The sequence below is a fragment of the Mobula hypostoma genome, chromosome 7 (assembly GCF_963921235.1).
Source record: "Mobula hypostoma chromosome 7, sMobHyp1.1, whole genome shotgun sequence".
NCBI lineage: Eukaryota > Metazoa > Chordata > Chondrichthyes > Myliobatiformes > Myliobatidae > Mobula > Mobula hypostoma.
The window spans coordinates 179,106,854-179,546,196 of NC_086103.1; the positions used below are offsets into that span (position 1 = coordinate 179,106,854).

The 439,343-nt window shown below is 44.8% G+C and overlaps 2 protein-coding genes across 4 annotated transcripts; one reads left to right on the plus strand and one right to left on the minus strand.

The window, feature by feature from the left end:
• The first annotated feature begins 35,986 nt into the window (after positions 1–35,986).
• Positions 35,987–135,659, plus strand: gdpd4a (glycerophosphodiester phosphodiesterase domain containing 4a). Its single transcript, XM_063054642.1, has 16 exons — positions 35,987–36,256; positions 59,657–59,862; positions 64,141–64,244; positions 67,797–67,884; positions 71,617–71,676; positions 73,476–73,574; positions 78,166–78,259; positions 92,980–93,125; positions 100,848–100,930; positions 108,677–108,827; positions 113,093–113,314; positions 116,831–116,988; positions 121,965–122,112; positions 124,268–124,350; positions 127,403–127,479; positions 133,865–135,659. Exons 2-16 carry the CDS (start codon positions 59,680–59,682, stop codon positions 133,966–133,968), a joined length of 1,800 nt encoding a protein of 599 aa, XP_062910712.1. The 5' UTR covers positions 35,987–36,256; positions 59,657–59,679; the 3' UTR covers positions 133,969–135,659.
• A 178-nt stretch (positions 135,660–135,837) lies between these two features.
• myo7aa (myosin VIIAa) lies at positions 135,838–422,254 on the minus strand. 3 transcript variants are annotated; one of them, XM_063054640.1, is made up of 50 exons: positions 422,005–422,254; positions 367,407–367,458; positions 323,070–323,183; positions 321,871–322,023; positions 319,963–319,980; positions 316,255–316,439; positions 314,165–314,286; positions 312,645–312,787; positions 308,851–308,964; positions 306,655–306,808; positions 304,386–304,462; positions 301,830–301,949; positions 299,050–299,192; positions 289,443–289,653; positions 288,527–288,662; positions 280,722–280,828; positions 273,919–274,056; positions 269,215–269,373; positions 261,195–261,287; positions 254,258–254,352; positions 251,015–251,099; positions 246,345–246,563; positions 237,926–238,033; positions 233,689–233,898; positions 229,780–229,983; positions 227,325–227,501; positions 225,141–225,224; positions 220,799–220,926; positions 212,678–212,804; positions 208,685–208,804; positions 206,220–206,393; positions 202,692–202,919; positions 199,301–199,471; positions 193,554–193,671; positions 189,637–189,763; positions 185,601–185,770; positions 179,828–180,018; positions 175,493–175,617; positions 172,981–173,138; positions 170,659–170,812; positions 169,157–169,312; positions 164,937–165,042; positions 161,488–161,601; positions 159,669–159,756; positions 157,043–157,149; positions 151,924–152,109; positions 146,771–146,887; positions 144,533–144,616; positions 142,869–142,988; positions 135,838–140,898 (listed from the first exon to the last, which is right to left on the minus strand). In XM_063054640.1, exons 2-50 carry the CDS (start codon positions 367,422–367,424, stop codon positions 140,809–140,811), a joined length of 6,546 nt encoding a protein of 2,181 aa, XP_062910710.1. In that variant the 5' UTR covers positions 367,425–367,458; positions 422,005–422,254; the 3' UTR covers positions 135,838–140,808. The 3 variants fall into 3 exon arrangements, with proteins under 3 accessions (XP_062910710.1, XP_062910708.1, XP_062910709.1); XM_063054638.1 differs by lacking the exons at positions 367,407–367,458; positions 422,005–422,254 and adding an exon at positions 334,213–334,701; XM_063054639.1 differs by lacking the exons at positions 319,963–319,980; positions 367,407–367,458; positions 422,005–422,254 and adding an exon at positions 334,213–334,701.
• Between the last annotated feature and the right edge of the window lie 17,089 nt (positions 422,255–439,343).

A 439,343-nucleotide genomic window follows, 5' to 3' on the forward strand; every position in this document is an offset into this window, starting at 1 on the left:
GAGGATGTTTCTTATAGCAGGGGGTGGGGGTGAAGTCTAGGACCATAGGGCACAGCCTCAGAATAGAAAAAACTTTGATAAACTTCTATAGATGTGTGGTGGAGAGAATATTGACCAGTTGCATTATGGCCTGGTATGGAAACTCCAATAGCCTCAATAGTTGTTATTTATTTATTGATTGATTGCTTCTATCTTTTTGATTTTGCACAGTTTGTTGTCTCTTGCACATTGGTTGAATGACCAAGTTGGTCGGTCTTTCATTGATTCCATTATGGTTATTATTCTGTAATGGATTTATTGAGCATGAGCACAAGAAAGTGAATCTCAGGGGTGTATATGGTACCATAAAGAGTGGCTATAAGAAGTGTTCACCCCCTTTTGAAGTTTTCATACTTTATTGTTTTACAACATTGAATCGCAGTGGATTTAATTTGGCTTTTGTGAGACTGATCAACAGAAAAAGACTCATCTCAAAGTGAAAACAAATTCCTACAAATTGGTCTAAATTTATTACAATTATTAAGCCCCAAATTATGGTTGCATAATTACTCACCCCCTTCAAGTCAGTATTCAGTAGATGCACCTTTGGCAGCAATTACAGCCTTGAGTCTGTGTGGATAGGTCTCTATCAGCTTTGCACATTTGGACACTGCAATTTTTCCCCATTCTTCTTTACAAAACTGCTCAAGCTCTGTCAGATTGCATGGAGTTTGTGAGTGAACAGACTTTTTGAAGTCCAGTGCAAATTCTCAGTTGGACTGAGATCTGGACTCTGACTTGGCCACTCCAGGACATTAACTTTGTTGTTTTTAAGCCATTCCTGTGTAGCTTTGCCTTTATGCTTGGGGGTCATTGTCTTGCTGGAAAACAAATCTTCTCCCAAGTCACAGTTCTCTTGCAGACTGCATCAGGTTTTCCTCCAGGATTTCCTTGTATTTTGCTGCATTCATTGTACCCTCTACCTTCACAAGCCTCCCAGGGCCTGCTGCAGTGAAGCATTCCCACAGAATGATGCAGCTACCACCATGCTTCACGGTAGGAATGTTGTTTTTGATGACGTGCGGTCTTTGGCTTACGGCAAACATAGCTTTTACTCTGATAGCCAAGAAGCTCAATTTTGGTTTCATCAGACCATAGAACTTTCTTCCAGCTGATTTCAGAGTCTCCCACATGCCTTCTGGCAAACTCTAGCTGATATTTCATGGGAATTTTTTTCAACAGTGGCTTTCTCTTTGCCATTCTCCCATAATATTGGGATTGGTGAAGCACCCGGGCAACAGTTGTTGTATGTGCAATCACTCCCATCTCAGCCAATGAAGCTTGTAACTCCTCTAGAGTTGTCATATAGGTCTCTTGGCGGCTTCCCTCACTAGTTCCCTTCTTGCATGGTTTCTCAGTTTTTGAGGACGGCCTGCTCCAGGCAGATTTACAGCTGTTACCATATTCCTTCCATTTCTTGACGATTGACTTAACTGTACTCCAAGGGATATTCAGTAACTTTAAGATTCAAGATTGCTTGATGTCATTTCCGGTACACAAGTTTAAGGCAAATAAAATAATTGTTACTCTATATCCAATGCAGCATCAAAAAAAACACAATAAGACAAAGCACAATAATTTAAAAAACACAATAAACATAAATACAAAATTATTGCCCGCTATGCCCTTCGCATTTAGGGCAGCAATGAACATCCTCCATCTCTGTCTGTTCTTGGCTATCTTCTCTATTGTGCCCCAGGGTCCTCGTTTCCAAAGTATAAATACATATCAGGCACAAAATGCTGGAGGAACTCAGCAGGCCAGGCAGCATCTATGGGAAAGTATACAGTCCGCGTTTCTTGCTGAGACACTTCGGCAAGACTGGAGAGGAGCAGATTTAAAAGGTGGAGAGAGGGAGAGAGAAACACAAGGTGATAGGTGAAAGATGGAGGGAAAGGAATGAGGTAAAGAACTGGGAAGTTGATTGGTGAAAGAGATGCAGGGCTGGAGAAGGGGGGGTCTGATAGGAGAGGACAGAAGGCCATGGAAGAAAGAAAAGGGGGGAGGGCCTCTCTCTGTTCTGTATGTCTCCATAATGCTAAGAAGGACAAGGGCAGCAGGCGTATGGGAGCGCCACCGCCTGCAGGTTCCCCCTCTGAGTTGCACACCATCCCGACTTGGAAAAGTGTTCCTGTTACTGCTGCGCTTAATCGTTGATCTCCCTGTCTGGCATCAATACCAGAGGATCTCCATTAGTGGATTCGAGAGGGCAGCTCACAGTCCCCTTCTCAAAGACAGTTAGTGAAGTGTAATACATACTGCTTTTACAAACAAAAGCCCCATCCTGAAAAGTGAGTTAATGGACAGCAATATTTGATAAACACAAGAGATTCAGCAAATACTAGAAATTTGAGCAACACACACAAAGTGCTGGAGGAGCTCAGATGGTCGGGCAGAGTCCAAGGAGGGAATAAACAGACGATGTTTTGGACTGAGACACTTCATCAGCACTGGAAAGGAAGGGGGCAGAGGCCAGAATAAGAAAGTCATCATCGGTATCCGTACATCTCAAGAGACGATGGTGTGACACTTTTTCTGATGATTCTTGGCCTTGCAGACTTGGGGTTTTTGCCCTTCTCTAGGGTGTCTGTCCAGCCCCACAGCGGCTGCAGGTGAAGGAGGAGGGTGCTCTGGGTGATGTATCTCTGGCTTTTCTCCTTGCTCTCTCTTGATGAGCATGTTGGTCCTTGATCTCTCAGCACATTTCTGAGGATATCACCTGGTCCCTGAACTCCTCCATTCTGATCAAAAAGGTGTAACAGTGCCTTTATTTCCTGCGGAGCATCAAGAAAGCTCACCTCTGTCCCAGGATACTGACGGACTTTTACCGCTGTACCATTGAGAGCATACTCACCAACTGCATCTCAGTGTGGTATGGCAATCGTCCCGTATCGGACCGCAAAGCACTCCAGTGTGTGGTGAAAACTGCCCAGCGGATTGTCGGCACCCAATTGCCCACCATTGAGAACACCTACCATAAGCACTGCCTGGGCAGGGCGAAAAGCATTATCAAGGATGCATCTCACCCTAACCATGGACTTTTTACTCTCCTCCCATCCGGTAGGCGCTACAGGAGCCTCCGTTCCCGCACCAGCAGGCACAGGAAGAGCTTCTTCCCTGAGGCTGTGACCCTGCTGAACCTCACATCACAGTGCTAAGCAGTATTGCATCCGTATTGTACTGTCTCAGTACTTTTATATTTGTGTGCTGTAGCACTTACTTTTTATTCACAGTTATTTTGTAAATAACACTATTCTGGTCAGATGCTAACTGCATTTCATTGGCTTTGTATCTGTACTCGGCACAATGACAATAAAGTTGAATCTAATCTAATGTTGTAACCCACTTCTGACTGTGGGTCTCCATGCTGTCTGGTTTTCAACTGCTTCCTCCCATTGTTGAGGTCGATGTCCGCCAGCTTCACGTCACGCTCACAAACGTCCCTGTAGCGGAGACATGGCCTTCCTCGTGGGCGGTGACCCTCACTCAGCTCGCTATGCAGCACGTCCTTGGGAATGTGACCCTGGTCCACCTGTTTAACGTGGCCCAACTGTCTGAGGCATCTGTGGCTGAGTAGTGTGTGGGTGCTGGGGGTGTCGGCCCGCAGCAGACTCTGTGTTGGTGATTCTGTCCGGCCAGGGGATGTGCGAGGTGTACCTGAGGCAGTGTAAGTGGAATGAGTTTAGCCTTTCCTCCCGGCTGATGTATGGTGTCTGAGCCTCGCTGGCACAGGGGAGTGTGCAAGCCGGGTACACACACAGCTTGATCTTCGTCAGTTGCCTGTTGTTCCACACTCTCTTGTTCAATCTGGCCATGACAGCCGCAGCTTTGGCCATCCTGCTGTTCACCTCCGCTTCCAGAGACGGGGAGCAGGCGACGGATGACCCAAGGTAGTTGAAGGAGTTGACAACATCAAGAGAGCAACCATCAATGGTGATGCATGGGGGAGATTCTTCACCCTGGGCCATGATGTTTGTCTTCTTCAGCCTGATGGTTAACTCAAACTCCTTGCAGGGATGGGTGAGGCGGTGTTGGGGTCTGCCTTCAGTGTGTGGCGTGGATGAGGGCTGTCCAAAATTTGGTCTTGGAGCACAAGTGAGCGATGTTGAATAGCTTGCCACCAGCTCTTGTGTGACTGTAGATTCCTTCAGTGCAGGTGAAAGTACGGTGAGGGAGTGAATAAGAAGATAAGATGGGGGAGGGGTACAAGCTGGCAGGTGATAGGTGAGACCAGGTGAGGGGGAAGGTGAGTGGGTGGGGGAGGAGTACAAGCTGGCAAGTGATAGGTGAGACCAGGAGAAAGTAAATGTAAGAGATTCTGTAGATGCTGGAAATCCAGAGACACACACATACACACACAGAATGTTGGAGGAACTCAGCAGGTCAGGCAGCAGTGAGAGAGGGGAATAAACAGTCGATGTTTCAGGCAGAGACCCTTCATCAGGGTTGGAAAAGAAGGGGGAAGAATAAGGAGGTGGGCGATGGGAAAGAGGTACAGGCTGACAGGTGATAGGTGAGACCAGATTCAAATTCAGAATTATTTATCACATTTACAGTGTCTATAAAAAGTATTCCCCCTTTGGAAGTTTTTGTGCTTTATTGTTTTATGACATTGAATCACAGTGGATTTAGTTTGGCTTTTTTTTGACACTGATCAAAAGATAGAGACTCTTTTGATAGAGACTCACTGTCAAAGTGAAAACAGATCTCTACAAAGTGATCTAAATTAATTACAAATATAAAACACAAAATAATTGATTGCATAAGTATTCACCCCCCTTAATATGACACACCAAATCATCACTGGTGCAGCCAATTGGTTTTAGAAATCACTTAGTTAGTTGAATGGAGATCAGTGTATGTGTCAAGGTGTTTCAATTGATTGCAGTAAAAATACGCCTGTATCTGGATGGTCCAGATGCTGGTGAGTCAGTAACCTGCCAAAAACTACACCATGAAGACAAAAGAACACTCCAAGCAACTCTTCAAAAAGGTTATTGAAAAGCACAAGTCAGGAGATGGATACAAGAAAACTTCCAAGTTACTGAATTTCCCTTGGAGTACAGTTAAGTCAATCATCAAGAAATGGAAAGAATATGGCGAAGCTGTAAATCTGCCTAGAGCAGGCCGTCCTCAAAAACTGAGTAACTGTGCAGGAAGGGGACTAGTGAGGGCGGCTAATGAGAGACCTATGACAACTCTGGAGGAGTTACGAGCTTCAGAGGCTGCGATGGGAGAGACTGCATACAACAACTGTTGCCCAGGTGCTTTGCCAGTCACAGCTTTATGGGAGAATGGGAAAAAGAGAAAGCTACTGTGCGCATGTGTCGGTCGTGCATGCAGCCTGTTACAGTTGCTCCGTTTAGTTTCTTACTTTTTTAACTTTTAAACTTTTTAACTTAGGTTATTTGTTGTATTTTTTTCTCACGGTAATACATATTACTATTTAACTATTTATGGTTTTATTACTATTTATTATTTATGGTGCAACTATAATGAAAACCAATTTCCCCCGGGATCAATAAAGTATGACTATGAAACTCACATTAAGTCTCAGCTAGAGTTTGCCAGAAGGCATGTCGGAGACTCTGAAGTCAGCTAGAAGAAGGTTCTATGATCTGGTGAACCCAAAATTGAGTTTTTTGGACATCAGACTAAACGCTATGTTTGGTGTAAGCCAAACAACACACATAATCAAAAACACACTCCCTACCGTGAAGCATGGTGGTGGCTGCAACATGCTGTGGGGTTGCTTCACTGCAGCAGGCCCTGGAGAGCTTGTGAAGGTAGAGGGTAAAATGAATGCAGCAAAATACAGGGAAACCTGATGCAGTCTGCAAGAGAACTGTGAATTGGAAGATATGTTTTCCAGCAAGACAATGGCCCCAAGCATAAAGCCAAAGCTACACAGGAATGGCTTTAAAACAACGAGGTTATCGTCCTGGAGTGGCCAAGTCAGAATCCAGACCCCAATCCAATTGAGAATTTGTAGCTGGACTTGAAAATGGCTGTTCACTCTTGATCCCCATGCAATCTGACAGAGCTTGAGCAGTTTTGTAAAGAAGAATGGGGAAAAATTGTTGTGTTCAGAAATGCAAAGCTGATAGAAACCTATCCACACGGATTCAAAGCTATAATTGCTGCTAAAGGTGCATCTACTAAATTCTGACTTGAAGGGAATGAATACTTATGCAATTAATTATTTTATGTTTTATATTTGTAATTAATTTAGATCACTTTGTAGAGATTTGTTTTCACTTTGACATAAAATAGTCTTTTTCTGTTGATCATTGACAAAAAAGCCAAATTAAATCCACGTGATTCAATGTTGTAAAACAATAAATGAAAACTTTCAAGGTGGGCGAATACTTTCTATAGGCACTATACATCGAAACATACATTGAAATGTGTGTAGTTCACGTTATGATGTGTTCTTGGTTTCTGGGCGCTCTTTTTTGTCGCTATTTTGTGTGATTGTGATTGGGGACAGGCTGGCTCTGCGGCCTGCAGTTCTGGATTGAACTGAGCTGAACTGAGTATGCCTGGACTCTTTCGATGTGACTTTGTGGGCTGGAGTTTCGTATTCTGTGTTTTTCACTCTTTTTTTTGTCATTTTTGCAATTTTTGGGTGTGTGTTGGGGTTTGATGTTTTTCTTTGAACAGGTTCCATGGTGTTCTTTGATTCATGGCTGTCTGTGAGAAGACGAATCTCAGGGTTGTAGACTGCATACTTACTTGGACAATCAATGTACGTTGAATCCTGAATCTTTGAAATGACCAGGAAAAAGGCTTCAGTATTTGAAGTAATGCACACAAAATGCTGGAGGAACTCAGCAGGCCAGGCTGCACTTATGGAAAAGAATAAGCAGTGGACATTTTGGGCCGAGACCCTTCATTGGGACAGGAAACATAGAACATAGAACATAGAACATAGAACAGTACAGCACAGTACAGGCCCTTCGGCCCACAATGTTGTGCCGACCCTCAAACCCTGCCTCCCATATAAGCCCCCACCTTAAATTCCTCCATATACCTGTCTAGTAGTCTCTTAAACTTCACTAGTGTATCTGCCTCCACCACTGACTCAGGCAGTGCATTCCACGCATCAACCACTCTGAGTAAAAAACCTTCCGCTAATATCCCCCTTGAACTTCCCACCCCTTACCTTAAAGCCATGTCCTCTTGTATTGAGCAGTGGTGCCCTGGGGAAGAGGCGCTGGCTATCCACTCTGTCTGTTCCTCTTATTATCTTGTACACATTATCATGTCTCCTCTCATCCTCCTTCTCTCCAACGAGTAAAGCCCTAGCTCCCTTAATCTCTGATCATAATGCATACTTTCTAAACAAGGCAGCATCCTGGTAAATCTCCTCTGTACTCTTTCCAATGCTTCCACATCCTTCCTATACTGAGGTGACCAGAACTGGACACAGTACTCAAGTGTGGCCTAACCAGAGTTTTATAAAGCTGCATCATTACATCGCGACTCTTAAACTCTATCCCTCGACTTATGAAAGCTAACGCCCCATAAGCTTTCTTAACTACCCTATCCAACTGTGAGGCAACTTTCAGGGATCTGTGGACATGTACCCTGAGATCCCTCTGCTCCTCCACACTACCAAGTATCCTGCCATTTACTTTGTACTCTGCCTTGGAGTTTGTCCTTCCAAAGTGTACTACCTCACACTTCTCCGGGTTGAACTCCATCTGTCACTTCTCAGCCCACTTCTGCATCCTATCAATGTCTCTCTGCAATCTTCGACAATCCCCTACAGTATCTACAACACCACCAACCTTTGTGTCATCTGCAAACTTGCCATCCCACCCTTCTACCCCCACATCCAGGTCATTAATAAAAATCACGAAAAGTGATTCAGAACAGATCCTTGTGGGACACCACTAGTCACAATCCTCCATTCTGAATGTACTCCCTCCACCACGACCCTCTGTCTTCTGCAGGCAAGCCAATTCTGAATCCACCTGGCCAAACTTCCCTGGATCCCATGCCTTCTGACTTTCTGAATAAGCCTACCGTGTGGAACCTTGTCAAATGAAGAGGAAGAGAAGAAGTCAGATTAAGAAGGTGGGGAGAACAGAGGATAAAATGCAGGGTGGTAGCAGATAGGTAAAACCAGGAGGGGCAAGGGGTTGGAGTAAAAGAGCTGGGAAGTTGACTGGTGAAAGAGGATAAAGGGTTAGATAGGAGAGGACAGAAGACCTTGGTAGAAAAGGAAGGCGGAGGAGCACCAGAGGGAGGTGATGGACAGGTGAGGAGATAAGCTGAGGGGGGGGGGAACAGGATTGGGGAATGGTGAAGGAGAGCAGAGGACAGGGCAATTACCAGAAGCTCAAGAAATTGATGTTCATACCATAAGGTTGGAGACTACCCAGATGAAATATAAGGTGTTGTTCCTTCAACCTGAGTGTGGCCCCATCATGGCAGTAGAGGAGGCCAGGGACTGACATGTCAGAATGGAAATGGGGAAGTAGAATAACCCCAATGCATGGTCACTGGGAGATCCCTTTTTTGTGGGCAAATTTCTGAATGCTAGTCAGGTTCTTTTGGAATAATCAACAGGTTGAAATATAGCTCCAATGTGTGTAAGATCCCATAGGTATAATGACCAGACAAGATGATTTACAGAGTTTGATTGACACCAAGGAGAACTTCCCTTCTTCAGGACCTTTTTAATCCTCTTGAGAAGGCAGACGGGGATCCACTTTAACCCTAAATTTAGATGGATGTCTTTGAACTGAAACACTCAGATTTAACTCAGTTTCATTGTCGAGACCCCAACCTACAGCCATGATCAAAGTCAAGATTGAGTTTATTGTCTATAGAGGCACAGGTACACGGTAATTTCTGCTGATGTACGGTGGAGAGCTTTCTGACTGGTTGCATCACTGTCTGATACGGAGGCTCCAATGCACAGGATCAGAAAAAGCTGTGGAGGGTTGTAGACTCTGCCAGATCCATCATGGGCACTAGCCTCTCCAGCACTGAGGACATCTTCAAAAGATAGTGTCTCAAGAAGTCCTCATCAAGGTCCCCCATCACCCAAGACATGCCTGCTTCTCATTGCAACCATTAAGGAGGTGGTATAGGAACATGAAGACACACACTCAACATTTCAGGAACAGCTTCCTCCCCTCCATCAATCATTGGCTTGTCCTTCCTTACGTTCATGTTACATCCATCATCTACTTACGAACCTGCTGGCTTTTCCTCAGCTCTATCATACTGGTTCCCATCTCCCCGCCATATTAGTTTAAACCACTCTCAACAGCTCTAGTAAACCTGTCCGCAAGAATATTGGTCCCCCTCAGATTCAAGTGCAACCCGTCCCCTTTGTGCAGGTTACCCCTGCCCCAGAAGAGGTCTGAATGATCCAGAAATTTAAATCCCTGCCCCCCACTCCAATCCTTCAGCCACGCATTTACCTGCCTCCTCATTCTATTCCTATCCTCACAGTTGCATGGCACAGGCCGCAATCCTGAGATTACTACCCTTCAGATCCTGCTTCCTAACCCCCTGTATTCTGTTTTCAGGACCTCCTCCTTTTTTCTACCTATGTCCTTGATATCAATATGTACCACGACTTCTGGCTGCTCACCCTTCCTTTTCAGGATATTGTGGATGTTTTCAGAAACATTGCAGACCTGGCACTTTGGAGGCAAGCTACCATCTGTGTTTCCTTTTCGTGTCTACAGAATGATCTACTGAGATTGATGGCTCTGGGCCTGTACGTGCTGGAATTTAGAAGAAAGAGGTGGGATTGTATTAAAATCTACCGAATGTTGAAAGGCCTAGGTAAAGTGAATGTGGAGGGGATGTTTCCTACAGTGGGGAGTCTAGGACCAGAGAGCACAGCCTCAGAATAGAGGGACATTCCCTTAGAACAGAGATGAGGAGGAATTTCTTTAGCCAGAGGGTGATGAATCTGTGGAATCCATTAACACAGGTGACTATGGAGGCCAAGTCATTGGGTGTATTTAAGGTGGAGATAGGTTCCTGATTAGAAAGATAAAGGAGAGAAGACAGGGGAATGCGGCTGAGAGGGAAAATGGATCTGCCATGATGGAATGGCTGAGCAGACTTGATGGGCTGAATGGCCTAATTCTGCTCCTATCACTTAAGGTGTATATTCTCACAACACGCTGGAGGAACTCAGCAGGTTGGGCAGCATCCGTGGAAAAGATTGGTCAACGTTTCGGGCCAGAACCCTTTGTCAGGACCCGGCCCGAAACGTCGACCGATCTTTTCCACGAATGCTGCCCGACCTGCTGAGTTCCTCCAGCGTGTTGTGAGTGTTGCTTTGACCCCAGCATCTGCAGATTATTTCGTGTTTAAGGTGTATATTCTGCATTCTGCTATTGTTTTACCTTGTACTACTTCAATGTGGGGTGTATGGGGTGTCCAGGGAGGGGTAGCACCACTGGTGAAGGGGCTTGTTGTGTCCATTCCTGAGACGCTCACTCACCTTTGGCCCCACCGGACACTCAGCTATCATCTGTGGCTCCAAGTAGCCGTTTGCACACGACAGTGGCCACACCCCAGTGCAATGCTTCGACGGAGAGTGAAGGGCATGACAAGGCACAGAAGATGTCATGGTCATCTACCTGAAGCAAGGAAGACCCAGTTTGTGACGCTTGTTTGTACCACTGGACCCGGCCTTCTGAGGCCAATAGTGTGGAACCGCCCCAGGACAACAGCTTTTCCACTTCAAAAACTCTCCTGCGTAAGCTTCCCGTCATCATCGGACACAACGGAAAACCACCCACCTCAATGCACTGATCACAATCTGATCTGTATGAACAGTCTGCAAGACAAGCTTTTCACTGTATCTCAGTGCATGTGACAATAATAAACCAATACCATCAAATACTGTCACATGTACCAAGATTCTTTTTTTTTTGCATAATTTGTTTTCTTTTGCACTTTGGTTATATGTCAGTCTTTGTTTATGTACAGTTTTTCATAAATTCTACTGTATTTCTTTATTTCCTTGTAAATGCCTGCAAGAAAATGAATCTCAAGGTAATATATTTAACATTTCTGGTAACATGTACGTACTTAGATTAATAAATTTTACTTTGACTTTCACTTTGAGATACAATGAAAATCTTTTGTTTGCGCGCCATCCGGACAGATTATTCAGATTAAACAACAAGGTAGTGGAAAGTGAAGCAGAATGCAGAACACAGTGTTACAGTTGCACAGAAAGTGCAAAGCAGATAGACAAAAAGGTGCAAGGTCTATGACAAGGTAAAATGGGAGATTAAGAGTTCATCTCTCAGTATCCGAGAGGTCCGTTCATGATAACAACAGGAAAGAAACTGTCCTTGTGTAAGTGGCACATATCCTCAGGCTCTCAAGATCTACTGCCTAACCAGGTTTAACATCACTGGCATAGCTGGGGAGACTTGTTTTGTGGCAGCAGCACAATGCAATACTCAAAAAAGTATATAAATTAAATTAAACAAGTAGTGCAAAAAGAGTACAAAAATAGTGAGGTCGTGTGCAGGGGAGGAGAGAAATGATGGGTTGGGAGAGGTCCTTGATTAAACTGGTGCTTTCTAGAACCAGTGGGAAGAGTCGATGCAGGGGAAGCTATATGCGTGATGGAATAGGCTGTGTCTACAACTCTCTGCGGTCTCGCGGGTGAGCACAGCTTTTTCACCTAGAGGAAGGCGGATCTTTTGGATTTTTTATGCAGTAGAAATAGAGGGCTATGGGTAACCCTAGGTAATTTCTAAAGTAAGTACATGTTCAGCACAGCATTGTGGGTGGAAGGGCCTGTATTGTGCTGTAGTTTTTCTATGTTTCTATGTTTTAGTGAGGCCGTGTTAGCTCAGGTACCGAGTATATTCAAGAGAGATGGATTTTCAGATTTTAAGGGGAAGTCGAGAGATACGGTTAGTACAGGAAAGTGATGCCAAGCTTTAAATGGTGGAGGAGATTTGATGGGCTGATTGCCCTCCCCTGCATTTATGTCTAATCTCCACCCTTCCCTTCAACCTCTAGTCTCTTCCAAACTTTCTCAAAATAAAGTGTTTTCCTTTAATTTTCTTTTCTGACGTAAGGACGTTTTTTTTATTACCTGTTAATATTACTCTATGTGCTGTCTGTGATATATGAACGGTGCTTTGCACCTTGGTCCCTGAGGGAAAGGGTTTCATTTAATAGACAATAGACAACAGACAATAGGTGCAGGAGTAGGCCATTCAGCCCTTCGAGCCAGCACCGCCATTCACTGTGATCATGGCTGATCATCCACAATCAGTATCCAGTTCCTGCCTTCTCCCCATATCCCTTGACTCCGCTATCTTTAAGAGCTCTATCTAACTCTTTCTAGAAAGCATCCAGAGGATTGGCCTCCACTGCCTTCTGCCTTCTGCCTTCTATTTAGCTGTACACATGGGCATGGTTGAGTGACAATAAACTTCCACACACCATCTGGACTTCAAAGTTGAAAGTAAGTTTTATTATCAAGTTACATTTATGTAACCATATAACTGCCCGGATTCATTTTCTTGCGGGCTTTCACAGTAATTATCAGAAACACAATAGATCAGTGAAAGACCATACCCAGCAGGATGGGAAAGCAATGAATGTCCAAAAGATAACAGGCTGTACAAAGGATAAACAGGCCGTGCAAATACAAAATGAAAGGAAAAAGATAAATAAATAAGCAATAAATATCGAGAACATGAGGTGAAGAGCCATTGAAAGTGAACTCATAGGTTGTGGGAACAGTTCAGTGATTGCTGAGTGATGTTGACCCCTCTGGTTCAGGGGCCTGATGGCTGAGGGGTAGCGACTGTTCCTGAACTTGCTGCTGTAGGTCCTGAGGCTCCTGTACCTTCTTCCTGATGACAGTAGTGAGAAGGGAGCATGACCTGAGTGGTGTCTGATGGATGCTGCTTTCCTGCGACGGTGCTCCATGTAGATGTGCTCAGTGCCAGGGAGATGGACTGTGATAGACTGGGCTGTATCCACTACATATCACCGTTCTTTTGCCATCACTAGGTCAAAATCTTGGAACTCCCTCCCTCACAGCACTGAGGATCTACCCCCATCTCAAGGACTGCAGTGCTTCACAAAGGCAGCCTACCAATCCCCTCTCAAGGGCAACTGGGGAAAGGCCTGGTAAACCCACATCCCTGGAACCAATAACCTGAACCAGAGATGTTAGCAATGTGGATTCCAACCAGTGAACACTTGATTCCCACATCTTCTGGGCAGCACGCTGGCATAGTGGTTAGCCTAACACTTCAGTGTCAGTGATCGGTGTTCGATTCCCACCGCTCTCTGTATGTTCTCCCCGCGACTGTGTGGATTTCCTCTGGGGGCTCTGGTTTCCACCCACGTTCCAACAACATACGGGTTAGTAAGTTGTGAGCACGCTATGTTAGCGCTGGAAGCATGGCGACACGTGCGGGCTGCCCCCAGCACATCCTCAGACTTTGAAGGAAACGATGCACTTCACTGTATGTTTCAATGTTTCGATGTACAGTCCTGTGCAAAAGTCTTAGGCACACACATGCAGAGTAGCTAGGGGGCCTAAGACTTTTGCACAGGACTGTATTTGTTCATGTGGAACGGACAGCGGGTTTGTAAATCTGGCGGGAGCAAAGGATGCTGGGAATGATGAGGGTAGAGCACTGCGGGAGGGGTGGTAGCAAAGCAACACGCACAACACGCTGGAGGAACTCAGCAGGTCGGGCAGCATCCGTGGAAACGATCAGTCAACGTTTCAGGCTGCGACCCTTCGTCAGGACTGTAGGGGGAAGGGGCAGAGGCCCTATAAAGAAGGTGGGGGGAGGGTGGGAAGGAGAAGGCTGGTAGGTTCCAGGTGAAAAACCAGTAAGGGGAAAGATAAAGGGGTGGGGGAGGGGAGGCAGGGAGGTGATAGGCAGGAAAGGTGAAGAAGGAATAGGGGAAATCATAATGGATAGTAGAAGGAGGCGGAACCATGAGGGAGGTGATAGGCAGCTGGGGGAGGGGGCAGAGTGAAACTGGGATGAGGGAAGGGAGGGGGAGGGAATTACCAGAAGTTGGAGAATTCAATGTTCATGCTCAGGGGCTGAAGACTACCCAGACGGTATATGAGGTGTTGCTCCTCCAACCTGAGTTTGGCCTCATCATGGCAGTAGAGGAAGCCATGTATGGACATATCTGAATGGGATTGGGAAGCAGAGTGGTAGCAAAGTGTCTGGGTACAGACACAACCAGCCCTGAGACACAGGGCAAGGTCATTTAATTCCAAACAATTGGTTTGTTGATCATTACAGAGTGCCTCTCTGGTGTTTCCTGCTCCCTTCCCCTATTCCCAGCCATGATTCCCCTCCTCCTGCCCCCTTCCCACTCTCAGTCCCTAATAGAGACCCATATCAGAATCAGGTTTATCATCACTCACATATGTCGTGAAAATTGTTTTTATTTGTGGCAGCTGTACAGTATAACACATAAAATTACAACAGTATTCTGTAAAAGTCTTAGACACCCTAGCTATATATATGTGCCTAAGACTTTTACAGAGTACTGTATATGTGGCAAAGAAAGTTAATCTTTATTTGTTTCTCTTTTGGCTCATTCTTAATGCTGTTAAATTGTAGAAAACATAATGTACCAATTTTTAAATGAGGTAGAACAGTTAGTCCAACACAAATCAGGCAATCAGAATCTTCAGTTGGTTTTAAAATAATCAAAATTAAAGAAAGATTTACTTCATGGAGACGCCTAACGAGATTGAATTCGATGCTTTGTTATGGGAAGATCCACACTCAACAATTCAGGAACAGCGTCTTCACCTCCACCATCAGATTTCTGAACCATTATTTTAGTTCAAAGTAAATTTATTATCAGAATACATGTATGTCACCATATACAACCCTGAGATTCATTTTCTTGTGGGCAATTCATCTATAGAATAAGAACTATAATGGAATCAATGAAAGACTGCACCAACTTAGGCATTTATAGTCACCTTTATGCCTTGACATTGTAGTGAGACAGTGATAATAAACCTGATTCTGATGTAAAGTCACCCTCCCTACCTCTCTCCTCTGCTATTTCCACACCCTCTTTCTCTCACTCTTCCTCGATCTCTCGCTCTCTGTCTCTCTATCTCTCCATCTTCCTCTCTCCCTCCCCCTCCCCCCCAATCCCTCTCACTGTCTCACTGTCTCTTTCACCATTGGGGTTGTGGTGATCGTGATGCCTCAGGAAGATGGCATTCATAAGATACAGGAGCAGAATTAGGCCATTTGGCCCATCGAGTCTGCTCGGCCGTTTCATTATGGCTTATCTATTTCCCTCTCAACTCCAATTTCCTGCCCTCTCGTTGTAATCATTCAATAGTTAATATTAGAGAATGTATACAACATACAATCTGAAATTCTTGTTCTTCATAGACATCCACAAAAACAGAAGGGTGCCCCAAAAATGAGTGACAGTAAAAATGTGAGAACCCCAAAGCCCCCCCTTGCTCCTCCACGCACAAGCAGCAGCAAAGCAACGACCCTCCCCTCCCCCACTTTCTTCAGCATCAATACCCCCACCCACCAAGCAGGCAATAGCAAAGCCCCCAAGAAAGACCATGATCTGCTGTACAACAAAAACTAATTATTCACCGGACTATTCCACATTCCACAAGCTCTCTCTCTCCCCAATAAAGGGACAGAGAGGTGTCACCCTTTCATAGTGAGACAGGAGACACAAATAAAACAACTCATTGACTTCTGGTGATAAAGTCTGCCACGTCACTCTTTCCCCCCAAGTTCTCCGACTTCAGAATCGGAAACAAACTCTTCCCCCACCAGTTAGAGAAAGAGAGGCAGTGCGATTTGCTGAGTACAGAGCCTCTGACAGCTGATCCCCTGTTCCCAATGTACTGTTTTCTCCTGCGCGCTCCAGTCAGCGGCAACAGCATGGAACTGGCTTGTCCCCAGAGCCACGGAGCCTCAGAATCATGAAGGCACGCTTGCCTTCTGGGCCGCGTCCTTGGACTATTGAAAAACGGCCAGCCAGTGAGCCCCAGGAGCAGGTCCCACAACCGAAATTTGAGTGTAGCTCGAGGCCTGGGCCTTCAACAGAACCCAATCCACCTTGAAAAGGAAAAAAGAGAGACATTAGTGGTAGAAATTAAGCTGTTTCTGCAGATGAGCTTGAAAGAGTCACTGTCAAGCCCCATTGTAGCTCCATCCCATGAGCTGACTAATCAAGAGTCTATCAAACTCTGCCTTAAATATACCCAATGACTTGGCCTCCACAGCCACTTGTGGCATGAATTTCACAGATTCACCACCCTCTGACTGAAGAAATACCTCCTCATCTTCGTCACTAAGGACCATCATGGTGCGGAGCCTGACCCTATTGCTACCATGAGGGAGAACGGACAGGAACCTAAAGACCCACATTCACCAATTCAGGAACAGCATCACCATCAGATGTCCGAATGGTCCATGAACATTGTCTCATTATTCCTTTTTTTCCCCGCAACATTTATTTATATTGTAATTTATAATAATTTTATGTCTTGGCACTATACTGCTACTGCAAAACAACAAATTTCATGACACATGTCACCAATAATAAACCTGATTCTGATTCTGACTCTCAAGGGTATCTATGGAAGGGCAATTAAATGCTGGTTCAAAATGCTAAGCCTACATCTATTGAATGAATATGTGAATTACGAATGAATAATTCTGATAGATAAATATATTCATAGAATTCCTTATCAATCTAGTGACCTACCTATCTTGGTTTGTCAATCAGGATCAGAATCAGGTTTATAATCATTGGTTTATGTCATGAAATTTGCTGTTTTGTGGCAGCAGTACATTGCAATACATGAAAAATTAATACAGGATATAATAAGAAACGTTAAAACAAATAAATAAGTAGCGCAAAAAGACAGCAAAATAGTGAAGTATTGCATTGAATTGACTTTATTTCTTACATCCTTCACGTACACGAGGAGTAAAAATCTTTACGTTACATCTCCGGATGGTAGCAGCTGGAATAGATTGTGGTTGGGGTGACTCGGGTCCCCAGTGATCCTGCGGGCCCTTTTTACACACCTGTCCTTGTAAACATCCTGAATCATGGGAAGTTCACAACTACAGATGTGCTGGTCTGTCCACACCACTCTCTGCAGAGTCCTGCGATCAAGGGAGCATAGGTGCGGAAATCCGATGGCAGAGGTGAAGAAGCTGTTCTTGAAATATTGATTGTGGGTTTTCGGGCTCCTGTACCTCCTTCCTGATGGTAGCAATGAGAAGAGGCCATGTCCTCATGTGGGGGTCCTTAGTGATGCTGCCTTCTTGAGGTATTGCAGTTTGAAGATGTACACAATGGTGGGGAAGCTTCTGCCCATGATGGAGATGGGTGAGTTTACAGGAGGGGTTCCCAACCTTTCTTATGCCATGGACTAATACCATTAGCCAAGGGGATCCGTGGACCCCGGTTGGGAACCCCTGCTCTATAGCCTCTTTCGGTCCAGTGCATTGGAACCTCCATACCAGATGCTGGTGTAACCAGTCAGAACAGTCGCCACGGTATGTCTGTAGAAATTCACTAGAGTCTTTGATGGCGTACCACATCTCCTCAAATTAACTCTCAGAATGTGTATTATGACATTGTGAGTTTAGCAACCAGTCTAGTTGTGAAATGTGGCAACTGATTGCTCCATTTACAGTGGGAACTGTGTGAATCATAAACATAGCATTAAAATCAAAAGCACAATTTACAATTTTGAACCAGTAACAGGTGATTTTAGGCGCTTAAGTCTGTTCCACTGTTCAATATGAAGGGAAGACCTTTGAACTGCTGGTTAGATTTTTATCCCAAAATGTGTTACCAAACCATGACCTAAGACTCTACATTTTTCCCGAAAACCTTCCAATGATTTGAGGAAGTGATTCATGAATGACCCATTTCCTAATTCTTATGTCTTTTGCTTTGAACTCCTTCACCAGATCAAATTAGTTCAATCTACCTTATCACACTCTTTAATTGCTTTTTAATGTAGTTAAGGTCAGATATTCAGTATCGGAGCGACACACACAAAATGCTGGAGGAACAACTCAGCAGATCGGGCAGCATCTATGGAGAAGGATTAATAGTCAATGTTTCAGGCCGAGACCAATCTTCAGGACTGGAGAGGAAGAGGGAAGAAGCCAGAATAAGAAGGTGAGGAGAGGGAAGGAGGACAAGGTAGAAGGTGATAGGTGAAACCAGGTGAGTGGGGGAAGGGGGGGATGAAGTAAGAAGCTGGGAGGTGATAGGTGGAAAAGGTAAAGGACTAGAGAAGAAGGAATCTGATAGGAGAGTGGACCATGGGAGAAAGGGAAGGAGGAGGAGCACTTGGGCGAGGTGATAGGCAGGTGAGGAGAAGAGGTCAGAGGTCAGAGTGGGGAATAGAAGAAGATGGAAGCAGGAAGGGGAAAAATGACCAGAAGAAGAAATCGATATTCATGCCATCAGGTGGGAGGCTTCCTAGACGGAATATGAGAGTGAGTTTGTTGAATGCCTAAGAGTTGGCTTTTTAGAGCAGTTTGTTGTTTAGCCTACTAGGGCATCAGCTATACTGGATTGAGTGTTAAGTAATGAACCAGAGGCAATTAGGGAGCTTAAGGTAAAAGAACCCTTAGGAACCAGTGATCACAATATGATTGTGTTCAACTTGAAATTTGATAGAGAGAAAGTAGCCTCATGTAGCAGTATTTCAATGGAGAAAGGGAAATTACAGTGATATGAGAGAGGAGTTGACCAAAGTAAATTGGAAGGAGCTGCTGGCAGGGATGTCAGCAGAGCAGCAATGGCGTGAGTTTCTGGGAAAAATGAGGAAGGTGCAGGACATGTGCATTCCAAAAATGAAGAAATACTCAAATGGTAAAATAGTACAACTGTGTCTGACAAGGGAAGTCAAAACTATTGTAAAAGCAAGAGAAAGGATGTACAATAAAGTGAAAATTAGTTGGAAGATAGAGGATTGGGAAGTTTTTAAAAACCTACAGAGAGTAACTAAAAAAATCATTAGAAAGGAAAAGATGAAATATGAAAGCAAGCCAGCAAACAATGTAAAGGTGGATATTGAAAGCTTTTTCAAGTATGTTAAAAATAAAAGAGAAATAAGAGTGGATATAGGACCGTTAGAAAATGCGGCAGGATAAATAATAACCGGGGACAAGGAGATGGCTGTTGAACTAAATGAGTATTTTGCATCAGTCTTCACTGTGGAGGACACTGGCAGTGTGCCTGATGTTATAGTGTGTGAAGGTGCTCAAAAATCTGAAAGACCTAAAGGTACTTAAGTCACCCGGACAAGATGAACTGCACCCTAGAGTTCTAAAGGAAGTAGTGTAAGAGATTGAGTTGGCATTAGATATGATCTTTCAAAAACCAATGGACTCTGACATGGTGGTGGAGGCAGATACAATAGGGTCTTTTAAGAGGCTCCTGGATGGGAAAATGGAGTTTAGGATAATAGAGGGCTATGGGTAACCCTAGTAATTTCTAAGGTAGGGACATGTTTGGTACAACATTGTGGGCCGAAGGGCCTGTATTGTGCTGTAGGTTTTTAATATATGTTTCTAATACACATGACCATTTTGGAAATGAGTGTCATAACTGTGTTGCCACCCACAGCTCTAATCTGCTAATTAAACTTGCCAATGGTACTACATTGATTGGCCTAATCTCAAGCAATAATGAGGGGGCCTACAGGGAAGGAGTCATCTCTCTGACACAGTGGTGTCAAGAAAACAACTCTCCCTCAATGTTGCGAAAACAAAGGAGTTGGTTGTGGATTACAGGAGGAATGGAGACGGGCTAACCCCTATTGACGTGAATGGATCTGGGGTTGAGAGGGTAAACAGCTTTAAATTCCTCGGCATCCACATCACCGAGGACCTCGTGGTCTGTACACACCAGTGTGTGGTGAAAAAGGGACAACAGCATCTCTTTCACCTCAGACACTTGAGGAAATTTGGTATGGGCCTCCATATCCTAAGAAATTTCTACAGGGAGACAACTGAAAGTATCCTGACTGGCTGCATCACTGCCTGGTATGGGATCTGTACTTCCCTCAATCACAGGACTCTGCAGAGAGTGGTGCAGACAGCCCAGCGCATCTGTAGTTGTGAACTTCCCATGATTCGGGACATTTACAAAGACATGTGTGAGAAAAGGGCCGGAAGGAGATCATTGGAGAACAAAGTCACCCCAACCACGAACTGTTCCAGCTGCTACCATCCAGGAAACGGTACCACAGTATAAAAACCAGGACCTACAGGCTCCAGGACAGCTTCTTCCACCAGGCCACCAGACTGATTAACTCACGCTGATTTGAGTGTATTTCTATGTTACATTGACTGTTCTATTTATTATAAATTAACATAATCACACATTGCACATTTAGATGGAGATGTAATGTAAAGATTTTTACTCCTTATGTATGTGAATGATGTAAGAATAAAATCTACTCAGTTCAATTCATCTTGTACCCCTCTATCAGGTTGCCTCTCAACTCTCTATGTTCCAGAAAGAAACACCCTAGCTTGCAAAACCTTTTGGGGTTTGGGGTTTGGGTATTTGAACCTCCATAATATTCTGCGTGGGAATTTAAACTGGAGGTGGCAGTGTTTTTATTTTACGAGGTCGAGTTGCGAGCTCGACATCAACCCGGTACGGATGGAGAGCACGTTCGGGGGCGGTCTGTCACTGGATTGAACTCGGGAACCTCCGTTCTCGAGCCTGGCACTGATCTCACTACGCCACCAGCCGACTTGTAGTATATGCATCCCGCTCAATTTCCTCCGCACCCTCCCTAAAGCTTCCACATCCTTGCTATAATAAGGTGACTAGAACGGAACATCATGTTCCAAGTGTAGTCTAACCAGAGTTTTACAGAGCTGCAACGTTACCTCATGGCTCTTAATCCTCAGTCCTCTGTGTGTCATACGCTTCTTTTTTGTCGTTTCTGTGATTTTTTTCTTGTAGGTTGGGTGCTTGCTATTTTCTTTGAACAGGTTCCATGATGTTCCTTTGTTTTGTGGCTGTCTGTGGGAAGACAAATCTCAGGGTTGTGTACTGCATGCATTGTTTGATAAATGTACTTTGTACATTTAATAAATGTACTTTGAATCTTTGAATTTTTGAATCTTATCTAATTAAGACTAATGCACCAACTTGCTAAAAATATTTCTGATTTCTGTTTAATTTTCCACTGTGTGGCCCTGGCACAGGATTACTCCACAGTGTAATTGTTGTTTTGTATCTTCAAGTCCAGTTTACAGTAGCTTTACCCTTAGATTCAGCACGTTATTTAAAACTTCGACAAACTTCTGCAGACACACAATGGAGAGTTTCCTGACTGGTTGTATCATGGCCTGGGTTGGAAACAACAATTCCCAAGAATGTAAAAGCCTACAAAAAGTGATGGATACAACTTAGTCCACCACAGGCAATGCCCTCCTCACCAGTCCGGATGCTTTTGCAATCTAAAGGTTCTTCAGAAGTCAAGAACAAGGCATAAAACATGTTACAGTTGTTTTGTGTTGTAAAAGAGCAAAGAAGATTAAGTACAAAACATGGCGAGAGAGGAAGGAAAAAGAGAGTACAGGAACGGAAGAGTAGGGGAATTTATTTATTTATTTAGAGATGCAGCACAGAACAGGCCCTTCTGACCCATTGAGCCACACCACCACCAAGCAAGCCACCTATTTAAAATTAGCCAAATCACTGGACGATTTGCAATGACCAATTACTTCACCCACCTCCTCCACCAACCTTGCCCCTCAACTATCACCTGCCAGCTTGTACCCTTTTACCTCCCCCTTACCTTGGCTTCTGTTCCCTTCCCTTTCAGTCCTGATGAAACGTCTCAGTCTGAATCGTTGACTGTTTATTCATTTCCATAAGTTCTGCCTGTCCTGCTGAGTTCCTCCTGCATTTTGCATGTGGCTCTGGATTTCCAGCGTCTGCAGACTGTCTCGTATTTATAATTTACCACATATTTCTCTGTGGTTATTACCTCATTGAAAGGGTTCTTCTTTTCCAGTTACTCATTGTCCCAACTGGTGATTCATTTCTCATTTTATTGCACCACCTCACGCCTCGTCATTTAAATCATTCTTTGCCGTATGTTTATCAGTTCCCAGATGTTTTCAGAGGGAGGCTCAAGTCATTGGTTATTTACACAAACATGAGGAATTCTTCAGATGTTGGAAATTCAAGCAACACACATCAAAGTTGCTGGTGAACACAGCAGGCCAGGCAGCATCTCTAGGAAGAGGTACAGTCGACGTTTCAGGCCGAGACCCTTCGTCAGGACTAACTGAAGGAAGAGATAGTAAGAGATTTGAAAGTGGGAGGGGGAGGGGGAGATCCGAAATGATAGGAGAAGACAGGAGGGGGAGGGATGGAGCCAAGAGCTGGACAGTTGATTGGCAAAAGGGATATGAGAGGATCATGGGACAGGAGGTCCGAGGAGAAGGAAAAGGGGGAGGGGGGAAAACCCAGAGGATGGGCAAGGGGTATAGTCAGAGGGGCAGAGGGAGAAAGAGAGAAAGAATGTGTGTATATAAATAAATAATGAGTGGGGTACGAGGGGGAGGTGGGGCATTAGCGGAAGTTAGAGAAGTCGATGTTCATGCCATCAGGTTGGAGGCTACCCAGGCGGAATATAAGGTGTTGTTCCTCCAACCTGAGTGTGGCTTCATCTTTACAGTCGAGGAGGCCGTGGATAGACATATCAGAATGGGAATGGGATGTGGAATTAAAATGCGTGGCCACTGGGAGATCCTGCTTTCTCTGGCGGACAGAGTGTAGGTGTTCAGCAAAACGATCTCCCAGTCTGTGTCGGGTCTCGCCAATATATAGAAGGCCACATCGGGAGCACCGGATGCAGTATATCACCCCAGCCGACTCACAGGCGAAGTGTCGCCTCACCTGAAAGGACTGTCTGGGGCCCTGAATGGTGGTAAGGGAGGAAGTATAATGGCATGTGTAGCACTTGTTCCATAACTCTGCTCTCAAACGCATCTCCGCCATTTCACGCACATCTGCTCTCACTCCATCCTCCCGCCACCCCACTAGGAATAGGGTTCCCCTGGCCCTCACCTACCACCCCACCAGCCTCCGGGTCCAACATATTATTCTCTGTAACTTCCGCCACCTCCAATGGGATCCCACCACTAAGCACATCTTTCCCTCCCCGCCCTCTGCTTTCCGCAGGGATTGCTCCCTATGCGACTCCCTTGTCCATTCGTCCCCCCCATCCCTCCCCACTGATCTCCCTCCTGGCACTTATCCTTGTAAGCGGAACAAGTGCTACACATGCCCTTACACTTCCTCCTTTACCACCATTCAGGGCCCCAAACAGTCCTTCCAGGTGAGGCGACACTTCACCTGTGAGTCGGCTGGGGTGATATACTGTGTCCGGTGCTCCCGATGTGGCCTTTTATATATTGGTGAGACCCGACGCAGACTGGGAGACCGCTTTGCTGAACACCTACGCTCTGTCCGCCAGAGAAAGCAGGATCTCCCAGTGGCCACACATTTTAATTCCACATCCCATTCCCATTCTGACATGTCTATTCACGGTCTCCTCTATTGTAAAGATGAAGCCACACTCAGGTTGGAGGAACAACACCTTATGTTCTGCCTGGGTAGCCTCCAACCTGATGGCATGAACATTGACTTCTCTAACTTCCGCTAATACCCCACCTCCCCCTCGTACCCCATCCGTTATTTATTTATATACATGCATTCTTTCTCTCTCTCTCTTTTTTCTCCCTCTGTCCCTCTCACTATACCCCTTGCCCATCCTCTGGGTTTCACCCCCTTCCCCTTTTTCCTTCTCCCTGGGCCTCCTGTCCCATGATCCTCTCATATCCCTTTTGCCAATCACCTGTCCAGCTCTTGGCTCCATTTCTTCCCCTCCTGTCTTCTCCTATCATTTTGGATTTCCCCCTCCCCCTCCCACTTTCAAATCTCTTACTAGCTCTTCCTTCAGTTAGTCCTGACGAAGGGTCTCGGCCCGAAACGTCGACTGCACCTCTTCCTAGAGATGCTGCCTGGCCTGCTGCGTTCACCAGCAACTTTGATGTGTGTTGAATAGTTATTTACATCTATTTTTATTTATTTCAAGATTTGGCACAGAACAGGCCCTTCTGGCCCAATGACCTGCTCTGACCTGCAAACTACCGATTTAACCCTAATCTAATCCCAGGGCAATTTACAAGGACCAATTAGCCTACTGTAATATGGAAAGTTAACTTATTTTGCTGATCAAAAATTGTTCTGAAAGTCGCTTTCACCGTGCTGGTTAACGCTTGAGATTAATGCTTGTGGCTGCCTTCCATTGGTTAGGTCCCGTGCCCTGCGGCACTGGTTTCAGGTCTCAGGCCACATGCTGTGATACCTGCAACTGGATTCCATTCTTCAAGTGAATAAAGGTGAACGCACGTGTGCGAGTCGCTCTCTTTTTTGGGACCCAGATCCACTCCAGGCTGTGAACCACAGGCAGCGCTGGGAAAATCATTTGGAGGGTTTGTTACGGTTAATAAGGGGAGGGGCCAGTGTTTCGGGTGCACACCTAGTTGAGTAGATGTTTATTGCTTGTTTAATCTTGTTGTGTAACTTGGATTATTTAGCAAGTGTATTGCATGCCTAGTGTTGTAGTTTTTATAGTTTGGGTGGCATGGATGAGCGCTTGTTCAACTCACATGTGAGTAAAATGTTTCACAGCTTGCCTGTGAGTAAGCAGTTGTTGTACTTAACCCGCAATCAGTGTCTGCTGTTTCACTTTCCCAATCCCGCAAATCTGCTTCTGTACAACCCCTGCTAACCGGTACGTCTTTGGACTGTGGGAGGAAACAGGAGCACTTGGAGGAAATCCACGCACTGATGGGGAGAAGGTACAGGAGCCTCAAGACTCACACCACCAGCTTCAGGAACGGTTACAACCCCTCATCCATCAGGCTCTTGAACCAAAGGGGAAAACTTCACTCAACTTCACTTGCCCCATCACTGAACTATTCCCACAACCTAAGGACTCACGTTCATAGACTCTTCATCGCATGTCTCGATATCTATTGTTTATTTATTATTAATATTTCTTTCTTTTTATATTTGCACGGTTTGTTGCCTTCTGCACTCCGGCTGAATATCCAAGTTGGGTGTTCTTTCATTGATCCTGTTAGGGTTATTATTCAATAGATTTATTGAGTATGCTCAGAAGCAAATGAATCTTAGGATTGTATACAGTGACACACACCTACTTTGAGAATAAATAGACTTTGAACTTTGAGAATGTACAAACTCATTACAGATTGAACGGGAATTAGTCTTAGAGTCATAGAACACTGCAGCACAGAAACAGGCCCTTCATGCTGAAGCATTAATCTGCCCAGTCCAATTCACCTGCACCTGGACTATAGCCCTCCCATCCATGTATCTATCTAAACTTCCCTTAAACACTGAAATTGAACCCACATCCACTGCTTCCACTGGAAGCTCATTCCACACTCTCACCACTCTCTGACTGAAGAAATTCCCCCTTGTTCCCCTTAAATAGTTCACCTTTCACCCTTAACCCATCACCTCTAGTTGAAGTCTCAACCAGACTCACTGGAAAAAAGCCTGCTAGCAATCACCCTATCATATCAATTACCCTACCCTTTCATAATTTTGTATACCTCTATCAAATCTTCCCCCCACCTCAGTCTTTTACATTCTGGGGAATAAAATCCTAACATACTCAACTTTTCACTATAACTCAGGTCGTCAAGTCCTAGCACCATCCTTCTAAATTTCTCTGCACTCTTTCAATCTTATTTACATCTATCCTGCAGGTAAGTGACAAAAACTGTATCCAATGCTCTGAATTAGACCTCATAGAACTTCAACATAACATCCCAATTCCTGTATTCAGTACATTGATTTATGAAGGCCAATGTGCCAAAAGCTTTCTTTACAACCCTATCAACCTGTGATGCCACTTTCAAGGAATTATGGACCTGTATTCCCAAATCCCTTTGTTCTGCCACACTCCTCAGTGCCCTACTCTTCACTGTGTAAGGCCTACCCTGGTTTGTCCTCCCAAAGAGCAACACCTCACACTTGTCTGCATTAAATTCCATCTGCTTTGACAGTCTTCCTTGCTCTCCACTACACCCGCAATCTTGGTGTCACCTAATGTCAAACCCAATGTCTAATCCAATTTACTATCTCATCCTGAACGCTGAGCAACTGAACCTTCTTGACCAGCCTCCCATGTAGGCCTTGCTAAAATCCATGTAGATAGATCCACTGCCTTCCCTTCATCAACACATCTGGTAACTTCCCCGAAAAACTCTATGACCTACCACACACGAAGCCATGCTGACTATCCCTAATCAAGCCACGTCTATCCAAATACACATATATCCGGTTCCTTAGAATACCTTCCAATAACTTTCCCACTACTAATGTTAGGCTCACCAGCTATGATTTCCTGATTACGTTAGAGACTTTCTTAAACAGTGGAACAACATTAGCTGTCCTCCAATCCTCCAGCACCTCATCTGTGGTGAAGAGTGTTTTAAATATCTTTGCTGGGATCCCTGCAGTTTCTGCTCTAGCCTCCCAAAGGGTCTGAGAGAACACACTACTCATGCCCTAGGAATTTATCCACCCTAATTTGCCTCAAGACAGCAAACAGTAATCTGCATGGGGTTCATGACCTCACTGCTGCATTGTCTCACATCTACAGACTCTGCGTCCATCTCCCAAGTAAATACAGATGCAAAAAATCCATTTAAAACTTCCACAATCTCTTTCAGTTCCATGCATAATTACCACTCTGATCTTCCACCTTTGCCCCTTGCTATCCTTTTGATCTTAATATATCTACCTTATTCTCTATATTTTCTCCTTCACTCTGTCTGCTAGGGCAATCTCATGTCTTCATTTAGCACCCTTAATTTCCTTCTAAGAGATCTAGCATCACACTCTCTTTAGTTGAGACTTCTATGTACTGATTAAGGAAACTTTTCCTGAACACATTTGACAAATTCTTTCCCATCCAGTCCTTTTACAATATGGGAGTCCCAGTCAATATATTGAAAGTTAAAATCACCAACTAACACAGCTTTATGTTTCTTGCAATAATCTGCGAACTCTCTAAATCCCACAGACTATTGAGTGATCTATAATATAATCCCATTAATGTGGTCTTAGTTCTACTCATAAAGCCTCAGTAGACAAGCTCTCCAGTCTGTCCCGATTGAGCACTGTCGTTACATTTTTCCTGACTAGTAATGCTCCTCCTCCCCCTTTAATCCCTCCCACTCTATCATGTCCTAAGCACCGGAACCCCAGAACATTAGGCTGCCAGTCCTGCCCCTCCTGCAACCAAGTCTCACTATGGCTACACAGTCATAATTCCACCTGCTGATCCATGCCCTGAGCTCATCTGCCTTTCCTACAATACTCCATGCATTTGAAATATATGCAACTCAGAATATTAGTCCTACCATGCTTGAACTTTGGAATTCCTGTCTTTGTATGTATGCTTAACACCATCTTTCTCCACAACGTCTCCGTGATCAATTCCGGCACTCTGGGTCCCACCTGCCTGCAACTCTAACTTAACCCCCACCCCCAGCCATGCAGCACTAGCAAACCTTCACGCTAGGATATTGATCCCCCTCCAGTTCAGGTGTTCAGATCCCACCTTCCCTGGAAGAGAGCCCAATGATCCAAAAATGCTCATTCCCTCCCACTTGCATCAATTCCTTAGCCACATGTTAGAACATGTGATCTTCCTAGTTCTCACCTCACGAGCACATGGCATGGGTGGCAGTCTTTAAATTACGACCCTGGAGGTCCTGTTCTTTAACTTAGCACCTAACTCCCTAAACTCACTTTGCAGAACCTCATCACTTCTCCTACCCATGTTATTGGTACCTATGTGGACCATGACCTCTGGCTGCTCACCTTCTCACTTAAGAATGCTGTGGACTTTAGATTTTAGATTATGAGAACACTCAGTCCTCTTTTATTGTCATTTAGAAATGCATACATGCATTAAGAAATGATACAATGTTTCTCCAGAGTAATATCACAGAATACAAGACAGACCAAAGACTAACACTGACAGAACCACATAATTATAACATATAGTTACAGCAGTGCAAAGCAATACCATAATTTGATAAAGAACAGACCATAGGCACAGTAAAAAAAAAGTCTCAAAGTCCCGAGTTGATCGACTCCCGAGTCCCCGAAGCAGGCGGCAAAAGGGAGAAACTCCCTGCCGTAAACCTCCAGGCATTGTCAACTTGCTGACGCCTTGGAAGCAGCCGACCCCAGCCGACCCTGAGTCCATCCGTCCGAAAACTCCACGCTTCCGAGCAGCCTCTCTGATACAGTCTCCCGAGTGCCATCCTCTGCCGAGCGCCTTCGACCTCTCCCCGGCCACTGAAACACGCAAAGCTGAGGATTTCGGGGCCTTCAGCTCTGGAGATTCCAGTTACCACACAGTAGCAGCGGCAGCGAAGCGGGCATTTCAGAAGTTATCCGGATGTTCTGCAGTGCTCTCACGTCTGTCTCCATCAAATCAGGGTTGTGCACGGTCCACTACTTGACAGATAACAGATATTCATCACCGAAGTGGCAGCATGCGCTGCCGTCGCGTCGCCATCTTCTCCCCCCTCCCGGGAGGACTTGATCTGAGATATCCCTGTCCCTGGCACCGGGAAGGCAACATCGTCGTCCACAAACCTCCTTTCTGTTCCCCTAAGCAATGAGTGCCCTATCACTAAAGCTCGCTTCTTTTCCTCCAACCCCCTTCCCTTCTGAGCCACAGAGGCAGACTCAGTCCCAGAGACCTGATTGCTGTGGCTTTCCTCTGCCAGGTCATCCCCGCCAAAGAATCCAATGTTGTATACCTAATTCTGACAGGAACGGCCACAGGGGGGTATTCTGCACTGACTGCCTACCTCATTTCCCTCTACTGACAGTCATCTGTGTCCTGCACTTTGGATGTAACTGCCTCCCTGTATATCCTGTCTATCAGCTCCTCCGCCTCCCGAATGATCCAGAGTTCATTCCAGTTCCAACTCCAACTCCTCAACGCTCCTTAAGCATCTGTTAGAAGCTGCAGCTGGATGCACTTCATGCAGGTGAAGTTGTCAGGGATACTGGATGTCTCCCTACCTTCCCACATCCTGCAAGAGGAGCATTCCTGCACCTGGTTTGGCATCACCCCTGCTCTAGAATGTGCAATAAGAAAGAAAGAATAAATAAGAAACAAAAACTACCCCTCCTCACCAAAGCCCCAACTCCCCACTTCAACAGTGGCCCCCTTGCACAATGCTCCCTCTTGCTGAAACCCAACTTCTTTTTATTGATCCTTGCCAAGTGCCTAATTATGCACAATCCAAGGTCTCCTTGGGAACTGCGGTGCACAAAATGTGTCGACTACCCCTACTCGCTTCTTTTAATCTCTCCCTCTTTTTACACAGTCCGATGTCTGCTGGATGATGCTGAGGATGTTCTACGAGTCTGTGGTGGCCAGTGCTATCATGTTTGCTGTTGTGTGCTGGGGCAGCAGGCTGAGGGTAGCAGACACCAACGGAATCAACAAACTCATTCGTAAGGCCAGTGATGTTGTGGGGATGGAACTGGACTCTGACGGTGGTGTCTGAAAAAAGGATGCTGTCTAAGTTTCATGCCATCTTGGACAATGTCTCCCATCCACTACATAATGTACTGGTTGGGCACAGGAGTACATTCAGCCAGAGACTCATTCCACCGAGATGCAACACAAAGCATCATAGGAAGTCATTCCTGCCTGTGGCCATCAAACTTTACAACTCCTCCCTTGGAGGGTCAGACACCCTGAGCCAATAGGCTGGTCCTGGACTTATTTCCTGGCATAATTTACATATTACTATTTAATTATTTATGGTTTTATTACTATTCAATTATTTATGGTGCAACTGTAACGAAAACCAATTTCCCCCGGGATCAATAAAGTATGACTATGACTTAGCTGATAAATCCAAAAGAACGTCAGAGACTGATACAGTTCGCTCCAGTGGGATTGTAAGAGCTGCCAGTTAGCTTGAGCTCAACATAGGACTGCCTGACTCCAGATCTGGATTTTTCTTTGGCGCTTACTTCCAAGGCCTTCCCCATGAGCGGGTATAGCTGCAAGGTGGTGGAGGCTTGAGAGCTGAGTTTTCCTTCTCCTTGATGAGCCGCCAACCACGGCTGATGAGCCCCATTCTGCCCGAAGCGACTGCCTTTAAGGCACCAGTAACAAGCCCTCGCCGGGCTTAGTAGCTAAGTCACATGTGAAGGTCAGGAGCTGGACTTTGTCCCAGAGGTTATTTGAGACTCGTGCCATTGGGAGTATTTAATAGATGGTGTGAGCTTATCCTCTCTACCTACCACCACCCCCACCCCCACCCTGGCTATAACATCCTTAAGTAACCAGATTAGCCTTACTCCTTGGGGAATGTAACTGTTTATTAAATGTTGAAGAATTTCCCTTTTAAAGAATTAACTAAACTTGTATCTTCCTGGTCTTCTGGCTGTGGGAATTGCTCCTGCGACAGGCCGCTAACTCAGAATGAGATCATTGCTGAATCTGACTGAACTTGTTGTTAAGAGAAACAGGCATTGGAGTCCGGGGAGTCCTGTCTCCCGGGAACAGCACAGTCTTGAGGGACACGTTCCCTCGCATTAGAGCAGATGCAGTGTGGCACCATCTTAAGTTAATGGGCTTTTCCTCTCAACCTGCTTGAGACTGGAAGTGCGTTAGTAGCGGTGAATTCATAGTTACTTTTCCAGGGTGCTGAGCACGCATGGCCTTTAGCAATGTTAATGATCTCTCCCATCCTTCCAACATTCTCTTTGACCCCCTACCAGCAGGCAGGAAGTATTATAGCATTAAGGCAAGAACTGTGAGGATGGGAAACAGCCTTTTCCCAGACTACTGAATTCCCTGCCACCATCCAGTGCCAACAGCATTTTACTGTTTACTCTTTAACTTGTAAATGCACCTTATGCTAAATGTCAATCTTCTGGAATATATTTCATTATTTGTTAATTTATTTGTGTTAATATTACTTTATGTGCTGTGTGTGAGTTATACAGTATGTACTATGTTGTGCATCTTGCTCCAGAGGGCCATCGTTTCATTTAGATGTAGGCACGTGAACCATAAAGCGAACCTGAACTTGAGTGTTTCTGCAACGTATACAACAAAACAGTGAGGTCAGTCAGCAACCACTTCCTGCTGCGTCACGAACTTGACCTCTGCACAAGAGCCAACAGGGTTGAAAAAGGATTGACTCAGTAAGTGGTATTTCATGCAGTTCCTCACCCTACTTCTCTCCCTCATTAATCCTCATTGTCCCCTATTCTTCAACCTACCCCTTCTGGCCGCCTTCACGCGGTAGACCCACATTCAAGCATTGTACTAGCTGGAGCTTAGAAAAATGTGTGTGTGGGGGGGTGGAATCTTATTGAAACCTATTGAGTATTAAAAGGACTAGATAGAGCGGATGTTTCCTATAGTGGGGGAGTCTAAAACCAGAGGGCACAGCTTCGGAATGGAATGACGTCCCTTTAGAACAGAGATGAGGAGGAATTTCTTTGGCCAGAGGGCGGTGAATTTGTGGAATTCATTGCCACAGGCAGCTGTGGAGGCCAAATCATTGGGTATATTTAAAGTGGAGGCTGATGGGTTCTCGATTAGTAAGGATGTCAAAGGTTACAGGGAGCAGGCAGGAGAATGGGGATGAGTGGGATAAGAAATCAGCCATGATGGAGCAGACATGATGGGCTAAATAGCCTCATTCTCTCCTTTGTCTTATGGGGAATAGAGTTAATTCCATAGATGCTGCCCGGCCTGCTGAGTTCCTCCAGCACTTTGTGTGTGGGGCTCTGGATTTCCATCATCTGCAGAATCTCCTGTTTTTATATTTAAAAGTGTTTCAAGAGTTCAGATGAAGGGTCTTAACCTGAAACATTAACTGTCCATTTCCCTCCACAGATGCAAGATTCAAAATGTCAAGATTGTTTAATATAATTTCCAGTACACAAGAGTAAAGAATAAAATAATTGTCACTCCAAATCCGACGCAGCACAAAAAAGCACATTAGATAAAGAACACAATAATAAAAAAAATCACAATAAATATAACTACATAAGATAGGTTATATACATAGATTGATTGTATGTCCATAAAGTGACACTAGGCATAGAAGTGCCTGTACATAAGGTGACTCTGACAGGAAATTGTAAAGTAGTGGTGGTTGGGGGTGTGGAGGGGGGGGTCAGTGGGTGGAGGTGTTGATCAGCCTTATCGTTTGAGGAAAGTAACTGTTTTTGAGTCTGGTGCTCCTGGCGTGGACTCTGCGCAATCCTCTCTGATGAGAGTGGAACAAACAGTCCATGAGCAGGGTGGGTGGGATCCTTCACGATGTCACTGGCCCTTTTCTGATAGCTTTTTGTACCTGATGCAGAATCCCTTGTGTCTTTATTCAAAAGTAGGGATAGAAAGCTTTTGGCACACTGGCCTTCATAAATCAAAGCATTGAGTAAACGTGATATGAATAAGAGGCTGGTGAGCTTTAATTTGGAGTATTGTGTACAATTTTGGTCAGTTACCTACAGGAAAGATGTAAGTAAGGTTGAAAGAATACAGAGAAAGTTTACAAGGATGTTGCCAGGACTGGAGGACCTGAGTTATAAAGAAAGATTGAATAGGTTAGGACTTTATTACTTGGAATTTAGGAGATTGAGAGGAGATTTGATAGAGGTGAACAAAATTATGAGGGGTATAGATAGGGTAAAAGCATGCAGGCCTTTTCCACTGAGGTTGGGTGGGACTACAACTAGAGGTCATGGGATATGGGAGAAATACGAAAAGTTTGTGGGGAACATGAGGGGAAACTTCTTCACTCAGAGGGTTGTGTGAATGTGGAATGAGTTGCCATTGCAAGCGGTGCATGCAAGCTCGATTTCAAGGTTTAAGATGTTTGGATAGGTACGTGGATGGTAGGGGTATGGAGGGCTATGGTCTGGGTACAGGTCGATGGGAGTAGGCAGATTAGATGGGTCAGCACGGACTAGATGGCCCATATGGCCTGTTTCTGTGCTGTACTTTTCTATGACACTGTATTTTTTTTATTGCAGAAGAGATTTTGGGATACAGGGAGAAAGCAGGGACTGAGGAAAAGATATGAAGGATCAGCCATGCTCCTGAACGATGGAACAGGCTTAAAGGGCTGATTGGCCCAGTCCAGCTTCTTGCCTTCTATGGTTTGTGCTGCCCTCCGCCGCTTCACTTTCACCTCTCCATCCACCCTCTCTCTCACCCTGGCATCATCTCTCTCAGGATCCACTGTAACGTTCTGGTTTCCTCTCACATCCCAAGGACATAGGTGGGTGGGGGGGGGGGATGTTGATGGGATGGGGTGAAGATCAAATGGGTCAAGGTGGATTTAATGTTAAAATGAATGGACTTGGTGGGCTGAAGGGCCTGTGTCTGTGCTTTATTTCTCTTTGACTATCATTTCAGTCACTGCACCCCCCCACTCACCCTCTTTGCCTTCACAACTTGTCTACCTCATCTTTAATCACTCAGGAGAAGGATATGGTAGTTGGGCTGTTGAGGAATTCAGGAGAGAGATATGGTAGTTGAGGAGTTGATGAATTCAGGAGAGGGATACGGATGATGAAATTCATTACAAAGGGGCATTAGATATATTAATGGATTTAAATGTAGGTAAATCCTTTCCAAACTCTCTCATCCTCCCATGTTCTCATCTCTCCCCCACCTTGTGTCTCTCCCCACCATCAATCCTCTCTCATCCTATCCACACACTCTCCATCACCTCCTATCCTCTATCCCATTCTGTCCCCTCATTCCCCTTCTTCTTCGAGTGCTCTTTCTCTCATTCTTCCTTTATACTTAGCCCACCTCCTCTTTCATCCTGTTCTCCCTATCCCCTCTCTTCTCCCTCCCTCTCCCCACTCCCCCTTCCCCCTCCTTCTTCCCCCACTCCCCCTTCCCCCTCCTTCTTCCCCACTCCTCTCATCCCCTCTCCTTCCTCTTCTCATCAATCCCCCTCCCTTTCTCTTCCTTTCCCCACCCTCCCTCATCCCCTTCTCACCTTCCTTTCCCCTTCCCCTTCATTCCCCCTCTTCCTCACCTCTCCCTGCCCCCTCCTCCCACTCCCTGCTCCACCCCTCCCTCACCCCATCCCTCCCTCAACCCTCTCCCCCTCTCTCATCCTCCTCCCTCTTCCCCACCCCTCTCTCATCCCCCTCCCCCACCCCTCTCTCATCCCCCTCCCCCTTCCCCTCTCCCCGCTCTCCTCGCTGCTTCCCCTCCCCCCTGCTCCCCTTCCCCCACCCCTCCTTTCTCACTCTCCCTTCTTTTCCCCCTCCCCTCCTCCCCTCCCCACCTTTCCACCCCTTCCCCCTCCCTTCCTACCCCATTCCCCCTCCCCTCCTACCCCTTACCCCTCCCCTCCTACCCCTTACCCCTCCCCTCCCTTTCTACCTTCCCCTCCCCTTCCTACCCCTTACCCCTCCTCTCCCTTCCTACCCCTACCCCTCCTCTCCCTTCCTACCCCCTTCCGCCTCCCTTCCTAACCCCTCCCCCTCCTTTCCTACCCCCTCCCCTCCCCTCCCTTCCTAACCCTTCCCCTCCCCTCCTAACCCTTCCCCTCCCCTCCCTTCCTAACCCTTCCCCCTCCCCTCCCTTCCTAACCCCTTTCCCCTCCCCAACCCCTGTCCCCTCCCTTCCTAACCCCTTCCCCCTCCCCCACCCCTTCCCCCACCCCTTCCCCTTCCCCCCACCCCTTCCCCTTCCCCCCACCCCTTCCCCTTCCCCTTCCCCTTCCCCTTCCCCCTTCCCCTTCCCCTTCCCCCTTCCCCTTCCCCCTCCCCCTCCCCTTCCCCCACCCCTTCCCCTTCCCCTTCCCCTTCCCCCCAGCCCTCACCCCTTTCCCCCAGCCCTCACCCCTTCCCCCCACCCCTTCCCCTTCCCCCCACCCCTTCCCCTTCCCCCCCACCCCTTCCCCTTCCCCCCAGCCCTCACCCCTTTCCCCCACCCCTTCCCCCCCCCCACCCCTTCCCCCCACCCCTTCCCCTTCCCCCCACCCCTTCCCCTTCCCCCCACCCCTTCCCCCCCACCCCTTCCCCTTCCCCTTCCCCCCCACCCCTTCCCCTTCCCCCCCACCCCTTCCCCTCCCCTCCCCCCCACCCCTTCCCCTTCCCCTCCCCCCCACCCCTTCCCCTTCCCCTCCCCCCCACCCCTTCCCCTTCCCCCCCACCCCTTCCCCTTCCCCTTCCCCTTCCCCCATCCCTTCCCCCCACCCCTTCCCCTCCCTCACCCCTTCCCCCCCTCACCCCTTCCCCCCCTCACCCCTTCCCCTTCCCCCCCCCCCTTGCCCTTCCCCTTCCTCCCCACCCCTTCCCCTTCCCCCCCACCCCTTCCCCTTCCCCCCCACCCCTTCCCCTTCCCCTTCCCCTTCCCCCCCACCCCTTCCCCTTCCCCTTCCCCATCCCTTCCCCCACCCCTTCCCCTCCCTCACCCCTTCCCCCCTCACCCCTTCCCCCCCCTCACCCCTTCCCCCCACCCCTTCCCCTCCCTCACCCCTTCCCCTCCCTCACCCCTTCCCCCTCCCTTCCTAACTCCCTTCCCCCTCCCTTCCTAACTCCCTTCCCCCTCCCTTCCTAACCCCCTTCCCCTCCCTTTCTAACCCCTTCCCCCTCCCTTTCTAACCCCTTCCCCCTCCCTTTCTAACCCCTTCCCCCTCCCTTCCTAACTCCTTTCCCCACCCCCTTCCCCTTCCTTCCTCCCTTCCTCCCACCTACCCCCCTCCAATCCCTATCGCCACTCCTTCCCCGCCCCGCCCCCCCTCTCTCCAACTTTCGCAGCGAGGTCAGGTAGATGCGAAGTGCCGACTCAGTCGCCGCTGTGACCGCCTCGCGAATGAAGTCGGTTCCAGACCAGACCGACTCACTCTCTCTATCGGTCTACTGTCGCACCCGGATTATAGACTCACTTAGTCATATTTTTTAAGTGGAAAATTCCCGATCTGTGTACATGATAAGTATTTATTTAGCCGAGCGCTGTCGGATTAACTTCGATACAACAATTATATTGTATACAATCTGCCAAAGGAACCGTGAAACAGTGAGTATCGAAAATTACCATTTGTATATTTAATGGACAACGGGATCATGTGGTTGCAATCTTTTTTGTTCCCCCATGACGGAGTGTCGTCCATTGCCCACCTGTTATATAGATAAAAGTTCCCCTTTTAAAAATATATTTATTTTCTTTGTCTGGGGGAGGGGGCGTCGGTTAGAAAGCGTCCCGTGCTGTTTGGTGCCGGCACCTTGGCGAGTTTTATACCCAGGAATAAATAAACGGAGATGATCTTACATTTGGGCTGGACATGAAAGTACAACCGCAGTGTATTTTCGCACGGGAGCCGCGAGTCGCGGACGCTGGGACCACACACGCGGGCTCGCTGTAACTTTTGTCGCGGCTGGCTGTTGCAGGATGTGCAGTGGACTTGGCGCAGATCTAATTGAACGGGGACTCGGTGCATTGGCCGGCCGTGGTGGCAAGTGTTTCTGAGTGAAAGACAGCCGCCTTTTGGGACGCGGCGGTTTATTAAGCCCGCCGGCGAGAACAACTCAGTGGCCACTCTTATTAGATACCTCCTGGTACCCAATAAAGTGCTCACTGACTGTCCGTCCGTGGTCTTCTGCTGCTGTAGCCCACCCACTTCAACGTTGGACGTGTCGTGTGCTTAGAGATGTTCTTCGGCACCTCCGTGTTTGTAACGCGTCCTTATTCGAGTTACTGCCGCCTTCCTGTCAACTTGATCCAATTTGGCCATTCTCCTCTGACCCATCAACAACATAAACAGGAGAAAATCCGAAAATGCTGGAAATCCAAGCAACATACACAAGTTGCTGGAGGAACTGAGCAGGTCAGGCAGCCTCTATGGAAAGGAGTAAACAGTCAACTTTTCAGGCCCAGAACCTTCATCAGAAGCCTAGTGTGCCTCTCATTAACAAGGCATTTTCACCCCTCAGAACTGCCACTCACTGGATGTTTTGTTTTGTTTTTCGCACCATTCTCTGTAAACTCTAGGGAGCTTAGTGCGTGAAAATCTCAGGAGATCAGCAGTTCCTGAGATACTCAAACCACCCTGTCTGGCACCAACAATCATTCCACAGTCAAAGTCACTTAGATCACATTTCTTCCCCATTCTGACGTTTGGTCTGAACAACAACTGAACCTCTGCCACATGATTGATTGATTGATGAGATATTTACTTTAACGAGCAGGTGTACCTAATAAAATGTATTATTAGGGGTGTATATTTTTGCATTGAGATATTTGAAAAGGTATCAGATTGCGAGGGCGGAAACATTTGAGGTTATAGAGTCAGACAGGTTGGAAACAAGCCCTTTGGTCCATCTGCTCCATACTGACCAAGTTAGTCCCATATGCCTACGTTTGGCTCATATCCCTCTTAACCTTTCCTATCCACATACCTGACTAAATGTCTTAAACAGTTTACCTGCGGCAACCACTTCCTTCTGCTATTTAAGGACAATCCTTTGAGTGAAAAAGTTGCCTCTCTCACCTTAAACCTATGCCCTCTAGTTCTTGATTCCCCAGCCCAGGGGAAGAGACCCTGCATTTACCCTGTCTATGCCCCTCATGATTGAAAAACCCTCGATAAGGTCACCCCTGTGAATAAAGTCATAGCCTGCCCAACCTCTGGCTGTAACTTGTAAACTTAGTTGGATAGTACAGGCAGAATGGGCTGAGCAGCCTGCTTCTGAGGAGAATTGTTCTAGTAAATCTCTCCACTCTCAACCTAAGCCCTTGCCATCTCCATTTCCCTGACCATAAGACATTAAGACATAGGAGCAGAATTAGGCCATCTGGCCCATCAAGTCTGCTCCGCCATTCAATCATGGCTGAACCTCTTTTTCTGTCTTCTCCTCAGCCCCAATTCCTGGCCTTCTCCCCGTAACCTTTGATGCCATGCCCAATCAAGAACCTATCAATCTCTGCCTTAAATACACCCAATGACTTGGCCTCTACAGTTGCATGTGGCAACAAATTCCACAAATCCACCACCCTTTGGCTAAAGACATTTCCCTGCATCTCTGTTTTGAAAGGGCGCCCCTCTATCCTGAGGCTGTGCCTTCTTGTCCTAGACTCTCCCACCATGGGAAACATCCTTTCCGCATCTACTCGGTCTAGGCCTTTCAACATTCAAAAGGTTTCAATGAGATCCCCTCTCATCCTTCTGAACTCCGGCGAGTACAGACCCAGAGCCATCAAATGTTCCTCGTATGATAACACTTTCATTCCTGGAATCATCTTTGTGAACCTCTTCTGGACCCTCTCTAATGCCAGCACATCTTCTCTAAGATGAGAGGCCCCAAACTGTTCACAATACTCAAGGTGAGGCCTCACCAGTGCCTTATAAAGCCTCAGCATCACAACCCTGAGAGAAAGACTCTCTATATCCCAAACCTAAAGGTGGGTCCCTTCCAAAACTGATCTTACAGACCCAGGAACATTTGAATTAGAATGGCGATAGAGTTTGCATATAGACTTTGCAAAGGCTGGGATTCCCTGAGGCTGTGCAGGGTTAATGTGGTTAAATGGGATGGAATTGTGTATAACAAGCAGTCTGCTGGAGTCAGCAAGTCAGGCAGCATCTGTGGAGGTGGTGTACAGCACGGTACAGGCTCTTCAGACCTGAATGTTGTGCTAACTTTTTACCCTCCTCCATGATCAATCTAACCCTTTCCTCCATAACCATCCATGTGCCTAACTAAGAGCTGCTTAAATGTCTCTAACGTATCTGCGTCTACCACCACCCGCCGGCAATGCATTCCAGGCACCCACCACTCTGTGTGATTTAAAAATTTTATTTTATTGAGAGACGGCGTGGAATAGGCCCTTCTGGCTCTTCCCCCTTCGAGTCGTTCCGCCCAGCAGTCCCATGATTTAATCCTACCCTCATTTACAATGACCAATTATCCTACCGACTGGAACATCTTTGGACCGAGGGAGGAAACCAGAGCACCTGGAGGAAACCCACAATGTCACAGGGAGAATGTACAAGGCACCATCGAGAGATGAGCCCTGATCATATGTACTGTAAAGCATTGTACTAAGCACTATGCTACCATGCCATAATAATCTTTGACATTCTCCCCTATACTTACTCCGCTCAGCTTAAAAGGATCTCCTCTGTGTTGGCCGTTGCTGCGTTGGGCAAAGGTCTCTGGCTGTCTGCTCTATCCATGGCTCTTATAATTTTACATAAAACTATTAAGTTGCATCTCATCCTCCTCTCCAAAGGGAAAAGCTCACTCAACCTTCCCTCATAAGACGTGCTCTCCAATCCAGGCAGCATTCTGGTGAACCTCCTCTGCACTCTGTCTGAAGTTCTGTAATGAAGCAACCAAAACTGAAGCCAATACTCCAAGTGCGGTCTAACCAGAGTTCTATAGAGCTGCAACTTTGCTTAGTGTGCACTCGACAAACTCCCACCAACTGCAAACTTTGTGCTTGTGGGATGTTCTTATGCACCAGGGGGCTGTCGTCCTGCACGTGCTGCAGTGGCAACCTCACTTCAGAGCTAGCCAGGGCATTCCGGCAATTTTAGTGAAAAGATTAGCCTCTGGGTGGGGGTAGAATCTTGAGAGAGTTATACAGGTAGGGAAACAGCCCCTTAGGGCCAACTAGTCCATTCTGCCCAAGATGCCTTCATTTGCCCACATTTGGCCCACATTCCTCCAAAACTTTCCTACCCTTATACCTTTACAAGTGTCTGTTAGATACTGTAATTGTATCTGCTCAACCGCTTCCTCTGACAGCTTGCTCTGCTTTTTCCATTGTGTGGAAAAAGTTGCCTCTCAGATCCCCTTTAGATAGACATGGGAGATTCTGCGGATGCTGAAAATCTTGAACAACACACAGAAAATGCTGGAAGAACTCGTCAAGTCAGGCAGCATCTATGGAGGGGGATGAACAGTTGATGTTTTGGGCCAAGAGCCTTCATCAGGACTGGAAAGGAAGCGAGCAGAAGCCAGAATAGGAAGGTGGTGATGGGGTAGGGAAAGGAGTACAGATAAGTAAGACCTGGTGATTCTCTCTCACTACCTCAGTCTGGCCTCTCCAGTCTGTTGAAGGGTCTCGGCCTGAAATGTCGACTGCTACTGCTCTTCAGAGATGCTGCCTCATCTGTTGAGTTCCTCCTGCATTTTGTGTGGACTGCTGCTCTTTAAATAGTTCCCTCCTCAATTGAAACCATTTCCTGTTAGTTTTAGAATTTTCCTGTCCTGGGTAGAGAACCCATGGTCATCCACCTTACCTAGGATCAGAGAGTTAACCAGCCCAATCCCCCTATTCCGACCAAATTGTCTAGCCAGCTGGTCCCATTGTCTGTGTTTGGCCATATCCCTGTAAACGAGGGGTTTCCAACCTTTTTTATGCTGTAGACCAATAACATTAAGCAAGCGGTCCGTGCTCTCCAGGTTGGGAACCCTTGCTCTAAACCTTTCCTATCCAAATACTTGTCTAAATGTCTCTTGAACATTGTTGTTATACCCACCTCTGAAGCTTACTTTTAATCTACTCACCCTTCCCTCCCACATAGCCACTGTTTTCTTTTCATCCATATGCTTATCTAAGAGTTTCTTAAATGCATCTAACGTATCTGTCTCCACCACCGCCCCAGCAGGGCTTTCCAGACTCGGTGTGGAAAAAAAAAATTATGTCTGTCAGCTCCATGAAACTTTCCTCCAGTCACCTTAAAAGGATGTCCTCTACTATTAGCCATTGCCACCCTGGGAAAAAGGCACTGGCTGGTTGTTCGTGCTGTCTATTCCTCTTATCATCTTATACACCTCACATCCTCCTTCACCCCAAAGAGAAAAACCCTAGCTCGCTTATTCTCTCAATGTGACTGATTTGATTGATTGAGTTGCTTAGAGTGTCAAAAAGATTCCGAAGTATCCCCTGCTATCCAACCCACATACTCTTCTTGCTACTACCATTGGACAGGAGGTACAGTAACCTTAGATCCCCCCACCACCAGGTTTTGGTACAGTTACTACCCTTCAGCTATCAGGGTCCTGAACCGGAATGGATAACTTCATTCACCACTACTCTGAATTGGTTCTGTAACTCATGCAGCTTTTTTCAAGGCCTCTACAACTCACGTTCTCAGTATTTTGTTTTATTTGCAAACAGTTTGTCTCCTTTTGCACTTTGGTTCTTTGTCAAGTCAAGTTTATTGTCATTTCGACCATAAACTGCTGGTACAGTGCACAGTAAAAACAAAACAATGTTCCTCCTGGTGCTACATGAAACAACACAAAACTACACTAGACTATGTGAGACAGCACAAGGCAACACTGGACTACGTAAAACAACATAAAAACTGCACTAGACTACAGACCTGCACAGGACTACATAAAGTGCACAAAACAGTGCAGGGCAGTACAATAATTAATAAACAAGACAATAGGCACAGTAGAGGACAAATTACAATATAATAATAAATGAGGTAGATGTCAGTCTAGACTCTGAGTATTGGGGAGTCTGATGGCTTGGGGGAAGAAACTGTTGCACAGTCTGGTCGTGAGAGCCCAAATGCTTCGGTACCTTTTGCCAGATGGCAGGAGGGAGAAGAGTTTGTATGAGGGGTGCTGTTAGCTTTTGGGATGCAGCGTGTGGTGTAAATGTCTGTAATAGCAGGAAGAGAGACCCCAATGATCTTCTCAGCTGACTGCACTATCTGCTGCAGGGTCTTGCGATTCAAGACGGTGCAATTCCCAAACCAGGCAGTGATGCAGCTGCTCAGGATGCTCTCGATACATCCTCCGTAGAGTGTGGTGAGGATAGGGGGTGGGAGATGGACTTTTCTCAGCCTTCGCAGAAAGTAGAGACGCTGCTGGGCTTTCTTGGCTACGGAGCTGGTGTTGAGGGACCGGGTGAGATTCTCCACCAGGTGAACACCAAGAAATCTGGAGCTCTTAACGATCTCAACGGAGGAGTTGTCGATGTTCAGCGGAGAGTGGTCGCTCCGTGCTCTCCTGAAGTCAACAACAATCAGTCTTTGTTTATTATAGTTTTTAGTAAAATTCTATTGTATTTCTATTTTTCCTGTGAATGCCTGAAAGAAAATGTATCTGAAGGTAGTCATGGTAATATGAAAGTAGAAATGCAGAGAAAGTTTCACTTCAGGAATGTTCACACAGAGTCCCCTTCTGCAGAAGGTTGAATGCTGGGGTCACTCAGACATTGTGAGACTGCCCTTGACTGTTAAGTCAAAGTAAATCTATTATCAGAGTGCCATAAACTACCTTGAGTTTCATTTTCTTGCAGGACTTACAGCTAAAGGGTGGCGGGGTGGGGGTGCATCTCCACCAAAGGAGGTCTTGTGCGCTCTTTCCCTCCACTAGCCTGCAGGTCACCCTTGGCAAGGCGGAGCACCTGCTTAGCCCCCCAGATCAGGGTCATGTGAAGCCATGGGGGGGGTGCAGGTGGTGGATGGTCGTATGAGCAGCTGGGGCATATCACAAGACCACCGGCACTAGGCAGACAATCTCTGAAGAGTATTGATAATGGCTGGGGTCACCCGTCTTGTAAAGACACTGCCCAGAAGAAGGCAATGGCAAACCACTTCTGTCGAAAAATTTGCCAGGAACAGTTGTGGTCACAGAAATACCGTGACCGCCCATGTCATATGATATGATGACTTACAGGAAAGATTAAAAAAAAGTAATTAATGGAAATCTATACCTATACAAAGACTTGACAAACAACCAATGTGAAAAAGAAGACAATAATAAAAAATAATCCTGAGGACACGAGTTATTGAGTACTTGAAAGTGAGTCCATAGGTTGTGGAATCAGTTTGGTGTTGAGGCAAGTGAAGTTTTCCAGATTGGTTCAGGAGCCTGATGGTTGAGCGGTAATAACTGTTTCTGAACCTGTTGTGGGACCTAAGGCTGTACCTCCTTCCCAATGGTGGTAACAAACATAGAGGGTGGGGGTCCTTTCTGTTTTCTAGTGGCAGGGCTCCACGTAGATATGCACAATGATGGGGAGGGCTTTGCCTGTGACAAACTGGGCTGTGTATCCACCACTCTCTGTCGCGTGTCCGTTCCTCAGCATTGGTGTTTCCGTATCAGTTGGTGATGCAGCCGGTCAGGATGCTCTTCCACTATGAATCTCTAGAAGTTTGTCAAAGTTTTAGATGACATGCCGAAGCTGAGCTAATTTCTAAGAAGCTAGAGGCGTAGTGGGTTATGTAAATAGAGCTGGCATTAATCAGATGTGAGCCAGAGGAATGGGAGAGCAGATTAAAGTTGGCGAACAGCCCACTCCTGTTGCAAACTACCTTGTCAAAAGCACTTCTCTTGTGTGCGTGCTGTAGAGAACGGCAGCTCACTCTTCGCTGATGAAGTCTAATTGTAACTTTCACAAGTACAATGAGGTAGAGATACAATGAAAACTGCTTACAGCAGCAACCCAAGCACATAATACACACAACACACAGAACATAACATGGAGAAGTTTGAAGGACAAACCTGAGGGCCAAGTACAGGGTTAACGACAGGATTCTGAGCAGAGGGACAGAGAGATCTTGGGGTTCCTATATAGATCTAGATTCCTCAAAGGTGACATGAAAGTTGATGGGATTTGTTAAGAAGGTGTATCAAGTGTTGGCCTTCATTAATCAGGGGATTGAATTCAAAAGCCACAAAGTAATGTTGCAGCTCTATAAAGCTCTGGTTAGACTAGACTATACAGAGTATTGAGTTCACCTCTGGTCACCTCATTATAGGAAGGATGCATAAGACTTAGAGAGGGTGCAGAGGATGTTTACCATGACGCTCCCTGGTTTAGAAAGCATGTCTTGTTGAGAAAAGCTTGAGCAAACTTTGGAGCAAAGGATAAGAGGTTATTTGAGAGAGATCTATGAGAAAAGAGGCATAGATCAAGTGAATAGATAGACTTTTTCCCAAGATGGAATGGCTAATACAGGTGGGGCATAATATTAAGCTGATTGGAGGAATAAACTGTCAAAGTTTCAGGACAAGACCCTTCATCAGGACTGAAAAGGAAATTGGTGGTGGGAGAGAGGTGGAAGAAGCCAAGGTAAGAAGTTGGGGGGAGGGGAAAGGAGTACAAACTGGCAGGTGATAGGTCAGACCAGGTGAGGGAAAAGGTGGGTGGGAGGGGGGATGAAGTGACAAGTTGGGAGGTGATGGGTGGAAAATATGAAGGGTTGAAGAAGAAAGAATCTGGTAGGAGAGGATAGCCTGGACCATAGACCTCCATTCCTCTCCCACTCATGTACCTATCCAAACATCTCTCACATGTTGAAATTGAACCCGCATCCACCTCTTCCGCTGGCAGCTCGTTCCACACTCTCACCACGCTCTGATTGAAGAAGCTCCTCCACAGGTCCCACTTAACACATTTCGTCTTTCACCATTAACCTGTGACCTCTAGTCCTAGCCTCAGCCTGTCTGAGGAGAAAAAGCCTGCAAATGTACCGAGACACAGCACCGAGCTTTAGCTTTGCCTGCCATCCATCCACCAGTAAAGATGAAAGACTAGCTTTATTTGTCACATGCGCATTGAAACGTACAGTCAAATGCATCACTTGCATCAACAACCGACACAGTGTGAGGATGAGCTGGGAGCAGCCTGGAAGTGTTGTCATGTCTCTGGCACCAACATGGCGTGCCTACAATTTACTAACACTAGCCTATACGTCTTTGGACACCTTGGGTATATTGAGACCGTAGAGGCAGATACATTAGGGGCATTTAAGAAACTGTTAGATAGGCACATGGATGATAAAGTGTAGGAGGGAAGTATTAGATTGATCTTGGAATAGGTTAAATGCTGTACACAATGTTGTGGGCCAAAGGGCTTGTACTGTGCTGTAGTCTATGGTCTAAAACAGGGGTTCCCAGTCTTTGTTATGCCATGGGCCAATACCACGAAGCAAAGCGTCCTAAAAGGAAGGCGTGGTCCTCTATGTAGATGATGGCAAGAACTGGAGTCTCAAGATTTGTCACAGGGACTGTGGCAGGATGTTTATTATATGATAGATCTTTACCCACTGTATGATCATTGTATCAATGCAACGCAATAGTTAATTTTGTTTGGAAATCAGGTGAAGTTATGGTTTGCTTTGCACTTGTTTGGAAATGAAATTGCAGTCCCCTTTAAGGTGCCTGAAGGAAGGCTGGAGACAGTGCAGCTGAGAACCGTAGACTGGATTACCATAGTACCGTTTCTTTAAGTGCTGCGTGGGAGTGCTTGACTTGCAGTTTGCAGTGATTCAAGCAGGAAGTCACTGTGGGCAGAAGCAGAGTGTATACTGCATTTTGCATTTCCAACTCAGACCATAACCCTGCATACCCCTTCCCATCCATGTACCTATCCAAACTTCTCTTAAATATTGCAATCACACCCTCATCCGCCACTTCCTCTGGCAGATCATTCCACACTTGCAACACCCCCGAGAGAAAGAAATTCCCCTTCAGTTCCCCCCTTAAATATTGCACCATTTACCCTCAACCTAAGTTCAAGTCTCACCCAAGTTCAGGGGAAAAAGTCTGCTTACATTTTCCCTACCCGTACCCCTCAATTTTATATTTGTTGTTCAGTTGTTTAGTCAAGTCTGACTCTTTGTGATCTCATGGACCATAGTGTCCGTAGAGTTTTTAGGACAAGAACGGAAGTAGATTGCCAGGCCTTTCTTCTGTGTGGATACTGCTGCTGCCCAGGTTGGGACCCGGCTGGGTTTGAACTCACGACCATCTGCCTTGTTGTCCAGTGCTGATGCCACTACCCCACCAGCTGGCCCCAATTTTGTATATCTCTGTCAAATCTCCCCTCATTGTCCTACTTTCCTGGGACGTGTTGGGCATGTGGCCAAGTGGTTAAGGCGTTCGTCTGGTTAGCTCAAGGTCGCTAGTTCGAGCCTCAGCTGTGGCCTTGAGCAAGGCACTTAATCACACATTGCACTAGTCTGTGTGAGGAGTGGCGCCCCACACAGACTTCCAATCTGCGTCTTGTAAAGTTTGAAAATGCCCGACGCAGGCCTCTCATGGTCTGAGTTGACGTTCCCTCCCTCCCTGGGAATGAAGTCCAAACCAATTCAACCTTTCCCTAGAACTCTGGTCCTCAAGTCCTGGCGACATCTTGGGACTAGGGAGTCCTAGTTCAGTATTCCCTAAAGGTTAACTTGCTGGTTGAGTTGGTAATAAGGAAGGCAAATGCAATGTTAGTACTCGTTTCGAGAGGACTGGAATACAAAAGCAAGGATGTAATGCTGATGCTTTGTAAGACATTGGTCAGCCCACACTTGGAATACTGTGAGTGATTTTGGGCCCTTTATCTAAGAAGGTATGTGCTAATATTGGAGAGGGTCTAGAGGAATGTTATGAGAATAATCCTGGGAATGAAAGAGTTAGGGTACGAGGAGCATTTGATAGCTCTCGACCTGTACTCGTTGACGTTTAGAAGAATGGGAGGTGGGGGAGAATCTCATCGAAACCCGTTGAATATTGAAAACTTAGATAGAGTGGATGTGGAGAAGATGTTGCCTATGGTGGGGGAGTCTAGGACTGGAGGGGACAGCTCAGATTAAAAGGACACCTTTTGCCAGATGGCAGTGAATCTGTGGAATTCATTGCCACGTATGGCTTTGGAGACCAAGTTATTGGGTATATCTAATGCAGAGGTTGGTAGTTCTTCATTAGTTACAGGGTTACGGGGAGAAGGCAGGAGAATGGGGCTGAAAGGGACGATAAAACGGCCATGATGGAATGGTAGAGCAGACTCAGTGGGCTGATACAGTGTCTCGGCCTGAAAAGTCAACTGTTCATTTCCCTCCATAGATGCTGCCTGACCTGCTGAGTTCCTCCAGCGCTTTGTGTGTGTTTCTGCTATGTCCTCTGCTATGCTATGGCCCCTTCCATCGATGGTGCACTCCAGTGTTTACTCGATGGAAGACAAGGTAGAGCAGGACACCGTCCCATAAACCATCAGTCTACAGGCCATTCCAATCATGGGCTATATTATTTTTTGTGACTGTATGTTTTTCCTGCTATCGTAACTATAGGTGCTGTGTGCCGCTGGTACAGCATTTTGCACCTTGGCTCCAGGGGAATGCTGTTTCGTTTGGCTGCATTATGTTTGAATGACAATTGAACTTGAACTTGAACTACTAGTGTCAGGGTTTCTGAGTGTTGTTGAAGCTACTCTGTATGGTTCACTCACCACCTGCTGTGGACCCGGATTAAAACTGTGACCCCCGCGACTCAGCCATTTCAGTAAGTGTTGGTGCCTGCAGCCACACGGGGCAATGGGCAGTGAGCACTCCCTCCGGACACCATTCTGTAGCCCTGCTCCTTTTACTGACTCATCCCCACGTAATTCAAAGTCAAGGAGATGATTGAGAGCTGCGAACCTGGATTCTGTGACCAGTTAAGCATGCCTGCCCACCTTCCCCGGTTAAAAGATCGAACTAAAAACAGTATGGTACATTACAGGCCCTTCAGCCCACGATGTTGTGCTGACCTTTATGAACCAACACCATGATCAATCTAAACCTTCCCTCCTACATAGTCCATAACCCTCCAATTTTCTCTTGACCTTCTACTGTAATTGTAAATGATATTGAACATAGAATATTACAGCACAGTACAGGCCCTTCAGCCCACAATGTTGTGCTGACCTTTTAACCTAATCTAAGAGCAATCTAACCCTTCCCTCCATTTTTCTTTCATCCATGTGCCTATCTAAGAGTCACTTAAATACTCCAATTCTATGAGCTTCTATCACCACTCCTGGTAGTTCGTTTAATGCACTTTAATACTCTCTATGTTTAAAAAAAAACTTCCCTCTGATATTTATCTACCTGTCCAGTGTTACAATGCAGAGTAGGGCTTCCTGGCCATTTGAGCTGCACCATGCCAGCAACCCCAGAACCCCGATTAACCCAAACCTAATCACAGGACAATTTGCAATGACCAATTGCCTACCCATTACAACTTTCGGCTGTAGGAGGAAATCAGTGCACATGGAGGATGTACTGAGGCTCCTTAGGGATCAGTGCTGGAATTGAACACCGAACTGCAAACTGCCTGAACTCTAACAGCGTCTCACTACCCGCGATACTGCCATGGTGCCCCAGTGACATCTCCCCTGAAGTCTTCTGTGTCCCTACATTGCATCTAAACCTCCTCTCCTGGATAGTTTGTAACCCCCCCTTCCCCCACACAGCCCTTGACCTCCTCCCCCACGCAGCCCATGACCCCCCTTCCCCCACACAGCCCATCACCCCCCTCTCCCCCACGCAGCCCCTCTCCCCCACGCAGCCCTTGACCCCCCTCTCCCCCACGCAGCCCATGACCCACCTCTCCCCCACGCAGCCCATGACCCCCCTCCCCCACGCAGCCCATGACCCCCCTCTCCCCCACGCAGCCCTTGACCCCCCTTCCCCCACGCTGCCCTTGATCCCCCCTCCCCCACGCAGCCCGCGACACCCCCTCCTCCACGCAGCCCGCCTCTATCATCACTCCTGGCATTGCGTTACCACTCTCTGCGTAGAAAATCCTGCCTCTGACATCGACCCCAATTCAACATTCCAACTAATTTTTTTATGTTTACAGCTGCGTGGACCCTCCGTTGCTCTGTGTGGGAAATTGTTACATACCCTGAAAACTGTGCGGTACTTAATATGTATTTTTTATAACATGCGTTCGGCAAGCCGTCGGTTTATTAACAACGAGCCTCTGACTTCCATTCTATGTTTATTGTTACAATTTGTACCAGTGTTGCAACTTGAAACACTGACAATGTGATTACGCTGAAGCTCTTAAATGTTTCAAAGCAAAGGTTTGAAACATAAGTTGGATAAATATCCTGTCAAAGTATATATATGTCACCATATACAGGCATGAAATTTGTTTTCTTGCGGGTGTACACAGTAGCAAAATAGAATCAGTGAATAACTGCACCCAACAGGACAGACAAACAACCAATGTAAAAAGGACAACAAAACCTGCAAATACAAAATTAAAAAAAGTAATAATAAGCAATTAATATCAAGAACATGAGATGAAGAGCCCTTGAGAGTGAGTTCATAGGTTGTGGAAACATTTCAGTGGTGGGGCAAGTGAAGTTATCCCCTTTGGTTCAAGAGCCTGATGGTTGAGGGTTAATAACTGTTCCTGAAGCTGGTGGTGTGAGTCCTGAGGCTCCTGTATCACCTTCCTGATGGCAGCAGTGGGAAAAGAGTATGGCCTGGGTGGTGGGGGTCTCTGATGTGTGTTGCTTTTCTGCAAAGGAGCTTCATATAGATGTGCTCAGTGGCACGGAGGGCTCTACACATGATGGACTGGGCTGTATCCACTACTTTTTGTAGGATTTTCCATTCGGGGACGTTGATATTTCTATACCTGCCGTGATGCAACCAAGGTATGCAAACTCTCCACCACACATCTATAGATCTGAACTCACCGCAATTGGCTTATCATCACAATAGGTCTGTTGTAGAAACACAGAAAACCTACAGCACAATACAGGCCCTTCGGCTCACAATGCTGTACTGAACATGGACTTACTTTAGAAATTACCTAGGATCACGCATAGCCCTCTATTTTTCTAAGCTCCATGTACCTATCCAGGAGTCTCTTAAAATACCCTATTGTATCTGCCTCCACCACCGTCGCCGGCAGCCCACTCCACGCACTCACCACTCTCTGTGTTTTTAAAAAAAAACTTACCCCTGACATCTCCTCTGTACCTACATCCAAGCACCTTAAAACTGTGCCCTCTCGTGTTAGCCATTTCAGCCCTGGGGTAAAGCCTCTGACTATCCACACGATCAATGCCTCTCATCATCTTATACACCTATTACTGGCTCTCTACTTGGCCTCGGATTACATGGACAACAACTATACCTACGTCAGGCTGCTGTTTATTGATTACAGTTCAGCATTCGTCAGCATCATACCCTCAGTCCTGATCAACAAGCTCCAAAACTTGATCCTCTGTAACTCCCTCTGCAACTGGATACTTGACTTCCTCGCTGAGAGACCAGTCTGTGCGGATCAGAAATAGCATCTCCTCCTTGCTATCAACACTAGCTCACCTCAAAGATATGTGCTTAGCACACTGCTCTACACTCTCTGCACCCACGACTGTGTGGCTAGGCACAGCTCAATCTCCAGTTGTAAATTTGCCAATGACACAACTGTTGTTGGCAGAATCTCAGATGGTGACGAGGAGGCATGGTGATGAGATAGATCAGCTGGTTGAGTGATGTTGCAACAACAACCTCGCTCTCGACCAAGGAATTGTTTGTGGACTTCAGAAACGAGAAGTTCAGCTCTCGTCGATGGATCAGAAGTGGAATGGGCGAGCAGTTTCACTTTCCTAGGTGTCAACACCTCTGAAGATTTATCCAGGGCCCCACATATTGATGCAATTGTGTAGAAGGCAGACAGGTGGCTATATTTTATTAGGAGTTTGAGGCGACTTGGTATGTCACCAAAGACTCTATCAAATTTCTACAGATGCACTGTGGAGGGCATTCTGACTGGCTGCGTCACTGTCTGGTATGGAGGGGCCACTGGTTATGATCAGAAAAAGCTGCAGAAATTTGCAAAATCTGCCAGCTCCATCATGGACACTAGCCTCTCCAGCATCAAGGATGCCTTCAAAAGATGATGCTTCAAAATGCGGCAGCCATCATGAAGGACTCCCATCACCCCAGGGCGTGCTGTCTTATTGCCCCCAGCAGGGAGGAGGTGCAGGAGCCTGAATACATTGTGGAATCCTTCAGTGTTGAGGAGAGAGAAGTTAACCTCACTAGGTCAGGAGCCTGACGGTTGAACCTGGTACCCCTGAACTTGGTGCTGCGGCACCTGAGCAACGTTCCTTCTCATTTTTTTATTAGCTGTGCTCTGAGCAGAAAATGTTAATGTGGCCTGAAAACTGCTGCTCTCTAAATGTTTTTCTTGTGATATGCGTGCCCTGAATACTTCAAATGAAAATTTAAAAGTCACATACTTTTAATTTTATTTATTAATTGAAGGGTATAACAAACTGCAGTAGAGAAAAACTTTCACGGTTCGTAAAGTTTTCTCGTTTGTCTTTATTCTAGCTGCGCAGCAACGAAGGCTATGTGCGTGGAGGTATTTCAGTTACTGTGCGGCTGCGTGCCTGACAGCTTAGAGGGAACAGTGGTCCTGAGGCTCCTGCAACTCCTTCCTGATGGCAGTAGTGAGAGGAGAGCATAGATGGTGGGCTCCTTGATGATGGATACTGCTTTTTTGTGACAGTTACTGACAAGCAGTTCTTTATTTCGCAATACAAAGCTGAGCACACCCTTTTGGCACTTTGAGTCATGCTGCCCTGCAAACCCACAACCCCGATAAACCCTAAATTGTCGTGGGACAATTTTCAATGACCAATTAACCTAGCCGGTATGTCTTTGGACTGTGGACGGAAACTGGGGCACCCACTCCTGCATTCATTCCACAGGGAAAACATAGAACATAGACATTTACAGCACATTACAGGCCCTTCGGCCCACAATGTTGTGCCGACCATGTAACCTACTCTAGAATTTCCCTACCGCATAGCCTTCCATTTTTCTAAGATCCATGTACCTATCTAAGGTCTCTTAAAAGACCCTATTGTATCCACCTCTACCACTGTCACTGGCAATACATTCCACGCACCAAAAGGAGACTCCTTACAGAACGACAGTGGAATTGAACTCTGAACTCTGCAGCAGCCTAAGCTGTAATAGCATCACGCTAACCACTATGCTGCCATGGCACCCAGCAGTTGTTTACCTCATTTGAGTGTGCAGTGGCTGTTGACTTTATTTTAGTCTTCTTCTCATTTCCCCGAGTTGTTCTAATTACCAGCTCTGACTTAATTGCTTCAAAGCCAAGGGCCCATTTCTGTCCGTCTCAGCTTCCATCCTGAAATTCGCTGAGAGAGAACGATCGCATTTGCATTTATTTAACACTTTCTCAAAACTTTGCCAGGTTTTTGGACTGAATGCGAGACACTTGAAATATGATCTCTGCTGGCAAAGCGCAGAAAGATGTGGCGAATGAAGTTCTGGGAAATGCAATGGGATGAATTTGCATCTCGTTTCTTATTTTGAGTCCTGGTGGGATCTTGCACACATTGACCCTGCAATTCAATCCTGTTGACTATTTCAAAAGAGTTTGACTAGCGTTCAGAAATTGAAGCCTTCTTCCTGCTCATTTCATTGTATGTTTCGATGTACATGTGATAAATAAATCTGAATCTGGTTTCAGCCATCACCTGCCAGCTTGTACTCCTTCCCTTCTCCTCCCCTCCCAGCTTCTTATTGTGGATTCTTCCCTCTTCTTTTCCATTCCTGATGAAAGGTTTCAGTCTGAAAATTCAACTCTTTATTCCTTTGTATAGATGCTTGCCTGGCCTGCTGAGTTCCTCCAGAATTTTTGTGTGTGTTACTCTGGATTTCCAGCCTCTGCAGAATCCCTTGTATTTATTTTTTCCTTGTCTCACCTATTACCTTTTAGCTAGTACTCAGCACTCTCCCCCCCCCCCCGACCCTTAATCTGGCTTCGTTCCTCTTCCTTTCCAGTCCTGATGAAGGGTCTCAGCCCGAAACATTCCCCATGGATGCTGCCTGGCCTGCTGATCTCCTCCAGCATTTTGTGTGTGTTTCTCTGGATTTTCAGTATCTGCGGAACCTAAGCACGAGGAAGTTTTCAGATGCTGGAAACCCAAAGCAACACACACAGAATGCTGGAGGAACTCAGCAGGTCAGGCAGCATCTATGGAATATGAATAAACAGTTCAGGTTTTGGGCCGAGACCCTTCATCAGGACTTCTGCAGAATCTCTTGTGTTTATGATTCCCTTTGGTTCTGGAGTTCTCTGACCTGCACCTCTCCCGTAATGGTCCATGTTATCACCTTCCGAATACCAGATTCCAACACTACTTGCATTTGTAAACGCAAGTAATTCTGCAGATACTGGAAACCTTGAGCAAACCGCAGACAAAGTGCTGGAAGAACTCATGAATGTTTCAGACCGAGAGCGTTCTTCAGAAGTCATGGAACAGGAACAGCGCAGAAACAGGCCCTTTGGCCCGTCTGCTCCTTACCAAACTTGAACTTGAAAGAAAGGGGGAAGAAGCCAGAATTAGGTCTTCTTATTCGAGCAGAGTGTAATCTTTCCCCTCCCTCATATTCTTACCCTTTGCTTTGCGGTCCTGATCCGTATCTGAATCTGCCAAAAGGATAACTGCCTTAGAAAGGAAGAACTAATGATAAAGATTAGCTTTATTCATCACATGTACATTAAGACTTTGAAACATGCAGTGAAATAATAGCAATAACTTTATTTATATAGAACTTTTCATACATTAAGATTTCGGCTCGAAGTGCCTTATATAGATTGGAAAGATAAATTGATATAATTATAAAAATACGAGACAAAATTAAAAATCGTAAGTAAAGACAAACATCATATAGAATAAAATGTAATCAAATACCTGTACACCAAATTATAAGTTTATAAGACATAGGAGCAGTATTGGACCATTTGACCCTTCAAGTCTTCTCTGCCGTTTCATCATGACTGATCCATTTCCCTCGGAACCCCAATCGCCTGCCTTCTCTCCATAAAACTCTTCATGCCCTGACCAATCAAGAGTCTGTCAACCTCTGCCTTGAATGTACTCGATGACTTGGCCTCCACAGCCGCCTGTGGCAACGGATTCCACAGATGCGCCACTCTGTGGCTAACGAAATTCCTCCTGGTCTCTGTTCTAAATGGACGTTCTTCTATTCTGAGGCCGTGCCCTCAGGATAGAGTGATCACATAAATATAATTAATATCACAGGCATTAAGTAATCCTATAAGTAGGCCAAATTTAGAAAAGAGGTTTATAGAAGGGTTTTGGAACATTCTATAGTACCTTCCTGGTGTATCTCAGTCAGTAGAGTGTTCTCGATTTTGGTGCATAAGAACAAAAGGCTGAATCATCAGTTTTTATCTGCTTGGCTCTACGAACCCTAAGCAAACAAGTATTTGTGCATCTAAGATTACAATTATTGATGTAAGGGGATAGACACTCCAAAATATACGGAGGAGCTAGATTATTCAGAACGTTTTATATAATTAAGAGTATTTTAAAATTGAACCTAAAGGACACAGACAACCAGGGTAATGATGCCAAAACTGATGAAATGTGCTCAGATTTTCTTTTTTTTTGGTTAAGATTCATTTTGAACAAGCTACAACCGATTTATACCTATTCTTAGGCAGTCCTGAAATGTGTCATTTGTGACAATGACCAACACCGTCCAAGGATTGTGCTGGGGGCCCAACCCATATCTCTTTGGAATGTAGGAGGTGATTGCTGGCGCTGTAATAGTTTTGTGCTAACCACTACACTATCTTGCTGCGTCAAGAGAGGCCATTCGTGCCACTGCAGCTGTGCTTGTTCATTATGGCTTTCGCGCCTGTAGATAAACCCACAAAGTCTTTCGTGTTCATCTAAGGTTTTCTCCGACAGACGAAAGACCTGCTGGTTAGTAGGTTAAACATCACTGCTGGCCTTTAGGGCAGCAATGAAGGTACTCCATATCTGTCTGTCATACTGTCGCATACAGGCATAGAAGGATTCTTTATTGCGATTTCTGTAACAACCGGTCAGGGTTGATACCCCTAGAACCTGGAGGAGCGGTGGGCCACTCTTAGTCTGGCCTCTACCCTCTGTTTGGCAGGGGTCACCCTGCCAAGAGTGAAAGCACAAGGCCCTGACTGCAGCCAGCGCAGCAAACCCTGTGACAAGGTTGTAGTCCTCTTGAAGGTAGTAGATTAATTGGTCATTGTAAATTGTCGTAAGTGGTTAGGCGAAGGTTAAAAAGATGGGTTACTGGGCTGTGCATCTTGGAGGGGCTAGAGGAGCCAGTTCCACTTTGTATCTCTAAATAAGTAAAAATAAATAAAGGCTGGTTCCATGGACTGAACAGGGCACGGAATATTTTCCAGAAGAAGGTGCAAGGATTTTGATTGGGTTGAAGCAGAGGTGATGTTTCTAGTTGTGATAAAATCCAAGAGCATTCTAGTGGGTGGCATCGCCATCTGATATGGAGGGGCCAATGCACAGGACTGGGGAAAAAAAGCTTCAGAGGGTTGTAGATGCAGCCATCTCCATTGTGAGCACCAGCCTCCCCACACTTGAGGAAATCTTCAAAAGGAGGTGCCTCGAAAAGGCAGCAGCCATTATTAAGGGCCCTCACCACCTGGGACGTGCTTTCTTCTCATCGTTACCATCAGGGAGGAGGTTAGGAGCCTGAAGGCACACAACTCAACGCTTTAGGAGCAGCTTCTTCCCCTCCGCCATCAGATTTCTGAACGGTCCACGTAGTCATAGAGTCACAGAACAGTACAGCGCAGAAACAGACCTCTTGACCCATCAAGTCCATGCCAAACTATTAATCTACCTAGTGCCATCAACCTGCACTTGGACCATGCACCTCCCATCCATACACCTATCCAAATTTCTAGTTGTCTGGGTTTTCAACTCTCTGTAGCTTTTTCCGAACTTGTGCATTGGTGCCTCCGTACCAGCTGCTGCTAAACAACAAATTTCACAACATATGTCAGTGATAATAAATCGGATTCTGATTCTGAAGGAGAGCTGTCAATGTAAGACTGTCACTACTTCATCCAAGAAGGAATCCAGGAGAAGCATAATAGTGCTTGGAATCCTCGTCCTGTGTGGACCCCTCCCCAGTGGGTGTTTAGGATGAAGAGCAGTGATAATTTGCAGCGAAATCAAACTCTTTGAGAGTGGGAATGGAGAGTAGAAGATAGAACATAGAACACAATACAGGCCCATAATGTTGTGCCTACCTTCGAATCTACTCCAAAACCAATCTAACCATTCTCTCCTACGTAGCTCCCTATTTTTCTTTTATCCATGTGTCTCTCTAGGAGTTTCTTAAATGTGCCTAATGTATCTGCCTCCACCATCACCCTTAGCTGTGTGCTCAATGCACCCACTACTGTCTGTGTAAAAAAAAAGCCCACATCTGACATCTCCCCGAAACTTTCCTCCAATCACCTTAAGGTTATGCCCTCTTGTATTAGCCAATTCCACTGTGGGGAAAGAATCTCTGGCTGTCCATTCGAACTATGCCTCTTATCGTCTTGTGCACATCTATCAAGTCACCTCTCATCCTTCTTCGCTCCAAAGATAACAGCGCTAGCTCGCTCAACTTATCCTCATAAGACCAACTCTATCAAGTCACCTCCCTCACATCCTCCTGGCCTCCAAAGAGAAAAACCCAAGCTCACTCATCCGAAGTGTGAGAAGAGTGGTGTTCCCACACATTCATCAGTGTAGATCAGCCTGTTTTTGTTTTACGAAGCTGGAAAGAGGGATGTTTCCAGGACTTGAGGGCAAGAGAGAGGTTGAGCAAACTCGTACTTTATCCTTTGGAGTGAGGTAGGATGGGGGATGTATATAAATTCATGAGAGGCACAGGTAGGGTGAGCACACTCAAAGTCAAAGCCTGATGGTTGGAAGTCAAAGCTTTCTGAAGGCTTAGGTGAAATATGAGGGGCAAGTTCTTCACTCAGATGGAGTGAGCTGTCAGCAGAAATGGTGAATGTGGGTTTGATTTCAACATTTAAGAGATATTTGGATAGGTACATGGATGTGAGGGGTATGGCACAGATAGCACGTATAAGTACAATAGGAGAAAAATATACATTCGCACAAAAAAAATATAGCCCAAGTCCCTGAGTGTCATGGCCGGTAGATTGATGGTGCATGGGATGTTGTCTTGGAGTCATATTTCTGCAAGAACGAGCACGCAGAAGTTCCTCATCACAAGAGCCACCCTCACTTGGCTACAGAAAGTTTAAAAAGAAGTATACCCCCAGAGTCTGCGAGAGCGGGGGCGCAAGAAGACTCTCGGCCTGACCTCCCGGTAGCGAACCTTGGCATGGACATGACAACGAATCAAGAAAATGTCAATACTGTTGAGAAAGCAGCAGCTGGATATGCTCTTCAGACCTGTAGGTGTGGCTGGAGTAAAGTAACATCAACTTGTGATCTAAAAATTCATCAAGGACGGAAGAAGTGCTTGAAAATCGCCAACCCAGGGAAAGTATCAAAACTGGGTGCCACACTAGCATAGTGGTTAGCGCAACATTATTAGCGCATTCTGGAGTGCGGAGTTCAATTCTGGCTCCATCTGTAAGGAGTTTGTACGTTCTCCCCGTGAACTGTGTAGGTCTCCTCTGGGTGCTCCAGTTTCCTCCCACAGTCCAAGTAGGTTAGTAGGTTAATTGGTCCTATGATTAGGCTAGTGTCAATAGTTGGTTTGCAGGCAGTTGACTAATTGGCTCATAAGCCCTGTATGCACTGTTTCTCCAGATAAAAAAAAATAAAAGATTGAAGGATTGCCAGGACTTGAAGACCTGAATTATAGGGAGAGGTTGAATAGGTCAGGACTTCATTCTCTGGAGTGGAGGAGAATGAGGGGAGATTTGACAGAGGTACACAAAATTATGAGGGGTATAGGTAGGGAAATGTAAGCAGGCTTTTTCCACTGAGGTTGGGTGAGACTGGAAGTAGAGGTCATGGATCAAGGGTGAAAGGTGAAATGTTTAAGGGGAACACAAGGGGGAACTTCACTCAGAGGGTGGTGAGAGAGTGGAACAAGCTACCAGTGGAAGTGCTGGATGCGGGTCTGATTTCAGCATTTGAAAGAAATTTGAACGGGTACATGGATGGGAGGGGTATGGAGGGGTAGGCTCTGGTTGCAGGTTGATAGGACTAGGCGGGTTAATAGTTTGGCACGGAATGGACTCGATGGGCCGAAGTGCCTCTCTGTGCAGTGGTGTTCTTTGACTTGATGACTGTAAGTATTGTGACTCAGGGTGAGGGACTTTAATCCCAAACGGATCTACCTGTGATTAACATGAAATGTGGAGATTTATATTTCTGTTATTAACAGGCTTGAAGAAATTACAATTTAATATCTATTCAGATCACTCTCTGTCAGACAAGTTAAATTCTTAATGTAGCATTTCCATCGGTGAGAAAGATTGTATTACACTTAAGTACATGTTTAGCAAATGGCTTCTGTAGAAATCAATTGGATATTTGCTCTGAGCCTTAAGCAGTACATTTTGTACTGAACGAATTGTTTTGTAGGTTGTAAATCTGAACAAGGAACATACAAGGTAGGGTGGGGTTTACAGCAAGGTGATTTGGCCAAACAGGTCTTTACTAGTTTCTGTGTTCCACCTGAATCAAGTTTATCATCGTGGGCATACAGTACCTACACATGGTACAAATGCGTCGAAAGTTAGTGATTTTTCAGCAGCAGTGAAGCACATTGCAGCCATAGGTTTAAATTTAATTTGGCATGAATTATACACAAATAGCACAAAACATAAGCATGACAACACCCGAGTAAGTTGAGAGAGCAATAATGGAGTAGAGTCTGAGAGAGCGAAGCTATTTTTAGGTCAGTTCAAGAACCTGATGGTAGTTTAAAGTTCAATAGTAAACTTATTGTATATACATGTTACTATATTTAAGATTGTTTAATGTTATTTCCAGTACACAAGTGTAAAAGAGAACAAAATAATTGTTACTCTGTATCTGATGCAGCACAAAAACACACAGTAATATAAAGAACACAAAAATAAAAAATATCAGAATAAATATAAATGCATAGTTACTGCCTGTTACGCCCCTGACATTTAGTGCAGCAATGAACATCATCCATTTCTGTCTGTCCTAGGCCACCTTATCGATTGTACCTCAGGCGTGGTTCAGGGTCCTCATTTCTGAACTATAAATACATTAAATAGCTTGTATTCATTGATTGTATGTCCAGTAAAGTGACGCTAGGCTCAGGAGTGTCTGTACATAAAGTGACTGACAGGAAATGAGTGGTTGGGGGTGTGGAGGGGTGTGTTAGTGGGTGGAGGTGTTGATCAGCCTTACTGCTTGGGGAAAGTAACTGTTATTGAGGCTGGTGGTCCTGGTGTGGATGCTACGTAGCCGCCTCCCTGATGGGAGTGGAAAAAGCAGTCCGTGAGCAGGGTGGGTGGGAGCCTTCATGATGTTACTGGCCCTTTTCCGGCACTTTTCTGTATATACGTCCTTGATGGCGGGTAGGCTGGTGCCGGTGATGCTTTGGGCAGCTTTGACTACCCAACTACCTAGAGATTCATTTTCTTGCAAAAAAAAAAGAAATACAATAGAAAAATCTATACATAAACATATAAAGACAGACAAAGAATGTGCAAAAGAAGAACATCATCATAGTAGATGTGAATCTTACTGGATACAAAAGGTTGAAAGCGTGTATCCAGGCTCAAGGGCCATTTGAAGTTGTGCCTCAGTGAGGTGGGAACAGGACCAACCCCTTTCTTTGCCCTTGTTCTCTTTCAGGGGGAGTGAGCTCTGACCGGCCGATGGGCAGCACTCCAATCCAGCTCAAAAAGGTCAAGCTGGGAGGGCTGCAGGTTGTCCGTCGGCGTTTGCTTCAACGCTATGAGTCCCACCCTTTCCTCTCCTGCCTGGCTGGGCTCTACGGATGCCAGTGGAGACGGTACCAGCGTACCAGGATCCTTCCCGGAGAGCTGTGCTGCAGCAAGGTAAGCAAATCCTCCACCTGGTGGTAACGTAGCACATGGGGAGCGGCTAGTTCCCAGAGTCATAGAGCACTACAGCACAGAACCAGTGATAAGTCCTTTCCTGGTTTGTCCTCCCAAAGTGTAGCATCTCGCATTTGTCTGCATTAAATTCCATTTGCCCATTCAATTCAATTTGTCTGCATTAAATTCCATTTGCCCATTCAATTCAATTTGTCTGCATTAAATTCCATTCAGCCCATTTTTCCATTTGGTCCAGACTCTGCTGCAAGCTCTGAATGCCTTCCTCGCTGTCCACGACACCCCCAGTCCTGGTGTCATCCATAGATTTACTGATGCACTTTATCATGTTATGTTAGGGTAGTGTGGGTAGTGGCTCCATATGTCACTACTACAGGGTGTGACGACCCTGCCTTACACGAGTCCCGGGCTCAGCTGGCTCCGGCTGACAGTACCCGGTATGGGCCCCTATCCAGGGTTACAGATCCCACTGCCTTGTGGGTATCTTCGGGAGAAAAGAAGGTTAAGGAGTAAACCCTACACAAATCCGGAGTGGAGCCCCTAACACGTTTGGATGATGTATCACGTCACCTCCCGGCAGCTCCTGCAGCCAAGCTGATGCCAAATGTGCTGCTTCACATTCCCTTGGACCACATCCGCGAGGCCGAGAGGGAGATCTTGATGTCTGGGCAGCCCGGGATCTCCATATTCATCGCCCAAGTTTGCGCCCCAGGGCTAAACCGGGTGCGTCCATTGTCTACTTAGACAGACGGAGCCATTACAGTATTATGTTATCGTGCAGATCATTGATATAGATGACAAACAACAAAGAACCAGCACTGATCCCTGCAGCACTCCACTAGTCACAGGCCTCCACTCGGAGAAGCAACCATCTAATACCACTTATCTCGTGAAGTCAATGTCTAATCCAATTTACCATCTCATCTTGAATGCCCAGTGACTGAACCTCCTTGACCAGCCTTGTCAAATGCCTTGCTAAAGTCCATGCAGCCAACATCCACTGCCTTGTCTGGTAACTTCCTCAAAAAGGAAATTCTTTTTCAGACTTTCACAAAATTTAAGAAGAGCACGTGAATCTCCAGGTCTGGACAGCTACAGGTCATGCAAATTTAGAATAAAATGATATTTATTTATTTAGTGATACAGTGACGAGTAGGCGCTTCCGTCCCTTCGAGCCATATCGCCCCAGCAACCCCAGACAAACTGGATTAATCCTACCCTAATCATGTGACAATTTACAATGGCCAATTAGCCTACCTGGTATGTCTTTGGACTGCAACAACCGGGGGAAAACCCACTCAATCTACGGGTGGACATACAGAGTCTCCTTACCGATGGTGCTGCAATTGAACTCTGGAGAGCCCTCAGCTGTAATAGCATTGCGCTGACCACTACATTACCGTGGTAATTCATGGTGGGCAATGACGTAGTGGAATGAATATGATTCTCTATGAGCAATGCGCACCGAATGCTGGAGGAACTCTGAAAGTAAGGCAGCATCTATGCAGAGGAATAGTCAGTAGTCATCAGATCTGGAAAGAAAGGGAGCAAGAGCAGTTCTTGCTGGTCAGGAAAGTTGGGTGCCATGGTGGCGTAATGGTTAGCACGGTACCATTACAGCTAGGGGCATTGGAGTTTGGAGTTCAGTTCCAGAGGTGACTGTAAGGAGTTTGTGCGTTCTCCCTAGGACCATGTGAGTTTCCATCAGGTGGGGTATGGAGGGCTGTGGTTCGGGTGCAGGCAGATGAGACTAGGCAGAAAACAAGGCTGGCATGGATTAGAAGGGCTGAAGGGCCTGTTTCTATGCTGTAGTGTTCTATGACTCTATCTCATAATCCCTCTCTGTATATTTATGTGCCTGTCTCTTAAACAGACTTTTAGCCTTTAAACACCACTATCATATCTGCTCCCACCACCTCCCCAGGCAGCCCACCTGCCTCTCTGTAAAACAATCTTGTCCGCACATCTCCTTTAAACTTCCTCTTCTCAGCTTAAATGCATGTCCTCTGAATACTTGACGTTCCTACCTGAGAAAAAAATCCTATCTGTGCGACCAACTATAGGAATTTACCCTGGGAAGATGACTGTTAGCATCCACCTTATCCACGTCCCTCATCATTTTAAACATGATAAGATTTCCTACATTCCAGGGAATAAAAGCCTAGCCTGGTCAAAACCTCTCCCTCTAGCTCAAGCCCCCTAGTCCTGGCAACATCCTTGATCAATTCTGTTAACCATAGATATTGAGCAAAATGTGTATATTTCAAAGTAAACATTCAATGTAATTATCAAAACTCATCTATGTCACTATATTGCTACCCTGAGGCTCATGTTCTTGCGGGACTTCGCAGTAAATACGAAGAAACACAACAGAATCAATAAAAAACCATGCACAGTACAGATCGGTAGATAACCAGTGTCAAAAGACAACAAATTGTGCAAATACAAAAATAAAAAGTAAAATAACAATAAATATTAAGTAATAAATATTGAGAACGAGAGTTGTAGAGTCCTTGAAAGTGAGTCTGTAGGTGGTGGAATCAGTTCAGAGTTGAGGTGAGGGAAGTTATCCACCCTGGTTCAGGAGCCTGATGGTCGAAGGATAATAACTGTTCCTGAACCTGGTGGTGTGGGACCTGACGCTCCTGTACCTCCTGCCCGATGGCAGCAACGAGAAGAGCACAAGGCCTGGATGGTGGGGGGCCTTGATGATGACTTTCTGCACTCTTTCGAATTTAGTGGCACCTTTTTTTAATATAGAAGAGTGGCCAAAAACTGAGCACAACGCTTGAAGTGCAGCCTCACCAGTGTCTTGTGTGATACTCCAGCTAAATCGTCATAAACCTTAACTGGGTAGAACAGTTAGGATTGGCCAAACAGCCTGCTTGTTTTTTTAGAGATGCCACACGGTAGCAGAAAGTTCTGACCCAATCAGATCGGTCCTATTCAAACAATGCAACACCAGAACAGCTTCCAGAATTATACAAATGTAACACTAGGGCACACACTGATATATCTATTTATTAAGATATAGCCTGGAACAAGCCCTTCCAGTGCTTCGAGCCACACCGCCTAGTAGCCCCTGATTTATCCCTAGCCTACTCATAGGACAATTAACAATGACCAATTAACCTACCCAGTAGCCCACACTTCCCAGTTACACCCATGTGACCAATTAACATATTAACCCGTACGTGTGGAGGCCAAAGCAGGAGTTGATAGGTTCTTCATTAGTAAAGGTGTCAAAGATTATAGGGAGAAGGCAGGAGAATGGGGCAGAGAGGGATAATAAATCAACCAAAATTGAATGGTGGAACAAACTCAATGGGCCGAATGGCCTAATTCTGCTCCTATGATTTTGGGTCATTGGTGTATGGGAAGAAATTGGTGCATCCACATGCTCACGGGAGGCAGCAGGAATTGAACCAGGCTCACTGACGTTGCTCTAACCACTACACTACCGTGCAGTCCTCTGAGGAGAATCATTCAGCATTTCCTTACTCCTTTTGGATTCTAGTGTTTTTGATCCAAGGCTCTTTCAGAAGTCAAGAGAGAGGCATAAACGTTGCTTTGCAATCGTTTTATTAAATGCTAATAGAACAAAGAGAATTGGAAACATAGAATTACAAAAGTCAAGGAGCTCAGAACAAGAACAGGAAAAGATTAAAGAGAGTAAAAGTGGCCGGACAATGTGTTCAACTCTTTTTATACCATAGATAAGAAACATTCCATTCAAATATGTAGATAAGGGTTAACCAATCAGACCGGTCGTATTCAAATAATGCAACACCAGAGCAGCTTCCAGAATTATACAAATGTAACACTAGGGCACACACTGATATATCTATTTATTAAGATACCGCATGGAACAAGCCCTTCCAGTGCTTCGAGCCACACCACCCAGCAGCCCCTAATTTATCCCTAGCCTAATCATAGGACAATTAACAAAGACCTACCAACCGATATATCTTTTAAATGTGAGAGGGAACTGGAGCACCCGGAGGAAATCGACACGATCGTAGGGGGAACGGTCAAACTCCTCCCAGACAGCGGCAGGACCTGGACCCGGGCGCTGACACTGTGAAGCGTTGTGCTAACCACTGTGCTACCTTACATACTGTGACCACTAGGAAACATACTAGACAGTTACGTTAATATAAGTAGTTATGTAAAATATAAGCAGGCAGATAATTGTTAAACCGCACAGGAAATAACAATTATACAGTCTAATCAAACACTTCCTTTCTTTGTTGACTCCAGTTTGAATTTTTCTGCTTTGGGATTCTGGTGTTGACCTTTGGCCTGGCGTTTGTGCTCCTGTACTTTTGGAGTGAAGCAAGGAACGATTACAATGACTTTGATTGGTGAGTCCAGTGCGTTCAAACCCTAGTTTGTTTCCCACCAGGTGTAAATCCCTACTTCAGCATCTAAAGTTCAAAGTAAATGTATTATCAAAATATATATCTGTCACCATATACTACCCTCAGATTCACTTTCGCAATAGAGTTAATGAAAACCCGAACACATTACTATTGAATTGGAAAGAGATTAATCCTCCTACTACATTTTATTGGTTTTCTCAAACTGTCTTGTTTAAATCTAGAAAAAAATAGAAGTGTCATTTATGACCCATCTATTAAATTTGATGAGACTTGGAGACCATTTATTCAGTATTTCCACATGACGTAATTTGACCCTTGCCAATCTATTTTGTGATTTCAATATATGGGGAGAGGAGCGGAAGTGGTGACACTATTGGTTCTATCTGAGGTATCATAATAACCCTTTCCTGTTCTTTTTCTTTTCCTTAGTTTTCTTTTAGTTTGGGTAGATTAGTTTTTTTTCTAATGGGATTTTTTTTTTCTTTTTCTGTTTTTTTACAATATTTTTGTATTTTATGTATACTTTTTATATAGTCATACTTTATTGATTCCGGGGGAAATAGGTTTTCGTTACAGTTGCGCCATGAATAATAAATAGTAATATGTAAATTATGCCAGTAAATTATGAAATAAGTCCAGGACCAGCCTATTGGCTCAGGATGTCTGACCCTCCAAGGGAGGAGTTGTAAAGTTTGATGGCCACAGGCAGGAATGACTTCCTATGACGCTCTGTGTTGCATCTCGGTGGAATGAGTCTCTGGCTGAGTGTACTCCTGTGCCCACCCAGTACATTATGTAGTGGATGGGAGACATTGTCCAAGATGGCATGCAACTTGGACAGCATCCTCTTTTCAGACACCACCGTCAGAGAGTCCAGTTCCATCCCCACAACACCACTGGCCTTACGAATGAGTTTGTTGATTCTGTTGGTGTCTGCTTACCCTCAGCCTGCTGCCCCAGCACACAACAGCAAACATGATAGCACTGGCCGCCACAGACTCGTAGAACATCCTCAGCATTGTCTGGCAGATGTTAAAGGACCTCAGTCTCCTCAGGAAATAGAGATGGCTCTGACCCTTCTTGTAGACAGCCTCAGTGTTCTTTGACCAGTCCAGTTTGTTGTCAACTTGTATTCCTAGGTATTTGTAATATATTGCTAATATGTGAGATTTTGGGAGGTTTACTTGACTGTATACTTTTATAATATAATTATTATTAATTAGTACAATCCCAATTGCTCTGTACTTATTTTTTAGTTATGTGTATGATGTTGAAACTAATAAAAAGATTGGGAAAAAAAAAGAAAACCCGAACACAGTAAGACAGAAAAATAGCCATTGTCAAAAGACAACAAACTGTGTAAAAACAAAAAGAAAAAAACCCAGCAAAAATAATAATAACAGATAAATAAGCAATAAATATTGAGAACATGAGTTGTAGAGCCTTTGAAAGTGAGTCCCTAGGTTGTGGCATCAGTTCAGTGTTGAGGTGAGTGAACCATGTTGGTTCAGGAGCCCGAAGGTTGATGGGTAATAACTGTTCCTGAACCTGCTGGTGTCGGACCTAAGGCTCCTGTACCTCCTCCTTGAAGAGAGCATGGCCTGGATGAACTGGTCTCCCTAGCAGCACAGTGGATCTAGGTAGGTTAATTTCTTTTTCAGGATCTGGTGATGAAAGCAGTTATTTCTCATTTCTGAATGTCCTTGAGTTGAGGTGAGCCATCCCCTACTGTATCTCTAAATTTAAAAAAAACAAGAAGCTCCCATCTCCAACGGGGCTGCAGAAACACCTTCACCAAAAGGACTTCAGTGGTTCAAATTGGTGGCTTAACGCCACTCACAACACGCTGGAGGAACTCAGCAGGTCGGGCAGCATCCGTGGAAACGATCAGTCAATGTTTCGGGCTGGAACCCTTTGTCAGGACTGAAGAGGGAAGGGGCAGAGGCTTTGCGCAGCTTCCCAAAGGGGAATTAGGGATGGGAAATAAATGCTGGCTTTGACAAATGACACCCATAAATCAAAAAAAAATCTGGTTACACCTGGCTGTGGCGATGATTCTGATTTCAAAGTACATTTATTATCAAAGTATTTATATAGATTACAGCTCTTGAGATTCGTCCCACAGGCAGCCAAGAAACAGAAACACCATGGAACCTGTTCAAGAAAACATGAAACACCAAATGTGCAAGAAGAAAGGACAAATCGTGCAATCGGCAAAAAATTGAGCAAACAGTACACAGAGTATCAAATGTCAAACTGGTAGAGTTCAGTTCAGTGCCGTGCCGTGCTGCTAGCCAGTGCAAGGCACAAGGTCATTCTTTGCCAAAACACCCCAGTCCACATCGATCGCCCTGATCAAACTGCTCAAAAACAGGAAAAAAATGTGTTAATTTTCCTGATAGTCAAGGAAAATATTAACCAGGTAAACACAGGGATACACATTGTAGGTAAATATTTGTCAAGGATAGACATTTTATATCAATTTTAAGGAAGTGGAACTTTAAAACATCTCTGGGTCTTGGTAAGATTGTTAGAAATTAAATGTCTAGGATTCTTGGCTTGAGAGTACTGTCTGAAGGATGTTGTGACCTATCTTCATATTTCACTGGTTAAATTTTGGCCAGAATATTTATATCCAGTTCCGACCATCTCTCAGTAGATCTCTCTCAATATTGGCAGGGAGGGGTGGTAGAGAGAGTGAAGTCAGAGAAAGAGAGTGTGAGAAACAGTAAGTGAGATTGTGAAAAGAGAGAAATGGAGAAAAAGAGTGTGAGGAAGAGAGCACCAGTGAGCACAAGAATTTGATAGATAAAGAGCAAAAGAGTAATTGAGAGAGCGAGAGAGGAACAGGGATAGACAGAGAGGTAGAAAGAGTGTGAGAGAGTAACGGGATTATAGGTAGTACTGCATTTATGTGAAGAAATGGGGGAAACTAGGATTATTTTCTTTGGGAGCAGAGAGGGAAGGAACACAATGTTCTGATGAGAGTTCAATGGAATGGAAGGGTTGTTGTCCGAAAACACAGAATTTAACTCATTGCCAAATGACCATATGTGTGTTGTGGAGGAGTGATCTGGAATGTACCATCAGGAAAACCTGAGATTCATTGTTAATTTTCATAAAGGGGACTGGATAAATGGGTGAAAAGGGATACGAGGAAAGAAAAGAGAGAATTAAACTAATTGGGGATCTGTTTCAAAGGTCCAGTACAAAAACAATGGGCAGAACAGCCACTTGCATTGTATCTAATTTGCTTTGACATAATATAAATACAATTGACTTCTTGTTTGATGTTTGATATTCTATGTGTTGTTCGCTTGCTTTTTGCCGTTTGTGTAATTTGTTCTTTTCTGGTGCGTTGGGTGTTTGATGTTTCCTTGAACAGGTTCCATGGTGTTCCTTTGTTTCGTGGCTGCCTGTGGGAGGACAAATCTCAGAGTTGTATTCCATATACATACTTTGATAATAAATGTACTTTAAATCTTTGATAAAACTCTGATCTGGGGTTTATGTTTTCGTTTCTTTCTTCTCCAGGAATTTCTACAGGGACAGATGGATCCCATGGTCATCTGTGGTGCTGGGTGTGACAGCAACGTTTTTTACATATATTGCCATATTACTGGTGAGTGAACTGTGTCCTCTCACAGATCGATTGTCAAAGGTGGTGAACAGTGAAATTCCTAGCTCTTGTACCCATGCCATAACCGATGAACCACGTATGCCATGTCCTCAGTGGCTGTCTGCATCTCCTGGTTTCCAGCATTTTAATTCCCACCACCTCCATATTCATTAAGCACATAAATCATAGGAACAGAATTAGGCCATTCGGCCCTTTGAGGCTGTTCCCCCATTCCTTCAGGACCTGATTTATTATCCCTCTCAACCCCATTCACCTACCTTCTGTCCGTGACCAATGATACCCTGATTAAACTTGGAGAACTGTGGGCAGTTTTGGTCTCCTTATTTAAGAAAGGATGTGCTGACGTTGGAGAGGGTACAGAGAAGATTCACTAGAATGATTCCGGGAATGAGAGGGTTAACATATGAGGAACGTTTGTCCGCTCTTGGACTGTATTCCTTGGAGTTTAGGAGAATGAGGGGGGACCTCATAGAAACATTTCGAATGTTGAAAGGCATGGACAGAGTGGATGTGGCAAAGTTGTTTCCCATGATGGGGGAGTCTAGTACGAGAGGGCATGACTTAAGGATTGAAGGGCACCCATTCAGAACAGAGATGCGAAGAAATTTTTTTAGTCAGAGGGTGGTGAATCTATGGAATTTGTTGCCACGGGCGGCAGTGGAGGCCAAGTCATTGAGTGTATTTAAGGCAGAGATTGATAGTTATCTGAGTAGCCAGGGCATTAAAGATTATGGTGAGAAGGCGGGGGAGTGGGACTAAATGGGAGAATGAATCAGCTCATGATAAAATGGCGGAGCAGACTTGATGGGCCGACTGGCCGACTTCTGCTCCTTTGTCTTCTTAAGGTCTAAACAAGAGCCTGTCAATCTTAGCTTTAAGTATACCCAATGACTTGGCCTCCATCACGCCTGTGGCAATGAATTCCACAGATTCACCACCTTCTGTTCAAAGGAATACCTCCCCAGCTCTGTTCTACAGGGATGTCCTTCTGTTCTGTGGCTGTGCCCTCTGGTCACAGAAAACATTGTCTCCACACCCATTCTTATCAAGGCCTTTCAAGATCTGATATCTCAGTGAGATCCTTCCTCATTCTTCTAAATTCCAGTGAGTATAGGCCCAGAGCCAACAATTACTCCTCATAAGTTAACCCTTTCGTTCCTGGGATCATTCTCATGAACCTTCTCTGGACCCTCCCCAACCTCAGCATCACTTTTCTTAAGATAATGGGTCCAAAACTGCTCACAGTACTCCAAGTGTGGCCTGACCAATGCCTTATAAAGCCTTAGCATTACATCTTTCCGAAACAGATCTGTCTGTCCTCGACCACCTTCACTGCCAGAGAGAGGCTAACCACAAATGAATCAAACAGCACCCCATGTTCCAACACCCACAGAATGCTGGAGGATCTCAGCTGGTCAGGCAGCATCCATGAAGGGGAATGATCAGCCGATGTTTCGGGTTAAGACCCTTCATCAGGACTGGAAAGAAAAAGGGAAGAAACCGGAATAAGAAGGTTGGGGGAGAGGAAGGAGTACAGGCTAGGCAGGTAATAGGTGAAACCAGGTGATGGGGAAGATGGGTAGGTGGGGGAGGGGAGATAAGATAAGAAGCTGGTGGGTGATAGGTGGAAACGGTAAAGAGATGAAGAAGAGGGAATGTAATAGGAGAGGACAGTAGACCATGGGAGAAAGGGAACAAGGAGGGAACCAGAGGGAGGTGATGGAGCAGATCAGGAGAAGAGAAGGGAGAGAGTGGAACCAGAATGAAGAATGGAAAAAAGAGAAGAAAAGACGGGGAAGATATTAGTGGAAGTTGGAGAAATCAGTATTTATATTCCACTTGAGTTGTCAGCAGCCCAAGGACATGGACATTGAATTCTCCAATTTCATGTAAACTGTTCCCCCCTGTCTCTTTTCTCTCTCCTCCTGACCTACCCAGTTCCTGCCACATTCACCCAAGCCCCTATGACCCTAGTTCTTTCCTCTCCTCCACCCACTCTATCTGCCCATCACCCACACACTCCCCCACTGGGTCCCCTCCCCCACTGTTCCCATCTGTCCATCACCCACACACTCCTCCCACTGGTTCCCCTCTCCCACTGTTCCCATCTGTCCATCACCCACACACTCCTCCCACTGGTTCCCCTCCTCCCACTGTTCCCATCTGTCCATCACCCACACACTCCTCCCACTGGTTCCCCTCCCACTTTCCCTTCTGCCCATCACTCACACTGGTTCCCTTCCTCCCATTGTTCCCATCTGCCCTTCCCACCTTCCATATTTGGTTTCATGCACCACTTTCTCTCTTATTGGATCCTACCATCTGCAGCCCTTGGCCACCTCCAGCTTTCACCTCCCAGCCTCTGTCGTTAATCTCACTCTCCTTTCCCCCCCCACCCATCACCTGGACCCACCTATCATATGCCAGCTCTTGATCCACCCATTCACCTCGCCGCTTTCGATCGGCTGTCACTCTTCTACCTTTCTCCTCTACACCCTCTCTAAAGCTTCCACATCTTTCCTATAAGAAGGTGACCAGAACTGAACACAATCCAAAACTGAACATTATACTCCACGTGCAGTCCAAGCAGAGATTTATCTACCTGCAACATGACCTTGCAGCAATTTAACTCGAACGCCCGTCTAACAAAGACCAACACACCATACGGCTTCTTAACATTTTCAACTTGTGCTGCAACCTTGAGAGATTTGTGGACATGGACCCCAATCTCCCTCTGTTCTTCCACACGACTAAGAATCCTGCTATTAACCCTGCATTTTACCTTCATCTTCCAACGTGTATGACTTTACACTTCTCTGGAATGAACTCCTTCTACCACTTCTCGATGGAGGTAATCCAGCCAACATTAGATCAGGTTAAAAGGTCGGCACAACATTGTGGGCCGAAGGGCCTGTACTGTGCTGTAATATAATATGTTCAATATCCTCTGTGGGATCTTGCTGCTCATAGAATTGACAGCCATGTTTCATACAGTAATTAACGCAGAAGATCACAGCACAGTACAGATCTTTCAGCCTATGATCTTGTGCCAACCTTTTAACCTACCCTAAGATCAATGTAACTCTTCCCTCCCATATAGCCATCCATTTTTTCTATCATCCATGTGTCTAACTAAGAATCTCTTAAATCTCCCTAATGTATCTGTCTCTACCTGGCATAATTTACATATTACTATTTAACTATTTATGGTTTTATTACTATTTAATTATTTATGGTGCAATTGTAATGAAAACCAATTTCCCCCAGGGTCAATAAAGTATGATTATGACTATGACGATGACTACCACCACCCCTGGCAGTGCATTCCTTGCACTGACCACTTTCTGTGTTTTAAAAAAACACCTACCTCTGACGTCCCCCCTATTCTTCCCAACAACGTCTTAAAATTATATCCCTCGTATTAGCCATTTCCACCCTGGGAAAACATCTTTGGTGGTCCACTCAATCTATGCCTCTCTATCATCTTGCACACCTCTATCAAGTCACCTCTCATCCTTCACTCCAAAGGGAAATGGGTGTAAAAGGATAATCCTTTAGAAGCTGGAGGATGCCCTGTACTGTGGAAGTTGTTAGTTGAATTCAGGTCTATTATGACTGTTTCCGTGGCAACGATCGATCTGTTCTGCCTGAGTTGGTTCACTGGCCACCAGCCTGTTTCACAAGATGACGCCATGCCCACTTTGTGTCTTGCAGGTTCTGGCTATCTGCCTACTGAGCGAAGGCCAACGATTATACCTCTTCTGGGGCCACAAGGTATGGAGCCTCTCCTGAACACTACCACTCTCGAGCTGAGGCTTTATAAGGCTTTGATGATACTGCACTTGGAGTATTACGAATTGTGGGTGCTTTCTCTAAAGAAATAGATTTTCTTCAATGATAGGTTTCTTAAGGGTGCCTGCGGGGTAGTGGGGACAAGCTCCCAGTACCTATTAAACGCTCCCGATGGTGTGCAACTCAAATAGCCTCTGACAACCAAGTCCAGCTCCTGGCCTTCACTTGATAAAGTGCCTCAGCCTGAAACATCGACTGTTTACTCTTTTCCATAGATGCTGCCTGGCCTGATGAGTTCCTCCATCATTTTGTCTGTGTTTCTCTGGCCTTCATGTTCTGCTTAGTTTTGAAGCCCAGTGGAACCATTTCTACCGAAAGGGTAACTGGCGCCCTAAAACCAGTCGCTTCAGGCAGATGGGGCACATCGGCCATAGTTGGCAGCTCATCTCGGAGAAGGAAAACTCTGATCACAAATGTCTGCTGTGTCGCGGCTATATCCACTCACAGGGAAGGCTTTGGGAGTAGACCTCGAGGAAGTATCTGAAGCTGGGATCCCTAAGGTGGCGCTAAAGTAATCAGTAGTAAGTCCAGACCTAGAGCCATCAAACACTCCTTCCACTAACCCAGAATCATTCTTGTGAATCTCCTCTGGAAAAACCCTCTCCAATGCCAGCACATCCTTTCTTAGATATGCCACCCAAAACTATTCACAATACTCCAAGTATGGTCTGACCAATGCTTATAAAGCCTGCGCACTACATTCTTGTTTATATATTCTAGTCCTCGAAATGTATGCTAACATTGCATTGCCTCCTTACTTCCAATTCCACTTGCAAGTTAACCTTTAAGGAATCCTGAATTAGAAATCCCAAGTCCCTTTGGAGCTCCGATTTCTGAGGAGGCCAAGTCGTTGGGTATACTTAGAGTGGAGGTTGATAGGTTCTTGATCAGTAAGGGTGTCAAAGGTTATGGGGAAACAGGCAAGAGAATCGGGTTGAGGTGGAAAATAAATTAGCCATGATTAAATAGCAGAGCAGACTCAATAGGCCAAAAGGTCTAATTCTGCTTCTATCATATCGTATCCACGTATCAGAGGCCACAGTTTAAGAATAAGGGGTAGGCCGTTTAGAATGGAGGTGAGGAAAAAGTTTTTCACCCAGAGAGTGGTGGATATATGGAATGCTCTGCCCCAGAAGGCTGTGGAGGCCAAGTCTCTGGATGCCTTCAAAAAAGAGATGGATGGAGCTGTTAAAGATAGTGGAATCAAAGGTTATGGGGATAAGGCAGGAACTGGATACTGATTGTGGATGATCAGCCATGATCACAGTGAATGGCGGTGCTGGCTCGAAGGGCTGAATGGCCTACTCCTGCACCTATTGTCTATTTATCTAAACTTGTAAATGTTTCAATCAATCCCATATCCACTACTTCTACTGTTAGCCACATTCCAAACTTGCACTAGCCTCTTGAGTGAAGAATTTCCTCCTCAGATTCTTCCTAAATATTTCACCTTTTACCCATGCCTCTGACCTCTAGTTCTGGTCTCACCCAACCTCAGTGGAAAAAGCCTGCTTACATTACCTTATCTATACACCTCATAATGTTGTATACCTCTATTAAATTTCTCCTTATTCTTCTATGTTCCAGGGAATAACATCCTAACCTATTCAACCATTTCCTATAACTCAGGCCCCAGCAATATCCTTGTAAGTTTTCTCTGTACTCTGTCACCCTGAACCTCTAACCTCCTGAACTTTAACCTGTTCCCTGTTTGCCCACAGATTGGGATTGTGTTGGTGTTGGGTGTCTGTGCAGTTGCCATCGGTTTCCTCTACAGTCAGTGGCAGGAAGAATGGAATACCTTTGCACTCTCGTTTCAGGTATGTGTGCAATATGCACAGGGTTCCCCTTGACAGCTTCCTTACATTACATCTCCACAGATTCCCTGCACAAAAGTTCAAAATTCAGAGTAAATGTATTATGAAAGTACATTATGACACCAGGTACAACTGAGATTTGTTTCCTTGCGGGCATACTCTATAAACCCATAATAGGGTAATGACCATAATGAATCAATGATAGACCATACAACTTGGACATTGTACCCATGTACAAAAGAAAATAATCTGTGCATATGCAGAAAGAAAGAATAATAAATAAATAAATAAGCAGTAAATATGGAAAACGAGATGAAGAGTCCTTGAAAGTGAGTCTGTGGGTTATGGGAACATTTCCATGATTTGGCAAGTGAAGTTGAATGATGTTATCTCCTTTTGTCATAGTCATAGACATATTTTATTGATCCCGGGGGAAATACATTTTCGTTACAGTTGCTCCATAAATAATAAATAGTAATAAAACCATAAATAGTTAAATAGTAATATGTAAATTATGCCAGGAAATAAGTCCAGGACCAGCCTATTGGCTCAGGGTGTCTGACCCTCCAAGGGAGGAGTTGTAAAGTTTGATGGCCACAGGCAGGAATGACTTCCTATGACGCTCTGTGTTGCATCTTGGTGGAATGAGTCTCTGGCTGAATGTACTCCTGTGCCCACCCAGTACATTATGTAGTGGATGGGAGACATTGTCCAAGATGGCATGCAACTTAGACAGCATCCTCTTTTCAGACACCACCGTCAGAGAGTCCAGTTCCATCCCCACAACATCACTGGCCTTACGAATGAGTTTGTTGATTCTGTTGGTGTCTGCTACCCTCAGCAAGAGGTTGATGGTTGAGGGGTAATAACTGTTCCTGAACCTGGTGTTGTGAGTACTGTACCTTCTTCCTGGTAGCAGCAGTGAGAAGAGAGCATGGCCTGGGTGGTGGGGGTCCCTAATGATGGATGCTGCCTTCTTGCGGCAATGTTCCATGTATCTGTGCTCAGTGGTGCGCGGGGGCGGGGGGGACTTTACCTGTGATGGATTTGGCCCATATCTACTACTAGTAGGACTTTCTGTTCAAGGGCATTGATGTTTCCGTACCAGGCTGTGATGCAGCCAGTCAATATACTGAAGTTTTTAGAGGCCAAGCTAAATCTTCACAATCTCCTAAGGAAGTAGAGGCACTACCATGCTGTCTTCGTAAATGCACTTGTGTGTTGGGCCTGGGACAGGTCCTTTGAAATAATAACACCACTGTTCGATCGTGACGCTTTTGCGGTCGAAAGATTCTTCGGAAGTTAAGAATGAGAGACGTAAAATTTGTTACTTATGATCATTTCATTAAGTGTTAAAGGAACCAAGAGTAGCAAGGAGAGAAGCACGGGGGGAAAGAATGAAGTGGGAGGAGAAGAGACAAAGGGGAAAGAGCCTAAGGGGAAAAAAGAGAACAATAAAAATTTGCTTTTTTACCAGACCAGATTCCTCTGAAATTCCAACAGTTAACAGTTAACCAAATAAATAACCAGATCTTCTATGCATGCCTGCAAAAAAATGAATCTCAGGGTAGTATATGGTAACATTTACCTACTTTGCTAATAAATTTACTTTGAACTTTGAACTTTAAAGATATAAGTAGTGTGCATGTGCCAAGAAGTTTCCATGAAAGTATAGAGGCAACTGTATCTACTGCAAAAGTCACTGAACCATCACACGTAAATTGGTTATTATATAAAAATATAGAAAAACCTAAACCAATATAGTGGTTGTCCATCGTGTCCGACGATGACAGGAAATCTGTGCGGAAGAGTTTTTAAACTGGAAAAGCCATTACACTGGGGCAGTTCCACTCCCTTGACCTCGGAAGTCCGGGTCCAGTGGTACGGACAAGCATCACAAACTGGGGTCCGCCTTGGTTGCAGTGGATGACCATGACATCTTCTGTCTTTCATTGACCTTTCGCTCTCCATGGAGTGTTGTAGTACTGCCTTCCTGGCCGTTGGATCTCACTGTAAATCTCATCCTCCCATTCTGCCGGAACTGACTTCTCACACTGGGACGGGCACGTCTCAGACACTCTGGGGTGCAAGGCCGCTGGCGACCCTCACCTGGTTTAGCCGCCGTTTGAAGCGGTGTACCAAGGTGTGGCCGCTGTTGCATATAAACAGCTGCTTGGAGCCACAGTTTGAGAGCCGGGCGTCCAGTGGGGGCCAAAGGTGAGTGAGCTGCCCTAAACTGGACATGACAAGACTTTCATCGGAGGTGCTACCCGTCTCTGGACTTCCCATACACCCCATATTAAAAAAAACAATATTAAACCAAGTTAAACTACAAGAAAAATATCAATTCTTCAGCCCAAACACGAGGAAATCTCCAGATGCTGGAATTTCAAGCAACACACATAAAAATTGCTGGTGAACACAGCAGGCAACTTTTTTATTTCTTTGTATCATAAACTGTGGAGGGTCAATACAAGTCGCATGTGCTTTTCACAGACACACCACTGTCGATTCTTTTTTTTCAGAACTTCCTCTTTACTCTGTATAGATAACGTGTGGAGTTTGCACTTAATATCACGAGAAGCACTTCTTTTATTCGATGAAGATATGACTGGGGCCAGACAAGCAGAGGTTATAAAAATTAATCCAGAATAACAGAGAGGAAAAACTTGCTTCCTTTAAAGACTGTGCCAACAGCTGATTCTGCTAATAGCACCACCAAAACAGTGAGCCCTGCTGAAGGTCTCGGCCCAAAACTTTGACTGTACTCTTTTCTGCAGTTGCTGCCTGGCCTGCTGAGTTCCTCCAGCATCTCTGAATGTTGAAAGGGTTGGACAGAGTAGATGTGGAAAGGCTGTTTCCCTTGGTGGGTGAGTCCAGGACAAGAGGCCACAGTCTTAGAACTAGAGGGTACCCATTTAAAACAGAGATGAGGAGAAATTTTTTTAGCCAAAGGGCCGTGGATTTATGGAATTCGTTGCCACGTACAGCTGTGGAGGCCCGATCTTTGAGGGTGTTTAAGGAGGAGGTTGATAGGTATCTAGTTAATCAGGGTATCAAGGGATATGGGGAAAAAGCCAGTGCTACTGTGTGGCAACTGGAATCTCCAGAGCAGAAGGCCCCGAATCCTCGGCTTTGCTTGTTTCGGCAGCTGGGGCTAGGTTGAAGGCGCTCAGCAGAGGATGGCGCTCGGGAGGCTGTATCGGAGGGGCTGGTCGGAGGCTCGAAGTTTATCGATGGACGGACTCGGTGTCGGCTGTGGTCGGCTGCTTCCAAGGCATCAGCATTGTCGGTGCCTTGGAGGTTTATGGCAGGGAGTTTCTCCCTTTTGCCGCCTGCTATCAGGGACTCGGGAGTCGATCGGGACTTGAAACTTTTTTTACCGTGCCCATGGTCTGTTCTTTATGAAATTATGGTATTGCTTTGCACTGCTGTAACTATATGTTATAATTATGTGGTTCTGTCAGTGCTAGTCTTTGGTTTGTCCTGTTTTCTGTGATATCACTCTGGAGGAACATTGTATCATTTCCTAATGTATGTATGCATTTCTAAATGACGATAAAAGAGGACTGAGTGTTCTCATAATCTTAAAAAAAAATTGAAACTAGATGGGAGCAACACACCTCAAAGTTGCTGGTGAAGGCAGCAGGCCAGGCTGATGGGAGAATAGTTTAGCTCATGGTGGAGTGGCAGAGCAGACTCGATGGGCCGAATGGCCTACTTCTGCTCCATTGTCTTGTGATCTTGTGTGTGTTGCTTGGATTTCCAGCATCTGCAGATTTTTTTTTTGCAGTTTGAAGATTTTAACTTTATTTAAATCACTACAAATCCTACGGTAGGCACACAGTTCAACAGAAGTGAAGTCAGTGCCTAGTAATTCAAGGCAAGGTAATTGGAACACACATTATTAAAGCAGCAAGTCTTTGCAGTAGTTCAGCCCAGAACCTTAAATAATACAGGGCAATGGCAGCTTCTGTTGAAGCTCTGAGAGGGACTAAGTAAGCACTCTGCGAGGAGTCAGGGCTCAGTCACCCTTCAGACCCCCAACCGCTGCGGTTGGAACCACTTTCTGTTTGAGTGGTACCTCATCAGGTTCCTCTTCACCATCGTTGTCAGCATCTGCAGATTTTCTGTTTGTGACGCTTGTTGGTAATACTGAAACCGGGCTTCTGAGGTCAGGGGAGTGGAACTGCCCCAGCGCAAAGGCTTTTCCACTTTAAAAACTCTCCCGCACGTTTCCTGTCATCGTCAGATTTGGCAGACAACCACCACCAGCATACGAAACAGGCCCTTCTGGTCCAATGAGCTGCGTTGCCCAGCAACTCACCTATTAACCCCAGCCTAATCGCAGGACAATTTACAATAGCCAAGTAACCTACTAACCAGTACGTCTTTGGACTGTGGGAGGAAACCAGAGCACCCGGAGGAAACCCACGCAGTCACGAGGAGGATGTTAAAAGCACCTTACAGGTGATGTTGGAACTGAGTTCTGCACTCTGACACCCCAAGCTGTAATGGCATCGTGCTAGCTGCTACACTATCTGTTTGCCTTGTTTATAGCCCCCTTTAACCGTGTTGCTTTCATACCTTATAGGTCACAGCTCCATATCTGCACGTTGGGAGTCTGGCAGCGATGACAATCCTTTCCTGGCCTGTGGCACAGCATTTCAGCAAGATGGTTGGGAAAGGTGAGACCGGCCTAAAGTGAAATGCTGCAGGTGCTGGAAGTATGAAGTAGGATGACGTGGGGTGAATAGCACAAAATTGAAGAGCTCTGAGATAATGTTATAAAACCCTAGTTACACCACGCTTGGACTATCGAGTTCAGTTCTAGCCACTTAATTATAAATAGGACATGGGAGCTTTAGAGAGGGCGCAGAAGAGGTTTACCAGGATGTTCCCTAGATTAGAGCGCGTGTCAGTGAGGATGTCTATAGGTTGAACAGGCTAGGGCCTTTCCCTTTGGAGTGAAGGAGGATGAGAGGCGACTTGATAGAGGTGTACAAGGTGATAAGAGGCATAAGTCAATTGGATAGCCAGGGAATTTTTCCCAGGGCTAATATGAGGTGTCATGATTTTAAGGAGATTGGAGGAAAGTACAGGGGGGATGTTAGAATTGGGTTTTCCACTCAGGGAGTGGTGGGTCTGTGGAACACCCTGGTGGGTGTGGTGGGACATTTAAGAGACTCTTAGATGAGCACATGGATGATAGAAAAATGGTGGGCTAGGTATAGATCAAAATCAGGTTTAATTTCACTGGCAAGGGGTAGATCATGGGCCGAAGGGCCTGTACTTTGCTGGAATGTTCTATATTTTCTGTTCTTTATCCTAGCAGCTGTACAAGATGTTGGTGAGACCACATTTGGAAAATTGTATTCCGTTTTGGTCACCTTGCTGTAGGAAAGATGCCATTAAGCTCAGAAGAGTGCAGAGATTTATGTGAATGTAGTCGCGAATGAGGCATTGGTCAAGTGGACAGCCAGAGACTTTTTCCCAGGCGGAAAAGGCTAATATGAGGGGGCATAATTTCAAGGTGATTGCATGAAAGTATCTGGGGTTGGAGAACTGTCAGAGTTAAGTTTTTTTTTAAACATAGAGTAGTGGGTGTGTGGAATGTTCTGCCGGGGTGGTGGTAGAGGCGTTTACAATAGAGGCATTTAAGAGACTCTTAGATAGGCACATGGATGAAAGAAAAATGGGGGCTATATATGAGGAAAGGGTTAGGATGATCTCAGAATAAGTTAAAAGATCAACACAACATCATGGGCTGAAGAGCCTGTACTGAGCTACATTCTATGTTCAAAGGACTGAGTTATGGAGAGAGGCTGGGCAGGTTGGGACGAGGCCAATTTATACTCCTGCATCAAATCGACGCCGTAAGTACGGTGTAGCTGCATACCCTACGCCATAGCTTGACGCACACCTCCCCAAAAATGTAACTGTGTCGCGGCGACGCAGTCCACTTGGTAGTATCGTATTTCCTCCTACGCTGCAATAGCTTCCCATTGGGCGACTGAAGGGCAGGGAAGGAACTCTGGCTGTAATGCTTTCCATAAAGCTTTACAGACCTCCAAAATTATGGAGGACCCTGTGCTTGACGCCAGTTTGTAGCTCGCTGCTAAAGGCTGTTGACTTCCACCTGAAGCTAAAACTCAAATGGTGATCGCCAGTCTCTGAGTATACTGTGCGTACACTGATGCGAAATAAATGGTTGGAGACGATGAACCAAATCGTCCAATCTACCTGACGTCATCCGAAAATATTTGAAATGCATTTCCTCGTCCATGTCTCTCAGTGGCCGGACAAGCACAGAAAATTCACCCTCCTTCAGTTTCAGTCGCCATTGTTTGAAGTTTGAGTTTCTTCGTGTTGAGTTTCAACAGGAAGAAACTCAACACAGTGGCATAGAAACCCCACCGCTAACTAGCGTTTTGGCGGTGAATTGCAGAGCGACGCAGACACACCAACACACAAGTGTAAATGGTCACAATGGTGTAGGCCACTATGCAGAAGTATAAATCAGTCTTTAGTTTATGGGAGTATACAAGAATGAGGCAAGATCATACAGAGAAGTATAAAATCCTGCGAGGCTTAGATAAGGTGAATGAACACAGTCTGTTTCCCCAGGGTTGGGGGATCAAGAACTAGAGGGCATAGGTTTAAGGCGAAAGGGGAGAGATTTAACGGGAACATGAGGGGCAACATCTTCACTCAGAAGGTGGTCGGTCAATGGAATGAATTGTCAGTGAAGCTCATTGAGGGAGACACATTAACAACAATTAAAAGGTAATTGGACAGGTACATTGATGGGAAAAGCTTAGAGCAGGGGTTCCCAACCCTTTTTATGTCATGGGCCAATACCATTAAGCAAGGTGTCTGTGTACTACAGGGTGGGAGCCCCTGGCTTAAGGCTGATTTATACTAATGTGTTAACTGGACGCCGTGACCTACGTGCATTGGAGCATTTATACTTGTGCGTTGGTGTGTCTGCGTCGCTCTGCAATTCGCGCACGTCGTGCATGCGCACTCACCTGCCCGCACAAGGCTTCATGGTCATGGTAGTCTTCCTCGGGGTAAACAAGACGCGAGCGTCTTTTTTCGTAAAAGCGAAATGCGTCCTCCATAACTTCAGAGGTCTGTAAAGCTTTATTGAAAGCATTGCAGCCAGAGTTCCTTCCCTGCCCTTCAGTCGCCCAATGGAAAGCTATTGCAGTGTGGGAGGAAGTGCGATGCTACCAAGCGGACCAATCACAGCTGTTGCGCTCTGCATTGCCGTGACACGCGGTTACATTTTGGGAGAGGTGCGTGTTGCAGCAACGTAGGCTCTTGCGTAGGGTTCCGCATCGGCTTTGCGTAGGGTTTGCGGCAACGCAGTACTTCCTGCGACGCGTTGACGCAGAAGTATAAATCAGGCTTTAGAGGGATATGGTGCAAAAGCAGGTGAGAGGGACTAGCTTGGATGGGAATTTTTGCTGGCATGACCCATTTGAGCTGAAGAGCCTACTTCTGTGCTGAATGACGGCATGACTCAGTGACATTCCATGTCAACGTTTATGTCCCTCTTGTGTTTGCCCCACCTTTCCTCATCTGTCCCTGCAATCCTCTGTTCCCTTATTTGCCACCTTTTAGGTATATCCATACAAGTGAGTTCCACATCCTCACCACTCCCTAGGTTAAAGATTTTCTTCTGAATTCCCGACTGGATGTCTTGTTGATTATTTTCAACCGACAGCCTCTGATTATGTTCTTCTGCACAAGATAAGGATCTAAAGATTACCTTCATTTGTCACATGTTCATCGAAACATCAAAAACTACAGTGAAATACGTTGTTTGCGTCATTGCAACCAGTCAGAATGCTCTCCACGGTACATCTCTGCTCTGATCTCACTACACCCAGAGTACGGCAGGTCCCTGTCTCAGTCCAAGTATATGCTGGGGGAAGCCCTTAAGTATCAACATGCTTCTAGTGCCAATATAGAATGCCCACAACTCAGGAGCCCTAACCATACATTTTTGGAAAGTGGGAGGAAACCAGAGCGCTCAGAGGAAATCTTCATGTTTTCGGGGAGAACTTATAAACTCCTTATAGACAGTGGTGGGTATTGAAATCCTGACTGGTGATTGTGCTGCTGTAAAGCATTACGCTAACTGCTACGCCAGTGTGATATATTCCCTCAGCTTCTACTCCGTGAGAATCCTTCTGTAATTTTACTGACCTCAATTCTCTGTCGGGAAACGCTGGAAATACTCGGCAGGTCAGGCAGCATCTGCTAAGGGAGAAGCAGAGTTCATGATTCAGACTGTTGTGTGGAAACAGGTTATTCAGTCCAACTCATCCATGCCAACCACAAAGACACCAATAGAGGGGAGAGGGGGATGGTATATAACAGAAAAGAGGAGTACAGATAAAGAGACTTGTTGTACTCCGACTCCTGGCTGCCAATCTTATCAATGGTCCATCCCTGACCTGCGCACCTTCCCATGTTGACCTTGTGCAGTGAAATCAAAGCAGAGATGTGCAGTGGGGAGCATTCTGACTGTCTGCATCAGTGCCTGTAATGGAGGCTCCAATGCACAGGATTACAAGAGGATTGTAAACTCAGCCAGTTCCATCAAGGCCACAACTTCCCCACCATCGAGGACGTCTTCAAGCAGCGGTGCCTCAGCTGGGTGGAACCACTCACTAAGGATCATTGCCATTTGGGACATGGCCTCTTCTTGTCACTACCATTGAGAAGGAAGAACAGAAGCCGCACAACCCCACTCAGTGATTCAGAAACCGCCTCCTCCCCTCTGCCATCAGCTTTCTGAACAGTCCAGGAACTATGAGCTCTGCCAGGCTCTTCCACTTTTGCACTGATTATGCATTTTTGTAGCCTATAGTAATTTTTATTTCTTGCACTGTTGCACTGCCATAAAACAACAAATTTCATGACGAATGCCATTGGTAATATGTGTAAGACAAAGGAGCAGAATTTGGCCATTCAGCCCATCGAGTTCCTTCTCAACTCATTCAACTGCCTTCTCCCTGTAACCTTTTATGCCCTGACTTATCAAAATTCTATCAACCTTGACACCACTAGACTGTGGAACACTACTAGTCACCGGCAGCCCAAAGAGGCTCCTTTATTCCCACTCTTTGCCACCTGCCAATCAGCCAATGCTCTATTCATGCCGTATCTGTCTTGTAGTTAAATGGCCTCCTAACTTGCTAAGCAGCCTCCTGTTTGGCATCTTCTCAAAGGCGTTCTGAAAGCCTAAGTGCACGTCAACTGATTCTCCTTTGTCTATCCTGCTTGTTATTTCTCAATGAGTTCCAACAGATTTGTCAAGCAAGATTTCCCCTCGAGGAAACCATGCTGACTTTGGCCTATTAACCATGTAGCTTCAATACCCCAATACCCCACAACAATCAACTCCCAACTTCTTCCCAATCACTGAGGTCAGGCTAACTGGCTTATACTTTCCTTTCTGCTGCCTCCCTCCTTGCTTGAAGAGTGGAGTGACACTTGCAATTTTCCAGTCCTCCAGAACCACCCAGAATTGAAAGGTCATTACTAAAGCCTCAACAAGGCAGTTAAAATGGTTTGGCATGGACTATATGGGTCAAAGGGCCTTGTTTGTGTACTGTATGTTTCTATGACAATCTCTTCAGCTACCTCCTTCAGAACCCTGGGGTATAGTCCATTTGGTCCAGGTGTCTTACCTACCTTCAGACCTTTTAGCTACCGAAGCATCTTCTTGATTGTAATAGCAACTGCACTCACTTCTGCCCCCTGACGCTCTCAAACTTCCAGCAAACCATTTGTGTCTTCCACAGTGAAGACTGACAACAAAATATTGATTCAGTTCGTCCACCATTTCCTTGCCCCCCATTGTAACCTCAGCAGTCTTATATCCACTCTTGTCTCACTTTTGCTCTTTATATAGCTAGAAACATAGAAATCTAGAAAGGCTACAGCATAACACAGTCCCTTCGGCCCACAATGCCGTGCTGAACATGTACTTACTTTAGAAATTACCTTGGATTAGGAGCACTCACAATGTGCTGGAGGAACTCAGCAGGTCAGTCAGCATCAGTTGAAAGATTAGTGGACATTTCGGGCCGAAACCCTTCATCAGGACTGAAGGAAGAACTTTGGGGAGGGTTTGAAGAATGCTGGTAGTTGAAAAAAACAGTAATTTGAAAGACAAAGAGGTGTGGGAGGGGAAGCAGGGAGGTGATTGGCAGGAGAACAATGCGCAGTAGTAGAAGGAGGCGGAACTATGAGGGAGGTGATGTGAAATAGGGATAGAGGAAGGGAGGGGGAGGGAATTACCGGAAGTTGGAGAATTCTGTGTTACCTTGGATTAGCCATAGCCCTCTATTTTTCTAAGCTCCATGTACCTATCCAGGAGTCTCAGAATCAGACTATTATTATCATTGGCATGTGACGTGAAATTTGTTAACTTAACAGCAGCAGTTCAATGCAATACATAATCTAGCAGAGAGAAAAAAATAAATACAATAAAAATAATAAGTAAACAAGTACAAACGTAAAACAATTACGTATATTGAGTAGATGAAAAAAATGCAAAAACAGAAATACTGTATATTAAAAAACAAAAGTGAGGTAGTGTCCAAAGATTCAATGTCCATTTAGGAATCGGGTGGCAGAGGGGAAGAAGCTGTTCCTGAATCGCTGAGTGTGTGCCTTCAGGCTTCTGTATCTCCTACCTGATGGTAACAGTGAGAAAAGGGCATGTCCTGGGTGCTGGAGGTCCTTAATAATGGATGCTGCCTTTCTGAGACACTGCTCCCTGAAGATGTCCTGGGTACTTTGTAGGCGAGTACCCAAGATGGAGCTGACTAGATTTACAACGTTCTGCAGCTTCTTTTGGTCCTGTGCAGTAGTCCCTCCATACCAGACAGTGATGCAGCCTGTCAGAATGCTCTCCACAGTACAAATATAGAAGTTTTTGAGTGTAGTTGTTGACATGCCAAATCTCTTCAAACTCCTAATAAAGTATAGCCGCTGTCTTGCAATTACATTGCTATGTTGGGACCAGGTTAGATCCTCAGAGATCTTGACACCGAGGAACTTGAAGCTGCTCACTCTCTCCACTTCTGATCCCTCTGTGAGGATTGGTATGTGTTCCTTCGTCTTACCCTTCCTGAAGTCCACGATCAGCTCTTGCATCTTAGAGAAATGAGGTTGAGTGCCAGGTTGTTGCTGTGGCACCACTCCACTAGTTGGCATATCTCACTCCTGTACACCCTCTCATCACCACCTGAGATTCTACCAACAATGGTTGTATTGTCAGCAAATTTATAGATGGTAGTTAAGCTATGCCTAGTCACGCAGTCATGTGTATATAGAGAGTAGAGCAGAGGGCTAAGCACACACCCCTGAGGTGCACCAGTGTTGATCGTCAGTGAGGAGGATATGTTATCACCAATCGGCACAGATTGTGGTCTTCCGTTTAGGAAGTCAAAGATCCTGTTGCAGAGGGAGGCACAGAGGCCCAGGTTCTGCAACTTCTCAATCAGGATTGTGGGAATGATGGTGTTAAATGCTGAGCTGTAGTTGATGAACAGCATCCTGACATAGGTGTTCGTGTTGTCCAGGTGATCTAAAGCAGTGTGGAGAGCCAATGAGATTGCGTCTGCTATTGTGGCGATAGGCAAATTGCAATGAGTCCAGGTCCTTGCTGAGGCAGGAATTCAGTCTAGTCATAACCAACCTCTCAAAGCATTTCATCACTGTAGGCGTGAGTGCTACTGGGTGATTGTCATTAAGGCAGCTCACATTATTCTTCTTAGGCACTGGTATTTTTGTGTGCTCATCCTCCTTCCCTTTCTTCCATGGTCCAATCTCCTCTACTATCCGATTCCACCTCCTTCAGCCCTTTTCCTTTTCCGCCCATCACCTCCCAGCTTCTTACTTCATCCCCCCTCCCTTACCCACCATCCTTCCTCCTCATCTGGCCTCACTTATCAATGTACTCCTTCCCCTTGTCCCATCATCTTATTCTGTCTTCTTGCACTTTCTTTTCCAGTCCTGGTGAAGGGTCTCGGCCTGAAACTTTGACTGTTTATTCCTCTCCAGAGATGCTGCCTGACCTGCTGAGCCCTTCCAGCATTGTGTGTGTGTGTGTGTGTGTGTGTGTGTGTGTGTATCTGTATTGCTCTATATTGTCTCTGAATCTGTTGACGTTTTCTAGTTTCTAGCTCACTGGATACATCAAGTAGAATTTTAAGGTTAATGCATTTATACATTGCAAAGATGCCTCTGTGGAGCACCCGCTCTGGGAGTAATTATCAGATATTCTGACCTTGCTTCATGTGTAGTTACTTCTTATTCCCAGGCAGCCTTGTGGCTAATCCACATTTTATTCTAATTGTTTTAAATTATTAAGATTATGTAAGCCTAGTGTTTTAGAGTGATGTGACACAGAAACAAGCCCTTCAGCACATTTAGTCTGCACCAAACTGTTCCTCTGCCTAATCTCATCGACACACCCATGGACCTTAGTCCTCTGTACCCCTCCCATCCATATATCTATCCAAACCTCTCTTCAAGTTTCCAATTGAACTGCATTCAGCACTTCAGATGGCAGCTTGTTCATCACACTCTGAAGATATTCCCCTTAAATATTTAATATTTCACCCTTAACGTATGACCTCTAGGAAAAAAATGGTCATCTTTCACCCAACGTCAGCTTGCTTGCATTTACGCTATCTATATCCCTTAAAATTTTGTATGCCTCTATCAAATCTTCCCTCATTCAAAAGTTCAAAGTAAATTTATTATCATAGTACATATATGTCACCACATAGTCATAGTCATACTTTATTGATCCCGGGGGAAATTGGTTTTCGTTAACATTGCACCATAAATAATTAAATAGTAATAAGACCATAAATAGTTAAATAGTAATATGTAAATTATGCCAGGAAATAAGTCCAGGACCAGCCTATTGGCTCAGGGTGTCTGACCCTCCAAGGGAGGAGTTGTAAAGTTTGATGGCCACAGGCAGGAATGACTTCCTATGACGCTCTGTGTTGCATCTCGGTGGAATGAGTCTATGGCTGAATGTACTCCTGTGCGCACCCAGTACATTATGTAGTGGATGGGAGACATTGTCCAAGATGGCATGCAACTTAGACAGCATCCTCTTTTCAGACACCACCGTCAGAGAGTCCAGTTCCATCCCCACAACATCACTGGCCTTAGAATGAGTTTGTTGATTCTGTTGGTGTCTGCTACCCTCAGCCTGCTGCCCCAGCACACAACAGCAAACATGATCACACTGGCCACCACAGACTCGTAGAACAACCTCAGCATCGTCCGGCAGATGTTAAAGGACCTCAGTCTTCTCAGGAAATAGAGACAGCTCTGACCCTTCTTGTAGACAGCCTCAGTGTTCTTTGACCAGTCCTGGGATATAGACTGCTGAGATGCATTTTCTTGTGGATGTTCAAAGAAAGGCAATAGAATCAATGAAATATTATAAATAATAAGATTGAACAAACAACCAATATTCAAAGCACAACAAATTTTGCAATTAAATAACTCGCCTATGTTTCTGAGAATGAAGCCCTAACCTGTTCAACTTTTCCCTATAACTCAGGTCCTCAAGTCCTGGCAACGTCCTTGTAAATTGTACTCTTTCAATCTTATTGATGTTGTTCCTGTAAGTAGGTGACCAGAGCTGGACACGAAAGGCCTACCTGTGTTATTGTGTGTACCTGTGCATGTGGAGAAGATGAAATCAAACAAAACGTTCTACAGTGCAAGCGAAGGCTTCAAAAACACTAGAGATTCTGCAGATGCTGGAAATCCGGTCACACTGATTTACAGCGTGGAATCGCTGGAGAAACTCTGCAGCTATGGTAACATCTATGGAAATGAAGAGTCTCAGCCAGAAACGTCAAATGCTCATTTCTCTCCGTTGGTGCTCTCTGAGCTGCTGAGTTCCTCCAGCAATTTGTGTGATGGCTTCAAAAGCATGCTTACTTATTTATTAGTAGAGAAAAAGAAAGCGTTTGAAGCATTTTGTTTGGTTTCATCTTCTAGGCCTGCTGTGTGTGCAGTTCTGGTCACCTACCTGAAGGAAAGGTATCAATAAGATTGAAAGGGTGCTGAAAAAACTTACAAAGATGTGAATGGGATTTGAGGACTTGAGTTGAATAGGTCAGAACTTTATTCCTTGGAGCAAAAGAGGTTTATTTATTTATTTATTTTTGTATTTTCAGAATTTGTTGTCTTTTGCACACTGGTTGTTTGTTCAATCTTGTTATTTTTTCTTATTTATTTGAAGAGATAGGTGGCGGGGTGGAGATATGTCTCTACCAAAGGAGGTGTAAGGTGCTCCTTCCCTCTGCTGCAGGTCACCCTTGGGCAAGGTGTAGCGCCTGCTTAGTCTCTCCCCCCCCCCCCCCACCCAGGGTCACATGAAGCCATGGAAACAGGTGATGGATGGTCGTATGAACAGCTGGTGCATATCACAAGTCTTGGTTATGCACCCACTGTCACCAGGCAGACGATCTCTGAAGAGCATTGATAATGGCTGGGGGGGGGGTTGTCACCTGTCTTGTAAAGACACTGCCAAGAAGAAGGCAATGGCAAACAACTTTGGTAGAAAAATTTGCTAAGAACAATCATGGTCATGGAAAGACCATAGACCATAAGGCATAGGAGCAGAATTAGACCATCCGGCCCGTCAAATCTGTTCCGCCATTCAATCATGGCTGATCCTTTTTTTTTCCCTCCTCTTCAACCCCAGTTTCTGGCCTTCTCCCCGTAACCTTTGATGCCATGTCCAATCAAGAACCTATCAATCTCTGCCTTAAACCTCAATGACCTGGCCTCCACAGCTGCATGTGACAACAAATTCCACAAATTCACCACCTTTTGGCTAAAGAAATTTCTCCGTATCTCTGGTTTGAGGGCACCCTTCTATCCTGAGGCTGTGCCCTCTTGTCTTTGACTCTCCTACCATGGGAAACTTACTTTCCACATCTACTCTTTCGACATTCGAAAGGTGTCAATAAGATCTCCCCTCATCCTTCTGAATTCCAGCAAGTATAGACCCAGAGCCAATGAAATGACCCTTTCATTCCTGGAATCATCCTTGTGAGCCTCCCGGGACGCTCTCCAATACCAGCACATCTTCTCTAAGGTGAGGGGCCCAAAACTCAAGGTGAGGCCACACCAATTCCTTATAAAGCCTCAGCATCACATCCTTGCTCTTGTATTCTAAACCTCTTGAAATGAATGTTAACATGGCTATTGCCTTCCTCACCACCAACTCAACCTGCAAGTTAACCTTCAGGGTGTTCTGCACAAGGACTCCCAAGTCACTCTACATCTCAGATTCCTGGATTTTCTTCTTGTTTAGAATATTGTCCGCATGTTTATTTCTACTACCAAAGTGCATGACCATGCATTTTCCAACATTGTATTTCATTTGCCACTTTCTTGCCCATTCTCCTAACCTGTCCAAGTACTTTTGCGTCCTACCTGTTTCCTCAACACTACCTGCCCCTCCACCAATCTTCGTATCATCTGCAAACTTGGCAGCAAAGCCATCTGTTCCATCATCTAAATCATTCATATGCAGCATAAAAAGAAGCGGTCCCAACACCGACCCCTGTGGAACACCACTAGTCACTGGCAGCCAATCAGGAAAGGATCCTTTTATTCCCACTGGCTGCCTCCTACCAATAAGCCAATACTCTAACCATGTTAGTAACTTTCCTGTAATACCATGGGCTCTTAATTTGTTAAGCAGCCTCATGTGTGGCACTTTGTCAAAGACCTTCTGAAAGTCCAAATATACAACATCCACTACATCCTCTTTATCTATCTTACTTGTAATCTTCTCAAAGAATTTCAACAGGTTCGTCAGACAGGATTTTCCCTAAATAAAACCATGCTGACTTTGTACTATCTTGTCCTGTGTCACCAAGCACTCCATCACCTCATCCTTAACAAATGACTCTTAACATCTTCCCAGCCACTGGGGTCAGGCTAACTGGTCTATAATTTCCTTTCTGCTGCCTTCCTCTTTGACCATGATCGCCCACGGCACATAATGAACAAATGATTAGAAGACACAAACACAAGGAAATCTGCAGATGCTGGAAATTCAAGCAACACATATCAAAGTTGCTGGTGAACACAGCAGGCCAGGCAGCATCTCTAGGAAGAGGTACAGTCGACGTTTCGGGCTGAGACCCTTTGTCAGGACATGATTAGAAGAGATGATTCACTGTGCAGTTTATGTTTAAGCATGTCAGTTGAGGGAGCAGGTTAATGCTGTGGTTGGAAGTTGTGTGTTGAGTGAGGTATCACTCCATTCTGTTAACATCGAAACATAGAAAATAGGTGCAGGAGTAGGCCATTCGGCCCTTCGAGCCTGCACCGCCATTCAGTATGATCATGGCTGATCACCCAACTCAGAACCCTGTACCTGCCTTCTCTCCATACCCCCTGATCCCTTTAGCCACAAGGGCCATATCTAACTCCCTCTTAAATATAGCCAATGAACTGACCTCAACTGTTTCCTGTTGGGGGATTCAGAGTACTGATGTAAATCTCAAGCCTTGCAACACTCTCAACCACAACACTGGACTCAAGAATAGTTCAAAGTAAATTTTTTTATCAAAGTTTGTCACCATGTACTATCCTGAGATTCATTTTTTTGCAGGCATTCAGAGTAGAACAAAAATATAATAGAATCGATGAAAAACTAGACACAAAGAAGACAATCTATGTAAACACAAAGCAAACAAACAAACAAATAAATAAATGATACTGAAAGCATGAGTTACAGAGTCCGAGAAAGTGAATCCATAGGTTGTGGAGTCAGTTCAGAGTTGTGTTGCATGAAGTTATCCACACTGGTTCAGGAGCCTGATGGTTGAGGGGTAATAATGATTGCTGAACGTGGTAGTGTTGAACCTCAGCCTCCTGTACCTCCTCCCTGATGGCATCAGCGAGACGAGAGCATGGCTTTGATGGCGGGTGCTGCTTTCTTGCGACAGCACTCTTTGTAGATGTGCTCTGTGGTGGGGAGGGAGCCTGTGACCGCATGGGTTCATTTTGGATGGTCCCAATTCCTCCCACACCCCAGCAAGATTTAAGAGACTATGAGATAGGCGCATGTATGACAGAAAAATGTGGGAGGGAAAGGTCAGATTGATTTGAGAGTATATTAAAAGGTTGGCACAACATCGGGGGCTGAAGGCCTGTGCGATCTGTACTGTTCGATGATCAGTAATGCAGTCGGCATTCTGTGTCTCCAGGATACTTGTCCAAGTTCCTGGAGTGTGTCTTGAACTCACGTCATTGATACACTCAGCGGCAGATTTGCAGACGTTATTAAAAGTCTCCGTGTCCCTTTGTGAGCGGCTCTTGTTAATGAACAAAGGCGGCACACAGGGAGATTTACCGGAGTGTATAGGACTGTGTGTAAATCAGTTTGGAGTATTTTCTAGTATCTGCAGACGAAACAGAATTAATTCATTGTTTGAAATGCAGGGGGATCTGATTTAGTGCCCGGATTTAATGTGAGGTAAATAATGGAACAAAAACTGTTTTGTCTACACTGGCATTTATAAGTCGATGTGCTTTGTGTTGGGAGTTCAGTTAACTCAGGTTAGGATGGAAAGCCTCACTGGGCAAAGGGAATTCAGTCCACAATACCAGTGGGAACTTTATTTATTGATTTATTGATACAGTCTGCACCAGGCCCTCCTGGCTCAACGAGCCACGTTTCCCATCAACCCACCTACTTAATCCTAGCCCAAACACAGGACAGTTTACAATGACCAACTAACCTATTATCTGGTACGTCTTTGGACTGTGGGAGGAAACTAAACACCCAGAGGAAAGCCAGAGGACACAAAAAGAACATACAAACTTTCTTACAGAGGATACTGGAACTGAGCTCTGAGTTCCGATGCCCCGAGCTGTGATAGTTGAGTTCCTCCAGCAATTCCATGCCGGTTATCCGAGTGACCGGATTTCCAGAATCTGTAGAACCTCTTGTGGTGGAGACAGCCCAGTCCATCTCGGGCAAAGCTCTCGCCACCATTGAGCACGTTCACAGGGAGCACAGCCGCAAGAAAATGGGATCTATTATAAGGATCCTGGCCATCCAGGTCATGCTCTCTTCCCGCTGCTGCCATCGGGAAGGAGGTACAGGAACCTTGGGTCCCACACCACCAGGTTCAGAAACAGATTTTATCTTCAACCATCAGGCTCCTGGAGCGGTGGGGGGATAACTTTACTCACCACAACTCTGAACTGATTCCACAAATTACAGACTCACTTTCAAGGACTCTACTACTCAGTATTATTTGTTTCTTATTTGTACAATATGTCTTTGTTTATGTGTAAATTCTATAGTATTTCTTTATTTTCCTGTAAATGTGTACAAGAAAATGAACTCAAGGTAGTGTATCCATCCTCCTCCCACTAACCCACTCCATCACACCTCCCAACTACCACTACTTTATCATTTCCTGTCAGAGTCAGCTTATGTACAGACACTCCTGTGCCTAGCATCACTTTATGGGCATGCAACCGATCTAGGTATATAAGCTATCTTCTGTATTTATATTTATTGTATTGAAATGAAAGAGAAGATTGGTAGCTCAGGTTGGCTTCTTGTTTGGAGGGCTGGCTCGCCAAGCCAGGAGGTGAGATCGCAAACGTTTCATCACCAGTTGAGGTGACATCATCGGTGCGCCATTGAGTGTTGTTTCTGCTGAGTGCTCACGTTTATATGGGTCCGACTCGTTGTTCTGATTGGTTGGCTGTAGTGCTGGCCACTAGTCTCCACTAGGTCCCAGCCAACCGGATTGCTGAGTGAGCTCCGCAGGCCCCTATCCCTGGTCTTCGGTCGTGGTGAGCGTTGGTTCCTCAGGTGACTGTGGCTCAACCCTCAGCCACAATCCGGCAGATGCATAGATTCATAGATTGCATCCAGTTCAATTTGCTTGTTAGTAGAGTCTCCCATTGAGAACTACACTTCTAAGAATTCAGCTGATTTCTTGTTTTGTGCTTCTGCCAGGGTTTTTGTAGTTTCCCAGGCAAACGTTTCCTTCTTGGTCTTCGTGAACTGAGATGTGTGTCAGAGGATTATGTCTTCTTACGCCTAGCTGATGTTCGTGTAGACTCGTGGATCGTTTTCTCCACATCTGCACGTCTGTCCTACATGGCGTTTGGGGCAGTCTCCACATTGGATTAGGTACATTATGCCAGTTCTCTCCACATGGACAGTGGGATCTTTGCGTCTCGAGACGAGCGTTCTAATAGATGAGCTGGGTTTGTGTGCTACCGTTATTCCAGATGCTGACATACACAGTACGTACTCGATAATAAGTTTATTTTGACTCTTCGTTTTGTGATTCAGTTGCCAGAGGAGTCACCTTGGGTCTGTACTTAGCTGTCCTCCTGTTCCTCTACCTGGTGCCCCTTGGTATGTACTCCCCCTGCATCAAGGAGAAAGGGACCTTGGGTCCGAAGCCAGCTTTAATTGGACACAGAGGAGCCCCAATGGTATGTACTGTAGATCTTCTGGATGTTCCTCAACCTCTTTACATCCTCTCAGGGTATCCTGTTGAATGGTCTTGGCCCAAAATGTCCAATGTTTATTCCCCTCCAGTGATGCTGCCTGACTTGCTGAGATCCTCCAGCATTTAGAATCATAGAGTCATAGAAAAGTACAACACAGATACAGACCCTTCACCCATCTAGTCCATGCTGCATCATTTAAACTGCCTATTCCTATCAACCTGCACCGGGACGATAGCCCTCCATATCCCTACCATCCATGTACCTATCCAGACTTCTCTTAACCATCGGAATTGAGCTTGCTGGACACATCTAGAGTCATAGAGCAATACAGCATGGTAACAGGCCTTTCGGCACAACTAGTCCATGCCGTCTAAGATGTCTAATTAGTCCATGCGGACTAAGCTAGTCAAATCTACATTGTTTGGTCCATATTCCCCTCAACCTTTCCCATCCAGGTAATTATCTAAATCCATCAATGCTGCTTCTGTACTTGCCTCAGGCAGCTTGTTTCATATACCACACCACCCTCTCTTTTAAATCTTCTTAAGATTTCCATCATCAGCATGATCTCTTGTGTTTAAAGCCTCTCAAAGTTTCCTCCTTTCTCTCACCGTAGAGGTGGTACCTCAGAGTCCTGGTCACAGTGGCACAGCTGTAGAGCCGCTGCCTCTCAGCTCCGGAGATCTGAGTTCAATTCCGACCTCCGATGCTGTCCCTGTGGAGTTTGCACGCTCACTATTTGATCATGTGCATTTCCTTCGGGTGTTCCAGTTTCCTCCCACGTCCCAAAGATGAGAGTGTTGGTAAGTTAATTGACCATTGTAAATTGCCCCTAATGTATAGGTACATTAGACCATAGACATCATCATCATCATCATCATCGTTATGTGCCGTGACATTTTGACATGGGCTATCATGGCTTCAGTGACCATGATTGATCTTGGAAAATTTTTCTACAGAAGTGGTTTGCAATTGACTTTTTCTGGGCAGTGTCTTTACAAGACGGGTGACCCCAGCCATTCACTTTAGAGACTGTCTGCCTGGCATCAGTGGTCACATAACCAGGACTTGTGACATTCACCAGCTGCTCATAGGACCATCCAGCAGCTGGTCCCACGGCTTCACATGACCCTGATCGAGGGGCTAAGCAGGTGCTACACCTTGCCCAAGGGTGACCTGCAGGCTTTAAGAAGGAGCACCTTACACCTCCTTTGGTAGAGACATATCTCCACCCTGCCACACTCATAAAACATAGGAGCAGAATTAAGCCACTTTGCATATCGAGCCTGTTCTGCCATTCCAAAGGGACTGATTTATTATCCTTCTCAACCCATTCTCCCACCTTCTCCCCATAATCTTTGAAACCCGTACTTATCAAGAACCTATCAATCTCTGCTATAAGTGAACCTAGTGACTTGGCCTCCACAACCCACATGTGGCAATGAACTCCACATTCACCACCTTCTGGCTAAAGAAATTCCTCCTCACCTCTGTTCTTTAGAAACATCCTTCTATTCTGAGGTAGTGTCCTCTGGTGTTAGGTTCTCCCAACATTCCTCTCCACATCAACTTTATCTAGCTCTTTGATAGTTTTCAATGAGATGCCCCCTCATTTTTCTCAACTCCAGTCGGTACAGACCCAAAGCCATCAGATGGATTGTTCTAGGGTAGGGGACCGTGTGCTTGTGTGGAGGGAGGGAGGTAAGAGACTAGGTTTGCTGCTGTTTGTTGTCCTTTTTTTGTTGTTTTTAGTGTTGTTCTGCTGAACGTTGTGAACATGCTGTGTTGGTGCCGGAGTGTGGGGTGACACTCGCGGGCTGCGTCAGCATATCCTTGGGTTGTGTTGGTTGTTAATACAAACGATGCTTTTCCCTGTGTTTCCATGTACAGGTGATAGATCTGAACCAGAATCTGATGAGAATATGGGAAGAATAGGTGAAAAAGTCAGTGACTAAATGGGCTGTTTGGCCTTAATAATTGAAGAAATATAAAATAATAAAAATAAGCCATGTTTTTGCCCCAACTGCAGAACTGATGAAATGCTCTGATTCCCTTTGTGACTGAGGTTTAACTGAGGACCGTAAGACCATAAGATACAGGAGCAGAACTAGGACACTCAGCTCATTGAGTCTGCTCCGCCATTCCATCATGGCTGATTCTTTCTCTCTCTCAACTCCATTCTCCTGCCTTCTTCCTGTAACCTTTGACACTTTGACTAATCTAGAACCTATTAACCTCCGCTTTTGATATTTTCAAAGACTTATCCTCCACAGCCATTTGTTTCACTAAATTCCACAGATTCACGGACCCTCTGGCTAAAGAAATTTCTCCTCATCTCTGTGTTAAATGGACGTTCTTCTATTATGAGGCTGTACCCTCTGGTCCTAGATTCCCCACTATAGGAAGCATCCTCTCCACTCTTATCAAGGCCTTTCAATATTCAATAGATTTCAATGAGATTCCCCCAACATTCTTCTAAACTCCAGAGAGTAAAGGCCCAGAGCCTTCGATCCCTGCTCATTTGATAACTGTTTCAATCCCGGAATCATTCTTGTGAACCTATTCTGAACCCTCTCCAATGTCAGCACATCCGTTCATAAATAAGGGCCCCAAAACCGCTCACAATACTCCAAGTGAGACCTCATCAGTACTTTATAAAGCCTTAACATTACATCCTTGCTTTTATATTCTAGTCCTCTCAAAATAAATGCTAACAATGCATTTGCCTTCCTCACCACTGCCTCAGCCTGCAAATTAACCTTTAGGGAATCCTGCACAAGGACTCCCAAATCCTTTGTACCTCGTGTTTTTGAATTTTCTCTCTATTTAGAAAATGAGCAATGCTTTCATTCCTTCTACCAAAGTGCATGACCATACACTTCCTGATGCTGTGTTCCATCTGCCACCTCTTTGCCCATTCTCCAAATCTGTCTAAGTTCTTCTGCACCTCTGTGCTTCCTCAACACTACGTATGCCTCCACCTGTCTTTGCATCGTCCACAAACTCGGCCACAATTTCATCATCCAAATCGTTGATATACAACATAAAAAGAAGAGCTCGCAGCACAGACCCCTGTGGGACACCACTAATCACCATTCCCAATTTTTGCCTCCTGCCAATCAGTCCCCGCTCTGTCCACGCTAGTATCTTTCCTACAATACCCTGGGCTCTTGTCTTGTTTAGCAGCCTCGTGTGCAGCACGTTATTAAAGGCTTTCTGAAAATCCAAGAACACAACATCCTCCTTTATCTATCCTACTTGTTATTTCTTCAAAGAATTCCAACAGATTTGTCAGCCAAGATTTTCCTTAAGGAAATAAACCATGCTAATTATAGTCTATTCTATCATGTGCCTCCAAGTATCCCAAAACTACATCCTTAACAATTGGCTCCAACATCTTCCCAACCACTGAGGGTAGGCTGACTGGCCAATAACTTCCTTTCTTTTGCCTCCCTTCCTTCTTGAAGAGTGGAGTGACATTTACAAATTTCCAGTCCTCCAGAATCATGCCAGACTCTTGAAAGGTCATTGCTAATGCCTCCACAATTTCTTCAGCTACCTCTTTCAGAACCCTAGGGTGTACACCATCTGGTCCAGATGACTCATCTACCCTCATACCTTTCAGTTTCCCAAGCACCATCTTCCTAGTAATATCAACTGGACTCACTTCTGCCCTTGACACCCTTGAACTTCCAGAATACTACTGGTGTCTACCACAGTGAGGGCTATGGGTAACCCTAGGTAATTTCTAAAGTAAGTACATGTTCGGCACAGCATTGTGGGCTGAAGGGCCTGTATTGTGCTGTAGGTTCTCTATGTTTTCTATGCTTCTTCTATGAGTAATGCTTTTATTCCTTCTACCAAAGTGCATGACCATACACTTCCTGATACTGTGTTCCATCTGCCACCTCTTTGCCCATTCTCCAAATCTGTCTAAGTTCTTCTGCACCTCTGTGCTTCCTCAACACTAAATCAGTGCTCCGCCATTTTCTTGTCTCCCATTATTATCTCTCCAGGGTAATTTTCCAGCAGTCCAATATCTACTCTCACCTCTCTTTTACTCTTTATATATCTGAAAAAATCTTTTGGTATAACTTTTGATATTGGCTGGCTTACCTTTATATTTAATATTCCCCCCCACCCATATGGCTTTTTTTAGTTGCCTTCTGATGGTTTTTAAAAATTTCCCAATCCTCTGACATCCCACTAATGTTTGTTATATGCCCTCTCTTTTGGTTTTAAGTTGGCTTTGACTTCCCTTTTTAGCCATGATTGCATTATCCTGCCTCGAGAACACTTCTTTTTTGGGATACATCTATCCTGCACCTTCTGAATTGCTCCTGAAACTCCAGCCACTGCTGCTCTGCCATCACCCCTACTCGTGTCCCCTTCCAATCAGCTTTGGCCAGCTCCTCCCTCATGCCTCTGTAATTCCCTTTACTCCACTGTAATCCTGATCCATCTAACTTTAGCTTCTCCCTCTCAAATTGCAGTGTGAAGCCAATCATATTATCATCACTATTACCTAACGGTTCTATTCCCCAGTCATATCTGGTTTATCACACAACACCCAATCCAGAATTGCTGATCCCGTAGCGGGCTCAACTACATGCTGCTCCAAAACACCATCTTGGAGGGATTCCACAGTTGATCCAGCATGACCTTGATTTTCCCAGTCTATCTGCACATTGAAGTCCCCCATGACTAACATGACATTGCCTTTTTGACATGCCTTTTCTGTCTTCCGTTGTAATTTGTAGACCACACCCTGGCAACATTTTGGAGACCTGTAAATAACTCCCATCAGGTCTTCTTACACTTGTAGTTTCTGTACTCTACCCACAAGGATTCTACAGCTTCCGATCCTATTTTACCCCTTTCTAAAGATTTAATTTCATGTTTTACCAGCAGAACCACTTCTCCTTCTCTGCCTACCAACCTGTTCTTTCAGTAGATTGTGTATCCTTGGATATTAAGCTCCCAGCTACAATCGTTTTTCAGCCATAGCTGTGCTAGAACATCATCTTCCTTATTTTAAACACTGCGTGCATACAAATTTTACACCTTCAGTCCTGTGTTTGTCACCCGTTTCAATTTTGCCCCCCTTTTACACTGCAACCCGTCCCCCCGACTGCAGCTTTGCCCTATCAACTGCTTGTCCTTCCTGACAGTTCCGCTATAAACTACCTCTGCTTGTAAACGAACATCCCTATCTTCAGCCCCGTCACTCTGGTTCCCGTTCCCCTGCCAAACTAGTTTAAACCATCTCCAACAGCTCTAGCCAACCTGCCTGCGAGGATATTGGTTCCCCCCCGCCCCCCGGGTTCAGGTCTAACCCGTCCTTTTTGCACAAGTCCTATGTTCCCCAGAGGAGGTTCCAATGATCCATAATTCTGAAACCCTGCCCCCTGCACCAGTTACTCAGCCACACATTCATCTGCCAAATCATCCGATTCTTGTTTTACTCGTGTGTAGCACAGGCAGCCATTCAGAGATTGTTATCCTGTAGGTCCTGTTTTTCAGCTTTCTACCTAGCTCCCTAAATTCTCTCTTTAGGCTCTCCCCTTTTTTCCTATGTCATTGTACCAAGGCATCCGGCTGCTCACCCTCCCCTTTTAGAATGTACCTTGTACAGTTACAACATAAACTCCCCGCTCTCAAATTCAATCCTCTAGCGATGACGGCCAACATTCCATTTGCCTGCGACAACTGCAAGCCAGCTATTTGTGATTCATGCACAAACACTCCCAAGTTCCTCTACACATCAGCATGTGCAATTCTTCATCAATTAAATGACCCAAACTATTTTTTTTCTTCCAATGTGGATGACCTCATGTTTACCAGTTCGAGTAGGCCCATTTCCCAGTCTACAGTCTCAATAATCTTTTTCCATTGTTATTGATGAACAAACATTTTGTAAGTGAATGTAACCCAGCGAAATGGATAGATAGGGCTGAAACAGAGTGGCATCGCAGCATAGCGATTAGTGTAAAACGATTACAGTGCCAGCAACCGTGATCGGGGGTTCAATTCCCACTGCTGGCGGTAGGAAATTAGTATTTTCTCTCCTCTGGGTGCTCCATTTCCTTTCCACGTTCCAAACACATTACGGTTAGGATGAGTGAGTTCTGGGTACGCTACGTTCGCAGCAGAAATGGTACTTGTGAAGGCAAAGGCAATGCCAGCGTTAATTTTGAGAGGACTGGAATATAAAATCAAGGATATTAATGCTGGGGATTTATAATGCATTGGTCAGACCGCATTTTGGAGTATTGTGAGCAGTTTTGGGTCTCTCATTGAAGAAAGGTTCTGCTGACGTTGGAGAGGGTCCTGAGGATAAGGCTGGAATGAAAGGGTTAACATATGAGGAGTGTTGGATGGTTCTGGACCTGAACTTGCTGGAGTTTAGAAGAATGAGGGGAGTTCTCATTGAAACCTATCAAATATTGAAAGTCATAGTCATACTTTATTGATCCCAGGGGAAATTGGTTTTCATTACAGTTGCACCATAAATAATTAAATAGTAATAGAACCATAAATAGTTAAATAGTAATATATAAATTATGCCAGGAAATAAGTCCAGGACCAGCCTATTGGCTCAGGATGTCTGACCCTCCAAGGGAGGAGTTGTAAAGTTTGATGGCCACAGGCAGGAATGACTTCCTATGACGCTCAGTGTTGCATCTCGGTGGAATGAGTCTCTGGCTGAATGTACTCCTGTGCCCACCCAGTACATTATGTAGTGGATGGGAGACATTGTCCAAGATGGCGTACAACTTGGACAGCATCCTCTTTTCAGACACCACCGTCAGAGAGTCCAGTTCCATCCCCACAACATCACTGGCCTTACGGATGAGTTTGTTGATTCTGTTGGTGTCTGCTACCCTCAGCCTGCTGCCCCAGCACACAACAGCAAACATGATAGCACTGGCCACCACAGATTCAAAGAACATCCTCAGCACCGTCTGGCAGATGTTCAAGGACCTCAGACTCCTCAGGAAATAGAGACGGCTCTGACCCGTCTTGTAGACAGCCTCAGTGTTCTTTGACCAGTCCAGTTTATTGTCAATTCGTATCCCCAGGTATTTGTAATCGTCCACCATGTCCACACTGACCCCCTGGATGGAAACAGGGGTCACCGGTATCTTAGCTCTCTTCAGGTCTACCTCCAGCTCGTTAGTCTTTTTCACATTAAGCTACAGATAATTCTGCTCACACCATGGGACAAAAGGTGTGATCGAGTGGATGTCTCCTCTGGTAGGGAACTCTAGGACCGGAGGGCATAGCCTCAGAATGGAAAAAAATCCCATTTAGAACAGAGACGAGGTGGAATTTCTTTAGACAGAGGGTGGTGAATTTGTGGAATTGTCACAGATAGCTCTAGAGGCCAAGTCTTTGGGAATGTTTAAAGCAGAGGTTGATACGTTCTTGATTAGTAATGGTGTCAAAGCTTACAGGGGGATCACAGAGAATGTGGTTGACAGGAATAATAAATCAGACTTGATATGCCAAATGCCCTAATTCTGCTCTTACCTTTTATGTTCTTATTCCCAGTACAGTTCTTGATGACTTGATTGGATGCAAATGATGCACTTTACTGTATATTTTGATGTACATGAGACAAATAAATCTAATCTTTATGTGTGCCTGAGCAAAGGGTTGATGTTATTAGATGCTGAATCTTTCATTTTCATTGTTAAACAGTTAGCCCCAGAAAATACATTGATGTCATTTGAGAAAACCATTGAGCAAGGAGCGGACGGTTTGGAAACGGATGTCACCATCAGGTGAGGAAATGTTCTGGTGTAGTTTCCTCAGCAAAAGTTTGGTGCCTTTACTGGAACATCTGCTTTAGGTCTGCCCAATGCATTATAAAGCCTCAGCATTACATCCTTGCTTTTATCTTGAAATGAATGCTAACATTGCATTTGCCTTCGCAAATGTTGCTTCCCCTGTGAACACAGCATGGCCACAGCTCACCGATGAACTGTATCACGTACATTGACCACACATTAAACTTCTGTCTTAATGCTTTTCATAGCAGTCATAGAGTCCATTCTCACATACGGATGCGAGACATGGACACTCACCAAGACGATACGAAAGTCTTTAGATGGTTGCTATGCATGAATGCTCCGGATGGCTCTTGACGTGAGTTGGCAACAGCACATGACGAACGTTGAGCTCTATAACAACCTACCGTTGCTCTCCACTAAAATTGAGGCGAGAAGACTGCAACTAGCCGGGCACTGTCTACGCCACCCCGAGCTACCTGCCAGCCTAGTCATCATATGGGAGCCCAAGCACGGGAGGATGAACCCTGGGCGCCCTCCCAAGACTATCGTCAACACGCTCCTAGAAGACAGCGGCACGGCTAATGTAGATGAACTGAACACACTGATGAGGGAGAGGGAGAAGTGGAGAGTCCATCATCGTGCCCAACGCCGGCCCCCTAGGCCTGAGTCGACGTAGTAGTAGTAGTAGTAGATGATGCTTCGGGGTGAGTTTGAGGCTAAGGGTAAGAGTATTGTGAATAAATGCTCAACGGTTCAATTTAATACCAGAGAATGTATACAGTATGCAACCTGAAATTCTTACTCTTCACAGACACCCCCAAAACAGAGAGGAAAAAACCCAAGGAATGAATGACAGGAGAACGTTAGAACCCCAAAGACCTCTCCCCCCTCCCACGCACAAGCAACAGCATCGACCCTCCCCCCCACTAACTCCAGCAAAAGCATCAGTCCCCCCAACCCCTGCACCACCCACCATGAAAGCAATAGCAAGCCCTTAGAGATGTGATAAGGAATTTAGAGGCACCCTCTATATGCAGAATGAGTTTGGACTGGGGAGCTCAGTACATAGAAAGTGGTACAGTGGGGCGGCGGGTAGAGTCTCTGCCTCTCCGAGCCAGAGACCCGGGTTCAATCCTGACCTCGGGTTCTGTCTGTGTGGAGTTTAAACGTTTACCTTGTGATTGCGTGGGTCTCCTCCTGGTTGCTCCAGTTTCTCCCCACATTTCACAGATGAGCAGGCTGGTAGGGAAATTGCCCCTTATGTGTAGGAAATGTGGTGAGGTTGGAGGGCTGTCCCCGTGGGTGGGTGGGTGGGAGGGAGGGAAGGGGCTTGCTTTACTGCTGTTGTTGTGTTGCTTGTTGTGCTCTGTGTTGTTCCGCTGAATATGGTGGGTCATGCTATGTTGGTGCAAGAGGTGTGGTGGCACCTGTGAGCACATCATTAGGTTGTGTTGGTTGTTAACGCAAACAATGCATTTCACTGTATGTTTCAAGAGAAATAAATGAATCTGGAAAGAAAGGAATAATAATGGGGATTCAAGACAGATGATTAAATGGGTGGTTTATAGTACAGACTTAATGGGCCGAAGTGCCTGTTTCCCTGCTATTTCTTGATACGAGTCTTGAGGGACCTTTGGAGTTGAGTACCAGCTGTCTACCTGAAATAGTAAAATGCTTCCTGGTTGCCTTATAGTCTATTTCCTGAGGAGACTGACGTCCTTTAACATCTGCCGGACGATGCTGAGGATGTTCTAAGAGTCTGTGGTGGCCAGTGCTATCACGTTTGCTGCTGTGTGCTGGGGCAGCAGGCTGTGGGTAGCAGACACCAACAGAATCAACAAACTCATTCGTAAGGCCGGTGATGTTGTGGGGATGGAACTGGACTCTCTGCCGGTGGTGTCTGAAAAGAGGATGCTGTCCAAGTTGCATGCCATCTTGGACAATGTCTCCCATCCATAGAACATAGAACATAGAATACTACAGCACAGTACAGGCCCTTCGGCTCACAATGTTGTGCTGACCCTCAAACCCTGCCTCCCATATAAGCCCCCACCTTAGATTCCTCCATATACCTGTCTAGTAGTCTCTTAAACTTCACTAGTGTATCTGCCTCCACCACTGACTCAGGCAGTGCATTCCACGCACCAACCACTCTCTGAGTAAAAAACCTTCCTCTAATATCTCCCTTGAACTTCCCACCCCTTACCTTAAAGCCATGTCCTCTTGTATTGAGCAGTGGTGCCCTGGGGAAGAGGCGCTGGCTATCCACTCTTATCTATTCCTCTTATTATCTTGTACACCTCTATCATGTCTCCTCTCATCCTCCTTCTCTCCAAAGAGTAAAGCCCTAGCTCCCTTAATCTCTGATCATAATGCATACTTTCTAAACCAGGCAGCATCCTGGTAAATCTCCTCTGTACCCTTTCCAATGCTTCCACATCCTTCCTATAGTGAGGTGACCAGAACTGGACACAGTACTCCAAGTGTAGCCTAACCAGAGTTTTATAGAGCTGCATCATTACATCGTGACTCTTAAACTCTATCCCTCGACTTATGAAAGCTAACACCCCATAAGCTTTCTTAACTACCCTATCCACCTGTGAGGCAACTTTCAGGGATCTGTGGACATTTACCCCCAGATCCCTCTGCTCCTCCACACTACCAAGTATTCTGCCATTTACTTTGTACTCTGCCTTGGAGTTTGTCCTTCCAAAGTGTACCACCTCACACTTCTCTGGGTTGAACTCTATCTGCCACTTCTCAGCCCACATCTGCATCCTATCAATGTCTCCCTGCAATCTTTGACAATCCTCTACACTATCTACAACACCACCAACCTTTGTGTCGTGGCAAACTTGCCAACCCACCCTTCTACCCCCACATCCAGGTCGTTAATAAAAATCACGAAAAGTAGAGGTCCCAGAACAGATCCTTGTGGGACACCACTAGTCACAATCCTCCAATCTGAATGTACTCCCTCCACCACCACCCTCTGCCTTCTGCAGGCAAGCCAATTCTGAATCCACCTGGCCAAACTTCCCTGGATCCCATGCCTTCTAACTTACTGAATAAGCCTACCGTGTGGAACCTTGTCAAATGCCTTACTAAAATCCATATAGATCACATCCACTGCACTACCCTCATCTATATGCATGGTCACCTCCTCAAAGAACTCTATCAGGCTTGTTAGACATGATCTGCCATTCACAAAGCCATGTTGACTGTCCCTGATCAGACCATGATTCTCTAAATGCCTATAGATCCTATCTCTAAGAATCTTTTCCAACAGCTTTCCCACCACAGACGTAAGGCTCACTGGTCTATACTTACCCGGACTATCCCTACTACCTTTTCTGAACAAGGGAACAACATTCGCCTCCCTCCAATCCTCCGGTACCATTCCCGTGGATAACGAGGACGTAAAGATCCTAGCCAGAGGCTCAGCAATCTCTTCTCTCGCCTCATGGAGCAGCCTGGGGAATATTCCATCAGGCCCCGGGAACTTATCTGTCCTAATGTATTTTAACAACTCCAACGCATCCTCTCCCTTAATATCAACATGCTCCAGAACATCAACCCTACTCATATTGTCCTCACCATCATCAAGTTCCCTCTCATTGGTGAATACAGAAGAGAAGTATTCATTGAGGACCTCGCTCACTTCCACAGCCTCCAGGCACATCTTCCCACTTTTATCTCTAATCGGTCCTACCTTCACTCCTGTCATCCTTTTTTTCTTCACATAATTGAAGAATGCCTTGGGGTTTTCCTTTACCCTACTCACCAAGGCCTTCTCATGCCCCCTTCTTGCTCTTCTCAGCCCCTTCTTAAGCTCCTTTCTTGCTTCCCTATATTCCTCAATAGACCCATCTGATCCTTGCTTCCTAAACCTCATGTATGCTGCCTTCTTCTACCTGACTAGATTTTCCACCTCAATTGTCACCCATGGTTCCTTCACCCTACCACTCTTTATCTTCCTCACCGGGACAAATTTATCCCTTACATCCCGCAAGAGATCTCAAAACATCGACCACATGTCCATAGTACATTTCCCCGCAAAAACATCATCCCAATTCACACCCGCAAGTTCTAGCCTTATAGCCTCATAATTTGCCTTTCCCCAATTAAAAATTTTCCTGTCCTCTTTGATTCTGTCCTTCTCCATGATAATTATAAAGGCCAGGGAGCGGTGGTCACTGTCCCCCAGATGCTCACCCACTGAGAGATCTGTGACCTGACCCGGTTCATTACCTAGTACTAGATGTGGTATATTTGGATTTTCAAAAGGCTTTTGACAAGGTCCCACACAGGAGATTAGTGTGCAAACTTAAAGCACATGGTATTGGGGGTAAGGTATTGGTGTGGGTGGAGAATTGGTTAGCAGACAGGAAGCAAAGAGTGGGAATAAACGGGACCTTTTCAGAATGGCAGGCGGTGACTAGTGGGGTACCGCAAGGCTCAGTGCTGGGACCCCAGTTGTTTACAATATATATTAATGACTTGGATGAGGGAATTAAATGCAGCATCTCCAAGTTTGCGGATGACACGAAGCTGGGTGGCAGTGTTAGCAGTGAGGAGGATGCTAAGAGGATGCAGGGTGACTTGGATAGGTTGGGTGAGTGGGCAAACTCATGGCAGATGCAATTTAATGTGGATAAATGTGAAGTTATCCACTTTGGTGGCAAAAATAGGAAAACAGATTATTATCTGAATGGTGGCCGATTAGGAAAAGGGGAGGTGCAACGAGACCTGGGTGTCATTATACACCAGTCATTGAAAGTGGGCATGCAGGTACAGCAGGCGGTGAAAAAGGCGAACGGTATGCTGGCATTTATAGCGAGAGGATTCGAGTACAGGAGCAGGGAGGTACTACTGCAGTTGTACAAGGCCTTGGTGAGACCACACCTGGAGTATTGTGTGCAGTTTTGGTCCCCTAATCTGAGGAAAGACATCCTTGCCATAGAGGGAGTACAAAGAAGGTTCACCAGATTGATTCCTGGGATGGCAGGTCTTTCATATGAAGAAAGACTGGATGAACTGGGCTTGTACTCGTTGGAATTTAGAAGATTGAGGGGGGATCTGATTGAAACGTATAAGATCCTAAAGGGATTGGACAGGCTAGATGCGGGAAGATTGTTCCCGATGTTGGGGAGGTCTAGAACGAGGGGTCACAGTTTGAGGATAGAGGGGAAGCCTTTTAGGACCGAGGTTAGGAAAAACTTCTTCACACAGAGAGTGGTGAATCTGTGGAATTCTCTGCCACAGCAAACTGTTGAGGCCAGTTCATTAGCTATGTTTAAAAGGAAGTTAGATATGGCCCTTGTGGCTACAGGGGTCACGGGGTATGGAGGGAAGGCTGGGTTCTGAGTTGGATGATCAGCCATGATCATAATAAATGGCGGTGCAGGCTCGAAGGGCCGAATGGCCTACTCCTGCACCTATTTTCTATGTTTCTATGTTTCTAGATCTAGTATGGCATTCCCCCTGGTCGGCCTGTCCACATGCTGTGACAGGAATCCATCCTGGACACACTTAACAAATTCTGCCCCATCTAAACCCTTGGTACTAGTCAGGTGCCAATCAATATTAGGGAAGTTAAAGTTATCCACTACATAATGTACTGGTTGAGCACAGGAGTACATTCAGCCAGAGACTCATTCCACCGAGATGCAACACAGAGCGTCATAGGAAGTCATTCCTGCCTGTGGCCATCAAACTTTACAACTCCTCCCTTGGAGGGTCAGACACCCTGAGCCAATAGGCTGGTCCTGGACTTATTTCCTGGCATAATTTACATATTACTATTTAACTATTTATGGTTTTATTACTATTTATTATTTATGGAGAACTGTAACGAAAATCCAGTTTCCTCCGGGATCAATAAAGTATGACTATGACTATGACTATGACTATGGTATGGAAACACCCATGCCCAAGAATGGAAAAGCCTACGGCCCACTCCTTCACAGGAAAAGCCCTCCCAATCCCTGAGCATATCTACATGAGCACTGTGACAGGAAAACAGCATCCGTCATCAAGGATCCCCACCACCCAGGCCATGCTCTCTCCTTGCTGCTGCCACCAGGAAGAAGGTACAGGAGCCTCAGGGCTCACACCACCAGGTTCAGGAACAGTTATTACCCCTCAACTATCAGGCTCTTGAACCAGATGGGATAACTTCACTCACCTCATCACTGAACTGTTCCCACAACTTAGAGACTCACTTTCAAGGACTCTTCATCTCGTGTTCTCAATATTTATTGCTTATTTATTTATTATTATTATTGCTGTATTTTTATTTTTTTCTCAACTCAAGCTGCTTAAACCTGAGGTACGGGCATAGCCAAGCTCACTCACTTCCCAAATTCTAGGAACTTTTGGTCTAGTCTAGTGGTGTTTAGTATTGTGGTTTTATTAATATAATAATTATTATTATTCTCTCTTTTGTATTTGCTTTTTGTTTGTTGTCTTTTGCACACTGGTTGTTTGTCCTGTTGGGTGCAGTCATCGATTCCATTGTGTCTTTTGGATTTACTGAGTTTCGCCCGCAAGAAAATGAATCTTGGGGCTATACAGTATATGTTAGCATGTACTTAGATAATAAATTTACTTTGAACTTTGATCAGATATATAGATTAGATTAGATTATGAGGACACACAGTCCTCTTTTATTGTCATTTGGTAATGCAAGCATTAAGAAATAACACAATGTTCCTCCAGTGTGATATCACAGAAACACAAGACAGACCAAGACTGAAAAACTGACAAAAACCGCATAATTATAACATATAGTTACAACAGTGCAAGCAATACTGTAATTTGATAGAAGAACAGACCATGGGCACAGTAAAAAATGTCTCAAAGTCTCTCGAAAGTCCCAACATCTCACGCAGACCGTAGGAGGAAGAAAACTCTCCCTGCCATGAGCTTCCAGCGCCGCAAACTTGCCGATGCAGCACCCTGGAGGCACCCGACCACAGTCCGACTTTCAGTCCATCCGAAAACTTCGAGCCTCCGACCAGCCCTCCAGCACTGAGTACCATCTCTGCTGAGCACTTCGACCCCAGCTCTGGCCGCCAGCAACAGGCAAAGCCGTGGATTTGGGGCCTGCCCCTCCGGAGATTCGCAATCGCACAGTAGCAGCGGCAGTGAACCGGGCTTTTCAGAAGTTTCTCCAGATGTTCCTCAGTGCTTCTCACGTCTCTCTCCATCAAATCAGGATTGTGCACGGCCCCTATTTAACAAATACGATATCATTTCACCGGAGAGGCCGCGCGCGCTGTAAGAAGTGTACAGATTAACCGAATAAAGTGGCCATTGAATTTCTATGCGCCTTGAGGATAAATTTACTTTGAGCTTTAAGCCTTTTCCTTTATCCAACAGCTAAACTGATTAATTCATGTCAAATGTGTAATTGAGATGAATTTGGGGCGTAACGGAAGTGTAGTGGTGAGCATGGTGCTATTACGCCTTGGGGTGAGTTCAGAGTTCAATTCCAGTGTCCTCAGTAAGAAAGTTTGTACGTTCTTCCCGTGTGCCTGTGGGTTTCCTCCGGGTGCTCTGGTTTCCTCCCAGATCCAAAGGTGTACGGTTAGTGGGTAACTGGTCTTTGTAAATTGTCCTGTGATTAGGGCGGAGTTAAGTAGGGGGGTTGCTGGGTAGTGTGGCTCATTGGGGCTGGAAGGGCCTGTTCTGTTCTGTATCTCTAAATAAATAACTACCTTTGCCATTTAACAGCTGGGATGGAGTCCCTTTCCTGATGCATGATCCAACTTTGAAGAGGACCACCAATGTTGAGGAATTGTTTCCAGATAACCAAACCCTGAATGCTGCCTTTTTCCCATGGCATGACCTAGCCCAACTGAATGCTGGGAAGTGGTTCCTAAAGGTAGGCCAACCGCGGAAAGGTGGGAGCGTGTTGGAAACTGAGCTTCTTCCAAAGTCAGGAACTTGCTGCTTGTGACTGTTTATTAAGCGTTACGAGAACAAGGAAGATGAAGCATGAGAGGGAGAGAGGGAGTGAGAGAGCAAGGGAGAGCACAATGGGGAACGAGAACAGATCAGTGTGGTTTGCTCCTCTTGTAGCAGTTTGCTAATTCCATTCACTTTCCGTAGATAACAGACATTCCATTCGAAGTCTGTTGCTTGAACCAGCCAGTAAGATAACCCCCAATAAAGTAACGTGATGCCTGCAACTGCGACCAAGTTGTTACAAAAGCAACTGTAACCACTACATAATACATTGAACCATTATGCATACAGTACTGTGCAAAAGTCTTGGGTATATGTGTGTGTACGTGTGTGTATATTTATTTATTTAATTATTTTGTCACGTACCCCGTGACAGGAATGAAGAACCAGCAGAAATAGAAAACACTTTGGAGTCCAGTATTGCTATTACCTAAAACAACAGGAATTCTGCAGATGCTGGAAATTCAAGAAACTCACATAAAAGTTGCTGGTGAACGCAGCAGGCCAGGCAGCATCTCTAGGAAGAGGTGCAGTCGACGTTTCAGGCCGAGACCCTTCATCAGGACTATTTATACAGTAATATAAAAGTAGATAAATCAAATGGGTTAGCAATGATTATATAAAAGTAAGTGTGGAAATATATGAAAACCAAGCTTCTTCAAGTCTAGGGGTAAATAGATAGTCTCACGATGATGAGTAAAGTTCAGTTCAGTTCGTGGTATTGAGTTGAGTAGTGATGGAGAGAGAGAGAGGGAGAGATTTGAGTCTTCAGGTGAGCTGAGGCCATCGATCTTCCCGTTGTCCTCCGAAATCCTTTAAAAGTCACCGACTGTGACCACAACAAAGGGGACCAGTTTTCTGTGGTGGAGCTATCACCCAGTCAAGGGTGGTCACACGGACAACTCCCCACCGGTCTCTGCCTTTTCTTTTCACTGCAAGAGCCACTGATCGATCTGCCTGATCGATCCTCCCAAAAACCCACTTTTTCTGCGGGCACACAAAGCTCATTCAGTCCAAATATGTGCCTGAGGTCTACCATCTGATCTTCTATTTCATCTTCCCGTGCTGAGCATCAACTGTCACTCAAAAAACTCCTCCTTCCTCTCTCTGTGTAAGAAATGTACAAGTAGGCAAATATCCTTGAAGAAAGTATAAACAGCTGGTCAGCAATCTTCATCTCTCTCTCTTTTAAAAACAAGATGTTGGTGTTAAATAACCCTCTCTCTTTTTTCAAAAGCACAGTTCATAGGGGTAATCGAGCACAGTTTATAGGGGTAACTCAGGACCCCGTCACAATATATACACACACATACATACATACTATGCAAAGGTCTTGGGTGTTCTATATATATATATATAATGCCCAAGCCCTTTGCACAGTACTGTAGTAATTTTATGTATTGCACTGTACTGCTACTACACTCAAAAAACACAGATTTTATGACGTGAGTGATGATTCTGATTTATGTGTCCCTATTGTGGACTGAGAGTGGGAAGGGGGCAGGGAGAGGGGAATCATGGTTGGGAAAAGGCGAAGGGAGAGGGGAAGGAGAGGGAAGCACCAGAGAGACATTCTGTAATGATCAATAAGCCAATTGTTTGGAATCAAATAACCTTGAATAGTGTTTCAAGGCTGGATGTGTCTGCACCCATGCCATCCCACGCCCCTGACACTCCTCTGCCACCCGTCCCACACTCCTCCCACGGTGCTCCACCCTTGCTGTTCTTGCAGGGGTTCCCAAACTTTATGCCATCGACCTCTTCCATTAACTGAGGGGTCCGTGGTCCCAGGTTGGGAACCCCAGCCATAGATGCTTCTTGACCTATTGAGTTCCTGCAGCTGCAGAATCTCTTACGTGAATGTAACAGATTGTGAGGTTCTCTTAAAATGGTGGAAATATGAAAGCAGAAAATTCGGGAAACACCCGGCAGGTTGGTCAGCATCTGTGGAGAGAGAAGCAGAGTTAATACTTCAAGTTGGAAACCCTTCATTTGAACTGGATGCTATCTGACCTGCTGAGTGTGATAAATGTAACACATACCAAACCAATTTCCCCCGGGATCAATAAAGTATGACTATGACTATGACTGTGACATATAGAGTGCTGGAGGAACTCAGTGGTCAGGCAGCATCTATGCAAATGAATAAAGTATTTTTCATTAAGTTTCACAGTGGAACATCATCTTGAATAGAATCTTACATCAGATTTGAACATACCTTTAAATTTAAAAGTCTTTTAAATTGCTACTTAAAGCTCAGTTCGCATATTAAAGATAAAGTTTAGCTTGTACATCACATGTACATCAAAACATGGAGTGAAATGCGTCATTTGTATTTAATCAAGTTATTAAGCCTGCAAGTGTCCCAACACTTCTGGCGCCAACATAACATGCCCACAACTCACTAACCCTAAATCAGGGGTTTCCAACCTGGGGCGGGGCCCACGGACCCCTCGGTTAATGGTAAGGGTCCTTGGCATATAAAAAGGTTGGGAACCCCTGCACTAAATGTATATCTTTGGAACTGGGGAGGAAACAGGGCACCTGGAGGAAACCCATGGGAAGAATGTGCAAACTTACAGGCAGCGAAGGGAATCGAACTCTCACCTTACAGCCGGTGATGTAAAGCATTGCGCTGTGGGCTGCATGGTGGTACAGTAGTCTGCAGAACGCTATTACAGCACCAGCGATCTAGGCTCACTTTCCGCTGATGCCTGTGTCACGTGACCGGCAACACTGAATATAGAAATGAGTCAGGTTTTATAAACAAATAAACATTTATTAAACTCTGCTGAAAATTAGTAAAAAGATAAACAAATGAAAACCTTAACCGGGAGTAAACTGCTATGCGGCCATTTAACAAACCGCCAAACTTAGTACTAGTTCTTAAAGCGGTAAATACGAACACAGTCTTAAAGTGGTAAATTAGAACACAGTTCTTAGAATGGTAAATTTGAAAGTCCAAGATATTTATACAGTCAATTAGGAGAGACTTTCCTGAAGTAAAGAATTCCTTGAAGATGTGACGTTACTGTCGATCCCAGCCGGACCTTTTTCTCTGTAGAATAGACTAGATACTGCACAACCTTTTCTGCTTTAGCAGTGGTTATCTCATGCAGATCACTCTTTCTTGAACTAATTCAATAATGGTCGATCCTTTCTAAAACCGCCGAACGACTCCTTCAGGTTCCCGTCTTCACTCTGCAATACTACTGAAAAGGTACATCAACAAATCTGGCAGCTATTGGTGAAACTACCGGCCCAACACTTCTGTACCTTACAATAGACAGTAAAACTCTGTTTTAAAATTAAACTGCGTCATAAGGCAAATACGCAGCATAGCGGAATATCTCACTGACGATTTAAACTGAAAACTAACTGCGTCACCAGGGGTCTACCCTTATATACCTGGTGAGAACAGGTCATCACATGACCTCACATTGGCGGGGAAATTACATCATGTGACCTCCGCAAGACCATTACATCATCCTCATAAGACAGTCACAAGATATCCATGAAGTATGTAACACCTGTAAGAAGTTGTACATTCCCCCTGTCCCCCATGACCACATGGGTTTCCTCCGGTGCTCAGATTTCTTCCCACAGTACAAAGACTTTCAGATTAATTGGTCACATGGGTTTGATTGAGCTTGTGGGATGGAAGGGCCTGTTACCGTTCTGTATTTCTAAATAAATGAAATAAATGACACTATTTAAGGGGATTTTCAACTGAATAATAAAGAGAACAGGTTTAAATGCCTCAGTTAACGGTAGGGGTCCATGGCATAGAAAGGTTGAGAACCCCTGGTTTAGAGTGATATGTGTAAAGTGGGCAAATGGGACATCTCATAAACACAAGAGATTCTGCAGTTGCTGGAGACCTAGAGTAACACATACAAAATACAGGAGGAACTCAGTAGCTCAATGGAAAGGAATAAGCAGTTGACATTTCGGGTCCTTACCCCTCCCCCCACTTCCTTATTCTGGCATCTTCCCCCTTTATTTCTGGCCCAAAACGTTGACGGTTTACTCCTGTCTATAGCTGCTGCCTGACCTGCTGAATTCCCCCAGCACTTTGTACGAGACTAGCTCAGGTAGGCAATTTGGCTGGCATGGATGGATTGGGTCAGAGAGCGGGCTCTTGTGTTGCATCACTCTGTGGTTCTGTGTCTCCTGAAACAGGACAATCCGTTCGGGACGAAACACTTGCTGTCACCGGAAGACAAGTGGAAGGCCAGCCGGCAGACAGTCTGTAAGCTCAGTGAGCTGTTGGCCCTCGCCTCCACCCATGGGAAGCTGGTGATCTTCGACCTGTTCCGCCCACCAAAGAATCACCCGTACCGAAACTACTTTATCCAACAGACAGTTATGGCCATCCAGGACGCTGGAATTAACCAAAGTTTGGTAATAAACCATCAGAAGCAAAATTATTTATTCAAGATTGTTTAATATCATTTCCTATAGACAAGTGTAAAGGAGAATGAAATAGTTGCTACTCCAGATCTGATGCAGCACAAAAAAAACAAAAAAAATATAAATACATGAGATAGCTTATATACATAAGATTGATTGTATGTCCATAAAGTGACACTAGGTACAGGAGTGTCTGTACATAAGGTGACTCTGACAGGAAATGATAAAGTAGTGCTGGGTCTAGGTGTGGAGGGGTGGGTTAGTGGGTGGAGGTGTTGATCAGCTTTACTGCTTGGGGAAAGTAACTGTTTTTGTGTCTGGTGGTCCTGGCTTGGAAGTTACGTAGCCTCCAAGCCGAAAAGGCCCATGAGCAGGGTGGGTGAGATCACTCACGCTGTTACTGGCTCTTTTCAGGCATCTTGATGCTGGGTGGGCTGGTGCCGGTGATGTGTAGGAAACAGACTGTGAAATATGCTGTTTGCATTAAAAGCAACACACCCAAGGATGTGGTGAGGCAGCCTGGACATCCCCACAATGCTTGGCAGAACAGAACAAGCAAAAAATAACAACAAAACAAGACTCGCTCCTCCCCTCCCATTCACCCGCACGCACGGACAGTCCTCCAACTCCAGGCCTTTGGGCCTCCAGCACGTGGCCAGTCCTCCAGCCTCTAGTCTCAAGGCTTCAGCCATTGGGTTATGACTTCTGATTGGCCTTATGGCCTCAATCTTCAATCAAGCACAAGCTTCATTGATGCACACATTGTCCGGTGCATCAATGCAACTTTACTTGATAACTTCAGAAAAGAGAATCATAGAATCCTATAGCCGACCACGACTTCTATCTATGCTCATCCCATTTGTCCACATTAGGCCCATTTCATAGAGTCATAGAGCACAACAGCACAGAAACAGGCCATTTGGCCCATCTAGTCTATGCCTAATCCCATCTTCCCATATCCAGATTATATCACTCCATTCCCCTCTCATCTAAAATTCTCTAAAATGTTGAAATCGGACCCACATCCACCACTTCTGGCAACTCATTTTACACCCTCACCACACTTAGGTTCCTCTCAAATATTTCACCTTTCACCTTAACCTGTGACCTCTAGTTCTAGTTTTATCCCTCTACGGCTTTCCTATCTTTATGAGGAGCAGTGGAGATTTATGAGGAATTTGCTGGGACTGGAGGGCCTGAGTCCTAGGGAGAGGCTGGACTGGCGAAGACTTTATTCCTTGGAGAGGTGACCTTGCAGAGATGTATAAAATTGCGAGGGGGAACAGATAGGGCGCACACACAGTCCTTTTCCCAGGGGAGGTGTTCTTGAAATCAGAAAGCACAAGTTTAACGAGAGCTGGTAAGATGACAGGGTGTTATGGTAGTGTGGTGGTTAGCGTGATGCAGTTGCAGCTCAGGGCATCCTGGAGTCTGGTGTTCAATTCTGGCGCCATGTTGTAAAGAGCCAGTGTATGTTCTCCCGGTGGAATGTGTGGGTTTCCCCCAGGTACTCTGGTTTTCTCCCACAGTCCAAAGGCATACCATGACTAGGTTAGGGTTAACTGGGTTTGTCCGAGGTTGCTGGAGAGGTGTGGCTTGAAGGGCTGGAAGGGCCCACTCTGCACTGTATCACTAAATAAATAAATTTAAAAGGGACCTGAGGGGTAACTTCTTCATACAGAGGGTGGTGGGTATATGGAATCTACTAGCAGAGACAGTGGTTGAGGCAGGTACAGTAACATTTCAAGTGTTTGCTTGGCAGAAGACAAGTTGTATTCTGTTCGACTGCAGACTGCTGCAACATTCATGGACTTAGGGACGTGGACTATATATATTTTTTGTGTTACTATATTTTACAGCTGCCTTATACGTACCTTGTGGCTCGTGTTGTGTATGGCTGTTGGCGCTGTGTTTTGCACCTTGGCCACCGATTCACACTGTTTCGTTTGGCTGTATTCATGGGCATTCATGAATGGTTGAGTGTCAATCAAATATACTTGAATTTGAACATTTAAAGGTCTTTTGGACAAGTACATGGATAAGAGGGGTTTAGAGGGATATGGGCCAAACAGTGGACATCATGGTTGACTTGGATGAGTTGAGTTGAGCACAGAAGCCTGTTTCCCTGTTCTATGACTCTAACCGTGCAAATGTCTTTTCAATATTGTAATTGTATTTACCTCTGCCTCTGATACTGGCAGCCTGTTCCAGATAACCACCCGTCCTCTGTGTGAAAAATGCACCTCACAGATCACCTGTAATATTTTCCTCTCTCACCATAAACCTGAGGCCTTTGATTCAAGACTCCCATGCCCCAGAAATCTATCTATTCTACCTGTGCCCCTAATAATTCTCTAAACCTCTTTAACATCATCCTTCAGCCTTCTGTAGTAGTTGTCTGTCGTATCTGACGATGACATGTTAATGGACAGGTAGACATTGAAAGGCCTTGTCATTGCTGCTGAATCAGGGTGCAAAGGGAGGAGATTAAGTTCACATTTTGTGTCAGTCAACTGTATACATGTATATCACCAAATGAAACAATGTTCCTCTCGACAACACAGTACATATAACTCACAGACAACACATAAAGTCATATTACCACAAATAAATTAACAAATAGAGATAAATTAATAAGTGATAAAATTCAGTGGAATCCAGTTAATTGGGACACATCAGGACCTGTACATTTTGGCCCAATTAAGCGGCTGTACAAATTAGCCAAAGTTTTATGGAAATAGTTAAAAAGGTATAAGAAAGACAAACTACAAACTACCATTTAACTGAGTAACAAATTAGAACATTATCAATACTACTACAGTATTATAAAACTGTGTATTGGTTCCTAATAGTTATTGATGGAGGATTTACACTGCCGTGTTATTTAGATTGACTGTAAATGAACAAATCAGTGCAGATAATAGATTGCGGTTATACAATGCTTTTGATGATTGAATCCTTCAAATCTTCATTTTCGTTATGACATTCAAGATGATTGTCAATACCTTCAAATTCTTTGTAGTTCCTAACTTGATGAAGTGGTGAAATCGTTTCATTTTCACTTCTGGCTGTTATTGGCATCTCTGAGCCTGATGCTTGAAACTGCAGTGAGCAAAACAGTCCTGAATCGTCTTACTGCTTATTTCTTGCCAACTATCAATGGTAAAAAAAACAAAGCTTTTTGAACACAAAATACACACAACTGTTGGCTCTAAGAACAATGTAGAGTCAAACAGCCATGCAAATGCATGAGACTGACACTAGTTAGAAACTGTTTTGCAACAGTCCCAATTAAGTGCAGAGTGTCCCACATAAATCCTGACTACTTTCTTGGTTAGTTTTCATTCTCTAAGAATTATCCCAAATAAGTGGCTGCACTGATTAACCGATGGCCCAAGTAGTTGGAATCCACTGTATATTCCAGAAGATTGACATTTAGCGTAAGATGTATTTACAACACAAGTAAGAAGTTAAAATAAATTTGGAGTTTCTGATACTACCTTACAGATTCTGTGGCTTCCTAATGCTCTGAGGTCGAATGTCCAGCAGGCAATGCCCGGATTTGTCCACATTCACGGAGGAAAGAAGCCAGTTCAACAGCTGCAGTTGGATAAGATTACCAAACTCAATGTCCGCTACAGCGAGATCTCTGATAGGGAGATCAGGTAAGTGGGGACAGATGAAGGATCAACTTTATTCGCTAAAACACTTACGTGTCTTAAGAATTTTCTGTGGTGTGTTGGTGTGATATGCAACAAGAACAAACAACATTCAGCAATTATAAAGCATAAACAATTAACGCTGGAGGTTACAGTATGGATGTGGAATAAAATGTGCATAAATAGTATAGACAATATAAACAACATTTTAAAGAGTGACTTAAAGTGTTTACAGTGCAGTGATGGGGTACTAGATAGAAGAGGGTGCGGGGGGGGGGGTGGTAACTAGAATGTTTGATCAGACTAACCAGTGGGGGAAGAAAGTTTTAAGACTGAAACCTATAGTGTACATTGAAACATATAATGAAGTGCATTGTCGGTGTGAAATCACATCAGCGAGGATTGTGGTGAGCAGCTCGCAAACGTCACCATGCTGCTGGTGCCAACACAGCTTTCTCACAACTTATTCACCCTAATCCTCACACCTTTGGAATGTGGGAGGAAATCAGAGCACCCAGAGAAAACCCACAAAGTCCTCAAAGACAGTGGCAGGAAATGGACCCAGGTTGCTAGCTCTGTAGTAGCATTACGCTAACTGCTATACACCTGTGCCATCACCAATGTACAGTTACAGTCATGTGCAAAAATCTTGGGTGTATGAGTGTTTGTGTGTGTGTATATATATATATATACATATTCTTAGCAGCGTGTTGTGTCCTTGAGCAAGGCACTTAACCACACATTGCTCTGCGACAACACTGGTGCCAAGCTGTATCAGCCCTAGTGCCCTTCCCTTGGACAACATCGGTGTCGTGGAGAGGGGAGACTTGCAGCATGGGCAACTGCTGGCCTTCAATACAACCTTGCCCAAGCCTGTGCCCTGGAAACTTTCCAAGGCGCAAATCCATGGTCTCACGAGACCAGCAGATGCCTATATATATATATAAAATTGCTAGGGTACTCAAGTCCTTCGCATAGTACTGTATTTGTCTTGGTGGAGTGGAGAGCTAGTTTGTAAATCTGGCAGATGATGGGAGCAAAGGATGTAGGGAATAGTAATGGTGGAATGTCATGGGAGGGGTGTGGGACAGGTGGCAGAGAAGGAGTGCCAGGGCAGGGTTTGGCACGGGTGCAGACACACCCAGCCTTTAGTGATCATTCCAGCATGTCTCCCTGATGTTTCCTGCTCCCTTCCCACTCCTTCCCCAATCCTTTCCCTCTCCCTGCCCCCTTCCCACTCTTGGTCCACAATAGAGACCCATACCAGAATTAGGTTTATCATCACTCACAGACAGTGTCAGGATTTTTTTATGGCAGTAGTACAGTGCAATACATAAAATTACAACAGTACTGTGCAAAGGTCTTGGGCAACCTAACTGTGTATATGTGCCTAATACTTCTGCACAGTACTGAATTTATAATATTTTTCAGAATTGGGTTTATCACTGTGTTATATGGCTTGATATCAGTCAGTGTGAAGACAGTAAATTACTATAAATTACAAAATAAAAAGGGTATTAGAAGGTGTAATGAGATAGTGTTCATGAGTTCCTGGACCATTCAGAAATCTGATGATGGAAGGGAAGAATTTTTGCTGGGACAGAATTAAAACAAAATAAAACAGTCTATTTTAGTGCAAAGTGGTCGTAGTGTTGCTGAACTGCTGTGACTAGGGTTGTGCTGAGGGGTTCAAGAACTGAATGGTTGAAGGGAAGGGGGAAGTTGAAGTGACGCAGGGAGACAGTGGTATAGGTGGTATTTGCAAAGCTTGTCTTCATCAGTCAGGGCATAGGTTCAAATTAATTTTATTATCAAAGTACATATGTGCCACCAGACAACCTGAGGTTCATTTCCTCATGGGCATTCACAGTAACTACTAAGAAACACAATAGAATCAATGGAAACACACAACAAATATGGACAAACAATCAGTGCAAAAGACAATACATAAAAGAGAAATAAAGTAATAATAATAAATAAATAAGCAATACAGATTGAGAAATGAGTTGTAGTGTCTTTTAAAATGTGTCCTCAGGTTGTGGAATTAGTTTAGCATAGGGGTGAGTTGAATTCTCCTGTCTTGTTCAGGAGCCTGATGGTTGAGGGGTAGTAACTGTTCCTGAACTTGATGGTGTGGGTCCTGAGGCTCCTGTACCTTCTTCCTGATGGCAGTACCGAGGAGAGAGTATGTCCTGTATGGTGGGGGTCCTTGACGATGGTTACTGCTTTCCTGCGACAGTGCTCCTTGCGAATAGAGCAGGAGAGCTGGGGCATCGTGTGACATTGATGAGAGGCACTTGGAGCACTGAGAGGAGTTCTTGTTGCTGAACTATAGGAAAGATGTGATTAAACTGGAAAGGGTGCAGAAAATATTCACAAGGATGTTGGCAGGACTGTAGGGCTAATGTTATAAAGAGAGGCACTTTGTGTGTGTTGTGTGGCTGTTCTCCCTGGACTGAAGGAGGCTGAGGAATGCTCTTACAGAGGGGCATAATATCATGAGGGGCATAGATCAGGTGAATGGATCTGAGGTAGGGGAGTCTAAAACCAGATATGAGGTGAGAGAGGAGAAGGAACATACACACAATGCTGGAGGAGCTGATTCGGTCAGGCAGCATCTATGGAGGAGAATAAACAGGCAACATTTCAGGCCACAATCCCTCATCAGAACAAATTCATCCAGCTTTTTGTGTGTGTTACTCAAGATATTGAGGGGACCTGAGGGGAAAATTGTAGGTATCTATGGAAAAAGCTGCCAGAAGAAGTGATAGGAACAATCACATTTGGACAGATGCACGAATAGCAAAGGTATAAGTTGTCCTTGGCGCGTGTTGGCACGTGGCCAAGTGGTTAAGGCGTTCATCTAGTGATTTGAAGGTCGTGAGTTCGAGCCCCAGCCGAGGCAGCGTGTGTGTCCTTGAGCAAGGCACTTAACCACACATTGCTCTGTGACGACACTGGTGTCAAGCTGTATCGGCCCTAATGCCCTTCCCTTGGACAACATCGGTGGCGTGAAGAGGGGAGACTTGCAGCATGGGCAACTGCCAGTCTTCCACACAACCTTGCCCAGGCCTGCGCCCTGGAAACCTTCCAAGGTACAAATCCATGGTCTCACGAGACTTAACGGATGCCTATTATTAAGTTGTCCTTCAGACTCCTATTAAATTTTTCTGTTTGTATCTCAAACCCATCGTGTGCAAATGCAACCATCCCAACTCAGTGTCCTGACTGATGAAGGTCACCGTGCCAAAGGCTGCCTTCACCCCTCTGTCTGCCTGAGACACCAGAAGTCCTGCAGATGCTGGAAATCCAGAGCAACACAGACAAAATGCTGGAGGAACTCAGCAGGTCAGGCAGCATCTATGGAGGGGGGAGAATAAACAGTCGACGTTTTGGGCCGAGACCCTTCGTCAGGGCTCAGTCACCCCCACCCACCCACCTTCTACTTCACCCGGTTTCACCTATCACCTGCCAGTTCGTACTCCTCCTCCTTCCCCCTGATCTACTTGTTCTGGCTTTTACCCTCTTCCTTTCCAGTTTTGATGAAGGGCCTCAGCCTGAAAGGTCGACTGTTTATTCTTCTTCATAGATGTTGCTTGACTTGCTGAGTTCCTCCAACATTTTGCGTGTATTACCTGAGACCCCACTTTCAAGCAACCATGTACTTATTCTGTGGGCCTTCTGTTCTGTAACATTCCCCAGTGCCCTACCATTCACTGAAAGTCCTACCCTGGTTTGTTTTGAGTCAGGAAGCAGCTCCATCCTCTGGTCAAGATGGTGCCAAGTTGCGACGTCCATCATGGTTGCGGCCCAGACTTAGTTGGTTTTGGGGACTGCAGGGGAAGCTAGGGGTGAAGTTAGTATTTAGGGGTAGAGTTGAGGGTGAGTTAGAGGTAGGGCTGGAGTGCCCCGTGGTTGAAGGCCAGCGATCTCCATAGGTGGATGTTGAGTCAGGCAGTACTGTGGATGAAGATCAGTCAGCCCTATGGTCAATGACTGAGGTTGGTGGGGCCCATGGATGAGGTTTGGTGACCACTCCTCCCCTGTCCACTGTAAGCAAGTTCCCCCGGTTTGGTGAGTTCAGGATTGGAGGTCCATGCAGGCGCAAGGCATGAGGTCCACAGTCTCCCCCCACCCCACCGAGTCCCTGGGTCAGAGGTCTGTGCCAGTACAGAGTTTTAGGCCTGGAATTTGGGGTCCCATTACTTGTGAGTCCTCGGGTTGATTCTGATGATCGAAGGTCGAAGTTGAACACTGAAGTCAGCACTGGGTTGGCGTGTCCAGAACTCAGAGGCTTGATGTCTGCGAGTCTATGAGTAGACTGAAGACTGGAGGTCAGACGGTAGCCTCTGTCCTGGGATTGGAGGCCTGTCGATGTGGTTGGGTGGGAGGGAGAAAGGGGCTTGATTTCCATTTCAACACAAAATGCTGGAGGAACTCAGCAGGTCAGGCAGCATCTATGGAAGCGAATAAACAGTCGATGTTTCAGGCTGAGACCCTGCTCCAGGATTTTTGTTTTCATTTTGTTGTTCCGAGGAGTATTGTGGGATTGCAATATTAGCACTGGAATGTGCGGCAACATTTGCGGGCTGCCCCCAGCACATCCTTAGCTAGTAATGCAAGTGATGCATTTCACTGTATATGTTTCGACGTACGTGCGATCAATAAGTTAAACCCAGTCCGAGGGAGGGGAGGGGATCGTTGACTCAGGCCTAAGAGGCCAGCGTCGGGCATTTTCATGCCTTAGAAGGCGTGGAACGAAAGACTGTGTGGGGCGCCACTCCTCACACAGACATAGAGCAATGTGTGCTTAAGCACCTTGCTCAAGGACACAACACGCTGCCTCAGCTAAGGCTTGAACTGGTGACCTTCAGATCACTAGACGAACGCCTTAACCGCTTGGCCACGTGCCCACACAATCCGAACCTGAACCTAATTCTGCGATATTAGGAAATGACCTGCTTTCTCTGTCCTTCCCGCAGGATGTACGCCGCTGTAAACATCAGCACTAACCTCTACGTCGTGACAGAACCCTGGCTCTTCTCACTGGTGTGGTGTGCAGGGGCCCACTCGGTCATCACCAACGACCCCCAGAGGCTGAGGGAGCTCCACAGGCCCTGGTTCCTAATGGTAAGTGCTCCTTGCTCAAGGATTTCTCCAGGCTCCCCTCTGCTGGCGTGAACCACTGTTGTTGAGGTGTAAACTCATTGCTGCTTCCTGCAGAAATCAGACACTGATTTATTCATCGTATGTACATCATTGTTGTGGCTATCCCTCGAGGTCGAGGATGATGGTCTTCGTTCTGAAGAAGTGGCCCACAGAGCGAAGACACCTGTGCGTGTATTTGTTTAATATGTACTTGATGTTGCACTCCAAGAAGCAGACAATACTTCACAAATCAACCAACTGATTCCAATGGCATGGAAACCATGACGATTGGAGCTGATGGATTTGTTGCAGCCTTCATCCGCCTTCACAGCCGTTGAGTTCGAAGTAACTTCGTCCGCCTGTTCCACCGTTGAGGCCTTGGTTGGATTGTTCTTTGTCAGGGACCTCACCCTCGACCTTACCGCCATGGGTGACCCTACCAGGAGCATAGCTCCAGACGGCATTGCTGTCGGGATCACAGGACCACACAAGCTTCTCCACCACGACGAGGTGACAATCCACGGACATTTGTACATCGAAACACAGTGAAACTGTGTCCAGCCACAAATTCTCAATTGAATTGAGATCTGGACTCTGACTTGGCCACTCCAGGACATTAACTTTGTTGTTTTTAAGCCATTCCTGTGTAGCTTTGGCTTTATGCTTGGGGTCATTGTCTTGCTGGAAAACAAATCTTCTCCCAAGTCGCAGTTCTCTTGCAGACAGCGTCAGGTTTTCCGCCAGGATTTCCCTGTATTTTGCTGCGTTCATTTTACCTTCTACCTTCACAAGTGTTCCAGGGCCTGCTGCAGTGAAGCATCCCCACAACGTGATGCAGCCACCACCATGCTTCACGGTAGAGATGGTGTGTTTTTGATGATGTGTGGTGTTTGGCTTATGCCAAACATAGCGTTTAGTCTGATAGCCAGAAAGCTCACTTTTGGTTTCATCACACCATAAAACTCTAGCCAAGATTTCATGTGAGTTTTTTTTCCAACAGTGGCTTTCTCTTTGCTACTGTCTGATAAAGCTCTGACTGGTGAAGCACCCGGGGCACAGTTGTATGTGCAGTCCCTCCCATCTTAGCCACTGAAGTTTGTAACTCCTCCAGAGTTGTCATTATTCTCCTAGTGGTCTCCCTCTCTCATCCTCTTCTTGCACAGTCACTCAGCTTTTGAGGATGACCTGCTGTACTCAAATTTACAGCTGTGCCATATTCTTTCTATTTCATGATGTCTGAGTTACCGGTACTCCAAGGGATAATCAGTGACTTGGAAATTTTCTTGTATCCATCTCCTGACTTGATTTCAATAATCTTTTCATGGAGTTGCTTGAAGTGTTCATTTGTCATCCTGGTATAGTTTTTGCCAGGGTACTAACTCACCAGCAGTTGGACCTTCCAGATACAGGTGTATTTTTACTACGATGAATTGAACACAGGTCTCCAAAAACAGATTTCCATTTAACTAATTATGTGACTTCTCAAACCAATTGGCTGCACCAGTGGTGATTTGGTGTGTCATATTAAAGGGGATGAATACTTATACAATCAATTATTTCGTGTTTTACATTTGTAATTAATTTAGATCACTTTGTAAGAGATCTGTTTTCACTCTGCCATGTAAGTGATTTTTTCTGTTGATCATGACATATGTGAGTGATGAAAAACCTGTTTTTGATATTCCTCTCCTCTTCCCTCCCCTCCCCTCCAATGTGACTAAACTGAATCACCCAACTAATAAAGGCCAACACATCATATGCCACCTTAAGAACTCTATCAACTTCCATGGCAACTTTGAGGGGTCCATGGACATTCCCTCTGTTCCCCTGCTCTGCTGGCAATTCTGCCATTAATTCAGTATTCTGCCTTCAAATATTGCAGCTTCCAAAGTACTACTAAATCACTTTGCACTTGTCTGCCATCTGTCATGTTTCCTTCCTGGCAGTAGAAATCATGGGTTTGGAAGGTGATGTCAAGAGTTGCCCGGCCAAGTAAATGGAATGAATTTAGTAGATGGTACACACTGTGGATGTTGTGTTGGATGTTTTGGGTGTGCGTGAGTCCAGTAGCAGAAGACGGGAAAGTTCTGAATACCTTCACACTGATATGGCATCTTTCACCTTTGTCATCTTCCAGACCCCAACTCAGTACAGAGCGATGTGGATTTCATCGGACGTTGTATCAGCAGTGTTGATCACACTGGTATTTATATTCCACTGGTAGGTGACATATGAATTCGTGGCTTGTGGGTCTCAGAGTCGTAAGATTATTGTTTTAAACACAAGAGATTCTGCAGATACTGGAAACCCATTTGAACACATACTGGAGGAACTTAGCAGCTCGGGCAGCATCTATGGAGAGGAATAAACAGTCAACATTTCAGGCCAAGTCCCTTTATCAGTGTCTCCGTCCAACAAGTCAGCTGTTTATTCCTTTCAATAGATTATTGTTTTAAATCCCTCTCTGGGGTCAGAGAATAATAGAGCATGAAAATAGGCCTATCCATGCCAACCATGATGCCCTCCTCAACTAGCCTCATTTGCCTGCATTTGGCCCATGTTCCTCTTCAGAGGATCCCAACCTTTTATGCTGTGGACCGCTACCGAGGGGTCTGTGGACCCCAGGTTTGGAACCCTGCTCTAAACCATTTCTAGCAATGTGTTTTAACTGTTGTTAACTATACCCGCCTCAAACCACTTCCTCCGGCAGTTCCTCTATTTATGTACCACCCTCCGCGTGAAGAAATTGCACCTCGCGTCCCATTTAAATGTTTCCCCTTTTCACACCATTCTCTGGGAACTCCAGCGATGGTTTGTGCATGAAAATCTCAGGAAATCAACAATTTGAGAACTCAAACCACCCTGTCTGTCACCAACAATCATTCCAGGGTCAAAGTCACTTAGATCACATCTCTTCCCCATTCTGATGTTTGGTCTGAACAACAACCGAACCTCTTGACCATGTCTGCATGCTTTCATGCATTGAATTGCCACATGATTAGCTGATTAGATATTTGCATTAATGAGCAGGTGTACAGGTTACCTAATAAAATGGCCACTAAGTGCATGTTAAAACTCCAGCTGGTTCAGTGATATTTTTCAGGGCAGGAAATTTGTTCTTATCCAGTCTGGTTCTGATGTCTCCAAACCCAGAAATGTGGGTGACTCAACCATTTCTTCAGTTCAGGGGGAATGAGGGATGGATGATAAGTGCTGGCAGCAAAGGTTTAGGCTGAGAAATGTCAACTGTTTATTTATTTCCATAGATGCTGCCTGACCTGTTGAACTCCTCCAGCATTTTGTGTGTGTTAGAAATTATTTACAGCATCCACAGAATCTCATGTCTCAAATGTTGCCAGCAATGCCCAATAAACAAATGAAAGTGTGAGTAAAAATACTGGTCTCAATAACCAGTAAGACCGAGAGACCATAAAATATGGGTGCATTAGGCCATTCGGCCCATCCAGTCTGTTCTGCCATTCAGTCCATTTTCAACTTCATTCTCCTATCTTTTTGCCCATTACCTTTACCCCATGACCCTTACCAATCAAGAACTTATCAATCTCTACCTCAAATACACCCTAAGACTTGGCTCCACTGCTGTCTTTAGCAATGAATTCCATAAATTCACCACCCTCTGGCTAAAGAAATTCCTCCTCATTTCGATTCTCAAGAGACATCCCTCTGTTCTGAGGCCCACCCCCTCAGTACCTACACCTTCCCATTAATGGAAACTCACTGGATTCTTTCATCATAACCCATGCAGTTCTCTGAAGCCCTTAATCTGTGAGCAGTTTTAGCAGTGCTGACATTGGAGAGGGCCCAAAGGAAGCTTATGAAAGTGATCCTGGGAACAAAAGGGTTAATGTATGATGTCTAATCAGAGCTGCAAAGGAACTTGGGACTCCCTAAAGTTTAACTTGCAGGCTGAGTCAGCAGTAAGGAAGGCAAATGCAATGTTAGCATTCAGTTTGAGAGGACTAAAATATGAGAGCAAGGATGTAATGCTGAGGCTTTGTGAGGCATTGGCCAGATCACACTTGGAGTAATGTGAGCAGTTTTGGTACCCTTATCTAAGAAAGGATGTGTTGGCATTGAAGGGATTCCAGAGGAGATTCACAAGAATGTTCCCAGGAATTAAAGGGTTAATATATGAAGAACGTTTTATAGCTTTGTGCCTCTACTCACTGGAGTTTAAGAATGGTGACGGGGCCGGGGGCGGCGGGGGGGGGGGTTCTCATTAAAACCTACAGAATATTGAAAGGTTTAGATAGAGTGGACATGGAGTGAGAAAGTCTAGGATTTACATAGGATTAGCGTAAACAGATGGTTAATGGTCAATACAGACTCTGGGCTGAAGGGCCTGTTTCCGTTCCCAATGATAGTGAAAATGATTATAGGGTGGTACAGTAACATAGTGGTTAGCACAACACTGTATAATACCAGAGACTTGGGTTTGTACGTTCTCCCGTGATTTCCTCCAGGTGCTCTGGTTTCCTCCCACAGTCCAAAGATGTACCAGTTGGTAGGTTAAGTGGTCATTGTAAATTGGCCTGTGATTAGGCTAGGATTAAATTGGGCATTGCTGGGCGGCATGGCTAGATGGTATCCCAAAAAGAATTTGATATGAAATTATAATTTAATGTAAGTTTTTCCTGCCTTAGGATGTCTCAAAGTGTCTTAAATGAAGTGTATGATTGCTGTGTTTAAGCGCAGTGCATTGCACAGCTGCCACACAGCACCAATGACCTGCGTCTGATCCTGACCTCAGATGCTACCTTTGTGGAGTTTGTCCCCTGTGAGGAAGTGGCTGTATCAACTGTTCACTGTGTTACCCTCCTTCACTGTGATTGGGAACTTTCTGCATGACCAGCCCATCACTTTGAAAGCAGACAGCGCTGGCCTATCACTTCTCCCTAGGTCCCTCTCTGCTTCCCTTTCTTCTGCCATCCACTCTCCTCTCCTATCAGATTCCTTCTTCTCTAGCACTTTACCTTTCTCATTCACCAGGCTCCACCTATCACCTTCCAGCCATCCTACTTCCCCTCATCCCCACTCCCCCCAACTACTCACCTTTTTCTTCTGACGTCTTCCCCTTTTCATTCCTGTCTTAAAGAAGGGTCTGGGCCCAAACTGTTCATTCATTTCCACAGACGCTGCCTGACCTGCTGAGTTCCTCCAGCATTTTGCATGAGTTGCTCTGGATCTCCAGTGTCCACAGACTTCTTCACGTTCAGTGAGGGATTTACTTTTGTTTTGCCTTCTCACACAGGTGGAGGGAAAATGGGTTTGCCTGTCACCCCAGCATGAAGAGGAGGGAAAAGGGGATTTACAGCAAGTTCCGAACAGGTATGTGTCCTCAGACAGGACAAGGCACGTTGGACAGGGCCTTAAAACGTGACAAAGGAAATCTTCATCTTGGTGTTCAAGTTTATCCGAAAATCAGAATCAGGTTTATTATCACTGATGTATGTTGTGAAATTTGTTTTGCAGCAGCAATACATGAAATTACTTAAAGTCACAATAAGAAATGTGTATCATAAACAAATAGTGCAAAAAGAGAGCACAGTAGTTCATAGACAATTCAGAAAGCTGATAGTGGAGGGGAAGAATGCATTCCTAAACCCTTGAGTGCATGTCTTCAGAAACGTAAGGTGATATTGGAGGGAGGAGGGAGGGAACGTCGACTCAGACCGCGAGAGGCCTGCGTCGGGCATTTTCATGCCTTACAAGGCGCAGATTGGAAGAGGATATTGGATAGTATAATTAAAAACGACCTTTCAATCACAAGTTACTCTCCATAAGTCAAGTTTATTGTCACCTGCACAACTACCGTGAGGTATGGGTGCAATGAAAAAGCTGCTTGCAGCAGCATCGCAGGTCCAGACACACATAAATTATACACAGAATAGAAATTATATACAAATTATACAAGACGGCAAGGTGAGAGAGAGAGAAAAAAAGGACCTTGCAAAAACAAGACCTTATTGCAAAGAGAAAGATAGAGAAACAAGTCCATGGTCATGCAGGAGTTGGTCTGTAGTGTCAAAGAACCACATGTCGACATCCTTTGTCACTCTTTCCACTCCTTAAGAAAGCAGTATTAATTAATCATCAAAAGACCGTGAAAGGCTTTGGAATGACTCCAGAACTTAAAAAGCATAATTTGGATAAGAGGCATAGAGTGGACAGCCAGAGATTTTTTCCCAGGGCAGAAAGGGCTAATATGAGGGGGGATAATTTTAAGATGATTGGAGGAAAGCAAAGGGAGGATGTCAGATTTTTTTTTTCACACAGAGATTCCTGGGTGCACAGAACACACTGCCAGGGGTGATGGTTCAGGTGGATATATTAGGGATATTGAAGAGAATCTTAGATAAGCACGTGTGTTATGTTTTGTAACCTGTAATGAATTACTTAAATAAAGAATGCTAAATATACATATTTATAATATTACTCAAATATTACTGAAATATTAAACACGTAATAATATGGATGACATAAAAGTTGAGGGCTATGTGGGTTAGATTGAAAGGTTACTTAATCTTAGCGTAGGTTAAAGAGTTAGCACAACATTATGGGCTGAATAGCCTGTACTGTGCTGTAATGTTCAATGTCCTATGTACTAAATGTAAATTCTTTCTTTTGCCTATAATTCTTGAGAATTATAGTGTGTCTTGTATTCCTTTGATGTTTGGGCTTGGGGTGTGCAGGTTGGTTTAAGAACCTGACAGTTGGGGAAGTAGCTGATCCTGAACCCAATGGTGCGAGGCTCTGTACCTTCTGTCCAATGATAGCAGGAGGAAGATGGTGTGACCGTGAAGGTGGCGGATCCTTACAGAAAGCTGCCTTCTTGAGGCAGCAGCTCCTGTAGATGCTGTCAAGGGTGGGGAAGGCAATGTCCGTGATGGATCTCTATCTCTATATCTACCTCTCTCTCCTACGCACCATCCTGACTTGGAAAGATATCAGAGTTACAGAGTTCCTTCACTATTGTTGGCTCAAAATTCCAGAACTCCCTCCTTAACAGCACTTGGGGGTACCCACATGTCAGTTGTTGAAAAAGGCAGCTTCCCACCACTTTTCCAAGGGTAATTAGGGGTGGCAATTACTGTAAAGGATGGCTTGGCCTGTCAAGTCCCCATCTCTTGAATGAGTAATAAAAGAGAACTTGGTTAAAGAGGTGACCTTATTGGAGATAGTACATGTTGGCAGAGGGATGAGAATAGTGGTGGTGGTGGTGGTGGTGGGCGGGGGGGGGAATATCATTGAAAGCTATTATATATTGGAAATATAGAGTTGATGTGGAGAGCATGTTTCCCATAGTGGAGGAGGCGGGTTCTAGATTGGGTGTTGTGTAATATACCAGAATTGATTAGAGCTTAAGGTGAAGGAACTTCTAGGAGCCGGTGATCATAATATGATAGAATTCACACTGCAATGTGAGAGGCAGAAGATAAAGTCAGATGTATCAGTATTAGAGTGGATTAAAGGGAATTGCAGAGGTATGAGAGAGGAGTTGGCCAAAGTTGATCGGAAGGACACACTAGCATGGATGAAGGCAGAACAACAATGGCTGGAGTTTTGGGGGGCAATTTGGAAGGTGTAGAATAGACACATCCAAAAGAAAAAGAAGTATTCTAAAGAGAGGGTGAAGCAACCATAGCTGACAAGGGAAGTCAAAGACAGCATAAAAGGAAAAGAGAAGGCATTAAACATATCAAAAATTACTGGGAGGGTAGAGGATTGGGTAGGTTTTAAAAACTAACAGAAAGCACCAAAAAAAAACTATAAGGAGAGAAAAGATAAAACATGGGGTTAAGTTAGGCAATAATAGCAGAGGATACCAGAAGTTTTTCTAAACATAGAAAGAGTAAAAGAGAGGCAAGAGTGAATATTGGACTATTGGAAAATGACATTGGACAGGTAGTACTGGGGGACGAATAAATGGTGGATGAGCTTTGTAGGCATTTTGCATCAGTCTTCACTGTAGAAGCGATTAGTAGTCTGCCAGAAGTTTGAGAGAGTCAGAGGGCAGAAGTGAATTGCTGTCACTAAGTTGAAGGTGCTTGGGCAGATGAAAGGTCTGAAGGTAGATAAGTCACCTGGACTAGATGAACTACACCCCAGGATTCTAAAAGACATTGCTGAAGATATTGTGAAAACATTAGTAATGATCTTTCGAGTTTCACTAGATTCTGGAATGTTTCTGGAGAACTGGAAAATTGCAATGTCACTCCACTCTTCAAGAAGGAGGTAGGCAGACGAAAGGAATTTAAAGGCCTTTTAGCCTGACTTTGGTGGTTGGGAAGATGTTGGAGACCATTATTAAGGATGAGGTTTCATGGTACTTGGGGGTGTATGATAAAGTAGACTAAAGTCAGCATGGTTTCCTTAATAGGAAATAACTAACAAATCTGTTGGAATTCTTTGAGGAAATAACAAGCAGGATAGACAAAGGAGAGTCAGTGAATGTTGTTTACTTGGATTTTCAGAAAGCCTTTGACGAGGTGCTGTATATGAAGCTGCTTAACAAGCCAAGACAAGTGCCCATAGTACTATAGGAAAGATATTAGCATGGATAGAAGATTGGCTGACTGGCAGGAGACAAAGCGTAAGAATAAAGGGGGCCTATTCCAGTTGGCTGCCGGTGACCAGTGATGATCTGCAGGGGCTGGTATTGGGACGCCTTCTTCTCATCTTATGTGTCAATGATTTGGATGATGGAATTGATGGTTTTGTGGCCAAGTTTGCACACGATACAAAGATACGTAGATGCAGGGGCAGGTTGTATTGCGAAAACAGGGAGCCTGCAGAGGGACTGGGACAGATTGGGAGAATGGCCAAAGAGGTGGCAGATGGAATATAGTGCAGGGAAATGTATGGTCAAGCACTTTAGTAGAAGGTATAAAGGAAAAAATTATTTTTTAAATGGGCAGAATATTCAAAAATCTGAGGTACACCTTTATCTCTAATTGGTCCTACCTTCACTCCTGTCATCATTTTGTTCTTCACATAATTGAAGAATGCCTTGGGGTTTTCCTTTACCCTACTCGCCAAGGCCTTCTCATGCCCCCTTCTTGCTCTCTTCAACCCCTTCTTAAGCTCCTTTCTTGCTACCCTATATTCCTCAATAGACCCATCTGATCCTTGCTTCCTAAACCTCATGTATGCTGCCTTCTTCCACCTGACTAGATTTTCCACCTCACTTGTCACCCATGGTTCCTTCACCCTACCATTCTTTATCTTCCTCACCGGGACAAATTTATCCCTAACATCCAGCAAGAGATCCCTAAACATTGACCACGTGTCCATAGTACATTTCCCTGCAAAAACATCATCCCAATTCACACCCGCAAGTTCTAGCCTTATAGCCTCATAATTTGCCCTTCCCCAATTAAAAACTTTCCTGTCCCCTCTGATTCTGTCCCCCAGATGCTCACCCACAGAGATCTGTGACCTGTCCCAGTTCATTACCTAATACAAGATCTAGTATGGCATTCCCCCAGTTGGCCTGTCAACATATTGTGACAGGAATCCGTCCTGGACACACTAACAAACTCTGCCCCGTCTAAACCATTGGAACTAATCAGGTGCCAATCAATAATAGGGAAGTTAAAGTCACCCATGATAACAACCTTGTTATTTTTGCACCTTTCCAAAAACTGCCTCCCAATCTGCTCCTTGGTATCTCTGCAGCTACCAGGGGGCTTATAGAATACCCCCAATAGAGTAACTGCTCCCTTCCTGTTCCTGACTTCCACCCATACTGACTCAAAAGAGGATCCTGCTACATTACCCACCCTTTCTGTAGCTGTAATAGTATCCCTGACCAGTAATGCCACCCCTCCTCCCCTTTTTCCTCCCTCTCTCTCTCCCTTTTAAAGCACTGAAATCCAGGAATATTGAGAATCCATTCCTGCTCTGGTGCCAGCCAAGTCTCTGTAATGGCCACTTTATCATAATTCCATTATGTATCCAAGCTCTCAGTTCATCACCTTTGTTCCTGATGCTTCTTGCATTGAAGTACACGCACTTTAGCCCTTCTACCTTACTAACTTTTCACCCTTTATTCTACTTTTCTTTCCTCAAAGCCTCTTTGTACGTTAGATCTGGCTTTACTCCATGCACTATACTTGCAGTTCTCACGTGACCTTTATTCTCCTCCACCTCACTATCTGCTCTAACACTCTGGTTCCTCTGCAAATCTAGTTTAAACCGCACCCCCCCCCCCCCAGAGCAGCACTAGCAAACCTTCCCACAAGGATGTTAGTCCCCCTCCAGTTCAGGTGCAACCTGTCCCGTCGGAACAGGTCCCACCTTCCCTGGAACAAGGCCCAATTGTCCAGAAACATGAAGCCCTCCCTCTTGCACCGACTCCTTAGCCACGTATTTAGCTGCATTATCTTCCTATTTCTAGCTTCACTGGCATGTGGCATGGGTAGCAATCCTGAGATTGCAACCCTGGAGGTCCTGTCCTTCAACTTTACACCTAACTCCCTAAACTCTCTTTGCAAGACCTCCTCCTTCTTCCTATCCACGCATTTGGTCCCTACATGGACCACGACAGCTGGCTGCTCACCCTCCTTCCTGAGAATACCGAGAACTCGATCTGAGATATCACGGACCCTGGCACCAGGGAGGCAACAGACCATCCGGGATTCTCGATCTCTCCCACAGAACCTCTTATCTGTCCCCCTAACTATCGAATCCCCTATCACTACTGCTCTCCTCTTTTCCCTCCTTCCTTTCTGAGCTGAGGGTCCAGTCTCGGTGCCAGAGACGCGACTGCTGCAACTTGTCCCTGGTAGGTCGTCCCCACCAATAGTATCCAAAACAGTATACTTATTGTTGATGGGAACAGCCACAGGGGTGCTCTGCTCTTTCTGTTTATTCCCCTTCCCTCTCCTGACAGTCACCCAGCTACCTGCCTCCTGACTTTTAGGGGTGACTATCTCACTGAAACTCCTGTCTATTTCTGCCTCTGCCTCACGAATGGTCCGAAGTTCATCCAGCTTCAGCTCCCAAACTCGGTCTGTCAGGAGCTGCAACTGGATGCACCTTTTACAGGTGTAGTCATCAGGGACAATTGTGCTCGCCTTGACTTCCCACATCCTGCAAACGGAGCACTCGACTACCCTAACTGCTGCCTCCATTACCTACTCCTAAGTTAATTAGAGTTATTAAAGTAACTTACCCAGCCTTACCTCACTGGGAGCAAGCTCGTCCTGAGCCTGTACTTGCCAAAGCCTCTCGAGCCAAAGCCTTCCTACTCTGTCTCCCACTACTCCATTGCCCGCTCCTACGATGCCCACTCTGTTAATCTGCTCACTTTTTAAACTCTCCTGCTGTCTCATAGGCCGACTTTCACGCGCTTGCACAGTGGTGCCCCATTCCAACTGCCGAAGAAATAACCGTCCCTTCTCAATCTGCTCGCTTTTTAAACTCTCCTGCTGTCTAACAGGCCGACTTTCACGCGCTTGCGCAGTCATGCCCCGTTCAAACTGCCGAAGGAAAAAAAAAACTGAGGCAAAATAACAGTTGAACATGGACTAGATGGACCAAGGTACTTGTGTCTCTGCTATTGTGCTCTGTGACTCTATGACGTGAGTTTGTAGGACAAGGTTGCTGGGGCTGTTTCTGTGATGTCTGCTTCCTGAAGTGAACACTGGTTTTCCTTCCGTAAATGGGTACTAAACTCAACAAATTCATGGATTTTAATCTTCTCTTTCAGAAATGAACAACGTGTGGTCTGTTCCTGAAGCAGAGCCAACTTCCAGTCACCATGGAGACAGTGTGCCAAGTCTACCCACGTCTGCCGTCCCAGGACACGAGTAACTACCGCCCCCAAAATGGAGGGTGAAGCTGCTGTTTGGGGTGTGGTGTGCAATTTGGCTCGGACTGGAGGGAGGCAAGAGGGGAGGGTATGGGCAATCCCAAGCCTTAAAGGGGATAGAATCGGGCCAGGTCAACCAATAATCAGTGCAATGCTGTGGCCTACACCTTCCTTCTTCCCCACTGGCATTGGGAAGTCCCTCTTTCTCCCCCTTGTTACTGGTTTCCATCGTCACCAGCGCTTTGAGAACAGTACTGTCTTTCAGCGTTGTGTGATGAAAGACTCACAGAATTATCTCACCCGGCATCGTCACAATGTCCTGCCGGGGCCAGGAAATTCCAATTGGGAAATAAGGAATATGCAGGTGTTTACCTGGTTTACCGTCCCACTAACATGGGTGACCCTCTGCTGCGCTCCTGCCCTGAGTAACCTCCCAGTCGGCCAGATGGCAACGTTACAAGCTATCGACTTCGGACACAGTGAACAAAATGTTCAACAAATGAATCTTCACTATAAAGTTTTATTTAATTAGGTTGCTTAACAAAGATTTTCTTCAATGCAGTGAAGAGCGTGAAACACAGTTTGGAAACTCTTTCCCAGATACTGGACTGTTCCAACCCGTAACAAGTCCTTTTGTGGGAAGCCAATGTGCAAAGTAAACGAGCTATCTAAAATAGAAGAGATCACGGGGAGGAGCAGTGGCGGCGGGGGGGGGGGGTGGCGTGGGGGTTTCACTGAACTCCCAAAGAGAAGATTTAAACTTCTTCGGGGTCGGCATCCCTTGAAGAGATTTTGCAGAAGAGCGGCAGATCATAAACACAAGAGATTCTGCAGGGGCAGCAAATCTTGAGTGATACACACAAAATGCTGAAGGAACTCAGCCAGTTCTGAAGAAGGGTGTTGGCCCAAGAAGTTGTCTGTTTACTTCCCTCCATAGATGCTGCCTGACTTGCTGAGTTCCTCAATCTTGCTTAAGATTTCCAGCATCTATAGAATTTCTTATGTTTATCAAAAGTAGAAAACTCCTGAGAATGTGAACTCTACAATCTGAGTGTAATGGTCATTGGATAGATGACACAGGTTCATCTTGTCAAAGCAAGCATGGGTTAATTTTGACACTGCTGGAGAATGACCAAGCTTTCACTGACTTACGACTGGAGGAAACGAAAGTGTTCGCAGGGAGAACGTGAAAACTCCACACACACAGAGACAACTCCCAAAATCAGTATCAAATCTAGACCCTTGAAGCTGGGAGGTGGCAACATTATTCACCGTGTTATCAAGACACTAATCACTGACTGGCATGGAACCGCGCCAGCCACTCAGCCTATCAATTTGGTGCTAGCCCTTTCAGTGCATCCACTCTCCTCACTGTGATCGCCTCAGCAATCCTGGGAACTAGCTTTGATCCTGTTCTGAATTGCTGGACAGTATTCCCTGTGAAATGGGATTTGTTTGTATATAATTTTGCACAAATGTAGGGTGAAGTATCTAACTCCTTCATTAATAGGGGAAAAGACGTACCAGCTCAGAAACTCCAGCAGCACACCACCTTCCCCAGGTAATGACCACAGCCTTTTCAACTATCTGTGATACACAAACAGAGGGTCTGGTGTTTTAGTGATTTTATTTAAGAATAAAAAAATAAAAAGTGTATTTTTGGGCAATTGTGTTGCTCCTGGAACAGTTAAAATTAGCGCTCAGTATTGTGACTGACCAAGTCATTGGAGACTCTGAAGCTGGTGGCATAAAAGGTCTTTATTCAACACAGCAAATCTTCTAGAGAGAATCTAGTTCTCCTCTCCCCCACGAGTTATAAGGAAAGGTTGAAAAGGTTAGCACTTTATTACTTAGAGCGTAGAAGAATGAGTGGAGATTTGATAGAGGTAAACAAAATTATGAGGGGTATAGATAAAGTCAATGCAATCTCAAAGTAAATTTAAAAAAAGCCCTGCCGTGGTCACTCCCGAGCCTGGCTGTGAAAGGAGGGTTGGATATGGGGTTAGTAATCCCATCCTGTAAAAACCCAGAACTTCAATAACACCAGCAGAAAGTCCAAAGACCTCATTCCTGGGAGAGGAAGGATCCTTGCCTAGAAGACACATGAAGTCGTGTGATGAAAGCCACAGGGCTGAACAAACTTCTATTGGCCCTGGCCCAGGACAGAAAACTCTGGCAAGCTGCTGTTGGCAGCTTATGCGCCAGTAGGGTTGATAGACTTAAGAAGACAACTTCAAGTAATGGGCAAAAACAAGACTCATTGCAAATTGTGGATGACACACACATGCAGGACTGAAGTTAATGTGCAGAGAAATATTTATTACACAGTGGAACATTAATTATACAGATATAAACCACAGACAGACCATTAGACACACAACTTCTCTAGCCCTGGATGGCAAATGGAAAGCAAACACCATCTTCAGCTCACAAACCCATGCACATGCATCCACACAAAGCTTTTATTCTTAAAAAATTATCACAATACATATCTTCATTATTAACATTATTTACAAATATTGCTCACATTCAGCGGCAGTCTAATGCAGTGGAAGAGAGTAGGTTTCTGAAGAGCTGCTTTGAACTGTGTGTGTTGGAGAAGGACAAGGGAGATACTAAATGATGCACAGTCCACACATCTTAGCTGGGTTGCATAACTATGCATCTCGAGTTACGGTAAATGTGTATATTGCACGTTTTGGGAATTGCCTCAAAGTGCACAAACCTTAATCAAGATTTTCTGCTCTTCAGCCTTCCGAGGTGCAACAGTGTCTCCCCAAAGTGGTTGCGTTCACAAACCCCACAGCTGTGGGTAACTGTGCATCATGCACGTGTTGAGAATCGCCCCAAAGTGCACAAACTTCAAACAAGGTCATCTACTCTTCAGCCTTCCAAAGTACTCAAGGAAACATTGCTGGAATGTTCCATAGATTACACCCAGCAAAAAGATATCACTCTCTTCCCCCCCCCCCACCCATGCACAATTTCTAGAGTCTACTACACAAACATTCCAATACACGATCCATCCTACGAACACGTACAAGTTCATGACCATCAGAGTCTGAAACCGAACACAGGCTGTGATCCATCTCCCCAAGGATGGCACCTTAATGGGAATCGATCTGATGAACAGCCACATTAGCAACAGAGAAAATTAGTCAGGGTATATTGTATTCTCCTTAGGTGATTTACCATCTGACATTTTCTTCTGGTTCAATACAAGGAGCCACCAGGTCAATAAAATCTTATTAACAGAAAGACACACAGCATTGCACATTTTGATAACTTCATTAAACAAAATGAGTGGAAGTATTTGCCTTTCCCTGCTCTCACCTGCTTCCTATTGAGGGACATGACTTTTCCCATGGATGTCATCCAGGGATCAGGGAAAGATTGGTGCAACTTGCTTAAGACTTCACAGCTAATAGATGGCTGTAATGTCACCAAGTACAGGGAACATCTTCCACATAATAGGAGAGGGATTCAGATTGATTTAGTCACTGTTTACTGTTAACTCCCCCACTCCACCTCCAATTCCTATCCCTTTTGCACTAAATCTGTATTTTCATTGCTTACTGGGTCAGGAGTGACTAAAACAATAATTCCACATTAAAATAATTTGTGCCGAAAAGTTTAGCGCAGCCTGCATGTGTTGAAGAATTAACACCACAAGACCTCCTGCTTCACTGGCAGTGGACCCTATTATCTGCTTGCACCAGGGGCGAGGTCTGCATATGGTGCAGTACCTCTTGGTTTAAGCTGTTGCCGCAATGATAATGTAGATAGAAGCAATTCTCGCGGTTACACCTCCAGATGGAGGGGGCACCCACCCCAAGCCTTTCCCTGCTTTCACCCATCCGGGATGGGGCAGATCCACAACATGGTCACCATATGGCCAGGGACGACTAAGACAATGGACACAAGCAGAACATCGGACACCGTCTCGTGGGTCATATCAGAACTCATCTCTTTGACCGATAACCCTGGCAATAAAGCCCCAAGATCCAAATGGGCTAGATTCCAGCTTGCTCCTGATCTTATAGGAATCCCTGGGGAGGTGGCACATCTAAAGATTCCTGTAGGTTCACAAGCAAACTGAAATCTGGCCCATCTTCCTGGATCATGGGGCTTTCATGCCAGTGTTGTCACTCCAAGAGATGAGTCCTGATCTTGACCCATTTAGGAGTTGAACTCGAACCCACAAGACAACATCCAACATTCTGTTGTGGCTGACTGACAGTAAAGCCCCGAAATCCAGGGAAGATGGACCGGATTACAGCATGCTTCTGAACCTGTAGGTATCTCTACAGAGGTGAATACAATAGGAACAATAAGGCAAAGAAAAAAACGGACCAAAACCCTTTCCAAGGACTCATCTGAAAATCATCCACACACAACTCTGGAATGACCTAGCACCAGGATTTTCATGAACAGAAATTTCATGGGAATTCCCAAGTGTGTCTGCACTCTGACCCGAAAACAAGTACTACTCCACAGTGAGTCGGTAATCTCAGGTCAGCTGGTTATCCTGAGGTATCGGTACGTTTGGGTTGGGATTACGACTCTGGGAGCCGGTCAACCTCACGGATAGTGTCTTGCTTTGGCGGGGTACATTGCCGACTGTCTGGCATTACAGGTCTTCTCACGCTGAATGGGGCATATTGACCGCAGGGGAGGAAGCTTGATGGTTTCAGAATCAGTTCTCCAATAGGAACAAAACCACCAACGCCTGGTAAGGACATGTCAAAGTGTGATATGTGAAAATGGAGCAAAAAATCTGGGAGAGTGCAGTTTGAAATTCAAGTATAAAGTTTTCAACGTGCATTTACAGGACAGCTTACCAGACTGGTTGACACCCTGTTCCACAGAACTGAACAAAACAAGAGAAAAAAATCTCATTACAGAACCTCAGGGACTACGTCATCTCCAACTAAAATCACATACAAATTGCCAACAATATGTTATACATAAATAAACAGAATATCTTCTAAACACACAGGGGCATCTTAAATGCACTGAAAGTAGAATGTCAAGGGGGCGACTGGTAAATTACATCAACGCAACAGGTTTTGTGGTTCAACTTTAATCCCTGGCTTCACCCAGTTGGAGAGGGCCATGGTTGGGTGGAAATCACATCTGTTCCTGCTCACCCCAAGGGAGAAAAGCACACCACATGGAATTATGGGTGTTAGAATCTGGACTTTGCTAATGACCAGTTCAAGACTTGAGCTTGGTGCCTGGAGAGAATGATTGGCCGTGAGCCAAGAGGCCAGGTAAGCACTCCCAGGTGTCATAGCAACCTCATCCGGTGGCGTGAAGCCATCTTCAATCAGTGATACTATAGTCTATTCTGATAAGAGATTCCCACTCCTAATTGGAACTGCAAATGTCTCTTGTCCTGGCCATTTATCCAGATCTGTTTGCCACCTAGATGTTACCTGGCTCAGCAATTTTCAGTCATCCAGTCCCTTACCCAGCTTAATGCATCCCTACCCTTTCCAGTGCAGTCTCTCCCCCTCCCCGCCTCATAGGCGAGAATGAATGGGCCACAACTGAATGTTGACCAGAGTTGAGAGTGTGAAATGCCAGCCCACAGCACAGAATGCGTTAGCTCTGAAGTCAAACCTGGCGAGACTCTGGAAATTCCCTACTGGTCAGTCAGCCTCTGCGGAAAAGGAAAAATGAATGGATAGTGATTTAAGGAGCAGTTCTTCCACAGCTCAGGATGTTTCAGCAGTGGGATTCTTGGCATGGTATCCATTCAAGGGACGGGGCTGACAGGCTCAGTTTTGTGAATAAATTACAAGACAAAAATAATTGTAAGGACAAGATCTGTCAGTTTTAAAGGCTTTGAAGGAAGTGGGGATATTAAAGAAAGGAAATGAGTGGAAACAGTGTCAAAAGAACTCCAAACTTCAAATCTGGTGGTTTTATTTTGAAATGTCTCCAAGGTGAGAGACCAAGACCGTGATTAGTATAGGAATAACGTCCATGCCAGAGGGTAAGACAGCAATACCCTGTGGCTGGTTTTGACAGACCATTACCCATGACAGTCACCATGCCCAGGTAAGCATCGACAGGATGGAATCAAGTTGCTTTTGATCCATCCTGCCAAAATCCAGATATTCCAATGGGAAAAAAAGTATGCATTTCAGTACTCCGCGTATGAGGTGGGACGACAAAACAAACACTCTGGGATTTAGAGGAGAAATGGTAAACAAAAAAAAAGTTTACAAGAAGAAAACATTTTGCAAACTTTTTTTTTTACACGAGTCAGAATAAAACAAATTCATACTTGTAAACAGAAGCAGAACTATTCATCAGCTGCTTTTACTGTAGGCAGTGCAAGTCCCAAGGCCCAGAAAAGTTGGACCTGATACATCTGCTGAGGTGAGAGTTTTAGCCATGTGACCATGAGACATGATGCCCACAGAAACACCACCCTCACAAACACTATATTTCTGTGGAAGAGAATGGGATTTAAAATAACACTTGGGTGTGATCAAAAGTGCACTGAGGAATATGCAAAAAGCCTATCATTGTAGGCCCAGAGTTTCTTTTTGGAATGGCTGCTCATGAATCCCGATTTTCCTTTTTTTTTGGCTTATTGTCTGTGTGAGGGATTTGAAAGATACTTCCTCTTGCTCACACACACATGCACATTATAGAGAGTCATCCTCGCTTGAGGGAGAGTTCGAGCTGCTATCAGAAGAGCTAGGCAGAGGACTTTTCCTCATACTCCAGACCTGGGTCGAGAACGTCTTTCTCCAGCTGCAAGGATTGCCCATGGGCCTCAGCATCTGCATCACCTGGCAAGCCCAGAGCCAGTGGTCACCACAGGTTCATTTACTGATCTTCGTGCTGCGCTCCTTGTTCATGGAGGTCAACATCTGGCTAATGTAGGAAGTCAGGAGGTCGTCCATTTTATATCCCTGTGTTGAGAAAGCAGAGCGCTATCAGTTCCTCAGAAAAGACAACTTCGAACCTCAAGCAGATCGGTCACCTTCAAACTCATAAAATTCTTCCTCCTCTCCTACCAGCATTGGGACAGATCAGCCAATATCACTCGGGGTCAACCTCTGCTTGATAACATTCCTATAAAGATCTTACTCATGGAACATGGACGAGTACAGGGCCTTCTGCCCACAATGTTGTGCTGACCTTTCAATCTAAGGTCAATCTTCCCTCACAGTGCTCTATATTTCTATCATCCATGTGCCTATCTACAACTCTCTTAAATATCCCTGATGTACCCACCACGACCCCTGGCAGGGCATTTTATGTACCCACTATTCTCTGTATAAATAAAATACCTCTTACATTTCCTCTATACTTTCCTCCAATCACCTTAAAATTCCCACCTAGTTTCATTGAATACTGTTCAAAAGATGTAGATTTTTATTTTAATTGAAGCTTTGATTTCCCAATGAGCCTTTACCTCAGCAATGCACAGAACAGGGCAACAGGGGCTTCCCATCACTCCTAGGTGATTAAACTGTCACGAGCCTTGTGGCCTATCAGGCCGGTGCTTATGCCGGTTTCCGTGGCGCGAAGCGACTGAGAGTACAAGACTCCCCCCTCCCCCCCGATAGGACACCAGTCTATCGCAAGGTTAACCCCCAGCATTTTTGCCAGTACCCATTCTCAGTTGGGTAGACCGGAGCATTGTGTGGTTAAGTGCCTTGCTCAAGGACACACACACGCTGCCTCGGCCAAGGCTCGAACCCACGACCTTCAGATCGCTAGTCCAATGCCCTAACCACTTGGCCACGCGCCACACAATCTCTTAAGTGAGAAGAGCACTTAACATTTTTTTGTCCCGGTACTTGATTATGTTGCAAAAGGCAGTTTAGAGACAGATGCATCAGCCCCACCCCTGCACCCAAAAAATATCCTGGTAGCTAAGAAAGTGCAAGCTTTATCTGAAGACCATGACTTAAGAAGGAGTGGACTATGTATGCAGACAGATAGATGACAGAGGGGAGCCCGAGAATCATGGACTAGGCCTCAAGCCGCAAGCTTGCCTGTTGCAGCAGGCCAGAAGAACAGCTGCTGGAGGCAGTGTGGCATGGTACCCATGCTGGTTTGGGGGTTGACCCCTTCCACCAGTGCTGCATTTCAGTGTTCACTCGGTGGAAGACAAGCTGGATTGAATGCGTGCGTAACATTCATCTGTGGACCGCTGGGAACTGCTTACTCTTGCCAATAACACTCATGCACCATCAATTTCCAGGACATATCACTCAGGGACTTGGGATACATACATACCTCCATGCTTCTGCAACTCTGGTAAATGGGATTAATACAGATAGGCCCTTGGCCAGCGTGGGAGAGAGGACTAGAATACAAGAGCAAGGAGGTAATGCTGAGGATTCATAATGCATTGGTTAGATGACTCAGAGTATTGTGAGCAGTTTTGGGTCTTTCATTGAAGAAATGATGTGCTGCCATTGGAGAGAGTTCTGATGAGGATCCTGAGAAAGGGTTAACGTACGAGGAGTGTTTGATGGCTTTGGGCCTGTACTCGCTAGAGTTTAGAAGAATGGGGTGGGGAGGGGGAATCTCACTGAAACCAACTGAATATTGAAAGGGCTAGATGGCGTGTACATAAATAGAACGCTTCCTATGACAGGGGAGTCCAAGGCCAGAAGGCACAACCTCAGAATAGAAGGACGCCCCTTTAGAACAGAGATGAGGAGAAATTTCTTCAGCCAGAGGGTGGTGAATCTGTGGAATTCATTGACACAGACCACTGTGGAGGCCAAGTCATTGAATATATTTAAAGTGGAGGTCAATAGGTTCTAGTGTGTCAAAGGTTAATGAGAAAGCGGGAGAATGAGGTTGAGAAGGATAACATGTCGCAGTACGACAAGGCTTTAATAAGAGGTTCGGTCAATCTTACCAGAGACGTTTCACACAGGAGCTTGCTGCCCCTCACCAGGTTACCAATGGTGATGTGGAAGTAGGTGTTACCGCTGCTCCAGTTGGATATCTTGGTGAACGGATGGGTGGTGAGAATGTCCTTGAAAGGCAGATGCGAGGAAAGGAATTTTACATCACAACAAAAAGGCATCACAAGACCAAATTCAACCCCATATAACACAGACAGGGTGCTGGAGGAACTTGGCCGGCCAGGCAGCACCTATGGAATGGGATAAACAGTCGACGTTTTGGGCCGAGGCTTTTCATCAGGACTGGAAAGGAAGGGGGAAGAATCCAGAACGTGGGGGAGGGGAGAAGTACGAGCTTGCAGGTGGTAGTTGAAGCCAGGTGGGGCAGGGGAGTGGGGGGGGGGTGGGAAATGAAGTGAGAAGCTGGCAGGTGACAGGTGGAAGAGGTAAATGTCTGAAGAAGGAATCTGATAGGCGAGAATGTACCATGGGGGAAAGACCATAAGAGATAGGAGCAGAATTTGGCCATTCTGTCTGTCGAGTGTTCCGCCAGTGGGAAGGAGGGAAAGCACTAGAGGGAGGCTGTAGGCAGGTGAGGAGGAGAGAAAAGGTGAGAAGCGGACCAGGGTGGGATATAAAAGAACCGGGGGTGGGGTGGGTGGAGAATTTGCCAGATGCCAGAGAAATCGATGTTCATAACATCAGGCTGAAGGTTACCCAGATGGAATACAAGGTGTTGCTCCTCCATCTTGGGAGTATCCTCATCGCGGCAGTAGGGGAGGCCGTGGACAGACATGTAGGAGCGGAAATGAGGAAGTAGAATCAAAACGGTTGGCTACAGCAAAATCCTGCCTGGTGTGGATGGTGCAAGTATGCCACAACCCCTTCGAGGGGAAGGGAGTGCAGAAACAGGTCTCCTTATTTGAGGAAGGATAGTCTAGCATTGGCTGTTAAAACTAAGACGGGAAGGATCAAGGGTGAAGGATCAACTTTATTCACCATATACATTTACACGTATTCGGAATTTGCCGTGGTGTGCTGGCATGACATGCAACCAGGAAACAACAACATTCAACAGTTATATACAATAAAGAACGATAAGAATAAGGTAGCGATTAAAGTACGGACACAGAATACATTTGCTTCCTGTTGCTGGTGTATAAGACACAAGACACCCAAAACCTCTGACATCAATACCATCCAGGAATGAAATGGTTAACACTTGATAGCTCTGGACCTGTAGTCACTGTAGGTTCGAAGATTGAGGAGCCGATATTATTGGAACCTATTAAATAATGAAAGCCCTAGACAGAGAGGATGTTTCCTATAATGGGGGAAGCCTAGGACCACAGGGGGCAGACTCAAAATAGGAGGATGCCCATTTAGAACAGAGATGAGGAGGAATTCTTTTAGCTGGAAGGTGATGAATCTATGGAATTCAATACCACAGAGGGCTGTGGAGGCCAAGTCATTGGGTGCATTTAAAGCCGAGGTTTTTGATTAGTTAGGTCGTCAAACGTTACGGGAAGGTGGTGGGAGAATGGGGCTGAGAGGGATCATAAATCAGCCATTCACTTATTGGCAGAACAGACATGATGGGCCAAATGGCCTTATGCTGCTCCTAGGCTTTATTGTCAACCCAGCCAGAGGAATGGAAATTGAAATCACAAGTCACCTTGGTCTTTGGATCAATGAGGCTCACTCCATGCTTGTTGATGACGATGAGAAGGATCTCTGGGTAGTTTGGTTCAGTAGTTTGCTACAACAGAAGATCAGAGAGAAGGTTTCAAAATGGAGGGTGAAGGCAAGAGGATAAGGACGGAGCTGAGACAGCAATTGAGCAAAACAAACACGTCACCAAGGACCTCCAGGCTCAGGATAGAGAGAGGTTTGAGGCACCACGATAGCGTAGCAGTTAGAACGACGCTATTACAACTCGGAGTCAGAGATCTGAGTTCAGTTCCAGCATCCCCTGTGAGCAAACCTGTCTGTTCTTTCTGTGAACTATTTGGATTTCCTGTGGGTGCTCTGGTTTCCTCCCACAGTCCAAAGTAGTACTGGTCAGTAACTGCAAATTGTCCTTGTCCTGTGATTAGGCCAGGGTCAAGTCGGTGGGTTGCCGGGCAACCGCAGCTCAGTGGGCTAGAAGGGCCTGTTCCACACTGTACCCTTAAATAAAATAAAGAGGGCAAGGGCGGAGCTTAAAGAGCAAACGAGCGACACATGCACACAACAACTCTCCCTTGTTGTGCCGCAATGAGACGGTCTCTCTCCCCCCCCCCGTTTGTGACATTTACTGGGAGTGTTGTATATGAAGGGGCTGAAGCATGGTTGAGGATCCCTATCACCATTCCACAATCTCTCTGACCCACTACCATCAGGAAGGAGGTCCAGGAGCATCAGGACTAGGACTGCCAGAGTGGGTTACAGCTTCTTCCCTCAGGCTGGGAGATATCAATACCCTGACACCACTGATGGCTCATCACTAGACAGTGAGCTGTTTACCTGTGCTGCACACCGCATACATTCTGAATTATATTTTGTTTTACCTATTTGTGGTAATACTTTGTTTTGTGTGTGTGTGTTTTGTGGGTGCACCATGGTTCAGAGGAACTTCGTTTCATTTGGTGGTATATCTGTACAATCAGATGACAGTAAACTTCAACCTGAAGGACCTCCAGGTTCAAGATAAAGAGGGAGATAAGCTTTTTTTTTTACAAAGCCCTCAACGCAACCTATATTTCAGCATTAAACAGGCAGTAAAGTATTGCCATAACTGGATTAATTCCAATGCTATAAAGGGAATCATCTCATGTACATCAAACCATGCAGTGAAATGTATAGCAACACACATAAAAGTTGCTGGTGAATGCAGCAGGCCAGGCAGCATCTCTAGGAAGAGGTACAGTCGACGTTTTGGGCCGAGACCCTTCGTCAGGACTAACTGAAAGAAGAGCTAGTAAGAGATTTGAAAGTGGGAGGGGGAGGGGGAGATCCAAAATGATAGGAGAAGACAGGAGGGGGAGGGATGAAGCCAAGAGCTGGACAGGTGATTGGCAAAAGGGATATGAGAGGATCATGGGACAGGAGGCCCAGGGAGAAGGAAAAGGGGAGGGGGGAAAGCCCAGAGGATGGGCAAGGGGTATAGTCAGAGGGACAGAGGGAGAAAAAGGAGAGAGAGAAAAAGAATGTAAATAAATAAATAAATAAATAACAGAAGGGGTATGAGGGGGAGGTGGGGCATTAGCGGAAGTTAGAGAAGTCAATGTTCATGCCATCAGGTTGGAGGCTACCCAGACGGAATATAAGGTGTTGTTCCTCCAACCTGAGTGTGGCTTCATCTTTACAGTAGAGGAGGCCGTGGATAGACATGTCAGAATGGGAATGGGATATGGAATTAAAATGTGTGGCCACTGGGAGATCCTGCTTTCTCTGGCAGACAGAGTGTAGGTGTTCAGCGAAACCTTGAAATTCCAGCATCTGCAGATTTCCTCGCGTTTGAGTGAAATGTACAGTTTGTGTCAACGATCAAAACAATCTGATTATGTGCTGGGGAAAAGCTCACAAGTGTCACCACGGTTCCCGCAGCAACTTAGTATGCCCACAACTTACTAACCCTAACTTTACATCGTTGGAATGTAGGAGGAAACCGGAGCACCCGGAAAAAACCCACACGGTCACAGGGAGAATGTACAACCTCCTTAGGGACTGCAGTGGGAATTGAACCCCAATTGGTATTCACTGGCGCTGTAAAGCATTAAGCCAAGCACCGCGTTACTGTGTCACCCGAATATGTGCTTAAATTAACATTCCAATTTTTTTCCTTTGTTTCTATAATGGAGCATTTCAGCTCAGTGACGCTGTTTGTGACTCCATGAAACTGAAGTGTAATTAAATAATAAACATCACTCACCTTGACTTCAAAAAAGGCCGATCCAAATGTAGGCCATCTGTAGATCAGCTTCAGAAACAACAGCTTGGCCTCCTCCCTCGATTTTCCTGCTTGCTTGTTATAGAAAGCCACAATGGACTACAACAGAGATGAATACAATTAGCCAAACGTGTCATTCACAGTATTAGAGCTAAAAGGTCTACCACATATCATTTAATTTTCCAATTAAAGTTTTCTTTTGTAAAGGCATAGAGTACACCACCACAGACACAGGAGTGAAGTGGATAATGCCACTCACCCCAACACTGAACCAATTCCACAACCTGTGGACTCACTTTCAAGGGCTATATAACTCCCAATATTTATTTATTATTTTGGTGGGTTTTTTTTGTATTTGCTCAATTTGTTGTCTTTTGCCCATTGGTTGCTCGTCCATCTTTCTTTGTGTGCAGTGTTTCATTGATTCTGTTCTGTTTGTATTTACTGAGTAGTGTATGATGGCATACATGTACTTTGATAATAAAATTTACTTTGAACCTCAGCCCACCTCGTTCCTGCCGAATTGTTATTCTGCCTAGTCCTATCTACCCACAGCTGGACCACAAATTTCCACACCCCTTCCATCCAAGTACTTATCAAAGTTTCTCTTCAATGTTGAAATTGACCCCACGTCCACTGGCACCTCGTTGCACCTGCTTTTTCCTCTTAAACATTTCACTTTTAACCTACGACCTCTACTTCTAGTCTCACCCAAGCTCAGTGGAAAAAGCCTGCATGTATTTACCCCATTTATACACCTCATCATTTTGAGTACCTCAATCAAATCTCCCCTTGTTTTTGTACACTCCACGGAATAAAGTCCTAACCTATTCAACCTTTCCCTATAACTCAGGTCTGTAACTTTTGTCTGTTCTCATTTGTTGTCCATCCAGATATAACCCGGATTCCGGACTTTAGTCTAATACATGGTAGCTGATAAGAGCAGGGGACAAGACAGGAATCAAGGTCCAAACACATGACCGTTGGAACTCAATAGTAATTTTATTTATTGTTTAGAGATACAGTGCAAATCAGGCCTTTCCAGCCTTACAGACAGCATCTCATTGATTAACCCTCGCCTAATCACAGGACAATTTACAATGACCAATTAACCAACTAACCTGAATGTCTTTGGACTGTGGGAGGAAACTGAAGCCCCTGGAGGAAACCCACCTGGACATGTGAAGGAATGTACAAACTTACTTACAGAGGATGCTGGAAATGAACTTTGAACTCTGACACCCTGAGCTATAATGAAGCCTCATGGGATGGTACTGAGAGATTCACCATGATATTGCCCCGCAAAGGTTCAGTCATGGGGAGAGACTAGGCCTATTTTCTCCGGAGCAGTGGTGGTTAAGAAGGGAAATGACCGAGGTATGTAAAATTACAATGTTATAGATTGGTAGACAGCAGAAAACCTTTCTCCATTTGAAAAGTAGGTAAAAGTGTTTGATATTCCAACCCGAGTGTGGCCTCATCATGGCAACAGATGTTTAATAGATTCAATAGACAATAGGTGCAGGAGTAGGCCATCCGGCTCTTCGAACCATCACCACCATTCACTGTGATCATGGCTGATCATCCACTATCAGTATCCAGTTCCTGCCTTATCCCCATAATCTTTGATTCCGCTGTCTTTAAGAGCTCTATCCATCTCTTTCTTGAAAGCATCCAGAGACTTGGCCTCCACAGCCTTCTGGGGCAGAGCATTCCATATATCCACCACTCTCTGGGTGAAAAAGTTTTTCCTCAACTCTGTTCTAAATGGCCTACCCCTTATTCTTAAACTGTGGCCTCTGGTTCTGGACTCACCCATCAGCGGGAACTTGCTTCCTGCCTCCAGCGTGTCCAATCCCTTAATAATCTTATATGTTTCAATAAGATCCCCTTTCAGCCTTCTAAATTCCAGAGTATACAAGCCCAGTCGCTCCAATCTTTCAACATATGACAGTCCCGCCATCCCGGGAATTAACCCTGTGAACCTACGCTGCACTCCCTCAATAGCAAGAATGTCCTTCCTCAAATTTGGAGACAAAAACCGTACACAGTATTCCAGGTGTGGTCTCACCAGGGCCATGTACAGCTGCAGAAGGACCTCTCTGCTCTTATACTCAATTCCCCTTGTTATGAAGGCCAGCATGCCATTAGCTTTCTTCACTGCCTGCTGTACTTGCATGCTTGCTTTCAGTGACTGATGTACAAGAATACCTAGATCTCGTTGTGCTTCCCCTTTTCCTAACTTGACTCCATTTAGGTAATAATCTGCCTTCCTGTTCTTACCACCAAAGTGGATAACCTCACATTTATCCACATTAAACTGTATCTGCCATGCATCTGCCCACTCATCCAGCCTGTCCAAGTCACCCTGCGTTCTCATAACATCCTCCTCACATTTCACACTGCCACCCAGCTTTGTGTCATCGGCAAATTTGCTAATGTTACTTTTAATTCCCTCATCTAAATCATTAATATATATTGTGAACAGCTGCGGTCCCAGCACCGAACCCTGCGGTACCCCACTGGTCACTGCCTGCCACTCTGAAAGGAACCCGTTAATTGCTACTCTTTGTTTTCTGTCAGCCAGCCAATTTTCAATCCATGTCAGTACTCTTCCCCCAATACCATGTGCCCTAATTTTGCCCACTAATCTCCTATGTGGGACTTTATCAAAGGCTTTCTGAAAGTCCAGGTACACTACATCCACTGGCTCTCCCTTGTCCATTTTCATAGTTACATCCTCAAAAAATTCCAGAAGATTAGTCAAGCACGATTTCCCCTTCGTAAATCCATGCTGACTCGGACCGATCCTGTTACCGCTATCCAGATGTGTCGTAATTTCAACTTTTATAATTGACTCCAGCATCTTTCCCACCACTGACGTCAGGCTAACCCGGCCTATAATTCCCTGTTTTCTCTCTTCCTCCCTTCCTGAGGAGAGGGACAACATTAGCCACCCTCCAATCCACAGGAACTGATCCTGAATCTATAGAACATGGAAAAATGATTACCAATGCATCCACGATTTCTTAAGCCACCTCCTTAAATACCCTGGGACGCAGGCCATCAGGTCCTGGGGACTTATCAGCTTTCAGACCCAACAGTCTATCCAACACTATTTCCTGCCTAATATAAATTTCCTTCAGTTCATCCATTACCCTAGGTTCTTTGGCCACTATTATCTCTGGGAGATTGTTTGTGTCTTCCCTCGTGAAAACAGATCCAAAGTACCTATTCAACTTGTCTGCCATTTCCTTGTTCCCCAGAATAAATTCCTTCTTCTTCAGTCCTTTTTCTATTTCCACCTGTCACCTTCCAGTTTCTCACTTCACCCTCACACATCAACCTTCCCCCTCACCTGGTCTCACCCATCACCTGCCAGCTTGTATTCCTTCCCTCTTCCTCACCCCCGATTTTATTTTGGCTTCTGCCCCCTTTCTTTTAGTCCTGATGTAAGTGGCTACACAGGTTGAAAAGGTGGTTAAGAAGGCACGTGGCATCTTGGCTTTATTAGCCAAGACATTGGGTTGAAAGTCAGGAAGTTATGTTGCAGCTTTATAAAACTTGAGTTAGGCTGCATCTGGAGTATTGGGTACAGTTCTGGTCACCCCATTATAGGAAGGGTGTCGGGGCTTTGGAGAGGGTGCAGAAGAGGTTACAAGGATTAAAGGGCATGAGAGGTTGGACAAACTTGGGCTGTTTTCTTTGGAGCAGTGGGGGCTAGTCATAGTCATACTTTATTGATCCCGGGGGAAATTGGTTTTCGTTACTGTTGCACCATAAATAATAAATAGTAATAGAACCATAAATTGTTAAATAGTAATATGTAAATTATGCCAGGAAATTATGAAATAAGTCCAGGACCAGCCTATTGGCTCAGGGTGTTTGACCCTCCAAGGGAGGAGTTGTAACGTTTGATGGCCACAGGCAGGAATGACTTCCTATGATGCTCTGTGTTGCATCTGGGTGGAATGAGTCTCTGGCTGAATGTACTCCTGTGCCCACCCAGTACATTATGTAGTGGATGGGAGACATTGTCCAAGATGGCAGGCAACTTAGACAGCATCCTCTTTTCAGACACCACCGTCAGAGAGTCCAGTTCCATCCCCACAACATCACCTAAAGGGGCTAAAGGGAGATCTAATGGAAGTTTATAAATGATGCACTATTACTCCAAAAGACTGGAAGTAGAGTAAATACCGAAAGGCTTTTATTAACAGTAAAATGGGTCTCGTCCCTGCTGAGTATCTGCCCTGGACTGAGAGGAGGAGCAGTGGCCCAATCGCCTTTATTCAGGGGTCTGTGGGAGGAGCCATAGGGGCAGTCAGCAGAGGGGCACATCCAGACAGGTAACCCAGTTACAACATATATATATATATATATATGGTTTACCACAATAAGATTATGAGGGACATAGATAGAGGAGCCAGACAGTATCTTTTTTCCAAGGGTTATATGTCTAATGCCAGAGGGCATGCATTTAAGGTAAGCAGGGGGAATTTTAAAGGAGATAGGAGGGGCAAGTTTATTTTTTATTTATATTTATTTACAGAGTGGTGGTGGTGGTAGACGCTGATACATTAGGGATTTTTAGGAGATATTTAGATAGGCACATGAATGTGAGGAAAATGGAAGGACCAGGACATTGCTTAGGCAGAAGAGTTTAACTTAGTTGGCCATTTGATTACTAAGTTAGGTTTGGCACAACATTGTGGGTTGGAGGGCCAGTTCCTACAATGTTCAGAGAGACTTGGCCCAAAACATGACAGTTTATTCCCCTCATAGGTGTTGAGTTTCTCCAGCATTGTGTGCATGTGTGACTCAAGATTCCAGCATCTGCAGAATCTCTTGTGCTTGAAAAAAAGAGAAAGGCAGCATATAAATGCAGGAAATCATAAACACAGTACCACATAAAACTCAGGCAGCATCTGTGGTGGGGAAGAAACAGTCAAAGTTTCAGGCTGAGACCCTTCATCAGGACTTGATATAAATGCAGACATGGATTCACCCTTCTGGACAGCCCAGCTGTATCAGATTGAATGCAGTCCACTGTGCACCCCCCACCCCTAAGTAGCTGGGCTGGAGTCTTTCCTATGCCCGCTGAATGGAAAGGGAAAATTGAGGGAAAGACTCACCCGTTTCCAGTCATCCGGCGAGAGTTGCCGTATCACATCCTGTGGCACCAGCTCCTTTAGCATTTTGGGAATGCTTGGGAATTGTGATTTGTCATCTTCAAACTTCACCTGGTAAATGAGTGCCGCCAACTGCAGTACCTCATCGCGGGAACACTTGTGGTAGCCTCGCAGATATTTCGGTAGCTCCTGCAGAGAAGACAGGAATGCAAGTTTATGCTTTGTTGACGGTACCGTCACTGGACTCACTAACCAATTACATCTTTCCTTTTCAGTCACCTTATTGAGCTCACACCAGGAGAGGGTCACCAGGATGCTGCCTGGTTGCGAGGTGAAGAGTCCTTGGGAGAGAGTCTACAGATTGTGAGAACAATTCAGTGATGGGCCAAGTGAAGTTATCCCCTTTGGTTCAAGAGCCTGATGGTTGAGGAGTAACAACTGTACCTGAACCTGGTGGTGTGAGTCCTGAGGCTCTTGTATCTTCTTCCTGATGGCAGCAGTGAGAAAAGAGCACGACCTGAGTGTAGGGGGTTCCTGACGATGGATGCTACTTTCCTGTGATAGCGCTCCATGTAAATGTGCTCAACGGTGGGAAGGGCTTTACCCGTGATGGACTGGGTCATACCCACTACCTTTTGTAGGATTTTCCATTCAAGGGCATTGGTGTTTCCATACCAGGCAGTGAAGCAGCCAGTCAATATACCCTCCACTATATCCATAGAAGTTTGCCAAAGTTTTAGATGTCATTCCAAATCTTGGTAATCTTCTGAAGATTTTGAGGCACTGCCGTGATTTCTTCATAATTGCACTTGGGTCCAGGACAGGTCCTCTGAAATGATACCACCAAGGAAATTAAAGTTGCTGACCTTCTCGACCTCCGATTCCACCGATGAGGACTGGTTTGCAGACGTCTGGTTTCCTTCTCCTGAAGTCAATAATCACCTTTGTCTTGCTGACACGGAGTGAGAGGTTGCTCTGGCACCACTCAGCCAGATTTTCAATTTCCCTCCTACATGCTGATTTGTCACCACCTTTGATTCAGCCAGAGAAAGTGGTGTTGTCAGCAAATTTAAGGAAGGCATTGGAGCTGTGCTTAATGCCACAGTCATGAGTGTAAAGTGAGTAGAGCGGGGGGGCTAAGCACACAGCCTCGTGGTGCACCTGTGTTGATGGAGATTGTGGAGAAGATTTTTTGCCAATTCGAATTGACTGGGGTCTGCAAGTGAGGAAATTGAGAATCCAATTGCAAAAGGATGTGTTGGGAAAGGCAGAATATAAAATGGAATTGAATTGACTTTATTTCTTACATCCTTCACATACATGTGGAGTAAAAATCTTTACGTTACGTCTGTCTAAGTGTGCAAAGTGCAATCATTTAATTTATAATGAACATAGAAATACACTCAAATCAGCATGAGTTAATCGGTCTGTGTGTGGGCACGCGGCCAAGTGGTTAAGGTATTGGACTAGCTACCTGAAGGTCGTGAGTTCGAGCCCCAGCCGAGGGAACGTGTTGTGTCCTTGAGCAAGGCACTTAACCACACATTGCTCTGCGACGACACTGGTGCCAAGCTGTATGGGTCCTAATGCCCTTCCCTTGGACAACATTGGTGTCGTGGAGAGGGGAGACTTGCAGCATGGGCAACTGCTGGTCTTCCATACATCCTTGCCCAGGCCTGCGCCCTGGAGAGTGAAGACTTTCCAGGCGCAGATCCATGGTCTCGCAAGACTAACGGATGCCTTTTTAATCAGTCTGATGGCCTGGTGGAAGAAGCTGTCCTGGAGCCTGGTGGTCCTGGCTTTTATGTTGCGGTACCATTTCCCGGATGGTAGCAGCTGGAATAGATTGTGGTTGGGGTGACTTGGGTCCCCAATGATCCTTTGAGCCCTTTTTTCACACCTGTATTTGTAAATGTTCTGAGTCATGGGAAGTTCACAACTACAGATGCGCTGGGCTGTCCGCACCACTCTCTGCAGAGTCCTGCGATTGAGGGAAGTACAGTTCCCATACCAGGCAGTGATGCAGCCAGTCAGGATGCTCTCAATTGTGCCCTTGTAGAAAGTTCTTAGGATCTGGGGGCCCATACCAAACTTCCTCAACCGTCTGAGGTGAAAGAGGCGCTGTTGTTCCTTTTTCACCACACAGCTGGTGTGCACAGACCCCGTGAGGTCCTTGGTGATGTGGATGCCGAGGAACTTGAAGCTGTTCACTCTCTCAACCCCAGATCCATTGATGTCAATAGGGGTTAGCCCGTCTCCATTCCTCCTGTAATCCACAACCAGCTCTTTTATTTTTGCAACATTGGGGGAAGAGGTGGTTTTCCTGACACCACTGTGTCAGAGAGATGACTTATTTTGGAGGTATCTGCAATAATATGTGAATATTGCAGATATCAATTCAATCAAAATCAGGTTTGTTATCACCAACATCATTATGTGCTGTGTCATATAATGTGGGCGATCATGATTTTTCCATGACCATGATTGTTCTCGGCTATTTATTTATTTATTTACTTACTTACAGAAGTGGTTTGCCATTGCCTTCTTCTGGGCAGTGCCTTTACAAGACGGGTGACCCCAGCCATTATCAATACTCTTCAGAGATTGTCTGCCTGGTGTCAGTGGTCGCATAACCAGGATTTGCAATACGTATCAGTTGCTCATACGACCATCCAACACCCGCTCTCATGCATTATGTGAACCTGATTGGGGGATAAACAGATGCTCCCTTTTGTCCGAGGGTGACCTGTAGGCTAGCGGAGGGAAGGAGTGCCTTACACCTCCTTTGGTAAAGATGTATCTTCACACTGCCAACTTATCACTGACTTATGTTGTGAAATTTGTTGTTTTGCAGCAGCACAGTACAATAATTACTATAGGTTACAGTAAGAAATACTAAAATTGGTGAGGTATTGTTCATGCACCGCTCAGAAATCTGATAGTGAAGGGGAAGAAGTTGTTTCTAAAATGAGAAGACGGCATACCGTGAGTAGTGCAAGCCCTTAATGATGAATGTATCCTTTTTGATGCACTGCTTTTGAAGATGTCCTTGATGATGTGGAGGGCTGGGTCTGTAATGAAGCAGGCTGAACCTGGAACCCTCTAAACTTTTTCAATCCTGTGCATTGGAGTGTCCATACCAGGCAGTGATGTATCCAGTCAGAATGCTCTCCATGGGACATCTGTAAAGTCCCTGGTGACATTCCAAACCTCCTCAGACTAGTGAAGTATGGATGCTGGCATGCCTTCTTCGTGATGGCATCAATATTTTGGACCCAGGATAGACCCTCCGAAGTGTTTTTCACCCGGGAACCTGGAGCTGCTCACCCTTTTCACTGCTGATCACTCACATGAGAACCTGTTCAGAATTTAACTTCACGGCTGGTGAAACCAATCATTTTGTGTAGGAGATGCCGAGTTCCTCCAGCATTTTGTGCGTGTTGCAATGTGTGTGGGACATTCCGATTCTGTCCCGCTGGAACCAACTGAAAACTTCAGAATGAGCTGGCACTGCTAGCCCACCGCAGGCCGCAAGGCAAAGGTTTCTTCGCTGAAGTGCCCCAGACCACATCCATCCCCCCCGATCAAACTGCTCATAAATAGCAATGTAAAGAGTAATCAGAATCCAGAAATACATGTACCTTGAGCTCCCCGCCCACAGAAAAAACCCGAGTCCACAGCCTTGCCAATCAATCCTCACAAGATGGAGCCCAAGGCTCCAGCACTTTTCTTCAACAGCAGCCAGGGCGAGGGAGAGGAAGACTGGTCAAACACAGACAGTCGGTGCTGAACGCCCACCTGATCTCTGCCCTCACCCTTTTGACCTTGCTTGATGCCTTAAATCAGAGAGAAGCAATGGAATCAACCATGAGCTTGTGCCCTTGATACCTCAGAGAGAAGCGATGAAAACCCTGCCTCCCGGCTTCTTGGCCTCCAGCTGCATCCTTGACTTGGAATCTTACCGAACTGCCTCGGAGACAGCAAAGCACCAGATTGCTCAATCAGCCCCAACACCCACCACAGGTTCCAATTGCACCCGGCTTAGTAGTAGCATCATATTTGAAGGAAGTAGTAGTTTCGTGAACCATCTGTAGGACGTCGTTGTTGTTTGTTGGCGCCATCTTGCCATCTTTCGGAGCAGACATCAGTACTGAATATTCAGTGCTTCAGATTCAGATTTACCTCATCAGAATCACTTTATTGCCAGTATGTGAAACAAACCAGAATTGATTGTGGTTCGATGCCAAGCATAAACCAGAGGACAATACCGAAACAGACAACACAATAGCAACCAACAATTTACAAGACAATCGTGCAAACAGCTATGAGCAATCTACAATTAGCAGAACAGTCACATGTGCAAACATCAATGATCGAACTTAAATAAATGTAAACCTATGTATATGGAGACCTACCCTACAGTGAAATGCATTGTTTGCATTAATAATTTAAGGATATGCTGGCTGCAGCCCACAAATGTCACCACACATTCCGGTGCCAACATGGCATACTCATAATGCTCTGTAGGACAACACAGAACACAAGCAACAAAACAAGGCCTTTCATTCCTTCCACCCACTAGCTGGGAAACGCAGCCATTTTAAATATGTATGGCCAAATGAACTACAGAGTCATAGAACACTGCAGCACAGAAACAGGCCCTTCGGCCCATGTAGTTCTTGACAAACTATTGATCTGTTTAGTGTCATCGACCTGTGCCTGGACCATAGCCCACCATACCCCCCTCATTCATGTACCTTTCCAAATTTCTCTTAAAAGCTGAAATCTGTCAGTAGCTCGTCCCACACCCTCACCACTGAGTACAGAACTTCCCACTCATGTTCCCCTTAAATATTTCACCTTTCACCCATAACCTCTAGCCTCATCCAACTTCAATGGAAAAGGCCTGCTTTCACTTACCCTATCTATACCCCTTAGAACTTTGTACACCTGTATCAAATCAAATTGTTTCAGACATTTCTTGAGTAAATGTGATCAATGTTACCAAACCACATTAACCGTTTGTGCAATTGTCTTCCCAACTTCCTAAACACCCATGTCTCGTTTTTGTGTCAGTGACAATTGACCTGAAAGTTAAGCACAATCAATGTCAGTATCCTACCTGATAGTAATGAAAGATGGAGTCAGCCATATGGTCCTTGCCAGGTATCGTGTGCGTCCAGAGTTTCTTCATGAAGAAGACCTGGTAGGTCAGAGAAGGGATGACACCTGGCAAGATGAGATTCAAATACTGACATACCTTTGTTTTCAAATAGTCTGATTGAGCTAACACGCAATGTAAAATTTCTTTGTGTTATGACACAAAGAGTCACCATTCTATGCTTTCTTCGTTCATTTATTTTAAATGTGGCTTGCACGCTTTTGTTTGAGTGTGGGAGGGGGAGGGGGTTTTGATGTTTGATGCTTTTCTTTGAATGGGATGGTTTTGTGCCTCTTTGTTTTGTGACCGTCTGTGGGGAAGATGAATTTCAGGGTTGTATATTGCAATACTTACATAATAAATATACTTTGAATCAAAATGTATGGCGTGGTTAGTGTAACACTATTACAGCACCGCTGACCTTGGTACAATTCCACCATTGTTGTAAGTAGTACGTACATAAACACAAGAGATTGTGGGCCGAAGGGCCTGTATTGTGCTGTCTATGTTCTAGATTCTGCAGATGCTGGAGATCCATAGTAACACACACAAAATGCTGGAGGAACTCAGCAGGTCAGGCAGCATCTACAGAGAGGAATAAAGAGTCGACCACTTGCGCCGCGATGTCCTGACGAAGTATCTATCCCAAGACGTAAATGCTATGTGACCTGCTGAGCTCCTTTAGTAGTTTATACATTCTCCCCAGAACCATGTGGGATTCCTCCTACATTGCAAAGTACTGGTTGGTGGATGAATTGGACCCATGGGTGTAATTGGACGGTGTGGGTTAGGTGGGTGGGAGGGGCATGCCACTGTGCTGTATCTCTATAAAAAAACATGCAAGGGTCTGTATACAAGAAACTGCAGATGCTGGGATCTGGAAGCACACACAAGGCACCGTAGGAACTCAATGGGTCAGGCAGCATCTATGAAGGAAAGTGGTCAATGTTTCAGGAGGGTCGAAGGGAGACGGACAATACAAAAAAGGAAGGGATGGAGCAAGTGTTGGCAGCAGATGGGTGCATCCACGTGAGGGCGGGTGATCAGCAGAGGGGGAACAGCATCAGTCCAGATGAAGGGTCTCCTCACACAGAGGTCTGCACTGGAATGAGGAGAGGTCCAGTCCCGAATCAGATTTCGAACATAGAACAGTGCAGGCTCTTTGGTCCACCAGGCTGTACCGATGCTTTGACCTACTCTAAGATCAATCAAATCCTTCCTCTCCCATAGACCTCAATTTTCCTTTCATCCACATGCCCAAGATGCTCTTAAATGCCTTTAATGTATCTGCTTCCAACCACCACCCCGGAATGCACTGCCACCACACTGTGTATAAAAAAAAAACTACCCCTGACATCTTCCCAATACTTTCCTCCAATCACCTTACAATTATGCCCTCTCAAATTAGCCATTTCTGCAGAGGAGATTTACCAGGATGCTCCCTGGAATAGAGAGCATGTCCTATGAGAAAGCTAGGGCTATTTGCTTTGGAGCGGAGGAGGATGAGAGGTGACTTAATAGAGGTGTACAAGATGGAAGAGGCATAGATCCAGTGGGCAGCCAGAGACTTTTCTCCAGGGTGGAAATGGCATCAACTTAAGGTGATTGGAGGAAAGTACGAGGGGGACGTCACAGGTAGGTTTTATTTTAAACATAAGTGGAACAGTAGTGTGGCACTTTACAGAGCCAATTCCCGTCAACACAAAATTCTCTGCAGATGCTGGGGTCAAAGCAACACGCACAAAACGCTGGAATGAACTCAGCAGGTCAGGCAGCATCTGTGGAAATGAACAGTCAACGTTTTGGACTCAGCGTCCTGACGAAGGGTCTTGGCTCGAAACGTTGACTATTCATCTCCACGGATGCTGCCCGACCTGTTGAATTCCTCCAGCGTTTTGTGCGTGTTGATCGATTCCTGACGGTATCTCTAATGAGATTGTACATTCTCCCCAAGATGCATGAGTTTCCTCTGGGTGCTCCAGTTTCCTCCACGTTCTAAAGATGTATAGGTTAGGGTTAGTATATCACGGGCATGTCATGTTGGCGCTGGAAGTATGGTGACACTTGTGGGCAGCTCCCCAGCACGTCCAGGACTGTATTGGTCATTGACGTAAATGACACATTTCACTGTATGTCTCAATATATACGTCTGTTGAGTGGTGGGTACGTGGAATGCGCTGCCAGGGGTCGAAAAAGAGGCAGATACACTAGGGACATTGAACAGACTCTTAAATAAGCACACTGATTAAAGAAAAATGGAGGGCCAGATGGGAAGGAAGCATTAGATTGATCTTGGAGTAGGTTAAAAGGCTGGCACAACATCGTGGGCTGAAGGATCTATACTGTGCTACGTTCCAAGTATTCTCCTCAACTACAATAACTGAAATTCCATTTTTCATCTGTGGGTTTCAATCGTTGGATAATCATTGGTTTCCTGAAGTACCTGGCTAGACCACTATCCCTTCTCTCTCCAGGTCAGCGTGGAAAACCCAGGGAGTCAAGACCAGAAGGAAGACACATGCCCTGTACACTTCCGACAGCCAACGGACAGACCAGCTGAACAGACAACATTTATTTTGAAATTTACCATCTTTCACCGGCCGGGCTTTCTTGATCCATTCGGTGAGGTGACGCACAAAGTCAAAGAAGAAATCTCCTTCGGGCACACTGATCACCTGGCGATCAACAAGTGCAGAGTTATCAGCCATTTTCCGGCCCACAGAGGAAGTCCAACCTTCATCATTCTTGTAACGGAAGGGGGCAGAAGCCAGAATAGGAAGGTGGGAGAGGGGAAAGGGTGCAAGCTGGCAGGCGATAGGTGATAGGACCAGCGGGCACAGCCCCAGAATAGGTCGACCCCTTAGCACAGAGATGTGGAGGAATTTACTTAGCTAGAGGGTAATGAAACTGTTGAATTTATTGTCAGTGAAGGTTTATAGGTTCTTGATTAATAAGTGCTTTAAAGGTTAAGGGAAGAAGGCAGAAGAATGGGGTTGAGGAGGGAAAATAAATCAGCCATTATGAAATGGCAGAGAAGACTTGATGGGCCGAATGGCCCAATCTTGTGCCTATGTCTTATTGTCTCCCACTCTGGGTCTGGGTACCAATGCAATGGTTGAGGCTATTACATGAACCATAGACATTACTGTGATGGGGTAGAAGGTTGCCTACAACCATGGGTAGGTGGGTCATTTGGTGGGCTGGTTCACTCTGTCATTTATGTTGGGCTCTCTCAGAGAGCTACAACATGGGAACAAGACCCCCAGTCCACCACGTCTGCATTGACCGTCAAGCATCCATTTTTAAAACAACTCAGCCCAAATTCTTCAGTCAGTGCATTGCTGGTGAGATCATGAAGGAATTGCACAGGTGCTCGTGAGGCTGTATTTGGAGTATTGTGTTCAGTTCCTCGTACACTGTTATAGGAAAGATGCGACCATACCGGAAAATATGCAGAATCAATTGATGAGGATAAATCTCCAGATAAAGAAATTCCTCCTCATCCCTGTTCTAAAGGGACATCCTTGAACTCCGAGGCTGAGCCCTCTGATCCTACACTCCTCCACTATAGGGAGCATCCTCTCCACGTCCACGCTATCTGGGCCAGGGGCTCTCAATCTTTTTTATGCCATGGACCCTGACCATTAACTGAGGGGACCACAGACCCCACGGTGGGAACACCTGCTCTGGACTAAGTATCTAGGACTAGGTCTCGTCACCTCAGAAACAAAACCAGGGTGTCAGAGAGATTTTAGAAAGTACACTCGGAGGCCACTTTATTAGGACAGAAGTGGAACCCCGTGTGGTCTTCTGCTGCTGTAGCCCATCCACGTGTTGTGCGTTCAGAGACGCTCCTCTGTACACCACTGCCGTAATGTGTGGTTATTTCAGTTACTGTTGCCTCCCTGTCAGTTTTAGCCAGTCTGGCCATTTTCCTCTGACCTCTCTCAGTAACTCGACATTTTCACCCACAGAACTCCCATTCACTGGTTTTTTTTTTGTTTTTTTTCACTGTTCTCTGTAAACTCTAGAGACTGTTGTGCATGAAAATCCCAGGAGATGAGCTGTTTCTGAGATACTCAAACCACCCTGTCTGGCACCAACAATCATTAAACAGTCAAAGTTACTTAGATCACATATCATCCCCATTCTAACGTTTGGACCAAACAACAACTGAACCTTTTTACCAAGTCTGCATGCTTTTATGCATTGAGTTGCCGCCATGTGATTAGCTGATTAGATATTTGCATTAATGAGGTGTACAGGTGTATCTAATTAAGTGGCCACTGGATACATCTCTTCACATGGAGGGTGGCCCAAACTCTCTTCTGATATCCATGACATGTGCTAATATCCCCAGTGTTGTTTTCCCAACTCTTAGTTGCCCAACCCACCCCACTTGTTACCTTGTCGGAGATCTTGACAAATAAGCTGAATCCATCAGCAGACTTCAGCAGCAAGCGGGTGGAAATGCTCTGGCAGAAATCTTTGGCCTTGGTGCTAGACTCCACCTCAAAGGCCTGTGAAAGGAAGGGGGGAACTTAGGACCCAACTATGGTCAGCAGAAAGGCAACATTTCACACCAAAATTTGCACTTAAAAGTAGCAAAAGCATTTCAAATCTCTATAATCAAAGGTACATCAGAATCAGGGTTATTATTCAAGATAGTTTAATGTCTTTTCCAGTACACAAGTGTAAATGAAAATTAGACAATTGTTACTCTGGATCCAATGTAGAACAAAAAAAAACCAATAAGATAAAGAACACAATAATAAGAAAAACACAATAAATATAAATACATAAAGATAGATTGATTGGATGGCCATAAAGTGACACTAGACACAGAATTATCTGTACATAAGGTAACTCTGACAGGAAATGATAAAGTAGTGGGTGGAGGTGATGATCAGCCTTACTGCTTGGGGAAAGTAACTATTTTTGAGTCTGGTGGTCCTCGAGTGGATACTATGTAGCCTCCTCCCTGATGGGAGTGGGACACACATGCATTGAACACAAGAAATAAGTAAACTTATGATCAAAATCCATTACTGTTTGTCACCATATACAACCCCAAGACTCATTTTCTTAAGGGCGTTCCAGTAAATACAAAGACACACAATAAAATCAATGAAAAACAGCTCACAACAAAGACGGGCAAAAACCAAGTTGTGCAAATACGAAAAGAGAAAAATAACAAATAATTATAAATAAACAATCAATGAGTTGTTCAGCAGAAAGCAGCATTGACAGTTCACGCAGAAGTTGCACTTCAAAGTATGTGACAAATAATGCTGATCTTTAATAGGTCAGAATCTGGGTCAGTTTTAGTATCACTAACATATGTTAAGAATTTTTGTGTTGTGTGGCTGCAGTACATTGCAATATATAATACCACTACAGAAAAAATAACCTATTAAAAGTAATTAAATAAGTAATGCAAAAAGAGCAAAAGAATGTAGTAAGGTAGTGTTCATGGAGAAAGGAACGCCTTACACGTCCTTTTGTAGAGATGTGTCTCCACCCTGCACATACTGGTAGGGTTGTTAAACAGGCATATGGTGCGTAGGCTTTCATTAGTTGGAGGATTGAGTTCAGGAGCCACGAGATAATATTGCAACTCTATGAAAACCTCGTTAGACCACATTTGAAGTATTGTGCGCAGTCCTAGTCACCTCATTATAGGAAGGATGCGGAAGATTTAGAGCGGAAGCTGCCTATATTAGAGAGCATATCTTACGAGTATAGGTTGAGCGAGCTAGGGTTTTCCCTCTCTGGAGAGAAGGAAGAGGAGAGATAATTTGATAAAGGTATACAACATTGGAAGAATTCTGTAGTTCGAGTGGATATTCAGAGAGATTTTCCCAGGGCAGAATGGCTAACATCAGGGGCATAATTTTAAAGTGACTGAAGGAAACTATAGGGGAGATGTCAGAGGTAAACATTTCTTTGTACATAGGGTGGTGAGTGCATGGAAAGTCCTGCCGGGGGTGATGGTAGAGGCAGGGATATTTAAGAAGCACTTAGATAGGCACATGAATGATAAAAAATCTGAAGGGTTACATAGAAAGGAATTGATCTTAAAGTAGGTTAAAAGGTTGGCACAACATTGTGGGCCGAAGGGCCTGTACTGTAATGTCCTATGTTCTATCAGCAGAAAACCAAACTGCTTCAGAAGCCATAGATGCTGAAGCTAGGCAGAATCTGTGGAGAAAGATGAACGGTCAACGTTTTCTATTGAGAACCTTCGTCTGTCTATTTCACGCCATAGATGCTGTCTGATCCACAGAGTTCCTCCACATCTTGTATTTTGCTCTGTACTCCAGCATCTGTAGCCTCATAGTTTAGTCTCATGCCTTGCCTACAGAAATGACTATACACTGGGAAAAGAGCATAGAACACCACAGCATTGGACAGGCCCTATGGCCCATGATCTTGTGCCGAGTTTATCATCAACTTTGTTAATCTAATCCTTCCCTCCCACCTCCATTTTTCTATCATCCATGTGTCTATCCAAGATTTTCTGAAATATTGCTAATGTATCTGCCTCTACTACCATCACCACTGTCAGCATGTTCCACCACTCGGTGTAAAACAATTTACTTCTGACGTCTTCCTCTATATTTTCCTCCAGTCACCTTAAAAACATGCTCCCTCACGTTAGCCATTTCCACCCTGGGATAAGTCTCTGGCTGTCCACTCGATCTCTGCCTTTTATCATCTTATAGACCTCTATCAAGTCACTTCATATCCACCTTCACTCCAGAGAGAAAAGTCCTAGCTTGTTCAATGTATCTTCATAAGACATGTTCTCTAATCCGGGTAACATCCTGGTAAATCTCCTCTACGCCCCCTTTAAAGCTAACATGTCCTTTCTATAATGGGGTGACCAGAGTCAAACACGATATTCCAGGGTTTTATAAAGCTGCAACACTTTACCTCGTGCGTCTTGAACTCAACTCCCCTGACTAAGGAATGCCAACACACCATACACCTTCTTAACACCCCTATAAACTGATTAAGAGTGAGTATAAAACAGGTCGAGTGAAGTGATCAGGAGGGAGATATATCCAAAACTAGTAGTTTATTCTGTATGGAGTGATCATGTGTTTGATGTTAAAGTTCAAAGTAAATTTACTATTAAAGTACATACAGAATATCACCATACACCAAAGACTGACAAGCAACGTACAAAAGACCAAGTGTGCAAATATAAACAAATCCAAATAATAATAAATAGTAAACAAAAACACTGAAAATACAGAACTGTGCAAAACATTTGTGAGTGATGATAAACCTGATTCTGATATGGGTCTATTGTGGACTGCCAGTGCGAAGAGGGCAGGGAGAGGGGATTCATGGTTGGGGAAAAAGGGGAAGGGAGAGGGGAGAGACATTTTGTAATGATCAATAGTCCAATTGCTTATAATCAAATGACCTTTGCTGGTGTCTCAGAGCTGAGTGCTTCTGTGTCTGTATCACTCCCCACCCCGGCACTCCTCCTCTGCCACCTGTCCCACACCCCTCCCACGGCGCTCCACCCTCTCCACTCCCAACATCCTTTGCTCGCACCAGACTTACAAGCTTGCTCTCTGCTCGACATTGACAAGTACAGTACTGTGTAAAGGTCTTAGGCACCCTGGTGGTATACATGTGCCCGAGGCTTCAGCACAGTGCTGTACGAGTTGTGGATTGCATGAAAGAGAGTCCATAGTCACTTTTCTCCATCAGACATCTCCTGAACAGCTGGTGAACCACTGATGAGAGGTGTCACTGTGCTACCTCACAAGAAGTTCTTGTTAATCCCGTGTGTTTTTCAATGCCGAAAACCTCTATGGAGGAGGGAGGAAACACTTACCTCATCAGTGTCATCGGGGAAGTAGACCTTGTGGTATATCTGGGTAGTTTTGTGCTGTATCGCCTCCACTTCCACAAGGTGGGGTGGGTACTTCCGGGAGCCATTGCTGCAGGGGTCCAATCGAGAAACAAAGACTCGTGTTTAGAGACAATAGGGCATCAGAACGAATCCACAGTCAGTTCACTGGTGAGAAAACAGCAGCCAATTCTGCATGGTAATATCCCACGAACCCACATCAAAGTTGCTGGTGAACGCAGCAGGCCAGGCAGCATCTATAGGCAGAGGTACAGTCGACGTTTCGGGCCGAGACGCTTCGTCAGGACTAACTGAAAGAAGAGATAGTAAGAGACTTTCTCTTACTAGCTCTTCTTTCAGTTAGTCCTGACGAAGGGTCTCGGCCCGAAACGTCGACGTTTCCTCTTACTATAGATGCTGCCTGGCCTGCTGCGTTCACCAGCAACTTTGATGTGTGTTGCTTGAATTTCCAGCATCTGCAGAATTCCTCGTGTTTGCATTTTTAAATATCCCACGATATCGATCTGATTAGTTCTTTTGGTGATGTTGATTAAGGGATGAATATTGGCCTGCACGTTTGTGATTCAAATCTGAAAATTCATGATTGGAGAGTGTAAAGACTCACAAATTCCTACAGACGTACCATGGAGAACATGTGAACTGGCCATGTCACTGTCTGGTATGGAGGGGCCGCTGCACAGGATTGGAAAAAGCTGCAGAGGGTTGTAAACTCAGCCAGCTCCATCGTGGACACTATCCTCCCCAGCATCAAGGACATCTTCAAAAGGCAATGCCTCAAAAAGGCAGCATCCATCATTAAAGACCCTCACCATCCAAGACATGCCCTCGTCTCATTGGTACCATCAAGGAGATGGCACAGGAGCCTGAAGACACACACTCATCTTCTCCTGTGCAATCAGGTTTCTGAATGGTCAATGAGCCCACCGTGTACACTACCTCAATAATTTTTCTCTTTTCTAGCTTACTTTTTGCACTGCTTATTTAAGTTATTTATATACATTTCTTATTATAGTTTTCTTTAATGTATTGTAATGTACTGCTTCCACAAAACAACAAATTCCACAGCACATACCTATGATATTAAACCTGATTCTCTTCTTCAATATACTAAACATAGATTTTTTTAAAAATTTGTACAATTCCCCCCCCCACCCCCAAGTGGACAATAGGTTTAATGTCCTATCACAAGATGGCACATTTGACAGAGCAGCACACTCTCAATACCATAGCAAAGGTATTAATTACCCTGGATTACCTGGTCGGTTTCCTGCAGCCAGATTTGAACTCACCACCACTTCGACCAGGATCATCTGCTTTTAACTTCCTACATCCCACCAATCAAAGCTATACAGGCAAAAACCACCAAAACACTAAACCTTGCTGTCCCTTTTTGAATCACCACAAACTGTCCCCAGATTTTGCACACCTGATTTATGAACACCTCTACAGAGAAGGGACATTGTCCAGGGTGGGTTCACAAGCAATCATTTCTATTGATACCAACCATCCCAGACATCCCCTCTTCATTACGCCTCCCACTGGGCAGAAGATACAAAAGCGTAAATCATGGTGTCCTGGATTAATGGTAGGGCATAAAAACGATTGGGAACCCCTGGTCTAAATGCATATACCAACAGGCTCAAGGATTTTTTCTGTCCCACTGTTACAAGACTATTGAAAAGTTCTCTCATATGATGAGATGGATTCTTGACCTCACTATGGCCTTGCACCTTACTGCACTTTCTCTGTAACTAACCTTTTATTCCGTTATTGTTTTCCCTTGTACTATCTCAATGAACTAATGTAATGAAATTATCTACATGAATGCCACACAAAACAGTTTTTCCATGGTACCACAGAATATACGACAATAATAAACCAATTTACTTGCGCAAAAATTCTGTATTAAACAATGCAACCTTTAGTATCTTTAGCTTGCAGTCACAGAATTTTTAAAAAATACACCTCTGTTATAAACAATTCATTTTTGAAACTTGCAGGACAAATAACTTTGTTATTGAGAATTTGGAACCCTATAGCCTCTAACACCACCCTTGTCCCCATTGATATTAGAATGCATTTGAGCTCTTAAAGATAGCTGAATCAAAGGTTATGGGAATAAGGCAGGAACTGGATACTGATTGTGGATAATCATCCATGATCACAGTGAATGGCTGTGCTGGCTCGAAGGGCCGAATGGCCTACTCCTGCACCTACTGTCTATTGTCTAAGACTGGCTGACTGGCAGGAGGCGAAGAGTGGGAATAATGGGGGGCCTTTTCTGGTTGGCCGCCAGTGATTAGTGTTGCTGGGACCGCTTCTTTTCATGTTATATATCAATGATTTAGGTGATGAAATTGATAGCTCTGTGGTCAAGTTTGCAGAAGATACAAAAATAGGTGGAGGAGTTGGTAGCATTGAGAACATGGAGTCTACAGAAGGATTTAGACAGATTGGTTGAATGGGCAAAGTGGCAGATGAATACAGCATAAGAAAGTGTAAGTTACGCACTTTGGTAGGGGGATAGAGGCATAGACTATTTTCTAAACGGGAAGAAAATTCAGAAATCAGAGGTGCAATGGGACGGGAGTCCTTGTGCAGGATTCTCTGAAGGTTAACTTGCAGGTTAAGTCAGTAGTAAGAAAGGCAAGTGCAATGTTAGCAAGGATGTAATGCTGAGGATTTATAAGTCATTGGTCAGACGGCAATTGGAGTATTGAGAGCAGTTTTGGGCCCCTTATCTAAGAAAGATGAGCTGGTATTGGAGAGGGTCCAGAGGAGGTTCACAAGAATGAGCAAAGAAATGGCAGATTGGAATAAAGTGCAAGAAAGTGTATGCTCATGCATTAAGTTAGAAGGAATGAAAGTGAAAACTTGTTTTGAAAAACAGAAAGAAATTTCAGAAATCTGACTAGGTGGAATTCGTGGCCACAGGCGGCTGTGGAGGTCAAGTCATTGAGTATATTTAAAGTGGAGGGTGATAGGTTCTTGATTAGTAAGGGCATCATAGGTTATAAGTTGAAGGCAGAGGAATGGGGTTGAGAGGGATAAGGAATTAGCCATGGTGGAATGCTGGAGAAGACTCGATGGGCTGAATGGCCTAATTCTGCTCCTATGTCTTAGTCTTATGATAGAAATATTTTTAGAAATGCAATTTTGTTAGGAAAGCAAATTTCACATTACAGCAGAACTACCAGCCTATTTTAAGAGTCAGAGGTTGATTTCGGGGCTAGACGGATCAAAGGTAATAGGGAGAATGCCAGAATAGAGACAGGATTTAGTTGATCATTCTTGATCACACTGAAGGACCACATCAGTTCAATTGTGAGAAGATGGCAAGTGTATATGCAGCTGATGAATCATGCAGTGACTGGCATGAACATAGATATCTCCAATTTCCAAAAATTCTCTCCTCCCTCTTTCTCTATTCCCCATTCTTGCTCCACTCTTACCTCTTCTCCTCACTTGACCATCATCTCTCTCTGGTCGCCATCTTCCTTCCCTTTCTTCCATGGTCCACTCTATCAGATTCCTTCTTCTTGAACCTTTTACCTCTTCCACCTATCACCATCCAGCTTCTGACCTCATCTTCCCTTCCTCCACTCATCTTCCCCCTTACCTATCATCTGCCAGCTTGTACGCCTCCCCTTCTCCCTCTTTCTTATACCTGCATCTGCCCCCCGCCCTTCCTTTCCAGTCCTGATGATTGTTTATTCCTCTCCATAGACACTGCCTAACCTACTGAATTCCTACTAATTTTGTGTGTTGCTCTGGACTTCCAGAGGCCGCAAATCTTTTGTGCTTGTGAATCAATTGGCTATGTGTGAATGACCATTTCTTTTGGCGTGGTCTTTCAAATGTCCATGCATTTTGTCTCAAAAGCCCGGTTTTTCACTCCTGCATGGCAAGTCTCCAAGCGTGTACCATCACAAACATGACTCAAAAACATTTAATCCTTCTGCTCAGTTTCTGTTCTAGCTCCGCACATATGCAACAGGTCAAACATTCTTGTCTTTTTAAAAATGTTTCTACATTAAACCCTACACTCTATGGAAAAAGAAGAATGCTGATTTAGGGATGAGATGGGTGAGAAGAGGAGGGGAGAGGGAAGAGTGAGGGAGAGGAGTAAAATGGAGGACCACAACTCAACCATGTCACAGAGGAGGGTTGGAGATTCCCCTTACCGGAGGGCTTTCTGGAGTCGGAACATGCAGTCCGGGGCGAGCATGTGGCTTTTCCGGGACTGGAGGAACCTCTGGACGTGAGGCAGGAGGACATTGTTCGGAGGGAAGAGCCCAGTACACAACCAGAGCAACTCCCATCCTTTCTCCTCACTGTACCTGTCAGGACAACAGCACCAAGACATTGGCATGAGCAATTCAGAAAGTGGCATTTAGTCATACAGCTGACCAACACCAAGGACGATAAAAGTTTGTTCCTAGGGATTTGATACATTTAAGCCACATTATACTGTACCTATTTTGCTATGCTCCCCTCCCCCCCCACCTTCCTTGGAATCCAGCGGGTTTCCCCCTTAATTTTCAATGGATCAACTTTATTTGCCTTATATATTTACATATATTAGGATTTTGTTGTTGTGTGTTGGTCAGAGTGTGACCATGCAGCAAAAAACCAGAATTCAACAATCATAAAAAAATTATACAAATATAAAGAAATACATCTCTCCTTATTTTTATTTAGTGTGGCATGTGGCCAAGTGGTTAGGGTGTTGGGCTCACGAGCTGAAGGTCGTGGGTTTGTGTCTCGGCCAAGGCAGCGTGTTGTGTCTTTGAGCAAGGCACTTAACCACACACTGCTCCAGTCCACCCAGCTGAAAATGGGTACCGGCAAAATGCTGGGGGTTAACCTCGCGATAGACTGGCGTCCTATCCGGTGGGGGGGGGGGTGCGGGGGAGTCTTGTACTCTCAGTCGCTTCACGCCATAGAAACCGGCATAAGCACCGACCTGATGGGCCACAAGGCTCGGGACAGACTTTAACTTTCTTTTATTTAGTGGTGCAGCTCGGAACAGGTCCTTCCAGCGCAGTGAACCGCACTGCCCAGCGACCCACCTATATAACCCTAGACCAATCACAGGACGATTTACAATGGCCAGTTTCCCTACTACCCGGTACGTCTTTGGACTGTGGGTGGAAACCACACGCGGTTCACAGGGAGAAAGTACGAACACCTTACAGACTGTGTTGGAACAGAACTCCAAACCCCACAACGCCCCGAGCTGTTGCACTGACCACTACATTACTGTGGTGGTGTATCTCTCTAACTCTCTCTATCCTCTTTCAGAAGATTAAGATGCATGCGATGCACGGTGAATTGGCAATTTGCATACAGAACTGGTTTGACCATGGAAGACAGAGGGTAGTGGTCAAATGGGCTCATACTAGCTGGAGCTCTGTCATTAGTGGTGTTCTGCAGGGATCTGTACTGGGACCTCTGCTATTTGTCATGGATATAAATGACCAGGATTAAAATGTATATGGGCGGGTTAGTACATTTGCAGATAATACCGAGATTGGTGGTGTTGTGGATAGCATAATACACTGGCAAAGAATACAGTGGGATGTAGATCAGTTGCAGATATGGGCGAAGAAATGGCGGATGCAGTTTAATCCAGCCAAATGTGAAGTGTTGCCCCTTGGTAGACCAGGTTAGCTTTGTGTCTTACTTCACATGGTTGTCAGTCAGCTGCTTAAGAATCTGGCAGTAAATCTCGTCTTTCATCAGCTCCCCCTTCAAGGCACCTTCGAATATCTGGTCTGTCAGCTCGTTCACCAAGCGCATTCGTTTGGAGGGATAGTCTCCCATATACTTCATCACAGGTGCTGGCCCCGAGTCAAGGCAACAACAGACAGACTTTGCAATTAAAGAGCGCCATCCACAATATCTCAAAATGCACTTTGCAACTAATGAATGTTGCTATCAGTTTGGAGGAGGCTCTGGTCTGAAATGATGGTCTGGATTTGCCCAGTTTACATCTTAGGTCAAAATGATTATTAGATTATGAGGACACACAGTCCTCTTTTATTGTCATTTAGTAATGCATGCATTAAGAAATGATACAATGTTCCTCTAGAATGATATCACAGAAACACAAGTCAAACCAAGACTAAAAAAACTGACAAAAACCACATAATTATAACATATAGTTACAACAGTGCAAAGCAACACCGTAATTTGATAAAGAACAGACCATGGGCACGGTAAAAAAAAAGTCTCAAAGTCTCTCGAAAGTCCCATCATCTCATGCAGACGGTAGAAGGATGAGAAACTGTCTTCCTGCCATGAACCTCCAGCGCCGCAAACTTGCCGATGCATTGAGATGGTGCATTCAAGTTATAGAGAGATGCAGCATAGTAAAGACCCATCAGCCCATTTATCCATGCTGGCCATCTATCACCCACTTACACTAACCTTACTTCTGTTCCCCCCACATTCTCAACACTCACCCTCCACTCCTGCAGATTCTACACCGCACCCACGCGCTGAGGACAATTTACAGTTTACAGCCAATGAAAGATTAGCTTTATTCATCAGATGTTCATTGAAACGTAGTGAAATGTGTTGTTTTGCATCAACAACAAAGTCCTAGGATGTGCTGGAGGTAGCCTGCAAGTGTCACCACACTCTGGTGCCACCATACCACGCCTATAACTCACGAACCCTAACTGGTACGTCTTGGGAATGTGGGAGGAAACTGGGATGCAGGAATTGAATCTTGATCAGTGATTGCTGGTACTGTAAAGCGATTGTGTTCACCACTACACTATTGTGCCTCCTTAATTAACCAATCAACCCACCCGTCTTTGGGATGGGAAGCAAACTGGAGCAGCTGAAGGTCACATGGAGAACCCCACACACACAGAAGCAGAAATCAGGATTGAACCCATGTCGCTGAATTTACATATATATTTGCATATATATTTATATCTCATTCTCACCATATTGTGACATATGCATACCTTGATAATAAATTTAGTTAGAAACCGAATGCAAATAAAATGTCTGAGGAACTCAACAGGTCAGGCAACATCTATGGAGGGGAATAAACAGTTGACGTTTTGGGCCAAGACCCTTCATCAGGACCAATTCCATTATGTTTACTTTGTTAACAAGTTATGTATGATTTATGTTAATTTATGCTAGTTTATGTTTGTCATGTACTGTGCTGCAAGAAGCTAATTTGCATGGTGTTCATGATAACGATCTTGAACTTTGGGATCCTCTACAGCATCCTGTCCAGATCAAGTGTCAAGTGTAGTTTATCGTCATTTAACTATATACATGTATATAATGTATATAGAGACTACATTTCTTTGAACCAGGGTGTAACACACATAACACACAATAACTTAAGGTAAGGATAAAATCTACAGATGGATCACACATAAATAACAAAGCTAAGTGCATTAATATTAAATGTTGTAATGTACAGAACAGATTAACCAGTGACACTTTGAATATGATGTGCAGGGAGCTCAGAAGCCTAATGTCCTGGGGAAGAAACTATTTCTCATCCTGATCATTCTTGTTTTCATGCATCGTAATCTCCTGCCTGATGGTAGCAAGTCAAAGATGGATGGGTGGGATTCTTAATAATGCTAAGGACTCTGTGTATGCAGTGCTCCTGATAAACGTCCCTGATGGATGGTAGGGAGACCCCTATGATTCTCCCAGATGCTCCCACAGTCCTTTGTAGGAACTTCTGGCCCAAAGTTCGACTGCTCCCATATCAGATGGAGATGCAATTTGTCAGGATGCTCAATGATGCTCCTGTAAAACGCAGTTAATATGGGAGGGAGGGAACCTTGCTTGCTTCCATCTTCTTAGGAAGTGAAGGCGCTGCTGTGCCTTCTTGTTCTGGAAGGTGATATTAAGGGACAAGTGAGGTCATCCATGATGAAACTGGATGGCACTGAATCTAGAATTCTTTTGCCATCCTTACGTAGATCACTTTGAGGCCCGTTTCTGAGGAAATGTGAAAGGATATCTACAAAGCAGAGGCAGGACTCCTGCGACAGCTCCTCGTTCCCCTGCAACTTCTTCAGTAATGGCTGCTTAATTGGCTCCCGAGTACAAGACCAGAGCTTGTCCTTCCCGCGGTTCTTTGTGATCATCACTCGGCTCAGGGTGTGTTTCGGAGGCGGTCTGGTAACAGAGAGAGAAACGTTTTGCAAAGCTCGCAGAAACACAATTTAAAGTACAAAATTATGGGTTGTATAGATGGGCTAAATGCAAGCAAGCTTCTTCCACTTGAGGTTGGGTGAGGCTAGCAGTACAGCTCATGGGTTAAGGGTGAAAGGATGAAATGTTTAAGGGGAACATGAGGGGGAGCTTCTTCACCCAAAGAGATGATGAGAGTGCAGAATGAGCTGCCAGAGCGTTTTGTGGATGCAGGTTCAATTTCAACATTTAGGAGAAATTTGGGTAAGTACATGGATGGGAGGGGTATGGTCCAGGAATTGGAAGATTAATAGTTCATGGTCTAGATGGGCTGAAGAGCCTGTTTCCGTACATTTTTTTCTCCCCGAACACGGAATGCACAAGTCGATAGGGTAGCAAAGATAGCGCACATACACTTGCCTTTGTTGAGGAATTGAGTTCAAGAGTCAGGAAGTCATTTTGCAACTTTATAAAGCTCTGGTTAAGCTGCATCTGAAGTATCCCATTCAGTTCCAGTTGCCTCGTTACAGGAAGCTTGTGGAGGCTTTGGAGAGCATGCAAAAGAGATTTACCAGGATGCTCCAGGATTAGAGGGCACTTGCTATGAGGAGGGGTGGGCAAACTTGGGTTTACTTCTCTGGAACAGCAGAGGTTGAGGGGAGACCTGATAGATATTTATAAGAGTATGAGAAGCATACCTTTTCAGAATGGCAGGCGGTGACTAGTGGGGTACTGCAGGGCTCAGTGCTGGGACCCCAGTTGTTTACAATATATATTAATGACTTGGATGAGGGAACTAAATGCAGCATCTCCAAGTTTGCGGATGACACGAAGCTGGGTGGCAGTGTTAGCAGTGAGGAGGATGCTAAGAGGATGCAGGGTGACTTGGATAGGTTGGGTGAGTGGGCAAACTCATGGCAGATGCAATTTAATGTGGATAAATGTGAAGTTATCCACTTTGGTGGCAAAAATAGGAAAACAGATTATTATCTGAATGGTGGCCGATTAGGAAAAGGGGAGGTGCAACGAGACCTGGGTGTCATTATACACCAGTCATTGAAAGTGGGCATGCAGGTACAGCAGGCGGTGAAAAAGGCGAATGGTATGCTGGCATTTATAGCGAGAGGATTCGAGTACAGGAGCAGGGAGGTACTACTGCAGTTGTACAAGGCCTTGGTGAGACCACACCTGGAGTATTGTGTGCAGTTTTGGTCCCCTAATCTGAGGAAAGACATCTTTGCCATAGAGGGAGTACAAAGAAGGTTCACCAGATTGATTCCTGGGGTGGCAGGACTTTCATATGAAGAAAGACTGGATGAACTGGGCTTGTACTCGTTGGAATTTAGAAGATTGAGGGGGGATCTGATTGAAACGTATAAGATCCTAAAGGGATTGGACAGGCTAGATGCAGGAAGATTGTTCCCGATGTTGGGGAAGTCCAGAACGAGGGGTCACAGTTTGAGGATAGAGGGGAAGCCTTTTAGGACTGAGATTAGGAAAAACTTCTTCACACAGAGAGTGGTGAATCTGTGGAATTCTCTGCCACAGCAAACTGTTGAGGCCAGTTCATTGGCTATGTTTAAGAGGGAGTTAGATATGGCTCTTGTGGCTACAGGGGTCAGGGGGTATGGAGGGAAGGCTGGGGCGGGGTTCTGAGTTGGATGATCAGCCATGATCATAATAAATGGCTGTGCAGGCTCGAAGGGCCGAATGGCCTACTCCTGCACCTATTTTCTATGTTTCTATATATAGAGTGGACGGCCAGTATCTTTAGAATCAAAATGTCTAATACTAGAGGCCTTGCATTGATGGTGAAAGAGGAGGTGACCCATGAATTTGCTTTCAAGGACCCATCTCGTGTCCTTGATATCATTGCCTAGTTATTTATTATTATTTATTTTTTCTTTTGTATTTGCACAGGTTGTTGGGTGTGGTCTGTCACTGATTCCATTTTGGCTCTTGGATTTACTGAGTATGCCCGCAAGAAAACAAATCTCAGAGTTGTACATGGCGACATACATGTAGTTTGATAATAAATTTACTTTGAACTTTGAGATGTGTGGGGCAAGTTATTTTTTTTTGATATAAAAGCAGAGTAGTGGCTGCCTGGAATGCACTGGAGGTGAAGGCAAATACGACTGAGGCTTTTAAATAGGCAGACGAATGTGCAGAGAATGGAGTGATCTGGATTTTTGAGGGCACAAAGTATTAGTTTAGTTGGTTAGTTTCCTGGACCAAACTGTGCGACACTGTTTTATATTTGTTGTGTGCCCCACCCTCCCTCAGAGAACACACTGCCTCCCCCACCCATGTCCTCGTTTGCAGATGAGACTGCCCACCTGAAATGGTCATATGAGAACTCCTCCAGTGTATAGAGTTTCACCTTCTCCTCCGGCTCTCCTATGGACAGTTGGGATGTCTTGATGGCCTCTTGTCTCTGACCTGGCGTCATGGTAACCAGGCACTGAAAGGCAAGGCAGGAGGAACACTCATTGGCAGGGATATTTTCTCATGAGATACATCACTGACAGAGTCATACAGCACAGAAACAGGCCCTTCAGCCCATAACATCAATTCCAACCTTGCAAGACATCAAGTTTATTGTGCTGGGCACAAGTACAGTGAGGTACAGATACAGTGAAGAAAAGCTTGCTTGCAGCAACATCCCAGGCACTGAGGTACAGAGAATACAGAACAAGTTATATAAGACAGCAAACAGAAAAAAATGATGTGTTAAAATGAGATATTAATGGGTCCTGGCGCCTTAAAACCAATGCTTCGGGTAGATGGAGCTCGTCAGCCTGGGAAGGCAGTCCATCTAAGAGAGGGAAAACTCTAATTTCATACCTCTACTGCCTTGCGGCTATTCCCACTCATGGGAAAGGCTTCGAGAGTAAACCCTGAGGACAAATCCGGAGCTGGAGTCCCTAAGGCAGTCCAACGTTGCCTTCAACCTTGTTCTGGCAACTCCTGCGATGACACTGGTGCCAAGCTGTATCGGCCCTAGTGCCCTTCCCTTGGACAACATCAGTGTCATGGAGACTTGCTGCATGGGCAACTGCCGGTCTTCTGTACAACCTTGCCCAGGCTTGCGCCCTGGAGAGGACACTCCAGTTGAAGCAAGACTTTCCAGGCGCAGATCTACGGTCTCATGAGACTAATGGATGCCACCACCAATGTAAACAAAAAAGACAATCAGAAACAAGTCCATGGTGGTGGAAAGGGATAACAAGTCAGCCATGATGGATTGGCAAAGCAGACACAATGGGCCTAATTCTGCTCCTATGTCTTGGAGAGGTAAGGGGCGGTGGTGGAGATACGTCTCTACCAAAGAAGGTGTAATGCTCTGCTTCCCTCCACTAGCCTGCAGATCACCCTTGGGCAAGGTGTAGCACCAGCTTAGCACACCCACCTCCCCCACTCACAGAAGCATGGGAGCCAGTGGATGGCTGCATGAGCAGTTGGTTCATATCACAAGTCCTGGTTATCAAGTCAAGCCAAGTCACTTTTTATTGTCTTTTCAACCATAACTGCTGGTACAGAACATAGTAAAAATGAGACAATGTTTTCCAGGACCATGGTGCTACATGAAACAATACAAAAACTACACTGAACTACGTAAGAAAAAAAACACAAAAACGACACTAGACTACAGATTATCCAGAACTGCATAAAGTGCACAAAACAGTGCGACCACTGACACCAGGCAGACAATCTCTGAAGAGTATTGATAATGGCTAGGAAAGATACCACCCAGAAGGCAGCAATGGCAAACCACTTCTGTCGAACGATTTGCCAGGAACAATCATGGTCTTGAAATGATCATGATCAGCCACATCATGCAACATGCACATTACGAGCGAACTATGTCTTAAAGTCTTATAGTGCAGAGGTGGCCCACAGTGTTTCTCTGCTGAGGTAGGGTTAGGGTTATGCAGGTCAGTGGAAGAATCTGGTGGTTGTAGGAAAGGAGCTATTCCTGAATCTGGTGGGGTGGGGATTCAGGGATTTGTTCCACTTGCCTTACAGCAGCAGTGAGAGGAGGGCGTGGCCCGGATGGTGGGGACCCTTGGTGATGGACGTCACTGCTTGAAGTATCACTTCCTGTAGGTGCTGTCAGTGGTGTGGCGGGCTGTGCTCACGATGGACTGGACAGTGTGCACTACTCTCTTCAGCCAAGTGTCAACACAGCTCATTACTCATCCGTACTAATGGCTGCATGATGACCACATTCTTCCATCCCCTGACTATTCAAGTGCCTGCCTAAGTGTGTCTTAAAAATAGTGATTGTATCCTACTCCACCACCTCCTCTAGTAGCGAGTTCCAGACTGCAATCACTGTCTAAATGAATTTACCCTCGAGATCCCCTTTAGAACTCTTTCCTGCCACCCTCGTTTTTGATAAGAGATGATCCAGGGGGTATTCAGAGTCAGTGACACAGCACGGAAACAGGGCACCAGCTTCCCCAGCACTGAAGACACCTTCAAAAGGCGATGCTCCAAGGCAGCGGTATCCATCATTAAGGACCCCCATCGCCTAGGACGTGCCATCTTCTCATTGCTACGATCAAGACAGACATTCAATGTTTCAGGAACAGCTTCTTCCCCTCTGCCAGATTTCTGAATGGACAATTAACCCATGAACATCACCTATTTTTTTTGCTCCATTTGCACTACTTATTTAATATAAAATTTTAATATATACTTCTTATTGTAATGATTAGAATTATTATTTTTTGCAGTGTATTGTTGCTGCAAACCAACAAATTTCATGACATATGGCCGTGATATTAAACCTGATTGAGATTCTGAAAAATACGTCAACAGTCAGAAGATAGGCAGCTGTGGTGAAGTCCCCTGGTGCTAGCTGACGCAGATGTTGGTGACACAGACATTCAACACGATGTTGACGAGGCTGCATTTGGAATACTGAATTCAGCTTTGCTAACCCAGTAAGATGGAAAGAATACAGATGAGATGTATGAAGACATTGCTGGGACTTGGGGGACTGAGTAATGGAGAGAGGTTGAGCAGGGTGGGATAAGGTGTGTAGGAGAACAAGTGATGTATAAAATCATGAGGGACATAGATGAGGTGAATGTGCACGGTCCTTTTCCCAGGGTTGGGGAAACAAGCACTAGAAGGCATAGAGAGGGAAGAGGGGTGAGATTTAGTAGGGACCTGAGGGGCAAATTTCTTCACGCAGTGGGTGGTCTTTAGGATGAGCTGCAAAAAGGAAGTGGTTTGAAGCAGCTGCATTAACAACTACTTGGACAGGTACACAGATAGGAAAGGCTTAGAGCAGGAATTCACAACCTGGGGTTCACGGACCCCTCAGTTAATGGAAAGGCTCCACAGCATAAAAAAGTTTAGGGACACCTGGCTTAGCGGAATGGGGGCATATAGCACTAGCTTACACGGGCATCTTCATCAGTGTCAACCAACTGGGCTTAAAGGTCTAGTTCAAAGTTCAAAGAATATTTTATTATCAAAGGACATACATGTCACCATATACAACCCTGAGAGTCATCTTCTTGTGGGCATACTCAATAAATCTAACTATAACAGGATCAGTGAAAGATCAACCAGAGTGCAGAAGACAACGAACTGTGCAAATGCAAATATAAGTAAATAGCAATAAATAACGAGGACATGGGATAATGAGATAGAGTCCTTGAAAGTGAGATAATAGGTTGTGGGGGCAAGAGAAGTTTTATTCACGAGCCTGATGCTTGAGGGGTGGTAACTGGGCTTGAAACAAATGGTGCAAGTCCTGAGGCTCTTGTACCTTCTACCCTGATGGCAGCAGTGAGAAGAGAGCACGTCCTGGGTGCTGGGGATCTCCGTGTCGTATAACTTGAAGGCACAGGATACAATTGTAAGTTTGTTCAATTTTCGTCATATTTTCATCCCTCTCCATTACCAAGATAAGGGAGACCCTGTCAGTGTCACCATTTCATTGCCCTCCTCTGTCCCCAATTGCCTCCAATCACAAGAGACCATCTCAGAGGGCAGTTAAGAACCAAACTCACAGGTGAACCTGGAGTGACACATCAGCCTAGGCAAGGCAAGGATGCCACAATTAAATGTGGAAGCTTTAGAGGGAGCAGCGGAGATTTACCAGGATGCTGCCTGGATTGGAGAGCAAGTCTTATGAGATAGGTTGAGTGACTAGGGCTTTTCTCATTGGAGCGAAGAGGGATGAGAGGTGAACATGACGATAAGAGGCATAAATTGAGTGGACAGCCAGAGACATTTTCCCAGGGTAGAAATGGCTAATGCAAGGGCACAACTTTAAGGTGATTGGAGGAAAGTTCAGGGGTTGGGGAATGTCAGAGGTGGGTGTTTTTTATATAAGACAGAGAGTGACAGGTGGTGGTCGAGGCAGATACGTTAGGGACATTTAAGAGACACATGCATGATAGAAAAATGTAGGCTACAGAGGAGGGGAGGGTTAGATTGATCTTGGATTATGTTAAAGAGTTGGCGTGTTATAGTGAGCCGAAGGCCTCTACTGAGCCGTAGTGTTCTACGACAATGTCTATGTCCATGTCCATGTCAAACACATTGGTGAGCCTGGAGAGATATACTGGTCCAGCTAGGGCAAGGACACTAGAATTACTTCTCTGAAGAACATTACCGATCTGATTGGTTAACATACCCAGTAAACTCACCACTATCTCAGCCGCTGGTTTGGTAACCGTGGGCAACACGTAGACGCATTCGGTGGGGAAGTCTCCCTTCTGTTTGGTCCTCTCGTTGGTGCCATGAGCCCAGCCGCAGTTCATCACTTGCTCGCCCGTGTCATGATCCAGGATGAGGAGGTCCCCCTTCAGGAAGCTGAGGAAGGTCAGGTCGTCACCAACTGTGTGGAGAACAGACAAGAGAAAATATGCAGATGCTGGAAATCTGAGCAACACACACAAAATGCTGGACGAACTTGGCAGCATCTATGGAAGAAAAAGAGTACAGTCGATGTTTTGGGCCGAGACCCTTTATTAGAACTGGACAGGACTTCCTACAGCATTTTGTGTGCATTGTGTGGAGAAAAGAGCTTGTGAGCAACTCACCAAGCTGGGGAGGCCCAAGGCCTTTACCCAGTAAGGCAAGAGAACATGAGCAAAATAGCAGAATATGGATTGGGATGGTTTGCCCTAGTTTCAATTCCCTATTGGAGCTGCACTCATGTAGGGAAGCAAAGTGCATCAAATAGCCTAATATAAATAAGATCATGATGGTGTAGCTGTTACCATGGTGCCATTACAGCTCAGGGCATCAGAGTTCAGAGTTCAATCCCAGCATCCTCTGTCAAGAGTTTGTACGTCCTCGCTCTGGAATGAGTGTGTTCCCTCCCATAGTCCAAAGACATGCTGGTTAGTAGGAAAATTGGCTATTGTAAATTTTCCTGTGATTTGGATAGGATTAAGTCAGGGGTAGCTGGTGGTGGCTGAAGGACTGGTTCCCCACTTTAGGCGGGAGGAGAAGATGGCAGCGTGCCGTATGCACGCGGCTCTCCAGTGAAAATGATATTGTATCTGTTAAATAGGGGCCGTGGACAATTCTGATTTGATGGAGACAGACGTGAAAGCATAGAGGAACATCTGGAGAAATTTTTGAATCGCTGGTTCATTGCCACTGTTACTGAGCAATCGAGAATCTTCCAGAGGGAAGGCCCCAAAATCCCCGGCTTTGCCTGCTGCTGGCGACTGAGACTGAGGTCAAAGTGTTCTGCAGAGATGGTGCTCGGTACTCGGTGTCGGAGGGCTGATCGGAGGCTCGAAGCTTTCGGACGACTCAGAGTCGGACTGTGGTCGGGCATGGCAGGGAGAGTTTTCTTCCTTCTCCTGTCTGCGTGGGATGTGGGACTTTCGAGAGACTTTGAACTTTTTTACTGTGCCATGGCCTGTTCTTCATCAAGTTATGGTATTGTTGCGCTGTTGTAACTATATGTTATAATTATGTGGTTTTGTTAGTTTTTCAGTCTTGGTTTGTCCTGTGTTTTTGTGATATCACACCGGAGGAATATTGTATCATTTCTTAATGCATGCATTACTAAATGACAATAATCTAAATAAATAAATAATAAACAGGAGAGATTCTGCTGATCCTGGAAACACAGAGTAACACATACAAAAATGCTGGAGGAACTCAGCAGGTGGGTCAGCATCCATGGAGGGGAATAAATAGTCAGCATTTTGGACCAAGACCCTTCATGGGACTAGAAAGGAAGAGGGAAGAAGGGATAAGGAGGTGAGGAGATGGGAGGGAGTACAAGCTGACAGGTGATAAACGAGCCCAGGTGAGGGGAAAGATGGGTAGGTGGGGGAGGGGGAGGGGGATGCTTCAGGTAAGGAGCTGGGGGGTGATAGGTGAAAGATTTAAAGGCTGAAGTAGAAGAAATCTGATAGGATAGGAACCAGAGGAGAGTGATGAGCAGGTGAGGAGAAGTCAAAGGCAAAGTAAATTTATCATCAAAGTACATATTGTATGTGTCACCATATTCTACCTTGAGATTAATATATTAAAATGATTTGTAGAGCCTTGAAAGAACGACTATAGGTTATGGAATCAGTTCAGTGTTGAGGTGATTGATGTTATCCACACTGGTTCAAGAGCCTGATTGTTGACAGATAGTCACTGTTCCTGAACCTGGAGTGGGACCCAAGGCTCCTGTACCTTCTTCCTGATGGTAGCAGTGAGTAGAGGACACTGCTCGGATGGTGGGAGTCCTTGATGATGTATGCTGCTTCCTTGTTGCAGCGAGAAGGGGTGAGGGGAAACTAGAGAGGGGCAAGGAAGAGACAAGGCGGGGGAAGGGGGAAAGGAGAAATGTCTTTAAGTTAGAGAAATTGAAGTAGTGTGTATTCTCCCACCTCCTGACTTGTACCTTATAGATGGTAGTGACAGGAGGTACAGCAAGTTAATCGTTATGGAATACCCGCCCTCTGATAGGCTGTTTTAACCACAGCATCTAAGTAACTTGCCCAGTTGTATTTCTGATTATTAGTGACTCCAAGGATGTTGTTGGTAATAATAAATCCCATGTCTCCCCCACTCCACTATTCACCAATCCTGCTGAGTTTTAAATTATTCCACTTCAACAAGTCTATTCCATGTCTCACATGGCCACCATCTTCTCATGGTCCTCTTCTCATTACTACCATCAGGGAGGAGATACAGGAGCTTGAAGACAAATACTCAATGTTTAAGGTTTCTTCCCCTCTGCTGTCAGATTTCTGAACGGTCCATGAACCCCTGAACACGACCTTGCTTGTTTGCTCTCATTTTGCACTACTCAATTTTGATTAAATATTACTTAGAGTAACTTAGTAATTTTTTATATTGCACTCTATTGTACAACTACTACAAAACTACAGATTTCACAATATACAATCAGTGGCCAAATTATTAGATAGAGGAGTGGAACCTGCTGTGGTCTTCTGCTACTGAGGCTCACCCACTTCAAGGTTCGAAGTTTTTGTGAGTTCAGAGATGCTCTTCTACACACCACTGTTGTAACACCTGGCTATTTGAGTTCCTGTTACCTTCGCATCAGCTTGAACCAGTCTGACCATTCTCCTCTGGCTTCTATCAATAATGAGGCATTTTCACCCACAGAACTGCCACTCAATTGATGTTTTCTTTTTGTGTTTTTTTTTTAAAAACACACCACTCTCTGTAAACTCTACAAACTGTTGTGGATGCATATCACAGGAGATCAGTGGTGACTGAGATACTCAAACCACCCCATCTGGCACCAGGCATCATTCCACAGTTTAAGTCACTTAGATAACATTTCTTCCCCCTTCTGATGTCTGGTCTGAACAGCAACTGAATCTCTTGACCATGTCTGCATGCTTTTACGCATCGAGTGCAGCCACACGATTGGACGTTTAGATATTTGCATTAACGAAGTATACGTGCGTACCTAATCAAGCAGCTACTGAGCGTATGTCAGTGAGCATAAACCTGATTCTGATTCTGGGAGGGATGAGAGCAAGTCTTTAGGGTGGTGGACAGGGTGAAATTCCAGCAGACTACTTTGCCCTGTCATTAGATTTCTGAATGGCCCATGAAGTCATGAACATTATCTCGCTATTCCTCTTTTGCACTATTTTTACTCATATTGAAAATTATAGTGATTTGTTATGCCTGCACTGTACTGCTGGCACAAAACAAGTTCCAAGTGCCAGTAACAGTATACTGTTGTACATAGACCTGCACCTCGCACAATCCTCCTTGACCTCCTGTTGTCAGGCGGGGTACCACAGCGCAAGAGCTGGAACTGTCAGGCTGATTAACAGCTTCTTCTCCCGGGCTGTTGGACTCAAAACAGCCTGCTGCCACCCAGTGCACATGTACACCCTCTCTGAAGGCCTTGTCATTTCTAACCACCTCCCCTGCAAACTCCCCAACTCACAAACACTCTCTCATCCTGTACTGGCCACTTTCCCTCTTTTATTGCTGCTGTTTCACATATTTATACGACTGCTTGTTCTATTATAATAGCGTCAGTAACATTATACTGTCTTACATAAACATGTACCTCACACTTTATGGTCAACCTGTCAATCTTCAGGCCATATCACTCAGGGACTTGTGTTAATATTATTTTGTGAACGTATGTGCTGGATTGTAACTAAGAATTGAAAATACAAGTGGACTAAGATGTTAACTGTCCTGTGCTATCACCAGTGGGATCATCAGTTGATCTGCCACCTGTCTTCAGGAGTTTCGGCCCTGGTGATGATCAAGACCCCCTCGAGGTGGTGGGCCAGCAGTGCTAAAGCACCACCTCCCACTGGTGAGCTGAAAAACTTGGCATCTGCCTCTATCAGTCACTTCCATCCATCAGATAGTCTGCTCTTCAGGTGTCTATGCAACTGCTGAAGGGTTTGCAAAAGATGTATACACTGTCCGACTATCGCCCCTGTGGACATACTGGACAACGTATGTGCTGGATTGTAACTATACGTGCTGTGTATGATTATATGTACTGTGTTAGACTCCTTGGCCCCAGAGAAATGATGTTTTGTTTTGCTGTGTACATGTGTATGGTTGAATGACAATAAACTTGAACTTATGTCCGTGACAATAAATCTGACTCTGAAACAGAGATAATGGAGACCACGGCCACACGTCCCTAACGATGGTTGAGGAAACAGATACGATGCCATACAACATCAACAGAAGTTTGGAGTTCCAGAAGTAAAAACAAGATCCTGGAAACATTCAACATGTCAAGCAGCATTTACGATTATGATTATGAGGACACGCAGTCCTCTTTTATTGTCATTTAGTTATGCATGCATTAAATGATACAATGCTTTTCCAGAATGATATCACAGAAACACATGACAAACCAACTTAAAAACTAACAAAAACCACATAACTATAACATATTGTTACAACAGTGCAAAGCAATACCGCAATTTGATAAACAGACCATGGGCACGGTAAAAAAAAAGTCTCAAAGTCTCTCGAAAGTCCCATCATCTCACGCAGATGGTAGAAGGAAGAAAAACTCTCCCTGCCATGAACCTCCAGTGCCGCAAACTTGCCGATGCAGCACCCTGGAAGCACCCGACCACAGCCGACTCTTGAGTCCGTACGAAAACTCCGAGCAGCTCTCCGACACCGAGCACAGAGCACCATCTCTGCCGAGCGCTTCGACCCCAGCCCCGGAAACAGGCAATAGGCAAAGCCGAGGATTTGGAGCTTTCGTATCTGGAGATTCTCGATTGCACAGTAGCAGCGGCAGCGAAGCAGGCATTACAGAAGTTACTCCAGGTGTTCCTCCAGCTTCTCATGGCTGACTCCATCAAATCCGGACTGTGCACAGCCCCCTAGTTACACATACGAAATTCATTCGGAACGGCCGCGCGTGCTGCGTCACGCCGCCATCTTCTCCTCTCTCCTCCCTTACAGTGAGAAAATCTAAGGCAATACTGAACTGTTGAGTGTGGGTCTTCAGGCTGCTGGAGGTTAATTGGTTTTTGGCATCAAAGATTATGGGAGGAGAATGGTGTTGTGAGGGAGATCTGCCATGATCAAATGGGGGAGCAAACTTGATGGGTCAAATGGCCTAATTCTGTTCCTGTATTTTTTGGTCCCCTGATGCCATTGCCCCTGCACACACACATGTACTTTTGCATATGACAATAAATTAGACTTTATAAATCCAGTAAGTCCACCATCCACAGGTAGGAGGACACTTGGAAGGACGACTTGGAGCACGTGAGATATTGGATTAAGAAGCAGCAGTCTGTCATTTTTACAGGGGCATGGAGTTGGGAAGTGCAGATGAGAACGAAAGAAGAATTTTTCACAAAGGGTGTGACTGTGGATAAACCCCTGACTCATTAGTTAACAGAGGCCAGGCAATCAAGACCCTAGGACACCCCAACACAAACTACGAGTGTCAGCAGCTCATTCTGTCACACCCACCAGGGCTTGGGTTGTCCTGCAGAGCGACAACGAACTTTGACCTCATCCTCAGCCCCTCAAGGAACGTCACCACCAGATCACGGATGTCCTCTGCGTTATTGGAGGTGAAGGTGTATTCATCGCCTTTCATGGTTGCCAGGGTGAAGCTCTGACCCTGCATTTTCCCACCCCTGGAATGCAAAAGAAGATCTTTTAACAGTGAAACACACACAAAATGGTGCATGAACTCAACAGTTCAGGCTGCAACAATAGAGGAGAGTAAACAGTCCACATCTTTCAATAGGACTGGTTTAAGATGGCACTACTGATGATGGACGACAGCTTACTGGCAGTTCATAAAGCATGAAATACAAGAAAATACTTCATTAATAACGCTTAGTCTGTGGAAAATTATGTTAAACTATCACTGCAAACAATGAAGAGGCAAGCGGAGGTGAGACCGACTTGAGGGTCAAGGCTTGCAGGTGCAATGCAAATTCAGAGTGAGGTCGAGGCACGGTCAAGAGGTGGTGGTCACAGCGAGGTCAGGGCATGTTCGAGATGGAGCAGGAGACTGAGTTGGAGCGAGCGGAGTGGAGCAAAGTCGGAATGGTGGGGTTTTGAAGCCCATCCATCTAAAGTGAGAGTGAGGTTGGATTGCTGTCCGTGCCGGGCTGATTTGGAAAGGTCAGGCACTGGCCGGAATGTGGCGGTGGGGTCCAGGGCGATGGCCTAGTGTTTGGACAATTTAAACGCTGGGCCAGATGGACTGAAAAGGCAGGGTGTCAGGACCGGAGGCGAGGGTGGGGCCTGTTCTGTTCGCTGCTCCGTGATTCTTACTCCACTTTCTGTGGCATTGAGGCTGCTCTGGGCTTCGTGTCTGCGAGCTTCACTGGAATTCGCCCTGCTGTGTGATGAACTGAGGCTGAGGCTATGGGCCTGCTACAGGCTTCATGTCTATGGACAAACTTCCACTCTGAATGCTGCTGCTTGTTTTCATTGTTTGCACGATTTGTGCTTTTTTCCTCTCTCTATGCATTAGGTGTTTTTTAAAAATTAGTTTCTTTTGGGTTTTAGTTTTGTGGCTGCCCGTAAGCAGACAAATCTCAAGGTTGTACAATTTATACATTATATATAGGCATCCATTAGTCTTGTGAGATCATGGACTTGTGGCTTGGAAGGTTTCCAGGGCGCAGGCCTGGGCGAGGTTGTATGGAAGACTGGCAGTTGCCCATGCTGCAAGTCTCCCCTCTCCACGCCACCGATGTTGTCCAAGGGAAGGGCACTAGGGCTGATACAGCTTGGAACCAGTGTCGTCGCAGAGCAATGTGTGGTTAAGTGCCTTGCTCAAGGACACAACACACTGCCTCAGCTGAGGCTCGAACTAGCGACCTTCAGATCACTAGACCAATGCCTTAACCACTTGGCCATGTGCCAACACAATTTATACATATTTTGATAATAAATGTACTTTGAACTATGGAAAGGAAGGGGGAAGAAGCCAGAATAAGGTGGGGGGGGAGGGGAAGGAGTACAAGCTGGCAGGTGATTGGTGAGGGGGGAAGGTGAGTGGGTGGGGAAAGGGGATGAAATAAGAAGTTGGGAGGTGATGGGTGGAAGAGGAAAAGGGCTGAAGAAATCTGATAGGATAGGAGAGGAAAGGAAAATGGACTATGGGAGAAAGGAAAGGAAGAGCAGCACCAGAGGGAGGTCATGGACAGATGAGAAGAAAAGGGTAAGCGAGGAGCCAGAATGGAAAACAAGAGAAGGGGAGAGGGGAGATATTACAGGATGTTAAGAGAAATCCATGTTCATGCTTTCAGGTTAGACTCTGTCCAAACAGAATATGAGGTGTTGCTCCTCCAACTTGAGAATGGGCTCATCGTGGCAGTAGAGGTGGCCATGGATCCATATGTTGGACTATGAATAGGGATTGGAATTAAAATGGTTGGCCATTGAGAAATCTGCAGGATCTCATGTTTCTTAGCATTTTCCTCAGATACCAGCAACCTTCCAGTACTTGGGGTCAGAGTAACACTTCATAAACAGGCTCTTTCACCCAACTTAAGAGTCATAAGAATCACAGAAAACTACAACATAGGAATAGGTCCTTCGGCCCATTTAGTTTATGCCAAACTATTCTTCTGCCTAGTCCCTTCTCCATACCTCTCCCTTCAATGTACTTATCCAGACTTGTTGAAATTAAAACCCCATACAGCACTTCCATTGGCAGCTTCTTCCTAACCTATGACCTCTAGTTCTAGTTGCACACAATCTAAGTAGAAAAAGCTTGCTTGCATTTACCCCATCTGTAGCCTCATCATTTTGTATCATCGTCATGTACCATGTCGTATGATGTAGGCGATCATGGTCGCATGACCATCATTGTTCTTGGCAAATTTTTCTATCGGCAGTGGTTTGCCATTGTCTTCTTTTCTACATTTGGACCGTATCCTTCAAAACCTTTCCTATTCACGTATGTACTTATCAATTGTTCTTTAAACATTGCTAATTGTACCTGTTCAACCACTTCCTCTGGCTGCTTGTTCCATATGCACCTCTACTTAAAGTTATCTCTTTAAATCTGGTCCCTCTCACCTTGGACCTCCGACCCCTTCACACATTGTCCTCCAATTCTGGGGAAAAAAAACTGGGTACATTCACCCTCTCCATGCCCCTCATGGTTTTATAGACCTCAACAATAGTTCCTTTTGCCACTGAGAGGTGACTCAGTCCTTGCCTGCCCAGCCTCTCCCTGTAAATCAGGCTTCAAGTCTTGGAACCATCCTCAAATATTCTCTGTGCTCCTTCCAGGTTAATGTTTTCCTTCCTATAATAAGAGCGACCAAAACTGCTCACAATGCTGCAAGTGCAGCCTCAGTAATGTCCTGTTCAACTTCTAAATAATAAATAATAAACTGATGGAGTCTGCATAGCTGGCAAAGAGCAAGGCTAATTTAATTCTGCTCTCAACCAATACCCTTGGGTGAACGGCCAGCATGTGTAGGGGTTGAGTTCACTGAATTGGGCAGAGTTGGGCTTGCCCCCTGGGCCGATGGTTTGTTGAGAGCATGTGTTTTCCACCCATAGCAGCATTTAAGAAACTCGTATAGATAGGCACATGGGAGATAGAAAAATGGAGAGCTACGTGGGAGGGAAGGGTTAGGTTGATCTTAGAGTAGGTTTAAAAGGTCAGCACAACATTGTGGGCCGATGGGCCTGTACTGTGCTGTAACGTCCTTGTTCTACACTCTCAAATCTAATAGTAATTTGGGATTATCCCTTGGATTAGGCTGGATCTCACTTGGAGTTTGGCAGGGAGTAGAACATTCTTTGAATTTTATAGGAGCGCCTTTGAGAGGGTCCTGACGACCTGCATTTCCATCTGGTGTGGGAGCAGCTGAGCATTGGACTGGAAGTCCCTACAAAAGGACTGAGAATCATAGGGGTCTCCCTACCGTCCATTGGGTACATTTATCAGGAGTGCTGCGTATGCAGGGCCCTCAGTATTATCATGGATCCCACCCATCCATCCAGCATCCTCCTTGACTTTCTGCCATCAGGCAGGAGACTCTGACAGATAAAAACAAGAATGGTCAGGAAACAGTTTCTTCCCCCAGGCTAGTAGGCTTCTGAACTCCCTGCCGTAGCGTGTTCAAAGTGTCACTGGTTAATCTGTTTTGTACCTTATAATATTTAATTTATGCAGTTCGCTTTGTAATTCAGCTGTAGATTTCATCCTTACTTTTTATAAGTTATTATGTGTTATGTGTGTTACTATGCTTTACATCCTGGTTTGGAGAAACGTTGGCTCATTTGATGGTATACATCCCACTCCCACCACATTTTCTTTACTTAGAGATACAGCATGATACTAGGCCCTTCTGGCCCAAACGAGCCTGTGTCGCCTGGTTACATCCACGTGATACTTCTCTGGTACGTGAGGAAACTCGAGCTCCCGGAGGAAACCCACGCAGTCACCAGGAGAACATGCGGACTCTGTACAGACAGCGGTAGGAATTGAACCCAAGTCATTGGCTTCTTGCGTTGTACGCACCTGCTGCTGGTAACAGCAGTGATTTCTGGGAAGGAAAGTTCCAGAAGGACTTGCTCCTGCTCATCGACAAAGTAGACACCAGTCCAGTTGACCGCGACAATGACGTCGTTCTTTGGCAGGCTTGGTCCTGAAGTGAGAGATTGAAAACAGAATTCATGGCCTAGCGAATGGGTCCCAGTCTCAAAACCTCCTGTGGCAATGACCCAGGGGCTGACATGGAGAGAGGTGGGAGAGACAGACAGTCTCCTCACCCCTCTGCCTAAGAGGGAGCAGATGGATCCTAGCGCCAAGGATAATCTCTTCTTCATCCTGCTCCCACTTTAGATGAGTGGGTGAGATGTTTCATTGCCTGGACTGAATGGAGCCAATTGACAGACACAAAGAGTTACCAAGGGAGGAACAGACACCCACCAACCAGTTACCAAGCAAGGCCTAGTCATGGAGTCCCACACAGACTGTGGGCGAGACCTGGTATTTTACAACTCGCGTTCTCAGTATTAAGTTTTTCATTTTTACAATTTGTCTTTTTTTTGGGACATCAGTCTTTGTGTGCCGTTTTTCCATTGATTCTAAACACACGAGATTGGAAATCAAAGGTAACATATACTAGATCCTGGAGGAGCTCAGCAGATCAGGCAGTATCTATGGAAAGGAATACGCAGTTGACATTTCAAGCCGGGCTGAAGACTAGATTGCTGCCTGTGCCATGTGCTAACGAGTGCAAGAATCGCATGATCACGCATATTAATGCATGGTTGAGAGACTGGTGTAGGGGGCAGGGCTTCAGATTCCTGGATCACTGGGGCATCTTCTGGGAGAGTTACGATCTGTACGAAAAGGACGGGTTACACCTGAACCCAAAGGGGTCCAATATCCCAGTAGGCATATTTAATAGAGCTGTTAGGGAGGATTTAAACTAATTTGGGAGGGGGATGGGAACCAGAGTGATAGGGTTGAGGAAGGGGAAAACAGAAATAAATCAAAAATAGCGTGCAACAGAGATTATAGAAAAAACAGGCAGGAGATGAGGCTTGATCACAGCCAGTGGCATGAGTTACAGGGCAATAGAGGCGTGGTGCAGTTAAAACAGAAAGCAACAAATACTGGACTGGAAGTGTTATATTTGAATGCATGCAGCATAGGGAATAAAATGGACAATCTTGAAATTCAGCTACAGATTGGCAAATATGACGATGTGGCCACCTCTGAATCTTGGCTAAAGGATGGCTGCCATTGGGAGCTGAACATCCAAGGATATACAGTGTATTGGAAAGATAGGTTAGTAGGCAGAGGGGGTGATATGGTTCTATATATAAGAAATAATATTAAATCATTAGAAAGCGATGACATAGGATTGGAAGGTATAGAGTCTCTATGGGTTGAGTTAAGAAATGGCAAGGGTAAAAGGACCCTAATGGCAGTTGTATACAGGTGTCCAAACAGCAGCCTGGATGTGGATTACAAATTACAGCAGGAGATAGAAAAGGCGTGCCAGAAGGGCAATGTCATGATAATCATTGGGGATTTTAACAAGAAAGTGAATTGGGAAAACCAGGTCAGTACTGGCCCTCGAGAGAAAATTTGTAGAATGTCTAAGGGATGGTTTTTTTTAGAACAGCTTGCTGTTACTGTTGCTTTTACAAGTATATTAAGAGCAAAAGGATTGTAAGGGATAAAATTGGTCCTCTTGAAGATCAGAGTGGTCGGCTTTGTGCGGAACCAAAGGAAATGGGGGAGATCTTAAATAGGTTTTTTGCGTCTGTATTTACTAAGGAAGCTGGCATGAAATCTATGGAATTGAGGGAATCAAGTAGTGAGACCATGGAAACTGTACAGATTGAAAAGGAGGAGGTGCTTGCTGTCTTGAGGAAAATTAAAGTGGATAAATCCCCGAGACCTGATAGAGTGCTCCCTCGGACCTTGAAGGAGACTAGTGTTGAAATTGCGGGGACCCTGGCAGAAATATTTAAAATGTCGCTGTCTACGGGTGAAGTGCTGGAGGATTGGAGAGTGGCTCATGTTGTTCCGTTGTTTAAAAAAGGATCGAAAAGTAATCCGGGAAATTATAGGCCGGTGAGTTTAACGTCAGTAGTAGGTAAGTTATTGGAGGGAGTACTAAGAGACAGAATCTACAAGCATTTGGATAGACAGGGGCTTATTAGGGAGAGTCAACATGGCTTTGTGCGTGGCAGGTCATGTTTGACCAATCTGTTGGAGTTTTTCGAGGAGGTTACCAGGAAAGTGGATGAAGGGAAGGCAGTGGATATTGTCTACATCGACTTCAGTAGATTGTTAGGGATGAGATTACGGAGTACCTGGAGGCTCATGACGAGATAGGCCAAAGTCAGCATGGTTTCCTGAAAGGCAAATCCTACCCGACAAACCTACTGCAATTCTGAGGAAATTACAAGCAGGGTAGGCAAAGGAGATGTAGTAGACGTGGTGTACTTGGATTTTCAGAAGGTCTTTAACAAGATGCCGCACATGAGGCTGCTTAGCAAGATAAGAGCCCATGGAATTACAGGGAAGTTACTAGCATAGGTGGAACATTGGCTGATCAGCAGAAAACAGAGAGTGGGAATAAAGGGATCCTATTCTGGCTGGCTGCTGGTTACCAGTGGAGTTCCACAGGGGTCAGTGTTGGGACCACTGCATTTTATGATGTATGTCAATGATTTGGACTACGGTATTAATGGATTTGTGGCTAAATTTGCCAGGCAGTGTTGTGAAACAGAGCCTACAGAGAGACTTAAGGTAGTTTAGGCCTTTAGAGGAATAGGCAAAGAAGTGGCAAATGAAATACAACGGTGGAAAGTATACCGTCATGCACTTTAGTGAAAGAAATAAATGGGGAGACTATTATTTAGATGGGGAGGGAATTCAAGATGCAGAGATGCAAAGGGACTTGGGAGTCTTTGTGCACGATACCCTAAAGGTTAACCTCCAGGTTGAGTCGGTTGTGAAGAAGGTGAATGCAATGTTGGCATTCATTTCTAGAGGCATAGAATATAAGAGCCGGGATGTGAGGTTGAGGCTCTATAAGGCACTTGTGAGACCACACTTGGAGTATTGTTTGTAGTTTTGGGCTCCTTATTTAGGAAGGATATACTGACATTGGAGAAGGTTCAGAGAAGATTCACGAGAATGATTCCAGGAATGAAAGAGTTACTGTATGAGAAACATCTGGCAGCTCTTGGGCTGTATTCCCTGGAGTTCAGGAGAATGATGGGGGAGCCCATAGAAACATTACTAATGTTAAAAGGCCTGAACAGATTAGATACAGCGAAGTTATTTCCCATGGTAGGGGATTCTCGGACAAGGGGGCACGACTTCAGGATTGAAGGATGTCCATTTAGAACAGAGATGTGGAGAAATTTCTTTAGTCAGAGGGTGGTAAATCTGTGGAATTTGTTGCTACGAGCGGCTGTGGAGGCCAAGACATTGGGTGCATTTAAGGCAGAAATAGATAGGTTCTTGAATAGCCAGGGAATCAAAGGGTATGGGGAGAAGGCAGGGGAGTGGGGGTGACTGGAAGAATTGGATCAGCCTACAATTGAATGGTGGAGCAGACTCGATGGGCTGAATGGCCTGCTTCTGCTCATATATCTTATGGTCTTATAGTCTTATAGTCCTGATGAAGGGTCCCAGCCCAAGACGTTGTCTGTTTATTCCTCTCCATAGATGCTGTCTGACCTGCATTTTGGGCTCTTTATTTTAGAAAGGATATACTGACATTGCAGAGGGTTCAGAGAAGTTTCTCTTTTCATTAATTTTACAGTATATTTCTTTGTTTTACTGTGAATGCCTGCAAGAAAATTGATCTTATAGTAGTATGTGGCGGCATACACATACTTTGATAATAAATTTCCTATGAATTAAAACAGTGATAACCACGGACAAGCTTTAACAAAACAGACCTGAGAACTTGAAAGCCTCATAGAAGCGCGAAAACAGCAAAGGCCATTTGAATCGAGCAAAGTCCACGACCTCTTCCTTCACCTTCTGAGGGTTGATTCTCTTCTGAGTGTACACCCCCTAAGGAGGCAAAAGGCAGGATTTAATGGACTGCATATGGAGCAGCAACAAAGCACACACACACACTCCACAAGGTAGCTTCATTGCACAAATGAGGCTTATTCCCAAATGTCCTCTGGATTGTTTGAGAGATTGTACAGACCCTGCTCCTTTCAGGGGACCCCAAAAAACTTCACAGCCAATGAGGAGGAATCAATGCTGGAGTACTATAGACACTTAGTAAACACTTCATTAGACACACCCATACATTTGCTCGTTACTGCAAATACTTAATCAGCCAATCATGCAGCAGCAACTCAATGCATAAAAGCATGTAGACATTGTCAAGGGGCTCAGTTGATGTTTGAACAAACATCAGAACTGTGATCTAAGTGACTTTTGACTGTGGAATGATTGCTGGTGCCAGACAGGGTGGTTTGAGCATCTCAGAAATTGCTGTTGTGCATGAAAATCCCAGGAGATCAGCCTCTAGAGAATGGTGCGAGAAACAAAAAACAAAATCCTGTGAGTGCTGGCATAGTGCGTGAAAATGCTGTGTTAATGGGAGAGGTCTAAGGCGCGAGGTCAGACTGATTCAAGATGGCAGGAAGGTGACAGTAACTCAAATAACCCCGTTGCAACAGTGGTGTGCAGAAGAGTGTCTCTGAGCACAAAACATGTCAAACCTTGAAGTGGATGGGCAGAAGACCATGAACACACACTTTATTAGAGATACCTAATAAAGTGGCCACTGAGTGTAGGCAAGAACTTATTTTTGTATCAACTAATGTGAACAGACAAACTCATTGTTTGCCTTTTCATGATCTGGCCATGCAGATATTCGCTGCTTATTAAGAGTTACTTTTACTGATTTAAAAAAAAGCGAAATTTCCTATGAAGTACAGGTTGTCCCCAGTTTCTGAACACTGACCTTCACCAATTTCTTTCAATGCACCATAGAAAGAATCCTATCCAAATGTATCACAGCTTGGTACGGCAATTGCTCGGGCCGTGACCACAAGAAACTGCAGAATTATGGACACAGCACAGCACTTCATGGAAAACAAACTCCTCTCCATGAACATTTTGGCTTCACAGTGCAGATGTCTTAGAATTAACAGTGGAGAGTGGACTATTTGACTCATTGGTCTGTGCTGGTGTTCATGCTCCACACAGTTCAACTCCAACCCCAACTGTTCTCGTCACATCCAGCATCTGTTCTTCTTCCAGAACCTACGTGGCGAGTTTCTCTGTAAATGTATCCGTTATATGTCTCAAACACTTGCCGTAGGAGCATAGTGCACATTCTTAACAATGTCTGGCAAAAAAGCTCAGTTCCCGTCAAATTTATTACCGACAATTATTTTTATAACCAACTTCCCCTGTCCCCTACACCAGTGTCCCCTACTGCCCTTCCAGAAGAATGACGCTTTAAAAAAGTTCTATTGGTTGTCCTTAGGATTTCGTTAAAGGGCAAAAGAGCCATATGACATAGGAACAGAATTAGGCCATTTGGCTCATTGAGTCTGCTCCACCATTCAATTTTGGCTGATTTATTTTCCCATCTCAATCCCATTCTCCTGCCTTCTCCCCCATAGCTTTTAATGCCCTTTGTAATCAAGAACCTGTCAACCTCCACTTGAGTTAGACCCAGTGACTTGGCCTCCACAGCTGCCTATGACAACAAATTCCACTGATTTATCAGCCTCAGGCTAAAAAAATTCCTCCTCATGTCTCTTCTAAATGAATGTCCTTCTATTCTGAAGCTGTGCCCTCTGGTTCTTCACTGCCCCACTATAGGAAACATCTTCTCCGTATCCACTCGATCCAGGCCTTTCAATATTCAATAGGTTTCAATGAGATCCCCCCCCCCCCCTTTATTCTCCTAAACTCCGGTGAGTATACACCTAGAGCCAAACACTCATCATAGATTACCCCTTTTGCTCATGGGATTATTCTTGTTAACCTCCTCTGGACCTCATTTTGCCTGCAGTAGGAACAAATCCTAAAGCTGTCCTTGATACGACTCACCCAGCCAACACACCTTTCATCCCTCTTCCCTCCGGGAGAAGGCTCAGGAGCTTGAAGACTCGTACGGCCAGACTTGGGAACAGCTTCTTTCCAACTGTGATGAGACTGCTGAACGGATCCTGACCCGGATCTGGGCCGTACCCTCCAAATATCCGGACCTGCCTCTTGGTTTTTTTTGCACTACCTTACTTTCCCTTTTCTATTTTCTATTTATGATTTATAATTTAATTTTCTAATGTTTACTATCGATTTGTACTCCAGGGAGCGTGAAGCGCAGAATCAAATATTGCTGTGATGATTGTATGCTCTAGTATCAATTGTTTGGCGACAATAAAGTATAAAGTAAAGCATAAAGTAAATTATTCTGAGGTTGTGCCATCTGGTCCTAGACTCCCCCATGTTTGTTCAACCTGTCAACGTGGCTTGAGTTTTGAACTCTGCTTTCTTCCTAGAAAGTTGCACTGGATATGTGGAAAGGGGGACTGGGACACCAGTTCGAATCAGTGGCACAGTGGCCTAGTGTAACGCTTTACAGCACCAGCGATCAGGGTTCAGTTCCCGATGGGCTGGAAGGGCCAGTTACCGCGTTGCATCTCGAAGTGAAGTGCAGTAAAACGGGCAAACAGCACCATGCACGTACTCAGCACATTCAGCATTGTGAAATGTTCAAGATGTCTGTTATTGGAAAGAAATTTGGGGTGGTACAGTAGTGTAGTGGTTAGCACAACACTTTACTGCACTAGTGACCCAGGTTCAATTCCTGCCACTGCCTGCGAGGAACTTGTATGTTCTCTCCGTGATCAAATGGGCTCCTTGAGGTGCTGTGGTTTCTTCCCACAGTCCAAAGATGTTGTGGTTGATGGGTTACGTGGTCATTGTAAATTGTCCCACAGTTAGGCTAGTGTTAACTTGGGGATTGCTAGGTCTGTCCTGTGCTGCCATGTATCTCAATAAATTGATACATATTAAAAATATTGAAGTGGGGATTACAGTGTTCTATGTTCCAAGTACATTGGCTCCAACAAAGGGATTGAGTTCAGCAAGAGCAACACCTCGTATTTCCTCATATTCCATTTGGATAATCTTCACCCTGATGTAGCAACACCAATTTCTCCCACTTCCAGTAATTTTTCTCCTCCCCTTTCTCTCTTCCATTCCCTTCTCTTCTCTTCCTTTCCCCATTCTAACTCCTCTCTTTTCCCTTCCCTTCTGTTCTCCTCACCAGCCCATCGACTCCCTCTGGTTCCCCTTTCTCTTTCCCTTTCTCCTGTGTTCCACTCTTCTGTCCTGTCAGATTCTTTCTAGTTCAGCCCTTTACCACCTATCACCTCCCAGTTTCTCACTTCATCCCCCTCCCCCAGTCACCCACCTTCCCCCCTCACCTGACCTCACCTATCACCAGCTAGTTTGTACTCCTTCCCCTCCCCACACCTTATCCAGGATTCATTCCTTTTCCTTTCCAGTCCTGATGAAGGTTCTCGGACCGAAATGTTTATTGCCTTCCACAGATGTTGCCTGACCTGCTGAGTTCCTCCAGCATTTTATGCATGTTTCTCTGGATTTCCTACATCTGAAGAATCTCACGTTTGAGATGGAGTTCAACGTATACAGTGATACAATCAGGAAATCAGTAGCCATTATCAATACCCTTCAGAGATTGTCTGCCTGGCGTCAGTGGTCACATTACCAGGACTTGTGATGTGCACCAGTTGCTCATACGACCACCCACCACCTGCTCCCGTAGCTCAAATGACCCTGATCCGGGTGGGGGGGGGGTGTGCTAAGTAGGTGCTACACCTTGCCCAAGGGTGACCTGCAGACTAGTAGAGGGAATGAGCACCTTACACCTCCTTTGGTAGAGATGCATCTTCACCTTGCCACCCTACAACTCCTGTATTCAAAACCAAACCACCCTGTGTCACCACTTCCAGGGAACTATATACAAATGTATAATCATCCCTAGGTCTCCATTCTACAACTGAAATTTTTAAAAAAACCTACAGTTTCAGCCAGGCTTTCTTTTGAATGGCTACGAAGAGTACCAACTGATAGACAGATGACCCCATAGCCACTGCTGTATATCCCGTCCTTACACATGTGGAGAAGAATTCTTATGTGAGAATGCTGTTCTTGGACTACAGTTCAACATTCAGCGCCATAGTTCCATCCAAGCTCGACAAGAAGCTCAGAGACCTCGGCCTTGACCCTGCCTTGTGCAGCTGGATCCTGGACTTCCTGTCAGATCGCCAGCAGGTTGTAAGAGTGGGCTCCCTCACCTCCAACCCTCTGCCTCTCAATACAGGAGCCTCTCAGGGCTGTGTACTGAGTCCCCTCCTTTACTCTTATACCCATGACTGTATTGCCACCCACAGCTCCAATCTGCTAATTAAATTTGCCGATTACATTACATTTATTGGCCTTATCTCAAACAATAATGAGGGGGCCTACAGGGAAGAAGTCATCTCTCTGACACAATGGTGTCAAGAAAATAACCTCTCCCTCAATGTCGCAAAAACATTGGTTGTAGATTACAGGAGGAATGGAGACAGACTAACCCCTAATGACATCAATGGATCTGGGGTTGAGAGGGAAAACAGATTTAAGTTCCTTGGCATCCGCATCATCGAAGACCTCACGTGGTCTGTACACACCAGCTGTGTGGTGAAAAAGGCAAAACAGCGCCTCTTTCACCTCAGATGGTTGAGGAAGTTTGGTACGGGCCCCCAAATCCTAAGAACTTTCTACAGGGGCACAATTGAGAGCATCCTGACTGGCTGCATCACTGCCTGGTATGGGAACTGTACCTCCCTTAGTTGCAGGACTCTGCAGAGAGTGGTGTGGACAGCCCAGCGCATCTGTAGTTGTGAACTTCCCATGATTCAGGACATTTACAAAGACAGGTGTGTAAAAAGAGCCCGTAGGATCACTGGGGACCCAAGTCATCCTAACCACAATCTATTCCAGCTGCTACCATCTGGGAAGTGGTACCGCAGCATAAAAGCCAGGACCAACAGGCTCCGGGACAGCTTCTTCCACCAGGCCCTCGGACTGATGAACTCACGCTGATCTGAGTGTACTCTACATTAAATTGACTGTTCTATTTATTATAAATTATTATTAATTACTATGATTACACATGGCACATTTAGATGGAGACTTAACAAAGATTTTTACTCTTCATATATGTGAAGGATACAAGAAATAAAATCAATTCAATTCATTTCAACTCAATCTGTGCCCAGACACAAATTGAATTGACGGGTGCAGTACCTCTGTTAGCCACTGGGGTGCAGCAGTATGCCATAGAATAATCGATTAACACACATAAAATGCTGGAAGAACGCAGCAAGTCAGGCAGCATCTACTGAAGGCATAAACAGTCAATGCTCCAGACTGAGGCTCTTCCTCAATCCTGAAGTTCTGGCCTTCCATGCTCCAAAGATGTAGGGGCTAGGGTTAGCAAGTTGTGGATACACTATGTTGGCACCGGAAACGTGGAAATATTGGTGAGCCCAACCCCACCCCAACACATCTCAGACTGTGTTGGTCGGTGACACAAAGAGCACATACTTAATTGCATGTTTTGATGTACATGTGACAAATAAACCTAATCTTTTACCTTCTTGTGAGCCGCAATGATGTACTGGGCCCACTTCTCCACCGTTTTGGAAGAGGTGACTTCCCGGTCGGGAATATAGGACGGAATTAAGCTCATCAGCCGTTCTAGAACAATCTCCGAGCCATAGTCCACGTAGTATTGCTGGGCAGCAAGTTCAGCAAGGTCCTCCTCCTGATGGGAGAGCAGCAGATGGGTGGTTACAGCTTAATCCAGTGAAATTTAGAGTCATCAACTGTTGATCTGAAGACCATAACAGGCCATTCAGCCCATCGAGTCTGCTCCACCATTCCATCATGGCTGATCCCAGATCCCACAACACCATACACCTGCCTTCTTGTCATATCCTTTGATGGACACTACAGCACAGAAACAGGGCCTTTTGCCCATCGAGTCCATGCCGAACTATTAATCTGCCTAGTCTCATAGACCTGCACCAGGACCATACCCCTCCCATCCACGTTCCTATCCAAATTTCTCTCAACTGTTGAAATCGAACCCGATTCCACCACTTCCACTGGCAGCTCGTTCCACACTCGCTCCTCCCTTCGAGTGAAGAAGTTCCGCACTCATGTTCTCCTTAAACATTTCACCTTTCACCCTTAACCCATGACCTTGAGTTCAGTCTCACCTCAGATTTCAGTAGAAAAAGCCTGCTTGCATTGACCCTATCTATATCTTTATCAAATCTCCCCTCATTTTCCTATGCTATAAAGTCCTATCTATTCAACCTTTCCCTATAACTCAGGTCCTCAAATCCTGGCAACATCTTTGTAAAATTTCAGTACACTCTTTCAATCTTATTGCTGTTTTTCCTGTAGGTAGGTAACCCAAACTGCACACAATCCTGTAAATTAGGCCTCAGCAGCACCTGAAACAACATCCACATAACATCCCAGTTCTTGTACTCAGTGCCATGAAAAGGCCAATGTGCCAAATGTTCTCTTTACAACTCTATCGACCCGTGCTGCCACTTCCAAGGAATTATGGATCTTTATTCCCAGATCCCTCCCCTCCATTCCACTACATTCCTCAGTGTCCTACCGCTCACTAGGTTTGTCCTCCCACAGTATAACAAGTAGACACAGCACTGTACCAGGCTTTTCTGTCCCAATGAGCCCCGTACCGCCCAGTTACACCACATTAACCTACCAATCCGTACGCCTTTGGAATGTGGGAGGAAACTGGGGCACCTGGAGGAAACGTGCATGGTCACGGGGGGAAGAGGGGGCCTCACATCTTAGAAACTGTAATGCTGAATTGAAACAATACTAGAATTGAACCTGGGCTGCTGGCTCTGTGGCGTTAAGCTGACCACTAATGTTACCCTGCCACCTTTTCACTCCGGTATCCACAAGCTCTCTCTTCGTTCATCTTTTCCATCCCTCCCCTCCTCCCCCGACACCCCCCCCGCTCCCTCTGCCCATCGTTCCACTCATCATCTCCCAGCTCGCACACTTCACAGGAAACCTTTCCTCCTTCCCCAACGGAGAGGTTTCAACCAGAAACATTGGTTACGTGAGGAACATCTTTGCATTTGGAGAATGAGGCAGAGATCCAAATACAAAGCTGCAGATACGGAAAATCTGAAATAAAACAGCAGATGGGGCAGTGACCGTAGGAAGAAAAACAGAATTAATCTTTCAGATTGAAGACCCTTCATCACAACCAGGGCAAATAACATGTACACAAAAGGTCAAACAGTATAGCTCAGGAAAAGGCCCTTCAGCCCACAAAGCTTCTGCAAAACATGATACTAAATTCAACTAAATCTGCGGCCAGGCAAGGGCTAAAGACAACAATGTCCGGGCAAGAGTAGTTTGCAGACGGAGTGCAGACAGCCCAGGCAAAGAAAGTCTTTGAAGAGCAGGACTTCCCTTTGTGCAGCCGGCGCCCGGGGCCGGGGCCATTTGGCATACCAGACCAGATAAGGACGTAATCGAAGTACGCAAGGCACACACACCATCTAAGGGACAATTACTGTACTAATTTCAAAGTATTATCGGTTGTCAGCTTGTTGTTTCTATTGACTTTTAAAACACCTGTGTTGTGAATAGTGATTGATCTCGCAAGTTATTTGAACATACACAACGCTACTAAATGATCAATATCCTTAACTGCTAGTCAATTAACTTGCAAGGACTTTTACGGTACATTGCAGGGCTTTTCACTTTGGAGCAAAGGAAGAGGAGAGGTGAGTTGATAGAGGGGGCAGCCAGTGACGTTTTCCCCAGGCTAATACAAGGCAGCCTAATTTTCCAAACAAGAGAAAGTATGCATATGCTGAAAATCCAAGCAACAGAAAAAGCTGGAGGAACTCAGCAGGTTAGGCAGCATCTAAGCATCTATGGAAAAGAGTACAGTCGATGTTTTAGGTCAAGGCCCTTCAGCAGGATTAGGCCCAATTTTAAGGTAACACACACACACACACACACACACACACACACACACACACACAAAACACCTCCAAGACTCCAAGAGAACCACAAACTTCTTGTGGTTTAGAGGCTTGCATGCCTCATTGACCTAGAGAGCCAATTTGGCTGGAGTCAGGGCATTATGCTTTAGCTTTTGGTAGGGTCACCTATGCCAAACAGGTCAAAGGGTAGAGACCTGACTAAGAGTGGTCCACCAGTCCTCCAGGTTCGGGGGTTCAGCTCAGGGCTAATAACTTTGACTGGTCAAACAAAACTGTTATGGAAACAGCAATGACAAACCCTTCTATATCTGAGTGCGACAGTATTCCTGAGTCTCTATCTGGGAGTTGACTAACAGTAGTGAAAACTGAGCTACTGACACGATGAAGGGCACGATGACACGAGCCCTAAACAGCACCAACGACAGAGAACCTTCATTGCTGCCCTAAACATCCGCAGCGTAATGGGCAGTAGGGATATGCAAAACACTGGAAATGAACATTCAACATATCAGGTCGACACCCTTCTTCAGGGCTCATTTTAAGGTGTTTGGAGGAAAGTATAGGAATGTTGGAGGTAGTTTTAAAAAAAAGTGGTGGTTCTGTGGTACATGCTGCCAGGGGTGGTGGTAGAGGCAGATACATTAGGGGCATGTAAGAAACTCTTAGACAGGCACATGGATGATAGAAAAATGGAGGACCATGTGGGAGGGAAGGGTTAGATTGATCTCAGAGTAGGTTAAAGGATTGGTACAACATTGCGGACCAGAGGTGCTGTACTGTTCTGTGTTCTGTAAATGTGGCAAAAATTAAATGGGACTGGTGTAGATGATGCTTGAGGGTTAGTACGGGCCATTGGGCTGAAGGGCCTGGTTATCCCAAGCAGAGACGTCCACAGTGGACAAGTCCAGAACATTAGATCTACCCACTCCAGCTGTCGCCTACACAGAGGAATGGAGGGCAGGTATTCAACCTCACCTTATCACACCTGTACTCCCCAAACTTGACACCTCTCACAGTCTGCTGGTAGATGAGGTTCGTCGCCACCAGGTCCTCGGAGGGGTTGTGCCAGGGCGTAAAGATCTCCTTGCGGAAGAAGAGGCGCCAGGGTGCGTTCCTCTCCTGTGCCCCCTGCTCCTTCGCGTACTGCTCACACTGGGACACAGCGTCCATCACGTAATCATTCCCACTGCCCAGCGAAGAGACCTGGGGAGCGGAGAGCAGGTTACTCAACACACAAAGCTTTGTGAAACACCGAAGCCTTACATAATACATGGTGACATAGAGGTGCAGGGGGTTCAGCTGGTGCTGGAAATGAAGGCAGGCTGAAGGGTGACCTTATAGAGGTTTCTAAAGTTAGGAAGGACTTTGACAACTAGTCTTTTTCCTGGAGTATGGAAGTCTAAAACTAAAGGTACAAGGTTAAGGTGTGGGGGTGGGGGGGGAGAGAAACTTAAAGGAGACAAATTAATATTTATAAAATCCTACAAAAAGTAGTGTATACAGCCCAGCCCATCATGGGTAAAGGGCTTCCCACCACTAAGCACATCCACACGGAGCACTGTCGCAGGAAAGCAGCATCCATCATCAAGGAGCCTCCTCCTTTCAGGCCACGGTCTCTCCTTACTGCTGCCATCAGGAAATACAGGAGCTTCAGGACTCACACCACCAGGTTCAGGAGCAGTAATTACCCCTCAACCATCAGGCTCTTGAACAAAAGGGAACAACTTCCCTCAACTTTGCTTGCTCCACCACCAAACTGTTTCCACAACGAATTGCTCACTTTCAATGACTCTTCAACCCAAGAGTTTGTTACTTATTGCGTATTTATTTTTTTCCCTCGTTTTGGATGGCTTGTCGTCTTTTGCACATTGGTTGTTTTTCTGTTTGGTTGGGTGCGGTCTTTCACTGATTCTATTGTGCGTCTCGGTTTACTGTGAACGCCCGATAGAAAGTGAATGTATGTGGTGACATATGTGTACTCTAATCATAAATTTACTTTGGACTGTAATTTATACATTACTTATTGTAATTTATCATTTTTGTAGTGCCTTGCACTGTACTGCTGATGCAAAATAACAAATTTCAGAACATATATCAATAATAATAATCCTGATTCTGAACGCACAGCACAGAAATGAGTCCTTCAGCCCCACTGGTCCATGGTAATCAAGATTCCTCATCCAGTCTAGTCCCAGTTGACAGTGTTTGGTCCATAACCTTCTAAACCTCTCGAAACAGCATCTTTAAGAAAGTTGTTATCGTACCTGTCTCAACCACTTCCTCTGGTGAATCATTCCACACATCACCTTTTGTGTAAATAAAACTGTTACTTCTCATGTTCCTCTTAAATCTTTCTCCTCTCGCCTTAAAACTATGTTCTCAAGTTCCTGATTCCCCAACCCTAGGGGGAGAAAGGACCAAGTATGTTTACCCGATATGTCACACCCACGTGTATTGTCATCTGCACAAGTCAACGTATACACAGGTGCAATGAAAAACTTACTTGCAGGCAGATACAATTAGAGTATTTCGAATGCATCTGGATGGGTATTGGACAGGAAAGGAACAGAGGGACATGGGCCTTTTCCATTGAGGTTGGGTGAGACTAGAACTAGAGGTCATAGGTTAAGAGCCACTCTGGGAGAGACCTGAATGACCTTTGACATTAATGGATGGCCCAGTAGCGTTGCGGTGACTGCAACATTATTACAGCACCAGTGACCTTTCAGTTCTGCCCCTGTCTGTAAGGAGTTTATACATTCTACCCGTGACCCTGAGGGTTTCCTCCGGGTGCTCTGGTTTCCTCCCACATTCCAAAAATGTACTGGTTAGTAGGTTAATAAGTCACATAGGTGTAATTAAGTGGTGCAGGCTTGTTGCACCAGAAGGACCTGTTACTGCACTGTATCTCAAAATAAAGAAATTAAAAATTAATTTAATGGGAACCGGAGGGGGAACGTGGAACAAGCAGGTCGGTTTCAATATCTAAGAGAAATTTGGTTAAGTACTGTACTGTGCAAAAGTCTTAGACACCCTAGACTTCTTAAATAGTTTCAGATGGTATGACCTCTACAGAGACCCAATCTCAACATCGTTAAGGCTGTCTGGGATTACCTGGAAAGACAGAATCAAACGAGACAGCCAATGTCTGCAGAAGAACTGTGGCAAGTTCTGCAAGATGCTTGGAACAACCTACTGCCATTTTTCTTATGAAACTGCATGACAGCGTACTTAAGAGAATTGATGGCATTTTAAAGGCAAATGGTAGTCAAATATTGATTTAATTTTTTACTGTTTATTGCTCTTTATAGTAATTTTTTTGATATTAAGAAACTTTTCACTTCATTATTTTTGAAAGCATATTCATTTTACAGAATTTTTTTTTACAGGTGTCTAAGACTTTTGCACAGTACTGTACATGGATGGGAGGGGTATGGGGGGGGGGGCGATGTTCCATGTCTGGGTCCATGGGACTAGGCAGAAAACAGGTCATCATGGATTGACCGTGACGAAGGGTTGGTTTCTTTGCTATAGGGATCTAAGACTCTAATATAGGCAAATTCTATTAGTGTAGATGTGCATCAGGGTTAAACCTGGAAGAGGTGGGACGAATAACCCATTTCTATACTCTAATATTTTACAACCCCAGCTCAAGAGTCAGCCAAGACAGGGGGCAGCACTGATGTATTCATGTGGGGGGGGGGGGAATGCTTTGTAAAACAGAGGGAGGAATAAGAGGATTACATTGACAGGAGTAGATGGTGGGGGATATTGGAGAGAGTTTGTATGCAGTATTTACAGTCAAAGTAAATTTATTATCCAAGTGTATATATATGTAAGCATATGCTGCACAGAGTTTCATTTTCTTGTTGGTATTCACAGAAAAATAAAGAAACAATAGAATTTTTGAAAAATTGCGTGTAAACAAAGAGTGACAAACAACCAATGTGCAAAAGAAGACAATTTTTGCAAAATAAAATTAAAAAAAACTATTGAGAACATGAATGGCTTCGATGGTGGGTGTCCTTTGATGATGGACGCTGCTTTCTTGTGGCAGTGCTCCTTGTAGATGTGCTTAATGGCGAGGAGGGCTTTCCCTGTGATAGACTGAGCTGTGTCCACCGATTTCTGTAGACCTTTCCATTCCTGGGCATTGGTGGTTTCATTCTGGGCCATGATACAACCAGTCAGGGTACACTCCACTGTCTATCTATAGAAGTTTGTCGAAGTTTTAGAAGACATGCCAAATCTCTGCAAACTTCTAAGAAAGCAGAGGTACTGTTGTGCCTTCTTTGTGATGGCCCTTGCATGCTGGTCCCAGAACAGATCCTCTGACATGATAACGCCAGGGAATTTCTGGGTCAATCTGAATTGGAGGATTACCAAGTAGTCTGACTCCTTTCTTTGACTGAGGTGGTGGGCAGGGGGCAAATGGTTATGGAACCATCCAGCAACTAAAAGGGGGACTCTGAGTAAAATACAGGCAACTTTTCTTCCACATACCTTGTCAAACAGAGCAATGTACAGAGAAAATCCAAAGCGATCCTTCAGGCCTATCTTGTCCGCCAGAGCGTTGCACAGCTCTTTGGCTGTTGTCGCGGAGTCGGTCAGGAGGGTCTTGGTCGTTCCGTCCATGAAGGTGATGGGCAACATGATCGGCTTCTTCGACTTGGTGGCCTGTTGTGGAAATGAACGGTGGGGGTGGGGGGGAGGAAGGGGAAGGGTCAGAGGTTGGGAAGAGAAAGGATTAGTTCAATGAGACAGAAGACTCCAAACTGCCATATAGCATAGAAACAAGCCCTTCAGCCCAACTGGTCCATGCTGACCATCTAAGCTAGTTCCATTTGCCCGTGTTTGACCCATATCCCTCTAAACCTGGGGTTCTTAATCTGGGGTCCACAGACCGCAGAGGCATCTGAGGATAGATTCCAGGAGGTCCATGAAACTGGATGGGAAAAAATTTACCTCTTTATTTTCACTAACCTCTAACTGAAATTTAGCATTTCCTTCAATGATGAATGTAGGCAACAAACCACAGTAGTATTAGCAGTTCCTGTGACCTTGTCACCAATAGAAATCACAGATATTTTCCTGTCACATTAATTGTTACAAACCTCAAAATATCATTTATTTTGTCTTTAAAAAGTAAAATTTAATCTTGACTATATTTGAAATGTGTAGTCTTGTTATTTAATGCATTAATAAAGAAGCACATATATTACTATATCACAAATTCATTTATTTTATTTCAATGTAATTGGTTTCTTCTGTAATACTATGTATTTTATATTATATATTTAAATACATTATTCTGAGAAGGGTCCATAGGCTTCACTGGACTCCCAAAGGGGTCCACAGCATAAAAAAGGTTGGGAACCCCTGATATAAACTTTTCCTATGCATTGGTGGATTGGGATGTGGAATTGTTATTTTTCTTGTAATTTAACTTTCCTGTGCTTGCTTGAAGTTTTACATAAACACCTACAGTATATATCTAATTGTTCAGTGATTTTTCTGGTAATTACAGTATAGTTGCTTCTGTGTTGTTCTAGAAACTTCTTAGTTTTCAGTAATAGGTGCCACACTTCTTGAATCTAGCTGTTTTATAGGCTAATTGTTATCACTGAAATGTTGTTTATCTCTAGTCCAGGAGTTCCTAACCTGGGGTCCATGGCATTAAAAAGGTTGGGAACCACTGCATCTAATCTAAGTATGAGACAACCACAACTGCATTTTCCTTTGTCTTTCCTGTGTTCTCTCAGCTCCGCATTCTTGTTCATTTTCCGTTCTTGTAGTACTTAATGAAACCATCATAAGCAACAACTTTATAGCTTGTTCTTGAGTTCTGAAGAACTTTTTGATCACAAAAGCATCAGGATCCAACAGCATAAGACCATAAAACATAGGAGCAGAATTAGGCCATTTGGAACACTGATTCTACTCTGCCATTCCATCAAGGCTGGTCCCTCTCGACCCCATTCCCCTGCCTTCTCCCTTTAACCTTTGACACCCTGACTAATCAAGAATCTATCAGCATCCCCTTTAAATATAACCAATAACTCTGCCTCCACACTATCTGTGGCAAAGAATTCCACAGATTCATTACCCTCTGGTTAAAGAGATCCTTCCTCATCTCTGTTCTACATGAATGTCCCTCTAATCCAGGGTTTCCCAACCTGGAGTCCATGGACCTCTTGGTTAATGGTAGAGGGGTCCATGGCACATAAAGGGTTTGGGACCCCCTGCTCTAACTGCTGCCTCTATCACATCCTTCCTATTGTACGGTGACCAGAACTATGCCCAGTACTCTAGGCGGGGTTTCACCATCTCATTCAGCTGTAACAGGACCAGACTCGATGGGCTGAATTGGCCTAAATCTGCTCCCATGTCTTATGGTCTTAAAAATATTTAGGTTGGTCGAACATCTGAATGTACTTCTAACAAAGGAAATGATGCTAACAGCTTAAACACTTACAAAAAGGAAAATAAATGAGTGGGAAGGAAAGCCAGAGACTTTGTCCCAGGGTGGAAATGGTTAATACAAAAGGGCATAATGTGAAGGTGATTGGAGGAAAGTACAGGGGGAGGGGATCTCGGTTTTAAAAAAAACTCCTCCCTCAGAGTGGTGGGTGTGTGGAATGCACTGCCAGGTGTAATGGTAGAGACGGATACAGTGGGAACATTAAGGAAACTCTAATATTACACACAGAAGAAAGAAAAATGAAGGGTTATGTTGGAGGGAAGAATTAGATTGATCTTAGAGTAGGTTAAAGGGTTGGCACAAGATCGCGGGCTGAAGAGCTTGTACTGTGCTGTAATATTCTATATTCAAAGTTGTGGATTCTAGGTTCAAGTTGTCCCAGGGTAAATGGGCAAATGGAACCTTGTTTTAACCTGCCATGGATTATCAGCCTTCCCACTCCAGGAATTGCTCCAAGGCACTTAAATTCGTATTCAGTGGGAATTACCTGCAGCTCCAGCCAGCTCGGTGGCTGCGTTCGAGTGCCATTGGCAAACGTCCTCCTCATCCTCTCCTCGCAGTAGGGAGCGTAACCAGGGGGGCCTCCATTGATGAAGTTCCTCAGGTACTGGAAGAGTCAAACCACAGTCAACTATTCACCAAATCATGGGACGGGGTGCGTCAGGGATGACCGACCAAGCACGTAGAGTCTAGGTTTTCAAACTGCCCTCCACAGCTGGTAAAAGAGGTGAGGTGGAGGCTCCAGTGCAGGGGATTGAAAGAGACTGCAGAGGGTTCGGACTCAGCCAGATCCATCACAGACACAAGCCTTCCCACCAGAGAGGACATCTTCAAAACACAGTGTCTCCAGGCAGTGGCATTCATCATGAAGGACCCCACCATCGGGGACACGCCCTCTTCTTATTACTACCATCAGGGTAGAGGTACAAGAGACTGAAGACACACACTCAATGCTTTAGGAACAGCTTCCCCACTGCCATCAGATTTTATTGATGATCCATGAACCTATGAACATTATCTTACTATTCCTCTCTTGTACCATACATTTTCTATTGTAATATAGTGTTTTTTAAAAATGCCTTGCACTGTACTGCTGCCACAAAACAACAAATGTCTTGACATATATCAGTGATAATAAAGCTGATTCTAATTCTCCTGCCCTATGAGTCTAACGAGTCCTGACAAAGGGTCTCGGCTCGAAACATCCACTGCACTTTATTCCATAGATGCTGTCTGGCCTGCTGAGTTCCTCCAGTATTTTGTGTGTGCGCTGCTTCCGCAGATTTTCTTGTTTGTGAAAAGGATTAGCTTTGTTTGTCACATGTACATCAAAACATGCATTGAAATGCGTCAGACTGGGTCAACAACCAACACAGTTTGACTATGGGTTGGGAGACAGCCACAGGTCCAGTGCCATAGCATGCTCAGAACTTACTAACCCTTACCCGTTTGTCTTTGCACTGTGGGAGGAAACCAGAGCACCCGGAGGAAACCCACACAGTCACAGGGAGAATGTACAAACTCCTTACAGCCAGCAATGGGAATTTCACTCCGATTGCTGGTACTGTAATGGTGTTACATTCACCGCTGCGCTGCTGTGCCAGCAGAACACTCCCCCCCGCTGCTTGGGGGTTGCTGAGCAGCACAGCTCAAAGAGCTGGAAGGACGTACTCCACACTGTAGCTCAATAAAAATAAAAACAAAATCTTCCACCTGAGCACATCGCAGCCTTCTGGACTCATTATAGAATTTAACAATTTCAGGCGACTTTATTTCTTAGTCTGCATCAGTCATCCTTCTGTGACATTGGCTCAGTTTGTTTATATTTCTGCACCTCCTCCTTTAACCCCTCTGGGTCTGGAGGTCATGCTCACCCCAAGCGGCCGGGCTTGTTCCCTGCTCTACATTTCACAGCTCCTACATTCTTCTGCCTGTCTTCTCACTCATAAACGGCTCCCACTCACTCACTGGCCAGATAAGCTCGTTTCCAAATTATCTCCGTGGTCACCCTGGTTTGACCCAGCGGCATCCCATTCCTCCCCTCATCTTAAACTCCTTTTGTCTTCTCCTCCCCAGCTCTGTCAAAGGGTCTTCAACCTATAACAGCAACTCTGTCACTCTTCCCATAGATACTGTCCAACATTTCCAGCATTTCTTTTCTTTTTAAAAAAAAAAATCCCCAGATTTTTGGCTTGAATGGTCAAGTGATAACTGATCACCAGAGTAACCTGTGTTCAAAGAAAAACACAGCCATCCTTTATCGCTCTACAAGAGGAACGGGAGCAGAAGGTGAGTGATCATCATCATCATCTTCATTATGTGCTGTGTCGTTATGATGTGGGTGATCACGGTCTTTGACCATGATTGTTCTTGGCCAATTTTACTACAGAAGTGGATGAGAGGTGACCTGATAGAGGTGTATAAGATGATGAGAGGCATTGATCGTATGGATAGTCAGAGGCTTTTTCCCCAGGGCTGAAATGATTACCACAAGAGGGCACAGGTTTAAGGTACTTGGGAGTAGGTACAGAGGAGATGTCAGGGGTAAGTTTTTTTACGCAGAGAGTGGTGAGTGCATGGAATGGGCTGCCGGCAACTGTGGTGGGGGCGGATACGACAGGGTCTTTTAAGTGACTCTTGGATAGGTACATGGAGCTTAGAAAAATAGAGGGCTACGGGTAACACTAGTAATTTCTAAGGTTTGGCACAACTTTGTGGGCCGAAGGGCCTGTATTGTGCTGCAGGTTTTCTATGTTTCTAAGTGGTTTGCCATTGCTTTCTTCTGGGCAGTGTCTTTACAAGACGAGTGACCAAAAGCCATTATCAATACTCTTCAGAGATTGTCTGCCTGGTGTCGGTGGTCACATAGCCAGGACTTGTGATATGCACCAGCTGCTCGTACGACTGTTCACCATCTGCTTCCATGGCTTCTCTTGACCCTGCTTTGGGCTGAGCAGGAAAGCAGGTGCTACACCTTGCCCAAGGGTGACCTGCAGCCTAGCAAACTCAAGGAATGCCTGACACCTCCTTTGGCAGAGACACATTCCCACCCACCACACAAGTGAGTGATAAGATAGAGAAAACCAAAAAAGAATATGGGAGCTGTGAAATACAGAGCTGGAGGACAAGCCCAGCAGATCAGGATGGGCAGGACTTCTACTCCTACATGGGGAGAATGTGGGTGGGGGGGGGGAGCATAGGAGAAAACCAAGGAACTGATCCAACATCACAGATGGACGACCAATAGGGATTGAGAAGTCAAGCTATCTGATGTTTCACAGGAGCCGCAGTTGCGTAGCGTCTAGCGTCAACAATTCACAGCACCGACTATAATATGGGGGTTCAGTTACTGCCGTTGTCTATGAATGTCCTGTTTCCACTCAGTGTCCTGAATCATGAACTCTGCTTCTTTCTCTGCAGATGCTGCCTGACCAGTTGAGTATTTCCTACCATTCCCGACTGAGAATTAAGGTTGGTAAAATTATGGAAGGACTCCAACGGAAGGGAAGCACAAGGAATACATCATGCTGGCGTAGCAGTGCCAACGATCACCGAAAAGGGTTCAATTTCTGCTGCGGTCTATAGTAGGGTTGCCAACGGCCCCGTATTAGCTGGGACATCCCGTATATTGGGCTAAATTGGTTTGTCCCCCGCTAAGGTAGAGCGTTCCTATGAAACCTTTCATGCCGAAATGGTGTAAAGCGAAGAAGCAATTACCATTAATTTATATGGGAAAAATTTTTGAGCGTTCTCAGACTCAAAAAATAACCTACCAAATAATACATAAAATCTAAAATAACACTAACATATAGTAAAAGCAGGAATGATATGATAAATACACAGCCTATATAAAGTAGAAATAATGTATGTACAGTGTAGTTTCACTTAATAGAATTGGGAAAATTAAGCCAAAACTGATTTGTAGAAAAAAAAAATCGGCATGTACACGCATGCGTACGTCATGTATGCTCACACAGGTGCCCGCACAAGGCTTCACGGTCATGGTAGTCTTTCTTGGGGTAAACACAAGTGTCCCGTATTTGACTGCTACTTTTGTCCCTTATTTGGGAGTGAGAAAGTTGGCAACCCTAGTCTATAAGGAATTTGTGTCTTCTCCCTGTTACCGCATGGGTTTCTGCCGGGTGCTCCGGTTTCAGCTCACATTTCAAAAGCCGAACAGGTTAGAGATAGTGAGCTGTGGGCATGCAATTGATCATAGAGTGCGTTAAAAGGTCAGCACAACATTGTGCGCCATAGGGCCTGTACCATACTGTAAGGCTCTGGGCTAGCGCCAGAAACGTGGCAACACTTGTGGGATGTCCAGCAGAATCGAAGGTTAATTGATGTGATGCAAACAGCACATTTCAATGTATGTTTCAATGTACTTGTAACAAATAAAGCTAATCGTAAAAACCTCAAGTCAAAAGGGGCCTTGATCAGTTACATTTGAAGATTAATGAAGGAATTGATGGAAACGTACCTTCACAAATTTCTCAGATGGAGCAAAGCACCCGACGCAGAGGCACATGAGGATCCAGCCGCGGGCGTGGCTGCTTTTGGACGGATTCTGGCTCAGCTGCTTACAGATCTGACAGTAAATCTCATCCCTGTCATGGAACAGACAATTTATAAAAGGCATTTGCTTACACTGCCTCAACTCCCTCCCTACTCCAGTCAGTCCTCTGTACCTCCATCCACGGAAATGTAGTGGCTAGTGTTACAGCTTACGGAGTTCTGGAGTTCAGAGTTCAATTCCCGTGCTGTCTGTTTGGAGTTTGTATATTCTCGCCGTGACAGTGTGGGTTTCCTCCGAGTGCTCTGGTTTCCTCCCATTGGTTAGTAGGTTGATTGCTCGTTGTAAATTGTCCTGTGATTAGACTAGGGTTAAATGGGTGGGCTGCTGGGCAGTGTAGCTCATTGGACTGAAGGGCTTGTTCTGTACTGCGTCTCTAAATAAAAAATAAAACCCTCATCACCGGCCGACACTGCACCTGAACAAAAAAAGTCTGGCATTTTATTGAAGAATGCAAACGTTTCATCACCAGTGACTGCTTTCTGTCTCTTGGAACACATCGGTTTATTGACGCTGTGGATTGAGACCCTTCATCAGGACTTTGAAAGGAAGGGGCCAGAAGGCAGAATAAGGAGGTGGGGGTGTAGGAAAAAGGGGTAAGGAGTACAAACTGGCAGGTGATAGGTGAGCAACAAACAGAATGCTCGAGGAACTGGAGGAAGTGCTTGAGTTCTTCCAGCATTTTGCGTGTTGCTCTGGATGGGAGCTCAACGTTCAGGGATATTCAATATTCAGGAGGGATAGACATGAAAGAAAAGGAGGTGGGGTGGCGTTGCTGGTTAAAGAAGAGATTAACGCAATAGAAAGGAAGGACATAAGCCGGGAAGATGTGGAATCGATATGGGTAGAGCTGCGTAACACTAAGGGGCAGAAGACGCTGGTGGGAGTTGTGTACAGGCCACCTAACAGTAGTAGTGAGGTCGGGGATGGTATTAAACAGGAAATTAGAAATGTGTGCAATAAAGGAACAGCAGTTATAATGGGTGACTTCAATCTACATGTAGATTGGGTGAACCAAATTGGTAAAGGTGCTGAGGAAGAGGATTTCTTGGAATGTATGCGGGATGGTTTTTTGAACCAACATGTCGAAGAACCAACTAGAGAGCAGGTTATTCTAAACTGGGTTTTGAGCAATGAGGAAGGGTTAATTAGCAATCTTGTCGTGAGAGGCCCCTTGGGTAAGAGTGACCATAATATGGTGGAATTCTTCATTAAGATGGAGAGTGACATAGTTAATTCAGAAACAAAGGTCCTGAACTTAAAGAGGGGTAACTTTGAAGGTATGAGACATGAATTAGCTAAGATAGACTGGCAAATGATACTTAAAGGATTGACGGTGGATATGCAATGGCAGGCATTTAAAGATTGCATGGATGAACTACAACAATTGTTCATCCCAGTTTGGCAAAAGAATAAATCAAGGAAGGTAGTGCACCCATGGCTGACAAGAGAAATTAGGGATAGTATCAATTCCAAAGAAGAAGCATACAAATTAGCCAGAAAAAGTGGCTCACCTGAGGACTGGGAGAAATTCAGAGTTCAGCAGAGGAGGACAAAGGGCTTAATTAGGAAGGGGAAAAAAGATTATGAGAGAAAACTGGCAGGGAACATAAAAACTGACTGTAAAAGCTTTTATAGATATGTAAAAAGGAAAAGACTGGTAAAGACAAATGTAGGTCCCCTACAGACAGAAACAGGTGAATTGATTATGGGGAGCAAGGACATGGCAGACCAATTGAATAATTACTTTGGTTCTGTCTTCACTAAGGAGGACATAAATAATCTTCCAGAAATAGTAGGGGACAGAGGGTCCAATGAGATGGAGGAACTGAGCGAAATACATGTTAGTAGGGAAGTGGTGTTAGGTAAATTGAAGGGATTAAAGGCAGATAAATCCCCAGGGCCAGATGGTCTGCATCCCAGAGTGCTTAAGGAAGTAGCCCAAGAAATAGTGGATGCATTAGTGATAATTTTTCAAAACTCGTTAGATTCTGGACTAGTTCCTGAGGATTGGAGGGTGGCTAATGTAACCCCACTTTTTAAAAAAGGAGGGAAAGAGAAACCGGGGAATTATAGACCGATTAGCCTAATGTCTGTGGTGGGGAAACTGCTGGAGTCAGTTATCAAAGATGTGATAACAGCACATTTGGAAAGTGGTGAAATCATCGGACAAAGTCAGCATGGATTTGTGAAAGGAACATCATGTCTGACGAAGCTCATAGAATTTTTTGAGGATGTAACTAGTAGAGTGGATAGGGGAGAACCAGTGGATGTGGTATATTTGGATTTTCAAAAGGCTTTTGATAAGGTCCCACACAGGAGATTAGTGTGCAAACTTAAAGCACACGGTATTGGGGGTAAGGTATTGATGTGGATAGAGAATTGGTTAGCAGACAGGAAGCAAAGAGTGGGAATAAACGGGACCTTTTCAGAATGGCAGGCGGTGACTAGTGGGGTACTGCAAGGCTCAGTGCTGGGACCCCAGTTGTTTACAACATATATTAATGACTTGGATGAGGGAATTAAATGCAGCATCTCCAAGTTTGCGGATGACACGAAGCTGGGCGGCAGTGTTAGTTGTGAGGAGGATGCTAAGAGGATGCAGGGTGACTTGGATAGGTTGGGTGAGTGGGCAAATTCATGGCAGATGCAATTTAATGTGGATAAATGTGAAGTTATCCACTTTGGTGGCAAAAATAGGAAAACAGATTATTATCTGAATGGTGGCCGATTAGGAAAAGGGGAGGTGCAACGACACCCGGGTGTCATTATACACCAGTCATTGAAAGTGGGCATGCAGGTACAGCAGGCGGTGAAAAAGGCGAATGGTATGCTGGCATTTATAGCGAGAGGATTCGAGTACAGGAGCAGGGAGGTACTACTGCAGTTGTACAAGGCCTTGGTGAGACCACACCTGGAGTATTGTGTGCAGTTTTGGTCCCCTAATCTGAGGAAAGACATCCTTGCCATAGAGGGAGTACAAAGAAAGTTCACCAGATTGATTCCTGGGATGGCAGGATTTTCATATGAAGAAAGACTGGATGAACTAGGCTTGTACTCGTTGGAATTTAGAAGATTGAGGGGGGATCTGATTGAAACGTATAAAATCCTAAAGGGATTGGACAGGCTAGATGCAGGAATATTGTTCCCGATGTTGGGGAAGTCCAGAACGAGGGGTCACGGTTTGAGGATAAAGGCGAAGCCTTTTAGGACTGAGATTAGGAAAAACTTCTTCACACAGAGCGTGGTGAATCTGTGGAATTCTCTGCCACAGGAAACAGTTGAGGCCAGTTCATTGGCTATTTTTAAGAGGGAGTTAGATATGGCCCTTGTGGCTAGGGGGATCAGAGGGTATGGAGGGAAGGCTGGTGCAGGGTTCTGAGTTGGATGATCAGCCATGATCATAATAAATAGCGGTGCAGGCTCGAAGGGCCAAATGGCCTACTCCTGCACCTATTTTCTATGTTTTCTATATGCAGGATCTCTTGTGTAGGTGGTAAGTGAGACCAGGTGAGGTGGGTGGGTAGCGGATTGAGAGATGTCACAAGAAGCTGGGAGGTGATAGCTGGAAGAGGTAAAGAGCTGAAGAAGGAATCTGATTGGACAGTGGACCATGATTTGTTACCTTGGCGAAGATTTCCTGCACTCACCCTCTAAGCCAAAAACACTTAGTCATTGTGGCACTTTGATAACATGGCCACTGTGTTGAAGTTTAACATTGGAGCTTACATCCTGTCCCCTTCACTCCAAACTTCCAATCCTCTATTTTACATCCAAGTTGACCTTGGGGTCATTCCATAGTTCTCCACATGTTTGAACACAGGTTAACAGGGTGGTGAAGGCTTCCTTGCCTTCATAAGTCTGTGCTTAAAATACAAGAGTTGGAACTTTACATTGCAGCTTTACAAAGATAGTTAGGTTGTATTTGAAGTCACGTGATAATCTCCTGACACTTTTAGGAGCACTGGACAGAACACCTAGTACATCTCCTCTGTCCTTCCTAACAACAACATCATCATCATCATCATCAGGTGCCGTGCCCAGTTTGAGCTTTGACTGCCATGGCCCACACACTCCTGTTTTGGGTCAAGTGGATCAATTCATTGGTATTCATTTCCAGTTCTCTGGCTGCTGTCTCCATCATCATTTGTCTTTGCCTTCCTCTTGCTTTCTTCCCTTCAATCTTTCCCATAATTACTGTGCATTCTAACTCCTCTTTCCTAATCACATGTCCAATGAAGTTACATTGCCTTTTCACAATCTCATACATTATTTCTCTTTTTGTGTTTGCTCTGTTCATGACATCCTCGTTAGATATTCATTTCATCCATGATATTCTTTGCATCCTCCTCAAAAACCACATCTTTGCTGCTACAATTCGTTTCCTCATGTTACTAGATATTGTCTAACATTCTGACCCATATAACATAACTGGATAAACATAATATTTCAGTACTCTGAGGTGGGTTGTCATGCCTAGTTTGGTATTGGTCAGTATACTCTTCATTCTTGTAAAGGTGTCCTTTGCCATCCCTATTCTTCTTTTGATGTCCAAGTCGCACCTGCCATCTGATGTCACCACCTTCCTAAGTAGCAAAAGTTCTGTACTTGTTTTATGTCTTCCCCATTTATTCTCAGCCTGCAGATAGGATTCTCTTTTTGGATATCACCATAGACTGTCTTTTTGCAATTGATAGATAGACCCATTTTTGCACTTTCTTCAACAATTATATCAATTAAGTTTAGTAGTTCTTCCTCCATACTTGCAATTAACACAATGTCATCTGCATATCTAAAATTATTGATGTTTTCACCACCATCTTTAATTCCCAAGATGTCAAATATACAAAAGCATTTGATAAAGTGAAGCACAATAAGTTAGAAACCATAGAAACCATAGAAAAACTACAGCACAGAAACAGGCCTTTTGCCCCTTCTTGGCTGTGCCGACCCATTTTCTGCCTAGTCCCACTGACCTGCACACGGACCATATCCCTCCATACACCTCCCATCCATGTATCTATCCAATTTATTCTTAAATGTTAAAGAAGAACCCGCATTTACCACCTTGTCTGGCAACTCATTCCATACTCCCACCACTCTCTGTGTGAAGAAGCCCCCCCTAATGTTCCTTTTAAACTCCCCCCCCCACCCTTAACCCATGTCCTCTGGTTTTTTTTTCTCCCCTAGCCTCAGTGGAAAAAGCCTGCTTGCATTCACTCTATCTACACCCATCATAATTTTATATACCTCTATTAAATCTCCCCTCATTGTTCTACGCTCCAGGGAATAAAGTCCTAACCTATTCAACCTTTCTCTGTAACTGAGTTTCTCAAGTCCCGGCAACATCCTTGTAAACCTTATCTGCACTTCTCTGCAAGTTATTTGAAATATTACAGAAAACTCTAGATCTAGATTCGAAAGGCCTCCGCATAATCAGAAATCTGTACTGGGAACAAACTGCCGCTGTAAGAATAGATGGAGAAATGAGGCAGTTTATGAAAATCTAGAGAGGCGTTAGACAAGGGTGTGTTTTCTCCCCTAACAACATCATGGGACCAAATATCTCCACCCTAGATCGGAAATATTCCTATTTAAATGTTGCATTTGAAAATATTCACTGTCAACACTATAGCACTTCCCAAGTACTCTACCTAGAGTCAGTGTCAGAGCACTATAGCACAGAAACAGGCCTTTCAGCCCATCTAATCCACGCTGACCAGTTTTTCTCCCTAGTCCCATCTACATGCACCCAGATCATAGCCCTCCATACCTCTCTCATTCAAGTTCCTTTCCAAGCTTCTCCTAAACATTGCAATTAAATCTGCCTCCACCACTCCCACTGACAGCTTTATCCACACTCATACCACCCCCGAGTGAAGAAGCTCTCCCCCTCAAATTGTCCTTGAATATTCACCTCTGACCTCTAGTTGTAGTCTCACCCAACCTCAGTGCAAAAAGCCTGCATGTCTTTATCTTATCTATAACCCTCATAACTTTATATACCCTATGAAATCTCCCCTCATCTCCTGTGCTCAGTGGAAGAAAATTCTAACCTACTCAACCTTTCCATATAACGTATGTTCTCAAGTCCTGGCAAAATCCTTGTCAATTTTCTCTGCATTCTTTCAACCTTATTGATATCTTTCCTCTAGGTAGGTGACCAGAACCCCACACAATACTCCAAATTCACCCTCACCAGTGTCCATAAGACCATAAGATTAAGGAGTAGAATTAGGCAATTTGGTGAATCGCTTCTGCTCCACTATTTAATCATCACTGATCCAATTTTCCTCTCAGCCCCAGTCTCCTGCCTTCTCCCCATATCCCTTCATGCCTGACCAATCAAGAATCTATAAACCTCTGTCATAAATATACATAAAGACTTGGCCTCCACAGCTGCCTGTGAAAAAGAATTCTACAGATTCAGTGCTCTCTGGCTAAAGAAATTCCTCCTCATCTCCATCCAAAAAAAGGGCACCCCTCTATTCTGAGGCTGTGTCCTCTGGTCTTAGACACTTCCACCATAGGAAACATCCTCTCCACATCCACTCTATGAAGGCCTTTTACCATTTGATAGGTTTCAGTGAGGTTACCCCTCCTTCTTCTGAATTCTGGTGAATACAGGCCCAGAGCCATCAAATGCTATTCATATGACAAGCTATTCAATCCTGGGATCACTTTCGTGAATCTCCTTTGAACTGCCTCCAATTTCCACACATCCTTTCTAAGATAAAGGGCCCAAAACTACTCACAATACTCCAAGTGAGGCTTCAGTGCTTTAAGTCTCAGCATTACATCCTCGCTGTTATACTCTAGTCCTCTTCAAATGAATGCAAACATTGCATTCACCTGCCCTCACCACAGACTTGAGCTGCAAATTAACCTTTAGGGAATCCTGCACAAGGACTCCCAAGTCCCTCTGCACCTCAGATTTTTGTCAATCCTTTCATTTCTTCTACCAGAGTGCACCAGTACACTTCCCCGTACTGTATTCCATCTGTCATTTCTTTGCCCCTTTGTCCAAGTCCTTCTATAGCCTCTCTACTTCCTCAAAACTGCCTGTCCCTCCAACTATCTTCATATCGTCTGCAGACTTTGCAACAAAGCCATCAAATCCATTATCCAAATCATTGCCATATAACGTAAAAAGAAGTAGTCCCAACACAGAGTCAGGTGGAACACCACTAGTCATCAGCAGCTGGCCAGAAAAGGCTCCCTTTATTCCCACTCTATGCCTCCTGCCCATCAGCACTGCTTTATCCAAGCTAGGATTTTTCCTGTAATATCATGGGCTTGTTAAGCAGCTTCCTGTGTGGCACCTTCTGAAAATCCAAGTACACAATATCAGCTGATTCTCCTTTGTTTATCCTGCTTGTTATTTCTTCAAACAATTCCAACAGATTTGTCAGGCAAAATTTTCCCTTGAGGAAACCAAGCTTGCTACGGCCCATTCTACCATGTGCCTCCAAGTAGCCTGAGATCTCATCCTTAATAATCGACTCCAACATCTTCCCAACAACGGAGGTCAGACTAACTGGCCTATAGTTTCCTTTCTTCTGCCTCCCTCCTTTCTTGAAGGATGGAGTAACACTTGCAATTTTCCAAACTTCTGGAACCATTCTTATACAACTTCAACATAACGTCCCAACTCCTGTAGGCAATGATTTGATTTATGAAGGCCTAGGTGCCAAAAGCTCTTTTCACAACTTCATTTGCCTGTGAAGCCTCATTCAAGGAATTATGGAGCTGTACTCCCGGCTCTGGAGCAGGACTTGAACCAACAAATTTTTGGATTGAAGAGACGTAGTGAAGCCAATTTATTGGAAGATGAGGTGGGATGGAGAAAAAAAAAAGCATGAAAATACATTCCAACAATAATCATTTTAGCTACTGTATATCACTAATGAACAAGAAGTCGACAGGGTGGATGTGGAGATGGTGGTCCTCCTTTCTCAATCCTTACTGGGGTCCAATTAACAAGGGAAGGGAGAAACTGAGAGGCGAGTGGACAATTGTGTCTTGTACCTGAGCTCAGGGCGTAGAATACCATTCCCGATGATGAAGTGAAGTTTCTCCAGGTTAGAGGTAGGTCGGTCTTCCAGCATGCTGTTCCCCCTGAGGCTGTAGTCCCCGTCGTTCAGTCTCTTTGCCACCTAACCACAGATAAAGGGTCCATGAAGGAGTTGTGACCACAACACAGGGTAAAGGTCTTAGTCCTAGTGAAAAGTTGCAGGAGGATAACCAAACCAAAATTAATGAGAATTTTATCTTAATTCTTTTTTTAAGGAACAACCTCTCTCACTCAAAGTCAGCAAAACCAAAGAGCTGATTATGAGTACAGGAGGAACAGGCCAGAGGTCCATGAACCAGTCCTCATTAGAGGATCGGAGATGGAGAATGTCAGCAATTTTAAATTCCTTGGAGTTATCAGCCACAGCTCCAATCTGCTTATTAAATTTGCGGACGACACTACATTGATTGGCCTCATCTTAAATAATAACAAGGCAACCTACAGTGAAGAAGTCGTCACCCTGACGCAGTGGTGTCAAGAAAACAACCTCTCCCTCAATATCTCAAAAACAAAGGAGCTGGTTGTAGACTACAGGAGGAATGGAGACGGGCTAACCCCTATTGACATCAATGGATCTGGGATTGAGAGGGTGAACAGTTTTAAGTTCCTCAGCATACAAATCGCTGAGGATCTCACGTCTGTACATACTGACTGCGTGGTGAAAAAAGCACAACAGCACCTCTTTCACCTCAGACGGCTGAAGAAGTTCGGCATGAGTCCCCAAATCCTAAGGACTTTCTACAGGGACACAATTGACAGCATCCTGACTGGCTGTATCACTGCCTGGTGTGGGAACTGTACTTCCCTCAATCACAGGGCTCGGCAGAGGGTGGTGCAGACAGCCCAGCGCATCTGTAGATGTGACCTTCCCACTGTATCGATTCCACAACCTATGGACTCACTTTCAAGGACTCTATAACTCATGCCTTAGTGTTATTTATTTACTCCTCTTATTTGTACAATTTGCCTTCTTTTGCACATTGGTTGTTTATCAGCCTTTATGTGCAGTTCTTCATAAATTCTATTTAATTTCTTTATTTTTCTGTAAATGGCCGCAAGAAAATGAATCTGAAGGTAGTATATGGTGACATACATATACTTTGATAATAAATATGCTTTGAGCCTTTCTGACTGAGAAGCTCATGGATAGAGTTCTTCCTAAATGACTATAGAGGTAATTAATGTGGAATTGGAATAGATTTTTTATCATGTGTTGCGATACAGTGAAACACCTTTGTTCCAGTGCCACCAGACAGATCCTTCTTTCCACAGAAACAATAATGCACAAGGGAAAACAGATTGTAGGATATAGTCCCGCCGAAGGGTCTCGGCCCGAAACATTGACTGTACTCTTTTCCACAGATGCTGCCTGGCCTGCTGAGTTCTTCCGGCATTTTGTTTGTATTGCAGAATATAGTGTTAGAGTTACAGAGGAAGCAGCCCAGGTAGGCAAAGTGCAAGGGCCATGAGCAGGGAGATCGGGTGTACAAGAGTGCAGGAGAGGCCTGTTCAAGTCTTATAAAGGCAGTGTTTCAAGAAGGTGGCATCCATCGTTAAGGACCCTCCCCACCCAGGACATTGCTACCATGGGGAGGAGGCACAGGAACCTGAAAACACACACTCAATGTCTTAGGAACAGCTTCTTTCCCTCTGCCATCAGATTTCTGAACAGTTCGTGAACACTGCTCTCTTTTTGCACTTTTAAAAAATATTTCTTATCGTGACCTATAGTTTGTGTATTGCAATATACAGCTGCCACAAAACAACAAATTTCACAACATATGCCAGTGATAATAAGCCTGATTCTGATTCCTAGTTGGCCCTACTGTGCAGGCAAGTGATACAATATTTTGGACCTATGCTGTGAAGAATTAAATGGGAATTAGTTTAGGATCAAATGGGTCCTCTATGACCAGCATGAACTTTGTCAGCTGAAGAGCCTGCTTGCATAGAGATCGTTAAACATCATCCATCGGTTGGAACATTAAATCTGGTTTACTGTTGCTTGGTATTGTGCAAGATCAGGGTGTGGGGAAAGACTGCACAAAATTTGGAGTATTGTGCACAGTTTTGGTCATCGAATTATAGGAAAGATGTCAACAAAATAGAGAGAGTACAGAGAAGATTTACTAGGATGTAGTTTCATCACCTAAGTTACAGAGGAAGGTTGAACAAGTTGGGTCTTTATTCTTTGGAACGTAGAAGGTTGAGGGGGGACTTAGTCATAGTCATACTTTATTGATCCCGGGGGAAATTGGTTTTCGTTACGGTTGCACCATAAATAATAAATAGTAAGAGAACCATAAATAGTTAAATAGTAATATGTAAATTATGCCAGTAAATTATGAAATAAGCCCAGGACCAGCCTATTGGCTCAGGGTGTCTGACCCTCCAAGGGAGGAGTTGTAAAGTTTGATGGCCATAGGCAGGAATGACTTCCTATGACGCTCTGTGATAGAGGTATTTAAAATTATGAGGGGGGATAGATAGAGTTGACGTGGATAGGCTTTTTCCATTGAGAGTAGGGGAGATTCAAACAAGAGGACATGAGTTGAGAGTTAAAGGGCAAAAGTTTAGGGGTAACACAAGGGGCAACTTCTTTACTCAGAGAGTGGTAGCTGTGTGGAACGAGCTTCCAGCAGAAGTGGTTGAGGCAGGTTCGATGTTGTCGTTTAAAGTTAAACTGGATAGATATATGGACAGGAAAGGAATGGAGGGTTATGGGCTGAGTGCAGGTCGGTGGGACTAGGTGAGAGTAAGAGTTCGGCATGGACTAGGAGGGCCAAGATGGCCTGTTTCCGTGCTGTAATTGTTATATGTTATATGGTCATAAAAACACACCAAATCTGACAAACTTCTACAGATGTGTGGTGCAGAGTACATGGACTGGTTGCATGACAGCCTGGAATGGAAACACCACTTGCCTTGAACAGAAAATCCAACAGAAAATAATGGATATGGCCCAGTCCAACACAGGTAAAGCCCTCCTACTATTGAACACATCTACATGAGGCGCTGTCGTAGGAAAGTAGCATTCATCATCGGGGACCCCCATCATCCAGGCTGCTGCCATTAGGAAGGTGGTACAGGAGTCTCAGGATGCACCCTACCAGGTTCATGAACAGTTATTACCCCTCAACTATCAGACTCTTGAACAGAGGGGATAACGTCACTCAACTTCACTTGCCATTCGTCGAACTGTTCCCACAACCTATGGACTCACTTTCCAAGATTCTTCATCTCATGTTCTCAATATTTACTGCTTATTTTTTTTTGTATTTACAATGAATACTTGCAAGAAAATGAATTTCAGGGTTGTATATGGTCGCATATCTGTACTTTGATAATAAATTTACTTTGAACTTTGAAATTTCTCCTGTTTTAGCCAGTTAGGTTAAAAATTAAACCTACATAAAAGTGAACTTTTCCCTTTGAATAACTTGATACCAACAAATTCTAACCTTCCTTTTAAAATTGTAAGAAATCAATTTACCTACTTAGGTGTAACAATTACTAAAAACTATAAGCGTCTATTTAAAGAAAATTTTCTTACCCTATTGAATCACGTAAAAAGGATACTATCAAATTGGTCGCCTCTTTCGTTATTGCTGATTGGCCAAATTAACTCTATTAAAATGAATATATTACCTAAATTTATCTATCTTTTTCACTCATTCATATGTTTTGGACATGTCCGAGTCTTGGAAAATATTGGAAAGAAGTATTTCAAACTTTCTCGATACTTTTCAAAGTAAACTTTAAGCCTAGTCCTTTGACCGCTTTATTTGGTATTGTTGGAGGAAAGGATATTATTTTGGAGCCATCTGACTTGCACATTTTGCCTTTTGTTTCTCTTATGGCCAGAAGGATGCTCTTGTTTAAATGGAAAGATGTGGCCCCTCCTATTCATACTCAATGGTTATGTGATGTGACGTCATGTTTAAATTTACAGAAGATTCGATGTTCAATCTCCGAATCTAACCAAGTCTTTCAAACATTGCGGGGACCTTTTTTGAATTATTTTCAAAACCTTTGATTTGCTGTTAAAGCACAGATGATGACTAATATTTTTTTCCCTTTTTTTCTTTACTAATGAGCTTCGGTCTTGGTAGTGGGTTAGATTTTTTTAATATAATAAAATTACTATATTTCAATGTTATGAATTAATCAATCTGTATGAATATAGGGTAAGGAGTCTTTATAAACGATTTAGTATAATGTATATTTTTTTCTTGTACTCTGTATGCTTATATGTAAAATTAATAAGAAAAATATTGGAAAGAACTTTGAAATTACCTCTTCCGTGAGCTTGGATTTCTTCTTCAGAGTCAACGAGACCAGTTTATGCCGCACACTGTTCTTCTTATCCGCACGCATGCCCTGCCACACAAGTGTCAGACGTCATTGGGATGCGATCACAAGATACAGCTACATCCAACCACACAAGGGGAGTATGTATAACCAGGCTGCACTCGGTGCATTGGGATGGTGAGGGATGACTCGTGGTCATCACTGGGAGGCATCTACAGGCTGGATTGTTAACTAGACAACAAAGGGTCACCAATCTGAAATGTTAACTCTTTCTCTCTTCAACAATGCTGTGCATTTCATGAGGGGCATAAGGTGCATAGTCATAGCCTTTCTCCCAGGGTTCGGGTGTCTCAATCAAAATGGCATAGATATAAGACGAGAGGGGAAAGGATTTTCCCATGCAGAAGTTGGTCAGGATAAAGATTAAAGATTAGAATTATCTGTCACAAGTACATCGATGCACAAGTGAAGTGTGTCCTTTGCATTGACCAACACTCCAAGGATGTGCCAGGGGCAGCCAATACTTCCAGTGCCAACATGGCATGCCCACAACCCTGACCATACCTCTTTGAGGGAAACTGGAGCACCCGAACAAAATGCACACAGTTTCGGGGAGAGGCTCCAAACTCCTTACAGGCAGTGGTGGGAATTGAACCCCGGTCACTGACGCCGTAAAGCTTTATGCTGACTCCTATGCAATCGTACTGCTCACATGCTAGTATATGGTATGAGGTGCCAGAGGAAGTGGTCGAGGCTGGTACAATAACAAGACCCTTGGCAGGTACATGGGTAAGACGGGTGTTCAGGGATACTGTCCAAACATGGGCCGATGAAACCAGTGCAGGGAGGCACCGTGATCAGTGTGGACAAGTTGGGATGAAGGAATGTTTCCGTGATATACAACTTCATGACTACTTTCAGCATTTTGTGTTCAGTAAATTAGGAAAACAAATACAAATCCCATTGTGCCGGTTTGGGGATTTGAACTCAATTCTTCCACCGACTGGAATTGAAAAAATAAATTGCTGCATTAGTGAGATTGGAACCACCGGACTTTCACTTGTCTTGGTCACTTCCCTCAAGGATTGCTATCTTCGTCTTTTCCTGTAATTTACTTACTTACTACATCTAGCGATACAGCGTGGAACAGTCCTTTCCCGTCCAACGAGCTGCACCACTCTAGCTTCTACTTAACCCTAGCCAATCACAGGACAATTTACAACGACCATTTAATCTACTAACCAGCACGTCTTTGGACTGTGAGAAGAAACCGGAGCACCTGGAGGAAATCCACACGGTCATGGAGAGAACGTAGAAACTCCTTAAAGGCAGTAGCGGCAATTGAACCTAGGTCCCTGGTACTGCAAAGCATTGTGCTAACCAGTATGCTACCATGCCACCCCATTGCACTGTGCATCCAGGTACTTGTGCATTTGACAATAAACTCTACTTTGGCTGCTTTTAATACGACATTTGTTTCAGGGAATGGCCAGCAGAACGAAACAAGCTCTATGAGAAATTAATGCCACCCAGGCAGAGTAAACTGGCTTGTGGTTTGATTGCTACTCTTCAAAGTTTCTTCCAGTAATGCCTACCCTGAAGAAGTTTAAATCTTCGAGTCCTGCCAAAGGGTTTCAGCCTAAAACGTCGACTGTACTTTGTTTTCCATAGATGATGCCTCCAGCAGTTTGTGTGTTGCTCAGGGGAAACTGGCTGCTGCCTGAGCTATAATAGCGTCATGCTAACTGCTACACTATGGTACTGTAGTGCCCGACGTTTTGACTCAAGCATGACCTCAGACCAACCAACGAGGCTGATTCTTCACTGGCATTGAAAATCAACAGACAAGCCTGAAGGCACTCAACGCTAGCCTTGCCAACAATACGTTTATCCTGTGAATGAAGGATGGAGATATTTTTAATTAATTACCTTACTAGGGTACTGGGATCACTACCACTTGTTGGGTAGACACACTGGGGAGACAGGGACAGAGGGAGTACACATGGAGAGATGATGTAGAGTGGGAGGATGCTTGTGCATATCCTGTAAAGATTCTGACCACCCTCCGTGTGAAAATATTCCTTCTCAGATCCCCTCTGAGCTCCTTGGAGGACCGCAGGCAGCAAACACCTGCACCTTGTGCATCCCTGCGGACCAGAGTGGACCTACCTCGCCATCACTCTGCAAAGCCTGCAGTTCCCGTTTGTACGTCTTCTTCCCGAGGGTTTCGTAGATCTTGGTCATGACCGGGATCTTCTCGCTGCCGTCGCTGATGGCCGTGTGATACTTGGGTTCCGGCAAGTCACCCATGAACCGCAAGATGGTGATCCAAACTGCCAGAGATGCCTGCAGCGAAGAAGGCGAGAGGTCACTTTTGAACTTGAAATCAGAGCCCCATCGTGCCCAGGAGCCAATACAGAGAGGTTCTCCATCCCAGATAACGGGATCGTGCACAAAATACAGGAAGTTCCTGCAGACATTCATTCAATAGTGACAACAAACTGTTTTGATTGAGAGTTCACTACTGGTTCAAGCTTTACTGCCTCCCCCTCCCTCCAAGGTCATCAGTCAATATTTCAGGATTTTCAGCATTTACAGTATAACAGAACTCTACAATGGGCAGTTTCGTCAAAACCTATCAAATCTTCTGTCCTTGGACTCACTTTACACCGCACACTGCCAGAGCGGTGCTGCCAGGATAATCAAGGACACGACCCACCCACCCAACACACTTTTTGTCCCACTTCCCTCCGGAAGAAGGCTCAGGATCTTGAAGACCCATACGGTCAGATTTGGGAACAGCTTCATTCCAACTGTGATAAGACTGCTGAACGGATCCAGACCCGGATCTGGGCCGCACCCTCCAAATATCCGGACCTACCTCTCGGTTTTTTTGCACTACCTTACTTCCCATTTTTCTATTTTCTATTTATGATTTATAATTAAAATTTTTATATTTACTAATTTTTACTATTTTTAGTATTTAATATTTGTAATCCAGGGAGCGGGAAGCGCAGAATCAAATATCGCTGGGATGATTGTACGTTCTAGTATCAATTGTTTGGCGATAATAAAGTATAAAGTATATTGAAAGTCCTCGATAGAGTGGATGTGGAAAGGATGTTTCCCATGGTGAGAGAGTCGAGGACCAGAGGGCACAGCCTCAATAGAGGAATGTCCGTTTAGATCAGGAATTTATTTAGCTGGAGGATAGTGAATCTGTGGAATTCATTGCCACTGAGGCCAAGTCATTGGGTTGATAGGATTAGTCAGGGCGTCAAAGGTTACAGGGAGTAGGCAGCAGAATGGTGTTGAGAGAGTAGATAACTCAGCCACGATGGAAAGCGGAGCAGACTCCGGTGGGCTGCATGGCATAGTCCTGCTCTTATCTCTTCCCCACCACTAACCTCTGGCACCCACAAGCGTGCAAAACAAAACAAAAACAGCAAACAAAAAACCTTCCCCTCTCTCTCATTTTAATGCTTGCCTTCTAGTACTTGCTATTTCTACCCAGGAGAACAGATACCAGCTGTCTATTCTATACGTCTCTCTCAGGTCTCCCCTCAGCCTCTGAGGTTGCAGAGAAAACAACTCAAGTCAGTCCAAACTCTTCTGCAGCATGCCTCCAGCAATGCAGGGAAGATGTCAAATCCTTCATGCTGGTTTTAAACAATGTGAGAGGGAATAACTTCAAGGGAGGTGAGGGGAGGGGGCAAGCTTTCTTCAAAAAAAAAGAGTGGTGGTTGCCTGGAATGTGCTGCTTGTGGTGGTGGTGAGAAGCAAATACATTAGGAACTTTTAAAAGGTACTTAGATGGGCACATGGATGCGAGGAAAATGGAAGGTTATGGACATTGTGCAGACTGAAGAGATTAGTTTGGCTAGCCAGTTAATTACTAATTTAATTGGTTCAGCACAACATTGTGGGCCGAAGGGCCTGTTCCTGTGATGAACTATTCTATCTTGAAGGTACACTAAAGGTAGTCTGGCTCAAAGAGCACCATGGCCCCTTCCTGCTCCCATTTATGTTACAGAACACAGAACATTGTTCTTATAATGGGGCGACCAAAACTGTATGCAATTCTCCATATGCGGCCCAACTGGAGTTTTATAAAGCTGCAACATAACTTTCTGACTTTTGAACTTAGTACCTCAACTAATAAAAGCAAGATGCCTTGAGTCTTAACCACCCTATCAACCTGTGTAGCCACTTTCAGGAAGCTATGAACTTGGACCCCCAGTATCTCTCTGCTCATCAATGCTGTTATGGGTCTTCCTGTTAAGGCTTTGTCTGGTTGAGCCTGTTAAAGATGTTCACTGCCAGGTACCCAAGCAGTATTGGCTCCCTTTATCCCATTATTACATGCTAAACACCACCCCCCCGCCCCGCCCTCACACACACATCACCTCTCACTCCTGTCCTACAGAGCCATGAATTCACTACTGACTGCTATGAATTTTCTCTCCCCCACTACAGAATGAAGTGGTATGGATCACGTGCAGGCAGAAAGGGTTTGGTTTAATTTGGCACCGACAGGTACAGATACTGTGAGCTGAAGGGTCTGCCCCTGTGACGTGCTGTTCCATTCTTGTTCTAACAGATGCCCAGTGGGGAGCCCCCTTACCAGCTGATCGCCCTCATCGTCATGAAAGAGCAGGGGCATCTTGAGGGGCCTCCGGATGTAGGTGTGGGTGGTGGTGCCCTGAAAGTACGTGGCGGCAAACTTGGCGAACTTGTACTCCGAGAGATCTTCCTCTTCCTCCTCCGGCAGTGGGAGGCAGGCGTCCAGATCTTCTTCCTCCAGCGCTTTCGGGGCCCGCTCCAGATCCTGAAACAGACCCCACACACGGTCAAAGGTAACAGCTACAACTTCTGTACTCGCCGGAGTTTAGAAGAATGGGTGGTGGTGGTGGTGGGGGGGTCCTCATTGAAACCCATCAAATATTGAAAGGATTAGATAGAGTGGATGTGGGGAGGACTTTGCCAGTAGTGAGAGCGTCTAGGGTACAAGGACATCCCTTTAGAACATAGGTGAGGAGGAGTTTTTAAGCTAGAGGATTGGGAATTTGTGGAATTCATTGCCAGAGATGGTTGTGTAGGCCAAATCATTGGGTTCATTTAAAGCGGAGCTTGATAGGCTCTTAATCAGTAAGGGAACCAGAGGTTACAGGAAGAAGGTAGGACAATAGGTAGGTGGCATGGTATGGTACTACTTAGCACAACGCTTCACAGCACCAGGGACCCGGGTTCAATTCCCGCTGCTGCCCGTAAGGAGATTGTACACTCTCCCTGTGACCGACTGGATTTACTCCGAATGCTCCGGTTTCCTCCCACAGTCCAAAGCCATACCAGTTGGTAGGTTAATTGGTCATTGTAAATTGTCTCATGATTGAGCTGGGATTAAATCGGGGGATTGCTGGGCGGAGTGGCCCAGAAGGGCTGGAAAGGCCTATTCCGCACTGTATCGCAATAAATAAATAAATAGGGTTGAGAGGGTTAATAAAGCAGCCATGATGGAATGGCAGAACAGACTTGATGGGCTGAATGGCCTAATTCTGATCCTATGTCTTGTGGTCTACAAGCCTCAGTAGGTAAGGTCACTGCCTCACAGTGCCAGAGACCCAGGTTCAATCTTGACCCTGGATGCTGTCTATGTGGAGTTTGCATGCTCTCCCTTTAAGCACATGCGTGCTCTGGTTCACTCCCACCGCCCAAAGGTGTGTGAATGGGTAGGTTCATTCCCCACTCTAACGCACCCCTAAGTGTGTTGGTGAGTAGTAGAATGTTTATATATTTATTTATTGAGATGCAGCACGGAATATTCCCTTCTGGCCTTTTAAGCTGCACTGCCCAGCAATCCCCAGCCCAGTCGCTGGACAATTTACAATGACGAATTAACCTAGCAGCCAGTATGGCCTTGGACTGCAGGAGGAAACCAGAGCAACCGGAGGAAACCCACTCGATCATGGAGAGGACACGGACTCCTTATATTTATGTAACAGTTTTTCCCCCAAGCCATCAGACTACCAACCTACTGGCCTCCGCTGTGCCTATTGTCTTGTTTATTATTTATTGTAATGCCTGCACTGTTCTGTGTACTTTATGCAGTCCTGGGTAGGTCTGTAGTCTAGTGTAGTTTTTGTGTTGTTTTATGTAGTTCAGTGTAGTTTTTGTATTGTTTCACGTAGCACCATGATCCTGAAAAGAGCTGTCTCATTTTTACTGTGTACTGTACCAGCAGTAATGGTCGAAATGACAATAAAAAGTGTCTTGACTTATAGACAGAGTCGGGAAATGAACCCGGGTCACTGGGTACTGTAAAGCGTTGTGCTAACCACCACGCTACCATATCACCCCATGGAGGGGAAGTAGATGGGAATATGGGAAGAACAAAGCAAATAGGACAAGTGTAAATGGTTATTTCATGGTCAGAATTGTCTCAATAGGCTGAAGGGCCTGGGGCTCCACGCTGCATGATTTATAACCTGCAAAACTGGTTCAGTCAGCAAAATCTGGGAAGTTCATGTGGAAGTCGGAGTGATCCATTTCCCCAGTTCCACACTCTTCAGTCAACAGCATATTATCTCCGCTTAATGAAAGAGCACCGTGGTAATCAGTTCACTGCTGATGGCTCAGCAGGAACGGATTGTTGGGAGTGATTAGATAAATTGGGGAACTTCTAGCTGGGAAAACATGACTGAGTGATGAATCACATCCTGTTTTCTTCGGAAGTTAAGGACTGCGAATTCAGCAGCAGAGCCCAGGGACAGCGTCTGAGCGGGGAGGCAAAGGGAATTCGAGCGCAGGGTTTTCTGAACCTCCTCTTGTGCTTGGCTAACCCCTCTATGGACAGTCCCCAAACCCGGCTGTGAGGAGGAGGAGGACTAGGCACGGGGCTAGCAATCGCATCCCGTAAAAACCCGGTGCTACAGAAATGCCGGTCGAAGCTCCAAGGGCCTTATCCCTGGATAGGGTTGCCAGCTGTCCCATATTAGCCGGGACATCACGTATATTGGGTTAAATTGGTTTGTCCCATACGGGACCGCCCTTGTCCCATATTTCCCCTGCTAGGGTAGAGCGTTCCTATGAAACCGTTTGTAAGCTGAAATGGCGTAAAGCGCAGAAGCAATTACCATTAATTTATATGGGAAAATTTTTTGAGCGTTCCCAGACCCAAAAAAATAACCTACCAAATCATACCAATAACACATAAAACCTAAAATAACATATAGTAAAAGCAGGGATGATATGATAAATACACAGCCTATATAAAGTAGAAATAATGTATGCACAGTGTATCAGAATCGGGAAGATTAAGTCAAAACCGATTTGTAGGGAAAAAGAAATCGGCACGTATACGCATGTGCACGTCACGCATGCGCACACAGGTGCCCGCGCAAGGCTTCACGGTCATGGTAGTCTTTCTCGGGGTAAACACAAGTGTCCCGTATTTGACTGCTACTTTTGTCCCTTATTTGGGAGTGAGAAAGTTGGCAACCCTAACCCTGGAAGAGGAAGGATCTTCAAAGGTGGGCGAACACTAGGGAATAATTGGAAAGACTGGCTCCGGATAAAGGGCTCTGGTGAGCTGCTGTCAGTGGCTTATGCCCAAGTAGGGATGATAGGTTTACGTAAACTAGATTGTGCTAGGCAGGAAATAACAATGAAAAAATCTTGCAACACACATCAAAGTTGCTGGTGAACGCAGCAGGCCAGGCAGCATCTCTAGGAAGAGGTGCAGTCGACGTTTCAGGCCGAGACCCTTCGTCAGGACTAACTGAAGGAAGAGCGAGTAAGGGATTTGAAAGTTGGAGGGGGAGGGGGAGATCCAAAATGATAGCAGAAGACAGGAGGGGGAGGGATAGAGCCGAGAGCTGGACAGGTGATAGGCAAAAGGGGATACGAGAGGATCATGGGACAGGAGGTCTGGGAAGAAAGACAAGGAGGTGGGGGGGGGGACCCAGAGGATGGGGGACAGAGGGAGAAAAAGGAGAGTGAGAGAAAGAATGTGTGCATAAAAATGTAACAGATGGGGTATGAGGGGGAGGTGGGGCATTAGCGGAAGTTCCTTTTTCTCCCTCTGTCCCTCTGAATATACCCCTTGCCCATCCTCTGGGTCCCTCCCCCCTTGTCTTTCTTCCCGGACCTCCTGTCCCATGATCCTCTCGTATCCCTTTTGTCTATCACCTGTCCAGCTCTTGGCTCCATCCCTCCCCCTCCTGTCTTCTCCTATCATTTTGGATCTCCCCCTCCAACTTTCAAATCCCTTACTCACTCTTCCTTCAGTTAGTCCTGACGAAGGGTCTCGGCCTGAAACGTCGACTGCACCTCTTCCTAGAGATGCTGCCTGGCCTGCTGCGTTCACCAGCAACTTGTATGTGTGTTGCTTGAATTTCCAGCATCTGCAGAATTCCTGTTGTTTGTGAATGAAAAAATCTTAATCCCTTAAGGAATGCTGTGATTTGGTTTTTTCCCCAGGAGGTTGGCTCTCCAGTAAGCCTGCGCACCTCAGATGTGCACTCGAAGTGCTTACCTCAAACCCAGTTGGCGCTCTGCCTTCCTGCCCAGGTACCATGGAGGGAGTACCCAGAAACCCAAACATCTTGTCCACCATCTCAGAGTCGTTCACGGGCTCGTTCCGAGCCTTCTCCATCTGTTCCAGCATCTCCTTCTTCCGCCGAGCCTCCCTCTTCTCTTCCATCTCCCGCACCGCGTCCTCCTGAGCCAACTGAGCAAGGCGCTCCTACCGGGAGAGAAGAGTCAAATAATTTCACCTGAATGCACACTGTACCATGCACCCACCAACTGACCCCTCCACACAACCACTGAGTCAGATTCACAAACACAAGAGATTCTGCAGACGCTGGAAATCCAGAAGACCCCAGACGTTGCCAGAGGAACTCAGCAGGTCAGGCGGCACCTGCTGAGACCCTTCAACAAGACTGGAAAGGAAGGGGAAAGAAGCCAGAATAAGGTGGTGGAGCAAATGGCAGGAATCCAAACTAGAAGGTCAAAGGTGAAGGCAGGTGTGGGGGGGAAGGTGAGTGGGTGGGGGAGAGGAGATGGAATGAGAAGTTTGGAGGTGTTAGGCAAAAGAAGTAAAGGAAGAATCTGATGGGAGAGGAGGTTGGATCATGGGAGAAACCGAATGAGGAGAGTTACATAAGAACATAAGAAATAGGAGCAGGAGTAGTCAACTGGCCCATCGAGCCTGCTTGGCCATTCAGTAAGGTCATGGCCGATTGGCCAGGGACTCATCTCCAATTAACTTTCCCCCATAACCCTTAATTCCTCTACTATACAAAAACCTTGTCTTAAGTATATTTACTGAGGTAGCCTCTACTGTTTCACTGGGCAGAGAATTCCACAGATTCACCACTCTCTGGGAAAAGCAGTTCTTCCTCCTCCTCTCTATCCTAAATCTACTCCTCCGAATCTTGAGGCTATATCCCCTAGTTCCAGTCTCACCTACCAGCGGAAACAACTTTCCTGTCTCTATCTTTATTTATCCCTTTCATAATTTTATATGCTTCGATAAGACCTCCTCTCATCCTTCTGAATTCCAGCGAGTACAGTCCCAGGCGACTCAATTGCTCCTCATAATCTAACCCTCTCATCTCTGGAATCAATCTGGTGAACCTCCTCTACACCACCTCCAAAGCCAGTATGTCCTTCCTCAAGTAAGGAGACCAGAACTGCAGGCAGTACTCCAGGTGCAGCCGCACCAGTGCCCTGTACATTTGTAGTATAACCTCCCTGCTCTTAAATTCAGTCCCTCTAGCAGCAAAGGCCAACGTTCCATTTGTCCTTCTTGATAGCCTGCTGCACCTGCAAACCGACCTTTTGTGATTCATGCCCAAGCACTCCCATGTCCCTCTGCACAGCAGCATGCTGCAATGTTTTACCATTTAAATAATAATCTGATCTTTCATTTTCCCTTCCAAAGAGGATGACCTCGCATTTACCAACATTGTACTCCATTTGCCTGCTCACTTACCTATCTGTATCTCTCTGCAACCTCTCTGTATCTACCGCAAAATTTGCTTTTCCACTCAATCTAGTATCATCAGCAAACTTAGATACAGTACACTCAGTCCCTTCTTCCAGATCATTAATATATATTGTGAACAGTTGTGGGCCCAGCACCGACCCCTGTGACACACCGCCCACCACTGATTGCCAACCAGAACAACACCCATGTATGCCAACTCTCTGCTTTCTATTAGTTAACCAATCCTCTATCCATGCTAATACATCACCCCCAACTCTTATACAGCCTTATCTTATGAACAAGTCTTTTACACAGCACCTTATTGAAAGCCTTCTGGAAATCCAAGTAAATAACGTCCATCTGTTCCCCTCTATCCACTGTGCTCATTATATCCTCAAAGAACTCCAGTAAGTTTGTCAAACAGGACCTGACTTTGCTGAATCCATGCTGTGTCTGCCTGTTGGATCCATTTCTTTCCAAATGTCTCATTATTTCTTCTTTAATGATAGCTTCAAGCATTTTCCCAACTACAATGTTAAACTAACTGGCCTATAGTTACCTGCCTTTTGCCTACATCCTTTTTTGAACAGTGGTGTGACATTCGCCTTCTTCCAATCCGTCAGCTCCTGCCCAGAGTCAAGAGAACTTTGGTAAATTATCACCAATACCTCTACTCTCACTTCTGCCCTTTCTTTCAGTACTTGGGGTGTATTCCATCAAGACCAGGGGACTTTTCTATCTTCAGGCCTACAGGGTTGCTCAGCAATACCTCTTAGGTGATGACTATTGTGTCGAGGTCATCACCTCCCATCTCATCCATAACATCTCTCCTTGGCATGTTAGACGTGTCCTCCACCGTGAAGACTGGCACAAAATAGTCATTCAAAGCCTCTGCCATTTCCTCATTACCCAATATCAATTCCCCCTTCTCATCCTCCAAGGGACCTACATTCACATTAGCCACCCTTTTCTGCTTTATATAATTACAAAAACTTTTACTATCCGTTTTTATATTTTGTGCTAGTTTATTTTTTATAATCCATCTTTCCTTACTTTATTGCTTGCTTAGTGGTTCTTTGTTGCTTTTTAAAGTTTTCCTCATCTTCCAGTTTCCCACTACTCTTGGTGGCTTTTTACGCATGAACTTTTAGTTTGATGTCTTCTTTAATTTCCTTAGTTATCCAAGTCTGGCTCTCCCCACCTTTACTGTCCTTGCTTGTAACTGTAATGTACTTTTGTTGAGCACCGTGAAAAATCTCTTTGAAATTCTTCCACTGTTCCTCAACCGTCCCACTGTATAGCCTCTGTTCCCAGTCTACATGAGCCAAATCCTCCCTCATCCCATTGTAGTCTCCATTGTTTAGGCACCAGGGGGAGGTGATAGGCAGGTGAGGAGAAGAGAAGAGGCAAGAGGAACCAGGATAATGAATGGAAGAGGGAAGAAGGGGGAAAAGAGAAAATACCAGAAATTAGGAAATTTGATGTTCATGCCATCGGGTTGGAGGCTCCCCAGATGGAGTATGTGGTGTTGCTACTCTGTCCTGAGATTGGCCTCATCTTGGCAGGAGAGGAGGCTACGGACTGACACGTTGGAATAGATATAAGGATTGGAATTAAAGTGATTGGCCACTGGAAAATCCTGCTTGTGATTCAGGTTTATTTACCACATCGAAACATGTAGTGAAATGTTTAATTTGTGTTAACAACCAGCACTCCCGTGGTAAGAGGAACGTGCTGGGGGCAGCCTGCAATTATCGCTACGCATCCCAGTGGCAATGTAGCAGACACACAGTGTTCAGCAGAACACAGCAAACCAGCACACTACAAGCAACACACACACACATGCACAGTTAATAGCGGTTCAACCACAAGCACAAGAGATCCTGCAGATGCTGGAAATCTTGCGTAACACACAAAATGGTGGAGGAACTCAGCAGTTCAAGCAGCATCTTTGGAGGGAAATGAACTATCGACATTTTGGGCCAAGACCCTTCATCATATGATTAGCTTCATTTGTCCTGTGTACATCAATTTATACAATGAAATGCATTGTTTGTGTCAATGCCAACAGTCCAAGGAGGTGCTGGAGGCAGGCTGCGAGTGTCACACTGTTTCTGGCACCAACAGAGCATGCCCACAACTTACTAACCATAATCTGTTTGTAGTTGGAATGGAGAGGAAGCTGGAAGACCCAGAGGAAACCCATATGGTCATGGGGGAAAAATACGAACTCCTTACTGGCAGGGATGGGAATTGAACCCCAAGCGGTGATCGCTGGCACTGGAAAGTGACACGCGAACCACTACATTACCGTGCCATCGCCAAAATCCATCAATGGGGAAAGTGACGCACAAAAGTGTTGGACGAACTCAGCAAGCAGAACTATGCATTGCTCCAGATAAAGCGTCTGAAGGACAATAGTCCTGGGGCAGGTCGATGGGAGTAGTCAGTTTAAATGGTTCAGCATGGACTAGACGGGCGAAAGGGCCTGTTTCCGTGCTCTACTTTTCTATGAGCATAAGACACGGGAGCAGAATTAGGCCACTCTGCTCGTCGAGTCTGCTCCACCATTTCATCATGGCTGATACAGTTACCGTCTCAACTCCATTCCCTGCTATCTTCCTGTAGCCTTTGATGCCCCTACTAATCAAGAAGCAATCAACCTCTGACTTAAATAGAGGCTTCCATCTGCTGCAATCTCAGGTGTCTCTAGTGTCTCCTAGACCATCCCCAAGCTGGAGGGAACGAGGGAGGGAAGCATCCCATTCCAGCCACTCACCTGGTGCTTCCGCTCTGCCTCCTCCTTGGCCTTCTTGCTGCTCATCTCCTTGCTCAGCCGCAACTCCTCAGCCAGCCGCAACTTCTCCGCCTCCAGCCGCCGCCGGTACTGGGGGGACAACGGGATGGACACGTGAATTAGCAGGAGTAGGCCATTCAGCCCGCATCTACAAGGCTGACCCGCTACCAGGTTACTCTTCCAACACTATTCAAAATAAATTATTAAAGTACATATGCTGTAGGCTTGGGTGGTGGGGTAGAGATATCTCTCTACCAAAGAAGGTCTAGCTCTCTGTTAGCCTGCAGGTCGCCCTTGGGCAAGGTGTAGCACCTGCTTAGCCCCCAGTCAGGGTCATGTGAGGCCGTGGGAGCAGGTGGTGGATGGTCGTATGAGCAGCCGGTGCAGATCACAAGTCCTGGTTATGCGACCACTGACACCAGGCAGACAATCTCTGAAGGGTATTGATAATGACTGGGGTCACTTGTAAAGACACTGCCCAGAAGGCAGCATTGGAAAACCACTTCTGTAGAAAACTTTGCCAAGCACAATCATGGTGATGGAAAGACCGTGGCTGCCCACGTCACACAACACAGCACATAATTACTGAATGAATGAACGAACGAACTGAATGTTACCATATACTATTTGAGACTTATTTTTTGCAAGCATTTACAACAAACAATACAACAGAATCTTATGAAAATCTATACATTAAGATTGACAACCAATGTGCAAAAGACAAACATTGCTAATCAAAAATAATACTGAGAATAGGAGTAGCAAAATCTCCTGTAGGTTGTGGAATCTGTTCGGAGTAGTGATGAGTGATGTTATCCAAGCTATTTCAAGACCCTGACGTTTGAAGGGTAATAACTATTCCTGGTGTAGGACCCAAGGCTCCTGTACTATGGTCCTGATGTTAACAGCGAGAAGAGAGCATAGCCTGGATGGGGCGGCGGGGGGGGGGGGTGGGGGGATCTTTGATGATGGATGCTGTTTTCTTGTGGCAGTGATTCATATAAATGTGTTCACAGAAGGGAGGGCCTTGCTACGATGGTCTGCGCTGCGTCCACTACTTCTTGTAACCCACATCCCTCAGTTTCTCCAATATCCAGGAATCCAACAGTCCTGGAATGCCATCCATAACTGAAATTCTTCAGTCTTCTGGAGTAATAATTCCAATTAGTTATCTCCTTCAGGGTGCAGCAATACCTCCACCTCTCAGTCCCAAATGCCCATTGTTGTGGCACTGACTCTAGAAATTCTGAACCAGGCCCTTTGGCCCAACTAGTGTATGCTGGCCAAAGTGCCTACCTGAACTCATACTGTTAGTCTGCTCTTGGCGCATAGCCCTCGAAAGAGGGTTCCAACCAAGACTCAACAGTGGAGCTGGCGGAAGATAAGGACACATCACAAGGTAAGTGAAGGAGGAGGAAGGCTTCAGCAGGTGAGGGTCCCCAGTCGTCTTGCATTCCATGCCGCTGGACCCTGATGCAGATCTCTCAAGGGCCATTTGGTGGCTGTCTGTGCTTCAGACTCCCCATGTTAAAAAAAAGTCAGGCACAGGCGCTCTCCATTAAGGAAATCCACCGTAACCCCATTGGAGAACATCACACTCAACTCGAGCGATTGCACTACGACCACGCACCTCTACAAGGTCCTCTTTCACCGAAGGAAGGACAGCTCCAGCCTATCTAGCCTCTCCTAATAACTCCAGCCATCCAGTCTTGCAAAACACCTTTAGTTCTAGGGTCCACTTAAAGGGGAAAACATTTAGAACATTACAGCTCAGTACAGGCCCTTTGGCCAACATGTTGTGCTGACCTTTTAACCTGCTACAGCCCTCCATTTTTCTGTCATCCATGTGCTTATTTAAGAGTTTCTTAAATGCCTGTAATGTATCTGTCTCTACCCACACCCCGGCAGAGCTTTGTACGCACCCAACAGTCTGCGTAAAAAAAAACAACCACCTTTGATCCCATATACTTTTCTCCAAACAGCTTTGCATTTTGTCCTCTTGTATTAGCATTTCTGCTGTTTAAAATACTCTGGCTATTCAGTCAATTTATGCCTCTTATCATCTTAAGCATTAATTCAATTCCCAAAGCATTCTTCTTGCATTGACGCTGTAAACTTTGTAGGTTTTAATGAAGTCACTTCTTGTTTATCTGGGCTCGAAAGAGTTAGAGGTAGAGGAGACTCACTCCCTGAATATAACAGACATCCGTCCACTAACTAGTCTCCGATGCACTCTCAAGAGAGAGAGCAAATGTCATTTTTGAAATGGAGACCAAACCAGTACAAAATACACCAAGTGTGGTCTGATCAAGACCCTGCACATTTGTAATTTGACAATAATAGCTGCAAAATGACAATGGTACAAATGGAATGCAAAAGGCTGCAGAGTAGTGGAGTCTGCCCAATACATCACGGGCACATCTTCCCCTGCCATAGGAGGTGCTGCTTTATGAAGGTAACAGCCAAAGATCCTCACCGTCTGGGCCAAACAACCTTCTTGCAGCTACCATTGGTCAGGAGGTACACAGCCTGAAGTCCCACACCAAGAACAGCTGCTTCTTTTCAACTATTGAGTTCTTCAGACAAGAGCCAAAACCCTAATCACTACGGTTTACCACACTATAACCACTCTGTACTAAAATGGACTTGTTTCACTCTGAGGTCTTTCTTATAAAAAAAAACGTATTGTATATCATTTGTTTATCTTGCGATTACCGCTTTTGTAGCTGGCTGGTGGTGTAGTGACATCAGCACCAGACTTCGAGGTGAACGGTCCCAAGTTCAAACCTGGCAGGTTCCTCGCGCACTTTCCATCCGTGCTGGGTTGAACGTCAAGCTAGCAACCCTGCCTTTTGAAAAAACAGTCAAATGCTCCGGAAATGGCAAAAATGCCGCCTGATGTGCCACAAGGCGGGAAGAGGAATAACAAACAATGTGTCCCACAGGCAAAGCAGTTACCTCAAAGCAGTGATACACCTCAAAAAGAGAAAAAAACTGAAATAGTCTCCATGGGTTTAGAAATCTGATGGTGGAGGGGAAGAAGATGATCCTGAAACATTAAGTGTATGTCTTCAGGCTCCTGTACCTCCCTCCCAGACGGTTCCTTCTCTTGAGGAAGTAGAGAGCACTAATATACCTTCCTGGCAATTATTGTCTGCAATTGGACCTGGACAGGCAATTAATATTTATAGTACTGTGCAAAATTCTTGGGCATATATGTATCTATCTAGGGTGCCTAAGACTTTTGCACAGTAACACACATCAAAGTTGCTGGTGAACGCAGCAGGCCAGGCAGCATCTCTAGGAAGAGGCGCAGTCGACGTTTCAGGCCGAGACCCTTCGTCTGACGAAGGGTCTCGGCCTGAAACGTCGACTGCGCCTCTTCCTATAGATGCTGCTTGGCCTGCTGCGTTCACCAGCAACTTTGATGTATGTTGCTTGAATTTCCAGCATCTGCAGAATTCCTGTTGTTTACGTTATCAGCAGATTTCCTCGTGTTTGCACTTTTGCACAGTACTGTATTTGTCAATGTGGAGCGGAGAGTGAGTTTGTAAATCTGGTGGGAGTAAAGGACGCTGGGAATGGTGAGGATGGAACACTGCAGGAGGGATTTGGGAAAGGTGGCAGAGAAGGAGAGCTGAGGCGGGGAATGGGTGGTGCGGGTGCAGACGACCTGGGAACCGGGCAAGGTCATTTGATTAAAAACAATTGGTTTATTCATAGTTACAGAATGACTCTTTGCTGCTTCCTGCTCCTTCCCCTCTCCTCTACTTCCCCTTTTCCCAACCATGATTCCCTTATCCCTGCTCCCTTCCCCACTCTCAGTCCACAATAGAGACAAATATCAGAATCAGGTTTATCATCACTCACATCTATCACTATTTTTTTTTTGCAGTCCAATACATAAAATTACTATACTACCCACTCACCCACCGACAAATCTTGCTGAATTCTATCTACCCCCACATATCTCCCATGTTCCTATTGCTTTTAAACCACTTCCCCGCCCCCACGCCAAGCAGCTTTTCCAGGACATAATTAACATTTGTGCTTATTGTAAATGCAAATTTTTAAAGATTATTTCCTCAACATCTCCGCCACAATAATCCTCAGCACAGGTGCCCCACGAGGCTGGGTCCTCAATGCCCGACTCTACTCCCTGTACACTCACAATGGCGTGGTCAGATTCTGCTCTCACTCCATCACAACAGGGGACCCCAATCTTTATGCCATGGACCCCCTACCATCTACCGAGGGGTCCGTGGACCCCAGGTTGGGAACCCGCAATCTACAACTTTGCAGATGACACATCTGCAGTGGGCTGCATCTCAAATAACGATGAGTCAGAGTACAGGAGGGACAGCCCAATGACCTGGTGTCATGACAAAGACTTTTCCCCTCAATGTCATCAAAAGAAAAGAACTTCCCATTGAATTCAGGAAGAGGACAGGGCGCACTGTCCTGTCTAAATCAACTGTCTTGAGCTTGAGAGGGTTGAGAGCTTCACCAGTACCCTGCCCTGGTCCAACCACGTTGATTTTACAGCCAAGTTCACTTGTGCCTCTACTTCCTCAGGAAATTTGGCACGTCCCTGTCAACACTTCAATTTTTACCAGAAGGCATTCACTCTGGGTGCACAAAAACTTGGCATGGCAACTGCACAGCAGGTGACCACAAGAAACTGCAGGTGGTCGTGGACATAGTTCAGCACATCACAGAAACCAGCCATGGTCTTCTTGTTGCCTCAGTAAAGCAGCCAGTGGAATCAAAGACCTCACCTACCTAGGACATTCCATCTTGTCCCTCTCCCATCAGGCAGAAGATACAAGAGCTTGAAACACTTACCACAGGCCCAAGGACAGCTTTTTATCTTTTTGTTATCAGATTCTTAAATAGCGCTATTTCACAATAAGATAGACTCTTGACCTCACAATCTACCTTATGATCTTGCACCTTATTGTCTACCTGCACTGCACTCCCTCTATAGCCATTGCACTTTATCTGTATTCTGTTATTTAAACTTGTTCTACCTCAATGCACTATGCAATGGTTTGAGCTGTATGAACAGTATGTTTTTCCATACCCATAACGTCACAAGATAGAGGAGCAGAAGCAGGCCATTTGGCCCATCGAGTCTCTCTGCCATTTCATCATGGCTGATCCATTTTTTCCTCTCAGCCTCAATCTCCTGCCTTTCTCCACATAACCCTTCATGCCCTGGCCAATCAAGAATCTATAAACCTCTGCCTTAAATATAAATAAAGACTTGACCTCCACAGCTGCCTGTGGCAATGAATTCCACAGATTTTCTACCCTCTGGCTAAAGAAATTCCTCCACATTTCCTTTCTAAAATGACACCCTTCTATTTGAGGCTGTGTCCTCTGGTCCTGGACTCTCCCACCATAGGAAACATCCTTTTCACATTCACTCTATCAAGACCTTTCACCATTTGATAGGTTTCAATGAGGTCACCCCTCATTCTTCTAAATTCCAGTGAACAGGCTCAGGGCCATCAAACACTCTGCATATGACAAGGCATTTAATCCTGGAATCATTTTCACAAACCCCTTTTGAACCCTTTCCAATTTCAGCAGATCTGAAACTGCTTTCAATACTCCAGGTGAGGTCTCACCAGTGCTTTATAAAGTCTCAACATTACATCCTTGCTTTTATATTCTAATCCCCTTGAAATGAATGCTACCATTGCATTTGCTTTGCTAACCACAGATTCAACCTGCAAATTAACCTTCAGTAGATCCTGCACAAGGACCCCTAAGTCCCTCTGCACCTCAGATTTTTTGTATTTGCTCTCCATTTAGAAAATAGACCATCCTTATATTTCTTCCACCAAAGTGCATCATATGCTCTGTCCGACAGAGAAAGCAGGATCTCCCAGTGGCCACACATTTTAATTCCATGTCCCATTCCCATTCATGGTCTCCATGGTGTCCTCTACTGTAAAGATGAAGCCACACTCAGGTTGGAGGAACAACACCTTATATTCTGTCCGGGTAGCCTCCAACCTGATGGCATGAACATTGACTTTTCTAACTTCCGCTAATGCCCCACCTCCCCTTCGCACCGCATCCCTTATTTATTTATTTATGATTTTTTTCTTTCCCCCATTTTTTCTCTCTCTCTCCCTCTCATAAATAACTCCTTGCCCATCCTCTGGGTTTTCCCCCCCTCCCCCTTTCTTTCTCCCTAGGCCTCCTGTCCCATGATCCTCTCCCGTCTCCAACCTCGTATCCCTTTTGCCAATCAACTTTCCAGCTCTTAGCTCCATCCCTCCCCCCGTCTTCTCCTATCATTTCAGATCTCCCCCTCCCACTTTCAAATCTCCTACTATCTCTTCTTTCAGTTAGTCCCGACAAAGGGTCTCAGCCCGAAACGTCGACTGTACCTCTTCCTATAGATGCTGCCTGGCCTGCTGCGTTCACCAGCATTTTTTGTGTGTGCTGTATACACTTCCGGACACTGTATTCTATCTGCACTTCTTTGTCCATTCTCTTAATCTATCCAAGTCCTTCTGTAGCCTTTCCACTTCCTCAAAACTACCTGCCCCTCCACCTATCTCCATATCATCTGCAAACTTTGCAATAAAGCCATCAACTGCATTGACACGTAACGTAAAAAGAATCGGTCCTAACACAGACCCCTGTGGAACATCACTAGTCACTGGCAGCCAGCCAGAAAAGGCCCCCTTTATTCCCACTCTTTGCCTCCTGCCATGTACCAATCCTATTTGTATCAATGCCTTTGAAGTTGAGAGGGTTGAGAGCTTTAAGCTCCTAGGTGTAAACATCACCAATAGCTTGTCCCGATCTAACCTTGCAGATGCTGTGTCCAAGAAAGCACAACAGCACCTCTACTTCCTCAGGAAGCTAAGGAAATGCAGCATATCCCCTTCAACTTTCACCGGTGGTTTCCTTTTTCCTAAATCGATGCAGCACAAAAAGCATCATAGCCAGTGTATTGCAACTTGGTTACAGCAACTGCTCCAGCTGAGACCACAAGACACTTCAGTGAGATTTGGACACGCTCAATGGAAAAGCTCCTCCTCTCTACGCTTCCCACTGCCTCGGCAAAGCAACAAGCCTAGACGACAGTGAGCCGAGCGACCCTGAGGGGACATAAGCAGGGACTGCTCCCACCTCAGTCTCTCTCCCCTTCTTCCTTGACCCCTTTCCGATCGGGTAGAAGATACACGTACCGCCAGATTCAAGGGCAGCTTTTATCCTGCTGCTCTCAGACTCTTGAATGGACTTTTTGGATGATCAAGATGAATCCTCGATCTCACAATCTACCTTGTCACAGCCCTTGTACCTTATTGTCTGTCTACACTACAGCTTCTAAGTTATTGTAACACCATTTACTTCCTTCCAGCCTGTTACTCTGCTGATATTTAGGACAGCAATGAAGGAACACTATATTTAGACTTATTTAGTCCTGACGAAGGGTCTCGGCCTGAAACGTCGACGGTACCTCTTCCTAAAGATGCTGCCTGGCCTGCTGCATTCTCCAGCAACTTTGATGTGTGTTGCTTGAATTTCCAGCATCTGCAGAATTCCTCGTGTTTAAGAAATCTATGAACCTCTGCCTTAAGTATATCTAATGACTTAGCTCCCACAGCCACTAGTGGCAACGAATTCCACAGATTCACCACTCGCTGGCTAAAGAAATTCCTCCTCATCTCCGTTTGAAATTGACTTCCCTCTATTCTGAGGTTGTCTCTTCTGGTCCTAAGCGCCCCCACTGTAGGAAATACCTGCACCACATCCACTTTATCCAGGCCTTTCAGCTTTCAATAGGTTAACTGGTCAATATAAATTGTCCTGTGATTAGGCCAGTGCTAAATAGTTGGGTTGCTGGGCGGTGCAGCTGGTTAGGCCGGAAGGGCCTGTTCGACGCTGTATCTCTAAATAAATAAGATAAACATGCACATCGAAACACAAAGTGAAATGCGTCATTTGTATTAACAACCAACACAATGCGAGGATGTGGGAGAACCATGGAGCACCCAGAGAAATCTCATGCAGTCACGGAGAGAAAGTGCAAACTCCTTACATTCAATAGGAGAATCGAACCCGGGTCATTGGTGCTGTAGTAGCGTTACGCTAATCGTGCCACCCCAAGGCTTTTGGATTTTCTGCCCGACGAGATTGGGGAGAAGAGAGGATTACTGGGGTGGGAATGGTCCTGGATTATGTTGACTGCTCAGGAAGTGTAGATGGCGTAAATAGAGGAACACAAAGCAGCCATTCAGCCCGTCAAGTCTATGGTAGTTCAGCAATCACAACAGTCCCACCTCTCTGCTTTATTCCCTGCTCCCACAGAACTCTGCAAGTTATTCCCAAGTAATAATCGACCATTTCCACTGAAGGGCCTGAAGAAACCTACCTCACCCTTCAGCCGTTTGTACAGCCTCCGCGCGATCATGCCACGGACGCAGGCCTGGATGGTGACGACGGCCCAGAAACGATGGCGGAAGGCCCTTCGCACCAGGTAGCCGCGGCAACGAGCCTGGAAAAGGATGATCCGCTTGCGGGCGAAGTGGTATTGCGTGGAGAGCTTGCGAGAGCGTTGCAGAGCCTGCAGCCTGGAGAATCCGACTCGCATCTAAAGGAGGTTCAGATCAAAGTGCAACATGGTAAGGAACACACACAAAACGCTGGAAGAACTCGGCAGGTCAGGTCGCGAGAGTAAGTAATGTTGCAGGATTGTCATATTTTGAACTCTTCGCAGATCTGTATTTGTAGAGTAAATGATTACAATAACAATACTAGAAGTCTTACTTTTCAATTATTCTTTTAAATTGGGAATTTGCAGCTGGGGTCCATGGACCCTTTGCTCAACAGTATTGTCTGGGACATCAAAAAAGTTTGGGAACCCTTGATTTAAATGATTAATATTAATCATTTAATTAATATTAAATGAGGAGGAGGAGAAGATGGCAGCACGACGGCAGCCTCTCCGGTGAATGATGTCTGTAATCTGTCAAGTAGGGGACCGTGCACAATTATGATTTGATGGAGACGGTCATGAGAGTATGGAGGAATATCTGGAAAACTTCTGAAATGCCCGCTTCGCTGCCGCTGCTACGGTGTGGTAACCGGAATCTCCGGAGCAGAAGGCCCCGAATCCTCGGCTTTGCGTTTTTCAGCGGCCGGGGAGAGGTCGAAGGTGCTTGGCAGAGGATGGCGCTCGGGAGGCTGTATTGGAGAGGCTGGTCGGAGGCTTGAAGTTTTCGGACGGATGGACTCAGTGTCAGCTGTTTCCAAGGCATCAGCAAGTTGACGGTGCCTGGAGGTTTATGGCAGGGAGTTTCTCCCTTTTGCCGCCTGCTATCGGGGACTCAGGAGTCGATCGACTCGGGGACTTTGAGACTTTGTTTTTTAAACCGTGTCCACAGTTTGCTCTTCATCAAATTACGGTATTGCTTTGCACTGCTGTAACTATATGTTATAATTATGTGGTTCTGTCAGTGTTAGTCTTTGGTTTGTCCTGTTTTCTGTGATATCACTCTGGAGAAACATTGTATCATTTCTTAATGCATGTATGCATTTCTAAATGACAATAAAAGAGGACTGACTGTTCTCATAATCTAATCTAATCTAATAATTTCAAACAGGATTTCCAAAACACAGGAGATTCTTCAGATGCTGAAAATCCAGAGTAAAATATACAAAACTAGGAACACAGAATCAAAAAGGGTAGTAAATACAGTACTCAGAGTGTGATGTCTCAATGCACAGACTATAAGCAATAAGGTGGATGATCTGTTGCACTATTACAGATTGTCAGGTACGATGTTGTGGCCATCACTGAATCGTGGCTGAAGGATGGTTGTAGTTGGGAGCTGAATGTCCAACGTTACACATTGTATCGAAGAGAGGAAGGTAGGCAGAGGGTATGGTGTGGCTCTGCTGGCAAAGAATGGCATCAGATCATTAGAAAGATGTGACATAGGATTGGAAGATGTTGAATCCTTGTGGCTGCAGTTAAGAAACTGCAAGGATCAAAGGACCCTGGTGGTAGATGTATACAGGCCTCCCAACAGCAGCTGGGATGTGGACCACAGGTTACAATGGGAAATAGAAAAGGCAAACCCAAAAGGCAATGTTACGATAGTCATGGGAGATTTTAACATGCAAGTCAATTGAGAAAATCAGGTTGGTAATGGATCACAAGAGAGTGAGTTTGTTGAATACCTACGAGATGGCTTTTCAAAGCATTTTGTCATTGAGCCTACTAGAGAATCAGCAATACTGGATTGGGTGTTATGTAATGAATCAGAGGTGACTAGGGAGCTTAAGGTAAAGGAACCCTTAGGAGGCAGTGCTCACAATATGATTAAGTTCAACTTGAAATTTAATAGGGAGAAAGAAAAGCCTGACATAGCAGTATTTCAGTGGAGTAAAGGAAATTGCAGTGGTGTGAGAAAGGATTTGGCCAAAGTAAATTGGAAAGAGATGTTGGCAGGGTGACAGCAGAGCAGCAATGGCTTGAGGATCTGGGAAAAATGAGGAAGATGCAGGATAGATGTATTCCAAAATCAAAAATACTCAAATGACAATGGTACAACCATGGCTGACAAGAGAAGTCAAAGCTAATGTAAAAGCAAAAGAAGACACACAACAAAGCAAAAATTAGCGGGAAGATAACGGATTGGGAAGTTTTTAAAAACCTAAGAAAGCAACTAAAAGAATCATTAGGAGGGAAAAGATGAAATATGAAAGTAAACTAGCAAACAATATCAAAGTGGATAGTAAAAGCTTTTTCTAGTATATAAAAATTAAAAGAGAGATGAGAATAGGTATTGGACAGCTAGAAAATGAGGTCAGAGAAATAATAATGGGGGACAAGGAGCTAGCAGATGAACTAAATGAGTAATTTGCATGGGTCTTCACTGTGGAAGACACTAGCAGTGTGCCAGGTGCAGAAGGCTGTGAAGGAAGAGAAGTGGGTGCAGTTACTATTACAAAGGAGAAGGTGATCAAAAAGCTGAAAGACCTAAAGGTACTTAAGTCACTTGGACCAGATGAACTGTACCCTAGCTTTCTGAAAGACATAGCGGTAGAGTTTATGGAGTTATTAGTAACGACCTTTCAAAAATCATTGGACTCTAGCATGGTTCCGAACAACTGGAAAATCGCAAATGTCACTCCACTCTTTAAGAAAGGAGGGAGGCAGCAGAAAGGAAATTATAGATCCATTAGCCTGACCTCAGTGGCTGGGAAGATGTTGGAGTCAAGTGTTAAGGATGAAGTGATGGAGTACTTGGTGACACAGGACAATATAGGACAAAGTCAGGATGGTTCCATTCAGGGAAAATCCTGCCTGACTAACTTGTTGGAATTACTTGAGGAGATTATGAGCAGGATAGATAAAGGGGATGTAGTGGATGTATATTTGGACTTTCAGAAGGCCTTTGACAAGGTGCCACACAACACTGCTTACCAAGTTAAGAGCCTGTAGTATTACAGAAAGTTACTAACATGGTGAGAGCATTGGCCGATTGGAAGAAGGCAGTGAGTGGGAATAAAAGGATCCATTTCTGGTTGGTTGCCAGTGACTAGAGGTGTTCCACAGGGATTGGTGTTGTGACCACTTCGTTTTATGCTGTAAATCAATGATTTAGATGACGGAATAGATGACTTTGTTGCCATGTTTGCAGATGATATGAAGATTGGTGGAGGGGCATGTGGTGTTGAGGAAACAGGAAGGCTGCAGAAGGACTTAGTCAGATTCAGAGAATGGGCAAGAAAGTGGCAAATGAAGTACAATGTTGGAAAATGCATGGTCACGCACTTTGGTAGAAGAAATAAGTATGCAGACTATTTTCTAAACGGGGAGAAAATCAGTGTTGAGGAAGGCGAATGCAATGTGAGCATTAATTTCAAGAGATCTAGAATATAACAGCAGAAATGTAACGCTGAGGCTTTATGAAAGCACTGGTGAGACCTCACCTTGAGTATTGTGAACAGTTTTGGCTTCTTATCCAAGGAAAGATGTGCTTGCATTGGAAAGAGTTCAGATGAGGTTCACAAGTATGTTTTGGGAATGAAAGGGTTATCATATAAGGAACGTTTGATGGCTCTGGGCGTGTACTCACTAGAATTTCGAAGGTTCAGGGGGAATCTCATTGAAACCTCTCGAATATTGAAAGACCTAGACAGAGTAGATGTGGTAAGGATGGTTCCCATGGTGGGACAGTCTAGGACAAGAGGGCACAGCCTCCGGATAGAGGGGCGTCCATTTAAAACAGAAATGCAGAGAAATGTCTTTAGCCAGAGGGTGGTGAATTTGTGGAATTTGTTACCACAGGCCATTGTGGAGGCCAGGTTGTTGACTGTATTTAAGGCGGAAATTGGTAAGTTCCTGATTGGCCACGACATCAAAAGTTACAGGAAAAAGGCTAAGGAGTGGGGCTAACAAGGGGAAAAATCGGATCAGCCATGATTGAGTGGTGGAGAAGACTTGATGGGCCAAATAGTCTAATTCTGCTCCTCTGTCATGGTCTAAAATGCTGGAGGAACTCAGCAGGTCAGGCAGCATCCATGAAAAAGAAATAAACTGTTGCTGTTTCAGGCCAAAACCCTTCATCAGTCCTGCACGTCTTCTCTGACCAGAGGGCACAGCGCAAGAACAGAAAGACTTCCCTTTAGAACAGAGACGAGGAGGGATTTCTTTAGCCAAAGGATGCTGAATCTGCGGAATTCTTTGCCACGGATGGCTGTGGAGGCCAAGTCATTGGGTATATTTCAAGCAGAGGTTTGTAGGTTCTTGATGAGTGAAGGTTATGGGGAGAAAGTGGGAGGATGGGATTGAGAGGGTAATAAATCAGCCGTGATGGAACGGCGGCACAGACGCGAAGGGGTGAATTACCTAACTTTGCTCCTATGTCTTAAGAGAACTGCAATACTACCTCCTGCATTCTGCTATTGCTTTTGCCTTTGTACTATTTCAATATACTTGTATTTACAATCTTTCTGGAAGATACATGAAAGATTTTTCTGTTGTGTTTCAGTAGATGTAACAATAACGTAATTATCATAACGCTTACATACCGCACTGAAGCTCTTCCGGCACTGATATCCACGCCAATATTTCTGAATTAACATCACTGCATTTCTTATTTTAACAAAATTTGACCTGTGGAAAATTCAGAAATCTGTCAAATCTAGAAGGCAAAAGTAACACGCCATATCCCACAGTATACAGGTTCTATCCTACAGGTGATGGATGGTCGTATGAGCAGCTGGTGCATAGCACAAGTCCTGGTTATGCGACCACTGATGCCAGGGGGGCAATCGTTGAAGAGCATTGATAATGGTTGGAGTCACCTGTCTTGTGAAGACACTGCCCAGAAGACGGCAATGGCAAACCACTTCTGAGGAAAATTTGCCAAGACCATCATGGTCATGGAAAGAGGAGAAAATTTGCAGATGCTGGAAATCCAAGCAACATACACAAAACGCTGGAGGAACTCAGCAGGCTAGGCAGCGCCTGGGAAAGAGAGCACATTCTCCTATCATTTCAGATCTCCCCCTCCCACTTTCAAATCTCCTACTATCTCTTCTTTCAGTTAGTCCTGACGAAGGGTCTCGGCCCAATACGTCGACTGTACCTCTTTCTATAGATGCTGCCTGGCCTGCTGCGTTCACCAGCAATTTTTATGTGTGTTGCTTGAAATTCCAGCATCTGCAGATTTCTTCATGTTTCAGTCGACATTTCCTGAAGGGTTTAGGCCCAAAACTTTGACTGTACTCTTGTCCGAGATGCTGCCTGGCCTGCTCAATTCCTCCAGCATTTTGTGTCTGCTGCATGGTCATGAAAAGACTATGATCACCCACATCATACAACACGACACATAACTAATAAATGAATGATCCAGCACCCAACACTCTGATGCAATCATACAGGCGGCATGTTGGCAGCTCTCCTTTGTCAGGAGTTCAAAGAGATTTGGTATGTCAACAAAGACTTGTACAAATTTCTGTAGATGTACAACGGTGAGCGTTCTGGCACTTGCATCACCACCTGGTATGGGGTCTCTAATGTTCAGAGGGTGTAGATTCAGTTAACTTTATCAAAGACACATCCCTCCCCACCATCAGGGATATCTTCAAAAGGCCATGCTTAAGAAGGGGACATCTGTCATTAAAGATTTGCACCATCTGGAATATGCCCTCTTAGCATTACGATCATCAGAGAGGAGGTACAGGAGCCTGAAGACCCATGCAAAATGATTTAGGAACAACTTCTTCCCCTCTGCCAACAGATTTCTGAATGGTTCATAAACACCTTATATTTTGCACTATATACAGTACTGTGCAAAAGTCTTAGGCACACACACGTAGCTAGGGTAATACTGTAGTAAATTTTATGTTTATTTTTAATGTTTTACGTAATTTTTTAATGTATATTACACACTGGACTGCCACTGCAAAAAAAAAACTAATGTTATGACATATGTGAGCGATTCTTGATTAGTCAGGGCATGAAAGGACACAGGGAGAAGGCAGGAGACTGGCAGAGAGGAAAAATGGATCAGTTATGATGAAATGGCAGAGCAGACTCGATGGGCCAAATGGCCTAATTCTGCTCCTATATCTTATAGTCTTATGATAGGCCCGATCTTGATACAGGTCTCTATTGTGGACTGAGAGTGGGAAGGGGCAGGGAAAGGGGAATCATGGTTGGGAAAAGGGGAAGGGAGAGTGGAGGGAGTGGTAAGCACCAGAGAGACATTCTGTAATGATCAACACACACACACACACACACACACACAGTATTTGTGTAACTTGTAGTAATTTTGTGATTTTTATATGGTTTTGCTGCTACAAAACAAATTTCACGTGATACAAGTCAGTGACACTAAACCTGACTTCAGCTACTGTCAGCGGGAGCTCCTTGCATGATGGCCGCTTAAACTGTAGTGAGCTCAAGTCCAATCTGTATGATCCAGACCCACACTCATAGACTGCTATAAAGAATACTGGAAAATGTAGATTATCATAACTCTATTCTGGAGTTAGGGGTCCTGTTTCGGTAAATTCTGGGGTTGATACTGAAGATTGAAGCCCGAAGCTTGACTGGAAGTTCAGGATAGCCGAGGTGCTGGGTCTGTGAGTCCCCTGGGGAAGTTGGAGGCCTGATGTCTGTGACTCTTTTGGTCCAATGGAGGCTGAAGGTCTGGTGGTGGCTAGTTCTGGGGTTGGAGAACTGAGGCATGTGTGAGTGAGTAGGTAGGTAGGTGGGTGGGTGGTAGTGAGGAAAGGCACTTGCTTTGTTGTTGTTCTGTTGAACATGGTGGGTAGGCTGCAATGGCACAGCAATGTGTGGCAGCCCCCAGCACATCCACAGTCTGTGTTGGTTGTTAATGCAAATGATGCACTTCACTGTATGCAATGTACCAAGGGCAACCTCCTCCAGATGGTTCACAAAACTCCTTCTTCCATGTCTTCTTTTTCTTTCAAATGTGGTTCTGCTACAGTTGGAGCCTGTGATCTACATTTTGGTGGTGTGTTATCGGGCCAATTGAGTGATTTAGCACTTTGCTGTCCTGAGCGTCTTCTATAAGGCTTGGAATGAAGCTGCCGGCCTCAAGGCCAAAAAGCCTGGAGATGGTGCACAAACCCATGACTGACTACATTTCTTGCTGATTTTGCTGATTAAAGTGTCAATAAGATGGAAACAGTTGCGGTGAGTGTGGACGGGAGAGGGCGGTTTGTAGCTAGGACTCTGTACTTCATGTGTTTTGGTCACTTCTTTTTGTTTTGGTGACCTGGACTTGGACTCTTTCCATTTTGCGGTTCATATTCTGTGTTCTTTGCTTTTCTTGGCCGTTCGTGCGATTTGTTTTTTTTTTGTGTGTTGGGGGAGGCGGGAGGAGGGTTGATGTTTTTCTCTGAACGGAATCATGTTTTTTCTTTGTTCCATGGCTGTCTGTGGGGAAGACTAATCTTAGGGTTGTAATCTCTATGCATAGTTTAATAATAAATGTACTTTTGGATCTTTGAGACTTCTAGATAGGCACATGGATGATACAAAATTGAAGGGCTACATGGGATGGAAGGGTTAGGTTGATCTCAGAGTAGGTTATAAAGTCAGTGCAACATCATGGGCTGAAGTGTCTGTACTGTGCTGTAGAGTTCTATGTTTTAAAGTGGGAAAAATCCCAATTCAGAGCAGGAGGAGGTCTTGACAGTTCCATCAATTGAATGTCTTCACTGGCTTTCACTCCCACTTTTTTTGCCCGATCACAGAACCTACATTCCCCAGTAATGCACCCCAAACCTTGGACTTACCTGTCTTTAAATCCTCGAACTACTTTCTGGATCAGGATAACCTTGCCTGTGATCGCCTTGTCTCTCTCTATCTCCAGCATCATGTCATGGTGATCCTGCAAGGTGGGTGGGGGATTAAAAAAAAACAGGGGAGAACACATAGAGGGAAATATCAGAGACACAGGAGATTCTGCAGATGCTGGAAATCCAGAGCAACACACAGAGAATGCTGGAGGAACTCAGCAGGCCAGGCAGCATCTGTGGAGGGAAATGAACCGATGCTGCTTTGGGCAGAGCCCTCCATCAGGAATCTTTGCTTCTCCAGGTCAGGGATTGAGGGGGAAAATATCGCTCAATGTCTCTGAAAGGTACGAGGAGGGCATGGTAGTGTAGCAGTTATCGCAAAGCTTTACAGTGATCAAGGTTCAATTCCTGCTGCTGTAAGGAGCTTATACATTCCCAACACGAGGGTTTCCTCTGGGAGTTCCAGTTTCATAGAATCATAGAAATCTATAGCACGTTACAGGCCCTTCAGCCCACAAGGTTGTGCTGACCATGTAACCTACTCTATAAACTGCCCAGAATTCCACTACTGCATAGCGCTCTACTTTTCTAAGCTTCATGTACCTATCCAGGAGTCTCTTGAAAGACCTTATTGCATCCACCTCCATCGCCGGCAGTGTATTCCATGCACCCACCACTCTGAAAAACTTAACCCTGACATCCCCACTGTACTTACTTCCAAGCACCTTAAAACTATGCCCCCTTGTGTTAGCTATTTCAGCCCTTGGAAAGAGCCCCCGGCTACCCATTTGATCAATGTCTCTCATCATCTTATACACCTCTATCAGGTCACCTCTCATCCTCCGTCGCTCCAGGGAGAAAAGGCCAAGTTCACTCAACCTATTCTCATAGGGTACACCTTCCAATCCAGGCAACATCCTTGTAAATCTCCTCTGCACTCTTTCTATAGTATCTACTATACTATCCACTTAATATTCCTCGATTTCAATACGTTTCCTTCCACTTTCCAAAGATGTAAAGTTAGAGTTATTAAGTTTTAGCCTGTTGGTGCCAGATGTGGGGCAACACCGTAGGCCTCACAATACAACTCATTTGATTTGACGCAAAACGATACATTTCACTCTACATTTTGATGTACGTGTGACAAGATAATCTTTAAGATAGGTGTGAATGGCATAAAAATTGGCAAACCACTTCCATCAAAGTTGTTGCAATTACTTGCGATGGGGCTTATCAAGTGATGGTGTTCAGTCACATAGGAAGGACACCGAGACTTTGAAGAGGGTGCAGAAGAGAATTACCAGGATACTGCCTGGATTAGAGGCCAGAGGCTGGACAAACTTGGGTTGCTTTCTCTGGAGCGTGGGAGGCCAAGGGGGGATCTGATATAGGTTACTAAGATCATGAGAATGAGTAGACAGGGAGTATCTGTTTCCCCAGGTGTCTAATACTAGAAGTCATGCATTGAAGATGAGAAGGAGATCAGTTCAAAGGGGACGTGAGGGTAATTTCTATTTTTTAAACTCAGAGAATGGCGGATGCCTGGAACATGCTGCCTGGCATGGTGGGAGAGGCAACTACGTTAGAGGCTTTTAAGAGATGTTTTGATAGGCACATAAATGTGGGGAAGATGGAGGGATATGGACGTTGTGTAGGTAGGAGGGGTTAGTGTTTGGGTGTTTTGGAACTATATTTGGGCCCGAGGACCTGTTCCTGTGTTGTACTTTTCTATTCTTTCTATCATGACGCAGTTAAGATTTGAGGGATTAAAATAGGGTATGTCTACCTTAAAGGGTTACAAGGTGCTTCATACTCCCCAAAGCTCTACATTCGGTGATCTGGAGATCAATTAACGTTTCATGCTGTACCAAGTTATCATCAAGCAGTCACCCTTGTGTGGCAAAAGAGCAGACAAGTGGGCCGAGGATTCCTGGGTTAAACAACACCTTACCTAGCCAGGTCTCAATCAGACAGTCGTCATTAGAAGTGGGACAGGCCAGAGAGAGAGAGAGGGAGGAATCTGAAGCAACACATACAAAACGCCGGAGGAACTCAGCAAGTCATGCAGTATTCAAGGAGGGGAACAAACTGCTGATATTTTGGGCTGAGATCCCTCATCAGGATGGGAAAGAAAAGTGGAAGAAGCCAGAATAAGGAGGTGGGATAGGGAAGGTGTAAGTGTTGGCAGGTGACAGGTGAGACCAGATGAGGGGGAAGGTAAGTGAGTGGGGGAGTGGGGATAAAGTGAGGAGGTGGGAGTTGATAGGTGGAAGAGGTAAATTGCCAACGGAGAAGGAATCTAACAGGAGAAGAGAGTGAACCATGGAAAGAAGGAGAGGACGAGGGGGAGCACCAGCGGGAGGCAACGGGCAGCTGAGAAGAGAAGGAGCGAGAGGCAACCAGAATGAGGAATAGAAAAAAGACAGACAGAGAGAGAGGGCAGAGATTATCAAAATTGGAGAGATTAATGTTCAGGCTATAGGTTGGAGGCTATGCTGCACCAAAGTAAGGCACCAACTCCTCAAAAACACAAAACGCAATCTCCTTGATTTCAATATGTAGTGAGAAGTACTTAATTTTTCCACTTCGTTATTTCAATCATGACCATTTTTTTTCAATTTTCAACCCATAGTTTTGTCAAAAACAAAATCTTTTAGTGCACACCCGCATGTTTCCATGGCGATGACCTTCCATGAGTCCATAGGGAGAATCTGGGAGTTTCCTGACAGGAAACGGAGATGCTCTGCTGTCTGCAAGCACGCAGGGCGGCATCCTGGTGCAGTGACAGCTGAGGATTGCTGATAAACTGGCCCATCGGCAGATAGCAGGGAGAAGGATCCTCTACCACACCATGCTTCTCATTCCACCATTACATCAAGCAACAATCGGTGCGGCAAAGTGACCAAGGATACAGCTTTATAGAGAACAGAACAGTACAGGCCCTTTGGCCCACAATGTTGTGCTGACCCTCTAACCTACTCCGAGATCAATCTAACCCTTCCTTCCCTCATAATGCTCCATTCTTCCTCTTAGCTATGTGCCTATCTAAGAGTGTCTTAAACGTTCTTAAAGCATCTGCCTCGATCATCACTCCGGCAGCACACTCCATGCACCTACCACTCTGTGTAAAAAAACTATCTCTGATATTTCCTCCACCCCCACCCCCCATTCTTTCCTCCAAACACAAAGTCATGCCTCCTCATACTAGCGATTTCCAACCTGGGAAGATGTTTCTGGCTGTCCATTCTACTCTAGCTAGACCTCTTAACACCTCGTACACCTCTGTCAAGTCACCTGTCACCTCCCTTCAATCCAAAGGGAAAAGACCTGGTTTACTCACCCTGCCTTCATAAGGCATGTCACAAACAAGAGAAAAGCTGCAGATGCTGGAAATCAAATTAATACATACAAAATGCTGGAGGAACTCAGCAGGTCAGGCAGCATCTATGGAAAAGGGTAAACAGTCAACTTTTCAGGCCGAGACCCTTCATCGGGACTGGTTCTTTGATCTGGTCAGCATCCAAGCAAATCTCCTCTGCATCCTCTCTAAAGTTTCCACCTCCTTCCTACAATGAGGCGACCAGAACTGAACACAATTCTCTAAGTGTGGTCTAACCAGGGTTCTGTAGAGCTGCAACATTCCTCCAAGCAATCCTCTGACTAATGAAGGCCAACACACCACACGCCTCCTTAACTGTCCTTGTGGCACGGGCAGGGAATCCGAGTGCTAAGCATCCACACCTCCGGAGGCTCAGCTGGTTGTGGTGGAGGGAAATAGTACCATGACCTAGAAGATTCCTCTTCACTTCATTTAGAGCAAGGGCTCCCAACCTGGAGTCCACAGTCCCCTCGGTTAATGGTAGGGGACCGTGGCATAAAAAGAGATTGGGAACCCGCGATAGAGATATACAGGATGGTAACAGGCCCAACGAGCCCACGCTGACCAATTACACCCATGTGACCAAACAACCGACTAACCCTTGTGTCTTTGGAGTTTTGTAGGAAACCAGAGCACCTGAGGAAACCTATGCGGAGAAATAGTACAAACTCCTCACAGACGTGCTCAGGGTTGAACCTGGGCCACTGGAATGGCGGTAGGCTAACCGCTACACCACCGCGCCACCCAAATTATGTGTCAGAGGGGTCAAGCTACAAGGAGGGGTTGGGCAAACCTGGGCTGTTTTCTTTGGAGTGTAAGTAACTTAAGGGAGACCTGACAGAAGTTTATCAAATTCAAAATAAATTTATTACCAACATTTATGTCACCATATACAATCCTGAAATTCATTTTCTTGTGGGCATACTCAATAAATCCATGACAAAGTACCAACCACAATAGAATCAACGAAAGACAGCACCAAATGGGCGTTCAGTGTGCAACAGACAACAAACTGTGCAAATATAAAAAGAAATAATGACAAATAAGTAAATAATTGTCAAGAACATGAGATGAAGAGTAATTGAAAGTCAGTCCATAGGTTGTGGGAATATTTCAGTAACGGGGCAAGTGAAGTTACCCCCTCTAGTTCAGGAGCCTGATAGAGAACATAGAACATAGAAATCTACAGCACATTACATTGTTATGCCAACCATGGAACGTACTCCAGAAACTGCCTAGGATTTCCCTAGTGTATAGCCTTCTGTTTTTTCTAAGCTCCATGTACCTGAGAGTTCCTTAAAAGACCCTATTGTATCCGCTTCCACCATTGCTGCCAGCAGTGCATTCTACGAACCCACTGTGTAAACAACTTACCCTGACATCCCCTCGGTACCCATTTCCAAGCACCTTGAAACTATGCCCCCCCTCGTGTTAGCCATTTCAGCCCTGGGAGAAAAAAAAATCCTCTGACTATCCACACGATCAATGCCTCTCATCATCTTATACACCTCTATCAGGTCACCTCTCATCCTCCGTTGCTCCAAGGTGAAAAAGGCCAAGTTCACTCAACCTATTCTCATAAGGTACACCCTCCAATCCAGGCAACATCCTTGTAAATGTCCTGTGCACTCTCTCTATAGTATCCATGGTTGAGGGGTAATAACTGTTCCTGAACCTGGTGGTGTGGGCCCTGAGGCTCCTGTACCTTCTTCCTGATGGCAGCAGTGAGAAGAGAGCATGACCTGGGTGGTGGGGGTCCCAGATGATAGTGATGCTGCTTTCCTGCGACAACGCTCCGTGTAGATGTGTTCAATGGTGGGCAAGAGCTTACCCGTGATGGACTGGGCTGTATCCACTACTTTCGTTAGGATTTTCTGTTCGAGGGCATTGGTGTTTGCAACCCAGGCTGTGATGCAGCCGTTACGGGGCATGCAGATTGCCAGAACCTTTTCCTGGGGTGGAAATGTCAAATACTGGAGGACATGCATTTAAGGTGAGAGGGAGAAAGGCTGAACGGGCGTTTGCAGAGAATGCTCTCTTTAAAAACAAAGTGGTGGGTGCATGGAGCGGGCTGCCAGGGAAGTGGCAGAACTATAGTGATAGTGGTGCTTAAGAGGTTTTTTTTTAGACAGACACAAATGTGCAGAGAAATATAAAGGGAAAAAGTGGGGAAAACTAGTATTGGAATGATCAAAACTTTGAAATGAGGGGTGCGGAGTAGTGGGTACTCATTCTAGGATGAATGACTCCCCCAACATCAGCATGTAATGAAGAAGTTTGTTCTGAAGGTGTTCACCGGGGTCGTGTGTGAATTCTTTCCAGCTGCAGCAGACAAGAGAGATTCAGTTCAACTTTGCCTCATGTTCAGCACAGACATTGTGGGCCAAAGGTCCTGCTCCTGTGGTTACACACTCACAACCGAGCTCGCAGCCTCAAGTGGAACGTGCCACATCTACAAGGAGCGCTGTCACAGGAAGGCAACACCAGCCCACGCTCTCCTCTCACTGCTGTCATCAGGAGGGAGGTTCAGGAGCCCCAGGACCCCCACCACCATGTTCAGGAACTGTTATTACCCCTCAACCATCAGGCTCCTGAACCAGTGTGGATAACCGTACTTAACCCAACGCTGAGGTCCCACAACCTACAAGCTAATTTTACAACTCCTGTCCTGAAGGTTATTTATTACTTACTTAACTATTATTATTATTTTGTTTTTCTTTTTGTATTTGCCCAATTTGTTGTCTTTTGCACATTGGCTGTTTGTGCAATTTTTCATTGATTCTATTGTATTTCATTGAAGTTATTGTGAATGTCAGCAAGAAAATTGATCTCAGGGGTAGTATATTGTGACATACATGTACATTGATAAATGTACTTTGAACATTGATAACATTATGTGTGGTTGTCCAAATACTGACATATTTAACGTCCTACATATGTAAAACTGAAATAGCTACATTGACACATATGTTTTGGTCATGTTCTGTATTGAAACAGTTTTGGAAATCTATTTTTTCTACAATTTCTAAAGCTTTAAAAATTAATTTACAACCTAATAAATTGACAGTTTTGTTTGGTATAATTCCTCAACATATTCATGGTATTTCGATATCAGACCAATATGTAATTGCATTTGTTACATTATTGGCTAGAAGGACTATTTTATTAAAATGGAAAGATATTTCTGCTCCCACTTTGATACAATGGTTCTCTCAGGTGATGTTATGTCTTAGTTTGGAAAAAAGTCAGAAGTCGAACTTTTGATCCTTGATTTGACTTTGAGAAAAGGTGGGGCTCTTTTGCCTGCTACTATCATTTGATTTGAGCTATTTAAGATGGTTCCCTTCTGATTCTTGGGTAAATGGATTTCGTTGGCGAATTGATGTCTTTTTTTTTTAAATAGAAGCTTGTATGGTGTATAGCTCCAGGTTTGTGCTCCAAATGGTTTTTTTTTCTTGTTTTTTTTTGTTTGTTAGTTGGGGTTAAAGTCCTACAGAATGAACCAGGGGTGAGAAATGGAGTACAGATACCCCACAAGCCCTATTCTATCCCCACCTTCAGGAAAATCTTGGTCTTTCCAATCTGCCAGTCACCATCCTGGCCCAGGAAGGCTTCTGCTATTCGCTGGCATGTCCCACGCAGGTCACTCTGGGAAAAGAAAAAGCGATTTTCAGAAAAAAAGCTCTACGCAGCTTTAGAACTCTCAGTCAAACTTTGAAGGTCTCCTTTAAATAGCAGGGCATTCGTGTGAAACAAGGATAAGATGGTCAGAATCCTCCTCTCGAAACTGGAATCTCCAGTCTCTTGATTCAGGCAATACTACTTCAGGAACACAGCCTACCCCAGGGTGACTTTTCAGCATCAGAACCAAGCTTCCTTCCACTGACGGGTGTCATGAAATTTGTTGTTTTGTTGTTCTGTGCTGCACTGTTGTTTGCAGCAGTACAGCGCAAAACAAACATTTATTCTCTGTTACAATAAGGAATACAAAAATTAATCAGCAAATAGTGCAAAAAGACAGCAAAATAGAGAACATGAGGAAACCCGCAGATGCTGGAATTTCAAGCAACACACATCAAAGTTGCTGGTGAACGCAGCAGGCCAGGCAGCATCTCTGGGAAGAGGTACAGTCGACATTTCAGGCCTGATGAAGGGTCTCGGCCCGAAACGTCGACTGTACCTCTTCCTGGGGATGCTGCCTGGCCTCCTGCGTTCACCAGCAACTTTCATGTGTGTTGCAAAATAGTGAAGTAGTGTTCGTGGATGGTTAAGAAATCTGTTGGTGGAGGGGAAGAAGCTACTTCTGAAATATTGAGTCTCTCGCTTCAGGGTCCCATAACTCCTCCCTGACGGTAGCAATGAGAAGAGGGCATGTCCTGGACGGTGAGGGCCCTTTATGATGGATGCCCCCTTTCTGAGTCATCGCCTTTTGAAGAGGCCCTCGATGGTGGGCTGGCTAGTGCCTCTGATGGAGCTGGCTGAGTTTACAACCCTCTGCAGCTTTTTCCAGTCCTGTGCATTGGCCCCTCCATACCAGACAGTGATGCAGTCAGAATGCTTCGTGGTGCTTGTGAGCGTCTTTTGTGACGAAAGAGGGTTACAAAAGTACACATAGACTAAGATGTTAACTGTCCTGTGCTAGCACCAGTGGGGATCAACAGTTGATCTGCCACCTGTCTTCAGGAGAGGGAGATAAATAAGACAATGGAGCAGCATTTGGAAATGTTAATGAAGAGACGAGAGAGTTTAACGGAAGGAGACACTGGTCTGAGTATTGTCAAGACTGGCTCCTTTTGAACCCTGAACTGTTTGAAGTGTGATGGACAGGCAATACCCCAGCAGGGGGATAAAAAGGGACAGGTTCGCTAAGGCAATCGACACACGACTCCACGAGGTAACGAGACCCTGAAAGCGGTGTGCCCCCCCCCATTAGTTGGTGGGAGTTGTTGGAGGTGTGGTCGCAGGACCAGCCATAGACGCACAGGGTGGAAAAGTACGGATCGGCGGGAACCTGGTGTGTGTGTCCACCCTTGCCTGGGTGCTGGGTTCACCGCAGAAGAATGATCGTATCTGGAACGGAGGGGTCACAGTCGGTGACCTCAGAAGACATTACAAAGGGCTCGCCCGAAAGCTGACTGCGAGGAATATCGAAGGTCTGTTTGGAATCCGATCTGAATATTCATTCGTTCTCTCTCCCCCCCCCCCCCGCCCAATGGCACAACAGTGATTACTGTGAACTGAACTGAATTCAATTGAACTGAACTTTGCGTCACTTGAAACTGGTCATTTACCCCTAGACGACGATAGAGCTTGATTGATCCTATTATCCTAGCTCTGTGTACATGTGTGTTTATTCATTGCTAACCTGTTGCATTTATATCCTTACTATTAGAGTACTGTGTTGCTTATTTCTTTAATAAAACTTTCTTAGTTCCAGTAATCCAGACTCCAACTGAGTGGTCCATTTCTGCTGGTTTGGCAACCCAGTTACGGGGTACGTAACACTTTGAAGATATGCCAAACCTCCACAAACTTCTAATGAAATATAGCCACTTGCGTGCTTTCTGCATGATTACTTCAATATGTTGGGCCCAGGACAGATCTTCACCATTAGACAATTCATTTCAATGCCTTTAAATTTACTTTCCCTGGTTACCAACTTTGCCAATAGAAATATGCACTTCCTGTCCCTCTTCTCTGCATGCACTCTTCTGATAATCTGGGAAGTATTTGTTTGGACAAGGTAGAGGGAGTTTTACTCTGCATCTTTCCCCACTGTTCTTTTTATTAATTCAATGTACAGTTAAATAACACAAAATCTAAGAGCATTCAAGAATTCATTTTCATAACTCGTGGTATCATCACTTAACATCAACACATCAGTAATCGGACATTTACAAAATGAAAGTAAACAGATCGTGGGGTTTTAAACATAAATTTTTGATGAATAGTCTGCAATGGAAATGGAGGCTGAAACTTACATATGGTGTTGGAGACCTACTGGAAATGTGCAACAGGAAATAGTCAGGGGGTTTTACTTTGCATCTAATTCTTAAAATTAAAACCCATTTGCTTTTGACACACCATAACAATACTAGATGATAATGTGAAAGAGTTTTTTTTCTGAACATATTTTCTGTCTAGATAATCAAAAAATCTAAATTTCTAAAAGCTTCATTTGTAAAGTTATGCCATTGAAAATTTACCTCCAAATTCATGTTTGCTTTTAAAAGTTATTCCACACCAATAACTAATGATTACTTGTTTCTAATTTCAACATTTAATTTTATTTAACTGAGGGTCTGACTCCAGGCAGAGATTGGACAGGCTAGGACATTATGCTTTGGAATAAAGGATTCCAAATTCTCTAGGAGCCTGAAGGATGACCGTATGGAAATGTATAACATCATTTGGGGCATAAATAGGGTGAATGCAATCTCCTCTCCCCCTCGGGAAAGGAAATAAACAAACAGAAGGCATGAGTTTGTGAGAGGGACAAGTTAAAAGATTCAAAGCAACACACACAAAATGCTGAAGGAACTTGGGCAGCATCTATGGAAATGAATAAACAGCCGATGTTTTGGGATGAGATCCTGCCTCGAAACTGAGAAGAAACGGGGAAAGATGCCAGAATAAAAAAGTGGGGAGGAGGGAAAGGAGGATAATTAGAAGGTGACAGGCGAAGGCAAGTGGGTGTGAAAGGTAAAGGGCTGGAGAGGAAGGAATCTGATAGGAGAGGAGAGTGGACCATAGGAGAAAGGGAATGAGGAGGGAACCCATGAGGAGATGACAGGTAGCTGAGCAGAGGCGAGAGGTCAGAGTGGAGAATAGAAGGGGGGTGCACATTTTTTTTAAACCAGAAAGGGAAATAGAATTTCATGAGAAAAGTCAAGAACTCAGCAGGCCAGGCTGCACCTATGGAAATGAATAAACAGTCGATATTTTGTGCTGAGGCCCTTCATCGGGATTGGAAAGGAAGGGGGAAAAAGCCAGAAGCCAAAAGACTTTTGGATATGTACGTGGATGGGAAAAGGTTTAGAGCAGGGGTTTCCAAACTATTTTTATGCAATTAACCAAGGGGTTCGTGGACTTTAGATTGGGAACCCCTGGTTTAGATGAAAGTGAGACAAACTTGGCTAAATGGAACTAGCTTAGATGGGTACCTCGGTTGGCATGGATGAGTTGGGCCGAATGGCCTATGTACCCTATTAGTCTGACTTCATTATAGCCTGAAATCTATTCATCCAATAGCTCCCAAAGTTAATTCCAATGTATCCGTATTATAGGTGGAGAGCAACAATATTCATACAATTATTTGAGAAGCAAATACTTTCTTTTTGGATACAATTATAAAGAAATTAAGAACCTTTGAGAAAATATGGTGCAGCACAGCAAGACTCTAAGCACTCCCAATTCCACAACTGTTTTAACTATTTTAACAGATTCACTTTTAAGGCAGTTTAAAAATAAAGGAGCATTAAAACTTGGAACACCAGTACTTAGCAGCTGTAAGCTGGAACGAGCCTGTGGTGGGAATGCATGGTGGGAGGGTGTCGAGGAAACTCGACCCTGCACTTGAACACAAGGTATTCTGCAGATGTTGGAAACCTCGAGGAACACACACAAAATGCTGGAGGAACTCAGCAGGTCAGACAGCATCTATGGAGGGGAATAAACTGTCGATGTTTCAGTATGAGACCCTTCATCAGAACTGGAAAGGAAGGGCGGCTGATGCCAGAATAAGAAGCTGGGGAGAGGGGAAGGAGTAGAAGTTGGCAGGGATAGGTGAGACTGGGTGAGAGGGAAGGTGGGCAGGGAGGGGAGGGGGGATGAAGTAAGCAGCTGGGAGGTGATAGGTGGAAGAGGTAAAAGGCTGAAGAAGGAATCTGATGAGGGAGGACATTTCAACATTGGAAGGTGGAGGGGCACCAAAAGGAAGATAATGGACAAGTGAGGGGAAGGGGGTCAGATGAAAGCCAGAATTGGGACTGGACGAAGGGGGTGGGGAGGGGAAGAAATTACGGAAAGTTCGAGAAATCAATTATGCCATCAGATTGGAGGCTACCCAAGTGGACTATGAGGAATTGCTCCTCCAACCTGAGAGTGGTCTCCATGTGGCAGTAGAGGAGATCATGGACCAACATGTCAGAATGAGAATGGGAAGTCAAAAAAATGAAATGGATGGCTACTGGGAAATCTCACCTTTTAAAGGGATGGAGCGAGGGTGCTCAACAATCTACATCAGATCTCACCAATCAGGCCTCACCAAGAACTCGAACCTACAGTTAACCTGTCTGTCCCTGCTCTGGAAGCGTTCGATGGAACAGCATCAAGGGAACTTTACTGTATCCAACCAACCTTATCCTGGCCCTGGCAGTATGTAATGAGACAGAACAGCTTTATTTATCACAGATACATTGAAACATGTGGTGAAGCACGCTGTTTGCATCAAATCAAATCAGCGTGTATTGTACTGGGCAGCCCATAAGTGTCACCATGTTTCTGACACCAACATAGCATGTCCACAACTGACTAACCCCAACCCATACGGTACTGTCCTTGGAACGTGTGAGGAGACCAGAGTACGTGGTGGAAATCCATGTGGTCATGTGAAGAACAGACAGACAGTGTTGGGAACTGAACCCCGATCTGCAAGGCAGTGCATTAACCCCTATACTACAGTATCGCCTGCTCTCTTTACCAACATTCCCTCTATTTTTTTTCTTTACAGCTGCGTAGACCAACCATTGCTCTGAGCAAGATTTTTTTTTCCAAAAACATGTCTGAAAACAGCACTATAATTTTTTTTGAAATATATACACTGCTACAATTTAGAATGAAAGTAGAAAAATTACATACTTTTGATTTTAATTATTAGCGGGTATAACAAAATACAGCACTACAAAGAAAATCCTTCACAGTTCATAAACTTTTTCCTCATCTGTCTTTATTCCAGTTGTGCTGCAACAAAGGTATGTGCGTGGGAGCCTTTCAGTTACGGCACAGCTCAGAGGAAACAGTGGTCCTTATCTTGGTGCACTAGGAGGGGACTCTATTCTGTTTCTAACCCTTGTATTCTTTATCCTGGGAGTAATAAGGAATCCAATGAACAAGTAAGTATTGTACAGAGCAAGTTCAGGGACCCATGTGATTCCAGATTCAGATTTATTTAGCAGATGTACATCAAAACATACAGTGAAATGCATTGCTTACCTTGGCCAACAAAACCCAAGGAAGTGCTGAGGGCAGCCTGCAGAGTGTCCACACACGTTCCAACATTTACATTGTATGCCCACAATGATCAGTAGATCAACAGCAACAAAACACACAAAACACAGCTCACACACACACACACACAATAATCCAACCCCAGGACAGGCCAGGCCTCCAGCCTCGCACACATCAGGCTTCTGACTTCCCCAGTGAACTTGCAGACTCAGGGCTTTGGCTGCGATTGACCCATTGAGTATAGACAGTGGATGCACACTCCCAAGTTCATGAGAGCAATAAGGAAAATTGTCAAAGGACATAGATCAGTTGGAAATCTGAGCTGAGAAGCAGCAGGCGGGGTTTAGAAACATAGAAAGCCTATAGCACGATACAGGCCCTTCGGCCCACAATGCTCTGCCGACCATGTCCTTACCTTAGAAATTACCTAGGGTTACCCATAGCCCTCTATTTTTCTAAGCTCCATGTACTCATCCAGGAGTCTCTTAAAATACCCTATTGTATCTGCCTCCACCACCATCGCCATTCCACGCACTCACCACTCTCTGCGTAAAACACTTACCCCTGCCAACCCCTCCGCACCTACCATTTTAATCTTGAAACATGTGAGATAATGCAGATGAGAAGGTGGGGAGTGAGGGAATAGTACATAGTATATGGCAGAACCCTAGGGCATGTCAGTAGGGGGAAAAAAACACCCAAAGAACAAAAGCCAACCGACGGGCAAGTGAGGGGATTGCCTCATTCCACATTAACCACATTCCAAATTAGGGAAATACTGTTTATTGCAAGTGGTCTAAAACCAGGAAGAGCAGTCTCATTACATGGATCACAAAGGATCACGGTGACTCGACCTGTCCTCAGCACAGGTAAGGTAATACATGCAGGCTAGGACAATCCAAATACAAAAAGCAACCATCAAAATGGTTCTCATTGAAGAATGGCTGAAGAATTTTATTAAAATGGGATGAAGGTGGGATTAGTGTAGGTGAGTGGTCAAGGGCTGGTGGAAACTCATTGATTTGAAGGCCCGGTTTCTGTCTGTTGTCTTTTAAAAAATTTATTCACTCACATCATCGCCAGCTAAGCCAGCATTTATTGCATAGCTCTAGTTGCCCTTAAGGTGGTGACGAGCTGCCTTCTGAACCGCTGCAGTCCCCGAGGGGCAGGCACACCCACAGTGTCTGTTGTTGTTCCCTTTCTCCAAGAAGTGGGCAGCAAGGTAGTATAATCATAAAATCTGCAGATGCTGGAAATCCAAGACACACACACACACACACACACACACACACAATGCTGGAGGAACTCAGCAGGTCAGGCAGCATCTATGGAAAAGAATAAGCAGCCGATGTGTCCCACAGAGACCCCCCTCATCGGCGTGGAAGTGTAGTGGCTAGCCTAACGCTGTACAGTGCCAGCGATTGCGGTTCAAATCCTGACTGTCTGCAAGGAATTTATTTATTCTCCCTATGATCACAAGGGATCCTCTGGGTGCTCTGGTTTCTCCCAGATTCCATTGGTGGATGAGGGTTTGATTACAGCATTTAATAGAAATTTGGATAGGTACAGGTATGGAGGGGTTACGGAGAGGGTTACGGTCCAGGTAAATCAAAGTCAGCCTCAGGCTAATATCAGTGGCATATGTCATGAAATTTGTTGTTATGCAGCAGCTGTACACTACAATACACAAAACTAAATTACAGTAAGAATATATACTGCATATTCAATAAGTCAAATTAAATAAACAGTGCAAAAAAAAAATTTAAAAACTAGTGAGGTAGTGTTCAAGGGTTCAATCTCCATCCAGAAATCTGATGGAAGACGAGAAGAAGCTATTCCTGAATCGTTGAGTGTGTGCCTTCAGGCTCTTGTATCTCCTTGCTAATGGTAGCAACGAGAAGAGGGCATGTCCTGGTGATGGGGGCCCTCAGTGGTGGATACTGCCTTTTGGAGGCATTGCTCTTCGAAGATGTCCTGGATGCTGGGGAGGCTGGTGCCCATGATGGAGCTGACTGAGTTTACAATTTCCTGCAGCTCGTTTCCATCCTGTGCAGTGCCCCCTGTTGGGACTAGGTAGAATAACAGTTTGCTACAGATCAGATGGGCCGAAGTGCTCTATGACGCTATGATGGATTTAGCATCAGTAAGTTATGGGTGTGTTGTACTGACAGCGGAAACGTGGCGACACTCGCAGACTGTCCAGCACATTTTCAGACTCTGTTGGTCACTGACACAACTGACACAGTTCACTCTATGTTTCAATGTACGTGACAAATAAAATTAATCTTTAATATTTGAAGAACAAGGCTAATCTTTAAACTGTTAAGAATAAAGTTGCAGTGTTCACCTGTTTGTATGCTGGTTTGACCCCGGGCATTAGCACTCTGTATCGATCGACAAACTCCACAAAGGTGTAGCGAATGGGGTAACCCGCGCGCCGGATCCGAATGGTCTCCATCATCCCAGAGTATCTCAGCTGGCGGACACACAGCTCCCGGTCGAACAGCTGTCGGCACAGAGAGAGGGGCACGTCACCGACATGCCGGAAGGAAGAGGTGAAGCTCTTCAGCCGAGTCAGGTGCATGAGAAAGACTCCTGCACCACCGGCCAAGAGCAGCCGTGCTATTGACGGGACGATCGGGAGAAGGGAATGGGTGTAAAATACATCTAGCAGCCAAGGACATGCATCCTCATCAAAATCAGATTTAATATCACTGATATATTGTGAAATTTGTTGTTTTGTGACAGCAGTACATAATAATAAAAGAAAAACTATAAATTACTGTGCACATACATCTACTGATGCTTCTGGACACATCTTCAGTGATGTTCCTGGAATCATCGGGTGTTTCGGGTCTTTCAACATCATACACCCTCCTCCAGGTGACCCAGCCGGGGCTGATCGACCCCAGCTTGTGTACAGATGGCTAGCTACTTATGACTCCATGGCTCCCCTCTTTTGAGCCACAGCCATCTTGAGGCCCTCTCTGCCGCATCGGTGGTACTGCGGATGGCTCTCCTCTTCCTCTCTCCCTCGATGCCCAAAATTGCTGAAGGCTCTGATTAAAGAACGGGCTACGAATCCCCTACAACCAACCTCCACTGGGAGACACCTCGCTCTCCATCCAGCCTGCTGACAGTTGCTGACCAGTCCTGCGTACTTGGAGAGCTTCCTTTCAAAGGCCTCTTCCAAGCGATCTTCCCATGGGACTGTCAGCTCCAGCAGCACCATTTGCTTAGTAGACTTAGACACTAGGACAATGTCTGGTCGCGGGGTGATGGCTGCGATATGGTTGGGGAACTTCAGCTGCCCTTCGAGGTCCACCAACAGCTGCTAGTCCCTTGCAGAGGTCAGAATGCCTGCAGATGTTCTTTTGGCAGGTATTGGCTGCTCCCCAGCTCTGACAAAGGTAATGGTCTGCTTTATATACAATATAAAATTAAATAACAGAATTAAATAATATAAATTAAATTAAACAAGTAATACACGAAGGGAGAAAAAAATATTGAGATAGTGTTCATGGGTTCATTGTCTGTTCAGAAATCTGATGGCGGAGGGGAAGAAGTTGTTCCCAAAACGTTGATTGCGCATCTTCAGACTCCTATACCTCCTCCTCAATGGTAACAATGAGAAGAGGGCTCGTCTTGAGTAATGGGTAGGTGAGTTCTGGGTGGAAATCACGTATGTGTGAGATTTCAGCCCAGGTTTTTGAAGAGTTTCACAGTCAGAATTGCCCAGAAACATTTAACCAGCTGGTCCCACATTGGCATAGGTGCTCACCCTAGTCACTCCCTCTGTTCCCCTTCAATGTGCAAGACATTGGTGAGGCCTCATCTGGAGTATTGTATGCAATTCTGGTCACCGACCTAGAGGAACGTTATCAATAAGATTGAAAGAGAGCAGAGAAAATTGACAAGGATGTTGCTGCAACTTGAGAACCTGAGCTATAGGGAAAGGCTGAATAGGCTAGGACTTTGTTCCCTGGAGTGTGGGGGGAAAAGGAGATTTGAAAGACGTATACACAATTACGAAGGATAGGGTTAATTCAGGTAGGCTTTTGCCAGAGATTGGGGGAAGACTAGAACTAGAGGTCATAGGTTAAGGGTGAAAGGTGAAATATTTAAATATTTGAGAACCCAAGGTGAACGTCTTCACTCAGAAGGTGGTGCGGGTGGAGAACAGGCTGCCAGCAGAGGTCATGAATGCAGGTTCGATTTCAACATTTAAGAGAAATTTGGGCAAGTACACGGATGGGAGAAGTATGGTCGGGGTGCAGGTCTTTGGCACTAGGAAGAATAGCAGTTCAGCACTGACTAGATGGGCTGAAGGGCCTGTGTTTGTGCTGCTGTGGTCTATGAGTCTTTTGGGCAGAAGATACAAAAACTTGAGACAGCTTGTATCTCACTGTTATAAGGCTGTTAAAAAGTCCACTAATATGATAAGATGGACTCCTGTCCTCTCAATTTACCTCATCATACCTTATTGACTGCTCTGCACTTTCTCTGTAACTGTAACACTTTATTCTGCATTCTGTTATCGTTTTCCCTTGTACTACCTGAATGTACTGATGCGATGAAATGATCTGCATGTTTAACTGGACCTCAGTTAATGCGATAATAATAAATCACTTAGGATAATTACCATGGAAATCTAACACAAATGGTCACTAGCAGCAAATGCAGTGGAAGATTGTCATTTATTTTAGTTTATTTAGAGATACATATGGAATCGGCCCTTCGAGTCACGCCACCCAGCAACCCCCAACACCAATTTCCAGTAACTGATCAACCTACTAACCAGTATGTCTGTGGATTATGGGAGGAAACCAGAGCACCTGGAGAACAGCTGCACAGTCTTTGGGAAGAACATAGAAACTCCTTACAGAGGATGCCACAATTGAACTCAGAACTCTGATGCCCTGAGTTGTAATAGCAGAGCGCTAACCACTACGCTATCGTGATGCCTATTCTTATGTGACATGGCTTATAAACCCTAATGAATTACTTTGGACCCAAAGAAGTTCCTCCATGGGCATCTGTTAAGGAAATAAAAGACAGCAGATGCTGGAACCCTGCGCAATAAGTAATCTGCTGGTGGAACGAGCATCACCTATGGTGGGGAAGGAATTGTTGCTATTTCACCCCCCCACCCCCAGATCAGGGACTGAGTGTGAAGAGAGGAGATAGCCAGAATGATCTCCTACCATCAGGCAGGAGGTAGTATAGCATTAGGACAAGTAGTATTAGGATGGGAAACAGCTTCTTCTCCCCAGGCCATGAGACTACTTACACTAATGTCAATCTTCTTCTGGAATACATTTTATTATTTGTTTATTTAATTGTGGTAATATTTCTAGATGTGTTGTGTGAGAGCTATGTGTGCTGCGTTGTGCACTTTGGTCCGGAGGACCATTGTTTTGTTTGGCAGTATACACGTGTATGGTTGAACAACAATAAACGAACGTGAACACTATAAAGAGAAGAGGGGGAATAGTGGTTGCGGTACTGTAGATAAAATTCCAGCTACTTCCTTTCAGCTGCACAACCCAGTAACTACATCAATATTGCAACACTGTGACTATTTTGCACTCCAATGGATACTGCTTTTTACTTCCCATCGTGGTCTCGTCTCACAGCCTCTGGACTCTTCATCTCATGTCCTCAATATTTATTGCTTATTTATTGTTATTACTTATTTTTCCTTTCTTTTTGTGTATTTGCACACATTGTTTGCACACAGGATCGCCCATCCTGTTGGTGCGGACTTTCATTAACTATATTATGGTTATTGTATTTATTGTGTATGCCTGCAAGAAAGTGAATCTCTGGGTTGTATATGATGATGTATATGTAGTTTGATAATTAAATTTACTTCGAATTTTTAAACTTTAACCTATTACAGAGAAAGTGCAGTGTACGTAAACAATTATGTAGACTGTGATGCTGAAAGTCCATCTTAACTTTATCAGACGCACAACGAAACGTACAGTGAAATACGTCATTTGTGTTCATCAACACCCCAAGGATGTCCTGGGAGCAGCCCAGAAGTGATGCCACACATTCTGGCCCCAACATAGCATGCCCTCGATGCTCAGCAGAACAACACAGAACACAACAAACAACATCAAAACAAGCCCTTTTCTTCCCTCTCACTCACACCCACTAGGGAGCCATTTAATAGTCTTATTACATCAGGTTAGAAGCTGTTCTTGGGCCTGGAGCTACATGCTTTGAGGATTTTGTAGCTTCTGCCCAAAGGAAGATGGGAGAACAGAATGTCTGAGGCTGGTTGGATCTTTGATTACACTGGCTGTTTTCTGAGGCTGCGAGAAGTGTAGACACGGAGATCTACAGAGGCCAGGCTCTCAACAGTGATGGGCACTAGCCTCTTCTCCGTTGAGGACATCCTGAAAAGGTGATGCTTCAAAAAGATCCGTTATTAAGGACCCCCATCACCCAGGGCATGCCCTCTTCTCATTGTTATCAGAGAGGAGGAACAGAACACTCAGGGTCTCGGCCCGAAACGTCAACTGTACCTCTTCCTAGAGATGTTGCCTGGCCTGTTGTGTTCACCAGCAACTTTGATGTGTGTTGCCAACATTTTAGGAACAGCTTCTTCCCCTCCGCCATCAGATTTCTGAACAGACAATAAACCCATGAACACTACCTCACTTGTTTCTCTCCCTTTTTGCTCACTCATTTAATTTTTTTTTACATTTCTTATTGTAGTTTTTTAAAAATTATACATTGCAATGTACTGCTGTCACAAAACAAATTTCACAGCATTTGCCAGTGGCATTAAACCTGATTTGAGTTCTCATATCCGTGACTACTCACATTCTCAGATTAAAATCTCAAATATTTACTCATTCCCGATTTACCATCTCCACTCCGAAAACTTCATGCAGTTTAAAATCAGCACGTTGTCATGACCAAAGACTGCTGGCAGTTCTTACAGTAGCACACACAAAAATGCTGGTGGAACTCAGCACATCAATGAGAAAGGAACAAACTATCGCCGTTTCGGGCCGAGACCCTTCGCAGTTCCTACCATGGATTTCTTGTACTCATTGGGCTTGATACAACGTACGAAGAAGGGCTGGCAGACGCTGAGCGTTCTCATCAGCAGTTCCAGCGAACGCTTAAACTGGCTGCTTAGTGTTGGCGAACGTTTCCTGGTCTCTGCTCCCTGCAGGCGAAGAGAGAGGAAAAAAAAGAGGAAGGACATTGGAATTTCAAAGCTACAGGAAGCAGTGAAACAACAGGAGACACTTTGCTTTTGCAGCGTAGGCTGCGATGACCTCTGCTAAGCATTACTTTTAACTCCAACACTGTCGTCCAGTGTTTCACCAGCAGGGATGGGAACCATTGAAACTGGAAGTCAGTAATACAGCATAGAAAAAGGCCATTCAGCCCAAATGTGCATGCTGATCCAGCTGCCTCCATTTACCCACATTTGGCCTAGGTCCCCAATTTGGGGTTCACAGACCCCTCTCTTAATGTTAGGGGTCCATGGCATAAACAAAGTTGGGAACCCCTGCTCTAAAATGTCCAGATCCATGTACCTGTTAAGTACCTTCTAGTTGCTCAGAATCAGAATTAATATCACCGGTGTATGTTGTGAAATTTGTTTTGTGGCAGCAGTGGAGTGAATTACATAAAAGCACTATAATTGCAGCAAGAAATATATATTTTAAAAATTGTGTTAAATAAATAGTGCAAAGTAAGAGTAAAAATAATGAGGTAGTGTTAATGGGTTCATTGTCCATTCAGAAATCTGACGACAGAGGGGGAAGACAGACATCCCACCTCTCCCGGAAGTTCCGGGAGTCTCCCGCATATTAATAGTGGCTCCCTGATGCCCGCAAATTATATACAATATCACGGAAATCAATTTTTTTGAGAGCGAGCGAGCTAGAGAAAGCAACCAAGAGAGCGCGCGAGTGAGAGAGAAAGCAAGCGAGAGCACGAGAGAGCGTGCGAGCGACCATGAGAGAGAGAGAGCACGCCATGGCAGAGTGTTCCAAAAAAAATATATAAAACGTACGTCACCCCAGACTACACTAAAGTGTACCCCTGCCTAATAGGGGTCAAAATAATGACAGTGTTGCTCACTGCACAGTTTGCAACAGTGACTTTTCTATTGCCCATGGTGGGTTAAGACGTGTTGAGGTGAGTTTAACAGGTGTCATTCGTTCATTAGCATAGCTAATGTTATTTAAACTGACTGGCCAGCTGCTAAGGAGCTACTCTATTGCAGACATCCCACCTCTCCCGGAAGTCTCCCGCAAATTGATGATGCTACCTCCCTGAAATCAGTTTTTGCAGGGTGGGATGTCTGGGAAGATAGCTGTTACTAAAACTTTTGAGTGTTCTGTATGATGCAGCTCTATAAAACTCTGGTGAGGCCACACTTGGAGTACTGTGTCCAGTTCTGGTCGCCTCACTATAGGAAGGATGTGGAAGCATTGGAAAGGGTACAGAGGAGATTTACCAGGATGCTGCCTGGTTTAGAGAGTATGCATTATGATCAGAGATTAAGGGAGCTAGGGCTTTACTCTTTGGAGAGAAGGAGGAGGAGAGGAGACATGATAGAGGTGTACAAGATAATAAGAGGAATAGATAGAGTGGATAGCCAGTGCCCCTTTCCCAGGGCACCACTGCTCAATACAAGAGGACATGGCTTTAAGGTAAGGGGTGGGAAGTTCAAGGGGGATATTAGAGGAAGGGTTTTTACTCAGAGAGTGGTTGGTGCGTGGAATGCACTGCCTGAGTCAGTGGTGGAGGCAGATACACTAGTGAAGTTTAAGAGACTACTAGACAGGTATATAGAGGAATTTAAGGTGTGAGGTTATATGGGAGGCAGGGTTTGAGGGTCGGCACAACATTGTGGGCCGAAGGGCCTGTAATGTGCTGTACTACTCTATGTTCTATGTATGTTTTAAGGCTCCTGAACTGCCATTCTGATGGTAGTGATGAGAAGAGGGCATGTTTTGGGTGATGAGGGTTCTTAATGGATGCTGCCTTTTTGAGGCCTCACCTTTTGAAGATGTCCTGGATGGTGGGGAGGCTTGTGCCCGTGATGGAGCTGGCTGGATTAGCAAGCCCCTGCAGTTTTTCTCCCCCCAATCCTATGCAATGGCTCCTCTATACCAGACGGTGATGCAACCAGTTAGAACACTCTTCATGGTACACTTGCAGAAATTTACTAGAGTACATGATGACCTGCCACATCTCCTCAAACTTTGAATCAAACGTCGCTCCTGACGTGCCTTCATCAATATGTTGGGCCCAGGATACACCTTCAGAGGTGTTGATACCCAGGAACTTGACACTGCTCACTCATTCCACTGCTGCCATCTCGTTGAGAACTGGTGTGTGTTCCCTCATCTTCATTAATTAATTTATAGATGCACAATTTAATAGATAATAAATTAATTGTTGTTAACGTGTCTGTCTCAACCACTTGCTCTTCTGGCGGACCACTCGACTCCATATTCACACCTCCAGCTGCATGAAGGAGTTGCTCTTCAGGTCCTTATTAACCCTTGCCTCTCTCATCTTAAGACCAGTCCATTTTGAGGGGTCAGGGGTCAGCAGGGGAAAGGGTGAGCAGTTTCAAGTTCCTGGGCGTCAGCACCCCAAAGGATCCATCCTGGGGCCAACACACTGAAACAAAACACAAAGGCAGCACACCAGCAGCTCTACTTCGATAGGAGCTGGAAAAGATTTGCTATTGTCAGCAAAGACTCTAGCAAGTTTCCACAGGCGTGCATTGGAGAACATTCTGCCTGGTATGGAGGCTGCAGTGCAGGGTATTGAAGGATGCTGCAGGAGGGCTGTAAACTCAGCCTGCTCCGCTCTGGGCACACCTCTCCCCACCAGTATGGACACCTTTGAAAGGTGGTCTTTTAAGGTGGCAGCATCCAGCATTCAGGACTCTCATCATCCGTTGATATGCCCTCTTCACATTATTACCAGAGAGGTACAGAAGCCTGAAGACGCATACTCAAAACATTTCACGAACAGTTTCTTCCCCTCCACCATCAGATTTCAGAAGAGCCCATGAATTCTTGAACACTATCTCACTATTGCTCTTTTGCTTTAACTTCCAGTAACCTCTTATGTCCTGTACTGCTGCCACAAAGCAACATATTTCACATCACACAAGACAGTGATAATAAACCTGATTCTGACTCCGAGTCCCTGAAAATCTCAGAAACTTGAGCATTTAAACACCCAGGTAAAACTACACTGAGGGACTCCCCAACAAGAATTTGAAAGTTACAGGATACAGACAGACCATTTGGCATACAGATTCCATACTGAACATCAACCACCTAATTGTACTAATCCTATATTTAAAAAAAAGCTTTGCTTTATTTCTCAAATATGCATCAAAACATACAGTGAAGTATATTGTTTGCCTCGAGGATGTGCTAGGGGCAGTCCACCAGAGTCGGCACGCTTCTGGTGCTAACATTGTGTTCGTCCATTGTCGATGTTGATGAGGACCTCGACACCATAGTGATGGTGTCGAGACTAGCGCGTGATTTGGATTTAAGTGAGGGAGAGTTGCGCAGCGTCAGCCTCACTCTCTCTTCCCAATTCCCATCTGGGTCCAGTGGCAAGACAGAGTAGAGACGGCTGGAGATGGGACTAGGTGCAGTGGATGACCAGGACGTCTTCTGTGTCTTGTCCTGCTCTACACGTTCCACGACGCTTGCAGAGACCGCCTTCTTGACCGTTGGACCTTCCATAGGTCTCGTCTGCTCAATCCGCCGGAGTCTGTCTTCACATGCTGGGATAGACAACTCCCTATCTCACTGAGGGTTTGAGACCCGTCGGCTACCCTCACCTGGTTTAGCCGGCTTGTCGAAGCCATTGCCCGGGGTGTGGCTGCTGTCGCATGCAAACAGCTACGGGGAGCCACAGGTGAGAGCTGAGTGCCAGGTGGGGACCAAAGGTGGACTAACCACCTTGAAAAGGACGCGACATGTTCCCCCACCAGAGATGCTACCCCTCCCTGACACCCCATACACCCCCATGACATATCACGCCCATAACTCACTAACCCTAACCCGCACGCCTTTGGAATGTGGGAGGAAACCAGAGCACCCAGAGGAAATCCACGCAGTCATGGGCAAAGCATACGAGCCCCTTAGACAGCTGTGGGAAATGAACCCCGGTCTTGGGGCTGGCATTGTAAAGCACTGCGCCAACCGTAATGCTACCACGCTGCCCAATTTAAGTGCCCCCAGATTGCCATCCATGTGCTCCAAATTCTACCACTCACTCACACGAGGGGCAATTTACGGGAGTCAGTTACCCTCCCAAGCCACATCGCAGGGAGAACATGCAAACTCCACACAGAGAGTACCCGAGGCTGGAATTGAACCTGGCTCTCTCACTGTGCCACCTGGCTGCCGCAGTTTACAGCTGTTGACGGAGCCACTGGACCTGTTGGTGGACATGGAGTGAGCACACAGGAGTTGGAAGAGGACTTGGTTGAGTGCCAGAGGAGGAAGATCTTACTGAAGATTGACAGAAGAATAAAAATGAAATTAGATTGGATTAGTGTAAATCAGGGGTTTCCAACCCGTCTTAGGCCATGGACCAATACTATTAAGCAAGGGGTCCATGGATTTCTGATTGGGAACCCTGGTATAAATGAAACTGAAGGGAAACCTCAGAGGGAAAATGTACAAGCTCCACACAGATCAGGATTGAACGTGAATCTGCAGTGCTGCAAGGCAGAGGCTCTAGCAGCTGTGCAACTATGTCCACAGCCACCCTTGCAGCAGTGGAGATGTCAGAGGTGGCAACAATGCTAAGCAGTTAGTGCTGAGGCAACAATTCCACAAGCATAAGGCACAGGAGCAGAATTAGGCATGCAAACTTCCCCATGGTGCTCTGGTATCCTCCCACATCCTTAAAAACTAGCTGGTGCTTTAATTGACGACAGTAAATTACCCCTTTGGGTAACTGAGTGGAGATATGTCTCTACAAAAGGAGGTGTAAGGTGCTCATTCCCTCCACTAGCCTCCAGGTCTCTCTTGGGTAAAATGTAGCACCTGCTTAGAACCCCCCCCCCCCGCACCCCCCGATCAGGGTCATGTGAAGCCCTGGGAGCAGGTGGTGGATGGTTGTATGAGCGGCTGGTGCATATCACAAATCTTGGTTATGCGCCCACCGACACCAGGCAGACAATCTCTGAGGAGTATTGATAATGGCTGGGGTCACCCGTCTTGTAAAGACATTGCCCAGAAGGCGGCAATGGCAAACCACTGCTCTAGAACAATTTGCCAAGAAGAATCACAGTCAAGTCCATGATCAGTCCGGTCATATGACACATCGCATAATAAATGAATGAATGAAATTACCCCTTAATTTACTACTAAAGAAACAAGATGCTGGAACCTGTAACCAAAAGCAAATGGCTGGAGGAATTCAGCTGGTTGGGTAACACGTGTGGCGGGGGAAAAGGGATGGTTGATGATTCAGGTCGATACCAAGCATCAGGACATCTTCACTCAGTGTGGAACAAGCTGCCAGTGGAAGTGATGGATGTGGATTCAACTGTAACACTCGAGAAGTTTGGACAGGTGGGGTATGGATGGCTATGGCCCAAATGCGGGTAGATGGCACTAACAGAAAACAGGTTAGCATAGACTAGATGGGCCAAAGGGCTTTCTTCTGTGGTCTATAGTTTTTTTAAAACTTTTATTCTGGGATAAAATGCAATAACTGGCCCTTCTGGCTCAACGAGCTGTTGCTTACATACTAACTACCCATTGCATCGTTGGCGTTTAGGAAAGCAATGAAAGTCCTCCAGCTCTGCTTCCTTCATCGTATCAGTAGCTTCCTCTCAGTTTTCATGACTGTCAGCCATGCAAGTCCCAGGTGAAGACTCAGGAATATCTTCACACACACGGATGTAGAAAGCTTCTTTAATGCTGTTTCCGTAACAATTGCTTTTCACCAGCCAGGGTTGTTAGCTCTGAGCTGAGCCCTCGAACCTGGAGGACCGGCTGACCACTCAGTCTGCCCTCTACACTTTGACCTGTTTGGAATGGGTGAATATCAAGAGCCAAAGCCCTGACTCCAGCCAACAGAGCTCTCTGGGTCATTGCTTCCAAAGCTTCCAAACCCTACGAAAAAGTTGTGGTCCTCTTGGAGGCTATTGAGCTGTGCTGTGACTCCATGACTGGGGGTGGGTGTGGGGCTGGGGCATGAGATTCAGGAATGAGGGGGAACAAGCATCATGGGATTGTGTGGGTGGGGGTGGGGAAAGGACATAAATGATCTGGAACAGACTTCGCCACAAACAGGACGACCATCCCCCTTCTGTAGGATGGGAAATACCAAAAATTAAAGATTTGATAGTTCCCACATCAGCTCCCACTTTGTCACAATGGTTCTCTCAAGTGATGCCATGTCCTAGTTTGAAGAAAATTAGAAGTCGAACCTTTGAACCTTTATTTGATTTTGAGAAAAGATGGAGCTCATTTGCTCGTTATTATCATTTGAGCTAATTGATGGCTTTTTTTCCATGATCTAATTGCAAATTTTTTGGTATATTTTCTTTTCTTGCTGGCGGTTTGATGTTTATTTTTAGAAGCTTTTTGTATGATGCATAGCTCCAAGGTTGTACACCTAATGGGTTTCTTTTCCTTGCTTTTTCTGCTTAGTAGGTTTTTTTTGTTATCACAATTTTTTTTTTCAATCTTTATGATAATGTCTTTTCTGAGACATTGTAAGTGTTGTTACTTCAATGCACTCATGTTATTTCTTTTGTATAATATAACAATAAAAAGATTTGAAAAGAAAAGAAATTAAAGATTTGTTAGTTACCATGGCTACATCAGCCTGAAAGATCTGCTTGATGAACTTATTCTTGGAGGAGTGGACCAGCTGAATGATGTCTCCATGAAGGGTGTCGCGATTTTTCTCTAGAAAACCTGTCAAAAAGAGGAGAGAGAAGCAACAGTTTAAGGCTTTGGTTTGGCTGATATTGGGAGTTTGGAATGGCTCAAAAGCACCCTTTGGTTTTCTCTTTACTTCAAGTTCAAATTTAATTGTCATTCAACCAGACATTAATACCCATAAATACAGTCAAATGAAACTGCTTTTCTCTGGGGCCAACATGCAACACACGGTACTAACAGTCATTCACAGTACACGGCACACAGAGTTCATGAACGTTGCAGCAGTCTGCAGTAAAACACAATACAGGTACACCTTTGTCTTCTGCCGAGCGAACACTGGAGTCAGCACACACTCCAGCACGGCTGCTGTGCCACACTGCCTCCGATGCCCCTCTCCTGGGTGGATGTAAACAGGTGACACTGTGGTTTGAGGCCTAGTCCCTGCTGCAACCGAGGCTACTTTATAGCCCTCTGGACATTCGTTAGCAGGGCTAGCTATATAATGCATCAGCCATGGAGAACCTTGTTCAATGACTCCTTCTTCCAAAACCTCAAATTTCAGGCCTGAATAAACCCAGGTAAAAAAGCCACTACAGCTCAGATACTTTCTTCCTTTCCCAGCCACTCCAATGGCCTGAACCAACCTTGAATTTGCAAGAGACTGCTGATGCTAAAAATTCAAAGTCAAAGTAAAAACTATTATCAAAATACAGATTATTTTACTTTTTTAGCCTGGGGAAAAGTACACAAGCAGGACAACAAATACTTTTCTGGGTCTTAGATTCCTTTATCACTTTTAGATGTTTTATTGCAGAAAAAGGGTATCAAAATAAAAACAACAAAATAAATTTTAAAAAACAGTTCCTGCTATTACAATCTCAGTTTAACTTCAGACCACACCCTTGCTTTGTATGCAGTATGAAATTAACAAAATAAACAAAACCAATACGGTAGTGGCAAATATTAGGCACAGACGTGCTTAACTGCCAAACACATACAGGCTAGACCCTGAAACGAGTTCTCCTTGCTCACGCTAGTAGGCTGATTAAGGAACTTCACAAATCAGGCTATCCTGCGCTGATCAATTTACTCGTGAAAATCCTTCCTCACCAAACCTGGGATAAGCATTCGAACATCGTCCTTTCTAGAATATGGCAACTCTTTGTTCTGCTCCACCCATGCAAAATAACATCACTGTTTTCTTAGATGCACAGGCAGCTACTTTAGCATTACCAAGGTGGATACCTAAGTGCACTTTAACAATAAAAAAAAATTCAATGGTCACCTGGTTACATTACCATATACTATTCCATTTCAATCTTTCACCTCCAAGAGGGTTGAGCAAACATCTGTGGGTGGAGGGGGGAATGAGAATGATTGATGCTTCAGGTGGATACTATAGGGTCTTTTAATGGGAGGAGAAGATAGCGGCGCGACACAGCGCGCGCAGCCTCTCTGGTGAAATGCTATCTTATTTGTTAAATAGGGTACCATGCACAATTCTGATTCCATGGAGACAGCCGTGAGAAGCATGGAGGAACAGCTGGAGAAACGTCTGAAATGCCCGGTTTGCTGCCGCTGCTACTGTGTGATCAAGAATCACCGGAGGGAAGGCCCCAAATCCTCGGCTTTGCCTCCTGCTGGCGGCCGGGGCTGGGGTCGAAGCGCTCGGCAGAGATGGTGCTCGGTGTTGGAGGGCTGGTCGGAGGCTCAAAGTTTTCGGATGACTCAGAGTCGGACTGTGGTCGGGCATGGCAGGGAGAGTTTTCTTCTTTCTTCCTTCTTCTGTCTGCGTGAGATGTGGGACTTTTGAAAGACTTCGAACTTATTTTTTTTACTGTGCCCATCCCTGTTCTTCATCAAGTTACGGTATTGATTGCACTGTTGTAACTACATGTTATAATTATGTGGTTTTTATCAGTTTTTCAGTCTTGGTCTGTCCTGTGTTTCTGTGATATCACACCGGAAGAATATCGTATCATTTCTTAATGCATGCATTACTAAATGACAATAAAAGAGAACTGTGTGTTTTCATAATCTAATCTAATCTAATTTTAGATACGTACATGGAGTTTAGAAAAATAGAGGGCCTTGCGCTAGGGAAATTCTAGGCAATTTATAGGAGTAGGTTACATGGTTAGCCCAACATTGTGGGCCGAAGGGCCTGTAATGTGCTGTAGATTTCTATGTTCAGGTCGGAACCCTGCCTCAGAACTTCTTCACTCAGACCGTGGTGTGAGTGCAGAATGAGCCGCCAGTGAAGAGCTGGATGCAGGTTCAATTGTATCATCTCAGAGAAGTTTGGATAGACGCCTAGGTGGGAGGGTTATGGAGGGCTGGGGCCACTTGTCACTGGAGCTCTGAGGTAAAGTTCAAAATAAATTTATTATCAAAGTACATATATGTTGCCATATACAACCCTGAGATTTATTTTCTTGCAGGCATTCACAGTAAATACAAAGAAACCCAATAGAATCATTGAAAGTCCTCACATGTCAAGACAGAAAAATCAGAAGACAACAAACGTGGCAAATATAAAGAAAAGGAAAAAAAAATAATAATAAATAAACAAATAATATTGAGGACAGGTGCTGTCAAGTTCTTGAAAGTGAGCCCATAGATTGTGAAATCAGTTCAGTGTTTAAGTGAATGAGGTTATCCATTCTAGTTCAGGAACCTGATGGTTGAGGGGTAATAACTGCTCCTGAACCTACCAATTTTAGAACATGGAACATAAAATAATACATCACAGTACAGGCCCTTCAGCCCACAATGTTGTGCCGACCCTCAAACCCTGTCTCCCATATAAGCCCCCACCTTAAATTCCTCGATATACCTGTCTAGTAGTCTCTTAAACTTCACTAGTGTATCTGCCTCCACCACTGACTCAGGCAGTGCATTCCACGCACCAACCACTCTCTGAGTAAAAAACCTTCCTCTAATATCCCCCTTGGATTTCCCACCCCTTATCTTAAAGCCATGTCCTCTTGTATTGAGCAGTGGTGCCCTGGGGAAGAGGCGCTGGCTATCCACTCTATCTATTCCTCTTATTATCTTGTACACCTCTATCATGTCTCCTCTCATCCTCCTCCTCTCCAAAGAGTAAAGCACTAGCTCCCTTAATCTCTGAACATAATGCATACTCTCTAAACCAGGCAGCATCCTGGTAAATCTCCTCTGTACCCTTTCCAATGCTTTCACATCCTTCCTATAGTGAGGCGACCAGAACTGGACACAGTACTCCAAGTGTGGCCTAACCAGAGTTTTACAGAGCTGCATCATTACATCGTGACTCTTATGAAAGGTAACACCCCATAAGCTTTCTTAACTACCCTATCCACCTGTGAGGCAACTTACAGGGATCTGTGGACATGTACCCCGAGATCCCTCTGCTCCTCCACACTACCAAGTATCCTGCCATTTACTTTGTACTCTGCCTTGGAGTTTGTCCTTCCAAAGTGTACCACCTCACACTTCTCTGGGTTGAACTCCAACTGCCACTTCTCAGCCCACTTCTGCATCCTAACAATGTCTCTCTGCAATCTTTGACAATCCTCTATACTATCTACAACACCACCAACCTTTGTGTCATCTGCAAACTTGCCAACCCACCCTTCTACCCCCACATCTAGGTTGTAAATAAAAATCACGAAAAGTAGAGGTCCCAGAACTGATCCTTGTGGGACACCACTGGTCACAATCCTCCAATCTGAATGTACTCCATCCACCACAACCCTCTGTCTTCTGCAGGCAAGCCAATTCTGAATCCACCTGGCCAAACTTCCCTGGATCCCATGCCTTCTGACTTTCTGAATAAGCCTACCGTGTGGAACCTTGTCAAATGCCTTACTAAAATCCATATAGATCACATCCACTGCACTAGCCTCATCTATATGCCTGGTCACCTCCTCAAAGAACTCTATCAGGCTTGTTAGACATGATCTGCCCTTCACAAAGCCATGCTGACTGTCCCTGATCAGACCATGATTCTCTAAATGCCCAGAGATTCTATCTCTAAGAATCTTTTCCAACAGCTTTCTCACCACAGACGCAAGGCTCACTGGTCTATAATTACCCGGACTATCCCTACTACCTTTTTTGAACAAGGGGACAACATTCGCCTCCCTCCAATCCTCCAGTACCATTCCCGTGGACAACAAGGACATAAAGATCCTAGCCAGAGGCTCAGCAATCTCTTCCCTCATCTCGTGGAGCAGCCTGGGGAATATTCCGTCAGGCCCCGGGGACTTATCTGTCCTAATGTATTTTAACAACTCCAACACCTCCTCTCCCTTAATATCAACATGCTCCAGAACATCAACCTCACTCATATTGTCCAAAGGTATTTCTCCACCTTCCCCCATACTCCTAGATCTTCCCAAAACATTACAAAATTCTCCTGTTCCGAGTAGTGGGGGTGAACAAGGTCGATGTGTACAACATTGAATGTGTGTTTTCAGGCTCCTTCCTGTACCTCCTCCTCACTAATGGGGGCCTTTAATGATGGATGCCAACTTTTTAAGGCATTGCCTTTTGAAGGAGTCCTGGACCTGGGGAGGCCAGCGCCCTTGAAGTTGGTTGAGTTTGCAACTTCCTGTAGTTTTTTCCAATCTTGCGCAGTGCTCCCTCCATACCAGACCGTTACACAGTCAGTTCGAATGCTCTCCCATGGTATATCTATAGAAGTTCACAAGAGTCTTTGGTGACATACTACTTCTCCTCAAACTCCTAATGAAATATAGCCACTGTCGTGCCTTGTCTATAATTGTATCAATATGTTGGGCCCTAGATAGGTCTTCAGAGATGTTGACACACAGGAACTTGAAACTGCCCATCCTTTCCACTTCTGATCCCTCGATGAGGACTGGTGTGTGTTCCCTCAACTTCACCTTCCTGAAGTCCACAAACAATTCCTTGGTCTTACTGATGTCGAGTGCAAGGTTTCTGCTGCATCACCACTCAACCAGCTGATCTATCTTGCTCCTGTACACCTTCCCGTCAGCATCTAAATTTCTGCTCACAATTGTTGTGTTGTTGGCAAATTTATAGATTGAGTTTGAGCTGTGCCTAGCCACACAGCCATGGGAGTAGAGAGAGAGTAGAGCAGTGGGCTAAGCACACACCCCTGAGGTGTGCCAGTGTTGACTATCAGCAAGGAGGCGATATTACTTCTGATCTGCACAGACTACGGTCTTCCATTAAGGACAATAAAGATCCAGTTGCAGCTAGAAGGACATAGGCCCAGGTTTAGGAGCTTGTTGATTAGAATTAAGGGTAGGATTGTGTTGAACGTTGAGCTGTAGTCAATAAACTTCAGGCTGGCACAGGTATTGCTGTCGTCTTGGTGATCCAAGGCCATGTAGAGAGCCAGTGAATTTGCTCTGCTGTCGACCTACTGTGCTGATAGGCAAATTGCAGTGGGTCCAGGTTCTTGCTTATACATTGATTCTAGCCATGATCAACCTCTCAAAGAACTTCATCACAGTCAACATGAGTGCCACTGGACGATAGGTACAGAGGCAGCTCACCCTGCTCTTCCTGGTTTAGGGATTACGATACCAAGAACCACAACATACACAAGGATGGGGAAATCAAGAGCTTGCGGGCATAGGTTTAAGATGAGAAAGGAACAACTTAATAGGAGTCTCAGAGGCAACTTTTCCAAACAGAGGGTAGTTCATTTTAAGGAATGAGCTGTCAGAGGAAATGACTAAGGCAGGTATGTGAGCAACATTGAAAAGGCATTTGGACAGGTCCGTGGATAAGATAGGAACAAATTGTTGGGGTATCGGCCAATTGGGACTGGATTGGATGGAAATCTCGTTTGGCATAGAACAATCTTAGACGCCACGCTGGCGTAGTCGTTTGCGCAAAACTATTACAGTGCCAGCAACCTGGGTTCAATTCTGCCCGTCCGTAAGGAGTTTATACGTTCTCCCCATGACCCTGTGGGTTTCCTCCAGGTACACCTGGTTCCTCCCACAGTCCAAAGATGTACAGGTTAGGAGATCAACACACATAAAAAATGCTGGTGAACACAGCAGGCCAGGCAGCATCTATAGGAAGAAGTACAGTTGACGTTTCGGGCTAAGATCCTTCGTCAGGACTAACTGAAGGAAGTGGTAGTAAGAGATTTGAAAGTGGGAGGGGGAGGGGGAGATCCAAAATGATAGGAGAAGACAGGAGGGGGAGGGATGGAGCTAAGAGCTGGACAGGTGATAGGCAAAAGGGATACTAGGCTGGAGAAGGGAAAGGATCATGGGACGGGAAACCTGGGGAGAAAGAAAGGGGAGGGAGGGAAACCCAGAGGATGGGCAAGGAGTTATAGTGAGAGGGACAGAGGGGAAAAAAGAGGGGGGACAAAAGGGGAAAAGGGGGAGGGGGGGGGAATAAATAAATAATTAAATAAGGCATAGGGTACGAAGGGGAGGTGGGGCATTAACGGAAGTTAGAGAAGTCGATGTTCATGCCAGCAGGTTGGAGACTACCCAGACGGAATATAAGGTGTTGTTCCTCCAACCTGAGTGTGGCTTCATCTTGACAGTAGAGGGTAATTGATCACGTGGGTATAATTGGGCTGCAAAGTTTCACTGGGCTGGAAGGGCCTCATACTGTACTCTAATCTCTAGATAAAAGTAAAAATAAGTAGAACCATAGAGCACTACAGGGCAGAAACAGGCCCCATGGCCCTTCTAGTCCTTGCCAACCTATTATCTGCCTAATCTTAGCTACCCTCACCTGACCTCCACACCCCTCTCATCCATGTACTTATCCAAACACCTCCGAAAAATTACAATTGAACCTGCATCCAGCACTTCGGCTGATAGCTCATTCCACCCTCTGAGTGAAGAAGTTCTTCCTCTGGTTCTCCATGACCTCTAGTTCTAGTCTCACCCTACCTCAGTGAAGAAAGTCTGCTCACATTAACCCTATCTACACCCCTTATAATTTTGTACGATGGGCTGAAAGGCCTGTTAACATGCTGCACGACTCTGGTCAGAAATCCCAATGTCTCTGCATCTAGATCCCTGGACAATAAAACATAGAACAGCACAGCACAGGCCCTTCAGCCCATGATGTTATGACCTTTTAACCTACTGCTAGATCAATCTAACCCTTCCCTCCCACATATCCCTCCATTTCTCTATCACCCATGTGCCTATTTAAGAGTTTCTTAAATGCCCCTAATGTATCTGCCTCCACCCCCACCCCTGGCAGCACGCTCTGCACACTCACCACTCTGTGTTGAAACTAACCCCCGACATTCTCCCTATATTTTCCTCAATTCCTTTAAAGTTCTCTTTTTCTATTAACCACACTCACCTCTTCTCACCCTGGATCCTCTCCTCCTTCCCGTTCTCCTATGGTCCACTCTCCCTTCCCATCAGATTCCTTCCTCTCCAGCCCTAGATCTTTCCCACCTACCTGGCTTCACCCATCACCTTCTAGCCACCCTCCTTCCCCTCTCCCCACAGCTTTTTATTCTGGCATCTCCCCCATTCCTTTCCCATCTTGAGGAAGGGGTCTCAAGCCAAAATGCCAACCATTTATTCACTTTCATAGATGCAGAGTTCCTGTGTTATCTTAAAGTTGTGTCCCCCTCATATAAGTCATTTTCAACTCTAGACAAGCACTATCCTGAGCAGGCTTTACCATGCCAAGCATTAAACTCTCGGCAGGTACTGGAGTGTCATTAAAGTATTAACTCAGTATGCGGGAAACGCAGCCCACCTTTCGTCTCGTAGAAGACAATTCCGGCAAAATGGCTGATGCCAAACTGGGTTTCATAGTTGTTCTTTGGAGGGATGTAGAAAGAATTCAGTTTGTGCTGGGAGTTCAGTTTATTCAGCATTGTCGAGTCAGTACCCTGTGAGGAGAAAGTCTTATCAATAGCAGCTTATGTTGAATTATCGCAGAACAAATGTAGCCATTTCATACCAAGGTGACATTAAGATACGACCATAGGATATAGGAGCAGAACTAGGCCATTTGGCCCATCGAGTCTGCTGTGCCATTTCATCATGGCTGATCCCTTTTCTCCCTCAGCCCCAATCTGCTGCCTTCTCCCCGTATAACTTTAACAGGAGTTTCTCCTGTGCAAATCTTGCTCAGGGTCAATCACAAAACCATGCAGAGGAGAAAGATCAGAGGCAAATGGAAGTCAAATCACAAGCAGGGAGTCCAAAAGAAAAATTAGAAAACTCTCAGCTGGTCAGGCAGCATCTGCAAAAGAAGGAACAGTTAACATTTCAAGTCGAAGTCAGAATCAGAAACAGGCTAATATCATATGTTGTGAAATTTACTTTACATTGAAATACATAATAAAAAAAACCTATAAATTGCAATAAGAAATATTTGATTATTTTTTTCTTAAAATATATAAGCAGTTTTGTTTTTAACTTCAGACTTCCTGCTTGTGTTATGATTTTACATTTGCCTCTGACCTTTAATGTTCATGTAAAGGAAGCTAACTGGTTGAGAATAACTTGCAGGGATATGGCGAATGAGCGGGAGTGGTGGGGGATGCGGACACGTTTCGACGAGCTGATGGGGATCTGGTGAACCAGCATCTAGAGGAACAACCTCTGGAGAATGTTAGTGAGCCCCCATTGGTTCTACGACCCCTATTGCCCCCCACCCCACCTACCTTGGGGAATTTGCTCTCCTCATCGATGAGGGAAATTATGTTCATGGGCTTGAGTGCGATCATGTCAAGAGCGTCCTGGTTGTCGGTGAACTCTATGTGCTGCCAGTTGATGTTCTCCAAGTTGTACTCCTGCTGCTCCAGTTTGAACACGTGGCGGACGAAGAACTGCTGCAGGTTCTCATTGGCAAAGTTTATACAGAGCTGCTCGAAGCTGCAGGGAAGCAGACGGTAATTAGAGCCTTTCGGGGGGGGGAGGAATACCACCCATTCTCTTCACCTTGCATGGAAATGTTCTTTTGCGACTGGTGTCGGTGAGACTTCCAGTGAATTATCGCTGGTGCTCATCACTGTTGAATGTGGTGATCATGCCAATGCAGAGGACTACAATGGAATTGCATAGCAGCACTGCAGTATGGGTCAATGTGACTGGGTAGAATTACAGTTCCGCATGGAATAGATGGGCCAAAGGGCCTGTTTCGGTGTTGTAGTGCTCTACCACTCTGGGCATCCGTTAGTCTTGCGAGACCATGGACCTGCACCTGGAAAGTCTTCACTCTCCAGGGCGCAGGCCTGGGCAAGGTTGTATGGAAGATCAGCAGTTGCCCATGCTGCAAGTCTCCCCTCTCCACGACACCAATGTTGTCCAAGGGAAGGGCATTAGGACCCATACAGCTTGGTACCAGTGTCGTCGCAGAGCAATGTGTGATTAAGTGCCTTGCTCAAGGACACAACACATTCCCTCGGCTGGGGCTCGAACTCACGACCTTCAGGTAGCTAGTCCAATGCCTTAACCACTTGGCCATGTGCCTACATCCTCTATAACTATTGTAACAACACTATCTGACTGTGTACAAAATCAACGTGGGGTTGAAAAATTTACATTCCTAGATATAAACGTCATGAATTGCCTGTTCCGGTCCAACCACGTTGATGTCAGAGCCCAGCAAACTCACCCATACCTCTACTTTCCCAGGAGGCTAAAGAAATTTGGCATGTCCCTGAGACTCTAAACCAATTGTTGCTGATGTAACATAGAAAGCAGCCCATCTGGATGCATCGCGGTTTGTTATGGCAACTGCTCTGCACGTGATCACAAGAAATCAGTGTGGACACAGCCTAGTACATCACGGAAACCCTCTACAGATTCTGCCTTTGCTTCTCACTGCCTCAGTAAAGCAGAAAGCACAATCAAAAACCCCTCCCACTCTGGACATTCTCTTTTCCCCTCTCAGATTGGACTGAAGATAAATAAAAGCCAGAAAGCATGTTCTACTAGGCTGAAGCACAGCTTCTACCTCACCGTTATCAGACTCTCGCATGATAAGGAGGACTCTTGGCCTCACAGTCCAGGTTCAAGGTTCAAGATTGTTTCATGTCATTTCCAGTACTCAAGTTCAAAGTTCAAAATAAATTTATTACCCAAGTACTTGAACGTCACTAAGTACACTGAGATTCATTTTCTTGTAGGCAACCACAGTAAATACAAAAACACAATAGAATCACTGGAAGTCGACACCCAACAGGATGGGCAAACAACCAATGTACAAAACACAACAAGCTGTGTGAATACAAAAAGAAAGAAAAATAAAGAAATGATAATAAATAAATATTGAGAACATGAGATGAAGAGTCTGTGAGAGCGAGTCTATAGGTTGTGGGGACAGATCAGTGCAGGGGTGAGTCAAGTTATCCCTTTGGTTCAAGAGACTGATGGCTGAGGGGTAATAACTGTTCCCAAACCAGGTCCTTTACCTTCTTCCTGATGGCAGCAGCAAGAGTGCATGATCTGGATGGTGGGGGTCCTTGATGATGGATCTGCTTTCCTATGTCAGTACTCCATGTAGATGTGCTCAATGGTGGAGAGGGGCTTTACTCGTGATGGACTGGATCATAGCCACTAGTTTTGGAAGGCTTTTCTGTACAGGCGTTTCCATACTAGGCCGTGATGCAACCAATCAATATATTCTCCGCCACACATCTATAGATGCTTGTCAAAGCTTTAGATGACATGCTGAATCTTTGCTAACTTTTAGGTAGAGGTGTTGCTGTGCTATCTTCAAAATGGCTCTTACTGGACCCAGGACATATCCTTTGAAATGATAACATTGAGGATTTAATGTTGCTGATCATCAACATCTTTGATCCCCCCAAAAGAACTGGCTTGTGTGCGACTGGTTTCCTCTTCCTGAGGTCGATAATCAGCTCCTTGGTCTTGCTGACATTAAGTGAGGTTGTTGTGGGACCAATCAGACAGATTTTCAATCTCCCTCCTATATGATGATCTGTTACAACCTTTGATTCGGCCAACAGCAGTGGTGTCATCACCAAACTTAAGCATAGCATTAGAGCTTTGCTTAACCACGCAGTCATAAGAATAAGGTGAGTAGAGCAGGGGGCTAAACACACATCCTTGTGGTGCACCTGTGCTGATGGAGATTGTGGAGGAGATGTTCTTGTCAATCCGAACTGACCGGGGTCTGCAAGGTAGGAAATCAAGGGTCTAGTTGCACAAGAGGTATTGGGGCCTAGGTCCTGAAGCTTATTGATTACTTTTGAAGGAATGATGGTATTGAATGCCAAGGTTTAGTATAAATGTACAAGATAGCTTATATCCATAGACTGATTGCATGTCCATAAAGGGACACTAGGCACAAGAGTGACTGACAGGAAATGATAAAGTAGTGGTGGTTTGGGGGTGCGGAGGGGTGGGTTAGTGGACAGAGGTGTTGATCAGCCTCACTGCTTGGGGAAAGTAACTGTTTTTGAGTCTGGTGGTCCTGGCGTAGATGCCGCGTAGCCTCCTCCCTGATGGGAGTGGGACAAACAGTCCATGAGCAGGGTGGGTGGGATCCTTCATGATGTTACTGGCCTGTTCCCTGCACCTCACTGTATACATGTCCCTAATGGCAGGTAGGCTGGTGCCAGTGATGCATAGGGAAGTTCTTAACTACTCGTCGTAGAGCCATCCTGTCCGCTGCAGAGCAGTTCCTGTACCATGCAGTGATGAACCCTGATAGGATGCTCTCTACTACGTATCTGTAGAATGGGACAAGTATGGACGTGCATGGTCTGGCTCTCTTCAGTCTCCTCACAAAAGAGAGGCATTGGTGAGCTTTCCTGATTGCGTAGAATGTGTTCTGGGACCATGAAAGGTTGTGTGTGATGTGCACTCCCAAGAGTTTGAAACTGCTTAAAGTTTCGTGAACACGACGCAGCACATCACACAAACCAATCTTCCATCCTTGGACTCACTTTACACTGCACGCTGTCGGAGCAGTGCTGCCAGGATAATCAAGGACACGACCCACCCAGCCAACACACTTTTTGTCCCTCTTCCCTCCGGGAGAAGGTTCAGGAGCTTGAAGACTCATACGGCCAGATTTGGGAACAGCTTCTTTCCAACTGTGATAAGACTGCTGAACGGATCCTGACCCGGATCTGGGCCCTACCCTTCAAATATCCGGACCTGCCTCTCAGTATTTTTGCACTACCTTACTTCCCATTTTTCTATTTTCTATTTATGATTTATAATTTAAATTTTTAATATTTACTAATTTTTTACTATTTTTAATATTTTAAATATTTTTAATATTTTAAATCCAGGGAGCGGGAAGCGTAGAATCAAATATCGCTGTGATGATTGTATGTTCTAGTATCAATTGTTTGGCGACAATAAAGTATAAAGTATAAGTTTCCACCGAAGTAAAGAGGGATGTGAATGATGCGAGTTCTTCTTAAGTCCATAGCTATTTCCTTTGTCATGTTGATATTGAAAAAGAGGTTATTTTCCCTCGCACCAGGCGTTGAGATCTTCCACCAGGACTCGAGATCTTCCATCTTACTTCTGCAGGCCATTTCTCATTATTGGTGAATAGCCCCACCACTGTCATGTCATTAGTGAGCGTGACAATGTGATTGCTCAGGTGTTTGGCCATGTGGTCATGTGTGAGCAGAATATACAGCAATGGGCCCTTGAGGACAACCATGTTGAGGATGAGGGGGGGAGCAGTTGCGTATCCTGACTGTCTGAGGTGTGTTGGTGAGGAAGTCCAACACCCAACTGCACAGTGGTCTATTTAGACCAAGGACTAGGAGATTGTTCATCAAGGTCTGCGTGGGAGAATAGTGTTGAAAGCAAAATTGAGATCCAGAAACAGCATTCTGACAGAAGAGTCCTTGTTTTCCAGGTGTGTCAGGGCCAGCTGAATGATAGATGCTATGGCAAGCATATTGGTGAGTGTCCAATGTGGCAGGAATGGAGTTTTTGATATCTGCCATAACTAGCCATTTCAAAGCACGTCATGATGAGTGGCATCAATGCCACTGGAGAGTAGTCGTTTAGGCCGCAAGACCACAAGACATAGGAGCAGAATTAGGCTACTGGGCCTATCGAGTCTGCTCCGCCATCCAATCATGGCTGATCCTTTTTTTTTCTCCTCCTTAATCCCAGTTCCCAGCCTTCTCCCTGTAACCTTTGATGCCACGTCCAATCAAGAACCTATCAATCTCTGCCTTAAAGACACCCAATGACCTGGCCTCCACAGCTGCATGTGGCAACGAGTTCCATAAATTCATCACCCTTTGGCTAAAGAAATTTCTCCGTATCTCTGTTTTGAAAGGGTGCCCCTCTATCCTGAGGCTGTGCCCTCTTGTCCTAGACTCTCCCACCATGGGAAACATCCTTTCCACGTCTACTCTGTAGGCCTTTCAATATTCAAAAAGTTTCAATGAGATCCCCCCACATCCTTCTGAATCCCAGCAAGTCCAGACCTAGATCCATCAAACCTTCGTTCCTGGAATCATCCTCGTGAACCTCCTCTGACCCTCTTCAATGCCAGCACAGATTTTCTAAGATGAGATGCCGAAAACTGTTCATAATATTCAAGGTGAGGCCTCACCAGTGCCCTATAAAGCCTCAGCATCACATCCTTGCTCTTGTACAGCATTTGCCTTCCTCACCACAGACTCAACCTACAAGTTAACTTTTAGGGTGTTCTGCACAAGGACTCTCAAGTCCCTCTGCATCTCAAATTCCTGGATTTTCTCCCATTTAGACATTAGTCCACACATTTATTTCTACTACCAAAGTGCATGACCATGGCCAAGTCCAATGTTGTATTTCATTTGCCACTTTCTTGCCCATTCTCCTAATCTATCCAAGTCCTTCTACATCCTACCCGTTTCCCCAATACTACCTGCCCCTCCACCAATATTCATATCATCTACAAACTTGGCAACAAAGCCAACTATTCCATCATCTGAATCATTTACATACAGCATAAAAAGAAGCGGTCCCATCACCGACACCTGTGGATCACCACTAGTCACTGGCAGCCAACCAGAAAAGGATCCTTTTATTTCCACTCGCTGCCTCCTACTAATCAGCTAGTGCTCTAACCATGTTAGTAACTTTCCTGCAATACAATGGGCTCTTAACTTAGTAAGCAGCCTCATGCGTGGCACCTTGTTAAATGCCTTCTGAAAGTCCAAATCTACAACATCCACTGCATCCCCTTTATCTATCCTACTTGTAATCTTCTCAAAGAATTCCAAAAAGTTCATCAGGCAGGATTTTCTCTGAAGGAAACCATGTTGACTTTGAGGGAGGGAGATAAGTCTCTAGATCAATAGTCTAGGTTTCTGGAGTAAGGACAATAATGTAGCTGGACTGTTAGAGCAAACACTTCACAGCACCAGATTTAAGATTGCAATTCGATTCCCACTGTTGTCTGTAAGGAGTTTGTACATTCTACGCACGAGCATGTGGGTTCCCTTCAGGTGCTCTGGTTCCCTCCCACAACCTAAAAACTTATGGGTTAGTAAGTTGAGGACAGCTATGTTGGCACTGGAAGCATTATGACACTTGCGGGCTTTCTCAAACTCAGCTGCAGACTGTGTTAGTCATTGACGTAACCAATGCATTTCACTCATAAAATGTTAGTGGAACGCAGCAGGCCAGGCAGCATCTATTGGAAGAGGTACAGTCGACGTTTCGGTCGGAGATCCTTCATCAGGACTAACTGAAAGAAGAACTAGTAAGAGATTTGAAAGTGGGAGTGGGAGGGGGAGGGGGAGATCCAAAATGAAAGGAGAAGCCAGGAGGGGGAGGGATGGAGCCAAGAGCTGGACAGGTGATTGGCAAAAGGGATATGAGAGGATCATGGGACAGAAGGCCTAGGGAGAAAGAAAGGTGGGGGGGGGGGGGGAGCCCAGAGGGTGGACAAGTACAGTGAGAGGGACAGAGGGAGAAAAAGGAGAAATAAATAAATAAATAATGGATGGGGTACGAAGGGGAGGTGGGGCATTAATGGAAGTTAGAGAAGTTAATGTTCATGCCATCAGGCTCAGATGGAATATAAGGTGTTGTTCCTCTAACCTGAGTGTGGCTTCATCTTGACAGTAGAGGAGGCCATGGATAGACATATCAGAATGGGAATGAGACGTGGAATTAAAATGTGTGGCCACTGGGAGATCCTGCTTTCTCTGGCGGACAGAGCATAGGTGTTCAGCGAAACGGTCTCCCAGCCTGCGTCAGGTCTCGCCAATATGTAGAAGGCTGCATCGGGAGGATCGGACGCAATATATCACCCCAGCTGACTCACAGGTGAAGTGTCTTTGCCCTTTGGCCAATCAACTTTCCAGCTCTTAGCTCCATCACTCTCCCTCCTCTCTTCTCCTATCATTTTGGATCTCCCCCTCCCCCTCTCAAATCTCTTACTATCTCTTTTTTCAGTTAGTCCTGACGATGGGTCTTGGCCCGAAATGTCGACTGTACCTCTTCCTAATAATAAATAAAGGGATGGGGTAAGCAGGGGAGGACTCCCCTTCTTACCCCATCCCTTATTTATTATTATTTTTTCTCCCTTTTTTTCTTTCTCTTTTTCTCCCTCTGTCCCTCTCACTATAACTCCTTGCCTGCTCTCCACCTTCCTCTGTGCCCCCCTCCCCCTTTCTTTCTCCCCAGGCTTCCCGTCCCATGATCCTCTCCCTTCTCCAGCCTTGTATCCCTTTTGCCAATCAACTTTCCAGCTCTTAGCTCCATCCCTCCCCCTCCTCCTTTTAAATCTCTTACTATCTCTTCTTTCAGTTGGTCCTGACGAAGGGTCTCGGCCACTGTACCTCTTCCAATAGATGCTGCCTGGTCTGCTGCGTTCACCAGCATTTTGTGTGTGTTGCTTGAATTTCCAACACCTGCAGATTTCCTCGTGAATGCATTTCACTGTATGCTTTGATGTACATGTGACAAATAAAGCTAATCTGATCTAAACAATTTAAAAGGCATGAAGGAGAGTTGGGTAAAGGTAAGGAATTGTGTCAAATAACAGACAGTTTCTTTGAATGGTCAAACAGTTTCTCGGGATAAACTGCTTCTATCCCTATTTTTCCAGTGCTCAGGTCAATAATATCTCAGTGACATTTTGTCTTTATTTATTTAGAAATACAGCAAGGATCAGGCCCCAATGTGACGCACAACCCAGCAACCCAGCAACACTAGCCTAATCACAGGACAATTTACAATGACCAACTAACCTTCCAACTGGCCCTTCTTTGGGCTGTGGAAGGAAACCGGAGCACCCAGGGTAAACCCACTCGGTCATGGGGAGAAGGAACACAACTCTAAGATGGCACTAGAAATAAACTCAGAACTCTGACACCCCGAGCTGGTGATATTTAGTACAGGTCCCCCCCTGAGCATCTAACAAGTTCCATTTTATACAGATGCTCATGAGGAGTTGACTTGCCTACAAGTTGGAAGGTACAAGGAAAAAAATTTACACAATGGTAACTGTACCTCCTTGGTATTGTCATGAATGGCAAAGGCACACAAAACTGGTAAATTCAGATTCAAAGTAAATTTCAAAGTACATGTCACCATATACAATCCTGAGATTCATCTTTTGACAGCATACACAAGAAACACAACATAATCAATGAAACACCACACCCAATATGCAAAGAACAAGCTGTACAAATACAAAATAGAAAAAGATGACAGTGATAGACAGATGGATGGACAGACAAATGAATGAATGGAATGGAATGAAAATGAACTGATAAATATCAAGAACATGAGACAGTGAGTCCATAGGTTGTGGAAACAGTTCAGTAATGGGGCAAGTAAAATTATCCTCTCTGGTTTAAGAGCCTTATAGTTGAGGAGTAATAACTGTTCCTGAACCTGATGGTGGTATCCCGAGGTTCCTGCACCTTCTTCCTGAAGAAGAGATCAAGGCCTGAATGGTGAGGGTCCTTGATGATGGAATAATTACTAAAAATGGAGAAGGAAATGAAAGATGCTCTGCAGTTTGTAGGAACAAATATATGCATAGGTATGTTGAACTTCTGAATCTCATAATAATATAATGAAAAATACAAGAGATTTTGCGGATGGCAGAAATCCAGAGCAACACAGAATATACTGGATGAATTCAGCAGAGTGTAATGTAGTTCAAAGTTTAAAGTTCAAAGTAAGCATAACCAGGACTTGTGATATGCACTAGCTGTTCATATGACCATCCAGCACCAGCTCCCATGGCTTCACATGACCCTGATCCGCTGGGGGGTGGGGGGCGGTGTTGGCTAAGCAGGTACTACACCTTGCCCAAGGGTGACCTGCAGGCTAGTGGAGGGAAGGAACACTTTACACCTCCTTTGGTAGAGGCATATCTCCACCCAGCCATCGCAAGGTGTGTACACCAGATACAAACTTGAGATTCATTTTCTTGCAGGCACCCACAGGAAAAACAGAAGAAATACAATAGCATCCACAGAGACCGACAAACTTCCAAAGTGCAAAAGGGGGCAAACTGTGCAAATAGTAAAAGAAAACAACTAATACCAGGAGCATGAATGGCAGATCCCTGAAACTGAGTCCACGGGCTGGGAAGCCAGTTCAGTACTGAGGTGAGTGAAGCTGGTCCATGAGCCCAATGGCTGCAGAGCAATAACTGCTCCTGAACCTCGATGTGTGGAAACCAACACTCCTGCACCACCCTTGTGATGGTAATCGATAAGGAGAAAGGAAGATAGGACAAACACAGGCAGACAGGAGAGAAATCGCAGGTGGGGGCTCTTGGCCGTCGCGGAATGTAAAGGAAGTTTGTTTGTATCTGAGGATGTCCATAAGTTGGGCAGTTGTAACCCAGGAATGGCCAGTTTCCCCATGCCAAACAAATCTTTGGATTGATGGACATTGGAAGTTTTTCCAGAGCAAGGCAACTGATTTTTTACTACAAAAATATCAGACCAAAAATCTTGGGAAAAAGAACACTAACATGGCTGATGAAGATTTGATTTCAACATTTAAGAGAAATTTGAATAAGTGTATGGAGAGCTATGGCCCACGTATGGCTCAATGGAACTAGGCAGAATAATAGTTCAGCACAGAGTAGATGGGCCAAAGGGCTCATTTGTGTGTTGTAGCGCTCTATGAGTCCCTGACTAGGGACCAAATCACTTACTCCTGTTCCTAATATAAACACATCACTTAAAGCCAACCTCCCACTTCACTAATGAAACCATGAATATTTAGCACTCAGCAGTTTGAATGACCCAGATACCCAAGGTCAGGGTAAGGTGCTTGTGAAAGTATGGAGTCCAGTCTTACCTGTTCGAATGGAAGTTTTCAAACCCAAAGATATCTAGTAAACCGATCGACTGGCGCACGACCTTGGGCTCCCGGGATGGAGGCTTGTAAATTGCCGCGTTAATCTTCTCCACTATCCAGACAAAGAGTCGTCCGTAGATACCCTTTAGAATTAGAATCAGATTTAAAATCATCAGCATTGACGTGAAATTTGTTGTTATGCAGCAGTGCATTGCATAATAATAAAAATGATAAATTACAAAAAATATATATAAAAAAATAAATTAAGTAAGTAGCACAAAAAAAAGGGAAGAAATCAGTGAGGAAGTGTTCTTGGGTTCAATGTCCATTCAGAAATCTGATGGCAGAGGGAAGAGCTGTTTCTGAAACACGCGAGCACAGTATGTGCCTTTAGGCTCCTGCTCCTGAGGAAGTAGAGTGCACTGACGCACTTTCCTGGCAATTATTCTCTAGGTAGTTGTACCTGGATAGGCAATTGATAATATTTACAGTACTGTGCCAAAGTCTTAGGCATATATACTGTATAAATAACTATAGTGAGGTAGTGCTTGCGGGTTGGTTCATTGTCTGTTCATAAATCTCCTTGAAGGTAGCAACGAGAAGAGGGCACGTCAGGGTGATGGGGGTCCTCAATGATGGGTGCTGCCTTTTAGAGGCATCCCCATTTGAAGGTTTTCTGGATGCCATTGACAATGGGCATGAGAGTGTTGAAGGGAGGTAGAAAGTACATCCAGGTCAGATTAAAGAGCTTCAAATTCAAACTCATTCTATTTTGACTCCACTGTATTCATTATCACTTCTCTGCCTCCTTCATCAAATCTCTCCTGCTGACTTGACTGAGGTGTACAAGATTATATATAAAAAAAATTGCTTTATTTGTCACGTGAATGTTGCAACAATGAAACATCCAATGAATGTGCTGTTTGTGTCAACAACCAACCCTGTCTGAGGAGTAGTCTGCAGGTCTTATAATGCTTCCAGTGGCAACAACACAGCATGGCCACAACTCACTAACCCTAACCCGTACATCTTTAGAATGTGGGAGGAAGCAGGAGCACCTGGTGGAAACCCATGCAGTCCACATACAAACTCCTTACTGACAGCAGCGAGAACTGAACCCTGATCCCTGGCACTGTAAAGCATTGTTCTAACTGAAATACTAATGTGCCACCCCACTCAGCCCATCCAGCTCATACTTACTCCAAGTAGAATAATCCTATCAGTCACAGAACTCTGAAAAGGATTTTCCCCGGAGCTCTGAAAAGGATTTGTTCACCAACTCCTAATACCCTTTCCAAGGCATGAACCTACTGTATTCCCAGCATTTGGTTGGAAAGGCAAATCCAGATCATAACTATTCCCAAAAGGGGGAAAAAAAAAATCAAAAGATCTTGAGCAGGTTGGTACTTTATCCTTTGGAGTGTCGGAGACTGAGGATTTGATCTTCTAAGGGAGTCTAAAATTGAGGGGCATTGATAGAGCAAAGACACACAGCCTTTTCCCCAGGGCTGGGGATCAAGAACTAGAAGGTATGGATTTAAGGGATATAGGAATTGGAGGGTTTTCCCCCACTTCGAGAGTGGTCACCATATTCAGCTGCCAGAGGAAGTGGTTTGGGCAGGTGTACTGACAACATTTAAACAGGTACTTGGACAGACACATGGATAGGAAAGGTCTGGAGCAGGGCTTCTCAATCCTTTTTCTGCCATTAACCAAGGGGTCTGTGGAACCCCAGTTTGAGGACCCCCGTTTTAGAGAGATATGGTCCACACATACTGTGGGCAGATAGGGCTAGCTTGGATGGGAATGTTGGCTGACATGAACAGTTGGCCATGTTGTCCAATTCCAAAATTTTAAATGCAGCCTTGCTGAAACCCTGACACTGTAACACTGTAAACATTTAGGTCAGGCATCATCTGTTGAGAGAGACAACTTTTGTATTATTTGTCTAGAAATTTAACTCTATATCCCTAATTCCTAAACAACCCACAAAAGGTAATAAAAGGAAGTTATTTGCACTTCTAAACCAATCACTCTCAAGCTTCATTCTCCCCCAACCATCTCTCCACCCCCCCTCACCACCCCGAGTACAATCCCAGCCTCTTCTATCCAAGCTTCAAATCAAGGTGCCATTCTGTAACAGCACCAGTGACCCGGGTTCAATTCTGCCATTGTCTGTAAGGAGTTTGTTTACTCTCCCCATGACTCTGGGAGGGGGGTTCCTACACCATTCCAAAGATATGCTGGTTAGTAGGTTAGTTAGTCATTGCAAGTTGTGCTGTGATTAGGTCAGGTTAAATTGGTGGGCTGCTGGGCAGTGCAGTGATTGAGGTCCTCTGTTTGTCAGGGTCAACTATGGATGTTGTCTTCTACGTGATGCTCAAGCCAGGGCAGTACGATATGGACAGCAAGCTGTGGTCATGCAGCAGGCTCCCCCTCTCCACACAGCTGATGAGTCCAAAGGAACAGCAGAAACCAATAAAGTTTGGCACCAGCTGAGTTGCAGAAGTTGCCAGTCAGTGTTGAACTCAACATAAGACTGCTTTACGTTCTCCAGCTCTGGATTTCTCCCTGCCTTCCCTTGGGATTTACTCCCGAAGCCTTCCCCATGAGTGGGTATAGCCGCAAGGCAGCGGTGGTTTGGGATCAGAGTTTTCATCCTCCTACATGAGCTGCCAACCACGGTTAATGCTCCATCCGCCTGGATCAACTAGTTTTTAAGGCACCAATAACCCAGTTTAAGGCAGATTGCAGTGATTATTTCTGTACGAATCCCTCACCTTCACAAAAGCATCGCGGACGTCGAGAGCTTGCTCCATGTTGAGAGGAGTGGAGACCGTCTCTCCCCTCGTTATAATGGTGCGGCTGGTCAGGCAGTTCTGAAGGTCCAAGCAATCAACCTGAAGGAACAAGATAATCACCCCAGATTAAAAGTGCGTCTGTACTGGAGGTCTGTTGTTTTTACGTCAAACATCTGCATTGTAGTAAACGAGAACTGAATTGCCTGAGGTGATGAACTGGCCAAAGAGCCGGGAGGGAATGAAGAAAAGGCAAAGGATAATTTCGAAAGCACCTCCAGTTATTACACTTGAGTCATTTTCTAAAACTCCAATAATTTCACATCAAAATGCATACCAGAGTGCAAACATTTAAAGCAGTGGCTCCTAACCTGGGGTCTACCATGGACAACCTCAGTTAACGGTAGGGGTCCATGGCATAAAAAATTTGGAAATCCCCTTATTTAAGGCAAGTTAAAACGAGATGTGCTGGGTGAGTTTGTTTCTAATACACAGAGTGGTGGATGCTTGGAATGTACTGCCTTTGGATACACTAGGGACTTTTAAGAAATGTTTAGATAGGCATGTGACTGTGCGGAAATTGAAGGATATGGACATTTTTTTAGGGAGAAGTGACAAGTTCATTTGGGAATTTGACTACTAATTTAATTGGCTCAGCATAACATGGTAGGCCAAAGAGCCTGTTCCTATGCTATACTGTTCCACGTTCTGCATTCTAAATGTTGGGAATTTCTCGTGTTTTAGCACCTGGCTCGTTGGATTTGGTTTCCTGCGCTCACTTTTAAACTCACCTGGGCTCCATTTCCCAGCCACTCTTTAAACTCACCAGGTTCATAGAGGCAAAACATGGATATGGGCCATTCGGCCCAACCAGTCCCTAACCAAGATTCCCAGCCAATCTAGTCCCATACCACTCTAAACTTTCCTATTAATCTACCATCCAAATCCCTTTTAAATGGCTATAATTGTACCTGCCTCAACCAATTCCTCTGGCAGCTTGTTTTATATAGCCACCACTCTCAGAATGAAATACTTTCTCCTCAAATTCCTATTAAATCTCTCCCCTCTTGCCTTAAACCTATGCCTGAATTCCCCAGCTCTGAGAGAAAGACTGTGCACCCTGTTCATGTTCTTCTTTCTGTCACCGTCCTTCTGTTATTCTCCTCGTCATTCCTGACAATCCCCAAAGCTTCCTAACATTTATACTATTTTGCTACTCATTGACGTTATCTGCAGATGTTTTTCAGATAGCTTTGCTGAGACAAAGTAATTCACACAGACAGTCTAAAAGCTTCTGGGGACAGAGATCCCAGACACCCCAAAATTAATGCTTTTAGGGCTGACTCCGAATACATAACTATCCCAATTATTGATTGATCAGCTATAGCTGTGACCATATTTGATGTGCTAAGTGACAAATTCAGTCTGGTCTACAAGCTTCTGCGAACTCTTGTCACAATGGTGCAAATAACTTAACCAGTATTGTCTGGCTTGATAAAGGCCAATTAACACAACCCCATTGTTTTATGTCGATTAAACATGGGCTGACAAGACCTCATTGCTTAGTTATTTATAGGAACTGAGCAAGGAATATTGGCTAAAAGTTTACCTTTGCCTCAAACAACTCTGACCCTTTGGAAAGGTCATGCTGCTGTTCTAGAAAGCTGAGGTTAACAATAAGCCTCTTGGCCCTGGAAAGTGAACATCCATCACACCAGCATAGTCAAGGACAACTTCAACCTGCGATCAGACTCCTGAATGGACCTCCTGTACAATAAAGATGAATTTTACCTCACAATCTACCTCATGAGCTTTCACCTTATTGTCTACTTGGACTGCTTTTATATCTATATTCTACATTGTTATTGCTTTTCCTTTTGATCCACCTCAATGTATTGATGTAGGGAATGATCTGCCTAGATGGCACATAAACAAAACTTTTCACTGCACCTCACTACCAAAACAAACACTTTTTTCTTGCACACTGAAGTTGATACGTGTTGTACACACACACACTTTTCCCTTTTGAATGGAGAGGATGAGATGGGACTTGACAAAAGGTGTACAAAGTAACAAGAGGCACAATTCAAGTGGATAGCCAGAGACTTTTCTCCCAGGCTAGTAACAGGGACATAATTTTAAGGTGATTGCAGGAAAGAATTGCTGGGGGGTGGGGGGGGGGATGTCACAGGCAATGTGTATGTACATACTCGTGCGCACACACAGACAAACACAGTGGTTGAATACCCTGCCAGGTGTAGTGGTAGAAACAGATGCACTACAGACATTTAAGACCCTTAGATAGGCACATGGATGATAGAAAAATGGAGGGTCATGGTGGAGGGAAGGGTAAAATGAGGGGTTCTCAACCATGGACACCTTGCTTAATGATATTGGATATAAAGTTGTATATAAAAGGTTGAGAATCCCTGGGTTAGATTGATCTTAGAGAAGGTTAAAAGGTCAGCAAAACATCATGGGCCGAAGGGCTTGCCCTGTGCTGTAGTGTTCTGTGTTTTTAACTGTGTGGATATTCACCTCAAGGAGAGCTGCAGCTGTCAACAGCTGGGCAGAGTAGACCACCTCACACGAATCCAGGTTGTCGTACACTCGAGCTGAAGGATAATAGAAAAGTAGAAGTTGTCTCAATTGCAGTCAAACTTAAATCCCTTGCTTGTTGTACAGAGTACACAACATTGCTACATTTATATCCTGCTAGATTTGACTGTATAATTGACATTTTCTTTGCTTCAATGCTTGCTTGTATTTTATATAACTACCTATATACATATAACTGTTTACTACACTTTCTAGTGGTCACAGTTTATATATGCAAATGTACGATGTGTCACCTAGTGGTTACAGTTCTTTGAATATTTTTGGAAGCTTCTCTAGTGTTGCATTATTAGAACAGGGGCTATCTGATTGGATAACTGTTATCTAAACATTAAAATGGAATATTTCTTATCTATGGCATACAAGGAGGGCAGAGCACTTAGTCTCACAATCTTCAGTCTTTTCTTTTCATTTCCTCATTGTTCTCAGGCACTCTGCTATTCCCCATTTCAAATTCTCTTTGTTCTATTAGTGCTTAATAAAATGATCGTGAAGTAACAAAGTTCATGTCTCATTTTTGACTTCTAAAAGAATCTCGGACCAAAAGACATCAGAATCCAACAATCCAAAATGGCCAGGGATTGTTTCTTCCTTCTGCAGGCGTCTTGGAAAAAGACATTGGCCAGCACCTTCCCACAAGCCATAGTCAATCAGTTTCCCCAGAGGTCCATGCCCTTTTAATCTCTGGTGTTGAGATTGCTGAAGATTGTATTTGGGATATCAGGAGTATCAAAATGGTTTGAGGTCCAAGATGCCCTTCACAAATTTTTGGAAAACTGGAAGTTAGAACTCCTGAAGGCAAACCTGCTATTCAAAATCATGGCCAGTCCTGTGCTTCACTAACTTTTCTTTGGAACACATCATGGGACCCAATTCAAAACCTCTTAAGCAAGCAGATAAGAAATGACAGTTTGCCATGTGGCCCATCAAGGCTACTGCATCAATCACAAAGCAACATCTCATCTTATGGAGACCCAAGAGGCAGCAGATTCTGGAATCTGGAGCAACACAAAGTCTCTGGAGGAGCTATGGGTGGCACATTGGCTATTACTGTGCCAGTGACCTGGGTTCAGTTCTGTCAGTGTTTGTCTGGAGTTTGTACATTCTCCCCATAACCATGTGGGCTTCCAGTTCCTTCCCACGTGCCAAAGACATATGGGTCAGTAGGTTAATTGGTCACACAGGTGTAAATGACAACGTGGGCTCGTTGGGCTGGAAGGCCATGTAACTGTGCTGTACCTCTAAACAAACAAAAACTTAGTAGATCGAACAGCATCTGTGGGAAGAAAGGAATTGTCGACATTCAAGTCCTGACATGTAGGGTTTTGACCTAAAACATTGTTTCTTTTCTTCCCACAGACACTAATCGACCCATTTATCTTCCTCCAGGAGATTGTTTGTTGCTCATTTAACCTTGGCCTCGGCTTCACTTTCCTCATCCCCGAAACCCTGCAACATAAACTTCTATTTTAATCCTGAATATAATGAATGATTCAGCCCCACAAGAATGCCAAAGTCAACTTTCAAAGAAAAATCCTCGGACAACCTTAAACAAGGTACCCTTTATTTTATTTAGTGACAGAGCATGTAGGCATAATTTGCTACTCAGTTACAGTGGTTTGTCTTTTTTTAAAAAAAAATACATTTTTACCTATTTCCATTGAAACCAATTAATTGGGGCAGCTGCTTAATCGGACCAGAACGTGCTGATCACAATATGTCACACTTAACTACAATTTGCTGTATTTATTATTGCAATTTATAGCTTTTTTATATACTGCTGCCGCAAAACAGAAAATTTCACAATATAGGTCAGTGATAATAAACTCAACTGATTCTTACTTCAATTCTACAAGCTGGATAGAGGGTTCCCAAAAATCTGTACTAAGTATCTTTCTTCAAAGCCCCAATAAGAAACCACCCTGTTCCGAAGACACTCTAGAACCCAACTTCAGTCCGTTAACCCTTCTCTGAACAACATTCATAGAGTTGCACAGCACAGAAACAAGCCATTCAGCCCACTATCCCCATGCTAACCACTGAGCACCCAACCGTTTTAACCCCATCTTCCAACATTTGGCCCGTAGCTTTCTCTGCCAAGATGATTCCTATAGCGAATGTGCCCAAGATAATTTCTGCTCACATTCCCAGCTTGCTCCAACACAAAGGGCCGGGTCGCCTGAAGACTTACGCTCATAGGCCAGGTTGCCCATGTGTAGGATGGCAGCCATCAGCTTGCTTATCTCCCAGTTCTCTGTGTCGGTGAACATGAGGACCTTCATGGCAGATCGAATGTTGGCGTACTCCTTGCTGTCGTCTCGGCCGTCACAGAAGGTGCACTTTCCCTAGAATGAACACCTCAGATCAGTTGCACGGGAAATGGAGGGGGTGAGGGAGCCCAGGGAAACAATGCACCAGAGCATCTAACCAGGACCGTACAAAATCCAAACCCAAACATCTGCTGGACCTTTATAAAGGTAGTCCTGGACTAAGAACTAGCTGGGTAGATGCAGAGATGGAAGTGATACTGGACAAGTATCCAGACTCCAAATTCAAATCCAACTGAGGAAAATTTAAAATTCTGATCATAACACCAAAGTGGCTATAATAATAAAATCATAAGACTATTAACCAAATCCTTTAACTACCCAGACCATAAGATATAGAAGCAGAGCTAGACCACTTGGCTCAACATTCAATCAAAACTGATTGATAATCCTTCTCTCAGCCTTAGCCGCCGGCCTTCTCCCCCTATCCCTTTCATGCCCTGACCAATCACGAATCTATCACCCCCTGCCCTAAAATGTACATAAAGACTTGGCCTCCCCTGCTGCCTATGGCAAAGTATTCCACAGATGCACGACTCTCTGGCTAAAGAAATTCCTCCTCATTCATGTTCTAATAGGATGCTCCTCTATTCTGAGATTGTGCCCTCTGGTCTTAGACTCTCCCTCCATAGGAAACATCCTCTCCACATCCACTCTATCAAGGCCTTTCACCATTCAATAGGTTTCAATAAGGTCACCCCTCATTGTTCTAAATTCCAGTGAATACAGGCTCAGAGCCATCGAAAACACTTCATATAACAAGCCATTCAATCCTAGAATCGTTTTCATGAATCCCCTTTGAACTCTCCAGTTTCAGCACATCCTTTCCAAGGTAAGGGGTCCCAAACTGCTCACAATACTCTAAGTGAGGCCTCACCAGTGCTTTATAAAGTCTCAACATTACATCCTTGCTTTTGTAGTCTAGTCCTCCTGAAATGAACGCTAACGTTGCATTTGCCTTCCTCACCACAAACTCAACTTGCGAATTAACCTTTAGGGAATCCTGCATAAGCACTCCCAAGTTCCTTTATGCTCCAGTTTTTTTGTATTTTCTCTCCATTATCAAACCCTGCTTTAAATATACTTCAACAGCCACCTGTGGCAATCCATTCCAGATTCATCACCCTTGGCTAAGAAATTTCCTCATCTCTGCTTTGAAGGATCATTCCATCATTCATTTGGAATTAATGTATTAAATGGAATTTACCTTGAATAGTGGCTGAATAATTTAATGACTTACCACTTTGAGGCCCTCTGTTGGCCAAGGTCAACCACGAATGTTGCGCCTCAGCTGTCTATGTGATATGCAAGCCAGCACAGAAGCCAGGCCAGAACGATATGGAGAGCTAGCTGTTGGCCAGGTAGTGGCTTCCCCTCTCCACGCAGTTGATGAATCCAAAGGAACGGCAGAGACCGATACAGTCTGGCAGCATTGGCATCACAGGAGTTGTCAGTGTTGAACTCAACGTTGGACTGACTTAGCAACTCCAAGTGTAAATTTTTTCTTGGGGTCTACTCCCAAAGCCTTTCCCATGAGTGGGTATAGACGCAAGGCAGCAGAAGTTTGAGATAGGGGTTTTTCCTTTTCCTAGATGAGCTGCCAACTACAACTGATGAACCCCACTTGCCCATAGTGACTGGTTTAAAGACGCCAGTAACCCGCCTTTGCCCCTTTTCCTTTCAGTGAAAACTGTTCTGCTGGGCTTAGTGGCTAAGACACACATGTAAGCCAGGAGCTGGACTTGATTGTCAGAGGCTATTTGAGATACACTCCATTGGCAGCATTGGCTACCATCCCACTACCCACCCACCCAATGGTTATAACAACCTTAGGGACCCCTTACTACTTTAGTGACATACCATACTGGATTTTTTAATCTTCCTGATGTAACCTTCACTACAAATGGGATTTTCTAGTAATTAGTTACTTTAATACTATTATTCCACTGGAGGTTTCCTTTTCTGAACCAATTTTTCCTTACACTTAGTCCACAGATTTCTGAAAATCACCAGAGCAACGTTACACACTCCTCAGTCGATCAGCAGTCCACAGGTCTCACCATGGTCAAGTAGGTGTAATCTGTCGGCTTCCCCAGACCCAGTTTCTTCTTCTGGTCAGGGCTCATCCCCATCAACATGCAGTAGAAAATGTGATAGTTTCTCTCCCCATCGGCCTGTGGAAGGGAAAGAAAAAAGTCAACGTGGGTCGAAGGACCTGTACTGTTCTATGTTCAAATTTGGCAATTAACTGGCTCCACACCAACCTCAGAATTCCTCCCTTCACCAGAAGAATGACAGGGGGTCAGAACACACTGCATAAGTTAACAAATTTCACAACACATGCCGGTGATTATAAACCTGATTCTGATTCTATATTGAGTGTAGTTTTGGACCCTTTATTTGGGAAAAAACGTGCTGGTCTTGTAGAGGATCCAGAGGAGGTCCACAAGATTGATCCCAGAAATGAAGCACATGAGGAGCATTTGATGGCTGTGCCTGTATTTACAAGAGTTTAGAAGAATGAGGGAGGATCTCACTGAAACCTATCGAATATTAAAAACCTAGATAGAGTGGATGTGGAGAGGATGTTTCCTATAGTGGGGAGTTTAGGCCCAGAGGACACAGCCTCAAAATAGAGGAATGTCCATTTAGAACAAATGGTGAAGAGTTTCTTTAGCTAGTGAGTGGTGGATCTGTGGAATTCATTGCCACGGACAGCTGTTATAGCCAAGTCATTGGGTATATTTAAAGTGGAGATTGATGGGTTCTTGATTATTAAGGGCATGAAAAGGTTATGAGGAGAAGGCAGGAGAATGAGGTTGAGAGAGATAATGGATGGACTAGCAGAGTAGACTCAATGGGCTGAATGACTTAATTCTGCTCCTACATATGACTTGTGGTTTTATGGAGATCAAGGCAGAGACTTACCAGAGCAATCAGGGATGGATGATAGATGCTGGTTTTGCCACCAACCCTAGAAAACTGTTAACCGAAATAACTCAGTAAACTGTATCCACCTTGTAACGCTTGGATACTCGGCTTGCTGGAGAGATTGTAGACCAATAAAACACTTCCTGTTTTCTTTTAAAAGTTCATAATTCTTGGGAGGCGAGGCAATTAAAGCAAAGTTGAAGGAGTGTTTACTAACAAAACAATGTCTTAAGGCAATTTGAGGTAGTGTAATAGTTAAGGTATGCTATTCTAACACCAGTGACAAAGGTTCAATTCCCACCACTGCCTGTAAGGAATTAGTATGTTCTCCCTATGACCGTGTAGGTTTCCACTGGGTGCTCTTGTTTCCTCCCACATTCCAAAGACATATGGATGGGTTAATTGTTTAATTGGTCATATGGGCATAACTGGCCAGTGTGGGCTCATTGGGGTGGAAGGATCTGCTCTAGTGCTGTATCTCGAAATAAAAATAACGGTGAACTCTGCACTTTTTAAAAACTATTTCAAAGTACTTGTGTATGGAATGATCAAGTTCAAGTTTAATTTTATTGTCATTCAACCATATACACGTACACTGCCAAATGAAACAATATCCCGCTGCACAACAATAGACGTAACTCACACAAAACGCAAAGTAATATTTGTTTGTTGGTCAACAGTCTTTGCGCCAGGTTGATTATCCAAATGTTGCAAGGTAGATGCAGTTTGCTGAGCTTTTTGGGTTAAGTAGTGTCTCGTGTCAGGGGCAAGACTAACGTCCATCATCCATCACTGATCGTCCAGGTGAGCCTCTGCCTCGAGTTCCATAAAGTATCTTACACAAATATACTCACAAATAATGAAGTGCATTTATGACACGTTAAAAAGTAAACAGCATATTGCTACTGGCGCTTCATACTTAATGATCTACCTGGATGAACCCTTACAAAAACTTTTATAAATATCTCCCAACACGTGGCAATAATAAAGCTTTACCAATTACCACACATTAATAAATTGAAGTGAATTGACTTTACTATTTACATCCTTCACATACATATGTGAAAATCTTTACATTACATCTCCATCTAAATGTGCAATGTGCAATTTATAGTAATTTGTAATAAATAGTATGTACAACAGGGCAGTCAATACAACATAGAAATACAGTTGTGTCAGCATGAATTAATCAGTCTGATGGCCTGTGGAAGAAGCTGTCCTGGAGCCTGTGGGTCCCGGCTTTTATGCTGCAATACCGTTTCCCAGATGGTAGCAGCTGGAACAGTTTGTGGTTGGGGTGACTCGAGTCCCCAATGATCCTTCGGGCCCTTTTTACACACCTGTCTTTTTTAAATGTCCTGAATAGTTGGAAGCTCACATCTACAGATGTGCTGGGCTGTCCACACCACTCTCTGCGATTGAGGGAAGTACAGTTCCCAAACCAGGCAGGGATGCAGCCAGTCAGGATGCTCTCAATTGTTCCCCTGTAAAATGTTCTTAGGATTTGGGGGCCCCATACCAAACTTCAAGTGTCTGAGGTGAAAGAGGCATTGTTGTGCTTTTTTTTAAAAAAAACCACACAGCCGGTATGCACAGACTACGTGAGCTCCTCGGTGATGTTTATGCCGAGGAACTTAAAGCTGTTCACCCTCTCAACCCCAGATCCATTGATGTCAATAGGGGTCAGCCTGTCTCCATTCGTTCTGTAATCCACAACCAGCTCCTTTGTTTTTGTGACATTGAGGGAGTGGTTGTTTGCTTGACACCACTGTGTCAGGGTGATGACTTCTTCTCTGTAGGCTGCCTCATTATTACTTGAGATTAGGCCAATCAAATTTAATTAGCTAATTGGAACTGTGGGTGGTGACACAGTCATGGGTGTACAGAGAGTAAAGGAGGGGACTTAGGATACAGCCCTGAGGGGTACCTTTGTTGAGGTTCAGAGGGGCAGAGGTGAGGGAGCCCACTCTTACCACCTGCCAGCAATCTGACAGGAAGTCCAGGATCCAGCTGCAGAAGGGTGGGTCAAGGCTGGGCTCTGAGCTTCTTGTCAAACCTGGAGGGAATTAAGGTGTTGAATGCTGAACTGTAGACCAAGAACAGCCTTCTCACATAAACATTCTTCTTGTCCAGATGTTTAAGGTTGGTGGGCAGAGCTTTGGCTTTTGTGTTGTGTTCAGTTGTGTTGGTAGGTGAACTGTAGGGGGTCCAGTGTGGGTGGTAGCAAGCTGCAGATGTAGTCCTTGACCAGCCTCTCAAAGCATTTGCCTATTATTGAGGTGAGCGCAACAGGACGCCAGTCATTCAGACATGTTACCTTGGCCGTTTTTGGTACAAGGACAATGGTGGATGCTCTGAAGCAGAAGGGCACTCTGCACTGGGAGAAGGAGAGATTAAAAATATCTGTAAACACACTTGTCAGTTGTGCCGCGCACATCCCAAGTTCCCGTCCTGGGAAACCATTGCTAACTTGTTGGACATGAAGGTTCAGGTAGCTCAAATGGTAGGCACAGCAGTGTAGCAGTTAGTTTAACAGCTCAAAGGATCAAAGTTCAATTCCTGCCGCTGTCTGTAAGGAGTTTGTATGTTCTCCTCGTGACTGCGTGGTTTTCTCCAGGTGCCCTGGTTTCCTCCCACATTCCAGAAACGTACAGGTTATGAGGTTGATTGGTCACATGAATCTAATTGGGCTGAGAGGTGGGGGCTGTTATCGTGCTGTGTTTTTAAATAAAAAACAAATAATTGGGCAGTGCAGGCCTGTTGGGCCAGAAAGACTTGTCGCATCTCTAAATAAAATATGAGTGAAACAAAGAGGAAGCATCCTGATATGCAGCACTGTGATGGAGGTGGTGTTGAATTCATTGCAATTCTTTCACCCAGGAGGTCACCTTTGCCCCTGTGATCCATTCAATTCCTTACCCACCTGACGACAAACGCGAGACTTTTCCAGTAGATATTGTTCAATCTTGGCTCCCTCGATGGCCCCTCGCTTGTTAAAGTGGATGTCGATATATTTCCCAAAACGACTGGAGTTATCATTCCTGATAGTTTTAGCATTCCCAAAGGCTGTGGGCAGAGAGGTTAGATCGTGACTTTATGAATCAAGCAAAGTAGCGAGGAGGTTGGCATAATGCTGTACCGTGCCAGCTGTAAGATCAGGGTTCAGTTCCTGCCACAGTCCGCAAGGACTCTGCACGTCCTTCCCATAACCATTTGGGTTTCTTCTGAGCACTGCAGTTTCCCCCCCACATTCCAAACATGTGCCGGTTAGGGTTAGTGAGTTGTGGGCATGCTGTGTTGGTGCTGGAAGCATGGGGACACTTATGGGGTGCTTCCAATACATCCTCGAACAGCATGGTCATTAATGCAATACTAATCATTTCACTGTATATTTCTATGTACACGTGACAACTAAAGCTAACAGTTAATCTTTAAGTGACATGTTGTGCAAATCAAAAACACAAGGAAGTCTGCAGATGCTAGAAATCACATAAAGAATACTGGAGGATCTCAGCAGGTCAGGCAGCATCAATGGAAAAGAGTAAACAGTAGACATTTTGGGCTGAGATCTGACTACTATTCCCCTTCCTGTCCAGTCCTGATGAAGGGTCAGAGCCGTCTCTATTTCCTGAGGAGACTGAGGTCCTTTAACATCTGCCGGACGATGCTGAAGATGTTCTACGAGTCCGTGGTGGCCAGTGCTATCATGTTTGCTGTTGTGTGCTGGGGCAGCAGGCTGAGGGTGGCAGACACCAACAGGATCAACAAACTCATTCGCAAGGCCAGTGATGTTGTGGGGATGGAACTGGACTCTCTCACAGTGGTGTCTGAAAAGAGGATGCTCTCTAAGTTGCATGCCATCTTGGACAATGTCTCCCATCCACTATATAATGTAAACAACAGGAATTCTGCAGATACTGGCCTGCTGCGTTCACCAGCAACTTTGATGTGTGTCACTATATAATGTACTGGCTGGGCACAGGAGTACATTCAGCCAGAGACTCATTCCACTGAGATGCAGCACAGAGCGTCATAGGAAGTCATTCCTGCCTGTGGCCATCAAACTTTACAACTCCTCCCTTGGAGGGTCAGACACCCTATGCCAATAGGCTGGTCCTGGACTTATTTCATAATTTACTGACATAATTTACGTACTACTATTCAACTAGTTATGGTTCTATTACTATTTACTATTTATGGTGCAACTGTAACGAAAACCAATTTCCCCCGGGATCAATAAAGTATGACGATGACTATGAAGGGACTCAGCACGAAACGTCGACTGTTTAGTGTTTTCCACAGATGCTGTCTGGCCTGCTGAATTCCTCCAGCATTACGTAAGTGTTGTGTAAATGCTTATTATTTCTATGCCCAACTCTGAATTGGTGCCTCTGTTTTCAATGGACATGGCAGTGCCTCAATATCAAGGTTACACCAACAAACCTTCTAGAATGGGATTCGCTTCAAGGACTTGCTGCTCGATCCACGAATGCTGGCCACTGATGGCTGCCAGGAACTGTAGTATCAGCTTTGTGCTCTCCGTTTTCCCAGCACCAGACTCTCCGCTAGAAATCCCCCAAAAAAAATGTTAAAATTCATCAGCACTGGAGATTCCGCAAATGTTGGAAATCCAGAGCAACACACACAAAACGCTGCAGAAACTCAGGAGGTCAGGCAGCATCTATGGAAATGTTTCTGGCCAAAACCATTCATCAGGACTGGAAAGGAAGGAGGGAAATGCCAGAATAAGAAGGTGGGGGTGGGGGAGAAGGACAATCCTGAAGGAGACAGGAGAAGCCAAGTGGGCTAGGAAGCGGGGGGGGGGATAAAGTAAGAAATTGGGTGGTGATAGGTGGAAATGGTAACGGTCTGAATAAGGAGGAATCTGATAGGAGAGGAGAGTGGACCATAGAACAAAAGGAAGGAGGAAGTTTATCATGTCAGGTAAAGTTCAATTACAATTACATTCAAACCTTCATCATAACAGTAAAGCAGCCAACATAATCAAAGACTCTACCCATGCTTGAGATTTTCCCTTTCCCCTTGGGCAGAAGGTACAAAAGCCTGAAAGCACCTGCCACCAGGATCAAGGACGGCTTCTATTTCTCTGTTACAAAACTATTGAATGATTGCCCAGTTCAACATGGACTCTCAACTCCAATCTGCCTCATTATGATTTGCACCTTATTGTCTAAATGTACTGCACTTTTTCTGTAATTGTTTTATTCTGCATTCTGTTATTGTTTTACCTTGTACTACCTCAATGCACTACTGGTCTGATCAGTATGAAGAGAATACAAGACAAGCTTTTCACTGGACACATGATATTAATAAACTAATTCAAATTTAACAAAGATGAGTAAGCCAATAACCAAGTTTTCATTCATTTATTAAGTGGCTGGTAAATTGGTTTAATATTGTCACATGTACCAGGGAACATTGAAAAACTTCATTTTGCATGCCATTTACACAGATCAATTCATTATAACAGTGCAGTGAGACAGTAGAAGGGAAAAAAAATGACAGAATGCAGAACAAAGTGTTACAGTTACAGAGAAAGTGCTAGGCAGGCAGATAACAAGGTGCAAAGCCATAACAACGTACTGTAGACTGATGGGTCAAGAGTCTATCTTATTATACAAGAATGTTTGGCTTCTCAAAGACCCCTCCCACCCCAGACATTCTCACTTCTCCCCTCTCCCAGCGGGCAGAAGTTAGAAAAACCTGAGTGCACATAACACCAGGCTCGAGGACAACCTCTATCAACCACTATCAGACGCTTGAACAGACCTGTACAGTAAGATAGACTCTTGGCCTCACAATCTACCTTGTTACGAGCTTGCACTTTATCGTTTACCTGCACTGCACTTTCTTTGTAGCTTTTACACTTCACTCTGCATTGTTATTCAGCATAATTATGTGCCATGTCGTATGACATGGGCAATCATGGTTTTATCCAAGACCCTGATCGTTCTTGGAAAATTTTTCTATGGAAGTGGTTTGCCATTGCTTTATTCTGGGCAGTGTCTTTACAAGATGGGTGGTCTCAGCCATTATCAATACTCTTCAGAGACTGTCAGTGGTTACATAACCAGGACTTGTGATCTGCACCAGCTGCTCATACGACCATCCACCACCTGCTCCAATGGCTTCACGTGACCCTGAATGGGGAGCCAAGCAAGTGCTACACCTTGCCCAAGGGTGACCTGCAGGTTAGTGGAGGGAAGGAGCACCTTTCACCTCCTTTGGTAGAGATGCATCTCTACCCCGCTACCCAAGCATTGTTATTGTTTTACCTTATTCTAGCTCGATGCACGGAGTAATGATCTGATCTGTATGGAGAGTATCCAAGACAAGCTTATCACTATACCTTGGTATGTGTGACAATAATAAACTATTACCAATGCCCATATGTTTTCCCATAGTGTTAGGGTTGTGTAGGCCGGTTCAAGGACCTGATGGCCAATTTATGATTAATAACATTCAAAGGTGGTCGTCATGAGGCTACTGAGTGGGGCTGGTCACTGACTCACCTTATGATACAGCACTGGTCCTTGCCATTCCGTTGCATGTTGAAGTAACAGTTATCGGCAATCGCGAAGATATGAGGTGGCATCTCCCCAATCTTCCTGTTGGTGTAGTACCGGATTTGCTCGGCCGTGTAGATGGGCAGCAGTTGATAGGGATTCACTGCCACCAGGATGGAGCCCGTGTACGTCTGAAACAGTCACATTGCGCCCATTACCAGCAGACCTCCAAACTCTGCAGCCCTTACTCCTCCTGCACAGAGATACACCGCTCCCATAACAGTTCCCGCTGCAAACTCCCTATACTACATCAGCAGGGAAACATTCACATGTTGTCCTGAAGATGGGATTGTATTCAAGACTATAACATATTGTAAGGCTAAAATAAAGAGTGGATGGGGAGAGGATGTTTCCTATAGCGAGGGAGTCTAGGACCAGAGGGTACAGCTTCAGAATAGGACACCCCTTTAGAACCGAGATGAGGAGGAATTTCAGCCAGATCGTGGTGAATCCGTGGAATGCATTGCCACAGATGGTTGTGGAGGTCAAGTCATTGGGTATACTTAAAGCAGAGATTGATAGGTTCTTGAGTAGCAAGATTGTCAAAGGCTACAGGGAGAAGGCAGGAGAATGGGATTGAGAGGGATAATAAATTAGCTGTGATGGAATGGCAGAGAAGACGCAATGGACCAAATGTCCTAATTCTGCTCCATGTCTCATGCAAGAGGCAACAGAACTTTGGGCTCCGTGTCATAGACTCATAGAACACTATAACACAGAAACAGGCCTTTCAGACCATATAGTTAACGTTGAACTTGTTCTGCCTCGTCCCATCAACGCACACCTGGACGATACCCCTCTGTACCCCTCCCATCCATGTCCTTATCCAGACTTCTCTTAAATGCTGCAAACAAGCCCCCATCCACCACTTCCACTGACAGCTCATCCCACGCTCACACCAGCCCCTGAATGAAGACTTGCCGTCCTCAGTTTCTTGGGTGCCATCTACACGGAGTTTGCAACGTGCACATTTAGTCAACCATGAAGGCAGCCCATTTCTTCTTTCTTAGAAGTCCAAGGAGATTCTGCACGAGATTGAAGACTGGCAAACGTCTACAGATGCACAATGGAAACCGCTCTGACTGTCTGCATCAAGGCCTGGTATGGAAACCCCAATGCACAGGATTGCAAGAGGCTACAGAGGAGGGTGAACTCAACCAGTTCCATCACAGGTTTAGCTCTCCACACCATCGAGGACATGTACAAGAGGTGATGTCTCAGGAAGACAGCACCTCTTCTCAATTCTGCCATCAGCAGGAGTTACAAGGAGCATGAAGACCCAAACCTCAAGGTTCAACAACAGCTTCTTCCCCACTGCCATCAGGTTCTTAAGCTGATCTGAAAACCCCCAACTCTACCTCCGACCACACTTCCCTCAACTTAAATCAATCTTTGTGTTTATTTTGTTGTGTGGACATAACTAACTGGCACAACCAGAATTACAACAGTTTAGCAACACTATAACCATTTTCATCACTCTGCACTCTAACAAATGTTATTATTTGTTCTACTTGTGTCCTTCCTTGTTAAGAACTGAGTTGGAGAGGGTCAGCAACTTGAAATTCCTCGGTGTCCTTATTTCAGAGGACCTGTCCTGGCCCAGCACACAAGTGCAATTACAACGAAAGCACGGCAGCACCTCTACTTGCTTAGGAGCTTGCACAGATTTGTCATGGCATCTAAACCTTTGACAAACCTCCACAGAAGAGTGATGGCAGGTATGGAAACACCAGTGCCCTTGGACGGAAAATCCTACAAAAAGTTAATGGCATTGTCTACCACGGGTAGAGCTGTCCCTACCATTAAGTACTGTCGCAGCAAAGTAGCATCCAGCATTAGGGACCCCCACCACCCAGGCCATGTTCTCTTCTCAATGCTGCCATCAGGAAGGAACAGGAGCCTCAGGATCCACACCGCCAGGTTCAGGAACAGTTACTCGCTCTCAACATCAGACTCTTGAACCAAAGGGGATAACTTCACCCATCTTCACAGCCTCACCACCAAAATGTTTCCACGACTTACTGACTCACTTCCCAGCACTCTTCATCTCATGTTCTCGATATTTATTGCTTATTTATTTATTATTATTTCTCCTTTTCTATTTGCACACTTTGTTGCCTGGTTGGATGCCCTAAATGGGCGGTCTTTTACTGATTCTGTTGTGGTTATTACTCTGTGGATTTAGTGAGTACGCCCACAAGAAAATGAATCTCAGGAATGTATATGGTGACATTTATGTACTTTGAACTTTAAAAAAAATATTTTTTTTCTTGTGATGCTCTGTGCCTGTAATGCAAGTCGGTGTTTCATTGTGCCTGTGCATGGATGTACTTGTACATAATCAATAAACTCAAATTTATGTGATCTATTTTAAGTTTGTTAACTTGTGTTTGTATTCTACAGTGATGCCTCTGCAAAAACACTGACTGTCATGATGTTTATGCCTTGGGTATCAACGCCCATGATAACAAACTTGAATGTGAAACCTGGTGGTGAGGGTTTTCCCGCTAAAATTCCTGACTCCTCCCACATCCCAACGACGTGTGGGTTAATTGGTCACTGTAAACAGCTTCTGGGCCGTCAGTGAGTGGTAAAGTCTGGCGGGGGGGGTGCAGGGAGGGTGTGAAGCTGAAGACAGTCAGGAGAATAGATGTCAGGTTCGTGTAAAATGGTTGGCTGATGTTCAGTGTGGGCTGGATGGGTTGAGGAGCATATTTCTGTTCTACAACTCGAGCCTCTGGTGGGGTGAGATTGGTTGTAATTTGGTTTGAGTTTTATTTTTCCATCTGAGCAGATAAATGCTGCACTCGTAAATGGCATTCACAACAAAGGCCTCCATCAGGTTAGTACCCTCCCCCCCACACCCTTTCCCGGCTTCCTCAGTCATAACCTTAGTCATAGAAACAGACCCTTCAACCCATCTATTTCATGCTGAATTGTTAACCTGCCTAGTCCTATCAACCCTCACCTAGATCCTTATCCATGTACTTAATCCAAATTTATCTTAAATGTTGAAATAATCCCACATCCATCATTCCCACAGGCAGCTTATTCCACACTCCCACCACCCTCTGAGTGAAGACATTCCCCCTCAGGTTTCCCTTAAACATTTCACCTTTCACCTTTAACCCATGACCTCCAGATCTATTCTCCTAGGTGGCCCTTCCTGCTCCCAATTCATGGGCACACTTTCCCTTTTCTAGAGGAGGAATCCAATCTTGTATCATCCATACATTCTTGTATCCTTCTCAGCTTATGAATATCCTTTAAGCACACAAGGCATACAAACCACACCCCTCCAAAAACCAAAATAAAAGCCAGTTGCTGAGGGGCCATGGAGAAATGTTAAATGATCATAATAGATTATTAAGCTTTGTCTTAACTCTTTGAACCCCATTAGCACGAGATGGAGAGGTAGGGCGCCCACCACCGACTGAATTCAGCTATGCAGAGCCATGAAAATGGTGACTTGGAGAATGCAAGTGGTCATGGATGACTTGGCACCCCTAATGAGATCAGAAACACCAATGCCGATGGTTAGCCATGCAGAGTGCAGCCTTTGAAACATGAGACATGTGGAGTTAATGGTGTGGAAGGCTTTGACGGTGTAACTATGGCTGCTTTCAGTCATGTATGGTCATGCACTGCACTTACCCGACTGCCACAGTTTGTCTGTTGGGGGAGAGGAAGCAATGTATTAAAAAGCCGGAGGAGGGGGGAGAAAGATCATCATGAAAGGACACAGTATTTGGGGGGAGGGAGGGGTAGAGGAGGAGAACTCTTGTAGTTACATAGCAACATTCAGTTTTCTCATGGGGTCTAGAAAACACTCAGGACAGCTCTCAGAGCAGCCAGGAGATACCTCATCCTAGGCACCAAGACTGCCCTGGCACAAAAATTTCAGGAACACTGGCTGGGCATCAGGGGTGTTACTGACTACGCAAGGGGAAAACAGCATTGACTGTACCAGTCATACCTCCCTCCCTGATGGTCTAAACAACTTATGCATGCTTCAAGGCATGCAACGCAATATTGGCCACAAAAACATCCCCCCCCCCCCCAGATGAGTATCTGCTGTCTGTAACAGCAGCAGACGCGAGAAGGACTCTGCAGGGAGTCAATCATAATAAGGCAGCCAGGCCAGGAAAAAAATATCAGGCTGAGTACTCAAGGTATGTGTACGCACCAGCTCACCAATGTCACTTTATGGACGTACAATTAATCTATGTATACGAGCTACCATATATTTATACTCACTGGTTTATTATTATTATTATTGTGTTCTTTATCTTATTGTGCTTTTTGGGCTGCAGAGCCAGAGTAAGTTATTTCATTCTCCTTTACACTTGTGTATGGGAAATGACATTAAACAATCCTGAATCTATTAAAAAACCTAATAGTTAACTATTAAAGTTAAAAAGCGTAGTGAGGGATAAACAGTTGATATTTCAGGTCGAGACCCTTCATCATTCTATGAAGGTAATGAGGCGACTGCTGGACTGGTGTGAAAATGCATCTTCAAAAAAAGGGGATAGAAGTGGCCTCACTTACCAAGGTCTGATTCTTAATGACTTCGAGCTACTAAACAGTTTCCATAGAGGCAACGAAGGATAGACAATAAATGCTGGCAGGGAGAGTAATGCCCCGACCTCCATGAGTGAAGTGGGGCAAGAAACAGAAACAGAGGAGATTGCACACATGGGAAGCAATACATGAGATCACATCTTGAACTGGGACACCACATAGAACAACAACACATTAAATGGAGATCACCTTGTGTCTTTCCAGACACCAGCTTCTCACAACCACCCTGGCAGGAAAGGCACTGGGTCCAGGAGCATAGGAGACCCATACAGCCCAGACTTGTGAAAAGATCACAGTCTGGACGTCAGTTATTTTTGATATCTAATCACACTTCTCAGTGATAAGTGTGAAGTGCTGTTAGATCATGAGTACTTTAAGTAACTCATTTTAAAAGCTGCAAGAACTGCACAAAGTAATCCAAATTCCCAAATTAATATTTCAATACAAAAATCATTGATAAAAAAAAATCACAAAACACAGCAGAAAACAGAAAAAGTGCTGGAAATATTTAGCAGGTCTGACAGCACCTGTGAAGAGAGGGGTTGATTTTCAAACTTTTGCTATTGAGTCCAGCCTCCACGAGGATGACAACTCTGTCATGGTTTGAGCGTACCTCAATGATCCAGAGATCTATGTTGGCTTAAGCCAGGGCTTTATACTTTGGCTCTTTTTGGGGCAACCCATGCCAAACAGGTTAAAGGGGAGAGAGCAGACCAAGAGTGGTCTGTGAGTGATGGTATTCTTGCGTCTCCACCTGGGACTTGTATGGTAGTGAAGCTACTGGTACAATCAAGGAAGCCCTGAACACAAAACATATATTAAAATTCAAACATACAAACAAAAATAGGGTGGAAATACACAGCTGGTTAGGCGGTGTCTACGGAGAGAAAAATAGGCTAAATCTGTCATGTTAACCAGGAGCACTGCCTTTCTCACATGCCACAACCACAGACGCCACCCAAAATGGACTACACTCACATAGATCAAGCGGTCTCGGTAACGGATGAGGAGGTTACGTAGAATTCCTGCTTCATTTAGGTCTCCCAGTCGGATCATGTCTTCCACTCCATGGACGGACGTCGGATGCATGGGCTTAATATTGGTGGCATTCTGAGGTGAGATCCAGTGCTCCTAGAAAAGTGAGTGAAGAGACTAAATATCCGAGTTTTGCTAAGATAGAACTATTTTGTAACAAAAGGCAGAGATTGATAGGTTCCTGATTAGTTGGAGGGTTAAGGGTTATGGGAGAGAACATGAGAATGGGGTCAGGAGAAAGAAAGTCAGCTATGATTGAATGTTGGAGCAGATTTGATAAGCCAAATGGCCCAATTCTGACCCCACGTCTGATGAACGTTCTGGGACAAGACTGAAGTTCAAATACATTTATTATCAAAGTATGTATACATTATACAACCTTGAGATTCATCTCCTTGCAGGCAGCCACAAAACAAAGAAACCCAAAAGAACCCATAAAAAAGACCGAACAGTGAATGTACAGAGAGAGAAATAAAATTGTGCAAACAATAAAAGTAAGCAAATAGCATTCAGAAGGGAAGTTTTACAAAAGTCATGAAAGCCAGGCATCACTACAGCAGGAGCAGACCCCAGCCTCAGTTCCTCATAGAGCTGAGTAAACGTCGAGGGTCCTCACTACAAGTTGACAGTTATCCAACTAGTTGACCAGAACCACTCAAACCCTGCAACTGAAACTCTGACTCAGTCATTGCCATCGCTCATGATGTCTTCTCATTTTCCATCAGGAAAGTGGTACAGGAATCTGAAGACACACACAATTTTAGGAACAAATCTGGCATCAGATTTCTGAACGGCCCATCAACACTACCTCACCATTCCTCTCTTTGCACTATTTATTCACCTGGGCAGTGAGAGTCCTGGCTCTGGTCAGTCAGAATGGATAACCACCAACTATTTCTTGTAACTTATAGTAATTTTATGTATTGCACTGTACAGCTGCCACAAAATAACAAATTTCATTGCACGTCTGTGATAATAGAACTGATTCTATTCCAAAACACTGCAGATTCATTGATATTAAAATATTCCCAAAATGAACTGCAAATTTGCCTCTATTCAACCCACAGAAAGGTCAATCAAAGGAAAAACCATAATAATTTCTCCAATTTATGTTCAAGGAAGAGAGATTTAAGAATACTTACGTTCCCTTCATCATCCACAACCTGAATTTGCCCGGAGTCGCATAACTTCACCACGGCTCCAATTGGAACTTCAAATTCACGGCCGGTCTTCAGATCCAACCAGACATAGTCCCCCTGTGGGCACACAGAGACGAGTCATAGAGCATCTCAGAGATTAGCAAACTAAAATACTGCAGATGACGGAAATCCGAAACAAACACGAACATGCTGGTAACACTCAGCAGGTCAGGCTGCATCTGTAGGGAGAAGAAACAGAGTCAGCGTTTCGGGTCAACTACCTTTCGTTAGACACAAGGTTGAGAAATGAATTATTTTTAGTTGCAGAGAAAAGCAGGAAGAGGGAAGGAGGCAAGAGGAGAACAAAGGGTGGGGGCAATGACCAAGTCAGAGTTTGAGTTTCATGGTACCCATCCATGCTGATCAAATTGCCTAACTGAGCTGGGCCTATTTGCTTGCATTTGGCCCATACCCAGCTAAACCTTTCATACTCATAGTCATAGTCATACTTTATTGATCCCAAGGGAAATTGGGTTTCGTTACAGTTGCACCAACCAAGAATAGAGTATAAATATAGCAATATAAAACCATAAATAATTAAATAACAACATGCAAATTATGCCAGATGGAAATAAGTCCAGGACCAGCCTATTGGCTCAGGGTGTCTGACTCTCCAAGGGAGGAGTTGTAAAGTTTGATGGCCACAGGCAGGAATGACTTCCTATGACGCTCTGTGTTGCATCTCGGTGGAATGAGTCTCTGGCTGAATGTACTCCTGTGCCCACCCAGTACATTATGTAATGGATGGGAGACGTTGTCCAAGACAGCATCCTCTTTTCAGACACCACCGTCAGAGAGTTCAGTTCCATCCCCACAACATCACTGGCCTTACAAATGAGTTTGTTGATTCTGTTGGTGTCTGTTACCCTCAGCCTGCTGCCCCAGCACACAACAGCAAACATGATCGCACTGGCCACCACAGACCTGTAGAACATCCTCAGCATCGTCCAACAGATGTTATTATGGCTTTCCTATCCATTGTTGGATTAGAGCACAAAATTGTTACTTTTCCCCACAGTTTAACTTTTCTTATGCTTGCTTAAGTTTTTATATAATTACTTATTACAGCAGTGCAAAAGTGTGTGAACCCTGTAGAATTTCTCTATTTCTGCATAAATATGAACCTAAAATGTGATCAGATCTTCATACAAGTCCTAAAACTAGGTAAAGAGAACCCAATTAAATAAAAACATTATACTTGTTCATTTATTGATGGAGAAAAATGATCCAATATTATATGTATTTGTTGGAAAAAGTATGTGAACCTTTGCTTTCAGTAACAGGCATGACCTCCTTATACAGCAGTAACTTCAACCAAACATTTCTGGTGACTGTTGATCAGTCCTGAACATCAGCTTGGAGGATTTTTAGGCCATTCCTCCTTACAAAACTGCTTCACCTCTGGGATGCTGGTTGACTTTCTTGCATGAACTGCTTGCTTCAGGTCCTTCCACAACTTTTCTATAGGATTAAGGCCAGGACATTGACTCAGCCATTCCAAAACACAAATTTTCTTTTTAAACTATTCAGTTGTTGATTTACTCTCGTCTTTCTGATCATTGTCTTATTGCCTTATCAAACTTCCATTAAGCTTTAGGTGACGGACCACTACCAGCCTAAAGTCGTCAAACACTCCTCATATGTTAACCCCTTCATTCCTGGAATCATCTGCATGAACCTCCTCTGGACTCTGTCCAATGACAACATATCCTTTCTGAGATATGGGGCCCAAAACTGTTGACAATACTCCAAGTGCAGCCTGGCTAGTGTCTTATAAAGCCTCAGTATTATCTTCCTGCTTTTAAATTCTATTCCCGTTGATACAAATGCCAATATTGCACTTGCCTTCTTTGCTAAAGAGTCAACCTGTAAATTAACCTGTTGGGAGTCTTGCACGAGGACTCCCAAGTCCCTCTGCACCTCTGATGTTTGAGCCTTCTCCCCATTTAGATAATATTCTGCACTACTGCTCCTTTTACCAAAATGCATTATCATACATTTCCCAAAACTGTATTCCAGCTGTCACTTTTTTCCCCATTCTTTCAAGTTGTCCAAGTCCTGCTACAATCACATTGCTTCCTCAGTACTACCTACCCCTCCACCTATATTCATATCATCCACAAACTTTGCCACAAAGCCATTAATTCCATTATTTAATTCATTGACAACAATGTGAGAGTAGCAGTCCCAATACTGACCCCTGAGAAACACCACTAGTCACCGGCAGCCAACCAGAAAAGGCCCCTTTTATTGACACTCCCTGCCTCCTGCCTATCAGCCATTCCTCTATTCATGCCAGTATCTTTCCTGTAACGCTATAGGATTTTTTATCTTGTTAAGTAGCCTCATATGCGACACCTTATCAAATGCCTTCTGACACTCCAAGTAAACCATATCCACTGCCTCTCCTTTGTCCACCCTGTTTGCTACTTCCTCAAAGAACTCTAATAGATTTGTCAGGCAAGATTTCCCTTTACAGAAACCATACTGACTTTGACTTATTTTATCGTTAGTCTCCAAGTACCCTGAAACCCCATCCTTAATAATAGACTCCAGCAATGTCCCAACCACTGAGGTTAGGTTAACTGGCCTATAATTTCCTTTCTTTTGTCTTCCTCCCTTCTTAAAAGAGTGGAGTGATATTTTCAGTCTTATAGTCCTCCAGAACCATAGCCGAATTAAGTGATTCTTGATAGATCATGACCACTGCATCTGTTATCCCTTCAGCAATCTCTCTCAGGACTCTGGGACGCAGTCCATCTGGTCCTGTTAACTTATCCACCTTGAGTCCTTTCAGTTTGCCTAGCACTTTTTCCTTTGTAATAGTAATGACACTCACTCCTGCTCCCCAAGACTCACGGACCTCTGGCACACTGCTAGTGTCTTCCACAGTGAAGACAGATGCAAAGCGCTCATTAAGTTCATCTGCCATTTTTGTCCCCCATTACTACCTCAGCAGCACCATTTTCCAGTGTTCCGATATCAACTCTCACATCAGTTTTACTCTTCATATAACTGAAAAAAATATTTTCAGTATCCTGCTTCATATTATTGGCTGGTTTACCCTCATATTTCTCCTCTTATAGCTTTCTTACTTACCTTTTGCTGGATTCTAAAAGCTTCCCAATAATCCAACTTCCCATTCACTTTGCTACCTTATATGCCTTTTCGTTGGCTTTTATGCAGTCCTTAATTTCCCTTGTCAGCCACGGTTGCCCAGCCCTGCCATTTGAGAACATCTTTTCCTGTGGGACATATCTATCCTGCACCATGTGAACTATTCCCAGAAACTTCAGCCGTCTCTGCTCTGCCATCATCCCCGACAGCACTGTTCTATACATTCTGATATTAAATGAAACTATAGAACTATCCTTGATTCTGTAGCAAAAAAGCAGTGTCCATCACTGAGAACCCACACCATCCAGGCCATGCTCACCTCTCGCTGCTGCCAAGAGGAATATGGTACAGTTACCCCAGGACTCACGCCATCAGGTTCAGGAACAGTTATTATCTTTCAACCATCAGGCTCTTGAACCAGAGGGGATAATTGCACTGAACTTCACTTGCCCCAACACTGAAATGTTCCCACAACCTACTGACTCACCTTCAAGGACCCTTCATCTCATGTTCTCAATATCTATTGCTTCCTTATTTATTATTTCTTTTTTCATCTTTCTTTTTGTATTTGCACAGTTTTTTTTTCTGCACATTGTCCTTTTGGGTGTGGTCTTCCATCGATTCTATTGTGTTTCTTCTATTTACTCTGAATGACCACAAGAAGGTGAATCTCAGGGTTGGATATGGTGAAATGTACGTACTTTGATAATAAATTTACTTTGAACTTAGCTCGCACTCTCTAATCCAGGCAACATTCTGGAGAAACTCTTCTGTAATGGCGTGACTAGAAATGCACGGAATACTCCAGATACAGAATTTTAAATACAAATCTCATATTAAAGGAAACTCTACACAGCCTGGCTTGGGTTTCCTGACACAGCCAAGAACAGTGCAACCAGCAAAGTGGAGTAGAAATAGTCGCAATTAAATTAATTGTCTTTAGTTTCAAAACAGTGGAGGGTGAAATTGATCCTCTTCTGCTTGTATTAGACACACACTCAGTGGCCACTTTATCTTTATATCTTTGTACCTGACAAAGTGGCCACTGAGCTCATGTTCATGGTCTTCTGCTGCTGCAGCCCACCCACTTCAAGGTTCTGCATGTTGAGCTTTCAGAGATGCTCTTCTGCACACCATTGTTGTAACGTGTGGCTAATTGAGTTACTGCCACCTTCCTGTCAGCTTGAACCAGTCTGGCCATTCTCCTCTGACCTCACATCACCCACAGAACTGCTGCACATTGGAATTTTTTGTACCATTCTCTGTAAACTGACTGTCGTGTGTGAAAATCTGCCATGGCCAAAGTTACTTAGATCCCATTTCTTCCCCATTCTGACGTTTGCTCTGAACCTCTTGACCGTGTCTGCATGCTTTTATGTGTTGTGTTGCTGCCACATGATTGGCTGATTAGATATTTGCAATAATAAGATGTACCTAATACAGTGGCCACTGTACATGTTATGTTACATTAACTCTTATGATATTTGCTTCTATCAACTCTAAATTTTTGGAGCTTAGAAAAATAAAAATAAAAAAAATAGAAAAATAGAGGGCTATAGATAAGCCTAGTAATTTCTAATGTAGGGACATGCTCGGCACAACTTTGTGGGCTGAAGGGCCTGTATTGTGCTGTAGGTTTTCTATGTTTCTAATTTTTTTTCATGCAACATCTACACCAACCCTTCAGCTTATGACAAACACAAGCAATTAAATAGAGTACTGTAGGTAATGCAAGATGATCTTTTCCCATGTGTAGGTTTCCTCTCATATGATTAAGGATTTTGTTTTTAAAATGAACAATGACTTGCAAACTTGTATACAAGAGAAATTAAAGCTGTTCATTGTGGTCATGTTACAGAGCCATAGAACAGATCTCTGAAACAGGCCCTTCAGCCCATCAAGTTGGTGCTAAACTGTTATTCTGCCTAGTCTCATCAACCCACATCTGGTCCATTGCCCTCCATACCCCTCCTATCAATGCGAGTTATGTAGGTTCTAAAACTGCTAGTCAAAACTGCCTGACAGATTACCAGTATCAGCCTACCCTTCATCACACAGACACAGAAACAATAAAAAGGCATGAAGGTTCCTGCCCAACCTGCTCATGGGCTGTTTGCTCCACTCATATCAGGGAGGAGGCTACATAGCATCCACGCCAGGACCACCAGACTCAAAAACAGTTACTTTCCCCAAGCAGTAAGGCTGATCAACACCCCCAACCACCACTACTCCACCCCACCACACCCCCAACCACCACTACTTTATTGTTTCCTGTCAGAGTCACCTTAAGTACAGACACTCCTGTGCCTAGTGTCACTCTATATACAATGTATACAAGCTATCTTATATGTAACCGGGTGACCGTCGGACCTTACTCAGTATCGTTAAGGTTGTACTTGGGCATCCATCCAGGTAATGCTAGAATAGTTGTCTGTGCCTTTAAGGGAGACTGTGATGTCATTACGCACGCGCAGGATAGTGGGGCGACAATTTTGTTTCTGCTGAAGATGCTGGTGGAGCATTCGAAATGGGTTCCTCCCAGAGTGTGCTAGGCATGGTGAGGAAAGCGTTTCTTGAGTAAATGACTCAACGCTGGATCGCATGGCTTGGGCAAAGTTCCTCACCATCCAAGTGGGATTGCCACTACCGTATTAGCTCTGGTATTTTTTTTATACTGCATATGCAATTCTGTCCATGCACAAGGGTGTGGATCAAAAGTTAAACTGAGATTGTAACGGCAAGAACTGGTTGTAAATTTGTTTGTTTTGTTTCGCAACCCTCTTCTGGCACTTAAACACCTTTCTTTCTTTCTTTTTCAATCTTTTTATTAATTTCATAACATAGAAACAAAACATAACAAGAATACAAATAGTAGGAGATATATTGTTACACTTAAGTAATTATAAGACCAAATAGTATAAATAAACAAAGCTCCCAATCGTGTAAAAATAACAATGAATACAAAGCAAAAGAAAACTGAAAAAAAATCATGAAAAAGAAAAAAAAATAGAAAAAAAACCCCCATTCCCCCCAAAAAAAACTAAACAGAATTAGTCAACTAAACTAAAAGACTTGGGCAATACTAACAACTTAAAAATGGGAAAAAAGAAAACCTTAGTGTCAACGACTCCATTCCTCTCAACCAGCAGTACAGAGAAATAAAACAAGTTTGGAAATGATCAAATTACATCAAATGAAGACGCTGAATGAATGGCCTCCAAGTTTTTTCAAATCTAATGGAAGGGTCATAAACCGCACTTCTAATTTTTTCCAAATTCAAACACACCATAGTTTGTGAAAACCGATGAAATACAGTAGGAGGGTTAACCTCTTTCCAATTCAACAGACTTAAACACCTAAAACAGATAAAGGAATTAAAACCCGAAAAAGTATTTGTTGTCCTGAGTGTGTACTTATCCCGAGGCTACATATATATTTATATTGTTGTATTTTTTATTATTATTTTTTTATATTAATGCATTTATTTGTGCTGTATCAGATCTGGAGTAACAATTATCTTACTCTCCTTTACACATGACATTAACCCATCTTCAATCTTGAACCCAAACTTCTCTTAAATGTTGCAATGCCCAAGTGCCAGACATGGCCTTTGATGATAGTTCAAATTCCAACTTCAGGTAACCTTCACCTTCAGTGTCTGCCCCACTCCCTTCCAATCAAACTTGGGTGGCCCTGGTTTTGTTCCCTTCCCATATCACCTTCAAGACACCCATCATCCCAGTTCTATTCATCTTCCACCCACACATTTCACCCACTGGCTCAACACTCTCCCCAAGCTGGTTCCATCGGCCCTTTATCTCTTCAATAATAAGCACAAGAGGTTCTACAGATGCTAGAAATCCAGAGCAACACCCACAAAATGCTGGAAGATCTCATCAGGTTGGGCAGTATCTTTGGAGAGGAATAAATAAGGTTGAGACCCTTCATCATGACTGGAAAAGAAGGGAGAAGAAGCCAGATTAAGAAGGGTGGGGGGGAGGGAGGAGAAATGTACAAGTTGGCAGGTGATAGGTGAGACCAGGTGAGGGGAAAAGTGGGTCAGTAGGGAAGGGGGCACATGGCACGAGAAGCTGCAAGGAAATAGGTGGGAAAGGTAAAGGGCTGAAGGAATCTTATAGCAGAGGAAAGGGAAGGAATAGGGGGACTAGAGGGAGGTGATGGGTAGGAAAGAGGAGATAAAAGGGGAGCAAGAACAGAGAATGGAATGAGAGAAAGAGGGTGGGGAGAAGTGATAGGAAGTTAGAGAAATTGATAATCATGATATCAAGTTTGAGGCTACCCAGATGAAATATGAGGTGCTGCCTCTCCAACCCAAGAGTGGTTTCATTAGGACTGTAGAAGTGGCAGAATAGGAATGAGAAGTAGCATTAAATTTGGTGGTCATCAGGAAACCCCATGTTTGTGGCATTTGGAGTGGTTGCATGGGGAGTATCAGATACAGTAGATGACTCCAACAGATTTGCAGACTCTCCCCTAATGTTTCTACTTATCACTTAGAGTTCAGTACTGGTAGCCCTTTTTGTTCCTGCTGATCACCCTCTAGTAGCTGTCTCCAACCTTATCAATACCTACCCAAATCACTCCATGAGTCTCTTCTTTCTCTCTGTCTCCATCTAAACCACCTGCCTCTATCTCCCAATTCCAGAGTCGAGCTGACCATCATCTCTCACGGCTCTTCAGTCCACTAATCACCTCTGGCTCATCTCACCACGCCCCCTTCTCCTCTTTGTACTGACCATCTCCCCTCTTAGCGCTGGTGCTGGGTTTCAATCTGAAACGGTGATAACTCCTCTCCTGCATAGATTCTACTCAGCCTTCTTCCAGCTCATTCGTTACTTCGTCTTGCAGGATCTGTAGCTGTTAGTGCAATGCGTCGGGGTTCAATTCTTGCTGGCCTCCACAGGGATTTTCTACCTTACCCCTGTGACTGCATGGGTTTCCTCCGGGTGCTCTGGTTTCCTCCCACATTCCAAAGACCTACAGGTAAGTGTTAGTGAGTTGTGGGCATGCTACGTTGGTGCCAGAAGTGTGGTGACACTTGCAGGCTAACCAGCAAAATACTTGCTGCTTCGATTTGACAGAAACACCATGTTTCCATGTGCACATGACAGATAAAGCGAATCTTTAAGAACTTTAATTTTTAAATTGTGTCTCTTCAGTTCCAGCTCTTTGCTCCTTGCGTAATGGGCACAGGATTCTGGAGGAACTCAACAGGTCAGACAGCGTCTATGGAGGGGAATAAACAGTCAACATTTCAGCCCAAGATCTTTCCGTGACCACTTCAGAGAAAAAAAAAACCTCTCAACTGCTCATCCTTTCCTCTCTAATCCAGGCAGTGTCCTGGTAAATCTCTGCATTATCTCTATATCCTTCCCATAATTAGGTGGCCAGAAATGAACACAATAATCCAAGTGTGGTCTAACTAGGATTTCATAGAGTTGCAACAGCACCTTACAGATCTTGAACTAAATCCCCCAACTATCAGAGGCCAGTACATAATACACCTTTCTAATCAACCTTGTAGATTGTAGATAGTGTGGTAAAGGCAACACATGGTGTATTTGCTCTCATTGGTCAGGACATGGTATACAAGAGTAAGGGAGGCAAGATACAGACACATAGATCATGGAAACACGTTCTTCAGCCTAAAGATGCAGCTGTATAAAACTTTAGTTAGGTCTCATTTGAGTACAAAACTGTCACATTACAGGAAGGACATAGGAATCCTTGTGCAGGATTCCCTGAAGGTTAATTTGCAGGTTGTGTTGGTGGTGAGGAAGGCAAGTGCAATGTTAGCATACATTTCAAGAGGTCTAGAATATAAAAGCAAGGATGTAATGTTGAGCCTTTACAAAGTATGGTGAAGCCTCTTATCTAAGAAAGGATGTGCTGAAACTGGAGAGGATTCAGAGGAGGTTCACGAGAATGATTCCAGGAATGAAAGCGTTACGAGGACTGATTGATGGCTCTGGGCCTATACTCACTGGAATTCAGAAGAAAGAGGGAAATCGCATTGAAACATATCGTATGTTGAAAGCCCTCAGAGGAGCGGAGGTAGACAGGATTGTTTTCTATGATGGGGGAGTCTTGGACCAGAGGGCACAGCCTCAGAATAGAGGGACGTTTATTTTGAACTGAGATGAGGAGGAACTTGGTTACCCAGAGAGTGATGAATCTGTGGAATTTGTTGTCACAGGCAACTGTGGAAGCCTAGTCACTGGTATATTTATAGTGATAGACTCTTGTTAGTCAGGGTGGGAAGGGAGGAGATTGGGGCTGAAAGGGAAATGGATCTGCCATGATAAAATGGCTTTGCAGACTCAAGCCAAATGGCCCAATTCAGCTCCTGTGTGTTATGGAAGCTTTTGAATGGGTACAGAAGAGGTTCACCAGGGTGCCTACATTAGAGGGCATGACCTGTAAGGAGAGGTTGGACATATTTGAACTACTTTCTCTGGAGTAGAGGTCAAAAGGGGACTCAAAGGCTGATAAGATGAGAGTCATAAGAAAGAAAGGGGTGGACAATCAGAATCTTTTCCCCCAGGGTGGAAATGTTAAACACTAGACTTGTATTTAAGATGAGAGGGAAAAGGCTTGAAAGGTGATATGCAGAGCCTGATTCTTTTACACACTCAGCATGGAGAGTGCCTGGAACAGGCAACCAGAGATAGTGGTGGAAGATGGTATGATTGCACCATTTCAGAAGCTTTCAGATCGACAATATACATCATGTCCTTGATATTTATTGCTTATTTATTATTATTTTTCTTTTTGTATTTGCAGTTTGTCTTCTGCAGTCTGGCTGAGCACTCAAGTTGGGGGTTCTTTCATATCGTAATTCTTCCATAGATTTATTGAGTATGCCCACAAGAAAATGAATCTGAAGGTTGTATATGGCCACATACATGTACTTCAATAAATTTATTTTGAACTTTGATATAGAATATTTACAGGCAAAAGACGTTTAGTTTAATCCAGCATCATGTTCAGCACAGGCGTTGTGACCTGAAGAGCCTGGTCCTGTGTTGTTCAATGGGCTAAGCTTACAACCCTTTTTCATTCAAGTTTATTGTCCTACAACTGTATACATTTATACCACCAAACAAAACAATGTTCCTCTGGACTAGGAACACACAGTGCGTATAACACACACAACACATAACGTAATATTACGACAAATAAATTAACGAATAATAAAATACATTCCAGAAGACTCCACAATCTCCTTCAGCCCAGGAGCACCACAGGGATGTGCGCTTAGCCGGCTGCTTTGTTCACTTTACCCCTATGACTGAGTGGCAAAGTACAGCTCCAACACCATGAGAGTTAAAGGGCAAAAGTTTAGGGGTAACATGAGGGGGAACTTCTTTACTCAGAGAGTGGTAGCTGTGTGGAACGAGCTTCCAGCAGAAGTGGTTGAGGCAGGTTCGATGTTGTCGTTTAAAGATAAATTGGACAGATATATGGACAGGAAAGGAATGGAGGGTTATGGGCTGAGTGCAGGTCGGTGGGACTAAGTGAGAGTAAGAGTTCGGCACGGACTAGAAGGGCCGAGATGGCCTGTTTCCGTGCTGTAATTGTTATATGGTTATAAGACTGACATTTAGCACAAGGTGCATTTATTTCACAAGTTAAAAAGTAAACAGTATAATGCTACTGGTGCTTCATAAGCCTGGATGTTGGCAGGGAGTTCAGTAGTCTCAGTCTGGGAGAAGAAGCTGCTTCCCATCCTAAACGTCCTTGCCCCAGTGCTATGGTACCTTTGCCCAAAGGTAGCCAAGGTTCTCTCCCTACTGTCCCGCAATCTACTTGATCCCTTACCATCAGACAGGAGGCACCATAGTATTGCTTCATGCTCTTCTAAAAAGGCAACAAGACACAAAATAAGCTGTGAAACACAACAGACATTATTGGAGAATTTTTGTCCCCATGGACACACTGTACTTACTGGAAGCAATGTGTGCTGGTATTTGAACACTTGGTTGACATTACGTAGCAGTGCCCATTTTCCCTCATCTTTTTGATACACGTCACTGTCCACTCCTCTGCGCGTGTACATTTTCAGAAAGACTCCCCTTCTCCCTCCAGCTGATCCAAACTGCTGTTCCACACACCACTGTTTCAGGGTGAGACCAACATCATCAGTGGCTGAAAGGCAGAGCCAGCACACCAGACATCTTCAGCCGAGGACCTCCCATTCCAGAAAAAGATAATTGGTCGCAGGAACTCAGAAAAGCTTATTCCCAAATGTGACAACAGGAATACAGCACAATTTCTCTTCACATAACATCACGTTAGAGGGGTTTAAAAGCCAGGTAACTCATTCTTAACTTTCAGAAGTACTGAGTTCTGCAGCATTTAACCACACTGAGCCAAACTCAAAAGTGAGCTGTATTTCTCCCTTTGCTGCATATCTTTGCCTCTCTGTCCTCAGGGGATTTGCTGAATAAAGACCAAACCAGTCAGGTGGCTGAAGCAGTCTGTGACTTATAAACCAAACTCCAAATTGTAACTGGCACTCATTAATCCATTAAACACCACCACACAGCAAACATTCATGCATTAATGTAGGAACCCGATCGTAACAACCTTGAAGCCACTCTTGCCATCTGCCGTGGGAACCGAAGGAAGATGAGAGAGGCATTAATATACAAGGGAGCGATCCTGAGCTAATGATAAGAGCGCCGTGAATCATTTATAGCATCTGGTCTTTGGTGCTTCTCTTAATCAGAGTACGAACTTCTGAGGAATGAGTCAAAGGTTGCCAAAGGCCAACTTGCTCTTTGATCAAACCTTTGAGCATTGGTTATGGTCCAATAATTAATGCGCCAAGAATGAATGCAAAGTGTGTTCAATTCATAGAATTTACTCCCCAGCATTAAAATTTTAGATACAGTATTTCAATAGTATACTGCTGTCTACCCTATTACTGCTGGAAGGCAAATGGAGATAACGTGTTGAATGGAGTCGCATCCACCTTCCAGTACTCAATCCAATTCAAAGAAATCAGTCATAGAGCACTACAGTGCAGAAACAGGCCTTTCAGCCCATCTAGTCCATGCTGAACAGCTATTCTGCCTTGTTCCATTGACCCACACTGGGCCATAATCCTCCATACCTCTCCCATCCATGTACTTATCTAAACTTGTCTTAAATGTTACAGTCGAACCCATGTCTACCACACCTAGTAGCAATCATCTTCATCATGTGACTAACTCTGCACAGTCACTTTGTAACTCTGTCTCATGATTGCTCCTCTGTGGTCAAATTCTTATCCTCCAAACTCACCTATTTTCCCCTTTCAACCCCATTTTCCTGCCTTCTCCCCATAACCTTTTTTGCTCTTACTGATCAAGAACCCTTCATCCTCTGCTTCAAATATACCCAATGACTTCACCTCCATAGCAGTCTGTGGCAATAAATTCCACAAATTCACCATACTTTGGTTCATGAAATTACTCCTCATCTCTATTCTAAAGGGCTATCTTGTATTCTCTGGTCCTAGATGCTCCCACTATTAGAAACATCCTCTCCACATCCACTCTATCTGGGCCTTTCAATATTTGATAGGCTTCAATCGGATGTTGCCTCATTCTTTTGAACTCCAATGAGTACAGGCCCAGAGCCATCAAACAGACCTCATACATTAACCCGTTCACTCCCAGAATCATTCTCGTGAACCTCCCCTGAACCCTCTCCAATGTCAGCACATCCTTTCTTAAATCCGGAGCCCAAAACTGCTCACAATAATCCAAGTGCAGTTTGACCAATGCCTTCTAAAGCCTCAGCATTACATCCTTGCTCTTATATTCTGGTCCTCTTGCAATGAATGCTAACATTGTATTAACTGTGGGAGGTGAGGACCTTGATTAAATCACTGTTACTAAAGAGATAGCGATGAGCAAACTAGAGGGCCTGAAGGTAGACAAGTCCCCTGGTCCTGATGGGATGCATCCCAGGGTGCTGAGGGAATTGGCGGAGGTTATAGTAGACGCGCTGGTAATCATTGATCAAAACTCTCTAGACTCTGGGCAGGACCTGGCAGATTGGAAGACCGCAAATGTCTCAACACCTTTAAAAAAAAAAAGGGATGTAGGCAAAAGACGGGCAACTATAGGCCAGTTAGCTTAATATCTGTAGTTGGGAAAATGCCTGAAGTTGTCATTAAGGAAAAAATAGCACAACATTTAGAAAAGAGTGATTCCATTAGACAGACGCAGCATGGATTCAGAAAGGGCAGGTCCTGTTTGACAAACTTACTGGAGTTCTTTGAGGGCATAATGAGTGCAGTGGATAGAGGGGAACAGGTGGATGTCATATACTTGGATTTCCAGAAGGCGTTCGATATGGTGCTGCACAAGATACGGAAGCATGGAATCAGAGGAAGTGTATTGGCGTGGATAGTGGATTGGTTAACCAATAGAAGGCAGGGAGTTGGTATAAATGGGTGTTCTCCGGTTGACAGTCAGTGGTGAGTGGGGTGCTGCAGGGGTTGGTGCTGGGCCTGCAGCTGTTTACCATTTACATTGATGATTTGGAAGAGGGGACTGAGTGTAGCATAGCAAAATTTGCTGATAACACTAAACTGAGTGGAAAAGCAAATTGTACAGAGGATGTGGAGAGTCTGCAGAGGGATATAGATAGGTTAAGTGAGTGGGTCAAGGCCTGGCAGATGGAATACAACATTGGTAAATCTGAGATCATCCACTTTGGAAGGAATAATAGAAGAGCAGATTATTATTTAAATGGTGAAAGATTGCAGCAGGCTGTTGTGAAGAGGGACTTGGGAGTGCTTGTGCATGAATCACAAAAAATTGGCTTGCAGGTACAACAGGTTATTAAGAAGGCAAACGGAATGTTGGCCTTCATTGCTAGAAGGATTGAATTCAAGAGCAGGGAGGTCATGCTGCAACTATACAGGGTACTGATGAGGCCACACCTGGAGTACTGTGTGCAGTTCTGGTCTCCATACTTGAGGAAGGATATACTGGCTTTGGAGGCAGTGCAGAGGAGGTTCACCAGTTTGATTCCAGGGTGAAGGGGTTAACCTATGAGGAGAGATTGAGTTGCCTGGGATTATACTCTCTGGAATTCAGAAAAATGAGAGGGGATCTTATAGAAACATACAAAATTTTGTAAGGGATAGGTAAGATAGAAGTAGGGAAGTTGTTTCCATTGGTAGGTGAGACCAGAACTAGGGGACATTGCCTCAAGATTCAGGGGAGAAGGTTTAGGACGGAGATAAGGAGAAACTGTTTTTCCCAGAGAGTGGTGAATCTATGGAGTTCTCTGCCCAGGGAAGCAGTTGAGGCTTCTTCACCAGATATATTTACCTGGATGTGGGGGTAGAAGGGTGGGTTGGCAAGTTTGCAGATGACACAAAGGTTAGTGGTGTTGTAGATAGTGTAGAGGATTGTCAAAGATTGCAGAGAGACATTGATAGGATGCAGAAGTGGGCTGAGATGTGGCAGATGGAGTTCAACCCAGAGAAGTGTGAGGTGGTACACTTTGGAAGGACAAACTCCAAGGCAGAGTACAAAGTAAATGGCAGGATACTTGGTAGTGTGGAGGAGCAGAGGGATCTCGGGGTACATGTCCACAGATCCCTGAAATTGCCTCACAGGTGGATAGGGTAGTTAAGAAAGCTTATGGGGTGTTAGCTTTCATAAGTCGAGGGATAGAGTTTAAGAGTCGCGATGTAATGACGCGGCTCTATAAGACTCTGGTTAGGCCACATTTGGAGTACTGTGTCCAGTTCTGGTCAACTCACTATAGGAAGGATGTGGAAGCATTGGAAAGGGTACAGAGGAGATTTACCAGGATGCTGTCTGGTTTAGAAAGTATGCATTATGATCAGAGATTAAGGGAGCTAGGGCTTTACTCTTTGGAGAGAAGGAGGATGAGAGGAGACATGATAGAGGTGTACAAGATAATAAGAAGAATAGATAGAGTGGATAGCCAGCACCTCTTCTCCAGGGCACCACTGCTCAATACAAGAGGACATGGCTTTAAGGTAAGGGGTGGGAAGTCCAAGGGGGATATTAGAGGAAGGTTTTTTACTCAGAGAGTGGTTGGTGCGTGGAATGCACTGCCTGAGTCAGTGGTGGAGGCAGATACACTAGTGAAGTTTAAGAGACTATTAGACAGTTATATGGAGGAATTTAAGGTGGGGGCTTATACGGGAGGCAGGGTTTGAGGGTCAGCACAACATTGTGGGCCGAAGGGCCTGTACTGTGCTGTACTATTCTATGTTCTAAGATACAGTTAGATAGATTTTTACATAGTAAGGGAATTAAGGGTTATGGAGAAAAGGCAGGTAGATGGAGCTGAGTTTACGGACAGATCAGCCGTGATCTTATTGAATGGTGGGCCCGGCTTGATGGGCCGGATGGCCTACTCCTGCTCCTATTTCTTATATCCTTACGTACTACCAACTCAATCTGCAAATTAACATTTAGGGAATCCTTCACAAGGGCTCAGAGTCCCTTTGCATCATTGATTACTTCTGGCTTAGAAAATAGGTAGATGTTTATTCTTTCTACTGAACTGTATGACCATACATTTCCTTACACTGTATTCCATCTGCCACTTATTTACCTATTCTTCTAATCTGTCCAAATCTTTCTGCAGACTCCCGGCTTCCTCAGCACTACCTGCCCCTCCACCCATCTGTAACGCAATGTGAAAACGAGCAGACGCAACACCAAAACCCTGCTGAACTGTAATGACTCCAGTACTGTTAACCATTCCTCAGGAATTCCCTCCCTACATCACTCCAGCTCTCTTCCTCTCTTCTCAAAACTAACTTCTAGTCTCACGCTCCACAACCTGTGGCTTGACGTCCAATTTTAACAGTACAAATTGAAGAGCTCAAGTTGGCCAATGTGACCAATAGATTTAATTTAGCTATTTAAGACCATAAAATATAGGAGCAGAATTAGGCCACTTGACCCATCGAGACAGCTCCATTTCATCATGGCTGATCCATTTCCCTCTCAGCCCCAGTCTCCTGCCTTCTCCCTGTATCCCTTCATGTCCTGACAAATCAAGGATCGACTAACCTCTGCTTTAAATATACCCACTGACTTGGCCTCCACAGCCGTCTGTGGTAATGTATTCTACAGATTCATCAGACTGGCTAAAGAATGTATTCTACAGAATCATCACTCTGGTTAAAGAAATTCCTCCTCATCTCTACTCTAAATGGACATCCCTCTATTCTGAGGCTGTGTCCTCTGGTCTTAGACTCTCCCACCATTGGAAAGATCCACTCCATATCCATTCTATAGAGGCCTTTCAAAATTTGATCGGTTTCATTGAGATGCCCCCTTCATTCTTCTGAATTCCAGTGAATACAGGCCCAGAGCCATCAATCGCTCCTCATAAAATCATGACCTATCCGGTGTTTGAGATCTGAGAAGCATATTGAGGTATTTGCACTGTTAGAGGTACTTTTCAGAGAAAAGGCAGTAGTAGTGTGATCACTCAAGTTGAGTATGATGTTCCTCTAATGGAGACCACCCGTGCACGACTTTGTTTAACAGGGGGAGGGGGAGGCCGATGCACAGGCAGTCATCATGTGATTCTTGACAGATCGGGGTCAGGACCCAGTGACATGGAGTACAAGACGACTGGGGATCCTTCACTGATGCGGCCTTCCTCCGCCTTCACTGCCAATGTGATTAGATTAGATTATGAGGACACACAGTCCTCTTTTATTGTCATTTAGAAATGCATGCATTAAGAAATGATACAATATTCCTCCAGAATGATATCACAGAAACACAAGACAAACCAAGACTTAAAAAAAACTGACAAAAACCACATAATTATAACATATAGTTACAACAGTGCAAAGCAATACCATAATTTGATAAAGAACAGACCATGGGCACAGGAAAAAAAAGTCTCAAAGTCTCTCGAAAGTCCCATCATCTCACGCAGACAGTTGAAGGAAGAAAACTCTCCCTGCCATGAGCTTCCAGCGCCGCAAACTTGCCAATGCAGCACCCTGGAAGCACCCGACCACAGCCGACTCGAGACCGTCCGAAAACTTCGAGCCTCCAACCAGCCCTCCGACACCGAGCACCATCTCTGCCCAGCGTTTTGACCCTGGCCCCGGCAACAGGCAATAGGCAAAGCCGAGGATTTGGGGCCTTCCCCTCCGGAGATTCCGGTTACCACACAGTAGCAGCGGCAGCGAAGCAGGCATTTCAGAAGTTTCTCCAGATATTCCTCCGTGCTTCTCACGTCTGTCTCCATCAAATCAGAAAAGTGTACGGCCCCCTACTTACAAATATGGTATCATTTTGGAGCGGCTGCGCGCGCTGCGTCACTTCGCCATCTTCTCCTCCCCTCCTCCTGAGTCATCATCTTCCACCAGCTCCTCTGTTGAGGTCTTGGTTGGATCACTCTTCGTCTGGGACCGCACCACCCCCCCCAACTCTCCTGCCATGGCTGATTCCATCAGGAGCCGAGGTCCAGACAGCATCACTCTCGGGATCTCGAGGACTCAGCAGCCTCTCCAACATGGCATGATCCTCAGAGAAGCTGGTTACAAGATACCGACACGGCTCACTCACAGAACACAAGTACCCCCTTTAAAAGGTGCATTCCAACTGGAACTTGGAACAGCAGAGCACAGGGACGAGCCCACAATATCTGTGCCAATGATGATTCCAAATTAAAACCAAATGTCCTCTGCCTGTAAATTGCCCAGATTCCTCCATCCTTGCATATTTACAGTATGTCTATCTAACAGCTTCTCAACCACCACCATTGTACCTGTTTTCACAACAACCCCCAGTAGCCTACTCTTGCCACCTTCCACCCTCTGTAAAAATAAAGTTGCCCCCTCTCATCTTAAGTGCAAATTCTTTAGTACTGGAAACTGTTTTAAGTTGCTAAATACCGTGCTTCATTTACAGCGCAGCACTGCACAATCCACTTTAAGCGTACACTGCGAATAAAGACAAAAGTAAGTTTATTATCGAAATACATACACGTCACCATATACAACCCTGAGATTCATTTTCTTGTAGGCATACCTAATGAATCCATGAAAGAATAATAACCATAATAGAATCAATGAAAGACCCCAACAACCTGGGCGTTCAACCGGTTTGCAAAAGAGAAACTGTGCAAAGACAAGAAACATGCAAAAGAAATAATAACAAAATAAGACACCATCCTTACTATAAGTACAAGCCTGATCCAGTTTTAGAGTCAGTGTCCGACAAATTATACCAAGACCATTATTACAGATAGGATAATCCATAATAACTGGTCAGATGTAATATTACAGGATAAACAAGAACAACTTACTTAATAGATATAGTCATTCAAACACACATAACTTACAAAAATCAAATGAAAAACACCAGAAATATGCTGAATAAAAAGAGGAAATTGAAAGACTGGAACATGAACAGGGTATACATTGTCCCAACAGTATTATCTACAATCAGCATCATCCTAAAGTCACTACACAATAGCATTAAACAATTAGGCCTACACAGCAACACTTATGTAAATCTTCAGAAAGCCACAATACTAAACACCAGAAGAATAGTCCTAAAGTTCATAGCAATGGAGAAATGAGTGTACTTGCCTATGCTCGTAACTCAGATTTTACCAGCTTTAGCCGAAACAATATAAAAATAATAAAAAATAAATAAGCACTAATTATCGAGAACATGAGATGAAGAGCCCTTGTAGGCAAGTCCATAGGTTTGTAGGAAGAGTTGAGCGATGGGGCAAGTGAAGTTGAGTGAAGTTATTCCCTCTGGTTCAGGAGCCTGAATATTGAGGGGTAATGCCAGATAGACTAATCAGTATGGAGACACAAGGGACTGGGATGCTGAAAATTTGGAGTAACCAACACTGGAGTAACTCAGCAGGTCAGGCAGAATCTATGTAGAGGAATAAACTGTTGACATTTCACACCAAGATCCTTCATCAGGACTGGAAAGGAAGGGGGTGGAAGGAAAGAGGTTGGGGTGATGGGAGTACAAGCTGATAGGTGATAGTTGAGACAAAGTGGGGGGTGGGGGATGGGGGTAAAATCTCTCACCCCTCTATCCTCTTTTTTTGCTCCCTAATCTGACTCCCCTCTTACCCCTTTCTCTTTTTCTCCTCTTTACCTCTGATGCCCCTCCTCCTCCCACCTCTCCCATGGTCCACACTCCTCTCCTGTTGGATTCCTTCTTCAGCCTTTTATCTCCTGGTTATCACCAGCCCTGATGAAGGGTTTTGGCCCAAAATGTCAAAGTTTTTTTGTTTGACCAAAATGAAAGTGAAAACCCCATCACCTAGCCCTCTTCGCATTGCTAGCAAAGAGGTGGTACAGGAGCTTGAAGATGCACACTCAATGATTCAGAAACAGCTTTTTCCCCTCCACCAGATTTCTGAATGGTCAATGAACCCAAAAACAGCTCCTCACTATTTTTGCTCTCTTTTTGCACAAATTTTTTGACTTAAATTCTTTTACACGTATTATAGTTTAGTTTTTTATGTATTGCAATGTACTGTTGCTGCAAAACACATTTCTTGACATATGCCGGTGATATTAAACCTGATGCTGATATTAATTTATTCAGCAATACAACATTGCGTATGCCCTCCTGGCCACACTGCTGCAGCAACCCCATAACCCTGATTAACTTTAACCCAATCACGGGACAATTTACAATGACCTGGTACACCTTTGGACTGTGGGAGGAAACCAGAGGACCCACAGAAAACACACACACTCAATGGGGAGGATGTACAGAGACTTGTAGAACGGTGCCGGAATTGAACTCTGAACTCGAGAACACCCCGAGGTGCTCGCGCTAACCAATACGCTACCATGTCACGCCTTTATTTCCCTCCATAGATGACACCTGACCTGCTGAGTTGCTCCAGCATTTTGTGTGTGTTGCTCAAGATTTCCAGCATCTGCAATATCTAGTCTCTAGAATCTACAAACCCCATTTCCAGAAAAGTTGGGATATTTTCCAAAATGCAATAAAAACAAAAATCTGTGATATGTTAATTCACGTGAACCTTTATTTAACTGAAAAAATACAAAAAAAAAAATTTTCAATAGTTTTACTGACCAACTTAATTGTATTTTGTAAATATACACAAATTTAGAATTTGATGACACTCAACAAAAGTTGGGACAGAGTTAAAATAAGATTGAAAAGTGCACAGAATATTCAAGTAACACAGGTTTGGAAGACTCCACATTAAGCAGGCTAATTGGTAGCAGGTGAGGTGTCATGACTGGGTATAAAAGTAGTGGCCATCAAAGGCTCAGTCTTTGCAAGCAAGGATGGGTTGTGGCTGACCCCTTTGTACCAAAATTCGTGAGAGAATTGTTAGTCAGTTCAAAAGGAACATTTCTCAACGCAAGATTGCAGAGAATTTAGGTCTTTCAACATCTACAGTACATAATATTGTGAAAAGATTCAGAGAACTCAGAGACATCTCAGTGCATAAAGGGCAAGGTCGGAAACCACTGTTGAATGCGCATGATCTTCGAGAACTCAGGCAGCACTGCCTAAGAAACCATCATGCTACTGTGACAATTATAGCCACCTGGGCTTGGGAGTACTTCAGAAAACCATTGTCACTCAACACAGTCCGTCGCTGCATCCAGAAATGCAACTTGAGACTGTATTACGCAAGGAGCCATACATCAACTCTATGCAGAAACGCCGGCGAGTTCTCTGGGCCCGAGCTCATCTCAGATGGACCGAAAGACCGTGGAACCGTGTGCTGTGGTCAGATGAGTCCACATTTCAGTTAGTTTTCGGAAAAACGGGCGTCGAGTTCTCCGTGCCAAAGATGAAAACGACCATCCAGATTGTTATCAGCGAAAGGTGCAAAAGCCAGCATCTGTCATGGTATGGGGGTGCATCAGTGCCCACGGCATGGGTGAGAAGCATGTATGTGAAGGTACCATTGACTCTGAGGTGTATATTAGGATTTTAGAGAGACATATGTTGCCATCAAGGCGGCGTCTCTTCCCGGGACGTCCATGCTTATTTCAGCAGGACAACGCCAGACCACATTCTGCACGGGCTACAACATCGTGGCTTTGTAGACACAGAGTGCGTGTGCTTGACTGGCCTGCTGCCGGTCCAGATCTATCTCCTATTGAAAATGTATGGCGCATCATGAAGAGGAGAATCAGACAACGGAGACCACGGACTGTTGAGCAGCTGAAGTCTTAAGTCAAGCAAGAATGGACAAATTTCCAATTGCAAATCTACTACAATTAGTATCCTCAGTTCCAAAATGATTAAAAAGTGTTATTAAAAGGAAAGTTGATGTAACACAATGGTAAACATGCCTCTGTCCCAACTTTTGTTGAGTGTATTGCAGCTATCAAATTCTAAATTTGTGTATGTTTACAAAATACCATTAAGTTGGTCGGTAAAACTATTGAAAATCTTTTCTTTGTACTTTTGTCAGTTAAATAAAGGTTCATGTGAATTAACATATCACAGATTTTAGTTTTTATTGCATTTTGGAAAATATCCCAACTTTTCTGGAAATGGGGTTTGTAGAAGGGAAGTGGACAGTCAAGCAGAGACCTTTATTTTGGGTTACCCGATCTTAGCATCAAGTCCAGATAACACACATCAAAGTTGCTGGTGAACGCAGCATCTCTCGGAAGAGGTACAGTCGACGAAGGGTCACGGCCCGATATGTCGACTGTACCTCTTCCTAGAGATGCTGCCTGGCCTGCTGCGTTCACCAACAACTTTTGTGTGTTGCTTGAAATTCCAGCATCTACAGATTTCCTCGTGATCAAGTCCAGATGATGGGTTTAGACTTGAAACATCAACACTCCATTTCCTTCCATCGACTCAACAGGTTTCTTCCCACAAGAGGTAGCAGCAATGTGGGACTTTCCAATGTCAATACAGTTACTCGTAGTTTAGTCACATGATTGATCAATATAACTCCAATGAAAACACAACAGTGCAAGGTGTTAAGTTAGAAAATCAGCCATGACACCAGCACATGGTATAACAAGGTCAGGAGGCATGTGGTCTCTATTTGAAGGCTGACCCTTGATCGACTGATCCCTGCCCTCCTAAGTACTTCTGAGTTCTGGATTACTTGCAGCATTTCAAAGCATAGGAAAATGGCAAACAACAATGACCTTCAAGTTTACTGGAAGGTGGATAGAACCAACATCATTGTCCTCAGCCACGCCAGTACCCACTCCAGGCTCCAGGTCAAACCTGGTATTGAATTATTGGACACATAAATTGGCAGGAATGCATGAACCTGCAGAAAGCAGTGGATCTGTCCAAAGCATCACAGGTACATCCCTCACCACCATCAGTAGTATCTAAAGGAAACACTGTCTCAAGAAGGGTTTGCCCAAAGATCTCCATCATCTCGGCCATGTCATCTTCTTACAGCTACAAACAACAGGAATTCTGCAGATGCTGGAAATTCAAGCAACACACATAAAAGTTGCTGGTGAACGCAGCAGGCCAGGCAGCATCTCTAGGAAGAGGTGCAGTCGAGGTTTCAGGCCGAGACCCTTCGTTAGGACTAACTGAAGGAAGAGTGAGTAAGGGATTTGAAAGTGGGAGGGGGAGGGGGAGATCCAAAATGATAGGAGAAGACAGGAGGGGGAGGGATAGAGCCGAGAGCTGGACAGGTGATAGGCAAAAGGGATACGAGAGGATCATGGGACAGGAGGTCCAGGAAGAAAGACAAGGGGCGGGGGGGACCCAGAGGACGGGCAAGGGGTATATTCAGAGGGACAGAGGGAGAAAAAGGAGAGTGAGAGAAAGAATGTGTGTATAAAAATAAGTAACAGATGGGGTACCAGGGGGAGGTGGGGCATTAGCGGAAGTTAGAGAAGTCGATGTTCATGCCATCAGGTTGGAGGCTACCCAGACGGATTCCTCTGATCCAACATGAAGTTACTGCTCGGTGACCTGTGCCTCTGCTTGGTTGTGGCTCTGCTGGTTTTTTCCCCCCCACACTATTCATAACCGTTCCAACTGAGCAGGAAGAGAGATAATCAGCAGCTATTTCGGCACATTTCAGGCCCCCCGGTTCAAAAACTCGGTCCTTGTTATCACAGTGTGCGCTACCTGGTTAGTTATTGAATTGCTCTATTCACACTTCACCACTTCTGCAGGCTCCCCATTTCTCTTACAACAGGACAGCTCGATGTTTGTATCGAATTTCACTCAGTCTCTGCCAGCCCATTAATACTTTATAGGAACTGGGAATAAGATGATATTTTAAGCACTGTTTAAGTGCTCAAAGTTCAAAGTAAATATATATCAAAGTATATACTGCACATGTCCCCGTATGCTACCCTGAAATTGATTTCCATGCAGGCATTCACTGTAGAACAGAGAAATACAGTAGAGTAAGTGAAAAACTACACTCAAAGACTGACAGGCACCAATATGCAAAATACGGTAAATAAATAATACTGAGAATATGAGTTGTTAAGTCCTCTAAAGTGTACACACAGGTTGTGTTCAGTGATCAGTTCAGTCTTGTGATCGGTGAAGTTATCCACACTATTTCAAGAGCCTGATAGTTGAGGGGTAAACTGATCCTGAGCACGTTGGTGTGGGATCTAAGGCTCCTGTACCTGCTCCATGATGGTACGGACAAGGAGAGAGAACCGAAATGGCAACATGTTAAAGAGAGCCAATATTGCCTCTGAAATAAAAAAAAACAAAAAAAAACAACCAGGTTCATTGGAAACTACAGCACAGAAATAGGCCATTCAGCCCACCTAGTCTGTGCCAAACCATTTAAACTGCCTAGTCCCGTCAACCTGCACTTGGGACCATACCTCTACCCTCCATGTACCTATCCAAACTTCTCTTAGACATTGAAATTAAAATTAAATCCACCACTTGTGCTGGCAGCTTGTTCCACACTCTCACCATCCTCTGAGTGTAATTCCCCCCCCCCCATGTTCCCCTTAACTATTTCACACTTACCCAGAACCACTGGTTATAGTCTCATTCAAACTCAGTGGGAAAAAGCCTGCTTGCATTTACGCTATCTATTCCCCTCATAATTTTGAATATCTCTATCAAATCTCCTCTCAATCTTCTGCATTCTAGGGAATAACGTTCTAACCTATTCAATCTTTCCTTATAAATCTGGTCCTCCAGTCCTGGCAACATCCTTGTAACACGTCGACAAACAGTCCATGAAATGAAAATTAAAACCATAAATCAAAGTGTTTATGTGACTCACTGAAAGCCACCTACACTAACGACACAGCCACACACGATCCAAGATCATGTGCTCAGATCTTCATTAATAATCTCCCCAGTGCTGTTAATTCAGCAACCCGGCTTAATTGCCTTCAGCTCCGGACAGTTGTAGGTAATAAACCACTCTGCTGGTAAGCTACAACTCATTGTAAATGGCAAATCCCACGACTCTCATCAGTTTGGGAATGAAGCGGTGCACTAGAGGGTCAGAGGTCATCTCATAGCATCTTTCAATCTATATGCTAATGAGCCCTGGTTGATGACAAAGCGTTCAGCCTGACCTGTCAAACATCAGGAGGGCACAGCCCCCAGGAATTTATTAGCTTAGCCTTCAGACTGCCCCCAACAGAATTTGTTTATCGATGTCAGAACTCATTTCAATGCTTCACTGCCAAAAATAATATTGCAAATTAAACCGTAACACTTGTATTAGTTCCAGGTCAGGACCTAACACAGGTTCCTTCGAATACAGTAAATCTTAGGTAGCTTTGTACTACGTTGCTAACTCAGAGGTCCTCAGGAACTAAAATTAAAAATGTTTGGGCCTGAGAAAGGTCATGTCATTAAAATACTTCACCAAACCCCTAACCATATTCTTTAAAATACTAAGAAACACACACAAAATGCTGGAGCAATTCAGAAGTCGGGCACTACCTATGGAGAGGAATAAAGAGTTGATGATTCGGACTGAGACCCTCCATCTATTCGGTTCTTGGACCAATGAGCAAAATACTGAATCACTACAGTGTAGCAACACTATGACCTCTGTGCACTAAAATAGACCTTGATGTTTATTCCAATAGTGCTCCTTCTTATAAAAAGTCTGCAGATGCTGGAAATCCAAAGCAGCGCACACACACACACACACACACACACACACACACAACTGGAGGAACTCAGTAGGTCAAGCCGTATCTTTAGAAATGAATGAACAGTTAATGTTTCAGGCCAAGACCTTTCAGACCTTTCAGAAGGACTGGAAAGGAAGGGGGAAGATGGCAGAGTAAAAAGAAGGTGGAGGGAGGGAAAGGAGGAGAGCTGGAAGGTGATAGGTGAAAGTAGGTGGGTAGGAAACATAAAAGGGTGCAGAGAAAGTAAAGTCTGACATAACAGTAGTTCAGGGTAGTAAAGAAAATTACAGTGATATAGAGAGGAGTTGGCCAAAGTAAATTGGAAGGAGATGCTGGCAGGGCTGACAACAGAGCAGCAATGGCTTGAGTTTCTGGGGGAAATGGGGAAGGTGCAGGATGGATGTGTTTCAAAAACAAAGAAATACTCAAATGGCAAAATAGTACAACCGAGGCTGACAAGGGAAGTCAAAGCTAATGTAAAAGTAAAAGAGAGGGCATACGACAAAGCAAAAAGTAATGGTAAGACAGAGGATTGGGAAGCTTTTGAAAACCTACAGCGAGCAACTAAAAGAATCATTAGGAAGGAAAAGATGAAATATGAAAGCAAGCTAGCAAATAATATCAAAGTGGATAGTAAAAGCTTTTTCAAGTATGTAAAATATGAAAGAGATGAGAGTGGATATAGGACCACTAGAAAATGAGGCTGGAGAAATTGCCTGCTTTTGGTGACCGAGAAGGAGGTTGAATCGTTTGGAGAGAGATGCCTCTCAGTACTCGGTGTCGGAGAGCTGATCAGAGCTCGAAGTTTTCGGATGACTCAGAGTCGGATTGTGGTCGGCATGGCAGGGAGAGTTTTTCTTCCTTCTCCCGTCTGCGTGAGATGTGGGACATTTCAGAAACTTTGAACTTTACTGTGCTCATGGACTTCTTCATCAAGTTATGGTATTGTTACACTGTTTGTAACTATATGTTATAATTATGTGGTTTTGTCAGGTTTTTTCAGTCTTGGTTTGTTCTGTGTTTTGTGATATCACACTGGAGGAAATGTATCATTTCTTAATGCATGCATTACTAAATGACAATAAAAGAGGACTACGTGTCTTCATAATCATTATCATTATACCCATCATAATTTTATATACCTCTATCAAATCTCCCCTCATTCTTCTACGCTCCAGGGAATAAAGTCCTAACCTATTCAACCTTTCTCTGTAACTCAGTTTCTCAAGTACCAGCAACATCCTTGTAAACCTTCTCTGTACTCTTTCAACCTTATTAATATCCTTCCTGTAATTTGGCGACCAAAACCGAACACAACACTCCAGATTCGGCCTCGCCAATGCCTTATACAACCTCATCATAACATTCCAGCTCTTATACTCAATACCTTGATTAAAAAAGGCCAATGTACCAAAAGCTCTCTTTACGACCCTATCTACCTGTGACGCCACTTTTAGGGAATTTTGTATCAGTATTCCCAGATCCCTCTGTTCTACTGCACTCCTCAGTGCCTTACCATTAACCCTGCATGTTCTACCTTGGTTTGTCCTTCCAAAGTGCAATATCTCACACTTGTCTGTATTAAACTCCATCTGCCATTTTTCAGCCCATTTTTCCAGCTGGTCCAAATCCCTCTGCAAGCTTTGAAAACCTTCCTCACGGTCCAGTACACCTCCAATCTTTGTATTATCATCATCATGGTTTCCTTAAGGGCAAATCTTGCCTGACCAATCTGCTGGAACTCTTTGAGCAGATTACAAGTAGAATAGATAAAGGGGATGCAGTGAATGTTGTATATTTGGACTTTCAGAAGGCATTTGACAAGGTAAGACCACAACACGAATAGACATAGAAGCTGAATTAGGCCATTCAGCCCAATGAATCTGCTCCACCATTCCACCATGACTGATCCCAGATCTCACTCAACCCCATACATCTGCCTTCTCACCATATCCTTTGATGCCCTGACCGGTCAGGAAACTATCAACTTCCGCCTTAGGTATACCCACAGACTTGGCCTCCACCACAGTCTATGGCAGAACATTCCACAGATTCACTACTCTGACTAAAAAAGTTCCTCCTTACCTCTGTTCTAAAAGGTTGCCCCTCAAATTTTGAGGCTGTGCACTCTAGTTCCAGACGCCCCTACCATAGGAAACATTCCCCGCCATCCATCCCATCAACATTCAGAAGGTTTCAATGAGGTCCCACCACATTTTCTAAATTCCAGTGAGTACAGGCCCAAAGCTGACAAACGCTCTTCGCATGTTAACCCCTTCATTCCCGGAATCATCCTTGTGAACCTCCTCTGAACTCTCTCCAATGACAATACATCCCTTGTGAGATATGGGGCCAAAAACTGTTGACAATACTCCAGGTGTGGCCTGTTTAGTGTCTTATAAAGGCTCAACATATCTCCTTGTTAAGGTGCCACACACGAGGCTGTTTACCAAGTTAAGAGCCCATGGTATTACAGGAAAGTTACTGGCATGATTAGAACATTGGCTGATTGGTAAGAGGCAGTCAGGGGAAATAAAACAATCCTTTTCTGGTTGACTGCCACTGAGTCGGTGTTGTGACCGCTTTTTAAAAAAATGCTGTTTATCAATGATTTAGATGGTGGAATAGCTGGCTTAGTTGCCAAGTTTGCAGATGATATGAAGATTGGTGGAGGAGCAGGTAGTGTTGAGGAAACAGGAAGACTGCTGAAGAACTTAGTCAGATTAGGAGAATAGGCAAGAGAGTGGCAAATGAAATACAACGTTGGAAAATGTATCGTCATGCACTTTGGTAGTAGAAAATAATGTGCAAACGATTTTCTAAACGGGGAGAAAAATCCAGAAATCTGAGATGCAAAATCCCAAGTCCCTTGGGAGTCTGTGTACGGAACACCATAAAGGTTAACTTACAGGTCAAGTTGGTGGCGAGAAAGGCAAATGCAATGTTAGCATTTCTTTCAAGAGGTCTAGAATACAAGAGCAGGTATGTGATACTGGTAAGGCCTCACAGTGAGTATTGTGTACAGTTTTGGAATCCTCATTTAAGAAAAGATGTGCTGGCATTGGAGAGGGTTCAGAGGAGGTTCACAAGGATGATTCTGGGAATGAAAGGGTTATCATATGAGGAATGTTGATGGCTCTGGGTTTGTACTCACTGGAACTTAGAAGGATGAGCGGGGATCTCATTAAAACCTTTCAAATGCTGAAAGGCCTAGACAGAGTAGATGTGGAAAGGATGTTTCCCAAGGTGAGGGAGTCTAGGACAAGAGGGCACAGCCTCAGGATAGAGGGGCATCCGTTTAAAACAGATGTGGAGAAATTTCTTTAGCCAAAATGTAGTGGAGGCCAGGTTCTTAGGTATATTTAGGGCAAAGCTTGATAGATTCTTGATTGGACATGGCATCAAAGGTTACAGGGAGAAGGCCGGGGAGTGAGATTGTGGAAGGGGAAAAAAAAAGGATCAGCCGTGGTTGAATGACGGAGCAGACTTGATGGGCCAAATGACCTAATTCTACTCCAATGTCTTATGGTATCTGATAGGAGAGGCGTGTGGTCCACGAGAGAAAGGGAAGGAGGGTATAACCAGGGGGAAGATGATAGGCAGGTGAGAAGAGGCAAAAGGCTAGAGTAGGGAATAGAAGCGGGGGGGAGGGACCTTTTTTTTAAACTGGAAAGAGAAATTGACGTTCACACCAGCTGGAGACCACCCAGGTGGAATAAGGTGTTGCCTCTCCACCCTGAGGGTGGCCTCATCTTGGCACAAGAGGAGACGCATGGACTGACATGTCAGAACAGGCATCAGAATTAAAAAGTTTGGTCACCAGGTAGTTCCGCTTTTGGCGGATGGGCCAGAGGAGCTCAATGAAGTGGTCCCCCAATTTATGACAGGTCTCACCGACGTAGAGGGGGCCACATCGGGAGCGTGTTTTATGTTCCTCTTGCTCACATGATGCCTTGTGTCTGTGATGCTGCTGCAAGTTTTTCATTGACCCAGTGCACACAGATACTAGTGTAGATGACAATAAACTCTCCTTTGGCTGGTTTTAAAATAGTATTTGATTTAACAGGTTACAGGGAATGGCCAGCAGAACCAAACGAGTTCTATGACAAATTAACACCACCCAGGCAGAGTAAACTGGCTGCTGGCAGAGAAAACACTTTATCCAAACAAAAATCACCATGCCTTAATAAATACTTCCTCCCACATCCTGGTTTAATCAATTATGCGGACTGTTCTAATCACTCTAGGGAGGTGCAAATACACTGAGGAAGGAAAACTCCAAGATAACCTGCATATTTTCTTTCTTCTGATTATCCTGATACAGAAGACGGACGTTGAAAGGTGACTGATTAGACAGGAGCTCGGGAGACCACCACTAGCACTAACTGGGTCATAACACACTCCAGAAAGAGTCCCTTTGGCCCATCTAGTCTGTGCAAACTGTTATTCTGCCTTGTCCTATCGACCTACATCTGGACCATGGCCTCCCATACCCCTCCCACTAATGTGCTTATCCAAATTTCTCTTAAATGTTGAAATCAATCCTGCACCCGTCACTTCCCCTGGCAGCTCATTCCACACTTAGACCAAACTGAGTGAAGATTCCCCTCATGTTCCTCTTAAGTATTTCACCTTACATCCTTAACCTATGACCTCTACTTCTAATCGCACCCAGCCTCAGTGGAAAAAGCCTGCTTGTACTTCCTCCATCTCTACCCCTCAAAAATTGTGTGTACCTCTATCAGATTTCTCCTTATACTCTGTGCTCTAGGGAATAACACAAGACTATAAGATATAGGAACAGAATTAGGCCATTTGGCCCATTGAGTCTGCTCTGCCATTTCATCATGGCTGATCCAATTTCCCCCTCAGCCCCAATCCCCTGCCTTCTCCCCATATCCCTTCATGCCCTGAACAATCACGAATCCATCAACCTCTGCCTTAAATATACATAAAGACATGGCTTCCGCAGCTGCCTGTGGCAAAGAATTCCACAAATGCACCACTCTCTGACTAAAGAAATTTCTCCTCAGCTCTGTTCTAAAAGGATGGCCCTCTATTCTGAGGCTGTGTTCTCTGGTCTTAGACTCTCTCACCATAGGAAACATCCCAGTAATTAAAAAACCTAAATATTCAACCTTTCCTTGCAACTCTGGTCCTCAAATCCCAGCAACGGCCTTGTAGATTTTCACTGCACTCTTTCCATGACACCATAAGGTCATAAGCCACAAGAGCAGAATTTCAACCTTTACTGACTTCTTTCATGTATGTAGGTGACCAGAACTGCACACTATACCAGAAGTAGCTCCCCTGACCTTGAACTGTATCACACGCTTTGTTCCACAGTTGCTTCTGTCACCATCTCCATCAAGTTGCAAACGACCTACCGTGAGACAACCCAAACTCCTCTCGTTCGATCTTTCATTAATATCCTTCTGGTTCTTAAATACTGAAATTGGTTTACTATTGTCGCATATACAGTGAAAATCTTGTCCTTCATGCAAATCAAATTATTACAACTGTACAATGAGATGGATTTGGCTCATTGGGCCTGCTCTACCATTTCATCCTGGCTGATCTATTTTCCGTCTCAGCCCCAATCTCAATGCCTTTCCCTGCCACCCCCTCCCCATATAACTTCATAACTTCATGGCCTGACCAATCAAGAACTTTGTCAACCTCTGTCTAAAATGTACATAAAGTCTTGGCTCCACAGCTGCCTAAGGCAACAAATTCCAGAGATTCGCCGCTCTCTGGCTAAAGAAATTACTCATCTCCATTCTAAAAGAATGCCCCTCTATTAGGAGGTCATGTCCTCTGGTCTTGGACTCTCCCACCATAGGAAACATCCACTTCACATCCACTGTCAAGGCCTTTCACCATTCATAGGATTCAATGAGGTCAACTCTCATTCTTCTGAGTTCCAGTGAATACAGGCCCAAAGCTATCAAATGCCCTTCAGATGACAAACTGTTCAATCCTGGAATCATTTTCATCAACCTCCCTTGGACCCTCTCCAGCTTTAGCATGTCCTTTTTAAGACAAGGGGCCCAAAACAGCTCACAGTTCTCCAAGTAAGGCCTCGACAGTGCTTTATAAAGTCTCAACATTACATCCTTGTTTTTATATTCCAATTCTCTTGAAATGAATGCTAACATCACATTTGCCTTCTGCAACACAGGCCCAAACTGAAAATTAACTTTTAGGGAATCCTGCACAAGGATTCCCAAGTCCATTTTCACCTCAGATTTTTGTGTTTTCGCTCCATTTAGAAAACAGTCAACCATATAACCATTAATGCATGGAAACAGGCCATCTTGGCCCTTCTGGTCCGTGCCGAACGCTTACTCTCACCTAGTTCCATCTACCTGCACTCAGCCCATAACCCTCCATTCCTTTCCTGTCCATATACATATCCAATTTTTTAAATGAACCCTTTCATTTCTTCAACTAAAGTGCATGACCGTACTCTTCCCAACACTGTATTCCATCTGCCTCTTCTTTGCCCATTCTCCTAATCCATGCAAGTCCTTCTGTAGCCTCTCCAATTCCTCAAAGCTAAACACCGCTCTTCATATCATCTGCAGACATTGCAATGGAGCCACCAATTCCATCATCCAAAATCATTAACACATAATGTAAAAGGAATTGGTCCCAACACAGACCCCTGTGAAACACCACTGGTAGCCAACCAGAAAAGGCTCCCTTCATTCCCACCCTTTGCCTCCTGCCAATCAGCTACTGCTTTATCCATGCTAGAATCTTTCCTGTGATACCATGGGCTCGTTGCTTGCTAAGCAGCTTCATGTGTGGCACTTTGTCAAAGGCCTTCTGAAAATCCAAGTACACAACATCAACAGATTCTACTTTGTCAATCCTGTTTATTATGTCTTCAAAGAATTCCAAAAAATTTGTCAGGCAAGATTTTCCTTTGAGGATTCCATGCTGACTACAGCCCGTTTTAATCACGTGCCTTCTCGACTCCAACATCTTCCGAACCACTGAGGTCAGACTAACTGGCCTATAGTTTCCTTTCAAATTCCATCTTCACCTTCTTAGCTTTTTTTTTTAGTTACCTTCTGTTGGTTTTTAAAAGCTTCCCAGTCCTCTAACTTTCCACTAATTTTTTATCCATTATAGCCTTCCCTTTGGTTTTTATGTTGGCTTTGACTTCTCTTGTTAGCCATGATTGTGTCATCTTGCCTTTAGAATACTTCTTCCTCTTTGGGATGTATATATCCTGTGCCTTCTGAATTGCTTGCAAAAATTCCAGCCATTGCTGCTCTCACATCATCCTTGCCAGTGTTCTTTTCCAATCAATTCTAATCATCTCCTCTCTCAAGGCTCTGTAATCCCCTTTATTCCAAGGTAAAGGGAGTAAAGTGTAACTACAACTGAGAAAGCACAGTGCAGCTAGACAATAATTGCAAAGTCATAATAAGGTAGATTGTGAAGTCAACAGGCCATCTTAATAATACAATATGAAGATAGGTATTCCCAAACTATATCATGTTTAAATTTAGAAAAAATCAGAAGTGACATTTTTGATCCTTCGGTTAAATTTGAAGAGACTTGGAAACCATTTATTCAACATTCTCATATGATGTAATTTGACTTTTCTGAATCCTTCTTATTAACTCAAAATATAAGAATAGAGGAGCAGAGTTGACGACATTACTGAACGTGTTCGATTTAAGATATTGGTCGAGCCTTGTTTTGTTCCGTTTGCTTTTTTTTGGGGTTTAGTATTTAGTTTCTTTCTGTTTTTGTTTTTCTTTTGGGTTTTTCCTTTGTATTTGTTTTCTTTTTATTTCTTTTTTCTCTATGATTAATTATATTAAGAGTTTGGAAGTCTATTATACCCGTATTATGTGAAATCTTTTTTGTACATGCTTATCAACAATAAGATTATTCCAATCTCTCTGTATCAATATTGTTATTCTGTTTATAACTTTGGAAAATTAATAAGAAGATTTAAAAAGAAAGAAAGAAGATAGGTAGAGGAGCAGATAGTGTTGAGGAAACAGAGTCGACCAGAGGATTTGGACAGATTAGGAGAATGGGTAAAGGAATAGCAATTGGAATACAGTATCAGGGAGTGTGTGGTCATGCATCTTGGTAGAAGAAACGAAAATACTAAAAACCAAGGTGCAAAGGGACTTGGGAGTCTTTGTGCAGGATTCCTTAAAGATTAATTTGCAGGTTGAGTCTGTGTTACGGAAGGCAAATGTGACGTTAGCATTCATTTCGAGAGGACTAGAATATAAAGGCAAGGAGGTAATGTTGAGGCTTTATAAGGCCTCACTTGGAGTACTGTGAGCAGTCTTGGACACTTTATCTAAGGAAGGATGTGCTGACATTGGAGAGGGTTCAGAGGAGGTTCGCAAGAATGATTTTGGGAATGAAAGGGTTTATGTTTGAGGAGCGCTTGATGGCTCTGGGCCTGCACTCCAGTAGGATTGGCGGGGCGGGGGGGGGGGTGAAATATCACTGACAGCTATCAAATGTTGAAAGGCCTTGATAGAGTAGATGTGGGGGAGACTAGGTCCAGACGAGGAGGGATTTCTTTAGCCACAGCGTGGTGAAGCTGAGGAATTCCTTACCGGCAGGCGGTTGTAGAGGCCAAGTCATTGGGTATAGTTACAGCAGAGGCTGATAGGTTCTTGATTAGTCAGGGCATAAAGGGTTACGGGGAGGAGGCAGGATGCTGAGGCTGAGAGGGAAATGGACCAGTCATGATGAAATTGTAGAACAGACTCGATGGGCCAAAGGACGCCACGCTGCTCCCCTATCCTACAGTCTTATAACAGTGAGCTAGAGCCTGTTCTTGAGCTTAGTGTCACATGCTTTCAGGCTTTTGTGACTTCTGTCCAGTGGGAGGGGGAGAAGAGAGAAGGATAGGTTTACTTATTCTAACTCAGGAGGCAGTCAGCTCAGTTAGGTTCATCCCACTTCTCAAAGCAACCCCCTCAGTCCCAGACCCTCCTCTCATTCCCCTGTACCCCTGCAGCTTGATTCTGTACAACACCTGGAATATAAGCCAAAGAGAAGGTTCATTGATACCATTTAAAGTCTCCCTGCAACCACCAGGTGGGATTCCACCAGGTGCTCCAGTTTCTTCCCACATTCCCAAGACATAGGGGTGAGTAGGTCACGTGAGCGTAATTGGGCGGCGCGGGCTTATTGGGCTGGAAGGGCCCATTATCGTGCTGCATCTCTAAATAAATTATAAATTAAAAACTAAATCAAAAGGGATTCTGCAAATGCTGGAAATCCAGAGCAACACACAATGACTTTGACAACAAGGTTACTCCAAGATATGGCCGTGACTGGAGGGAGGCTCAGGAGGGCCACCAGAGCGCTGGTTGAAGAGGCAGGGAAGGAAAGCTTCTGGCTGTGGCCCAGGAGGAAGGACAAAAACTGGGGGGGCCAGCTAACCCCATTGAAAGCTGCAGGGGGTGGCAGGGAGACATCCCTGCCTCTAGGAGGCGTACCAGGGCTGAGGGAGCGAAACGTCAATGAGCGGTGATCCCTAGCTAATGACCCAAGGGCACTGTTGGAGTTGCAGCAGGCAGCAATGCCAAGCAGGAAACATCTTCCTGTAAATCTCTCTGAGACACAGTGCAGAATAGGCGCCTCGAGCCACACAACCCAGCAATCCCCTCCAAATTTAATCCTAGCCCCAATCACAGGACAATTTACAATGCCCAATTAACCTACCGACCAGTAGGTCTTTGAACTATGGGAGGAAACCCTCGTGGTCACGGGGAGAACGTACAAACTCCTTACAGGCAATGGCGGGAATTGAACCCAGGTCACGGGTACTATAAAGTACACTGTTACTGCCACCCTGATAAAGGGTCCTGATGAATTTTCTCAGCCTGAAACATTCCAGTAAGCACTTCCTGAACCTGTTACCTCATTCACCCCACTGTAAGCACTTCAAACCACTTTTTACATGTGTTTCTAAGTAACCACTGTTCACCTTTTAAATACAAGGTCCCGAAGAAGGGTCTCGGCCTAAAACATCGACTGTTTATTCGTTTCCATAGATACTGCCCAAGTTGCTGAGATCCTCCAGCATTTTGTGTGCATTGCTCTGGATTTCAAGCATCTGCAGACTTTCTCATTTAATACTTATTTACATTTTATTCCAAATATGTCCCTTAAGCTCCAACTTTATTGGTTTTCTTTAACTTTAAAAAAAATTTTTATGATTGCTGAATGTTGTTGATTTTTTTTGCTTGTCATGCTTTGACCAACACACAGCAACTTTCCAATGCATGTTAATGTATATGGTAAATTAATCTGATCCATAAAAATCTGAATAAAATTGATCTTGGAACAACTGTTTATTCCCCACAATAAAAACTACAAGTTTTGAGTGGAAATCCATTAGAGTTCCTAATGGGCAGAGCAGACAATTGCATACTGGCTGGAGATGGAATATCTCACCTGGTTGAAACACCTCATGGTCTCAATGGCTAGGGTGGTCATGGTCCAAGTCAGTCCGGTGAATCTGTGCATTCCACTGGATGTGCATTCTATCGTCTAACACTGCGGAGTTTTGGATGCCTGCTGTTTACGCCCTGACTCACACCCGTTACCTCTGCGCTTGCTCACCTACTTTGGCAGCCAATGTTATCAAACCCAAGAGAAAGCACCACCCTCCTGTTAATTTCCCCACTCTGGAGCCTTCTGAGATACGCCCAGATTTCAAACACCCCATGACTGACAGGTATGCCTTTGGCTATGGATGCCACAACCTCAGGAATTCCTTCTGGGACTTTCAAATTCACAAAGCCACAAAGACATAGGAGCAGCTTTTGGCCGATCGGCTCATCGAAATCTTCCACTCTGATGAAGCCTTTGGTTATCTGCCTTAACGTTTCCGCAGAGGGGATGGCCAGATTTTGCCAGATGGTGGCGTAACGGTAAGCACAATGCTCTACAGCACCAGCTGCAAGACCGGGGTCTGATTCCCTCCGCTGTCTGTAAGGGGTTCGCACGTTCACTCTGTGACCACATGGGTTTCCTCCCACATTCCCAAGATGTACAGGGCAGGGTCAGTCAGTCGGGGGCATATCATGTTAGTGTCAGAAGTCTTGTGCCACTCGTGGGCTGCCCCAGCACATACCTCGCTGATTTGGTTTGGTGCACACGATTCATTTCACTGGACGTTTCAGTGTACACCTGACAAATGAAGTTAATCATTCACCTTTAGAAACAGCGAAGCACTTTTAAACACAAGAGTTCCTGCAGATGCTGGTAACCCAGAGCAACGCACACACAAAACGCTGGAGGAACTCAGCAGGTCAGACAGCACTTTCAAATAAATTTTCTACCTTAAAAAACTCCTTTTAATGAAAATCCCCAGCATTTTCTGTGGGTTGTTTGTAATGGTGAGAGAGAATTAAAACGGGAAAAAAAAAATCAATATTAGAAATATGACGCAGAAGCAGAACAAGGTTATTCGGCCCATCAAGTCTGGCCTGCCGCTCAATCCTGGCTAATTTATTATCCCTCTCAACCCCATTCTCCTCACTTCTCCCTGTAACCTTTGCCTAGGGTCCCTCTCTCTACAAGTTGCAAACAAACCCCAACAAAAGATAGAGTGCATTGGCCTGAAATGTCAACTGTTTATTCCCCATAGATGCTGACTGACCTGCTGGGTTCCTCCTGCTCTGTGTGTGTAAATGAAACTCAAGGCTGGTCCTGAGGCCAGCAGAGAGCATTTCCTGCTGTGTCAGATACCAGCTCAAATTCCTGACATTAGCACCCAGGCACATGATGACAGATCAGCCATCAGATCAAGCGACGACTTCTCCTCAGTGACCGACTTTGCAGTTTAGTGTTTCAGAAATGCAGGATATACCCTCAGTGTATGTCTGTGGTCTTCTGCTATATAGCCTATCTACTTCAAGGTTCGAAATGGTGTGCATTCAGAGATGCTCTGCTGCACACCACTATTGTGATGCAGGGTTATTTGAGTTACTGTTGCTTGTCAGTTTGAACCAGTCTGTCTATTCTCCTCTGCCCTCTCTCATCATCAAAGCATTTTTCCCACAGAACTGCAGCTCACTGTGTGTTTTTGTGCTTTCAGCACCACTCTCTGTAAACACTAGGGACTGCTGTGCATGAAAATCCAAGATCAGCGGGTTGAGATACTCAAACCACCCTTCCTCCCACCAACAAACATTTCACGATCAAAGTCACCAAGATCCCATTTCTTCCCCATTCTGATGTTTGGTCTGAACAACAAATGAACCTCTTGACCGTATCTGCATGCTATTAGGGATTGATATGCTGCCACATGATTGGCTGATTAAATTTTGCACTAACAAGCAGGTGTACCTAATAAATCAGTAGCTGGGTGGAGAGACATCTCCACCAAAGGTGGTACTAGACACTCCTTCCCTCCACTAGCCTGCAGATCACCCTTGGGCAAAGTGTAGTACCTGCTTACCACAGACACCCCCCCCCCCACAAAATCAGGGTCACACAAATCCACGTGAGCCAGTGTATTTCACAAGTCCTGGTTATGTGACCACTGACACCAGGCAGACAATCTCTGAAGAGTATTGATAATGGCTGGGGTCACCCGTCTTGTAAGGTCACCGCCCAGAAGGCAGTGGAAAACCACTCCTGGAGAAAAAAAAATTGCTAAGAACAATCATGGTCGACCACATCATACGACACGGCAGGAATGCTGATGATGTACCTAATCAAGTGGCCGAGTGTGGATTGGCTATAAATCAGTTTGTGCACCATACAAATCAGAAATAGAATATTTACGTATAGAATTGGTGCTTCTGTTGAATGTAATGCTAAAGAAACAAAAACATGAATACCTCATTACGCAAACACAAGGAAATCTGCAGATGCTGGAAATTCAAGTAACACACACAAAATGCTGGTGGAACGCAGCAGGCCAGACAGTATCTATAGGAAGAAGTACAGTCAACATTTCGGGCCGAGACCCTTCGTCAAGACTAACTAGACTAACTTCGTCAATTAGTCCTGACTAAGGGTCTGGGCCCAAAACGTCGACTATACTTCTTCCTATAGATGTTGCCTGGCCTGCTGCGATCCACCAGCATTTTGTGTGTGTGTGTGTGTGTGTGTGTGTGTGTGTGTCATTCAGCAGCCAGTATGCTCTTTCATCAAGAACTGTGATTGATGATCTACTGGGATTCAGTGTCAAACAGCATGGAAATAGGGCCTTCTGCGGATTTGGTCTTTGCCAACAAAACAAGGCAGCAGAGCAGCTTCGCAGTTAGTGTAAAAGAATATTACCGGCTGTGAGATCAGAGTTCAATTTCTGCCACTGTCTGAAAAGTCTGAACATTCTCCGTAGCCACGAGTTTTTTTCTGGGTGCTCCAGTTTCCCCCCCACATTTCAAAGACATACGGGTTGGGGTTAGTGAGCTGTGGGCACGCTATGCTGGTGCTGGAAGCGTGGCGACACTTGCAGGCTGCCCTGCATCACCCTCACTGATTTGGGCTGACTTAAGTGACAAATTTCACTGTATGCTCTGACGTACATGCGACAAATGAAGATAACCGCGAGTTGCCTGCCCAACATAGCCCAGTTTACCAGCATGTTGAACAGTACAGCACAGAATGGACCTTTTGGCCCTCAATACTGTGCCAACATTTTAATCTACCTCAAAATCAGTCTAACCCAGGGGTTCCCAGCCTTCTTTATGCCACAGACCCCTACCATTAACCAAGGGGTCCGTGGACCCCAGTGTGGGATTGCTGATCTAACCCTTCCCTTTCACGTAACTCTCCACATTCCTTTCATCCATGAGCCTATCTAAGAGTTTCTTGGATGTCCCTAAAGTATCTGCCCCTACCACCAGCGCACTCTACACACCCACCACTGACATCCCCTTCCTTTATATCCCTTCAATCAACTTAAACTTACACCTTCTCCTATTAGTCGTTTCCACTCTGGGGGGCGGGGGGGGGGGTCGTCTCTGGCTCTCCACTCGATCTATGCCTCTTACCATCTTGTACACCTCTATCAAGTCGCCTCTCATCCTCCCTTGCTCCAATAAGAAAAGGACCAGTTCACTATTTATCGTGGATTTTTTTTGTGAATACTGCTCATACGGTATGATGTTATTAGTCACAGTCATACTTTATTGATCCCGGGGGAAATTGTGTGCTGGTGATACTGCTGCAAGCAGGTTTGTCATTATATTTGTGCTCCCATGAACTTGTGCATATGATAATGTACCTGGGGGTGCTCCTGGGTGACAGACTTGAGTGGAGCACCAAAACAGAGGCCAGAGTTGCCTTTACTTCCTGAGGAGGCTGAGATCCTTCAGAGTATGCAGGCCTCTCCTTCAGATGTTCTACCTTTCTGTTGTCACCAGTACAATCTTCTATGTGGTGGTGTGCTGGGGCAATGGCATCAACACGGGTGATGCCAACCAGCTCAATAAACTGATAAGAAAGGCTGGCTCTGTTATAGGAGTTAAACTGGACACACTGGAGGACAATCAAGGACCCTACGTAAAATCCTAGTAATTCTGGACAATGCTTCTCGCCCTCTGCATGCCACCTTGGCTGAACAGAGGAGCACTTTTCAGAAAAGACTAAGGTAACTGCGCTGCTCCAAATAGCGCTATGAGGTCATTCTTACCCTTGGCCATTAGGCTCGATAATGATTCAACCTAGAGCTGGAGAAGTGATGACCCCGCCCCGTTACACTGTTTTAGGTAATTTATTAAACACAAAATAATCAGCAGATGCTGGGGTCAAAGCAACACTCACAACACACTGGAGGAACTCAGCAGGTCGGGCAGCATCCGTGGAAACAATCAGTCGATGTTTCGGGCCGGAACCCTTCGTCAGCCCGAAACGTTGACTGATCGTTTCCACAGATGCTGCCCGACCTGCTGAGTTCCTCCAGTGTGTTGTGAGTGTTGCTTAGGTAATTTATTATTCTTTCTCACTTCTCTTCTAGTATTTGTATATCTGTGCACTTGTAATGCTACTGTGACACTACAATTTCCTTTGGGATCAATAAAGTATCTATCAACTTGATAAGTTCATGGCCTAAGGTAGAAGGAGATGAGTTATACAGCTCTCGTTACATGCACGTGCAGTTCAACTCTTTAACGGATTATGCAGAAAGTTTGAAGTTAATAACTCATTTTCTTCTACCGTAGGCCACAAATTTATCAATCACCCCTGCTGTGGACCACTTTCTGGAGGTCCAAGACGCCGACTTCTACAAAAAAGGGATCCGTATACTCCACGACCGCTGGACTAAGTGTGTAAATGTAGGAGGGGACTATGCTGAAAAATAAATGTGCTAGGTTTTCTAAAACTGACTCCTTCTACTGTAGGCCACAAACTTATCAATCACCCCTCATAGAATGTACAGCATAGTGCTTTTGGACCACAAGGGGGCACTGTGGCAGCAAAGAATTTAGTACTATCCTATTACAGCTTGACATCTGAGCTTGGAGTTCATTCCAGCATCCTCTGTCATTCTCTCCCATGTATACACGCATCCCCCCCACCCCCACAAGTACTCCGCTTTCCTCCCAGAGCCCAAAGACTCAGATGTGGGTTAGTAGGATATAAACACAAGAAATTCTGCGGATGCTGGAAATCCAAAGCAATGCACACAAAATGCTGGGAGAACTCAGCAGGTCAAGCCGTATCTATGGAAACAAATAAACATTCAACGTTTCTGTCCGAGACTCTTCTTCAGGTCTGGAAAGGGAAGGGGGAAGATGCCAGAATAAAACGCTTGGGGGCGGGGAGGGAGGATTAGCAAGACGGTGATAGGGTGATAGGTGAAGCCAGGTGGGTAGGAAAGGTAAAGGTTTGGAGAGGAAGGAATCCGATAGGAGAGGAGAGTGGACCATAGGAGAAAGGGAAAGTGGTGGGGACTGAGGAGGAGGTGATAGACGGGTGAGAGAGGGAAGGGGACAGTGTGTGTGGAATAGAAGAGGGGAGGAAAAAAGTGTTTAAACCAGAAGGAAAAATTGATATTCATGCCTTCAGATTTGAGGCAACCCAGATGGAATACAAGGGGTTGCTCCTCTAATTAGTAGGCTATCTGGTCATTGTAATTTGCCCTGTGATTAGGCTAGGGTTAAATTGGTGGGATGCTGTGTGGTTTGGCTTGAAAGGGCCAGAAGGTCCTGTCCTGCACTGTATCTCTAATTAAATGTCGTATTGACACTTGAGCCCACTCTAAGATCAATCTAATCTTTCCCTCTCACAAAGACTTGATATTGATTCTTCTTCCATTTGGATCACACAACAATGTAATGCAAACAGAGGGCCACACAAAACACGTGGCCCTCTCTTTCAAACACATCGTCAGAGATGGAGTGCAGCATCAGACCTCCAGCACAATTCCAAATTCTGCATTCCGGTATGAAGAGCCACTGTTCATGTTAATTCTCTGTAATACTGTCCTAATTTTTTTTTAAACTGACAAGGAACCCAAAAATTCTGTTTGATTAGCAGCTAAATTAGAGAGGAGAAATTGGAACAGGATGTCCCCTGTTACGGATCTGCAAAAGGCTTGTGTTATGTTTGTGGAGTGATAAAGTGTGCAGGGACAGAAGTTAGGATGGATTTTAAGCAGTCTCAGCATAATGCCAGAGCTGCTGCTCCCCTCTAGTGCCAGCATGTTGTAAAGCAGCCTGTAATAAAACACAGCAGCTTAGCGGTTAGCACAGCGCTTTAAGGTACCAGTGGCCTGGGGATGAATTCCCGACTCTGCCTGTAAGGACCTTGTACATTCTCTCCATGACCGCATGGGTTTCCTCCAGATGCTCTGGTTTCCTCCCACAGTCCAAAGACATACCGGTTGGTAGATTAATTGGTCATTGTAAATTGCCCCGTGATTAGGCTAGCGTTAAATTGGTGGGTTACTCTGCGGCATACCTTGAAGGGTCAGAAAGTCCTACTCCACGTTGTATCTCAATAAATAAATAAATAGTGGCGATTTAATAGGTTAGTTCAGCATATACAGAACAAGAACAGCCTAGCTCCTTCATTGTGTGGGAATAGAGATACTCCTTCTTAAGGAAGACAGTTTTCATAGTACTGCTGCAATAAAACAAATACTCAGTGGTCATATTACTAGGCACACCTCATCAGCCAATCATGTGGCTGCAACTCCATGCATAAAAGCATGCAGACATGGTCAAGAGGTTCGGTTGTTGTTCAGACCAAACATCAGATTGGGGAAGAAATGTGACCCAAGTGACTTTGCCTGTAGAATGATTGTTAGTGCCAGATGGGGTGGTTTGAGTATCTCAGAAACTGATGATCTCCTGGGATTTGCAAGTACAGCAGTCTGTAGGGTTTACAGTGCAAAAAGCAAAAAAAACAATCCAGTGCGCCGTGGTTCTGTGGGCAAAAATGTCTGGTTAATGAGAGAGGCAAGAAGGGAATGGCCAGACTGGTTCAAGCTGACTGGAAGGCAGCACCTTTAGGTGCACCAGAGAAACTACTCTGTCTGGATCCATCACTAATTGGTACGGTAACTGCTCTGCAGATGGCCACAGGAAACTGCAGAGAGTTATGGACACAGCTCAGCACATCAGGGAAACCAGCCCCCCCCCCTATGGACTCTCTATACTTATCATTGCCCCAGTTAAACAGTCAATATAATCAAAGACCATCCCCTCCCACTGGGCAAAAGCCTGAAGGTACATTCCACCAGGCACAAGGACACCTTCTAACTCACTGCTATCAGACTATTAAACAGTTCCCAGTACAAGGTGGATTCTTGACCTCACAACTTATCTCATTATGATCTTGTACTTTATTATTTACCTGCACTGCACCTGTTCATCTGCGTTGTTATTGGTTTACTTTGTTCTACCGGTATGCATTGTGTAATATTTTTACCTGTATGAACAGTATACAAGACAAGCTCTTCACTACATCTCAGAACATGTCAATAATGAACAAATTCTAATAAGCCAATTACTTTAATCAGCTCTGGTCACCACAGACCCCATTTCTACTAGTACAACCATAACCCTGAATATTGACTGCACATTTCCCTCCAAAGTTGCTTCCTGATCTGCCAGGTTCCTCCATCTTGTGGCATTGAGGCCATGCCAACTTTTTTTTATATAAAAAGCAAGAGACAGCAGACGCTGGAATCCACAGCCACACAATCTGCTGGAGGAACTCAGCTGATTAGGCAGCATCGAGGGAGGAAAGAAACTGTCAGCATTTTGGGCTGAGGCTGTATCTGGATTTATCAGAACAACTTCCTTGCTTTATACTCCAGGCCTGTACGGATAATGTTCAGAATGGTGAATATCTTATTAGAAGGGCTTCCTAGAAGTGTGGGTAGCACAGTAGCGCAGCAGTTAACACAACTGCTACAGTGTCAGCAACCTGGGTCAAATCCACTGCCGTAAGGAGTTTGAACCTTCTCCCTGTGACTGCGTGCATTTCTTCCAGGTGCTCTGGTTTCCTGCCACAGTCCAAAGACACAAGGGTTAGGGTCAGAAAATTGCGGACATGCACTGCAAGTATGGTGGCACTTGTGGGCTGCCCCCAGCACATCCTCGGACTGTGCTGGTCGTTGATGCAAATGACGCATTTCATTGTATGGTTCAATGTACGTGTGTCAAATGTAAAGGCACCTGCTAGTCTTGCGAGACCATGGATCTGTGCCTGGAAGGTCTTCACTCTCCAGGGTGCAGGCCTGAGCATGGTTGTATGGAAGACCAGCAGTTGCCCATGCTGCAAGTCTCCCCTCTCCACAACACCCATGTTGTTCAAGGGAAGGGCATTAGGACCCATACAGCTTGGCACCAGTGTCGTCGCAGAGCAATGTGTGGTTAAGTGCCTTGCTCAAGGACACAACACGTTCCCTCGGCTGGGGCTCGAACTCACAACACGTTCCTGGGGCTCGAACTCACGACCTTCAGGTCGCTAGTCCAATGCCTTAACCACTTGGCCACGTGCCCACAAATAAAGCTAATCTTTAATCTTTGATCTTGGCCAAAGAGAATTCTCACCTGTTGAAGGATCACCATCTCTCCTTAAATCCCAGCAGCAGCCATCCAGCACCTGAGAAAGAGGGAAAGGAGGTAAGTAAAGGGTCAACAGATGCTCTCATTCTCCTATTTAAGTGCACACATTACTCATAATATCAACTAATTGTCAGAATTGGGCCATAGCCCTTCACACAGACAAAGCAGTCCCTACTATTGAGCACATCCTCAAGGAGCACTGCCATAAGAAAGCAGTGTCCATCATCAAGGACCCCCAACATCCCGGCCATGTTTCCATTGGGCAGGAGATACAGGAGCTTTGGGTCCCAGCCACCAGGTTCAGGAAGTTATTACCCTTCAAGCATCAGGCTCCTGAACCGGACTGGATAACTTCACTTCCCTGAACACTGAACCGATTCCACAACCTATGGACTCACTTACAAAGATTCTACAATTCATACTCTCAGTATTATTGATCTCATTGGCATAATTTGTCTTCTTTTGCACTTTGGTTGTTTGTTAGTCTCTGTGAGCATTTTTTTTTCCATTGATGATATTGTATTTCTTTTTCTGTGGAGAATGACTGCAAGGAAATAAATTTCATTATAGTACATGTCGACTTGTACGGACTTTGATAATAAATTTATTTAGATATTTAAACTTTTGAATAGCATCAGGATTCCAGGGAACAGATTTAGGATGGAGATGAGGAGAAACTGCTTGTCCACTGAAAGTGGTGAACCTATGGAATTCTCTGCCCAGGGAGGCAATTGAGGTTCCCTCACTGAAAATAGTTAAGTCATTATTAGATAGATCTGGCCTGATGAAAGGTCTCAGCCAAAGTGTTGACCTCCTGAGATGCTGTCCGACTTGTTGAGTTTGTGTGTGCGTGTGTGTGTGTGTGCTCCAGATTTCCAGCATCTGCAGAATCTCATGGTTAGATTTTTACAAAGCAGGGGAATTAAAGGTTATGGGGAAAATAGGCAAGTGAATAGAGCTATCTTCATAGCCAGATCGGCCATGATCTTTTTGAATGGTGGAGCAGGCTCCAAGGACCAATTGGTCTACTCCTGTTCCTAGAAAAAAAACTGGTCTTCAAACAGAGACCATGGTAATTCTACATCTTTCACATTATGACACAAGAGGTGCTGCCTATTGGATAGGATATTAACACAACATTCCCCCTGCTGCCCTCAAACAGCTGACATTTCAGGCAACTAGAACTGGGGGACATAGCCTCAAGATTTGGGGGTGTAGATTTAGGACGGAGAGGAGGAGGAACTGCTTTTCCTCGGAGAGTGGCAAATCTGGAATTCTCTGCCCAATGAAGCAGTGGAGGCTGCCTCAGTAAATATATTTACGACAAGGCTGGATAGATTTTTGCATAGTAGGGAAATTAAGGGTTATGGGGAAAAGGCAGGTAGGTGGAGATGAGTCCATGACTAAATCAGCCATGATCTTATTAAATGGTGGAGCAGGCTCGACGGGCCAAATGGCCGACTCCTACTCCTATTTCTTAACCTATGTTGGTCAAGATCTTTCATCAGGACACCTGATGAAGGGTCTCTGCCCGAAACATCACCTCTTTATTCCTCACCATAGATGGCGTCTGACCTGCTGAGTTCCTCCAGCATTTTGCGTACAATAAACTTGGAATTCCAGCTCACACTTAATCGTCTGGGGTCATCAAGTTGTAGTTTATTTCACTACAGCAGTGACTATACTCAGAATTTATCAGCTGTGAGCAGATTTAAGTCATCAAGGACAACAAGACTACTTGAATACCAGTCCCTTCATAGAGACGATTTAAAACCTTTACACGACAGATCAACAGGGAAGAGGTAGAAACAAAGCCCCCCTTTTCTTTCCGCCCACAGAGTAAACTGGAGATTCACCAAAAGCAATTATTTTCTGTGTCCACAGGAGCAGAAGATCCCTGGACACAGACTGCATTCATGACAGGAATTTTGATGGAGCAGACGCTAGTCTTGAAGCATAACGGCAGCTTTTATTCACACGGTCTTTCTTCTCCCCTCTTAATTAACTCATTTAATACGTGGGGGTGATTCTCAGGCCATGTTGTGGAAAATGTCAATACAGATTGATTTACTGGGGAGACATTTTCTAAAGAGAGACATTCCTCAACCCAGTCAGATTCTACCAGAGATTTGAAATTGTCATCAAAATAAAAAAAAACACTGCATAGCGAGCCCTGAAGTGTAGAACTCTTCTGCAAACACTGACCACTGCGTTTTGTGTGTTGACTGTATAGTTGAACATTTGTTTAATAACATAGCAGTCAGTCATGTAGAAAATACTTCGACAATATGAGTTGTTGCTCCCGCAACCTGATGGCATGAACATCGCTTTCTCCAACTTCTTGTAATTTCTCCCCCTCCCCCTTTTTCCTTTCCCCATTCTGGCTCCCCTCTTGCCCCTTCTCTTCACCTGCCTATCACCTGCCCTCAGGTGCCCTTTCTTTCACAGTCCACTGTCCCCTCCTATCAGATTTCTCCTTTTTCAGCCCTTTACCTGTTCCACCCACCACCTCCCAGCTCCTTAAGTTGAGCCCCTCCCCACCCTCCCCCTCAACTATCACTTCCAGCTTGTACTCCTTCCACTCCCCCCAGATTCTTCCTCCTTCCTTTCCAGTCCTGATGAAGGGTCTTGGCCTGAAGCATCGACAGCTTATCCCTCTCCGTAAACGTGAAGAAAACCGTTGCTCCTTCCAAACAGCTGCACGTCCAATTCATGCAGTGTTTGTTCTGACTCAGTGAGCACATGAAACTGGAAGGTTTCTTTAACAGGGCAAAGAGTCCAAGGTGCTTCATGGGATTCCTGATCACAGTTCATTATCCCCTTTGGTGGGTCGGTGACAGGATGGTGACAATGCAGAAAGCAGCCATTCCGTCCACTAACTTCTTACCAGCTCTCCATACAATGCGGTTACTCCCACTCACTGCTCTTCCCCACCCCCAAACCCTGGAACCCGCAAGATTCCCCTCATCAGGACACAGATTCTATAGGTGCTGGAAATCCAGAGTAACTCACAGGTCAAGTGAGAAACAAAGAGTCGATGTTTCAGCCTGAGACGTTGACTCTTTATTCCCTTCCATTCATGCTGTCTGACCTACTGAGTTCCTCCAGGATTTTGTGTGTGATCTCTCATCTGGCTTAGGCCGGCTGGAGGCGTAGTGGCATCAGCGTCAGACTTCGGAGTGAAGGCTTGCGGGTTCGAATCCAGCCGGCTCCCTTGCACGCTTTCCATCTGTGCTGGGTTGAGCGTCGAGCTAGCAACTAGGCCTCGTAAAAATAAGAAAGCCTGCTTAAAAATAAAACGCCATCATGACGGCGTCCATGACACCACCCAGAGTTAAGGGCTTTCTTCTACTCCTCCTCATCTGGCTTCCTCACCAATGCTACAATTAAATTGGTCTTCAAATTGTCCTCAGCCAGCCAACCCCCACCACTCTACTGCTGTAACAGTGTTGAAGAGCAAAGAGATAGGCAGGAAGAGGGATGAGGTCCTGAAGTGTGAATTTCGGGAATTAGGCAGAAGGCTGAAGAACAGGACCTCAAGGGTGACGTTCTCAGGATTGCTGCCAGTGCTACGTGACAGAGATGGTAAGAATTGGAGGAGATGGCAGTTGAATGCGTGGCTGAGGAGTTGGTGCAGGGAGCAGGGTTTTAGATTTTTAGATCATTGGGATCTCTTCTGGGGAAGGTGGGACCTGTACAGATTGGATGGGTTGCACCTGAACTCGAGGGGGAGCAATATCCTTGCAGGTAGGTTTGCTAGCATGGTTTGGGAGGGTTTAAACTAATTTGCGAGGGGGATGGGACCCAGAGCGATAGAGCAGTGAAAGAAGTGCATGGAGTAAAGCCAGATCTAACATACAGAGAGGCTTTGAGGAAAGAGAAGCAGAATAAACGGTGTAAAGACAGTAAGGTAGAAGGGCTGAAATGTGTGTACCTCAATGCAAGAAGCATCAGGAACAAAGGTGATGAACTGAGAGCTTGGATACATACATGGAATTATGATGTAGTGGCCATTACAGAGACCTGGCTGGCACCAGGGCAGGAATGGATTCTCAATATTCCTGGATTTCAGTGCTTTAAAAGGGATAGAGAGGGGGGAAAAAGGGGAGGAGGGGTGGCATTACTGGTCAGGGATACTATTACGGCTACAGAAAGGGTGGGTGATGTAGCAGGATCCTCTTTTGAGTCAATATGGGTGGAAGTCAGGAACAGGAAGGGAGCAGTTACTCTACTGGGGGTATTCTATAGGCCCCCTGGTAGCAGCAGAGATACAGAGGAGCTGATTGGGAGGCAGATTTTGGAAAGGTGCAAAAATAACAGGGTTGTTATCATGGGTGACTTTAACTTCCCTAATATTGATTGGCACCTGATTAGTTCCAAGGGTTTAGATGGGGCAGAATTTGTTAAGTGTGTCCAGGATGGATTCCTGTCACAGTATGTGGACAGGCCGACCAGGGGGATTACCATACTAGATCTAGTACTAGGTAATGAACCGGGTCAGGTCACAGATCTCTCAGTGGGTGAGCATCTGGGGGACAGTGACCACCACTCCCTGGCCTTTATAATTATCCTGGAAAAGGATAGAATCAAAGAGGACAGGAAAATTTTTAATTGGGGAAAGGCAAATTATGAGGCTATAAGGCTAGAACTTGCGGGTGTGAATTGGGATGATGTTTTTGCAGGGAAATGTACTATGGACATGTGGTCGATGTTTAGAGATCACTTGCGGGATGTAAGGGATAAATTTGTCCCAGTGAGGAAGATAAAGGATGGTAGGGTGAAGGAACCATGGGTGACAAGTGAGGTGGAAAATCTAGTCAGGAGGAAGAAGGCAGCATACATGAGGTTTAGGAAGCAAGGATCAGATAGGTCTATTGAGGAATATAGGGAAGCAAGAAAGGAGCTTAAGAAGGGGCTGAGAAGAGCAAGAAGGGGGTATGAGAAGGCCTTGGCGAGTAGGGTAAAGGAAAACCCCAAGGCATTCTTCAATTATGTGAAGAAAAAAAGGATGACAGGAGTGAAGGTAGGACCGATTAGAGATAAAGGTGGGAAGATGTGCCTGGAGGCTGTGGAAGTGAGCAAGGTCCTCAATGAATACTTCCCTTCGGTATTCACCAATGAGAGGGAACTTGATGATGATGAGGACAATATGAGTGAGGTTGATGTTCTGGAGCATGTTGATATTAAGGGAGAGGAGGTGTTGGAGTTGTTAAAATACATTAGGACAGATAAGTCCCCGGGGCCTGACGGAATATTCCCCAGGCTGCTCCACAAGGCGAGAGAAGAGATTGCTGAGCCTCTGGCTAGGATCTTTATGTCCTCGTTGTCCACGGGAATGGTACCAGAGGATTGGAGGGAGGCGAATGTTGTTCCCTTGTTCAAAAAAGGTAGTAGGGATAGTCTGGGTAATTATAGACCAGTGAGCCTTACGTCTGTGGTGGGAAAGCTGTTGGAAAAGATTCTTAGAGATAGGATCTATAGGCATTTAGAGAATCATGGTCTGATCAGGGACAGTCAGCATGGCTTTGTGAAGGGCAGATCATGTCTAACAAGCCTGATAGAGTTCTTTGAGGAGGTGACCAGGCATATAGATGAGGGTAGTGCAGTGGATGTGATCTACATGGATTTTAGTAAGGCATTTGACAAGGTTCCACACGGTAGGCTTATTCAGAAAGTTAGAAGGCATGGGATCCAGGGAAGTTTGGCCAGGTGGATTCAGAATTGGCTTGCCTGCAGAAGACAGAGGGTGGTGGTGGAGGGAGTACATTCAGATTGGAGGATTGTGACTAGTGGTGTCCCACAAGGATCTGTTCTGGGACCTCTACTTTTTGTGATTTTTATTAACGACCTGGATGTGGGGGTAGAAGGGTGGGTTGGCAAGTTTGCCGACGACACAAAGGTTGGTGGTGTTGTAGATAGTGTAGAGGATTGTCAAAGATTGCAGAGAGACATTGATAGGATGCAGAAGTGGGCTGAGAAGTGGCAGATGGAGTTCAACCCAGAGAAGTGTGAGGTGGTACACTTTGGAAGGACAAACTCCAAGGCAGAGTACAAAGTAAATGGCAGGATACTTGGTAGTGTGGAGGAGCAGAGGGATCTCGGGGTACATGTCCACAGATCCCTGAAAGTTGCCTCACAGGTGGATAGGGTAGTTAAGAAAGCTTATGGGGTGTTAGCTTTCATAAGTCGAGGGATAGAGTTTAAGAGTCGCGATGTAATGATGCAGCTCTATAAAACTCTGGTTAGGCCACACTTGGAGTATTGAGTCCAGTTCTGGTCACCTCACTATAGGAAGGATGTGGAAGCATTGTAAAGGGTACAGAGGAGATTTACCAGGATGCTGCCTGGTTTAGAAAGTATGCATTATGATCAGAGATTAAGGGAGCTAGGGCTTTACTCTTTGGAGAGGAGGAGGATGAGAGGAGACATGATAGAGGTGTACAAGATAATAAGAGGAATAGATAGAGTGGATAGCCAGCGCCTCTTCCCCAGGGCACCACTGCTCAATACAAGAGGACATGGCTTTAAGGTAAGGGGTGGGAAGTTCAAGGGGGATATTAGAGGAAGGTTTTTTACTCAGAGAGTGGTTGGTGCGTGGAATGCACTGCCTGAGTCAGTGGTGGAGGCAGATACACTAGTGAAGTTTGAGAGACTACTAGACAGGTATATGGAGGAATCTAAGGTGGGGGCTTATATGGGAGACAGGGTTTGAGGGTCGGCACAACATTGTGGGCCGAAGGGCCTGTACTGTGCTGTACTATTCTATGTTCTATGTCGATCTTGGGGTCCAAGTTCATAGCCCCCTGAAAGTGGCTACACAGGTTGAAAGGGTGGTTAAGGCGGCGCACAGTATGCTTGCCTGTATTTGAGTTCAAAAATCAGGAAGTTACATTGCAGTTTTATAAAACTCTAGTTAGGCTGCATCTGTAATACTGCATATAGTTCTGCTCTCTCCCACACACCTCATTATAGGAATGACGTTGCAGCTTTGGAGAGGGTGCAGAGGAGATTTACCAGGATGCTCCTCGGATTAGAGGGCCTAGTATTAGTATTAAAGAACTTGGGTTCTTTTCCCTAGAGTCGTGAAGGCTGATGGGAGAGCTGAGAGAATAGACAGACAATATCTTCTACCAAAGGTTGAAATGTGTAATACCAGATGGCAGGCATTTAAAGGTGAGAGGGGGCCATTTCAAAGGAGATATGGAGGTCCAAGTTTGTTTCTTTTAAAAAAAATACAGTGGGGGGTGCCTGGAATGCAGTGCCCGAGGTGGTGGTGGAGGCAGATACATTAAGGACATTTCAGAAACATTAATGGACAATAGACAAAATGGAAGGATATGGACATTAATTTATTTGACCATTAGTTATAGCAGCAGTACTAGGCCATTTGGCTGTTCAGTTTGGCACAAGATTGTGGGCTGCAGGGCATGTTCCTGTGCTGTACAGTTCTATGTTCAGACAGATCATTGAATACGTTGAGGTAGGACACAACTGCAGACTATAGTTTTACAGTTTGGAGAAGGTACAACAAGACGAAGAGTAAGGGTGACGATGAGCTAGATTGGGGGATGGACTGAGATAATGGAATTTTTGTGTATGCACAAGTACATCAAGGCAGTACCAATGCAGATTAAAGTGTTGGAAAAACAGGCCTGGCAGCTGGAGGTGTTGTCTCTTTACTGCCCAGTTCCAGACTGGGAGAGCACAGCATAGAAACAGGCCCTTCAGCTCATCTGGTCCATGCCAAACTAGTATTCTACCTATTCCCATCGACCACCACCTAGACCACAGCCCCCATGCCCTCCCATCTGTGTATTTAAACGTTCAAAGGTCCAATTTAATGTCAGAGAAATGTATACGATATACATCCTGAAATGTTTTATCCAAACTTCTCACAACTATTACATTTGAACCCCCATCCACCAGCAGCTCGTCTGGCAGCTTCTGATTGAAGAAGATCCCTTCAGATTCTCCTCAAGTATTTCACCCAACTGGTGAGAGTATGGAAAGAGCTGCCAGTGCAAGTGGTGAACACAATTTTGATTTCAATGTTTAAGAGAAGTTTCGATAGGTACATGGACAGGAGGGGCATAGAGGCTGATTAAATGGCTTAGATGGGCTGAAGGGCCTGTTTCTGTCCTGTAGTTTTCTATGACTCCACGACTCTTAACCTATGACCTCTAGTTTTAGTCGCCCTCAACTTCAGTGGAAGATGCCTGCTTGCATTTACCCTATCTGTACCCCTTATAATTTTGTATACCTCTGTCTAATCTCCTCTCGTTCTCCGGGGTGCCTCCTGCACCTAATAAATTGGTCACTGAGTGTACGTTCATGATCTTCTGTTGCTGTAGCCCATCCACTTCAAGGTTCGACCTATTGTGCAGTCAGAGATGCTCTCTGCACACCATTGTTGTAATGCATACTTATGAGTTACTGTTACCTTCCTGTCTGTTTAAACCAGTCTGGCCATTCTCCTCTAACCTCTTTCAGTAACAAGGCATTTTCACCCACAGAACTGCTGCTCACTGGATGTTCTTTGATTTATTTTTTAAAACTATACCATTCTCTATAAACTCGAGTCTGTTGTGCATAAAAATCCCAGGAGATCAGCTGTTTTGAGATACTCAAATCACCCCATCTGGCACCAACAATCATCCACAGTTAAAGTGATTTAGATCACATTTCTTCCCCATTCGGATGTTTGGTCTGAACAACAACTGAGCCTCTTGACCGTGTCTGCAAGCTTTTATGCAAAGAGTTGCTGCCAAATGGTTGGCTAGTTAGATATTTGTTTTAACAATGTATACAGGTGTACCTAATGAAGTGGCCACAGTGTATATTGCAGTTGCACAAGTCACTGGAGAGGCCACACCTGCAGTACTGGCTACAGCTTTGGTCACCCTGGTATAGGACAGCTGTGGTTAAACTGGAAATAGTGCAGAAAAAAGAATTGAGGATTTTGCCATGACTAGGGGGCCTGAGTTGTAGCAAAAGATTGGACCTTTGGTTTACTGGAACAGGGGAAAATGAGGGGCCTCCTTACAGAAATGTTTAAAATTATGGAAGCAAGATGGACGATAACAGTCTTTTTCCCCAGGGAAGTGAAGTCCGAAACTTGGGGCAAGGAGTTAGGTTGACAGAAGACTCCCAAAGGAATATTCTTCCTACACAAAGGATGGTGAGTTTATGCAACGAGCTGCCAGGGGAAAAGGTTGACCATAAAACAGGAGCAGAATCAGGCCATTTGGCCCATAAAATCTACTCTACCAGCCCACCATGACTGATTTATTCTCCCCTCAACCCCATTCTCCTGCCTTCTTCCGTAATCTTTAACACCTTCACTATTAAGAACCTATCCACCTCTGCTTTAAATATATCCAATGAGTTGGCTTCCACAGCCGTCTGTGGCAAGTCCACAGATTCGCCACACTCTGGCAATAGAAATACCTCATCGCTGTTCTAAAGGGATTGTATTCTGCAGCTGTGCCCTCTGGCCCTGGACCCCCCAGTATAGGAAACAATCCACATCCACTCTATCTAGGCCCCTTAATATTCAATAAGACCATAAAACATAAGACAAAGGAGCAGAAGTCGGCCATTTGGCCCATCGAGTCTGCTCCGCCATTTTATCATGAGTTGATCCATTCTCCCATTTAGTCCCACTCCCCTGCCTTCTCACCATAACCTTTGATGCCCTGGCTACTCAGATACCCATCAATCTCTGCCTTAAATACACCCAATGACTTGGCCTCCACTGCTGCCCGCGGTAACAAATTCCATAGATTCACCACCCTCTGACTAAAAAAATCTCTTCGCATTTCTGTTCTGAATGGGCGCCCTTCAATCCTTAAGTCATGCCCTCTCGTACTAGACTCCCCCATCATGGGAAACAACTTTGCCACATCCACTCTGTCCATGCCTTTCAACATTCGAAATGGTTCTGAGGTCTCCCCTCATTCTTCCAAACTCCAAGGAATACAGTCCTAGAGCGGACAAACATTCCTCATATGTTAACTTTCTCATTCCCGGAATCATTCTAGTGAATCTTCTGTTTCAATGAGATCCCCTCTCATTCTTTGGAACTCCAGAGAGTACAGGCCAAGTGCCACATCAAACATTTCTCATAGGTGAAATGCCTTTATTCTTGGCATCATTCTCGTGAACTGCCTCTGCACCCTTTCCAATACCAGCACATCTTTTCATAGTTAAGGGCCCCATAAAGAGCTCTACAATGCTTCATGTGTGGTCCCAAGTTGAGGTGGGTACAATGGTGTCATTTTAGAGGCACTTCGATCGGGGGTACCCAACCTTTATGCCATGGACCCTTACCATTAACCAAGGGGTCCATGGAGACGATTTGGATTAGTTGAGTGGGCACTGTGCTTTACTGCTCTAACTATGGAATCAATGACAGAACCATAATGACAATGGAAGTTAGGATGGAAGCTGAGAAGCAGGACTTTGTGGGTAGTAATCTCGGGATTACTGCCTGTGCCACGTGACAGTGAGTATAGGAATAGAGTGAGGTGGAGGATAAATGCGTGGCTGAGGGATTGGAGCAGGGGGCAGGGATTCAGATTTCTGGATCATTGGGACCTCTTCTGGGGCAGGTGTGAGATGTACAAAGAGGACAGCTTACACTCGAATCCAAGGGGGACCAACATCCTGGTGGGGAGGTTTGCTAATGCTTTTGGGGAGCGTTTAAACTAGATTTGCAAGGGTGTGGGAGCCAAAGTGAAGAAGCAGTGGATGAAATGGTTGGCACACAGGTAGAGACAGCTTGTAGGGAGTTTGTGAGGAGGGACAGGCAGATGATAGAGCAAAAGTGCACTCAGCCTGATGGTTTGAGATGTGTCTATTATAATGCAAGGAGTATCATAAACAAGGCGGATGAACTTGGAGGTTGGATCAATACGTGGAACTATGACATCGCGGCCATTACAGAACTTTGATGCCTCAGCGGCAGGAATGGCTACTGAGTGCGCTGGGCTTTAGATGTTTCAAAAAGGACAGGGAGGGAGGCAAAAGAGGTGGGAGAGTGGCACTGTTGATCAGAGATAGTGTCACCGCAGCAGAAAAGGAGGAAGTCATGGCGGGATTATCTACTGAGCCAGAAACAGGAAGGGGGCAATAACTCTGAATGTTTTTTGAAATAGACCCCCCCCCCACCCCAAATAGTAACAGGGATATCGAGGAGCAGATAGGGAGGCCGATTCTGGAATGATGCAATAATAATAGGGTTGTTGTGATGGGTGATTTTAACTTTTCTAATATTGACTGGCATCTCCTCAGCACAAGGGGTTTAGATGGGGTGGAGTTTGTTATGTGTTCAAAGGTCCAAAGGTCCAATTTAAAATCAGAGAAATGTATACAATATACATCCTGAAATACTTTTTCTTCACAAACATCCACAAAAACAGAAGTGCCCCAAAGAATGAACGACAGTCAAACACTAGAACCCCAAAGTCCCCCAACTCCCCTGACATAATATGTAAATAAGCCAACTAGAGGAGAGGCTGTACTTGATCTGCTATTGGGAAATGAACCTGGTCAGGTGCCAGATCTCTCAGTGGGAGAGCATTTTGGAGGTAGTGATTACAAATCCATCTCCTTTGCTGTAGCGCTGGAGGGGGATAGCAGTAGTTAGTTTGGGAAAGGATTTAAATGGGGGTGGGGGAAATATGATGCTATTAGGCAGTAACTTGGGAGCAGATATTCTCAGGGAACTGCACAGCAGAAACGTGGCAAATGTTCAGGGCACATTTGCATGGTGCTCTGTATAGGTCTGTTCTATTAAGGCAGGGAAAAGATGGTAGGGTAAAAGAACCATAGTGTATAAAGGATGTGGAAAATCTAGTTAAGAAAAAAACTTACAAAAGGTTCAAGAAAGTAGGTGCTGAGAGCTCTAGAAAATTATAAGGTTGCCAGGAAGGAACTCCAGAATGAAATTAGGAGAGCTGGATGGGGCCATGAGAAGGCCTTGGTGGCAGGGTTAAGGAAAACCCCAAGGCGTTCTTCGAGTATGTGAAGAGCAAGAGGATGAGCCATGTGAGAATAGGACCAATCAGGTGCAATAGTGGAAACGCATGCATGAGTTGGAGGAGGTAGCGGAGGTACTTAATGAACACTTTGCTTCAGTATTCACCAAGGAAAAAGACCTTGGCCATTGTGGGGATGACTTACAGTGACTGAAATGCTTGAGCATACAGATATTAAGAGGATGTGCTGGAGCTTTTGAAAAGCATAAAGTTCAATAAGTCACCGGGAATGGATGAGATATACCCCAGGCTACTGTGGAAAGAGAGGGAGGAGATTGAGGAGCCTTTGGCAATGATCTTTGCATCATCAATAAGGACGGGAGAAGTACTGGAGGATTGGAAATGTTGTTCCCCTGTTAAAGAAAGAGTAGGGATAACCCAGGAAATTATAGACCTGTGAGTCTTACTTTAGTGGTGGGCAAGCTGTTGGAGAAGATCCTGAGAGGCAGGATTTATGAGCATTTGGAGAGACATAATCTGATTAGGGATAGTCAGCATTGCTTTGTCAAGGGCAGGTAGTGCCTTACGAGCCTATTTGAATTATTTGAAGATGTGACTAAACACATTGATGAAGGTAGAGTAGTGGATGTAGTATATACGGATTTCAGCAAGGCATTTGATAAGGTTCCCCATGCAAAGCTTATTGAGAAAGTAAGGAGGCATGGGATCCAAGGAGACCTTGCTTTGTGGACCCAGAATTGGCTTGCCCACAGAAGGCAAAGAGTGGTTGTAAATGGTTCGTATTCTGCATGGAGGTCAGTGACCAGCGGTGTTCCACAGGGATCTGTTCTGGACCCGTCCTCTTTGTAATTTTTATAAATGACCTGGATGAAGAAGTAGAAGGGTGGGTTAGTAAGTTTACTGATGACACAAATGTTGGGGGTGTTGTGGATAGTCTGAAGGGTTGTCAAAGGTTATAGCAGGACATTGATAGGATGCAGAACTGGTCTAGGAGTGGCAGATGGACTTCAACCCAGATAAATGTGAAGTGATCCATTTCGCTAGGACAAATCTGAAGGCAGAATATAGAATTAAAGGCAAGACTCTTGACAGTGTGGAGGATCTGAGATATCTTGGGATCTGTGTCCACAGTATACTCAAAGCTGCTGTGCAGCTTGACAACGTTGTTTAGAAGGCGTATGGTTGTGTTGGCATTCATCAACCGTGAGATTGAGTTCAAGAGCCCTGAGGTAATGTTACAGCTATACAAGACCTTGGTCAGACCCCACTTGGAGTACTGTGTTCAGTTCTGGTCACCTCACTACAGGAAGGATGTGGATACTATAGAGTGCAGAGCAGATTTACACGGATGTTGCCTGGATTGGAGAGTGTGCCTTCTGAGGGAACTTTTCTCCATGGAGTGACAGAAAATGACAGGTGACCTGATAGAGGTGTACAAGATGATGAGAGGCATTGATCATTGGCTATCTAAAAGGTTTTTTCCCCAGGGATGAAATGGCTAACACAAGGGGTCATAGTTTTAAGGTGCTTGGAAGAAGGTACAGGGAGGATGTCAGAGGCAAGTTTTTTCATACAGAGTCGTGGGTGCGTGGAATGCACTGCCAGCAACAGTGGTGGAGGTGGATACAATAGGGTCTTCTAAGAGACTCCTAGATAGGTACATGAAGATTAGAAAAATAGAGGGCTATGCGGTAGAGTAAATCTAGGCAGTTTCCAGGAGTAGGTTACATGGTCAGCACAACATAGTGGGCCAAAGGGCCTGTAATGTACTGTAGATTTCTGTGTTCTATGTTCTATATCACATAGGACCATCTGCCTCACCAATGTCTCTCAGGCAAGGAAACTTCCATCCTTGCTCTGCTCTGACCTATATACTGCTCATTAATGCAAACATCTAATCAGCCAATCATGAGGCAGCAACTCAATGCATGAAAGCATGCAGATATGGTCAAGAGGTTCAGTTGTTGTTCAGACCAAACATCAGAATGGGGAAGAAATGCGATCTAAGTGCCTTTGACCGTGGAATGATTGTTGGTGTCAGACAAGACGGTTTGAGTATCTCAGAAATTGATCTCCTGATAGTTTCACACACATCAATCTTTAGTGTTTACAGAGAACGTTGTGAAAAACAAAAGACATCCAGTGAGTGGCAGTTCTGTGGATGAAAACACCTTGTTATTGAGAAAGATCAGAGGAGAATAGCCAGACTGGTTCAAGCTGACAGGAAGGCGACAGTAACTCGGATAACCACACATCACAACAGTGGTGTGCAGAAGAGCATCTCTGAATGCACAACATGCCGGATCTTGAAGTGGATGGTACTGAAGCAGGAGATCACAAACTTACTCTCATTGGCTACTTTATTAGATACAGGAGGCACGAAATAAAGTGGCCACTGAGTGCCAGACTCACCAGACCCACCAAATTAGTTGGCTTTTGAATGCTTATTGATCACACAGGCACCCACTGATTGTCAATAAATGATGATATTGATAACAACATCCAATCCTGATGAAGTGACAAAACTCACTTTAAGGCAGCTATAGGGTAATTAAATTGCAACATCAAGAACTTACATTGGTGCCAAGGTAGCATCGTGGTTAGCACAATGCTATTACAGCTCGGGACTGAGTTCGAAGTTCAGTTACAGCATCCTCTAAGACATTTTGTACATTCTTCTCGTGCACATACGTGTTTCCTCTGGGTGTATGTTTTTCCTCCCACAGTCCAAAAGATGCACGAGTTAGTAGGTTAAGTGGTCATTGTAAATTGCCCTGTGATTATGCTGGGATTAAATCAGTGGGTTGCTGGGTGGTGTGGCTTATTGGGCTGGAAGGGACGGTATGTCTAAATAAATAACGTCTCACCCTTGCCAATTCCAACCCACCCCAACTCTGCACTGCAAGACACAAGATAAATAGTGTCCAACTTATCTGGTTGCAGAGTACAAAAATAATCAATAGCCACCCAATAAAATCTTTCTGCCTAGTTCATGCATACCGTTTTGCCCATTATGAAGAAACCATCATGAAAAGAACACAAAAGCACATTAAACACCATTTAAAGCCCTCATGGAGCAGAAGCCAGCATTAATTGTTGGAGTAACAGCTTTTAAAGTCAAATCGATTCCCTTTCAATGTGCACTCGATCATTTTTCATATGGTGGACTTCATGTCCGACCCCAGCAGACTTATAATTGCTGACATGGCTCTCTGACCTTTTTTTAAAAAGTGGGCTACTCATTTTCCAGTCTGGTGCCTCTTCCCAATATCCAATCAAGAAACCCACAAATCACTCACACTGTTCTGGTCTCATTACCGTCTGTCGATTACAGCCTCAAGTGTGCTCTGAGCAACCAGTTTCTCATTTGCTCTTTGTCTCACTGATCTCTTGCGCATCATTCCACAGAATACAGTACCTCAAAAATCCAAGGATTACCTCATCTTCTGATTGGAAATATTAAAGCTTTCCAGGCACAACATGGAGTTTAATAACCTTAAATACATTATTATTCCAAATTCTAAGCATTCCTCAGTAGTTTAATTTTACATTTTGCACATTCCTTATAGAAACTCAAATATAGAAACAGAAATCTACAGCACATTACAGGCCATTCGGCCCACAATGTTGTGCTGACCATGTAAACTACTTTAGAAACTGCCTAGTCCTCTATTTTTCTAAGCTCCATATACATATCTAACAGTCTCTTAAAAGACTCTATTGTATCTACTTCTTCCACCATCGCTGGCAGTGCATTCTACGCAGCCACCACTGTGTGAAAAACTTACCCCGACATCCCCCCCCCCCCATACCTACTTCCAAGCACCTTTAAACTGTGCCCTCTCGTGCTAGCCATTTCAGCCCTGGGAGAAAGCCTCTGACTATCCACACAATCAATGCCTCTCATCATCTTATACACTTCTATCAGGTCACCTCTGGTCCGTTGTCACTCCAAGGAGAAAAGGCCAAGTTTGCTCAATCTATTTTCACAAGGAATGCTCCCCAATTCAGGCAACATCCTCCTCTGCACTCTCATAAATAAATGTTTTTATTATTTATTTATTTGAGATCCAGCAGGGAATCAGCCCTTTGAACCGTGCACCCAGAAATCCCCGATTTAATCCAAGCCTTAACACTGGACAATTTACAACAATCAATTACCCTACCAACTGGTAGGTCTTTGGACTGTGGGAGGAAACTGGAGCACCCGGAGGAAACCCACGTGGTTGTGAGGGAATGTACAAACTTCTTACAGGCAGCAGTGGGAAATCGAACCCAGGACGCGGGTACTGTAAAGCGTTGTGCCAAACACTGTGCTACTGTGCCACCCCTGTGATTAGGCTAGCATTACGCGCATCATCACCCTGATGCCGTGGATTCATAAGCTAACACAGGTCCTTTGTCTGGCCAAGGTTGCATTAATTGTCAATCGCACATTTATACATTAATTTTAATCTTCCCCACACTCTCATCAACTGCCCCACATTTTAACCACTCACCTACAGTACATGCTAGGGGCAACTTATGAGGGCCTATTAACCTACCGTGGTGCATGACCAAGTGGTTAGGGCGTTGGGCTCACGATCTGAAGGTCGTGGGTTCAAGTCTCAGCCAAGGCAGCGTGTTGTGTCTTTGATCAAGGCACTTAGCCACACACTGCTCCAGTCCACCCAGCTGAAAATGGGTACCGGCAAATGCTGGGGGTTAACCTCGCGATAGACCGGCGTCCTATCCGGGGGGGAGGGGGGCCTAGTCTCGTACTCTTAGTCGCTTCACGCCATAGAAACCAGCATAAGCACCGGACTGATAGGCCACAAGGTTCGGGACGGACTTTAACTTTAAACTATTAACCTACCAACCGGCATGTCTTTCGGCTGTGGGAGTAAACCTGAGCACCCAAGAAAACACCGGTGGCCACAGGGAGAACACGCAAGCTCCACAAGGGCAGCACCCAAGACCTATTCCATCTAACAACCCCTTACAGGAGCCGTTTCATTCTCTCCCCTCTATTGTCAATTTTGGATCAAGGAACACAAGAAAACTGGAGTAAGTCACAATGTCCCAAGCTCGCTGACTATCCCCACTGGACCTTAGAAACCAAAGACCCACAAGATCATGAGGCAGCAGCAGCTCGATTAGCTGCTCCACCATCACCCAGAACTTCCCCAAAGTATCCACAAAACCCGGAATCATTTTGGCAAATCTCATCTCTATGTTCTTCAAAGCCTTCAGAATCTTTCCTGAAGTTGGCCTGTAGAACTGAACACAGTTAACCCATGCATTAACATTTTGGATGACCTATCCTGAGCTTGGCACAGATACAATCACAAGACCCTGATGGACATTGGAGATACAAAGTACAGCATGTGCCGGTTCATTGGCGAGACCAACAGCGCGGTAGCTGCATGGCTTCGAATGTTGTGCGGACTAAGCCCTCGTGCCACAACGTCAGCTGGTACGGCCACCTCAGAGAGGAGGCAACTTGGGAGAGAACAGAGGCACAGCGGGTGTGCTAGAATCCATGCTGTGTTGAGGGCTGGCTCCCTCATTAGGGCTGCTCTCCAGTATTTGTTCCCTGGATTGTGGCTGCGGGAAATGAGGAAGTGCTACATGTTTGTTTTTGCAGGAACATGGCTCCAAGACAGCATGCCATTCAGAATCACAATCAGATTTATTATCACTGGCATGTGTCGTGAAATTTGTTAACTTAGCAGCATAATATAGAATAATAATAATAATAATAAATAAGTAAATCACAGAATTGTGCCGATATTATTTATATATGTGCTATCATAACTATATGTGCCTTCTGCACCTTGGCCCCAGAGAAACAATGTTTCATTTAGCTGTATACTTGTTTATAGTCACACAACCATACACTTGAAGAAAGGAACATCAGCATCTTTACTTTCTTAGGAAGTTAGTCTTTTCACCGAACACTAACAAACTTTGGATAACTTACACACAAAAGAAAATGCTGGAGGAACTCCAAGTCAGGTAGCATCTATGGAAACGAATAAACTTAACAATTCAGGTCAAAGGAGGTTCACGAAAATGACTCCAGGATTGAAAGGCTTGTCATATGAAGAGTGTTTGATGGCTCTGGGCCTGTATTCACTAGAATTCAGAAGAATGAGGGGTGACCTCATTGAAACCCATTGAATGTTGAAAGGTTTCAATGAGGTCACCCCCCATTCTTCTGAATGCTGAAAGGCTTCAATAGAGTGGATGGAGAAGGAATGTTTCCTGTGGTGGGAGAGTCTAGGATCAGAAGACACAGCTTCAGAATAGAGGGGTGTCCTTTCAGAACAAAGTTGAAGAGGAATTTCTTTAGCCAGAGAGTGGTGAATCTGTGGAATTCATTGTCACGGGCAGCTGTGGAGGCCAGGTCTTTATATAGACTTAAGGCAGAGGTTGATGGATTCAGGTCATGAAGGGATAAGGAGAGAAGGCGAGAGCGGGGTTGACAGAAAAAATGGTTCAGCCATGATGAACTGTCAGAGCAGACTTGATGAGCCAAATGGCCTAATTCTGCTCTTATATCTATGGTCTTACATGTCAAGACCCTTCATTAGGGTCAACAGACTTCTACAGATGTACTATAGAAAGAATCCGAACTAGTTACGACACCATCTGGTACAGCAATTCAAATGCACAGAAATGCAAGAAGCCGCAGAGTGTGGCGGACTCTGCCCGGTACATCACGGGTGTGCTCCCACCTCATCGGTAGTATCTAGAGGAGGCACTGCAGTTCTGCCCACCATCTGGGCTTTGCCACATTATCACAGCTGCTGTCGGGCAGGTGGAATACCTATTACTCCAAAACCTTAAGGCTCCTCTTGAGACACCACAACTTCTGAACTGATCCTACAACCTACAGACACACCTTCAAGGATTTTACCAGTCACGCCTCCAGTATTAAGTTTTTCGTTTACACAATGTCTTCTTTTGCACATTGGGTCTTGTATTCATTCACTATATGTTGTGGGTGACCATGGTTTTGACCATGATCGTCCTTGGCAAATTTTCCTACAAAAGTGGTTTGCCATTCCCTTCTTCTGGGCAGTGTCTTTTTTCATATATAGTTTCATGTAGCTTCTTCCATAAATTCTTCTGTATTTATTTTCCTGTAAATGCCTGCAAGAAAATAAATCTCTAGGCAATATATGGTAACATCTGCAAACTTTTGGTAATAAATTTACTTTGTAGTCCTGCACCACCATATTCAAGAACAGATGATTCCCTTCAACCATCTGGTTCTTGAACCAGCCGACACAATTACTATTTAGATTAAATTCAACTTTATTGTCATTGTGCTGAGTACAGATACAAAGCCATTGAAATGCAATTAGCATCTGACCAGAAGTGCGAAAAGCGCTACAGCACACAAATATAAAAGTACTGAGACAGTACAATATGGGTGCAATACTGCTCAGCGCTGTGATGTGAGGTTCAGCAGGGTCACAGCCTCACGGAAGAAGCTCTTCCTGTGCCTGCTGGTGCGGGAGTGGAGGCTCCTGTAGCACCTACCGGATGGGAGGAGAGTAAAAAGTCCATGGTTAGGGTGGGATGCATCCTTGATAATGTTTCTTGCCCTGCCCAGGCAGCGTTTATGATAGATGTTCTCAATGGTGGGAAATTGGGTGCCGATAATCCGCTGGGCAGTTTTCACCACACGCTGGAGTGCTTTGAGGTCCGATATGGGACAATTACCATACCACACTGAGATGCAGTTGGTGAATATGCTCTCAATGGTACAGCGGTAAAAGTCTGTCAGTATCCTGGGACAGAGGTGAGCTTTCTTCATGCTCCACAGGAAATAAAGGTGTTGTTGTGCCTTTTTGATCAGGATGGAGGAGTTCGGGGACCATGTGAGATCCTCGGAAATGTGGACACCAAGGAACTTGAAGCTTGATACACACCCCACTACAGCTCCGTTGATGTAGATGGGGACATGAGTGTGGCTCCTAGCATGCCTGAAGTCCACAATAATCTCCTTGGTCTTCTGGGTGTTAAGACCTTGTCCCTGTAGGCCGTCTTGTCGTCCCCTCTGATCAGGCCAACCACCGTGGTGTCGTCTGCAAACTTGATTATGGAGTTAGAACCATGTACAGGAATGCAGTCATAGGTGAAAAGGGAGTACAGAAGGGGGCTCAGCACACAGCCTTGAGGCACGCCGGTGTTCAGGGTGAGAGTGGAGGAGGAGAGATTGTCTAACTTAACAGATTGGGGTCTGTTAGTCAGAAAGTCCAAGGTCCAATTGCAGAGGGATGAGCTGATACCTAGCTGGCAAAGTTTGGTGAGCAGCTTGGAGGGGATCACAGTATTGAATGCCAAACTAAAATCAATGAACAGCATTCTGACGTAAGAGTTGGGACTGTCCAGGTGGGTCAGGGCAGAGTGAAGTGCCGTGGAGATGGTGTCCTCTGTTGACCTGTTGGTGCGATAGGCAAATTGATGGGGGTCCAGGGTAGTGGGCAGACAGGATTTCAGATGTTATAGAACCAGTCACTTTGCAATGATGGGGGTGAGTGCAACTGGGTGGAAGTCATTCAGGACGGTGGCAGTGGAATGCTTTGGCACTGGCACGATGGTGGCAATCTTGAAGCTTGTGGAGACAACTGCCTGGGCCAGGAACAGATTGAAAATGTCCGTGAAGACCCTGGCCAACTGCCCTGCACAGACTCTGAGCACACGGCCAGGTATTCCATCCAGACCAGCTGCCTTCCGTACATTCACCCTGCTCAGGGTGGCGCAAACATGGGAGGTGGAAAGTTAGAGAGGCAGTTCACCAGCTGGGAGATCCACTTTATCAACACTATGACCACTTTGCACTAAAATGGATGTTGCTTTTTCTGATCCAATTGTGTTCTTCTTTGTAAAAACAGCGTTACCCCTTTTCTTGTGAATGCTCTCCTATGATGTTAAGTGTCTGTGATATCGCTACAAGTAAGCTTTTCATTGTACCTAAAACACAGAAAACCTACAGCACAATACAGGCCCTTCGGCCCACAAAGCTGTGCCGAACATGTCCTTACCTTAGAAATTACCTAGGGTTACCCGTAGCCGTCTATTTCTCCGAGCTTCATGTACCTGTCCAGGAGTCTCTTAAAAGACCCTATTGTATCCACCTCCACCACCGTCACTGGCAGCCCATTCCACGCACTTGCCAGTCTCTGTGTAAAAAAAAAACTACTTACCCCTGACATCTCCTCTGTGCCTAAAACAGAACGGTAGAGCACGGAAACAGGTGCTTTGGCCCATAATGTTGTGCTAAATCAGTCAAATAGCCAACTAAACTAATTCCATCTGCCTGGACTATGTCCTTATCCTTCTATTTTCCTCACTTTCATATATTAATCTAGAGACTTTTAAGAGATGCTTAATGTTCTTGCCTCTACCACCACCCCAAGCAGTGCATTCTAGGCACCCCGCACTCTGTTAAACAAAGAAATACTTGCCCCTCATATCTCCCTTGAAATGATAACCTCTCACCTAAATGCACACCCTTTGGTATTAGACATTTCAATCCTGGGAAAAAGATACTGCCCATCTGCTCTATCTATGCCTCTCATAATCATGAATTATTGAATATGACGAGGCAATTTTGACTTCAACACCTCATAAAAGGCCAGAAAGAGGTCAATTATTAATATTGAAGAGTCTTCTCATCTCCAAATTTAGCAGATGCAAGCCTGTAGAGGATTTGTCCTACACAACAGGTTATTGTCAGGTGGTAAGACACAATGTTCTCTCTAAAGCCACGCCATTAATAAAAGTGGGAGAGATTTCATGTACAGAACAGCTGATTGATGTCATGTCAACTACAGAACAAAAGGCAGCAATACCTCACCCTCTCCATAACCCAGATAATTGTAGGGGTAATCACATTGTACTAATAGGATATCTGAGTCCACAGTCATGATGGCCTCAACATAATAGGGGGAGTTAAATAGAGAATTTTCATTTTGTCCTTAGTCCCTCTCGATGTTCAGGCAACTAAAAAATTTAATAGCTCAATTCAACAATGCACCCTGGTAGAATTTCATCAGTTCAGATGCACCAGTGCTTGCAGAGAGTTCTGCAAGCTCTCAGATAGAGAATAGAATAGCACAGGACAGGTACAGGCCCTTCAGCCCCCAATTCGAACCTGACCAGACGGCTTAAAGAGGATTTTCATAGCAGTCATAGAGTCCATTCTCACGTACGGATACGAGACGTGGACACTCACCAAGACTATGCGAAAGTCTCTAGATGGTTGCTGTACATGAATGCTCCGGATGGCTCTTGACGTGAGTTGGCAACAGCACATGATGAACGTCAAGCTCTATAACAACCTACCGATGCTCACCACTAAAATCGAGGCGAGAAGACTGCAACTAGCGGGGCACTGTCTACGCCACCCCGAGCTACCTGCCAGCCTAGTCATCATATGGGACCCCAAGCACGGGAGGATGAACCCTGGGCGCCCTCCCAAGACCATGGTCAACACGCTCCTAGAAGACAGCGGCGCGGCTAATGTAGATGAACTGAACATACTGATGAGGGAGAGGGAGAAGTGGAGAGTTCATCATCATGCCCGACGCCGGCCCCCTAGGCCTGAGTCGACGTAGTAGTAGTAGTAGCCCCCAATTCAAGTTTAATTGTCATTCAACCATACATGAATACAGCCAAACAAAATAGTGTTACTCCAGGGTCAATGTGCAAAACACAATACCAACCATCACACACAGCACAAAAGCACACACAGCATGTACAAAATAGCAAGCACATATGGTATCACAGCCATGCAATAAAAGAGTCCAGACTCCAGCCATCAATCTACAGATGACCACAATAGATCCCATCTCCTGCCAAGCGAATACTGGGGGGCGGGGGAGGGGGGGTGAAGTAACACCAACTCCAGGCTTGACGTAGCGCCACACCACCCCCAGTGGATCACACTGGCTCTGATACCTCTCTCAGCTGAGGCCGCAGCTTGAGGCCTGGTAGAATTTTATCAGTTTAAATATATCAGCGCTTGCAGAGAGATTTGAAAGCTCTCAGATTGAACATAGAACAGTACAGCCCTTCGGCCCACAATGTTGTGCCAAACAAAGAAATCAGTAATCCAAACCAAATAAATTAGTAATCAAATTAGTAAAAGATTAACTGGCTGTTAGCACCATGCTGCGTGCAGGGACTTGCTCTGCAAAAGGTGGTGTGATGCATCCCCCTACATCACAGGCACTTCTTTGGCTGGGACGCTTTGGGACGGGCCTTGGGTTCTGAAGAAGTGCCGCAGAGATGCCCAGTTTAAAACTTTTGAATACAACAAATAGTGGGGCAATACATACAAAGTGCTGGAGGAACTCAGCAGGTCAGGCAGCATCTATACAGGGGAACAAGCAGTTGGCGTTTTAAGCGGAGACCCTTCATCAAGGCTGGAAAGGAAGGCGGAAGAAGCCAGAATAAGGTCGGGGGAGGGGCAGGAGCACAAGTAAGGTGGCGGGTAAGAGGGAAAGGAGTACAAACTGGAAGATGACCGGTTAAACCTGGTGAGGGGGAAGGGGAATGAAGTGAGAGGTGGAAGAGATGAAAGGGGCTGAAGAAGCAATCTAATAAGGGTGGAGAGTAAAGTGAAGGAGTACCACCAGAGAGGTAATGGGCAGGTGAGAAGGGAAGGAGTAAGAGGTGAGCCAGGAATGGGACTGGAAGAAGAGGGTGGGGGGTTGGGGGGGGGGGGGAAGAAACTACCAGAAGCTAGAAAAAAATCAATGTTCATGCCACCAGATTGGAGGCTAGCCAAACAGAAAGAGGTATAGCTCCTCAAAGCTGAGAGTGGCCTCACTGTGGTGGTAGAGGACTGACATGTCAGAATGGGAGTGTGAAGAGGAATGAAAATCGGGTGGCCACCAGGAAAAGCCGCCTTTTTGCGGTGGACAGAGCAAAAGTGCTCCACACAACACCTTCAACAAATAGTGTATACTTTTGGTGCAAGAATTCTGCTTCTTAACACCCCTTTCAATGTCAGAGATACTTGTTGCCTCTGCTGAAAAAAAAATTCGGCCCACGGGAGTATTTCTCCTTTCACCCACCTACTCAGTGAAGGGGGTTCACCTGAGGAACTGGACAAGGTAGAATGGGCAGCAAGTTGAAACACCGCAAGTTTAGGCTCCACTAAGAGGTAGGCTGAGTTTCCTGTGGCGGCGAGAACCTCAGAAAGATACTATATCAATGAAAACATTCAATAACATCTATAGCAGTGATTCCCAGCAGGGGCAGCTACATGTCCTATAGGGGCACTAGGGGAAATAGAAGTCGAAGTCAATGGGGGCATTCAAAATTCTTTTTTGGGGGGGGGGGAAAGAGGTCAGTAAGCAGCACCCTAACTTGAGGCATGAGACCTGACAGACCGTGTCAGCTCACTGCCGTCGTCAACATCCAACAGGCATTCCCAGTTTGTGCTCATTTTTAAAAAATTTCAATTTAGCCCCATTAAAGATGGATAAATACGTATGGTGCGATCTCAGAGCCTGAAGGTGAAGCCTCGAATTCTAATCCTTTTAAGGAACAGAAACTAGAGAAAGTGCGTCAATACAATGTTACATATCTGGAGTGTGTTTTTATTCCGTTCCTGTCAGATCAGTGACACCTCATGTCTTATTTGTAATACTGTACTGTCTAATGAAGCCATGAAACCATGAAACCATTGAGATTGCAGGAACACTTTCATAAAAGAGACCCCGAAAAGGCTGCTTATGGAATTATTCAGTTCCAGAAAATGAAAGAAGCTTTTGAAAAGCATTGCACACTCGAGTCATTTGCCAAGAAAGCTAAAAATGACCCTGATAGTGGTCTCAATGCTATCATTTTGAAAACGTTATAAGAAGAAAGTGTGAAAAACCTCATACAATTGGTGAAAGATTAATAATATCTGCTGTACCAGAAGTGGTTACCACTGTCTCAAAATGCATATTAGTATTTTAAATCAATTCCACGTAATAACTCTGTAGCTCGTCATATTGACAAAATGAGTGAAAGCTTTGAGTATCAATTCTGCACAGAGCTGCAAAAAAAAAACAAACAGAATTTGGGATTCAACTGAATGAGTCAATGGTACAAGATAACAAGGCAATATGGTATATGTATGGTTTATCAAAAATGGAAGTGTTTATGAAGAGATTCTCTTTTGTAAAAAATTGAAAACAAATATCAACAGAGAATCAATCTACAATGAGCTCAGAATGTATATCAAGGATAAAAGTATTCCAATTAACAACATGATTTCTTGTACAACTGATGGAGCACCCCATATATGACAGGTCGCCATACTGGTCTAGTGGCACTTATGAAAAAAGAAATTCCAAGTCTGTTTGCAATCTATTGCGTGATTCATCAACATCTTGCATTAAGCACCTCAGCTAGTGACATTTTTCAAGCACGATTCCTGTAATATCTGCTATCAACAAAATTAAAACTCATCCATTAAACAACAGAATATTTCCCCAGTTATGCCACGATAATGATGAAGAGTTTAAATGTTTGTTTCTTCACACTGAAGTGCATTGGCTGTCAAAAGGCTGCTGCTTAAAACATTTATTTGATCTTTTTGACACTGGTTGAAATTTTGCTCAAAGTTGAAAAGAGCTAAGGAAACAAGGTTGAACTTCTACTTGGAGATGTGGCATAACTAGCCAATCTGTATGACAAAATGAATATTCTAAATATGAAACTGCAGGGTGTGAATTTCAACTTAATTCAGGCAAAAAGTGCAGAATTGGAAAATTGGAAATAATTAAGCAAAATATTGAGAAGAATGTTCTCAGTTTTCCTACATGGAAAGTATGGCACTCTCTTTCACAGACAGTGATTTGCAAGAGTACTGCTTACACCTGCAGTCACGAAAGAAGGATTTTCAGAATTGATTCAAGGATTTGAATGATTTGGAAATTCCAAACTGGGTAATTAACCCATTTTTTTGCAAAGTGGAAGAACAGGAAGAGAGCTTGCAAGAAGAAATTATCAAAATTCAGAACAAAGAAGCAGCAAAAATGCTTTTCAAAAATGTCAGTTTTTGGTATGTGGCTACACTGTTGTGCAAAGATTCCTGGTCTTTGGAGAAGAGCCATTTCCAACCTCCTACCTTGTTGAAGGAGGCTTCAGTGCAGTGAACCATATACTCTCAAAACAAAACAAACACAGAAACCACTTGGACATTGTTGCACGTGGGGAGTTAAGGCTTTTGCTGGCACAATTTGAACCAGATATTTCAACTCTTGCTAAAAAACCATCAAGCTCAAGGATTACTGTGCAGTGCACTGGTAGTGTGCAAGGTAGGTTTAAAAAAATAATAATTTAAAGCAGAAACATTTTTCTCATGTTAGCATTTGGTAGATAGGTTTTTACACTATGGGGCGCAGGAAAGTATATTGTGCTAAAGAAGGGTGTTGGCAAGTATGAATGTGCTTTCGGGGGGAGGGGGAGGAGACGGATAGAAGCATTCCACATGGCGGTAATGATTTCCATTAGGCTTCTGAGACATGGATTACAAAAAAAAACAGTAGCTACAAAAATACCACCATTGTCTCCTGAAAATCCTCCATCTTTACTGAAAAGGATGAGTGAAGCAGGTTCAGTGGTCTTCCCCTCAATGAACATCCTAGCACTGAGTATAATTCGGGAATTCAGATTAGGTCATTCCCTTGTGCTACATTAGACTCCTGAAACAGGCAGCTATACAGAGTTCTGTCATACAAGGAGACCAAACAGAGAAGAAAAGTTTCCTCCCAGAAGGAATGCAGATGGTTGTACATTCAGCCAGCTCCATCATGGGCCCTAACCTCCCCTAAACCAAGGACATCCTGATGTTGTCTTCTCATCACTACCATCTTAGAGGTGGCACAGGAGCCTGAAACTCAACATCTTAGGACCAGCATCTTCACCTATCATATTTCTGAAGACTACCTCACCATTTGGTGTATTAGAGTATTGTGAGCAGTTTTGGGCTTCATATTTTGAGAGGACATGCTGGCATTAGAGAAGGTTTACAAGAAAATTCCCAGGAATGAAAGAGTCAACACTGGATGGTTCTGGGCCTGTACTTGCTGGAATTTAGAAGAATGTGGGGGTGGGGTGGAGAAAGAGAATCTCATCATTGATATCTATCTATCGAATATTGAAGCACCTAGCTGAAGTTGACGTGAGAGGATGTTTCCTGTAGTGGGGGGCGTCTAGGACCAGAGGACACAGCCTCAAAATAGAAGGATGTCCCTTTCAAACAGAGATGAGGAGAAATTTCTTTTGTCAGAGGGCGGTGAATCTCTAGAATTCATTGGCAAAGACAGATGCGGAAACAAAGTGATTGGATACATTTAAAGCGGAGGAATTAGTTTGGGTTAGGTTCTTGATTACTTTGGGCATCAAAGTTACAGGGAGAAGACAGGAGAGTAGGGTAGAGGGGATAATAAACAAGCTGTTATTGAATGGTGGAGCAGATTTGATATGCCAAATAGCCCACTTCTGCTCCCCATGTCTTATGATGTATAACCAAAGTATAACCCACCTCTCCTCGCTGTAATTTTTAGATCCTATTTTATGGCATTGCTTTTCTAATTAGCGATCTGTATGCAGCAACAGTCCTTTATGAGTCACGCTGTAAGCCATTACCTTCTTACAAAGTTTACGAAATCTACCAAATACTCAAGCCTTTTACAGATGCACAACTCAACACATTTTAACAAGGATCAATTTATTCTCCATATATATTTACATGCATTAGGAATTCGCTCTGCTGTGTTGGTGTGACCATGCAGCAACAACAAAAAATTCAACAATTCTGAATAAAGAATTATTTTAAAAAAGTTAAGAATTTGAAGTATGGATATGGAATAAAATGTACACAAATACCAGCATATATTTACAATGTAAACAACATTATACAAAAAGTGGTTTTAGGTGTTTAGTGCAGTGACTGAGGTAATATTCACAACACGCTGGAGGAACTCAGCAGGTCGGGCAGCATCCGTGGAAAAGATCAGTCGACGCTTCAGGCCGGAACCCTTCGTCAGGACTGTAGGGGGAAGGGGCAGAGGCCCTATAAAGAAGGTGGGGGGAGGGGGGAGGAGAAGGCTGGTAGGTTCCAGGTGAAAAACCAGTAAGGGGAAAGATAAAGGGGAGGGGGAGGGGAAGCAGGGAGGGAATAGGCAGGAAAGGTGAAGAAGGAATAGGGGAAAACACAATGGGTAGTAGAAGGAGGTGGAACCATGAGGGAGGTGGTAGGCAGGGGGGCAGAGTGAAATAGGGATAGAGGAAATATAGGTAATATAGAAGGGGGAAGGGCTATCTAGAAGGGCTAATCAGATTAACTGACTGGAGGAAGAAACTTTTAAGGTGACTTGAAGATTTTATTTTAATAACTGGTTGCACCATGCCCCGGTACACAGTCATGAACACAAGATGATGCAGAAAGCAGTGCATACAACCAGGTCCAGCACAGACAAAGGCTTCCCCATAATTGACAGCAGCTGCAGGAGGCACCGACTCGAGAGAACAGAATCTATCATCAAGGATCCCTGCTATTCAGGACATAACCTATCATGTTCAGGAACAGTTACCATCTGGCTCTTGGACCTAGCCGATGATGATGAGCAACAGAACACTAGGATCTAGCTTTTACACAACCATGGATTTGACTCTGATTGAGCCAAGATACTTCACATTTTTGCACACGGTTGTTCAATTTACAGTACTGTGCAAGTCTCCTCCACAATTTGTCAACGTGGAGCTGAGAGCCAGTTTGTAAATCAGACAGGAGTGTAGGTTCTCATAAATTAAAACAGCAGAGGCATTACAAGTTTCAGGGAAACCATAACAACATCTTTGTCCTCCAAACACAGAACATAAAGTGCAGTTAAAAAAAACTTCACGTCCTTGTGTCATCACATCAGACTGGCATCCAAGAGAACTCCAACTAAATGTCGGTGGTTGTGAATTATGTACGTTTCCACCCATTACATTATCCAGCAGAAACAAGGATGCTGGGAATGGTGAGGACAGAGCACTGTGGGAGGGGTGTGGACAGATGGTGGAGGAGTTCCAGAGGTTTTGGGGGGGGGGGGGTGGCGCAGGTTCCTACACACCCAGCTCTATGATAACAGGCAAGGTCATTTGATTACAAACAATTGGTTTATTGATAATTACGGAACATCTCTCTGGTGCTTCCTGCTCCCTCCCCTTTCCCCAACCACTATTCCCCTCTCCCTGACCCCTTTCCACTCTTAGTCCACAATAGAGACCCAAACAAGAATCGGGATTATCAACCACACATCATGAAATTTCTTTTTGCAGTACAGTGCAATACATAAAAATTACTATAGTACTGTGCAAAAATCCATATTATATTAGATCTATATTACAAAATATAGATCTATATTATAAATATTTTATATATTTCTCATTATGTCTGTACATTAGTGTACTTGTTCACATGACAATAAAGTGCACCTGACATCAGATTGCCTGCAATCTCTCACCATTCAGACAATATTGCTCTCACTTGCCTAGGTCCTGCTCAATTAACAACAGCTCCTTCCACCCCAGGTCACACAGTGGAACACCTGCTCTTTCCAATGTCCTTGCGTGCACATCTGTCAATTTCCCCCTCCAACTGACAGCATTCTCCTGCCAACACCAGGCTTCCCTTACAATCAGATTCTCAACCAGCCACACAGTTGTAGCTGTCATCCTTAGCTATGTCACCAGCTCAGACAATATGCTACTGACTACGCTTCTCAAAGCTCAAAGTAAATTTATCAAAGCACGTATATGTCTCCATATACTACCTTGAAATTCATTTTCTTGCAAGTGTTCACAGGAAAACAAAGATAGAGTAATAGAACTCTACAGCACAGAGTTGGCTCATCTAGCCTGTGTCAAACAATTAATCTATCTACCTCCATCAACCTGCACGGGACCATAACCCTCCATATGCCTCCCATTCTTTGCCTATCTACATTTCTCCTAAATGCTGAAATCACACCCACATCCACTGGCAGCTCATTCCAACTCTCACCTCCCTCTCAATGAGGAAGTTAACCCTTATGTTGCCCTGAAACATTTCACCTTTCACCCTTAGCCCAAGACCTCTAGCTGTAGTCCCAGCCAACCTCAGTGGAAAATGTCTGCTTGCATTAACTCCATCTATAACACTAACAAATCTCCCCTCATTTTATATGCTCTAGAGCATAGAGTCCCAACCTATTCAACCTTTCCCTATAACTCAGGTCCTCAAGTCTTGGTAGCATTCTTGTAAATTTTCTCTGCACTCTTTCAATCTTATTTCCATCTTCCCTGCAGTAGGTGCCCAAAACTGCACACAATACTCCAAATTAGGTTTTGCCAGCATTTTGAACAATTTCAACATAACATCCCAACTTCTGTACTCAATTTATTGATTTATGAAGGCATATGTGCCTAAAGATTTCTTTACAAAGTGATTTCTCTACCTGTGATGCCACTTTCAATGAATTATGGATCAGTATTCACAGACCCCTCTGTTCTACTGGACTCAGTGCCCCTATCACTCACCATGCAAGACTTACCCTGGTTTATTCTGAGGGCCTTTCTTAAACAGCAGAGCGACATTAGCAATCCTCTGGCACCTCAGCTGTGGACAGGGACATTTTAAATATCTTTGCTAGAGTTCCTGCAATTTTTGTCAGGCCCTGGGGATTTATTCACCCTAATTTGCCTCAAGACAGCAAATACTTCTTCCTCTGTAATCGGTTTAGGGTTCATGACCTCACTGTTGCACTGCCTCACATCTATAGATTCTGTGCCCATCTTATGAGTAAATACAGATTTTAAAAAGATTTATCATCTCCCCCATCTCTTTTGGCTCCACGCATCAATTTTCCAGATCTTCCAGACGACCAATTTTGTCTCTTGCTATCCTTTTGCTCTTAATATATCTGTAAAAGCTCTTGGTATTCTCCTTCACTTTAATCATCCAATCATCTTCTTTCCATTGTTTTGCTGTCCTGTTTTGATCATCCACTGACTCCTCAGAGTTTGATATCCCATACCTCTGCTTTGTTTTCTTCCTCTTTCCATTCCGTTCCTCTTTCCCGCCGGCCTCCATCTCTCGTTCACTTCCACTCTCGCCAAAAACTTCCTTCAACAGCTTGGCTCTTTCCTTGATGTTTTCTCTCTCTCCGCCATTTTCCAGTCACAACTCGACTCCTCGATGTCTCAAACCGCTCTTACTCCCAGTGCCCCCTCCCCAGCTGATCCTCTTATACCCAAGATCTTTTTATTGGTCCCTGCTAAATGCCCAATTATGTGCAATCAGACGCCTCCTCTTGGTTCCTTAACATTGTTAGAGCTGGGGAAGGCAGTGAGGATAAGCTCCCACTAGTCATTAAATGCTTCCAAATGCGCATGTCTGAAATAGCCTCTGACAACCCAGTCTAGCCCCTAGCCTTCACATGTGGCTTAGCCACCAAGTCCCGCAGGACTGTTTTGACTGGCAGAAGGGCAAAGTGGGTTACTGGCGCCTTACGAATCAGTTGCTTTGGACGGGTGAGGCTCATCAGCCGTGGTTGTGCCATACATGAGGCTGTTTAACAAGCTAGAACCCATGGAATTACAGAAGAGATTCTAGCATGGACAAAGCAGAGGCTGACTGACAGGAGGCAAAGAGTGGGAATAAAGGGAGCCTTTTCTGGCTGGCTGGTGGTGACTAGTGGTGTTCCACAGGGGGCTGTGTTGGGACAGATTCCTTTTATATTATATGTCAATGATTACAATGACGAAATTGATGGCTTTGTTACAAATTTTGCAGACGATATGAAGCTAGGTGGAGGGGCAGGTAGTTTCGAGGAAGTAAAGAGGCTACAGAAGGACAGACAGATTAGGAGAATGGGCAAAGAAATGGCAGATGGAATATAGTGTCAGGAAGTGTATGGTCATGAACTTTGGTAGAAGAAATGGAAAGAACTACAAAAAACTGAGGTGCAAAGGGACTTGGGGATCCTTGAGCATGATTCCCGAAAGGTTAATTTGCAGGTTGAGTCTGTGGGGAGGAAGGCAAATGCAATGTTAATATTCATTTCAAGAGGACTGGAATATAAAAGCAAGGATGTTATGTGGAAACTTTATAAAGCACTGGTGAGGCCTCACTTGAAGTATTGTGAGCAGGTTTGGGTCTGTTATCTTAGAAAGGATGTGCTGAAACTGGAGAGGGTTTAAAGGAGATTCACAAAGATGACTCCAGGATTGAATGGCTTGTCATCAAGTGTTTGATGATTCTGGGCCTGTATTCACTGGAATTCAGAAGAATGAGGGGTGACCTCATTGAAACCTATCAACCCATGAAAGGCCCTGATACAGTGAATGTGGAGAGGATGTTTCCTACAGTAGGATAGTCTAAGACAGGAGGACACAGCCTCAGAATAGATGGGTGTCCTTTCAGAACAGAGATGAGGAGGAATTTCTTTAGCCAGAATTCTGTGGAATTCTTTGCCCCAGGAAGCTGTGGAGACCAAGTCTTCATGTATACTTAAGGCATAGGTTGACAGATTCTTGACTGGTCAGGGCATGAAGGGAAATAGGGAGAAGGAAGGAGATTGAGGCCGAGGGAAAAATTGGATCAGCCATGATGAAATGGCAGAGCAGACTCAATGGGCCTAATTCTGCACCTGCACCTTATGGTTAGCAGCTCATCTCGAAGGAAAACTGATCTCAAACCTTCACTACATTGCTGCTATACCCATTCATGGGGAAGACTTCGGGAGTAAACCCAGAAGGAAAGATCCTGAACTGGAGTGCTTAATATCTCCTACATTGAGTTCAACGCTGACTGGCAACTCCTGCGATGCCGCTGTTGCCAAACTGTATCGGTCTCTGCCATTCCTTTGGATTCATCAACTGTGTGGAGATGGGTAAGGTGCTATGCGGGCAACAGCTTACTCCCCACGTTGTATAGTCATACTTTATTGATCCCGGGGGAAATTGGTTCTCGTTACAGTTGCACCACAAATAATTAAATAGTAATATGTAAATTATGCCAAGAAATAAGTCCAGGACCAGCCTATTGGCTCAGCATGTCTGACCCTCCAAGGGAGGAGTTGTAAAGTTTGATGGCCACAGGCAGGAATGACTTCCTATGACGCTCTGTGTTGCATCTCGGTGGAATGAGTCTCTGGCTGAATGTACTCCTCTGCCCACCCAGTACATTATGTAGTGGATGGGAGACATTGTCCAAGATGGCATGCAACTTGGACAGCATCCTCTTTTCAGACACCACCGTCAGAGAGTCCAGTTCCATCCCCACGACATCACTGGCCTTACGAATGAGTTTGTTGATTCTGTTGGTGTCTGCTACCCTCAGCCTGCTGCCCCAGCACACAACAGCAAACATGGTAGCACTGGCCACCACAGACTCGTAGAACATCCTCAGCATCGTCCAGCAGTTGTTAAAGGACCTCAGTCTCCTCAGGAAATAGAGACGGCTCTGAACCCTTCTTGTAGACAGCCTCAGTGTTCTTTGACCAGTCCAGTTTATTGTCAATTTGTATCCCCAGGTATTTGTAATCCTCCACCATGTCCACACTGACCCCCTGGATGGAAACAGGGGTCACCAGTACCTTAGCTCTCCTCAGGACTACCACCAGCTCCTTAGTCTTTTTCACATTAAGCTGTAGATAATTCTGCTCACACCATGTGACAAAGTTTCCTACCGTAGACCTGTACTCAGCCTCATCTCCCTTGCTGATGCATCCAGGTATAGTCCTGGCTTGTGTATCATGTGGATGCTGGTATACAACATCCATGTTTGACCTCCACCAATGGGGCACCTCACAATATCGCCACAGGACTGTGGCAATCAAAAAGTGCCGAAAGCCCCCGCTCACTTCATCTAAACCCCGTCTTCCTCTGCGCAGTTCAGTGTCTCTTCGGGACTATGGCACACAAAATGTAATAGAATCATTGCAAATCTGCACATCAGCACCAGCCTACCCGCCATCAAGGACGTATATACAGAAAGGTGCCAGAAAAGGGCCAGTAACATCATGAAGGCTCCCACCCACCCTGCTCACAGACTGTTTGTCCCACTCCCATCAGGGAGGAGGTTACGTAGCATCCACACCAGGACCACCAATCAGTTACTTTCCCCAAGCAGTAAGGCTGATCAACACCTCCACTCACTAACCCACCCCTCCACACCCCCAACTACCACTACTTTATCATTCCCTGCCTTGTGTCACTTTACAGACATACAATGTATATAAACATATTATATATTATAAATAAGTCAAGTTAAGTAAATAAATAAATACTGAGAAGATGAGTTGTAGAGTCTTTGAAAATGAGGTTGTGGTATCAGTTCAGAGTTGAGGTGAGTGAAGTTATCCACACTGGTTCAGGAGCCTGATGGTTGAGGGGTAATAACTGTTCCTGAAACTGGTGGTATGGGACCTCCTTCCCAATGTGCACAGCGAGGAGAGAGGGTGTGCTGGTCGTTGTTGATGCTTTCTTGTTGCAGGATTCCTTGTAGAATTGCAAAAATCTACAGAATTTTAGAAGACTACCATCAGTACTGTCACCATCTCTAAAGCTAGTCCCTTTAAGACAGCAGGATACACACAGGAGATTCTGCAGATGCTGGAAATCTTGAGTGATATACACAAAATACTGGAGGAGCTCACCAGATCAGGTCTCTTTCTCACTCTCTGGCTATCCATCCCGTAGGATGATGATGGTTCCTTTCAGTCAGTTAGTGGGGTTGACCCCACTCCTCAGAAAGGAACAGCATGTGCGTGAGTGGATTTTAGGTGGGTAGGGGGCTGCACAGGTCCAGACCCACCCTCTCGACATCCCATCCCGGATCCAGCTGGCATGGTGGGGTCCGGGACGGCTGGGGGAAGTTCTGTTGCAGTGAATGGCCAGACCAAGCTTCGATGCAAGGGATGCCCTTTCCGTGCTTTATGGCACATGTTTGCTAGATGGCTGTTGACTCTACAAGAGGGTTCATCCGCCCTTTGACTGGTCTTGTTTTTCCATCCTGCAGGGAGTTTAGCCACCCTCCTCACTAGGCAAGCCAGATCAGGTAGTTTCTAAGGAAAGCAATAAAGAGTAGACGTTTTGGGCTAAGACCCTTCATCAGGACTGGAAAGGAAGGGAGAGGAAGCTAGAATAAGTGTGGGAGGGGAAGAGGCACAAGTAGATAGATGATAGTTGAAACAAGTGAGGTGAAGATGGGTGGGCACAGAGGGTAAAAAAAGAGGGGAAGTAAAATACTGGGAGATGATAGGTAAAAGAGGTAAAGGACAGAAGGAAGAGGAGTCTGGCCCACTGTCCTCCCCTATCAGATTCCTTCTTCAGCCCTTTACCTCTTCCACCTATCACTTTCCATCTTATTTCATCCCACTCTCCCCCACCCACCTTCCCTCTCACCTAGTTCCCACCGCTTTGTAAAAAGCCTATCTTTGACATCCTCCCCCTATACTTTTCCCCAAATACTCCCCCTTCATATTGGCCCATTCTGCTCTACGAAAAAGCCACTAGCTGCCCACTATCAATTCCTTTCACATTGTACACCTCTATCAATTCACTTCCCATCCTTCTCTCAAAGGAGAAAAGCCCTGGCTCACTCAACCTTTTCTCAAAAGATATGCTCTTTAATCCAGTCAGCATCCTGGCAAATCTCCCCTGCACCTTCTCTAAAGCTTCCACATCCTTCCTGTAATGAGATAGCCAGAACTGAACACTCCAAGTGTGGTACAACTCAGAGGTCCACGAACCTGGTGTTTAGTGAAATTGGCCCATGGCCTAACCCTGGTCTAACCAAAGTTTTATGGAGCTGAAGCATTACCTCACAATAGGCTGAGATTTTTAAATTCACTCAGAACATTGCGGTATGAAACCCCTATTACAGTGCTGAACTGCTCTATGTTCAGTAGATATTTTTTAGATTATGAAGACACGTAGTCTCCTTTTATTGTCATTTAGTAATGCATGCATTAAGAAATGATACATTATTTCCTCCAGTGTGAAATCGCAAAACACAGGACAAACCAAGACTGAAAAACCTGACAAAACCACATAATTATAACATATAGTTACAACAGTGTAACAATACTATAACTTGATGAAGAAGTCCATGAGCACAGTAAAGTTCAAAGTCTCTCAAATGTCCCACATCTCACGCAGACAGGAGAAGGAAGAAAAACTCTCCCTGCCATGCCGACCACAATCCGACTCTGAGTCATCCGAAAACTTCGAGACCTGATCAGCTCTCCGACACCGAGTACTGAGCGCCATCTCTGTCCGAATGATTCGACCTCCTTCTCGGTCGCCAAAAGCAGGCAAGGCCGGGGATTTTGAGGCCTACCCTCCGAAAGATTCCCGACCACACAGTAACGACAGCAGTGGACGGGCGTTTCAGAAATTTCTCCAGATGTTCCTCTGTGCTTTCACATCCATTCTCCATCAAATCAGAAATTGTCCATGGCCCCTATTTAACAGACATGACATTATTTTTCACCAGAGAGCTGCGCACGCGCAGTGCGCTGCCATCTTCATTTCCATTTAAAAAGGGAATCACAAATGCAATGGGCCAAATGGCCTCCTCTTCTTTTGCAACACTATTATGGGAAAAAAGCCTAGCTGAGAACCGGTGGGTAGGGAAGGAAGAACCACTGTTCAGAGCTGCTCATTTCCTGGTCCAGTCTTTCTTCCACAGGATAATAAATGGGCCCATTACTGCCTCGATATTGTGAAGCCCTGCAGAATCCACCCAATCAAACAAACACTCTCAGCCAAGGTCAGACAGTTCATCACATTCATCGTCAAGGCCGCTATCAAAAGACGCATTCAGCACACTGAGCTGGCGACGGTCAAGGCCCCATGATGGCAGAACAATGAAAACTTGCTTTTTAAACATCACCTCAGTGTTAATATGAAAAAAAAATCAAACTCCAAATATAATACTTAGATAACCCTGCTGATATTTCAGAATGCAGTACATTTTCTGCCCAGACTCTCTTTAGTTACCAAATGCGACTCAAAATGCTACTCAAAACACTACATTTGTGATTCAGAAGGGTTAGGCTATTCGTTTAATACAAGAAACAGAGCCTTCGGCCCAACGTGTCCACTAAAAAAAGATCAGCTTTATTTCTTACACACGCATTGAAACATACAGTGAAATGCATCATTTGTGTCACATCAAGTCAGTAATGGTTGTGCTGGGCAGCCTGAAAGTGTCGACACTTCCAATGCCAACGCAGCATGCCCACAACTCACTAACACCAACCATACGTCTTTGGGACATGGGAGGAAACTGGAGCACCTGAACGAAACCCAAGCGGTGACCGGGGAAACACGCAAATTCCTTACAGGCAGTGGCAAAAATTGAACCCCAAACAGATGATCACTGGCACTGTAAACGTGATGAACTAACCGCTACACTACCATGCCAACCGACGTACCAAGTGAGTCCCATTTTCCCTACACCTCATGAAACCTTTCCTATTGTAGGGTCAGTCATATGGCATAGAGATAGGCTCTTCAGCTCAAACTCATCTGTGCCAACCAAAATCTCCATCGAAGTTAGTCCTACATCTCCCCCAAACCTGTTCTATCCACGTACCTGTCCAACCTTCTTTCAAATGTTATTGTATCTACAACAACTACTTCCACTGACAGCTTGCTCCATATACAGACCCTGAAATTGCCCCTCAGATCCCTTCGAACACTTTTCCCCTCTCATTTTAAACTTATACCCTCTAGAATATACTCTCTGTGTATGTTTAAAGGGTTGATAGATCTTGACTAGTAAGGGCATCAAATGTTAACACCACAAAGACAGAATCACTCCATTTAGCCCATCGAGACTGTACTGCCATTTGATCATGGCCGATGCCCTCTCAACCGCATTTGCCTGCCTTCTCCCCACAACCGTGGTGCTCTTACTAATTAAAAACCTATCAATCTCCACTTAAAAATATACCCAATGACTTGGCCTCCACAGCCATCTGTGGCAACGGGTTCCACAGATTCACCACCCTCCAGCTAAAGAAATTCTAAAGAGAAGTTCTACTCTGAAACTGTGCCCTTTAGTCTGGGGGTTCTCGACCATTTTTATGCCACAGACCCCTACCATTAACTGAGAGGTCCATGGACCCCTGCGGCTATCCCCCTCAGCAACAGGACTATCACTTTGGATACAGTTGGCAGGAAAGACCTGGCAGGGGAAAGTCACACCGGTCAGGTTATTGGCATTGAGTCTGGCTCAGTGACTCAGAAGAGAAGGTGGGGCAAAGGGCGGGGGGCAGGGGGAGAAGAGAGAAGAGGCACGCTGTGGTGAGAGGAGATTTATTGGTTAGGGAAACAGAAAGGAGATTCTGTGGGTGAGAACGAGATTCCCAGATGGCATGTTGCCTCCCAGGTGCCAGGGTCCGGGACACCACTGATCAACTACTCGGCATTTTCAAGTGGGAGGGTGAACAGCCAGAGGTCATGGTCCATGTGGGTACCAATGACACGGGTAGGACGAGTGACGAGGTGCTGCATTGGGAGTTCAGGGAGTTAGATGCTGAATTAAAAGGCAGGACTTCCAGGGTTGTGATCGCAGGATTGCTACCTATGCCATGCGCTAGTGAGGCCAGAACTAGGAAGATTACAGTTTAATATGTGGCTGGTTTAGTGTAGGAGGAGGGCACAAGGTTTTTGGATCATTGGGCTCTCATCCAGGGAAGGTGGGACCTATACAGAAGGGACGGTTTGCACCTGAACTGAAGGGGATTAATATTCTAGCGGGAAGGTTTGCTAATGCTACACAGTGCGGATGGGAACCAGAGTGTCAGAACAGTTAGTGGAGAGGTTGTGGAGACAGATATTCGTAAGACTTCAGACAAAGTCAGGAATCAAAAGATTGAGCATGGTGTCTTGAACTATGTATATTTCAATGCAAGAATATTTGTAGGAAAGGCGGATGAGCTCAGGGCATAGATCAACACCTGGAATTATTACATTTGTATATCTTAGCCATTAGTGAGACTTGGTTCCAGGAGGGTTAGGACTGGCAACGCAATATTCTGGGGTTCCGTTATTTTAGATGTGACAGAGCGCGAGGGATGAAAGGAGGTGGAGTGATGTTATTGGTCAAGGAAAATATCATGGCAGTGCTCCATCAGGGCAGACTGGCAAACTCGTCTAGTGAGGCTTTATGGGTGGAACTGAGAAATAAGAAAGGTATGACCACGTTAATGGGGCTATATTACAGACCACCCAACAGTCCTAGGGATTTAGAGAAACAAATTTGTAAAGAGATCACAGACTGTCGAAAGAAACAAGGTTGTTTTCGTAGGTGATTCTAACTTTCCATGTATTGACTGGGAATCCCATGCTGTAAAAGAACTAGATGGAATAGAGTCTGTCAAATATGTAAAGGAAAGTTTCCTTCATCAGTACATAGAAGTCCCAATAAGAGAGAGTTGCAATACTGGATCTGCTACTAGAGAATGAGACAGGGCAGATGACACAAGTTTATGCAAGGGAACACTTTGTATCAAGTGACCACACTGCCATTAGTTTCGAAGTAAGTAGGCAAAAAGATAGGTCTGGTCCATAGGTTGAGATTCTAAATTGGATTAAGGCCAATTTTGATGGTGTTAGAAATGATCTGGCAAATGCAGATTGGGATAGGCTGTTTTCTGGCAAAGATGTATTTGTTCGAAAGTGAAATTTTGAGAGTACAAAGCTTGTATGTGTCTGTCAGCGTAAAAGGTAAAGATAACAAGTTTAGGGAACCTTTGTTTTCAAGAGATATTGAGGATCTGGTTAAGGGGAAAAAAGGTGCATAGCAGGTATAGGCAGGTAGGAACAAATGAAGTGCTTATGGAATACAAGAAATGCAAGAGAATATTTTTTTTAATAAAATCCAGGAGGGCTAAAAGAAGGCATGAAGTTGCTCCAGCAGACAATGTGAAGGAGAATCCCAAGATACATTAACAGCAAAAGGATTGCAAGGGACAAAACTGGTCCTCTGGAAGACCAGACTGCTAATTCATGTGAGGAGCCAAAACAGCTGGGGAGATCTTAAATTTTTTTTTTTTTTTTTGCATCTCTATTTACCCGGGAGATATAGAGGCAAAGAGGCTTCAACTTCATGGACCCTGACCAGATTAGGGAGAAGGAGATGTTTGCTACCCTGAGGTGAGTCAGGGTGGATAAATCCCCAGGGCCTGACAAGGTGCTTCTTCTGACCCTATGGGAGCCAAGTGCAGAAATTACTGGGCCCCAGCAGAGATATTTAAATTATCCTTAGTGACAGGAGAGGTACCAGAGGATTGCAGGATAGCCAGTGTTGTTCCATTGTTTAAAAAAAGGGTCTAAACATAAATCAGGAATTTATAGACCAGTGAGTCTGACATCAATTGTGGGACAGTTGTTAGGCATTCTAAAAGACTGGATATCCAAGTATTTGGATAGACAAGGACTGATTAAGGACAGTCAACATGGCTCCATACATGGTGGGTCATATCTAACCAATGTAACAGAATTTTCTTTTGAGGAAGTTACCAGAAAAGTGGATGAAGGCAAGGCAGTGGATGCTGTCTACATGGACTTTGGCAAGGCATTTGACAAGGTCCCACAAGGGAGGTTGGACAAAAAGGTTCAGTCACTCCGCATTCAAGACGAGGTAGTAAATTGGACTAGACATTGGCTTTGTGGGAGAAGCCAGAGAGTGGTAGTAAGTCTCTGAGTGGAGGCCTGTGAGTAGCGGTGTGCCACAGGGATCAGTGCTGGGACCTTCGTTGCTCATCTAGATCAATGATCTGGATGATAATGTGGTTAACTGGATCAGCACATTTGCGGGTGACATCAAGATGAGGAAGGCTATCATGGCTTGCAGAGGGATCTGCATCAGCTGGGAAAACGGGCTGAAAAATGGCAGATGGGATCTAATGCAGACTTGTGTGAGGTTTTTCATTTCAGTAGTACCAACCAGGGTAAGTCTTGCACAGTGAACTGAGAAGTGTGGCAGAACAAAGGGATCCAAGAATACAGTTCCATAATTTGTTGAAAGTGGCGTCAGAAGTGGAGAGGGTTGTAAAAAAAATGCTTTTGGCACATTGGGCTTCACAAATCAGTTTATTGAGTACAGGAGTTAGGTTGTTTTGTTGAAGTTGTACAAGACATTGGTGAGGCCTAACTTGGAGTATTGTGTGCAGTTTAGGTCACCTACCTACAGGAAAGACGTAAACAAGATTGAAAGGGTACAGAGAAAATTTACGAGGATGTTGCCAGGACTGGAGGACCCGAGTTACAAGGAAAGATTGAATAGGTTAGGAGTGTATTCCTTAGAATGTAGAAGACTGAGAGGAGATTTAATGGACGCATACAAAGTTATGAGGGGTAATGCAAGCAGGCTTTTCCCACTTAAGTTGTGTGGGACTACAGCCAGAGGTCATGGGTTAAGGGTGAAAGGTAAAGCATAAAGGGAACATGAGGGGAAACAAGTTCTCTCTGAGGGTCATAAGAGTGTGGAATAAGCTGCCAGCACAAGTGGTACATGCGAGCTTGATTTCAACATTTTAAGAGAAGTTTGGATAGGTACATGGATGGTAAGGGTATGGAGGGCAATGGTCCCGGTGCAGGTCGATGGGAGTAGGCAATTTAACTAGTTTCAGCATAGACTGAAGTGGCTGTTTCTGTGCTGTGTTTTTCTACGACTCTATAACCCCAGTTGGGAACCCCTGCTTATGTCCTAGACTCCCCCACTGTAGGAAACATCCCCTTCATGTCCACTATATGTAGGCCTTTCAATATTCTATAGGTTTCAATGAGATCCCTCTTGTTTTTTCTAACCTCAGCAGGTACAGAGCCAAACATTCCTTACTAGTTAACCCTTTCATTGCCAGGCTAATTCTCATGAGCCTCTTCTGGACCCTTTCCAATGCTAGCACATCCTTTCTTCAATAAGGGGCCCAAAACTGCTCACAATATTCCAAGTGTGGTCTGACCAATGCCTTATAAAGCCTCAGCATTACATCCTTGCTTTCATATTCTAGTTCTCTTGAAATAAATGCAAACATTGCTTTAGCCTTCCTTACTAGGGTGAAGGCAGGAGAATGGGTTTTTAAAGAAAATAAGTCTGCCATAATTGAGTGGCAGATCAGACCTATTGGGCCAAAAGGTCTAATTCCATTTCTATGTCTTGTAGTAAGGCTTCCCAACCTGGGATTCGTGGACCCCTCAGCTAATGATAGGGGTCTATGGCATTAAGAAAAAACAGTTGGGAACCCGTCTAATATTGCCTAATAGCCAAGTTGTTGTTTGTTGAAAGGTAAGAAATAACATCAGCAAATGTTAGAACAGAGCATTGACCATTTTATTAGGCAGAAGAATGGAATCCAGTGTGGTCTTCTGCAGCTGTAGCCCATCTATTTCAAGGTCTGACATATTCAGAGATGCCCTACCACACCACTGTTGTAATGTGTCGTTACTTGAGTTACTGTCACCTTCCTGTCAGCTTGAATCAGTCTGGCCATTCTCCTCTGACCTCATTCATCTACAAGGCATTTTCTCCCACAGAAGTGCCACTCACTGGACTTTTTAAAGGATTTTTTTTTTTTTGCACCATTCTCTGTAATCTCTAGGGACTATTGTGTCTGAAGACCCTCGGAGATCAGCAGTTTCTGAGATAGTCAAACCAGCCCGTTTAGCACCAACAATCATTTCAAGGTCAAAGTCACTTAGCTCACATTTCTTCCCCATTCTGCTGTTTGGTCTGCACAACAACCAAATCTCTTTATCATGTCTGCGTGCTTTAATGCATTGAGTTGCTGCCACATGATTAGCTGATTAGATATTTGTATTAACCAGGTGTTCAGGTGTACCTAATAAAGTGGCCACTGATGGTGTTCAGGAGTCAGCTATACTGCAGCAAGTCTGGAGTCACACAGGCAAGAACAGCACATTTCCTTCACCCTGACAATACCAGCAAACAATTCAATTTAATTGTCAGCGCCAAAACTGGCTGCTTAATTCTAGGTTTTTATACCGACAGCAATGTTAGGTGAGATTGAAGATGTTCCTAAGGCAGTGCAGATGACGTGGAGCTGTTGGGGGCTAATGAATACTGCATCCTTTAAAGAACATAGAACAGTTCAGCACAGGAACAGACCCTTCAGCCCACAATGTTGTGCTAACCAATTCAATTTGTAATCATATGGGAAACCCAACTAATCCCCTGTCTACACAATGTTCATATCCTTCCACTTTCCTCACATTCATGTGCCTATCTAAACTCCTCCTAAAAATGTCTGATGTATCTGCCCCTACCATCACCTCAGGCAGTGCATTCCAGACACTTCACTCTGGGTTAAAAAAGAACTTGCCTTTCACATCTCATTTGAAATTACCTCCTCTCAACTTAAATACATGTCCTCTGGGATTAATCATTTCAACCCTGGGAAAAAGATACTGTCTACTTTGTGCCTCTCATAATCTTATAAACCTCTAACAGATCTCCCCTCAGCCTCCAGAGCTCCAGAGAAATCAAGCCCCTGTCTCCATGCTTACTTCTTTAGCAAAGACTCTCCAGCCCATAACAACAACCCCTTCTCCCATCTTCAACCCTACTCTGGGATTCTGCCTGCTCTTGATATTTTTATTGCTAACTGCCAAAGAGACATCAACTGTCTTGACTTTAACACACCGCTCTCTAATTCTAACCACACTGCTCTCCACTCTCTCTGCACTAATCTCAACCTCAGCATCAAAAACACAGATAAGGCGGGAGGGGGAGAAGAGGGGGTTGCTGTAGTAGTTTGGCAGACTGACCTCTACCTTGCTGAGGCCAGGCCACAATTCTCAGACGTAACCTCTTACTTACCCCTTGAACAGGATCCCATAAGGAGCACCTGGCCATTGTCTTCCCGCACCATCACTGACCTTATTAACTCTGGGGATCATCTCATCGTTCGCTTATAGTTCCCTTAACACACACCTCTCATTTCCAATTCCTACCCAAGATCCACAAACTTGCCTGTCCAGCTAAACCCATAGTTTCTGCTTGTTCCTGCCCCACTGGACTTATATCTGCAAACCTCAACTCTGTTCTAATCCCTCTGATTCAGTCCATTCCTACCTACATCCATGACACTTCACACACTCTTTTCAATTACTTTAACCTCCCGGCCCCAATCATCTCATTTTCAGATGGATGTCCAGTCCCTATACACCTCCATCTCCATCTCCATCAGGAGGGCCTTAAAGATCCCCGCTTCTTTCTGAACAGACCCAACCAGTTCCCTCCTCCACCACCCTCCTCCATCTAGTGGAACGTCCTCACTATTAGCAATTTCTCCTTTGCCTCCTCCCACTGCCCTCAAACAAAAGGTGTAGCCATGGGCAGTCACTTGGATCCTAGCCATGCCTGCCTGTTTGTTGGCTACATGGAACAAGCCTGTACTGGTGTCCCTCTCCCACTTTTCCTAAGCTACATCGACAACTGCATCAGTGCTGTTTACTGCACCCACACAGAGCTTGGCAACTTCATCAACTTTGACTCCAACTTCCACCCTGCCCTCAAATTTACTTGGTCCATTTCCGACACCTTCCTCCCCTTTCTCAATCTGTCTTCATCTCTGAAGACAGTCCATCTACTGATATCTTCTATACACCCAGTTATTCGCACAGCTACCTGGACTATACCTTTCCCACCCTGCCACTTGTAAAAAAAAAACATCTCTCAGTTCCTCTGTTTCTGCTATATCTGCTCTCAGAATGAGGCTTTTCATTCCAGAGCTACTGAGATGTCCTCCTTCTTCAAACAAAGGGGCTTCCCTTCCTCCATCATCAACACTGTCCTCACCCCATCCTCCCACTGCCACACCAGAGATAGGGTTCTTCTTGACTTCACCTACCACCTCACTAGTCTCCATGTCCAGCATAAAATTCTCCGTAACTTCTTCCATCTCCAATGGGATCCCACCAACATCTTTCCCTCCCCCCACCTTCCACAAGGAACGCTCCCCATGTGACTCCCTTGTCTGCTCATCCTTCCCATTGATCTCCCTCCTGGTACTTATCCTTGCAAGTGCCACACCTGCCCCTACATCTCCTCCCTCACCACCATTCAGGGCCCCTGACACAGTCCTTCCAGGTGAGGCGACACTTCACCTGCGAGTCTGTTGGGGTCCCCTACTCTATCGGGTGCTCCTATACATTGGGGAAACCCAACGTAGGTTTGGAGTCTGCTTCACTAAGCACTTATGCTCCTTCCGCCAGAAAAGGCAGAATCTCCAGGTAGCTACCCATTTTAATTATACTTTCCATTGCCTTTCCAACATGCCAGTCTATGGCCCCCTCTATTGCTGTGATGAGGCCACAATCAGGTTGGACGAACTACACCTTGTATTCTATCCTCCAACTTGATGACATGAACATCGATTTCTCAGACTTCCGGTAATTGCCCCCCCCACCCCCTTTACCATTCCCATTCCTGTTTCCCTCTCACTTTACCTTATTTACTGTCATCATCTCCCTCTGGTATTCCTCCCCCTTCCTTTTCTTCCATGATCTTTAATCCTCTATTCGATTCCCCCTTCTCCAGCCCTTTATCTCTTTCACCAATCAACTTCCCAGCTCTACTTCATCCCTCCCCCCCTTCCCATTTCACCTATCACCTACCACCTTGTACTTATTCCTCCCCTCCCCCCACATCCTTACTCTGTCTTCTCCTCTTCCTTTCTAGTCCTGATGAAGTGTCTCGACCCAAAACGTCAACTGTTCACTCTTATCCATAGATGCTGCCTGGCCTGCTGAGTTCCTTCAGCACTGTGTGTGTGTTGCTTTGGATTTCCAGCATCTGCAGAATCTCTTGTTTGTGAAAACAACCCGTTTGTCCACCCTCCCGTTAGAGCACATGCCTTTGAATCCAGGCAGCATCCTGGTAAACCTCTTCTCCACCCTCTCTAAAGCTTCGCTGTCAGTCCATCAGTGAAGTAATCACATTACTTACCTTACCAGTTGCAATACAAATAGTATTTTCAGTACTATCAAAGGTTGAAGAGCAAGATTTAGCATGAGTCAATGTTGTAAGCTTAGGAAGATGGGAGGCAGAGGGAATTATCAGGAGTCTTACTGTACTACAGCAGACAAACAGGCCTTTCAGCCCATCTAGTCAGTGCTAAGCTATTATTCTGCCTAGCCCCATCAACCCGCATGTGGATCATAGCCGTCCACCATCACCATTCCCCCCATCCTTACACCTATCCAAACTTCTCTTAAATGTTGCAATCAAACTCACATCCACCATTTGCTCTGCCAGCTCGTGCCACCCTCCTGTAGATATGATGGACTGTAACAGTCTTTTACCAGGACCAGGGGAATGCAGAACTAGGAGGAAGAGGTTTAGGTGAGAGGGGACAGGCTTAATAGACCCAGGAACAAGATTTTCCTTGCAACGGATGGTGAATATATGGAACAAGCTGCCAGAGGCATGTACAGTAGTATCACTTACGAAGCACGTGCCTATCCAGTTGGAGGAGTGGAACTTGAGAGATGTGGGCCAAGTGCGGGAAATTGAGACCAACTGGATGGTCTCCATGAACTGGTTGGGTCGAAGGTCCTGTATTATGTGCTCTATGACAACTCCAAAGAAGAAATGAAAACAGACAACAAATAATTCTATCTCCTTTACAATAGCATTGGAGAGAGATAGGAACAGACAAGTTAGAAAAGTGTTTAATTTGAGTAAAGGAAATTACGAGGCTATCAGGCAGGAAATTGAAAGTTTAAACTGGGAACAGATGTTCTCAGGGAAAATTACGGAAGAAATGTGGCAAATGTTCAGGGGATATTTGTGTGGAATTTTGCATAGGTATGTTCCAATGAGACAGGGAAGTTATGGTAGGGTACAGGAATCGTGGTGTACAAAGGCTGTAATAAATCTAGTCAAGAAGAAAAGCTTACAAAAAGGTTCAGAAAGTTACGTAATGTTAGAGATCTAGAAGATTATAAAGCTAACAGGAAGGAGCTTAAAAAGTAAATTGGGACAGCCAGAAGGGGCCAAGAGAAGGCCTTGGTGGACAGGATTAGGGAAAACCGCAAGGCATTCTACAAGTACGTGAAGGGCAAGAGGATAAGATGTGAAAGGATAGGACCCATCAAGTGTGACAGTGGAAAAGTGTGTATGGAACGGCAGGAAATAGCAGAGGTACTTAATGAATACTTTACTTCAGTATTCACTATGGAAAAGGATCTTGGTGATTGTAGTGCTGACTTGCAGCAGACTGAAAAGCTTGAACATGTAGATATTAAGAAAGAGGATATGCTGGATCTTTTGGGAAGTATCAAGTTGGATAAGTCACCGGGACCGGATGAGATGTACCCCAGGCTACTGTGGGAGGCGAGGCAAGAGATTGCTGAGCCTCTGGCGATGATCTTTGCATCATCAATGGGGATGAGAGAGGTTCTGGAGGATTGGAGGGTTGCGGATGTTATTCCTTTATTCAAGAAAGGGAGTAGAGACAGCCTAGGAAATTAGAGACCAGCGAGTCTTACTTCAGTGGGGTTGGTAAGTTGATGGAGAAGATCCTGAGAGGCAGGATTTATGAACATTTGGAGAGGTATAATATGATTAGGAATAGTCAGCATGGCTTTGTCAAAGGCAGGTCGTGCCCTGCAAGTCTGATTGAATTTTTTGAGGATGTGACTAAACACATTGATGAAGGTAGAGCAGTAGATGTAGTGAATATGGATTTCAGCAAGGCATTTGATAAGGTATCCCATGCAAGGCTTATTGAGAAAGTAAGGAGGCATGGGATCCAAGGGGCCATTGCTTTGTAGATCCAGAACTGGCTTGCCCACAGAAGGCAAAGAGTGGTTGTAGACAGGTCATATTCTGCATGGAGATCAGTCACCAGTGGTGTGCCTCAGGGATCTGTTCTGGGACCCTTACTCTTTGTGATTTTTATAAATGACCTAGATGAGGAAGTGGAGGGATGGGTTAGTAAGTTTGCTGATGACACAAAGGTTGGAGGTGCTGTGGATAGTGTGGAGGGCTGTCAGAGGTTACAGCAGGTCATTGATAGGATGCAAAACTGGGCTGAGAAGTGGCAGATGGAGCTTGATCCAGATAAGTGTGAGGTGGTTCATTTTGGTAGGTCAAATATGATGGCAGAATATAGCATTAATGTAAGACTCTTAGCAGTGTGGAGGATCAGAGGGATCTTGGTGTCCGAGTCCATAGGACACTCAAAGCAGCTGCGCAGGTTGACACTGTGGTTAAGAAGGCATATGGTGCATCGGCCTTCATTAAACGTGGAATTCAATTTAGGAGCCGAGAGGTAATGTTGCAGCTATATAGGACCCTGGTCAGACCACACTTGGAGTACTGTGCTCAGTTCTGGTTGTCTCACTACAGGAAACCATAGAAAGGATGAAGAGGAGATTTACAAGGATGTTGCCTGGATTGGGGAGCATGCCTTATGAAAACAGGTTGAGTGAACTCCGCCTTTTCTCCTTGGAGCGACGGAGGATGAGAGGTGACCTGATAGAGGTGTATAAGATGATGAGAGGCATTGATATCATGTGGATAGTCAGAGGCTTTTTCCCAGGGCTGAAATGGTTGCCACAAGAGGACACAGGTTTAAGGTGCTGGGGAGTAAGTACAGAGGAGATGTCAGGGGCAAGTTTTTTTTTCCCCCCCGCAGAGAGCGGTGAGTGCGTGGAATGGGCTACCGGCAACAGTGGTGGAGGCGGATATGATAGGGTCTTTTCAGAGACTTTTGGACAGGTACATCGAGCTTAGAAAAATAGAGGGCTATGGGGAAGTCTAGTAACTTCTAAGGTAGGGACATGTTCGGCACAACTTTGTGGGCCGAAGGGCCTGTATTGTGCTGTAGGTTTTCTATGTTTCTAAATGTACTGGCTCTTCACTTACGAACAAATGAATGAGTAGGCCACTCAGTCCATTGAACTAATCCTATCATTTAATAAAGGTAGCAACAATTTAGATTATGAGAACACTCAGTCCTCTTTTATTGTCATTTAGAAATGCGTACATGCATTAAGAAATGATACAATGTTTCTCCAGAGTGATATCACAGAAAAACAGGACAAACCAGGACTAAAACTGACAAAAACCACATAATTATAACATATAGTTACAACAGTGCAAAGCAATACCATAATTTGATAAAGAACAAACCACGGGCACGGTAAAAGAAAGTCTCAAAGTCCCCAAGTCCCCCAGTTGATCGACTCCCAAGTCCCCGATAGCAGGCGGCAAAAGTGAGAAACTCCCTGCCATAAACCTCCAGGCACTGTTGACTTGCTGATGCCTTGGAAGCAGCCGACCACAGCTGACACTGAGTCCATCCGTCCGAAAACTTCGAGCCTCCAGCCAGCCCCTCCGATACAGCCTCCCAAGCGCCATCAACCTCGCCCCGGCCGCTGAAACAAGCAAAGCCGAGGATTCGGAGCCTTCTGCTCCGGAGATTCTGGTTACCACACAGTAGCAGCGGCAGCGAAGTGGGCATTTCAGAAGTTTCTCCAGATGTTCCTCCATACTCTCACGTCTGTCTCCATCAAATCAGAATTGTGCATGGTCCCCTATTTGACAGATTACAGCTATCATTCACCGGAGAGGCCGCGCGTGCTGCATCGTGCCGCCATATTATATATATCAACCTGAACTCCGTGCCTTGCCATACTCTTGCAGCAACTCCTGATCTCTCAGTCTACCTTGTTGTGCTCTTGGATGTTTTGTCTACCTACACTGCACCCTGTAAGTACAAGACTATATCCCACATTGCATTTTTTACCTCCACAGTGTACTTGTGCATCACCTGATCTATGTGGATGGCTCACAGACGGAGGCTTTTCCCCTGTATTTTGGTACAGGTGACAACATTAAACAAATAAATAACCTTTCACTCCTTTAGCAAAGATGAACCAGAGGGCTCACGCTATGATTCTGAACCAGCTTCTTTCCCAACAAACTGGGAAGCAAACTAATCAGGAAGAACTCAGCAGGTCAGGTAGCATCCATGGAAAGGAATAATCAGTTGTAATTTTGTGCCGAGACCCTCCAAAAGGAGGTGATGAAGGGCTTGATCAAGGGCTTCAACTGTTCTCCCCCCTGCCCCCAGAGAGCAGAAGAATGAGGGGAGATTTGACAGAGGTATACAAAACTCATGAGGGGGTATAGATAGGGTTAAGTGCAAGCAGGCTTTTTTTCCACTGCGACTAGAATGAGAGGTCAAGGGTTAAGGGTGAAAAGGTGAACTGTTTAGGGGAACACAAGGACAGTCTTCAGAGGGTGGTGAGTGGTCAACGAGGTGACAACATAAGTTGTAGACTCGAGTTCAGTTTCAACATTTAAGGTAAGTTTGTACAAATACATTGATGGGAGAGGAACAGAAAGTTCTGGTCTGTGTGCAGGCTGATTGGACTAGACAGAATAATAGTTTGGCATGGACTAGAAGGGCAGAAGAACCTGTATCTGTACTGCTGCTCTATGACTCTCCATAGATGCTATCTGAGCTGCTGAGTTCCTCCAGTGTTTTGTGTGCGTTGCTCTGGATTTCCAGCATCTGAAGAATCTCTTGTGCTTACGAACAGAAAGGGAAAGTAGGCTTCAGAAAGCACAAACCATAGAGCAGGGGTTCCCAGCCTTTTTTTATGCCACGGACCAACACCATTTAACCAGGGATCCGTGGACCCCATCTTGGGAACCCCTGCAATCAAGTAAAAAGCTGTTATTAGCAATAATCCCATTTGGTCCACCGATAAATTACAGGAAACATTGATCAAGTTTGACAATTGCTTGGCTACACACAGAAGTAATTGAAGCAAACTATTTAACACATACAGTTGGAAATGCAAGGAAACCATGGATTATTGGTTCTTTTAGTCCACCATAGAAACAGAAGAAAGGGTTGTGTATTTGGCGACAGTTCCCATTTTTCTCAGTGCAATACAGACATATATACAGAAAGGGGTCAGAAAAGGACCAGCAGCATCATGAAGGATCTCATGGACAATTTATCCCACTCCCATCAGAGAAGAGGCTACATAGTACCACCAGACTCACAAACAGTTACTTTCCCCAAGCAGTAAGACTGATCAACACCTCCACCCATCCACATACAAAACCACCACTACTTTATCATTTCTCATTAGAGTCACCCCATGTACAGACACTCCTGTGTCTAGCATCACTTTAGGGGCATACAGTCAGTCTAAGTATGTATATTTATTGCATTCATTATCTTAATTTATTTTTTTGGTGTTGCATCAGATCTGGAGTAATAATTATTTCATTCTCCTTTACACTTGTGTACTGGAAATTACATTAAACAGTCTTGAACGATCTTTATTTCATTTTAACTCGCTCAACAATCAATGACTGACGTAAACACATCACCACACCTCATCAGAATTGGATACAGATTGTTCCATTTCATTGAGCACTGTGCTCAATTTGACTTTGCAACATGACCAAGACTCCCCTCTCTACAAGGCAACATGGAGAATGGAAAAGCCTACAAAAAGTCATGAACATAGTCCAGTCCATCAGAGGAAAAGCCCTCACCACCACTGAGCACATCTACAAGGAATATTGCAGCATCCATCCAGGCCATGCTCACTTCTCACTGCTGCCATCAGGAAGGAGGTGCAGGAACCTCAGGTCCCACACCAGCAGGTTCAGGAACAGTTATTACCCTACAACCACCAGGCTCTTGAACCAGCGTGGATAATAACTTCACTCACCCCAACACCGAACTGATTCCACAGCCTATAGACTCACTTTCAAGGACTCTACGATTCATGCTCTCGTTTATTAGTTATTATTAGTTTTATTTGTATTAGCAGGTCATCTTTGGTTGTTAGTCTGTCTTTTTGTGTAGGTTTTCACCAACTCTTGTGTTCTTGGTATCTACTGTGAATGCCCACAATAAAATGAACCTCAGGGTTGGATATGGTGAATATACATACGTACTTTGATCATTTTATGCTGAAATTTCCCTGGAGGGACTGCAGACCACCAAGCAACCTGCTGGCAGAACCCAGCAGCACTTGTAGGGGAGGAAGGGATTGCCAAGTCCAGATGAAGAGTCTTGAGCCGAATCATTGACTGTCCATTTTCCTCCACAAATGCTGCCTGACTCACTGAGTTCCTCCAGCATCCTGTTTGCTGCTAGTCTAAGACCAGCAGACACAGCCTCAGAATAGAGGGCTGTCCTCTTAGAATGGAGATGAGGAGGAATTTCTTTAACCAGAGAATGGTGATTCTGTGGAATTCTTTGCCATGCAGCTGTGGAGGCCAAGTCTTTATGCATATTTAAGGTAGATGTTGATAGATTCTTGACTGGTCAGGGCATGAACAAATATGGGGAGAAGGCAGGAGATTGGGGTTGAGAGAGAAATTGGACCAGCCATGTTGAAATGGCGGAGCAGACTCAATGGGCCAAATGGCCTAATTCTGCTCCTATATCTTATGGTGACTCAGGCTAATTGATAAACCTGTCTACAATATTACCTAGAATAAGGTAGTCTGGCACGTGGCCAAGTGGTTAAGGCGTTCGTCTAGTGATTCGAAGGTCGCTAGTTCAAGCCTTGGCTGAGGCAGTGTGTTGTGTCCTTGAGCAAGGCACTTAACCACACATTGCTCTGCGTCGACACTGGTGCCAAGCTGTATGGGTCCTAATGCCCTTCCCTTGGAGAACATCGGGGAGACTTGCAGCATGGGCAACTGCTGGTCTTCCATACAACCTTGCCCAGGCCTGCACCCTGGAAACCTTCCAAGGTGCAAATCCATGGTCTCATGAGACTAACAGATGCCTATAAAAGGTAGTTCGTAGTTTAATTTTTTTCTTAATAATGGTCAGAGTCAAAGTAAATTTATTATCGAAGTGCATATTTGTCATCATATGCTGCTTTGAGATTGCTTTTCTTTCAGGCATTTGCAGGAAAATGAAGATATACAATAGAATTCATGAAAAACTATACATAAAGGCTGACAATCAATGTGCAGAAGATGACAAATTGTGCAAATAAAAAAGTCAATAAATAATACAGAGAACATGAATTGTAGAGTCATTGAAAGTGAGCCTGTAGGTTAAGGAATGAGTTCAGTGTTGAGGTGAGTGAAGTTCTCCACACTGATTCAGGAGCCTGATGGTTGAAGGGTGATAACTATCCCTGAGCCTGGTGGTGTGGGACCCAAGGATCCTGTACCTTCTTCCCAGTGGCAGCCATGGGAAAAGGGCATGGCCTGCATGGTGGGTTCCTTAACGATGGATGCTGCTTTCTTGTAGCAGTGCTCCTTGTAAATGTGCTTGGTGGGGCAGGCTTCATCTGTGAGGGACTGGGCTGTGTCCATCACTTTGTGTAGGCTTTTCACTTCCTGGGCATTGGTAGTAAAGTTCACACATTGCGAAAAGTGTAGGGAGTCATGTTACAAAAATCCCACCCACAACAGATAGAAGCTGGGTCTCTGCCCAAAACATTGACTCTTTAATTCCTTACCATGGATGCTGCCCGACCTGCTGAATTCCTTCAGCATCTGTAAAATCTCTGGTGTTTATCATCTTTCTTGGTGATCTGCTCCCCCTCCCTGTCCCAGATCCCAATCAAAATGGGTCATTTACATTTTAACACACACAATGTGCTGGAGGAACTCAGCAGGTCAGGCAGCATCCATGGAAAATGCATCCCTTCCAAGTCCTGATGAAGGGTCTCAGCTTGAAACGTCAGCTCTTTTTTCTCTCCGTAGATGCTGCCTGACCTGTTGTTTATTGAAAATTTTACTTATTGAGGTATGCTGCAGAATAGACCCTCTGGCCCATTCCAACAATGCGGCCCAGCAATCCCCTTATTAATCCTAGCAGCATTTACAAATTAATCTATCAATTGATAGATTTTTGGACTAACCAGAGGAAACGACGGGAACGCACAAACTCCTTACAGCCAGAGGCGGGAATTGAACGCGGATCACCTGTACGGTAAAGCGTTGTGCTAACCACTACACTACCGTGCCCCCCCCCCCCCAGCTGATCTCCACTGCAGAATCTCTCATGGTTCTGCTTTGGGGTGAAAATATTACCCAGGACTTTGCTTTCTCCACCCCCCCAGGAACAACAGAGGAACTTTCGGTTCCAGTCTAGTCTCGAGTGTCACATCTCATGAAAGGGACTCGGGAGGGAGCACTCAGTCCTGAAGTCGGAGGGCTTTGGAGAGGGGTGGGGAGGCTTGAATCCACCAGCTTTTGACCGTACATTTGGGGGGGGGTTAACACGGACACGCCAAGCAACAGGCGCCGACCATACTGGAAAAAGAGCCCACTGCTCTTTTCAAGACATATTGTTGAAACGGTATCGATAAACTGGCGCTGAATGGAACATGGACCATTGAAAACGTGAAGGCCATCATTTCATCTGGTAAACCCGCTTAAAGCGGAATAAGCACATTACAGCCAGCTGCCTAATTGGACAGCGCAGTTAAATTGCTCTGATCCATAATTATGCATCGAATTCCCCTACATCTTACCAAAGAACAACACGGGGGTAAATAAAACTCACCAAATCGCCACGACAAGCGTCCAAACTCCCCCCAATCTTTTCGCTCGAACCGGGCTATTAATTCCCGCGATAAAAGCGAGTTTACAACACCTGCGGCCACTCCTAAAAAAAAGGCTCGCTTAATTCGGCATTAAAGCAGATTTAAATAAATTAAGGCAAATCCTTAAGATTCGGAGTTATTTCTGCAAAGACGTGTTGCCAAGCCGTCGCCTGTTGAACAGCGGGATGGGCTGGTTAATTCCTCGGAATGGTAATTGACAGGTTCTTCCACGGGAGTTGGAGGCTCTCTCTCTCTCTCTCCCGCTGACGGCTAGGGGAGGTGCAGCCAATTTCATTGATGGCGTCTCTGTCTCCAAGAGACCAGTAGACTTTCCTCCCAACACCGCCACCCATAGTCGTAGGAAAAACTTACACACACACACACACACACAACAGATCGCATCTTTTAACAAAGGAGAGAGGTTTGATAAGGTAGACATGGGGGATGCTCTTTCTCCTGGCTGGATTGTCCTCAAAGATAACAGTCTCAAAATAAAGCCACTCTGGACTAAAGTTTGTTTGCAAATTTCAAAGTTCAGAGTAAATTTATTATTAAAGTACATATATGTCACCATATACAACCCTCAGTCCTCCAGGGTCAGAGTTAACAATTCTGACTGGTAAAACAAAATTATTACGGAAACAGCAATGAAAAATTCTTCTACATCTGAGCGTGACAGTATTCCAGAATGAAGGAGATGTCTTCCTTCTTCTTGGAGGGCTTCCCTTCCTCCACCGTCAACACTGCCCTCAACCACATCTCTTCCATTTCAAGCTCATCTACCCTCACCCTATCCTCCTGCCACCCCACCAGTGATACGATTCCTCTTGTCCTCACCTACCATCCCTCCAGCCTCCGAGTCCAGCACATAATTCTCTGGAACTTCCGCCACCTCCAACGGGATCCCAACACCAAACACATCTTTTCCTTCCGCCCCACTTTCTACCGTCCGCAGGGATCGGTCCCTACACAACTCCCTTGTCCATTCATCCCTCCCCACTGATCTCCCTTCCCACACTTATCCTTGAAAGCGGAACAAGTGCTTCATCTGCCCCTACACCTCCTCCCTCACGACCATTCAGGCCCCAAACAGTCCTTCCAGGTGAGGCAACATTTCACCTGTGAGTCTGTTGGGGTCATCTACTGTATCTGGTGTTCCCGGCCTCTTGTATATCGATGAGATCTGATGTAGATTGGGAGAGCGCTTCGCCGAGCACCTATGCTCTGTCTGCCAGCAAGAGCTGGATTTCTCAATGGCCACCCATTTTAATTCCACTTCCCATTCCCATTCTGACGTCGCAATGAGGCCACACTCAGGTTGGAGGAGCAACACCTTATATTCCATCCGGGTAGCGTTCAACCTGATAGGATGAACATCAATTTCTCGAATTTCTGGTAATGCCCCCCCCTTCTCTATTCCCTATCCCCTTTTCCCTTTCTCACCTTATCTCCTTGCCTCTGGTGTTCCTCTCCCTTTTACTTTCTCCCATGAACTCCTGTCCTCTCCTATTAAATCCCCTCTTCTCCAGCCCTGTATCTCTTTCACCAATCCACTTCCCAGGTCTTTACTTCCCCCTCCTCCCTCCCAGTTTCACCGATCACCTTGTGTTTCTTCCTCCCCTCTCCCCACCTTCTAACTCTGACTCCTCGTCTTTTTTTCTCCAGTCCTGATGAAGGGGCTCGGCCCGGAACGTTGACTGTACTCTTTTTCCATAGATGCTTCCTGGCCTGCTGAGTTCCTCCAGTATTGTGTGTGTGTGTGTTGCTCGGATTTCCAGCATCTGCAGATATTCACTTGTTCATGATTTGTCCTCTTCTTTAAATTTAGTTTGTCAAATTCTGTGGATGTGACCGGGTTACAGGCACTGAGCATGGGTCCATGATGCAGAAGGGAAAGAGAGAGAAGAAGGGAGCAGTAGTGATAGGGGACTCGATAGTGAGGGGAACAGACAGGAGATTCTGTGGACGTGAACAGGACACCCGGATGGTATCTTGCCTCCCAGGTGCCAGGGTCAGGGATGTCTCCGATTGTGTCCACAACATTTTGGAGAGGGAAAGGAGAGCAGCCAGATGTCTTGGTACATATTGCTACCAATGACATAGGAAGGAAAACCAATGAGGTCCTGAAAAGAGAATTTAGAAAGCTAGGTAGGAAGCTGAGAAGCAGGACTTCCCGGGTAGTAATTTCTGGATTGTTGTCTGTGTCACGCGCCAGTGAGGTAGGAACAGGATGATCTGGCAGATAAAGGTGTGGCTGAGAAGCTGGTGCAGGGGACAGGGCTTCAGGTTCTTGGATAAATGGGATCTCTACTGGGGAAGTATCACCTGTTCAAAAGTGACAGGTTGCACCTGAACCTGAGGCGGACCAATATTCTCTCGGGCAAGTTTGTTAGAGCTGTTAGGGAGGATTTAAACTAACTTGGCGGGGAGGGGTGGGAACTGAAGTGAAGGGACTCGGGAAAGGACAGATAGTAAAAGAGTAAAGACAGCGTGCAGTCAGACTGTCAGGAAGGGCAGGCAGGTGATGGGAATGAGTTGCAGCCAACAGGGTGAGTATCAGTACTTTAGGGATACAGAATCAGAAAGGGTAGCAAATATGGTACTCAAGGTGTTGTATCTAAATGCGCGTAGTAAAAGAAGTAAGGTGATGATTTTGTTGCACTATTACAGATTGCCAGGTATGATGTTGTGGTCATCACTGAATCATGGTTGAAGGAAGGTTGTCGTTGGGAGCTGAATGTCCAACGTTACACGTTGTATCGGAAGGATAGGAAGGTAGGCAGAGGGGGTGGTGTGGCTCTACTGGTGAAGAATGGCATCAAATCAGTAGAAAGATGTGACATAGGTTCGGAAGATGTTGAATCCTTGTGGGTTGAATTAAGAAACTACAAGGGTAAAAAGACGTTGATAGCAGCTACATACAGGCCTCCCAACAGCGGCTGGGAGGTGGACCACAGGTTACAACAGGAAATAGAAAAGGCGAGTCGAAAGGACGATGTTATGGTAGTCATGGGAGATTTTAACATGCAGGTCGATTGGGAAAATTAGGTTGGTAATGGATCTCAAGAAAGTGAGTTTGTTGAATGCCGATGAGATGGCCTTATAGAGCAGTTTGTCGTTGAGCCTACTAGGGGATCAGCTATGCTGGATTGAGTGCTATGTAATGAACCCGAGGCGATTAGGGATCTTAAGGTAAAAGAACCCTTAGGAACCAGTGATCACAATATGATTGTGTTCAACTTGAAATTTGATAGGGAGAAAGTAAAGTCTGATGTAGCAGTATTTCAATGGAGTAAGGGAAATTATAGTGGCATGAGAGAAGAGTTGGCCAAAGTAAATTGGAAGGAGCTGCTGGCAGGGATGTCAACAGAGCAGCAATGGCGTGCGTTTCTGGGAAAAATGAGGAAGGTGCAGGACATGTGTGCTCCAAAAATGAAGAAATACTCAAATGATAAAATAGTACAACTGTAGCTGACTTGGGAAGTCAAAGCTATTGTAAAAGCCAAAGAAAGGGCATACAACAAAGCAAAAATTAGTGGGAAGATAGAGGATTGGGAAGCTTTTAAAAACCTACAGAGAGCAACTAAAAAATCATTAGAAAGGAAAAGATGAAATATGAAAGCGAGCCAGCAAATAATATCAAAGTGGATAGCAGAAGTTTTTTCAAGTATGTTAAAAATAAAAGAGAAATAAGAGTGGATATAGGACCGTTAGAAAATGCGGCAGGAGAAATAATAACGGGGGACAAGGAGATGGCTGCTGAACTAAATGAGTATTTTGCATCAGTCTTCACTGTGGAAGACACTAGAAGTGTGCCTGATGTTGTAGTGTGTGAAGGAAGAGAAGTGGGTGCAGCTACTGTTACAAGAGAGAAAGTGCTCAAAAAGCTGAAAGACCTAGATAGATAGATAGATAGATATACTTTATTAATCCCGAGGGAAATTGGATATGTCACTAAAGGAACATAAGTCATCCGGACCAGATGAACTGCACCGTAGGGTTCTGAAAAAGGTAGCTTTAGAGATGATGGTGGCATTAGAAATGATCTTTCAAGAATCATTGGGCTCTGTCATGGTGCCAGAGGACTGGAAATTTGCAAACGTTACTCCATTCTTTAAGAAAGGAGGAAGGCAGCAGAGAGGAAATTATAGACCAGTTAACCTGACCTCAGTGGCTGGGAAGATGTTAAAGTTAATTGTTAAGGATGAGGTGATGAAGTACTTGGTGACACAGAACAAGATAGTAAAAAGTCAGCATGGTTTCCTTCAGGGAAAATCCTGCCTGACAAACATGTTGGAATTCTTTGAGGAGATTACAAGTAAGATAGATAAAGAGAATGCAGTGGATGTTGTATATTTGGGCTTTCAGAAGGCCTTTGACAAGATGCCACACATGAGTCTGCTTACCAAGTTAACAGCCCTTGGTATTACAGGAAAATTACTAACATGATTAGAGCATTGGCTGATTGGTAGGAGGCAGCGAGTGGGAATAAAAGGATCCTGTTCTGGTTGGCTGCCAGTGACTAGTGGTGTTCCACAGGGGTCTATGTTGAAACCACTTCTTTTTATGCTGTATATACAGTAAATGATTTAGATGATGGAATAGATGGCTTTGTTGCCAAGTTTGCAGATAATACGAAGATTGGTGGAGGGGCAGGTAGTGCTGAGGAAACAGGTAGGATGCAGAAGGACTTAGATTAGGAGAATGGGCAAGAAAGTGGCAAATGAAATACATTGTTGGAAAATGCATGGTCATGCACTTTGGTAGTAGAAGTAAACGTGTGGACTATTTTCTAAACGGGGAGAAAATCCAGGAATCTGAGACACAGAGGGAATTGGGCGACCTTGTGCAGAACACTCTGAAGGTTAACTTGCAGGTTGAGTCAGTGGTGAGGAAGGCAAATGCCATGTTAGCATTCATTTCAAGAGGTCTAGAATACAAGAGCAGGGATGTGATGCTGAGGCTTTATAAGGCACTGGTAAGGCCTCACCTCGAAAATTGTGAACAGTTTTGGGCCCGTCATCTTAGAAAAGATGTGCTGGCATTGGAAAGGGTCCAGAGGAGGTTCACAAGGATGATTCCAGGAATGAAAGGGTTATCATATGAGGAACATTTGATGGCTCTAGGTCTGTACTTGCTGGAATTCAGAAGGATGGGAGGGGATCTCATTGAAACCTTTCGAATGTTGAAAGGCCTAGATATAGTTGATGTGGAAAGGATGTTTCCTATGGTGGAAGAGTCTAGGACAAGAGGGCACAGCCTCAGGATAGAAGGATGTCCTTTCATAACAGAGATGTGGAGAAATTTCTTTAGCCAAAGGATAGTGAATTTGTGGAATATGTTACCACAGTCAGCTGCGGAGGTCAGGTCGTTGGGTGTATTTAAGGCAGAGATTGATAGGTTCTTGATTGGACATGGCATCAAAGGTTACGGGGAGAAGGCCGGGAACTGGGGTTGAGGAGGGGATAGAAAAAAGGATCAGCCATGATTGAATGGCAGAGCAGACTCGATGGGCCAAATGGCCCAATTCTGCTCCAATGTCTTATGGTCTTATTTCCTGGCTCTGAGTAAAGACTTGCGGAGTGAGATTAATTCTAATACACTTTGAAAGAGATGGTACTGTACCAATGGGCCAAGTAGCCTCTTTCTGTGCTGTAATTGGTGGGTTAATCCTCTGCCACTCAGTTAGCCACCCCACATGGGAGGAGTTCACATATTGTGCAAGCAGTGTTGTCAATAAAGTTCAGATGAATATCCTGCAAGGCTGCCATCCTGGTGTTCTCTGCATTCTCTCTCAATATTGAACACAACAATATACTATCCTTTGATTCTATGACCACAAACTCTGGAGGTGCCATTTCTTCCCCTCCCTATTTTTAACCGAATTTTTGATCTATTTTAACTTTCAGTTGCCATGGTCAATTTATGATCAATTCATGGGGGATATCCAACAGTTGTCTGTGTCGTGTGGTGTCTGTGAGTTCCACAATGTTTTGCTTCACGGTGTGATGAATTGAGGGTGAAGCTGCTGTGTCTGCTCTGGGCTTTGCGTCCATGACTCGACTCACTTTCATTCTGAATGCTGTCGCTTGCTTTTATTGTTTGTACGATTTGTGTTTTTTCTCTCTCTCTGCGCATTGAGTGGTTGTTGGTCTTTCTGAATGGGTTCTTTTAGGTTTCTTGTCCTGTAGCTGCCTGTAAGGAGATGAATCTCAAGCTTGTATAATGTATAAATACTTCAATGATAAATGTACTTTGTGTTACTGGTTTTTTAGAACATGAAACGTTCCAGCACAATACAAGCCATTCATCTCATGATGCTATACCGAAGTTTTAACTTCAACATCAGTCTAAACCTTCCCTCTATTTTTCTTACATCCAAGTACCTATCTTATCATTTTCGTTATGTGCTGAGTCATAGGACATACAGTCTTTCCATGAGAATGATTGTTCTACAGAAGATTTTTGCCATTTTGTGCATTCTCTTTAGAAGATGGGTGACCCCAGCCATTATCAATACTCTTCAGAGATTGCCTGCCTGGCATCAGTGGTCACATAACCAGGACTTGTGATCTGCACCAGCTGCTCATACGACCATCCAGCACCTGCTCCCATGATTTCATGTGACCCTGACTGGGGGTCTAACCAGGTGCTACACCTTGCCCAAGGGTGACCTGAAGGCTAACAGAGGGAAGGAGAGCCTTACACCTCCTTCAGTAGAGACATATCTTCATCCTGCCACTCCTATGTAAGAGTTTCTTAAGTGTCCCTAATGTATCTTGCTTCTAACACCCCAGCCCTGGCAGGGCAATTCACACACCACCACTCTCTGTGTAAAAAAACTTTCCTCTGACATCCCCTCCTATACTTTCCTCCAATCACCTTAGAATTATACCCCACCCCCCAGTATTTCTGCCCAGTTTCCTTGTGGACTGATCTGTCATTGATTTCCTGCGATGGTGATCCAAATGGCCATGCAAAGTCATTGAGCACTCACTTACTGTCTGATACGTCGCTGGCGTTTAGGGCAGCAATGAAGGTCCTCCATCTCTCGTGCTGTTCAAGGCTCCCTTCATGTCAGTAGCCTCTTCTTGGTTTTCACTACTGTCGTTTGTGCAAGTCCTGGGTGGAGACGCGGGAATACCGTCACACTCAGATGTACAATAATTCTTCATTGCCGTTTCCATAACAGTTTAGTCTTACCAGAGCTGAACCCCTGAACCTGGAGGACTGGTGGACTACTCTTAGTCTGTCCTCTACCCTTTGACCTGTTTGGCATTGGTGACCCTACCAAGAGGCAAAGCATAAAGCCCTGACTCCAGCCAACGTAGCTCTCTGGGTCATTGAGGCCCACGAGCCTCCAAACCATGACACGGTTGTGGTCCTCTTGGAAAGGAAGTCATTGAGAAACAGCAATACAACTTGTGTTGGGAAAATACAATTCATGTTGGGGCAAAGGAGCAAATAGCTCATTACTTCTGCCCAGGGTAAATGCAATGGAGCTGAGTCTTAGTCTCAGTACATTAACTGTTAGCGTAATGCTTTACAGTGGGCACGTGGCCAAGTGGTTAAGGCATTGGACTAGCTACTTGAAGGTCGTGAGTTCGAGCCCCAGCCAAGGCAGTGTGTTGTGTCCTTGAGCAAGGCACTTAATCACACTGGTGCCAAGCTGTATGGGTCCTAATGCCCTTCCCTTGGGGGAGACTTGCAGCATAGGCAGCTGCTGGTCTTCCATACAACCTTGCCCAGGCCTGCGCCCTGGAGAGTGAAGACTTTACAGGCGCAGATCCATGGTCTCGCAAGACTAATGGATGCCTTTACTTAATGCTTCACAGTGCCAACTGTAAGATTGGATTCAATTCCCTCCACTGTCTGTGAGGAGTGACCATATGGGTTTCCTCCAGGTACTCTGGTCTCCTCAAACATTCCAAAGACGAATGGTTTAGGGTTAGTAAGTTTTGGGCATGCTATGTGGCGACACTTGCAGGCTGCCCCAGCCCATCCTCGGACTGTGTTAGTTATTGGCGCAAACAACGCATTTTGCTGTATGTTTCGATGTACATGTGATAAATAAAGCTCATCTTTAATCTTTCAATATTTAATCTTCATTCATATTGCACCCTGAGGGAGAAAGAGCAAATACCCCACAACCTCCGTCCAGGGCAAATGCCAAAGAGTTGAGGCTTAGACTGTAGATCATGACACAATATAGCACATTATGGGCCATTCGAAGAGTGTTGTACTGACCAATATAAACCGCGATCAATCTACACAGCCCATAACCCTCAATTTTTCTTGCATCCATGTGCTTAAATGTCCCTAATGTATCTGCCTCTATAACCACCAGCAGTGTGTTCCATACAGCCTATGTCAATAAAAATCTACCTCTGACATCTCAATTAGACTTTCCTCCATTCTTCTTACCCCCTGCACTCTGGGAAAAAAGGTACTGTCTATCGTAGCTGGGTTTATTTCAGTTTTAGGCATGCAATGTGTGCGGCAGGGTGGGCCAATCAGTAGAAAGCCCTTTACCAACTTTAATCTCCATTTTAACCAACAAAGTTGATTGCCTGGACTGGGGCATTAGAGATGGAGATCTGGGGATGGAGGGAAAGGGTGATGTGAGAGTACTGACAAGAAGCTAAAGTCCATCAGAGTATATTAAAAGTTTCACAGTCAACTCTTTTGGAACGACCTTGATTCATTACACCCTGGTTCGGAGAAACATTGTCTCATTTGACAGTATATATGTATATGGTTAAGCGACAATAAACGTCTTGACTTGACTTGATGATCCACAGAATTGATTCAAGGTTCATCTACACATTAGTCTTCCTTAGATCCCTTTAACCCGGTGATCTCAGCAATGAAACCTCTCACTGCCCTTCTTCCCAATCTCCATAGGCTTTGAAATCCAGTTGAAACACCACTCACAGATGGATTTCAATTTCCTTCCTGTCAATAAGTGATGAGAGGTTACAATAGCACTGGTCTCTAGTGTTTGTAATATCTTGACTCGATTGAAACGTGAAGATATAGGAGCAGAATCAGGCCATTCAGCCCATTGAGTCTGCTCTGCCATTTGTTCACGTCTGATTTATTATCTATCTCAACCCCATTTTCCTGCCTTCGGCCCGTAACCTAGAAAGTGAGTCCATAGGCTGTGGGAACAGTTCTGCGATGGGGTGTGTGAAGTCGAGTGCAGTTGTCCCCTTTGGTTGAAGAGCCTGAAGGCTGAGGGGAAATAACTGTTCCTGACCCCAGAGGTGTGAGCCCTGAGGCCCCTGTATCTCCTCTCTGATGGCAGCAGTGAGAAGAGAGCATGGCCTGGGTGTTGCGGGTCCTTGATGATGGATGCTGTTTTCTTACATCCGTGCTCCATGTGGATGTGCTCAATGGTGGAGAGGGCTTTACCCTTGATGGACTGGTCCATATCCATTACATTTAGTGGGATTTTCTATTCAAGGGCATTGATACTTTTATACCAATCTGTGATGCAGTCAGTCAATATACTCTCCACCACACATCTATAGGAGTTTGTCAAAGTTATAGATGCTGTGCTGAAACGTCACAAACTCCTAAGGGAGTAGAGGCACTGCTGTGGTTTCTTCGTAAATGCACCCACATGCCGGGCCCAGGACAGGTTCCCTGAGATGATAACACGGACAAATTTAAAGTTGCTGACCCTCTGCACCTCTGATCCCCTGATGAGGACTGGTTCATGGACCTCTGGTGTCCTCCTCCTGAAGTCGATAATCCGCCTCTTGGTCTTGCTGATATCGAGCGAGAGGTTGTTGTTGTGGCAGCGCTCAGCCAGATTTCCAATATTCCTCCTACCCGCTGATTTGTCACCACCTTTAGTTCAGCCGATGACAGTGATGTTGTCAGCAAGCTTAGATATAGCATTGGAGCTGTGCTTAGCCGCACAATCATAAGTGTAAAGTGAGTAGAGCAGGGGGATAAGCACACAGCCTCGTGGTGCACCTGTGCTGATGGAGACTGTGGAGGAGATATTGTTGCCCATCTGAACTGTCTGTGGTCTGCAAATGAGGAAATCAAAGATCCAATTGCACAAGGAGGTATTGAGGCCAAGGTCTTGAAGCTTATTCAGTAGTTTGAGGGGATGATCGTACTGAATGCCACGCTGTAGATGATAAAGAGCAGCCTGACGTATGCACCTTTGCTGTCCAGACGTTCCAGGGTTAAGTGAAGAGGCATTTCTGCAATGATGAGGCCACCCTCAGGTTGGAGGAGCAACACCTTACATTTTGTCTGGGTAGCATCCAACCTGTTGGCATGAACATCGATTTCTCCTTCCAGTAAAAAATATTTTTTCCCTCCTCCTCACTTCTTCTTGTACTCCCCAGTCTGGCCCCTTACCTCTTGTCACCTGTCTATCACCTCCCTTTGGGTCCCCTCCTCCTTCCCTTTCTCCTATGGTTTCTATCAGATCCCTTCTTCTCCAGCTCTTTGCCTTTCCCACCCATCTGGCTTCACCTATCACATTCTAGCTATCCTCCTTCCCCCTCCCCCCACCTTTTTATTTTGGCATCTTCCTCCTTCCTTTCCAGTCCTGAAGACGAGCCTCACCCCAGAATCTAGTTGTTTACTTACTGCCCATTATACCGCGGCCGTTTAGGGCAGCAATGAGGTCCTCCATTTCTGGCGGAGTTCAGAGCCCCCTTCATCGTGTGAGTAGCTTCCCCTCATTTTTCACTACTGACAGTCGTGCAAGTCCTGGGTGGAGCCTCAGGAATGGCGTCGCAGTCAGATGTAGGATTCTACATTGCCATTTCTGCAACAGTTTTGTTTGACCAGTCAGCGTTGTTAGGCCTGAGCTGAGCCCCCACAACTGGAGGATCGGTGGACCACTTTTATTCTGGCCTCTACACTTCGAACTGACCCCACCAAGAGCCGAAGCATAAAGCCTTGACTCCAGCCAGCATCGCTCTCTGAGCCGTTGAGGCACACAAGCCTCCAAACCATGACAAGGTTGTGGTCAGACTGAAATGTTGACTGTTTATTCATTTCCGTAGATGCTGCCTAACCTTCTGAGTTCTTCCAACATTTTGTGCGGGTAGCTCACTAACCCTTACCCACACATTTTTGGAATGTGGGAGGAATCTAGAGCACCTAGAGGAGACCGACGTATCACAGAACAAACATACGAACTTCTTACACACAGCAACAGGAATTGAACCCAAATCAAATGTCATACAAACTGCTACTATACCCTATTGCTACTTATTGTGGGAACTTGCCATGCAAAACTGGTTTTGTTATTTCCTGCAATGTCACACTAATAGACTGACTTATTGGTTGTCAAGGCTTTGAGAAACCCTGGGTCTGTGATGACTTCTATAGCATAACAGGTCTGTCTCTGTTGTTACTCACTAAAAGGCAACAGAGAGTGAGCAACACTGCCCTCTAGTGGGTGCCTTGTATGTTCTCTGTTGGACAATGACCTGATTTCTTTCGGTTTTAACCATTCAGTTTATGTTGCCATTACATAAGGATCATATGTGAAAAGTTTTGAATTCAATGTTGAGGAGCGAAAAATAGGGAGATAGTTGCATTTGCCTTCTTTACCATAGACTCAACCTGTAAATTAACCTTCTGGGAGTCTTGCACGTGGACTCCTAAGTCCATCTGCACCTCTGATTTTGAACCTTCTCCCCATTTAGATAATAGTCCGCACTATTGTTCCTTTAGCTAAAATGCATTATCATCAGGACCATGGAAAAGAATAAACAGATGATATTTTATCGAAACATGACTTCATCAGTTGTAATGAAGGGTCTCAGCCCGAAATGTTGACTGTTTATTTATTTCCACAGATGCTGCCTGACCTGCTGAGTACCTCTATGGTTTTGTGTTACTCTAGCTTCTTAATTCCACACCATAATGCAAAAATAGATATGGCAGTTCTGCAGAACTTTGATTGCATAGTTTAGCTTTGTCTATTGCATACTATTCTCTGTAAAACATGGATATAATCCTGTGTTACAGATCTGACAGGTTGACAGGATATTTTTAAGTATTGTCCTTATTTTATACTTGAGAATTTTTGATCTTAAATCCTCACCAAAGAGAACAGGTTTCCGCAGAGTCCATTTTATATACTTCTAATCAAATTTTCCTCGGCTTTCTCCAATAACAAATATGGTCATAACCTTTCTAAGCCATTCTTGTAACTGTGCTCCCTTATCATTCGCAGGAAGCAATGGCATAAATCTTTTCTGGACCTTAATGTCTTCACATCCTTCCGATAATGCCGTGGTCAAAACTGAAAACAGTACTCTAGTTAAGGCAAACCCAGTGTTTTTATGAAGATTTAATATACCTCCCTTCTTTTTATACACAATGCCTGTATAGATCAAGCCCGGAATTTTATGTGGCTTACTACGTCGTGGCTGTGGAGATAACAGAACTTTGTCCTTAGAGAATTCACTAGTCACTAGCCAAAAATTTTAGAGGTGGAATAAAATTTATATGAAAGAAAAGCAAATAAGAAACTGAATCTTTATTAGATACAGGAGCAGAGGTATCGATGACAATCCAGAAAACACTCTGTAAGGAGTTTGCACTTTCTCCTCATGACAATGTGGTTTCAATATTCTTGCAGGTAGATTTACTGGAGCTGTTGGGATTGGTTTAAACTGATATGGCAGGGGGATGGGAACCAGAATGATAGAGCCGAGGATGAGCCAACAGGTTTACAAATAGATGATGGGTGTAATATGAATGCAAGGAAGGACAAGCCAGTGATTGGGTACAAATACAGACGGAGCAAAGAGTTAAATTGTACCACAGAGGCAAAATTCAAAAGGGCAAAGAATGCAGGACCGAAGGTGCTGTATTTAAATGTGCGTGGTGTTCGGAATAAGGTGGATGAATTCATGGCGCAATTAGAGACTGGTCAGTATGACGTTGTGGGCATCACTGAGTCATGGCTGAAAGAAGGGCAATACTTTATACTTTATTGTCGCCAAACAATTGATACTCGAGCGTACAATCATCACAGCGATATTTGATTCTGCGCTTCCCGCTCCCTGGATTACAAATCAATAGTAAATATTAAAAATTTAAATTATAAATCATAAATAGAAAATAGAAAAATGGAAAGTAAGGTAGTGCAAAAAAACCGAGAGGCAGGTCCGGATATTTGGAGGGTACGGCCCAGATCCGGGTCAGGATCCGTTCAGCAGTCTTATCACAGTTGGAAAGAAGCTGTTCCCAAATCTGGCCGTACGAGTCTTCAAGCTCCTGAGCCTTCTCCCGGAGGGAAGAGGGACAAAAAGTGTGTTGGCTGGGTGGGTCATGTCCTTGATTATCCTGGCAGCACTGCTCCGACAGTGTAGTTGGGAGCTTAACATCAAAGGATATAATTTGTATCGAAAGGACAAGCAGCAAGACATAGGCAGTGCTGTGGCTCTGTTGGTAAGAGATGGAATTACATCTTTAGAAAGAGGTGACATAGGATCAGAAAATGTTGAATCTTTGTGGGTGGAGTTAAGAAATTGCAAAGTTAAAAACACCATTATGGGAATCATATATTGGCCTCCAAGTAGCAGCCAAGATGTGGGGTGGAGATTGCAAGGGGAGCCGGAAAGATCATGTCACAATTGTAAGGGGGGGCTTCAATATGCAAGGGGATTGGGAAAATTAGGTTGGTGTCGGATCGCAAGAGAGGGAATTTGTTGAATCCTTACGAGATGACTTTTTAGAGCAGCTTGTGCTTGAGCCTACTCGGGGAATGGCTATCTTAGATTGGGTGCTGTGTAATAACCCAGATCTTATTAGGGAGCTTAACGTAAAGGAACCCTTAGGAGGCAGTGATCATAATATGATTGAATTCATACTGCAATTTGAGAGGGAGAAGTATAACTCACATGTATCTGTTTCGCAATGGAGTAAAAGGAATTACAGAGGCATGAGGGAGGAGCTTGTCCAGGTGGATTGGAGGAGGATGCTGGCAGGGATGACGGCAGAGAGTAGAGATGGCTGAAATTTCTGGGAATAATTCACAAGGCATGGATAGCTATGTCCCACAGAGGGAGAAGTTCTCAAATGGAAGGTGTAGGCAACGGTGGCTGACAAAAGAAGTTAAGGACTGCATAAAAGTCAGGGAAAGGATACGTACATGGAGTTTAATACTGACAAGTGTGAGGTATTGCACGTTGGAAGGACAAACCAAGGTAGAACATACAGGGTTAATGGTAAGGCACTGAGGAGTGCAGTGGAACAGAGGGATCTGGGAATACAGATACAAAATTCCCTAAAAGTGTCGTCACAGGTAGATAGGGTCGTAAAGAGAGCTTTTGGTACATTGGCCTTTATTAATCAAAGTATTGAGTATAAGAGCTGGAATGTTATGATGAGGTTGTATAAGGCATTGGTGAGGCCGAATCTGGAGTATTGTGTTCAGTTTTGGTCACCAAATTACAGGAAGGATATAAATAAGGTTGAAAGAGTGCAGAGAAGGTTTACAAGGATGTTGCCGGGACTTGAGAAACTGAGTTACAGAGAAAGGTTGAATAGGTTAGGACTTTATTCCCTGGAGCGTAGAAGAATGAGGGGAGATTTGACAGAGGTATTTAAAATTATGATGGGTATAGATAGAGTGAATGCAAGCAGGCTTTTTCCACTGAGGCAAGGGGAGAAAAAAACCAGAGGACATGGGTTTAGGGTGAGGGGGGAAAGTTTACAGGGAACATTAGGGGGGGCTTCTTTACACAGAGAGTGGTGGGAGTATGGAATGAGCTGCCAGACGAGGTGGTAAATGTGGGTTCTTTTTTAACATTTAAGAATAAATTGGACAGATACATGGATGGGAGGTGTATGGAGGGATATGGTCCATGTGCAGGTCAGTGGGACTAGGCAGAAAATGGTTCGGCACAGCCAAGAAGGGCCAAAGGGCCTGTTTCTGTGCTGTAGTTTCTATGGTTCTATGGTTCTATGGTAAGGTAGCAAAAGTGAGTGGGAAGTTGGATGATTGGGAAGCTTTTAAAATCCAACAAAAGACAACTAAAAAAGCTATAAGAAGGGAAAAGATTAAATATGATGGCAGAATAGCCAATAATATAAAGAAGGATACCAAAAGTTTTTTTTCAGTTATATAAAGAGTAAAAGGGAGGTGAGAGTTGATAATGGACTACTGGAAAATGATGCTAGTGAGGTAGTAATGAGGGACAAAGAAATGGTAGATGAACTTAATGAGTATTTTTCATCTGTCTGCACTGTGGAAGACACTAACAGTGTGCCAGTGGTCCGTAAGTTTTAGGGAGCAGGAGTGAGTGCCATTGCTATTACAGAGGAAAAAGTGCTGGGCAAACTGAAAGGTCTTAAGGTGGATAAGTCATCTAGACCAGATAGACTACATCCCAGAGTCCTGAGAGAGGTTGCAGTAGAGAAAATTGATGCATTGTTCATGATCTTTCAAGAATCACTTAATTCTGGCATGGTCCCAGAGAACTGGAAGATTGCAAATATCACTGCACTCTTTAAGAAGGGAGGAAGGCAAAAGAAGGGAAATTATGAGCCAGTTAGCCTAACAACAGTGGTTGAGAAAGTGTAGGAGTCTATTATTAAGGATGGGGTTTCAGGATACTTTATAGGGAGGGTTTCCTCCCTCGTCCAAAAGGCGTGCAGGTTGGTAGGGTAATTGGCCACAAGAGTGTCACTGGATGGCGTGGACTCATTGAGTCCTTTTACCAAGCTGTATTTCAAAAATAAAATAAAAATCTAAAATAACGGTACTGAAGCAAGATGTACCATACTCTTTGTTTTAATTGTGTTCTTTCTTGTAAAAATTATGTACAATTATGTTGATTTTCCATGTGAATGCTGCTTGCGCATGTGATGTTGTTGCAGGTAAGTTTTTCAGTGGACTTGTGCAGATGACAATAAACCAGACTTTGTCTTGTTTCAATGTGATGTAAGTATCAGTGGCCATTACATTGTTTCATAGTTACACTCTAACACCGTTACATTGCTTCATAAAGAGTATCATTGCAGAAGCGTCAATAGAAGCAACTGCTTGTCTATTTCCAAAGCAACTGTCTTAAGTGGCTTCCCCATGAGGAGCTGGGAGGTCGATTGGTGAAAGAGACAGAAGGCCAAGGAAGAAAAATGTCATGATGAGGCCACACTTAGGTTGGAGGAACAACACCTTATATTCCATTTGGGTAGCCTCCAACCTGATGGCATGAACATCAATTTCTCAAACTTCCAGTAATGCCCCCACCCCACCCCTTCACCATTTCCCATCTCCTTTTCCCCCTCTCTCCGCCTTCTTTCTTCCATGCCTTCTGTCTCTTTCACCAATCAACCGCCCAGCTCTTTACTACATCTCTCCCCCTCCAGGTTTCACTTATCACCTGGCATTTCTCTCTCCCCTCTGCCCACCTTTTAAATCTACTCCTTGGCATTTTTCTTCAGTCCTGCTGAAGGGCTTCAGGCTGAAACATCGACTGTACTCTTTTCCGTAGATGCTGCCTGGCCTGCTGAGTTCCTCCAGCATTTTGTGTTTGTTGCTCAGATTTCCAGCATCTGCAGACTTTCTCTTGTTAGTGACGGGGCCAGGATAAGTATCGGGTTTAATATCACTGACATATGCAGTGAAATTTGTTGCTTTGTGGCAGCAGTGCAGTGCAACACACAGAAACCATCAATTACAGTAAGAAATATCGTTAAGAAATTAAATAGCACAAAAAGAGTGTTCATTGTCCATTCAGAAATCTGATGGGGGAGGGGAAGATGCTGTTCCTGAAATGTTGAATGTCTGATTGCCGCAGGAAGTTACATGGGCCCACAGCACCAGGTTCAGGAAGTTATCACCCTTCAACCACCAGGCTCCTGAACCAATCGAGGTATCTTCACTCACCCCATCACTGAAATGTTCCACAACCTGTAGACTCACTTTCAAGGACTCTTCATCTCATGTTCTTGATCATTATTGCTTGCTTGCTTGCTTGTTTATCTATCTATCTATCTTTTGTATTGGGGTTTTATTTTCGAACATTGTTTGTCTGTCCTGATGGATACAGTCTTTCATTGATTCAATTGTGAGTTTTGGATTATATATATATGTACACACTTCATGCACACACTTCAGTAATAATTTTGGGGTGGCGAGGTGGAGATACGTCTTTACCAAAGGAGGTGTAAGATGTTCCTTCCCTCTGCTAGCCTGCAGATCATCCTTGGGCAAGGCATAGCATCTGTTTAGTCCCCCCGCGATCAGGGTCATGTGGAGCCATGAGAGCAGGTGGTGGATGGTCGTATGAGCAGTTGGTGC

What these genes read in the sequence shown, in the direction of transcription:
- gdpd4a (XM_063054642.1), top strand. Translation starts at nt 59,680, where the DNA reads ATGGGCAGCACTCCAATCCAGCTCAAAAAGGTCAAGCTGGGAGGGCTG. An exon ending in CATATATTGCCATATTACTG is followed by an intron (nt 67,885 to 71,616) that starts GTGAGTGAACTG and finishes TGTGTCTTGCAG; the next exon opens with GTTCTGGCTATCTGCCTACT. An exon ending in CTGGAATTAACCAAAGTTTG is followed by an intron (nt 113,315 to 116,830) that starts GTAATAAACCAT and finishes ACTACCTTACAG; the next exon opens with ATTCTGTGGCTTCCTAATGC.
- myo7aa (XM_063054638.1), bottom strand. Translation starts at nt 334,323, where the DNA reads ATGTACACGCGCAGAGGAGTGGACAGTGACGTGTATCAAAAAGATGAG. An exon ending in ATTACACCTACTTGACCATG is followed by an intron (nt 306,809 to 308,850) that starts GTGAGACCTGTG and finishes TGTTCATTCTAG; the next exon opens with GGAAAGTGCACCTTCTGTGA. An exon ending in GTTCGAGGATTTAAAGACAG is followed by an intron (nt 251,100 to 254,257) that starts GTAAGTCCAAGG and finishes AATTTTCCACAG; the next exon opens with GTCAAATTTTGTTAAAATAA.